General features: G+C 37.8%; 2 pseudogenes; one reads left to right on the top strand and one right to left on the bottom strand.

Moving 5' to 3' along the window:
- Positions 1-452,623: 452,623 nt before the first annotated feature.
- On the bottom strand, positions 452,624-454,500 carry LOC133052698 (spermidine synthase-like; annotated as a pseudogene).
- Positions 454,501-543,728: 89,228 nt separating this feature from the next.
- Positions 543,729-544,102, top strand: LOC133052697 (small ribosomal subunit protein eS25-like; annotated as a pseudogene).
- Positions 544,103-576,716: the final 32,614 nt, after the last annotated feature.

Below are 576,716 nucleotides of genomic sequence, written 5' to 3'. Positions count from 1 at the left end.
CTTTCAAGTGACTCTTCAGTGCTCTCTGGTTAACAATGAATCAACAGAATTTTTAGCCATTCTTTCTTTTACACAATTGAAATCTCTTACCAATGGCAATGCCTTAGAACAAAGAGGAAACCCCATAAAAAGAGCTTTGAAGAGAAGTGACAGGAACCATATTAGTGGCTTATCAAAAACAAATTAGAACGAACAGACTAGATTTTTAACAAATGATTGCATTAAGTGAATATGTAATTGAAATTTTAAAGGTGACGCCACTCATTCCTTAATAAATTCTTATTGTGGCAATTTATTTTCCTGACATTACAATTGGCTTTTGTGGCTGCAAACTGATATATCTTTATAAGGTTGTTTCCATTGACATTTTTTTCAAATTAAAATATAAATGTCTTTGCATGTTTTGGGGGTTTAGCTTGTTCTCTTAATATACACAGTTGCATCCAATTTGAAAACGTTTCTTATACACTGAAAACTTGAAAATGACTTTGATACTTAGAGGAAAAATTTGGTTCTTAATTGAATTCCATATCTCTAAGATTATAATTGCTGGCATTAAAAATCTTTTACAGGGAATAAAATAAATATACATTACCACTTCACATTCAGCTAAATACAAATGAACACAGTGATTTTTATATTGCTTCAATAACTTTCTGAAATTAAAATTCCAAATTATTCTATTCATTTTCTCTTAAAAGACTTTAATCAATGTCTTTTATTACTCATTTGTATTACTTAGGATATCATGAAAATGGCCCTGATCATTCCCTCTGAATATGTTTCTTTTTTCTTAAATGTACTCAATAATGAGGTAAAGATGGTTGGATGGCATCACCGACACAATGGACTTGGGTTTGGGTGGACTCTGGGAGTTGGTGATGGACAGGGAGGCCTGGCATACTGCAGTTCATGGGGGCGTGAAGAATCGGACACGACTGAGCGACTGAACTGAACTGAATGAGGTAAAAATGCCCCACAAAACAAAATGGGTCAATCATGATTCTTAAAAGGATAAATATTTCTTAGAGAGTGAATACTGATGGAATAACAAAGAAAATGATTGTCTTAAACACCAGACTAACATTTGGATGGTCACTGGCCAAGCACAAGTCCATCCCTCCTTCTTGACCTACATAACTCACACTGACAGTATTTTTGACTGTTTTTCTGTTTGGCTAGTTTGGGGATGGGAGAAGTGTAACATTTTCTTTGGCCCCCTAGAATTTTTATTCTAAGATAATGATTAACCAAATGAAAGTTCTCATTTAGGTGGCAGTATGGTTCTGCAAAGGTCAAATTGACAACATCTGTTGGATCATAGAAAAAAGCAAGAGAATTCGAGAAAAACATCTGCTTCTGCTTCATTGATTATGATAAAGTCTTTGACTGTGTGGCTCACAAAAAACTGCAGAAAATTCTTAAATGAGATGGGAATATCAGACCACCTTACCTGCCTCCTGAGAAACCTGTATGCAGGTCAAGAAGCAACAGTTAGAACCGAACATGGAAAAAAGAACTCCTTTTCAAAATGGAAAGGAGTTTTTAACTCCTTTTCAAAATGGAAAGGAGTTTGTCAAGGTTGTATCTTTGTCACCCTGCTTACTTAACTTATTATGCACAATACATCATGCGAAGTTCTGGGCTGAATGAAGCCCAAGCTGGAATCAAGACTGCCAAGAGAAATAGCAACAGCCTCAGATATGCAGATGACACCACCCTTATGGCAGAAAGTGAAGAGGAACTAAAGAGCCTCTTGATGAAAGTGAAAGAGGAGAGTGAAAAAGCTGGCTTAAAGCTCAACATTCAGAAAACTAAGATCATGGCATCCAGTCCCATCACTTCACGGCAAATAGATGGGGAAACAATGAAAACAGTGACAGATTTTATTTTCTTGGGTTCCAAAATCACTGTGAATGGTGACTGCAGTCATGAAATTAAAAGATTCCTGCTCCTTGAAAGAAAAGCCATGACAAACCTAGTCAGCGTATTAAAAAGCAGAGATATCACTTTGCTGACAAAAGTCTGTATAGTCAAAGCTATGTTTTTTCCAGTAGTCATGTAAGGATGTGAGAGTTGGACCATAGAGAAGGCTGAGCACTGAAGAATTGATGCTTTTGAATTGTGGTGCTGGAGAGTCCCTTGGACAGCTGCTGCTGCTGCTGCTGCTGCTGCTAAGTCACTTCAGTCATGTCCAACTCTGTGCAACCCCATAGACAGTAGCCCACGAGGCTCCCCCATCCCTGGGAATCTCCAGGCAAGAATACTGGAGTGGGTTGCCATTTCCTTCTCCAATGCATGAAAGTGAAAAGTGAAAGTAAAGTCGCTCAGTCATGTCTGACTCCTAGCGACCCCATGGACTGCAGCCTACCAGGATCCTCCAGCCATAGGATTTTCCAGCCAAGAGTACTGGAGTGGGGTGCCATTGCCTTCTCTGCCTTGGACAGTAAGGAGATAAAATTAGTCAATCCTAAAGGAAATCAACCCTGAGTATTCATTGTAGGAATGATGGTGAAGCCACAGCTCCAATACTTTGGCCATGTGATGGGAAGAGCCAACTCACTGGAAAAGACCCTGATGCTGGGAAAGATTGAAGGCAGGGGGAGAAGGGGGAAACAGAGGATGAGATGGTTAGATGGCATCACCGACTCAATGGACGTGAGTTTGGGCAAACTCCGGGATACAGTGAAGGACAGGGAAGCCTGGTGTGCTACAGTTCATGGGGTTGTAAAGAGTTGGACATGACTGAAAGACTGAACAACAACAAATGGTTCTGCAACCCACCCACGCCTCTGCCACCACCTCTGCTAAATAATCATATATTGTCAATAACTTTAGTTTATGATGGTATAAAAGTTGCATTTTAAGCCTAAACATGCAATTCTTGGAAATGTATGTGTAACCAAAGCTTCCTCAGGATTTTCCAGTTTGCACTGTATTAAAGAGTCATAATAACATTAATGCTCAAATCTTACTAGCTTTTTACATTCACCAAACCACAATTAGATCTCAAGCTCCCACCAAATTCATTCACTTCTGGAAATTCCTGAGAGCCCCCCATCCCTACTCCAACTGCAAAGAAAATCTTTTCTCATGGCGATTTAAGGTTTTTTTTTTTTTTTTTTTGTCCCTGTGCACTACTGGTCAAATCCACTTGAGTGAACTCACCACTGCAGTGCTGCCTCCCTGTGTCTTAAAGCAGCACAACATTTTGAGGTGCAGAAATAGCACTGTTCCATATTCAGGCTTCAGGACTCTGAGGTCTGAGCCATGGTGCGTTCCAAGCAAAAATGGAGACATTGCCTTTCTCCTACTCTGTGGCATTCTCAAGCTGGTGTTTACCTAGTTCGCTGAGATCCCCTCATGGAGAGTTGCCTCTGATTCTGCCTTCGGCTCCATCAGAAGGACTTCAAACCGTCCCCTCCATATTCCAAAGGAACCTCAAGTCAACTCAAAGCCCTTCTCCTTCAGCTAAAAAAGGGGTTAACAAAACTTCACAGATTGAAAGGAAGCCAACATAATCATACTTATCATTTCAATTAGACTCGGTAAGAACTACTGGGCTTCCCAGGTGGTGCTAGTGGTAAAGAACCCGCCTGCCAATGTAGTGGACATAAGAGACGTGGGTTCGATTCCTGGGTTGGGACGATCCCCTGGAGTAGGAAATGGCTACCCACTCCAGTATTCTTGCTTGAAGAGTTCCATAGGCAGAAGAGCCTGGTGGGCTATAGTCCACAGGGTCGCAAAGAGTCAGACATGACTGAAGTGACATAGCGCAGCACTCACAAGCTACCCTCTCTCTGTGTGTGTTCTCAGTCATGTCCGACTCTTCGCGACCCCATGGATGGTAGCCTGCCAGGATCCTCTGTTCATGGGATTATCCAGGCAAGAATACTGGAGTGGATTGCCATTTCCTCCTCCAGGGGATCTTCCCGACCCAGGGATTGACCCCACAGCTCCTTCCTTTCCAGCATTTCCAGGTAGATTCATTACCATACAGGGCACTATACCTCATCTGTAATTCCAAAATCTAAAATGCTCTGAAAAGAGAGTTTCTCCAAATTTGGTGCCCAACTTATTCAGTTCACCAACATATGAACTTATACTGATTGAGGTTTGTATTTCATAAACTTTATGTTTTCCATATACTGTAAATATTTGGATGAGGTGCTGATTCAAACCCACTTGAGCTGTCACCCCAAATCGATATACTCCATATTACTTTTCTAAAATAAACTTCTGACCCAGAGGAATCCGGTGGAGAGGGAGGTGGGAGGGGGGATCGGGATGGGGAATACATGTAACTCCATGGCTGATTCATGTCAGTGTATGACAAAACCCACTACAATATTGTAAAGTAATTAGCCTCCAACTAATAAAAATAAATGAAAAATAAAAAATAAAAAAGTATTAACTGAAAAAAAAATAAAATAAAATAAACTTCTGAATTCTAAAATACATATACTCCCATGAGATTGTATACCTGTGCACATATGTATTTATATGTACACTATTTATTGCAAGGACACATGAAAACAGAAACAAAATTGCTGAATGAGTGATGAGAATCTCTAATGTTTATTTATTCATTCAAAAAACATTAAACCTCATCATGTGGTATCTGATTATAACACATTACAGACTTCCAAGTGCTGTATCTATACACATTCACTGATCATTATCATTGTTGATTCTTTGTTGTTGTTATAACTGATTGTCAAACAACAGGTTAATCACTGACTAATATATCAAAACTAGTATGATTATAGATACTAGATATTTATTTGATTTAAATGACTATTTTGGGGGGGTTCCTGGACCCAATTCCAACATGTGTAGGGAGCCTTGCTCACACCAACAAGCAATTCTTGGACACTGAATTCAAGAAATCAGAGAATTCAAGTCAATTCTGAAACTATCTACCCAGAAATAGACTCAGATTCCACAGGTAAAGGTCTTAGTCCCATAAGATTGCCCTCCACCTCAAACACCAATTGTAAGCCCAGGATATTACCTAACCTACCAGCAACAAATTGGAGCTTTCAGTGACTTCCTCCAACTTAGGATGCCAGTCATGATTCCATGTTGATAACTAACTTCTGCCATGCCCTCCTTCAGGGGATATTCCTGACTCAGGGTTCAAACCCAGGTCTCCTGCATCTCCTGCATTGCAGGTTCAAACCCAGGTCTCCTGCATCTCCTGCATTAAAGGCAGATTCTTTACTGTTGAGCCATGGGGGAAACCCTGGAAACTCTATTACTCACAAGATTACCAATTTATTACAAAGGATATTAAAGGATACAAATCAACAGCCAGATAAAGAGATACATAGGGTGAAGTCCCAAACAAAGCACCTTCTGTCCTAGTGGAGTTTTGGGTCCAGCACAATGGCACATGAAAGCATTCTGGTTCCCTGATCTAGAAGCATTCCAAATCCCCTGCTTTTGTATTTTTATGGAGGCTTCACTACACAGACATCGGAGAAGGCAATGGCAACCCACTCCAGTACTCTTGCTTAGAAAATCCTATGGACGGAGGAGCCTGGTGGGCTGCAGTCCATGGGGTCCCAAAGAGTCGGACATGACTGAACGACTCCACTTTCACTTTTCACTTTAATGCATTGGAGAAGGAAATGGCAACCCACTCCAGTGCTCTTGCCTAGAGAATCCCAGGGACAGCGGAGCCTGGTGGGCTGCCATCTATGGGGTCACACAGAGTCAGACACGACTGAAGTGACGCAGCAGCAGCACTACATAGGCATAGTTGATGAACTCATTGGCCATTGCTGATTGATTCAACCTGCAGCTCCTTGCCCCTCTCTGGAAATCAGGGGATGGGACTGGAAGTTCCAACCCTTTATTCATGATTAGTTACCCTGGCAACCAGCCCCCATCCTTAGTTGCTTTCCAAAAGTTATCTTCATAAACACAAACCCAGTTGTGGTGGAAAGGGACTTGTAAAAATAACATGATACCCATTTCAGCTTTATGGCTCTGAAGTGATTTCAAGAACTGAGAACAAGATACCAAATATTATAACAAGAGATGCTCCCTTGGGTCTTATTGCTCAGGAAATTCTAAGGGTTTTGGGAGCTGTAAGCCTGGAAATATGAATGAAGACCAAATATATATGAGAAATACATTTTGGTCATCTGAATGACCAAATATGTATACATATTTTTCCCCTGAAATCATAACATTTCAATCTGTAATAGATATATAAATAAAATTTCAACTCACACAGAGAAAGGCTTTCTTAAACTGGCCTTTGATTCACTACAGTGTTTTTGAAAATCACTTGGTCACCTTATTGGCTTGATCTTATATATTAATATTTGTTATGTAATTTTATATTCTTTATAATCCTGTGCTAAAATTATTTCAAATATTATTTTTAACTTAAATTAGGGATTTTAAATCTTAGAAATGATCTGAGGAGTCCATTTTACAAGTGACCTAGGAAATATATCATTCAAGTCCCTAGTGAGTTCATTTTTTTTTTTTTTTCAGGAATGGGTAACTTTAAGCGCTCTCTGTTTTACCTTAATTCTTAGTCATATATGCATCCCAGAGCATATACTGGGGAATAGTTAAGAAAATTATTCTGAAGCATACACTGCCTTCTAAATGACTAAAACAGCACTTTTACAAACCAAATCTAAAGATTATCATACTAAGTGAAGTAAGTCAGACGGAGAAGGACAAATATATGATATCTCATATGTGGAATCTTACAATGATAAAAATGAACTTACTTTCAAAATAGAAAAAGAATCAGACATAGAAAGCAAACTTATGGTTACCAAAGGGGAAAATCAGGGGAGGAATGAATTAGGAGCTTGGAATTAACAGATGCACATTACTAAATATAAAACAGATAAACAGTAAGAACCTATCATATAGCACAGGGAACTATATTCAATATCTTTTAATAATGTATAATGGAAAAGAAACTGAAAAAAATAGATATATATGTATAATTGAATCACTTTGCTATAAACCTGAAACTATCACAACATTGTAAATCAGCTACACTTCAATTAAAAAAAAAAAAGAAAAAAAAAAAGGAAAAACCAATACCAGTGCAGCTTACATCTGTTCTGTGTTTGTGTGTGTGTGTGCATGTGCCTTCTCTCACATTTATATAACATTGCTTAACTTGTCAATATTCTCTCATCTTTTTCTTTAGTTTGAAATCATAAAATTCATATGAAGTAATTAAAACAGAGATGTGTTCTACATTTTACAAAGAAGAAAATTAAAGTCAATATAGAACACTTTGTATAAGAACAGAAAAGCTTTCTGTTGCAGAGTAGATAGGCACAAGAACACCATTCTTCTACATAATCCTCCTTGTCTTTGTCATCCAGTGGTATTCCTAAATCAGGCTGCAGTATAAATATGTTTGTAAATTACTTTCCTGCTCTTAAAATAATGACTTTCTTTCACCTTAACATTTGTGCCATAGGATGACACTATTCAGTACTGCAGGCATTATCTCTTAATTAACCACCAGTTACATTTCTGCACCATTTTATGCACTGTATTTTATTACATCATTAGACTTTATTTTCATATTCATAATTGCTGATAAGTGCTGAACTTTTTTAACGTGAAACAATTTAGTCATTAAAAATGGATAAAATCTTGAAGGCAGAATACTAAGTAATTATTTCATTTGCAGTTTTTAGATAGATAAAAAGGATCCAGTTAGAATGTATATTACCTCTTGTAATTTGGAAATAGATCCTGGGATAGAGAATACCTGCTAGGGTGTAAGTAATGTACTGGGAGTCATGCTGGTGAACAGTCCCAAATTAGAAAAGAACAGCATCTTCATTTTTCATTCTTTATAGAACTTGAGGATAACTTTTTAAAAAGTTTTACAAAATAGGTGATTTATAAGGAAAAAAGTGTTCATAAAAGTAACAGAATTATTAGCATTCTGTGAGGGAAACTCAGTCTTATGAAGACAGACGTTTTCAAATCATCAGCATCCATATCCACTGACATTTTAAATCCTTACTCCTAAGAACATCTTCCATAGCTTCTATTAACATACATAATAATGATTCCACAGTTGTCAATCACACTAACAAAAAGCTACACCCACTATGTTGGAAGGACTGATGCTGAAGCTGAAGATCCAATACTTTGGCCACCTGATGTGAAGAGCCAACTCATTGGAAAAGACCCTGATGCTGGGAAAGATTGAGGGAAAGAGGAGAAGGGGGCAACAGAGGATGAGATGGTTGAATGGCATCACTGACTCAATGGTCATGAGTTTGAGCCAACTCTGGGAGATAGTGGAGGACACAGGAGCCTGCTGTGCTGCAGTCCATTGGTTCGCAAAGAGTCAGACAGGACTTAGCAACTGAACAACAGGAACAACAAGGAATCCAAAGGCTCTTTACACCAAAGATGGGTATCCTAGGCACTATGCTACTGGTTGCAGAGAAAGCAAAGATTAATTTGATACTGCCTCCACTCTCAAAGATCTTACAGTAAACTTTAAAATAATGAAAAAGTGATCAATTACATGGGAAAAATACAAGTATATACAAGTATAGACAAGAATACAAGTATATACAAGTATATACAAGAATAGTAATGCAAGTTGATCAAGAAGAGGTTTCACCAAAGATCAGAAGTAATATTGAAATAAATCTTGAAGGATGGGCAGAATTTCAATAGGTAAAGATGAAGAAACAAAATGAGTAAAATGTATTGGAGTGGAAAAGCAAGGAAATGACAAAAACATCCAGCTTGGTTAGATTATATTTTATGTAGGAGGATATGATTATGCTTGAAAGAAGTTAAAAATATGAAACATTCCCTGCCTTGATCATTGCATATTTGAAAGCAATGTCAAAGTCAATGTTTCTCTTTTTTCTCCCTAGAATTCACTCAGTGGTTTTGTCTTTCCAACAAACCCTATCATTTTTCTCTCTCTTCTCTCCTCTGCTTGAGAGTCTCTGAGTATGTAGGACTGCAGAGTACTAGTTACCTCACAGTTAAAGCAGACAAAAATTCCTTTGTCTTGGTGGGCAATGATGATTCAGGCTCATGGATCACATTCATCCCCATCACACATGTATTCTAACCACTATGCCCATCTTCTTCCTTTCTATCATTCTAATTCTTCTACTCTGTTCTAGATTAGAAAATAAGCAAGTTTAGCTTTGGTTTTTAGATATGCTCCCAATGTTCACTAGTTCTATGTTTTATGGTTCTCAGTTATGAACCAGTTATATTTTTATAGATTATGATTTCAGTGTTTGAGGGACGACAGTAAACATTTTGTGATAAAGACATCAGATATGAGATAAACAAGACTTCCTTTGAGATAACATAAGATCAGGACACAGTGAGCCAGATGATCATAAAAAAGTGCACTTTTAAATTCACATGTTGAAATCCTAACCCCTAAGGTGCCCTTGTCCCTTTTCACCAAGTGAGGATGCAATAAGAAGGTGGCAGCCTACATCTCAGAAGAGAGCACCCACCAGAACCGGAGCATGTTGGCACCTTGATCTTGCACTTCTAGCCTCCAAAACTAGGAACAATAAATTTTTACTATCTATAAGTCACCTAGTCTGTGTTATAATACCCAGATTTTTAGAGAAGCCATAGCAAACTAAGACAAAAAGGTCTCTAGAAAGATGGACAATGTCTCCTATGCTGGTTATGTCTTGTTCCCCTCTCACAATCACCAGCAATATCCACTTCCACCCTTTTCTTTCCTTCTCTGTTTCCTGGGAGGTTGAGTTCTATGAACTAAATTGCTCATGCTCCCTTGCCAGCTACCTTTCCATAAGGTTAGGCAAACAGGAGGCACTAGAGGAAACGTTAGGGTAGGAGAAGTAAAATGTCAGAATCCTTCCCTCAAACCTTCTTACTTCAGCTCCTTGTCACTAGAGGTACTAAAGCCCCTCAGTGATTTCACCTCATGCCTTTAAGAGTTTTCTCCATGGTTCCTACTTTTATTCAGCTACCTTCAGTACCTTTAAGATTAGTGGTTGTAACAACTTTTAGGGCTTCCTTAGTGGCTCAGATGGTAAAGCATCTGTTTGCAATGCAAAAGACATGGGTTCAATCCTTGGGTCAAGCAGATCCCCTGGAGAAGGGAATGGCTACACATTATAGGATTCTTGCCTGGAGAATTCCATGGACGGAGGAGCCTGGTTGGCTACAATCCATGGGGTTGCAAAGAGTTGAACATGACTGAGGGACTAACACTTTCACTTTTTTCACATTTCAACAACTTTTAATTAGTGGTGTGTGCTCAATTGCTCAGTTGTGTCCAACTCTTTGTGACTCCATGGACTGTAGCCTTCCAGCCTCCTCTGTCGATAGGATTCTCTGGTTAAGAATACTGGAGTGTGTTGCCATTTCCTCCTCCAGGGGATCTTCCCAACCCAGGAATTGAACCCACATCTCTTGTGTCATTAGGCAGACTCTTTACCACTAGTGCCACCTGGGAAGCCCTTTAACTAGTGGTAGTTTCTGGGTAATTTACATCCATCCATTAATGTTTCTTTTTCTTTTGAACCACCTAAGGTGTGGTCTTATTTCTTGCAACTTTGACTGATACAACTCCAGAGCCCACAGGATTTATTTTAATTTGCTTGAAGTTATTGTCAAATCGAAGGAAAATGAGAAGGTGGTAAGGAAAGGTGAGTCACTGAAATGGAAAGGGAGCACCACAGTTACAAAGGTGGGCAGAGACTGTACAAGCACTGGCCAATAGATAAAGGGTCTTTAATCATAACTTTTTCATATTTACAGCTATTTTCAGTGTGAAAATGGAGACAGAATATTGCTGGCCCCAGAGTCAATAATTTTAATTCTATTGGTAAGATCCATTTTACTGTGATTATCTATTTCAGCTTGATAACATTAAAACTTTAATCTGATGTCTTGTTTTAATTCCATTCTTGCCAAGCAACTTTCTGACTATAACTTGGGTTCCATATAAGTGCTAACAAGAGGGAATACGCAGACTTCAAGTATTCCAGTAACTGTGATTATTTTTTTAATCACTACAAACTAATAAATAGCCATTATGTTTTTGCTATTATGACTTGGTTAAATACAAGTGCTTTCTTGAGAGATTTGTCTTCTTTAAGTGTGTTATTAACATCAAGATTCTGGAGGGAAGGCCTTGAACCACCTGTAGCTTGTGACTTGCTTTTGCTATTTTGAAATTCTATACTACAATACCTAATGTGTTGAGGAATACTTAGAAGAATATGGGTTGCTAGACTAGGGGAAGCAATTTTATGCCAACCATGTTTCTTGGCAGGACCTTGGAACAAAATCTTGGTAAAGACTTCACAGAAGGTAAAAGACCCTACCTAATTTGCCCAGGAAATAAATGGACTAGACCTATCACTTTGTGGTCACTTAATGGTGTTTGGAGTTATGTCAAATAATAAATGTCCCCCTATACCATACAAAGAGTATTTCTGCAGTCAAAAGCTCCTTTTTTTAAGGTATTATTCTGTCCATGACATGTGTGCTAAGTTACTTCAGTCGTGTCCGACTCTTTGCAGCCCTATGGACTGTAACCTGCCAGGCTCTGTCTATCCCTGGGATTCTCCAGGCAAGAATATTGGAATGGGTTGCCATGCCTTCCTCCAGGGATCTTCCCGACCCAGGGATCAAATCCCAGGCTATTACATCTCTTGCACTGGCAGGCAGGTTCTTTCCCACTAGCACTACCTGGGAAGCCCCACTATCCATGACAAAACATCATAATTATATAGATTTTGACTTGTTCTTCAACTTCCTCTATGATCTTAAGTATCAGTTGCTTGGCATAAGCACCATTATTCCTGCTTTTTTACATGTTTGTACCAGTCTTGTCCATTTACAATTACTTTGTCACTCAGATGTTTGTGACATTCTGTGCCACTATGTTAGTTAAAATACCTTCAGATGGATGTTTCTGAGTATCCTGTGGGTGTTCAGGAGAATAAAGAGACAGGCAATCATACTCAAGCAGTCTATCAGAATTCTTTCTTGTGGATAGAAATGCTCATTCTACAATGCTCAAAACTCGCCCGTGTCCCCTTTACCCCCTAATCAATAAATTCAGAGTTTGAAACTGAATCATTCATGTTAAATACACTTATTTAAGAAATATAACCTACTTCTCCATAGGAGAGATTGTCTGATTATAACAAGAGAAGAAAGCTCTCTTGACTATCAAAAGACTTTCCCATATTCAGTCGCAAAGATTTAAGAATATGTGACTCATCATCAATTGATTAAATTTCTTCTAAGCATGTAGCATATACTTTAAAAGGAAAGCAAAAATGCTTGCCGAATCCCAGAAAGGGCACTTTATTGTCTTCAGAATGAAGTAGTAAAGTTCAAGAAATTAGCTAATAAGCCATTATTCTGTTCTACTTATTCCTTATTCTCTGCCTGTCCTTTTCCCTTCCCAATTTGCTTCTGTGGGATTTCTAATGATGCTTTGATAACCACAAGAACAGCTGCAGCAGTGGTGGTGGCAACAATAGCTATCATTTATATATTGACTACATAATACATACTTAACATTTTGCTCAACCCTTACAATAATCGATTTGCTACCTCTTTCCTCAATGCTTGGAGGCAGCTACAAATCTTTTTCCCTTTTTGCAGATGAAGAAAGAGAACAAGAGAGATTAAGTAACTTGCTCAAAGTCAGACAGCTAATAAAGAGATCAACTTATGTTCAGATTCAAACCCAGGGCCATTCGACTCTGGAAGTTATGCACTTAACCACTGTATAATTGTGTCCTTTGGAGGTGAAGTTAGTGAATTGCCCTGATCTCTGGGAGACTATAGGTGCTATGCAATTGGAAGGTCTGCAATCTTCTCAATATTTATATATGCTTATCACTTGCTCAAGGTATATGAAACTATGACCAAAACACAACACTAGGAAGTTTATGTGGCTTCAGCAGGAATCCTAAGGGAAGCAGAAGGATATCCAGCTTAACAGCCATATCAGCTGAATTATCAATTAGGTGGCATATGTCATGGCCAGGTAACAGAAATATTCATAAAAATAACGTTTTTAGTAGAGGATTTTAAATCATTCATTAATATATTCACATGTTGCAGTATTTGTGGAATTTATATTAGGGTTTATTTACTGCAGTTGTGAAAGTCTCTTGGCCATGTCCACCTCTTTGTGACCCCATGGACTATACAGTCCATGGAATTATCTAGGCCAGAATACTAGAGTGGGTAGCCTTTCCCATCTCCAGGGGATCTTCCCAACCCAGGGATCGAACCAGGTCTCCCGCATTGCAGGCAGATTCTTTACCAGGTGAACCACAAGGGAAGCCCAAGAATACTGAAGTGGGTAGCCTATCCTTTTTCCAGTGGATCTTCCCAACCCAGGAATTGAACCGGGGTCTCCTGCATTGCAGATGGATTATTTACTAGCTAAGCTATCACGGAAGCCCATTTACTGCAAAGCAATCATCATATTCTATAACTCACTGAAACTAGGGCGATCTATTTTCTACATAGAATACACTCTTGAATTGTGACTGAGAAATCAGGGGTGGAAATAAGCTGTGCTTTTGTGTGCGCTAAGGCGCTTCAGTCATGTCCGACTCTTTGAAACCCTATGAACTGTATGTAGTCCAGTAAGCTCGCTATATGTTGCCATAAGATATTAAAGGTCAGAATAAAGTGATGGAAAATAATCAAAACTAGGACCTATGATTTCCTAATGAGTGTTTGAATGCAATTAGTAGTTTACCTCTGACAAATCACTTATCTTTTCTGTGTTTCCCAGTTTTCAGCCACCAAGTAGGGATATTAATATAAGATCCCTGCTCTGCCCTTGCCTGTCCTGACTTGTCTAAAATCTCAATCACTTGAGCATCTAATGAGCTACCATCAAGCACCAAAGATGAATGAGAATGCTTGTCCTTCACGTCCTTAGTCCACTATAGTACTTACCAGGAACTAGAATATGTGGACTATACAGAAACACAAATGAATTTGTAAACAAATTTAAAGATCCTAGCCAGAAAATGAGTATGGTTTTATGACAAGAGTATACGCATCAAGGGACACAAATAAATAGATGGAGAATGAGAAACTCGAATCAGGAATTTCTTGTCATCTCTCTGGGGTGCAGGCAATGGGCTTATGAAAAACTCAAAAGGAATAAAGAAATCCCATCTGACATTTAGTTCAGACTTTATTAGTGAACATTTTTCACTTACGGTATTCACATGTAAATTCCAGACGGCAGTTTCCTTCTTACTGTCAATGGGTTCTGGTTATTGCCCAATTCATCATTAGCAGCTGTAATAAAGCCAATGCTAGTCTTCAGTAGATGGTAAACTCACTACTCTCATGTGAGTTAGCATCATGGACCTGTCCAAGTAATAAGCTGAGACACACGGTTGGTGTCTTGGACTTGTTCTGCCAAACAGCAAGTTTCCTATGGGCAGGTTTGAAGTCTGGTAGATTCCATTTATCACTGAACAGGAATATTTAATTATTGACAGTCCTCAAATTAATTTCTTGCAAAGCAACTGAAACTCTTACATGGGGTTCTCTCTCTTTTCTGTGCTAGTGAAAAGTCATATTCTGCACACATATGATATGTCTTATTCAGTTTTGCCATTAGTGCTCTGCTTAGACAACACTTTCACAAAGAACTATTGTGAATACTTCAACCTAAACAGTCTGGAGAGCAGCTGCTGACTACTTCTATCTACTAGACACTCTAAAGATTAATCTCATAAAGTCAGAAACCTTTCTATGGAACTGAAAAACTACTCAAGGATGAAGACATTCTTATTAAAGGAGAATTAAAGACATTAGGTGTTGAAATCTTAAAGTTACAAAATGGAATTCCTTAACTCAAGAGATAAAAAGATGTCTCAAATTCTATTTGAGCATAACAATGTTGTTCCCTTTAAAGTGACATATTTTGAACCTAGAGAGCCTTCATGTGTCTAAGTGTATAGGTGTGGAAATGTACACAGAACTCACTGTGATACATTAAAATTAGATTAATTTTAAATCAGTCAGACAACACATTACCTTACAAATAAAGTTGTGCTGATTTTAAACTCCCCATATAATCAAACCTTGAAAAATTGACTCTAGCATTAAAAATAATTTTTTCCCAATTATCTGGCACATTTCTTTGAAGTGATTACTGAACTATATATGCAAAGACAATGTACATTAGTGACATATTGCTACTTATATCACTCTCCTGAATATATTTTCCAGAACTCCAATAGGTATTTAATTAGAATATTTCCAAATTATGATTCAAAGTACCTTACACAAATCAACTGCTACAGCCTTCAGAGCTAAAGACTGTCATGAAGGATGGTGGGGACATATGTCTCTTTGAGTTAGCTTTCTTGGGATTTTGATATTTGCATTGGAATATTACCCCCCGATGTCTCTGATCTGTATAAAGCTAATTATATGCTACTATTAAAGCAGATTGCAAAAGACATTGACAGTTGGAAAGGCCTAATGACCAGCTGGATGGGAAAATTTCATGTTGTCAAAATGTTAATTTTGCCAGGAGTTTTAGATGCCTTTTATCTGCTACAACCATGAATACCTAAGTCTTGTTTTAAAATAAACTTAGCCTGTTACATTTGGAGTATAAAAGAACTGCAAATGCTAAGTGGCATATTCTATATTTTGAGACTGTAATCCTTTATTACCTAAATAAATGTTGAATTTATGGGCTTTATTTTTTTCCTCAAACTTAGTAAAAGTGAAATCTATATGAATAAGAAAAGGTATCCTCTTATAGTCAGAGAAACCAGAGACCAAATAGCCAACATCCGCTGAATCATCGAAAAAGCAAGAGAGTTCCACAAAAACATCTATTTCTGCTTTATTGACTATGCCAAAGCCTTTGACTGTGTGGATCACAATAAACTGTGGAAAATTCTTCAAGAGATGGGGATACCAGACCACCTGACCTGCCTCTTGAGAAACCTGTATGCAGGTCAGGAAGCAACAGTTAGAACTGGATATGGAACAACAGACTGGTTCCAAATAGGAAAAGGAGTACATCAAGGCTGTATATTGTCACCCTGCTTATTTAACTTCTATGCAGAGTACATGATGAGAAACGCTGGGCTGGAAGAAGCGCAAGCTAGAATAAAGATTGCTGGGAGAAATATCAATAATCTCAGATATGCAGATGACACCACCCTTGTGGCAGAAAGTGAAGACGAACTAGAAAGCCTCTTGATGAAAGTGAAAGAGGAGAGTGAAAAAGTTGTCTTAAAGCTCAACATTCAGAAAACTAAGATCATGGCATCTGGTCCCATCACTTCATGGCAAATAGATGGGGAAACAGTGGAAGCAATGTCAGACTTTATATTTGGGGCTCCAAAATCACTGCAGATGGTGATTGCAGCCATGAAATTAAAAGACGCTTACTTCTTGGAAGGAAAGTTATGACCAACCTAGGCAGCATATTAAAAAGCAGAGCCATTACTTTGCCAACAAAGGTCTGTTTAGTCAAGGCTATGGTTTTTCCAGTGGTCATGTATGGATGTTCTCAGATCTCTTGGATGGTGAAGAAAACTGAGTGCAGACGACTTGATGCTTTTGAACTGTGGTGTTGGATAAGACTCTTGAGAGTCCCTTGGACTGTAAGGAGATCCAACCCAGGAAATCAGTCCTGGGTGTTCATTGGAAGGACTGATGCTGAAGCTGAAACTCCAGTACTTTGGGCACCTCATGCGAAGAGTTGACTCATTGGAAAAGACCCTGATGCTGGGAGGGATTGGGGGTGGGAGGATAAGGGGATGACAGGGGATGAGATGGCTGGATGGCATCACCGACTCGATGGACATGAGTTTGGGTTGACCCCGGGAGTTGGTGATGGACAGGGAGGCCTGGCGTGCTGCGATTCATGGGGTCACAAAGAGTCGGACACAACTGAGCGACTGAACTGAACTGAATATAGTCAATGTCTATGAAATGTTAAAAATTAGTTTGATGAATCAGGGAGCAAAATCAAACCAATTACACAATACCCCTTACCATGTCCTTACCTCATATTGTTTGAGGAGACATTTCACTTTACAACTACCTATGTTGACAAAATAATAATTTCACTTATATGGTGCTTTTTAAGTATTTTTAAACACTATCTCATTTACTCCTCATAACAATTCAATGATATAGAGTTCTTAGTACTAGATTAGTCCCATTGATACTAGAATTACTTATTTAGAAAAAAAAATAACCATTTAATACCTTCTCCTTTCTCCTTAAATTTTCAACTTTTTCCCCACTGATTCATCTGACAATCCCATGGCATTCTCCTTAGACATGAGTACAATCAGCTGATAACTGCCTTGTCTTCCCATCAACAATTTTACCTACACACTTGCATCTGTTCCCATATAACAGCAGCAGCAACAACAACAATAGCTGGGTTTTACTGAGAACTTGCCATTTGCCAAGTACTACTTTATGCACTTCATCCATCCCTGTGTTGTGCTCCGTAGTACCTAACTCTTTTTGACCCTATGGACTATTGTCCACCAGGCTCCTCTGTCCATGGGATTCTCCAGTCAAGGATACTGGAGTGGGTTGCTGTGCCCTCTTCTAGGGGATCTTTCTGACCCAGGGATAGAACCCACATCTCTTATGTCTCCTGCATTGGAAAGAGAGTTCTTTTTTTTTTTTTTTTTTTAAGTCGCTCAGTCGTGTCCAACTCTTTGCGGCTGCGTGGACTGTAGCCTAACAGGCTCCTCCGTCCATGGAATTCTCCAGGCAAGGATACTGGAATGGGTTGCCATTTCCTTCTCCAGGGGGAAAGAGGGTTCTTTACCACTAGTGCCACCTGGGAAGCCCATGCATTTCATCCAACTTGACCTATTCAATATTTATGACAACACTATGAGGTCTGTGCTATTATATCCTCCGTATTTCATTTTTCAACTTTTATTGAGATACAATTGATATATAACATTTTAAGATTAAGATTTACAACAAAATGATTGATATATGTATATGTTGTGAAACGGTGACACAATATGTTTAGTTAATATCCATCACTTCACATAGTTAAAAAGAGTTTCTTTGCGATAAGAACTTTAAAGATTTACTCTCTTAGAAATTTCAAATATATATATGACTGCTAACTATAGTCACGATGCTGTACATTACATATCTAGTACTTATTTATCTTTTAACTAGAAATGTGTACCTTTTGACCACTTCACCCAGTTCCCCCACCCACTGTTTTGTGCAACCACCAATCTAACCCTAACTCTGTTTTTATATGTTTGTTTTTTTTCAGATACCATATATCACCCCCATTTTAGAGATGAGGAAATGAAAACATTCGTCTAGGTTTACCAAAAACAAACAAACAGACAAACCACAGGTGGCAAACACAGGATCTGAACCCAGAAAGTCTGCCTCCAGACTGACTCAACTCCACACTAAATTGCCTTGCTGCTATTATAGAAGAGTCCTCTAGGAGTATGCTCCCTTGTGCCTTCCTTGAATCCCAATCCCTCTCACCTCTGAGAGACTTTAGTCCTGTAATTATGTCGAGTGAGTGCATGCTAAGTCGCTTCAGTCATGTCCAACTCTTTGTGATGTAATGGACTGTAACCTGCCAGACTCCTCTGTCCAAGGGATTCTCCAGGCAAGAATACTGGGGTGGGTTGCCATTCCCCAGGGGATGTTCCCTATCTCTACTCAATTATCAGTTTCTTCCTCTCACTGTCATTCAAATATGCACTCTCATTGTCATTCAAATATGCATCACTTTCATGCAGTTTCAAAACATGACAAACAAAAATCTCTAAATCTCTCCTTCTATGGTACAAATTCTCCAAATATTTGTCTCTATTCACTAATTCAATTTCTTCATTTATTTTTCAAAACATGGCATTGAAATGCTCTTCCACATATTTATCTATACACAGTAACTCAACTCCTTTTGTCTTGAAAAAGCTCTCACCAAAGAAACCAATGACTTACATTTTGCCCAAGCCAATGCAGAGATCTCTGACTAATTTTATTGATTAGCAGTTGGCTTTTTTGAATCATTGTCTAGTTTTCTATCTCACTAGATACTTTTTCTCAGTCTCCTTCTGGATAAGACATTTAGAAGTTGGAGTACCCCAGGAGTCTTTCCTTACCCCTCATTTCCTCTATATGCACTCTCCCTAAGCTATTTCATCCAGTACCAAGAGTTCAAATTTATACACTGATGTCTCTCAAATCTATGGCTCCAGCCTGCACTGCTCTTCTGAACTTTAGAAATCATATCATATATACAACTCCCTACTCCACATTGCCACTTGAAAAGTCTAATAGACCTCTCAACCTTAATAAAGTGCAAATAGGATTACAGAGTTTTACTTCTATATCTGTTCCTGGCCAACCCATCTCCTTTTGAATAAACACCCATTTCTTGAGACTAAAAACAAAAGGTAGGAGTCTTCCTTGATTCTTTTTTTCCCTTCAGATTTCAGGTCTATCCATCAGTAAGTCCTGTCATATCTCCAAAAATCAATTTCCAAAGGTATTTCTACCCTTGAAATGTTTCATATTTGTTTCCACTGGATTTTAAAATACCAGTCCAAGGCACTATCATCTCTCATCTGGACTACTGAAACAGTCCCCTAATTTGTCTCCCTATTTCTACTCATTTCCCCATACAATTTATCTTCTTTATAATACCTCCCATAATTTTGTGAAAACTATGGCACTTCACAGGTTAAAACCTTCTAGTGTCTCTCCATGAAACCTAACATAAAATACAAACTCTTTATCTTGGACTACAACTTGTATACGATATAGCTTCTTCCTGTATCTACCCTCCCTCCTCCTCATTAATTATGTCCCAGTTAGATTGGTTCTTCTTACATAGTAAGTTTATTTATGTTTCAGGGACTTGGAAATAGAATAAATAAATATATACGAAATGCGCTGTGTGTGCTAAGTCACTTCAGTCATGTCAGACTCTGCATGACCCTATGGACTGTAGCCTGCCAGGTTCCTCTGTTCATGGGATTCTCCAGGCAAGAATACTGGAGTGGGTTGCCATGCCCTTCTCCACGGGATCCTCCTGACCCAGGACTGAACTGCATCTCTTATGTCTCCTGCAATGGCAGGCGAGTTCTTTACCACTAGCGCCACCTGCCTTTGAAATATATATCAAATATATTTTTTTTGATATATAGAAAGAAATACTTATGCTTGGATGCTTTTTCCCTCAAATATTTACACAGCTGCCTCTTTCTCATCTTTCCAGTCTCAACTCAAACACCATTTCTCCACAAAGGGTTTTCCCAACCACCTTGACTAAATTGGCCACCCTCTGCGAAAGTATGACAGTTTTTATTATTTTACATGCTAGAAATCTTCTCATTTATTTGCATTTTATGCTCTGTCTTTCCCACTGAAATGTAAGTTTCTTGAGGACAGGGACAAAGTCCATTTAGAATCCTTAGCACAGGATCTTTAGTACCTAGAAAGCATCTGTACCATGATAGGTACTCAATAAAGATTTTTAACAGGCTCACTATGATACTCATGTCTATGAATACAAATTCAAGCACATGGTAAATATGGGGAGTAGCTACATGAGGTCACCAAAAGTGGAACAGGAAACACAATTAAGGGCCTTATTCCAATTAAAGAGTAGTCTACATTTAAAAAGTCCAAAATCATAGACTGACAGATAGACAGACAGACACACCATTTTGTGGCTTGAATTTTCCAGGCCAATGTGATAATATTCCACTTAGAAGTGATATAAGATCCTTCGAAGTAAGAAAGTCTTGGTAGATTACTATGAATTTAAGTTTGCCAAAGTTCTTAACAAGCGTGAAGTAGATGTTTATAGGGCAAAGAGTCTTCCCAAAATAAAAATATATCTATATAAAATATAAAATAAACCACCTCCTCTTTCAACCATAGGCTGGTGAAATTGGATGTACACATCCCCAAAACAGAGACTGTTATATGAACTGAATTATAAAGTATATGATCTCTTTTTGATAGCTTTTAAAACCATAACTGATATATAAGAAACTGCACATATTTAATGTACACAATATGATGAGTTTGGACTTTTGCATACACCCATGAAACCATCACCATGGATCAAAGTAGCAAACATATGTATCCCCTCCAAAAGGTTCCTTGTGTCCCTTACATGAGATCTACCCTCTCAAGACTTTCTTGATTTCATTACATAGTATTGGGGTTTTTGTTCTTGTTCATTTTTTTTAATATTCCATGTTTTTTCCTTTTAATTTTATTGAGATATAATTGACATAAAGTTTTGTATATGTTTAGAGTGTATAGCATAATGACTTGACTTACATACATCATGAAGATGATCATATTAAATTTACTAAACATCCATCATCTCACATAGATTCAAAATTAAAGAAATGGGGAAAAAATTCCTTCCTTTTCTCTCTTAACAACTTTCATATGTAGTATACAGCAGTGTAAATTATCTTTAGCATGTTGTACATTACATCCTTTGTACTTATGTATCTTTTAACTTATGTATCTTTTAAGTTTGTACCTTTTGACTGCATTCATCCAATTCCCTCTTCTCCCAATCTTTGTCTCTGGTAACTACAAATCTGAACTCTTTCTCTATGAGCTTGTTTAATTGTTTGTAAGTATAATTGACCTACAGCACTATGTTAGTTCCCATTACACAATACAGTGATTCAATATTTCCATACATTTCAAAATGATCACCACAAGTCTACTTATGACCTGTCACCATACAAACATATGACATAGTTATTTAGTATATCTCCCACACTATATTTTTTATATGTGTGTCATTTATTTTGCAAATGGAAATGTGTACCTCTTAATCTTACCTATTTCTTTCCTCCACCACTCCCACCATACAGTATTGTTAGCTATAGGGACATTCTTGTACAAAGAATTTATTCATTTTATATAAGTGAAACTTTATACCCATTAAACAACAACTCCCCATTTCCCTATCCGTCCAGCTGCTGGCAAGCATCGCTGTATTCTCAGCTTCTGTGAGTTGACAATTTTAGATATTGATACAGTCAGTAAAAACAAGACCTGGAGCTGACTGTGGCTCAGATCATTAGCTCCTTATTGGAAAAGTCAGGTTTAAATTGAAGACAGTAGGGAAAACCACCAGGCCATTGAGGTATGTCCTAAATCAAATCCTTTATGATTATATAATGCAGTTGACAAATAGTTTCAAGGGATCAGATCTGGTAGATAGAGTGCCTGAAGAAGTATGGACAGAAGTTCATAACATTGTATAAGAGGGAGTGACCAAACCATCTCAAAGGAAAAAAAAATGCAAGAAGGCAAAGTGGTTGTTTGTGGAGGCTTTACAAATAGCTCAAGAAAGAAAAGAAATGAAAAGCAAGGGAGAAAAGGAAACATATACCCAAATGAATGCAGAGTTCGAGAGAATAGCAAGAAGAGATAAGAAGACTTTCTTAAATGAACAATGTAAAGAAATAGAAGAAAGCAAGATATTTGGAAAAGGCTAGAGATCTCTTCAAGAAAACTGGAGCTATCAAGGAAACATTTCATGCAAAAATGGTCAAAATAAAGGACAGAAATGTTAAGAACCTAATAGAAGTAGAAGAGATTAGAATAGGTGACAAGAATACACAGAAGAACTATATAAGAAAAGTTTTAATGACTCAGATAATCATGATGGTTAATATTCAGGAAATCAGTCCTGAATATTCATTGGAAGGACTGATGCTGAACCTGAGTCTCTAACACTTTGGCCACCTGACACGAAGAACTGACTCATTGGAAAAGACCCTGATGCTGGGAAAGACTGAAGGCAGGAGGAGAAGGGGATGACAGAGGATGCGATGGTTGGATGGCATCACCGACTCGATGGACATAAGTTTAAGCAAGCTCCAGGAGTGGGTGATGGACAGAGTAGCCTGGCATGCTACAGTCCATGGGGTTGCAAAAAGTCAGACATGACTGAGCAACTGAACTGAACTGAACCATGATGGTGTGGTCACTCACCTAGGACCAGATATCTTGGAGTGTGAAGTCAAGTGGGCTTTAGGAAGCATTGCTATGAAAAAAGCTAGTAGAGGTGATGAAATTTCAGATTTAAAATTTCAGCTATTTAAAATCCTAAAAGATAATACTGTTAAAGTGCTGCATTGAATATGTCAGCAAATCTGGAAAACTCAGCAGTGGCCACAGGACTAGGAAAGGTCAGCTTTCATTCCAATCACAAAGAAAAGCAATGCCAAAGCAAGTTCAAACCACTGGACAATTGTGTTCATTTCACATGCTAGCAAAGTTGTGCTCAAAATCCTTCAAGCTAAGTTTCAGCAGTACATGAACCGAGAACTTCCAGATGCACAAGCTGCATTTAGGAAAGGCAGAGGAAAAGAAATCAAATTGCCAACACTGGTTTTATCATGGAAAAAGAAAGATAATTTCAGAAAACAATTTATTTCTGCTTCATTGACTATGCTAAAGCCTTTGACTGTGTGGATCACAACAAATTGTAGAAAATTCTTAAAGAATGGAGTACCCAGACCACTTTATCTGTCTCCTGAGAAACTTGTATGTGGGTCAAGAAGCAACAGTTAGAACCAGACATGGAACAACAGACTGGTTCCAAATTGGGAAAGAAGCACAACGAGGCTGTATACTATCACCCTGCTTATTTAACTTCTATGAAGAATACATCATGTGAAATGCCTGATTGGATGAATCACAAACTGAAATCAAGACTGCCAGGAGAAATATCAACAACCTCAGATATGCAGATGATACCAGTGTAATGGCATAAAGTGAAGAGAAACAAAGAGTCTCTTGATGAGGGTCAAAGAGTAGAGTGAAAAAGCTGACTTGAAACTTAATATTCAAAAAACTTAGAACATGGTATCTGGCCCCATCACTTCATGGCAAATGTTAGAAAAGTATAAAGTGGAAGCAGTGATAGATTTTCCTTTCTTGGGCTCCAAAATCACTGCAGACCGTGCCTGCAGCCATGAAATTAAAAGATGCTTGCTCCTTGGAAGGAGTGCTACAACATATCTAGACAGCATATTAAAAAACAGAGACATCACTTTGCTGACAAAGGTCTGTATAGTAAAAGCTATGGTTTTACCAGTAGTCATATATGGATGTAAGAGTTGGAACATAAAGAAGGCTGAGTGCTGAAAAATTGATGCTTTTGAATTGTGGTGCTGGAGAAGCATCTTGATTGTCCCTTGCAAAGAGATCAAACCACATCAATACTAAAGGAAATCAACCCTGAATATTCATTGGGAGTTCTGTTGCTGAAGCTGAAGCTCCAATACTGTGGCCATGTGATGCAGAGAGTTGACTCATTGGAAAAGACCCTGAGGCTGGGAAAGACTGAAGGCAAAAGGAGAAGGGGTGGCAGAGTATGAGATGGTTACATAGAATCACTGACTCGATGGACATGAATATAGGCAAACTCTGGGAGATAGTGAAACACAGAGGAGCCTGGCGTGCTACAGTCCATGGAGTCACAAAGAGTAGAACATAACTTAGTGTCTGAACAACAGCAACAAGTTCATACAAATGGAACCGTTAGTCTTGGCAATGACTTCTTAACTATGACATCAAAAGCACAGGCAATAAAACCAAAAATAGACAAAAGGAACTATATCAAACTAAAAGGTTTCTGCACAGCAAAAGAACTAATCAACAAAATGAAAAGGTAATCTGTGGAATGAGAGAAAACATCTGCAAGCCATATAAATGATAAGGAGTTAATGTCTGAAATAAACTCCTATAATTCAAAAGTCCAAATAACTCGACTAAAAATGGGGCAAAGGACTTGAATAGGCATTTCTCCAAAGAAGATATGCAGATGGCTAACAGGTACATGAAAAGGTGTGCACCATCACCAATCATCAGGGAAATGCCAATCAAAACCTCACACCTCTTAGGATGGCTATGCTAAATAAAAACAAAAAGTAAGTGCTGGCAAAGATGTAGAGAACTTGCAACTCTTGTACTCTATTGGTATGCATGTAAAATGCTAGATCAGCTATAGAAAACAGTAAAAGTAGGTTCCTCTAAAAATTAAAAGTACTATCCAGCTGTATACCCACCTCTGCATATATAGCCAGAAGAATCGAAGTCAGGATTTCAAAGAAATAGTTGCTTTCCCATGTTTATTGCCATATTGGCAACAACCACGATATGTAAACAACTTAAATGTCCACTGAGAGATGAATGGATCAAAAAAGTATGCTATATACATACAATAGAACATTATGTAGCCTTGAAAAATAAAGATATCCTGCCAGTTGTGACAGCATGGATAATTCTGGGAGACATCATGCTAAGTGAAATAAGCCAGTAACAGAAAGTCAAATACTATAGGCATACAATCTTTAAATTCTCTCCTTCCTTTTCCCCACTGACTTCCTAAGTGCATGCATGATTAGTCACTGCAGTCGTGTCCGACTCTTTGTGACCCCATGGACTACAGCCCGTCAGGCTCCTCTGTCAATAGGATTTCCCAGACAAGACTACCGGAGTGCGCTGTCATGCCCTCTTCCAGGGGATCTTCCAGATGCAGGGATCAAATCCACGTCTCCAGCGGTTTCTGTACTGCAAGTAGATTCTTTACTGCTGAGCCGCTGGGGAAGCCCCCATTCCCTAAGTATTCTTTAGCTAAATATCTTCAGTATTAGTTTGGTAGGGCTGTCTCAACAAAGTGCCCCAAACCGCGTGACTTAAAACAACAAAAGAGTAGCCTCTTACTTTTCAGGAGTTCAGAAATCTGACCAAGTTGTGGGCAGGACTAGTTCTTTCTAGGGGCTCTGAGGGAGAATCTGTCCCACACTCCTCTCCTAGTTTCTGGTGGTTAATGCAATCCTTGGCATTTCTTGACTTATAGTTGCATCACTCCAATTTCTTCCTCTGTCCACACAGAGGAAGCCTTCTCCCCTGTTTGCATGTCAGTATTTAAATCTCTCTCCCATTACAAAGGCACTAGTCATGGGGTTCAGGTCTCACTCTAATCCAGTATGACCTCATCTTACCTTGATTAAATCTACAAAGATCCTATTTCCAAATAAAGTCACATTACAGGTACTACGAGTTAGAACTTCATTATTCTTTTTTAGGGGAGAGGGGTTACCTGAACCCATAACACTCTGATTTAACTCTGTTACAGTAGCTTATAAGTCACACTATTATTATGCATATAGTACTCTAAGTACCCGAGACTTCCCTGGTGGCTCAGACGGTAAAGTGGTAAAGCCTACGATGTGGGAGACCAGGGTTCAATCCCTGGGTTGGGAAGATCTCCTGGAGAAGGAAATGGCAACTCACTCCAGTATTCTTGCCTGGAAAATCCCATGGGGGAAAATCGGGTTGGCTACAGTCCATGGGGTCGCAAAGAGTCGCACACGACTGAGCGACTTTTCACCATCACCCTAAGCTTCAGGTTTAACAAGGTATGAGTCTGGATCTTATACGTTTGGATTTACAAGCTTGTTTTTCTTTAAAAAGGATATTTTAAGCCTTCAGATAATATATTTCAAACATAGAAAATCCCGAAATTCCTATTTCTAATAGAAGCATGCTATTTTGGTAATTTTTATTTTGGCTTTTTGCCTTGTATTTCAAAGAGAGACAACCATCTGTCTAACTCAGTTAAAAAGTATCTTGGCACATAAAGAATACTACTGACATAGAATATGAGATTTGAGGAGTAAAATTCACTTTAACTTAATTATTGCTTCTAAAGATTGATAGAAGTAGTTGCCACTGATTGGTGCCACTTTGAACGTTGCCAAGTACTGAGGCAACTTTTAGGGTATTCTTCTATGCTGATGAAATAAAGTTAGTATCTTTATAAAATAAAGAGTCTAGAAGGAATATATGGAGTTGTCACTCTATTACTGGGGCTAGTTCTAAGCAAATACCTTTCAGTCCTTGTTTTAAGAAAATCATTAGCTCATGTAAATAAAAGTATAATTTGTGGTATCCTCTTATCTTTCTTAAGTAGTGTTCTGTGGTAAGGTAATGAGAGTTCTTCAGTTCTTCAATGATTCTTCAATGATCACAAATAGATAATAGTAATGATACCAGGCCACCACTCTGTTTACTACTTTATCCTCATATAAAGAAAGGTGACTTTATGGAATTGCTTATTATGTGTGCTGTGAGTTGAGAATATATGGTTACAGTCCATTTAATGAAATTCTCCTAAAAACCAAAAGCCCGGAAAACCTGAAACATAAAAAAAGCAAAATCAAATGCTTTTTCACCATTCCAGTGTTTTAAGTATCATTTCACTCTTAAATCTCTGAGAAAAACAAACCCATGTATGCTATTCATAAAACTTATGAGCAAGCAGTTGTTTTTAATAAAACACAAGTCATTTGCACCTATAATAAGCAGATGTAACCTCTTTTGCTCTCCTAAAATAGAGTTGTTTGTGTTTATGAATGGTCCCAATCAGGTAAATACAGTTTTAATTGGCTCTTTATCAACCTTAATCAGAAAAATTATTCTCTCATTCATTAGTTGAGGTCTGAATTTTAAGATCTGAATCACAATGGGTAGTGAAGTAAATTTTCTAAATCCTTTTCCATGCAAATTTCAAATTCAAGAATATACATAACAAAATTTTATCCATGGCAAGATTGAGATTTCTTTTGGAAATTCAAAACTAGAAGAGACCTTTGGCAACACTGAGTTATTGGCAGAGCTAGGACAAGACCCTAGGTTTCCTATTTTCCCATTTTAGTGTTTACTGCTGAAGGTCTTCCCCACTGACTCTGTGGTAAAGAATCCACCTGCCAAAGCAGGAGATGCAGGTTTGATCCCTAGGCTGGGAAGATCCCCTGGAGAAGGAAATGGCAACCCAATCCAGTATTCTTGCTTGGAAAATCCCACAGACAGAGGAGCCTGGTGGGCTGCAGTCCATGGGGTTGCAAAAGAGTCAGACACAACTTAAAAGCTAAAAAAAACAACAACTAATGCTGAGCACTATTTCTCCGTATAACCAATGATTTCTTTGCAGCATCAAAGGCTCAAAGAAATCTAATTTGATTCAATTGGTTGCAATAGATATTTTAAATCACCAATTATACAAAAGACCTAAATAACATCATTTCTAAAATAATCACTCACTCCAAATCCTTTATCAAACATAATTCAGTCTTTTGAGCTGATATTTTTAAAAAGTGTTCCATTTTTAACTATACCTTTGATCAGTCTTTTTCTTTTCTTTTTTTTTTTTTTACTAATCTCTCTGGGATATTTTCCAGAAAGTAAGTATGATGTTTTCCAAACCTGCTAATTGAATAGAATTTTCTCTGTTTTGATATGTGTGTTTGGTTGTGGTATGCTTACAGTAAGCAGCTTTCAGGATAGATTAAAGCCTTTCATTTCAATTTAATTATTAATTAATCTCAACAGTCAATTATTGCATTGTGTACCACAGAAAAATAGAGATCATCCTTTAATTATTGATTCATCTGATAGTAGTTCACCAGCTGTACTACTTTTACAGATCAACATTTCTGTTGATAAAATTTCAGCTTGCTTTGCTTTCCTTGTCAAAAGGAGAAATTTTAAAGCCATCTGTTAAATTCCCAACCTCAGTTTTCTCCTACTGATCATTCTGAGCAAAATTATCAGGCACAAAGTCCTCTGCCCATTGCAGGTATGAAGACATCCTTCTAAGGGCTTAGAATGGCACTTAGCTTCTGGATTAATCAAGATGATTATTTTTCTTTTTACTCTTTGTGAAGAACAATAGGTCAGAAGTAGATTAATCAATGCATATGTTTAATTTTATAAATTATTTCATGCCACATTGTGAAAATTCCCTAACAGTGACTACTACATTTATTTAAATGTTAATTCTGTCAATACATGAAAAATATTTCCTGTGTAATTTAACAAATTTAAACTATGAAAATAAAATTTGCTTTAAGTATTTCTCCATTTTACATGGAGAGAGATGTTACAGCAGAGTTCTCTGTTTTATGAGCCTTCGCCAAGTTTACCAATGCAGAAATCTCATTTTGATCAGTTGGTTCACTTATTGACAAGCCCACAATCACTAAGAATTTCTTCTAATCCTTTTCTAGAAATAGTGCCTATGTTATGTTAAATACAGAATTGGCTGTTATAAAGTAAAACCTTGAATACTAGCTGCTTAAATAAGAGAGATTTATTTTTCTTTCACATCAGAACTTGAGTAGGCAGTTTCAAAATCAGCAGGGATCCTGGTTCTTTCAAGCATACTGATCAGATATCATCAATACATAGCTACCATCTCCTTGTTCAAGAAAGTCTTATAGCTCCTGGTATCGTGCTTACATTCCAACCTAAAGGAAGGACATAAACACACAAGACAGGAAATGTCCCTCTCTTTTAAATGAATGGTCTAGACATGAGACACATCACTTCTGTTCTGGATGTGACTTCTGGATGTGACTCATCTGTTCACATTCCATTGGCCAAAATCTGGTCACATGGCTAGCCTTACATAACTATCGCAGAGTCCGTGAAATGTAGTCTTTGACATTTATGTTGATCATGTGCTCAACATAAATTCTATTCCTATATATGAAAGTGAGAATGAATATTCAGGGGTCAGTTATCAATCTCCACCACTGTACTAGTTGGGACAATGAAAATTAATATTAAGCCAATAATTCATTTCAGTTGTATAACACTTTTTTCTGAGTTCTTTCAATTATCTTACTTTAGCCTCACTTTAGTCATTTCTTCATGATTTACACTAAAACCTGGAAGGAAAGGAGAATCAAATAATTAAAAGTGGAAACTAATACAAACACAATTAATATTATATTTTGATTTGAATGTTCTGGCTCTCTGATGCTTAAACCATCAAGGACAGCAATATTGAAATATCACTAAGCTTCAAATACACTAAGACATTTCACACCTACAGAGAGATGTGCTCATGCTGCTCTTTCTGCCTGCAAGGGTTTTTTCTTGCTTGCCTGCCAAACATGCATGCAAATCTGAAGATTCATCTTCAGTGTTATCTCCTCCATAACCTCAGAAAAAGACTTTCCCACTAAACTATGTAAAATTGACAATAATATCTATTATGTTCTCAATCAATCTTAAATAAGTCATAATGTATCATACCTTTTGTTTTATGTATCTGTCTCCTCTTGAGAATCTGCCTTAGCAGCAAGAAGCTCTTTCCTGGAAATGCCTGGGAGTTTATAGTGCACAATGTCAGACCACTGTCTCAAGGTGGAATAACTCTGTGGTGTCATTTGTGTTCCTGGGATTTCCACTTGGAACAAGCTAGACTACATATCTTTGCCATGGATCTTCCTCCACTGAAACCCATTTTCCTCACTCCCTTAAAGGATTTACTGGCAAGTGATCCCTCAATAAATCAATTTTTCAAAAATCACATTTCAGGCCTTCTTCTATGAAATAAGAACTAATACAGTTTGTATCACAAGAGGCTGTAGAAAAGCATCTCAGTGGCTAAATGGCTAGTAGTATCCCTTAGTAGTGGTAGGGGTAATGCAGAGATGCACTAGCTTTTGTAAAATCTCTGGTGTTTGCAAAATAAAGAGAGCTTAGTAACTATTCAGACTGGTTTTGAATGGCTGTTGCTAAGCACCACCGATGCTTTGAAGAAAGCAAATGACAGGCTAAGATCACTTAATTACCAATGTCAAGCAATATCTGACAATCAGAGGGCCTCCTGAGAAGCATTTTGAAAAGACCTTAATCCCCTTAGAAGAAATGGAGTAGCCATCATAGTCAACAAAAGAGTCTGAAATGCAGTACTTGGATGCAATCTCTGAAACAACAGAATGATTTCTGTTCGTTTCCAAGGCAAAGAATTCAATATCATGGTAATCCAAATCTATGCATCGACCAGTAACGCTGAAGAAGCTGAAGTTGATTGGTTCTATGAAGACCTAAAAGACCTTCTAGAACTAACACCCCAAAAAGATGTCCTTTTCATTATAGAGGACTGGAATGCAAAAGTAGGAAGCCAAGAAACACCTGGAGTACAGAATGAAGCAGGGCAAAGGCTAATATAGTTATACAAAGAGAATGCACTGGTCATAGCAAACACCCTCTTCCAACAACACAAGGGAATACTCTACACATGGACATCACGGGATGGTCAACACCGAAATCAGATTGATTACATTCTTTGTAGCCAAAGATGGAGAAGCTCCATACACTCAGCAAAAGCAAGACAGGGAGCTGACTGTGGCTCAGATCATGAACCCCTTATTGCCAAATTCAGACGTAAATTGAAGAAAGTGGGGAAAACCACTAGACCATTCAGGTATGACCTAAATCAAATTTCTTATGATTATACAATGGAAGTGAGAAATAGATTTAAGGGACTAGATCTGATAGAGTGCCTGATGAACTGTGGATGGAAGTTCGGGACATTGTACAGGAGACAAGGATCAAGACCATCCCCAAGAAAATGAAATAAATGCAAAAAACCAAAATGGCTGTCTGAAGAGGCCTTACAAATAGCTGTGAAAAGAAGAGAAGCCAAAAGTAAAGGAGTAAAGGAAAGATATACCCATTTGAATGCAGAGTTCCAAAGAATAGCAAGGAGACATAAGAAAGACTTCCTCAGTGATCAATGCGAAGAAATAGAGGAAAACAATAGAATGGGAAAGACTAGAGATCTCTTCAAGAAAATTAGAGATACCAAGGGAACATTTCATGCAAAGATGGGCACAATAAAGGACAGAAATGGTATGGACCTAACAGAAGCAGAAGATATTAAGAAGAGGTGGCAAGAATACACAGAAAAGTACAAAAAATATCTTCATGACCCAGATAATTATGATGGTGTGATCACTCACACTAACCTAGAGCCAGACATCCTGGACTGTGAACTCAAGTGGGCCTTAGGAAGCATCAGTATGAAGAAAGCTAGTGGAGGTGATGGAATTGCAGTTGAGCTATTTCAAATCCTAAAAGATGATTTTGTGAAAGTGCTGCACTCAATATGTCAGCAAATTTGGAAAACTCAGCAGTGGCCACAGGACTGGAAAAGGTCAGTTTTCATTCCAATCCCAAAGAAAGGCAATGCCAAAGAATGCTCGAACGACTGCACAAATACACTCATCTCACATGCAAGTAAACTAATGCTCAAAATTCTTCAAGCCAGGCCTCAGCAATACGTGAACTGTGAACTTCCAGATGTTCAAGCTGGTTTTTGGAAAATCAGAGGAACCAGAGATCAAATTGCCAACATTCGCTGGATCATCAAAAAAGCAAGAGAGTTCCAGAAAAACATCTGCTTCTGCTTTATTGACTATGCCAAAGCCTTTGACTGTGGGTATCACAATAAACTGTGGAAAATTCTGAAAGAGATGGGAATACCAGACCACCTGACTTGCCTCTTGAGATACCTGTATGCAGGTCAGGAAGCAACAGTTAGAACCAGACATGGAACAACAGACTGGTTCCAAATAGGGAAAGGAGTACGTCAAGGCTGTATGTTGTCACCCTGCTTATTTAACTTATATGCAGAGTACATCATGAGAAACGCTGGACTGGAGGAAGCACAAGGTGGAATTAAGATTGCTGGGAGAAATACCAATAACCTCAGATATGCAGATGACACCACCTTTATGGCAGAAAGTAAAGAAGAACTAAATAGCTTCTTGATGAAAGTGAAAAAGGATAGTGAAAAAATTGGCTTAAAGCTCAATATTCAGAAAACTAAGATCATAGCATTCAGTCCCATCACTTCATGGCAAATAGATGGGGAAACAGTGGAAACAGTGACTGACTTTAATTTTTTGGGCTCCAAAATCACTGCAGATGGTGATTGTAGCCATGAAATTAAAAGATGCTTACTCCTTGGAAGGAAAGTTATGAGCAACCTGGACAGTATATTAAAAAGCAGAGACACTACTTTGCCAAAAAAGGTCCATTTAGTCAAGGCTATGGTTTTTCCAGTAGTCATGTATGGATGTGAGAGTTGGACGGTGAAGAAAGCTGAGCACCGAAGAATTGATGCTTTTGAACTGTGGTGTTGGAGAAGACTCTTGAGAGTCCCTTGGACTGCAAGGAGATCCAACCAGTCCATCCTAAAGGAGATTAGTCCTGGGTGTTCATTGGAAGGACTGATGTTGAAGCTGAAACTCCAATACTTTGAGCACCTGATGCGAAGAGCTGACTCATTTGAAAAGACCCTTATGCTGGGAAAGATTGAGGTCAGGAGGAGAAGGGGATGACAGGGGATGAGATGATTGGATCGCATCTCTGACTCAATGAACATTGGTTTGGGTAGACTCCGGCAGTTGGTGATAAACAGGGAGGCCTCGTGTGTTGCAGTTCTTGGGGTCACAAAGAGTTGGACACGACTGAGCAACTGAACTGAACCGATAATCTCATATTTTGAAATGCAGACTGACACAAGATCTGATCATAAGAGACTGAGGATCAGAGGAGGCTGAATTCTCAGCTTAGAGAAGTCTCCTATGCAAAAGTCAGGATCGTCATAGAGAAGGAATGGGTCTTTAACAAATTTTGAATGAGAATATCTGGGTAGATTCACCTGATCAACTTGAACTCCTAGATTCCCCTTAACCATCTGGACCTGAAAAATGCCCTCACTCTTTGCTGTTAGAAGAGAGAAGGTCCCTTGTTTGAAGACTATGCAGAAGGCTCAAATGAGTAAAATGTATTATAAGACAATGCTGGTTCCTCTCAGGATCTAGGCCTCTCTCCACTCCTTGACTCCAGACCAACAACCAGAGTCAGAGCTCAGCCTAACCCTACTGGGGAAGTGCTATGTCTATCAAGGGAGTAGATGGTTTGTACACCAAATGAGGTGAGGGACCTGGCTAATATGGACTAGGAGGAACTGGGAGAGAATATCTGGGACTAGAACTTCAGGGTGTTGTATAGATGGTCACAAAATAAAAATGGATAGATGAAAGTCTGTTATATTGTGACACATTTTTGTTGCAAGGACCCTGGTTAGTGGTTCTAATACATTACTGGGATGGATCTTGGAGGCTCGGTAAAAATGACAGCTAATATTAAATGAGGTAGAGAGAACCAGTGGGAGAGAGAGGAAAGTGACACAGGGAAATGATTGGAAAGGCATGCACTAAAAATGTTAATAGCATCTACTTCCAGCTGATGAGGTTATTTATGAAATTTAAAAGTTCTCATATTATTATTTCAAACAAGTGTACATCAGTATTTTTACAGGCACTAGAAATGCTAAATTTATCTGCTTTCATGAAACTTAAAGTCTACTGCAAAGGAAGGACTGAGCAAGAGTAGCCTAAAAAGAAGTTAGGTCTTGATTCAGTAGAATAGAATGGGGGAAGGGGAAGGGTTCTCACAACCACTTGATCTTTCAGTTTTTTATTCTCCTGGCCCTTACCTAATCTCTCTCTCTCTCTCCCCGTATATGTGCGTGTGTGTGTGTGTGTGTGTGTGTGTGTGTGTGTGTGTGTGTGTGTGTGTGTGTGAAAACACTGTGTGACTCTTGAGCTCTTCTCCCAGTGTCTGACTCTAAAAGGCAAATAATCCTGGGAAGATCATCATATGACCCTTTTGACAGTAAATAGTAATAGGGAAAAAATAAGACCAGCTTACTAAGTCAGGCAAAGGAAAGGGGAGCAGATGTCTTGAACAAAAGGGAAGGGAGGCAGTATTTGGTGATAAAGAATAAAGCCTTTTTACCTTATCATTGCCCAGATCAGTATCTGCAGATGACCAATACTGTTCTAAATTGCAGTCATACTCTTTAAGAAGCTGTTCAGAAAACAGAACTTATAATGTATGAATTTGCAATTATGTGGAACAGTGGAAAATATTCTTTTTCATATTCTTCTCCATTATCACTGTAGAAGGAAATGACAACCCACTCCAGTATTCTTGCCTGGGAAATCCCATGAACAGAGGAGCCTGGCAGGTTACAATCCATGGGGTCGCAAGAAGTAGGACATGACTGAGCGACTAACACTTTATTACGAGATATTGAATATAGTTCCCTGTGCTATAGAGTAAGAACCTGTTTTTTATTTTTTTTTAAATAATTTTGTTTGTTTATTTTTGGCTGTGCTGGGTCTTCTTGCCTAATATGTGACAGATGGAAGCAGGACTCAGCTTTTCTAACTCAGTTTAGTTCAGTGCAGTCGCTCAGTCAGTGCTCACTCTTTCTGAACCCATAAACTGCAGCACACCAAGCCTCCCTGTCCATCACCAACTCCCAGAGTTTACTCAAACTCAAGTCCATTGAGTAGGTGATGCCATCAAACCATCTCATACTCTGTTGTCCCCTTCTCCTCCCACCTTCAATCTTTCCCAGCATCAGGGTCTTTACCAATGAGTCGGTTCGTCACATCAGGTGGCCGAAGCATTGGAGTTTCAGCTTCATCACCAGTCCTTCCAGTGAATATGCAGGACTGATTTCCTTTAGGGTGGACTGGTTGGATCTGTCCAGGGGAATCTCAAGAGTCATCTCCAACACCACAGTTCAAACGCATCAATTCTTCGGCGCTCAGCTTTCTTTATAGACCAACTCTCACATCCATATATGACTACTGGAAAAACCACAGCCTTGACTAGATGGACCTTTGTTGGCAAAGTAATGTCTCTGCTTTTTAATATGCTGTCTAGGTTGCTCACAACTTTCCTTCCACAGAGCAATTGTCTTTTAATTTCATGGCTGCAGTCACCATCTGTAGTGATTTTGGAGCCCCCCAAAATAAAGTCTGTCACTGTTTCCCTATCTATTTGCCATGAAATGATGGGGCCAGATGTCATGATCTTAGTTTTCTGAATGTTGAGTTCTAAGCCAACTTTTTCACTCCCTCTTTCACTTTCATCAAGAGGCTTTTCAGTTCTTCGCTTTCTGCCATAAGGGTGCTGTCATCTCCATATCTGAGGTTATTGATATTTCTCCCAACAATCTTAATTCCAGCTTGTGCTTCCTCCAGCCCAGTGTTTCTCATCATGTACTCTGCATATAAGTTAAATAAGCAGGGTGATAATATACAGCCTTGACATACTCCTTTTCCTATTTGGAACCAGTCCGTTGTTCCATTTCCAGTTCTAACTGTTGCTTCCTGACCTGCATACAGGTGTCTCAGGAGGCAGGTCAGGTGGTCTGGTATTCCCATCTCTTGAAGAATTTCCGCAGGTTGTTGTGATCCACATAATCAAAGGCTTTGGCATAGTTAATAAAGGAGAAGTACATGTTTTTCTGGAACTCTCTTGCTTTTTCTGTGATCCAACGGATGTTGGCAATTTGATCTCTGGTTCCTCTGTCTTTTCTAAATCCAGCTTTAACATCTGGAAGTTCACAGTTCACATACTGTTGAAGCCTGGCTTGGAGAATTTTGAGTATTATTTGCTAGCGTGTAAGATGAGTGTAATTGTGTGGTAGTTTGAACATTCTTTGACATTGCCTTTCTTTGGGATTGGAATGAAAACTGACCTTTTCCAGTCCTGTGGCCACTGTTGAATTTTCCAAATTTGCTGACATATTGAGTGCAGCACTTTCACAGAATCATCTTTTAGGATTTGAAATAGCTCAACTGGGATTCCATCACCTCTACTAGCTCTTTTTGTAGTGGTGCTTCCTAAGGCCCATTTGACTTCACATTCCAGGATGTCTGGCTCTAGGTGAGTGATCACACCATCATGGTTATCTGTGTCGTGAAGATCTTTTTTTGTATAGTTCTTCTGTGTATTCTTTCCACCTCTTTTTAATATCTTCTGCTTCTGTTAGGTCCATACCATTTCTGTCCTTTATTGTGCCCACCTTTGCATGAACTGTTCCCTTGGTATCTCTAATTTTCTAGACAAGATCTCTAATCTTTCCCATTCTATCATTTTCCTCTGTTTCTTTGCACTGATCACTGAGGAAGGCTTTCTTATCTCTCCTTGCTATTCTTTGGAACTCTGAATTCAAGTGGGTATATCTTTCCTTTTCTCCTTAGTCTTTCACTTCTCCTCTTTTCATAGCTGTTTTTGCCTATTTGTGTTTCTTTCCCTTGGGGATGGTCTTGACCACTGCCTCCTGTACAGTATCACGAACCTCCATCCATAGTTCTTCAGGCACTCTCTCTATCAAATCTAATCCCTTGAATCTATTTCTCACTTCCACTGTATAATCTTAAGGACTTTGATTCAGGTCACACCTGAATGATCTAGTGGTTTTCCCTACTTTCTTCAATTTAAGTCTGAATTTGGCAATAAGGAGTTCATGATCTGAGCCACAGTCAGCTCCCGGTCTTGTTTTTGCTGACTCTATAGAGCTTCCCCATCTTTGGCTGCAAAGAATATAATCAATCTGATTCTGGTATTGACCATCTGGTGAGGATGTGCAGAGTCCTCTCTTGTGTTTTTGGAAGAGGGTGTTTGCTATGACCAGTGTGTTCTCTTGGCAGAACTCTATTAGCTTTTGCCCTGCTTCATTCTGTACTCAAGTCCAAATTTGCCTGTTACTCCAGGTGTTTCTTGACTTCCTACTTTTGCATTCTGGTCCCATAAAATGAAAAGGAAGTCTTTTTTGGGTGTTAGTTCTAGAAGGTCTTGTAGGTCTTCATAGAACTGTTCAAATTCAGCTTCTTCAACATTATAGTTTGGGGCATAATTTGAATTATTGTGATATTGATTTGTTTGCCTTGGGAATGAACAGAGATCTTTCTGTCATTTTTTGAGATTGAATCTAAGTACTGTATTTTGGACTCTTTTGTTGACTATGATGGAAACTCCATTTAACTCAAGATCAGTGCTTTTTTCTACTATACTGCATAATTATGGAGCAAAAAAGACATGGCCTATAAAAGGTTATTTTCTTTTTCCAATAGTTCAGTTTCATCAGTGAATGTTATTCTAAAATTCAGGTGCAATGAGTGCTATCTTGTATATGCCATAATATACAAGATATCAATTCCAGAAGCTGTGTGTAGGAAGTTTTCAAATAATTCAGCATGGAACAAAATTTCAGGATATCATTAAATTTATCGCCCTGTGCCTCAAACAAAGCCCTTTCCCTGTTTCAGAGCACAGTATTGATGCCATTATCCAATCACCATGCACTATATCAAGGTTTTTTTTTTTTTTTCTTTTCTAAAAGGCTCAAGAAAAACAGAACTAAATGGTTCCTTGAAATTGGAAGCTCTAACTACAACTGCTTTATTTATAGGATTACAATATTTAGCAATTAGAAATACAGGATGTACAGTTAAATTTTTATTTCATATAAGCAAGGGATAATGTTTGAAAATACAAGCATTTCCTAAATATTGCATGGGCCATAGTTATACTAAAAAAAAGTACTCATTTATCTGAAATTCAAATTTAACTGGGTGTATTTTATCTAGCAACTCTACTGAATCACTGCTACTTCACATAAACTGAATTTAATAAATGTATCCTCTTTCTTTGATGGATGTCTGTAGAAATATGGCCTTCAATTGAGTCATCTTTCCAGTTTATGTGTATCATACTTGGAATTTTAGCAGTATCATCCTTGGTTAGAAACCTGAAAGTGAAAGTAGCTCAGTCATATCTGACTCTTTGCCACACCATGGACTATACAGTCCTTGGGATTCTCCAGGCCAGAAAACTGGAGTGGGTAGCCATTCCTTTCTCCAAGGGATCTTCCCAACTCAGGGATCAAACCCAAGTCTCCTGCATTGCAGGGAGATTCTTCAACAAGGAATTATCAAGTAGGTGAGAGGAAAATGTAGTGCAATAAGCATGGATTTTATTTTTTCCTTAAGATTTATTTTTTTTTGGAGGCTAATTACTTTACAATATTGTACTGGCTTTGCCATACATTGACATGAATCCACCATAGGTGTACATGTGTTCCCCATCCTGAACCCCCCTCCCGCCTCCCTCCCCATCCAATCCCTCTGGGTCATCCCAGTGCACCAGCCCCGAGCACCTGTCTCATGCATCAAACCTGGATTGGTGATCTGTTTCACATATGATAATACACATGTTTCAGTGCCATTCTCTCAAATCATTCCACCCTCGCCCTCTCCCACAGAGTCCAAAAGACTCTGTTCAATACATCTGTGTATCTTTTGCTGTCTCACATATAGGGTTATTGTTACCATCTTTCTAAATTCCATATATATGTGTTAGTATACTGTATTGGTGTTTTTCTTTCTGGCTTGCTTCACTCTGTATAATAGGCTCCAGTTTCATCCACCTTATTAGAACTGATTCAAATGAATTCTTTTTAATGGCTGAGTAATATTCCATGGTGTATATGTACCACAGCTTTCTTATCCATTTGCCTGCTGATGGACATCTTGGGTTGCTTCCATGTCCTGATTATTATAAACAGTGCTGCAATGAACATTGGGGTACACGTGTCTCTTTCAATTCTGGTTTCCTCGGTGTGCATGCCCTCAGTGGGATTGCTGGGTCATACGGCAGTTCTATTTCCAGGTTTTTAAGGAATCTCTACATTGTTCTCTATAGTGGCTGTTCTAGTTTGCATTCCCACCAACAGTGTAAGAGGGTTCCCTTTTCTCTACACCTTCTCCAGCATTTATTGCTTGTAGACTTTTGGATAGCACCCATTCTGACTGGCATGAAATGGTATCTCATTGTGGTTTTGATTTGCATTTCTCTAATAATGAGTGATGTTGAGCATCTTTTCATGTGTTTGTTAGCCATCTGTATGTCTTCTTTGGAGAAATGTCTGTTTAAATATTTGGCCCATTTTTTGATTGGGTCATTTATTTTTCTGGAATTGTGCTACAGGAGTTGCTTGTATATTTTTGAGATTAATTCTGTCAGTTTAAGCATGGATTTAAACATGACAAATTCGGGACTCATTTCCTATTTGAGATTTTCCAGTGAATAGCTATGTGACCTTCCATAAGCCTCAGCTGCTCCTTCTATAAAATTACCTACCTCATAGTTTACACAGTAGCACAATGATTATACGAGAAGATTGTGACTGCATATTGCTTAGCATCGTGTTGCTTCTCATCAGTTGCTGTTGTAATTCAGTCACTCAGTCTTGTCTGACTATCAGCGACCCCATGGATTGCTGATCACCTGGCTTCCCTGTCCTTTACTATCTCCCTGAGTTTGCTCAAACTCATGTCCATTGAGTCTGTGATGCCATCCAACCATCTCATCCTCTGCCACCCCTTTCTCCTCCTGCTCTCAACACCCAAAATATTAGGTACAGAAAACTAAAACAGTTTCATGTGGACAGATAACTGGGCTATATATGAATCCATCTTGATACACAGATATTCGTATGTAAGTTAAGATCTGTCATGTCTGTTTTATCGGTGAGTAGAGTCTAAATGAAAATGAACTGTTATTATTGTAAATACTAGATAACTTAGAAATTACCCATTTAGCATTATAGATGTCAACTTATCAGTCTGCCATATTACTCTGTCAACTGGTTAGATTGTTTAAAAGTCTAAGGATATTAAGATGAAATAATTTATATGTCAGATATATAGATCTTTGGAAACAGATGATACTATGAGTATGTTATTGCTGGAAAATATTTCTGAGTAGATGTAGGTCATTTACCAGTCTTTGTCAAAGTGGTAACCATTTAAATCAGTCTATTGAAGGAACAAAGGAAGATAATTTGTAGTCAATAGGCTCTGCAGACTGAGATTTTGATAATTCTCAGAGTGAAAACTGATGAGGAAGTGAAATGTTAATAGATTCAAGCATTTCCCTGGTGATTCAGACAGTAAAGAATCTGTCTGCAATGCAGGAGACCTGGGTTCAATCCCTCAGTCAGGAAGACTCCCTGGAGTAGGAAATGGCAACCACTCCAGTATCCTTGCCTGGACAATTCCATGGACAGAGGAGCCTGGTGGGCTTCCGTCCCTGGGATCACAAAGAGTAGGACACTAATGAGCAACTAACACTTTCACTTCACTTCTAGAAGACTGAGCAAAGGAGAGCTTGGGGAAAAAATAGTGATCATATTTTGAGATGTTAACAGCTATCAACTTGAAAAAATTCACAGGTGAAACAGTGTTCCAGATGGAGCAGTGAAGAGAAATTTGAGTTGAAGCTTGACAAGTTCACTTGGGTAAAAAGGCTTTTTATCGGGAGAATGAATGCCAAGGCTTAAAGCCTTGATTAATCATCTTTTGTAGACCTCTATGATATCCTATTCTTTTCATTTTGAGAGGGTGAAGATGAGCATAGAGTCAAAAGGCACCTTGATTTTTCAGTCTAGCATTCTATTCAGATTTTAATCATAGAAAGTTATCATGAGGCAGAGAGACATAACTTGAGAAACAACCACCTTTCTAAAAATCTCTTCTAAAGATGGTTTCAGCCATACCTAGGCTCTTCTTATTTAAGATGATTAAAAGAATTGAAAAGTAATACACAAAAGTACAATTCTTTTACATCTCTGCTTTTCAGTTCACTTTATCAAAGACAGGCCAGCATAAAAGAAATTTCAAAAGCTTAGTTACAGTCATACAATTTTATCATCTATTGTTTTGTTTCAAAGGATGTTTCAAACGGCATGACTCGTCTCTTGTATAAAGGCTGTTGTAGTATCATTGCAGGATCCTTCTACACTAATTTTTTCTCTTACTTCCTTCTCTGTCAGTGCTGTAGACTCCTTAGAAAAACCATTTGAATCAGCTGCTGCTGCTGCTAAGTCACTTCAGTCAGGTCTGACTCTGTGCGACCCCATAGATGGCAGCCCACCAGGGTCCCCCGTCCCTGAGATTCTCCAGGCAAGAACGCTGGAGTGGGTTGCCATTTCCTTCCCTAATGCATGAAAGTGAAAAGTGAAAGTGAAGTCGCTCAGTCATGTCCAACTCTTAGCGACCCCATGGACTGCAGCCTACCAGGCTTCTCTGTCCATGGGATTTTCCAGGCAAGAGTACTGGAGTGGGGTGCCATTGTCTTCTCTGCTGAATCAGCTAGATGTATATGTGTGTGTGTGTGTGTGTGTGTGTGTGTGTGTGTGTGTGTGTATCATACTCCATGGTTTTTAGTTCGTGTATATCCTCACAGATAGATATACTGAATATCTTTTAAAAAGGAATGAACTGTTTCAGCTATTATGGCTGATGTTCTTCTGACTCACCTAGATAATATGATTAGCTATTACTAAGCTCCTAAGTAAACTTATACAGAGAAATAAACTTTACCTAGGGAAGTCTCTTTGGAAGTTCAGGGAAAATCTTTGAAGACCTAGTCAGAGGGGAAAAAAAAAAAAAAAAACGTGACTTCCATTTATTGGTCATGAATTGTCCTTCCTTGACTCTGTGCACTGCATTTTGTATTCCCCATTTTACAGTGATAAAAGAGTAAGGGGGAAATAACCAAGATGAAACTGAAAATATGAACAGTTTAATATCAGTAATAAAACTGACTTAGTAATAAAGTGATTTCCAACTAACAAAAGTCCAGGACCAGGTGGCTTCACAGTTAAAGTCTACCAAACATTTAGAGAAGAGTTAACACCTATACTTCTCGAACAATTCTGAAAAATTGCAGAGGAAGAAATGCTTCCAAACTCATTATTTGAGGTAAACATCACCCTGACACCAAAATCAGAGAAAGATACCACACACACACACACAAATTACAAATCAATATCAGTGATGAACATAGATGCAAAAACCCTCAATAAAATATTAGCAAACCAAATTCAACAATACATTAAAGGGATCATATACCATAATCAAGTGGGATATTTCCCAAGGATGAAATGGTAGACAAAATTCAACATCTATTTATGATGAAAAATCTCTCATCAAAGCAAATATAGAGGGAACATGCATCAACATAAAGCAGTAAAGAATCTGCTTGCCAATGCAGGAGACTCAGGTTCAATCCTCGGGTGAGGAAGATATCCTGGAGTAGGAAATGGCAACTCACTCCAGTATTCTTGCTTGGAAAATTCCATGGACAGAGGAGCCTCATGGGCTAAAGTTCATGGGGTGATGAAAAAGTTGGACATGACTGAGCAACTAAACAAACAACAAATGGCAAGTCCACAGCTAACATCACATTCAACATTGAAAAGCTGAAAGCATTTCCTCTAAAGTAAAAAACAAGACAAGGATTCCCACTCTTACCACTTGTATTCAACATATAATTGGAAGTTCTAGCCACAGCAATAAGACAAGAGAAAGAAATAAAAGGAATCCAGATTGGAAAGAAATAGATAAAACTGTCACTGTTTGCAAATGGCATGATATTATATGTAGAAAATCCGAAAAACACCACTAAAGACCTAATAGAACTCATCAATGAATTTGCTTAAATTGAGTATATAAAATTAGTATACAGAAATCTGTCTCATTTCTATACACAATCTTTCTCATTTCTAGACACTTAATAATGAACTACTAGAGAAAATGGGAAAAACAATCCCATTTATAATCTCATCAAAAATAATAAAAAACCTAGGAAAAAATCTAACTAAGGAGGCAAAAGTCTCATACTTGGAAAGCTATGACACTGATGAAAAAAATTGAAGATAACAGAAAGAGATGGAAAGACATACCACATTGATGGATTAAAATAATTAATGTTAAAGTGACAATACTACAAAAGGCAATCTACAAATTCAGTGTAATCTCTATCAAAATATTAATGGCATTTTTCACATAACTAGAAGAAATAATTTTTAATTTTTTTGTAGAAACCTAAAATACCCCAAAACAGTTTTGAGAAAGAAGGACAGAGCTAGAGGTATCACACTACCTGATTTAAAACCATACTATAAGGCTGTAGTAATCAAAAGAGTATGGAGCTGGCACAAAATCAGGCACATCAATCAATGGTGAGGAATAGAGAGTCCAGAAATAAGCCCACACACTTATGTTCAATTAATCTATGACAAAAGATGCAAGATTATACAATAGAGAAAACACAGTCACTTAAATAAATGGTGTTGGGAAAACTGGACAGCTACATGTAAAAGAATCAAACTGGACTACTGTCTCACACCATGCACAAAAATAAATTCAAAATACATTAAAGACTTAAATGTAAGATCTAAAACCATAAAACTTCTAGAAGAAGACATAGGAAGTACACTCTTTGACGTTGGTGTTAGTAATATTTTTTTGGCTATGTCTACTCAGGCAAGGAAAACAAAAGCAAAAATAAACAAATGAGTCAACATCAAACTAAAAAGCTTTTGCACAGCAAAGGAAACTGCAAATAAAGCATAAAGGCCACCTACTGAATGGGAGAAGATATTTGCAAATGATATATTCAATAAAGGGTTGGTTAATATTCAAAATATACAAAGAACTCAACTTACCATCAAAAACCCAAACAACCCAATTAGAAAATGGCAAAGAATCTGAATATTTTTCTATAGAAGACATACAGGTGGTCAAGAGGCACAGGAAAAGATGCTTAACATCACTAATCATCAAGGAATGCAAATTAAAACCACAGTGAGATATCAGCTCTCACCTGTCAAAATGACTATTATAAACAACAACAAATAGCAAGTGCTGGCAAAGATATGGAGAAAAGAGAACCACAGTGCTCTTTTAGTGATAATGTAAATGAGTAGAACTATTATAGAAAACAGTATGGAGTTTCCTCAAAAAATTAAAAATAGAACTACCATATGATCCAGCAATTCTACCCCTGGTATCTATCTAAAGAAAATGAAAACACTAATTTGAAAAGATATATGCACTTCTATGTTCATTGCAGGATAATTTACAGTAGCCAAGATATGGTAGCAATTTCTGTGTCCAGCAATAGATGGATGAATAAAGATGTGGTGTGTATACACACACACACAGTGCAATATATCTTATTAATATATAGATAAGAAATGAAAATGAATGAATTATGAACATAGAAAAGAATGAATTATGCTATTTGCAACAATATGGATGGACTTGGAGAGTATTATGCTAAGGGAAATAAATACTGTATGATTTCATTCATAAGTAGAATTTTAAAAATAAATAGACAAACATAACAAAACAGAAACAGAGTTACAGATACAAAGAACAAACAGGTGGTTTCCAGAGTGGAGGGGTAAGAAATGGAAAGAAATAGGTAAGGGAGATTAAAAGGTACAAACTTCCAGTCGAATAAATGGCTCATGGGCAGGAAATACACAGTGTGGAGAATATCATAAACAACTATGGACTATCTTTGTGTGGTGACATCATATGATAATGACACATTATCATAGTGATTATTTTGAAATGCATAGAAATATTAAATCATTATGTTGTGTAGCAGGAGCTAACATAGTGCCTCCTACACAGCATAGTGGTCGATTATAGTTCAAAAGCATACAAACTAATAGAGTAATGATCAGATTTGTGGTAACCAGAGGTGGAGTTTGAAGGGAGGGTGAGTTGGATGAAGGTGGTCAAAAGGTACAAACTTCCAGTTACAAGATAAAATAAGTACTAGAGATGCAATGTACAGCATGATTAATACAATTAACACTGTTGTATGTCATAAATGAAAAGTTGTTAAAACAGTAAATCCTAAGCGTTCTTATCACAAGGAAAATATTTTTTTTCTATTACTTTAATTTTGAATTTATATGAGATGGCAAATATTCACTAAATTTACTGTGATAATCACTTCATAATATATGTGTCAAGTCATTATGCTGTACACCTTATAAACTTACACAGTGCTATATGTCAGGTAACAGATTTTTTTGGTAAATTCTTTGTATATATACACATTTTAATTTTTTTTTAATCTTTTTGGCTGTGCCCTGCAGCATGCAGGATCTTAGTTCCCTGAAGAGGGATTGATTGCGTGCACTCCTTGAGTCAGCAACACCGAGTCTTAACCACTGGACTACTAGGGAAGTCCCCAGTACGTCAATTATATGTCAATAAAAACTCAATAAAAATATGTTTTAAAAAGTTCAAAAGAGTAAGGGGAAATAAAATGAGATATACTCAATAAATGAAGACATAAAACATTTTAATAGTAATAATAGCAACAAAAAACCCACAATCATGAGAGCTGCCACAAAGGTCCACAAATATTCTATATTTAATAGTGTGGAAATATTTAAAAACCAGGGAGAAAAAAAGAAAACAACCTAGAAACAGTAGAGCTTCAACTGTAGGCAGGATTGAGGTTTGAGCAGCCAGGGTGAGGTTTATACAAGAATTGCTACTCGGGGAAGCACTGCAGTTAAGATATTCTCAAATTTAAATGACACAGTCAAGTTCTCACAGGTAAATTTGTCTACAAGGCAAAAATAATCATTAGCTTACACCCTCAGGAGAACCTTGTCACAGGAGTGCAAAGCTAGCCAAACAGTTTTGGCAGAAGCCACTGTAAATAAAGAAAAGCAGAGCCTTCTTCTCCTAGGCAGATTCCCTACAAGCATTTAGTTGCCTCATCAGTAACCCTGAAAACTCCCCAATAAATCATATTTCCACACATGTATATGAATTGGCCTTGTATGAGGCAAATATCATGTCTAATTTCTGGGGACAGGTTCTCAGTTTTTAGTCTCAGTGTTTTTAATGTCCTTTCATTGCAGATTATGAATTATTTCAGCTGCTGTGCTTGGTTGTTGTGACTCTTTGCAACACCATAGACTGTAGCACCCCAGGATCCTCTGTCCATGGAATTCTCCAGGCAAGAATAATCGAGTGGGTTGCCATTCCCTTCTCCAGGGGATCTTCCCAACCCAGGGAATGAGCCCAGGTCTCCCACATTGCAGGCAGATTCTTCTTTATTATCTGAGCCACCAGGGAAGCCCCCTATTTCAGCTACTCAACTACAAATAAATAAACAATTTTATTATTTCAGAAATAAACAAAAGCAGAGTACACACATGGTTTTGCTCCAATAATCCTCATTTCATAGGGCTTGAATTTGGGACAGTGGCACTCCTTCCTCATTACCATTATCTAGGCTCTTTGAGATCATACTCTTTTTATCCCCATAGAAACACCTACTTGCTCTCTTATTTTAGTGGTTTGCAGATCTCCATTTCACTCATTCCCATTTCTTTAGCTCCTGCCTGACTGCCATCTTCAAATACTAATTGTCATAATTCTTGGAGCTTTAAAATTTCACCTAGAAGATTGTTCCAATAAATTAGTCTCTCAGTTCCCAGACCTTCTCTCCCAGAATCTGTTCCTCCATCCTATCCAATCACTTTAATCCCATAGTCATAACTTTGATCTTAGAATTCAAATAACTGAAATTACTCCATAATTTTCATTTCAAACATTCCAATATTTAGCCACCAATTCTTATCTTTCCACCTGACTTCCTCTTCTACCTTGACTCCAACAATCATTCCACTGAAGTAATAATCACAAACCTTTTCACTGGCCATCACCCCCTTGATATCTCGCCTTCCCTCATGATGCAACTTAAATTCCAAAGTCAATTACTATAATGAATCTTATGCATATTCTATGTCTCCCCTTTACCTCCCATGACTCACTTTCTCACTTCATTTTACTCAGCTGGTGAGACTAAAACCTTGATGAAATCAAATTTTCCAGCTACTTATTATACTTGCAACCTCTACAACTGGACATGGCCATAGAAAACACATAATCACACAGAATGGTCTCACATTTAATTCATGACTATCCACCTCACAAAAGCCCTTAATGCTGAATGGGTATAACGCCATATTCCCCCTATTGCATTCACTCCCAACACTTCTAGCTGACTATTCTATTAATATATTTGCTCTGCTCTTAAACCTTTAGGGCCTGTTCTCCCATCTTCATGCTCAGATGATGACTTTGCTTCCTATTGTATTGAGAAAATTAACTATTCATTTGAGAAAATAATCAGATGAGGCCTTCTATATATTCTCACCACCACATTTACCTACCTACTGGTATCTCTACCTATATATTCTACTTCCCTTCTATTTCTATGAATAGACTACACATCCTCCTAGCCTATGTCTCTCCCTGTGAATAAGCCCCTATCTTCATTCCACCATTCAAGAACATTGCTCTGGACATCCTCCCATTTTTATTATGAATTTTTCCTTCTTTATGGAATAATTCTCATTGGTACACAAATTGTTACTTCTCCTTCTACACACACAAGACATCTTTGACCCATTTCCCCTCTAGCTACCAGGTTACACCTCTTTCTCATTAAAAAAAAAAATTAAAGAGTTGTCTCTGATCCCATATATAGTATCATGTCATCTGCATGTAATGACAATTTTACTTCTTCCATTCCAACATGTATATCTTTTATTTCTTTTTCTTGTCTGATTGCTATGACTAGGACTTCCAAAACTATATTGAATAGAAGTGGTAAGAGTACGAATCCTTGTCTTGTTCCAGATTTTAGTGGGAAGGCTTTCAGCTTTTCACTGCTGAGTATTATGTTGACTGTGGATTTGCCATAAATAGGTTTTATTATGTTGAGCTATGATCTATAATCTTGTTAACACCTTCCAGATACTGTTACACCTCTTCTCAAAAACCTACCATGGCTTTCCATAGTAAGTCTAAGTTCTACTGTGACAATCAAAACTACACAAGCTGTCCTTCCTTTCCTCTGACATTACCCCCTACCTACTGTATATGTATGAGTGTGTGTGTGTGTGTATGCACTTAGTCGCTCAGTTGTGTCTGACTGTTTGCAACCTCATGGACTATAGCCTGCCAAGGGACAGGCCCCTCTGTCCATGGGATTTCCCAAGCAAGAAAACTGGAGTGGGTTGCCATTCCATTCTCCAGGGGATCTTCTCAACCCAGGAATCTAACCTGCATCTCCTGCATTACAGGCAGATTTTTTACCATCTGAGCCAATCTCAGATGGTAAAGTCCTTATCTTCTACTACCCTTCCCTAGTTCTCTCCAGAGTGAAGCTCTTTTCTGTTCCTTGAACATAATTCATAAGTTCTTGAGTCAAGGGTCTTTATACTTATAATTACCTCTCTCTGGGATGCCCTTCCTATAGACCACAGCATGGTTCCTGTCCTCACTTGACATCAATGCCCATGTGTCTCTGGGTAAGTGAGAATTTCTTGACTATCATACCCAAAACAAAACAAAACAAAAAAATTACCTCACTATCTCAAATTTAGTCTTCACTTACTTTTTTCTTCTTGTCCCATTTCATACTCTAATACCTTATGCTTTATTTATTTATCCTGCTTAGTGTAGGTCTTTCCAAGGAGAATGTAAACACTATACATGCAGATATTTTTGTCTGATTATTTAATATTATTATCAGTGTTTCCCTGAGTCTGGAACAGTATTTGGGATATGGTATTAATTTTTTAAATGAAGAAATTAATGTATGTATTCTTTATTACTTTTTACTTCATTTCTTCTTTTCTGTTTATATTCAAAGAATGCCATTTATAGTGATCTTGGAACTTGTGAATCTATGTTCTATATTAATTTTTCTCTTATACTTCCTTTTGTTCCAATAGACAGAATTTCAGGTGAATTGTGGGCTTCAGTCCTGCGGGTTACTGATGCACTGATTCATTCCTGCTTTCCTATTTTGCAAGTTCTTTGATATTTTAAAAAAATGTTTACAATACTATTTTTAAAAGATTAAACCCTGTATTTGTAATGTGATTTGCTCTTATCAATTTCCAGACATTACAGACCATCATGAAATTTTGTTTTAGAAGTTCTACCTTTAATTACGGAATATTTCACATATTTTAACTAAATTACCACATTAATTAGTATTGAAGAATGAATCATCTTTCAACAATAAAGCACTTGCTCTAACTGAAGCTGAAGACTCGAGGGTCAAGACACTGAAATAACACCTTTGCATAAAGAGATATAAGAGCCATTTTAACTTTCCTCAAACACAAAAAGGAAGAATTTCAGACAGAAGGAGTTTTTAGTTGATGTTATTTTCTCTAAAGGAGAATAGAGAATAAAAGAAATGTGTATCTTTAAAAACTTTGGACCTTGGTGCTATCATGGGGTTTAGATGAACCTGAGATCAAAAATGAAAAGGCTTGAGGTCAGCCAATGGTTGGTTCCTTTCAAACAAAGAATTCTAATCTTAAAATTACCAGGTTCCAAAAAGAAAACCTCCATTATATAAGCTGGAAGCGAAATCAAAAGCATCCCATCTATGACAGCATAGGTCAACAAAAGATAAAGATACTCAACTTTAAACAAAATTTCAAAACCAGCAAGAACAAATTTGAGTTTAAAATCTTGAACTAATCTGACAATTGACATCAATGGGGAGGAAGAAACATTTCTTTCCACTATGATATTTTATTAGATTCTTATAAAATGAGCTCACTTATCCTTTAAATATACTACTCTAATATGATTTAGTTCCCCAAGCTTTGACTGTAGCATTTAACCTTTCTTATATAGTCTCAAAAGGGAGACTAGAGTTAATATGAACTTTGAATATTAAATATGTATATTTCATTTTTAAAAATTTTTGATTATTTCTTGCTGGGATAATCATCACTCACTTTGTCACTGATAAATCATAGGAAATTATAATAAATGTGTAGAAATCAAATTGTATTTAATATTAACATATGCAAGTTGAAATTGACCATGAAAGTTTGCATAATTAGCTCACTTTAATGTTTCTAAGTTATCTACAACTGATATTCTCCAAAATAGTATTTAAGAAATAAATACAACTTAACAGTGTTAATTTAATGACTGTCTGTACAAACTGGGTTATTCACCTCCACTTTTGTTTGTCTTTCTTTTTTTTTTTTTACATGACATGAACCCAAACTATGACTTTCTATAGCAAATAATGATAACTACCTCTGGTTCATAAACAGCATTACAAATATATAGTTTGGAAAAAAATATTATAACTCATTCATCAAAAAGCATTGCTGTGAAAAGACAGCCTTCAGTATGGGACAAAATAATAGCAAATGAAGCAACTGACAAAGAATTAATCTCAAAAATATATAAGCAACTCCTACAGCTAAATTCCAGAAAATTAAATGAACCAATCAAAATATGGACCAAATAACTAAACAGACATTTCTCCAAAGAAGGCATACAGATGACTAACAAATACATGAAAAGAAGCTTAACTTCACTCATTATCAGAGAAATGTAAATCAAAACCACAATGAGGTACCAACTCACACCAGTCAGAATGGCTGCTATCAAAATGTCTACAAGCAATAAATGATGGAGAGGGTGCAGAGAAAAAGGAACCCTCTTACACGGTTGGTGGAAATGCAAACTAGTACAGCCACTATGGAGAACAGTGTGGAGATTCCTTAAAACTGGAAATAGCACTGCCATACAACCCAGCAATCCCAGTGCTGGGCAAACACTCTGAGGAAACCAGAAATGAAAGACACATGTGTACCCCAATGTTCATCGCGGCACTGTTTATAATAGCCTGGACATGGAAGCAACCTAGATGTCCATTGGCAGACGAATGGATAAGAAAGCTGTGGTACATATACACAATGGAATATTCAGTTCAGTTCTGTCGCTCAGTCATGTCTGACTCTTTGCGACAACATGAATTGCAGCCCTGTCCATCACCAACCCCCAGAGTTTACCCAAACTCATGTCTACTGAGTTGGTGATGCCATCCAACCATCTCATCATCCGTCACCCCTTCTCCTTCTGACCTCAATCTTTCCAAGCATCAGGGTCTTTTCAAATGACTCAGCCCTTCACATAAGGTGGCCAAAGTATTGGAGTTTCAGCTTCAACATCAGTCCTTCCAATGAACACCCAGGACTAATATCTTTAGGATGGACTGGTTGGATCTCCTTGCAGTCCAAGGGACTCTCGAGAATCTTCTCCAACACCACAGTTCAAAAGCATCAATTCTTCAGCAGTCAGGTTTCTTTACAATCCAACTCTCACATCTTCATGTGACTACTGGAAAAAACATAACCTTGACTAGACAGACCTTTGTTGACAAAGTAATGTCTCTGCTTTTTAATATGCTGTCTAGGTTTATCATAACTTTAATTCTAAGGAGTAAGTGTCTTTTAATGTCATGGCTGCAGTCATCATCTGCAGTGATTTTGGAGCCCCCAAAATTAAAGTCAACCACTATTTCCACTGTTTCCCCATCTATTTGCCATGAAGTGATGGGACTGGATAGCATGATCTTAGTTTTCTGAATGTTGAGCTTTAAGCCAACTTTTTCACTCTCTTCTTTCACTTTCATCAAGAGGATCTTCAGTTCTTCTTCACTTTCTGCCATAAGGGTGGTGTCATCTCCATATCGGAGGTTATTGATATTTCTCCCGGAAATCTTGATTCCAGCTTGTGCTTCGTCCAGGCTAGCGTTTCCCATGATGTATTCTGCATAAAAGTTAAATAAGCAGGGTGACATTATACAGACTTGAGGTACTCCTTTTCCTATTTGGAACCAGTGAGTTGTTCCATGTGCAGTTCCACTTGTTACTTCCTGACCTGCATACAGGTTTCTCAAGAGACAGGTCAGGTGGTTTGGTATTCCCATCTCTTGAAGAATTTTCCACAGTTTATCATGATCCACACAGTCAAAGGCTTTGGCATAGTAAATAAAGCAGAAATAGATGTTTTCTGGAACTCTCTTGCTTTTTCGATGATCCAGCAGATACTGGCAACTTGATCTCTGGTTCCTCTGCCTTTTCTAAATCCAGCTTGAACATCTGGAAGCTCATGGTTCACATATTGCTGAGGCCTGGCTTGGAGAATTTTGAGCAATACTTTACTAGTGTGTGAGAAGAATGTAATTGCGCAGTAGGTTGAGCATTCTTTGGCATTGCCTTTCTTAGGGATTGAAATGAAAACTGACCTTTTCCAGTCCTGTGGCCACTGCTGAGTTTTCCAAATTTGCAGGCATATTGAGTGCAGCACTTTCACAGCATGATCTTTAAGGATTTGAAATAGCTCAACTGGGATTCCATCACCTCCACTAGCTTTGTTCATAGTGATGCTTCCTATGACCCACTTGACTTCACATTCTTGGATGTCTGACTCCAAGTGAGTGATCACACCATCGTGACTCTCTGGGTTGTGAAGATCTTTTTTTGTACAGTTCTTCTGTGTATTCTTGCCATCTCTTCTTAATATCTTCTGCTTCTGTTAGGTCCATATCATTTCTGTCTTTTATTGAGCCCACCTTTGCATGAACTGTTCCCTTGGTATCTCTAATTTTCTTGAAGACATCTCTGGTCTTTCCTATTCTGTTGTTTTTCTCTATTTCTTTGCATTGATCACTGAGGAAATCTTTATTATCTCTCCTTGCTATTCTTTGGAACTCTTCATTCAAATGTGTATATCTTTCCTTTTCTCCTTTGCTTTTCATTTCTCTTCTTTTCACAGCTATTTTAAGGTCTCCTCAGACAGCCATTTTGCCTTTAACATTTCTTTTTCTTGGGGATGGTCTTGATCCTTCTCTCCTTTAGAATGTCACGAACCTCCATCCATAGTTCATCAGGCACTCTGTCTATAAGATCTAGTCCCTTAAATCTATTTCTCACTTCCATTGTATAATCATAAGAAATTTGATTTAAGTCATACCTGAATGGTCTAGTGGTTTTCCCCACCTTCTTCAATTTACATCTGAATTTGGCAATAAGGAGTTCATGATCTGAGCCACGGTCAGCTCCCGGTCTTTTTTTGCTGACTGTATAGAGCTTCCCCATCTTTGGCTGCAAAGAATATAATCAGTCTGATTTCGATGTTGACCATCTGGTGATGTCCATGTGTAGAGTCTTCTCTTGTGTTGTTTGAAGAGGATGTTTGCTATGACAGTGCGTTCTCTTGGCAAAACTCTATTAGCCTTTGCCCTGCTTCATTCTGTACTCCAAGGCCGAATTTGCCTGTTACTCCAAGTGTTTCTTGACTTCCTACTTTTGTCTTCCAGTCCCCTATAATGAAAAGGATATCTTTTGGGGGTGTTAGTTCTAAAAGGTCTTGTAGGTCTTCATAGAACCATTCAACTTCAGCTTCATCAGAGTTACTGGTCGGGGCATAGGCTTGGATTACTGTGATATTGAATGCTTTGCCTTGGAAACGAACAGAGATCATTGTGTCATTTTTGAAATTGCATCCAAGTACTGCATTTAGGACTCTTTCGTTGACTATGATGGCTACTCCATTTCTTCTAAGGAATTCCTACCCACAGTAGTAGATATTATGGTCATCTGAGTTAAATTCACCCATTCTAGTCCATCTTAGTTTGCTGATTCCTAGAATTTTGACGTTCACTCTTGCCATCTCCTGTTTGACCACTTCCAATTTGCCTTGATTCATGGACCTGACATTCCAGGTTCTTATGCAATATTGCTCTTTGCAGCATCAGACCTTGCTTCTATCACCAGTCTCATCCATAACTGGGTATTGTTTTTGTTTTGGCTCCATCCCTCCATTCTTTCTGGAGTTATTTATCCACTGATCTCCAGTAGCATATTGGGCACCTACCGACCTGGGGAGTTCCTCTTTCATTGTCTTATCTTTTTGCCTTTTCACACTATTCATGGGATTTTCAAATCAAGAATACTGAAGTGGTTTGCCATTCCCTTCTCCAGTGGACCACATTCTGTCAGACCTCTCCACCATGACCTGTCTGTCTTGGGTGGCCCCACACAGCATGGCTTAGTTTCATTGAGTTAATCAAGCTGTGGTCAGTGTGATCAGATTGGCTAGTTGTCTGTGATTGTCATTTCATTCTGTCTGCCCTCCGATGCCCTCTCTCAGCGCCTACCGTCTTACTTGGGTTTCTCTTACCTTGGACGTGGGGTATCTCTTCACGGCTGTTCCAGCAAAGTGCAGCCAGTGCTCCTGACCTTGAACGTGAGGTAGCTTCTCGGCTGCTGCCCCTTACCTTGGACGTAGGGTAGCTGCACTTAGCCGCCACCGATGACCTTGGACGTGGAATAGTGGAACATTACTCAGCTATTAAAAAGAATGCATTTGAATCAATTCTAATGAGGTGGATGAAACTGGAGCCTATTATACAGAGTGAAGTAAGTCAGAAAAACACCAATACAGTATACTAATGCATATATATGGAATTTAGAAAGATGGTAATGATGACCCTATATGCGAGACAGCAAAAGAGACACAGATATAAAGAACAGTCTTTTGGACTCTGTGGGAGAAGGTGAGGATGGGATGATTTGAAAGGGTAGCATTGAAACATGTATATTATCATATATGAAGCAGATCGCCAGTCCAGGTTCGATGCATGAGATGGTGCTTAGGTCTGGTGCACTGGGATGACCCTGGGGGATGGGATGGGGAGGGAGGTGGGAAGGGGGTTTCTGGATGGGGAAAACATGTGTGCCTGTGCAAAAAAAAAAAAAAAAAAAAAAACACTATAATATTGCAAAGTAATTAGCCTCCAATTAAAATAAATTAATTAATTTAAAAATAAAATAAAGTGCAGTAGAGATTTAAAAAAAAAAACACATTGCTATATTCAGAAGAATTCCAATTGATTTCATGAGATATTGAACTAGCCCACCACTATCCAGGTCATGAAAAAAATCTGTGTTTTAAGAAATAGCTCTAGAAAACTGATTTTCAAACTTGACACCAACCTGTTTGTTATAAAAGGGGGAAATGAACAGATGACAATCAGAGAACTAGAAGTGCAGGGAAAAGAGATAAAACGTAAATATTCTCATTTTCTCTATCTTCCAAAAGTAAACCAAGTTACTTTAAAAAATAACTGTGACTATTACCATGATATATTTCCTCTAAACAAAAGACAGTGATCATTACAAGGTATATTTTAGCTCCACTGATGATGATACTTTTAATTTTAAGACCAAAGAGACTTGATTACCAATGCTCAATTCTTTACTTGCTGTGCTCATACTAATAGAAGTTGTGTGAATTGTTTTTACTACATGATTAACAGTGAAAAAACAATAATAACAATATCAATAGTATTTAAGATTTCCTGAGCTTTTGCTATGTGCAAAACATGCTGCTCAGCAGGCTCAGCACTTTAGAAGAATAATTTTACTTAATCTGTAAATAGCTCTCTAAGTTAGAAAATATCATTTAAATTTTATAAAGAGAAAAAAATATCTGAGACTCATATAGATTAAGTAACTTACCTGAATTTCACAAGATTGAAAAAAAGAGGTTATTTCAGGAGGAAGGGGAGACAAATTTCTGAAATGCCACACTGTAAAATTTTGGCAAATACAGGAGGAATTTTCAGAATTCATTACTGTGTTTAAGGGAAAATCCTTGGGGATTCTGCAAGGGTGTCATGGTATACATCTGTGGCCTATATAGCTAGAAAAGAAAGTGACACCAATATTTTCGTTGAGAAATTACATATGCACTATAGCTATAATTCTTAAAGATATGGGAATACCAGACCACATTACCTACCTCCTTAGAAGCCTGTATGCAGATAAAGACCAATACAGTATACTAATGCATATATATGAAATTTAAAAAGATGGTAACGATAACCCTATATGCAAAACAGAAAAAGAGACACAGATGTACAGAACAGACTTTGGGACTCTGTGGGAGAAGGTGAGGGTGGGATGTTCTGAGAGGATAGCATTGAAACAAGTATACTATCAAGGGTGAAACAGACCACCAGCCCAGGTTGGATGCATGAGACGGGTGCTCAGGGCTGGTTCACTGGGAAGACCCAGAGGGATGGGATGGGGAACACATGTAAATCCATGGCTGATTCATGTCAATGTGTGGCAAAAACTACTACAATATTGTATAGTAATTAGCCTCCAACTAATAAAAATAAATGAAAAAAAAAATAAAAAAGAAACCTGTATGCAGGTCAAGAAGCAACAGTTAGAACCAGAAATGGAACAACTGACTGGTTCAAAATTGGAAAAGGAGTATGACAAGGCTGAATACTGTCACCCTGCTTATTTAACTTGTATGCAGATTACATCATGCAAAATGCTGGACTGGATGAATCACAAGCTGGAATCAAGATTGTCAGGAAAAATATCAATAACTTCAGTTATGCAGATGATATCACCATAATGGCAAAAAGTGAAGAGGAACTAAAGAGCTTCTTGACGAGGCTGAAAGAGGAGAATGAAAAAGCTGCTTTAAAACTCAACATTCAAAAAACTAAGATCATGCTATCTGGTCCCATAAATTTATGGCAAATAGAATGGGAAAAAGCGGAAACAGTGGTAGATTTTATTTTCTTAGGCTCCAAAATCACTGTGGATGGTGACTGCAACCATGAAATTAAAAGGTGCTTGCTTCTTGGGAAAAAAGCCATGACAATCCTCGACAGTATATTAAAAAGCAGAGACATCACTTCACCGACTAAGGTCAGTATAGTCAAAGCTATGGTTTTTCCAGTAGTCGTGTACAGATATGAGAGTTGAATCATAAAGAAGGCTGAGCACCAAAGAATTGATGCTTTCAAATTGTGGTCCTGACAAGACACTTGGGAGTCCCTTGGACAGCAAGGAGATAAAATCAGTCAATACTAAAACAAATCAACCCTGAATATTCATTGGAAGGACTGATGCTGAAGCTGAAGTTCCAATACTTTGACCACCTGATGCAAAGAACTGACTCTTTGGAAAAGATCCTGATGCTGGGAAAGATTCAGGACAGGAGGAGTAGGGGGCGGCAGAGGATGAGATTGTTGGATGGCATCACTGACTCAATGGAGATGAGTCTGAGTAAACTGAAGGAGATAGTGAAGGACAGGGAAGCTTGGCGTGCTGCAATTCATGGGGTCACAAAGAATTGGACCGGACTTAGCAACTGAACAACAACATGGATGTAAAACTATTGAATTAGCAAAATTTTCATAGTTTTACCCAGTGTTCTAGTTGAAGAAAAAAATGGTCACTCAATGGAGAAGACTTCTGTATGGTAGGAACAATGGTCTATAGAGTGTATCTTCTCAAAATCCTCTCCTACTACAAAGTTCAGTCCCTCATTATCTCACATCTGGGCGACCATAATTATCTCCTTACTAGTCTTTGCCAACTGTCTCTTCCTTTCTGATTTATCCTATATCCTGCCACATACTTAATCTTCCTGAAGTATAAATGTAACTACATCACTTCCCTGTCCATAAATTCCAATGATTGTCTCACTACTTAGAAATAAAGAAAAAGAGCATAATTTTTCAAAGCTGTTCATTATATAAGCTTCCATCTATTTTTCTAGCCTTACCTCAAATCTTTCCTGTATTTTGTGTATGTGTGTGTGACTGTGTGTGTGTGCTCAGTCACGTCCAACTCTTTGTGACCCCGTGGACTGTAGCCTGCCAGCCTCCTCTGTCCATGGAATTTTTCAGGCAAGAATACTGGAGAGGGTGTCACTTCCTATTTCAGAAGATCTTCCCAACCCAGGGATAGAACTTTTGTCTCCTGCATTGACAGATAAATTCTTTACCACAGAGCCACCAGGGAAACTCTGTCATGTATTTTATGTCCCACCTAATGTAAAACTTTTGTTTGTTTCATTCTTATAGTTTTTGTAACATTCTACTGTGTATTTATCTGTAGACTCATTGAAATGTCGTTTGATAGATATTTATTAAGTGGTTGTTATTGCCATGCACAATACTTGGTGTTGGGCTTCCCTGGTGGCTCAGTGGTAAAGAATTCACCTGCCAATGCAGGAGATGCACATTTGATCCCCGGGTCGGGCAGATTGCCTGGAGAAGGAAATGGCAACCCTCTCCAGTATTTTTGCCTGGGAAATCCCATGGACAGAGAAGCCTGGCAGGCTACAGTCCATGGGGTCACAAAAGAGTCAGACACACCTTGGCAACTAAACAATACTTGGTGTTAGGTGATACACTGGTGAGAAAAATAGAAATGGCAATTGTCTTACAAGTTTCTTGATGGAAAAGCCTGGATGTATTCATTATTTTACTTTCTGAAACAGTGACTTTTGCATAGAATGTGCTCAAAGATAACAGAGATTGCCTGGGACTGAGAATGGAGGAGGGAGGTAAGCTGACTGCAAAAGAGTAAAAAGAAATCATTTAGGCTTAATTGAAATAAATGTTCTACATATGGATTTGGCTGCTGGTTACATGAGTACGTACATTTGTTAAAAGCAATCAAACACTTATGATAGTGCATTTTATCATTTGCAAATCATAACTCAATAAAGTTGATTTACAAAGCATAGGTAACCATTGAATTGAATGAATGCAAGGGAATGACTAAGTATTTGAAAAGTGAAGATAGTGGCTATTTTGAGGAGGAAGAAAGATGAAACTTACATTGGGATGCAGCACATGAAAGTGTTCATGGGGGAGGTTGTCAACGTTTAATTTCTTGAACCAGATGGTGGTTACACACGGGTTACACTTACAATAATTCATTAAACTATATATTTGTTTTATGTGGTGCTCCTGTTCTTTATTTTGTGATCAAAGCATGAAATTTTTAATTGAGAGAGATTCTCATTATTACTTGAATGCCACCTATCAAGCTGAAACACTGAACAATATAGTCATAAAATATTAGAACTGAAGAGAACTGAAATGATTGACTTATCCAACCTGTTCATTTCACAAATGGGTACCCAGAGAACCTGAGAAGGCAGCTTTCCTGAAGTCACACAGTGAGTTAGTCCCAGCCCTGGGGCTATGTTTACTATGTATACCACACTCTTTAGTTAGCACAGGCAAAAGAAAAATACTTACTTTCCACTAAAAAGGTACTTCAGCTATTTGACAATTCATGACAGCATACCCTATTGCTTAGTTAAGTTGGTAGCATATTGTTCATTTAGAACTTGGGAAAAAGATGTCTAAGGATTTCAATAAAGCTTGCAAAGATAGCGGCACTGGAAATATCTGTTTTGTGAAATATAAATGACTAAATTTTCATCATCATTCTTGCAGATGACTATCAAAGACTTCAAAGGCTATCTTTTTCCACAGGAAAACTCTACTAGGAGTTGAAGACAGACAACAATTTGGAGGAATATGGCTTTGAACTTGAGCTAATTATTAAAGTTGCAAAATGTCATGCTGATTATGCACAGTGAAAAACTTTAATATTCACTACATAAAGAGATTGCGATATTTTTGTTGATTGCTAATGTTAATTATTACCCTCAAAAGCCACCAATACATTTCAGTCAAGTATGGAACATGGGCTTCCCTGGTGGCTCAGACAGTAAAGAATCTGGTTGTAATGTGGGAGGCCTGGGTTCGGTCCCTGAGTTGGGAAGATCTCCTGAAGGAGCATGTGGCAACCCACTCCAATATACTTGTGTGGAGAATCCCCATAGACAGAGCAGCCTGGCAGGCTACAGTCCATAGGGTCACGAAGAGTTGGACACACTGAGTGACTAAGCACAGCACAACACAGCACATGGAACATCGTTATATTTACTTCAGCTCAGATTTTGAAGTATACATCCATTTTCATGCATGCTGCAATGTTGCTGTCACTTGAAAATTTTAGAATATACTTTCAATTTTTATGAGATCTTTCTTTCCCAATTTGATTTTCCACCAGCTTCAGGATATATTGCCACCAATAGTGATATAGGAAACAATAGAAACAGTGACAGAGCTTATTTTGGGGGGAGGGGGATCCAAAATCACTGCAGATGGTGACTGCAGCCATGAAATTAGAACTTTGCTCCTTGGAGGAAAAGTTATGACCAACCTAGACAGCTTATTAAAAAGCAGAGACATTATGTTGCCAACAAAAGTCCATCTAGTCAAAGCTATGGTTGTTCCAGTAGTCATGTAAGGGTATGAGAGTTGGATTATAAAGAAAACTGAGCGCCAAAGAAGTGACGCTTTTTAACTGTGGTGTTGGAGAAGACTCTTGAGAGTCCCTTGGACAGCAAGGAGATCAAATCAGTTCATCCTAAAGGAAATCAGTCCTGTATATTCATTGGAAGGACTGGTGCTGAAGCTGAAACTCCAGTACTTTGGCCACCTAATGTGAAGAACTAACTCATTTGAAAAGACGCTGATGCTGGGAAAGATTGAAGGCAGGAGGAAAAGGCGACAAAAGAGGATAAGATGGTTGGATGGCATCACCGACTCAATGGACATGAGTCTGAGTAAGCTCCAGGAGTTGGTGATGGACAGGGAGGTCTGGTCTGGTACAATTCACGGGATCACAGAGTCAGACACGACTGCACGACTGAACTGAACTGAATGATATAGGTCTTCATTTGAACTACAAAGCATAAAATTTAACAGAGGTTTAAACCGAAATAAAAATGTTCCATACATTAGTTTTAAAAATTAATAAAATTGCTATTTTAAGAACTGAAGTTAAACACAATTACTGAGTAAAATAAATAAAGTAAATTAATGTAATCATAATTAATATATTTATAAATAAATTAGTTTTAAAGGAATCAGCCTAGAATATAAATAAATAACTACAAATAAATAAATAATTACAAATCTCTTTCATTTTGTACCAATCAAGGTTGAAGCTAACTAATAATGTATTTCCAAACTTTAGTTAAAAGAGTTTTTTCTACTATCCTCTGAAACATGGGACTGTGTATCACTCCCTATCAGGCAAGTTTTGGGGGAGGAGGAATATTGACTGGGGCTTCCCCTGTGGTTCAGTGGTAAAAACACTTCCTGCAATGCAGGAGCCACAGGTTCAATCCCTAGGTCAGGAAGATCCCCTGGAGGAAGGCATGACAACCCACTCTAGTATTCTTGCCTGGGGAATCCCCATGGACAGAGGAGCCTGGTGGGTTACAGTCCATAGGGTCACAAAGAGTTGGACACAACTGAAGTGACTTAGTATGCATGTAACTACCTAGAAGAATTTAAACTGGGGATTTTTCCCAGAAAAAAAAAAAGTTATTACCAGAGAAAAAAAGTTTATCTACCAACTGTATAGCCAGGCAAACATCTAACCACCAAAACATCTGCTCTTTTTACTGAAGCCAAGTATGACCCAATAGAACTCTTGAGTACAAATCCTTTCTGTATGCCCTGCTTCTTGTTTGTAGGAAATAGGCCTTATTCAGCCTCCATGGCTTTCCTTGAGTTCCAAAGGGCAGATTCAAACAGCTGCTCATCAGGGAAGGGAGGGAAAGCAGAAACAGGGGAGAAACAGTCAAGTGGGGATACAGCCTTAGGGCACAGTCCTGATTCCTTCTCAAGGAATAAACATAATAATATCTTTGAGCTCTTCAGCAGGAACTAAGACTCCCACCCAGGTTGAGGCTGGTAACTTCAGACTGAACACAAGACTCCTAGAGGACCACCCTATTATTTTACCAACAAACAATCAGAAGAAAGCCACACAACCTGCAGCCCTCATCTCAAATTTTGCCTATAAAAAGATTTCCCCCAAATACATTGCATAGTTTGGGGGTTTTGAGAATGAGCTACCTGTTCTCCTTGCAGGGCCCTGCAATAAACCTTTCTCTGCTTCCCAGGTGGCACTAGTGGTAAAGAACCTGCCTGACAATGCAGGAGACATAAGAGATGCAGGTTCAATCCCTGAGTCAGGAAGATTCCCTGGAGGAGGGCATGGCAATCCACTCCAGTATTCTTCCCTGGAGAATCCCTTGAACAGAGGAGCCTGACAGGCTATAGTCCATGGGTCAGACACGGTTGAAGCAACTTAGCACACAGCTCACTGCTCCAGATTCCAGTATTTCAGTTTATTTGGCCTCACAGTGCATTGGACATGTGAACTTTATTTGCTAACGCCATGGTCCTATGAATGACCCACCTGTCCTTGAAAGTCTCAGGCCCCTATCCTATTCTGCAACTCAAGATGGCATATATATATATGTATGTATAATTTTACCTGTCTGTCTCTGAGCCTCTCATGAATGTGGGATCTCTGACCATCTCATATATGTGGGGTTTCTGTATATATTAAAGTAAATTTGCTTTTTCCTTTTAATCTGTCTCATGTCAATTGAATACTTAACTAGCCTGAAGAACCTAGAAAGGTAGAGGAAAGTTTTCTTTCTCTCTGACTGTAATAAAATGGCACTTCTGTGCAAAAAATAAATAGGTCTACAGAAAATAATTTCTCTCTTTCTAGACTTCTTCCTCCTAACTCTATTACCATTTACCCTTGTGATATCCTTATGACTCCTATGATGATAACCAGTGATTCTCAGATGGAAGAAACCATCTTAAGATATATGAAGGAAAAGGCCATTTTAAACATTTACATTCAATTATAATATATTTGTTTCTAATTGCAATCAAAGGAAACATTTTCTTTATGTAAGAGATCCATGCTTTAGAAGAAGTATTAATACCATTGTAGAAGTTGAGGACCAGTAGATTTAAAAGTCATATCTAGAAAGACAGTGTCTTCAGGTAACATATTCACTTTTAGATTTCTATTTTATATATTGATTTGTAGTTTATAGCTTCAGATAACTAATAGGTTGAAAAGAATGTGTTTGTGCGGTGGTGGGGATGGAGGTTGGAGTGGAAGAAGTGTAATCAAGTTGTATCCCAGGCACAATGAGAAACCTTAAATGCTATCATAAAAAAATGCATCTTCCATCACCAAAGCAGAAATCTGTCCCTATATATTGGATATTGACCCTCTAATGACACAAATGCCTTCTCAGATTCCATTTCTTTGCTGTTCAGTCACTAAGTCATTTCTGATTCTTATTGACCCCATAGACTGCAGCATTGCCAGGCTTCCCTGTCCTTCACTGTCTCCTGGAGTTTGCTCAAATTCATGTCCATTGAGTCAGTGATGCCATCCTACCATCTCATCCTCTGTTGCCCCCTTTTCCTGCATCAATCTTTCCCAGCATCAGGGTCTTTTCCGATCAGTCGGCTCTTTGCATCAGGTGGCCAAAGTATTAGAGCTTCAGCATCAGTCCTCCCAATGAATAGTCAAGGTTGATTTCCTTTTGGATTGATTGGTTTGATCTCCTTGCAGTGCAAGGGACTCTCAAGAGTCTTTTCCAACACCAGAATTTGAAAACATCAATTCTTCAGTGCTAAGCATTCTTTATGGTCCAATTCTCACATTCATATATGACTACTTGAAAAACCATAGCTTTGACTATAGTGATTTTTGTCAACAAAATGATGTCTCTGCTTTTCAATATGCTGTCTAGGTTTATCATAGCTTTCCTTCCAAAGAGCAAGTGACTTTTAATTTCATCGCTGCAGGCCCCATAAAGAGAGCTATCTAGGGAACCTAATTCATTGAAGCTGTTAAGCATTGAAAACAAGCTTTAAAATACCTCATTTGTTCGAAATTAAGAATATGGGGTCCAAATTGGCATTAGGGCAATTTCAGAAAATAAATTAAAAGGGCACACAGCTCTGACCCAGTGAAACTGAGCAGGATACTGTGGAGCTCCTGGGCAGGGTAGTCTTTTAAGCAGTTGCTAATCAAGGAAGGGAGGGGACACAGAGACAAGGTGGGAGCAGTTAAGAAACAATAGTGTAGTCCTGGGGCAAGATCCTGGTTCTACCTCAAGGGATACACATAACAATATCTGAGGCCTTTACAGAACTAAACTCCCCCAACAAATGGAAGATGCTAGAATTTTTCATTCCAGAGATCAGTTTGATAACCAGAGAAGCTCATCAGGAGACCACCTGAGACCAGATTATAGGAGTGCACACATCCTAATCTTTATTAGCAACCCCTCCCAAAAACCATTGCTGTAAAACTCCTAACCAAATCTTTCCTGGTTGGGGCACACAGTTTTTCGGGTCAGGAGACCACTGTGTCCCTCTTTGCCTGGCAAAGCAAATAGCTGTTCTCTTCTACTTCATGCAAAACTCAGTCTCATATTTGATTTGGCACTGGTGCACAGAGAAACTGAGATTTCAACATGACTTTCAAGAAAAATTCAGTCAGGTAAAATACCTACCCAGATGTTCCTACCATAAGATGTTCCTACCACTCTTTAAGTATTGTCAGGAGAGAAAAGCCCTAGTTTTTTCATGTATTTAGAATTATGGAATATTGGTATTTCAAAAATAAACTTATAAATGAAAAAATGACTTAGGATGAGATTGGACTTATTCAAAGCCATATATACTCGCTAACGACAGAAACAGGACCTATATAGCTTGGGGTTTTTACCAGAATGAACAAGTTTTACTAATACCCCATTTTAACTTCAAATTTCATTTCTCTTAAATAAAAAAAAAAAAAAAACTAAAAATAGAAGATGAAAAACATGTTGATGGCTTATATTGTGTTCATATACTATCATTATATCAAGGTCAGGATAACATTCAAATTCTGATTAATTTCACTATAGTCTTACAATAAAATCATATTTAATCTCCTCAGTAACAGTGTCTGCATTTTAAATCTACTTCCATTATAAGGTTAACAGTAATCCATAAGGATTACTTATGGAAATAGTACATATTGTACACTTCATTATTTCAACTTTTAAGGAATTTAGATTAAAAAAAATCTCTCCTTGGATTATATGAAAACCAAGAAAATGTAAAATGAAACCAGTAATGGTTTCATTTGGTGATTAGATGTTTCTAATCCTGAACGTTTTTCCACATAGATATTAGTAAATGTATAAAATACAATTAAATTAATTTAAATGGGTATATTAGCCAGATAGGAAAACAGGTTTTTCATTCTTGAAATACTGGGCCTCTGTGTTTGCAATGAAAATATGGTTTCAAACAAACCTCTCACTCTTTGTGATACATGTTAACAATATTTCATAGTTAGATGCTCATTTGGCATCATAGAGGCATATTTTTAAATGATATTAAATCAAGATTCTGCACCTATCATTTGTTTAGCATGCATTTAGCACTGCCTCATTCTCACCAGGGGTTCTGTCTCTGGATGATCATAAATGTTCATTATCCCTTATATAAAGTGAGTTTTTGCATAATGGTTATATTTAATGTTTTCTCCCTTCCTCCCTCCCTCTTCAGGCTATTATGATCATGACATGTGACTTTTAGGTTTGAATAAAGCAAACTGTTGGAGTGATTAATGGCACAACATTGGAAGTTTTGTAGTGTGCAAACAGAACTCTTTTCTTTTGGTATGTGAGGGGGCTTTCTTTTTACACAATTTTTGGTTCTTTGGCTTTTTACAGCATGAGTTTTAAACTTCTCAACAGACCTCTTTACACAGAAGGGCTCGGATATCTACATTTTCAGCCCTTTTCTCCTTTTGTGTTACAGAGAGGCTTATCTAAGATTGTTAGCCATTTACCCACATAGTCAAAGGCTATGCATTGGCCAAAAGTATGGATTTGCTTCTTCTGGATAACATACTTGGCAAAGGTTGCTACATGGGGGCCTCACAGCAGTACATAGGGGCAGTACATGGGGTTAAAGCATTATTGCTCTAGCTTAGAAAAACCAAGGATATGTCTTCCCAAGATTATGCATGCTAGGTATATAGATTGAAAATCAAGCTAGTGAGGAATCATCCAGTTCTGACATGCCTCAGAGGTACTCTAAGATCCAGTGCATTCATGCTAAGTCACTTCAGTCATGTCCAACTCTTTGCAACCCTATGGACTGTAGCCTTCTAGGCTCCTCTGTCGATGGGATTTTCCAGGCAACAATACTGGAGTGGGTTGTCAAGCCCTTCTCCAGAGGATCTTCCTGACCTAGGGATTGAATCCATGGCTCTTATGACTTCAGCATTGGCAGGTGTTCAGAAAACCTTCCAAATCAAAAGCAAAAAAAATGAACTCATGATAGTATTAGGGTTAAGTTCTGTTATGTTTTATTCCAATGCTTCGAGAAATGGAAACTGTGTATATGGCAACATTTAACTATCATGAATGTGAAATTAACCAAAATACTCAGGTTACTGCAAGTTCACTATTTACTGCACTTTCCCTATTTTCAAAATATTGCTAGCAGTATCTTCAATATTGCATAATATCCCAGGCTATACAAAATCCAGAAAATATTTTCTTCATTTCTGAAACATAGGAAAACTTAAAAGGTAGTAAGGAGCCTTCCACCCAGTAAACTCTCAATTGTTATGTACAGATACAGAGCAGATTAGCATTAGAATTTAGAATTAGGGGTTCTTTAATCTTTATTGATTACCATCAATTCATTAGGTACTATGTTAAGTTCTGGAGAGAAACAAAAAGGAGTTGGGTCCAACCATACCTTTGAAGAGCAAAGACTCTGGCGAAAGAAATATTTTAGACCTGATACACCTATAATTCACTAATATATATTTTATCAAACACATGCTAAGTCGTGTCTATGTTTTAGGTGCTGAACATAGGTGCTCGACGTACATCAAAAATGAAGATAATCACTGTAAAGCTGAATAAGGAAGAAAAGTTTGTAAACAAAAGAAATATTGGCACATCCTATGCAACACACTGTTACGAATAGTCCATTAAATGGCAAGCACTTGGGATTTTAACTGACAAAGAGAAGTGTTAGCTACCTTACGGAATCATAGTCTAATGACAATGTCTATGTTTAAATGTATTCATAAAATAATTCATTACAACAGTGAGGAGTATTTGCAGCAACATGAATAAACCTAGAGATAATCATTCTAAGTGAAGAAAAAGACAAATACCATATAATACCACTTATATATGGAATACAAAATATGACATAAGTAAACTTATCTATCAAACACACTCACAGACCTACAGAATGGACTGTTGGTTGCCAGGCAAGAGGGGGCTGGAGGAGAGATGGATTGGGAGTTTCGAATTAGCAGATGCCAACTATTATATATAGAATGGATTAATAACAAGGTCCTACTGTCTAGTATAGGGAGCTATGTTCAGTATTCTGTGATAAACCATAATGGAAAAGAATATGAAAAAGAAAGCATACATAAACACATGTATAACTGAATCACTCTGTTGTGCATCAGAAATTAACACGACATTGTAAATTAACTATATATGAATAAAATATTCTTTTTAAAAAATAGAAGTATTTTAAAGGGACAGTACAATGTGATACTTGCTATATTTGGTATTAATAGAGGTAAAGTAGTAGCACACACCAAATGGAGCTAACTTTACTAAAAAGGTTACTTGAACTGGATCATGTGTAGGAGTTTGCAAGGTGGTAAAGAATAGTACGAAAAGCAGGGGAGCAAGCATTCACAAAGGTACAAATTAAGGTCCTTCTAATTTGGAACAGTTCTCTTTCCCCCTTTTAAATAAAAAGCTACAATGTTATTTTGTTTGCTTGTTTGTTTTAGAATTATTCTTGTGATGCCTAGAAGTTTCTATCAACTTTTTAAAAAAGTTAGATAAGTGTGGAGGCCAGAATTACCTCTTCTATGCCAATACAACTGAATGACATCCAAGAGAAACATAGTAAAAGGGAAAAAGAAAAGGTTTGTCAATAATAAATCAGAACAGAAACTACAAGGAGACCTCAAACAAAAACAACCAGGAACAAACAGCTAGGTATGTGTTTGCTCTGCAGGATGCCAAGGTGTAAAAAATGTTGGAGAAATTCACATGTATAAAAACAGAGCCCTAAACATCTGGAGGCACTATGAAAAGAAAGAGAAAACAATATCTGACCTAAAAATAGCTTGAGATATAATCAACTAATTTCAAAATTAATTGTCAAATATCTAGCCTCCCAAGGCATTATGCTAAGAAATCAGTCAGCCCTTGGTCACAGTGTCTGCCATCAAGAAATGTGCAATCCAACTGAAAAGCTAGAGTGAAAAATACAACCAACTACAGTCTATAGAGTAAGAATATGAGAATCATAAAAAGAAAACGACAAACGAAATGATGTTTCTTTTTTTTTTCCATTTATTTTTATTAGTTGGAGGCTAATTACTTTACAATATTGTAGTGGTTTTTGATATACACTGACATGAATAAGCCATGGATTTACATGTGTTCCCCATCCCGATCCCCCATCCCGCCTCCCTCTCCACCTGATCCCTCTGGGTCTTCCCAGTGCACCAGGCATGAGCACTTGTCTCATGCATTCAACCTGGGCTGGTGATCTGCTTCACCCTTGATAATATACATGTTTCAATGCTATTCTCTCAGAACATCCCACCCACATGGTGTGGTTCCGTTGCCATTTACTTTGTTGTGTTGGGTTCGCGCTTATACAACCTTCTGTGTTTTCTGTCTAGAGAAGGTCCTTTAGCATTTGTTGAAGAGCTGGTTTGGTGGTGCTGAATTCTCTCAGCTTTTGCTTGTCTGTAAAGCTTTTGAATTCTCCTTCATATCTGAATGAGATCCCTGCTGGGTACAGTAATCTGGGTTGTAGGTTATTTTCTCTCATTACTTTAAGTATATCCTGCCATTCCTTTCTGGCCTGAGGAGTTTCTATTGATAGATCAGCTGTTATACTTATGGGAATCCCTTTGTGTGTTATTTGATGTTTCTCCCTTGCTGCTTTTAATATTTGTTCTTTGTGTTTGATCTTTGTTAATTTGATTAATATGTGTCTTGGGGTGTTTCGCCTTGGGTTTATCCTGTTTGGGATTCTCTGGGTTTCTTGGACCTGTGTAACTATTTCCTTCCCCATTTTAGGGAAGGTTTCAGCTATCATCTCTTCGATTATTTTCTCATGGCCTTTCTTTTTGTCTTCTTCTTCTGGGACTCCTGTGATTAGAATGTTGGGGTATATCTCATTGTCCCAGATGTCCCTGAGGTTGTCCTCATCTCTTTTGATTCTTTCTTTCTTTTTTCCTCTCTGCTTCATTTATTTCCACCATTTAATCTTCTATCGCACTTATTCTATCTTCTGCCTCTTTTATTCTACTGTTGATTCCCTCCAGAGTGTTTTTGATTTCATTTATTGGAGTATTCATTTTTAATTGATTCTTTTTTATTTCTTCTAGGTCCTTGTTAAACATTTCTTGCATCTTCTCAATTCTTGTCTCCAGGCTATTTATCTGTTACTCCATTTCATTTTCAAGATTTTGGATCATTTTTATTATCATTATTCTAAATTCTTTTTCAGGTAGATTCCCTATCTCCTCCTCTTTTGTTTGGCTTGGTGGGCATTTTTCGTGTTCCTTTATCTGCTGGGTATTTCTCTGCCTTTTCATCTTGTTTAGATTGCTGTGTTTCGAGTGGCCTTTCTGTATTCTGGTGGTCTGTGGTTCCTTTTTATTGTGGAGGTTTCTCCCAGTGGGTGGGGTTGGACGATTGACTTGTGAAGCTTTCCTGGTTAGCTTGTGTTGATGTTCTGGTGTGTGGAACTGGATTTTTTCTCTCTGGTGTGCAATTGAGTGTCCAGTAGTGAGTTTTGAGATGGGTCTATGTGCTTGATGTGACTTTGGGCAGCCTGTATGTTGACATTCAGGGCTATGCTCCTGCGTTGCTAGAGAATTTGTGTGGTATGTCTTGCTCTGGAACTTATTGGCTCTTGGGTGGTGGTTGGTTTCAGTGTAGGTATGGAGGCTTTTGGATGATTTCTTATTACTTAATGTTCCCTGTAGTCAGGAGTTTTCTGGTGTTCTCTGGTTTTGGGCTTAAGTCTCCTGCCTCTAGTTTTCAGTGTTATTCTTCCAGTAGCTTCAAGGCTTCTCCAACTATACAACACTGATAATAAAACTTCTAGGTTCATGGTGAAAAGATTCTCCACAGTGAGGGACACCCAGAGAGGTTCACAGAGTTACATGAAGAGGAGAGGGAGGAAGGAGATAGAGGTGAGCAGGAGGAGAAAATGGGGCACTCAAGAGGAGAGAGACTACGCAGTACTCTGTTCCCTAGTGTTCTCTGTAGCCCAGAACACCCACAGAGATTCACAGTATTGGATTGTGTAGAGAAGGTGGAGGGAGGAAATAGAGGTGATCTGGGGGAGAAAAAGGAGAGTCAAAAGGGGGAGAGAGTAATCATCACACTCCTGAGTAAAAATAGGTACTGAATATTGGATTCTTAAATGTCTAAAATTGATATCAAATACTGAAAAACAAAGATTAAAAATCTAGAGTAGAGGTTAGACTCTTAAAAATACAATATTAAAAACAAAAATACAAAAGATTAAGAAATATATATGAAGTTTTCTTTAAAAATAGGGTCTTTTATTTTGCAAGGTTATAGTGAAAGAAAATGAAAATTAAGGAGTAATAGAGGAGTAATAGAGGACCTTAAAAGAAAATAAAAGAAAAAAGCGGGGAAAAAATTTTTAATTAAAAAAATAGTAAAAATATATGAAATTGAAACTTAAGGAGTAATAGTGGAGTAATAGGGAATTTTAAAATAAAATAAAATTAAAAAAATTTTTAAAAAGCAGAAAAAAATTAAATTAAAACAAAATAACAGTAAAAATATATCTAGGAATTTCTCTGGAGCTGTTATGGGCAGGGTGGGTTCAGTTCAGTTTCAGATAGCTCCTTGTTCCAGCTTACACTTCTCGATATCTATAGGCCACTTTTGGTGTAGTTGGTGTTAACTACAGGGATTTTAATCTGTTGAACTGGTCACTTCTGAAGCGGTTCCCTTTGTTTATTTGGCTTCTGTTTGCTGGTCTCTTCAGTGTCTAATTTCCGCCCTGAAACAAGCTGGCGGAGGTGGTCTCTTGTTTAGGTTCGCTTGTTCAGTCGTGCTGTGGGGAGGGAGGGGCACTACAGACAAATCTTACTGGCCTGTGTGGGGAGCACTCACAGTGTTCTGACCACACTTGGTTTGCCCCCGCTCACGGCACGTGTGCTTTCCCCGTCTATACTGCTCAGGCTCCAGGCTGCTCTATAGGGAGCGGGCCCTGAGTTGTGTGTGGTTCCAGTTTTCGGGTACTCCACAAAAGCGCAGACGCGGTTGGGCCTGCGTTTTGTGCCTTCCCCGTCCAAGCAGCTCAGGCAGCCAGGAGCTTGACAAGCACACTCTCCCCGGGTGCGGTGCACCGTATCCCCTGTGGTCCCAGCCTCATTTTCCACGCGCGATGGTCGGGTGTGCCTTGTGTCTGTTCTGGGGAGCTAATCTCTAGCCACGACCCTCCCGGCAGATGTCAACCATCCAGAATCTCAGGAAGTCTTTGGTTAGAAACTGGGAGTCTGTTTGCAGTTTGGTAGGGGATGCCGTCTCTGGGGCCGAGTTTCTGCTTTCCCCTCCCCCCTGCCTCCTGCCTCAGGTGGGGGATGGGCCAGTCTGCAGCCGGATAGCTCTTCTCTGGAATTGCTCAGTCTTTCTTTTGTTCTCCTTTCAAAGACAATGGGCTGCTTTTCTGGGCACCTGATGTCCACTGCTAGCAATCAGAAGTTGTTTTGTGCAGTTTGCTCAGCGTTCAAATGTTCTTTCAATGAGTTTGTAGGGGAGAAAGTGGTCTCCCCGTCCTATTCCTCCTCCATCTTCCCCACCTCATGATCTCAGTTATAAAGGAGAAAGAAAGTCAAATCAAAGGAATCAGGAAAGAATCCCTGAAGGAAATAGCATCTCAGTTGAACTTTGAGTAATGAGTAGGATCTGAAAAGGCAAATATAAAGGGAGGACATTTGTGTCGAAAGGGTAAGAACAAAGGCCTGCAGGTGATACTGATCAGATACCAGAATGTTCAGATTAAAGGAGTCCATTTTGCCTGATTATGGAGTATGGGCATGAGACAAAACTGAAAAGGTAACACAATGATAGTTGGAGACTTTAATACCCCACTCATACTTATGGATAGATCATCTAAACAGAAAATTAACAAGGAAACACAAACTTTAAATGAAACAATAGACCAGTTAGACCTAATTGATATCTATAGGACATTTCACCCCCAAAACAATCAATTTCACCTTTTTCTCAAGTGCACATGGAAACTTCTCCAGGATAGATCACATCCTGGGCCATAAATCTAGCCTTGGTAAATTCAAAAAAAATTGAAATCATGCCAAGCATCTTTTCTGACCACAATGCTGTAAGATTAGATGTCAGTGACAGGAGAAAAACTATTAAAAATTCCAACATATGGAGGCTGAACAACACTCTGATGAATAAACAACAAATCACAGAAGAAATTTTTAAAAAATCAAAATATGCATAGAGATGAATGAAAATGAAAATGCAACAACCCAAAACCTATGGGACACTGTAAAAGTAGTGCTAAGGGGAAGGTTCATAGCAATACAGGCTTATCTCAAGAAACAAGAAAAAAAGTCAACTAAATAACCTAACTTTACACTTAAAGAAACTAGAAAAGGAAGAAATGAAAAACCCCAAGGTTAGTAGAAGGAAAGAAATCTTAAAAATTAGGCAAAAATAAATGCAAAAGAAACAATAGAGACCATAGCAAAAATCAACAAAGCTAAAACCTGAATCTTTGAGAAGATAAATAAAATTGGCAAACCATTAGTCAGACTCATCAAGAAACAAAGGGAGAAGAATGAAATCAACAAAATTAGGAATGAAAATGGAGAGATCAAAACAGACAACACAGAAATACAAAGGATCATAAGAGACTACTATCAGCAACTTATGCAAATAAAATGGACAACTTGGAAGAAATGGACAAATTCATAGAAAAGTATAACTTTCCAAAACTGAACCAGGAAGAAATAGAAAATCTTAACAGAGACATCGCAACCCCAGAAATCGAAACTGTAATCAGAAATCTTCCAGCAAACAAAAGCCCAGGACCAGATGGCTTCACAGCTGAATTCAACCAAAAATTTAGAGAAGAGCTAACACCTATCTTACTCAAACACTTCCAGAAAATTGCAGAGGAAGGTAAACTTCCAAACTCATTCTAAGCGGCCACAATCACCCTAAAACCAAAACCAGAAAAAGATGCTACAAAAAAAGAAAACTACAGGCCAATATCACTGATGAACATACATGCAAAAACCCTTAACAAAATTCTAGCAAACAGAATCCAACAACATATTAAAAAGATCATACATCATGACCAAGTGGGCTTTATCCCAGGGATGCAAGGATTCTTCCATACCCACAAATGAATCAACATAATACACCACATTAACAGATTGAAAGATAAAAACCACATGATTATCTCAATAGATGCAGAGAAATCCTTTGATAAAATTCACCATCCATTTATTATTAAAAAAAAAAAAAAGCAGAAAGCAGGCATAGAAGGAACATACCTCAACATAATAAAAGCTGTATATGACAAACCCACAGTAAACATTATCCTCAGTGGTGAAAAATTGAAAGCATTTCCCCTAAAGTCAGGAGCAAGACAAGGACTCCCACTCTCACCACTACAATTCAATATAGTTGTGGAAGTTTTGGCCACAGCAATCAGAGCAGAAAAAGAAATAAAAGGAATCCAGGTAGGAAAAGAAGAAGTAAACCTCTGTTTGCAAATAACATGATCCTCTACATAGAAAACCCTAAAGACTCCACCAGAAAAGTACTGGAGCTAATCAATGAATATAGTAAAGTTGCAGGATATAAAATTAACACACAGAAATCTCTTGCATTTCTATACACAAACAATGAGAAATTAGAAAGAGAAATTAAGGAAACAATTCGATTTACCATTGCAATGAAAAGAATAAAATACTTAGTAATATATCTACCTAAAGAAACAAAAGACCCATATATAGAAAACTATAAAACACTGATGAAAGAAATCAAAGAGGACACAAATAGATGGAGAAATATACCATGTTCGTGGATTGGAAGAATCAGTATAGTGAAAATGAGTTTACTACCCAAAGCAATCTATAAATTCAATTCAATCCCTATCAAGCTACCAACGGTATTTTTCACAGAACTAAAACAAATAATTTCACAGTTTGTATGGAATTATGGAAATACAAAAAAACTCGAATAGCCAAAGAAATCTTGAGAAAGAAAAATGGAACTGGAGGAATCAGCCTGCCTGACTTCAGGCTCTACTACAAAGCTACTGTCATCAAGACAGTATGGTGCTGGCACAAAGACAGAAATATAGATCAAAGGAACAAAATAGAAAGCCCCAAGATAAATCCATGCACCTATGGACACCTTATCTTTGACAAAGGAGGCAAGAATGTACAATGGAGAAAAAACAATCTCTTTAACAAGTGGTGCTGGGAAAACTGGTCAACCACCTGAAAAAGAATTAAACTAGAACACTTTCTAACACCAAACACAAAAATAAACTCAAAATGGATTAAAGATCTAAATGTAAGACCAGAAACTATAAAACTCCTAGAGGAAAACATAGGCAAAACAGTCTTCGACATAAATCACAGCAGGATCCTCTATGATCCACCTTCCAGAATATTGGAAATAAAAGCAAAAATAAACAAATGGGACCTAATGAAACTTAAAAGCTTTTGCACAACAAAGGAAACTATAAGCAAGGTGAAAAGACTGCCTTCACAATGGGAGAAAATAATAGCAAATGAAGCAACTGACAAAGAATTAATCTCTAAAACATACAAGCAACTCCTGCAGCTCAATTCCAGAAAAATAAACGACCCAATCAAAAAATGGGCCAAAGATTTAAACAGACATTTCTCCAAAGAAGACATACAGATGGCTAACAAACACATGAAAAGATGCTCAACATCTCTCATTATCAGAGAAATGCAAATCAAAACCATGATAAGGTACCATCCCACACCGGTCAGAATGGCTGCTATCCAAAAATCTACAAGCAATACATGCTGGAGAAGGTGTGGAGAAAAGGGAACCCTCTTACACTGTTGGTGGGAATGCAAACTAATGCTGCAACTACGGAGAACAGTGTGGAGATTCCTTAAAACAACTGGAACTAGGACTGCCATATGACCCAGCAATCCCACTGCTATGCATACACACCGAGGAAACCAGAATTTAAAGAGACACGTGTGCCCCAATGTTCATCACACCACTGTTTATAATAGGCAGGGCATGGAAGCAACCTAGGTGTCCATCAGCAGGCGAATGGATAAGAAAGCTGTGGTACATATACACCATGGAATATTACTCAGCCATTAAAAAGAATACATTTTAATCAGTTCTAATGAGGTGGATGAAACTGGAGCCTATTATAGAGAGTGAAGTAAGTCAGAAAGAAAAACACCAATACAGTATACTAATGCATATATATGGAATTTACAAAGATCGAAATGGTAACCCTATATGTGAGACAGCAAACGAGACACAGATGTATAGAACAGTCTTTTGGACTCTGTGGGAGAGGGCAAGGGTGGGATGTTTTGGGAGAATGGTATTGAAACATATATATTATCATATGTGAAACGGATCACCAGTCCAGGTTCAATGCATGAGACAGGGTCCTTGAGGCTAGTGCACTGGGATGACCCAGAGGGATGGGATGGGGAGGGAGGTGGGAGGTGGGTTAACGATGGGGAACACATGTGCACACGTGATGAATTTATGTCAATGTATGGGAAAATCACTACAATATTGCAAAGTAGTTGGCCTCCAATTAAAATAAATAAATTTATACTTAAAATTTTCTTTTTAAAACTGCTAAAAAAAAAAAAAAAAAAACCTGTAAAGGTAAGTTGAAACTATGCTGAAGAGGTGAGAAAAGCTTCATTCTGATAGTCAATGAGAAAAATTCATTTTTAAAAAATTTAGTTTTTTGAAGTATACTTGATTCACAATGCTGTACAAATTTCTACTGTACAGAAAAATGATTCAGTTACATATATATATGTAACTGAATATATATATATAGCTCTTATTGTTTACTCACTAAGTTGTGTCTGACTCTTTGCAACCAATGAACTGTAGCCCGCCAGGCTCCTCCATTCATGGAATTCTCCAAGCAAGAATAATTAAGTGGGTTGCTATTCCCTTCTCCAGGGTATCTTCCCATCCCAGGAATGAACTCACATCTACACTGGCAAGTATAGGCAGGCAGATTCTTTACTGAGCCACACCAAGGAAGCCCAATATATATATACATATTCTTTTTCATATTATTTTCCATTATGGTTTATCACAGAATATTGAATATAGTTCCCTGTTCTATACAGTAGGACCTTGTTATTTTTCTATTCTATATATAACAGTTTGCATCTGCTAACACAAACTCCAGCCCATCCCTTCTCCACACCCTTCCCCCTTGGCAACCCCAAGTCTGTTCTCTATGCCTCTGGGTCTGTTTTAGTTGAACACTAATTTTTTAAAGGAGGGGAGTGGTGCAAAGGTGCCATATCTTTGGAATATTACTCTCGAAGAACTTTTAGTCTGAGACACTGTCTGCCTCTGTGTCATGAACAATTATTCACTTTGCAGTGATAGGAGCCACTGTTTTTGAGTTCAGGTAACTACTGCTATCAGGATCAGATAATCTGAATGAAACAGACTGATTTCAATATTTCGTGCCCCACTCTCCCACTGGAGAAAGTGGCAAATTGTCTCACTGGGAAGGGATTATGAAAAATCATCCCAAAGAGAGACAGGATGGATTAGAAGTGTTTGTAGAGACAGGCAGACAAAATAGACAACTCTGGGTCTAAGAGAGAGTCTCCAAGACTGGAAAGTGACTGTGCTTCTTGTGTTCCCAAAGAGCTGTGAAGTAAGCCAGAAAGATAAGGACATATGCTTTTAAACCTAAGTCAGTAGAGAAGAGATGGAACCTCAGGTGAGTTCCATCAAGAGAACGAATACACTAGTCCTTCCATCCCAGTTCCAAACCCTGTGCCCCAGTCAAAGTAGAAGCAGCACCACCTCTCCGTCCCCCTGGAAAATGAAGGCTTGGGACCTTTGTGGACCAAGACACTGTTTGCGTGCATGCTCAGTTGTTGGATTTTTTGTGACCCCATGGACTGTAGCCCACCAGGCTCCTCTGCCTTAGGATTCTCCAGGCCAGAATAGTGGAGTGGGTACCCATTCCCTTCTCCAGAGGATCTTCTGAATCCAGGGATGGAACCCATGTCATCTTCATCTCCTGCATTGGCAGGCAGATTCTTTACCATTGAGCCACTTGGGAAACACAGGGACTTTCTCAGACTCGGGATTGAGTAATCCCCTATAGCTTTCCCATAACCCTTGGGAGGTGGGACGGGAGATCCAATAATGAGTGATATTAGATCATTCTACAGTCCCCATAAATGGGACTTCATGTCAGATTTAATTTGGTTTAGAAAATAATAGGATATTTCTTGTATCCAGAAATCTTGTGACAAAGTAAAATTAATACCTGATGTACTAGCAAGAAAGCATCTCAGGCTCTGATTTGGAAAACCTGAGTTTTAACAGGTGGCATTAAGGTTCTTAAAAGAGCACTTTGTTATTGGCTATGATAGTAAATTATGCTGGTATTTGCATGCTTTGCTGAGTGTAATGGGCCCTTTTTGTGTAACAGCGATCTTTGACAATTCCATTTGCTCAATGGCAGGTACTTATAACAAAAAAATATAGCTTTCCAACAGAAGAACTAGACAGAGTATTCTACCTAGTTGGCAGTTTCCACCCCCCCCCCACCCGAATATGTCAGAAGAAAGTACAAAATTATTCTTGACTCCTCCTACCTGATCAGATAAAATTTGTATTTCTTTTAAATTTCCACATATTCCCACTCCTTCCACATGTGCAATCAGAAAAGCGTGCACATAAACACATACACACACACACACTCACACAACCACAGATACACTTACACATTCTAAAGTATTCTTATATTTGACTTAATGGTGAAAATTACTGCCCTATCATTTTAGCATTGGCAAGAAGCCAACCTTTAGCTCAGCCCTATAGCATCCCTAGGTTCCTTGGTTTAATGAAAATTACCAGCAAGTCTGTAACTATGGGCAGGAATCAAAAAGCCTTGGGTCAACAGTTTTAGCATGGTTTAGAAAACATTTTTTAATGCCAAATGACTGGATTAGCCTGAGAACTATCTGTGGGTCTTCACTATTCCCTGATGTATAGGAAATACTATCTTGCTTATGGAGGGAATACACACTCTCTTAACACTTCTTCCTTTCCACCCTCTGTATGCCCTTTTTGAAAATCTCCCTTTTTATCTCCCTCTATCCTACCAAAGCCCCAAGTCTCAAATGCAAACTCCAGCCTCACGTTATATATTCATCACATCCAGTGCTCTCCACAGCCTAATACAATAAAATCACTGCAACAATGTCACTTGTCAGTCTCTTTGTGCCTAAGATAAAATGATGCCATCTGTGAGACAAAGTAATGTGGGTAATGAGTCATCTCCAGCTCCCGTAAAATAGCCTAGTCAGTCTGGGCCTGCAGAGAAAATGATGAAGAGAGGGCAATCAGAGAATCAGCGCAGCAGTGATTCATTTCTTAATTTATAGAAATGCGAAGTTCTTTTAAGCTGATATGAGCATATCAACTGACAAACCTGCTATGCACATCTGCACTTTTATTATACCTGCTAAGCACACCTGCATTTTTATGATAAGAGTTTGCCTGAGGCCATCAGAGCAGCAGGGCCAGGAATACATTAGTAAATTAAAAGAAATATCAGGCAACTTCCGTTACATGTAAACAATTAACAGCTCATTAAGGAGAATTTCGCTTCTGTGGGAGTCTATTCTTTCCTTGACTGAACTCAAGTTGGTTAATGAATTGAGGCCTCCATCATGAGGGTCAAGAGTTTCACAGGCTGTGTCACTGTCTAAATCAGAGTTGTCTTTTAGCACACTTATTGCGGTATAATCATCTACTGAACTACCCATATTTATTATGGCAGGCCACCCATAAAAAATGTACCTTTCTAAATTCTTTTCACAGCCCCGCTTCTGTAATAGCCCAGTCTCATCTTGGGGTATAAGTTACATATACTGGATGTATGCAGACATATTTTAGCCTCTGGAAAGGCTTTTAGGACAGTGTTAGTAGTAAAACTGAGATGCAAAAGGGCTGATGAAGCAGTAAACTGGATGTCTATTAAAAACAATTAACTCCCTCCCCCCCCCAAAAAAAAAGAAAGATTAATCATGATGTAAATTTTTCAAACCCATCACCACAGTCCCAATCAAGTTTAGATTTAACAACATCACAATCTGCCCAATACATTCACTGAAGACACTCGGGGTTTATTTGGCATTTTAAAGCTTTGCTCCCAAACTAATAATTAAGTGAACTTCACTCTTTAATGAAAAGTGCTGATTTTCTAAATGATATCTTTAAATATTTTTTGATGTAGAGATCTCTAACTGAGCTTCAAACACATACTTTGAAATTGAGCATAGAGTTAAAAAGAATGACACTTATGAAGTTTCATTCTATAGAGAAACAGTACCATTGGATATACAGAAAAATGAGAACATAACTGAGGTAAAAAGGTCTGGTGGTTCTGCATTATTGTTGAAAAAATGCTGGCTCAGGATATAATTTTAAGCTGGTTAATATTGCAATAGAATTTATTTAGTCATCCTGCTAACACTGATTGGACCCTTACTGTGTGCCAAGCATTGGGCTAGGAATACAGGGCTGAGATACATGAACATCTTCACAGGTGCTCTCATTCTACTTGGGGAGGCAATGTGTAAATGGCTAATTACACTGACATCCGAGTCAGTATCATAAATTAAGAATGACTTGGCTTGAGTATTGTGAGGGCCCAAATAAAGAAGCAGCCAATTGAGGGTCACCCCACTGAGGTCTGCAGCAGCAACTAGCTGGTGTCTCTCAGTAGAGAATACACAGAACACACAAAGAACACAAGTCATGCTATTCTCATAATACCTTTTCTTTTTCTTTGGAACAGTTAGGTTAACAGATAGTTCTGCATATGATTATTATATGAATGTCTGTCTCTCACACTCAACGATGAGAACCTTGAAGAGAGAGATTTGTCTGTTTTGGTTCACCATCTCCAGGGTCTACTAGGTTGCTGACACAGAAGAAATGGTCAGTTATTATTTGGTAAGTAATGAATAAATGCTTTCAAGCTACAGGAAGAGATTTATTATGACAACCCTCACACAATATCAGTAGCTAGAACTTGGGCCTTCTGATGAACTACTTCTTAGATTTTCATTCAAATAGTTTACCAGGGAACACTCTTGCACTGTTGGTGGAAGTGTAAACTGATGTAGCCACTATGGAAAATAGTACAAAGGTTCCTTAAAAAACAAAAAATAAAGTTACTTTATGATTCAGCAATCCCACTCATGGGGCATATACTCAGACAAAATTACAATTCAAGAAGATGTTCACCCCGATGTACACAGAAACACTATTAGAGCAAGCAAGACATGGAAACAACCTAAATGTTTCTCAACAGATGAGTGTATAAAGAAGATGTGGAACAATGGAATACTACTCAGTCTTAAAAAAGAATGAAATAATGTCATTTGCAGCAATATGCAAGGAACTAGAGATTATCATACTAAGTAAAAGACAAATACCATATGATATTGCTTATATGTGGAATCTAAAATATGACACAAATGAATATATTTATGAAACAGACACACAGACATAGAGAACAGACGTGGTTGCCAAGGGAGGGAGGACTGGGAGTTAGGGATTACCAGATACAAACTAGTATATATAGGCTGAATAAACAAGCTCCTACTGTATAGCTCAGGGAACTATATTCAATATCCTGTGATAAACCATAAGGGAAAAAAAATCTGAAAAAATATACGTATATAAGTATATCATTGGGGGAGGAGCTAAGATGGCAGAGGAATAGGACAGGGAGACCACTTTCTCCCCTACAAATTCATCAAAAGAACATTTAAATGCTGAGCAAACTCCACAAAACAACTTCTGATTGCTAGCAGAGGACATCAGGCGTCCAGAAAAACAGCCCATTGTCTTTGAAAGGAGGTAGGACAAAATATAAAAGATAAAAAGAGAGACAAAAGAGTTAGGGATGGAGACCCGTCCTGGGAAGGGAGTCCTAATAGAGGAAGTTTCCAAACACCAGGAAACCCTCTCACTGGCGGGTCTGGGGGAAGTTTTTGAATCTTGGAGGGCAACCTAACCAGGAGGAAAAATAAATAAAACCCACAGATTACATGCCTAAAAGCAACTCCCAGCAGAAAAGTACCCCAGACGCTCACATCCACCACCAGCAAGTGGACGCTGAACGGAGAGGAGTGGGCGGCATTGCTTAGGGTAAGGACCGGGCCTGAATGCCCTGAGGGCAATCAGAGGGAGCTAAGGTGATACAGAAACTTAAACTGTAGGATAGCAAGAGAGAGAGAAAAAAAATTAACCTGCAAAAAGTGCTAACCAAAGACACTGCCGGCCTGTTCGCAGAACAAAGGAAGGACTGAGCAATTCCAGAGAATAGCTAGCCAGCTACAGACCGGCCCATCCCCCGCAGGAGGCAGGAGGCAGGGGGGAGGGGAAAGGGGCAAACACGGCCCCAGAGACGGCATCCCCTACCAAACTGCAAACAGGTTTCCCGTCTCTAACCAAAGACTTCCTCAGATTTTGGATGGTTGACATCTGCTGGGAGGGTTGCAGCTAGAGACCAGCTCCTCAGAAAAGACACAAGGCGCACCGCACCGGTGCGCGCAGAAACTGAGGCTGGGACCGCTGAGGGGATAAGGCACACTGCACCCGGGGAGAGTGTGCTCATCAAGCTCCTGGCTGCCTGAGCTGCTCCAGCGGGGAAGGCACAAAATGCAGGCCCAACCGCGTCTGCGCCTTTGTGAAGTACCCAAAAACCTGAACCTGAGCAGCTTAGGCCTGGGAAGTGCATGCAACTCAGCACACGCTAACTGTAGAGCAACCTGGAGCCTGAGCAGTGTAGACGGGGAAAGCACACGCGCCATGAGTGGGGGCAAACCCAGTGTGGCCCGAACACTGTGAGTCCTCCCACACACGCCAGTGACATTTGTCTGCAGTGCCCCTCACTCCCCACAGCAGGACTGAACAAGCAAACCTAAACAAGAGACCACCTCAGCTCCCTTGTGTCAGGTCTGAAATTAGACACTGTAGAGACATGCAAGCAGAAGCCAAATAAACAAAGGGAACCACTTTAGAAGTGACAGGTGCAACAGATTAAAATCCCTGTAGTTAACACCGACTACACTGGAAGGAGCCCATAGATATTGAGAAGTTTAAGCTGGAACAAGGAGTTATCTGAAACTGAACCGAACCCACAATGCCGGCAACAGCTCCAGAGAAATTCCTAGATAAATTTTTACTATTTTTTTTCATTTATTTTTATTAGTTGGAGGATAATTACTTTACAATATTGTAGTGATTTTTGTCATACATTGACAACTATTGTTATTATTTTTAATTATTTTTTTTTCCTTTTTCAAAAATTCTTTTTACTTTTTAAAAAGTCCTCTATTACTCCTCTATTACTCCTTAATTTTCAAGTTCATAAACCACTATAACCTTGCAAAAAAAAAAAAAAAACCCAATTTTTAAAACAAACTTCATATATATTTCTTAAATTTTTGTGTTTTTGTTTTTAATATTGTATTTTTAAGAGTCTAATCTCTACTCTAGATTTTTAATCTTTGTTTTTCAGTATTTGATATCAATTTTGGACATTTAAGAATCCAATATTCAGTACCTATTTTTACTCAGGAGTGTGATGATAACTCTCTCCCCTTTTTGACTCTCCTTTTTCTCCCCGAGATCACCTCTATTTCCTCCCTCCACCTTCTCTTCTCAATCCAATTCTGTGAATCTCTGTGGCTGTTCTGGGATAAGGAGAACACTTAGGGAACAGAGTACTGCGTAGATCTGTCTCTCTCCTCTTGAGTTCCGCGTTTTCTCCTCCTGCTCATCTGTATCTCCTTCCTCCCTCTCCTCTTCTTCATGTAACTCTGTGAACCTCTCTGGGTGTGCTTCACAGTGGAGAATCTTTTCACCATGAACCTAGAAGTTTTATTATCAGTGCTGTATATTTGGAAAAGTCTTGAGGCTACTGGAAGCATAAGACTGAAATCCAGAGGCAGAAGACTTAAGCCCAAAACCAGAGAACACCAGAAAACTCCTGACTACAGGGAACATTAAGTAATAAGAGATCATCCAAAAGCCTCCATACCTACACTGAAACCAACCACCACCCAAGAGCCAATAAGTTCCAGAGCAAGACATACTACACAAATTCTCCAGCAACGCAGGAACATAGCCCTGAGTGTCAACATACAGGCTGCCCAAAGTCACACCAAACACATAGACCCAACTCAAAACTCACTACTGGACACTCCATTGCACACCAGAGAGAAGAAATCCAGCTCCAGGCACCAGAACACTGACTCAAGCTTCCCTAACCAGGAAACATTGACAAGCCAATCGTCCAACCCCACCCACTGGGAGAAACCTCCACAATAAAAAAGAACCACAGACCACCAGAATACAGAAATGCCACCCCAAAAAGCAACTTAAACATGATGAAAAGGCAGAGAAATACCCAGCAGATAAAGGAACACGACAATGCCCACCAAGTCAAACAAGAAAGGAGGAGATAGGGAATCTACCTGAAGAAGAATTTAGAATAATGATAATAAAAATGATCCAAAATCTTGAAAACAAAATGGTGTTACAGATAAATAGCCTGGAGACAAGGATTGAGAAGATGCAAGAAATGTTTAACAAGGACCTAGAAGAAATAAAAAAGAGTTAATTAAAAATGAATACTGCAATAAATGAGATCGAAAACACTCTGGAGGAAATCAAGAGTAGAAGAAAGGAGGCAGAAGATAGGATAAGTGAGGTAGAAGATAAAATGGTGGAAATAAATGAAGTAGAGAGGAAAAAAGAGAAAAAAAAAGAATCGAAAGAAATGAGGACAACCTCAGGGACCTCTGGGACAATGAGATATACCCCAACATTCAAATCAGAGGAGTCCCAGAAGAAGAAGACAAAAAGAAAGGCCATGAGAAAATACTCGAGGAGATGATAGCTGAAAACTTCCCTAAAATGGGGAAGGAAATAGTCACACAGGTCCACGAAACCCAGAGAGCCTGAAACAGGACAAACCCAAGGCAAAACACCCCAAGACACATATTAATCAAATTAACAAAGATCAAACACAAAGAACAAATATTAAAAGCAGCAAGGGAAAAACAACAAATAACACACAAAGGGATTCCCATAAGGATAACAGCTGATCTATCAATAGAAACTTTTCAGGCCAGAAAGGAATGGCAGGACATACTTAAAGTAATGAGAGAAAATAACCTACAACCCAGATTACTGTACCCAGCAATAATCTCATTCAGATATGAAGGAGAATTCAAAAGCTTTACAGACAAGCAAAAACTGAAAGAATTCAGCACCACCAAACCAGCCCTTCAACAAATGCTAAAGGATATTCTCTAGACAGGAAACACACAGGGGTGTATAAACGTGAAACCAAAACAACAAAGTAAATGGCAATGGGACCATACCTATTAATAATTACCTTAAATATAAATGGCTTGAATGTCCCAACCAAAAGACAAAGACTGGCTGAATGGATACAAAAACAAGATCCCTATATGTGCTGTCTACAAGAGACCCACCTCAAAACAAGGGATACATACAGACTGAAAATGAAGGGCTAGAAAAAAATATTTCACACAAACAGAGAACAAAAGAAAGCAGGAGTTGCAATACTCATATCAGATAAAATAGACTTTAAAATAAAGGCTGTGAAAAGAGACGACGAAGGACACTACATAATGATCAAAGGATCAATCCAAGAAGAAGATATAACAATTTTATAAATATATATGCACCCAACATAGGAGCATCGCAATATGTAAGGCAAATGCTGACTAGTGTGAAACGGGAAATTAACAATAACACAATAATAGTGGGAGGCTTTAATACCCCACTCACACCTATGGATGCATCAACTATTCAGAAAATTAACAAGGAAACACAAACTTTAAATGACACACTGGACCAGCTAGACCTAATTGATATCTATAGGACATTTCACCCCAAAACAATCAATTACACCTTTTTCTCAAGTGCACACGGAACCTTCTCCAGAGTAGATCACAGCCTGGGCCATAAGTCTAGCATTGGTAAATTCAAAAATATTGAAATCATTCCAGTCATCTTTTCTGACCACAATGCAGTAAGATTAGATCTCAATTGCAGAAAAAAAACTATTAAAAATTCAAACATATGGAGGCTAAATAACACGCTTCTGAATAACCAACAAATCATAGAAGAAATCAAAAAAGAAATCAAAATATGCATAGAAACGAATGAAAATGAAAACACAACAACCCCAAACCTATGGGACACTGTAAAGTCAGTGCTAAGGGGAAGGTTCATATCAATACACTCTTACCTCAAGAAACAAGAAAAAAATCAAATAAATAACCTAACTCTATACCTAAAGCAACTGGAGAAGGAAGAAATGAAGAACCCCAGGGTTAGTAGAAGGAAAGAAATCTAAAAAATTAGGGCACAAATAAATGCAAAAGAAACAAAAGAGACAATAGCAAAAATCAACAAACCTAAAAGCTGGTTTTCTGAAAAGATAAACAAAATTGACAAACCATTAGCCAGACTCAAGCAACAAAGGGAGAAGAACCAAACTAACAAAATTAGAAATGAAAATGGAGAGATCACAACAGACAACACAGAAATACAAAGGATCATAAGAGACTACTTCCAGCAGCTCTATGCCAATACAACAGACAACTTGGAAGAAATGGACAAATTCATAGAAAAGTATAACTTTCAAAAACTGAACCAGGAAGAAATAGAAAATATTAACAGAGACATCACAACCCCAGAAATCGAAACTGTAATCAGAAATCTTCCAGCAAACAAAAGCCCAGGACCAGATGGCTTCACAGCTGAATTCAACCAAAAATTTAGAGAAGAGCTAACACCTATCCTACTCAAACACTTCCAGAAAATTGCAGAGAAAGGTAAACTTCCAAACTCATTCTATGCAGCCACAATCATCCTAAAACCAAAACCAGAAAAAGATGCCACAAAAAAAGAAAACTACAGGCCAATATCACTGATGAACATACATGCAAAAATCCTTAACAAAATTCTAGCAAACAGAATCCAACAACATATCAAAAAGATCATACATCATGACCAAGTAGGCTTTATCCCAGGAATGCAAGGATTCTTTAATAACTGCAAATCAATTAATGTACTACACCACATTGACAAATTGAAAGATAAAAACAATATGATTATCTCAATAGATGCAGAGAAAGCCTTTGACAAAATTCAACATCCATTGATGATAAAAACTCTCCAGAAAGCAGGCAAAGAAGGAACATACCTCAACATGATAAAAGCTATATATGACAAACCCACAGCAAACATTATCCTCAATGGTGAAAAATTGAAAGCATTTCCCCTACAATCAGGAAAAAGACAAGGGCACCCACTCTCACCACTATTGTTGAACACAGTTTTGGAAGTTTTGGCCACAGCAATCAGAGCAGAAAAAGAAATAAAAGGAATCCAGATAGGAAAAGAAGAATTGAAACTCTCACTGTTTGCAGATGGCATGATCCTCTACATAGAAAACCCTAAAGACTCTACCAGAAAATTACTAGAGATAATCAATGAATATAGTAAATTTGCAGGATATAAAATTAACACAGAGAAATCCCTTGCATTCCTATACACTAACAATGAGAAAACAGAAAGAGAAATTAAGGAAACAATACCATTCACCATTGCAACATAAAGAATAAAATACTGAGGAGTATATTACCTAAAGAAACAAAAGACCTATACATAGAAAACTATAAAACACTGATTAAAGAAATCAAAGAGGACACAAATAGATGGAGAAATATACCATGTTCATGAATTGGAAGAATCAATATTGTGAACATGACTATACTACTCAAAGCAATCTATAGATTCAATATAACGGTATTTTTCACAGAACTAGAACAAATAATTTCACAATTTGTTTGGAAATACAAAAAACCTCAAATAGCCAAAGTAATCTTGAGAAAGAAGAATGGAACTGGAGGAATCAGCCTGCCTGACTTCAGGCTCTACTACAAAGCCACAGTCATCAAGACAGTATGGTACTGGCACAAAGACAGAAATATAGATCAATGGAACAGAATAGAAAGCACAGAGATAAATCCACGTACCTATGGACACCTTATCTTTGACAAAGGAGGCAAGGATATACAATGGAAAAAAGACAACCTCTTTAACAAGTGGTGCTGGGAAAACTGGTCAACCACTTGTGAAAGAATGAATCAGAATCCTTTCTAACACCATATACAAAGATAAACTCAAAATGGATTAAAGATCTAAAGGTAAGACCAGAAACTATAAAACTCCTAGAGGAGAACATAGGCAAAACACTCTCTGACATAAATCACAGCAGGATCCTCTATGATCCACCTCCCAGAATATTGGAAATAAAAGCGAAAATAAACAAATGGGACCTAATGAAACTTAAAAGCTTTTGCACAACAAAGGAAACTATAAGCAAGGTGAAAAGACAGCCTTCAGAATGGGAAAAAATAATAGCAGACGAAGCAACAGACAAAGGATTCATCTCAAAATATACAAGCAACTCCTACAGCTCAATTCCAGAAAAATAAATGACCCAATCAAAAAATGGGCCAAAGATCTAAACAGACATTTCTCCAAAGAAGACATACAGATGGCTAACATACACATGGAAAGATACTCAACATCACTTATTATCAGAGAAATTCATCAAAACCACAATGAGGTACCATTACACGCCAGTCAGAATCGCTGCTATCCCAAAGTCTACAAGCAATAAATGCTGGAGAGGGTGTGGAGAAAAGGGAACCCTCTTACACTCTTGGTGGCAATGCAAACTCGTACAGCCACTATGGAGAACAGTGTGGAGATTTCTTAAAAACTGAAAATAGAACTGCCATATGACCCAGCAACCCCACTCCTGGACATACACACTGAGGAAACCAGAACTGAAAGAGACACGTGTACCCCAATGTTCATCGCAGCACTGTTTATAATAGCCAGGACATGGAAGCAACCTAGATGCCCATCAGCAGATGAATGGATAAGGAAGCTGTGGTACATATACACCATGGAATATTACTCAGCCCTTAAAAAGAATTCATTTGAATCAGTTCTAATGAGATGGATGAAACTGGAGCCCGTTATACAGAGTGAAGTAAGCCAGAAAGATAAAGACCAATACAGTATACTAACACATATATATGGAATTTAGAAAGGTGGTAACAATAACCCTGTATGCAAGACAGAAAAAGAGACACAGATATATAGAACAGACTTTTGTACTCTATGGGAGAAGGCGAGGGTGGGATGATCTAAGAGAACAGTATCGAAACATGTATATTTTCAAGTGTGATACAGATCGCCAGTCCAGGTTGGATGCATGAAACAAGTGCTCGGGGCTGGTGCACTGGGAAGACCCAGAGGAATTGGGTGGAGAGGGAGGTGGGAGGGGGGTTCAGGATGGGGAACACATGTAAATCCATGGCTGATTCATGTGAATGTATTGCAAAAACCACTACAATATTGTAAAGTAATTTGCCTCCAAATAATAAAAAAATAAATGGGAAAAATATGTACCAAAAAAAAAAAAATAAGTATATCTTTGAGTCACTTTGCTATACAGTAGAAATTAACACAACTTTGCAAATCAGCTATACTTCAATAAAGTGTTAAAAACATAGTTCACCCATCCCAATACAGACAGCTATACTCTGACCTAAGTAGATAAAACTAACATATGCGTTGCCATTGCCAGATGCATAACTCCACCACACAGGCTACACAACACATATCATAAAAATACTATCCCATGTTGATACATGCAACCCAGCTCTCTTTTGAAGACCATATGTGCTAGCACATTATATGTAGTCTACCCAAATCTTACCCCATAATTACACTAATGTGTCCTTGCTCATCATGACCCCATATTCTCCTTTCTTTCCTTAATATTTTTACTTCCAGCCTGTGAAAGTCAGTGAAAGTTTGCTATAATATGTCATATATGTTTGGGTCTTGGGTTGACTTGACTCCGTTGAAACCAAAGCTTAGAAAATTTGCTGTTTTCATCAGAACCTTCTGCTTTGTTTGTTGTATGTGCTTAATCCTCAGTTGTATCCAACTCTTTGCAACCCCATGGACTGTAGCCCACCAGGCTCCTCTGTCCATGGGATTTCCCAGGCAAGAATACTAGAGTGAGTGGTCATTTCCTCCTCCAGGGATCTCCCTGACACAGGCATTGAACCCACATATATCGCCTGCATTGCAGAAGGATTCTTTACCATCTGAGCCACCAGAGAAGCCCTAATCTAATTCATGGTAGGGAAAGTCTCTACCTAGGAAGTCACATGACAAGGAAATCACCCCACTCAAAATGATCCATTTAAAACTTTCCTGAGGTGTTCTTAAAACTGAGATAAGTCACTGAAATTCAAATATATCTGCCTCTTTCTTTACATAGAAATGCATAAAAATTGACTATTAGTTAAGGAAAATATAGGACAAAATTAATCAAACTTTGATACAGAGTTTTTATTATAACTTTTTAATTAACTAATTTCAAGTAGAGGATAATTACTTTACAATATTGTGATGGTTTTTGCCATACATCGACATAAATCAGCCACATACACACATGTGTCTCCCCACCCTGAACCCGCCTCCCACCTCTTCCCCACTCCATCCCTCTGGGTTGTCTCAGAGCACCAGCTCTGGGTGTTCTGCTTTATGCATCGAACTTGCACTGGTCATCTGTTTAATATATGGTAATATACCTGTTTCAATGCTATTTTCTCAAATTATCCCACTCTTTCCTTCTCCCGCAGAGTCCAAAATTATGTTCTTTACATCTGTGTCTCTTTCGCTGACCCTCATATAGGATCATCGTTACTGTCTTTCCAAATTCCATATATATGTGTTAATATACAGTATTTTTGTTTCTTCTTCTGACTTACTTCACTCTGTCTAATAGGCTCAAGTTTCATCCACCTCATTAGAACTGACTAAAATGCTTTCCTTTTTATAGCTGAGTAATATTCCATTGTGTACATGTACCACAACTTCCTTATCCATTTGTCTCCTGATGGACATCCAGGTTGTTTCCATGACCTAGCTATTATGAACATTGGAGTGCTGCAGTGAACATTGGGGTACATGTGTTTCTTTCAATTCTGTGGTACAGATATTTTTTTTTACACAGATTTCAGTGAAATGATTCAATGTCCATACTTGGTACATGATTGAGATAAATTGATCTGAATGTGGTTCCTGAAATAGACACATATAATGCAGCTTTGGGGCCTTTTTTTCACATTACCCTCTCTTATTTTCATGTGCCTAAGGACCAATGTAAGAATGACTTCATCCACTAAACCCTGCCCAATCACTTGGCACTCAGTTCATATTCTGTCTTTGAATTCCCATAAATCTCATTGTATGAATGTGTGTGTGTGTGTGTGTATTTATATATATACATATACATATATATGTATACATACATATACATACATATGTATATATATATGAAGAAAAGCTATTGCAAAGGGCAATATGTTAATTATTTTTGACTGCTCTAAGTACTCCTGTATGTGGGGTAAATACAACTGTTCTCAAGACTCCAAAAGATAGAACAAGGGCCAATGGTGAAAATCTACTAGGGATCACTTTCAACTCAAGTCGAAAAGGAAATTTCTAATAGTCAGAAGTGATTCAACACAGAATTGGCTACTACTTCAGTAGATAATGAAGTCCCTTCTATTGAGGAAAGCTAGATTTAGAAAAGGCAGAGGAACCAGAGATCAAATTGTCAACATCCATTGGATCATAGAAAAAGCAAGACAATTCCAGAAAAACATCTACTTCTTCTTCATTGACTACACTAAAGCCTTTGACTGTGTGGATCACAACAAAGTATGGAAAATTCTTAAAGAGATGGGAATATCAGACCACCTTACCTGCCTCCTGTGAAACCTGTATGCAGGTCAAGAAGCAACAGTTAGACCCAGACATGGAAAAATGGACTGGTTTAAAATTGGGAAAGGAGTATGACGATGTTGTATATTGTCACCCTGCTTATTTACTTATATGCATACTACATCATGCAAAATGCTGGTCTGGATGAATCACAAGCTGGAATCAAGATTTCCAGGAGAAATATCAGCGACCTCAGACATGCAAATGATACCACTCTAATGGCAGAAATCTAAGAGAAATTAAAGGGCCTCTTGGTGAGGGTGAAAGAAGAGAAAAAAATATGACTTAAAACTCAATATTCAACAAACTAAGATCATAGCATCCAGTCCCATCACTTCATGGAAAATAGATGGGGGAAAAATGGAAACAGTGACAAACTTTATTTTCTTTGCCTCCAAAATCAGTGTGGACAGTGACTGCAGCCATGAAATCAAAAGATGCTTGCTCCTTGAAAGAAAAGTTATGACAAACCTAGATAGCATAATAAAAAGCAGAGACATCACTTTGCCAACAAAGATCTGTATAGTCAAAGCTATGATTTTTTCCAGTAGTCATGTATGGATGTGAGAGTTGGACGATAAAGAAATCTGAGTGCCAAAGAATTGTTGGTTTCAAATTGTGGTGCTGAAGAGGACACTTGAGAGTACCTTGGATAGCAAGGAGATCAAACCAGTTAATCATAAAGGAAATCAACCCTGAATATTCAATGGCTGTACTGATGCTGAAGCTGAAGCTCCAATACTTGGCCACCTAATGTGAAGAGCTGACTCATTGGAAAAGACCCACATGCTGGGAAAGACTGAAGGCATGAGGAGAAAGGGACAACAGAGAATGAGATGGTTTGATGGCATCATCGACTCAAAGGACATGAGTTTGAGCAAACTCCAGGAGATAGTGAAGGATATGGAAGGCTGGCATGCTGCAGTCCACGGGGACACAAAGAGTCGGACATATCTCAGTGACTGAACAACTGCTATTGGGAATACTTAATAAGAGATGATGTGACTATTCTATGGGGTTGTAGAGAGGTCTTAAGCATCAGATGAGCAAAATAAACGTTATGGACTGTTATGAGCTAAATACTTTTGTCCGTTAAAAATTCATATGTTGAAGGCCTATCCCCCAATGTATTTTGTGGGGCCTTTGGGATGTAAAGAAGATTGAGGCCATGGGTGTGGGAACCACATAATGGGATTAGTGCTGTTAGAGGAAGAAGAAGACCAATTCTCTCTCTCCCTCCCCTCCCACCCCCTTCCCATGAGCACACATCCAGGAAAGATCATGTTGACCCCCAGTGAGAATGCTGGCTGTCTACAAACCAGGAACCGGGCTACCACCTGACACCAAATCTATTGGCTCTTGGTCTCAGACTTCTCAGCTTCCAGAACAATGAGAAATAAATGTAGGTTGTTGTCACTCACTCTGTGGTATTTTATTAAAGCAACTTGTTCAGACTAAGACAGGGACTTTTTCCACCCAGGGATTTTCTGATTTTTGATGTGCTTTGTTTTCCCACCTGGACTATAAGCTTCTCAGAAGCCTAAACTTTCAAATCTCTACATACCCTTGGCTTCTAACTCTGGATCTGTAACATAGTAGATGCAATTTTGTGGTTTCTCAGTGTATACAAAAGCTATGTTTACACTATACTAGAGTCTATTAAGTGTTCAATAGCACAATGTCTAAAAAATTTCCATACTATAATTGAAAAATAAGTATTGCTAAAAAATGCTATCCCCTGAGCATTCAGCAAGTCATAATTTTTTTCCAATAGTAACATAACAGATCAATATAACAAATACAATAATAATGAAAAAGTTTGAAATATTGTGAGAATTAGCAAAATGTGACACATATACATGAAGTGAACAAATGCTTTTGGAAAAGTGGCACTGATAGACTTGTGAAAGATACTGGGTTGCTACAAACCTTCAATCTATAAAAATTATAGTATCTGCAAATCATGATAAAGCAAAGTACAATAAAACAAGTTATGCTTGTATATTAATAATAGTGTTTGGGACTTCCCTGGTGGTCCAGTGGTTTGGAATCTGCCTTGCAAGGCAGGAGACATGGGTTCAATCCCTGGTTGGGGAACTATTAATAAGATCACACATGCCAAGGGGCAACTACTCCCATGTGCCACAAGGAAAGATCCCATATGCCAAAACTAAGTTCCAACACAGAAAATAAATAAATAAACATTAAAAAACAATAGTGTTCATGACTAGCAATAATGCAATACCAATTATATTAGTATTGATAATATTCAGTTCAGTTCAGTTCAGACACTCAGTCATATCTGACTCTTTGTGACCCCATGGACTGCAGCATGTGATGTTTAATATTAGTATTAAGCCTTGATAAATTTTCAATTGATGCACCATAATAATTGTAGATTGAGTGATAACTTATGCCAGTAGGTCAGTCAGAAGTAAAATAAAACTAAGTTATATGTGTGACTATGGAAAATGAAAAATGTGACTTTCAGTTTGCCAGAAAAATAGGAAAATTGTGAGAAAAGTTTCAACACTACTTAACATGAATAAGTTCAAGGAGAGCCACACACACAAAAAAATGCATCCAACTAACCATTCTGAACCTAATAAGATACCCAACTGATGAGATTTAAGAACAATTCACTGAAGGTTAGATGTCAAAGGAGAAATCAGACACTCAACCCTGACTAAGAAAAAAAGTACAGTTTTAACTCAAAACATCTCGATGTGTGAAGGGTATCTGAGTACTAATCCTATATTGTATAAAATCTATCCAAGGAAATACAGCACCTGGGAAAAAAAACACCAACATACAAGGCTGGAATTCACTTTCTTGCCCTTCCTGTCTTTTGAGTGTGCCATTCTAGTATAATACAAACAGGATGCATGAGGGAATAATTTTGCAAATGTGCAGGGAATTTTGTGTGGGGATTTCTATGTGCAACCAGAGGCTGAAATAGTTGCCTAATAAATCTACTCAAACTGGCAGGTCTAAAACAATCTGATTGTCTCCAAGGATTGGGGTAAACCCAAGGACTGTCACAGGATTAGCCTGAGTTGGAACTGGAGTATTTCTGGAATTGCAAGAAAGCCTAAGGCAACTTAGCCAGAGGGAGAATTCTAATTCTTATCCAAAACCAAGAAACAAAAAGAACAAAAACTAAAAACAAAAATGATATGAAGTTATAATAAAGAAAATAAGAAGTTTATGAAGTCCAAAAGGTTAGATGTTACTTGTATGGTCAGGCCATTCATGATGGTTGTTCTCTTGCTCTCTGTACATCTCCTGTCCAAACAGTGCCTGCTTTACCTATACTCTACTCACATGACTGACCTTCCTACATACTTGTCCCAGGCCCCAGCTAGTGATTGCTTTTATCAAAGAGGTGATGAGCGGAGTGCTCCTCTACTGGTTTCCTTGGTAACAAATAAGCACACCTGACTTCAATTCCCCTATAAATGGTAGTCTCCCTTTCTCTCCAGGAGTGAAGACTGCCACCATGTCCTGCCTGCCATTCACTACACAGGGTTGGGTGTCTCTCCTGGACCTTGCTTCAGACATTTAAGCTCCCCCATCCATTAAAACGTTGATGTCTCTTACTGACTCTGAGCTCTTTTTTAGGTCTTGAAGCTGGGCAAACACAAGTCTTTTAGGCCCGTGGAGTGCAGCTCAACACTACTATTAAACTACTGCTAAAGGAGAATAAAAATGATATTCGAGTGACTTCCCTACAAGTCCAGTGGTTAGGACTCTGTGCTTCCACGTCAGGGGGCATGGGTTCGATCCCTGTACTGGGAACTAAGATCCCTCAAAAAATGACATCTGAAACTGATAGCAGTGCAATCCAGGCTCTGGACTGAAGTTGGGAATGCTGAAATGATATTAGTGTCCCATTTTTCTTCTCTGTCAGTTCATATCCCAGGGGGCAATTCTTGTAGTTAATGGAGCCAAAAAGGATCAGATATAAGCAAGTTTGAGATTTTACATCATGATATACATTAGATGTTTCATTTGGCACTTTTCCCTCTTCAACCTACTGGAAATCCCAGACCATTCATCTGATGGCAATAATACAATGACTATTTACTGTGTTTCTCCCATGTGTCAGGCACTTTACAAATGGTATTTTGTTTTTTGAATCCTCACAATTTTTAGCCCCGTTTTACAGATGATGAAATCCAAGAGTTAATTAGAGAATTGAAGTAACTTTTGTTCCTGTTTGTTGTTCAGTTGCTCAGTCATGTCCAACTCTATGCAATCCCATGGACTGCAGCACGCCAGGCTTCTCTGCTCATCACCAACTCCCGGAGCTTGCTCAAACTCATGTCCACTGAGCTGCCATCCAACAATCTCATCCTCTGTCATCCCCTTCTCCTCCTGCTTTCAATATTTTCCAGCATCAGGGTCTTACACAAGATCAATTACCTGGGCCAAGTTGTGTGGGGGTTTTTTTTGTTTGTTTTTTGAGGGGTTTTGTTTGTTTGTTTGTTTGATTGATTTTGATCTTCTCTTGCCTCAGTGTTCTGGGTTCTTTCCTTTCCGATCTTGCTAAGGAAATATTCAGGATCTGCACTTTAACATGAAACCCAGGTGCTTCCTTGCACATAAAATTGGAGAAGCACTGTATTAGGCTACACAACATGCTGCTCTCCTTCTGTTTCTGTCTGTTTCAATCAAACACGCAAACATACTCACGCACAGAATAGGGGTTAGGGGAGAGGAAGCAGTGCAAGTATCTATCTACTAAAAAAGTCAGAAGTAGCAATACACCTTTCTTTTCAAACAACCTATGTAAATATTGGATGCAGTTGTAAACTGGGTCTTTAAAACTGCATAGATATATAGTCTATCACATATTGAGATTCTGAAGTGTTTAGTAAATAACACATTAGGGAAATATTTGGGGGAAAATGGAATGTATTACATTTGGCTTATAGGAGAGCATAAAAAGAGAAAGAATAGAGGCATAAATCATATTTTAAAAAGCAAGAGTCTGGACTTACTGTGCTTCACACTTTGGTAATAAGTACATTAGCAATTACAAATGATTCTTGAATAGCTGTGGCATTAGAAAACCCACCAGCTGTAATAATTACAATCCAAGCTTTTGAACAAGCTATTTTCCCTGAAACTGCAGAAACGAGGGCATCATGGGAATTCCTGATATTTACATTAGTTTACCATTACTTTTGGTTGGCAGTAAACTTTATTTCCAGGTGCTAAGCCACTGCAATCCAAAGGGATGTTAGCGAGAAAGAAAATCAAATGAGAAAAAAGCTGCATTTTATCTCATTTTCCCTCCTTAATACATTTTCTCTGTTATAGATTCTTTAATTTCCTTTACCTAAACATCTTATGGGCTTCCCAGGTGGTGCTGGTGGTAAAGAACCCTTCTGTCATTGTAGGAGACATAAAAGACATGGGTTCCATTCCTGGGTCAGGAAGATCCCCTGGAGGAGGGAATGGCAACCCACTCCAGTATTCTTGCCTGGAGTATCCCATGGACAGAGGATCTGGCAGCCTATAGTCCATAGGGTCACAAAAAGTCAGACATGAGTGAAGCGACCTAGAACACATGCATACATCTTATGTATAGGTAACATTTAAATTAAGTAGACTAACTCAATTTGAAAATTCTACTTTCACTAGAGTCTATCTGAAAGCAATACCTGATACAGGAATTAAACATTTTAGCAAAGATGATTCTCTTTCCTAAAGCTAATGAGACTAATGCCTCAATGTTTCTCCAAAATTTTTGTGCACAGACATCACCTGGGAATCTCATAAAACTTAAGATTCTAATTCAGTTAGACTTGGGTGCATTTCTACTGATAACATTCCAAGTGATGTCATTGCTTCTGGCTCAAGATCTCACTATACCAGAGAAGGCACTACATATAATTTAGCAGTTTTGAAACATGTACCTTTTATCATTAAGCAAAAGTAGGTTATCTTATAAAATTATACTGTCAAAGTGACAGAGAACAAGATGGTGGAGGAGTGGGTGGACGTGGAGTACAACTCTCTCCACGGATACATCAGGAATACATCTTCAGACACAAAAGTGCATGCAGAACACCAGCTGAGAGTGAACAGGAGTACCTGAACAGAGGAAAAGAAGATATAGAACCATGCAAAACTCAATAGGACGAAGGAATGAGGGGGAAAAACAGGAGTATTAGTAGGGTAGGACTGGACCTGCCCTTAGCTGGTAGGGGAACTTAAATATGGGTCTGATCCCCACACTGGGGCAATTGTCTGAGTCAGAGGAGAAACATTTAAGGCTGAGAGTGAAACAGCTGATCTGTGGCAGCCTAAATGGAATGAGAATCAGACAGTCCTTGCCACAGCCATACATACCCCGGACAGGGATGCAAGTCTCCTGGAAGGCGCAGCAGCTGGGAGCTGAAGTTTAGGGATTTTTGAGCAATCCCAGACCTACGGCTGCTGTTGACTGCAGGGAGACCAATCAAGGGAAAGTGCGGGAGGAGACCGTGGTGGGAAATGCCTATGGGGGAAAGTCAAGCAACCATGGCAGCAAGGCGATACTGCTGAGTCATGTGTAGGGAGTGGAGCCATCACCATAGCCTCTTTCTCCCCACACGCCAGCATTGGCATGTGAACAATAGAGAGGCTGGCCCATCAAACGCCTGACGCACTGAACTACAGAGCAGGACCCCACCCAGGGTGCCCCTTTGAGTGACTGATGCACCGAACTACAGAGTAAGACCCCAGGCAAGGGAGCCCTCTAAGTGCCTGAACAGGCACAGTTACAGAGAAAGATTGGCCAAAGAGGCTTTCTGATTGCCACCTACAAGAGACTCGAAAAAAGACTCTGATAGGGCCATAACTCCTATGGTGGAGGCAGTCCGTGTCCCTGCACACTTGACGCTTCAAGGGTCCCCACAAGGCAAGCACCTGCACCACCTCCACACCTGACCCTCACAGGGGCAAACCCAAGTCCTCCAGAGCAGCCTCAGGAGCAAACCCCAGTGGACAACCCACATGCAGAGGTGGAAATAAAACCACAATTGAAACCCAGGGGCAAAAAAAGAAAAGAAAGAAAGAAACCCAGGGGCAGTGTGGCTAAGGATGATGACCCAAAACCTTCCCACCAGCTATATAAGCTACAGATTAAATCCACACAATCAACTAGGCAGATTGTGTGTCTTTGGAATATATAAAAGGTCATTGAGAGCTCCCACAAAAGAAAACACACTAGTTCTGATATCTGTGGATATTGGAGGCAAGAACATATAGGAGTAGGACCACATTAGAATCCGAATTGCCCCCACAGCAGGTTCAGAGATGAGCACAGTGTTGAAGGGCATCCTAGGGAGGTGTGGACGGTGACTCCGAGTGAGGGAAAGGACTCTGACAGCAGTGACTCAAGAAAAATATTTATTATTCTTATGTTTTGACTTGCTCTGTAGATTCTTCTGGATTTTTCCTTTTTTTTTTCCCATTCCCCACCCCCCTGGCTGTAGTTGTTAATTTTATTGACACTATGAAAGCTAATTAAGCTTTTGAGCTTTTACTTTTTAAAATTTTTCTCAGTCACATTTTTTATTGTTGTTATAAACTTCTGCCTCTACGTTGGGCTTTTGAAGTTCTGTGGAGTATTCTTTTTTTTTTTTTTTTCTCTTTTTCTTAATTTTTTAAATCTATTATTTTTTTCTACATTTATTCCTTTGTTTGCCTTTCCTACTGTTCTTTTCTCCCTTGCAGTTAATCTTTAATGCATATAAATTGTCTTCATCTACCTCTATATAACTCTGCATATTTATTCTTTCATTCTTTTATTTCTTTCCTTTCCTCTCAACATTTTGTTAGTTTTATTTTCATTGCTGTATTGCCCAATTGACACCTTGCTTTAGTTTTGTTTTCCAGTTTGTACTTTAGTTAGTTTTGTTCTGGTAGATATAATTTTTGGTTTCCTTTGTTAGCCGGGTAAATCTACTGTACTTTATTTTTGTTGGAATGTCTTGATTTTGCTTATGGGAATATATGTATATGTGTATATTCAGTCATACTCTATTGTTGCTATAAACTTCTGACTCCACGTTGGGCTTTTGCAGCTCTGTGGAGTTTTCCTTTTTTCTTTCTTCTTCTGTTTGCTTGTTTTCCTTTTATCTTTTTTTTTTTCTAATTTTAACTTTTAAAACCTATTATATTTTTTCTACATTTATTCCTTTGTTTGCCTTTCCTACTGTTCTTTTCCCCTTGAAGCTAATCTTTAATGTATATAAATCTTCTTCATCTACCTCTATATAACTTTGCATATTTATTCTTTCTTTTTTCTTTCTATCCTTTCCTTTCAACATATTTGCTAGTTTTGTTTTCATTGCTTTATTCCCCACTTGGAACCTTGCTTTAGTTTTGTTTTCCAGTTTGTGCTTTAGTTAGTTTTGTTCTTAATTGGTAAGTATAATTTTTTATTTCCTTTGTTCACTGGTCAATCTATTATACTTTATTTTTGTCAGACTGTTTTGACTTTGCTTATGGGTATATGTGTATATTCTATTACATTCTATTATATATTATATTCTATATTATATATATATATATATAGAATATTCTATTATATATTATAGAATATATGTGTATATTCTATTAGTTTAGTTATTATTTGCCTGATTTTGTAACTGCCATTTGTCTGGGGTTCATCTTTGGTTTCTCGATTTTGAATATTTGTTTTAATCTCACTTAACGCCATAACAAACCACCTGTGGAATCTTCGCTCCTGACTAGAGATCAAATCCTGAGCCTTTATGGAGGGAGCACTGACTCCAAGACCCTAGACTACCAGAGAACTAACCCTAAGGAGTATCAAATAGTGAGAACTCACACAAAGGAAACCACTTAACTACAAGACCTGCCATCACCCAACCACTAGTAGTACCCAGTGCAGGACTCCTTTTGCAAACAACAAACAAAACAAAAATACAAATATAATCATTAGCAGACTGGATTATCACCTCACTCAGCCTTTCACATCAGAGGAAAAGCAAACAAACAAACAAAAACTCAGCACAAATCTCACCCTATACAAAGCTTACATAAACCACTGGACCAACCTTAGAAGGACAGAAACCAAAAGGAAGAAAGAATTCAACCTTGAAGCCTGGGAAAAGGAGACTGCAAACACATTAAGTTAAAAAAAATGAAAAAAAGGCAGAGAAATGCTACACAAATGAAGGAACAAACTAGAAACACAGAAGTCCAAATGAATAAAGAGGAGATGGGCAAACTACCTGAAAAGGAATTCAGAATAATGATAGCAAAGATGATCAAAAACCTTGAAAACAAAATGGAGAAAATGCAAGAATCAATTAACAAAGATCTAGAAGAATTAAATAATAAACATACAGAAACAAGCAAAACAATTATTGAAATTAAAAATACTCCAGAAGGAATCAATAGTAGAATATTTGAAGTAAAAGAACAAATCAGTGAGCTGGAAGATAAAATGGTGGAAATAACTTTCAAAGAACAGAATAAAGTAAAAGGAATGAAAAGAACTGACGATAGCCTCAGAGACCTCTGGGACAATATCAAACGCACCAACATTTGAATTATAGGGGTCTCAGAAGAAGAAGAGAAAAAGAAAGGGTATGAGAAAAATTTTGAAGAGATTATAGTTGAAAATTTCCCCAATATGGAAAATGAAATAGTCAATCAAGTTCAAGAGGCACAAAGAGTCCCTTACAGGATAAACCCAAAGAGAAACATGCCAAGACACATACTAATCAAACTAACAAAGAATAAACACAAAGAAAGCATATTAAAAGCAGTAAGGGAAAAGCAACAAGTAACATACAAGGGAAACGCCATATGCTTAACAGCTGATCTTTCAGCAGAAACTCTGCAGGCCAGAAGGGAATGGCAAGGTATATTTAAGGTGCTGAAAGGGAAAAGTCTACAACCAAGATTATAGTACTCGACAAGGATCTCATTCAACATTGATGGAGAAATAAAAAGCTTTTCAGATAAGCAAAAGTTATGAGAATTCAGTACCACCAAACCAGATTTACAGTAAATGTTAAAGGGATTTATATTCAAGAAATACATGAGAAGAAAGTAAATATCTACAAAATCAACCCCAAACAATTAAGAAAATGGCAATAGGAACATATATATCAATAATTACTTTAAATGTAAATGGATTAAATTCTCCAACCAAAAGACACAGACTGGCTGAATGGATACAAAAACAAGACCCATATACATGCTGTCTACAAGAAACCCATTTCAGACATAAAGACACATATAGACTGAAAGTGAGAGGATGGAAAAATATATTCCATGCAAATAGGAAACAACAGAGAGCTGGATTAGCAATCCTCATCTCACACAAAATAGACCTTAAAATAGATTACAAGAGAAAAGGAAGGACACTACATAATGATCAAGGGATCAATCCAAGAGGAAGGCATAACAATTGTACATAGCTATGCACCCAATACATAAGACAAACACTAACAGACATAAAAGGAGAAATTGAAAGTAACGCAATAATAGTGGGAGACTTTAACATCCCACTAACACCAATGGACAGATCATCAAAACTGAAAATTAATAAGAAAACACAAGTCTTAAATGACCCATTAGATGAGATGGATCTCTTTGATATCCTCAGGACATTCCATCCAAATGCAAAAGAGTACACCTTCTTCTCAAGTGCACATGGAACATTCTCCAGGATAGAGCACATCATGGGTCACAAATCAAGCCTCAGTAAATTTAAGAAAATTGAAATCATATCAAGTATCTTCTCCAATCACAATGCTATGAGACTAGATATCAATTACAAGGAGAAAAATCTGTAAGAAACACAAACACATGGAGATTAAACAACACATTTCTATAATAACCAATAGGTTACTGAAGAAACAAAAAGGGAAATCAAAAAATTTCTAGAAACAAATGACAACAGAAACATGATGATTCAAAACCTATGGGATGCAGCAAAAGCAGTTCTAAGAGGGAAGTTTATAGCAATATAATCCTACCTGAAGAAACAAAAAAAACATCGACCAGACAACTTATCTTTACACCTAAAACAACTGGGAAAAAAGAACAAAAAATACCCCAAAATTAGTAGGAGGAAAGAAATCATAAAGATCCTAGCAGAAATAAATGAAAAAGTAATGAAAGAAACAATAGTAAAGATTAATAAAACTAAAGGCTGATTCTTTGAAAAGATAAACAAAATTGACAAGCCTTTAGCCAGACTCATCAAAAAAAAAAAAGAGAGAGAGAGAGAGAAGAATCAAATCAACAAAATTAGAAATGAAAAAGGAAAGGTTACAACAGACAATGCAGAAACTCAAACTCATTCTATGAAGCCACAATCACCTTGATATAAAAACCAAAGACAACAAAAAAAGGGAAAATTACAGGCCAGTTTCACTGATGAACATAGATGCAAAAATCCTCAACAAAATTTTAGCAAACAGAATTTAGCAACACATCCAAAAGCTCATATACCATGATCAAGTTGGGTTTACTCCAGAAATGCAAGGATTTTTCAATACATGCAAATCAATCAATGTGATACAATATATTAACAAATTGAAAGATAAAAACCATATGATCATCTCAATAGATGCAGAAAAAGCCTTTGACAAAATTCAGCACCCATTTATGATCAAAACTTCAAAAACTGGGCATAGAAGGAACCTACCTCAACATAGTAAAGGCAATATATGACAAGCCTACAGCAAACATTATTCTCAATGGTGAAAAATGGAAAGCATCCCCCCTCTAAGATCAGGAACAACACAAGAATATCCACTTTCACCACTATTATTCAACATAGTTCTGGAAGTCCTAGCTACAGCAATCAGAAAAGAAAATGAAACAAAAGGAATCCAGATCAGAAAAGAAGAAATAAAGCTCTCAGTGTTTGCAGATGACATGATACCATACATAGAAAACCCTAAAGATAGTATCAGAAAATTACTAGAGCTAATCAGGGAATTTAGCACAATTGCAGGATAAAAAATCAATGCACAGAAATCACTTGCATTTCTATATAGTAGCAATGAAAAATCAGAAAGAGAAATTAAGGAATCAATCATTCACCATTGCAACAAAAGAATTAAATATCTAGGAATAAACTTACCTAATGAGACAAAAGAACTGTATACAGAAAATTATAAGACACTAATGAAAGAAATCAAAGATGACATAAACAGATGGAGAGCTATCCCATGTTCCTGGGTAGGAAGAATCAATATTGTGAAAATGACTATACTATCAAATGCAATCTACAGGTTCAATGTGATCCCTACCAAATTACCAATGGCATTTTTTTCACAGAACTAGAACAAAAAGATTCACAATGCACATGGAAACACAAAAGACCCCAAATAGTCAAAGCAGTCCTGAGAAAGAAGAATGGAGCTGGAGGAATCAACCTTCCTAACTTCAGGTAATACTACAAAGCTACAGTCATCAAGACAGTATGGTACTGGTGCAAAAACAGAAATATAGACCAAAAGAACAAGATAGAAAGCCAAGAGATAAACCCATGCACCTATGGGTATCTTATTTTTGACAAAGGAGGCAAGAAGATACAATGGGGCAAAGACGGCCTCTTCAATAAATGGTGCTGGGAAAACTGGAGAGCTACATGTAAAAGAATGAAATTAGAACACTTCCTAACACCATACACAAAGATAAACCCAACATGGATTAAAGACCTAAATGTAAGACCAGAAACTATAAAACTCTTAGAGGAAAACATAGGAAGAACACTCAATGACATAAATCAAAACAAGATCCTCTATGACCCACCTCCTAGAGTAACAGAAATAAACACAAAAGTAAACAAGTGGGACCTGATTAAACTTAAAAGTTCATGCACAGAAAAAGGAAACTATTAGCAAGGTGAAAAGACAACCCTCAGAATGGGGGGAAATAATAGCAAATGAAACGATGGACAAAGGATTAATTTCCAACATATACAAGCAGCTCATACAACTCAATACCAGAAAAACAACCCAATCAAAGTGGGAAAAAGACCTAAACAGACATTTCTCCAAAGAAGACATACAGATGGCTAACAAACACATGAAAAGATGCTCAACATCGCTCATTATTAGAGAAATGCAAATCAAAACCTCAATGAGATATCACCTCACACCAGTCAGAATGGTCATCATCAAAAAATCTACAAACAATAAATGCTGGAGAGGGTGTGGAGAAAAGGGAATGCTCTTGCACTATTGGTGGGAATGTAAATTGATACAGCCACTATGGAAGACGGTATGGAGATTCCTTAAAAAAAACTAGCAATAAAACCACCATATGAGTCAGCAATCTCACTCTTAGGCATATATAACCTGAGGAAACCAAAATTGAAAAAGACACATGTACCCCATTGTTCATTGCAGCACTATTTACAATAGCTAGAACATGGAAACAACCTAGATGTCCACTTACAGATGAATGGATAAAGAACTTGTGGTACATATACACAATGGAATATTACCCAGCCATAAAAAGGAATGCTTTTGAGTCAGTTCTGAAGAGATGGATGAACCTAGAACCTACTATACAGAGTGAAGTGAGTCAGAATGAGAAAGTTATACTATCGTATTCTAGCACATATATATGGAATCTAGAAAAACGGTACTGAGGAATTTATTTATAGGAGAGAAGTTGAGAAAGAGACATAGAGAATAGACTTATGGACAGAGAATAGACTTATGAACATGGGGAGAGGGGAGGAGAGTGTCAGATGTATGGAGAGAGTAACATGGAAACTTACATTACCATATGTAAAATAGATAGCCGATGGGAATTTGCTGTATGGCTCAGGAAACTCAAACGGGGGCTCTGTATCAATCTAGAAGGGTGGGATGGGGTGGGAGATGGGAGGGAGATTCAAAAGGGAGGGGATATATGTACACCTATGGCTGATTCATGTTGAGGTTTGACAGAAAACAACAAAGTTCTGTAAAAACAATTATCCTTTGGTAAAAAAGTAAATTAAAAAGAAGTGGCAGTAGTCATACTTTTTTTTTTTTTTATTATGGATAACTTGGAAAACCAAATAAGTCAAGAGCCTAAATTAACATAATCTGACCATTCAGACATAACTATAATTCACATCTGGCTCTATTTCCTTCCAGTCTTTTTTCAGGGCACATACAACTATTTTTATAAAATGAATATCTTACTATCCATTTCATTTTAACAACCATATCTAGACCATCTCACACTGCTGCAACTCAGTTTTCTATCATATCCAAATAATGTATTTCATCCCAGGCATATCCACCATGTAGGGTTTTGGGTAAAATACCAGCTATAAGCCACACAGCAACCTCGCAGCTGGTTATCTAAACCATGAAACACAAAACAGTGATAATTCTATAAAACCTTGAAATGTGGTATACCACAAGTATTATAATGATGTCATAACTGCATATGCAGTGGGGACAGAGGTAGGATCTCCTCTCCTCAAAAATATATTTCCTGTCTACAGAGTGTTGCATTTCTTTTTAAACCCATTCTCCAGAGACACCTCTTGGAACATTTTACAGTCATTCTGTCATATTCAGTGGGACCAGTTTACTTAGAGGAGTGTAAGCTGTGTCCTCTTTTTATTTATGTTTTTCTTTCTTACAAATCTTGCTTGCCCTTCTTGACCTTTTTTTGGCAGACTGTAGATCACAGCTGTTTTAACTGATGGGGTAAAGATCAGAGACTCTGCTCAGGTGTTCCTTTTCATTAATACTGGGTCTATTCAGGCTTTCCAACACGCTGTTACATTGTGACAATTAAACAGTTGATAGACAACACATACAGGTGGGCTTCCATTCACTTGCATATGATTTTAAAGGGCTACACTTGTCACTCATCTGTAACAGTAAATTATACGACAGAAACAGGTTATATGCCAATACTGTATGCTATTCAATATTCATGACATGCATATGACAAACTGGAAAGAGGAAAACTATACCTGGAATGAAAATTTAAATGAAAGTACTCAGCCAAGATGTAATCATGACAATAGATGGGTTTTCCTATAAAAGCACTGCCAGATAAAGAATAATTTTTCATAATTTTTAGCCAAAGTAATGAACAATGTTGAGAAAACTAAGTGAAATCCTTCAGTGTCAGCAACACAAACCAGGGTCTGGTAAACTAATAATCTGATGTTAGCCATTTCTGGGTACATTGCCTAGACTTGTGTCAGATTAGTGGACCTGAGATTCATCCAGCAGGCTTGTTAAAACACAGATTGCTGGGCCTCACTCCTAGAGTTTCTGATCCAGTTGGTCTGGAATCACTCTCAAGAATGTCCATTTCTTAATGTCATTTGCAGCAACATGGAAGGCCCTAGAGTATATCATACTAAGGTAAGTCAGATGAAGAAAGACAAATATCATATGATATTGCTTATATGTGCAATCTAAAGTACAACACAAATGAATGTATTTAGGAAACAGAAACAAACTCACAGACATAGAGAACAGACTGATGGATGCCAAGGGGTGGGTGGGGTGGGGGAGGGAAAGACTGGAAGTTTGGGATTAGCAGATGTAAACTATTATATATAGAAAGGATAAACAACAAGGTCCTGCTGTATAGCACTTGGCTTCCCAGGTGGTGCTACTGGTAAAGAACCCACCTGCTAATGAAGGAAATATAAGAGATGCGGGGTCGATCTCAGTTGGGAAGATCCCCTGGAGGAGGGCATGGCATCCCACTCCAGTATTCTTGCCTGGAGAATCCCCCATGTACAGAAGAGCCTGGTGGGCTATGGTCCATAGGGTTGCAGAGTTGGACACAACTGAATGACTTAGCACACAAGCCCTGTATAGCACAGGGAACTATATTCAATATCATGTGATAAATCATAATGGAAAAGAATATGAAATATATATATATATATATATATGTGTGTGTGTGTGTGTGTGTAAACTGAATCACTTTGCTGTATAGCAGAAATTAATACAGCATTGTAAGTCAACTATACTTCAATAAAAATTTTTAACAGAATGAATTTCTCAGTTCTCAGGTGATACTAATGCTACTGTGTTATGCCCAAGCTGAGAGCACTGCTTAAGAGAAGTGGTTCGCCAACCTCAATTAGCATAAGAATCACTTGGGGTGGGGGTGGTGGCTTAGTCACTAAGTTGTGTCCAACTCTTGCAACCCTATGGACTGTATGCAACCCCACAGACTGTAGCCTCTTAGGCTCCTCTGTCCATGAGATTTCTCAGGCAAGAATACTGGAGTTTGGTTGCCATTTCCTTCTCCAGAGGATCTTCCCCACCCAGGGATTCAACCCAGGTCTCCCCTATTGCAGGCAGATTCTTAACTGACTGAGCTAGATTCCAAGGGCTCAACTTCTAGAGCTTATAATGATTCTGCTGCAGGTGGTCCTAGTAAACCACATTTTGATGAGCACTGGTTTTAAATAAATTGGTTTCCTACCTTGAAGATTATTAGAACTACTTAGCAAGAGCATCCCAAACTTTCAAGTGCATACCAAATTCCTGAGGATCCTGTTAAAATGTAGATTCTGATTCAGTATATCTGGGAGGGAGCCTAATATTCTGCATTTCTAATAAGCTCCCAAGTGATGCTAGAAAGGCTATTACATGATAGATTCACAAGTCCCATCCCATAGATTCTTACATCAGTAGAATGGGAATATGTTTGCAACTTAAAAGAATGCATCTATAAGATATTCTACATTCTTTTATATAGTTACCATTGATATCATATAGAAAGTCTTTAGAGAACAGATTTTCTGGAATCTTTAAGTAAAATTAAAGAAGAAATTGTAACAAATGGTGAGAAAGGTAAATGGTCTAAGGCAGATGAGTGGTTCCTTGAAATGAAAAATACTCAGTGTGATTGACTGCATTTTCCCAAAATGACTTAAATAATAATTCCCATCCCACCTGCTTTTCTATGATATAAACTTGATGCTCCTCCTATTGAGAGGTGGGGTCTATGTACACCTCCCTTGAATCTAGGTGGGCTTTTGACTTCCTTGTTCAAACTTCAAAATAATGTTGCAGAAGAGGAGCCACAAGAGTTCCTAACCTTTGAGGCGGGGTCAGCAAAGGCAATGCAGCCTCCACCTTGTTCTCAGAAGACACCTGTCTGGATTCCTGAGGCACCACAGACAGTCTGACTACCCAGAGTCCTCCATGCTGGGAGGAAACCAAGCCACACAGACAAACCACATGTAGATGCTCCCACTGACCATCCTAATCCTCAAATGATCCTGATCCCCAAAATCAAGTTACAGCCAGCCTGTCAGCCTTCCCACTTGAGATCCTGAATATTATACAGCAGAGACAAGCTGTTCTCCCTGCATCCTTTCGTAACTTGATCAAACAGTGTCCATGAAATATAAAATGCTTATTGTTTTACATCATTATGTTTGAGGTAGTTTCTTACTCAGCCTGGAGTACTAAGTTACTGTTACTGGAGTACTGAGTACAGTTACTCAGTAGGAGCACTGAGATGATACAACTTAAGAAGACCGTGTCTCCACAGAGACAAATGAAGAGCCTAGAGAAAAAGAGCACTTATTTTAGGCCCACTGTATAGGAGATGAAAACAAATCTGCTACCTGAAGATCCATAATAATATCAACAGCTTACATGTCCTCAAGTACTTATTGTGTGCCAAATACTTTATGTATGTACCAGGGAAAAACATCAAAATGCCTCCTAGGGCTTTTCTGGCAGAGGGAAATCAGTGTCTATTAATATTCTCTCCCTATTGGTACAGAAGATCTGATGCCTAAGAAAATGACCCGTGAAGAGCTAAGCAAGTATTTGATTTTTGTAACTGTTTATTTTTATATAATTTCACATTTAGAGTGAAGCATTGAACACAGTATTAGGAATTTCTGTATATTCTTTATCCAAATTCACTGATTCTTTATAATCTCTCTCTCTCCCTACACACACTTGCACACACACACACACATATACACACATACACTTTTTTTTTTAATTTTTTAACTGTTTGAGAGCAAGCTGGAGTCACTATGGATATGTTTTACCACTTTATCCCTAAACATTTTAGTATGTTTTTCCTAAAAACACAAAATTCTTGTCCATAACTATATTGTGTCAATTGTCTCAGTGAAGTAACATTTTTATCTATTTTTCCTAGTCCAGGATCCAATTAAGATCAAACATTGTATTTATTTGTCTTGTATCCTTTCATCTAAACCAGTCTCCCAGTATTTCTTTACCTTTGTTGACCTTGATGTTTTTGTAATTAATTAGTTTTTTAATAGTATGGGACAATTATTTTATAGGATATTTCTAAATTGGGATGTGTTGGATGTGTCCTCATGAATATATTCAAGCTATATACTTTGGAAGAAATACTGCAGAGGTGTTAATACCCTTCTCAGCACATCATATCAGGAAGTACATGATGTTGAAATGCTCCATAATTAGTGATAATAACTTTGATCAATTAGTTAACTTAATGAATGCCAAGTTTCTCCACTATAAATTTACTAATCTTTCACTTGCAATTAATGATTTGTGGAGAGATTTGTTGAAATTGTGCATATATCCCGTTTTTCATCAAAGTTCTGCCCAGTAATTTTAACATTTATTGATGATTTCCTACTCAGTCATTCTTTCTAATGGAAATCTACTGTAAGAAAGAGTTTTTCCTTCTCATTCACTGGCTTGTTAAATAACTGACTAATTTTATCAGTATTTATTCATAGATTCTTATTTTACTCAATGGGCTAGAAACCAGTAACCTCATTATTAGTTTTTATTTTCAAATCATTCTAGATTTGGCTAGTGAAAACACTCCCAGCTAGCTTCAGTGTCATTTTGATTTGTCTCCATCATTCTTGGGGGTCTTCCCTACTTTTTGGAACAATGAGGTATTCCTGGGTCATCTTGTACTGTCTGGAATTTATAACTAAAGATCTGGGAACTAATTGTGCTCATTGCTATCAGTGTGGAATTGCTTCCAGGCCCATAGAGGTAACACAGGTATATATATATATATATATATATATATATATATATATATGTGTGTGTGTGTGTGTGTGTGTGTGTGTGTGTGTGTGTGTGTTGAAACCCAATAAAAAATTACAAAGTATGTCCTAATATCCCCCCTTTGCCTATTAGTACCTCTGTTCTCTACTGTGAAAACACTGGTTCCATTATGCTCAAATTATCTATTCATTGGCTCCAGTTTAAAATATACCACCAGGACTTCCCTCATAGCTCAGTTGGTAAAGAATCCACCTGCAATGCAGGAGACCCCGGTTCGATTCCTGGGTCGGGAAGATCTGCTGGAGAAGGGATAGGCTACCCACTCCAGTAGTCTTGGGCTTCCCTTGTGGCTCAGTTGGTAAAGAATCTGCCTGCAATGTGGGAAACCTGGGTTTGATCCCTGGGTTGGGAAGATCCCCTGGAGAAGGGAAAGGCTACCCACTCCAGTATTCAGGCCTGGAGAATTCCATGGACTGTATGGTCCATGGGGTTGCAAAGAGTTGGACATGACTGAGTGAGAAAAAAAAAAAAAAAAGCATAAAATATACCACCAAAAATGAAAAATTGCTAACCTTAATGCTTATTTTTGAATGTTTTTTTGTAAAATTTACATCTATGTAATCTACTCTTTAGCAAGATACAAAATATTTCTATATCCTGAGAGAGTTCCTTTTTGCCCCTTTTAAATCAATCCCACCACCCCACATTTACCTAAAGACAACCATATGTCATTTCTTATATTGTTTTTCTAACCTGTTTTAGAACTACATATGCATCACATAGTATGGATATATTTGAGTTCAGCTTTTCCTGAACATAATATCCATATGATTTATTGATGTCATTCCATGTATCATAAGTTCATTTCTTTTCATTATTGAGTAGTATTCCATTAATGAATATACTATAATCCCTTTATCCATTCTCCTGCTGATAGATATTTGAGTTGTTTCCAGGTTTTCACTATTGTTAATAAAGCTGGTGCGAACATTCTAGAACAACTCTTTGTGAAAACTATGATTTTTTTGAGCACATATGTAGTTTTTATCTTGAAATATAAACTTACAGGACTTTTCAGATAAATGCATGATCCTTTGTATACTTCTCACAACTTCCCCCAAAAGTGACATCTTGCATAATGATAGCACAATAATATCAAAACCAGGAAAGAGACATTGGTATAATCCACAGAGCTTATTAAGACTTCACCAGTTTTACAAACACTTGTACGTGTGTGTGTAGTCTGATGCAGGTTTATCACATGTGTCGATTCATGCAACCACAAACTCTGTCAAGATCAAGAACTCTTCCATCACCATAAGTCTCCTTTGTGCTACCCCTTTATAACCACACTCACCCTCCTGTCCCTAATATTTATTTTCCAATTGTTTTATGCTACTATATAGAGTTACACTTTTTCCATTTTGGTTTGTATGTTGTGACATTGCTAATTTCACTCTATTTCAATATCCATAGGATTTTAAAGAATATCCATCCAAATTTTGGAAATGGGTAAAAGAGATGGCTGGGTGCCTTTGCAATGGAGTTCTGTGTAATGTCTTGTGTAAGGGTTAGCAACTTTTTTCTGTAAAAGGTAAAATAGTAAATATTTTAGCTTTAGGGGCATACAACCTCTGTGACAACCGCTAAAATCTGTCACTATATTCCAAAAGCAACTATGGACAACACAGACTGTGGCTGTGTAACAATAACACTTTACATATAAAAACAGATTTGGCTATAGAGCTAGAGATTTCAGATTCCTAGTTTAGCAGAACCTCTGGGGATTATCTGTTTAAAGTATGAATATACAGGTAGACCTCAGAGATACTGTAGATTCAGCTCCAGAACCACAGCAATACAACAAATATCTCAATAAAATGAGTCATGTGAATTTTTTTTTCATTTCCCAGGTCATGTAAAAGTTTTGTTTACACTATACTATATTAAGTGTGCAATAGCATTATATCTAAAAAAATGCACATCTTCATTAAAAATACTTTATTGATTAAAAATGCTAATCAAAATCTGAGCCTCCAGCAAATTATAATTATTTTGCTGGTGAAGGTTCTTGCCTTGATGTTGATGGCTGCTCACTGATGAGGGTGGTTTTTGCTGAAGACTGGGGTGGCTAGGGAAAATTATTCCTATAAAACAACAATAAAGTTTGCCACATCAATTTACTCTTCTTCTTATGAATGATTCCTCTGTAGCATGCAGTGCTATTTGATAGCACTTACCCACAGTAGAACTTCTTTCATAACTGGAGTCAATCCTCTAAAACCCTACTTCTGGTTTAGCAGCTAAGTTTAAGAGATATTCTGAATTATTTGTTGTCATTCAAAAATCTTCACAGTGCTTTCACCAGCAGTTTCCATGTCAAGAAACCACTTCCTTTGCTCATCCATATGAAGCAATTCCTTATTCTTTCAAGTTTTATCATGAGATTTCAGGAATTTAATCACATCTTCAGGCTCCACTTAGAATTCTAGTTCTCTTTCTATATTTCCACATACACAGTGACTTCCTCTGCTGAAGTTCTGCCTCCCTCAAAGTCATCCATGAGGGTTAGAATCAGCTTCTTCCAAAATTCTGTGAACATTGGTATTTTGACTTCTTCCCATGTATCATGAGTGTTCTTAATGGCATCTAGTATGGTGAATCCTTTCCAGAAAGTTTTCAATTTACGTTGCCCAGATCCATCAGAGGAATTACTCTCTATGGCAGCTATAGCCTTATGAAATAATAAGACTTGAAAGTCAAAATTACTCGTTGATCCATAGGCTGCAGAATGGATACCGTGTTAGCAGGCATGAAAACAACATTAATCTCTTTGTCCATCCCCATCAGAGATCTTGGCAGACCACATATATTGTCAATGAGCAGTAATAATTTGAAAGGAATCTTTTTTTATGAGCAGTAGATCTCAACTGTGGTCTTAAAATAGTCACTTATTAATGTTTATAATATATGTTATAAACATATATGTGCTGTTATCCAGGCTCTGTTGTTCCATTTAGAGAGTACAGTCAGAGTAGTAGATTTAGTGTAATTCTTAAGGGCCCTAGGATTTTTAGAATGGTAAATGAACACTGTCTTCAACTTAAAGTCACCAGGTGCGTTAACCCCTAACAAGAGTCAGACAATCCTTTGAAGCTTTGAAGTCAGGCATTGACTTCTCCTCTCTAGCTACAAAAGTCCTAGATGGGATCTACTTCCAAAAGAAGGCTCTTTCATCTACATCAAAAATCTGTTATGTAGTGTAGCCACCTTCACTCTATTAGCTAGATATTCTGGGAAACTTGCTGCATCTTCAACATCAGGATTTGTTGCTTCTCCTTGTACTTTTATGTTATGGAGCCAGCTTCTTTCCTTAAACATCATGAACCAATGTCTACTAGCTTCAAACTTTTCTTCTTCAGTTTCCTCATCTCTTTCAGCCTTCATAGAATTGAGGAGAGTTAGGGCCTTGCTTTGGATTAGCCTTTGGTTTAAGGGAATGTTGTGGCTGTTTTGATCTACTATCTAGATCATTAAAATTTTCTCCATATTTGCAAAAAGTCCATTTCAATTTCTTTTCATTTGTGTGTTCACTAGACTAGCATTTTTAATTTTCTTTAAGATATTTTCCTTTGTATTCACAATTTGGTTAACTGATAGACTTATTCAACTACATACAGGATTGCCAGAAAATTTCAGTTTGTAAAAAATTCAGTATCTGTGAAGTAGAATACAATGAAGCATAAGAAAACAAGGTATGCCTGTACCTCTGAATGATTCTATTGATTGTTATCTTTTATCTCTATAGAGGTAGAAGTTACCTTGTAGAAAAAATAATAACAATCAAAATAATTCTTGTCAGAGCATAATGCAAATGATTCCTGTTCATGGCATGCACATGAATTTTATCCAGCCAGATGCAATTCATTTCTACCCAGTAGAAAAGATAAACACAGTTTATTTTTATTTGGGATATTAACTATTTTACATTTATTAGCAAATTTGTCTTAGTAGGACTTTGACTATATAAATCTTTGTCCCTCAATTTTCCTTTTGCACCACTGTTAAAAACTTACTGGATCCCTCTTTAATTAATGAGTCAAACAAATGTTTGACTTGTATTTATTATTAACATGAGTCATGATTTTAGCTTTAAACATTATATTTTAATATATTTTACATTAAAATTAATAATGTATGTCAATAATTATTTTACTTTTTCCTTTCACACCTTTATGCTTTGTAATACTTATGTCTGACCTTATTACACTGGCTTGGCCCTCTAGTATAAATAAATATTTTACCTCTGTTTTTTCCAGTAAATTTTAAATATGTTGGGGATTTGAAGCTGCATATATTCAGGTTAGATTGTACATTTTTCTTTAAGAACACTTCATGATTGGCCCTTGCAGTTGAAACTAAGCCATTCCTGACCCAGAATGTTCTTCCCACAATAATTTTAGAGTTTTTAGGCGCAGAGAAATATATAATCTGTGCACTGCAGAACAATAACTTGGGATTTGTTATCAGGGGGTTGAAAGTGAAATTCAAAGAATATCAGAGAAATCATCAAGGAAAGAGATGAGAGGTGGCTCTGGGAGTCTAGCAAAATGTCAGCAGACCTGTTCCTAAGGGCAGACACATTACATTTCTCAGTTAAAGGAAACTGCCAATAAAATTTTTGGAACAGTGATATCTAACTTTCATTAGATATTTTCCCTTCTGGGGCAAAATTACCTATGATTTCTGTAAATCATCCCATGCATTTTGGTTATACACAGCAGCCTTTTGATAAACACTTTTTGAAGAATAAAGAAGAGATTAACTAGATTAATTTCCTTAACTAGAATGATATAGACCAGACACCGTGTAGCAGATACAGGAAGCAAAATGACACCAGGAATCTGGAAACAAATGTTCACTAACAATTTGGAGGGAGTAACAGGAGAGCAGAACACTATTCTGCATATACAAACCACACACACACACATATATGCACATATCTGCTCTTTTCATGAATGCTTAGAAATATTGTGGAGCTCGATGATAGTCCAACAATATATGAAATGTGGGAATAAATTTAATTTGCCTGAGCACAGAAGTAAAGGGAAGGATAGGAGGAAAAAGTGAATCCAGAAAACTGGAGAACCTATAGCTATTTTGGTTACCTATGTATCATCTCATGCAACACCAGTATAACGTTTTAAGCAAGATAACCCTAAATTTTAGTAATATAACCTAAATTTATGCTTATAAAATTTGTGCTAACAGGAATTTTATAGAATAGGAAATACCAATAGCCAGGTAACATGGGTTCAATCTCATTATTAATGATGTAAATGCAAATTAAGATGTGATTTTATACTCCTCTGATTCATAACAATTGAATGCAAAATACCAATTAGTGAGAATGCAGAAGAAGAGGAATTATCATACTCTGCTTACAGGAGTGCAAATTGTATATCCATTAGGGGAGAAACTTGGGAATATCTACTGTATTTGAGGACATGTATAGTATGCAACTCTGCAAGTCTACTTTTTGGTGTGAAACCTAGAAAATTGTCACAAGTGTGAACATGTATCATTGTAACATTGTAATAGTGACAGACAGACAACAACTTAAACTCACAGCAACAGGAATTGATTGAATAAATAGAATTCATATAATGGAATACTGTGAAACAAAAAAAAAATGAATGAACTAGAGCTGTATATTTTACATGGATAAATCTCAAAACCATTATGTATTTAAAAGGCAAATTTCAGAAAGATATATGTTCATATGTGTATATGATATACTATTTATTTAAAATACAAAATAAAAACAATACTAAAAATACACACACATGTATATGATGTGTAAATACAAGGAGACATGAGCAAATTGGTGGGCTAAGAAGCTACAGGCTTTACAACCTTTACAACACTGCAACAGATAGCATAGAAATAAAAGATCAAAAGCAGTAATTGTATGCCAACAAATTGGACAGCCTAGATAACATGGATAAATTCCTAGACACATACAACATATCAAGATTGAATCACAAAAAGACAAAAAGCCCAAAGAGACCAATAAAAAGGAGACTGAATCAGTAATCAAAAATTTCCCAACAAAGAAAAATCCAAGACCAAATGCCTTCACAGGTGAATTCTACCAAATAAGCAAAGAATTAGTATCAATCTTCTTTATACTCTTCCAAAAGACAGAAGATGAGGGAACACTGAAAACCCATTTTATGAGGCCAGCATCACTCTGATACCAAACCAGGCAAAGATACCAGTAAAACACTACAGATCAATATCTCTGATAAACATGGATGCAAAATCTTCAACAAAATATTAGCAAACCAAACTGAACAGCACATTAAAAGGATCATGCACCAAGGCCAAAAGGGATTTATCCTGGGATTCAAGGATGTTTCAACATATGCAAAACAATCATTGTGATATGCTGCATCAACAGAATGATAGACAAAATCATAAGGTCATCTCAATAGATGCAGAGAGAGCAAGTGACAAAATTTAACATACTTTCATGATAAAAACTGTCAAAAAATTAAGTGTATAGAAGGAACTTACCTCAACACTATAAAGACCACATATGAAAAACCCACAGCTAATACACTCAATACTGAGAAATTGAAAGCTTTTCCTCTAAGATCTGGAACAAGGCAAAGATGCTTACTCCTGCCACTTCTATTGAACATAGCACTGACTGTCCTAGCCACAGTGATTAGGCAAGAAAAGAAAAAGGCAACCAAATCTGAAAAGGCTTCCCAGGTGGCACAGTGGTAAAGAATATGCCTGCAATGCAGGAGATGCAGGTTTGATCCCTGGGTCTGGAAAATCCCCTGGAGGAGGAAAGGACAACCCACTCTAGTATTCTTGCCTGGAGAATCCCATGGACAGAGGAGCCTGGCAGGCTATAGTCCATGGGGTCACAAAGAGTAAGACATCACTGAATGACTAAGCATGCATGCAAATCTGAAAAGAAGAAGTAAAATTATCCCTGATTGCAGATGAATGATCTTATATGTAGAAAACCTCTGAAGACACCACACACACACACACACAAAATAGAACTAATCAACATATGAAAATCAGTTATGTTGCTGTACACTATCAATTAACTATCCAAAAAAGAAATTAAATAAATTCTACTCACAATAGCATCAAAAAGAATAAAATACTCAGCAGTAAATCTTACCAAGGGGGTGAAAGACTTGTACACTGAAAACCTCAAAATAATGCTGAAAAAATTTAAAGAAGACAAAAGTAAATAGATGGGATGGGCAGGGAGGCGGGGGGGTGGGGAACGGGATGGGGAACACATGTAGATCCATGGCTGATTCATGTCAATGTATGGCAAAAACCACTACAATATTGTAAAGCAATTAGCCTCCAACTAATAAAAATAAATGAAAAAAAAAGTAAATAGAAAGATACCTCATGTTTAAAGATTGGGAGACTAATGTTAAAATATCCATACTACACAAAGCAATCTACAGATTCAAAGCAATCCTTATCAGTAACCCAATGGCATTTTTTACAGAAATTTTAAAAATTTCAAAATTAATATGAAACCTCAAGGGACTCCAACTAACAAAAATAATTTTAAAAAGAATAACAAAGTTGGAAGACTCACACGTCTTGATTTCAAAATATATTACAAAACTATAGTAATCAAAACTCTGTAGTGCTGGAATAAAGACAGATAAATAGACCAATGGAATAAAATAGAGAGCCCAGAAATAAACCCTAACTTTCTGGTCAAATGATCTTCACCAAGGATGTCAAGACCACTCAATCAGGGAAAAGACAGTTAGTTAGAATTTCTATAGATCAAACGGCATGAAGAAATTCTACTGTTTCATAGCCTTAGCAAGTTGTAGACTTTATCTCATCTAGAGATTACCTTCAAACAAACATTTTCTTCCAAATATTTGGAAAGGCTGTAAAACAGCTCACTGTTCACAGAGCTTTAATTTTAGTCAACAGTGATCTACTTTAAAGTCCTGATTTTGAAGGAGGAGCATCATTCCAGATTTTATTGCTTATCACTCACCATTGGCCATGCATGCTATTATATCAAATCACTAACAACCACACTAATGTCATTAACTACAAGATTAGTCTGGGTTTAATTATTTTGCTAAATATTTCAAAAAAATTTTTTTTATAAACAAAAATTCAATTCTTCAAAGTAATTTCTATTTTTATGTACCAAAGAAGGGAATTCTAATTATCTCCTTTGAGCTAAAGAAATCTAATGCAAATCCTCATCTAATAGATTACCCTAAACTCTCATTCACCGTCATTTATATTTGGAAGTGATTTTTTTCCAGTAAAGAACATTGTGATTTCTGATAAACTTTATGTAGTTATACTCATCATGTATCATTACTTTGCTTTGCATGCATGTTCAGTCATGTCCGACTCTTAGGGACCCTATGGACTGTACCCACCAGGCTCCTCTGTCCATGGGATTCTCCAGGCAAGAATACTGGAGCGGGTTGCCATTCCCCTCTCCAGGGGATCTTCCTGACCCAGGGATCAAACCCCAGTTTTCCTTCATCACAGGCAGATTCTTTACCACTGAGCCACCAGGGAAGACATGTTTCTATTCGCCTAAATTCTCCATGTCATTTTGATATACATTTTTAAGGGATGATATAACAGATATAAGCAGCTCATTCCAGAAAGGAACTACTGTCTATGTTACAGAAAGTTCCAGAGCCCTATAGCACTATTCTTTAACCCTGATATGAGGGTCCATCCACAAAAGTCAAATTATGACACAAGTCTCAGGGAAAAGATGTAATTATCTTCTGTTTTGCCAACTAGGCCTTGAAAAACAGCTAGAGTATTGAGAAAGAAAGGAGAGATCAGAGGTAAACTATTAAGAGAAGAAAAGCTGGCATTTACTGAAAAGCTATCTACTAGCTCTAAAGTAGAAGAGGGGGCATTTAAAGCATGCACGTGTCTCACACTCAATACATTAGTTTTTTCAAATGTGGACTCTCAAATGGACTCTCAAAACCTCATCCAATTATCTAAATCCTGGGATTCATACAGTTTTCCCATTGGCCTCTGGTGATTGGTTTTTGTTTTGATATGTTGCAGTAAGGAGGAAAATGTGTTCCCATGACATGGGCGTTGATTGAAGCTGTTTGATGATTGTTGCAAGTTCATCCCAATGTTCTCTCACAGATGTACGTGATGCTGCCAGTTCTGCAGCTCTGGTGTTCCATATAACCTTTTGCTGTTTAAACATTCCTCCATCTGACAGAGCAGTGCTGATAAAATCAGTTAGAAATGGTGACCACTGTGCCAAGTATTTGTCAGATTTCTCTGAGAAACCTTCAGGATATCCATCCAGCCTCAAATGTTGCCAGTGCCTTCATCAAATTGAAGAGGCATGGATTTCTGACAGCATGATGGTCTATAACACATTTCTTCTGACCAGAGAAGCCCCTCAAATAGAGATAATCAAGCACTCTGCAGAGTTAGGCCAAACCTCCAACAACAGAGGAAGAGAAAAAGCAAGGCAATGACATCATTTGAAAAGAGGTTTAGGGACTTCTCCCATGCCTGAGACCTAGGTATCCTAAAACAAATGATATTCAGGGTTCTAAAGTTAACAGGTAAACAGATTACATTTTCTGTTTGTTTTGAGAAATTACTCTGGCACACTATGTTTCAAATAAAATGGATTTTTATTCTTATCTCATAAAACCTGATTCAGAAAACCCCCTTCTTTACTGTCATTTCACAAAACACACTTAAAATACAACTCTGTGTATATGTGTGTTTGTGTGTAGTGGGGGAGGGCATGCAGGCATGTAGGTTTCAGATGTAAACTTTTTGCAAACGAATGAGTCTTGCTTTTAGTGTATATAAACTATGGCTTTGAAAAAGAAGAGAATTTAAATATGCCACTACAGGAAGGAATCAGTTCTCTAGAAAATGAACAAAAATGATTTAGAAATAAACCTTTTCCATTAAATGTTAAGTCTAAATATTCAGACTATAGTCACCTAAACCAGAACCATGTCTGAAAGCACAGTGACATCTCTTATCTTTGCTTCCTGGCTTTAAGTTAGCAAATCCTATGTTTCTGAATTTTAATCATCCATCAATGATATGTTTCCAAATTTAATCTACTTCTTGGCAGTAGAATCAGCAAAACATTTGTTCCCTTTCTTCTGGATACAGCTGCAATCAATTGGATGCACAAATGGCATGAAGGATGCTACAGGGACTCTCTGCCCCTTCATGAAATGGAACAGAAATTTAGATGATGATAGTTTTTACACAATCAAAACAAAACAGCCAGAGCAAAAAAGATAATCAAGCTAACACTCTCCAAGTATTCAATTGGAAAGGCATATCCACCCCCCTAATTCTTCACGCTTTTAATATTCTCAGATATTCATAAACTCTGTTTAAGGACATGCCAAAGGGAAAGTTGCTAGTATTATGACCATTAATTAAATGAGTAGGGGAGGGGAGTAGGAGTATGCAGAGGGCTTTTATGTGGTCATTTATCCACTAAACACTTTCACAAAATCTACAAGCTATTAGGATAATAGCTGAGAGGATAATTTTGCTTAAAATTCAGATATGTCGACTTCTGATAGCTCAGATTTATTAACTATCCCAAATACTATTATTCTGTCATCGTCCACCCTAAGTCACTTCAGTCGTGTCTGACTCTTTGTGACCCTATGAATCACAGCCCTTCAGGCTCCTCAATCCATGGGATTCTCTAGGCAAGAATACCGTAGTGGGTTGCCATGCCCTCCTCCAGGGAATCTCCCAGACCCAGGGATCGAACATGCGTCTCTTGTCTCCTGTATTGGCAGGTGAGTTCTTTACCACTAGCGCCACCTGGGAAACCCCATTATTCTATCATACCTAGCACTAGAAAGAAATTTTCCCTTGTGTGGAATTTAAAATATGTGCTCTTTACTAAGTAACACCATTTCTTTCATTAAATTAAAAGGAATTACCTCATGATCAGGAAAGAGAAGATTTAATTATTTTTTAGAGGCCTTGGGATAAACTTGGGTCAAGTTTATCCAAGTTGGGTCTAAATAGAAAATACCAAATAAAACATTTCACTTGAACTTGCTGGCCAATTTAAAGAAATAGGTAAATATAATTTTTATACTGAATTCCTCATAGTGATTTAGAAAGGATGGAAAATAGGAAGACAAGCAGATAATACAAGAAAATCAGAAAGAGTATCTAGAAAAGTAAGCATTTAGTATAATTAGAGGAAGAATTCAGTAGCTACAGGTAAGAACAATGATGATAATCAAAGCAGGGAAGTAATTGTATATCTAAATGTCAGAAGTAAAACAATGAAGCTTCTAGATCATAAACATATGAGATTATCTTCATGATCTTGGGGTAGGAGAGGATTTCTTAAGCAGGAATCATAAAGCTTTAAAGGCTCAATGGATAAAGTATATTACATTACAACTAAGAATTTCTATTCATCAAAAGACACAATTAAGAGAGTAAAGGAAAAAAAAAAAGAGTAAAGGAGTAAACTAATGGTGAGAAAAGATATTTGCAACACATATAACTAACAAGAGACTCATATTCAAGATATATTAAAAAACACTTACAAAAAATAAAAAATACTAGAAAAAAGGGTAAGAGTCTTGAACAGACACTTTTCAAAAGAGGATATCTGAATGACCAATAAACATTTGAAAAGCTGCTCAACATTATTAGTCAACAGGAAACAGATTCATGCTATAACAAACACATTTGCTTGGCAAAAATTAAAAGATACACGATTCCACATGGTGTTGTGGAATTTTCACATACTGTTCATGGTAATATGAAAACCATTTTAGAATCTAGACTGCTGTTATCTATTGAAGTTGAAGATACTAATTTCCTGTGATTCAATTCCCCTCCTGCCACAGGTAAAGAGCAGCATTGTTTGAAATAGCCAATAATTGAAAACAAGTCAAATGTCCATGAACAGTAGAATGGATGCATTATCTGTGGACTATTCAACCAATTGAATGTTATTTAATGATGATAATGAATTAACCACAGCTATTTGCAACATGGATGAAACTCATAAATATAATATTGAGCAAAAAAAAGCAAGACACAAAAGAGCTCGTATGATGTGTCAAAGGTGCATATAAAGTACTAAAATAACATTATTAATGAAATAGAAAAGGGACCAACTTAATATATTATTTATAACATATGTGATTAAATCATTATATGTAATTGTAACAACAAATTAAATACACTTAGTAAAAAAAAAATTGATCAGACAACAACCAAAGACCTTAAGAAGCCAGAAAGCAATTTTTATTTTCACCAGTCTTTCTCTCTAATCTGGTCAGACTTCACTGTAGTAAAAGCCAACTAAACTTATTTCCTCTTTATGCCATCACTACTCAAATTTTCCTTCCTGGAAATCATTTTTCTTTTTCCTTCCCTCTTCCAACTTCAATTCAGTTTAAACTCTTCATCCCCTACTTACTCCACTTACTTATTGTGACCCTTCTTTAATACTTACATTTATATATTTTTTAGCCTTTGCTTTATATTCAGTACTGAACTTATATCTCCAACTAGGTTACAAAAGTTTTGCATAATTTATTCATTACTCTTCATGCCCTATGGAAGTTATATTTAACTCAGTTACAGATAAGAATGAAGCATCTGGGAAGTTGTATTTTTTTTAAATATAGATTCCACAGTGTAACACCCAGATTTTCTAACTCAAGAAGGCTAGGAACTTCACTGGCAGTCCAGTGGCTAAGACTCAGCACTCCCAATGCAGGGGGCCTGGGTTGGTCGCTGGTTAGGAAATAGATCTCACCTGCTACAACTAAGAGTTTGCATGCTGCAACTAAAGATCCCACATGCCTCAACTAAGACCCAGCACAGTCAAATAAATAAATGAATAAATATATTTTTTAAAAAGTCTAGAGTGGGGCTTAAGAGTCTAGTTTTAAAACAGCTAACCAATGGTTCTAATACACAGCCAAGAAACAGAATGATACCTTGGTTCCCAGAAGGTGGATGGAATGAGTTATTATATGCTGCTGCTGCTAAGTCGCTTCAGTCATGTCCTACCCTGTGCGACCCCATAGACGGCAGCCCATCAGGCTCCCCTGCACTAAATAAAGGTTTATTGCTTGAATAATAGAAGATAGAGCATATTATGTAGCAGTTTTATTCCTGATGAGATATAGCTCATAGAAGGAATTTATGTTCCTTCTTATAGATGAGAGGCATGGCAAGGTATTTTGTCCAATGCAACATAATTAATGAATATCAAGTATGGACTAGAAATGATTTTCCTGAGCTGGTCAAATGTTCTTTCTACCACACAAGAGTCCTAAAGCTAATGGCAGAATTTCAATAAAATACTGCACAAAATATTTCATTAATTCAAGAGACCCAAGAATCTCATTTAAAAGTTTCATCACTGATCAGGCACATGAAATGTTACTGAATTTGGTTAAAATAGTCTGTAAATTACCTTATCCTGGCCACATATTAAACATTTTTGCTATAATTTTGTGAAACTTTGCCCTTGGAAAAATTTAATGATTAAAATTCTTCATAGAATCTTGCTACACTGTTAGAGAGGAACAGATACATAACATAAATTACAATTATACCAAATGCTCTAATCTTTAAAACAGTTGTCCCTCAATATCCATTGGTTCCAGGACTCTGTGGGTACCAACATCTACAGATGCTCAAGTGTCTTACGTAAAATGAATAGTTGGAACTTCCCTGGTAGTCCAGTGCTTTCAATGCAGTGGGCACAGATTTGTGCCCTGATCAGGGGACTAAGTCCTACATGCTGCATGACAAAATAATAAAATAAAATGACATAACATTTGCATATAACTTATGCACACCCTCCCATCAACTTTAAATCATCTCTAGGTTAATTATATCACCTTATACAATGAAGGTCTTCTCTGGTGGCTTAGTGGTTAAGAATCTGCTTGTCAATGCAGGAGACCTGGGTTCAATCCTTGGGTTGGGAAGATCCCTTGGAGAAGAAAATGGCAACTCACTCTAGTATTCTTGCCTGGGAAATCCCATAGACAGAGGAACCTGGCATGCTACAGTCTATGGAGTTGCAAAAAGTCAGATATGACTTAGCAACTAAATAATAATACAATGAAATGCAAATAGTTGTAAATACAATGTAAATGCTATGTAAATAGTTGCCATCATCCAACAAATTCAGGTTTTGCTTCTTGGAACTTTCTGAGATTTTTGTTCCAATATTTTCTTTTTTTAATTTATTTTTATTAGTTGGAGGCTAATTACTTTACGATATCGTAGTGGTTTTTGCCATACATTGACATGAATCAGCCATGGATTTACATGTGTTCCCCATCCTGATCCCCCTCCCACCTTCCTCCCCATCCTACCCCTTTGGGTCTTCCCAGTGCACCAGCCCTGAGCACTTGTTCCAAATATTTTCTATCTGTGCTTGATTGAATCCACAGAGACAGACCCTGTGGATATGGAGGACTAACTGTACAAATTTCATAAAATTTAAATAATATTTTTTAAAGAAAACACTTATATTCCAGTTTAAGCCATTTCATCTTGCTGAGATCTAAGGAAAGAGAAATTTGTAAATAGAAAAATTTCATTATTACTAACTGCTCTGATACTTTAACAATCATGTTCTATATCCTATGCAAAACACTCATTAATGATGCAAACTTAGTAGCCTGATATAATCATTCTTGAACTGAAGAAGGTGATACTACAAAATTTAGATTATGACCTAAAATAAATTATATATCATTTTTATAAATGGAACATATATCTCAAAATTTACATTTTCTCCTTTTATCAACTCATCCTTTGCTTTTAAATTCACAGCTTTCAAAATTTTCACTTTCTATAAACACTTCTGTCACACTTTCTAATGACCAACAAGTTGGCCTTGTCCCTAAATTGCCAAGAGAGAGTGATTTCAGAATATTCTGGGCATGGGACGTAATTTCAAATATTCACTGATCATTAATTAATTTACCAACTGAGTAAAACCAGTTAAGAATAAATGCTTACAACTACTGTAGACAAACATCAGTTCAGTTCAGTCACTCAGTCGTGTCCAACTCTTTGCGACCCCATGAACTGCAGCACGCTAGGCTTCCCTGTCCATCATGAACTCCCGGAGTGTACCCAAACTCATGTCCATTGACTGGTGATGCCACCCAACCATCGCATCCTCTGTCATCCCCTTCTCCTCCTACCCTCAATCTTTCCCAGCATGAGGGTCTTTTCAAATGAGTCAGCTCTTCACATGAGGTGGCCAAAGTATTGGAGTTTTAGCTTCACCATCAGTCCTTCCAATGAACACCCAGGACTGATCTCCTTTAGGATGGAATGGTTGGATCTCCTTGCAGTCCAAAGGACTCTCAAGAGTCTTCTCCAACACCACAGTTCAAAAGCATCAAATCTTCAGCGCTCAGCTTTCTTTATAGTCCAACTCTCACATCCATACACAACTACTGGAAAAACAGCCTTGACTAGACGGACCTTTGTTGGCAAAGCAATGTCTCTGCTTTTTAATATGCTGTCTAAGTTGCTCATAACTTTCCTTCCAAGGAGTAAGTATCTTTTAATTTCAAGGGCAATCACCATCTGCAGTGATTTTTGGAGCCCCAAAAAATAAAGCCAGCCACTGTTTCCCCATCTATTTGGCATGAAGTGATGGGACCAGATGCCATGATCTTAGTTTTCTGAATGTTCAGCTTTAAGCCAACTTTTTCACTCTCCTCTTTCACTTTCATCAAGAGGCTCTTTAGTTCTTCACTTTCTGCCAGAAGGGTGGTGTCATCTGCATATCTGAGATTATTGATATTTCTCCCGGCAATCTTGATTCCAGCTTGTGCTTTATCTAGTCCAGCGTTTCTCATGATATACTCTGCATATAAGTTAAATAAGCAGGGTGACAATATACAACCTTGATGTACTCCTTCTCCTATTTGGAACAAGTCTGTTGTTCCATATCCAACCGTTGCTTCCTGACCTGCATACAGGTTTCTAAAGAGGCAGGTCAGATGATCCGGTATTCCCATCTCTTTCAGAATTTTCCACATTTTATTGTGATACACACAGTCAAAGGCTTTGGCATAGTCAATAAAGCAGAAATGGATGTTTTTCTGGAACTCTCTTGCTTTTTTGTTGATCCAGCAGATGTTGGCAATTTGATCTCTGGTTTCTCTGCCTTTTCTAAATCCAGCTTGAACATCTGGAAGTTCACAGTTCACGTATTGCTGAAGTTTGGCTTGGAGAATTTTGAGCATTACTTTATTATCGTGTGAGATGAGTGCAATTGTGCGGTAGTCTGAGCATTCTTTAGCATTGCCTTTCTTTGGGATTGGAATGAAAACTGACCTTTTCCAGTCCTGTGGCCACTGCTGAGTTTTCCAAATTTGTTGGCATATTGAGTGCAGCACTTTCACAGAATTATCTTTTAGGATTTGAAACAGCTCAACTAGAATTCCATCACCTCCACTAGCTTTGTTCGTAGTGATGCTTCCTAAGGCCCACTTGATTTCACATTCCAGGATGTCTGGCTCTAGGTGAGTGGTCACACCACCATGATTATCTGGGTCGTGATCTTTTTTGTACAGTTCTTCTGTGTATCCTTGCCCCTTTTTCTTAATATCTTCTGTTTCTGTCAGGCTCATACCATTTCTGTCCTTTATTGAGCCCACCTTTGCATGAAATGTTCCCTTGGCATCTCTATTTTTTTGAAGAGATCTCTAGCCTTTCCCATTCCATTATTTTCCTCTATTTCTTTGTGCTGATCACTGAAGAAGTCTTTCTTATCTCTCCTTGCTATTCTTTGGAACTCTGCATTCAAATGGGTATATCTTTCCTTTTCTCCTTTGCTTATTGCTTCTCTTCTTTTCACAGCTATTTGTAAGGCCTCCTCAGACAGCCATTTTGCTTTTTTGCATTTCTTTTTCTTGGGGATGGTCTTGATCCCTGTCTCCTGTACAATGTTATGAACCTCCGTCCATAGTTCTCAGGCACTCTATCAGATCTAGTCCCTTAAATCTATTTCTGACTTTCACTGTATAATCATAAGGGATTTGATTTAGGTCATACCTGAATGGTCTAGTGGTTTTCCCCATTTTCTTCATTTTAAGTCTGAATTTGGCAATAAGGAGTTCATGATCTGAGCCACATAGTCAACCATATTTTCATAGCATAAAAGAAAATCAGTATAAAAATTAAAGTTCTTTATTTAAAACATTTAATTCTGTTAAATTTACTTGTGTGGCAGAGTATTGACACATAGATCTTGTTACATTTAAAAACTTTGGATTAGAACATTTAAGTAAAAGATTCTTTCCAGGCAGAGCTTGGTTTTCAGTTCAGTTGGCAGCACAGGTTTAATGAATTTTAAAGTCAAAGTATTGATCTTATGTTAAGAATGAGCAAGGATAAATAGTAGATTAATAAAAACAAAGACGTCATCAACTAGTGGGGCTTCCCAGGTGGCACAGTGGTAAAGAATCCACCTGCCAAGCAGGAGACTCAGGTTCGATGCCTGGGTCAGGAAGATCCCCTGTAGAAGGAAATAGGAACCCACTCCTGTATTCTTCCCTGGAGAATACCATGGACAGAGGAGTCTGGAGAGTACAGTCTAGGGAGTCACAAATTATCAGACATGACTGAGCACGCACCCAAAGAAAAGTAACAATACATGGTGAATATAAATGCATAAAGCTATGTAAGGGACTTTTCCCACAACATTCTTACTGGAGTGGGTAACCTATCTCTTCTCCAGGGGATCTTCCTAAGACAAGAATCAAACCTTGGTCTCCTGCATTGCAGGGGGATTCTTTATCAACTGAGCTACCAGGGAAGCTCCTTCCTACAGAAGATAATCCAAATAGCAATGTGTCTATAAGTAAATGAAGAAGAACAAGAAGAGAAAGAAGAAAACTGAATCACCTTCCCAAATATCCAGAAATATAAATGTATATAAATTTGAAAATTTTAGCAACAACCCAGGGATAGAAAAATAGAATAAAGTGGCATAATAGTAAAGAAACAGATTTCACGAGTCTGGCTCCTAGCCACACAACAACAACAACAACAAAAAAACCCTATGGGGTTCTTTCCAGGTCCAACCATAGGCACCCGCAATGGCTTTATATGACAGGCCTTATGCAGAGAAAGCTGTCCCCCATACCCCAGGCTTGATGCACTGTCACTGCATTATCTCTGAAGGAAGACTCAGAATCCCTGGTCCACCGTCCCCTTACACATACCTGCATTTCTAGCCTGGGTGTCTTCATTCCAAAGATTCTCTCTAGAGGACTTTCAACAGAATCCTTTCTCAGGTGTCTTTGCTGAAAGCTCTTAATGGAGGTGGAGGTACATTTTCTCCACTATAAGTCAATATCCAGTACTTTTCCATTCCTAGCCTTTTCCTCTCACCCTTCCCTGAGAAAGGAAGGGCCTGGGTCCTCAGGCCCAGAAAACTGTAGGAATTTTTGTTCAGGGCTTCCTTGATAGTGAGATGAATTCCATGTCTGCGCAAATCCAAACCTAACCCTCAACTGCTTCACCCTTTCATGGTGGGGGAAGAGAACAAGGGGTTTGCACTTTCTCTGGTTTAGCCTCTTGCTTATAATGTCACACTAAGTGATTAAAGTCTTGACTGTACTACCATTTTGGATTGTTGTTTTAATTGGCTACTCCAACACCTAGCAGCTCAGCTTTCTCCAGTTCAGCTAAACTTGTGACAAGACTTACATATGTGCATAATACAGTTCTGGTATATAATTGAGAGAGCATCACAACTCAGTGAATAAAGGATGATGATGTGTGATGCTGCTGCACCAAATGATGCTGTGACGACTGGTTCTCCATATGGAAAATAAGACCAAACTAGATTCCTACCTTCAAATGATGTGAAAGGAAACATTTAAAGACCCCTTCTCTGGGGCAAGGGGATCTGGAGCCAGATTTTTAGCATGTGCCAATTTCTGAGGGGTTAAAGACTTCCACCATGGATAATCCAACTACTGCTCTGATGCCACAGAACGTAGAGTTGGGAACAGATGCATCTGATCATCTCTTGCAAGCTGATTCCAGCACAAAACTGCTACCCCACACAAATATTAATTCCAGATAGAGCGTAGATCTAAATGTGAAAAGCAAAAGTTGAAAACTTATATAAAAAATACATTAAGACTACATGAAAAGGGGATAAAGAAGAAATTCATAGTAAGACCAAAATAAATACAAACTTCTTCCATACTATTAAGGCATGTTGATAACAATAAAAATTTACTTGTGTTTTCCAAATATAAAACAACTTGAGGTTCTATATTATTTTAAATAATCAAAAGAAACTCTTAGCACTTAAAATTACATAATGACATGAGTGAATGAAGATAGAGATTTTTAAAAACACATAACTTTAGCTTCACACAGGTAGGAGCGGACTAGTGTTCTTCAAAAGCCAAGAAAAATACCCTCACTATAAAAATCTTACTCTTGCTTCATGTCATTAAATATACATTTGTATCCTCAAGCTCATTTCCCATCACATTCTCAAGAACTGCAATTCATGGCCATCCTGCAATCAGCAAATGTATTTCTTAAATTTCAAATAATAGAGGAAATACACAGAATGAGCTACAAAAAGTTCTGTAACTAATGAAATGATAATGCTCAGTGCAGAGTGCTGATAATATTGCAAGAATTATTTTAACAATTAGCAAATTCTGTACATTTTAAAATAAGTGTTATGTATTAAATATATTTTATTACATGAATTTAGTTAATAAGGAAAACAAACGATGAGAAGCATTAATAATTAATTAATTATGAACATTGATCATAATAAACAACATATAACTAAAATAACTGACAAACATAATAAGCCCTATGAACAAAATAGGTGAGTTCTGAACTTCCTCAAAAAACTTCCCTCTTTTGCTTTACTTACTATAAACAATGAAACATTATTTAATTATACAATTATTACCTTACATAAAGTATTTCATGGGGAGGGGAGTCAGTTAATAACATTGAAAGAAAGCTAAACAAAGAACGAAGAAAAGGGCTGAGGTTGCTTTAAGAGAAAATGGAAAATTGTAAATCAAGCCATAATTTTAGATGTACTCTGCTTTTGGTTCTGTTTGAGTCTCTCCTCACAGCTATATACAGCAAAACCATAAATGGGAGAAAACTTTTTATCCAGTTTCTTCATTCTTGATTGGAGGAGAAAATCAATGAAATGGAACCCATACCCTTTGCAAGGTCACCAGTGAGGACATTTTTCTGCTTTCCTCTTGCAGTCACATACTAAGTGGGTATCAGAGGACGAGGGTCAATACAGAGTTCACTACCTTGGTTCAGAAACCTGTCTATACATAAATATCTGGGGTACTTGTTTAAAAAGTAGGTTCCTGGTCTCCACATAAGTACTGCTTATTTAGTATACAGTATCCAGGAATCTGTATTTTCAGTACATACCTTCCTCCAAAATTATTCTGATTCAGCCCATTTATAGATAGACTTGCATTTGGAAACCATTGCTAAAATTTCCTGGTAAATATTTGTGTGCTTTGAGTAAGGGAATGAAGGCAGGATGTGTTCATGTACTCATGTCAGGAAGTGGGAGAAAAAGAATATAATGGTCACAAATGAGCTTATTTACAAAATAGAAACATACTCACAGACATAGAAAACAAACTTATGGTTACCAAAGGGTAACTTGGGGGTTGGGATATATATATATATATGCAGGGAAACAATCTGAATCACTTTGTTGTACAACTGAAATCAACACAAAATTGTAAATACTTCAATTTTTTTAAAAGAAAGAATATATGGCATACATCCCTGTTTTCTTGTATAGTTTGTTTCTTTGTTTTCTTCTAGAGTAGATTTTATTTTGTGTATGATATATATCCTTTGTTTTCTTATTGTAGTTACCCAGCCTTATGGGCCAAAGAACAAAGTTAAAGATAAATATGATTTTGTGCTATATATTGCACTGATCACTATCCAAAGGAATGTCTTGACAATTCCATCCACTCAATCATTTAATTAGTCCTAAATATTATCTCTTTTACTTTCTAAAAGAACTCTTAAATCTGTATATTTTTCAATTTCCACTTCCAATATCCCAGTCTGGGCCACTCTCAACTCCTGTCTGGACTCCTTAACAACCACCTAACTGATCTGCCTTACCCCAGGCTTACTTCTTCCAATATATCCTCCATGTTCTTTGGACACAATACAAACCCTTCACTGCTTGTTGTTTTGTTTTGTTTTGTTTTTTATTAAAAAGAACCTTAAAGAGCTGCTCCGACTTACTATCCCAACATCTCACAAGTTCTCTTATCCTCTCTTTCCACACACACTTAGTTTCCTTCATTTATTCCTATAGTCATAGCTTTTCCATGAATGCTTTCCTGAATTCCAAGCCCTGTATATCTATTTATGTGATGAATTCTATTCATCCTTCATGTCAGTTTTTCACATGTGTACTAATACCTGAATATTTTGTATTTCCAAACTTCTGGATGAAAGTTTTAGCTTTTAACATTTTTTTCCTTCCCAAATAAATAAATAAGCTTTTAACATTTTAATGTAGATAAGAGTTTCGTAAGAAAATAGTTCAGAGAAAAAGGAGACTATTCAGAAACATCAGGCTTGTGGTTAACGCCCAATTGATATCCAAGTCAGATTAAAAAAATCTTATTCTGAATAACTTTTTACCTTGTATGTCATAACATGTCAAAAACACACTTTGAAAAACAAAATTATATTCTTTCAAACTACTTCATGTTGGTGTATCTACAAAATGTCTTCTCTATAATGTGGAATTCAAATCAAGGAGTTAATATCTAACTCTATGGTACTTTCTTATATCTCAAGACCTTTTTTGTGTACGTGAGAGCCGTTGTTCAGTCACTCAGTTGTGTCCGACTCTTTGCAACCCCATAGACTGAAGCACACCAGGCTTCCCTGTCCATCACCATCTCCCAGAGCTTTCTCAAACCCATGTCCATTGAGTTAGTGATGCCATACAACCATCTTGTTCACTGTCATCCCATTCTTATCCTGCCTTCAATCTTTCCCAGCATTAGAAATGAGTTGGCTCTTCATATCAGGTGGCCAAAGTATTAGAGCTTCAGCTTCAGCATTCGTCCTTCCAATGAATATTCAGGGTTAGTTTCCTTTAGAATTGACTGACTTAATCTCCTTGATGTCCAAGAGACTCTTAAGAGTCTTCTCCAGAACCACAGTTCAAAAGCATCAGTTCTTCAGAGCTCAGCCTTCTTTGTGGTTCACCTGTCACATCCATATATGACTACTGGAAAAACCAGAGCTTTGACTAGACGAACCTTTGTTGGCAAAGCAATGTGAGAGAGAAAGCAGCAAAAAGGATGCCATATTAGCAAGTAATGTTTTTCCTTATTTGCCCAGGTAAAACTACACGTCTATCTTAGTTTGGAATTTGCTAACCTGTCTGTTCAAGTAGAAAACTTCCACAAAACTATCACTAAATAAAGTCAATGTATAAAATGACTTACACCTGTATCAAAACAGAAAACCTCAACATCCAATATGGATATACTGGCATCATGTAAACTCAACATGGGAAAAAAAAAAAAAAAGAAAATACAAGTACTATGATAATTATTGTTAAAATTTAGCATCACTATATTGAAATACTGTGATAACTTGGATGATTGATTCTGACTATCAACGGGAAATAGAGTTGCTGCTTCTCAAAACAGAGATGTTTACAAATTGGAGGATTTCATAGAGTGCCTCTGAGTAAATACTTGCATGTGTGTGTTGGTCATTCAGTTGTATCCAATTGTTCGTGACCTGATGGAGTGTAGACTGCCAGGTTCCTCTGTCCATGGGATTCTCTGGGCAAGAATACTGGAGTGGGTTGTCATTCCCTTTTTCAGAATACTTGCACGCCCAATAGTATAAGTTAATGGAAGAAGCCCAAATATCCAGCACCAGCAACATCACTAAGAACTGGGACTCTTCAGGAATGAAGTCTTGGCTCACAGGACCATCAAGTAACCATGATCAAAAAAAACATTTTGCTGACTACAAATGAACAAGAAATGAGTACTAAAGAAGGTCTTAATTTGAACTACTGAAGACATGAGGGATGCAGTAGACATGCAGTCATCCTTCCTTTCTTTGCATATATTTGTGTATTTGGCAAACATCAATATTTTGTTTTGTCCTTCTCCTTCCCCTATTAAGTGAAGAAGTATTAATGGCTACTACCTTATAGTTCAGTCTTTAGGCTGCAGGATATCAAAAGTGTCATGTGACTCTCCCAGAAGAGGAATTAACATACGATAGAAACAGATATTGTGACTGATAAGATTTTGGGTCTCCTTTTGTTTGTATGAGGGATAGCTGCAATCGCTTTGGTGGAATAGATGTTTGCTATTGTTGGTGCTTAAGAATTTAAACACAAGCATGGATATGGATGCTATTTGCCAAAAGAAAGGACTGTGATGGACATTGTATGCTGGCTTGTGGAAACCTTTCCATCATCTCCTATGCTACTCTCTCCATCGCAAGAGCTCGAAACACTGCAATATTTCCCAGATTACCAATCAATATTTTCTATTTTACCAATCCATGTTTTATATTTTATAAATGAGATGCTTTCATGTGAGACTTGAAAGAAGACACAAAACATATTATTCCACTGATAGTAATGACAGGCTGATGTTTGGACCTCCCAGATTCACGTTGTTTGAAGTTACTTTTATGTTCCCCTCCCATTCATCATTCTCAAGATTGAAGAGTAGCTGAGATGTATTCAGAGGATTACTTTGAATTTAGTTTCCTAATTCTTCACGGTAGCAACTCTCTGATTTCTTGTGGCAGTGAGCATGAACACTAGTAACATCACCCTTGACATTCAGTCCACCACTTTTCTGACGACTTTGTACACCTAATGTGGTAGTGGTTTAGTTGTTAAGTTGTGTCCAACTCTGTGACTATAGTCCACCAAGCTTCTCTGTCCACGGGATTTCCCAGGGAAGAATACTAGAGTGTGTTGCCATTCCCTTCTCCCTTGTACACCTAATTCCTTGTACTAAATCTCTTTCTGCTTGATATAACTAGTGTGATTTCCTGTGTTGCATATTGAATAGTGATGAATTTTAGTTTTAAGTTCCTTATTGTTTTGAACAAAAGAAAAAGTTGGAGGAGACAAAATATATTTCATAAATAGATGCTGAAAATAAACTTTAAGTGAACATAATATCTTAATGGATTATGTTTAAGGGTTCATCAATAAGAAAGCACAAAATAATAGGCAGTATTTGACATTATTAAAAACACTAACTAAAGAAAAGTTAGTGATGAAAATAACAAAGCAGAGCTTAAAACATATCTTTTGTGGAAATAGTCAACTAAATTGTGTCAAAAAAATTTCTAGTTATAATGACCTCATAAGTAAAAATTTAAGTCCCAAGAAAATCTATTTTATCCACTTTGAATTTTCAATAATCATATAATGACCAGGAACAACCACTGACAGTAAAATATGATATCTCCTTATTTATACTAGTTTTGAATTAAATGTTATGATCCTGGCCATAGTCCTCTTGAGTCCCACATTCTTTCTTTTCCTATATTAAGAAAATTCATAAACCTTCAGGATGCTTAGGAGATGCTAGACAGATAGTAATGGTATTTTTAAACAAGTTGAAAATAACACTGCACTGAGAATAATACTCTTTATTTCTCATCCGAATTATTTTCAAATTATCATGTAGGAGGTGAAAAGTTGTTGCAGCATAATATTTCTTTTGTCTAGTACTGCATTCCTATTTAATCATTTATTTTGTAATTAAAGTTCTCTAGGGCACAATTTTCTGGTGAATGATAGTTATAACATACTATACAACAGATTCAAATAAATCTAACTGTATAACTTTACCTGCAATCTTTAGACCCTTATTGTATGGATGCTTACAATGTTATTTAATCAATCATTGCCATATTCACAGTCTTATCACTTCATTAAATGTGAGTAATGTTGTGCCTTGTCAACAATAGACACATAATGCACAACTATGACCTTTTCCCTTATTTTCATTTTCACATAATTTCTGTTTCAAGATAAATATAAATCCTAGCAGGCAACAGATTTTTAAAGATCACTAGGCTACTCTTGGGAGGTTTAAGGCACTAAGCCTTTAGTTTCCTTTCACCAGCAACCTAGCTGGGGCTCAAAGAACTAAACTGATGGGTCTATCATTACTATACCAAGTCTCCCCAAATTGGTAATTTTCCATAACCATTCTAAATAAATAAAATTTTTAAAATTATATGTAAAAGAATTAAGTAGCCAAGGAATTCAAGTAACAACAACTATAATGTACTAGTTTCTACTTTATACAAAATTCTATAGTAGGTGCGTACTTTCATTATTTTATTTCTCCTCAAAATCTTTTGAAGAAGCCTAATGATTTTCATTTTAGAAATGAAAAAAATTAGGTGGAATCTAGTTAAATACTGTCTAAGTAATCAGGTTTAGAATCTAGATCTATCTTAAATCAAAATTCTGCCCCTTTTAATAGATGATACTAATTTAAAATGTCACTTTGCCGTGGTATTTTGAACTGTGGTATTGGAGAAGACTCTTGAGAGTCCCTTGGACTGCAAGGAGATCCAACCAGTCCACCCTAAAGGAAATCAGTCCTGAATATTCATTGGAAGGACTGATGCTGAAGTTGAAACTCCAATACTTTGGCCACTTATGCAAAGAACTGACTCACTGGAAAAGACCCTGATGCTGGGAAGGATTGAGGCAGGAGGAGAAGGGAGTGACAGAGAATGATATGGTTGGATGGCATCACCGAAGCAATGGACATGAGTTTAAGCAAATTCCAGGAGTGGTGATGAACAGGGAAGCCTGGCGTGCTGCAGTCCATGGGGTCACAAAGAGTCAGACACCACTGAGCAACTGAACTGAACTGAAGCTATGCTGATGGAATCAAGGATTAATATAATCAGTTGCACAAATGACTTACAAGAAATTATAAATGGCAATTTCCTATCATTATTGATTGTAAATACTTTATTATTAGAGTCAACATGTTCCAGCTTGGGGAATCTAGATCCATGAAAATATATAAGAAATACTGGCTGACATTTAAGTCACTTCTTTCAACTATGAAATGACTACTTGCATCAGATTTGCCTGGTCTGGGATGTGGCAGATGTGAGGTCTGGGATTTTAAAAGTTCCATAGGTGATTCTTATGAGTTTGAAAACTGTTGCTCCAGGCTCATATATGCAGTTGCTTATACACCATTTCTGAGTGCCTTAAGTTATTTGTTAAAATAGTGTGTAATGATTATTGCTGCTTGGTATCAAAAAAAAAAAAAGTGAAAGGACTAAAATCTAACAAGAAGATGTAGTAGTAGCTGTGACAATTATACTAATCGTACAGGGTCACAAAATGGGTGACGCTTTCTACTGGGGGGAGGGGTCAGGGATTCTCACTTTAAAATCTGATTTCTTGTTTCAAAAACATTTCAAAAACATTGGGCTTCCCAAGTGGCTCAGATGGTAAAGAATCTGCCTGCAATGCAGGAGATCCGGGTTTGATCCCTGGGTTGGGAAGACCCCCTGGAGAAGGAAATGGCAACCCACTCCAGTTCTCTTGCCTGGGAAATCGCATGGACAGAGGAGCCTGGTGGGCTACAGTCCATAGGGTCGCCAAGAGTTGTACATGACCGAAGCAACTTAGCATGCATGCACGCACACTAGCTTGTTTAATTGAAAGTTCAAAGGTAAGATAGGCTTGATATGTGATTTGAGGCTTCAAGTATGATTTGATCAGTGATTCTCTCAGTTCTGATCTTTTAAAGTATGCTTTGTCCTCAGGCTGGCTTATTTCATAATGGTGAAACAGCTAATGCAATTCCAAGCTTCACAATACATAACATATTTTCCAGACCCCTCCCCCCCAAATTCTTTTGTCACAGCAATTCCTCCTGCTTGAGCCAGCTTAGGTTACATGCCCTGAACCAAGGATTCTGGACAGAGGGTGAACGTGAAAAAGTGAAAGTCACTCAGTCGTGTCCAACTCTTTGTGACCCCATGGACTATGCATTCCATGGAATTCTCCAGGCCAGAATACTGGAGTGGGTAGCCTTTCCTTTCTGCAGGGAATCTTCCCAACCCAGGGATTGAACCCAGGTCTCCCGCATTGCAGGCAGATTCTTTACCAGCTGAGCCACAAAGGAAGCCCAAGAATACTGGAGTGGGTAGTCTATCCCTTCTCCAGTGGATCTACCCAACCCAGAAATTGAACCAGGGTCTCCTGCATTGCAGGCAGTTTCTTTACCAACTGAGCTCTCAGGGAAGCCCTAGAAAACTTATGATATGTATAAACTGGAAATGGGATCTGCTTTACTGAAAGCAGAAAGGCTTCACAGGGGAGAATTTCATGTCAGAAATCTTGATTCTGAGTCTTGCTTTATTGATTCAAATTGGGTGTCTTTGTATTTCATAGTAATGTGTTCAACCATATTTTTGAGCTGTCTGATTTCAAAATCAACCTCATATGGGATGTCGGTTTAATATGTCTTTCTTCTTGATTTTATTTGTACCCAGATCTTTGATCTATGATTATAACCTGCAAGGTCTGTACTAGGATCTATCTGCTATTGCAATGATCTGTCTAAAGAAACAAAAATCCTCCTCCCCCTCCACCAAGAAATCAAAGTCAAAACTCTAATGTTTGTTTCTAGAAACAATTGTTCTCTAGATACTTTCTGCGATAGCAATGTCAATATACACACAGACAAGGTTTTCATTGCAAGGTAATTATTAAATTTGCTATATTTGTTTAAAAATAATGTGAAAGGTAGCTTTTGTAAGTGGAGAAGGAAATGGCAACCCACTCCAGTATTCTTGCCTAGAGAATTCCGTGCACAGAGGAGCCTGGTGGGCTGCTGTCCATGGGGTCACACGGAGTCGGACACAACTGAAGTAACTTAGCATGCATGCATGCATTGGAGAAGGAAATGGCAACCAACTCCAGTATTCTTGCCTGGAGAATCCCAGGGACAGAGGAGCCTGGTGGGCTGCAGTCTATGGGGTCGCACAGAGTCGGACACGACTGAAGCGACTTAGCAGCAGCAGCTTTTGTAACAGTGCTTTGTAGAAACACTGCCTTTTCTATTTATTTATTTTTTTTATTATTATTATTTTTTTTTTTTGTCATACATTGATATGAATCAGCCATAGATTTACACGTATTCCCCATCCCGATCCCCCCTCCCACCTCCCTCTCCACCCGATTCCTCTGGGTCTTCCCAGTACACCAGGCCTGAGCACTTGTCTCATGCATCCCACCTGGGCTGGTGATCTGTTTTTATTATATCTGTTTGTGTTTTTAATGTTAACAATAGGTGTTAAAATTTTACTTAATTTTAACAATAGGTGTATTTTTATTATCACAATGATGTAGATAAAATAATATGCATTTGCATCTTTTTTAATTGCAATATTAGAATCCATTTCAAAACTGGGTCAGTTTATTTCAAAGTATCTGAAAAGTGATTAGAGTAAAGGCAGCAAGATAATCTAATGTAAATTCAACACTCTGGTTTAAGGATATAGAATGACAAATTTGCATTATACAAGGGGCCTAGCAGGGATGAAAATAAACAAGGAGGATAAGTAAACAAGAGCATTATTATGCAGACATTTATGAACAATTAAGCATAATCATAGCTAGGGAAATAGCTTTCTGTTTTCTAGAGATAACCACTCTAAACTCTGAAACATAATACTTTCAACACTTACATGACTGTTTATATTACAAGCAGAATGAAATGCAACATCCGTGCACAATATGATAATGAGAAGCAAAATAATAACAATGTCCATTACTAATGTATTTCTGATCAATCAAAGGAAAACTGATTGAGTAGTAATCTTGTCACAAGGATGTACAAGACAAAATATATTTGAAAGATTTAGTTTTTCACTGAAAAATTTACTCAGATGTCACTCTTGCTGTATGCTTCAGAAGACAAAGTTGAAGGTTCCAGTTGAATCAAATTATCAAAGTTTACAGACTGTCATCATTTCATACACCAAACAACCACTGACTTCAATTAGAATCATCATAGTCAAAACTACAGAAGGACATGACCCTCATTCTTTTTGTTCTTGACAGTAGATTTAATGACAGTAGGTTTAACTATCAACTCAAAGGCAGTAAATAAATCACACTTTTATGGAACTGTATCACATAGACAATTTATAAAGATATGTCGATTTTAAAATTAATTTGCATTCTTTCTTTTCATTTCTATACATAAGAATGTACAAATATTAACATTAAGTATAACTGTGAATGGACTTCTTTTCCAGAGCTAGCAGGGCCTCAGTAACACTACCTTTTAAGAGAATAACTTGCTAAGAGAATTAAACTCAGATTCAAAATTTGATGAGTATAATCTACTTACATTTTTTTTCTTTTTTTATAATGTGCTATTTTTTTAAAATAAGGATATTTTTATGGCATTTCTTGATTAAGATTATTCCCAATAAGAATATCCAGAATAATGAACAGTAAATTTTTCTTTGCTTAATGGGAATTCAACCAAGCAAAGAACAAAATGTAAACCATTACTCAGAAATGTAATTGTTATTTAAGTTCACAAAAAGTACATAATGGTCATTTCCACTCTTAGCGCCCAGTCAACAACACAAATGAGAATACATTAAAAGGCAGTCAGTCACCTTTTTGATTTGGTGTCAGAGAAAACTTTGCCATTTTTAAATAACAAGTTCTATCTGTCTCAGGCAAAATGCTGTTCATTGACACAAATACAGGTTTTGAATTGATTGACCTGCTTATGTCTTACTAATAACCTTTTACCAGATATATAAATATCTGGTCTCACCAGAGAAACAGACTAAGATATTTTAGGATAACTTTAGTTTACTGTGTCTTAAAAATTCCATTACTCTAAAAACTAAACACCAATGTAACATAAAGCAGAATATTCACCAGAACTCATAAGACAATGACCTAAAATGGATGTCTTACATCAACAGGTATTTTTAGGCCAAATCATTGATTGAATGGCATTTATGGAATACCTGATAGACATCAGGTGGTATCAATAATACACAACTATCATTATCATCATTGTCACTACCATTAATAATTATTAAGCCGTTATATGTACAAACACTGTGCTAAAATGTATTCTTGTTGTTAGTGTTTATGTTTTTCTTGTTTCATTTAATTCCCATAAACACTTTGTGAGCTAGGTATTATTATCACTTATTTTATATATATATATATGTGGAAGAAAATCGAGTCTTAGAATGATTAAGTAACTTGTTCAAGGCCATATATCAAATGTTGAAGCCTGATTTTGAATCCAGGAAATTGGATTCCAAAACACAAAATTTTATTTTATTTTACTTTATCATTTTTATTGGAGTATAGTTGATTTACAGGCTTTTCAGGTGGTGCTAGTGGTAAAGAATCTACCTGCCAATGCAGGAGACACAAGAGATGTGGGTTTGATCCCCGGGTCGGGAAGATTCCCTGGTGTAACAAATGGTACCCCACTCCAGTATTCTTGCCTGGAAAGTTCCATGGGCAGAGGAGCTTGGTGGGCTACAGTCCATGGAGCTGCAAAGAGTTGGACACGACTGAGCGATTAAGCATGCACACACGCATAGTTGATTTACAATGTTGTGTTAGTTTCAGGTGTACAGCAAAGTGAGTCAGTTATGCATATAAATACACCCACACTTTTTAAGATTCTTTTCCCATATAGATCATTATAGAGTACTGAGTAGATTTCCCTGTACTTTACAGTATGTCCTTATTACCTATTTCATATATAGTAGTGTGTATATGTCAATCCCAATCTTCTGATTTTATCTCTCCCCCCTTATCCCTTGGTAACTGTAAGTTTGCAAAATACAAAATTTTAACCACTCTATTATAACTACTGACTATCAAAGATTCTACAATGTAGATGAGGAGATAATATATGCACCAGTTGCTTGAACTAAAAATATTCAAATTAATGTTTTCCTTTTCTCTTCTATGACACAAATACTTGCAAACACAGTTGCTGCTACCTAAAATATATCTCAAATCTGTCTGCTCTGCATCCCCGCTACCATCACCCTGACTAGGTGACATATACCTTTTCTACTGCCATAGCTTCATAACTGGTCTTTTTGCTTCCACTTGTACTTTTTTAGCATTAAAGCTAGCATCTTATTTAATAAGGAAACACTACAACCATTTCAACTACAATCAGGAATAGGCAAAGATGCCCACTACTTCCTTTATTATTCAGCACTGTACAGAGGTATCACTCAATGTAACAAGAAAAGAGAAATTAATTAGGGGTAAAAATAACTGAAATATAAGAACTTTTTAAGGTGGTCAAGCTCCTTAAGGTAGAGAACCCCTTGTAGGTCAGTTGGTGAAGAATCTGCCTGCAATGCAGGAGACCCAGGTTTGATTCTTGGGTCAGGAAGATCTCCTGGAGAAGGAAATGGCAACCCATTCCAGTTTTCTTGCCTGGAGAATTCCATGGACGGGGAGCCAGGTGGGTTACAGTCCATGGGTCGCAAGAGTCAGACAAGACTTAGTGACTAAACCACCACCACCAAGGTAGTCAAAAAGTAGAAACTTCCAGGTATAAAATAAATAAGTCCTAGAAATGTGATGTATATGTAACTACAGTTAATCATACAGTATTGCATATTTGGAAGTTGCCAAAAGAGTAAATTTTAAAAGTTCTCATTACAAAAAAAAAAAAAAATTAACTGAGTCAGTGATAGATGTTAACTAGATGTATTGTGGTGGTCATTTTGCAATATTTATCAATGGAAATATCAAATGATTATGTTATACATCTGAAACTAATATAATGTATGTCAATTATACTTCAATTTTAAAAAAGAAGGAAAACTACCTGTATTTGCAGATGATATGATAGCATATATAGAAAAACCTGGAGATTCAACATTAAAACCAAATAAAACCAATAAAATAGCTCAATGAAGTTGCAAGGTAAATATTCATCATATAGAGATCAATAGCCTTTAAAAACATAAACAATAACAGCTAGACAAGATAATGGTAGAGATATTCCCAAAGGAAAAAAAAAAAAAAAAGATGAAATACTTAGGAATAAAATTAACATTAAATTTGCAGATCTCTATGAGGAAAATTTTAAAACACTCCAGAGAGCTTCAACAAAGTATGCTCAAGCAAGTTAAAAAATACCCTTTTTCTTGGTTAGAACATCTCTAATAGTTTTAACAATTCTCTCTATATTAATTTATAAAATGAGGGCAATCCCAAGAAAAATATCAGGAAATTTTTCTTCTTTCCTTGAGTCAAGTTGATACTAAAATTCATACGGGAAAGTAAAACCCAAAATTAGAGAGCAAACACTGAAAAAGCAAAAACCTAAAAGAGAGGATCCCAGGTGGTGTTAGTGGTAAAAAAAAAAAAAAAAAAAAAAACTCGCCTGCCAATGCAGGAGATGTAAGAGACGCAGGTTCGATCCCCAGGTCGGGAAGATCCCCTGGAGGAGGACATGGCAACCCACTCCAGTATTCTTGCCTGAAGAATCCCGTAGACAGAGGAACATGGTGAGCCACAGTCCATAGGATCGCACAGAGTTAGACACCTGAGATATTTGTTATCTGACCCTTTAAGGAAAAAGTTTTCCTGGCATATTATAGAAGGCAACAAAGGAGGATTGCTTTGCAACTCAGAGATAGGCAAAGCACTCTTATATAGTATATAAAAAGCACAAATCATAAAAGAAAACATCAACAAATTGTAACTCATAAAAATTAAAAACTTCAACTCTTTGAAACACTGTCCAGAAAATGAAAAAGCATGCCATATATTGGGGGAAAAGATTTACAATTCACTTATCTGTCATGGGATTTATATCCAGAATGTATAAATACAACTTAATAATAAAAAGAAAGAACACAATAAATTGTGACGTTTTGAGAAGACTTCAACAATAGAACATACGTACATAAACAATAAGTCCATGAGAAAATAAAAACCACCATTAGTCATCCAGGATATGAAAATTAAACACACAAAGTTATGGAATTTATAACAGCTATAATTTTCAAAAGATTGACAATACCAAATGTTGAGAAGGATGTGGAGCAAAGAAACTCTGTGTACATTGCTGTTGGGAATGTAAAATGGTATAACTTTTGATAACAGTTTGACAGGATTACATGAAGTAAAATACATACTTACCATAAGATGCAGCAATCCCACTCCTAAATATTAACACTAGCTAAATTAAAGGAAAACTCATGTCAACACAAAGACTTCTAAGTGAATGTTCATAGCAGCTTCATTCCTAATAGCTAAAACCTAGAAATAATCTAGAAATCCATTAACAGGTAAATAGATAAAGAAACTGTCATAGAACTATAAATTGGAATGCAAGTCATAATAAAGAGGACCAAACTACTAATGTAAATGTGTATAAATCTAAAAATATGCTTAGTGAAATAAGTCATAAAAAATAGTAAGTACTGAACAATTTCATTTATATGAAATTCTAAAAAAAATAATAATAATAATAACCTACGGTTACAGAAAGAAAGTCACTGGATGGCTATGGCCAGGTTTGGAGAGATATGAGTAAAAAGAGAATTTCTGAGTTATGAGAATGTTGTATATTTTTTTTTATTATTGTGATGACTACACAAGCATTGCTGTCATTCAGTCTCTAGCTCGTGTCCGACTCTTTGCAACCCCATGAACTGCAGCATGCCAGGCTTCCCTGTCCTTCACCATCTCCCACAGTTTGCTGAAATTCATGTCCATTGAGTTGGTGATACAATCCAACCATCTCATTCTCTGTCATCCCCTTCTCCAATTGCCTTCAGTCTTTCTCAGTACCAGGATCTATTCCCATGAGCCGGCTCTTTGTATCAGGTGAACAAAGTATTGGAGCTTCAGCTTCAGCATCAGTCCTCCCAGTGAATATTCAGGGTTGATTTCCTTTAGGATTGACTGGTCTGATCTTGCGTACACATATGTCAAAACTCACCAAACTGGCATTTAAAACATACATTACTGTATGCAAAGTGTACCTCAATAAAGTTTTTTTTTTTTTAATTTTTAAATGCATATGAGCAATTCAGTTCAGTTCAGTTGCTCTGTCGTGTCCGACTCTTTGCGACCCCATGAACCACAGCACACCAGGCCTCCCTGTCTATCACCAACTCCTGGAGTACACCCAAACCCATGTCCATTGAGTCAGTGATGCCACCCAACTATCTCATCCTCTGTCGTCCCCTTCTCCTCCTGACCTCAATCTTTCCCAGCATCAGGGTCTTTTCAAATGAGTCAGCTCTTCACATGAGGTGGCCAAATTATTGGAGTTTCAGCTTTAACATCAGTCCTACCAATGAACACCAAGGACTGATCTCCTTTAGGATGGATTGGTTGGATCTCCTTGTAGTCCAAAGCACTCTCAAGAGTCTTCTCCAACACCACAGTTCAAAAGCATCAATTCTTCGGCGCTCAGCTTTCTTTATAGTCCAACTCTCACATCCATACATGACCACTGGAAAAACCACAGCCTTGACTAGACGGACCTTTGTTGACAAAGAAATGTCTCTGCTTTTTAATATGCTGTCTAGGTTGCTCATAACTTTCCTTCCAAGGAGTAAGCATCTTTTAAGACAAGTCAGTTAATATAGTGACATGAAGACAAAATTTGGGGACCTTTTTTTAGGCTTACTTTCAGAGAAACATAGGAAATTCTCAAAGGAAACTCCATTAGCAAAGACTAAATAAGCAGGTTGCCAGGAAAATACCCTCACGGAAGATTCTCAGGAAGAAGCTGAGAGGGAAACTGACGATTCCTAGAAAGAGCAGACTCTGTTGTCCTCCTATCTAATAGCATTCCCTTCCTACTTGCTGTTAGAATCAGAATTTAATACAGGAATCCTACCCCTCCACCATGTGACTCAGGGACAAGTCTTAAGATATTTAATCTAATTCCAATGATCTCTTAACTCTGGCCAAGGTTTGATTCATAGGTGAGCATGTTATTTCATTTTGGCTGATGAGAGGCTTCTTTTGGTACAGAAATCTTTCTTCTTAAAAAGAGACCCAAGGAAGAAAATTATTTCATTGGACATTTTTCTTTCTGGGGCAGCCATGTTGTGACCATGAGGAAAAATAGCTTGAACACAAAAAGCTAGCACACTGAAGATACCAGGAATAAAAAATGGAAAGGACCAGAGTCCTTGATGGTGTCACTGAACCAATGTAATGACCTACACAGTCTACACCTACTCCAAATTTCTTTTAATGGAGGAACTAGATTTATTATTTAGCCCACTTTTGTCTAGCTTTTTCAATACTTAAAGCTGAAGGCACTCAAATTGATAACTGCACTGCTATAGCAGCCTTGGGAAGGAATTCACTAAAGAACAACTAGGTAACTCAGTGGCTGGACATTTTCCATACAGTAAATAGCAACTTAAAACAAAATTATTGATTCACATCAAATTAAGAATGGAAGGTAAACCATTATAAAGACTCAAAGAAGACTGGATGTAAATTGGCTCCATTTGGCATAAACATAGCTTGAATGAAAAGAAAAACAGTACTTCAAATCTATGTGTGCTCATGCAATCTGAAATGGAAAATGGAGATAATTACCCAAACAGTTCACTTTTGCTTGAATTTTCTTTGCCTATTATGAAAATTTGTGTGTTGTATATGATATGTTGTGAGAGCAAGGACATGGGCACATGTGAAATGCATAAAGTAATAAAATAATTTTATTATATAATATATGCAAACATGATTTTAACTATAAAATGCTACTTTTAAATTTATGAGTATTTAATTGGGCTTATTTATTCACTTGATTTTGCACATGTAGACACATATAAAGTTTTGAATTTATAAGTAATATAAACAATATGGACTGCTTCTAACACTTATGAAAATGTAGGTATGCTAAGTAATAGCAATCCTCACTATTTTTCATATACCCCTGAAGTACAAATACAGTAACATTATACTACCTACTTTGCAAATGGAGAAATAGAGGTTACCAAAATAACAAAAAATCAACTCATCCGCTCTTGAAGTATGACCAGATGGAATTCAAAACAGAATTAGAATTCAGGCACAGATTGATCGTCTGTCCTTTTAACAAGTATACTGAATCTCATTTCTTGCCAGAAAAGAAATAAAATGGGAACGTACAATATACTGAAAAGCAGGGTTAGTTTATCTGCAACTGTGAAAAAATAAAATATACATTCTATAATACGTATCTCCTAAGAAAAGAAATGAGGCCAGATAAGTAAGAGGGCATTGTCCTTCTTCATTGGAAGGAAATGAACTGGCTGAGTATCAGTCTTTGAACACTAAAGTGACCCCTGAACAATACCTTTAAAGAGAATAAGAAGAAAGAAAGAAAGGGAAAAAAAAAAGTATTCCAAAGCAATGGGCCACACAAGCAGCTGAGAGAAGAAAGAATCACAATTCACAATTGTGTCTGACTTATTTATGTGGGACCTGAGGCAAACTAATTTCATTTGCAGAAATGGATAAAGAAGATGTTACAAAGCCATATTACAGGGTTATTTGGAAGGAGAAATAAAGGAAACGCAATGAAAAGCAGGGCTTTATCAAAAGAAAATCAGAAATGAAGAATTCAAAGGCCTAAATTCTTTGTAGTAAGGATAAGACAGAAAATTTAGAGCTCTACCTGAGAAGACAGCACATGTAAACTGTATAACCCCTCTAAGGTTCTAAATTTAATTCCCCAAACAAAACACAATCAAAGATAAACATACACAGTCACAGAGCACATCTTGCTAACACGTTTATACACAGTATAGCCAGGGCTCATCTAAATGACTGAATGAAACAAAATAAAATAAATAAAACATCTATTTCTAATTTAAAGTTATTTTGTGTGCTAGTAAAATATCCTAGGAATACTAATACTAATATTTAATGAACATATATTTTCTTAATCTTTGTTTTTATACTCTGAGTTAAAACTGTGTTTCTATTTGACTCTGCTCCTCAAGCCTTGTCTCCTCCCTCTCACATAAAAACTTCCATAACTCAAGGCCCCACTCTGACCTGGATGACAGTTAGTGAGTCTAAGTAATTCACTCTATAGATTTCTAGTATGAATTGGATCCTATGTTACTTCCCTCTCCTCTGTTGTCCATATGGGAATCCCATTTGAATAGATGTTTCTAGATGCACTGAACTTTTAAAAATGCTTGGATATCATGGAAAGTGCACTTAAAACTGGACCATCAATGTTCAATCTTTAGCTTTCTCGCGACTTACTTGTCTGCCCTCAGGTGAGTAAAGTAAACTTACAGAGTATCAGTTTTCTCTAGCTACAAAAATAATATAACAGTACCTCTAACCTAAAGTTGTGAGAATTCAATGAGATAATATATGTAAAAGCATTTCAAAAATGGTAATATACTATATAGATATAGGGCATTATTGCTCTCTCCAAGCCCAAAAGAGTAATTCCAACTAAAAGCGGGAATTCAAGGCTCCGAAGTAGCCAGTGAGACAAAGGTTTGAGACGCTTCTTATACTATACTGTGTACAGGGCAACCACACATTTCATTGGGCCTAATAACCCCTGTCCTATCCCACAGATTTTCAAATAACATAATTATATGAATTTAAAAATGACTTTTTAGCTATCTTATTTGTATTAAAAATAACCTAAACTAAATATATCTTGCAGAGAAGTTATTCAAATGAGTTTCAGATACCCACCCTCAAGCATGAAAAATGCATACACTGTGAGTGTGTGTATGCATGTATCAGCACTGGAATGTTGATGCTGCTATAGTATTTCCATGATGCCTGAAGTGTTTATTAAACATATTAGAAATGTGCTAGAAATGGTATAGGACTATCTTCTATTTTTAGTTAAATTTATTTTTCCAGCAATTAACACAATATTATTTCACTGAGGTAAAATAACTATACCTCAGTGAAATAAGTAAATAAATAAAAACATTTTCCAGATTTTATAAGTTCTCTGTTTTTTTAGTGATTAAAAGCAGTTTTGTCTCTATTCACTTTCAATTAGAATCATAACCACAAATTTGACCTCATTACTGACAAACAGCTCCTGAAATCATCACAGACTGGTTTTTAGAAAGTTTTGTGACAATATAATTCACATACTTTTGAACTACAATGCAGTGGATTTCAGTATATTCACAGAGTTGTGCAATCATCATAATTGAATTTTAAAACATTTTCATCACCCCCTAAAAGAAACCTCATATCTATTAGCAAACATTCTCCATTGCCTCACAACACCCCAGCTCTAAGCAGTCAACAACCTCATATCAGTTACTAAAGCTCTGCCTACTCTGGACATTTCATACAAATGGAATTCTTCACTATGTGTTCCTTTGTGAATGACTTCTGTCACTTAGCATAATGTTTTCGGGGATCTTCAGTGTTGTTTCATGAATCACTATTTCATTCTTTTTTATTGCCCAATAACATTCCATTAAAAGGATACACCATATTTTGTTTATCCATTTATCAGTTGAAGGTTATTTGGGTTGTTTCCACTTTGGGGCTATTATGAAAAATGCAGCAATGAACATTCGTGTGCACATTTTTGTGTGGACATATGTTTTCATTTCTCTTGGGTATATACCTAGAAAGGGAATTGCTGGATCATATGATAATTTTATGTTAATTTTTGGAGGAACAGCCAAACTGTTTTCCACAGTGGCTGTACCACTTCATATTCCCACCAGCAATGTTTGAGGGTCCCTATTTTTCCACATCCTCGACATTTGTGGTCATCTTTCTTTTTTATTACAAGCATTCTAGTGGGTGTGAAGTGGTATCTTACTGTGATTTGGATTTGTGACTGACTGAATTTCCCTGATGGTTCATGGTATTGAACATCTTTTCTTGTGCTTATTAGCCATTTGTATATCTTCAGAGAAATATGTATTCAGATCCTTGGCCCACTTTTCAATTGGGTTGTTTGCTTTTTATCACTTAATTGTAAGATTTCTTTATATATTCTGGATATTATACCTTTTCAGATACATGATTTACAAATATTTTCTCCTGTGGGTTTTCTTTTCATTTTCTTAATGGCATCATTCACACAAGAGTACTTAATTTTGATGAGGTTCAATTCATGTTTTAATTATGTTGCTTGCGCTTATCATATCTAATAAATCAATGACTAAGTTGAGGATCACAGTCCTCACTCATTTCTCTTAAACTTTGCTTTTTAATACCACAGTATTATTGATATAATTTATATATTGCAAGTTAACAATATAAAGTGTACAATTCAGTGGTTTTTAGCCTATTCAATCTCTTTGCCAATTTTTTAACTAGATTGTTTGTCCTTTTGCTCTTGGTTGTAATAGTTTGTATATACATACATAATCTGGCTACTTGGCTACTAGATCTTCATAAGATACTTCCCTGTGGCTCAGTCATTAAAGAATCCACCTGCAATGCAGAAGACATGGGCTCAATCCCTGGGTCAGGAAGATCCCCTGGAGGAGGAAATGGCAAACCACTCCAATATTCTTGTCTGGAGATTCCCCATGGACAGAGGAGCCTGGCAGGCTACAGTCCTTGGGGTCACAATAATCAGAGACAACTTAGTGAGTAAACCACTACCACTAGGTCTCTATCAGATAGGTGATTTATAAATATATTTTCCTATTTTGTAGGATGTCTTTTAACTTTCTTGATAAATCCTTTGTTCACCAAAGTGTTTAATTTTGTTACATTAAAATAAGTCCAAATTCTTATCTAAATAAGTAAATCCATCATGGATGAGACTCTGGGTCTGTCAATCCTGGGGTAATATTCTTTTCCATTTGTGGACCTATGAAATCATGAAGCACATTATCTTTCAAAATACAATGGTAAGACAGGCATAGACTAGACATTTCCATTCCAAAAGGGAGAAATAGGAATCAAGCAAGCCCAAAACTCAGCAGGGAAAATTCCATTTGATTTCTGAGAATAATTCTCTGTGGCTCAAAACTCTGTCCTCTGCTTCCATGGCTCTGCCCTTACAGTAATATTTCCTTCATTTTCCCCCCATCTCTGTCCCTCTCAATCCAGGCTGGCAGCATCTTTTGTGAGTAAAATAATTTCCCAAAACTTATTTGTCCCATTTAATTGTACAGGGGTCCAAACCATTAGACAAGGATACTCCACAGATACTTCCTGGATAACCACATATTTGTTTCTGGCTTCTGCTGAGATAGTTGATTGAATTCATAAGTCACGTGTCTAATCTCTTAGCAAGTTGTCCAGCCACACACTTGGCCCTCCTTCCAGAGCACACTGTCTGGACAGGCAGAGAATTTTCCATATCACCAGGTGCTGGTGCCCTTGTGCTTAATTTATCTTTCTTCTTGCATTTTCTGTAACCCGCAAATAGAAACCAGGCTGAACTTTCCACACTTTGGTTATAAATCTCCGTGACCAAATATTCAAGTGCATTGTTTACAAGTTCTACTTTCTTCCCAATGATAGAACATAACTCAATGCTCTGCCACTGTATATCAGAATGACATCTCCTCCAGTGTCCAAAAACATGTCTATCATTTATATGTAAGGAGTCACCAGAAGTACACTTTTTTTTTTCAGAAGTACACTTAATGTTCATATTTCTACTGACCATCAAGGCAACCTATGATTTTTATATCAAGCATCTCAAAATTCTTCTGGTTTCTATTCATTACTCAATTTCAAAACCAACTCCACATTTTTAGGCATATGTTACAACAGCACCTTCTCTCCCTGATACCATAATCTGTATTAGATTTCTAGATCTGCCATAACAAATTACCACTAACTTGGTGGTTTAGAACAAGAGAAATTTGTTCTTTCATAGTTCTGAAGTCTAAAAATCTGAAAACAAGGTGTTGCAAAGGTCATGCCCTCCCCAAAGGCTCTGTGGAAAACTTCTTCCTTGTCTCTTCCAGCTTCTGGAAGTCCTGACAATCTTTGCACTCCTTGACATGTAGATTTACTTCCAACCTGCATATCCATCATCACATGGCATTCTACTTTTGTATTTCTATGTCTCTTCTTCTTTTCTTAAAGGGTACCAGTCATAATGGATTAAAGGCCAACCCTAATCTACTATAACCTCATCTTAATTAATTTAATTTGCAAAGGTCCTGTGCACGCATGAATGCTAAGTCACTTCAGTCATATCTGACTCATTGAGACACTTTTCAAACAATGTCACATTCTGAGGTACTGGGAGCACCTCAGACTTAACCATATTGTTCTTTTTGGTTTGCAGTATTTTTAAGAAATGCTCACCATTTTGGTGCCCTGAGTACCAAGGTGGGTGAACAAAGGCCTTGCATCAGCCCTTCAGGTAGCCCCCAGACAAGTTAGAACAAATACAATTCTATCAGTAGGAGGTTTGCTCTTATCCTTCTGAAAATAGAGACCACATTTTCAGACTGAGAATGTGACTATTGCTGCACAGAGAAAGAATATGAAGTAAGGGCAAATAAAGAGCCTCAAAACTTTCCTACCATTTTTAATTTGCCTTATTCTTGATTCAGCATTTGCTTGGTTGTTCTAAATTTTGACTGTTCTCCATAGTTTATTCTGATCATTACTGCTTGAGTTTTTGATATTTTTATGGAGGCCCTTGGAGCGACCCACTTTGTCATTTTCACTGATGTCTAAAGTAATACATTTTGAGAACAAAAAGGAGGAATGTAATCTCAAATTAAATTTTTGTCTTTAACATTTAACAAATGCTAGAGACAAAATATAAGTAATTTTAATGAATATAAATCAAATTATTTTAAGCTTTGTTTAAAGCTCAGTACATTGGCCTTATTTATAATTTATCACTGCCAACAGGAGGAAATACTATGCCTATGAATAAGTGTCCTACACTGGAGATCAATAGATAAATATTTATAATATTCTTATTTGCACTTACATCCATCTCATATCCTTTATGAATTATCCTTTAGATTTAAAAAATGCTAAAAATAAAATATAACAACTTTAGGGGGTTCCTTAGTGGTTCAGTGGTAAAAAATCAGCTTGCCAGTGCAGGAGACAGGAGTTCAATCTCTGGTCCAGGAAGATCCCACATGCCACGGAACAACTAGGCCCATGCACCACAACTATTGAGCCCATGCTCTAGAACCCAGGAGCCACAATTACTGAATCCCATGTGCCCTAGAGCCCATGGTCCACATCAAGAGAAGCCACTGAAATGAGAAGCCTGCATACTGCAACTAGAGGGTAGCCCACACAGCAACAAAGACCAGGCACAGCCAAAAATAAATAAATAAATAAATATTATTTTTTAAATAGATAACAAGCTAGCTAAGCCTGTGTGTGCTCAGTCATGTCCAACTCTTTGCAACTTCATGGACTGTAGTCAGTCTCTGTCCATAGGACTCTCCAGGGAAGAATATTGGAGCCGGTAGCCATTCCCTTCTCCAGGGGATCTTCCCAACCCAGGGATCGAATCTGGGTCTTCTCCAGGGAAGCCCATATAATGGTATAAATATTCATTATTTGGATGCCTACAATAGAATATTAATTCTGTAAGACCAGGGACTCTTGTTTTTAGTAACTTTTTTGGTTACTAGTTTAATTAACTTTGTTGTTGTTTAGTCACTAAGTCGTGTCCAACTCTTTTGCAATCCCATGGACTGTAGACCACTAGGCTCCTCTGTCCATGGGATTTTCCAGGCAAGAATACTGAAGTGGGTTGCCATTTCCTCCTCCAGGGGATTTTCCTGACCCAGGGATAGAACCCCACATCTTTTGTGTCTCCTGCATTGGCAAGCGGATTCTTTACCACTAGCACCACCAACTTGAAATGGAGTAAAATACTAAAAATATAGTAATCTAGAAGGAGAAATACAAGAAAAACATTTTAACAGGTAATCCACCAGCTGGATAATGAGCTATTCAATAAAAGGTAATAAAATGATACTCTAAAATACTGAGAATTGAAATACAGTTGATAAGAGGCATAGAGGTCACACTAGGTGGGGAAAGTGATATCAGAAGAGGTTCTGAACTCCACACATGTGATGGACATACTGATACTCTGTCATTGAGGAGGCTTTTGATACAAGTCTGTCATGCATGATGGGAATGGTCTAGGCTTATAAAGGCAGAAGTCTCTTTTAGGTAGCATATCAACTTTCATTGCTCTAACTGTTCATTTAAAATGAGATCAAAATATTTCTTTGAAATATTCTTTTAAGTATATCTTACTATAAGTGTATAATTTTCTAATCTCATATGACAGCCAAGCAGAATTACAAAATAGAAATACTGGGCAAAATGGGGAAAATGTAAGAGATCTTTCTGGACTTCATTTCTAGAGTTTATTCTAAGGTCATTAAAAATTATATATAAAAAATTCAGTTTCATTTTTAGGTAAGTAAAGACATGTATGTATGTTACTGATATTCATATTTTTTGCAGTTCTGTTTTATAGATAGAACAAAAGAGTTTTTTTAGTTCAGGAATGCATCACATAATTTTTAATGTAGGCTCCAAAATTCAGGATAAATTGAATGTGATCAGAAAGTTTGTTTTGTTTTTTACAAGTGAGAAAAGCAATATCTAAACTATACAAAAGCTTCTGTAGAGACTGCTTTAAAGAGCCAAAGCGGCCAAATTGATTTTCTTTTCCTAAATTGTGAATAAGCTATAAAAATCCCTTTTGTGCACAGAGAGAGTCCACACATTATATTTAAGTTCTAAATCCCACTGCAAATCAGGATGTTCAAGGAATTTCTGACAACCTTAAACTATCTGGGCACCAATGTACTTTGATACACATTCCTCTCATTTGCTTCACCTATAAATGAATCAGTTTCACTATCCTCTTCCTATTACTTCCATCTATATTACTTTCATTTTAACTTATATTTAAGCAAATTTCCCCCTTTTATCAGTTTTAATAGTGCATTTATTTCTAAATCATTCCCATACAGAGAAATGTTTTCCTTTCCTTTTTCATTTCATAGAGCTCTGATTTATATCAATATGATGAAATAGAGCTCATCTTTTGGGTTTCAACTATGAAAGTAGTCATGGCTCTCTTATTAAAACACTGCTTTTCTACTATAAGGTAAGAAATTTCATGAGAAAATGGTGAAGAAGAACTCAAGCAAAGTAACTATACTGCATTATGCCAAATATTAATCAAATTCTGGTTTTCTGACATTTTATTTCTTACATGCAAAAATGCTTTTAGCATTTCATTGGTAGTAGAGTCTATTTATACAACATATATTACGCTCAAAATATTTTGAGTTTGTTGTTTTTTGCTTCAGCCTTACATCTCTTTGTTTCTTTTATTATTCATTTCAATCTAGATGTGTTCAGTGAAAACCTAAAACTTGGTTACTTTTTGTTTGTCTCTCCTTTTCTTTTCCCATCTAGGCTAATCTGCTTTTATTATAAATTGACCCAAATCAGGATGATCATATTTGTGACTATTTACATTTAAAAGGTTGGAATGATTCTTTTTGACTGATAATCTACATTTTAATTCATTCACCATTGTTTGCATCTTTATACTGATGCTAAGCACTCTTTCAAACTTTTAATAGCTTTTTCCCCCATTAAGCAAGTTTTTTTCTCTGATGATATGCTTGATACTCCATAACTTGAAGGGAAAATTTCTTTTAATTTCTTTCTATTTATTTATATGTTTGCTGCTCTAAGATTGGATTCCATTCACCATTTGCTTCCTTATTTATCATTTAGAACAATAATTATTTTTTTCCATAGAATACATACTACATTTGCAGGCTTCAGAGGCTTAGGTTGATTGACTTTAGGAATGACACATCTTAAGCTAAAAATAGATGAAACCAGAAAGTATTAGTATTAATACTAATTATCATATAAATTTCAGCTAAATTTGTTTAGGCAGCAAGACTTACATTAAATCCTTCTTCAAAAGGAACCAAAAGGACCCTGAGATTTACGTGACCTCCACCAATGTGTGAGTGTATGTATGGATCTTTTGTGTCTTACCAGTTGTTTAGTACACATTGAATACAGTAAAGGTTATCATCTGGAATATTTATTGCCTAAATTGACATAGCTTGGAAAACTGTCTCTGGCAATATTGAAGAAAAATAAGGTAATCAATATAAAAAGTATGTCAAACACCCAACTCTATCAGAACTGGAGTAACAAGGCCTTATTGACTGTATATTTCCCTTTCCATCAAAAGGCATGATGTGACGACACAGGAATCAGGCTGATGTGTGATCAGCTTGACAGATCTTTGTGTATACATGCAATCTCATCCTCATATGTGTCTCCAAACCTTTTCTAAAAACAAAACAACTCATACATTGACTGCTATACATTTGGCCTCTCTGCTATTTCTCAAACAACTGTACACATGCTTCACTGTGGTAAGCTATACTTTAGTAAATCCATGCAACAGTATGCTCCCCTAGCTTCTCTTGCCTTCTGTTGCCAGTTTCAGCTGTGAGCTATCCTCTGAAATTCATTCATTGTCACAACTAGCCCTGCAGAGTTTCAACAAACTCTGTAAAGCATCTGTGCCCATTGCAAAGCATTTTGGAAATCCTCAGCTACAAATGAAGTCAAAGTGCAAAATCGCTTTCTGTCATTTTCTACAGTGAAAGTTCACAATGTGCTGAACTTGTGTGCTTTGGAAGAGATCACCTCCCCATACTGTTTTTCCCCTTTCTATCTTCCTAAAAGGTGCAGGATCCTCCTAGTTTGGGCAGATTCAGGTCACATCTAAGCCTGATCCTTCCCTGATGATTCACAAATAAATCATAGTAAAAATAAAGGAAAAAGTCACACAATCCTCCTACAGCATTAAATTTGTAATCACACAAGACAAATCATGAAATTCAGGATTACAGTTCCCACAGTAACCCTGTTCTTCTCTGCCTGTGTATGCCCTATATCCCTGTCTCTACACTGAAAATGTGTCTTTCTTTTTTTCTAATTAATTTATTTATTTTAATTGGAGGCTAATTACTTTACAATATTGTAGTGGGTTTTGTTTTTCTTACATTGTATTCCAATTCTTAGTTTCAGGATCTTGCAAAAGCTGTCTGATTAAGTATTTACCTTACCATATGAATGATGATTTTAAGTTTTAAAATCAAACTAAAATTAAGCAAATCAAAATAGCTAATGGGCACTCTAGCTAGAACAGAAAATAAAATACATGTGATTGGCAATTCTGTAAATCAAACTTGTATTTCCTAATTTAGCTTCTAGTTGTCTACTATTTGAAGAATCATCTCTTGAGGGGGGAGCAAACTCATAATCCAATGGGAAATGAAACTGGATTATCTTTTATACTTGAAGTATTTGATGACATCAGAAAACAGCACTAAATGGTTAGAATTTTTCCAGAACACACTATGTATGTGGTAATTTGCAATTTTAGTTTTGGTTGTGAATAATCACTTTGCCCAATCATCTTAAATAAATGTTAAATATAAGGTATATTATTTATTCATTAGAGGTATGACACTTCAGTTCAGTCACTCAATCTTGTCCAACTCTGCGACCCTATGGACTGCAGCACGCCAGAACTCCCTGTTCATCACCAGCCCCCGTAGCCTGCTTCAACTCATGTCCATCAAGTCAGAAACATCATCCAGCAATTTCCTCCTCTGTTGTCCCCTTCTCCTCCTTCCTTCAATCTTTCCCAGCATCAGAATCTTTTCTAATGAGTCAGTTCTTCGCATCACATGGCCAAAGTATTGGAGTTTCAGCATCAGCAACAGTCCTTCCTATGAATATTCGGGACTGATTTCTTTTAGGATTGACTGGTTTGATCTTGCAGTCCAAGGAACTCTCAAAAGTCTTTTCCAACACCACAGTTCAAAAGCATCAATTCTTCAGCACTCAGCTTTCTTTATAGTCCAAATCTCACATCAATACATGACACCTGGAAAAATCATAACTGTGACTAGATGGACCTTTGTTGGAAAAGTACTGTCTCTGCTTTTTAATATGCTGTCTAGGTTGGTCATAGCTTTTCTTCCAAGGAGTAAGTGTCTTTTAATTTCATTGATGAAGTCACCATCTTCAGTGATTTTGGAGCCCAAGAAAATAAAGTCTGTCACTGTTTCCAATGTTTCTCCATCTATTTGCCATGAAGTGACAGGACAGGATGCCATGATCTTAGTTTTCTGAATGTTGAGCTTTAAGCCAACCTTTTCACTGTCCCCTTTCACTTTCATCAAGTGCCTCTTTAGTTCTTCTTCACTTTCTGCCTGAAGGATGGAATCATCTGCATATTTGAGGTTATTGATATTTCTCCCGGCAATCTTGATTCCAGCTTGTCCTTCATCCAGCCCTGCATTTCCCATGATGTACTCTGCATATAAGTTAAATAAGCAGGGTGACGATATACAGCCTTGATGTACTCCTTTCCCAATTTGAAGCCAGTCTGTAGTTCCATGTCCAGTTCTAACTGTTGCTTCTAGCCCTGCATACAGATTTCTCAGGAGGTAGTTAACATGGTCTGGTATTCCCATCTCTTGAAGAATTTTCCACAGTTTCTTGTGATGTACACTGTCAAGGTCTTTGGTGTTATCAATAAAGCAGAAGTATATGTTTTTTCTGGAATTCTCTTGGTTTTTCTATGATCCAAGAGATGTTGGCAACTTGATCTCTGGTTCCTCTGCCTTTTCTAAATACAACTTGAACATCTGGAAGTTCATAGTTCATGTACTGTTGAAGCCTTACTTGGAGAATTTTGAGCATTCCTTTGCTAGCATGTGAGACGAGTGAAAGTGTGTGGTAGTTTGAACATTCTTTGACATTGCCCTTTTGGGGGACTGAAATGTAAACTAACCTTTTCCAGTCCTGTGGCCACTGCTGGGTTTTCCAAATTTGCTGGCATATTGAGTGCAGCACTTTCACAGCCTCATCTTAGGATTTGAAATAGCTCAACCGGAATTCCATGACCTCCACAAGCTTTGTTCGTAGTGATGCTTCCTAAGGCCCACTTGACTTCACATTCCAGGATGTCTGGCTCTACGTGACTGATCACAACATCGTCGTTATCTGGGTCGTGAAGCTCTTTTTTGTATAAATCTTCTGTGTATTCTTGCCATCTCTTCTTAATATCTTCTGCTTCTGTTAGGTCAATACCATATCTGTCCTTTATTGTGCCCATCTTTGCATGTTCCCTTAGCATCTCTAATTTTCTTGAAGAGATCTCTAGCCTTTTCCTTTCTATTGTTTTCCCCTATTTATTTGCATTGATCACTGAGGAAGACTTTCTTATCTCTCCTTGCTATTCTTTGGAACTCTGCATTCAAATGGGTATATCTTTCCTTTTGTCCTTTGCCTTTTTCGTCTTTTCTTTTCTCAGCTATTTGTAAGGCCTCCTCAGATAACCATTTTGCCTTTTTGCATTTCTTTTTCTTGCAGATGATCTTGATCACTGCCTCCTGTACAACGTCACCAACCTCCATCCATAATTCTTCAGGAACACTGTCTATCAGATCTCATCCCTTGAATCTATTTTTCACTTCCACTGTATAATCATAAGGGATTTGATTTAGGTCGTACCTGCATGGTCTAAAGGTTTTCCCCACTTTCTTCAATTTAAGTCTGAATTTGGCAATAAGGAATTCATTACCTGAGCCCCAGTCAGCTCCTGGTCTTGCTTTTGTTGACTGTAGAGAGCTTCTCCATCTTTGGCTGCAAAGAATATAATCAGTCTGATTTCGATTTTGACCATCTGGTGATGTCCATGTATAATCAGTCTGATTTCGATTTTGACCATCTAGTGATGTCCATGTGTAGAGACTTCTCTTGTGTTGTTGGAAGAGAGTGTTTGCTATGACCAGTGCCTTCTCTTTGCAAAACTTTGTTAGTCTTTGACCTGCTCCATTTTGTATTTCAAGGCCAAATTTGCCTGTTACTCCAGGTATCTCTTGACTTCCTACTTTTGCATTCCAGTCCCCTATGATGAGCAGGACATCTTTTCTGGGTGTTAGTTCTAGAAGGTCTTGTAAGTCTTCATAGAACCGTTCAACTTAAGTTTCTCCAACATTACTGTTTGGGACATAGACTTGTATTACTCTGATATTGAATGATTTGCCTTGGTTATGAACAGAGATCATTCTGTCATTTTTGAAATTGCATTCAAGTACTGCATTTTGGGCTCTCTTGTTGACTATGAGGGCTACTCCATTTCTTCTAAGGGATTCTTGCCCACAGTAATAATTATAATTGTCATCTGAATTAAATTCACCTATTCCAGTCCTTTTTAGATCACTGATTCCTAAACTGTTGCTGTTCACTCTTGCCATCTCCTGTTTGACCACTTCTAATTTACCTTGATTCATGGACCTAACATTCCAGGTTCCTATGCAATATTGCTCTTTACAGCATCAGACTTTACTTTCATCACCAGTCACATCCACAACTGGGTATTGTTTTTGCTTTGGCTCCATCTCCTTATTCTCTCTGGAGTTATTTCTCCACTTTTCTCCAGTAGCATATTGGGCACCTACCAACCTGAGGATTTCATCTTTCAGTGTTATATCTTTTTGCCTTTTCATACTGTTCATGGGGTTCTCAAGCCAAGAATAATGAAGTGGTTTGCCTTTCCCTTCTCCACTGAACCACATTTTGTCAGAACTCTCCACCATGAGCCATTCATCTTAGGTGGCCCTACATGGCATGACTCATAGTTTCACTGAGTTAGAGAAGGCTGTGGTGCATGTGATCAGTTTGATTAGTTTTCTGTGATTGTGAAAATCAAATGCAAAGACAAGAAAGGAAAGACAACTACATCATTAGATGTTCTTTTGATTATAGCATAATTTAGCAAACTGTTCAGTTTATGTTTATGTCTGTATGAGGTGATGCTTAATGCATTAAAAGAAGAAAGAGAGAAACAGGATTATGACTATGTAATGTCAAAAGATTAGTACTTTCTCTTTAGTGTGATATTTCTGGTTCTAAGATATTCAATAGCAAATTAACAGACCTTGAGATTTTGGAATAATTGCCTGAAATAACATTTAAGTTTTGCTTAATATCCTCAACTTTATTCAACTTCCTGGACTCAACCTATTATTTGCTTTGATTACTTTATACACCCCCTTTTCACCCAAAAACTGAAGCAAAATCCCTGGATATCTGGATTTACTCTTTTATAATGATTTTTCCTTTGTTACTTATATTCATAACTTCTCTAAAAGACACTTTGGCTCATCAGCACAGTTCAGGCAAGTATTCACCACATTTTTGTTCTTCTTCCATTGCATATATGGATTTGTCCCTTTTCAATATCCACCACTCTGTTTCATATTTTTACCATTTAGTAATTAAATTACTACAAGATATCCATAAGCAGAATTTTTTGTTTCTCTCTAGAGACAACCACTCTGAGTATGATTACCTGGTAAAAACACAAAGTATCCAATTAAATTCAATTTTCAGATAAATAGCAAACAATTTTCATGTAAGTCCCAAATATTGCATGGGATGTATTTACACTAAAAGTCATTCATTATATGAGATTCAAATTAGCATGGGAGTCATGTAATAATATTTGCTAAACCTAGCAGTACAATAAGCCAGAATTTAATCCCAAATTACACTACAAATAGTAGGGATTTTTCCTTTTCACAGAAATCCAGAGAGTAGTAATGAATTCAGGATGAGTAGAGGAAGCAGTAGCCTCTGAAGTGATATTAAAACTATCCAATTTCTTTTGACCTTCACATCTGGCAAGGAAGTACTGATAGCACTATAATGTCAGTCTTTCCATAAAGGTAGGGAAGTATGTAATTATCCTTTTTTTTTTTTTTTTATGATTTGAGGAGCATTTAGAAATCTGATCAATACCTACTTAATATTTTCCCAATGTCCTCTCCACCCATCCTCTTTGAAAATGCAAATATATCTGGAAGAGTTTACATGTTCTATACTTGAAGGAATATATTTTTGAGAGGGATAACATAACATTTTTAGAGAATACATTTTATCATGTGCTTTCCAATTAGAACAAAAATGTAGGGAAGTGGTAGAGCATGAGACTGCAGGGTGGGAGATCCACTACAAAAGTTAGGAAAGGGTGGAGAAAAGGATGATTGAGTTGTGCCAGACACAAACTCCACTAGCTCACAAAGATGTCCAAGCCGTGGTCTTGTCATAAAGCCAAGTCAAAAAATTTGGCCTAGGGGAGCGATAAATTGGGAGATTGGGACTGACATATATCCACTTCTATTAATGACATAGATAACTAATAAGAACCTGCTGTATGGCACAGGGAACTCTACTCAGTACTCTGTAATGACCTATATGGGAAAAGAATCTAAAAAGAGTGGATATATGTATAACTGATTCACTTTGCTGTACACCTAAAACTAACACAACATTGTAAATCAACTATACTCCAATATTTTTTTTTTTAATAACCTTGATTTAGAAGTGGCAGTACTATACAGATTTAAAGAGTGCACACTCTGGAACCACCCTGCCTGGAACTGAATCTCCAATCTGCCTCTTTTGCAAAATGATGATATCAGTACCTAGCTCACAGAGTTTTCTGTCCTCATGCTTACATGAGATGATAAATGTAGTGAGACAAGTATCTGGCACATAGGAAGTGCTATACATTTTGGCAGTCATGTGGGTATTGGCATTACCAAGTACATTTTTTTAAACTCATTTCTTTTATTCTTCATGTCTATTTTTTTCTAATTGTCAGGGGAGTGTGTAATTTCCTTGGTTCTGTCTCACCACAGCAAAAATTTGAAGCGGTGGACGGACCAGTGTTACCCCTCTGTGTTACAGCTCAGTTTTATTTGCAAGCAAAGGAAAATACCTCCTCGAGGTGTGAGGGCAGGCCACCAACCCAAAAGACACAAAGAAAAGAGAAGCGCCCCCCCAACCCCACCCCTCACTCAATTTTGACTCCTCTTTTTATATGTTTTTTTCTCCTCTCTCTGGGCCTGCCCTATGTAAATTGGGCTAGCCAGGAGGGCTGTTTGTTTTACCTGAGGTCCTCAATTCTGTCCTCAGACCTTCCTTTGTTCTATTTTCGTGGGCTTTTCCCTTCTTTGTCTTTTAGCCACTGCCATTCTGGACTCCTTTTTCCTATTCTAACTACCTAACTTAATTATAGATGTCATGAGTGTACACATCTAATTTATTTAACAGACTAAAAAAGACCTTGTACTGCTTTGCTGTGCAAAAAGTGTTAGAGCAAAAAAAGGATGTGTGTGTGTGTGGGCATGTGTGTGTGTATAACTAAGTCACTCTGCTGTACAGTAGAAATTAACACAACATGGTAAATCAACTACATGTCAATAAAATAAAATTTTTAAAAGTATTAGGGCAAATATTTACCTCCAGTATCATCTTGAGTATCTCATCCCCCAACACAACAACTCCCAGAGCTCATCAGAAGGAGACTGGTGCAGCAGACACAAATATTGGACATAGTCTCACAAACTTGTCTTTTTTCTAGTCTTGAAACACAATACGTCGCCATGACCATTATCAAAACTATAATGAAAAGTCCTTACAGGAATTCATTTGAAAGCATGTCCTTCATATATAGAGAGGAGATCATCAAAAGACAGTTCCTTATCTCTGAGCTAGTTTCCTCAGCAAACAAAGGTGCAAACTGTGGCTCCCTTTGGTATCAGAACCCTGCTTCCCTGCTCATCCAATACACTCTGGTCCCATCCACACTACCCAACATAGGCTTGCCAGTCACGTGTTCCCCGCAACTGTCTTCGCTGTTAAACTTGCAGGGGTATCTGCCTCCAGGAGACAAAGTCCCTGCACAAACATAGATATATATGAAAATTAAATGCAAAGACAAGAAAGGAAAGACAAATATATCATTGTATGTTCTTTTGATTATAGCCTAACTTAGTAAACTGGTCATGGTTCATATTCATGCCTGCATGAGATGATGCTTAATGCATTAAAAGAAGAAAGAGAGAAACAGGGTATCAGGTTTTTAAATTTAAAAATACTTGATTTATATATTCATATCACTTTCTTTCTTTTGGGGTCATTTTGATGTTTTGGTCTTTAGGAGAAAAGGTCAGATGTTAAAGCATAGTTACAATAAGCACCACTGATTATTTTCTTTTCTTAGAAAAGAAAGATTATGTCAGAAAACAGTATTTCTTTTGACAAATAATAAAGAATTCAGATGAACATTGCTAGCTCCTCTGAGTGTAGCTGTACTACACAGAGGATACACCAAACAGCATGCTCTTTAAAAATCACTGGGTTCCTGTCTGCATTGTCATTGATATGGCAACAGTCCATGAAGAGTTCCCAGAAAAATTTAATATCTTAACCTGCCACTATCTCAGGACTAGGGCCCTGGGAATGACAGCTGTAATATTTCAGGAAAAATACTCATCAGATTTTACTTCTTAATTCCCTCATGCTTCTATATAGAATCTCATGTTTGTGATAAAACTGTCTCTGGTCAAATCAAGAGTTGATAAGTAGGGTTCAGATTTATTTTCTACTCAATGCATGTCTTCTTGTACATCTTTGGTCTACTTATATAGCTTCACCATATTTCATCTGCTTGCTGATCCATAAAGAAGTCATAACAGTACCTACTCCTCAGTTGTATTTGGAGGTTAATTTCCTGGGGTGCTTGTGCAAAAAAAAAAAAAAATATATATATATATATATATATATATATATATATATATATATTATTTCCATCTTCACTAGTCCCAAATGATACAATGACACTTTCTGGTAGGCTGTCAGTTCTCCAATTCATTCATGATAATATGTCTCCCAGGTTGGCACTAAAGAGATATGAAAATTGAAAAGGCTTCAAAATGACAACACATACCATACTCGAAGGAAACAAAATCCCATCCTATTTTATAACCTACCTACCTTTTATCTCAGCCTTATTATCTTTTTGGTTCCCAAAGACTGGATTTTCTGTACCCTATCTACGTGCTGCACTAGTCTATCTCTGCACCCTGTCAAAATACAAGGCATGCCATGTAATTCTGCAGTGTATATTACCTACAGTTTGTCACCTCTCCCAAGTCTCCGCATCCTCACCACTTAGGTATGGTTTCCATCTGCTACTCCTTCTTAAATACCAATTGCGACACTATTATAGAATCTCAAATACCACATCAATAAAGATTATCCAAGATTTTTCAAGTTAAAGGTTCTAGAAATCTCCAATCCCTTAAACCTTGCTCAGCAAAAAAGCCAACTTGTACACAGTTTATTGAAAGTCAATGAAGTATTTATTGAAAATCTACTTTCTGAAAACTGTGCTGCCTGAAAGGCCACACAAAGCTTGCAAGAGAACAACAGTAGAAGAGAATCACAATTGCTCAGGCTATCAATTGATTATAGGTTTTGTGTGCATTGTAATGAAATTATATGAATATTTTCACACATGTATTATGTATATTTCAAGATATTAAAGTACTTTTGAAAAATAAATATATATTCTACTCCAGATCTATTGCGTAAAAGAAGGGACATGAGTTTCTTAAGAAGATCTGGGATCTTACTACTTTCCCAAATTTTCAATCAATCTTCTTATTTCTATTTAAAAACCAGAATTTCTGCCTCTAGAATTAACTGCTGCATTTAGTTTCCAAGTTTTTCTATTTTATTACAGAATTCACTTCTCCCTGTGCAGGCGTTTGAGTTTTATCTCTTTAAATGTTATGTTATGTTATGTTATGTTATGTTATGTTATGTTATGTTATGTTATGCTATGTTACATTACATTACATTATGTTATGTTATGTGAAAGTCACTCAGTTGTGTCCCACTTGGGATTTTCCAGGCCAGAATACTGGAGTGGGTAGCTGTTCCCTTCTCCACGGGATCTTCCCAACCCACGACTGAACCCAGGCCTCCCACATTGCAAGTGGATTCTTTATCAGCTGAGCCACCAGGGAAGTAGTCATTCTGCTACATAAATTATTGCTCATCCATTTGCCTTCCATCTCCCAAAATTTGTGGATGTGTCTAGTCTTCTGGGTTTCCTTTCCCATTCTCTTTGTCTTTGTGATTTTCTACTTTTTCAGTTGCTTTTACTATCCATGATTTTATGCGTTTCAAGAAGTGTTTCAGAAAAACACACTTATAAACTGATGTGTTTATCTAGAAGTCCCATTGAAGTACTTTAGTTATGGGAGTAACACGGTCAGATATACATTCCATAAAGGTTAACACAGGCTGTAGGGTGGACTGAATAGTTTTGAAGAGGCCAAGATTTGAAACAAGTAGACGAGCTGGAAAAGATTTTTTAAGTAGAGACTGAACTTAGGATGTAAAGGAGGTGCCATATATAAAAAATGCTTATTATTATTAAGGAGATAAGATTATTAGGAAGTGGCTTCAAATTGAATATGAAAGTCTATATTTCCACTACAGGTGGACCTAAGGGAAAGGGTATGTAGAGACCTGGGAGACATGGCAAAGCTTGGGTAAAGAAGCATGATTTCCACATCGGACTTGGACTAGTTGATTTAAAGGACCAGTGGGATATGCAGAGATACCCAGTAGACACTTGGCCACACCGAACTGAAATTCTGAGGATAGGTCCAGGCTGAAAATATAGAATTTAGAACCACATAAATAGATATGCCATAACTTGTCAGAAATAAAGTTTCTCCATTTTAATATTAAAAATATCTTATTAAATAGAGATAATGTGATATTTTCCCTATTTCAGTGACATGAGATCTTCCAAAAATGGTAATACATGTATACAAAACATCATTTTAGGAAAGCAGTCTCAGGTGCACATAAAATCATTATGCATATCATACCCAATTTTGTACATGAATAACATTCATCTAATAATACTGTCATATTTTATAGTCAGACGAATGAGATGAAATCTGGCTCTCACCACATTGCTCATCAGGATTGTATATGGACCTATAACTATCTAAGCAGGTGTCTACCTCCCCCCTCACTTCACTAGATGCCTCTCCCAAAGATATGTGCTCACTCAAATAAATAATCAGGTTGAAATATAGTTAAGATTATATGTTAATCTTCTTATGGCAGCAAAATAATTACACAGCCCTACCAGTCTGTGCTCTAATGTTATTTAGAAGGATTATAAAAAAGACATATCTTTTATGTTGCATAAATTCTGATTTCTCCCATACTTATGAAAATGTTTTTTTCCTTGTGGCAGAACCAATAAAACAAGTTCCACATTTTTCAAGGGAGTGGTGGATTCTTCAGTTTTACTTATTATTATTATAAAACACTTTCATGTGCTCAAAGGAATTTTCTATTATTATAAATAATGTCATGTCTTTGAGAGTAGGGAACTATAAATTCTACCATTAAGAAAACAGTATAGAACTGCTACTACATTCTAAATTACAAATTTTTATCTCTGAACAGAAATCACCTCATGGCAAAATTCAATGCAATTCATTCATCCCCTATTGCTGTCTTTGGTTTCCCAAATATTCTTTTTAAGAAAATCTTTTAATATGAAGTGATTTTGTTGAATTATATTTAAATCCAGATAAGGAGAAGTATGTTCATTACTTCTGATTACAGTAATAGTTGAGTTTTCATGTAGGTGCTTTTGTTTTGGTGAGCTAAGAGACCCCCAATTTCAGCTGTGCAACAAGCAGCCTCACTACTTAGCATCTCCCCCTGAGGTCTTACATGGTGCAGAAAGCTAATGATAATTTGTTACCTTTTTAGTCTTGGATTCTCATCTCCCTGCTAACCTTGCATAATGAAAAATGAGGGTGATAGAATCAGAATTATAAATTTTTATCCCTCTGGGTTCTTTTTGCTCTTTTCTCAAAGCATATACTTCTAAGACAACCCCTATTACACCACCCCAGGAGGCATGTCTTTTTCTTTCACTTCCGTATTTCCTCTTCTTTTTCTCTTCACAATCTATTTACAATGTTCTTTTTTTCCAGTTAACGAAGATTTTAATTGAACAAGAGCACAATTTCAACAATGATTTTCAATTAAAATTATGAATTCCAAACTACTCATGATCAACTAAGTCTTTAAGCTGATTTACTTGAAAACAAATGATTAAAATCATACATAACTGTACTTGGCGGAAATGAATTTGATGGCACGTATAATTCCTGACATCAACATGCTTACTCTTCTAACGCCTTATTCATTAAAAAACAATGGAAAGTTCTTTTGTTGCTGATTGGCACAGAATTATTTTTTTTCCAGAGTCAAACTGAGGTCATAGTTATGAGTGTATTTAGCTAATGTGTTCTCTGTAAGTGCACACTTTGCTGTATTTGCTGTATTTTCTATAACCTCATATATGCAGATCCTAATTAATCCAGAGACTTGCGGATAGGGAAACTTACAGTATAGTAGAGCATAAATCATAGAAGAGTCACAGATGATAAGGATAAAGCATTTGAAAAAAACATAGATATGTATGTAGATATAACTGAATCACTGTGCTATACATCTGAAAACTAACACAGCATTGTAAATCAACTATACTTCAATTTAAAAAAAAAATAGAGTCACAGGTGAGAAAACACAGCCCAGAAGACTGAAATTCTAAGGTTAAAGTCTTACTCTCATGCATACAAAGCTAAATCTTCTTAGTTATTTTTATTTACTGGGATGTAATGCTCTAGAGAAAAATGATATAAAATTAAAATCACTTCTAAGCCCACTGTTGATCATTAAAACACTAAGCTTAAAAGAAATCTTTACCCACAGTAAGATTTGCCATGTGTCATTTTATAAAACCAAAAATTCCTCTCTTGTTTATCTAACACCAAATATATAAGCACAGGTTGAAAGAGTAGGATAAGTATTTCTGCTCTAAAAACTCATTACTGAACCTCAGCTTTCACTAAAATGTATTCCTTGGCTGGAATGCAACATCCATAATTATCTTCATACCTTCACGCATAAGGCAGGAGTATATGAAGGGTTTGCTAAACCTTTTTAGAATAAGCAGAAAAAAGTTACAGTGCAATGTTTCCCTTTCATCAGGATACAACTGATCAAATAGTGTTAAAGCCCTTCCCTGAAGGAAGGCTAACAGTTTTCACGAGGGAATTTTGTCTTATTTTTACTGGTCCTTACACTTGAAAGGTCAAATATAAGAACTATGAAGAGAAATTGAATCAAAATTTATAAGAAAACAAATTCTTAAAATAGTCGCTAGATCTATAGGCAGAGCTCACTAGATAAAACTTGAGCATATAAGATTAAAAAAAAAAAAAAAGTGAGTGTCCTTGACCTAATGCTCAGGACATGGTAAACTCTTGCTAAAATTTCCCCCAGAAACGTTATTACTCTTCTTTCAGCTATTTTCCTACTCACAAATACTTTTACACCATCCTCCAGGAATCCCCATAGTGTCTTTATTCTGCATGCCCCAAACAATCTCTAATCAAATTCACTCCCACCAGATAATTCCCTATATACTCTCTTAGAAAATCTCTTTTCAACAGATTTTTTTGTTGTTGTTGTTGGAAAGATCTGATCAATTAATTCTCACTTAAGGTTTAACAAGACTTCATAGTTTAATACGGTATCCCTCCCGAAGTTATTAGCAACTTAACGGGAACCATCAAAATTTCAAGTCAAAGAGTGATTCATGATTATTGCAGGCACCAATAGGGAGCTATGTGGGGATGCAATTCCATTATTGTAAGGAACACAATATCCTTACAATCCCTTTATCGACAGCAATATGGACAGCAATATATTCCAGACGGCCTTTAAAACACTAAAAGCACAGTTAAGGATATAATGAAAAAAATTGAGCTAACACTGCATAGATTATATACAAATAATGAAATATATCATATGTTCCTTCTCCTTCTCTTTGGGGTTAGCAGTGGTAGTTTTTAAGTAGTTCTGTACCTCAATTTCTGCCCCTCCCCTCCACCTTCTGAAAGCATCATGGACAATAATCCTGTTAATAGCTGGCTCTGTGCTTAATAGTTGTTGTTGTTGTGTTGTTTTTTTTTTTTTTTCTTTTTTTAATTTGGGATATGTGAAAAAGTTTGCAAACTTCATGGTTTGAGAGATGCTCTCAAAGTTGCAGTGACTAAAATTTCCATTGACCCCACTGATACTCGAAACCTGCTAGTTTCACACCATACTAATTAACACTAATACCATTTCCTGAGAAAACTGATTGCACTTCCAACTTAATCAGGCTTCCAGCAACAGGAATGGTAAACATAAAAAGTAATGTCTGGAGCTGATTTTAAAACAGCTCCTTTATTTTTCTTGGGATTTGCCTGCAGAAGACAGAAATTGTCTGCTCCTCTGTTTTTTTAAAAATCTGATCTAAGAGGCTTTGCTATATTATACCATTATTCCCTTGCTTGTGTTGTTCCTTCCAACTTCAAGTCCTCTTCTTTCTCAACCACTCAGTCAATTCAGGCTGTTGAGGCACCCTATAACCCTGAAGATGACTGCTGCCTTGCTCTGGCATCTTTCACAGCTTACAGATACTATGTTCTAAGATAAACTAAATGTCATTTATTTTAATGCTTACTATATGCTCTATCTCATTTCTTTTGTACAGAAACCTGTGAGCTACATATTATCCTCACTTAACACAGATAAGACTCAAAGAAGTTAAGCCATCACCCAAGGTCACAGGACTTAGTAATCAGAGCCTATTAAAACCCTGGATCATCTGATTCTGTCTGACTATACCATCTAAATGGACTTTTGCCTGCCACTTGAATCCCTTTATTGCTTGTCCCATCTGTGCAAATGTATCTATCTTTTTCAAATGTTCTCATTTATTTACATTGCCCAAATTCTGGCCCATATGGATTCAGAGATAATCTAATGAAGTAGTTGTCTTTCTTCATTGCCCCAAGTGACTTATAGAGTGTTTGGAAGAAGCACAGATTAAGCAGAGGGACCTCAAGAGTTCCTATGACAAACACCCTCACTCATTAAGGCAGGGAGTTAAAGTATCAACAGAGGTATTCTAATGTTCCAGCAGCCTCAGAGGCCAATAGGAACAGAGTCTGGAAGGCAGTGGAATATTTCCTTGGTACTGTCAAGTATTGGCAGAACTGGTGTAACATGGACCGAACACTGGATAGTGGACAAGAATTTTACCTTTTTACATACATGGTTGGCTCTAGCCATGTCATTATGGAGTATCCCATATGCAGATTGTCTGTCCAAATGTAAGAGAACTTTAACCTTTTCCACCATTGAAAATCTTCTATATCACACATTCTTCATAGCAAATGTGTTAAACTGAGAAAATAGAGGTAGTAGGAAACCTAAGAGGGCTTCCCTGGTGGCTCAGCAGTAAAGAATCCTCCTGCAATGCAGGAGTAGCAGGAGATGCAGGTTTGATCCCTGGGTCAGGAAGATTCACTGGAGGAGGGCATGGCAATCCACTCCAGCATTCTTGCTTGGAGAATCCCATGGACAGAGAAGCCTGGCAGGCTACAGTCCATAGGGTCGCAGAAAGTCAGACAGGACTGAAGTGACTTAGCATGCATGCATGCAGGAAACCTAGGAAGTATGAAGTTAGAATAGATCATTCTTACAGTCTATTGGTCTCTGTAACTTTCCTCTAGGCCTCTAGGATTGTCATTTAATATCAGAGACACAGTATCCCCCATAGACTCATATGCAGAGCACCATATCTGCTTTCTTCTGAACATCAACTCAGAAGTGGGGTCAGTTGTCCTCAAGCTCACAAAAAAAGCGAGACTAAGAGTATGAGGAAAGTGTTCCTCTGACAAAGTTTCTCCCTATTATCATATCCATAGTGAACTCTGATATTTTGTCCCTTGATTTGACTTGTTACTTTTCCTTTTGGATTTGAACTCTACTTCTTCATTCCATGGTACTGGGTTTTGGGGTAGTGGCAGTTTGTTGACTAGTTTTTGATTCTGATCTTTTTTTTTTTTTTTTTTTCTGTCAAAACATCAGCACCTACCCCGCAGGTCAGACTTTCTCCTTTCATGATAAATCTTAAAAGTAGGTAAGGTATATTATCCTGCATTGAGAATGGAAACAGAAGAAAAAAGTAATGGTTGGAAGATACGGGCATATGTGAAGATTAAGGGGAGCCAAAGGAAACTGCCATTGCTTGTGCTTTCAATATGGCAACCATTTTGAAGAGAGAAAAACAAAAGAGAATCCTGTTTGCTTTTCTTAATTAATGTCAATATCTAAAATTTATAAGAGCCTTAATAACAGGATTTCCCTTCAACTATTTCAATAATCATCATTGTATTTGCCTGTGTGTACCTGTCTTCACAGACTATCTTTTTAACTCAAGGGGGAAATATGAGATCATTTCTACCTAGAGATGTCTTTTCCTCAGTAGATTTATATGAATAATAAACAAGAGATACATGCTTTCTGATTGGAGATAATTTTAGCATCAATTATGCAAATATCACTGCCAATGCTCATATATGTAACAAGGTATATTTAATAATCTGGTCAGAGAATTCTTTTTCTGAAAGTAAAAATTTAACACAATAAACATTTATTGAGTGTTTATTTATATGATAGGCAAAGTGGGCCAGACAACTATGTTTCATCACATATACCAGTCAGATGTAGATAATTTCAAGGTCATTTATATTCATTACACAAAGTCAGCTATATTTGCATGGCTCAGGAGACAGGAGGAGAGTGGCATATTGACTCTATCTTAATATATACTTTTATAATTTTTGTACTGTAAATATCGCAGGAGAATCATTATTAAAGAGTATCGCTACCTCCTTTTACAATGCACAGAGTAAGATAAATAGTTTGGAAAATAAAAACTTTAAAAACCAGATGCTCAGAGATGTTAAGTGACTTGAACAAGGTCATATGCGCTGCACAAGGTCATGATAATAGCTTCACTGAATGAAAACTGGGGAATTGACTTCCATGCTTTACGCACATCCTAAAATACAAAACACAGTAATACAGCCTTGAAAATGCTGTCATCATACTAGTTATTTAGTTACCTTTTTATAACTCCTTTGTTTTTGGGAGCCATGTTTTTGAAACTTTGGACAAATGATTTAGTAGGCTAACTTTATTAAATGCAAACGTAAATGAGATGGCAACCCACTCCAGTATTCTTGCCTGGAAAATCCCATGGACGAAGAAGCCTGGTAGGCTACAGTCCATGGGGTCACAAAAATTCGGACACAACTGAGTGACTTCACAACGACACAACTAAATGAAAACTAATGTAATATATTATTCTTTGGTTTAATCATAACTGAGTTTTAGTATAATATTTCAGGGGAATGATTAAACACAATAGGAGAACCATCTATCATAGGTTGCCTGGGAAAATATTTAATTATTGTGGAGAACTGTAAAGTCAATTAAAATGCCTCACAAACAGATGGAAAGATGGAAAGGTGCAGCAAAAAGATAAAGTAGCATTAATAAGATCCCTTGTGTGATAAATAATAAAGGGAAGATGGTTCTAACAAATCTTGATAGAAAGATTAAAAATACACTGAAACTCAAGAACATAATCTCATTATGTTGGTGAGATAATAACCAGACTCTGATATTCTGCCCCACTTTTTTTTATAATTCTAGCAAAATCAAAGCCAGAAAATATTGACTTTTAATACATAAGGTACATATCATGAATCTATTCTGAAGTGAAAGTGAAAGTCACTCAGTCCCGTCTGATTCTTTGCGACCCCATGACTATACAGTCCATGGAATTCTCCAGGCCAGAATACTGGAGTGGGGAAGAGTCCCTTCTCCAGGGGAATCTTCCCAACCCAGGGATCAAACCCAGGTCTCTCTCACTGCAGGCGATTCTTTACCAGATGAACCACAAGGGAAGAATACTCCAAGAATACTGAAGTGTGTAGCCTATCGCTTCTCCAGTGGATCTTTCCAACCCAGGAATAGATCCAGGGTCTCCTGCATTGCAGGCAGATTCTTTACCAACTGACCTATGAGGGAAGCCCCTGAATCTATTCTGACAATCTTCAAAAACATTACATATGAGGTTACTAAAACCCTGTGAAAATCTGCAAGCATTCTTACCTACTGGACTGAGTCAGTGTATTTCACCTGCTGTAAACTCTTAACACACAGTAAACACAGTAATCCTAGTCTATGCCCCAACCAGTAATGCTGAAGAAGTTGAACGGTTCTATGAAGATATACAAGACCTTCTAGAACTAACACCCAGAAAAGACGTCCCTTTCATTATAGGGGACTGGAATCCAAAAGTAGGAAGTCATGGAGTAACAAGCAAATTTGACCTTGGAGTACAAAACGAGCATGGCAAAGGCTAACACAATTTTGCCAAGAGAAAATGCTGGTCAAAGCAAACACACTCTTCCATCAACACAAGAGAAGACTGTAACACGGACATCACAAATGGTCAATACCGAAAACAGATTGATTATATTCTTTGCAGCCAAAGATGGAGACGCTCTATATAGTCAAGAAAAACAAGACTGGGAGCTGACAGTGACTCAGATCATGAACTCCTTATTACCAAATTCAGACTTAAATTGAAGAAATTGGGGAAACCACTAGACCATTCAGGAATGACCTCAGTCAAATCCCTTACGATTACACAGTGGAAGTGACAAATAGATTCAAGGGATTAGATCTGATTGACAGAGTGCCTGAAGAACTACGGACAGAGGTTCATGACATTGTGCAGGAGGCAGTGTTCAAAACCATCCCCAAGAAAAAGAAATGAAAAAAGGCAAAATGGTTGTCTGAGGAGGCCTTACAAATATCTGAGAAAAGAAAAGACACAAAAGGCAAAGGAGAAAAAGAAAGATATACCCATTTGAATGCAGAGTTCCAAAAAATAGCAAGGAGAGATAAGAAAGCCTTCCTCAGTGGTCAATGCAAAGAAATAGAGGAAAACAGTAGAATGGGAAAGACTAGAGATCTCTTCAAGAAAGTTAGAGATGCCAAGGGAATATTTCATGCAAAGATGGGCACAATAAAGGACAGAAATGGTATGGACCTAACAAAAGCAGAAGATATTAAGAAGAGGTGGCAAGAATTCACAGAAGAACTATACAAAGAAGATCTTCATGACCCAGATAATTATGATACTGTGATCAGTAACCTAGAGCCAGACATCCTGGAATGCTAAGTCAAATGGGCCTTAGGAAGCATCACTATAAACAAAGCTAGTGGTGGTGATGGAATTTGAATCAGTTCTAATGAGGTGGATGAAACTGGAGCCTATTATACAGAGTAAAATAAGTCAGAAAGAAAAACACCAGTACAGTATACTAACACATATATATGGAATTTAGAAAGATGGTAATGATGACGCTATATGTGAGAAAGCAAAAGAGACACAAATGTATAGAACAGTCTTTTGGACTCTGGGAGAAGGCAAGGGTGGGATGATTTGAGGGAATAGCATTGAAACATGTATATGATCATATGTGAAACAGATGGCCAGTCCAGGTTCGATGCATGAAACAGGGTGCTCAGGGCCAGTGCACTGGGATGACCCTGAGGGATAGGATGGGAAGGGAGGTGGGAGCAGGGTTCAGGATGGGGAACAGATGTACACCCATGGTTGATTCATGTCAATTTATGGCAAAAACCACTACAATATTGTAAAGTATTTAGTCTCCAATTAAAATAAATAAATAAATAAAATAAAATCCAAATAGATGATGCTGTGAAAGTGCTGTACTCAATACGCCAATAAATTTGGAAAATTCAGCAGTGACCACAGGACTGGAGAAGGTCAGTTTTCATTCCAATCCCAAAGAAAGGCAATGCCAAAGAATGCTCATACTACTGCACCATTGCACTCATCTCACACGCTAGTAAAGTAATGCTCAAAATTCTCCAGGCCAGGCTTCAGCAATACGTGAACCATGAACTTCCAGATGTTCAAGCTGAATTTTAAAAAGGCAGAGTAACCAGAGATCAAATTGCCAACATCCCTTGGATCATCGAAAAAGCAAGAGAGTTCCAGAAAAACATCTACTTATGCTTTATTTGCTATGCCAAAGCCTTTGATGGTGTGCATCACAACACACTGTAGAAAATTCTTCAAGAGGTGAGAATACGAGACTACCTGATCTGCCTCCTGAGAAATCTGTATGCAGGTCAGCAAACAACAGTTAGAACTGGACATGGAACAACAGACTGGTTCCATATAGGGAAAGGAGTGCATCAAGGCTGTATATTGTCACACTGCTTATTTAACTTATATGCAGAGTATATCATGAGAAATCCTGGACTGGATGAAGCACAAGCTGAAATCAAGATTTCTGGGAGAAAGATCAATAACCTCAGATAAGTTGATGACACCACCCTTATGGCAGAAAGCGAAGAAGAACTAAATAGGCTCTTGATAAAAGTTAAAGAAGGTAGTGAAAAAGTTGGCTTAAAACTCAACATTAAAAATACTAAGATCATGGCATCTGGTCCCATCACTTCATGGCAAATAGATGGGGAAGCAATGGAAACAGTGACAGACTATTTTTTTGGCACCAAAATCACTGCAGACATTGACTGTAGCCATGAAATTAAAAGACACTTGCTCCTTGAAAGAATAGTTTTGACCACCCTAGACAGAACATTACTTTACCAACAAAGGTCTGTCTAGTCAAAGCTATTATTTTTTCCATTATTCATGTATGGATGTGAGAGTTGGACTATAAAGAAGGCTGAGCGCCGAGGAATCGATGCTTTTGAACTGTGGTGTTGGAAAAGATTCTTGAGAGTCCCTTAGACTACAAGGAGATCCAACCAGTCCATCCTAAAGGAAATCAATCTTTTATACTTATTGGAAGGACTGATGCTGAAGCTGAAACTTTGGCCACCTGATGCGAAGAACTGACTCATTTGAAAAGACCCTGATGCTGGGAAAGATTGAAGGTGGGAGGAGAAGGGGATGACAGAGGATGAGATGGTTGGATGGCATCACCGACTCTATGGACATGAGTTTGAGTAAACTCCAGGAGTTGGTGATGGACAGGGAAGCCTGGCCTGCTACAGTTCATGGGGTCACAAAGAGTTGGACACGACTGAGCTGCTGAAATGAACTAAACTGTAAAGTCTTTCATATAAATCAAAATAGTCCTTGAAATAAAAATAAGGTAATTAAGGAAGGCTTCTGAGTAAGCTTGAGGAGATTAAGCTAAAGCAAAATTGAAATACAAAGAGAAATGAAAACCAGTTATGTAGGTCCTATATTACAAATACTAGCATAACCCAAGGTAACATATGACATTTGATATAAATTGTAATTACCATTGCTACAATGGAGAAGAGACTGCAGAATAAAATAAAACCCATCTAAATACAGGCTGCATCTATATGGCACCAAACATTCTAAATTTCATTATAGGTAATAAAGTAAATGGTAATGTAGGGATTTACTACATGCCTTGAGAATTTAATTTCTAGTTATTCAGTTTAATTCAACAATGAGTAAGTATTATCATCATAAGCAAAGACAGTTTGAGGTAGATACTGTGGTGGACACTACTAAGAAAGAAGAAATTAGTCTGCTGTCAAACATCTCTTAGAATTTGACTGGTTCAAGGTGAAATAAAAGCTATGCAAATCAATAATTATATTACTAAGCAAACCAGGGTAAACAGTCAAGAATAGTTATGAACTACTTTTGCAAATTAGTAAATAAATAAAATGAGTTGAAGTTCTACTATATCCTAAAATACATTGTTGAGTTGGTCAGTTATTGCTGAATAATAAACAACCACAAAAATCTTACAGGCATTTATTTATTTCAGATGGTTGTGAATCAGTTAGGAACTGGCTAATCTAGTATAGTACACGTTATTCAGCTTTATGGGAATTGGCTGGGCTTTCTTCATTATCTTTCAGTTGACTAAGGCTTACTTACCCTAGTCTAAGCCTAGCTGGGGCAGTTTAGCTAAGGCAGCTCCTTTCTATATGTCTTTCATTCTCCTCTTGGGTCTAGGAAGGTATGCTTTTCTCATGGCAGTTCTATGAGAAGAAGGAGAACAAGTCTAAATTTGGAAACACTTTTCAGGTCCTTCTCTGTAACATATTTTCTAAAATCAGATGGGCCAAAGTCATGGCCAAGCCCAGAATGACAGTGGGAGTGCATTGCAAAGTTCATGGCAAAAGATGTGATTATATAATCTTATCACAAAGGATAGAAAAAGGATTTGGAATAATACAATCTACCCCAAATATAAAGTTTTAAAAGTAAGTTGTCTTCCCAGGAATCGGGTGGAGAGGGAGGTGGGAGGGGAGATCGGGATTGGGAATACATGTAAATCCATGGCTGATTCATATCAATGTATGACAAAACCCACTGGAAAAAAAAATAATAATAATAAAAATAAATAAAAAAATAAAAAATAAAATAAAATAAAATAAAATTCAGACAGCTCAACAAACACCAAAAAAAAAAAAAAAAAAAGTAAGTTGTATAGGTGAAGGCACAGGCAGGCATATCATTGGAACAAAATTATAGGCCAAATTAAGACAGAGGAATATCAACTTAATTTATAATAAAAAGCATTATTCAAAACCAAAGTGAGGCTTCCCTGGTGGTTCAGTGGTTGACAATCCACCCTGCAGGGCATGGGACACTGGTTCATTCCCTGGTCCTGGAAGATCCCACATGCCTGAGGTCAACTAGGCCTGTGTACCACAACTGCTAAAGTCTGCGCACCGACTGTGCTATGCAGCTAGAGAGTGGCCCCCACTCGCCACAGCTAGAGGAGGCCCAAGCACAGCAGCGAAGACCCAGCACAGCCAAAAATAATAAATTAATTATTAACACAAATTTAAAAAAAAAAACAAGGTGAGTAAAGTACAGGTTAGTAAAAAAAAGATGTTGGGAACTTTGGCTCATAATTTATAAAAAATATCAGGTTAGATCCTTACCACATATAATACATCCAAATAAATTCCACATGGTTTAAAAAATGAACTATGAAAAATGAAATAATGACATCTAGAAGAAAATGTTGGTAAATATGTAATCAATCTTGAAAAAGGAAGGACCTTCTAATTCTCAAAGGAAAAATTCAACAGATACCAAAACATATAAAATGGACATTAATAGCAAAAAAAATTAAAGGACAAAAATAGAAAAATATTTCAGACAAAAGCTCATAATCTTTAAATAGTAAGCATTTAAAAAAAATCATAATAAACTTACTAACACTCAAATTAAAAATGGACAAAAAAAAAAAAACAAGAACAAAAAGCACTTCATGAGTGACATGAGGGAAGATGGTAGAGTATGATATTTCAGAAACGCAACCTTCCACAGAAATAACAAACTGTCAGGAGCTGTCTAAAGCAACTATTTTGGAATTCTGAATTGACTATAACACTTGCAGCATCTAGGGGAAGGCTTGGTGAAAATGTGATGAAGAGGATCGTAAATTTCAGTCAATTTTGGCCATTGTAATTATTAGCTATTATCCTCTAACCACTAATCCTATGGCAGGCAACTATGCAGAATACACCCCATAATTCTGATACTACTTGCTAGAGCCAGATAGATGAGCAGTAAAAACTTGTTCCCTAGGGATACAGATTTTGAAATTTGATTGCTGATTGCTGCTTTTTATCACTGAGGGACTGACATAGAGATCAGCCACTGTTTCAACACCAAAGGGCTAACGTGCCTTCCTAGCCACAGGGGATTTAAAAGACACAAGACTACTTCATCCACTATTGGGAGCCAGATATTTAAGGAGATCTTGCCAGGTCACCAGTTGACTGCAGGAGGAAAAAAAAAAAAAAATGAAAGAGAAACTTCAGTGACCACATAAAACAAAGATACACACTTTACAAAAATAGGTCAGAAAATCATAAAAGGATAGTTTCAGCTCTCAACAAGCAAAAAAACAGCAATCCAGGAGGAATGAGAAAATTAGATTTCCAGAGTTACCACAACATAATACTCAGAATGTCCAAACCTCAATAAAAATTTACAAACCATACACAGGAACATAAAAGAATGGCCTATTCACAGGGAAAAAAATAATTAAACAGAGATCATCACCCAGAAAGCCCAGACATTGGAAATATTAGTTAAAGATATTAAATCAACTGCATTAAATAGATTTGATAAACTAAAGAAATCATGAAAAAAGAACGAAAGAAAATGGAGAAAACAATGTCTAAACTAGATAAGGCATATGGGAACAGAGTATCTTTATAGTATTGAAATTAAGTTGATATTATTTGAATTAGAATGCTGTAAGTTTAAGAAGTAAATTGTATTCCCCAAATTAACCAACAAGAAAATAATAAAAAAATACATACAAAAAAAAAAGGAAAAAAGACAGAAACCAAAATGGTATGGAAAGTAAATTTTACAAGGTCAGTAATGGAAGAAGTGAAGAACAAAAATATATAATGTGCAGAAAATATAGCTAAATTTGAAGAAATATTTTTTCTTTATTGTTAATCACATTAAATGCAAATAGGTTTCATTATTCCATTAAAACATAGAGATTGGCAGATTTGATTAAAATTATAGAAAAAGATTGTTGTTTAGTCACTAAGTCGTGTCTGACTCTTTTGCAACCCATAAACTGTTGCCATTTCCTTCTCTAGGGGATTTTCCCGACCCAGGGATTGAACCCACATCTACTGCATTGGCAGGCAGATTTTTTACCACTGAGCCACCAGGAAAACCCAAAGATAAAGATATTCCATTCAGATAGTAACCAAAAGAGAACTGTTCAGACAAAACAGACATTAAGTCAGAAAAGATTACAAAAGAACAGGTCAATACAAGATATCTAAAAATTATAAAAAGGCACAACCCTACTTACTGGAAAAGATCCTGATGCTGGGAAAGATTGAAGGCAGGAGGAGACAGGGATGACAGAGGACGAGATGGTTGGAAGGCATCACTGACTCAATGGACATGAGTTTGAGCAAACTCTGGGAGATAGTGAAGGACAGGGAAACCTGGCATGCTGCAGCCCATGGAGTTGCAAAGAGTCAGACACAACAGAGTGACTGAATAATAATAAAGAAGCTGCAAAATATATGAAGGAAAAATGGGCATAATTGAAGGGGAAAATAGGAAAGTCCATAATAACTTGAAATTTTAATACTCCCACTTTTAATAATGTATAGAACAATGATACATAAAATCAATAAGAATATACAAAACTTTAACTACACTATTAGCCGATTAGAGCTGACAGAGACCACTTCACCCAATAAAAAGAGATACACATCTCCTTTAAGTGCACATGAAAAATTCCCCAGGATAGGCAATATTTAGGCCACAAAATCTTAATAAATCTTAATAAATCTTAAATATTAATAAATTTTAAATGTTTGAAATCATAAAAAATATCTTTTCTGATAACAATGAAATGATATTAGAATAGAAATCAATAGCAGAAAGAAATAAAAATATCCACAAACATAGAAATTAAACAACACACTCATAAATAATCAATGAGTAAAAAAAATTGTAAAGGAAATTAGAAAATACCTGAGACAAATAAAAATACAACATATCAAGAGTTATAAGATGTAATGGAAGTAGTACTATGAGAGAAATCTACAGTTTGAAATGCATACATTGAAAAAAAAAGAAAGAGCTCAAATCAAGAACTAACTATACAACTTAAATAACCAGAAAAAAAAACAAAAACAAAACTAAACCCAAAGGTAGCAGATGGAAAGAAATAATAAAGATTAAGTAGTAATGGATAAAATAAAGACTAGGAAAACAATAAGATATTCAACAAAACCAAAGGTGGTTCTTTGAAAAGATTAACAAAATTGACAAAATTTAGCTACATTTACTAAGAAAAAAGAGAAGACAAATTACTAAAATCATAAATGAAAATGGGGATATTACTAACAATATTACAAAAAAAGAATTATGAAAGAACACTATGAATAACTATACACCAAAAAATTAGATAACCTAGATGAAATGAACAAATTCCTAGAAATACACAAACTATAATAAGTGACTCAAGAACAAATAGAAATTTTTACTAGATCCATAACAAGTAAGGAGTTTGAATCCATAATCAAAAACCTCTAACACAGAGAAGCCTAGGTCCAGATGGCTTCACTGGTGAATTCTATGAAAATATTAAAAATGATATAATGTCAGTTTTTCCTAAATCCTTCCAAAAGTTGAAGAGGAGTGAACACTTCCTAATTCATTCCATGGGGACAGCAACATCCTGATACAAAAATCAGACACAGTGTAAGAAAACCACAGACTAACATCACACATGAATATTGATATAAAACTTCTCAACTATATATTAGCAAATAATTAAGCAGTATGTTAAAAAGATTACATATCATGATCAAGTGAGAATTATTGTTGAAATGCAAGGATAATTCAACATACAAAAATACTATATTAAGAAAATTCAAGAAAAAAACCCATGATTATCACAATTGGTGCAAAAAAGCATTGGTGGCTCAGATGGTAAAGTGTCTTCCTGCAATGCAGGAGACCCGGGTTCAATCCCTGGGTCCGGAAGATCCCCTGGAGAAGGAAATGGCAACCCACTCGAGTACTCTTGCCTGGAAAATTCCATGGATGGAGGAGCCTGGTAGGCTACAGTCCATGGGGTCACAAAGAGTCAGACACGACTGAGGAACTTCATTTTCCTTTCCAATACCTATTCATGATTAAAAAATAACCAATAAACTAGGAATATAACTTTCCCAACATAATAAAGGCCACATATGAAAAACCCAAAGCCATCAAAACACTCAAAGGTGAAAGAAAGAAAGCTTTTCCTCTGACAATAGGAGCAAGACAAAGATGACTACTTTCGCCACTTCTGTTCAATGTAGTAATGGACTTTCTAGCCAAGAAAAGGAACAAAAAGACATTCAAATTGGAAAGGAAAAAGTAAAATTCTCTGTTTACAGATGACATGATCCTATAAGTAGAAAAATTCCTAAAAATTATACACACACACACACAAATAGAACTAATAAATTCAGCAAAGTTACAAGACACAAAGTCAAAAGACAAATATCAGTTGCATTTCTCATACTAACAATGAAAAAGTCTGAAAAGGAAATTTTTAAAAATCACTAGAATCAATAGGAATAAAATATTTCTGAATAAATTTAAACAACAAGGTAAAAGAATTGTCCCCTGAAAACTACAAAATATTGCTGAAAGACATTTAAAATGATACAAATAAAAAGAAAGACAACCTGGGGGTGGTGGCCAAGATGGCTGAGTAGGAAGGTCCTGAGCTCAATTTTTCCCACAGGCATACCAACATTACAACTATTGATATTAACAGAGCAACTATCTAAGAAAACAACCAGCAAAAAAGATTTTCCACAACTAAAGATATAAAAAAGGAATCACAATGAGGCTAGTAAAAAAGATGGAGATGCAATACAGTCAAGCCTCACACCCCGAGGTAGGCAACTCACAAATAGGAGGATAATCACAACTGCAGGGGTTCTCCCAAAAAAGTAAGGTGTCTAAGCCCTATATCAGGCTCTCCAGCCCACGGGTCTTGTAGTAGGAAGATTTGTCCCTAGAATGTCTGGCTTTGAAGGCCAGTGGGGCATGAAAACAAAAGAGTGAAACGTCTGTAGGAAATAGAGGCTACTCTTAAAGTGGCAAGAAAATCTCACATACCCTGAGTCCCAGTGCAGAGGCAATAATTTGAAAGGAGCCTGGTCAGACTCAATTGCTGATCTTGTAGTGCCTTCTGAACAATCAGGAAGCAACTGGGAACCCTCTTGGGGACACAGACATATCAGCAGACATTTGGAGGAGCTTGTTCTACCAAAAGGACACTGGTGCTGGCAAGCACCAAATGGATTCTTCCCTGTACCATTTTAGCACTGGAGCTTACCTGCCCAGCAACAGCTGGCAACTTGATGCCTGGGCTCAAGTAGGCAGCCATCTGGGGACCTGGCCCCAGCTACTTGTGGGCCACCACCAGGTTCAAGCCTCCACACCAACCCAGCAGCCAGTGAGATGTTGGGATCCAGTTTTGCCCAGCAGTGTGCCAGCATAATCCCACCTCACCCAACCCCTACAGCCAGCCACCCCCAGGACCCAGTCCCATAAAGCAGGGGGCCATATCCAGCTCTGAGCCTGGGCCCATGGGTCATGCAAAAAGCCACACGGGGAACCAGCTCCACCTCCCAGTGGCCACCAGCTCCAAGTCTCCCTGAGCTACACAGACAGCCATCTGAGAAGTCTACTATGCCTTCTAACAGGACTGCAGCCACTGCATGAGGCACAATCTTGTAGCCAACTAGGTCAGAGCCAGTCCTGCTTATGAGAATACCCATACTAGTCAGCCCCACAACAATAAAAGGACATATACAGCCCACATAGGGAGAACTTTTGGAACATAAAGCTCTGGTGACCAGAGGTTAGTGAGCTGCTGGACTCAAAGGCTGTCTTCTACATGGAACTACTTCTTCAAGATTAGGAAATGAATCCAACCTAACTAACACAAAGAAATAAATGCAGAAAATTGGACAAAATGAGAAGACATAAGAAAATGTTCCAAACAAAGGAACAAGACATGAAATCAGAAAAAGTACTAAAAGTGGAGATAAGAAACCTAACATACACATGGACTGAAAGAATTAATATTGTTAAAATCACAATACTACCCAAGGCAAGTCCCTTGGACTGTAAGGAGATCAAACCTAGTCAATCCTAAAGGAAATCAACCCCGAATATTCATTGGAAGGACTGATGCTGAAGCTAAAACTCCAATACTTTGGCTACCTGATACAAAGAGCTGACTGGAAAAGTTTATGGGAAAGATTAAAGGCAAATGGAGAAGGGGGCAGCAGAGGATAGCATCACCGACTCAATGGACATGAATTTGAGTGAACTCTGGGAGATAGTGGAGTCCAGAGGAGCCTGGTGTGCTGCAGTCCATGAAGTCACAAAGAGTCAGATATGACTTAATGACTGAACAACAGACAACAATAACCCAAGGCAATCTATAGGTTCAATGCAATCCCTATTCAAATACCAAGGACATTTTTCACAGTACTAGAACAACAAATAATTCTAAAATGGTATGGAAACACAAATGCACTGAATAACTGAAAGAATCTTGAGAAAGAACAATGCTGAGAGAATCATGCTGATTTCAAACTATATTTTTTAAAAAAACTATAATAATCAAAATAGTCTGGTGTTGGCACAAAAACAGATGTACAGATCAACAGAATAGAAGAGAAAGCCCAGAAATAACCCACAATTATGAGGCTTATTAGTCTAAGACAAAGAAGGCAAGAATATAGAATGGAGAAAAGACAGCCTCTTCAGTAAATAGTGTTGGGAAAACTGGACAGCTACATGCAAAAGAATCAACCTGGTCTACTCGTTCATACCATATACGAAAATAAACTCAAATGGATGAAAGACCAAAACATAAGACCTGAAACCATAAAACTCTTAGAAGAACATAAGCAGTAAGGTATTTGACATCAGTCTTAGCAATGCTTTTTTGGACATGTCTTCTTAGGCAAATAAACAAATGAAACTTTGTCAAACAAAAAGCATCCATCAACAAAAAGAGAACCCACTGAATGGGATAATATATTTGTAAAGAAAAGACCCTGATGCTGGGAAAGATTGAAGGCGGGAGGAGAAGGGGACAACAGAGGATGAGATGGTTGGATGGCATCGCCGACTCAACAGACATTGAGTTTGAGTAGGCTCCGCGAGTTGGCGATGGACAGGGAAGCTTGGCATGCTGCAGTCCATGGGGTCGCAAAGAGTCAGACACAACTAAGCGACTGAACTGAACTGAAACAATACATCTCTGAATAAGGGTTAATATCCCAAATATACAAAGAACTCACACAGCTCAGCATCAAAAAGCAAACAACCACAATTGGGTTTAAAAATGGAAAGAGTACAGGAATAGACATTTTTTCAAAGAAGACATGAAGATAGCTAACAGGTACATGAAAAAATGTTCAATATCACTAATCATCAGATGAATTCATATCAAAGTCATGTAAACTACCTCACAACTGTTATAATGACTATCATCAAAAAGACAATAAATGACACATGATGATGAAGCAATAGAGAAAAGGCAACCTTTATGCACTATTGGTCAGAGTGTAAATTAGTGCAGCTATATGGAAAACAGTAAAAGACTCCTCAAAAAATTAAAAAGAAGACTACCATGTGAAAGTGAAACTGTTAGTCATTCAGTCACACCTGACTCTTTGCAACTCAATGGACTGTAACCCACTAGGCTCCTCTGTCCATGGAATTCTCCAGGCAAGAATACTGGAGTGTGTAGCCATTCCCTTCTCCAGGGGATCTTTCCAACCCAAGGATCAAATCCAGGTCTCACACTTTGCAGGCGGATTCTTTACCATCTGAGCTAACAGGGACTGTCATATAATGCAGCAATTCCACATATGAATATTTTTCCAAAGGAAAAAAAAACTGTAATACAGAAAATTATATGCTAAACCTATGTGCATTGCAGCATTATTTACAACAGAGAAGATACGGATGCAATCTAAGTGTTCACTGGTAGATGAATGGATAACAAAGATGTGGTACACACAAACATACACACACACAAATGGAAGCCATAAAATAGAATGAAACCTGGCCATTCACAAAACACGAATGAACCTAGAGGGTATTATGCTAAGTGAAATAAATCAGAAAAAGACAAACACTGTACGATTTCACTTATAATGTGGAATCTAAAAACCAAAACAAATATAATAAAACAGAAACAGACTAACAGATACAGAGAACAAACTGATGATTGCCAAAGGGAAGGTGGGTGAGGGGATGAGTGAAATAAGTGAGGGAGATTAAGAGGTATAAACTTGCAATTATAAAATAATCTATGGGGATAAAAGATAAACCATGTTTATATATTGAAGGGCAATATTATTAAGATGATCTTCTTCCCAAACTGACCAACAGAGCAGACCACTCTAAAGTGAGGAGACTCTAAAGTAGACAAATCTCCTACTTTTTCAAAGGGAAAAAATCAAATCACCATAGAAAAATGGATGCCTATGTTTCAATCAGTTATTAGGTATATATTCTGAATTTCAGTTGCACACATCTGTCCCTATCTGTAGGTCAGACAGAATGGTCCTTCTACAGGCTGTTGCTGTATTCCTTAAGTCTGGCTAAGGGAATGTTTAGAATCACCATCTATGCAGAGATTAGGAGAGCTCTATCATTCTGAATTGACTTTATATTAATTTCTATTGGGAAATAGGGACATGGACCTCCTAACTATACTAACAACATAAATGATCTTTGCTCTTTCATTCCCTAAATCCATTCTCATATTTGCCAATGCTTAGATCAATTAACTACATAATTGACTCAGTCCTCACCTTCCTTTTAATCAACTTGTTACAGAGTCTTGACTGTAGATATTGACTATTCTGTGGTTTCTAATTGCTCATCTTAATAAAGTCTCAGATATGAAAGTAATCTGTACTGCTAAAGAGAGCGAAGGGGGTCTCCAGTGAAGACGGTGGAGTAGAGTCATTAAATATATCTTTAACAGGAAAACATGGAAAATAAAAAAGATACAGCTAAGACAGACAAAAGAGGTCAGTAATGCACCAGAAACAGAACTGAAGAGTAATGAAGTGAGCCCGCATTCCAGTGCAGGGGACTCAGGTTCATTTCCTGGTTAGGGAACTAAGATCCCACATGCCACAGGGCAACTAGGCCCACATGCCACAACTAAACCCATGTGCCACAACCTATGACCCTGCATGCCAGAACTGGAGCCCACACACTCTGGAGTCCATGTGCCACAACTAGAGAGAAGCTCATGCACTGCAAGGAAGAGCTCGTGTGCTTCAGCTAAGATCTAACACAGTCAAAAATAAATTACTTAGATATTAAAAAAATAAAGACACATTTTTTTTTTAAATCAAAGGAACAAGAATCTCTATGTGAAATATTCCAGGAACAAGGAAGTAAAGAAAAGCCACAACTTGCTAGTAAAGTTGTATAGCAAAAGGAACATGCATACACTACCTGTTGCTGTTGTTCAGTCACCCAGTCATATCCGACTCTTTGCAACCCCATGGACTGCATCACGCCAGGCCTCCCTGTCCCTCACGATCTCCTGAAGTTTGCCCAAGTTCATGTCCATCACATCTATGATGCCATCCAGCCATCTCATCCTCTGAGGCCCTCTTCTCCTTCTGCTCTCAATCTTTCCCAGCATCAGGGACTTTTCCAATGATTCGGCTCTTCACATCAGATGACCAAAATCCTGGAGCATTAGCTTCAGCATCAATCCGTCCAACAAGTATTCAGAGTTGATTTCTCTTAAGATTGACTGGTTTGATCTCTTTGCTGTCCAAGAGACTCTCAGGAGTCTTCTCCAGCACCACAGTTTGAAGGCATCAATTCTTTGGCGTTTTGCCTTCTTTATGGCCCAGCTTTCACAACCGTACATGACCACTGGGAAGACCACAGAGCCTTGTTGGGAGAGTAACGTCTCTGCTTTTCAACACACTGTCTAGGTTTGTCATAGCTTTCCTGCCAAGAAGCAATAGTCTCTGATTTCATGGCTGCAGTCACCATCATGATGTGCTCAATGTATTGGTAAAACAGGGTGACAGCAGACAGCCCTGTCATACTCCTTTCTCAATCTTGAACCAATCAGTTGTTCCACACAGGGTCCTAACTGTTGCTTATTGACCCGCATATAGGTTTCTCAGGAGACAGGTAAGATGGAATGATATTCCCAGCTCTTTAAGAGACTTCCATAGCTTGTCATGATCCACACAGTCAAAGCTTTTAGCATAGTCAATGAAACAGAGGTAGATGTTTCTCTGGAATTCACTTGCTTTCTTTATGATCCGCAAATGTTGGCAATTTGATCTCTGCTTCGTCTTCCTTTTCTAAATCCAGCTTGGACATCTAGAAGTTCTTAGTTTGCATGATGCTGAAGCCTGAAATGCAAGATTTTTTTTTTTTTTTTAGAATGCAAGATTTTAAGCATGACCTTACTAGCATGGGAGATGAGTGCAATTGTCTGATGGTTAGTACATCTTTAGTACTACCTTTCTTGGGAATTGGGATAAAGATTGACCTTTTCCAGTCCTGTAGCCACTGGTGGGTCTCCCAGACTTGCTGACATATTGAATGGAACACCTTGATGGAATCATCTTTTAGGGTTTTGAATAACTCTACTGGAATTCCATCACCTCCACTAGCTTTATTAACAGCAGTGCTTCCTAAGGCCACTTGTCTTCACACTCCAGAATGTCTGGCTCTGGGTGACTAATCACATCACCATAGTAATCTGGTTCAATAAGATCTTTTTTGTAGAGTTCTTCTATGTATTCTTTCCATCTCTTCTTGATCTCTTCAGCATTACTAAGACTCTAACCATTTGTGTCTTTTATTGTGCCCATCTTCAGACAAAATGTTCCCTTGATATTTCTAATTTTCCTGAAGAGATTCTTTCCCCTTCTGTTGTTTTCTTCTAGTTTTCTGCACTTTGTGGATCACTGCCTTGTTGTGGTGAAGGGGCTTGTGTAAATCAATGAAGCTATGAAACATGCCATGTAGGGCCACCCAAGACAGATGGGTCATAGAGGAGAGTTCTGACAAAACGTGATCCTGTGGAGGAGGGAATGGCAAACCACCCCAGTATACTTGCCATGAGAACTTCATGAACTGTACAAAATTACATAACCTGATGTGGATATAAATAACTGCATGTACAACAGTTTTCAACATATGATGCTTCAACTTATGAATTTTGACTTTATGATGGTGCAAAAGTGATAAGCATTCAGTAGAAACTGTACTTTGAACTTTCATCTTTTCCCAGGCTAACAATATGCAGTACCATACCCTTTTGTGATGCTGGGTGACAGCAGAGAGCAGCAGCTCCCAGTCGGCCCCATGATCACAAGGAGAAATAAATTGATACACTTAGGACATTCTGAACCCATATAATCATTCTGTTTTTTACTTTCAGTAGAGTTTTCAACAAATTATATGAGACATTACTATAAACAAATTATATGAGACATTACTATAAAACAGACTTTATGTTAGATGATTTTCCCCAACTGTAGGCTCATGTAAGTGTTCCGAGCACTTTTAAGGTAGATGAGGTCAACTATGATGTTTGGTAGGTTAGGCGTATTACCTGCATCTTCAACATACAATATTTTCAACCTATGATGGATTTATCAGGATGCAAGCCAACAAAAAACAAAGAATATCTGTACATTATCTGGATGGCAACTTGGCAATATCTAGCAAATGTGATGACAGATATAACCTTTGATTCAACAATATCAGTATTAGGTATAAAACTAGGTAAACACTTCCTACATTTGTAAAGAATATACCTACAATACTTTTTTTCTTTTTCTTGTACAGCTATTAGAAATATATTTAAAAAAATGAAAGAACCTAAAAGTCCATCAAGAGAACTGTGGAATATCCAAACAATGGAAGAGTACATAGTAATTAAAATGTAATAAGTAGAGCTACTTGTATCAATATAGATTTAACTCAAAAACATAAGCTTGAGCAAAAAAAGCTAGGTTACAGAATGATACAGCTGGAATGTTACTATTCATGTGCAATTTATATGCAATTTTAAAATATGCAAACCAATCTTATAAATGATATAGATACATGCATATGTATGAAAATACATAAAAAATGAAGGTTGCTGGTTACCTCTAGGGAATAGGTGAAAGTAATAGGAACAGGAAAAACATCTCTATTTTACTTGTTTCAGAAAATATCTGGATCAAATACCAAAAAATGGTAAGGCTTGGTGGTATGCACAAAATTATTGATTTAGTGGTCATCAATTCCTCTCTAACAGATATAGCTCAGAATTTTTTAAAAGAGGGAAAAACACACTAAGTTATTGATATGAACTGTATATGTCAAAGCATGCCACTTGGTACTTAGATATACTGGATATTTGATGAATGAGTGAATGAAATAACGTATAAAACTCAGCCATATAAATCAAACTTATTCCATTTATCTTACCTTTGTCACCAACAAATCTTTTTGTTATCCCAATGCCAGCTAGCATAAACAATATCATTAGGAGGCATTCTAATTGAAAAAATCTGGAAACAAAAGTAAGAAAGAAAAATGAATCCTTTGCCTTTTTGCACTGAGTATCTGGTGTCTCTACCACAGCACTCTCCCTTTGGAACAGTGATTTTTTTTTTTTTTTCATTTTCTTCTGGGATGTTCCATATATTCCTCTGATTCTGACTCATTAAACACAAGTATTATTGTCTGAAACATATTCTAAACCTCTCTCTTGAAGTGTGGGAACAAAATTAGATGGTCTTTATTGAAGGACATTAATGTATCACAGGAAAGAAGATTAACTCATACAAAAATGAACTGTTGTTCTTTTGTCAATAAATTCTGTCAGCTTGTTTATTACTGCACTGCTGAAGAGTATCAAGATTTTAAAAGATATAGATATTATCATACTTCGAGGCTGATTTGTTTCTTAAGATGACAAAAGAGAACAGAGGGCTTTAAGATGGCTGTTATAACTCTGTAAATAAATCAAAAATATTCTTCTAGAGAGGTTGAAAACCAGAACCTAATAACAAATGCTATTATCTGATAAAGGTAGTCTTAAAACTATAGATCACAGATATTCAGAGATAATAAAGGACATAAAAAATTCTAAATCTTTGTGTGTGTGCAATATGTCTGCTTTTGTCTGTTTGCCAATTTTACAATCTTTTTTTCATTACAGTGTAGTAGATTTTCAAGGTTGTGCTAGTTTTAGGTGTACAACAAAGTGATTCAGTTATACATACATATATATGTATTTTTTTCAGATTATTTTCCTTTATAGGTTATTACAAAACACTGAGTATAGTTCCCTGCACTATACAGTAGGTCCTTGTTGGTTATCTATTTTATATATAGGTTAATCCCAAACTCCTAATTTATCTCTCCCAGCCCTTTCCCTTTGGCAATCATTAGTTTGTGTTCTATGTCTGTAGGTCTATTTCTGTTTTGTATATACATTCATTTATATCTTTTTTTTTTAATTCCACATATAAGTGACATCATATGGTGTTTGCCTTTCTCTGTCTCACTTACTTCACTTAACATGATAAACTCTAGATCCATTCATGTTGCTACAAATGTCTTTATTTCATTCCATTTTAAAACTTTTATTGCAATATAGTTGAATTAAAATATATTAGTTTCAGGTGTACAGCAAAGTGAATCAGTTATACATATACATATATCCACTCTTTTAGATTCTATTCCCATATAGGTCATCACAGAGTATTGAAAGGTTACCTGTACTATACAGTAGGACATTATTAGTTATCTACTTTATATATGTCAATCCCAATATCCCTCTGCCTCCCCTTTCCTCCTGTTAACCATGCTTGTTTTCTACACCTGTGAGTCTATTTGCCAATTTTGTATATTAAATCAAAACTAAACATCTAACTATCTTCCTTTCAAAAGATAATGTAGGGTCCAGTGGAGGAAAGTGAAAATCATTCATATAGCAAAGTTTTGATCAGGATATTAGTCTCCTGATCCTTGGTTTAGTGCACTTTTCACATGTCTTATTCATAGTTACAACTATTTATTATTATTATTGGAAATTCAATGAGTGAAGAGGGCAGCAAGTATGTACTGTTGGAAGTACTGCATTTCAGACATTTAACTTCATTATAATCCAAGACTCAATTCAATTCATGCAGCATACAGAATAGAGTTCAAGCACCAATTTAAACTAAAGGAACCATCTACCTCCCAGAATACTAGAAACAAACCTGAGCAGTTTTACAGGCCTTTCATCAAAGAAAAAGTCCATTGAGGCTTCAGGGAAGAATAGAAATTTTGACTCATTTCATAACTTTAGAAATATAACACATGGTTCATTTGGTTGTATCTGCTCACTATTTCTTTACTGTAGAAAATTTACCTTAAGGATGCAAAGGATCTTTTACTGGTCTCAAGTCTAGAGACAAAGACGCACACACAAACACATACACAAAGACACATACATATGCAAGGAATTTTCATATCAATTGTCTGATCTTATGCTGGTAAGGATTAAGGAGATGTATCTAAAGAGCCAGAATACTAGAAAGCTGCTTTTTACTGGATTTTGCTTAGTGCGATAAGTGTATTATGCAAGACAACATTATAACTGAAAGAGGTGATAGAGTGAATGTGAATCTTCAAAGCAATAGCATTTGCCTATGATAAAATTTGGAGAGCAAAAGTAAAGGCTACCCCTTAACATCAGTGCATCAGAGCTTGGGTTGGTTTGTCTGATGCTGAGATGAAATGAGCCACCAATTCATGCAGTAATATCATACAGGAACTTTTGATTAGGGGAAACCAAGTAAGGTTCAGTGATCAAAATAGCAGCGACCTGCAGCCTATGCAGTGTAGGCACGTATCTAATGTAGAAATTCAAGAATCTTTCAAAAAAATTAACTTCTCCAAAAAACTGGGAAGCTCTACACATTAAAAAAAAAAAAACAGAATAGGAATATGAGAATTTAAGATTATTTTATAAAATCCTCCATTTACGTGCTCATTGATCATGCAATCTTGGCTAAAGAAATGCACTGCTCAGTCTACCCACTAAGTGACACCAACCTAAGATGACAAGAGGTGCTTTAGTGACTATGAATAATGACTCATTGAAAAAAGACTGAGTATGAGATTTTATATTAATACCAAGGACTTCCATGGGAGCTCAGATGGTAAAGCATCTGCCTGAAATGCGGGAGACCCAGGTTCAGTCCCTGGGTTGGGAAGATCCCCTGGAGAAGGAAATGGCAACCCACTCCAGTACTCTTGCCTGGAAGATCCCATGGACACAGGAGCCTCATAGGTTATAGTCCACGGGGTCGCAAACAGTTGGACATGATTGAGCAACTTCACTCACTGACAAGATTTCCTAAATATGATGAGATTTTTTTTTCTAGGTCCAAAATAAATGTGAAATTAATTGGAAAATTCAAGAATTTAGAGACTGTTTCACCAGTGAAAGAATTACAAGAGCCTAAGTAAAGGTAAACCTATATGTAGGTCAGGAAGCAACAGTTAGAACTGGATATGGAACAATAGACTGGCTCCAAACATGAAAAGGAGTAAGTCAAGGCTGTATATTGTCACCCTGCTTATTTAACTTATATGCAGAGTACATCATGAGAAACGCTGGGCTGGAGGAAGCACAAGCTGGAATCAAGATTGCCGGGAGAAATATCAATAACGTCAGATATGCAGATAACACCACCCTTATGGCAGAAAGTGAAGAGAAACTAGAAAGACTCTTAATGAAAGTGAAAGAGAAGAGTGAAAAAGTTGGCTTAAAGCTCAACATTCAGAAAACTAAGACCATGGCATCTGCTCCCATCACGTCATGGAAAATAGATGGGGAAACAGTGGAAACAGTGGCTGACTTTATTTTGGGGGACTCCAAAATCACTGCAGATGGTGACTGCAGCCATGAAATTAAAAGATGCTTACTCCTTGGAAGGAAAGTTATGACCAACCTAGATAGTATATTAAAAAGCAGAGACATTACTTTGCCAACAAAGGTCCATCTAGTTAAGGCTATGGTTTTTCCAGTGGTCATGTAAGGATGTGAGAGTTGGACTATAAAGAAAGCTGAGCGCCGACGACTTGATGCTTTTGAACTGTGGTGCTGGAGAAGACTCTTGAGAGTCCCTTGGACTGCAAGGAGATCCAACCAGTCCATCCTAAAGGAGATCAGTCCTGGGTGTTCATTGGAAGGACTGATGATGAAGCTGAAACTCCAATACTTTGGCCACCTCATGTGAAGAGTTGACTCATTGGAAAAGACCCTGATGCTGGGAGGGATTGGGGGCAGGAGGAGATGGGGATGACAGAGGATGAGATAGCTGGATGGAATCACCGACTCGATGGACATGAGTTTGAGTAAACTCCGGGAGTTGGTGATGGACAGAGAGGCCTGGCGTGATGTGATTCATGGGGTTGCAAAGAGTCAGACACGACTGTGCAACTGAGCTGAACTGAAGTAAAGGTAAAATCGAATCTGTGAAACTGAAATTATAGCAAACTGAGATTTTCAAAAGAAAATCCTCTAGTGCACTTAAGTACACAGAAACACAGCACTTTCATGTTCAACTTTCATGTCACAAGCAATCCAGGACCAGACCCAGCCACACACAGTAAGAAGCTTGTAACCATATGCATGTCTGTGAACTCAGTCATGTCCGACTCTTTGTGACCCTGTGGACTGTAGCCCACCAGGCTCCTCTGTCCATGGTATTTTCCAGGCAAGAATACTGGAATAAGTTGCCATTTCCTACTCCAGGGGATCTCCCCGACCCAGGAATAGAACCTGCATCTCATCGTCTCCTGCATTGGCAGGTGGATTCTTTACCCCTGCACCACCTGGGAAGCCCAAGAAGCCTACCAGATGTAGTTAATTATCTTACAGTGAATACTTCATTCTGAGGTTATCATTACTTCTTTGTATGCTTCAATAGCATTGTGCAATCACATTCAAAGGAAACTCATTGATATATAGTGGCATTGCTGGATAAATTTTCTGGTTGAATTTTTTTGGCAAGATACACAGCTGTGAAGGAGAAAAGAGTAAAATCAAAATTAACAGACTATACAGCCTATTCATCAAGGCTGTATTTTCATTCATTCTCAGTTAACACAAAGGGATCCATCCCTACCTACACACTTAAAATCCCATCACTTTCTATAACTCACACTTGGTACTGTTTGGAGGAGCTTTTATCCTTATTCACACTCAACAAGAACAACACACTGTCCTAGATTTTCTTACCAATTATATGACTAAAGACAAACTGGGTATTAGAGTTCAGTGGAGAAGACATTTTGGTTAATCAAACTTTGCCATATAGGTTGCACAATTACTGCCCGTATGCCCAGCTGTCAGTAATGGAACCATCATAACTTATGACGTCATAGGTATTGTTTTTCTACTGAAATGGCCAATGATATTCAGAAGTAGCTGTCCGCTAGTTGTAACAAAATGGTGCACATGGAAAATACATTATTTCAGCATTGGGCTGAAGTTTAAGAACCCCTTAGATATTTTAAGACCTATATTAAGGACTGGCAAGTAAATCCTTGGTTAAACTGAACATAAGAAAGGTAAGTAAAGTCAGCCTCCTAAAGAGGACTATTTGGTGCATAATTGTGTATGTAACAATACAGTTATAAGAAGAGTATTCTGTGTTCTTGACATTACTATTAACAAACAACTCAAACATATGAGTTGCTCCATATATTCTCTGGGCAGATGAAGGTCTAGCACATAGGAGTAAATTTTATTTCTTCTTTAGCTTGTCATCCCTCAACCAATTTCTTTAATAATCAACCCCAAATTTCCATTTTATTCTATATCTGCATAAAGTAAATCATGATATGAAGTTTAAAAAAATAGGTCAGTACAGTGCCCCTAAAATCTACTTTTGCATGAATCGATCTCCTGATATTCCTCATTTAGAACAGAGGTTGACAACATGCAGATGATCCAGAGTAGGCTCCAGGAGGGCCATGATTTCCTGGAAATAGTATGCAAAGGTGTGAGTATGTGTATGTATGCATGTGTGCACACACATTTGCAGGTTTTTCAACAATAGATTCATATATTTCATCAAATTCTCCCACAGATACATGAGGCCAAAAAAAAAAAAAAAAGGTAAAGAAGCACTGATGCATAAATAGTTCAGAGATCCAGGCTGAGAACATGGTATGGTTTCCATGTGGTTGTCATTTAGAACACATGCAGTTAACAAGTTAGGAGCATATAGTTTCAGAGAAACTGAGTACAAGGCCCTGTTTCACCACTATGTGATAACGGGCAAGTTACTTTAGTCTCTAAAAATAAGAATAATTGTACCTATCTTATAAGTTGTTCTGAGGATTAAATGAGATAAAGTATGTACAGTTCTATGAGCCACACATGGTAAGTGCTGAATAAATAGTTGATATCATTGGGGAAGCTTTAAAACAATATAACTGAGAAAAATTCATATGTCTAAACCTTCATAGTAGACATATTGCTATAAATTCAAATATAAAAATTAAAACTTCAAATCTTCTCCCTACTTAATCCAGGTCTTCTTCCAGTTCTCCCTACACCTTTCATAAAATCAGGCTTAAATGAAGAATCAGATCTGATATAAGCCATATCTGAAATACATATATTTCCATTCAGGAATAATTTGATAGAAAAACAACAATATTTTGTGGTTTATACATAAGTTATGCATATATGTGGTTTTAACAATTCAAAGAATTACATCATTTCCTGTTCAATGACTGTTTCCTTCATATTATTTGCCTATTTTTCTTTTACATTATTTGACTTTTGCTTTTTATTCTTTTTATTAAGCTCTCCATCTATTAAGGATAGCAAACTGCTAAAACAACTGCAAATATTTTCTCAGTTTTCTTTTGAAACTGTTCATGGTTTTAATTTTACTTTATTTTTGGAGGATATGAGTTTTGATTGTTTACTTTTAAGAGTCAGTAAAAAATTCATTTATGACATCTGTAGCTACTCTCTCACCTAAAAGTTTTTTTTGAAAAACACTAAACTTCCCTCTGGGTTTCCCTGGTGGCTCACTGTTAAAGAATCTACCTACATGCAGGAGCCAGCAGAGACTCAGGTTCAATCACTGAGTCGGAAAGATTCCCTGGAGGAAGGCACAGTAACCCACTCCAATATCCTTGCCCAGAGAATCCCTTGGACAAAAGAGCCTCGTGGGCTACTGTCCATAGGGTTGCAAAGAATTGGACACAACTGTAGCAAGATAGCTTGCAAACTACCCTCTAATAGTACCATAATCTATCTCTTGACATTTATTTCAACATTTCATTTTGAATAAATGGAAGTAAATTTTGTATATGTTATGAAATAAGGATATATATTTATTTTTATCTACATGGGCTCCAAAATCACTGCAGATGATGACTGCAGCCATGAAATTAAAAGACGCTTACTCTTTGGAAGGAAAGTTATGACCAACTTAGATAGCACATTAAAAAGCAGAGACATTACTTTGCCAACAAAGGTCCATCTAGTCAAGGCTATGGTTTTTCCAGTGGTCATGTATGGATGTGAGAGTTGGACTGTGAAGAAAGCTGAGCACTGAAAAATTGATGCTTTTGAACTGTGGTGTTGGAGAAGACTCTTGAGAGTCCCTTGGACTGCAAGGAGATCCAACCAGTCCATCCTGAAGATCAGTCCTGGGTGTTCATTGGAAGGACTGATGCTGAAGCTGAAACTCCAATACTTTGGCCACCTCATGTGAAGAGTTGACTCATTGGAAAAGACCCTGATGCTGGGAAGGATTGGGGGCAGGAGGAGAAGGGGACGACAGAGGATGAGATGGTTGGATGGCATCACCGACTTGATGGACATGAGTTTGAGTAAACTCCGGGAGCTGGTGATGGACAGGGAGGCCAGGCATCGTGCAATTCATGGGGTCGCAAAGAGTCGGACATGACTGAGCAACTGAACTGAACTGAACTGATATGTGTAAGAAATTATGCCAACACTGTTATTTCAGAAAACCATCATTTCCATACAGAAGAAAAAGACAATATTTGTCAAATATTCAGTTCCAACATATATCGTTGTTGTTTAGTCACTAAGTCATGTTTGACTCTTTTGCAACCCCATGGACTGTAGCCTGCCAGACTCCTCTATCCAAAGGATTTCCCAGTCAAGAATACTGAAGTGGGTTGCCATTTCTTCCTCCAGGAGATCTTCCAGAGCCAGGGATTAAACCTGCATCTCCCGCTTGGCAGGTGGACTCTTTACAGGTGAGACACCAGGGAAGCCCTCCAACATTTATACTCAGGTTTGTTACTGGATTTGATGATGCCCTCCAGCTACTATTGCTTAAAACAATTACAATCTGACAGGGCTTAAAGATGTAAACACAGGTTTTATTCAAGATTGTTGCAATAAGAGAAAAGAAACTTCAGTATAGAACTGAGTTCAAATCCAAATACACCAAGGACAAGTGAGGAATTATAGGTAAGGAGTAGGCTGGGGGTGGGGTGGCAGCTGGTTTGGTGATACAAAATTAATTAGAGGATTCAGCAAGGGTAGGGGGAATTCTTGCTATACTGGCCTAATAGGATTTGTGGTGAAGGCAGGCCAAGGCGATAAGTTAAATAAAACCTGGGATATGGCAGAAAATGAGAAATTTGATCAGATATCAATGGTAGAGGATTCTCTCTAAATTGACTTAGCAAGATTCTTTCTAAAACTGGGCAATTCAAGCCCAATGAGGAGGGACAACGAAGTCCACGTTCAAGGCCTCACTAAGAAGAGGACTTAGAGGACCTGATGAAATTTTGGTCAAGGAGAGCATCTAGGTTGTTGTTGTTGTTCAGTCGCTAAGTTGTGTCTGACTCTTTGCGACACCATAGACTGCAGCACTCCAGGCTCCCGTGTCCTTCACTATCTCCCAGAGTTTGCTCAAATTAATGTCTATTGAGTCAGTGATGCTATATAACCATTTTATCCTCTGTCGTCCCCTTTCCTTCTGCCTTCAATTGTTCCCAGCATCAGGGTCTTTCCCAAAGAGTCAGCTCATCGCATCAGGTGGCCAAAGTATTGAAGCTTCAGCTTCAGCATCAGTTCTTCCAATGAATATTCAGGGTTGATTTCCTTTATGATTGACTTATTTGATCTCATTGCAGTCAAATGTCTCTTAAGAGTCTTCTCCAGAACCACAGTTCAAAAGCAACTCTCACATCCATACATGACCACTGGAAAAACCATAGCCTTGACTAGATGGACCTTTGTTGGCAAAGTAATGTCTCTGCTTTTTAATATGCTGTCAAGGTTTGTCATAGCTTTTCTTCCAAAGAGCAAGTGCATTTTAATTTCATGGCTGCAACCACAGTCTGCAGTGATTTTGGAATCCAATAAAATAAAATCTGTCATTGCTTCCTCTTTTCCCCTTCTATTTTACAGGAAATGATGGGACTGGATGCCAAGATCTTAGTCTTTGGAATGTTGAGCTTCAAGCCAGCTATTTCACTCTCCTCTTTCACTCTCATCAAAAGGCTCTTTGGTTTCTGCAATTAGAGCAGTATCATGTGCATATCTCTTCTTAATATCTTCTGCTCCTGTTAGGTCCATAACATGTCTGCCCTTTATCGAGCCCATCTTTGCATGAAATGTTCCCTTGGTATCTCTAATTTTCTTGAAGAGATCTCTAGTCTTTCCCATTCTGTTGTTTTCCTCTATTTCTCTGCATTGATCACTGAGGAAGTCTTTCTTATCTCTCCTTGCTATCCTTTGGAACTCTGAATTCAACTGAGAATATCTTTCCTTTTCTCCTTTGCTTTTCACTTCTCTTCTTTTCACAGCTATTTGTAAGGGCTCCGCAGACAACCATTTTGTTTTTTTGCATTTCTTTTCCACTGGGATGGTCTTGATCCCTATCTCCTGTATAATGTCACGAACCTTGATCCATAGTTCATCAGGCACTCCGTCTATCAGATCTAGTCCCTTAAATCTATTTCTCACTTCCACTGTATAATCATAAGGGATGTGATTTAGGTCATACCTGAATGGTCTAGTGGTTACCCCTACTTTCTTCAGTTTAAGTCTGAATTTGGCAATAAGCTGACTGAGCCACAGTCAGCTCCTGGTCTTGTTTTTGCTGACTGTATAGAGCTTCTCCATCTGTTGCTGCAAAGAATATAACCAATCTCATTTCACTGTTGACCACCTGGTGATGTCCATGTGTAGAGTCTTCTCTTGTGTTGTTCGAAGAGGGTTTTTGCTATGACCAGTGTGTTCTCTTGGCAAAACTCTATTAGCCTTTGCCCTGCTTCATTCCATACTCCAAGGCCAAATTTGCCTGTTACTCCAGGTGTTTCTTGACTTCCTACTTTTGCATTCCAGTCCCCTATAATGAGAAGGACATATTTTTTGGTGTGTTAGTCTAAAAGGTCTTGTAGGCCTTCATAGAACCGTTCAACTTCAGCTTCTTCAGCATTACTGGTTGGGGCATAGGCTTGGATTACCATGATATTGAATGGTTTGTCTTGGAAACAAACAGAGATCATTTTGTCATTTTTGAGATTGCATCCAAGTACTGCATTTCAGACTCTTTTGTTGACCATGATGGCTACTCCATTTCTTCTAAGGAATTCCTGCCCACAGTAGTAGATAAAATGATCATCCAAGTTAAATTCACCCATTCCAGTTCATTTTAGTCCACTGATTCATAGAATGTTGACATTCACTCTTGCCATCTCCTGTTTGACCACTTCCAATTTGCCTTGATTCATGGACCTAACATTCCAGAAGATATTAAGAAGAGGTGGCAAGAATACCCAGAAGAACAATACAAAAAAGATCTTCATGACCCAGATAATCATGATGGTGTGATCACTCACCTAGAGTCAGACATCCTGGAATGTGAAGTCAAGTGGGCCTTAGAAAGCATCACTATGAAAAAGCTAGTGGAGGTGATGGAATCCCAGTTGAGCTATTTCAAATCCTGAAAGATGATGCTGTGAAAGTGCTGTACTCAATATGCCAGCAAATTTGGAAAGCCCAGAAGTGGCCACAGGACTGGAAAAGGTCAGTTTTCATTCCATTCTCAAAGAAAGGCAATGCTAAAGAATGCTCAAACAACCGCACAATTGCACTCATCTCACACGATAGTAAAGTGATGCTCAAAATTCTACAAGCCAGGCTTCAGCAATATGTGAACCGTGAACTTCTAGATGTTCAAGTTGGTTTTAGGAAAGGCAGAGGAACCAGAGATCAAAATGCCAACATCCGCTGTATCATTGAAAAGGCAAGAGAGTTCCAGGAAAACATCTATTTCTGCTTTATCGACTATGCCAAAGCCTTTGACTGTGTGGATCACAATAAACTGTGGAAAATTCTGAAAGGGATGCGAATACCAGACCACCTTACCTGCCTCTTGAGAAATCTGTATGCAGGTCAGGAAGCAACAGTTAGAACTGGATATGGAACAACAGACTGGTTCCAAATAGGAAAAGGAGTACGTCAAGGCTGTATATTGTCACCCTGCTTATTTAACTTATATGCAGAGTACATCATGAGAAACACTGGGCTGGAAGAAGCACAAGCTGGAATCAAGATTGCCAGGAGAAATATCAATAACGTCAGATATGCAGATGACACCACCCTTATGGCAGAAAGTGAAGAGGAACTAAAAAGCGTTTTGATGAAAGTGAAAGAGGAGAGTGAAAAAGTTGGCTTAAAACTCAACATTCAGAAAACTAAGATCGTGCCATCCAGTCCCATCACTTCACGGCAAATAGATGGGGAAACAGTGGAAACAGTGTCAGATTTTATTTTGGGGGGCTCCAAAATCACTGCAGATGGTGATTGCGACCATGAAATTAAAAGACGCTTACTCCTTGGAAGGAAAGTTAATGACCAACCTAGACAGCATATTAAAAAGCAGAGACATTACTTTTCCAACAAAGGTCCATCTAGTCAAGGCTATGGTTTTTCCAGTGGTCATGTATGGATGTGAGAGTTGGACTATAAAGAAAGCTGAGCGCCGACGACTTGATACTTTTGAACTGTGGTATTGGAGAAGACTCTTGAGAGTCCCTTGGACTGCAAGGAGATCCAGCCAGTCCATCCTGAAGGAGATCAGTCCTGGGTGTTCATTGGAAGGGCTGATGCTGAAGCTGAAACTCCAATACTTTGGCCACCTCATGTGAAGAGTTGACTCATTGGAAAAGACCCTGATGCTGGGAGGGATTGGGAGCATGAGGAGAAGGGGATGACAGAGGATGAGATGGCTGGATGGAATCATTGACTTGATGGAAATGGGTTTGGGTGGACTCCGGGTGTTGGTGATGAACAGGGAGGCCTGACGTGCTGTGGTTCATGGGGTCGCAAATAGTCAGATACGACTGAGCAACTGAACTGACTGACTGGTGGCTCAGTGGCAGAGAATCTGCCTGTCAAATTAGGATAGAAGTGTTTGATTCCTGATCTGGAAGATCCCACATGGCATGGAGCAACTAAGCCTGCAAGCCACAACTACTGAAGCCTTCATGCTATAGAGCCTGGGAGCTGGAAGTACTAAGCCCAGGTGACACAACTACTGATGCCTGTCCACCAGAGAGTCTATGCTCCGCAACAAGAGATGTGACCACAGTGAGAAGCCCACACATCACACTACAGAGTAGCCCCCATTTCCCACAACTAGAGAAAGCCCAAGCAGCAACAGAGACCCAGCACAGAAAAATAATGAATATATTATAAATAAATAATAAATAATATTAAAAAACAATTTGCAAAACCAAATTTTCCAAAAGAAAATATATGCATGTATACGTGTGCATGAACATAGAAGGCATGAAATTGGACACACCAAACTCTTAACATTGGTTATCTAGAAAGGAATATCAAAAGAATTGGAGTGGGGTGGAAGATTATTAATTTTTTTTATTTTATATGCTTTGTAAGCATTATTATTTTGTACTTTCAATGTAATGAGGAAGTTAAGGATAAAGTGAAAGAAACAACTAAGAAATCAACTCTGCTGAAATGAGTAGAAAATTTTAAGTCTCCTTGCCTACACAAATCACTCTTCTCTCTCCCTAATCTCTGTAACAGTTTTTTGGATATTCTTCAGAAAACATTTTTGCACATAACTGCAAATATATATTATAGAAGAGTGAGTGAGGGCAAATTCAACAGTGTAATGTGGGATAAATTAAGGAAAAGGCTTTCCTGAGGGAGCTAAGTGATAGCAAGAAGAATCATGAGGTTTTTCTTCCATTGACATCCAGCAGAGAAACCCACTGTCTGTTGGAAATACCATGGCTGTGCCCCAGGAAAGGGACCAGGCCCACTGCTGCTCCATACTTTGGGGGACGTCAGCACAAAAATGGCTTTCCTAGAGACAGGAAAAAATATTGTGCACTCCAACAGAGAAGGGCATGGGTGTCAGTTGTTTAAGAAGTGCTGAAAAACTCCAGATGCAAAGCATCTAGAGAGCCTGGAACCCACGGTAACATACAAACCCTCATGTTGGAGATAAGCTATTAGGCCAGTGGGAATCTGGGTTGTGGAGATGCTCTTCCAGTTTGGGCAAAAGTGGTCCTCTGGTAGCCCAGCAATCCCAAAGGAGCTCCCTTTTGGGGGTTGCTCCCGGCATTCTTGGACCGGCTACTTATTAACGGGATCACACTATGCTGTGGCTTACAGTTTTCACTTAATATATTTTAGATATCACCCCAAACTGCATAAGCAGATCTAACTCATTTTTCTACTACTGCATTATATTAGTATACCATATTTTATTTAACTAATATCCTATTGATGGACATTTAAATTTTTCAGTTTACTATTACTGCAGATAATGCTGCAATGAACATCCCTGTGGGCATATTTGGCACACTTTTACGAGTGTATCATTTAGTTAGATTCCTAATTGTGGAATTGAGAGATTCAAGTGATTTTGATTTTTAATAATTATTGCAAAATAGCTCTCTAAAAATGTTGCCCAGTTTATACTACTATCAATCATACATAGAGCATCTGCTTCCTGTACCTCTCCAATAATAGGTATTGTGTTTTTTAATCATGATATTTATTAATCTTTTAAAATCTGATCTAGGTGACATGGAATTACATTGCTGTTTTACTTTGCAACCCTTTAATTATGAACAAAGTTGAGCTTCATTTCATATGTCTCTTTCAAATTTATATTTCCTTTACTGTAAGCAGCCTATTTCTATGATGTTGCCCATCATTTTGCTTATTGGCATATAGGAGTATCTTGTAAATTAAAAAAAAAAAAAAAAGTCTTCTGTCATATGTATACAAATTATTTTCACAGTTAGATTTTTTGACTTTTTTCACTTTTACACTACAACATATTTTCATTGCTTTGTATTTTAATTTGTATATATACAAATGTATGGCTTTTGGGTTTTTATGTCCTAGTCATAAACATCTACCAAAATTCAAGATATAAATACACAAATTCACTTTTTTTCAGTACTTCCATGACTTATATTTAAGTATTTGATTCATCTGAAATTTGTTTTGGTGCAAATCAAGAGGTAAGAATCCATGCTTATTTCTTTTCCTTTTGCCTCAAAACCATTTATCCTTTCTCTACTGCCAAGAAATGACCGTGTTAATATAGATCAAATTTCCACGTATTACTTTGATCCTTTTATGGACTCTTTATTATAATCCATTTACTTCTTGCATAGTTCTTTTGCAGTGCCCAGCTGTGTTAATTATTGCAGCTTCAAAATATATTTTAATATGTATTAGGAATTCTCATGTACTTTGTATCATGTCTACACATACCTACTGAGGAAATTCAATTTTCTAAAAGATTTGATACAGTGAAACAAGCTTCATTTCTTTGTTTTACAGTATGTCAAATAAACAGTTTAATTTTTTAAGCTTTTCAACCAGCTCTTTTGTTTGATATCATATATAATTAACATCCTTGAGAATTTTGATCCTTTATACAATCTGCATATACAATTTACCCCTTCTAATATCAACATTAATCTTATTTTGCTCTGGTTTACTATGGAAGTTCTTTGAATGAGCTACAGTCTTACTTATGTTGATGTATAGAGCCAAAATGTTAAGACGTATGGTTTCCTACATTAATAGAGTTTTGCCAAGAGAACACACTGGTAACAGCAAACACCCTCTTCCAAAAACACAAGAGAGGACTCTACACATGGACATCACCAAATTGTCAATATCAAAATCACATTTATTATATTCTTTGCAGCTGAAGATGGAGAAGCTCTGTACAGTCAGCAAAAACAAGACATGAAGCTGACTGTGCTCAGATCATGAACTCCTTATTGCCAAATTCATACTTAAATTGAAGAAAGTAGGGAAAACCACTAGATCATTCAGGTACGGCATAAACAAATCCCTTAAGATTACACAGTGGGAGTGACAAATAGATTCAAGGGATTAGATCTGATAGACAGAGTACCTGAAGAATTATGGATGGAGGTTCATGACATTGTACAGAAGGCAGGGATCAAGACCACGCCCAAGAAAAAGAAATGATAAAAGGCAAAATGGCTGTCTGAGGAGGCCTTACAAGTAGCTGTGAAAATAAGAGAAGTGAAAGGCAAAGGAGAAAAGGAAAGATACTCCTATTTGAATGCAGAGTTCCAAAGGATAAAAAGGAGAGATAAGAAAGCCTTTCTCAGTGGTCAGTGCAAAGAAATAGAGGAAAACAATAGAATGGGAAAGACTAGAGATCTCTTCAAGAAAATTAGAAATACCAAGGGAACATTTCATGCAAAGATGGGCACAATAAAGGACAGAAATGGTATGGACCTAACAGAAGCAGAAGGTATTAAGAAGAGGTGGCAAGAATACACAGAAGAGTTATACAAAAAAGATCTTAATGACCCAGATAATCACGATGGTGTGATCACTCACCTAGGGTCAGACATCCCGGAATGTGAATTCAACAGGGCCTTAGGAGGCATTACCACGAAAAAAGCTAGTGGAGGTGATGGAATTCCAGTTGAGCTATTTCAAATCCTGAAAGATGATGCTGTGAAAGTGCTGTACTCAATATGCCAGCAAATCTGGAAAACTCGGCAGTGGCCAAAGGACTGAAAAAGGTCAGTTTTCATTCCAATCCCAAAGAAACGCAATGCCAAAGAATGTTCAACTACTGCACAACTGCACTCATCTCACATGCTAGCAAAGTAATGCTCAAAATTCTCCAAGCCAGGCTTCAGCAATACGTGAACCATGAATTTCCAGATGTTCAAGCTGGATTTAGAAAAGGCAGAGGAACTAGAGATCAAATTGCCAACATCTCTTGGATTAGCAAGAAAGCAAGAGAGTTTCAGAAAAACATCTACTTCTGCTTTATCTACTATGCCAAAGCCTTTGACTGCGTGGATCACAACAAACTGTGGAAAATTCTTTAAAAGTTGGGAATTCCAAACCATCTGACCTGCTTCGTGAGAAATCTGTATGCAGGTCAGCAAGCAACAGTTAGAACTGGACGTGGAAAAACAGACTGGTTCCAAATCAGGAAAGGAGTACGTCAAGGCTGTATACTGTCACCCTGCTTATTTAACTTATATGCAGAGTACATCATGAGAAACGCTGGACTGGATGAAGCACAAGCTGGAGTCAAGATTGCCAGCAGAAAGATCAATAACCTCAGATATGCAGATGACACCACACTTATGGCAGAAAGTGAAGCAGAACTAAAGAGCCTCTTGATGAAAGTGAAAGAGGAGAGTGAAAAAGTTGGCTTAAAACTCAACATTCAGAAAACTAAGAAGATCATGGCATCTGGCCCCATCCCTTCATAACAAATAGAGGGGAAACAATGGAAACAGTGACAGTCTTTATTTTTGGGAGCTCCAAAATCACTGCAGATGGTGACTGCAGCCATGAAATTAAAAGATTCTTGCTCTTTAGAAGAAAAGTTATGGCCAACCTAGGCAGCATATTAAAAAGCAGAGACATTACTTTGCCAAAATAGGTCCGTCTAGTCAAAGCTATGGTTTTTCCAGTAGTCATGCACGGATGTGAGAGTTGGACTATAAAGAAAGCTGAGCGCCCAAGAATTGGTGCTTTTGAACTGTGGTGTTGGAGAAGACCCTTGAGAGTCCCTTGGACAGCAAGGAAATCCAACCAGTCCATCCTAAAGTAAATCAGTCCTGAATAGTCTTTGGAAGGACTGATGCTGAAGCTGAAACTCCAATACTTTGGCCACCTCATGTGAAGAGCTGACTCATTTGAAAAGACCCTGATGCTGGGAAAGATTGAAGGCAGCAGGAGAAGGGGATGACAGAGGATGAGATTGTTGAATGGCATCACTGGATCAATGGAAATGGGTTTGGGTGGACTCTGGGAGTTGGTGATGGACAGCGAGGCCTGTCGTGCTGCAGTCCTTGGGGTTGCAAAGAGCTGGACACAACTGAGCGACTGAACTGAACTGACGGTTTCCTTTATAACAGTTACTATAAATCAATTCTATTCCAGTTGTCAAGAAGGAAAACTAATCTCTGGTTTTGATGCATAAGTGGTGCCTATATATGATATTGTTTATATAAAAATTTTAATTATATACAAGGGATATCACTCCCTTAAATATTTTCACTCATCCAAAATCTACTGTGTTGAATCACTCATCAAAATAATCTTTTCATACACAGCAAATAGATTTTATTTCTACTGAGTATATTTCATTTTCTTTTTTGAAGTTCATGCTACTATGTCATTGATTCTTACCTGTTATGCTTATTAAGACAAAATGACTTTCATTTCTTAGTGCATCTAATTTCCCAGCCACTGACCAACCTAGAGAGCATATTAAAAAGCAGAGACATTACTTTGCCAACAAAGGTCCGTCTAGTCAAGCCTATGGTTTTTCCAATGGTCATGTATGGATGTGAGAGTTGGACTATAAAGAAAGCTGAGCACTGAAGAATTGATGCTTTTGAATTGTGGTGTTGGAGAAGACTCTTGGGAGTCCCTTGGACTGCAAGGAGATCCAACCAGTCCATCCTAAAGGAGATCAGTCCTGGGTGTTCATTGGAAGGACTGATTTTGAAGCTGAAACTCCAATACTTTGGCCACCTGATGTGACGAGTTGACTCATTGGAAAGGACCCTGATGCTGGGAAAGATTGAAGGCAGGAGGAGAAGGGGACGACAGAGGATGAGATTGTTGGATGGTATCACTGGCTCAATGGAAATGGGTTTGGGTGGACCCCGGGAGTTGGTGATGGACAGGGAGGCTTGGCCTGCTGCGGTTCATGGGGTTGCGCAGAGTCGGACACAACTGAGCAACTGAACTGAACTGAACAATCTGGGTAAAGTATAATCTTTTTTATTTAATCTTTCTAAATTAAATAATTATCCATATTGCAAATCCTAAAACATTTGTAAGGAACTCCAGTATCTGATCAGCACACACAGAGAATTATTTTTATGAAGATACTACAACAATAAATAAGGGACAACTCAACAATTCACACTTTATTGTGCAAGGAACCTAGATTATAGCTACTCTTATTCAAATGGGGCAATTAAAGCTGTTATTAATCAAAATAAAGAACACATCATCAAATGATTTTATTACACTTAAAGTTATTTTTTCCATGACTTTCTCTTTAATGAACTCTATACTTATGAGAGTGATTAGCAGGCATGGTAATGATTCTTTCATCAGATATGACTGAGTGACTATTCTTTCCATTTTTTCATCAAATCTGCTTCCATTTAAACATGTGTTCTTTGTTAACAAGACACATTAAAATGTTGTACTAGTGTTCTGTGTATGCAAAGGGAAAGACTCTGAATACTTCCTCTTCTGCATCCTGTATCCAGATGGACTGAGAAAGTGACCTAAGCTATAGGGATCAGCCTCACATATATCATCTGTGATTTCATCTCTGATCCTCAAATCAACTGTCCTCCCAAGGTAACAGAGCTACAGAATAAAGTGTCACTTCTATTACACTCTACTGCTTTAAAATATCAAGAGTTAAGAATCGGCAGTCTGGGACTTCTCTGTGGTCAAATGGTTGAGAAGCCACCTTCCAATGCAGGAGAAGCAGGTTTGATTCCTGGTCATGGAACTAAGATCCCACATGCCACAGGGCAACTAAGCCCATGCACCGCAACTGATAGCCGTGGTGCCACAACTAGAGAAGTTCATGCAGGATGCAACTAGAGAAAGGCCATGCACCACAATGAAGGCCCAGTGCAAGCAAAATTAAACAAGAGAAAAACCAATTTAGTTTCACATGTACAAGAGAGTTCACAGAAATATGTGATTCAAGGAACTGCCCAAAGCAGGTGGATTTTACAAGTTTTAGACAAAGACAAAAATGAAACTGTGAAGAACTGCCAAGACAAACAAATTTGGCCTTCAGATAGTATATTAGTGATGAAACAGCAATGGTTTTTTGCTTATACAGTCTCCTGTATCTGGTGAGAAGAATGCCTTCTACCCTCCTGGTACAGGGAAGCTACCTTTCACATGGGGGATTTATTTCCTGCTTTCAGAAGGACAAAGCAGGGTCATAGTGTCTCTCTTGCAATGGCTGCTTCTTAAGTAACTTTAATTCAAAATAAACAATACACAAAAATGGCATATTTTAGAGTGGCATGTTCTGCTCCATTCAAATAGGATCACTTGTGGTTTTAAAAGTTTCTTAATGTCTCTGTGCTTTAGGGTCCTCTCCTAATAGCAACAAGGGGTTGTTATGATATATATATATATATATATATATATATATATATATATTCTCTCTCTCTCTCTCTCTCTCTCTCTCTCTCTCTCTCTCTCTCTCTCTCTCTCTTAGTCGCTCAGTCATATCCAACTTTTTGACCCTTTGGACTATAGTCCGCCAGGCTTCTCTATCCATGGAATTTTTCAGGCAAGAATACTGGAACAGTATTGGGAAGTTTATATCTTCACTGCAAGAATGTACTGACAGTGATCACCAGTAGCAGAATTGTCATCTCTAAAATATTCAGGGATGTGCGTAGGTAAATAATCCAGATAGTGCTCCTAGGAGTGCAAGAAGTATCATGCCAAAACTTGGAATATTTCAGAGTTTTTAAAAGGCAATAATAACAAAAATCATTGCTATGGAATGTAAACAAGCACTTCAACACAAACAACATATGGAAGTTTCTTAGGACTGATCCAGGGTAAGCACTATGAAACCATAATCCCATAATGAAAGACATCTATGTATCTCTTCCTACACTGACTTATCATATACATTGAAACATGCAAGCATTTCTATATTCAATAAAATAAGTTTTGGAGAGTCTCATCATTACAATATTTCTAATGGGCCAGGCACAGATCCATATGATAATATGGATACTGTCCCATCATCACATTCTTCAAAGGAAATAAGAAATGAAACCAGAATCTGATGAAAATGGGAAGGTACAGAATGCAATCCCATCCATAAAGGTTTCATTTTGAAATCTTTTTCAGATAACTACAAAAATTCTTTCTTAAGATCCAGAAGTTACAATACCATTCCTTGCTATAGTCTCCCCCCATCTCTCTCCTCCTCTCTCCCCCCCCACCACAAAAAAACTTTATAGCTACTATAAAGCTACCTTGATATTTCCCTTTCAGGTAAAGATTATATTTTTCCTACACTCCCAAATTCTATTTTCAATAACTCCCAATCACAGTATCAGAATCACATTAATAATTCAAACCATGACTATAAAAAAGAAAAATTCTTAGCAGATGTTAACCTGCAAGAAGAGCTATTTAATATGCCAGAAACTCTCCATGTTAACAGTTTACCTCTCCTCTACCCTCCCAGACTCTATGCCTGAAGTATACATGGTGCTTCTCTTTCCCCTCCCAACTCTATTCTCATACACCTTTGAATTGGTTTCATCAGCCTGATTCTGATCTACTGTGTTCCAGATCACACTTTGAGCTTCTGACAGTTCACAGTTCTTGGTTAAGAGAAATGGCTCTGGTGGAAGGTGTATTTAGGTTTGAATCTCACTGACACCAATTTTTAGTCACAGAATTTGGGCAAATTATTTAAGCACTCTAATTGTTTATCAGTAGTAAGTGTTTTGTTTTGTTTTGTTTTGTTTTTTTAATGAGGTAAAGTGAAAGTAAATGAGGCAATGTGTTCAGGACTTCGAAAAATGCCTCAGTAAATGGTACATAACTTTTCCTCAAACCTCATTCTTGTTTTTTATGCCCAGCAAATTGCCTGACACCTAGTAATTCTCTGCGCTTGATTTGCTCTGACCTTTCTGATCCTAATCTCTTTTTTGATTCTGGCCTCCTCCTCTGACAGTGACTTGATAAGTTAAGAAATAATCCCTATCTAAATATGTTCCCAAGGCTTTCAAGTATCTAAGCCAGATTCAGCTTAACCAAGGGCCTTTTTTTTTCCAGACTCTCCCCACAGGTCTTTCAAAACCACTTCAGAATCTTGGTTTCCACTTAAATTTGAAGAAGCCAACTGCAGCAACTGGCAGGAATACCTTCCTGAAAACCTACAAACATAGGTTAGAATGAGTGGTAGCTTTCTCTGCAGTCAACATAGATAGTTAACCATTATTTTGACCTCCAGAAAACATTAAGCAAATAGATTTAACCAAAGGATGATATTAAAAAATCTTAAACTGTATAATCAGGGTTTATTTTAGTATATTTAAAGTGAGTTGTTCTTGTTGCTATCCAGTTGATCAGTCATGTCTGACTCTTTGCGACTCCATGGATTGCAGCACACCAGGCTTCCCTGTCCTTCACTATCTCCTGGAGTTTACTCAAATTCATGTCCATTGAGTTGGTGATGCCATCCAATCCCCTTTTCTTCCTGCCCCCAATTCTTCCTAGCATCAGGGTCTTTTCCAATGAGTCAACTCTTAGCATCAGATGGCCAAAGTATTAGAGCTTCAGCATCAGTCCTTCCAATGAATATTCAGGACTGATTTCATTTAGGATTGGCTGGTTTGGTCTCCTTACAGCCCAAGGGACTCTCGGGAGTCTTCTCCAGCACTACAGTTCAAAAGAAGTGAGATATACATACCTTCTAATGGGGTTTCCAGGTGGCACTAGCGGTAAAGAATCTGCCTGCCAATGCAGGAGATGTAAAGGACATGGGTTTATCCCTGGGTCAGGACGATGCCCTGGAGAAGGGCATGGCAACCCAGTCAGGTATTCTTGCCAAGATAATCCCATGGACAGAGAAACCTGGCAGTCTACAGTCCATAGAATCGCAAAAAGTTGGAAACAACTGAAGCAACTCAGTATACCCTCATACCTTCGAATGTCTTACAAGTAGAGACACTGCATCAGCTACAATGCATGGGGGCAAAGGCAACTTGCCTCATCAAGTGACAAAATAGATGAAATCAAGCTCTAGCCACATGCCAAAATAAAATATCTTCAGTACCAGTTGAAAAAAAAAAAAAGAAAGAAAAAAGAAATAATTCTTTGAGCATATTGGATGGCAATAAAGTATGATTACCTCAAAAAGTATATCTAACTTCTGGTGCAGTTATCCAGCTAATCAAGTTACGCAGTTCATTTATCCAGCTAACACAAAATACCTAACAAATCACTAGACCATGAACTTCAGAAACTTTGGCTCCCTGGAACATTTATCTTTGTTTCAAAATCTATCCAGAATTCTGTCCTACCAACAGCACATAGTCTATTTGGTATCATGAGTCTAGACTTTCTTCAGTTATTTGGAACTGCTGTTCTTGCTAATCCTCTAGCAAGGCTGGGATCTCAACTCAGGGATGCCCTTGGATATGGATGAATGAATTTCCCAAAAGATTTAAGAATCAGAGGAGTATTCATGTCATTTGATAGAGTAAGTACTCTGAAATTACTGGGCTCTGTAGACAAAGTTCATTATTCCTGTTATGTGTGTGCATAATCACCCTTCTGTAAGTGTCTTCTTAAGATAAGATTGGCTTTGAAAATATTTCTAAATCTTGAAAATATTTCTAAACCTAGGCATAGAATTACATCATTCAATTGTGAGTTCCCTGAGGTCAAGGAATGTGTCTCTTTTCATTTTTATCCTTGAGAGTTAGCACACTTAGTAAACATTTAATTTATTGAATTCATTTATTGAATTCCGGCTGGACTTGGGGATTGATTTTCCTGATATTCTGATGAAAAAGTGACAATAATTCTGAGAAGAGATTTTCCTGGCAGGTTGCTGGAAATGTCTCTGTGAATAATTGCTAGGAGCTAAACTGGGATTGTTTGCTTCTTTGTTTTCTTTCTTTCTTTGAGAAAAAAAAAAAGCTGGAGAGTAATATTACTATGAAGATCATTTTTTTAACTTATTTTAGCATTTTTGCCAGAATGTAGCTGAAGCCCTAACCAGCAATCTGTGGTTTTCTTGATGTTTCTGGTTCTAATCTTATGATTACATTGTCACTTTTTTGTAATAACTTTTTGACAAATGAATTTATTCATAGTAGGAGAGGGGGACTTTTAACAAATCCATTATACTCTTGCTATTGACAGAAAGGTTTAGAGGTTAGTGATCAAGTGCCTTAGGATCAGATATATGCAATCGTTCCAAACTACAACAGTCCCTTTTGACACAGATCAACATCTGAAGCATAGTGGCTGCCCACAGGAATCTGATAGAGTGGCAGAGAATCTTACATGATGGAAGAAAGCAGCCTACTTATTCCCAATGATGCCTGTTTCCTGGTCCATACCTGAATCCTGCCTTGTATTTTTTCAGTCTTGTGAATTTTCCTAGTGTTTTCTCTCAGGCTAAACTGACCAATTACATCCTGTGATGTCTGTAAATAATCCAGTGATAGGAGGCTTCAGTTGTGCAGGAAGTCTAATGACACTCCAGGAAATTTTCATCCAGTTCTCACCTGTGTATATACCACCAGCATATTAAACTTACGATGCCCCAAACAGATCTCAGTTTCCATCCCAAACTTATCCCTTCCTGTACTTCATATTTTCCATATTTAAAAAACCATATTCTATCACTACTGAGGCTTAAAAAGCAGGGTAATCTTGGGCTTTTCTCTTTCTCTTGCCTCCCTCATCCAACCAGTGACTAAGCCCTCCTGATTTTCCCTCTTTCATAGCTCTTTAACTAAAATTTACTTCTCATTTCTAATGCTACTACTATCTACTCAATTAATTAATATAATAAATATTTATTAGGTACATACTTTTGTCAGGCACCTTAGAAAGGGTTAAGGATGCCAAGATATATTTTTACCTACTCTCTACTCTTAGTTATCTTCCATAGCTATGTATATTAGTATAGAAGTCTGAAAGTGAAGTGAGGCATACCTGAGGGAATGATCAAATCTCCCTTGGGTTAGTGAGAAAAGTCTTCAGAGAGGACCTAAAAATTGAACTAAGTATGTACACTATTATTTAATTAAAAGTCTAAATATAGACAAATACCATATATCTCTTATATGTGGAATCTAAAATAAGACATATTGAACTTATCCATGAAATAGAAATAGACTCACAGACATAGAGAACAAACTTGCGGTTGTCAAGGAGGAGGATGGTTGGGGAGGAAAGGATTGGGAGTTGGAGATTATCCAATGCAAACTATTATATACAGAATGGATAAACAAGGTCCTATTGTATAAAATATTGAACAATTTTCAGTATCATGTAATAAACCATAATGGAAAAAATTTCTAAAAGAATATATATATATATATATATATAAAACCAAATCATTTTGTTGTACACCAGAAACTAATACAACCATGTAAATCAACAATACTTTGATAAAATAATTTTTTTAAGTCTAAATATAGAACTGAAGGTAGAAAGATAATCAAGGCAGGGAAAATATATTGCAAGAATAATGTGCAACAGAAAGGCAATTCAGTAGAGATAAAGCTGGAGAAGAAAGCAGGAGACAGTTCATGGAGGGTCTTGCATGCCATGCTAGGAAGATTCTACTTGACCTAGTTGCCACTGAAGAATTTAAGCAAGACAGTATTTCTTTCAGAGAAAAACAGACTTCTGTTCAGAAATATAACTGTGGTAACAGATCAGTAAATGGATTAGAGATGGGGAAAGAGTTGAAGTAGAAATATTAGTTAAAAGATTATTTAAGTATTACAAGAGAATGATGATTAAGGTCTAAACTAAATCTGTAACAATAAAGATTAAGAAGAGAGGACAGTTAAAGTTCAAGGGGTGGTCAAGTTCATAATTCCTATCTAACATCTGTTCTGGGTCACATTAACTGAGATTGGAAACCTAGTAAGGGAATTAGATAGAAAAAATTACTTCATCTTTAAACATGCTGAATTTGAGATGAGTATAAATTCAGCAAGAAATCCCAAATCAACCAAAGTTTAGGAGAAAGACAGTGACCTGGATTTGTGAATCACTGATACACAGATTATGCTATAAGCCTTATAAGAATGCTTAATATTACCCATTATATTAGTTAGAAGTTGATTTGGCTAAAAGTGACAGAAAATAAAAAATAACAACAGCTTAAATAAAAAAATAGTTTATTTCTCTTTCCAAAAGCAAACAGTTCAGGGTAGCTAGAGTGGCTTCTCAAAGTCATTAGGAATATAGATTCCTTCCATGGGCTGTCCCATCATTCTCAAGCCATGGCTTTTATTTCATGAATCAAGATAACTGCTTGAGTTCCAGCCATCATACCTACATTCCAGCAAGCATGAAGGAAAGAGAGAAGGAATGCTCTTTTCCTATGAGTGCTGTCTGAGCACTGCATACAATATTCCTACCTAATTTCCACTGGTCAAGAAGTTTGAATGGAGTCATTAGTAAGGGAATCAGGTTGCAAGGAGCTGAGAAGTAAATATAGGGAAGAAAATGAAGACAGCAAGTAAACAGTACTCTTGGTAAATTTACCTTTCAAGGAGAAGAGAAAATGAAAGCCATAGATACAGGAATCTTCTATTTTTATGTTGGGAAAGGTTTATGTATATAGAATACTGGAGATGAACCATTAGAAACAAACAGAAAAAGATAGTTCAGGCAATGGAATAAAGCTAAAGCTTCAGAGAAAGCAGAAAGAAAGGAGAAAGATGGCAAGTGAAAAAATTCAAACTTGAACAGAAGAAACTGCTCTTTCTAGGACTGAAGGAAAATTTTAGCTCAGGTCTGGCATTTCAGAGGTTGAAAGTTTTCATTGTCTGAGTTGTGGCACATGCTTAAAATGAACAAGTGCCAAAACACAGTTACAAAAATAGTAAGGCTTATTTTCCAACATTCAATAATTTAGTAGTAAGGCTACCTTACTTTTAGTCACTGTTCCCAGTATATTCCCTGGATTTCCTAATTTCTGTACCTTTGCTCACATTCTTCCCCAACTGGATGGTACCTCAACACCTACTTAAAGTCCAAAATCAAACTCTAGTGCCCTTTCCTCTATGCTTCCTCTGCTCCCTTAACTAGAAATTTATTTTTTCATCCTCTAGCTTCCTGAACACTTACACGTACCTCTCTTCTATCACTTATATTTTTCAGTCTTAATTTATAGTCAATTACATATATGCTTTATTTTCTTTTATGTTAATTGCTTTGTCAAATTTGGGTCCTAGTTAAATTCATTCATTTATCTCTCTCACCACTAGAATAGCTCTGGACATGAAATGCACAATAAAGAAATATTTATACAGTCAATGAAGGCACCAAGGTGTTCCCTGCTTGAATCTTGATCAGTGGCAATGATGAACATTAGTTCACATGCCCATCCCTAGGCTTTCCGAGAGAATGTCTAAGTCAGACACCCAAAGTAATACATGCTTTCTCTTTGTCTAAATACAAACAGCTGTTTCTTTAAACAAAAACAAGTCACAAGTCCAAAGTATGGACAACTTTAAGCAAAGGAATCCAATCTCATTATGAAATCATTTGCTGAATGTCTGGCCCACCCTGGCAGTAGCACAAACACCAAGAACCCACTGATGTTCAAACTCAAGCAACATAGTATTGCAGACAACAGACAGGAAGCAGCAGTTGCAGCTGCAGAAATACCATGCTGTGATGTGACATTTTAAAATATAATGACTCAATCTGAACTTAAAAGTTCATGCATGTTAGGTTAAGAGGGAGACTAAGAACACAGTGCAATAAGTGACACAAGATAAGAACATCAAGGTACAGCCATTCAGATACAATGGCAGGGTCCATGGGTCAGAGATGGATCATGCCAATTTCTCCCATCCTCATAAAATATCCATATAGAAGCCACATGCACTTGCAAGAAATCAGGTCATATCCCCCCCCTTTTATAAACCAGAAAAGTATGGCAAATTATAATAACCATTTTATGCTCACACAGAATCAGCCAGGGGAGAACATTTTAGAAAATTCCAGGATTTCTTTCCTGGAGAAAAGAGAAAACTTGAAGAAATACATGCTGGTATGTATGAAAGGCTCTGCTTATAGCAGTGTGCTTATACATAATATTGGGGTTTATTAAAATCAGATATTTAAAAATCATCATCTAATAAATCCAAGAGAAAAAGCTAATATGCACTGGAATTAAGACTTAGTTCTTGTTGAAGGAGAAAGCTGAAATAGCTTAATTAATTTGTTCTTCTGATTAAAAAATAAAGGTAGGAGTCTAAGTATCTGATATAAATATAATAACTCATTTTTCCTTTTGGAACAAAATATAATTGAAAATTATAAAGCAAAACTCAGGAAATAATTTAGTGATTCCTTTTTAATGCCTTTACCTATAAAGACACTTGTACAGTCACATAATTTTAGAGATTTAATGATCTGATAAATCAGTTGCTTTAAGCATCTCAATCCCTTACACACACTGGCATTCCATAAATGTTTGTTGAATGAATAAATGCATGAATAAATGTGTGGTTAAAGTACTCAAATACGACATTTTTCATATAAGAAAAAATGTTTTTCAAAAAAGTGAAAAGAATTGACCAAAATCACTCTGCTAGTGGGAAATCTGGGCTTCCCTGTTGGCTCAGTGGTAAAGAATCTGCCTGCCAAAGCAGCAAAAGCAGGTTCCATCCTTGAGTCAGGAAGATCCCCTGGAGAAAAAATGGCAACCCACTCCAGGAATCCTCTTGCTTGGAGAACCCCATGGAGCCTGGCGTGCTATAGTCCATGGGGTTGCAAAGAATCAGACAAGACATAGCAACTAAATAGCAAACAACAGCAGTGGGAAATCTAGGACTAGAAATGAGGTTTCCTAAGGTTTTCTTTTATAAGCACATAAGAGGAGGAGATCTTAGGCACCTATCAGGGCACCACTTTAGCTACCATTTTTGGAGATGCTAGAAGCTGTGTGTCAGAAAAGAGAACGCAAACACCCTATATTAGCCCCAGTTTACACTTACCATTGTCATGCTACTGTCTTTTCTTGAAAAATTATTAAATTAGTATTGAACAATAGAGTTGGAAAGGACCTCACTCATTCAACAGATGTTTATTGAGCATCTACACTATGCCAGACATGGTTCTAGGTGCTGGAGATACATGGGAAGACAAGAGAGACAAAATCTTTGTCCTCATAGAATGTACATTCTCATGAACTTAGAGATGACAAGTCCCTTCATTTTCCAAAAATAATTTTATTAACATATGGGTTGATTTACTGTGCTGTGTTAGTTTCAGGTGTATAGCAAAGTGATTCAGTTATACATACACATACATATCATATGTGTGTGCGCATATATATATATGTATGTGTGTTCTTTTTCAGGTTCTTTTCCATTATAGGTTATTACAAGATATTGAATACAGTTCCTTATGCTATACAGTAGGTCCTTGTTCCCTCTGTTTCTTAAATAGATAAGGAAACTGATCCCCCAACAGTAGAAGTAACTTAGACCTATGTCACACAGTGAACTTGTAATAGGGCTGAACTTGGAACTCAGGTTCCTTAGTATATTTCACTTTCCACTATGCCATGCCAGCTTAGAAGTTTCAAGAAAATTAGAATAGAAAATCAGACCCACTGCTTTCCAATCTCTCTTTCTCTCTCTCCCTTCTTCATTCTCTCTCTCCCCTTTCGCACTCCCTCTCTCTCATCCTCTTCCCCTCTCATCATCCCAGCTCACTCTGCATCAGCATCACACTGGCTCTCAATAGCCAAGGTTTTGAATTAATTTATGATAATAATAGAAAACATAGAATTAACATAATTATAGCACCTAGCTACTTTTAAGACTATGTCTCTAAAATTGCTTAAGTCTGGAGCAAGGGAAACAAAAGAATAAAGAAGGAAGATGGGGGAAAAAAAGAAACAAAGATAGCTGGAGAGGAGGGAGGAGAGTGGGAAGAAAATCAAGCAAGCAATGCCTTAAAAGTACACACGAACTGCAAATCAGGTTTCCAATACTCTGCCAAAATGTTGATTGCTGCAGTTTAAAGGGGAAAATTACAGTCAGATACAAATTTCCTAGATTTAAGTTGAGAATGAAAAGCACTTAAAACTGTGGAGACGTTTTCATAAACAAAACACCCTTTACTATTTGGATGCTTAAAATCCAAGAAGCATTATTTCAGTGATTTTTCTTATGCTACTCAACTAAAATGTTTAGAAAAACAGAACATGAATGATACAAATAAGAACTGTCCTTAGAACCTAATTTGTATTGTATGGGTAGTCATAACATTCAAGAATATACACTCTAAATGGCAGTACTGGAAACTAGCTCTTTGAACCCAAATCTGTTGATCATCAGTTTCATTTGGCTATATTTATTATGTTTGAAAAAACTCAATGTTCCTACAGAAGAACAAAATGGATTATATTAAAAGGAGAGAAAATACATAAAAAAATCAAAACACCTTTTAAAATGTGAAAAGAACATTTCCATTTCATCTGGGATCAGCGTTGAACAAGTCAACTCTATTGATGCAACAAAGAGCAGGTAAACCAAAGAGGTATTTAGAACAATACATACTACAAAGAAAAAGTCAGTTGACTAAATTCAATAAATTGTTTCTCTTTTTGTTTTGCTTTGTTTTTTGTATTATATTCATTCAAGCCATTTTGCATTAAGCAAGTGTGAATGCTTACAAACCATTTAATAAAGTCTACTGAAAGCTTTGAACTATCTTTCTTTTGTAAAAATAAACAGTCAACAAATAATAAAGTGTGCAAGATTCTTTAAAATACTGAGCACTAGGCTTAATGCTTTAATTATTTAAAAAGAATGGGAAACACTCAACAAATCCAACCCACAATTTCTAATTGAAAAAATCAATCATAAGTATATATAAATTTTGTTATGCAAAAACCTTGAGAATCTTGCAAAATGATTTTCACATTTTACTCACCATTCAAAATCTACGAATGGCTCAGTTAGATTATTTCTCTAAAAATTTACTTAAAAGTGAGGCTTTTTTTTTTTGCATTGAAGAAGTATGCTCTATGTTATCTAACTGAATTTTCCACATAATTTAAACTATAATGTCAAATATGAAAACAGAGTTAAATTTCAACCTATATAATGACAAGAATAAGAGGGAATTCCCTAGTGTTCCATTGGTTAGGGATTCTGCACTTTTCCTGCCAAGGGCCTGAGTTCAATCCCTGGTCAGTGAAAGACCCCACAAGCAGCAGCAAGTGGCCAAATTTAAAAAAAAGTAATAAAAAAAAAGATGCCCATTATAACTACCATAAGTTAATATTTTTCTGGGAATATTAGTCAATTTAATAGGATAAAGGGAAAATATACTGTAAAATAAAGAAGTATTTACTATTTTTCATAATTAGTATGATTGTCTAGTAGAAATTTCATGAGAATCAACTGGTGAACCATTAAAACGAATTTGAGATAGAACAGTGATAGTGAGAGCAATAAAAAATACATAAAATGAATGAAAACATAATGGAAGGAGATATGCTATTTAAAACAGGAACAAGATATTATAAAATACTTAATGTTGAACTATGAAGTATTCAGGAAGTAGAACCCAATACTCTACTATAAGATATAAAAGAGTATGTGGACAGATGCAAGGATGTATTTTCTCCTTAATATGGACTCTCATAACTCAATAAAGGAAAAGAACAAAAGAATTCAAAAATTGAAAAAAAGACAAAAATAGAGAAATGAAAAGGTATATGCCAAAGAAAATTGGAAAAACCTCACTGATGATAGACAGAAAATATATCCTACATTACAAATATAAAATCATGTTAACACTAACAGAGCTGTTTCAGTATCAGTTCAGTTGCTTAGTCATGTCCGTCCGACTCGTTGTGACCCCATGGACTGCAGCACACCAGGGTTCCCTGTCTATCAACAACTCCCGGAGTTTACTCAAACTCATGTCCATTGAGTCAGTGATGCCATCCAACCATCTCATCCTCGGCTGACCCCTTCTCCTCCTGCCTTCAATCTTTCCCGGCATCAGGATCTTTTCAAATGAGTAAGTTCTTCACATCAGGTGACCAAAGTATTGAAGTTTTAGCTTCACCATCAGTCTTTCCAGTGAATATGCAGGGTTTATTTCCTTTACAGTGGACTGGTTGGATGTCCTTGAAGTTCAGGGGACTCTCAAGAATCTTCTCCAACACCACAGTTCAAAAGCATCAATTCTTTGGTGCTCAGCTTTCTTCATAGTCCAACTCCCACATGCATACATGACTATTGGAAAAGCCATAGCCTTGACTAGATGGACTTTTATTGGCAAAGTAATGTCTCTGCATTTTAACATGCTGTCTATATTGGCCATAGCTTTTCTTCCAAGGAGTAAGTGTCTTTTAATTTAATGGCTGCAGTCACCATCTGCAGTGATTTTGGAGCCCCCCAAAATAGTCTGTCACTGTTTCCCCATCTATTTGCCATGAAGTGATGGGATCAGATGCCATGATCTTAGTTTTCTGAATGTTGAGTTTTAAGCCAACTTTTTCACTCTCCTCTTTCACTTTCATCAATAAGCTCTTTAGTTCTTCAGTTTCTGCCATGAGGGTGGTGTCATCCTCATATCTGAGGTTATTGATATTTCTCCTGGCAATCTTGATTCCAGCTTATGCTTCATCCAGCCCAGCATTTCTCATGATGTACTCTGCACATAAGTTAAATAAGCAGGGTGACTGTATACAGCCTTGACATACTCCTTTGTCTATTTGGAACCAGTCTGTTGTTCCATGTCCAGTTCTAACTGTTGCTTGCTGACCTGCATACAGATTTCTCAAGAGGCAAGTCAGATAGTCTGGTACTCCTATCTGTTGAAGAATTTTCCACAGTTTGTTGCAATCCACATAGTCAAAGGTTTTGTCATACTCAATAAAGCAGATGTTTTTTTTCTGAAACTCTCTTGCTTTTTCAATGATCAAAGGGATGTTGGCAATTTGACTTCTGGTTCCTCTGTCTTTTCTAAATCCAGCTTGAACATCTGTAAGTTCACAGTTCATGTACCGTTGAAGCCTTGCATAGAGAATTTTAAGCATTACTTTACTAGTGTGTGAGATGAGACCAATTGTGCAGTAGTTTGAGCATTCTTTGGCATTGTCTTTCTTTGGGATTGGAATGAAAACTGACCTTTTCCAGTCTTATGGCCACTGCTGAGTTTTCCAAATTTGCTGGCATATTGAGTGTAGCACTTTCACAGCATCATCTTTTAGTATTCAAAATAGCTCAACTGGAATTCCATCACCTCCACTAACTTTGTAGTGATGCTTTCTAAGGCCCACTTGACTTCACATTCCAGGATGTCTGACTCTAGGTGAATGATCATACCAAAGTGATTATCTTGATCCTGAAGATCTTTTTTGTATAGTTCTTCTGTGTATTCTTGCCACCTCTTCTTAATATCTTCTGCTTCTGTTAGGTCCTTACCATCTCTGTCCTTTATTATGTTCATCTTTGCATGAAATTTTCCCTTGGTATCTCTAATATTCATGAGGAGATCTCTAGTCTTTCCCATTCTATTGTTTTCTTCTATTTCTTTGCATTGATCATTGAGGAAGACTTTCTTATCTCTCCTTGCTATTTTTTGGAACTCTGCATTCAAATGGGTATATCTTTCCTTTTCTCCTTTGGTTTTCACTTCTCTTCTTTACTCAGCTTTTTGTGAGACCTCCTCAGACAACCATTTTGCCTTTTTTCCTTTCTTTTTTGGGGGGATGGTCATGATCATGGTCTCCTGCACAATGTTATGGACCTCCGTCCATAGGTCTTCAGGCACTCTATCAGATCTAATCACAGAGCTGGGGTTGCCACAAATGACTGTGTGTCTCTGAAGGGTTCTTCACAAGTGTAAGACAAAGTCGTTCAAATTATTCATTCCCTTTAATTCAAACATTACATTTGCAGGTTTCAAGGAAATAATCTTATTTATATGTAAGTACATTGCTATAAATTGTTCTTTTCAACATCACTTGCAATTATGAAAAATTGAAAATAATCTGAACTTTCAATTATATGTTTGTGTGTGTGTGTGTATGTATGTGCACGCTCAGTCACTCAGTCACGTCCAACTCTTTAGGATCCATTCATTGGACTGCAGCCTTCCAGGCTCCTCTGCCCATGGGATTTTCCAGGCAAGAATACTGAAGTGGGTTGCCACTTCCTACTCCAGGGCACCTTCCTGATCCAGGGATTGAAGTCACATCTCCTGCATCTCCTACATTGGCAGGCAGATTTTTTACCACTGAACCACCTGGGAAGCCATTCAAGCATATATGATTAGCTACATAAGTTATTCATTTTTTTGATGAATACTACACAAATTAGGCTTCCAGGTGGCTTAATGGTAAATAAAGAATTCACCTGCCAAGTAGGAGACATGGGTTCAATCCCTGAGTTGGGAAAAATGGCAATCCATTCTAGTATTCTTGCCTGGGAAGTCCCATGAGCAGAAGAGCTGGGCCAGCTATAGTCCAGGGGGCCGCAAAAGAGTCAGACATGAATTGACGATTAAAACAGCAACAACACAGGCATTAGAAATGACAGATGTGTTAATTACACTTTAAATGTAAAAGCATATAAAATAATTTTATTTTTGCTTATACATATATTTACTTTTTCCTTATTTATTAAATAAACTATGTTGTACATGTGTTTATCTTTTCTCAATGTCTCAGGGTCATATTCTGTTAATTCACTGATCATTAATCATTAGTGAATATATATTAATGTGCTGGTTATTGATAATTAACTCATAATTTGGGCTTCCCTGCAATGCAGTAAAGAATCCACCTGCAATGCGGGAGACTTGGGTTTGATCCCTGGGTTGGGAAGATTCCCTGGAGGAGGGCATGGCAACCCATCCCAGTAGTTTGCCTAGAGAATCCCCATGGACAGAGGAATCTGTCAGGCTACAGTCCGTGGGATCCCAAAGAGTTGGACATGACTGAACGACTAAGCACAGCACACACTGGTCTACAAAAAGTGACTTCTAGGTGACCTAGAGGCTACTAAAGGGTATAATTTTATATGACCTCTCACTAAATGACATCAGAGGGGTCTCTCTCATCTCCCAGGCTGGCAGCAGTAAAGAAAATAGAGGTTTAGGCTGAAGATTCCTATTCTAAGTGCAGAGTTGGGCATTTTCACCCAAGGGATACAGTTTCTGGAGGCCACAGTAAAATTCAAAATGTTTCATCTTGGAAACAAGCTAAACCTGTATGTCATGCAAGCCATTCAAATCCAAACAGAGAGAGAAATTCTGGGCATAAAATCAACACGATGAAAACTGTGGGGTAAATATATAAAGCAAAAGAGTTGGAACAGTCTAGAGTAATTTCCTAAGCCAAGTATTTGTCATTGCAGTGGGGACTTTTTATGCTTCTGTGGCTCAGGATGAGAAATAAACTATGACCTAAAGTGTTCAACTGAGATGCACATACACACTGCTCTGCTTTTTAAGTTTTTAGATTTTATCATTATATTTTCTCCCTCTTCTTTTTCCTTTACAGCCTGCCACTTATGCTGTCAGTGTGTCTTCCCATTTTCTGAACATTCTGTCTTCTAATTTGCTTCTTAGCATTTGCTAGAGACTGCAAAATCACATAGCCAAATATGTCTGAAAGCCTTTAGTACAAAAAAAAGTGATGATAAAACTGATGGCATTAGAAAATCACCATTTTGCAACCATTATACTAATAATCTGTTCTAAGAATCACCAACAGACACTAAAACTATTAAGTGATATTTGAAGAATGATATACTATATTTACATAGTATCAAAGCACTTCTCCACAAATTATCTGTTAATTAGAAGCAGCAGAGCAAACTAGCAGACGTCATGTGAAAATAAAAGTTAACATCACTGGTGAGGGGAAATGCAATGTAGCTTAAAGGACACAACATTACTTCTATGATATTCCTGCCCCAAATTGATGACCTGAATTTAAACATAAGGAAATATAAGATGAATACAAACTGAGGCATATTCTACAAAATATATGGCCTATAGAATTCTCTAAGCCAGGCTTCAACAGTAAGCGAACCAAGAACTTCCAGATGTTCCGGCTGGGTTTAGAAAAGGCAAAGGAACCAGAGATCAAATCGCCACCATCCCCTGGACCATAGGAAAAGCAAGAGAGCTCCAGAAAGACATCTACTTCTGCTTTATTGAGTATGACAAAGCCTTTGACTGTGTGGGTCACAACAATGTGTGGAAAATCCTTCAAGAGATGGGAATACCAGACCACCTTACTGCCTCCTGAGAAATCTGTATGCAGGTCAAGAAGCAACAGTTAGAACCAGACATGGAACAAAGGACTGGTTCCAAATCAGGAAAGGAGTACATCAAGGCTGTATATTGTCACCCTGCTTATTTAACTTATATATAGAGTACATCATGTGAAATGCCAGGCTGGATGAAGCACAAGCTGGAATCAAGACTGCCAGGAGAAATACCAATAACCTCAGATATGCAGATGACACTACCCTTATGGCAGAAGGCAAAGAAGAACTAAAGAGCCTCTTGATGAAAGTGAAAGAAGAGAGTGAAAAATACTAGCTTAAAACTCCATATTCAAAAGACGAAGATCATGGCATCCGGTCCCATCACTTCATGGCAGATAGATGGGGGAACAATGGAAACAGTGACAGACTTTATTTTCTTGGGCTCCAAAATCACTGCAGATGGTGACTACAGCCATGAAATTAAAAGACACTTGCTCCTTGGAAGAAAAGCTATGACCAACCTAGACAGCATATTAAAAAGCAGAGACATTATTTTGCCAACAAAGGTCCATCTAGTCAAAGCTATGGTTTTACCAGTAGTCATGTATGGATATGAGAGTTGGATCATAAAAATAGTTTAGTGCCAAACAATTGATGCTTTTGAACTGTGGTGTTGGAGAAGACGCTTCAGAGTCCCTTGGACTGCAAGGAGATCAAAGGAGTCAATCTTAAAGGAAATCAGTCCTGAAAATTCATTGGAAGGACTGATACTGAAGCTGAATCTCCAACACTTTGGCCACCTGGTGCGAAGAACCAATTCATTTGAAAAGACCCTGATGCTGGAAAAGATTGAAGGCAGGAGGAGAAGGGGACAACAGACGACGAGATGGTTGGATGATATCACCCACTCGATGGACATGAATTTGAGCAAGCTCTGGTAGTTGGTGGTAGACAGGGAAGCCTGGCCTTCTACAGTCCATGGGGTTGCAAAGAATCGGATAAGACTGAGTGACTGAACTGGCTGACTGAATCTTCAAAAATATCAATATAATAAAAGGCAAAGAAGGGCTGAAGTAACAGTCACATTATAGACTAAAGTTGAATGACAAACTGAATGAATGTGTGATCCTGCACTGCTAAAAACGATGTTATTGGGACATTATTGGAGCAACTGGTAAAATTTGAATATAAACTATATGCTAGATAATAGTATTATGTGTATTATCTAAGAGAAATTATGATTAAGGAACAGTGGCAAAATATTAACAACTGGTGAATATGTGTGAAGGATAGTTGGAGCTCTTTGTGCTATTCTTAAAGTAATTCTGTAAGTCTGAAATTATTTCAAATTAAAATTTTAAAATAGGTAATGACAAAGTATATACTTTCATTTCCCCAGAAGGCTTCACTGATACGTATTTTGGCTACTCAGATACTTTCTTGGCTAAATAACCTTTTCTTAATTAAGACAAATACAGAGAAACTAAATATTACTAATTTATAAATTCTTCACTGTTATGCACTGAGTAGACAGTATTTATTTTATTGATACTAAATCACACTTATACTTTTTTTTTGAGTATATATTTTTGAGTCATAATTCTTTAACTGTGCACTATTCAGGATTACTTACCTGTAATGAGCTAGAAATTACCTGAACAAAGGAAGAAAGTTACAGACTATATAGAAACATCAAAATATGTTAGCCTAGAGCTTCATATACATGATTTCATCATTCAGACTGACTTAATTATAGGTTATGCTCATATTCAGAGAGCTGATACTTTTCTAGATGTGTGGTCAGAGTAGTTGTATTGTCTAATGGTGGCAAGCAAGCAGGAGTACATAATTCAATGACATCATTAAAAAGAAAAAAAAAAAGCTCTGAGAAATATTTATCCAAAAACAAAAGAACTAACTTGGCAAAATCATCAACCTTTTTAGTGACAGCTTAGAGTTTCCAGTAGTTCTAGATGGCTCAGAGGTTAAAGCATCCACCCGCAATGCGGGAGACCTGGGTTCGATCCCTGGGTTGGGAAGATCCCCTGGAGAAGGAAATGGCAACCCACTCCAGTATTCTTGCCTGGAGAACCCCATGGACAGAGGAGTCTGGTGGGCTACAGTCCACAGGGTCACAAAGAGTTGGACATGACTGAGTGACTTCACTTTTACTCAAGCTAAATAAAAAGTGGCTATAGTGTTCTCCACCACTACTGTGAATCAATATTTCTCCAGTAAGGAGACACAGTGCTATTAATCCACCACTGTTATGATTCAGACAGCCAACAGAAAATATAAGTGGACTAGAGAAAATGCAGCCCATATGGATCTGCTGTTAATAGACAGAAATCATCCATTATAAATGAAAGATTAACAAAATGTGTTGAGACTGAAACTGCCTGATTTCGTGTGATAGTAAAAATCTATCATTTGAATGGAAGTGATTTTATCATTTTATTCCTGAGACTTGCTATTTTGTTGATGTTAAAAAAAAATGGCTTACCAATTAATTGGTATGCTTGAATATGTTTTAATTATACAGTATACATGATAATATTACTTTTGCTGACCAGATCACAATCATAATTATTCTTTCCTTCAGCATAATTCCACAGAATTGTAGTCATGTGTATTTTGAATAATAATAATAGTAATACTGTAAATATAGCAACTACTATTAGTATTAGTTGAGCACTTACTACTACTACTATGAGTAATAAACATAATACTTCTTATGTGCTTGACACTGTTCAAAGCATTATGTATAGCATTAATGTAATCCTTCTAATGACCATATAAAGTAGATACTATCATGAGCTCCATTTTAAAAATAAGAAAAATAATGTTAAATTACTTGCCCAAGATAAAATTCTTAGTAAGTGGTGGATCTGGAGTTTGAACCAAAGAAGCCTGGGTCTAGAGTCCATTATTTGAATCATACACTAAACTTCCTCAATTACTATGTTCATACACTGAGCTAAGCACTCTACAAACACCTATTTTGGTTGAAAGTCACCTAAAACATTTAAACTCACTTAAACAATAAGGAAATGAGTAGAATTCACAAAAGACATAGTTCAGAAATAAGACAAATTCAGGTTGGTTGCTTCAACCTTTACTGACATCCTCAAGACACCAGACCTTTTAAATTTCTCCACTGCTGCCCAAAATGTCCACTCTATCCTACAGCTTGTTTTCCATGGCTCTAGGAAAGCTTACAAGAGCAACTTGAGTGACAGGGTTCTATTTTCATGTCTGTGTCAGTTTGGCTCCTCTGAGAAACAGAAAGCAAGATGGAATTGTACATGGAAGATATTTGGTGGAAGAATCCCTGTGAAGGATAAAGTGGGGAGGGAAGAGTAGAAGGATTCTTCAACTTCATGTCCCTCAGGAGGACATCTAAACAAAATGCGATTTTTCAGAAACTTGGAATGGAAAATAGATGGCAGGTTAACCATGACCAGTATCCCTTACATATCCCACAAATTCTCTGACACTTGATGCTATAGAAACTATCAAATAGGACTTAAAAGTAAGGTAAAGTGAAACAGGAGAATAAGGATGGTGGAATAGAAGGACATGGAGTTAACCACTTCCCAGAAATACATCAAACATATGTCTATGTGTAAAACAAGGTAAACAATCTTTCACTTGTTTACAAAAAGTCATGAACTTGTAACTCCTTTCACTGAAAATTACTTCTCATGAGAAAGAGCCAAATTATTTATTTTAACAATGATCAAAGCAGAAAAATGAAATACTTCAAAATCTGAAGTCAATTTATTTTCTGGTTTCTATCAACAGAAGGCACTAATTAGAGTTTAGTATGAGTTAATTGGAATGCTTATTCGAGGGTATTCTCACGGTGCCAAAAGCACTGTTCAACATTTTTTAAACCATGCATTCCCAATCAGAATCTTAAATATATTGTGTATTTTCTGTCTACATATATAAATGCTTCAGAAAAAGTTTCCCTAAGCTACCACAATATTTAAGAATTTTCTGAGAAAGTGATAAGCTCTGTCATTGAAACAAATATAGACTTGGAGTCTGAAATTCTGGATTCAGGCCATGCTCTCAAATTTTGTCTCTTTGGTAAGCCTTGTCACCACACTTAGCTCAGTTTTTCCATCTTTGAAATGTGAATCGATATCCACATCCTGTATCTGTCAAAACACAAAATGTGATGATCAATTTTAAAGCAATTTATAAACTGTAAAGTGTTAATAATCTATCAGTTCAGTTCAGATCAGTTGCTCAGTTGTGTCTGACTCTTCGTAACCACAGGGACTACAGCACACCAGGCTTCCCTGTCCATCACCAGCTCCTAGAGCTTTCTCAAACTCATGTCCATTGAGTCAATGATGCCATACAACCATCTCATCCTCTGTTGTCCCCTTCTCCTCCTACCCTCAATCTTTTCCAGCATCAGGGTCTTTTCAAATGAGTCAGCTCTTCACATCAGGGGGCCAAAGTGTTGGAGTTTCAGCTTCAGCATCAGTTCTTCCAATGAATATTCAGGACTGATTTCCTTGAGGATTAACTTATTTGATCTCCTTGCAGTCCAAGGGACTCTGAAGAGTCCTCTCCAACACCACAGCTCAAAAGCATCAATTCTTTGGTGCTCAGCTTTCTTTATGGTCCAACTCTCACATCCATACATGACTACTGGAAAAACCATAGCCTTGACTAGATGGACCTTTGTTGACAAAGTAATGTCTCTGCTTTTTAATATGCTGTCTAGGGTGGTCATAGCTTTTCTTCCAAGGAGTAAGTGTCTTTTAATTTCATGGCTGCAGTCACCATCTGCAGTGATTTTGGAGCCCAAGAAAATAAAGTCTGTCACTATTTCCATTGTTTCCCCATCTATTTGCCATGAAGTAATGGGACCAGATGCCATAATCTTCGTTATTTGAATATTGAGTTTTAAGCCAGCTTTTGTCACTCTCATCTTTCACTTTCATCAAGAGGCTCTTCAGTTCCTCTTTGCTTTCTGCCATTAAGGGTGGTGTCATCTGCGTATCTTAGGTTATTGATTTTCTCCCAGCAATCTTGATTCCAGCTTGTGCTTCCTCCAGCTAAGTGTTTCTCATGATGTGCTCTGCATATAAGTTAAATAAGCAGGGTGACAATATACAACCTTGATGTACTTCTTTCCAAATTTGGAGCCAGTCCATTGTTCCATGTCTTGTTCTAACTGTTGCTTCCTGACCTGCATATAATTTTCTCAGGAGGCACATAAGCTGGTCTGGTATCCCCATCTCTTTTAGAACTTTCCACAGTTTGTTGTGACCCACACAGTCAAAGGCTTTGGCATAGTCAACAAAGTAGAAGTAGATGTTTTTCTGGAACTCTCCTGCTTTTTCTATGACCCTACATAATTGTACAAACTAGTAAATGATAGAGTCTATATAAAAACAGAAGTACATTTACATCACAAAGCTTTAAGACACTGAGGTTGAGTACATGCTTAATGAAGTTAACTGAAAAAAAATTGAGGTAAAAACATATCCATAACAATCTTTCTATATGTGGAGGGAAATGGCCTCTGATATTTCTGGATTAGTTGTCCAGTCCAATCAACTAGTTGATTTTTTTCTTTATTTAAAAAATTTCTTAATTTAGCAGAAGCTTTGTGAATAAAATGATAAAGGATACACCATAGTCTCTATAAAGTCTGTCTTTCTGTGGTACATAGTACCACCAATTTCTATCCTTATGGAAGCTCTTCACAAACCACTACAATTACACAGGATGCTATAATACCTAGAAGAGTGCCTCATACTAAATCTGGAAAGTCTCATAAGTGTGTCTCTGTGGTGTTATCTCTTTCACAAAAGTCAGTTTCATCATGCACTCTGTTTTTTTTTTTTTTCTATTCATCTATATTAATGTTCAAATGAGCTATTCTGAATCAGAGAGAGAGATTTCTCATTAAATGCCTTACAGTCAATACTAAGCATGTTCCTCCTTCTTAACACCAACATTATCCCTGGGGTGATTACCATGAGAGCCAAGTCAAACAACCTACTCAAGCAGCAGATATTCCACAGGTGAATGATAGTGGACAATGGATTTTCTCCATTTATATACAGAAGAAAGTTTATCCCCTTTCCTTGTGAAAAGAGAGAATGGACAGAAAACTTTTGCTCTTTTGAGCTGAAATGGAAATGAGCCTAGATTCTTCCTTACACTTTAGGAATATAAATACATATTTCCAAGAGTCAGATAAACCTTAGATATTTCCAGGTTTTAAGTTCTAAAGATGTCTTCAAGGGTAACATCTGGGAAGTGCCTAGGAAGATGAAGCTCTGGGCTTTCTGGCACCTTGGGGCTTCACCTATGGACTTCATTTGGACTGTAATCATTTGCTCCCTTGAATAAGAACAGTTAATTATACAAGTGGCTACAAATCTCCTTTTCATGATATATGAACAGTAAAATGCTCCTAGGAGAAGTAAAAGCAAACAATGCCTGATCTTTATATAATATACATGTATTTTGTGTCAGAGGACTGGATATTCTTATAGGACCAATGAGAAATCCAAGGACATTTTCTTTCTCCATAGTCATTTATTTAAAATATAAATTAGCAAACCTACTCATGCTGTCCCTAAAGAGCATGACTTACTGGAACATATTCTTTTACAATAGCCTTATATAGTAAAAGCAAAACAGGAGAGAGTTTAGGAAATTTACATCAATCATTCAATGAACAATTTGTAAAGGGTTCTCCTCTTTCTACAGAGTAAAATGTAATTGATATACACATAAACATAAATAAATACATAAGCCACATTTATATATCACTTTCATTCATTTTTTACCTAGTTATTCATTTTAAAAGGACTGCTTAAATCCTGTAGTCCACTGCTACTACTGGAGCCATTATGAAAACTGCCCTGTTCATTTTCATTGCCTGGAAAGATAGACTTTTATTCCAATGATTTTTTGTCAGAGAGAGTGATGGCTTAGCAAAATGAGAGTCATGTTGCTTGAATTAACTACATAACTGGTCAGGGACTTCTGAGTACCTTCAAGCTTTATAAAAGCTTTCATCCTAGTTGCCGGGGAATGAATGTACTCCATTATTTTATTTCAGTCACTATATATCAATAAAGTACAGTAATCAATGCAATAGTTACCACAGCATCAGCTCTTTGTGGACAGCAGATGGCACTACAAGAAACTGTTGAAGTGGCACTCCCAAACGCTTCTTCTAGGAATATTCCCTCCCACACAGACTATTCTTCCTTCAAAAAGTTTAAGAGGTGAAGGTGATCTAGGCTCTTTACACTCACTCCAATCAACTGCATTTTTGTTTTCATAGCTTTAGTTTCACCTACATACAGTAAGTCTGCATCTCACCTTCTCCATCCATTTTTATCCCCTTCATTCTGATTATCTGTAAGACCTTTCACTGAATTATCTTCTGCAAACTAATATTAGGTTGTGATCAGAATGATTCCACATAACCCTCAAATTCGTCATCACTCTCAGCATTACTCCTGATACTGACTAGTTGCCTGGGAATCATTTTTGAAATCTCTGTAATTACCTCTATGTATTTCCTGGACCTACCACTGATTTTTACATTTTCTAATCTAAACCCTCATCCCGCCACTCTGAGGTTAATGCCACGTCCTCCTTTCTCCTAACTTGTCCGTATCAGTCGGCTGTAACTGTATGATGGCCTCCTTGTCCTTCCTCTTGCTAACATCTCATATTTTCTCTTATAGCCTTCAAATTTAAGGATAAGGTAGTATTACTCAAATAGAAAAAATTCCACATTATCATTAAATAGACATCTTTCATTCTCCCTGCTTTCAGTGATCTCGATGTTAGACAGCATGGAAGTATTTGTAGAGTTCAAGACAAATTTCACAGCTGAATGTGTCCCTGCGATTGCCTTGCTGAGAACCATTTTATTATTTTCCAAAATTTGTGAAATCTTTGGTCTCACAATCCCAGGCAACCAAAGATAACACGAGTAAATTAGCATAATAACAAATCTATCCAAACAGTGGAGAAACCAGAAAGGTACAGAACCAAATGCTTTCACTCATCTGCACTGTGTTTCACACTAACAAAGAAGCAATGAGACTGAATGTTGAATCATTGCATGGCAGATATGCAAATTTCATTTTAAAACCTCATACTCATTGAAGAAACCTTGTTAACGAAATGTTGGAAATTAGCCTCTCATCAAATATAGCATGAGACAACTGCTAAGAATTTTACCAAAATTAAAATCAGAGCATTTCACAGCCAAGACAGAAACCTGCCATATGTCTTCTAATAAGAACAAGGCAAATTAAAATATTAAAGTGGATGCCCATTGTGTTGAAGCATCAAGAGACTGCTGACAGCTTTGTTTACAGCTTAACAATACATTTCGTCACATGACTTAAAAATATTTGAGACTTTTCCCTGTGCACTGTTCAGTAGCTTTTTCAAAGTAGCTATAAATTCTCAAAGGCTTTTTATTCCTTAAATAAAGAACATATTTCTCATATTTCAGGAAACTAGATTTCTTACACTGAAAGTAAGTCTTTGTAATGAATAAAAATATTAGGGACATTTTATAAAGAGACAAAGAGAGGAGTTTTCTTTATTTCTGAAGGTAAGATCATCATCTGTTGTGCATATATTGAACATTAATTAAATACATACACTGAACATTAATTGAAACATGTTAGAGCTTCTTCTTTTTGGACATAGTAAAGGGTTGGATGTGCTTTGTTAATTTTAGCTTTGGGACAGAAGACTGGCATGGATTTGGCAGGCATTAATTTTTTGCTTCATACACTTTCCAAAGATGATGTATTATTGTCAGGAGTTCTTTTCAAGATTTGTGAAGTATTATTAAAGTGCTCTATCTAGTCTCATCACAGAAAATGTTTCATATAATTTACCTGTTTCTCTGTACAATAGATATAGCTCAATTTATAAATGAAAACTTATTATTTTATTTTTGAGTCTGACGGTCTTTCTGTCATGACCAGCGTTTTCAAGCTAACATGCAAAACTGTCTACAGGATCAATTATCCTATTATTAAAAAAAAAAAAAAGCTTACCTTGTCGAAAGTGGTGGTGGGTGAGGCAGCATGAGATTCTGTGAATTCCAATAATTAAATGTGGACAGCAATTTCAAAACAAACTTCTGATGAAACTCTCTACCATAATGGATTAGGAAACCTGTACCCTATTTCTTCTAATGAAAAGAACATTCATTCTTTTAAATCTGAACCTATATCATGACATAATCAAAGCAAGTGCATTACCCAGTCAAAATTCTCTTATTTTTAAGTAGTAATCTCTACATTCCTCGTGTGCATTTTTTTCCCTTGCTCCTTTGAACAGTCTCTTAAGGCAGGCTGCAGTATAATAGATATTGACAAATGATGTCACTATGTGTAACTGGAGATGACCAGAGAAAGATTAACATCTTGAAGGAATTGAGTTTACTCAGCCATATAATAACAATTATCCTTGTGCAGTGTGATAGACTCACAAGGCTATGAAGCCAAGACAAGCATGTGGTTATCCAATCTATTCCACTGACTCTGAGCTGAAACAAATGTAAGATTCCTAAAGTATCCATGCCAACTCTTTCCTTTCCCCTTACAGCACTTCTCCTACCTCCTGCCCATGGATAGCAAAAAAATATCAGTCTTTCACTTTCTTTACACTTCAACATCTTTCCAGTCTAGTAGGTGTACTCTCATAGCTTCAAGTGTTATCTCCTTTTTGAAGACACTCCAGGCTTTAATCTCTACATCAAACCCTTTACTCTAATTTGTAACATCCAACTGGGCATTTCTACCTGGATTACCTGCCACCAAATGCTATCAAAAATTAAATATCTTTTTCCTTCCACACCCAAATACCCCACATAACATACCTATTTGATTCATCTAGGCCCCAAGGCTTGGAAACTCTTCTGGGCATATAACTAATTAATTACCAAGTTCTATGAATTGTTTTCCTTTGGTTTTGGCACTCATTGCTTCCTTTTGATTCCAACTACCATTGTTTTTCAAACTCTCATTACTTCAGGTATAATTTATTACGAACGCCTCCTAAATTGACTCCTGTCTATTCTTTTCAGTTTTAATAATTTTTATTGAAGCTGTGCTAATTTCTGCTACACAGCAAAGTGATTCAGTTATACCTATATAAAATTTTACATTGTTTTCCGTTATGATGTATCTCAGGATATGGAGTATTGTTCTCTGTGCCATACAGTAGGTGCTTGCTCATTACTCATTTTATATATAAAAGCTTATGCTTGCCTTCTTTATTTTCTACAAACCACAATGCACTATGCTATTAAACTTCTCAAAAAACCCATACTTCTTGTCATTTAAATTTCTACCAAAAACCATATCAACATTTCCAATTACCTAATGCGATAATCCCCACCAGTTTTGTAAAATTCATGCTAGGCCAACTATGGCAAAGGCCATTGAGAATGAGAAGGCAGTTGGGAGTATGTTAAGGACAGAACTAGGCCGCTAGTTCTCAAGCTTTAGCACTTCTTATAAGTGGAACTGTATAAAGAATTTGTGGAGCCCCATGCAAAATGAAAAATTGGCCACCTTGTTCAAAATGATTAACAATCTCAAGAAACCAACAGCAAAGCATTAAATAAAGTGCAGGACCCTTCTGAGTGCAAGGCCCAGTGAAATTACACAGATCACACTTCCAGGAAGCTGGCTCTGTGCAAAAGACTCGCCTGGTTCACCTGTTTTTGAATGTGGATTCTTAGAAAGCACCCCTTAGAGATCAGCCTGTCTGGGTACGACCTGAGAGCCTGCATGTTTAACAACCATCCTAGGAGATTTAGAAGTTATTATCAGTAGAATACACTTTGAGCCACTATTGGCTAGGGAAATAACATAAGAGCTAACATTGCTCCACAGAGAAAGGTCAAAAGTTCCAAAGATAGTGTCAAAGGGTTGATGACCTATCTTGACTAATCTGCTGGGAGGAACATAGTGAGAAGCACCTGAAGCAGTGAAAGTGAAAGTGAAGTCCCTCAGTCCTGTATGACTCTTTGCAACCCATGGACTGTAGCCACCATGCTCCTCCACCCATGGAGTTTTCCAGGCAAGGTATTGGAGTGGGTTGCCATTTCCTTCTCCAAGGGATCTTCCTAACACAGGGATTGAACCTGGGTCTCCCGCATTGCCAGCAGATGGTTTATGGTCTGAGCCACCAAGGAAACCATGAAGCAACCTTGAAGCCTTGAAAAGCCTTGAAGCTACTCTAAAACCAGACCAAGTCAAGCAGTTTAGTTCAGGTCAGTTCTGTCACTCACTCGTGTCCGACTCTTTGCGACCCGGTGGACTGCAGTACGCCAGGCCTCACTGTCCATCACCAACTCCCAGACTTTACACAAACTCATGTCCATCAAGTTGGGGATGCCATCCAACCATCTCATCCTCTGGCATCCCCTTTTCCTCCCACCTTCAAGCTTTCCCAGCATCAGGGTCTTTCAAATGAGTCAGTTCTTGCCATAAGGTGGCCAAAGTATTGGAGTTTCAGCTTCAACATCAGTCATTCCAATGAACGCTCAGGACTGTCCTCCTTTAGGATGGACTGGTTGGACCTTGCAGTCCAAGGGACTCTCAAGAGTCTTCTCCAACACCACAGATCAAAAGCATCAATTCTTCAGCACTCAGCTTTCTTGACAGTCCAACTCTCACATCCATACATGACCACTAGAAAAACCATAGCCTTGACTAGATGGACCTTTGTTGACAAAGTAATATCTCTGCTTTTTAATATGCTGTCTAGGTTGCTCATAACTTTCCTTCCAAGGAGTATGTGTATTTTAATTTCATGGCTGCAATCACAATGTGCAGTGATTTTGGAGCCCCAAAAAATAAAGCCAGCCACTGTTTCCACTGTTTCCCCATCTAATTGCCATGAAGTGATGGAACCAGATGCCATGATCTTAGTTTTCTGAATGTTGAGCTTTAAGCCAACCTTTCCACTCTCCTCCTTCACTTTCATCAAGACACCTTTTTGTTCTTCTTCACTTTCTGCAATAACGGTGATGTCATCTGCATGTATGAGGTTATTGATATTTCTCCCAGTAATCTTGATTCCAGCTTGTGCTTCCTCCAGCCGAGCGTTTCTCATGATGTACTCTGCATATAAGTTAAATAAGCAGGGTGACAATATATAGCCTTGATGTACTCCTTTCCCTATTTGGAACCAATGTCTTGTTCCATATCCAGTTCTAACTGTTGCTTCCTGACCTGCAAACAGATTTCTCAAGAGGCAGGTCAGGTGGTCTGGTATTCCCATCTCTTTCAGAATTTTCCACAGTTTATTGTGATCCACACAGTCAAAGGCTTTGGCATAGTCAATAAAACAGAAATGGATGTTTTCCTGGAACTCTCTTGATTTTTTGATGATCCAGTAGATGTTGGCAATTTGATCTCTGGTTCCTCTGCCTTTTCTAAAACAAACTTGAACATCTGGAAGTTCATGGTTCATGTATTGCTGAGGCCTGGCTTGGAGAATTTTGAGCATTACTTTACTAGCGTGTGAGATGAGTGAAATTGTGCAGTAGTTTGAGCATTCTTTGGCATTGCCTTTCTTTGGATTGGAATGAAAACTGACCTTTTGCAGTCCTGTGGCCACCGCAGAGTTTTCCAAATTTCCTGGCATATTTTGTGCAGCACTTTCACAACATCATCTTTTAGGATTTGAAATAGCTCAACTGCCATTCCATCATCTCCACTAGCTTTGCTCATAGTGATGCTTCCTCAGGCCCACTTGACTTCACATTCCAGGATGTCTGGCTCTAGGTGAGGGATCACACCATCATGATTATCTAGGTACTGAAGATCTTTTTTGTATAGTTCTTCTGTGTATTCTTGCCACCTCTTCTTAATACTTTCTGCTTCTGTTAGGTCCGTACCATTTCTGTCCTTTATTGAGCCCACCTTTGCAATAAATGTTCCCTTGGTATCTCTAATTATCTTGAAGAGATCTCTAGTCTTTCCCATTCTATTATTTTCCTCTACTTCTTTGCACTGATCACTGAGGAAGGCTTTTTTATCACCTTGCTATTCTTTGGAACGCTGCATTCAAATAGGTATATCTTTCCTTCTCTCCTTTGCTTTACACGTCTCTTCTTTTCACAGCTATTCGTAAGGCCCCCTCAGACAGCTATTTTGATTTTTTGCATTTTTTTTTTCTTTGGGAATGGTCTTGATCCCTGTCTTCTGTTCAATGTGATGAACCTCTGTCCATAGTTCTTTAGGCACTCTATCAGATCTAATCCTTTAAATGTATTTGTCACTTTCAGTGTATAATCATAAGGAGTTTGATTTAGGTCATACCTGAATGGTTTAGTGGTTCTCCCCCCTTTTTCAATTTAAGGCTGAATTTGGCAATAAGGAGTTCATGATCTGAACCACAGTCAGCCCCCGGTATTGTATTTGCTGGCTGTATAGAGCTTCTCCATCTTTGGCTGAAAAGAATATAATCAATCTGATTTCGGTATTGACCATCTAGTGATGTCCATATGGTGAGTCATCTCTTGTGTTATTGGAAGTGGATATTTGCTATGACCAGTGTGTTCTCTTGGTAAAACTCTATTAGCCTTTGCCCTGCTTCATTCTGTACTCCAAGCCCAAATTTGCCTGTTAGTCCAGGTGTTTCTTGACTTCCTACTTTTGCATTCCAGTCCCCTATAATGAAAAGGACATCTTTTGGGGGTGTTGGTTCTAAAAGGTCTTTCAGGTCTTCATAGAGCCGTTCAACTTCAGCTTCTTCAGCATTACTGTACGGAGCATAGGCTTGGATTACCGTGATAGTGAATGGTTTCCCTTGAAAACGAATACAGATCATTCTGTCGTTTTTGAGATTGCATCCAAGTACTGCATTTCAGACTCTTTGGTGACTATGATGGCTACTCCATTTTGTCTAAGGGATTCCTGCCCACAGTAGTAGATATAGTGGTCATCTGAGTTAAATTCACAGATTCCAGTTCATTTTAGTTCGCTGATTCCTAGAATGTCGACGTTCACTCTTGCCATCTCATTTGACCTTTTCCAATTTGCCTTGATTTGTGGACCTAACATCCCAGGTTCCTATGCAATATTGCTCTTTACAGCATCAGACCTTGCTTCTACCACCAGTCACATCCACAACTGGGTGTTATTTTTGCTTTGGCTCTGTCCCTTCATTCTTTCTCGAGTTATTTCTCTACTGATCTCCAGTAGCATATTGGGCACCTACCGACCTGGGGAGTTCCTCTTTCAGTATCCTATATTTTTGCCTTTTCATACTGTTCATGGGGTTCTCAAGGCAAGTATACTGAATTGGCTTGCCATTCCCTTCTCCAATGGACCACATTCTGTCAGACCTCTCCACCATGATCCATCCATCTTGGGTGGCCCTATCCAGCATGGCTTAGTTTCATTGAGTTAGACAAGGCTGTGGTCCATGTGAGAAGCCAAGTCAATTATCTGCAGGATTAAGTTCACCTTGCTAGCCTAAATCTCAAAAGTGAAAAGTGAAAGTTGCTCAGTCGTGTCCAACTCTTTGCAACCCCATGGACTGTATAGTCTGTGGAATTCTCCAGGCCAGAATACTGGAATGGGTAACATTTCCAGTCTCCCGGGGATCTTCCCAGCCCAGGGATTGAACCCAGGTCTCCCACATTGCAAGTGGATTCTTTACCAGCTGAGCCACAAGGGAAGTCCAGCCTAAATTTCAAAGGCTACTATTATCATCACCCCATCCTGATTTTGTTTACTTGCCACTCATTACTTCTCAACAAGAACTCTGCTCTCCAGAAAATGGTAAACATTCAAATACATTCTGTGATGACAGAGCTTACACTGTCTTCCTTTCCAAGTATTGACTCCTTTTGCTCTACCCCTTAACCTCCAATTCCAATTTCATCTCCTAAACATAAATATCCTTAATTCATAAAACCACTAAATTTTATAGTTGGAAATTTTCCTAGAAATTAACTAGTACAATGGTCTTATCTATAGATAATGAAATCAAGACTCAGAAATCTAACGACTGATTTAAAATTACAGATCCAGTGAGCAAATAATGACCATAAACCCCAAGCCCCCTTCTTGATGCTGTTGCTCAGTTGCTCAGTTGTGTCTGACTTATTGCAACCCCATGGACTGCAGTAGTCAGGCTTCCTTGTCCTTCACTATCTCCCAGAGTTTGCTCACACTCATGTTCACTGAGTCGATGATGCTATCCAACCATCTCATCCTTTATCACTCCCGTCTCCTCTTGCCCTCAATCTTTCCCAGCATCAAGGCCTTTTCCAATGAGTCGGCTATTCACATCAAGTGTGCAAAGTATTGGAGCTTCAGCATCAATCCTTCCAATGAATATTCAGGGTGGATTTCCTTTAGGAAATCCTTGCATCTCCTCATATCTAGAGAAGCACTAAATCCCTTCAGGGTGATATCAGATCCTCATGACTAACAAAAACCTTTTATAAAATGAGTGCTTCATGGTATTGAACTCCCCCTTCATCAAAACCTTATATAATGTCTTTCCCCCACTGCTGCTTTGGAGCAGTCTCTCAGAGCTATCTTAGATGCTGCCTCCCAGGCTGCAGTCCTCATTTTGCCCCAAATAAAACTTAACTCGCAACTCTGAAGTTGTACATCTTTTTTTAGTCAACAGTTACATTTATATAAAGCACTGAAATAGGACAAGTAACATATTGTTTATGCAGACATATAGAAGTTATAATCAATAATTCTAATCAAGAGAATTTGCACAAATCAGGGTAGTAGTTACCTCCAGGGGATGGGTACAATTGGGGCAGAGGGCACTAAAGGGTATTTTAAGGTTCTACTAACACTCTAGGTTTTAAACTGAATGGCAGGTACCTGGCTATTGATTTTAAAATTATTTCTCAATTGAGCATACTCATTTTAATTCACAAAACAAAAATGAAAAAAATAAAATAAATTAAACTGGTGGCCTTTCAGCAGAAAGGACCCTTTGAAGGTCCCTTTCTTTTAAAGGAGACTTCCCTGGTGGCTCAGACGGTAAAGCATCTGCCGGGGAGATGCTGACCCGGGTTCAATCCCTGGGTAGGGAAGATCTCCTGGAGAAGGAAATGGCACCCCACTCCAATGTTCTTGCCTGGAAAATCCCATGGCTGGAGAAGCCTGGTAGGCCCCAGTCCATGGGGTCGCAAAGAGTCAGACACGACTGAGCAATTTCACTTTCACTTTCTTTTGAAGGACCTTTTGAAAGTAATTATTTTCATTACCTCCACCATAGATTAAACAACAGGGAGGGAACACAGCCTCACCCATCAACAGAATATAGGATTAATGATTTACTGAGCATGGCCCCGCCCATCAGAATAAGACCCAGTTTTCCCCACAGTCAGTCTCTCCCAACAGGAAGCTTCCATAAGCTGCTTATCCTTATCCATCAGCAGGCAGGCGGAATGAAAATCACAATCACAGAAAACTAATCAAACTGATCATGTGGACCACAGCCTTGTCTAAATCAATGAAACTATGAGTCATGCCATGTAAGGGCACCAAAGACGGACGAGTCATGGTGGAGAGTTCTAAAACGTGGTCCACTGGAGAAGGGAATGGCAAACCACATCAGTATTCTTGCCTCGAGAACCTCATGAAAAGTATGAAAAGGCAAAAAGATAATGACACTGAAAGACGAACTTCCCAGGTCAGTAGGTGCCCAACATGCTACTAGAGAAGAATGGAGAAATAACTCCAGAAAGAAAGAAGAGGCAGAGCCAAAGTGAAAACAATGCCCAGTTATGGATGTGACTGGTGATGGAAGTAAACTCCAGTGCTGCAAAGAACAATATTGCATAGGAACCTGGAATGTTAAGTCCATGAATCAAGGTAAATTAGAAGTGGTCAAACAGGAGATGGCAAGAGTGAACATTTACATTTCAGGATTAGTGAACTATAATGGACTGGAATGGGTGAATTTAATTCAGATGACCATTATATCTACTACTGTGGGCAAGAATCCCTTAGAAGAAATGGAGTAGCCATCAGAGTTAATAAAAGAGCTCAAAATGCAGCACTTGGATGCAATCTCAAAAATCACGGAATGATCTCTGTTCGTTTACAAGGTAAACCTTTCAATATCACAGTAATCCAAGTCTATGCTCCAACCAGTAATGCTGAAGAAGCTGAAATTGAACAGTTCTATGAAGACTTATAAGACCTTCTAGAACTAACACCTCAAAAAGTTGTCCTTTTCATTATAGGGAACTAGAATGCAAAAGTAGGAAGTCAAGAAACAACTGGAATAACAGGCAAATTTGGCATTGGAGTACAGAATGAAGCAGGGCAAAGGCTAACAGTTTTCCCAAGAGAACGCACTAGTCATAGCAAACACCCTCTTCAAACAACACAAGAGATGACTCCATATGAACATCACCAGATGGTCAATACTGAAATCAGATTGATTATATTCTTTACAGCCAAAGATGGAGAAGCTCTATACACTCAGCAAATACAATACCGGGAGCTGACTGTGGCTAGGATCATGAACTCCTTATTGCCAAATTTAGACTTAAATTGCAGAAAATAGGGAAAACCACTAGAACATTCAGGTATGACATAAATGAAATCCCTTACAATTATACAGTGGAAGTGACAAATATGTTCAAGGGATTAGATCTGATAGAGTGCCTGAAGAATTGTGGAAGGAGGTTCATGACACTATACAGGAGGCAGTGATCATACCATCCCCAAGAAAAGAAATGCAAAAGGCACAATTATCATCTGAGAAGGCCTTACAAATAGCTGAGAAAAGAAGAGAAGCTAAAGGCAAAGGAAAAAAGGAAAGGAACGCCCATCTGAATGCAGAGTTAAAAAGAACAGCAAGGAGAGATAAGAAAGCCTTCCTCAGTGATCAAGGCGAGGAAAACAATAGAATGGGAAAGACTAGACATCTCTTCAAGAAAATTAGAGATGCCAGGGAACATTTCATGAAAAGATGAGCACAATAAAGGACAGAAATGGTATGGACCTAACAGAAGAAGAAGATATTAAGAAGAGGTGGAAAGAATATACAGAAGAATGATACCAAAAAAAGAAAATCTTCATGACCCACATAACCACAATTGTGTGATCACTCGTGTAGAGCCACATATCCTGGAATGTGAAGTCAAGTGGGCCTGAGGAAGCATCACTATGAACAAAGCTAGTGGAGGTGATGGAATTCCAGTTGAGCTATTTCGAATCCTAAAAGATGATGCTGTGAAAGTGCTTCACTCAATATGCCAGCAAATTTGGAAAACTCAGCAGTGGCCACAGGACTGCAAAAGGTCAGTTTTCATTCCAATCCCAAAGAAAAGCAATGCCGAAGATTCTTCAGACTACTGCATGATTGCACTCATCTCACACGCTAGCAAAGTAATCTTCAAAATTCTCCAAGCCAGGCTTAAACAGTACATTAATCATGAACTTCCAGATGTTCAAGCTGGATTTAGAAAAAGCAGAGGAACCAGAGATCACAGTGCCAAATCTGTTGGATCATTGAAAAATTAACAGAATACCAGAAAAAACATCTACTTCTTCTTTATTGATTATGCCAAAGCCTTTGACTATGTGGATCACAACAAACTGTGGAAAATCGTCAAGAGATGGGAATACCAGATCGCCTTATTTGCCTCCTGAGAAATTTGTATGCAGGTCAAGAAGCAACAGTTAGAACCAGACATGGAACAAAGGACTTGTTCCAAATTGGGAAAGAAGTGCGACAAGACTGTATATTGTCACCCTGTTTAATTAACTTATTTGTAGAGCACATCATGTGAAATGCCTGGCTGGATGAAGCACAAGCTGGAATCAAGATTGCTGGGAGAAATATCAATAACCTCAGATATGCAGATGACACCACCCCTATGGCAGTAAGTGAAGAGGAACTAAAGAGCGTCTTAATATAAGTGAAAGAGGAAAGTGAAAAAGCTGGCTTAAAGCTCAACACTCAGAAAACTAAGATCATGGCATCTGGTCCCATCACTTCATGGCAAATAGATGGGCAAAGAACAGAAACAGTGACAGACTTTATTTTCTTGGGCTCCAAAATCACTGCAAATGGTGACTGCAGCCATGAAATTAAAAGATGCTGCTCCTTGAAAGAAAAGCTAAGACCAACCTAGATGGTAAATTAAAAAGCAGAGATATTACCTTGTTGATAAAGGTCCATCTAGTCAAAGTTTGTGGTTTTTCCAGTATTCATGTATGGATGTGAGAGTTGGACTATAAAGAAAGCTGAGTGCTGAAGAATTGATACTTTTGCACTGTGGTGTTGGAGAAAACTCTTGGGAGTCCCTTGGACTGCAAGATCAAACCAGTCCATCCTAAAGGAAATCAGTCCTGAATTTCATTGGAAGGACTGATGATGAAGCTGAAACCAATACTTAGGGCACCTGATGCAAAGAACTCACTCCTTGGAAAAGTCCCTGATGATGGGAATGACTGAAGGCAGGAGGAGAAGGGGACGACAGAGGATGATATGGTTGTATGGCATCCCCGACTCAATGGACATGGGTTTGAGCAAGCTCTGGGAGTTGGTGATGGGCAGGAAAGCCTGGCGTGCTGCAGTCCATGGGGTTGGAGTCGGTCACGCCTGCGCAAGTGAACTGAACTGAACCTAACTGAGATCTATAGAATTACTAAAGTTCTAAACTGGTCATTAAACTTCTGTTACATTTTACTGTACTTTTCCAAATTATATGTCAAAGTGTATTTGCAAATTGAGCCGTTTATCATGAATATTAAGAATATTGCCTTCTAATTTACCTCCCCATCTCCAATTTTTATTTTTCCAGTCTATTTTTCCTACTACTTCCATTTAGCTTTCAAAACAGTGATATGATTATGGTATAGCTCCGCTCAGACTTTCTATGGCTTTTCACTATTTTTCAAGAGTTTTGGGGGGACCTCATGCAGAACTCAACACCTCTGTCCTTTCATAAAGAAAACAATGTAGTTAATTAGGGTGCAGCTTTCTTTAGTTACAAAGTCAATCGAAAGTTATACCCTTATCACCTCGATTAGGCATTAGATGGTGAGAAACTAGGAAGCTATTGATTAGACTACTCTATTTTCTAAGACTCTTTAGCAAACACATGGTGTCTGTAGATCAAGTCTATAAATAATCTCATCAGTATATGGTGATTTGAATTCATTTCATTCTCAAAAAGTAAGCTTTTCCTGATCTTTTTCCTAAAATCTCAGGGAATCTCACTACAGTCTCTTTCTGTGACTACTACCATCTCAACATACATTTTTTTGAATGCATTTATTTATCTTATTTGAAGGATAATTACTTTACAATATTGTGATAACTTTTGAAATCTAATTCTCCTGAGAGAATGTTCTAGTTCTGACAGATTCATGTCATTTCTCCCTAAACAATCCACTCTTACTTCTATGACATAGCTCACTCACCCTCTAGATATGGGATGCCTTATTCCACCCTTTTTACTCACCAAAGCCTTTCAAAACCATCTCATATGCTAATTTCTCCTTCATATCTATATTTAATGAACATTGCTATGTGCCAATGACTAAGCCTTGTGTTTAACATGCATCATTAAATTCTCACAACAACTCAATGAAGTAAAAACTATTAAAATCTTCATATTACAAATGATAAAAATGAGGTCCCATGGGATTATTTAGCAAGCCTACAAACTAAAGAAGGCTGAGCGCCAAAAAACTTATGCTTTTCAACTGTGGTATTGGAGAAGACTCTTGAGAGTCCCTTGGACTGCAAGGAGATTCAACCAGTCCGTCCTAAAGGATATCAATCCTGAGTGTTCATTGGAAGGACTGATGTTGAAACTGAAAATCCAATACTCTGGCCACCTGATGAAAAGAACGGACTCCTTGGAAAAGACCCTGATGCTGAGAAAGAATGAAGGCAGGAGGAGAAGGGGACTACAGAGGATGAGATGGTTGAATGGCATCACTGAATCGATGGACTTGAGTTTGAGCAAGTTCTGGGAGATGGTGAAGGACAGGGAGGCCTGGCATGCTGCATTCCATAGGGTGGCAAAGAGTGGGACATGACTAAGCGACTGAACAACAACAAATAGTCAGTAGCAGAGTTGAGAGTAATACAAGAAGTATTTGATTCCAAAGACCATGCAATGTTAAGCAATTATAACCGTGCTCATTAACACTGATTCATACCTGCTTTAGTCTCCTAGAGAATTTAGAACATTGTTTGACTTATGCTGCCACGAGACTATATGATTTAGTAATGTTACATATACTCAGTTTTATATCCTGAATAAAATTATATGTTCCATGAAGATAGACTGTATATATCACATTTTTTCTCTCTCATAGAAACTAGTATATATTATAAATACTTAAAATATACTGTCTTATTAATTTCATTTTATTGAAACTCTATATTCTATTTTCTGATTTCTTCTTCTATCTGGCAACTCTTGAAATTGTTCCCATATTTTTACTCTATTTAAAGAGTTAGTAAATATCAGGAAGTTGATGTTTCAGGGCAAATAGGTCTTAATTTAAATCATTAGTAAATGATAAAATCAATGCTAAAATTGTGACATATATGAACTGTGTGCATTTGTATAACTATATGAATGTGTAGTGGACTTAAATCTCCACCTGCAGACCCTTGAAAGGCTTTCCTTTTCATTTTTATCCTCCACCTCAATAAAATCTTGCCTCCTCTTAGGAGAAGGATGCCATGCTCCAATCCCTAGTGTTGTCTATTTCACTCTATTTTCTATGCTCACAATAACTTTTAAGGGGTTAGTGATGAAGAGAAAGGGCCATAAGGACAAGGAAACATGACAGAGAACAAACCTTCCTGGTTGATATTTCAAAAATATTACCTTGATTCGTTGTTCTCTCCAGTACATCTCCATGAAGAAAGCTTACTTCTCATCTAGATGCCTATGTATGGACACACACTTGCAGCCAGTACCCAAAGAAGGAGAAAACTGAGTCACTGTCCTGAATTTCTTTCTACAAAATGCCATTATTTCCCAGTGTTTTCGCTCCCAACACTGGATCTCCTTCCACTCCTACTCTGGGAGTTTAACACACAGAATACAGCTGTGATAGATCTTACCCAAAAAGAGCAAGAGTAAGCAACTTAGTTTAAAAGCTGTAGGTTGGAAAAATCAGAAAGAGCAATTAAGGAATCAATCTCATTCACCATTGCAACAGAAGAATTAAATATCTAGGAATAAACTTACCTAAGGAGACAAAAGAACAATACACAGAAAATTATAAGACACTAATGAAAGAAATCAAAGATGGCATAAACAGATGGAGAGATATTCCATGTTCCTGGGTAGGAAGAATCAATATTGTGAAAAATACTATACTACCAAATGCAATCTACAGATTTAATACAATCCCTATCAAATTACCAATGGCATTTTTCATGGAACTAGAACAAAAAATTCACAATTCATATGGAAACACAAAAGACTCCGAATAGCCAAAGCAGTCTTGAGAAAGAAGAATAGAGCTGGAGGAATCAAGCTTCCTGGCTTCAGGTTATACTACAAAGCTATAGTCATCAAGACAGTATGGTACTGGCACAAAAACAGAAATAGAGACCAATCAAACAAGATGGAAAACCCAGAAATAAACCCGTGCACCTATGGGTACCTTATCTTTGACAAAGGAAGTAAGAATATACAATGGGGCAAAGACAGTCTCTTCAATAAATGGACAGCTACATAAAAGAATGAAATTAGAACACTTCCTAACACCATACACAAAGATAAACTCAACATGGATTAAAGACCTAAATGTAAGACCAGAAACTATAAAACTCTTAGAGGAAAACATAGGCAGAATACTCGATGACATAAATCAAAGCAAGATCCTCTATGATCCACCTCCTAGAGTAACAGAAATAAAAACAGAAATAAACAAGTGGGACCCAATTAAATTTAAAAGCTTTTGAACAGCAAAGGAAACTATAAGGAAGGTTAAAAGACAACCCTCAGAATGGGAAAAAATAATAGCAAATGAAACAATGGACAAAGGATTAATTTCCAAAATACACAAGCAGCTCATACAACTCAATACCAGAAAAACAAACAACCCAATCAAAAAGTGGGAAAAAGACCTAAACAGACATTTCTCCAAAGAAGACATACAGATGGCTAACAAACACATGAAAAGATGCTCCACATTGCTCATTATTAGAGAAATGCAATCAAAACAACAATGAGATATCACCTCACACCAGTCAGAATGGCCCTCATCAAAAAGTCTACAAACAATAAATGTTGGAGAGGGTGTGGAGAAAAGGGAACGCTCTTGCACTGTTGGTGGGAATGTAAATTGATACAGCCACTATGGAAGACAGTATGGATATTCCTTAAAAGCTAGGAATAAAACCACCATATGATGCAGCAATCCCACTCCTAGACATATACCCTGAAGAAATCAAAATTGAAACAGACACATGTATCCCATTGTTCATTGCAGCACTATTTACAATAGCTAGAACATGGAAGCAACCTAGATGTCCATTGACAGATGAATGGATAGAGAAGTTGTGGTATGTATACACAAAGAAATATTACTCAGCCATAAAAAGGAACACATCTGAGTATGTTCTAATGAGGTGGATGAACCTAGAACCTATTATACAGAGTGAAGTAAGTCAGAAAGAGAAAGATAAATACTGTATTATAACATATACAGAATCTAGAAAAAATGGTACTGAAGAATTTACTTACAGGGCAACAGCAGAGAAACAGACACCGAGAATAGACTTACGGACATGGGGAGAGGGGAGGAGAGGGTGAGATGTATGGAAAGAGTTATGTGGAAATTTACATTACCTTATGTAAAATAGATAGCCAATGGAAATTTGCTGTATGGCTCAGGAAACTCAAACATGGGCGCTGTATCAACCTAGAAGGGTGGGATGGAGTTTCAAAAGGGAGGGGATATATGTATACCTATGGCTGATTCATGTTGAGGTTTGACAGAAAACAGAAAAATTCTGTAAAGCAACTATCCTTCAATAAAAAAATTAATTTTTTTTAAAGCTGTAGGTTGTGTGGGCTGGCTCCTCACCTTGAATCTCCTGCCATGCCTTATTCTTTCTCAGAACTATTGTCTAGTCTCTTGGCCCTAGCAGTCTGTTTCAAGAAGGGAAATCATTGGCGAATGAGGCTTAGATTCTTGGGAGATGACTGATTATCCTTCAGTTTCTGCTTGCCGGGTATGGGTTTATGTTAGTCATCCTAGAAATGTGGGAATGCCAAAAAAAAAAAAAAAAAATAGTCAAAAGGCAAATGAAAAAATGTTCAACAATGATAATTACTGCTGTTGTTTAGTCACTAAGTTGTGTCCGAATCTTTTGCAACCCCACGGACCGTAGCTCTCCAGGCTCTTCTGTCCATGGGATTTTCCAGGAAGGAATACTGGAGTGGGTTGCAATTCCTTATTTCAGGGGATCTTCCTGACCCAGGGATCAAACCTGTGTCTCCTGCATCTCCTGCATTGCAGGTGGATTCTTTTACCACTGGGCCACCTGGAAAGCCCTTGCTAGTTTATTAGAGAAATGCAAATCGAAACTACAATGAGACATCACTTCACACCAGCCAGAATGGCTATCATCAAAAAATCCACAAACAGTGAACGCTGGAGAGGGTGTGGAGATAAGGGAACCCTCCTACACTCTTGGTGGGAATGTAAATTGGTACAGTCACTATGGAGAACAGTATGAAGGTTCCCTCAAAAACTAAAAATAGAACTACCATATGGCCCTGAAAATCCACTCCTAGGCATATATCCAGACAAAAACATGGTCTGAAAGGACATGTGCACCCCAGTGTTCACTGAAGAACTGTTTACAATAGTCAAGACACGGCAGCAAAATAAATGTTCATCAACAGATGAATGGGTAAAGAAGATGTGGTACATATATACAATGGAATATTCAGTTCAGTTTAGTCGCTCATGTCAACTCTTTGTGACCCCATGGACTGCAGCACGCCAGGGCTCCTTGTCAATCACCAACTCCTGGAGCTTACTCAAACTCATGTCCATTGAGTTGGTGATGCCATCCAACCATCTCATCCTTTGTCATCCCTTTCTTCTCCTGCCTTCGATCTTTTCCAGCATCAGGCTCTTATCAAATGAGTCAGTTCTTCACATCAGGTGGCCAAAATACTGGAGTTCCAGCTTCAGCATCAGTCCTTCCAATGAATATTCAGGAATGATTTCCTTTAGGATGGGCTGGTTGGATTTCCTCGCAGTCCAAGGACTCTCAAGAGTCTTCTCCAACACCCCTAGTTCAAAAGTATCAATTCTTCAGCACTCAGCTTTCTTTATAGTCCAACTCTCACATCCATACATGAATACTGGAAAAACCATAGCTTTGACTAGACAGACCTTTGTTGGCAAACTAATGTCTCTGCTTTTTAATAAACTGTCTAGGTTGGTCATAACTTTTCTTCCAAGGAGCAAGTGTCCTTTAATTTCATTGCTGCAGGCACTATCTGTAGTGATTTTGGAGCCCCTAAAAACAAAGTCTGTCACTGTTTCCACTGTTCCCCATCTAGTTGCCATGAAGTGATGGGACCAGATCACATGATCTTAGTTTTCTGAATGTTGAACTTTAAGCCAACTTTTTCACTCTCCTCTTTCACTTTCATCAAGAGGTCCTTTAGTTCTTCTTCACTTTCTGCTATAAGGGAGGAATATTACTCAACCATTGAAAAAACTGAATAATATCATAAAGCATCCCTTATATGTAAAATCTAAAAGGAAATGATACAAATGAACTTACAAAACAGAAAGGGACACACAGACTTAGAGAATGAACTTATGGTTTCTGGGGGGAAGGATCAGGAGAAGGAATAGTTAGGGAGTTTGGGATGGACAAGTACACACTGTTATATTTAAAATGGACAATCAACAAGGACCTACTGTATAAGCACATGGAACTCTGCTCAATGCTATGTGGCAGCCTGGATGGGAGCGGAGTTTGGGGGAGAATGGATACATGTATATTTATGGCTGAGTCCCTTTGCTGTCCACCTGAAACTGTCACAACATTGTTTGTTAATCAGCTATATCTCAATACAAAATAAATACGATGTTTAAAAAAAAGAATCCCTGCATTGACTTAATCTTTTAGTAACTGTGTTAAAGATTCCTCTTCTCATCCTTGCCTCACTATGTGGTTCAGTAAGCCTTGCTGCAATGCCTCAGGTAACTTCCAATGAGCATGCTATTTTTCAGGTCTAAAGGAGTGCCTCTGTTTTGGAAGCCAGAGCTTGTCCCACTGGAGTAACCCTTCCCTGTTCAGGAAGAGGTTCAGTTATTTTGGAAATTTAGTCCAAGATGGAGCTCAATGCCAACCTCTAACAAGGGTTCATTAGAACCTCTTTTCCAAGCTTCTGCTCAATGACCTACATCTAGAAAAAAAATTCGAAGGCTTTTTGAGTGAATTTTAAAACCCATTGCCCTCACAGCCCAGTAGAATTCCTTTTAAAATCATCAGTGTATTCTGTGCTTAGTCACTCAGTCATGTCCGACTCTTTGCAACTCCATGGACTGTAGCCCACCAGGCTCCTCTGTCCATGGGGATTCTCCAGGCAGGAATACTGGAGTGGGTTGCCATGCCCTCCTCCAGGGGATCTTGCCAACCTAGGAATCAAACCCAGGTCTCCCACATTGCAGGCAAATTCTTTATGATCTGAGCCCCCAGGGAAGCCCAAGAAAACTGGAGTGGGTATCCTATCCCTTCATCAGAGGATCTCCCCAACCCAGAAATCAAACCAGAGTCTCCTGCATTGCAGGAGCTTTATCAGCTGAGCTACCCAGGAAGCCCCTGGGCATCTACCAATGTCTCTATCATCACTTATTTGGGCACAAAGTAGTATATTAATATATTCTGATGCTTCTGGTTTATGAGGGACTGTAAGACAGTCTGTCTCTGGTCCACTTGCCTAAATATAGCACACATTTACTTCTATTCTACTACTCCAATTGCTTGAGAGGATGGAGCGGGAAAATGGAATCTCAGATCTTAACATTATATGATTATTATTCAAGAAAAAAAAGGGTAAAATATGATCCTGCCATATGTGACTGAATAACAAAATATTGCTATTGTTCATCTCTAAGGTTATATACTATACTCACTGGTAGCACGTGGTTTTAGGTATTTTATGGTGTTAGTAAAGGCTTACCTCTAACTGGTCCCCATTTTTCCTGTGTTTTCCCTATAGTCAAAGGTTTGCATATCAGTCATTCAGGGTTAGGACCAATGCAGGTTGTCTTTGAACAGAGCAATATTCAATTGCCTACATGGGAATCAAGCCAGATACCCTGGCATTGCTAATAAGTGGTCACAAATAAGCCAGCAGATTTAACAGAATATTACTTAACCACCTGCCTATTTTCAAAAATAATATATTTGAATCAGTTTAATATGCATGGCACCTACACGAAAAGGCTTTAAGTTTGAGGAAAGAGGATAATTATGTGAGAAAACTATATACTGAGGTTAATTACTGAAATTCATCAATATATTCATCAATATATTCTGAAATTCATCAACTGTGAGCTTCCTGATAATCAAGGCAAAATTCAAAATATAATTATGTTGTGGTCATTGTTTGATTAAAAATACCAATTCATCTGGATATACATTTTATTTTGCTTTTGCCTGAAACTAAATGATTGAAGGGGGTTTTCATGAAGCTCTTTATATAAGAAACATTGGATCTAAGAGGAAATGTACTTGCAGAAAAATTTTCCACTGGCTATTTTAAAAATATATCCTCAATAAAACCTGGGTATAATATTAAATTATAATTTTGAAAAGGTGTTTCTACAAAGAATTATATTAACAATGTCCAGGTAAGTGGTGATCTCACTTGATTCAGAGTTTTGAGTTCACACTAATCTGCCATTTCTCTACGTTTTCTTTTTTTTTCTCCAATATCAAAAGCCTCAGCCTTATGCTTAAATCACTAGTGTTAATATGGGAAGCAACTATTACTGGTCTATCTTCCTCAGAATTTATAAAACCTGCATATATATGATCTCATGTATCTTCGCAACACAACTTAGAGACAGAGTTACTATCATGCTTTGCAGATGTATCACCAGCAGTGCAAAATGAAGTCACTCATCCAGAAACCACAGGCTTGACTGCTATAGAGCTAAGATTAGAACACCTCACTTCTGGCCTGATGCATTTTCCATTAGTTTTCTGCATAGAATGTATAATAGACAAATGTCCACATAACTTGGGAATGAAATAGTTTCAACAAGATCACAGGCACAATATATCTACCAAATATTATGTACAATAAATGTTCTCTATTACCTAAGGTTAAATACCTACTAGGCATAACCAGGTGGTTCATTTCTTTAATTTTTAAGCCCAGAAATTATACAATCTTTCCAAATCCCAGCATTCAAAATGTGCTTATAAACTAAGCTGCCAAGATTTTTCTAAATGAACAAATACTCTAACAGAAAAGTGCTCAGAAAAGGTAAAAAGAACCCAGGCATCTTAACTCAATAGGTTACTGCAGCCTCCCTGGCTCCCCTCTGCCTTTTGTTAGTATGTCCTTAGTCACTCAGTCATGTCTGACTTTTTGCAACCCCATAGACTGTAGCCTGCCCTCCTCTGTCCATGGGATTCTCCAAGCAAGAATACTGCAATAGGTTGCCATGCCCTTCTCCAAGATATCTTCCCAACCTAGGAATCAAACCCAGGTATCCTGCAATGTAAGCTGATTGTTTTTTGTTTTTGTTTTTGTTTTTACCAGTGAGCCATCAGGGAAGCCCTTGCCTTTTGTTAAGCATTATTTAAAAAGTACACCCGAGGTACTTCCCTGGTGGTCCAGTGACTAAGTACTCCCCACTCCCAGTAAAGGGGGCCTGGGTTCAACCCCTGGTCAGGGAACGACATCCCACATGCCACAACTAAGAGTTTGCATGCTATAACTAAAGATTCTGTGAGCCACAGCTAAGACCCAAATAAATAAATTAAGCAGCCAAATAAATATTTTTTTAAGTAAAAAACACATTGGAAAAGTATCCATTTAATAAATTAAATTCTACACCACTAGTCCACTGCCAACAAAGAATCATTCTCCCATTAAAGACCAAATGTTTATTCTGTAAACCCAGAAAGCCAAAAAGAAAGGAGTGAAAACAAACTTTGAATACACTGGATATGGGAAGGATGTGCTCTCTCTTATCAGAGTCCAACAGACTCCAGAGCTTGAAGATGGGTGGCTCACGAGGAAGCTGTGGCTGCTGCCTTTTCTTGCTGCCAGTCTCAAGCAAAGCAGTAGTTTCTTCCCTCTTGTGTCTGCCTGGGGGCTCACTTGCCTTTTCAGACTAATGAAAAGCATTTTTCTACCTCTTGTAGGTCAAAAACCCTAAAAATGCGGATGGGAAATATCCTCCCTGCCTAACCCAGGTTCTCTTTTGTATCATGCTTTCACCTAGATTTTCTGGTTTACTCCTCAGAGCACATCTGAACAATAAATATTATTGTTTCCATGTGGCAGATGAGGAATTGAGGTTCAGAACTGTTAATACATGTCAAATTAATACATGCCTTAGTAGAACTCCAGTCTGACTCCGCCTACTTTTTATCCGGACCATAGCGATCATTGTGTCTTAAAATGGTCCTCAATTCTCTAGAACTAATCACACTGAACAGAGTAAAAGAGATTGAACAGAGTTAAACAGATATTTGGAGAACACATATATCAGTTGAGGTTTGGCCTTCAACTTGCACTGAACAGAGATCAAGGACAGAGGAATAACAACAGAAGCAAAGCAACGGTTGGAGTAAATCTTCAAGAGGAAATAAGTAATATCCTCTGATAAGCCACAATGTAAAAGAATATTAAATATATATATATGCACTTATATATACATTTTATATTTTATGCATATATAACAGAATCACTTTGCTTTACAGCAGAAATTAGCACAACACTGTAAATCAACTATGGCTCAATTCAAAAACAAACAAACAAAAAAAGGATTAAGAGGAAGAGACAGAAGAGACATTTATTTTGAAAGGTGAACTCAGTTTTGTTTTGTTTTGTTAAGAGCCTAAACCCTACACAGCTTGACCATGCACGCTAAGTCGCTTCAGTCACGTCCAACTCTTTGTGACCCTATGGACTGTAACCCACCAGGCTCCTTTGTTCATGAAATTATCCAGACAAGAATACTGGAATGGGTTGCCATGCCCTTCTCTAGGGTATCTTCCCGACCCAGGGATCAAACTTGTGTCTCTTATGGCTCCTGAATTGGCAAGTGGTTTCTTTACCACTAGCGCCACCTGGGAAACCCACACAGCTGGAGAGGGGAGTGTTTTAAGGAAAATAATATAAAATTAAAAGTATAAACACTCACTATTTAGCTATAGTCTGTGAGGGAAAGAATCTGGAAAAAAAGATATATATGTGTGTGTATCTGAATCATTTTGCTGTATATCTGGATTATTTCGTTGTACACCTGAAACTAATACAACAATGTAAACCAACTATGCTTCAATTTAAAAAAAAAAAGTACAGGATCTTGGAAGGGCTAATGCCAGTAAGGAAGCCTATAGCTTAAGCTTCAAAGTAAATCTGTCTCTGCTTACAGTATTTAACAAAGATAAACTCTGGAGCAAAAACAGTCAGGAAACTGTGCATAGAGGTAAAGAGATATGGGCTTAAGCTTCTGGAGTAAAAGAGATAGCTCTGCTTTGAACTTTCTACTTCAGCTCAAAAAAAGAAAAAAAGACTTAGCAAGAAATTAACCTCTGCCAAGTAAAAAGGATGAGCAGAAATGGTCAAATGCTCTCTTTTTTCTCCTATTTCCAGTCACCATTTCTCAGTAACAGAAATATCTTCACTTGAGATCACTGCCCACCCCACTTACCACACAATATACAAGATGTTTCTGAAAATAATGGACTTAGAACTTAATATAAGATGGAAAGAAGAGAAATAGAATGTGTATAACAATAAAAAATGGAGCAGAATGAGCAGATAAAAAGGACTGGCACATTTGGGAGAAAAGCAGTATTTATACGAAGATGATGTTATGTTTACATGCAGTGGTATCAACCATTCTACAGATTAAGCAATTTAAAAGTCATCTCCTTATATAAGGGCTACTATCACAGTAATGGAGCCATTAATCTAGGTCCATCAAAATGGCTGAAAATACCATTTCTGTTGGTTTTCATTCCAGTGCTTTGGTTAAGTAGATAAAGCTAGTGTGTGGATGAAAAGCCACAGGAGCCTTGAGAAAATAAAAATAGATTTGAGAGTATTATGACATAATAATATATCCAAGGAGTGACTATGGCCTTTTCAGATCAATTTGTTCACAAACATAACAGAAGTGGGACAATCAAAGGAACATTGTTCTTCAAAGTGGTCACCCACTGATTTTAACAATGATGCTACTACACAAACATTTCTGGAATTACCCAGTGAGATTAGATAAAGATGACCCTATATGAGAGACAGCAAAGAGACACAGATGTAAAGAACAGACTTTTGGACTCTGTGGGAGAAGGCGAGGGTGGGATGATTTGAGAGAATAGCATTGAAACATGTGTATTACCTTATGTGAAATAGATCACCAGGTTCGATGCATGAGACAGGGTGCTCAGGGCCAGTGCACTGGGACGACCCTAAGGGATGGGATGGGGAGGGAGGTGGGAGGGGGGTTCGGGATGGGGAACAGATGTACACCCATGGCTGATTCATGTCAATGTATGGCAGAAACCACTGTAGTGGTATTGTAAAGTAATTAGCTTCCAATTAAAATAAATTATTAAAAAATTTAAAAAAAGAATAAGTAAAAAAAAAATCTAAGAGACACTGTCATAAGCATCCTCACTGATGGCAAATCTTGGTCTTCTGAGGGGAAGACTTGGTTTTTTGAAACAGCAAAAAGTCATTCAGAGTCAGATCTCATGAACAGGGTGAGCAATCCAACTGCTAACAGTATTTAGGTCAAAAAATGAAGTGTGACTCTAACGTAATGAAACCGATCATCAGATGTAGCTCAGAATGTGATTTTGAACGCAATTCCAAAGCAGGAGTTTACAGAAAACATCATATTTGCCAAATTCCTATTCTCTCTGTTAGCAACTATCCATCTGAGAATGTTAGTTATGTTGACAGAAAGACAACACTTGGCATGACCTAGCTGATTAAGGCTGTTTGATTTACACAAACAGACAAAAGTCTCTTCCATATTCAGAGGCCTCACCCTAATACAACTTCATAAATACGTGTTGCAGATCAGAAAATAGAACAAGAATAGCTCAGGGAAGGGAGGACTGAAGGGAGAATAGGGAGGAAGAAGGGAAAGAAAGATTTTTTTTTATTATTATAGCAGTTTTCTAGAACTTGTACTGGGACTTCTTCTAGGAATCATGCTAATTTTGCCCTGAAAGTGTTAGTCACTCAGTTGTGTCTGATACTTTGTGACTCCATGGACTGTAGCCCGCCAGGCTCTTCTGTCCATGGGACTTTACGGGAAAGAATACTGCAGTGAGTTGCCATTGCCTTCTCCAGGGGATCTTCCTGACCCAGGGATTGAACCCAGGTCTCCTGCACTGCAGGCAGATTTTCTACCTTCTGAGTCACCAAGGAAGCCCGATTTTGCACTAGGTACTTTAAATACCTTGTTACATTTAATATCATCCTTGTTCCATGGAATATATAATTTAACATACTGCTGAAGAATTACAATAAATCTAAGGGATACAGATCATTATTTGCATGTGTACTAGAGCTGAGGCACAGAGTGACTGGATAATATGTTCAAGGTCTCACAGCAAATAAATGGCAGAACAAGGAAAGAAACCCCAGTGTGGTTAGCTACAAAGCAATGTTCCCTGAAAGATACTGTAATGTATATGTCCTCTCACTGTGAGCATTTGTAGTGTCAGCTACTTATCCAACAAATATTTATTTGTCACCTTCTATATCCTGGCACACTTGTAGATACTAGAGATACAGCAAGAAACAGGACAAAGCCCTACCCCTCGTGAAGGTTACATTCTAGTAGGAGAAGAGAAGCAATAATGAGATAAATAGGCAAAGGAAATAATGTGTTAGCTAGTCACAAGTAGTATGTTGAAACATGAAGGAAGGGTGGAGACAGAGAGAGAGAGAGAAACAGCTGGGTTCAGGGTATAGGAAGGCGATCAGAAAGCATCATATTCCGGATTTTTTATTGTATATAGTTGATTTACAATGTCACGTTAGTTTCAGGTGTACAGCACAGTGATTCAGTTTTATATATATACATATTTATATACATTCTTTTTTCAGGTTATCTTCCCTTTATATTATTCCAAAATATTGAGTATACTCGCTGTGCTATACAGTAGGTCCTTGTTGGTTACTTGTTTTATCTATAGTAGTATGTATCTATTAACCCCAAATGCCTAATTTATCCCTTCCCCACACTTTCCTTTTTGGTAACCATTACTTTGTTTTCTGTCCGTGAGTCTATTTCTGCTTTGTAAGTTCAATTCTATATTTTTTCTCAGATTTCATGTATAAGCAATATCATATGATATTTGTCTTTCTCTTTCTGACTTCACTTTAGTGTGATAGTCTATAGGTCAATGCATGTTGCTGCAAATAGCATTATTTCATTCTTTTTTATCACTAAGTAATTTTCCATTGGATATATTTTGAAAGTAGAAAAATAAGATTTGCTGGTGGATTGGATTTGAGATGAAAGGATCTGTAAGGAATTAAATGAGGCCAAGTTTTTTTTTTTTCTTTAGTTTTTGTCAAAATTGTGTAATTTTGTATGTATCACAGAACAAGCGTGCTATAACATATTCTACTTAAAAAAAAATGTGGTCAAATAAGTGTGGGAAGTTCCTGATTCTGTAGTATATCCTCTCCTCTTGAATGTTAAGAATGTAACTAGCATATTATAGGTTCCTGGAATACCAATGTAAAAATAAATGTATGGATGAATGACAGAATAAGCAAATAGAATGTTCTAAATTATTTTGGCCACAGAACCCAATTTTTCTGTCATAGTTAGGTTCTGGGGACACTTATTAGTATATTTTGGAACTATTGTCCTTAAAAAAGCATGTAGGAGTATACAACAATGCAAAATATTATTCATGAACTTGAAAAGTATTTCAAGATACCACTCTGAGAGCAGGAGTCCTGCTCAAGTGGCAAAACACACAGTCTAAGGTTTCCACAGGAATAGTGGCATCTGTTAATACTGTTCAGTTCAGTTCAATTCACTCGACCCCATGGACTGTATCACGCCAGGCCTCCCTGTCCATCACCAACTCCTGGAGCTTACTCAAACTCATGTCCACTGAGTCAGTGATGCCATCCAAACATCTCATCCTCTGTCATCCCCTTCTCCTCGCGCCTTTAGTCTTACCCAGCATCAGTGTCTTTTCAAATGAGTCTGTTCTTCATATCAGGTGGCCAAAGTATTGGAGTTTCAGCTTCAGCATCAGTCTTTCCAATGAACATTCAGGACTGATTTTCTTTAGGATAGATTGTTTGGATCTCCTTGTAGTCCAAGGGACTCTCAAGAGGCTTCTCCAATACCACAGTTCAAAAGCATCAATTCTTTGGCACTCAGATTTCTTTATAGTCCAACTCTCACATCCATACATGACTACTGGAAAAACCATAGCTCTGACTAGATGGACCTTTGTTGGCAAAGTAATGCCTCTGCTAATACTGTATTGTAGCTGTGATTTGTGGGAGAAAGTCCTCAACTGGTAACAAACTGTGAGTTGTTAAAGAACTATCACACCTTCTCCATAGGCAAAGGTCAGAAGTTACAAGGTGAATGGCAATCCACTCCAGTACTCTCGCCTGGAAAATCCCATGGACAGAGGAGCCTGGTGGGCTGCAGTCCATGGGGTTGCTAAGAGTTGGACACAACTGAGCAACTTCACTTTCACTTTTCCTTTCATGCATTGGAGAAGGAAATGACAACCCACTCCAGTGTTCTTGCCTGGAGAGTCCCAGGGACGGGGGAGTCTGGTGGGCTGCCGTCTATAAGGTCGCACAGAGTTGGACACGACTGAAGCAACTTAGCAGCAGCAGCAGCAACAATAAAACACCTTGCAACACCTGGAATGGGTGAATTTAACTCAGATGACCATTATATCTACTACAGTGGGCAAGAATCGCTTAGAAGAAATGGGGTAGCCATCACAGCCAAAAAAAGAGTGTAAAATGTAGTACTTGGATGCAATCTCATAAACAACAGAATGATAACTGCTCATTTCCAAGGCAAACCATTCAATATCAAAGTTATCCAAGTCTATGCCCCAACCAGTAATGCTGAAGAAGCAGAAGTTGAGTGGTTCTAGGAAGACCTACAAGACCTTCTAGGACTAACACCCCCAAAAGATGTTATTTTTATTATAGGGGATTGGAATGCAGAAGTAGAAAGTCAAGAAATACCTGGAGTAACAGGCAAATTTGGCCTTGGAGTAAGAATGAAGCAGAGCAAAGACTAAAAGTTGCCAAGAGAAAGCACTGGTCATAGCAAACACCCTCTTCCAACAACACAAGATAAATCTCTACACATGGACATCACCAGATGGTCAATACCAAAATTAGACTGATTATATTCTTTGCAGACAAAGATGGAGAAGCTCTATACAGTCAGGAAAAATGAGACTGGGAGCTGATTGTGGCTTAGATCATGAACCCTTTATTGCCAAGTTCAGACTTAAATTGAAGAAAGTAGGGAAAACCACTAGAACATTCAGGTATGACCTAAATCAAATACCTTATGACTATACAGTGGAAGTGACAAATAGATTCAATGGAATAGATCTGATAGATTGCCAGAAGAAGTATGGACAGAAGTTCATGACATTGTACAGGAGGCAGAGATCAAGACCATCCCCAAGAAAAAGAAATGCAAAAAGGCAAAATGGTTCTCTGAGAAGAGCTTACAAACAGCTATAAAAATAAGAGAAGTGAAAGGCATAGGAGAAAAGGAGACATACGCATTTGAATGCAGAGTTCCAAAGAAGAGCAAGGAGATATAAGAAATGCTTGGATGGCATCACTGACTCAATGGACGTAAGTTTGAGTAAACTCTGGGAGTTGGTGATGGACAGGGAGGCCTGGCGTGCTGCAGTCCATGATGTTGGAAAGAGTCGGACACGACTGAGAGACTGAACAAAACTGAACTGAACTGAACAAGCAAACAGAGTATGAGGAACATACCAAGTATACCTTTTTTAAACTACTTTGCTTTTTGGATCAGAAATTTCCACCACAAATATTTAAAATGGATTCCTTACTCAGGTGTCACCCTGAAGGAATTTCCACGTGTCTGTTTTCCTTCTGGTTCCTCGGGATCATTTTATCATCAAGGAAACTCAGAGATGAAGAAGACTTTTAAATTTCTACCCAGCGTAAGAGTCCCTTTTTCAATGTCCAGAAAAACCTGTCATCCAAACTCTTCTTGAACATTCCAGTAACAAGGAGCTGTCTTCTCTATGAAACAATTCACTCCATTTGTGGGCTGTTCTGATTGTCAGCAGCATTTTCTTAATACTAAATGTAGATTGTCCTCCCTTCCTTAACTCTTACAATGGGCCTTAGCATAGTTTTCTGGCACTAAATAGAATAAGATTCCACCTTAATCACTTTATTTGGAAACTGCTATCATCTCCCATTCGTTCTTACTATGAAAGCTTGAGGAGCTAATTCAAACTCTCCATTATCTCTCCAAGATCCTACCCAGATTCTAGGACATAACACGACCTCTGAAAGGTGACAAGCATCTATTTGCTTGAAAAACGTTCCTACAACCCAGTAGTTCATGAAGGGAATGTTCCCTTTTCAGAAATCCACCTGCCAATGCAGGAGATGCAGGATGCACGTTCGATCCCTGGGTCAGGAAGATCCCCAGGAATGGGAAATGCAATGTACTCCAGTATCCTTACCTGGAGAATTCCATGGACAGAGGAGCCTGGCAGGCTACAGTTCACAGGGTTGCAAACAGACATGACTATATATACATATATAAATATATACACACACACAAAGAATAAGGAATCATAGAACTAGAAGACAATCATTTTTGAAATGCCTTTGGGAAAAAAGAAAAGAAAAACTGGTTAATGTTTATCCATGCCTGCTAATATTTATAAAAAGAGAGAGAACCAGAAATGAAGCATCTCCTGATCTAACAAATTAACACTGCCTATGAAGCATTCTGTCAAAAATATTAAATCTAATCTGACCAGTCCTCAAGATTCAACAACTAGTTCATAGAAAATTGAGAGGTCAAAGAAAAAAAACTTCACCACAAGAATTCAATCTACAAAATTCAAATTCTGGGAAAACCTACACGGCAAATGATCAATAAGTAACATGGATCAAAAAGAGAAAGATAAACGGATTTACAATATCTATCAACCAATTACAGTGTATGGATTTTTTTGTCATATGTATATATGTGGCTGTGTCAGGTCTTAGTTGAAGCACATGGGACCTACGATTTTCACTGTGGCATGTGAGATCTTTAGTTGTGGCATGCAAACTCTTAGTTGCAGCATGTGTGATCTAGTTCCCTGACCAGGGATTAAACCCAGGCCCCCCACACTGGGAGCAGAGTCTTAGCCACTGGATGACCAGGGAAGTCCCACAATATATGGATTTATTGAGAATTTGATTCAAAGAAACTATCAAACAATATTTATGATACAATGAGGGAAATTTGTACACTAACTGGATATCTGATGATATTAAAGAATTATTGTTCATTTTTAGGTGTGTTAATGATATTGTAGTTATGGGTTTTTAAAGCTATCTTTTAAAGATATACAGCAAAATATGTATAGATGAAATGACATGATATCTGAAACTCTAGGATTTCCTTCCAAATAATCCAGTTGGGAGAACAATAGATAAAACAAGGTTATCCATAAATTGAAAACTATTGCAGCTGGGTGATGAGTATATCCAAGTTCATTATACTAATCTCACTCTTTTTGTATCTGTTTCAAATTCTCCATGATAAGCAGCTTAGGAGAGAGTAAAAAAAGAAAATTTCCCTTGATTTCTCTACTACCAATCCCCATCCCATAAGTCTTATTTCCTCCAGCAGAGTGATTTTAAATTATTTAAACCTTTTCTCCTATAACATAGATTCTAGACTCTTTGCTATTGTAGTTACCCTGTTCTGGGAAAATCAAACTTCTCCTTGAACACAGTCTCCCAAATGTTGTCTGAACACTACTGAGAGACTATTACCTCCCTTAATCAAAATAATGTCATTATACTGAAACTCTAAACTGTGAGCTGGCTTGTCATTAATATCCTATGTTCAACTCATACTGACCTTACAGTCAACTAAAACCACCAAGCTTTATTCACATGAGATGTAGTTTATTCAGTATATTCTGCTCCTCCATTTGTACAATTGATTTTCATCTTAACTGTTAAATTCTATCTTTCGTTTTAGCTCATCTGTCTGGCCTGTAGAAGTAATCCTGGTTGTATGAGTACCAAAAAATAGAAGTTACTATTTATTATTTTCTATGTGACAATTTGGTCTTCATGAGTTAGTAAAAAGTAATTCACTCCAGGTCACACAGCTAGTAACTGTGGCAGAATGCATCCAGGACTTCAATCTTCCCAACTTTCAAACCCATATTTTTATACTTTCTGCTCTCTGCCATACTAGTTATTCTCCCTAATGTCATCTGCATGGGCTTCCCTGGTGGCTCAAATGGTAAAGAATCTTCCTGCAATGCAAGAGACCTGAGTTCGATCCCTGGGTTGGGATGATCCCCTGGAGGAGGGAATGGCTACCCACTCCAGTATTCTTGCCTGGGAAATCCCACAGACAGAGGAGCCTGGAAGACTTCCATCCATGGGGTCACAAAGAGTTGGACACAGCTGAGTGACTAACACTTTCATTTTTCACTTTCAATGTTATCTGCATACTTTACAAGAATGTATTCTTAGAAATCTTTGATCTTTGATAAACACTGTTTATCAGGACATGACCAAAAACAGAGCATGGCGTATCATTAGAGGAAACCACTTGGTACTGATTTAATAATCAATGTACCCAGTTTATGACTGGTCAAACAATTATAAAATTTATTTAACTTTATTCTCACCCAGCTCACATATCCCTATCTATTCTAAATGAATAACATGCTACAGATTCTCAAAAGATTGCAAAATAAGACAGTTTCCTATCTATCAAACCAGTAATGCAACAAAAAAATCAAGTGAGGTTATTTTAGCATGACTTATTCCTAGAAGAAACCATCTGGTTCCTGGTGATTACCATTTTCTTTTCGTAGTGTGCATAAGACATTTATTTCACAATCTAGTCTAGAATCTTGCCAGGAAAACATGCCCAGATTATAGTTCTGTTGTCAGGAATCCATCTTTTTCTCCCTCTTAAATCACCACAGATGCCCATCTCCTGCCCCTTAAAAAGTCTCAAAGATGACTGAAATAATTCTAAAATCACATTTTCAGATTATTTCAACACCATAAAATGTAATTTTTCTGGCTCTGGAAATTTGCCCCCAATGAGAGTTTGCAGCCTGGTTGATTTAAAACTACATGTGATCTTTATTCATAAGGCACAATTATTGTAAATATAGTCTGTGATATGGAACTTAGAAATGGCAGAAAGGAGTCTGTGTGGACTTCAGTGCAGAGGAAGAACATCATAGGGAGGTGAGATTGAGAACAGTGTTGAGAAACACGCAGAAGATGTAAAATGAGAATTGATTAATTTCACTTTTTGATTGCTGTCTGTCACAGTCCTTTTAATTCTCACTCAAAATACAGATCTTTAAGTATTTTAATTGTCCTCAGCTTCTTAGAATTTTTCAAATAACAATTTTCAGCCTCATTCTTGATTAGCCTATTTTTTCCCATGGGCAAACAGTACCCAGGGCCCCTTCTAGAGACAGAATTCTGGAAGTCTGGCATCAGTAGAGAGGTTTACCAGGTCAGCATGCAGTGATGAAGTATATCTTCTGGAACAAAACCAGGTTAGGAAGTAAGGGCCATGCCAAAGTGGAAAAGACAGAAGAGTAGGAAAAAAGCAAGAAATGACCCAAAATGAAGTGTGTGCAACCAGTGGCAGACATGACCTGGTAAGCATGTTTGAATGGCATAGACCAGGGAGAGTTCTTAAGAGGACAGTCAATACAAAAGGAAGAAAGCCTATTATATAAGCAAGAGAAGGCCTTAGAGTCTTCTTAAAATTGCTTTGAACAGTGTTTACACTATTCTTCAGGATGGAAATGATGTTTGTACCATTTAGTGTCTTAAAGTATTTACTTTTTTAAAAAATTGAAGTATAGTTGATTTACAATGCCGCATTAATTTCAGGTGTACAGCACACTGATTCTGTTAACATATATACATTAACAAGCTTGGTGGGTGCTAAGTTGCTTCAGTCATGTCTGATTCTTTGCGATCCCATGGACTGTAGCCCACCAGGCTCCTCTGTCCATAGGGATTCTTCAGGCAAGAATACTGGAGAGGGTTGCCACGCCTTCCTCCAGGAGATCTTCCCAACCCAGAGACCAAATCCACGTCTTGTATGTTTCCTGCATTGACAGGCAGGTTCTTTACCACTTAGCGCCACCTGGGAAGCCCTTATGTTAATATATACATAGGGTCGCAAAGAGTCAGACACAACTGAAGCGACTTAGCATGCATGCAAACATTCTTTTTTAGCTTCTTTTCCTTTATTCAGTTCAGTCTCTCAGTCATGTCCGACTCTTTGCGACCCCATGAGTCGCAGCACTCCAGGCCTCCCTGTCCATCACCAACTCACGAGTTTACTCAAACTCATGTCCATTGAGTCGGTGATGCCATCCAGCCATCTCATCCTCTGTTGTCCCCTTCTCCTCCTGCCCCCAATCCCTCCCAGCATCAGGGTCTTTTCCAATGAGTCAACTCTTCGCATGAGGTGGCCAAAGTACTGGAGTTTCAGCTTTAGCATCAGTCCTTCCAATGAACACCCAGAAGTGATCTCCTTGCAGTCCAAAGGACTGGTTGGATCTCCTTGCAGTCCAAGGGACTCTCAAGAGTTTTCTCCAACACCACAGTTCAAAAGCATCAATTTTTTGGTGCTCAGCTTTCTTTATAGTCCAACTCTCACATCCATACATGACCACTGGAAAAACCATAGCCTTGACTAGACAGACCTTTGAGTATAGTTCATTGTTGGTTGTCTATTTTATATACAGTAGAAAAGAAAGTGAAAGTGAAGTCGCTCAGTTGTGTCCTACTCTTTGTGACCCCATGGACTGTAGCCTACCAGGCTCCTCAGTCCATGGGATTTTCCAGGCAAGAATACAGGAGTGGGTTGCCATTTCCTCCTCCATGGGATCTTCCCGACTCAGGGATCAAACCCGGGTCTCCCTCATTGTAGGCACACGCTTTACCGTCTGAGCCACCAGGGAATCCCCCTTATACACAGTATATACAGTAGTGTGTATCAACTAATCTCAAACTCTTGATTTATCTCTCTCCCTCTCTTTCTCCTTTGGTAACCATAAGTTTATTTTCTATGCCTGGGGGTCTGTTTCCATTTTGTAAATAAGTTCATTTGTATCCTTTTTGTAGATTCCACAAATAAGCAATCTCATACTGATATCTGTCTTTGTCTGACTCATTTCCCTTAGTATGATAGCATCTAGTTTCATCCATGTTGCTGCAAATGGAAAGTAGTTACTCTTAACCGGAAGGAATGGTATTTAGATAATCTACTATCAGGAATAAATATTATGGATTTTCTTGAATAATGTATTCTTGTTCAAAATAGCAAAATGACCCCTGTAGCTCAATCAATTAGCATATATTTACTGTCGCCTACAATGTGCAATTAACAGCAATGTACCTTTGATAAACAATATGACAGATATGACAAGGATGTTTAAGACACAAATCTGAGAAGCAGAAACTTTAAAATCCCATCAGGCAGATGAGATATGAATATTTAAATATTTGAATAAATTATATGAGGCTGTAAATAAGGTCAAAATGATTGATACGAACATTACACTACAAATGTTCAGAGATAGGAGAAAATTCTGAGTGGCGGTAATCTGATGGGGCTCACAAACGCAGGTCCCAAAGAATCTGATAGGAAGAAAAGATTAGAAAGAGCATTTCGCAAAATTCCTTACAGGCAATGCAAACACAAATATCTCCTTCTAAAATGTGCTTGACTAACCAAATTGAGTTCCACACAATCCTTTTTTCATTTTGTACTCCAAAAGCTGCTGTTTCCTTTATGCCCCATAGCCAATATTGGGAGATGTTGAATGAGTAACTTCAAAGATACAGAAAGTCATCGAGAACATTTTGTAAATAAAGAAAAAAAACATGGTCACCCTGAGGCTCCACGATGGCAATCACTACTAAATACAAAATTTCCATCTGTCCTTTGGGTATCTCTTTCAATCTACAAGAAGCCAAACTTCCGAAGCTAAGGTTATAATAAAGCCCTTTTCTAATGGGCCACAAAAAAACAAAAGGGCTGTTCAACAGCTTAACATTTGCTTTTGTTTGCAACTCACAGAACAGCTGCTCTCTGGCTTGTTAATAAATTTCAGTGGGTGTCCTCTGCCTTTTACAGTTCATCAGCATTTCTGGGAAAACACTGGAGTAAATCATGTAGTCAAGAGCCTGGAGTTATGTATGCTTTGATGTTCATTTCCTCCATTACAGTTAATGGGGACAACAGATGCCAAAAGAGTCACGCAATTAGTTTACTTCATTTAAGAGACACTTCCGTCAGTGGAAAGCAGTAGAATTTTACCTTAGTAAAGGTGGAGGCAACTTTCAGGTTTAGTCACTATTATATGTTTAGTCACTGTTAAGAATGAACAGGCAATAGTTTAGGAATAAGAAGTGATATATTATGATTTACCACTCTTCTTTATTGACTTTTAAATCAATAATGCAGTGGGCTGTCTTACCACAGAGAGTTGTAGGACACATTTTTAAACCAAAAAGCAAGCTGAAACAGATCATAAAACTTGAGCATCTATGAAAATTCCCTAGGGATCAATGTTAACTACTCAGATTTCTTCTTAAACAACCAGAATTTCTTTGAGTTTCAATGACAAGATTAAAAAACTTGTGAATTTCCAGTTTTTGCACATGAAATATTATAATTCCTTAAAGCAATACCAAAAAAAAATAAATGCATTTTGTGTTAAGTGAGATAACCTGGTTGAACAGAAGCCTGAAAAAAAGCTCAACTACATCAAAGGATAAAATAGAATCAAATGTGCTGTCTCTAGTTATTTATTCATTTGTTCATTCATTCATTCAAAGGCACTTTTCTTGAACTATGATGTGAGTTTTCTGAGATGAAAAGACATGGTTCTTCCCCTCAAGAAATGTACAGTATGGTCAAGGAGACAGAATATGAACAACTGTGATAAAAGCAAAAAAGAAAGAAAGGCTAAAAGAGAAGTGCAGGTAAAGAATTTTCTAAGTTCAGAGAAAAAACAAAAGAGAAAGTAGATACGGGTACTTACCCTGGACTAAGCCTATGCTAGGTACTATTATTATATATATTATTAAATGTTCCACACAACTCAGTGATTTAGGTATTATTTTCACATTTTATAGATGAGAGACCTGAGGCTCATACGGCCTGGGTAACCTCCTCAAGATCATGGAACTAATAAGTGGCCATGTCATAATGTCAACCCAGCAATGTTTTACTCCAGAGCTTGCACTCAGGGGACTAAAGGGTCAGGTGAAGAAGCATTCTCAATGGCTGCCAAAGTACACACTGAAAGAAAGCACTGCTGACACATCTGAAAGAGTATATCTGCATTCTGCAAGATGGGAGAATAAGAAAGGCAAGCTAACTCATCCAGTCAGAGAATGATAACAATCCAAGTTGCATTGGGAAAGCAGTAAGGAGCCCAAAAGTGGATAATTTGCATCCTATTTTAATGCTCTATTCATCCAATATTTGAGTACCTAATGAGTTCAATTTTGAACATTTGAGACTGAGATGCTTAAGAGACACCCAAATGGACGTGAAGAGAAGCCAGCTGGATGGGTGGGTCTGTAGGTCACCTGAAATACTTCAGCTAGAAATAGTATTTGGGGAGAGTACAGAATCATTGAAGTCAAAGGTATGAATAAGACTGCCTCCAGAGAAAACAGACAGTATAAATAAGACAGCCAGGAAGTGATGTTTAAGGACTGCCACACTCTTCATGACTTTGGGCAATGCTGTAAAAGCATCTGTTTTGAAACTGTGGTGATGCTGCAGAAAGGGGAGCAGAGAGGAACTCATGAAGGCTGTGATCAGACAGCAGTGCTGAGCTTTGAGGCATGAATGTTATTTTCCCAGCTTGTGAAGGTAGGATGGGCAATTCACTCTTGAGGAAAGAGCATGAGCAAAGTCACAGAAACGTAAAGTGAAATGGTATATTTGGAGAATAACAAGCAAACCTTTTATGGCAGCAGTATAAGAACCAGTGTGTGGGAGGGGGGGGGAGATAGGTCATAAAGATAACCTGAGACCAATTATGGGCAAATTTAATCTATACCCAAGGGGTATAAGAAAAGTAATAGCCATATCCATATTTCAGAAAAAGAATTCCGATATCATTAAGAGCGACTGATGGAAAATAGAGTGTGGATTTTATTCTTATGTGATGGGATAATATTTCAAGTATTAAACTAATACTTTGAACTAATATTTCAAATATGAAATTTCCTGTATTTTCTTTATTTTGAATTCCTCTTCTTCCAAATTCATGCAGTGCCTTTCACTGCATTGAGGAACAGTAAAAGATTCAAATCACAGGTCTTGAATTTTAAAAACTTATTTGAATTACAGAAGTCTGTGGTGGTGAGCTTCCAAAGCCTCAACCATGAAGAACTTGAAACTTCAAGTTTTTGCCACAAACAACAGATCTGGAGTAAGAACCTAGTTTCCCATCCCAAACTAATGATTCCACAGGATGGGGAATAAAGTCAGAAGTGAAGCAAGAGAGTGGACGCTCATGGGTCTTTGAAAAATAGCCCTGAACAGCAATAATTTCCACTAACTGGGATTTGATGGTTTAAGCCTATGAGACTCCAGAAGTTCAGAGAACAGGAGAGCAGAAATGTTCTGTGTTTCCCTTTCTGGGGTGTCTTTCCATGTCCACTAACTCAGAAGGAAATAGGAACAGAAAATAGAAATGGCTACATTCAGAATCTAGAAAGACAGGTTTCCAACAGTCTCAGTGGTCCCATTGTTCTGCAAAATATGGAAAGGGGCACATGCTCACCACTATCTCAAGAAAAACAGGACTAGACTAATAAATGATAGTAAAGAAAAGGACACACAGTGATCTTCATGGACCAAGGCCAGGGTTTAGACAGGGATGAAGGGAATCAACAAGGATAGATGATGATGTAATCCACCTCCCCACTCAAAACAAACAAAATTAAGGCAGGAGATAGGGATTCTGAGATGACTGAGGAAAATTTGAATTGTAGAGATTATTTCTACAATCCAGTTTATTGGGACCAGAGACAAGAACTTAAGTTCAGATATAGGGAAAATGAAATTAACTATTCACTAAAGTTGGTAAACTGAGAATTTATACACACTATGTCTTTGTCTCAAATATACAATTCTGGGTCAGGGATACTAAACACACTCAAAAAAAATTTGCAACTTATACAAGACATATATATTTTTTAAAATATAACAATGCAAGAAAAAAGAAAAAAAGAAATGAACCATAATTCCCTTATTCACACATAATCACTATCAACCTTGTGGTATATTTCATTCTAGTCCACTATTTTCCCTAAAACAGACACAGTACAAAATATTATACATTAAACATTATATTGTCAATATCTTCCTATGACATTAAATATTCCATAAACATCACTTAAGTGATCAATAATATTTTGCCACATGAATATAGATGAATTTTTTTAACATTTCCTTACTGGTGAACATGTATATTAACTCTTGTTTCTATAAATATTAATAATTTTGCAATTAATATTCTTATATATAGATGTTTATGGCCATTATGACCAGCATCTTTGGATAATTTTTACAAGTAAAAAGTCAAAGGGTACTTCTGGCTCAAGGTTGAAAAAGTGCTGAAACCTTCCTCTCTCAAACAGAGAAAGATATCAAAACGAGTATTTACAAGTGTATCACTATACCCACAGTAAGGGAACTCTCTGAAGACCAAAAATGAAAATACTGAAGTTCATAAAGTATTTCTGAGACATTTGCAAGTGCTGATTTATTTCAGAGTTTACCAAGAAAATAGAAATTTAAGCATAAATATTAAATACAGGTGCTCGGGCCAGGTGCACTGGGAGGACCCAGGGGAATCGGGTGGGGGGGAGGTGGGAGGGGGGGATCGGGATGGGGAATAAAAATAAGAAAAAAAAAAGAAGTTAAAAAAAAAAATAAATACATAAGTTTTGTAAAAAATAAGAAAAATAGAATATGTAACTTCAAAAAAAGTAGGGAAGAAAGTCAACATAGAAAACTGTGTTTATTCTAAGAATGTAAAGAAGAAAATACTAACAAAGAGGAAAAAACCACAGAGAAAATCATAGCAAATAGAGAATACACATCATAAAAGATATGATGGAAGAAATGCACACAAAATTTTTATTAATCATAATAAATGTTAAGTAATTAAACTTGTGTTTGTATTTCTAAACAAATAATACAGTATTCATAAGGCCCATATGTAAAACAAAATGATATAGATAATGTTGAATATAAAGGGTAACAAAAGGTATTCCAAATACTAATAGAAATAAAGGTGATAGAGTAATAAAAACACAAAACAAAACAGAATTCAAAGTAAACACATTAAAAAGTTAAATAAGGGTTATCTCATATTCATTAAAGGACCAATTCACTGAGAAGATAAAATAGTCATCAAATATGGTTCCTTCAAGAAACAGAATTTATTCATATAAAATCTCACAATTCATTTTAAAAAAAGGTAGAAAGCTTATAAACTTATTTTATGAAACTAGCAAATTTCCTTTCTATTAGGCAAGTACTCCAGGAAAAAAATAGTGTTTTTCCTCTGATGTTACTATGTCTGAATAAATGTAACTCTCAGAGGAAGACAAAACTTAGAGCAGAGTTTCTCAGCTTCAGTAATATTGACATTTTTGGCTGGATAATTATTTCTTGGGGGGATGGATAGGATGTTTAACAGCATCCCTAGCCTCTATCCACTAGAAGTCAGTAGCACTCCCCTCCCCCTATCCAGCTATGACAACCAAAAACGTCTCCAGATATTGTTAAATGTTCTCTGAGAGGCAACACCACTCCCAGTTGAAAACCACTTAGTGAATCTCAGAGAAAGGGAGCTGGAAAGATTAGGTTAACTCAAAGCTGAACTCATCGTATGAATAAATTTCAAGTTATATGAGTCAATAAATTTCTTTACTATTTAAACTATTTTAAGACTAGTTTTCAGTTACTTGCAGACAAAAGCATCAAAAAAGTTATACTCTGTCCCTAAACCAAGTTCTCTCCAATTTTGTCAGAAACTAGTTGCCATTTCTTGTAATTAATTTTTCCCATTGAACTTCAGACAACATCAAGCCAAAAAAAAAAAAATTCCAGTTGGAACTTTTTTAAAACTATAATGTATTTGTACAGAATTTCCATCATTATAACATATGGTTTTCCATCAAAGATCATGGCTTTTCATTCAATTTTCAGATGACCCTTTCTACTTCTAAACACAATTGTAAAAGTTTGCCATGTTGATATTTCATACTTCCTGTTGAGTTTGCTTATGTATTTTTGTTTTGTTCCTATAATAAGTGGCATTATTTCCCTAATGTGATTTCTGATTTATAATATAATTTCTGAGTGACACTGAAATTAATCGAATGTAATTGTCTATTTCAAGGGTCAAAGAACTAAATCCTTCAAGCCAAACCTGAAAAACGTGTGTTCTTGTAAATAAAGTTTTACAAATTCAGATTCATTCATTTACTTACCGTCCATGGCTGCTTTCACACTGCAACAGCAGAATTGAGTAGCTACAACAGAGACCATGTGGTCCTAAAATATCTACTCTCTGGTCCTTCACAGAAATTTACCGACTTCTACTTCCATGAACTCTTGTTAGTTTCAATCAGTTTTTGATTAAATCTGTCAGGTTATCTAGATTATCAATCATCAGATAAACATATTTTTATCTCTTTTCCAAAATTTATTCCTCTTATTTGGGAGCCTGGTTGCTAGCTTGCTTGCCTGTTATCAATGAACTACCTAAAACTTTTTCTGACAGTAACAAAAATGCCTTTAAAGTGTGATTATTAAGTATAATCTGACGTTGGGTTTGAAGTAGCTATTTTTTATTTTTAAAAAAGATCTTTAACTCTCTCTTACTCTCAGCCTTTTAATCTTGAATGCATTCTGAATTACATTAATTATCTTTTGATGAGCTATTAATCTGGGTTATTTCAGACTTGATGATCAACTATCTTTGCATTCCTGGGATATGTCATCTTTCCTATTTATTCCTACATTTTCTCAGGAGCATATAGGACTATTCACATCAATATTTGCAAGTATAATCAATCTGTTTACTTCTTGTTCTTTTTTTTGTCAGGTTTTATCAGAATTTTAATATATTAGTTATATAAACAATAAAGTTATTCCTTGTATATAGTTACTATAAAAAATGGTTTGTACCTGAAGTAATGAAGAATATTCCAGTACAAAACTATCTCAGTAAGGAGAGAGTTCTTAGAGCTTATTTTTCAACAACTCTTTTAATCTTTTCTTCCACAGCTACTGATCTCTTCATTTTTCTACATCCTGAGATAATTTTAGCCATTTGAGTTTTTTGAAAACTCAATATCTTGAGTTTTTCAAATGTATTAGAAAAGAAATACATGTAGAAGTCTGTTATTTTTAAAAGCCTCTCTGTGTCTATTGTTTATATAATTTTGTATTCTTAATCTTATATATTTTCTCCTTTTTGATTTTTTTCTTTCCTCTATCTTTCATTTTTCCTAATTATATTTTCCAGGAAGGTATAAACTTCCCACTGCAATTATCTGCCCTTGAACTTATTTTATTAATTCTGTGTATTCAATTTTATGCTTTATAAATTTCCCTTTTCAATTGGCATTAGGGGGTTATTAGTGAACATTAAAAGCAGTTTCTCACAATAACACAATAACATGATCTTCCCTCTTCCTTCTACATTCTAATCCAAATACAAATATTTGAAGGCAGCTGAAAGTCCTTAAAATTTGGTTCTATATTTTGGAAACAACATAATGGAAAACAGATCAACATTTTTATAAAAAGCAGAGAAAAATAGTTATAATAAAAATTTTCAAACTAAAGAGATACTACTATGTTTTACAAAGCACAAAAACAGACCCCACTAATAGAAAATGCAACAAACAACTAGACTAAAAGTGTATAATCTCTCAAAACTTAAAAGTCAACATTCAAAAAACTAAGATCACAGCATCCAGTTCCATCACATCATGGCAAATAGATGAGGAAACAACAGAAACAGTGACAGACTTTATTTTCTTGGGCTCCAAAATCACTGCAGATGGTGACTGGAACCATGAAACTAAAAGATGCTTGCTCTTTGGAAGAAAAGCTATGACCAACCTAGACAGCATATTTAAAGCATATTTAAAAACAGAGATGGTAATGATAACCTTATATGCAAAACAGAAAAAGAGACACAGATGTACAGAACAGACTTTTGGACTCTGTGGGAGAAGACGAGGGTGGGATGTTTCGAGAGAACAGCATCGAAGCATGTATATTATCTATGGTGAAACAGATCAGAACCCAGGTTGGATGCATGAGACAAGTGCTCGGGCCTGGTGCACTGGGAAGACCCAGAGGGATCAGGTAGAGAGGGAGGGGGGAGGGGGGGATAGGGATGGGGAATACATGTAAATCCATGGCTAATTCATGTCAATGTATGACAAAAACCACTACAATATTGTAAAGTAATTAGCCTCCAACTAATAAAAATAAATTAAAAAAATAATAATAAAAGCAGAGACACTTTGCCAACAAAGGCCCGTCTAGTCAAAGCCATGGTTTTTCCAGTAGTCATGTATGGATGTGAGAGTTGTACCATAAAGAAAGCTGAGCCCCGAAGAATTGATGCTTTTGAACTGCTGTACTAGAGAAGACTCTTGAGAGTCCCTTGGACTGCAAGGAGATCAAACCAGTCAATCCTAAAAGAAATTAGTCTTGAATATTCATTGGAAGGACTGATACTGAAGCTGAAGCTCCAATACTTTGGCCACCTGATGTGAAGAACTGACTCATTGGTAAAGACCCTGAAGGGGATGACAGAGGATGAGATGGTTAGATGGCATCACCAACCCGATGGACATGAGTTGGAGCAAGCTCTGGAAGTTGGTGATGGACAAGGGAGCCTGTCATGCTGCAGTCCATGGGGTCTCAGAGAGTCAGACACGACTGAGCGACTGAACTGAACTGAACTGATCTCTCAAAGAATTGGTAAAATAAAAGTATGGTTGTGGTGGTTTAGCCACTAAGTTGTGTCCCACTCTTTGCAATCCTGTAGCCTGCCAGGCTCCTCTGACCATGGGATTCTCCAGGCAAGAATACTGGAGTGGGTAGCCATTTCCTTCTCTGGAAATAAAACTTTGTTTTATTTATAAATTTGCAATGTTTTTTTTTTCCTTAATTTGAAAGAACAAAATTCTAGAAAGTGTATCAACAGGCCCTTTTCAGGCAATAGTATAAATTTATACACCATTTGAAGGGATAACTCATAAGTATGAAGCAAATGCTTAAAGGGGTTATAATAGGCAAAATCACTTCTTCAATTCTAGCTTAAGGAAAAATTCATCATGCTATTATGTATAATTATAAAATTTCATATAAACCTAAAATTCCAAAATATTAATAGGAAAATATTTAAATTATTACTGATTGTCTTGATAAAATTGATTTAAAATATTTATAAGTATGTTAACATGAAAAATATTTATGCATAACTATTAAGAGGCAGTTTTTAAAAACTGTGTAACAACATATTTCCAAAAATATTTTCTTTTCTGTTTTATGCACAGAGACTGTATATCTATCTATCTGAAGAGAGAGAGAGATCACATACCATTTCACCGAAATATTAATATTTATGTTAAGGTCATGAGATTACAAGTTATTTAATTTTATATTTTACTGCTGTAACTTGCCATATTTTCTTCTGAGTCATAATTCACTTAACACAAAATTCACCATTTTAAAGTATACATTTGAGGGGTTTGTAGGATATTCACTATGCTATGCAGCCATCAACACTAATTCCAGAACATTTTCATCAACACTAAGAGAGTTCCTGTAACTATCAGTGGTTAGTTCCAATCCTTCTCTCCCCCCTTCCCATGGCAACTGCTAATCAACTTTCAATCTATATGCAGATTTAAATGAATTAATATATACATTTCATGTAAATGGAATATGTGGCTTTTGTGTCAGACTTCTTTCATTTAGCATAATTTTTTAATGTTATACTACATCCATGTTGTAGCATATATAGTCAAACATTTTTATAGTTAAATAACATTCCATTGGAAAAAAAAAACATTCCATTGTATGAATATACTACATTTTGTTTATCTACTCATCAGCTAATGGACATTTGGGTTAATCTCACTTTTTTGTGATAATGAATAATGCTGATATGAGCATACATGTACAAGATTTTGTGTTAACAGTAGTTTTCAATTCTCTTGTTTGTATATCTAGGAGAACTTTTAAGGAACCACTACATTGTTTTCCATAATGTACTCACCATTTTGCATCCTCACCAAAAATGTATGAGGGCTCTGATTTCTGCACATCCTCACTAAGACTTATTATTATCAGTTTTTCTCATCATAGCCATCCTAGTGGTAAGTAAGGCTTTCTCACTGCAGTTTTGATTTGCATTCCCTAAAATCTAATGATGTTGAGCATATTGCACTTATTGGACACCTGCATATATTCTTTGAAGAAATGTCTATTCAAATCCTGTGTCAGTTTTTAAATTGGGCTCTTCACAGTTTTCTTTTTCTTATTATTAAGTTATGGTTGGGGTTAAGATTAACCCTAGTTCTTATATGTTCTATATACTAGACTTATAATACATCTAATTTTTAAATATTTTCTCCCATTATGTAGATTACCTCTCACTATCTTGATAGTGTCCTTTGACAAACAAAAGTTCTTAATTTTGATAAAGTCCATTTTTTTCCCCCTGTGATTGGTTTGTGCTTTTGGTGTCATATCTAAGAAACTTTTGCCTAATCCAAGGTCCCCTATGTTTCCTTGCAAAAGTTTTATAGCTGTTTTTCTTTTTTAATTAATGTATTTTTGGCTCCATTGGGTCTTAGTTGAGTGTGGCACGCGAGATCTTCATTGCGGCATGCAGGCTTTTCTCTAGTTGTGGCACAGGAGTTCCAAAGCATGTGGACTCTATAGTTGCAGCTTAGTTGCCCCTCAGCATGTAGGGTCTTAGCTCCCAGACTAGGCATCAAAGCTACATCCTCTACACTGGAAGGAGGATTCTTAACCACTGGACCACCAGGGAAGTCCCAAGTTTTATAGTTTTAGCTTTTACATTTAGATATTTGAGTTAAATTTTGTATATGGTGTGAAGTAAGGTAGATAGTTGCTTATAATAGCACTATTTATTAAAAAGACTATTTTCTCTAGATTGAATAATTTTGGCACCCATGTTAAAATCAACCAGCCATAGACAAATGGGTTTTATTCTGGACTGTCAATTTTTTTCACTTATCTATCAGAATGCATATATTGGTACGCTTGATTGTTTCTCACAGGTCTCTGAGACTCTATTGACTGTTCTTCATTCTTTGTTTCTTTCTATTCCTTAGGCTGGATAATTCAAGTAGATCTACATTCAGCTTACTGTCTTTTTCTGCTTACACAGATATGTTTTTGAGTCCTTCTTGTGAAATTTTCACTTCAGTTGTCCTTTCCAAGTATAAAATTCTTATTTGATTCCTTTTCATGAATGTTATCAATTGATATCTATTGATATGAAAAATTGTTCTCATATTTTCCTTTATTTCTGTAGACATGTTTTTGTTTGTTTGTTTAGCTTGCTGAACATAGTTAAAACAGTTATTTTAAATCTGTTGTCTTTCTAGAAAGTCCATAGTCTTGGCTTCCTCAAGCATAGCTTCTATTGATTTCTTATATTCCTGTGTATGGTCCATATTTTCTTCTTTCTTTGATTACATCCTATTTTCTTCTAGAAAATTATCTTCCAGTTGAAAACTGAAGATTTCTAATATTATAATGTGGCAAGTCTGGAAATCAGATTTTCCTACCCCATTATTTATTGTGGTTACTGCTTGTAGTTATTATTTGTTTAGATGACTTGTTGAACTAATTCTGTAAAGTCTGTCTTTTCATGTGTGGCCCCTGAAGTCACCTCTCCAATAGTTTAGTGGTCACCAAATGACTGGATAGAGATTTCTTTGAACATCAATAACCAAAAATCTACCAGTCTTTGACAAGAGGCTCTGTATATGTTGGTCACACCCTCAACACTTAGCCAAGTAGCTTGCTACTCTGCCTTAGCCTTTATTTCCTGCTTCAACAAAGCTTCAATGTCAGCAGGATATGAGAACTTAGGGTATCTCGTGAGTTCTTTCCTCAGCATGTGGACAGCCCTTACCATTTACATAGAAGTCTAGATTCTCAGGAAAACATTGGGGCTTTCCAAAAACATTAATGATTTCTAATTCCTCAGCTACTTCTCCCAACCATTTTTTTATTAGTCTATTGTTTCCCCCAATTCTAATAAATGGCCTCTGATAAAAGTAACTAACACATTAGCCTGTAAGCATTTTCAACAAGGGGCTTCCCTGGTGGGCTCAGTGGTAAAGAATTTGCCTGCAATGCAGGAGCCACAAGAGATGCAGGTTCAATCTCTGGGTCGGGAAGATCCCCTGGAGGAGGGCATGGCAACCCACTTCAGTATTCTTGCCTGGAGAATCCCATGGACAGAGGAGCCTGGCAGGCTACAATCCATAAAGTCACAGAGTCAGACACAACTAAAGGGACTTATCGTGCATGCACACGTTTTCAACAGATGCTCCTTGGGAAGCAGTTTTAGCAGTAGGCTAATTTTGAATTAAGGAGAAATAAAAACAAATCTTTTGAGCCAGGCTTCTCAAAAGTCACCAGACAGGGCAGAAATAATAATTAACAATTCTTCTGAATGATAAGAATTAATTAATTACAATTCTTCTGAATGAAGTTTGTTCTGCTTCTTCAAGTATTGAAAATGTGGGGTGTTATTTCCACAGCTATTACTGAGCTTAGGTGCAAAAGGTGGTAAAAAGGAAGTTAAAATACCGTAAAATTTATTGTTCTTACTTAATATACACCATTTTCCTTGAAAAAGCATTCTCTTGCTGCAAACCTTTGGTTAATTTCCACAGCAAAAGTTAATTCTGAAAGTTTTTGACCATTTTTATGGCTTTTATGGGGGAGAAGAATGTGGTGCTCCTCACTCTGAAATTTTTGCCAACATTGTTCCATATTTTTATGTTAATATAGCTTTTTTGTATGTTTAATTTACATAAAATAGCTAAGTCAAAGAACTTTTTCCTAGTTAAGTGTGTGCATAATATGAGGGGAAAGTGGGTTTGTTGAACAAAGCCTTAAAATATGAAGCTGCTCTTTTTGAACATTTTGTTACTATTAATGATGCTCTATAATCAGATAAATCCTTTAAAGTAAAATATGAAAGATATACTTCTTAATGGTATTATTCCAGAAATTTCTTAATCATTAGCACTATCTTTATACAAATAATTTAGGAAGCACCTGTCTAATCCAATATAAAATAGGTTAAAACAGATTTATTACATCTAAGACTTAACATTATAAGGTCACATCTGTGATGAAAAACATTGCCATGAAAAAGTAAATTTATTTCAAAACATTAATGATGCAAAAAAATTTAATGCTAGTAAGACAACCAATTTTCCAGAAATTGGGTGAAACAGCATTTGGCCAGATGTACAAAAAATGGAGGGGAGGCAAAGATAGATATTATCCAACTGAAAAATAATCACTTTCCTTGTGATATAAGCAGGTGTCAGGGGCATTAATCAAACATATATATCTTAACAAAATTGTGAAACATACATTAACAAACAGGCTCTCATGTGAACTGCAATAGTAAAGTATGCATAAATAGTAAGGTGCTAATAAGATCAAAAGGATTTCTTGATTTATTTTTGCCATTTTAAAAGGCTTCCTGGACTCACAGACTCTCTCAGTGACTGGAAGTTGAGAACTGACTGAAATCAGACTGCCACCAAAGAAGAATGAAATGGATTAGATAGAGGTGACAACTTGGAGAATGGACACTGAATACATTTTGAAAGCAAAGAGAAGAATATGGAAGACAAGACCACCAGAGAAGTAAGACCACCAAATCACTGGCTGAGGGACAGATCTACGACATAAATTCCCATATGGTCACACACTTGAGAGACTAAGAATTCAAACTGCACCTTTCATGCCAAGTTTGTTCACATTTACTTACTAAAAATTATTTATAGTGTCTCCTTTTTGTGTTTGTACTTTACTACTAAATCTATTCACCTGTATATCTCAATTCTAAGATAAATAAAATTTGTGCTTATTATGAAATGGTATTAGTCAGTTCAGGCCGCCATAACAAAATACCACAGACTTGGTAGCTTAAAAAACAAAAATGTCTTTTCTCACAGTTCTGGAGGCTGGACGTCCAAGTTGAGAGTCCCAGCATAGTCAGGTTGTGGTGAAAGCCTTTTTTTCTGCCTTATCAATGTGTCCTTGTGAACACTAATCCCATCAGGAAGTTCTCACCATCAGGATCTCTAAACCTAATTATCTCCTCAAAGCCCTATCTCCAAATACTATGACAAACCTAGACAGTGCAGTATAAAGCTGAGACATCCCTTTGCCTACAAAGGTCTGTATAGTCAAAGCTACAGTTTTCCCAGTAGTCACGTACAGATGTGAGAGTTGGACCATAAAGAAGGTTGAGTGCGAAAGAATTGATGCTTTCAAACTGTGGTGCTAGAGAAGACTCTTGAGTGTCCCTTGGACTGCAAGGAGATCAAGCCAGTCAATCCTAAAGGAAATCAACTCTGAATATTCACTGGAACTTCTGATGCTGAAGCTGAACCTCCAATACTTTGGCCATGTGGTGCAAAGAGCCCACTCATTGGAAAAGACCCTGATGCTGGGAAAGATTGAGGGCAGGAGGAGAAAGCAGTGACAGAGGATGAGATGGTTGGATGACATCACCAACTCATGGGACATGAATTTTAGCAAAGTCCAGAAGATGGTGAAGGACGGGGAAGCCTGGCATGCTGCAATCCGTGGAGCAAGAGTCGAAAACCCCTTAGTAACTGAACAACAAGACTTCAACATATGAATTGCGGGTAGCGGGTATTCAGTCCATACCAGAAAAAAATGTTACCAGTTATGCTATATTCTTCTCCTAAGATTGCTATTATAATAAGTACCAAGGAAAAATTATATGTGTGTATATATTTCTTCATGTCAGCTTAATTTAAAGATGGAGTCAGGAGAGACCATTGTTAATCAAATGAAACACATGAATATCAAAGTCTTAAGAGGTTATATGTCTTGTTATCTAAGGAAATGATCCCCTAAGAAGTAGGTAATAACAAACATGAGGTTCTCAGACATAACTAGAACAGGTACTGGCAGTGGAACCATTCAAACAGCTGTTTCTCTGAGCAGCTTTAGTGATCCATCTCATTTCACTTGGACTGTACTGAGAGGTTTATTGAAGCATTGTTATTTCTTCAGATTGCAGCTTTAATGAGCCAGTCATTTCATTTTTATCTTAATTCAGCAGTTTAACTCACTTACTAATTGTTCTAGTACACTGATCACTGGAAAGCTGAAGGATTCCGTGATCTACAAGCTTTTGACATACACATACATTTTCATCATCAAAATTTCTCTTACTTCTAGCCTGGGTGCTGCCAAAAACATCTTTTAAAAACAGAATAATGACTCTGAAATTAATTAGATTAAGATTTCATCATTCCCAATATCACAGGGTGATTGTCTCATTTTGTATTGAAAACATTTGGTTAAGATTAAATATCTAGAGACTTTGTTAATCTTGAGGTTGAAATACTTAGTTCAAAGAAATTTTGATTCCTTAATTATTCTTATAATATTTTACATTTAAGGGAATTATATTTATCATTAGCCACAAAAATTAATGTAGTAAAACTACCGATGTGAATCTTGATTATAGTATGTTTGAAGAAATTGTTTTCCTTGGTTTATTAAATGTCTATCTCTAAAAAAACAAGTGAAATTGATTAGTGTGTAGAAAGCAAATATTTCTAAAGATGATTCATACCAGAGAAAGCTGTCCTCTTAGGATTACTTAATTTGAAAAGAAAGCATGAAGGCCTAACCAATATGACCAGCAAGAAAAATGTTATTTGAGAAAATTCACCATGTAGACAGTAGGTGGGTCTTATGGTTCTCTTTGCATTTTCAGACAACTTTAACACTTCAAACTGATTTTCCTTGGTGAATGCTATGTTCTTTATGCCCATTTTAACACTAACACTTCATTTATAGAAATAGTAAGTTCTTATGTATGGAAAGGAAACAGATTCACATATAGAAAACAGATTTGTGGTTGCAAGGAGGGAGGGGGGCTGGCAGGATTGGGAGTTTGGGATTAGCAGGTGCAAAGTAGTATATATAGAATGAATAAACAACAAAGTCCTACTGTATAGCACAGAGAACTGGATTCAATATCCTGTGATAAACCATAATGGAAAAGAATCTGAAAAAAGAATATGTACATATGCATAACTGAATCACTTTGCTGCACAGCAGAAATTAACATAAATTTGTACTTCAATAAAGTTTTTTAAAAAATAGCTTTTGGGGTGGAGGGGAAAAAACCCTAAGTCTTAAAAGCCAGTATAGTCTATAGAGGCATTTTTAAATATAGTGCCTGAACCCCACTCTGAAGTACAGAGATTAGTAGCAAATTAGCAGCAAAGTGGAGCCCAAGCAGAGAAAATCTTGTTTAATTAAAGATTCTGCCTCCACTGATGGATGTAATCTCTATAGGTGAAAAATAAGCCTCAAACTGAATTCATTGACTTGGATCATATTATTCACATTTCCAAATGGCTGGTTTGGCTCTATTATATGCAACTGATACATCTGAGAGTCAGAATTATGTCAAGCAAGAAACTATCGAAATCTTTCAAATGAATCATTACCTCACTTTTGCAACCTAGATAAAGTGCTAAATATGTATTCTGCTATGGCTTCACAGAACTATAACACTGTAATGTCATTTTACTCCAAAACGAAAATTGCTGAACCAGTAACATTTAAACAAATGCTGACCCTCTTCACCACTATCTTAGCTACAAAAACAAGGTCTGGTTTTGTTTTTGTTTAAATAAAGCATTTATTTGGCTGCCTTTTAAAGTAGAATTTCAGCAGATCTGGACATATAACTGGTAGCCTTTTTCTTGTCTCTTTCAGATTATGTATTCCTATGAATCAAATATAGTACATTGTAGTAAAAATAGCAAAGATTTTTAAAAAGAGAAAAATCAAGTGTATCAAAAATGAAAATCAAGACTTCCCTGGCAGTCCAGTGGTTAAGACTCCATGCTTCCACTGCAGGGGGCACCCCTTCAATCCCTGGTCAGAGAACTGATAAGACTCTGCAGGCCATCCACAAAAAAAAAAAAAAAAAAAAAAAAAACAAATCAGCATACTTGCTTTAATCATACCTGTGTAGTATGCTAACTAAATTCTACTAATTGATAAATATGAACTTTGACCTTACTGAAAATCAAACTGGGTCTTAATGTCAGGTAGTAGTCCCAGACGAAATTGGATAAAAAAAATATAAAAATATATAGGGACTTCCCTGGTGGTCCAGTGGTTAAAAATTTGCCTTGCAACACAGGGGACACAGGTTCAATCCCTGATCCGGGAAATAAGATCCCACATGCCATGGGGCAACTAAGCCCTCCCACCACAACTACCATGCAATGCAAAGAAAGATCCTGTGTGCTATAACTTAGATCTGACACAGTCAAATAAGTAAATACTTTTTAAAAATTATAGGTAAAATAAAAGTACATTAAAAAATAAATATATAAACTAAGGTTATCAACAGGATGTCATGTTTTTATAATTGTCTGTTTAAATGAAACTTTACCCATTAGACTGGGGAGCATGGATTATATCTTATTTATTATTTGTATCCTTTATTTATTTTTCATTCCAATCCCAAAGAAACACAATGCCAAAAATGTTCAAATTACCGCACAATTGCACTTCATCTCACATGCTAGCAAAGTGGTGTTCAAGATTCTCCAAGCTAGGCTTTAACAGGTACATGAACCAAGAACTTCCAGATGTAAAATCTGGATTGAGGAAAGGCAGAGGAACCAAAGATCAAGTTGCCAACATACTCTAGATGACAGAAAAAGCAAGGGAATTTCAGAAAAAAAGCATCTACTTCTGCTTCATTGACCACTAAAGACTTTGACTGTGTGGATCACAACAAACTGTAGAAAATATTTTCAGAGATGGGAATACTAGACCACCTTACCTGCCACCTAAGAAACCTGTATGCAGGCCAAGAAGCAATAGTAAGAACCAGACATGGGAAAATGAACTGGTTGAAACTTGGGAAAGAAGTACATCAAGGCTGTATATTGTCACCTTGATTATTTAACTTCTATGCAGAGAACATCGTTCAAAACTGCTGGGTTGGATGAACCCCAAGCTGGTATCAAGACTGACAGGAGACTATCAACAACCTCAGATATACAGATGATACTACTCTAACGGCAGAAAGTGAAGAGGAACTAAAAAGCTTCTTGATGAAAGGGAAAGAGGAGAGTGAAAAAGTTGGTTTAAAGCTCGACATTCAAAAAACTAAGATCATGGCATCCGGTCCCATCATATCATGGCAAATAAATGGAGAAAAATTTGAAACAGTGATGGATTTTATTTTCTGAGCTCCAAAATCACTGCAGACAGAGACTGCAGCCATGGAATGAAAAGACACTTACTCCTTGGAAGAAAAGCTATAACAAACCTAGATAGTGTATTAAAAAGCAGAGATAGCAATTTGCCAACCAAGGTCCATATAGTCAAAGCTATGGTTTTTCTGGTAGTCATGTACAGATGTGAGAGTTGGACCATAAAGAAGGTTGAGCACCAAAGAATTGATGCTTTTGAACTGTGGTGCTGAAGAAGACTCTTGAGAGTCTCTTGGGTAGCAAGGAGATCAAATGTGTCAGTTCTAAAGGAAATCAACCCTGAATATTCATTGGAAAGACTGAAGCTGAAGTTCCAATAATCTGGCCATCTGATGTAAAGAGCCAACTCACTGGAAAAGACCCTGATGCTGATAAAGATTGAGGGCAGGAGGGGAAGTGGGCAACAGAGAATGAGATGCTTGGATGGCACCACTGATCCATGGAGATGAGTTTGAGCAAACTCTGGGAGATGGCGAAAGACAGGGAAGCCTGGTGTGCTGCAGTCCATGGGGTTGCAAAGAGTCAGACAAGACTCAGCAACTGAAAAATTTTATTTTATATACAATACAAATATTTTGCATGTAGGTACTTCGCTTCCCTTACTTATTTTTTAACATAATGTCTGGTTAATTATGAAATATTCAATACTTGTTTGTTAAATTAGTAACTTAGTAGATCCCAAACAACTGGTGGAGAAAATAAAATTTTAGTTAAACCTATATTATGCTGGTGGCTCAGATGTTAAAGAATCTGTCTGCAATGCAGAAGACCCAGATTTGATCCCTGGGTCGGGGAGATCCCCTGGTGAAGGGAATGACAACTCACTCCAGTATTCTTGCCTGGAAAATCCCATGGATGAGGAGCCTGGCAAGCTACATGGGGTCACAAAGAATTGGACACGACTGAGTGACTAACACATTCATATTTAGTATTTTTAATGTATTTGTATCACCACTTCAAAATGCTAACTTATTTAGATGTAATAAAGCCATAATTCATGACTTTCAGTCAACTACTCATTAAACATAGATATTTCAGAATGATACTACTCAATAGAATTGAATCAAAGGCTTTCAAATTTTGGCATATTAACACTTGTTCTGAGAAATGATATTTTTAATGAGATCTCTCACTGCCATACCATTTATCAAAGTAAAGATCATAGAACTAAAAAGGACCCTAAAAGCTTCTTGTTTTCAGACACTCAACATAATACTATGCAAAATTTATAAGGGAGGTAACTAAAGCCCAGAAAAGTTTATAGTTGCTCCATATATTAAAATTTATAAGTGGTAGGGGGAAAAGGTAGACTATAGTTTATGTTTATATGTGTTATAAATGTTCATTAAAATTATTATTAAAACTATTTGCATCTCTACTTGACCAGGATTAAGTGGTTAATGAAGAAGATGTACTTGTTAATGAAGAAGATATACTGGTTACTCCCATTTTTTTCCCCCCACTTTCATGCCTAGTAGTAACTTTTCAACTATCTCCAGGACATCTGAATTTAATAAGAGGCAAAAAGCTTAGCTCAGTTTAAATTTCAGACTAACATCACTGAACAATTTTGATATCAAAATCTCAATGTTGATTCAACATATTTTTGTTCTTACAAAGTCATATTTCTGTACCTCAGTGAAATAATATGTATAGAAATACATCATTTTCATTATTACATAAGTAAGTCACTCTGCTCATAACACTTCCCCTTTTACATGTACAATAAAGTCAAAGAACTTAGCCTAGCATTCTGAACAAATGAAACTAAACAAAAAACACATAAATCAAGCTTGTCTACTTAGTATTACAGAGGGTAGCTTATCTAAAACTCTCTTTTGGTGGCTAATTTTCAAAAAGTATTCCTTTGCCTGAGACCACATGAATTAGGCAAAGAGTCACAACCATCTGAACTAATTAATAGAAAATGATGCCAGTATTCATGAATAGGTTTTTCCTTTGCCACTCACATCACTCAAACCATCCTAGTTTACATTCATACATATCAAACTTTTAGATGATATAAAGGAAATTCTATCTCTGAATCTGGGTTATCAATAAGTACCTAAAGCAAACTGACTGTGCTTTGTAAATATACAAAGCTATCACTAATTCCTCACCACTCACATAGATGTAACTTAAGAATCCACTTCATCTCTCAAAATTCAATCCGTGTTACCTAGCATCAAATTTCCTGAGTGCCAGATTACTGAATTATTTATTATTTTCTAATTATTAACATCTTTTAGCATTGGTGGTGGTAGTTTAGTCACTAAGTCGTGTCCGACTCTTGCGACCCTATGGATTGTAGCCCGCCAGGCTCCTCTGTCCATGGGATTTTCCAGGCAAAGAATACTGGAGTGGATTGCCATTTCCTTCTCCAGGGGATCTTCCTGACCCAGGAATCGAGTCCAGGTCTCCTGTATTGCAGGCAGATTCTTTACCGACTGAACTATGAGAGAAACATTAGATGGAGCAATAAAGTACAGGCCTTTCTTTTATCTTTCAACCTTTTATGCTAAAATGAGTCATTTCAGGAAATCTAAGACACTACACTAATTAAATTATAAATCCAAGTCTAATTAACCATTGCACCCTAAAATAAACATTAGTTTTAATCAGGATTAATAGCCATAAGAAAATACATTTCTACTATAGATGATGAGTATCCCACTGTACATAGAAATATTAGTAATTTGCGACACAGAGGCCTCAAAGAGTATATTAAGAACACTAGGAGATCTCCCTTAAACAGATGGCTAACGCCAAACACATATTCCTGGCTTGCAAACTTTCAGTTCAATATGATCCAACATATTTTTATGTGCTTAGTCTGCATAACATAAATAACCACATGCTGATTCACACCTTGTAATTACATGAGAACTTGAGCTCCCTATGGAAACTGTAAGTTGATTACTATCAAGTACACCATAAATGAGATTAGGTTTCTTCTAATTTCTTCTCAAATGGGGGAGAAAATGCCTCAGATTTATGGTCCTCAGAAACCTTGCTCCTTTTGTTCAATGTCTTTCTTGATTAGCTTAGCAAAATGAACACAGTGAAATATACAAAGTGCAGTGAAATGACTAACTTGTTCCTTGTGTAGTACTTAAGCCAATCTCCAAAACTCCTGTAGCAATTAACAAATACAAGTAAAAAAGAAAGGGATGAAGGAAGGGAAAAAGGAACTAAAATCATAATTAATATTAAATTTAATTTTCATCATGTATCTGTTCACATGCTTTAATACAGTATAAATTGAAAAATTAATTAATACAAGTTCATCAAATGTTAAAACTTCTTATGATATAGTTTTATCTGTGCTGGCTAAGGTTACATTTGGAAAATTATGCCAAACACTACAATACTCTCTTGATATTTTCCTTAAGAGAGTTGAAAAAATTGCTATGAGAAAAATTAAAATTACTTCTATTCATGACAGGATTTTCATTATATGAAAAGACTTTCTTAATTATCAGCTATTTTCTTCTAATCACTCTGGACTGAAGATCACCTAATGTGAAAGCTAAACTTTATTTAAGTCCAAATGATTCAGAACCATAGTAACTAAAGCTTCACAACTACTAATTGACACTTGGAATCTTTCCAATCAAAAATCTTTCATCTAAAGTTTCTAAAATGATTTTATACATGCTCTCTAATCCATATATAGAATTTCTTCATTAATTCTGGTCTGAAAAAAATGAGAGGTGACGACTAGAGGCTATTAACATTAGAGACATTTTGCTCATAAGTTATGGCAAAATTCTCCTTATCTTTGCAATCCAAATTTTTCATATAAAATTAAATTTTACTTGAATATTGAAACTAATAATTCACACTATTTTGGGGACTCACTGGCTTCTAGTTATGAAAGGCCACACCCCTGAATGGTGAAGTGAAAAGTATGAGAAAAAGTACACAATGTTAAGAAATCTTATGCCAAATGAAATATATTGTTGTCTGATGTTTTTTCCACAGTAAACTTGAATATGAAAAAGAACACAAAGATATATCCTTCCTGTAGAGAAGATTATGAGGCTCAGTTAATTGCATATTAAAGTCAACTTATTAGACAATATGTCTTGCTTCTGTTGTGTCAGCATATTTCTCAAAGCAGGGATCCTTAAACATGAAGGATCCAACTTTCAAGATTCTAGGTTGCCTTAGTGTCTTAATTCTAATTATCTTCCCCCATTCATTCTACTTCCATCACCACTCCCAGTCACACCTTAGATCTTGTTATCTCCTGGAACTCAACAATTCTTGAAATATATTGAAATATCACATTCTCAATATCTAGTGTATTATTCTTCTAACTTGCTCAATTGTATATTCCTGCTTTTCTCCAACCACACAGACATAGCTAGTGGTTTTTTTCCTTAATCACTTTAGATCCCATCAGTCATCATGTTAAGCAGTCTCTTGCCTACGTCCCAGTAGTCCTTTTACAACAGTTCTAATGTTGACAACACATCAACCATGGATCAATCTGTCTCCAGGGCGATACCTGGTTGCTGGAGAAAAATATGCAATTGTGAAAATCAGTGGCACTGCACTTTTCTTAAGTCTCTAATGTCACCATATCTTCCCTGTACTGTGCTAAGTTACTCAGTCACGTCTGATTCTTTGTGGACCCACGGGACTGTAGCCCACCAGGCTCCTCTATCCATGGAATTCTCCAGGTGAGAATACTAGAGTGAGTTGCCATTTCCTTCTCCAGGGAATCTTCCAAATCCAGGGGTTGAACCCATGTCTCTTGCATCTTCTGAATTGGCAGACAGATTCTTTACCTCCAGCACCACCTGGGAAGCCCAAGGCAGGCTCCCCCACTCTTGGCAAAAGACCTTACCTCTTGCTTTCCAGTAAAAGGTAGAAGATAACCAACAGTAGGAAAGTTGTAGCAGTAATAGCAGGAAAGTTGTAGGAAGTAATTTGGAAGCAGCAGAATGCCTTTTCTAAACTATAGTCATAATGCATCAACCCTGTCCAAGCCCTCAGTGGAGGACCACATGCATGTTGCACTGTTCACCCTCTGTCACTGTGAGTGAAGGACTATACAGTTCATGGAATTCTCCAGGCCAGAATACTGGAGTAGGTAGCCATTCTCTTCTCCAGGGAAACTTCCCATCCCAGGGATTGGGCCCAGGTCTCCCACATTTCAGTCCCACATTTCAGGCGGATTCTTTACCAGCTGAGCCACCAGGAAAGCCCAAGAATACTAGAGTGGGGAGCCTATCCCTTCTCCAGCGGATCTTCCCAACCCAGGATTTGAACCAGGGTCTCCTGCATTACAGATGGATTCCTTACCAGCTGAACTACCAGGGAAGCCCTTCTGTCACCATAAGGGCTTCAACATCTAATGTCTCTAATACTGCCCTGACCCATTTACTTGTCACTCAACTAAACATCTACTTAAAAAGAATAAAAAACTAAAGATATTTTCAATAAAGATGGATATTTTTAAATTGACAGACTTTCACTGTAGATGTAAAGAATGCATATATTTCAATAAAAACAGAAATTAACAATTAAAAAAACTGAGTGGTTAGAAGCAATGGATAAAAAAATACTTGCCAAAAAGATGGATAACAATTGACCAAAAAAATAGACAAAAATTGACTACAAACATACCTCAGAGATATTGCAGGTTTGGCTTCAGACCAACCACAATAAGTAAATATCTCAACAAAGCAAGTCATATGAATGCTTTCGTTTCTCTGTGCATATAAAAGTTATGCTTACAATATAATGTAGTCTATTAAGTGTGCAATAGCATTATGTCTTAAAAAACAATGTACACACCTTAATTAAGAAATACTTTACTGCTAAACAATGTTAACCATCATCTGAGGCTTCAGTGAGCCATAATTTTTTTTTTTTTTTTTTACTGGTGGAGAGTCTTGTCTAGATGTTGATGACTGCTGACTGATCAGGGCAGTGACTGCCAAAGGTCAGGGGGGGTGGATGACAATTTATTAAAAAAATCAGTGAGGTTTGGCACATGGATTTACCCCTCTTTTCACAAATGATTTCTCTGTAGCAAGCGATTTGGTTTGACAGCACTTTACCCACAATAAAACTTCTTTCAAAATTGGAGTCAGTCCTCTCAAACTCTGCCAGTGCTTTATCAACTAAGTTTATGTCATACTCTAAATCTTTTCTTGTCATTTCAACAATCTTCACAGCATCTTCAGCAGGAGTTATTCTATCTCAAGAAACCACTTTATTTGCTCATCCATAAGCAACTCCTCATCCGTTAGTTTTATCATGAGATTGCAGCAATTCAGTGACATTTTCAAGCTCCACTTCAATTCTACTTCTCCTGCTACTTCCACCACATCAGCAGTTACTTCCTCCAGTGAAGTCTAACCCTCCAATATCATCCATGAGCGTTGGAATCAACTTCACCAAAACTCCTATGAACACTGATATTTTGACCTCTTATCATGAATCATGAATGTTCTTAATGGCATCTAGAATGGTGAATCCTTTCCACAAGGTTTTCAATTGATTTTGCCCAGATCCATCCAAGAAATCACTATCTATGGCAGCTATAGCCTTACAAAATGTATTTCTTAGATAATAAGACTTGAAAGTTGAAATTACTTCTTGATTCATAGGCTTCAGAATGGATGTTATACTTGAAGCTTGAAAGCAACATTAATCTCAGTGTACATCTTTGCCAGAGCTCTTGGGTAACAAGGTGCATTGTCAATAGCAGTAATACTTTGAAAGACTTTTTTTTTTTTCCTGAGCAGCATATCTCAACAGTGGGCTTAAACTATTCAGTAATGTTGTAATCCAGGCTTTACTGTTCCATTTACAGAGCACAGGCAGAATGTTTTGCATTATTCCTAAGGGCACTAGGATTTTCAGAATGGTAAATGAACACTGGCTTCAACTTAAAGTCACCAAGAGAGTCAGCTTGCCCTTTGAAGCTTTGAAATAAGGCATTGACTTCTCCTCTCTACCTATGAAAGTCCTAGATGGCATCTTCTTCCAATATAAGGCCGTTTTGTCTAAACTGAAAACCTGTTGTATAGTGTAGCCACATTCATTATTATCTCAACAAGATCTGGAAAACTTGCTGCAGCATCTAAATCAGCACGTGCTGCTTCACCTGGAACTTTTCCGTTATGGAGATAGCTCCATTCCTTAAACCTCATGAACCAACCTTTGCTAGCTTCAAGCTTTTATTCTGTATCTTCCTCACATATCTCAACCTTCGTGGAACTGAAGAGAGTGAGTTTTGCTCTGGATTAGGCTTTGGTTTAAGCAAATGTTCTACATTGGTATTCTATCCAGACCACCAAAACTTTCTCCATATCTGCAATAAGGCAGTTTTGCTTTTTTTTTTTTTTTTTAATGTGTGTATTCACTGGAGTAGTACTTTTAATTTCCTTCAAGAATTTTTCCATTACAATCACAACTTGGCTAACCATTTGTCACAAGATGCCTAGCTTCCAGCCTGTTCCAGCTTTCACATGCCTTCCTCACTAAGCTTAATCATTCTGAGCTTTTAATTTAGAGAGATTTGTGATCTTCCTTTCACTTGAACACTTACAGGCCATTGTAGGGTTATTCACTGACATAATTTAAATATTGTTTCCTTTGGAGAAGGAAATGGCAACCCACTCCAGTGTTCTTGCCTGGAGAATCCCAGGGACAGGGGAGCCTGGTGGGCTGCCGTTTACGAGATCACACAGAGTCGGACACGACTGAAGTGACTTAGCAGCAGCAGGGAATAGAGGGCTTCCCCGGTGGCTCAGCGGTAAAGAATCCACCTGCAATGCAGGAGCCACGAAAGATGTAGGTTCAGTCCCTGGGTTGGAGATCCCCTGGAGCAGGGCAAGGCAACCCACTCCATTATTCTTGCCTGGAGAATTCCATGGACAGAGGAGCCTGGCAGGTTACAGTCCATAGGGTCGCAAAGAGTCAGACACAATCAAAGTGACTTAGCATGCATGCACACACGCTCAGGGAATAGAAACGCCCCAGGAGAGGGAGAGAGAAATGGGGAAATGGCCAATTGGTCAGAACGCATACAGTTTATTAAGTTCACCATCTTACATGGCAGGATTTGCAGAGCCCAGAAACAATTACAATAATAACATTAAAGATCATTGATCATGTATGACCATAACAAATATAGTAATAATTAAAAGTTTAAAATATTGTGAGAATTACCAAATGTGACACAGAGATAAACGAGCAAATGCTATCTGTCTGAAAAATGGCACAGACAGCCATGCTCTATGCAGGGTTGCCATAAGCCTTCAATTTAAAAAATAATAATAATAATAATTGTGAAGTGCAATAAAATGAAGTATGCCTGTATATAAAATAAGAAAAATAATAATGACTAAACCTGAGAACATAAAAACATGGTGAAACTAAAATATGAGACAACACTAATATTTAATAAGACATAGTGTTAATCAAGGTTAAAGTAGTTTAAAGTTCACTTTATTTAGGGACAAGAGTAGAAATGTTGATTAACATTTATTCTTTACTAATGATTCATAATGACAATTTAAGAGTAACATTAAAATAGTATAAATTTGATGTTTAACCTGCAAATCAATAGACTGTAGAAAACAGAAACTCAATAATTCAAATAAAAGTAGAGAAAGGAAAATTTTTTTAAAAAATCATGGTAAATAAAAAAGACAAAATATAGTGGTAAAAATATATACAAATATATTAGTAATGTAAGAAATGCCTATGTATTAATATTAAACTTACCAGTCAAAAACAGATTATTAGAATATATTTAAAATAAGTCTACAACATTGATGTGTGGGAATGCAATATGGCACAACCACATTGGAAAACAGTTTAACATTTTCTTCTAAATTTACATATACCCCTACTAGGTGATTCTGCGATTACTTCTCTAAGTATTTATCTAAGAGAAATGAAAATATATATTCATAAGGACTTGCACATAAATGATATGAAGTATCAACTTAATTCACAGTCATTGAAAACTGGAGAAAAAAAAAACAAATGCTCATCAACAGGTAAATAGGTAAATAAACTGGGATATATTCCTTCATTCAGTGGGATAACACTGATCTATTTCTCCAAACTTAATGCACCCTCAAAATGGGTGCATGAAGTTTAACATATGTAAATTTACCACAATAATTTTTTATCCAGTCACATTGTTCTGACCACCTCTTATGCACTCCATTGGTAAAGATGGGATTCGCCCATCCTAAATGGTATCAGATGGCCGAATACATGCCACCAACACCAGAGACAGATGAGACTGACAGCAGTTTATTAGTCACAAACACAGCTTGAGAGAAGAGAACACTGCACACCATGTAGAGTTACACTGGAGTCAGGAGCAGAATGAACTGGAAGGGGTATGGTACACTCTCACACTTTAGGAACAAGAAGTGAGATGCCCCCTGCACAAATGGACAACTTTAGACCTCAACAGAAAATAATGGCAATCCCAAGGGAAGGAAGAGAAGATTTCCAGAGTAACCATATTATAGTATTCAAAATGTCAAGTTCATAGCAATGAATGCCTACATTAAGAAAAGACAAAGAGCTCAAGTAAACAACCTCACTTTACAACTCAAGGAACTAGAAAAATAAAAACAAAAACAATCCCAAAGTTAGTAGAAGGAAGGAAATAATAAAGATCAGAGAGGAAATAAATGAAATAGAGGCTAAAAAGACAATATGTGTGTGTGTGTGAGTCGCTAAGTCGTGTCTGACTCTTTCCGATTCTATGGACTGTAGCTTGCCAGACTCCTCTGTCATGGAATTCTACAGGCAAGAATATTGGAGTGGGTTGCCATTCCCTTCTCCAGGGGATCTTCCCAACCCAGGGATGGAACCTGGGTCTCCCTCATTGCAGGCAGATTCTCTACCATCTAAGCCACCATGGAAGCCCAAAAAGAAAACAGATCACTGAAATTAAGAGCTGGTTCTTTGAAAAAATAAATGAAACAGATGAACCTTCAGCCAGATTCATCAAGAGAAAAAGAGAGCACTCATATAAATAAAATCAGAAATGAAACGGGAGACATTACAACTGATACCACAAAAATATAAAAGATAAGAGACTACTATAAACAATTACATGTCAACAAATTGGATAACCCAGAAAAAATGGAAAATTTCTAAAAACATACAACCCACCAAGACTTAATCAGAAAGAAACAGAGAATATGAACAGACTGATTACTAATAAGGAGATTGAATCAGTAACCAAAAACCTCCAAGCAAACAAAAGTCCAGGACCAGATGATTTCACTGGTGAATGCTACCAAACATTTAGAGAATTAATATCAATCATTCTCAAATTCTTCCAAAAATTGAAGAGGAGTGAATATTTCCAAATTTATTTTATGAGACCCATATTACCCTGATACAGAAACCAGACAAGGAAACTACAAGAAAAGAAAACTACAGGAATCAGGTGGAGAGGGAGGTGGGAGGGGGGATCAGGATGGTGAATACATGTAAATCCATGGCTGGTTCATGTCAATGTATGACAAAAACCACTACAATATCGTAAAGTAATTAGCCTCCAACTAATAAAAATAAATGGGAAAAAAAAAAGAATAAATTAGGAAAGCTTAGATTTAAGAGGTTAGAGATGATTTCACTGTTAGAGCCTTAAGAATGTTAAATTATAATACAAAAAGATGTGTGTATGATGTTTATCTATTAAGAAAGAATGAATTGCATTATTTTATATAACTATCATCAGGTATAATTTCTATGCTTTATTTCTGCCATTATTTGGTATTTATAAAGACATCTACTATGGATCAAGCAAATTGCTTGTCATAAGATAGAAAATTAAATAGCAATTATGTGATAGGCTTTCATATATTTATTATCTTTATCTATGCATGCTTAAAGTTGAGAAACTATTGATTTATGGAAGTCTTTTAAATAAAATTGGATCATTATTTAAAAAAAAAAAGAAAACTACAGGCCAATATCCCTGATGAACACAGATGCAAAACTCCTCAAAAAAATATCAGCAAACCAAATTCAACAATACATTAAAAGGATCATACATACATCATGATCAAGTGGGATTTATTCCAGGGATGTAAGGATGACTCAACATCTGCAAATCAATTAACTTGATATACCAAATTAACAAAATTAAGTGTAAAAATTATATGATCACCTAAATATACTCAAAGAAAGCATTTAACAAATTTCAGCATCTATTTATGATAAAAATTCTCAACAAAATGGGTATAGAAGGAACATACCTCAGCATAACAAAAGCCCTGTATGACTAGTCCAAAGCTAACACCATAAGCAATGGCAAAAAAACTGGAAACTTTTCCTCTAGGATCAGGAAAAACACAAGGATGCCCACTTTCATCACATTTATTCAACATAGCACTGGAAATCCTAGCCAGAGCAATCAGGAAAAAAATAAACAAAAGACATCCAAACTGAAAAGGAAGAAGTAAAACTGTCCTTATTTGCAGATGATATAATATAATCTATAGGAAACCATAAAGACTTCACCCAAAAACTTTTAGATCTAATAAATGAATTCAGTAAATTTGCAGAATATAAAATCAATATACAAAAATCTGTTGTGTGACTTACACTTCAATAACAAACTATTACAAAGAGAAATTAAGGAGAAAATCCCAATTACAATTGCATTATGCATTAAAAAGAATAAAATACTTAGCTACACATTTAACCAAAAAAGTGGAAGAATTGAAAACCATAAGAAATTAATGAAAGAAACTGAAGACAAAAAATAAATGGAAAAATATTCCAAGCTCATGGATTGCAAGAGTTAATGTTGTTAAAATGATCATACTATCCAATGCAATCTACAGATTCTATGCAATCTCTATCAAAATCACAATGGCATTTATCACAGAATAAAATTTTTTAATTTGTATGGAATCACAAATTACTCAGAATAGATAAAGCAACCTTGAGAAGAACAAAATGGAAGGTGCCACACTTTATGATTCCAAACTATATTACAAAACTATAGTGATGAAGTAGTATGTCATTAACATAAAAACAAATACATAGATCAATGGAACAGAGTAGAGAGGCCAGAAATAAAGCAATGCATATATGGTCAATTAAGTAACAACAAATGAGCCAAGAATATACAATGGGAAAAGGATAGTCTCTTCCCATAAGTGGTGTTAGAAAAACTGAATAGCTAGAGGCAAAAGAATGAAACCGGACCCCTATGTTACACTACACACAAAAATAAACTCAAAATGAATTAAAGACTTGAATGTAAGACCTAAAATGATAAAACTTCTAGAAGAAAACACAGGAGGTAAGTCCCTTGACATCAGTCTTGGCAATGACTTTTTGGATTTGACACCAAAAGCTAAGGCAACAAAAGAAAGATAAACAAACCGGACTGTATCAAACTTAAAAGCTTCTGTACAGAAAAGGAAACAATCATCAAAATAAAAAGGCAACCTACCAAATGGAGAGAAACATTTTCAAATCATATATCTAATAAGGGGTTAATATTTAAAATATATAAAGAACTAACACAACTCAACCGAAAAACAGTCAGATTAAAAAATGGGCAGGGATCCTGCATAGAGATGTTTCCAAAGCAGGCACATAGATGGCCGATAGGCACATGAAAAGATGCTCAACATCATTGATCATCAAGGAAATGAAAATCAAAATCATGATGAGATATCATCCCACATCTGTTATAATGGACATCATCAAAGACAAGAAATAACAAGTGTTGGGTAGGACGTGAAGAAAAGGCAACCCTTGTGGACAGTTGATCGACATGTAAATTGGTACAGAAACTATGGAAAACAGCAATGGAGGTTGCTCAGAAAATTAAAAACAAAGCTGCCATATGATCCAGGAATTCCACCTCTGGGTATTTACCAAAAGAAACTAAAGTGTTATGCTGAAGAATCCGTATACAATGCAGCATTGTTTACAATAATCAAGACATGGAAACAACTTAAGCGTCTATCAATGAATAAATGGATAAAGAAAACATGGTATATAATGATATACAATGGAATACCATTTGGTCACAAAAAAAGAAGGAAACCTTACTATCTGCAACAACAATAATATGGATAGATCTTGAGGGCATTATGCTAAGTGAAAAAGTCAGACAGAGAAAGACAAATACCATGATATCATGGTATTGTGGTATGATCTCATTTATATATGGAATTAAAAAAAAAAACTCATAGATACAGAGAACAGATTGATAGTTCCTTGGGGACAAAGGGGCAAGGGATAGGCAAGATGGGTGAAGACAGTTAAAAAGTACAAACCTCTAGTTTTGAAATAAATAAGTTCTGGGAATATAATATATAGCATGTTGCTATGGTTAACAATATTGTATTGTATATCTGAAAGTTTCTAAGATAGCAGATCTTAAAAGTTCTCATCACAAGAAAAAAAGTTTTATAACTATATTTGCTGATGGGTATTAAGAAAATTTATTGTAGTAATTATTTCACAATATATACATAAATCAAATCATTATGTGTACACCTAAAATTAATACAATGTTGTATGTCAAGTATATATCAATTTAACAATACTATAGAGTTAAAAAAATTCGGCATGGCAATCTCAATTGCTGACTCTTTTAGATCAGACCCAGTTTCAAATAGTTTAACTCAGTTTCCTACATATACAGACACTCCATGATTTATGATGATTTGACTTAGGATTTTCCCACTTTACAATGGTGCAAGAGCAGAACGCATTCAGTAGAAACCATGCTTTGAATTCTGATCTTTGCCCAGGCTAGTGATATGCAGTACCATACTCTCTTGTGATGCTGGGGAACAGCAGCAACTCACAGCTCCCAGTCAGCCCCACAATCACAATGGAAAATAACCAATACATTTACAACCATCTGGTACCTACAAAAGCTTTTTTTTTTTTTTTTCCACTTTCAGTACAGGATTCAATAAATTACATGAGATATTCAATGTTTTATATAAAAAGGGGTTTGTGATAGAGGCTTTCACCCTACTGTTGTTGTTGTTCAGTTGTTCAGTCGTGTCCAACTCTTTGTGACCCCATGAACTGCAGCATGTCAGGCTTCCATGTCCTTCACTATCTCCCTGAGTCTCTAGGTGCCCTACTGTAGGCTAGTGTAAGTGTTTTGAGCACATTTAAGATAGGCTAGGCTAAGCTATGATCTTCAGTAAGCTAGGTATATTAAATATATTTTCCACTTGCGGTATTTTCAATTGATGATAGGATGCAGTCTCATCTTAAGTTGAGGCAGATCTGCACATTCAAGACTATCAGAATATGTGTTCTGACTGTGGGTCTGGAAAATGGGATCACTCAATTTATTAAGTCATTTGGAGCTTACAGGAAAAAGTAATGCAGCATGGGTTTAAAAATCCATTGAAAATTGTTGTTCAAGTAATACATACTTGGTACATAAAAATCAAACAATACAAAAGGGTATAAATTGAAAAATGAAGGTCCTACTCCCTAGATAACCACTATTGTTTCTTATGGCTCCTTATAGATATTTTCTATACACATAAATCATCTATCTGTCTACCCCCCTCTTTTTCAACAAATGAAGTTTGACTATACAGTCTGTTCAGTATTTTGCATTTTTCAGTGAATATAGTTTAAATATATTTTTATATCATGACAATGGCAATAATCCATACGTAGAACAGGTTTATCAATCTGTCTACATTTGCTGAGCGGATAACATAAGTTAGAGGAATGAGTTGGAAAGAAGAAAAATAATTCTCCTTTATGATAAAAATTTAAAAAAAAACAAGATTTAAAACTTTTGGGCATCAAAGGGCATTATCAAGAAAGTATAAAACACAGTCTATACTAAGGAAAGAAAATATTTATAAATCATATATCTAATAAAGGTCTAGTGTTTAGAATATATAAAGAACTCTGACAACTCTACAACAAAAAGAACACTATTAAGAAATAAGTAACAGAGTTGAATATCCATTTCTCCAAAGAAAATATACAAATGGCCAATAAACACAAGAAAAGATGTTCAATTTCATTGGTCATCAAGGAAATGCAAATTAATCAAAAACACAATGACATACCACTTTACACTCACGCAAATAACTATATTTTTAAGGGAAAATATGTGTTGGTCACAACGTGGAGAAATAGGAACCATCAGTTACTGCTGGTGGGGATGTAAATGTTGTAGCCTCTTTGGAAAACAGTATGGCACCTCCCCAAATGATTAAAAGAAGTATAACCATATGACTATACAATTCCACTACTAGGTATACCCCAGAGAAATGATAACATATGTTCACACAGAAACTTACATACTAATGTTTACAGCAGTATTATTCATATTAGCCAAAAAATGGAAACAACCCAAATGTCCATCAACAGATGAAGGGGTCAACAATTTGTTATGTATACATACAATGGAATACTATTCAATCATAACAAAAAATGAAGTACTGACATATGCTACAACTTTGATAAACCTCAAAAGACATTATACTAAAGTAGCCAAACACAAAGGGTTATATATTGCATAATTCTTTTTCTATATAATATTCAATATAGGAAAATCCATAGAGACAGAAAGTAGATTAGTAGCTGCCAGCAGTTGAGGTGGAGAGAGGAAGTGAAGAGCAATTACTTAAAGAGAACAGGGTGTTCTGATGTGGTGACAAAAATGTTTTGACACTAGTGAGAAGTGGTGGATGCAACAACATTATGAATGCACTAAGTACCATCAAAGTGTACACTTTCAAATTATTGATTAATTGTATTTTACATGAATTTCACCTCAGTTTTTTATAAGAAGATTCCAAGGGGAATGTTTAATTTGCTCAAGAGAACTACTATTCAAGGGACCTAGTCTATTAGCTTTTGTTGAACTAAAGACAAGTGAGTTTTCCACACTGTTTAAAAGCAGACGGGATTTGGCTTAAGGGGCAATGAACTAAAGAGGAAATAATACAAGATTTAAGAGGAATGTTCTTGATTACTTGCTGTACATTTTGGAAAAGAATAAAATAAATTGCTATTTTCCATTAAAAAAAAGTAACAAGAAAAACCAGGGTAGCAGCTTATTTAAGAAACAAATCTGAAATATTTTAAAAAATCAGTAAGAATGATCTTTATAAGTTTTTTTTTTTTTTTAAGGGGATAGACCATTTTGAAGTCTTTACTGAATTTGTTACTTTGTTACAATATTGCTTCTGGTCTATGTTTTGGTTTTTTGGCTGAGAGGCCTGCGGGATAATTAGCTTTGCAACCAGGGATCAACTCCGGGAGTTTGTGATGTATGGGGAGGCCTGGCGTGCTGCGATTCATGGGGTGGCAAAGAGTTGGACACAACTGAGTGACTGAACTGAACTGAACTACATTGTAAGACAAAGTCTCAACCATTGGACTGCCAAGGAAGTCCCAGAAATGACTTTTTGAGAGGAAAAAAAAAATAGTTACATTGAGCAGATAAGAAGAACCAAGATGAGAGGATGTAAGTTCTCCCCTCCTAATCATGTTAAAAGCCTTGAACCACACTGTTTATTTTTTAATGGTCTTCATATGGAGAAAATTTTCAAACTGTGCCAGAGTCATTTCATCACAAATGGCACAATTATGAGCAAACAACCCACCAGCCATTTTCTTACTCCTCTCCATTCTTTGGCCTGACAGAAGTTTTCATTGTGGATATAATTCTCTATTTCTGCACTGTGGTATGGTAGTCCCCAGATGGTGAGCCCATTATCTAAAGCTGTTGAGCTTTATGTTGTGGTGGGAGCAGGGAGCCACACTCCTTTCTGGCCTTCAGAGTGTAACACTAAATACTGGAGAGGGTGTGGAGAAAAGGGAACCCTCTTACACTGTTGGTAGCAATGTAAATTGATATATGGACTATAGAAAACAGTATGGAGGTTCCTTAAAGCATTAAAAATAGAGCTACCATATGACCCAGAAATCCCACTCTTGGGCACATACCCAGAGAAAACCATAATTCAAAAGGATACATGCACACCAATGTTCATTGAAGCACTATTTACAATAGCCGGGACATGGAAGCAACCTAAATGTCCATCAACAAAGGAATGAATAAAGATGATGTGGCACACACACACACACACACATATAAATATACAATGGAATATTACTCAGCCATAACAGGAATGAAATTGTACCATTTGTCGAGACATGGATGAACCTATAGCCTGTCATACAAAGTGAAGTAAGTCAGAAAGAAGAAAAACAAATATGGAATCTAGAGAAATGGTACAGATAAACCTATTTGCAAAGCTGAAATAGAGACACAGATGTAGAGAAGAAATATATGGATATCAAGGGGGAAGAGGAGGTGGGATGAATTGGGAGATTGGGATTGACATATATATTGACTGGGCTTCCCTTGTGCCTCAGATGGTAAAGAATCCACCTGCAATGTGAGAGACCTGGGCTTGATCCTTGGTTGAGAAGATCCCCTGGAAAAGGGAAAGGTTACCCACTCCAATATTCTGGCCTTGAGAATTCCATGGAATTCTCATGTTCATGTTGTTGCAAAAAGTCGGACACAACTGAGCGACTTTCACTTTCACTGTGTATACTACTACGTATAAAGTAGATGGCTAAGGAAATATAGCACTGGGAAATCTACTCAGTGCTCTGTGGACAAAGCATGTGTGCGCGTGCATGCTCAGTGGCTCAGTCATGTCTGATTATTTGTGACCCCATGGACTGTAGCCCACCAGGCTCCTCTGTCCATGGGATTCTCCAGGAAAGAATACTGGAGTGGATTCCTATGCCCTCCTCCCAGGGATTTTCCTGACCCAGGGATTGAACCCACATCTCCTGCAGCTCCTGAATTAGCAGGTGGATTCTTTTACCAGAGCCAGACAAAGTACATATATGCAGGTTATAGTTGATTCACTGAGCTGTACAGCAGAAAGTAACTCAACATTGTAAAGCAATTAAACAAAACAAAACAAAAACTACTTGTTATAATTTTCTCATACAAATAAAGTAAAAAAAAAATAATTGCTGTATGCCAGAATCTTAGAACAGCAAATATGAGAAATTTTAGTACTACAGTTAAAGCACCAACTTTGGGACATATTTCTCCACCAAAACTTCTGTAATTTCAACTCTTCTCCTCCCTCCACATTTCCCTGGGAGGCAAGAACAACAGGTCAAAGAGACCAAAGGGAAGGTCACTCCAAGAGATAAAAGTGGTGAGGAGCAAAGCTGTGGGTTATGAGTCCAGAATCATGGCCACTAGGTTTCCAGTATCTTGAGCCCCATGTCCTGCTGAGTCGTCCAGAGAATATGAGCTGTGTGGCCACTGGAAATGTAGCTTACAAGGGCACATACCAGACTGACACATTCATTTCTTCATAATTGGAAAAGCCAGAGCTCTGACTTGGATTTTGATCTGCAGTCTTCAGGAGTTTTCCCACAGAGACTTTATAAATAATCAAGTTTGATTCTTCCCAAACCTGAGACTCAGGCTTCCTAATGGCTTATACCAAAACCAATATGTAGTTCATAGGAATTCTATGATTTCATCCCCCTTAATTATCAGAACCTTAAAAGTTTATCAAAAGCTATACTAAGTGTATTGGAAATCTCTATAATATTTAAAAAGATATATAGGTAAAAATTATTTTAAACAGCTAATGTTAGGATTCACAAAATCTTCACAAACCTGAGAGATACTCATCATTTTTCTTTATTAAAGTATAGTTGATTTACAATATTGTGTTACTTTCAGGTGTCCAGCACAGTGATTCAGATATATATAAACATACGTATATACACATACATATATATTCTTTTTCAGATTCTTTTCCCATATAGGCCATTGAGTATTACATAGAGTTCCCTGTGCTATACAGTAGGTCCTTCTTGGTTATCTATTTTATATATATTAGTATGTATATATTAATTCTAAACTCTTTTAAGTATAGGCAATTAGAATTGTCAAGTAGCTCCTTCCTACCCCTCTTCTTTTCTCCTATGTCCACACTGTCATGTTCTTCCCATTCATCCTTAACAAAGTGACTAGGCCTATATTTTCCAGTATTATTTAAACCTATCTTGAACAAAGATTCATATCACCAATAGAGTTTTTGGTTGTTTTACCACCATTCTAAATATTAATATCTTAAGAATATATGGGGTACCTCCAAAGATTCCCCAAGGCCAGATGAAAAAAAAAATGTAAGTTTTTTTTTCAAGAACCTTTAAAGATAACTACCCATTGTATTTTACAAAGTTAGACTGACTAACCTTCATAAGAAATCTTGTTGATTATAGTTCACAAAAGATTCACTTCACTTCCAAACAGAGATGTAAGACCCTGAATAATCAGATTTCTGAAGTCCCAGTGGCTACTTTCATTCTTTAATTTCTATCACCTATGAGTAGCATACTTGCATAATTTAACTGTAGTCGCATCATGAACCATTCATAATTAATGGTTCATGCAACCACAGAGTAGTCAAAATCCCATTATTTTTATTTCTGGGGAAGCCTAATTACTGGATGGTTTCTAGGAAAGCATATTGACAAGTTGAATGAAATGGATGGCTCTCATATTAAATTCTCCTAGAAAGGAAAAGCAAGGTAATTCCTCTTCAATTTTCATATTGTAACTTTTCTGATTCAAATGGTGAAATTTCAGTTTTTCTAAGGCTATCTGGAATTAATCCCTAAAGATCTTTCAAATTGAGGCATGGAACATTTTTAAAAAGAATTTGTCACAAAAAACTTAAAAAACACTAATTAATTATATTAGAAAATGAGAAGTGGACTAAGAAGAAACAAAACTCAAAAATTTTGAACAACTCAAGCTTCTTAAATCCACTATGGAAAATAATAATAATGAAACCTTACTTTCATGTAACATGATTAAAGTTTCAAAAATACTTTCATATCAACAACTTCATTTGATACAATTGACTTATAAGAAAGAACAGGGATCAAGCCCTTCTGTCAGGTGAATAGAGAGGCACAAATTTAAGTAATGAACTCACAGCCATAAGTAGCCATACATGTATGCATTCATTCACTTAGCATTTCTTGAAATATCACTATGTGAAAGACATTGTACTAGCTGATAATGGAACATCTTTCCCTTCGAGGCTCTCAGAACACTCTAGAAAGGGTGACAAAGAAGTTCAGCATGATATAATAAATGCTTTAAGGTGCTTTAGTCATTGGGAAACAACACCTTTAAATTCATGTGGAATTTCAAACATAAGCATCTCTTGAATCACACAAATGAGATGGTCATGGGAAAAAAGTAATTGAGCACAGAACCACAGAATGTTAGCACTACAAAGAGACTTAGAGATTACTGTTCCAACAGTTCCCTTATTTTCACAGGCGAGGAAACTAAAACCTAAAGAGACTAACTGGTTTTCCAAGGATAATAAAACTAGAAAGTGGCAAAGTTTTAAAGTTTCTTAAGGCTATAAATATAATTTTCAAACAACCTTAACACACATAATCCAAAAAAAAAAAAAAAGGAAAGAAAGAAAGTGTGCAATAACTTGGATATATTCAGTCAAGAATGATCAATTTTACCACTACTCTTAAAGTGTTCAAATGTCAAAAGAAAGGAGGACTTTTGTATTAAAGTTATTATTTTATAATTTCCCAATGAATTAAAATAATTTTAATACTCAATGGTCAACCAGTATTCAAAAGGTAAAAATAAATAAATTATGCCTGACACTACTTTGCCACCTGATGGGAAGAACTGACTCATTTGAAAAGACTCTGATGCTAGGAAAGATTGAAGGCGAGCGGAGAAGGGGAAGACTGAGGATGAGATGGTTGGATGGCATCACCGACTCAATGGACATGAGTTTGAGTAAACTCCAGGAGTTGGTGATGGACCAGGAGGCCTCGCGTGCTGCAGTCCATGGGGTCACAGAGTCAGACACAACTGAGCAACTTAACTGAACTAAACTGACATTACTTTTAAGATCATTGCTGATACCTCTCTGAATGAACAGACCTCACCATGCTAACTGCTAAGTATGTATATCCTCAATACAAGGGACAGACAGTGGACACTGCAGTGCATTGAAATGTACAATCCCCAGTCTGTGACCATTGCTGGTCTACCCGTATATATGTATTTTTTTTCATAAACCCACAGCATTAATATCCATCAATATCATTCCTTCCAATAACACCTTTAACTTTTAGCAATGTGAATTTGTTGAGGAAAAGGCTATGTCACACTGAATTTTGAAATTTCCCAAAATAATGTAGCATGCCAGTCCTGCTGACTTTTTAGACTGAATTATATTCACATTACCTTTCTTCCAGTTCGCTTTGCTATTCCTGGTAGAGTGGTTCTGCCTACATGAATAAAATTTTATTACATTCTTATCCTTCACTGTTGGCTCTACCTTGACAGTCAAGTTTAATCGCACCAGATGTTGTTTTTGCAAAGCTCACTCCTTCTGCACAGATAATAGCCAGCCTGACCAATTCTTCCCCTCAAAGTACCACCCTCCCTCAGAAAAGTGTTATGTTCAGGGGATAATTCCTGACAATGAAGCAAACTAACCTGCTTTCAGTCAATTTGTGGGCTGCCATTTTAGCAGAAAGATCTGATCTTCATACTCTTTAAACCTGGCTAATCTAAAATGTTCATAGTTTACTGCTTTTGTCTTCCTCTATGCTTCCTGAACTACAGAATCCCATACAGAGAATAGAACCATGAATAATAACTACAAAACAATGAAACAAAATTTCCATATGAAATATAAAATTGATCACATTGCTTTTTTATATCAGCTACACCTATATTGATTTTTTTTTTCTCTTCAAACACAGGTTAAGAAGTAATTGTTTACACCTCCGGTGACTCATCTGCCCCCAGTAGGGGCTACAGTCATTGATGAAATCATATTTTTACCAAATGTATATCCCTCTGCTCTTAGATTTCCTTTTTTTTCTTCTATTTCTCTGTCTCTATGCATAAATGTATCCCTTTCCCAAAAAGACTTACAGAGTTACATGTCACTCCTCCAAAGAACAGACTTCTAGTAACTTCAACCTTTAGGGGGGAAAAAGCCACAAATCTTTATAAAAAGAAAAAAAGATTTCTAAGAGGCCAGTTGTCAGAAAGCACATACTTATTTCAGAAGAATAAAACTAAAAATGAGCTCTCCTTCCTCTAAGTTCCCAGAGCTTATCATCTGTTCTTATCTCATGGCACTTACAATTTTTCCTTATTATTCTAGCTATTTATGTAAATGTGTTATCTTTTTCACCAACCTGGAAGATCTTTGCCGGCATGATCCAGGTCTAACTTATCCTAGTCTCCAAAATGTCAGTTGCTTCATTTACGTTCTATAAAGAACCGTTTCTCCATCCTTTAAAGCCCCATGAAGGTTGCAGAAAGGTCAAGGTAATGAGGATTGGAAAAAAATTATTTGATTTGTCCAGTTTTTCACTAGTGTTTGACACTTAACACATGCTTTTATTATAGGTTTTTTTTACACACGTCTTATATTCCCAACTGCTCGAACTAAAAAGGGAGCTTTATAAGCTCCTTGAGGGGAAAGTTCCACCTGTTGCTAGTCTTTGTATCTCTCAAAGGTTTTAAATAGAACCTTGTACCTAATAGACACAAAGATATAAATGAAATAACATAAATCAGATTAGAAGGATAAATAGCAGACCCCTATAAGGCATAACAGAAATGAACAGCATTAGAATATTAAAAAGGCATTTTTATTCATTAAACATTTATTAAGTGAATATTATACACTAACTGTGCTATGTACTAAAAGGAACAAAGCATAAAATTTCCCTCAAAGAAAACCTAGGTTAGTGGGGTAACTAGGAGTCAAAAATTTTAAGCCAAAATTATGAGATTACTCCCTATTGATAGGCTCAACTTGCTCAGTGCACATTATATTGTAAAAAGATTTTTTAAATGAAAAAAAAAAGCCATAAAACTTTAAGTATGAAAGTAGATAAGATTACATTAACTGAAACCCCCATGCTAGATAAATAAAACATTACTTACTGTATGTTATCACCATTTCTTAAATGCTTATAGTCTAAATTAGATTGCTTTCCCAATATTCTCTGTGTGCCATATCCCAAAGAGTAATAGATAAGAATAGCTGTTTTACATGGATTATCATATTTTAAGAGATATTTGTAAATATCATAAACAAATGTCATTATTAATAATATTAAGCATTCAAATTATTTTTCTCTTTTTTATAAGGCAAGATTTCTCTAAGTGCTTTATATAATCTCCACTAATCTTACTAGGTATTTTAATCAAGCAGTTAGACAATTTCCAATAGTTCATGGAACCATAAAGGGCTATTCCAATATCTAGTTGATTATAGCAAGAATACTAGCCAGTGATTAAAATATTCAAGCATAGCCTTTGAGAATAATTTTACTCAACTTTAAAAGACACAGCAATTTAGTCCACTATCATCCTCTTTTCTCCAGAAATGACTGACACTCTCACTGAATACCAAATAAATTTCATTTCCTTTCCTGTTGATAAATTAGGAGGGAAAAAGGAATGAGAGAATTTTACCACTCTTTATAGCCTTAAAGTGTTAATGGGCTCAAGATATTTAGCAGCATTATTTAGGCAAAAGAAGATACACAATGAGAAAAATGGGTCTGATTTAGGTACCCTATATGCAGTTCTGGATTGTATACTAATTCAGCCGGTCATTTGCTATTATAGTTGATATTGTTGATATTATCGTTAATAGCTGACTAAATAAATGACAGTAAATGGCAATGTGTAGTGCAGGGTATGCCCCCATTACAGATGTATTAGATAAGGATTATATTGATATTTTAGGAGCAAATTTTCTCTCTGATTAAAAAAATACATATTCATTCTAGAAAATTTGGAATATTAGAAAAGGACAAAAAAAAAAAGGACAAAAAAAAAAAGAAAAGGACAAATAATATTATAAAAACCATTATCCTAAAATTGATATATTACAAGTATTAACATTTTACTGTATTTTCTTCCAGTATGTGCACATTGTGTGTGTGTGTGTGTGTGTGTGTGTGTGTGTGTGTGTACATGTACATGCATGCAGGCTTTATATGGTGTCCACATGGATTCTTAGTATTTTTTTTCCCACTTCAGACATGGAAATTTTTCCCATGAGTAGATATAATTTCAAATAGTTACACAAAATGCCATAGTATAAATGAACCATAAGACATTTAAGCAATGGCCTACTGTAGGCTATTTAAGCTATTTTCAATTTTTCATTATTATAACTAACTGTATAACAAATATATGTCTTTTGGCACATCACTTGGATTTTTTTTGTAGGTAGGTAGGTAGATTGATGATAGATATGAGAGAGTCAATTCCTAGGCAGATTGATAAGAAGACCAGGGTCCCAAAGGAGGAGAAAAGGATCTGGGGTCTGGAGATAGGGGTCTGGAATTCTCAAGGAGGAGGAAAAGACAAACTTTTTTTGTCTACATTACTTGAAAAAAGTGAAAGTGAACATGAAGTCCCTCAGTCGTGTCCGATTCTTTGCAACCCCGTGGAAGGTAGCCTACCAGGCTCTGCCGTCCACGGGATTTTCCAGGCAAGAATACTGGAGTGGGCTGCCATTTCCTTAGTCTTAGCCAATTACACAACTCAGTTTAAACTCTGTAGTAGGGATTATACAACAACAATGTATCCTGCTTGAGGACAGTTCCTCCTTCTTGAAAACCTTCTGGCTAATCTTATTATCTTAAAATGTAAATTATGGGAGTGGGTCTAGTAAGATCTTTACAACCTCCAGACATTCTTTTGATTCATTGTAATAACTAATTAAAAGGTATATAACTTCATTGCTAACACTAGCAAGGGGGGCACTTTCTGTCCCCCTTCTGATGTCTGTGTCAGAAGCTTTCTCTATCTCTTTTATACTTTAGTAAAACTTTATTACACAAAAGCTCTGAGCGATCAAGCTTCGTCTCTGGCTCCAGATTGAATCCTTCTCCTCCGGAGGCCAAGAATCCCAGCGTCTTTCATGGTTCAGCAACAGCCTTTCGTCTTGGGGGCTCGTCCAGGATTCTTCCTGGACAAGGTAAGAATGCTTGGAGTTCTAGTTCTTTGTTCTCCTAGCGAACACGGTTTCTGCTGTACTTTACTAACCTTACAGTGTGCTTGTGTGAATGAATGACATGCTGTGCATGAAGCAAGTAAGGAGCCCTGCTCTGAGGTTCCATGGTAACCTCATACAGCTTATGGCAGAAACCTGTCAGGGGTTTATTCCAACCTGCCAATGCCAAGAGGCACCCAACGTCTCCTTCGGGGACCAACCAGAAATGGGCAAAGCATGTGGACCGAACTCTTTTCTCGGTCAAACTTTCCGGTCTCTTTGACCATTTCGTAACTTCTTGGGAACTAGAACTACTAACCTAGTCTGTCAGATCATAGACTTTGAAGGGACTTGTGATCTATGCTGTTACTGTGTACTGTTACTTAGGTCCTAAACTTGGATTGGTAGTCAGGAAGCACCTAGCCTTGCTAGCAATTGAAAGCTCAGAAGCTAGATGGAGCTCTAGCTCCAAGAGATCTCTGAGATTAAAGGTTACTCAGATTGGAAGTGCAATGGGTTTCTTCCTTTGGTAATGCTAGCTCTTAGTGGACCAGAGGAGGCTTTCCAGTGGCATTGGCCTCAAACTCCTTAGATATTCTTTCTGTGGAATATGTGGGAATGAACTGGAAGGACTGGCCTTATCAATTTTTCCTCACTGGCCAGCCCTTCAGCATCTCTTTTTCTATCACTTATACTGGTGTGGTGACGCTTGGAAGGAACATCTCAGTTTTATGTTTGTACCAGTCTTACTGTGGTCAGGAATATATTCAGTGTCATGCACAGGCACTCAGGTGACAAATGTTTCCTCCAGTGGTCTTAGCTTGGGAGGCTTCCTGGAGGGTTACTCTGATTGCATCCTGGGTGGCATCAGAAGCAAGCAAGGTTTTAATGGTGAGGAACTGGACATCAATCAGGGATGCCATCAGGTCTACCCCTGGTGCATTTCCAGCTCACCTCGGTAGTAGAACCAGGAGGGATGAGTAAGGGACAGACTAAGTCTGACCAGAGAAGGAAAGCTTTGGTGTAAAGTCCGTCTACACCCCCATCTAGAGCAGAGAGGGATGCCTCCAGTAGAAAGATGGTGCTGGTCACTTTTTTTCTCTCTTACAGATGGGAGCTAACAATCCCAGCCTCGCTCCTTTGAACTGGGATAGATTTGATTCCCAGAACTTGAAGAAGACACACTTGGTCTTCCTATGTGATACTGCATGGCCATGGTATCCATTGGAGAATGGCAAACGGTGGCCAGTTGGAGGGTCTCTTAATTATAATACTGTTTTACAATTAGACCAGTTCTGTAGAAAACAAGGGAAATGGGTAGAAGTAGCATATGTGTTGCCCTTTTTTCTCTGTAAAATATGCCAGACTTATGTCCTAAGTGTATAGATTTGGGTGTGAAATCTTCAGCTCCCTCCTGTCCTCCTGCTTTGCCCCCGTACCTGGGGCTCCAAACTGAGCAAACTGAAAGTCAGAGAACCACCCCCCCCCCCGAAAAAGGGTTGCCTTGGTCTCAGTAGAAACTCAAACTGAGATTCAAACTGCCCAAGTAGAGGTCCAAACAACCCCTGTCTTAGTACAACCTCAGACTACTCTGGTTTCAATAGAAACTCAGACCATCAAAGTAAGAGAGGCTCAGAAAACAAAAACTAAGGGTGAAATACAGGATGAGATGGAGGACAGGAGACAAAAAGATAAAGAAAAGCAGGTTTCCCCAATCTTCCCCTGGGATCATGTGTGTAGAGAAGCCAGAGAGGCTGAGGAACAGCCACACAAGCTGTTGCCTCTTCCTGAAGCACCCACCAGGAGAAATAACCAGTCTATGAGAGTTAATAAGCCCTTTTCTTATCAAGAAATACAAAGAATCAAGGAGGATCTGGGAGACTATTTAGGGGATGCAGAAAAAATATATTAGAGCTTTTAAAGGTGTTACTCTACTTTATGACTTTACTTGGAAGGATGTGATGTATATCTTGGGACAAACACTGACTCCTGACTCAAAAACTCGAGTTTTGGGGAAAGCAGTTGCTTATGGAGATGAATGGCTTGGTAATGAATCAGTAGGGAAGTGGGAGGACAAGATAGCTCCCCTCCCCACTGAGAATCAGGTTGTCCCAACTATAGAACCAGACTGGGACTATAACACGGCTAAAGGAAGATGGAATCAGAGTCATTTTGTCAGATGTATTCTTGAAGGACTCAGACAAGCACACGATAAGACTTTAAACTATGCCAAATTGGCAAACATAGAACAGGAGGAGAAGGAAGTTCCTGGTAAATTCCTAGATAGACTGAGAGAAGCCCTTAGCAGATTCACTGAGATTGATCCCGAAAGTGAAGAGGGAAGAGTGATCTTAAAAGATAGATTTCTCACTCAATCAGCTCCAGATATCTGCCGTAAGCTATTAAAACAGGCAAATGGACCAAATCAGTCTTTAGCTAATCTGCTTCAACTGGCTCAAACAGTCTATTATGGTAAGGAGCATAAGGAAAAGAAAGAAGGGCATAAAAAGACAAAGGAACAGGCGGAAGCCCTTGTAATGGCTATAAGAAACATTCTTAAACAGCCTGAGAAAAGTGCCCAGAGGAACCCGGGTGAAAAGGTATGGGCTTGCTGTGGAAAGGAAAGGCACCTCAAGCGGAATTGTCCTCAGGCATCTAGGCTGCCCCGGGCTCCATGTCCGGCCTGCAAGGGACCATCCTGGAGGAGAGATTGCCCCCAGAGGTGTAGGTTTCAGAGGTTGGACTCTCAAGACAATCAGGACTGAAGGTGCCCTGGGATCCCCACACAAGCTCCCATCCTAATTACACCTGAGGAACCCCAGGTATTAGTAACTGGGGGGGGGGGGGGGGGGGGCAATCCATCAATTTCCTTTTAGACACTGGGGCAAATTTCTCTGTGCTTACTGAAGCCCCTGGCCCACTTTCTTCCCAATCCATTTCCATAGTGGGACTGTCTGGATGAGCCAAAAGGTATTATTTATTTCAGTTGTTCTTTAAGTTGTAAATGGGACTCTGTGCTATTTTCACACAAGTTTCTGATTGTGCCAGAGTCTCTCTCACCCCTTTTGGGGAGGGATATACTGAGCAAGGTCCATGCCTCTGTTTTCATGAATATGGAGCCCTCCATTTCTCTCCCTTTAATTGAAAAAAAAATGTAAATTCTAGAGTGTGGCCTGATGGAAAATCTGTGGGTCGAGCACAAAATCCTATTCCTGTAGTTAGCTCAAAGACCCGCACTTATTTCCAAATAAGAAGCAGTATCCACTGAAACCTGAGGTGAAGGAAGGGTTAAAACACATTATCGAGAATTTGTTTTGTTTTGTTTTTATCAAGAATTTAAAGGAGCAGGGGCTATTAATTCCCTGTAACAGTCCATGCAACACTCCTATTTTGGGTATAAAGAAATCAAATGGTAAATGGAGACTAGTTCAAGATTTATGAATAATAAATGAGTCTGTAGTTCCTTTACACCCCATGGTGCCTAATCCTTATACTCTATTGTCTGAAATTCCTGAAGAATGAGCCAAATATTTCTGTCATTGACTTAAGACTTCCCTGGTGGCTCAGATGGTAAAAGCACCTGCCTACAATGTGGGAGACCCAGGTTCAATCCCTGGGTCAGGAAGCTCCCCTGGAGAAGGAAATGGCAACCCGCTCCAGTACTCTTGCCTAGAAAATCCCATGGATGGAGAAGCCTGGTAGGCTACAATCCATGGGGTCCCAAAGAGTCAGACATGACTGAGCGACTTCACTTTCTTTCATTGACTTAAAAGATGCCTTCTATTCAGTGCCTTTGATGAAGGAAAGTCAATTTCTATTTGCCTTTGAAGACCCTAAGCAGCCAGCTTCTCAGTTAACCTGGACATCTTTTCCCTAGGGATTTCGTGACAGCCCTCACTTATCTGGACAAAGTTTGTCAAGGGATCTACAAAACTTTAATAGCTCCGAAGCAGTGGTACTATAATATGTAGATGATATTCTGCTCTGTGCTGAGACAGAGGAAGCTTGTTCACAAGCCTCAGAAGATTTCTTAAACTTTCTGGCAGGCTGTGGTTACAAGGCATCAAAAGAAAAGGCTCAGCTTTGTCAACAGTCTGTTAGATATCTGGGCCTAATCATATCAGAGCGGACTAGGGTCATAGGACCCGAGAGAATTAAACCTATACTAACTCATCCCCTACCTATGACTTTAAGACAATTAAGAGGATTTTGGGGAATCACAGGCTACTGTCGCATTTGGATTCTGGGTTTTGGGGAACTTGCCCGGCCTTTATATAAACTTATAACTGAGACTCAGCCGGCCCAAACAGACAAACTGGTTTGATCTCCAGATACTCAAAAGGCTTTTAAGGTTCTTCAGACTGCTCTCCTGCAAGCTCCTGCTTTGAGCTTGCCCACAGGGTCAGAATTTAATTTGTTTGTCACTGAAAGAAAAGGTATGGCCTTGGGAGTTTTTTTTGTTGTTGTTGTTGTTAACAAATATATTTTATTTTATTTATTTTTTATTAGTTGGAGGCTAATTACTTCACAACATTTCAGTGGGTTTTGTCATACATTGATATGAATCAGCCATAGAGTTACACGTATTCCCCATCCTGATCCCCCCTCCCACCTCCCTCTCCACCCGATTCCTCTGGGTCTTCCCAGTGAAGAAAAGGTATGGCCTTGGGAGTTTTGACACAACCCTGAGGGCCTCACCAGCAAACTATTGCTTATCTAAGCAGGGAATTACATGTAATTTCACGTGGGTGGCCATACTGTCTAGGAGTAACTGGGGGCAATGGCTTTATTAACACCTGAAGCTTTAAAAATAATTAATGGATGAAATCTTACTGTATTGACTTCTCATAATGTGAGTGGGATCTTAAATTCTAAAGTTAATACTTGGATGACAGACAGTAGGCTTCTTAAATATCAGTCATTGTTGTTAGAAGGACCGATAACTAAGCTTAAAGTTTGTGGAAATTTAAATCCTGCCACTTTCCTTCCTGAGAAGGAAAATGAAACACCTGATCACGATTGTTCCCAATTTCTAATTTTAAACTATGATAGACCCTGAAGACTTAGAATTTGATAATTATGTAACTCAGCTCTCAGCTTTTCAACAGGCATTAAAGAACTCTGGGAGGTGACTCCTGACCCAGCGTCTGAGTCAAACAAGCCTCTATTTGAGCCACGAACCTAGGTTCTGACAAAAACATTGGGATCTGGGGGCCAATCCCTCGAGCCCCTTTGGGAAGGCCCTTACAAGGTTATTCTTTCTTCTCCCATAGCTGTCAAAGTGCCACAAATTGATTCCTGGGTACATTTCACTCGAGTTAAGAGGTGGCACCCTGATCAGAACTAAGTGACGTCATTTTATGTCTTTACTTTCTATGCTCTGACTTTGTACTTTTCAGATGAGCCTGATAATCTATGTGAGCCTACTTCTGCTGACTCCTAAAGTCCTGAGTCTGCCATTTGATTCTCAAAACAATGCCTTCCTGTCATGGGCTCACTCCTACGCTGCATTCCACAAACAGTCTAACTGCTGGGTCTGCAGAGCATTCCCCTCTTCATCAGTGGAAGGCTTCCCATGGTGGACATCTCCACTTCAAGGAAAAGACTTTCTCCAAGTCTGTGAATACCTTCAACAACAATCATATGGGGTGCCTCTTCTTAATCTGATGACATGTAAGGAACCTAAAATGAACTGGTGCAGCAATTTGTACCTTAACTATGGACATAATGTGATTTTTAATTTTGCTTATTGTTCTCTTTTTGCTCTTTGCTTCCTACATCTGTAACTGTGTAGCTGGATTTGCTTCTAGTCACGTGAAGGCTTTTAAGTGACTCCTGTGACTGCTGCAGCTTCCTCCATCTACCACCTGGGGCCCCTGGATCAGAAACCCTCAATATGAGGGTTAGGAGAATATGTTGCCTCACCAATTTAGGGACAATGCCCCTTATCAGCTTGGAAGCAGTTAAGGAACGAGAAACAACACCCCTTTCCCTAGGCAACATAATTCTCCTAAAAGAAAAGGGGGAAATGAAAAAGTCAATTCCTAGACAGATTGATAAGAAGTCCAGGGCCCCCAAGGAGGAGAAAGGAGTCTGGGGTACTCGAAGTGGAGATAGAGGTCTGGAATTCTCAAGGAGGAGGAAAGGACAAACTTTTTTGTCTACATTACTTAGTCTTAGTCAATTACACAACTCAGTTTAAACTCTGTACTAGGGGTTATACAACAACAATGTATCCTGCTTGAGGACAGTTCCTCCTTCCTGAAAACTTTCTGGCTAATCCTGTTATCTTAAAATGTAAATTATGGGAATGGGTCTAGTAAGATCTTTACAACCTCCAGAACTTTTTTTTTTTTTTTTTTTTGGTTCATTGTAATAACTAATTAAAAGGTATATAACTCCATTGCTAACACTAGCAAGGGGGGCACTCTCCATCCCCCTTCTGATGTCTGTGTCAGAAGCTTTCTCTATCTCTTTTATACTTTAATAAAACTTTATTACACAAAAGCGCTGAGCGATCAAGCATCATCTCTGGCCCTGGATTGAATTCTTCCCCTCCGGATGCCAAGAATCCCAGTGTTTTTTGTGGTTCAGCAACCTTTCAGATACATACATACACACATGCATACATATATATGCTAGTGAAATATTCATTGTATGTGAATGGCAGTTACTTACATCTTGGTTTTTGCTTAAATATTTGCCCAGTTTTCTATTGACTGCAAAGTATATTTTAATTTCTTTCTTTAAATTTTATTTATTTGTTTTTATTTTTGACTGTGGTCTTTGTTGTTGCAAGGAATTTTTCTCTAGTTGTGACAAGCAGGAGTTACTCTCTAATTGTGGTTCATAGGCTTCTCTTGTTTTGGATCCCGGGATCTAGGGTGCACAGGCTTCAGTAGTTGCAGCATGTGGGCTCAGTAGTTGTGGCTCCCGGGCTGTAGAGCACAGTCTGAACAGTAGTGGCACAGGGGCTTAGTTAGTCTGCTACATGTGGGATCTTCCCAGATCACAGATTTAACCTGTGTCTCCTGCATTGGCAGGTAGATTCTTTACCCCTGAGCCACCAGGGAAGCTTCTCAATTTCTTAGTGAACTGTTCAGTGCTGCTTGAATATACAATACTGAAATATTATCTGCTAATGAGGGTTACAATTTTTTATGAAAATATACAGAAAATTACTAAGAAAAATTATCATTATTTGCCTTTCAGAACTAATAAACATCAATCCTATCATAACTTCTCAACAACTTTTCTTTTTCTGAAAATGAGTAAAATTTACAGATGGAGTTAAATCCTCTTTGTATTCCTCCCCAAACCAATTGCTCTTCGTCCTTACCCAGGACCATTAATAATCATGAATTTGATGTGTGTCTTTCCCATCACATTCTTACACATTGTATTTTAATGAAAAATTATACAATATTGCTTGGGTTGCCTGAAAAAAAGTTAAATATCATATGAACCATTCTGCAGCTTACTTTTTTTAACACAACATTATGCTTTTCAGATTTATCCATGTTGATATATAAATATCTAACTCATTAATTTATAAAAATTTATCCATGTTATTTATATAACATTCATTCATTTTAACTGCTATATGATATTCTAGTATTCTGTCTCATCAAGCCATCATCACTTATCCATTCACCATGGTAGATATCTAAGTTGTTTCTGTTTTTGTATTGCAAAAATTGATTTAGCAACCAACCTTGTGCACATGTGTACAAATTTCTCTATATCACACACCTAAATGTAAATTATTGAATCCAGACATTTCAATAATTGAATACTGAATTACTGAATCACTTTCAACCTTATTATATATATTGTCATATATCTTTCAATTTCCTAATGTTTAAATAGGATTTTTGCATTTATGTCCAGAAAAGAGACTATAATTTTGGTTTGTTATAATTTATCTTTCAGTAGTAAGTTAATAATTTCCTAAAATGAGTTGGGGAGCATAGCTGTATTATCTAGACTCTGAAAATATTTTTTAAATAGGGATTATCTATTCCTTGAAGGTATGATAAAAATCATATGCAGTTAGGCCTGATTCCTTCAGAATGGAGTCAGCAATTTTTTTTTTTTCACTTTCAGTTCAATGTCTTTAATGATAATCAGTTTCTTTAATTTATTTATCTTAATTGGAGGCTAATTACTTTACAATATTGTAGTGGTTTTGTCATACATTGACATGAATCAGCCATGGGTGTACATGTGTTCCCCATCCTGAAGCCCCCTCCCACCTCCTTCCCCATCCCATCCCTCTGGGTTATCCCAGTGCACAAGCCCTGAGCACCCTGTCTCATGCATCAAACCTGGACTGGCAATTCGCCTCACATATGATAATTTACATGTTTCAATGCTATTCTCTCAAATCATCCCACTCCCACATTCTCCCACAGAGTCGAAAAGACTGTTCTATACATCTGTGTCTCTTTTGCTGTCTCATATGTAAGATTATCATTAGCATTTTTCTAAATTCCATGTATATGCATTAATATACTGTATTGGTTTTTACTTTCTGTCTTCCTTCACTCTGTATAACACGCTCCAGTTTAATCCACCTCATTAGAACTGATTGAAATGTATTCTTTCTAATGGCTGAGTAATATTTCATTGTGTATATGTACCACAGCTTTCTTATCCATTCGTCTGCCAATGGACATCTAGGTTGCTTCCATGACCTGGCTATTATAAACAGTGCTGTGATGAACATTGGGGTACACATGTCTCTTTCAGTTCTGGATTCCTTGGTGCGTATGCATAGCAGTGGGATTGCTGGGTCATATGGAAGTTCTATTTCCAGTTTTTCAAGGAATCTCTACACTGTTCTCCATAGTGGCTGTACTAGTTTGCATTCCCACCAACAATGTAAAAGGGTTCCCTTTTCTCCACACCCTATCCAGCAATTACTGTTCGTAGAATTTTGGATACCAGCCATTCTGACCGGCATGAGATGGTACCTCATTGTAGTTTTGATTTGCATTTCTCTGATAATGAGTGATGTTGAGCATCTTCTCATGTGTTTGTTAGCCATTTGTATGCCTTCTTTGGAGAGATGTCTGTTTAGTTCTTTGGCCCATTTTTTGATTGGGTCATTTATTTTTCTGGAATTGAGCTGCAGGAGTTGCTTGTATATTTTTGAGATTAATTCTTTGTCAGTTGCTTCATTTGCTATTATTTCCTCCCATTCGGAAGGCTGTCTTTTCACCTTGCTTATAGTTTCCTTCTTTGTGCAAAAGCTTTTAAGTTTAATTAGGTCCCATTTGTTTATTTTTGCTTTTATTTTCAATATTCTGGCAGGTGGGTCATAGAGGATCCTGCTATGATATATGTCGGAGAGAGTTTAGCTTATGCTTTCCTCGAGGAGCTTTATAGTTTCTAGTCTTACATTTAGATCTTTAATTCATTTTGAGTTTATTTTTGTGTATGGTGTTAGAAAGTGTTCTAGTTTCATTCTTTTACAAGTGGGTGACCAGTTTTCCCAGCACCACTTGTTAAAGAGATTGTCTTTTCTCCATTGTATATACCTGCCTCCTTTGTCAAAGATAAGTTGTCCATAGGTGCGTGGATTTATCTCTGGGCTTTCTATTTTGTTCCACTGATCTATATTTCTGTCTTTGTGCCAGTACCATACTGTCTTGATGACTGTAGCTTTGTAGTATAGCCTGAAGTCAGGCAGGTTGATTCTTCCAGTTCCATTCTTCTTTCTCAAATAATGTTTTTACTTAGAGTTTCTCTTTCTTCTGGCTTCATTCTGATATTTGTCTGAAAACTCAGCAATTATGTAAGCCTAGGTTATTCCCTATATGGTGAAGTCTGAGACAAGAGCTTGTTTGCAGATAATATATCTGGGGATCATGAACCCAGGGAATGGGTATGTGGCACTGGAGATGAGTGAAAAAAGGAACGAAGAAAAGCCTATTCAATAAACAAAGAAAATTCGGGGTGTGTGTGTGTGTGTGTGTGTGTGTGTGTGTGTGTGCATACACACACACATATATATATGGGTTGGAAAGATCCCTTGAAGAAGGAAATGGTGACAAACTCCAGTATTCTTGCCTGGAGAATCCTACAGACAGAGGAGTCTGGCAAGCTACAGTCCATGGGGTTGCAAGAGTCAGACTAAATCACTTAATGGCTAAACCACCATGTATGTATATATACATATATACACACACAATGGAATACTACTCAAGCATATGGAAAGAAAGAATGCCAAGTAAGTCAGAGAAAAACAAATACCATATGATATCACTTGTATGTGGAATCTAAAATATGGCACAAATGAACGTATCTGCCAAACAGAAACAGACTCACAGGCAAGGAGAACAGACTTGTGGTTGTTGATGGGAAGGGGGATGCAGGAAGGATGGACCGGGAATTTAGGACTAGCAGACGCAAATCATTATATATACAATAGATGAAAAAGGTCCTACTGTGTAGCACAGGGAACTATATTCAATATCCTGTAAGAAACCATGATGGAAAAGAAGTCAGAAAAAGAATATTTAAAAAGTTGTCTTAAAGCTCAACATTCAGAAAACTAAGATCATGGCATCTCGTCCCATCACTTCATGGCAAACAGATGGAGAAACAGTGGAAACAGTGGCTGACTTTATTTTTGGGGGCTCCAAAATCACTGCGGATGGTGACTGCAGCCATGAAATTAAAAGACACTTACTCCTTGGAAGGGAAGTCATGACCAACATACACAGCATATTAAAAAGCAGAGACATTACTTTACCAAGGCTATGGTTTTTCCAGTAGTCTAGTCAAGGCTATGGTTTTTCCAGTAGTCATGTATGGATGTGAGAGTTGGACTATAAAGAAAGCTGAGCACCGAAGAATTGATGCCTTTGAACTGTGGTGTTGGAGAAGATTCTTGAGAGTCCCTTGGACTCCAAGGAGATCTAACCAGTCCCTCCTAAAGGAGATCAGTCCTGGGTGGTTATTGAAAGGACTGATGTTGAAGCTGAAACTCCAATACTTTGGCCACCTGATGTGAAGAACTGACTCATTTAAAAGACCCTGATGCTGGGAAAGATTGAAGGAGGGAGAAGAGGACGAGAGAGGATGTGATGGTTGGATGGCATCACCGACTCAATGGACATAAGTTTGAGTCAACTCCAGGAGTTGGTGATGTACAGGGAGGACTGGCTTGCTGCAGTTCATGGAATGGATTGTTGATACAAAGAGTTGGACAAGACTGAGCGACTGAACTGAAATATATTGAACTGAAACACATATAGAGTGTGTGTGTGTGTGCGTGTGCGCGTGTGTAACTGAATCCCTTGGCTGTACACCAGAAACACAACATTGTATATCAACTATGCGTCAATAAAATAAATTTTAAAAAGAAAAGCCTATTCAAGGTTGTGTTATTAAGCTGATCATTACTGTGGCCAGGGCTTGTTTCCACTAGTGACCTTATGACGAGCTGTACAGAATGTACCTCAGAATTGTTAACCATTCACCCAATGGCTCCTGCTCCTCATTGGTCAAGAATGACCCCATGGTCTATTAAATCACCGAGTCAGACACGACTTAGTGACTGAACAGCAACAACTTACGAGCTGCATATACATGTAAGTGCTATGGATTCTCACACAACAGAAAATAAGATGAAGTGGCCATAATTATTAGGCTACACGAGTACAAACCTGTTTGCCACAACAATGACTATAGTAAAAAGTGCACTGAGGACATAAGAGATGGGAACACAGACGGTGTCTTATACACTGTTTCATCTTAGTTTTCAAAATTATTTCATTTCCTGATTTCCTGTATCTATTCTTATGCTCCCTTTTTATTTCCAATATTATTTGTGCATTTTCCCCTTACTCTGCTTTCCCAGGGGTTCCTCTTGTCAGTTATTTTTAGCTTTTAGTTTTATTGATTGGTTTTACTTTTTTTCTAGTCATTAATTTCTGCTTCTATTTTTATTATCTCTTCCTTCAACTGACTTTAATATGTGTCCATTACAACAAGCTTCATGGTATTATCATCTAGATCTTCTACAATTTGTTGTCTTATCAGACTTTCCTTCTCTCTTCCCTTAATTACTTTATTTTTTTCCTGTGGGGAACTCATGTCATGTGGTTCCAGTCCATTTAATTTTGCCAGAACTTCAGCCATATGTGTGGTACCAGGAGAACAAGGCTTTGTCAAGCAGAGGGCTCCCAACTCCTTACACTCAGAGATGATTTAGGAATGGGCATATAGTCTAAGCAGAACCACTCTGTTCTCTAAGAACTGCTTATGTGGATGCTAGGAGAGAAAGGAGCTCTCTCACTTGAATCGTTTTAACTGTAAAATTGCATCATATATAAAAATGCTTGGTAGAACATACGGGATTTATGAGGTACCAGTTTGTGTGATTGCCCTCTTTTCCCCCTTTTCTGGCAGCTATATACTCAAATGTAGGCTGAATCTATGAAAAAAAGAAATTTTTCTCACTACTAAGTACATTTAAAGCGTATGCCCAAGGTATTTGTGATTTAACTAATGTTGAAAAGTTTTCTAGAGGAATTTTAATCATTAATGGTGAAATTGTTTGAGGCACTATATTTTTTTTTTACTATGTTTGGTACAACCTAAGACAGCTAGACGACCAAGTGCCCTTAACACTGACTCTGGTTGCTGAGGTAAATGATGTATCTAACTCTTATTTAACCTAAGAGAAATTACAAGTTACTAGGCTTTCAGGAAATGTGTTCAAGGCGATTACATTTTCTGAGTTGCCCATGTATTTTCAGTCCATTCTGGCCAACACTGATATCAAGAAATAAATTTGCAATTTAAAAGTAGTAAATCTGCATGCATTTCTAAAATATAATTAAATGCATTCACGTGCGTCTATGGGGGGTTCCCTTGTGGCTCAGCTGATCAAGAATCCACCCACAATGCAGGAGACCTGAGCTGGATCCTTGGATTCGGAAGATCCCCTGGAGAAGGGAAAGGCTACCCACTCCAGTATTCTGGCCTGGAGAATTCCATGGAATGTATAGTCCAGGGGTCACAAACAGTCGGACATGACTGAGTAACTTTCACTTTACTATGCACATCTATCAAAGGGCATTTTGAAACACAAGCAAGGTTTTGGTTTGCTGGTCTGTAATTTAGAAATGCAGGCCATTCAGTAGCCAATATGTCAGTTCTTTAAAGGAAAAAACAAAGATCCAGGTGAAATTTCAAATTTAATATGAGTCTCATCTTTGCACAGGAGGCGTCAGGATGAAATCTGTATTACTTTAAGTTCTCTTGAGTGCAAAATACAGCAAGCATTAAATTATTTACAAAGTCCTAACTGTTCAAAGCTGAAATGCAAGTAGCCTGACTCTATCACAGTCCAAACTATCCACAACTTTATATTCTTGCCAAATCCTAATAACAAAAACTTGATTTGGAGTGTTTATAATAGGATATATGACATTGAATGATGGGTTGATTAACAACTTCAACAAAATTGATCCCTTATGTGGCACTTGAAACGAATAATGACATTTCTGAAGGATCACTGAGGACCCATTCAAAGTACAATAAATAAGTCATTCAATAATATTTAGCAATATATGTGGCCTCATGTTTCTAGAGTAAACCTAAACTATCCAGTATTTGCACTTATTTGAGCTAAACTATACACCAGGCCTCCACACAGTGGTAAATTAAACCACCCATTAATCAGTCATGCTCTGACTTCTGTTGCGTTGCATGTTTGGGCCACAAGTTTATAAAGGAGATAACATTTGTGTATATTTTCCTCACCAGATCATTATGAAGATAGTTTATTCAGGGAATGGTTTAACATTTGCAAATCTTCTACAAAGATATTTGGTAATTTGTGTTAAGACTTAACACAGTTCTCATCTCTCAGAGGAAAATCAGTGCCCACAAACGTTCATGCTTCAGAATTTTCATCTGAATGATATATATAAAAGTGAAAACTTAGAAACACTGCTAATATCCAACCTTAAGGAAGTGGCTAAATAAATAGGACATTGGTAAAATGAAATAATATGCAATCATTGTGAAACATTTTTTCAAACATTTTACTTATGGGAGAAAAATGGCTCATATTTAAAAATATTAAAAACTATATGATCAATATATCACCATTTGTACGTAAAAAGATGAAGTATATGTATTGAAAACGACTAAAAGGAAATGTACCAAAAGTTAAACAATTATTTTTTTCTAGTCAGATTTAGGTAATTATAAGTTTTCTATATTTCTCAGCAATATTGTGAACACAAATTGCTTTTATAATCATTAAAATCAATAAACATTATTTTTAAAAGAAACAAAAAAATAAAACATTTGGCCTAAAGGAACAAAACAAATTCTTTTTTTTTTTAATTTATTTTTATTAGTTGGAGGCTAATTACTTTACAATATTGTAGTGGTTTAGGCCATACATTGACAGGAATCAGCCATAGATTTACATGTGTTCACCACCTCGATCCCCCCTCCCGCCTCCCTCCCCATCCCATCTCTCTGGGTCTTCCCAGTGCACCAGCCCTGAGCACTTGTCTCATGCATCCAACCTGGGTTCTGATCTGTTTCACCCTTGATAGTATATTTGTTTCAATGCTATTCTCTCAGAACATCCCACCCTCGCCTTCTCCCACAGAGTCCAAAAGTCTGTTCTGTACATCTGTGTCTCTTTTTCTGTTTTGCATATAAGGTTATCATTACCATCTTTCTAAATTCCATATATATGCATTAGTATACTGTATTGGTCTTTATCTTTCTGGCTTACTTCACTCTGTATAATGGGCTCCAGTTTCATCCAGCTCATTAGAACTGATTCAAATGAATTCTTTTAGTGGCAGAGTAATATTCGCTTGTGTATATGTACCGTAGCTTCCTTATCCATTCGTCTGCTGATGGGCATCTAGGTTGCTTCCATGTCCTCGTCATTATAAACAGTGCTGCAATGAATATTGGGGTGCACATGTCTCTGTCAGATCTCGTTTCCTTGGTGTGTATGCCCAGGAGTAGGATTGCTAGGTCATATGGCAGTTCTATTTCCAGTTTTTTAAGGAATCTCCACACTGTTCTCCATAGTGGCTATACTAGTTTGCATTCCCACCAACAGTGTAAGAGGATTCCCTTTTCTCCACACCCTCTCCAGCATTTATTGCTTGTAGACTTTTGGATAGCTGCCATCCTGACTGGCATGTAATGGTACCTTATTGTGGTTTTGATTTGCATTTCTCTGATAATGAGTGATGTTGAGCATCTTTCCATGTGTATGTTAGCCATCTGTATGTCTTCTTTGGAGAAATGTCTGTTTAGATCTTTGGCCCATTTTTTGATTGGGTTATTTATTTTTCTTCAATTGAGCTGGAGGAGTTGCTTGTGGATTTTTGAGATGAATCCTTTGTTGCTTCGTTTGCTATTATTTTCTCCCATTCTGAAGGTTGTCTTTTCACCTTGCATATAGTTTCCTTTGTTGTGCAAAAGTTTTTGCATTTAATTAGGTCCCATTTGTTTATTTTTGCTTTTATTTCCAATATTCTGGCAGGTGTGTCATAGAGGATCCTGCTCTGATTTATGTTGGAGAGTGTTTTGCCTATGTTCTCCTCTAGGAGTTTTATAGTTTCTGGTCTCACATTTAGATCTCTAATCCATTTTGAATTTATTTTTGTGTATGGTGTTAGAAAGTGTTCTAGTTTCATTCTTTTACAAGTGGTTGACCAGTTTTCCCAGCACCACTTATTAAAGAGGTTGTCTTTATTCCATTGTATATCCTTGCCTCCTTTTTTTTTTTTTTCATTTACTTTTATTAGTTGGAGGCTAATTACTTTACAATATTGTAGTGGTTTTTGTCATACATTGACATGAATCAGCCATGGATTTACCTGTATTCCCCATCCCGATCCCCCCCTCCCACCTCCCTCTCCACCCGATCCCTCTGGGTCTTCCCAGTGCACCAGCCCGAGCACTTGTCTCATGCATCCAACCTGGGCTGGTGATCTGTTTTGCCCTAGATAACATACATGTTTTGATGCTGTTCTCTCGAAGCATCCCACCCTCTCCTTCTCCTTGCCTAATTTGTTGAAGATAAGGTGTCCATAGGTATGTAGATTTATCTCTGGGCTTTCTATTTTGTTCTATTGATCTACATTTCTCTCTTTGTGCCAGTACCATACTGTCTTGATGACTATGGCTTTGTAGTAGAGCCTGAAGTCAGGCAGGCTGATTCTTCCAGTTCCATTCTTCTTTCTCAAGATTGCTTTGGGTATTCGAGGTTTTTTGTATTTCCATACAAATTGTGAAATTATTTGTTCTAGTTCTGTGAACAATACCGTTGGTAGGTTGATAGGGATTACATTGAATTTATAGATTGCTTTGGGTACTATACTCATTTTCACAATATCGATTTTTCCAATCCATGAACATGGTATATTTCTCCATCTATTTGTGTCCTCTTTGATTTCTTTCATTGGTGTTTTATAGTTTTCTATATATAGGCCTTTCGTTTCTTTAGGTAGATATACTCCTAAGTATTTTATTCTTTTTGTTGCAATGGTGAATGGTATTGTTTCCTTAATTTCTCTCTCTGTTTTCTCATTGTTAGTGTATAGGAATGCAAGGGATTTCTGTGTGTTAATTTTATATGCTGCAACATTACTGTATTCACTCATTAGCTCTAGTATTTCTGGTAGAGTCTTTAGGGTTTTCTATGTAGAGATGTCATATCTTTCATATCATCTGCAAACAGCGACAGTTTCACTTCTTCTTTTCCTATCTTGATTCCTTTTACTTCTTTTTCTGCTCTGAATGCTGTGGCCAACATTTCCAAAACTATGTTGAATAGTAGTGGTGAGAGTGGGAACCCTTGTCTTGTTCCTGATTTTAGGGGAAATGCTTTCAATTTTTCACCATTGAGGGTAATGCTTGCCATGGGTTTATCATATATAGCTTTTATTATTTTGAGGTATGTTCCTTCTATTCCTGCTTTCTGGAGAGTTTTAATCATAAATGGATGTTGAATTTTGTCAAAGGCTTTTTCTGCATCTATTGAGATAATCATATGGTTTTTATCTTTCAATTTGTTAATGTGGTGTATCACATTGATTGATTTGTGGATATTAAAGAATCCTTGCATTCCTGAGATAAAGCCCACTTGGTCATGATGTATGATCTTTTTAATATGTTGCTGGATTCTGTGTGCTAGAATTGTGTTAAGGATTTTTGCATCTATGTTCATTAGTGATACTGTCCTGTAGTTTTCTTTTTTTGTGGCATCTTTGTCTGGTTTTGGTATTAGGGTGATGGTGGCCTCATAGAATGAGTTTGGAAGTTTGCCTTCTTCTGCAATTTTCTGGAAGAGTTTGAGTAAGATGGTTGTTAGCTCTTCTCTAAATTTTTGGTAGAATTTAGCTGTGAAACCATCTGGTCCTGGGTTTTTGTTTGCTGAAAGATTTCTGATGACAGTTTCGATTTCCTTGCTTGTGATGGTTCTGTTAAGATCTTCTATTTCTTCCTGGATCAGTTTTGGAAAGTTATACTTTTCTATGAATTTGTCCATTTCTTCCAAGTTGTCCATTTTATTGGCATAGAGCTGCTGGTAGTAGTCTCTTATGATCCTTTGTATTTCAGTGTTGTCTGTTGTGATCTCTCCATTTTCATTTCTAATTTTGTTGATTTGGTTCTTCTCCCTTTGTTTCTTGATGAGTCTGGCTAACGGTTTGTCAGTTTTATTTACCTTTTCAAAAAACCCATCTTTTAGCTTTGTTGATTTTTGCTATTGTCTCTTTTGTTTCTTTTGCATTTATTTCTGCCCTAATTTTTAAGATATCTTTCCTTCTACTAACCCTGGGGTTCTTCATTTCTTCCTTCTCTAGTTGCTTTAGGTGTAGAGTTAGGTTATTTACTTGACTTTTTTCTTGTTTCTTGAGGTAAGCCTGTAATGCTATGAACCTTCCCCTTAGCACTGCTTTTACAGTGTCCCATAGGTTTAGGGTTGTTGTGTTTTCATTTTCATTCATTTCTATGCATATTTTGATTTCTTTTTTTTATTTCTTCTATGATTTGTTGGTTATTCAGAAATGTGTTATTTAGCCTCCATATGTTGGGATTTTTAATAGTTTTTTTTTTCCTGTAATTGAGATCTAATCTTACTGCATTGTGGTCAGAAAAGATGACTGGAATGATTTCAATTTTTTTGAATTTACGAAGGCTAGATTTATGTCCCAGGATGTGATCTATTCTGGAGAAGGTTCCATGTGCACTTGAGAAAAAGGTGAAATTGATTGTTTTGGGGTGAAATGTCCTCTAGATATCTATTAGGTCTAACTGGACCATTGTGTCATTTAAAATTTGGGAACAACACAAATTCAACTAGGAGAGTAAACAGAAACTCATCTGTTCAGTACCTAATATCCATTAAAAGGAGGACCAAGAAGATATTTGATGAATACCCTCAGTCACTTTCTCTGAAGTTTACCTATGATTTTTCAGGGGGAAGAAGGTACAGGACAGCATATTAAGTTTCATGTCTAGAGTGGGGCAGCCTGTGTTTGAACACTGGCCTCAATACTTACTAGAAGTGTGGCATTTTCTACATTGTTTACACTTCACAAGCCTCAGTTCTCTTTCTATGTGAGTGAAGTGAAGTGAAGTCACTGAGTCATGTCCGACTCTTTGCGACCCCATGGACTGTAGCCTACCAGGCACCTCAGTTCATGGAATTTTCCAGGCAAGAGTACTGAATTAGGTTGCCATTTCCTTCTCCAGGGGATCTTCCCAACCCAGGGATTGAACCCGTGTCTCCCACATTGCAGGCAGACACTTTACCATCTGAGCCACACACTGTGTGCCTCATTCATAAGATTGTTGTGAGGATTAAGTTTTTTGGTTATATTTTAATACACTTAACACCAGTGAATAACATGTAAACATTCAATATATGACTAATTGGGCTTCCCTGGTGGCTCAGACAGTAAAGAATCTCCCTGCAAAGCAGGAGACCTGGGTTCAATTCCTGGGTTGGGAAGATCCCCTGAAGAACGGAATAGCAACCACTCCAGTATTCTTGCCTGGAGAATTGCATGGAGAGAGGAGCCTGATAGGCTATAGTCCATGGGGTCACAGAGTTGAACATAACTGGGTGATGAAGGACTCATGCATATGACTAATTAATTATTATAAATGTGTATTAGTGAGAGATCTCCAGAGAAACAGAACCAACAGGATGTATATACCTGTAGAAAGAGATTTATTATAAGGAATTGGAGAGGATGGCAAGTATTAATTTCTGTAGGTTGAATTAGCAAGTTAGAGACCCAGGAGAGTCCAAAAGAAGGACAACAGTGGATGTCTTAGTCTGAAAGTTGTTGGGCAAGAAAAATTCTCCTTTTAAACAGCTTTATCAAGGTATAAGTGATAAAAAAATTTATACCTATAGTTAACAATTCAGTATTGTACACTTAAAAATTCGTTAGATCTCACATTAAGGAAATTTACCCTACATATTCATTGGAAAGACTGATGCTGAAGCTGAAGCTCCAATACTTTGGCTACCTGATGAAGAGCCAACTCATCAGAAAAGACCTTGATGCTGGCAAAGACTGAAGGCAGGTGAAGGGGACAATAGGATGAGATGATTGGATGGCATCACTGACTCAATGAACATGAGTTTGAGCAAACTCCGTGAGATAGTGAAGGACAGGGAAGTCTGGAGTGCTGCAGTCCATGGGATCGAAAAGAATTGGACACAACTGAGCAACTTAACAACATGTAAAGTGTTCTAACAACACATACACACACACACACACACACACACACACACACAAAGGGGCTCTCAAGCAGGAAGAATTCATCTTACTCAGGTGAGGGCCAGCCTTCCTGTTCAATTTAAGCCTCCAACTTATTGGATGAGGCCCACCTATATAGGCTTTGCTGGTAGCTGTATAAGGGCTTCCTTGGTGGCTCAGATGGTACAGAATCTGCCTGCAATGCAGGAGACCTGGGTTCGATCCCTGGGTCAAGAAGATTCCCAGAGAAGGGCATGGCAACCCACTCCAGTATTTTTGCCTGGAGAATCCCCATGGACAGGGGAGTCTGGTGGGCTACAGTCCATGGTGTTGCAAAGAGTCAGACATAACTGAGCAACTAACATATTCATGTTAGATAGAGCAATCTGCTTTTATTCAGCCTAACAATTTAAATGTTCCTCTTGACCCAGAACACTCTCAGAGATACACCAGAATAATGTTTGACCAAATGTCTAGGCACCCTGTAGCCTAGTCAAGTTGACATAAAATTCACCATCATGAATGGATATTAACAAAATTATATACCATGCATATACAATGATACCATGATTCGTTAAAACTACAAAATGAATTCATATGCCTTATGTTTCAATGAGTGAGGATTTTGTATGAACTTAGTTTAGTTTTGTTTTTTTTTGTTTTTTTTTCCATTTATTTTTATTAGTTGGAGGCTAATTACTTTACAATATTGTAGTGGTTTTTGCCGTACATTGACATGAATCAGACATGGATTTACATGTGTTCCCCATCCCGATCCCACCTCCCACCTCCCTCTCCACCCGATCCTTCTGGGTCTTCCCAGTGCACCAGCCCCGAACACCTGTCTCATGCATCCAACCTGGGCTGGTGATCTGTTTCACCCTTGATAATATACATGTTTTTATGGTGTTCTCTCGAAACATCCCACCCTCGCCTTCTCCCACAGAGTCCAAAAGTCTGTTCTGTACATCTGTGTCTCTTTTTCTGTTTTTTAACAAAGTTCCCAGTTGTTCAACTAAATTAATTGGTCAGTTTTCTCTAAATAGTCAGTTGTGGCTACAGACAAATTGAGTGGAATTTTTACAGCCTAGTAATTCTTGAAAAGCAGCAAAATTCTCAAACACAGAAGGTCATCCCTATACAATACAATCTTTCCCACCATTAATCCTTAAATTGGATTAAAGAGCATTATGGAGTATATCAGATAAATAGAGGAATAAAGTGATACCAATGCAAATTTTTTTTTCATATGTTCAAGTCAATGATTTAAAGTGAGAATTAAATGCATTGAAGGGAAAATAACTTACAGAATTAAAAAAGAGACTGGGATTTTCAAAGAGGTAGCAAGAGTGGGAAAGAATGCATGACATAAAAATCACAATTAAATTTCCTAAGTTTAAATTGCAATTAATATTGTCCAGTACACCAAAGCTGCATTCAAGTCATTTTCTTTTAATTGACCATACTGTACTTTCTTACATATTTTCAACAAGTAGTCAAGAAGATTTAAATTTTGTACAGATGATTGATCATACTATAAAGCCTAAAACATGGTATTAAAGGAACATTTTTAAATCAAGTGCAGTATTGAATAAAAACAAGAAAAATGATATACCTTTAAATCTAGAAAATTGTTCTATACATGACAGAATAAAATCTATCCCCTTTCCTTAGCTCTCAGTTCATTTGTTTGATAAATGAACATTTAGTTGAAAATAAAGGGTTAAGAAAATATTTAGAGAATGCCTTGACTCTATTCCTAGATATTCTGAAATCAAACACTTTTGGAAAAAATTTATATTTTTTAAGCTGTTCCAGCCTTTAGTGGATGGATAACTTTTGGGAAGATAGCAAATGTGTACATAATACTTAAAGAGAAAAATCCAAAGGCCTTAGCAAAATATAACGACTATAATTTACTAACACCTTACTATGTTAGGAAAATAAGAATGCCTTACCTTTTAGTAACTTTAGTAAGAAAGCCTTCCTCAGTGATCATTGCAAAGAAATAGAGGAAAACAATAGAATGGAAAAGACTAGCAATCTCTTCAAGGAAATTAGAGATACCATTGGAACATTTCATGCAAAGATAGGCATAATAAAGGACAGAAAAGGTATGTACCAAACAGAAGCAGAAGATATTAAGAGGTGGCAAGAATACACAGAAGAACTGTACAAAAAAGATCTTCATGACCCATATAATGATGATGTTGTAATCACTCACCTAGAGCCAGACATCCTGGAATGCGAAGTCAAGTGGGCCTTAGGAAGCATCACTGCAAACAAAGCTAGTGGAGGTGATGGAATTTCAGTTGAGCTATTTCAAATCCTAAAAGATGATGCTATGAAAGTGTACTCAATATGCCAGCAAATTTGGAAAACTCAGCAGTGGCCACAGGACTGGAAAAGGTCAGTTTTCATTTCAATCCCAAAGAAAGGCAATGTCAAAGAATGTTCAAACTTGACAAATAGATGGGGAAACAATGGAAACAGTGACAGACTTTGTTTTGGGGGGCTCCAAAATCACTGCAGATGGAGACTGCAGCCATGAAATTAAAAGACGCTTGCTCCTTAGAAGAAAAGTTATAGCCAACCTAGACAGCATATTAAAATGCAGAGACATTACTTTGCCAACCTTTGGCAAAGGTTGGTCTAGTCAAAGCTATGTGTGTTTTTGTTGTTTTTTTTTTCCCCAATAGTCATGTATGGATATGAGAGTTGGACTATAAAGAAAGCTAAGCACCAAAGAATTGATGCTTTTGACTAGGGGTGTTGGAGAAGACTCTTGAGAGTCCCTTGGGACTGCAAGGAGATCAAACCAGTCCATCTTAAAGGAAATCAGTCCTGAATATCCATTGAAAGGACTGATGCTGAAGCTGAAGCTCCCATACTTTGGCCACCTAATGAGAAGAACTGACTCATGTGAAAAGACCCTGATGCTGGGAAAGATTGAAGGCGGGAGGAGAAAGGGGCGACAGAGGATGAGATGGTTGGATGGCATTACATACTCAACGGACATAAGTTTGAGCAAGCTCCGAGAATTGGGGATGGATAGGGAAGCCTGGCGTCCATGGGGTCTCAAAGATTCAGACACGACTGAGCAACTGAACTGAACTGAACTGATAATTTACATCTTACTGCGTGGCAGACTCTTTAGCAATATTATTTCTAGTTATCACTTTCAAAACATTCCTTCAAGATAGGTATCAGCTATCTAGCCTCTCATTGCACCCCTCCCTCAATCACACACTCAGCCTTCCCCTACTACAAATGAGGAATCTGAAACCTTGGGGTATTAAGTAAGATATTAAGGGCTAAAGGCCTAAAGTCATAAAGCTGAGTGGATTGAAAGCCAGTTTCAAGTAGCACCAAACCTCATTGTGCCATTCTAGTTCTAAAGAAATATTCAAAAGTCCCAGGACCACAAGCATTTCCTTTCTAAAGCAGTGCAGCAATTTTCTCTTTGAAAAGACAATTATTGTTTTTTTTCTAACATTGTTAACATACATGTTTATGGTAAAACATTTGTAAAATATAGAGAGGCAAAAAAAAAAGAAAGAAATAATCAGTAATTGCATCAGTAACATTACAGGGTAACTCACAGATGCTGGACTATGCCACCCAGATGCCCATTTCAGGAAAAAACAGTTTATCCTTCATGCTAATATCTGTTTTAGAGTCTGGTTTCTTGGGAACCCAACCTGTAGCAACATATATCTGTCCAGGCTTGGAGGATGTGTGTGTAAAATATAGGACCTACTGCACTGCAATGGTTACAAGGAGGAGCCAGAATGACTCTTGTGGAGCCAGCATGCCACAACTAGAGACCACTCACCACAACAGAAAGCCCGTGAACCACAATGAAATATTCTGCATGCCATAAATAAGACCCTATGCAGCCAAATAAACATAATTTAAAAATAAAAATAAATGTTCAATATACAGTATACAATATATACAAAATAAAACGTGATCTCCTTAAGAGTATACATTATAATCCATTAGTAAATCCTTCAGTGTCACTCTTTATCTTTAGTCAAATGGACTCAGAGGTATTCTCTCTACTATGATTTTTGTTTTGTAAAAATTTATCTTTCCAGTTTCAATAACATTAAATAGTTCAATGTAATATGAGGTGCATAAAAGTTCATCTTCATTGCAAATTGTGCTCTTTTCAATTTAAAATAGACCCCCAAAACAGTGAATGTTGCAGTATATATTGATAATATATACATATATATTCTTATCTTTTTACCATGTCAGTATGTGAATACAAAACTTTATTGCTATAAAATATTGAATATGAACATTACAATTATTTTCCAAATCAGATTCATTCCATTGACATTAAATACAAAATAAAAAGCTTGTAAAAATAACAATATACACATTCAAAGAGCTGAATGTCATATAAAATTATTGAGGTCTGATCAACTGTCAACTCCATCTGTGGTAGGGGAAGAAGTTTGAGGGGTTCCTGAAATTTTCTTGGAAAAATATCTTCTTCTAAAAGAAACATCCTTTCTTACCACAGCTTTCTAGTGGATGTTATTTGAAATTAAAATGCCGTAAACTCTATTATTTGCAAATTTGACAGCTTCTTTTCTGCTTTCTTTTTGTGAGTTTAAATTACAAATATAAACTACCTAGAAGAAACTTTTCTTAAAGTAATATTTACAGAGAAATCTTAGCAAAACTTAAGGCAGCCTCTTGCTAATGCTATTTTGTTGCCATTGCTTTAATCATAGAGGAGTTAAACCACCATAAGTCAAGGACAGAAAATACCTAAGTGGGAAATCTGTAGTGAAAATGTAAAACAGCACATTGGTAAGTGAAGAAAGTAATTCTAAGAAGGAGACATGGAAGAAGTAATGATAATAATAGCAACAGCAACAACAACAATAGAAGAGGGGGAGGAGGAAAAGGAAGAGTTAATGCTAGCACTCATTAGATACTTGGTATATCTGCCAGGCACTGTTCCGAGTTCCTTACATTTAGTGTCTAAATTTATCCTTTCCATGACCTTATGAGGTAAATAATATTACTATCCCCACTTTGCCAATGAAGTAAAGTTAAGAAAAGCAAAGCAAAGTTTCTGCACACAGATAAGTAATTAGCCAAATATTGGGCTTCCCTGGTGGCACTAGTGGTAAAGAACTCTCCTGACAATGCAGTAGACATAAGAGACCCAGGCTCAATCCCTGAGTCAGGAAGATCCCCTGGAGGAGGCAATGGCAACCCACTCCAGTATTTTTGCCTGGAGAATCCTATGGACAGAGAAGCCTGGCAGGCTAAAGTCCATGTGATAGCAAAGAATCTGACACAACTGAAATGACTTAGCACTGAAGCACTGGAATTTAAACCTGGGCAGACAGATTTCAGAGCCGGCACTCCTATCACTATTTTATAGATAGTGATAGTAACAGTCTTTATAGGACTGTTAAAAGAGAAAATGGGAAAGCAAACTGTCTCTACTTTTAAAACACTGCATAAGAGTTAAAAACATAGGTTTTAGAGCTATGTATATACTGAATTTGAAGACCCAGTCAACCATTCACTAGGTCTGTGACCTTGGGCAAATTATTTTACTTCTATATGCTTCAATTTTTTCATCCATAAAATGAGAATAATAATAAAAACTACTCAAAGTTGTGGAATTTCTATATCAAAAGTGCACAGAAAGCACTTAGGGCAGTGTGTGTCCCTGAAACCTTACTTACTATTTTATATATAATAATATTGCATACTGTCAAATCAGATAGCAATAACAAGTTGATAAAAGATAATATGGAGAGTTATAGTGTGTTACCTAAATATCTCAAGAATGTACTTTCATATATTATTAAAGAGAAAGTTGAATTTACTTTAAAGTTGACTAAGTATATTTTTAATATATGGTCTATCAATAGTATCAATACACAAGTTTCCTTAGAAACAAATTCTGACGCCTAATTATGTCAAAATTCTTCTAAATGTCTTCACAGAATATCTGACTTTAAAGTAAAATGTGCAAAACTACCAAGATACAATTGTGTTCATTATTAAAACATTCTTTGTTTCTTTATCCTAGGGTATTTTCTTTTGAGCTTGATAAAACAACAGCATGACAACTGCCAAAAAGATGTTTGTAATATAGTTTAATATCAATAGCTACTAGAAGTCAGGAAAAACACTATCTTTGGACCTATTTTGATTTTATGACATATTGACTTTACATTTCAGAGAGAGCCCTTTTTAACCCTGAGTTATATAAATAAAAAATTATGACTCAGAAGTTTCAAGATTCATTCTTATATTCATACTATAGATAAGAGGACCAGAGACTTCTCCAAAAAGAGGAGATTTTACAATATTAGTTGAATTGTTGTGTAGTATACAGAATTGAAATTCTATAGAATTCATTTTTCAAACTTCTTTTTCTTATGACAAAAATTGATTAGATTAAGCAATGGAGAAATGATTCCACTTCTTGGCTAATCCAAAGATATCAAATTAGTAGATATTCCATTGGTTTTCACATTCATACAATAATTACATTTTTATAATTATTTGTATAATTATTTTCCCTAACTTTTATTCCAAGCTTTTGAGCAACATGATATTTTTAAAATGCAATTTAGTGATAGATTACCGGGATTCAATCCTACTTCTGATGCTTTATTTGTTCTTTATCTTGGACAAGTGATAAAACCTCCCAGAACCTTGAATTCAACAGAAATGGAACTTCATTGAGCTGATATGCAGTTTTACTACAAATATATATGAAAATGTCTTATACATTATAAAGATTTATAGGAATGCAAAGTAGTTTTATTACTGCTTTTAGAATATTAATTTCAGTAATATAATAGTGCATTTTTGTTGAAACACAAATATAAATTTATAGACAACCATATACAAATTTGTATTTAAACACATGAGAAGGAATAGATTCTCTCATTTTTTAAGGAATATTTAAGTAATTAGATTGATCAACTCTCAGTGCAAACTCCTATTTTAAGTTCACAGTGGCTTACTCTACCCTTTCTTCAATTTGAAGTCTAAAAAGCAGCTCTGTTCTGTTTGTTTTCCTCCCATCAACCTTTCCATCAGATGTACTATTTTTGGGTTTAAAATTAACTTCTAAAGAAAAAATGTTTTCTAGTTCATAAAAGCAACTGTATTTCAAGCATAGGGTTTAATACTATTCAGTTACTATTTTTAAAAAAAACTTATTTTTAAATTTCAGGGAAAATGAGTACAGATAAATCTATACTGTTGATACTTGATTTTGTCCATAAACACCTTCATTCCTGTTGCTGAATGAACATCAAGGACTGGATCCATAAAGGAGAGAACTTCTGTCTTTTTTCACTTTCAAGAGTGAAAAGGGAAAAGGGAAAATAAATTCTTCCATCAACCACTGCCTCACTAATCCATACAAAGTAATCGTTTATATTTTGAGGCAGCTGAACTTCTAATCTACAGGTCAGACATTAAGCTAAAGAACAGACAAATAATTCATAGCACATCCACATTAGCTCACTCATGCCATTATTGCTGAGGTTCGGTTTATTTGGGGAGATTCAATCATGTCAGAACCCAAGCTTCAAATTCAATATACTGTGAGCTTTCTTTGTCCATATTGAGTCATTTCAACACTCATCAGGACTTTCATCAAATATGTTGTATAAAATTATTTTAAATCAGTTCACATTTGTGCTGAATATTCCCATTGTCATACATCTGTGTTCACACATTCACATATATGCAAATGACATTGATTTGATTTGATCAAGTGATACTAAATAACCTCATTTCATTTCATACAACCTCACGTCCTTCCCTTAATCTTCTCTATAGCCTTTTACTTTTTTTTTAATGACACCATGCACTTAAGGATGCCAATTTAAGCTACCTGCTCAGCCTGGCCCTCTCTTGGCTAGCGTCACTAGATTTAATGATTCTGTCACATTCAGATAAGGAAACTCAAGAAAGAGACCAAGGTACCTCAGGAGTTTGACAAGTAGGATTCTTCATCCATGTAGTCATCCACGTAGAGATGGGCAACAACCTAACTCCTAGTGACATTAAAAGACTCAACCATAACTGCACCTCCAAAATGAGCCCTCCTTTAGGCCCTTTACCACTTTAAAGGTGTCAGTACCTACTAGGTTTAGCCCTGGGAAAAGGGAAAATATCTACCTTTAAAAATAGAAGTTTTCCCTTACTCCAAAATTAATTTGTATCTAGTCTGAGTAAAAAAATTAACATAACTTCCCAAAATGATCATTTTTTTCCTCTTTTTTACAATAAAATCTGCTAGGGTAAATCACTGCCAACATCCGTTGGATCATCGAAAAAGCAAGAGAGTTCCACAAAAACATCCACTTCTGCTTTTTTGACTATGCCAAAGCCTTTGACGGTGTGAATCACAACAAACTGTGGAAAATTCTGAAAGAGATGGGAATACCAGACCACCTGACCTGCTCTTGAAAACTCTGTATGCAGCTCAAGAAGCAACAATCAGAACTGGACATGGAACAACAGACTGGTTCCAAATAGGAAAAAGAGTACATCAAGGCTGGATACTGTTACCCTGCTTATTTAACTTATATGCAGAGTACATCATGAGAAACGCTGGGCTGTATGAAGCACAAGCTGGAATCAAGATTACCGGGAGAAATATCAATAATCTCAGATATGCAGATGACACCACTCTTATGGCAGAAAATGAAGAAGAACTAAAGAGCCTCTTGATGAAAGTGAAAGAGGAGAGTGAAAAAGTTGGCTTAAAACTCAACATTCAAGAAACTAAGATCATGTAGTATCTGGTCCCATCACTTCATGGCAAATAGATGGGAAAACAGAGGAAACAGTGACAGACTTTATTTAGGGGAGTTCCAAAATCACTGCAGATGGCGACTGCAACCATGAAATTAAAAGACGCTTGCTCCTTGAAAGGGAAGTTATGACCAACCTAGATAGCATGTTAAAAAGCAGAGATATTACTTTGCCAACAAGGGTCCGTCTACTCAAGGCTATGGTTTTTCCAGTAGTCATGTATGGATGTTAGAGTTGGACTATAAAGAAAGCTGAGTGCTGAAGAATTGATGCTTTTGAACTGTGGTGCTGGAGAAGACTCTTGAGAGTCCCTTGGACTGCAAGGAAATCAAACCAGTCCATCCTAAAGGAAACCAGTCCTGAATATTCATTGGAAGGACTGATGCTGAAGCTGAAACTCCAATACTTTGGCCACCTTATGGGAAGAACTGACTCATTTGAAAAGACCCTGATGCTGGGAGAGATTGAAGGTGGGAGGAGAAGGGGACGAAAGAGGATGAAATGGTTGGATAGCATCACTGACTCAGTGGACATGAGTTTGAGTAGACTCTGGGAGTTGGTGATGGACAGGGAGGCCTGGCATGCTGCAGTCCATGGGGTCACAAAGAGTCAGACATGACTGAGCTACTGAACTGAACTGAAAAGGAAATCATATTTAGACAAAGAGTGAGTCAGCACACCTTTTATGGACCATTTTAATTCATAAGTAGTCACTCTGAAAGACTGAGGGTATTTTTAAATTTCTTTTGGGTTACAAGGTTACATTTTATTCAACCAAATTCCTCCTTACTAAGTATCTGTTTTATGGAGAAAATTCTACTAAAATTACTATGAAAATTCTCCACAGTAAGGAAGTAAATTAACACAAGAGTGAAAAACATAAGAAATTCTGGGCCAATCTTATGTACATTTCATCCAAGTTTCTATTTGTGTCGAGACATCCAGAGACAATCTGTGGAAACTATGGCAGCATTCCTGTAAATTTTCTCCAAAATTTTCATAAATTACTAGTTTTTCATGAATTAGTATAAATTAACAGGTGGTTCTTTATTGGAGGAGAAGTGTTTAACCCTTTGGAGAATTTGACAATTCATTTAAACTAGCTCTTCATTCTTTGGAAATTGAAAATTTAATGAAATCTACATACTTTATCCAAGAAAACATGTGTATGCATGAACACACACATAGGCAGAGAGTACAGATAAAGATTTCTATAAATAAGTTCATGGAGTTAATGGAATAAGCCTAAGAACTACTCTGCAGAGAATTATCTCAGCATGGCCCTAATCTATTACAGAATGGAAATTGATAAACATACCCAGTTTTTAAAGTAACTAAGATAACTATATTTGATAGCATCATATATAAAGCATATTTGATTGGAAAAATTAACTGTGCAGATTATACATTTATCATAAAGACAGTGAATAAAAGCATGGCCTTTGAAAATTATCATAAAGTAGGTAAACTTGGTCTTGAGTGATGTAGGAATCTCTAATAGTTAGTAGGTGAAAAGGAGGGAGATGGTGATGAATAAGGATAAGGATGGAGATATAGTAAAAAAAAAAAAAAAAAAAGTAGAGATGGAGAGAGTAGAACTGATTGGTCTCTGAGAGAGTGGAAATCCGGCTTAACAGGAGAAACACAGAAATATCTATGTGATTTGCACCTATGTGATTTACATTCTATGTGATTTACATGTTAGTCTGTAGTTTCCCTTTTTTTTTTTTTTTTGAAGTTTTTTCAACTTTGATTTCAAGGTTCTGTTAATCTGTTAAAATGAACTTGGAAGACTTCCCTTTTTATGTATGCTCTGGAATAGGTTTAATCACCAGGTTCACCAGCTATTAATATATGTAACATAATGATCTGATCCTTTACAGTTTAACAGAACTTCTCTGGTGTCTTGTGGGTCATAGATCATTTGAGAAGTATATATTGCTTTCATGGTGGCACAGTGGTAAAGAATCTGCCTGCAATGCAGGAGACCCGGGTTCAATCCCTGGGTAAGGAAGATCCCATGGAGAAAGAAATGGCAACACATTCCAATATGCTTGCCTGGAGAATTCTGTGGACAGAAGAGCCTGGTGGTCTATAGTCCATGGGATAGCAAAGAGTCAGACATGACTGAGTGACTGAGCACCTTAGCATCTTATATTACTTTTATAATTGGGACAAAGATTAAGTACATTCCCTTTAAGAATATAATTAAAGCTATGAAAATTTCTTTACTGCCCAAAACAATCAGAAAAAAAACTCCACAAAACTGGGTTTACAATTTCAAGATGGTTCATAGAAGCCTTAAAATCTATTCATGAAGTCTCTAAAGATTGATCAATATAGATTAGGAAGCCCTTCCCTGCCTTTCCTGATTCTTTATATTTAGTTGTTCTGTCTCTTGGGATAAAATTTTAGGATGTGTTTACCACCTTGTATATGAATCATGCTCTTACAGTTTTAAATATCTAAATCTGGAGTGACATCAGCAAAATGGCACACTAGGAAACTCCAATCCTTTGCTTTCCCATGGAAACATAAAAAAAAAAAGACTAATGTAACTTTATAGGAAAGAGGAAATAAGGGACAAAAAAGCTATAAGACATAGAGAAAACAAATAACAAAATGTTAAATATAAATCCTTCCTTATCAGTAACTGTTAATATTCTGAATGGATTAAATTGCCCATCCAAAAGGCTTAGATTGGCAGAATGGTTTATAAAAACATGATTTAAATAATGCTGTCTACAAGAGACTAACTTTAGATCTAAGGACTGTAATAGCTTGAAAGTGAAGAATGTAGAAGGATATTCATACCAGTAGTAACCAAGGAGGGCTGGGATAGCTATGGTAATACCAGATGAAATAGACTTAAAAACTGTTGCAAGAGATAAGTAGGTACACTGTATGTTGGTAAAAAGGTTAATTGACCAAAAGAATATGGCAGTTATAACCATTTACACATCAAACATTAGACCTCCAAAATATATGAGGCAAATAGCAACAGAATTAAAGGGAGAAAGATACAGATATACAGTAATTATTGGAGACTTTAATACCCCACTTTCAATAACTTGAGAGAAAAACAGAAGATCAACAAGGAAACAGAGGATTTAAATAACATTAAATAAACGAATTGGGCCTAACAGACATATACAGAACATTCCTCCCAACATCAGAATAGACATTTCTCTCAAGTGTACATGGAACTTTCTCTAGGATAAGCCATACATTAAACCACAGAATAAGCTTTAATGAATTCTCAAAAATTGAAAATATACAAATATCTTTTCCAATCGCATTGGAATGAAACAAGCAATCAATGGAAGGAAAATCAGAAAACACACAAATATGTGGAAACAATACACTCTTAAACAACCAGTGGATCAAAGAAATCACAAGAGATATTAGAAAATACCTTAAGACAAATGAAAAAACAATATACCAAAACATATGGGATATAGTGAAAACAGCACTAAGAGGAAAATTTATAGCTATAAGTGTTTATATTTAAAAAAGAAGAAAGATATCAAATCAACAACCTAATTTTGCATCATTATACAATGTCCAGACCAAAACCAAAGATAGAAAGAGGAAGAAAATGAAGATTAGAGTGGAGATAAATAAAACAGAGAATAGGAAAACAATAGAGAAAAACAAGGAAACCAAGCATTCTTTGAAAAGATCTAATAAAGCATACAAATCTTCATGTAGTTTGGAAAAAAAGAGACTCAAATCACCAAAATCAAAAAATCAAAGTGAGTAAACAACAAGGTCCTACTGTATAGCACAGGGAACTGAATTCAATATCCTATGATAAACCAAATTGCACACAGGATTATAGAGTAGAAGGATGTGCGCTCATCTTCTGCAAGAACTCCAAAATTACCACTTGCTGCTGAACAAACATTGACAGAAGAATGATGGATCCCACCATAAAAAGATACCCCACATTCAAGGGCAAAGGAGAAGGCCCAGCAAGACAGCAAGAGGGGCAAAATCACATTTATAATCAAACCCCATGCCTGCCAGAGATGCTCAGAGGGCTCAAACAACACCGTGTCTGCACCAGGACCCAGATACCCAACAGAGACTGAGTCAGACCTGCCTTTGAGTGTTTGAGCATCTCCTGCAGAGGTACAGGTCAGCAGTGGCCTGCTGCAGGAGCTTGGGGTGCAGCAGACCTGGGTCACACAGTGTGTGGCATAAGCTGTCTTGGAAGAGGTCACCATTATTAGCCCAACCATAGAGCCACCGAGCAGACGACCCACAAAACAAACTGCAAAACAATAATGCCAAAGAAATTCTCATACTGTTAAGAAAGCTCTTGGACCCACAACAGATTTCCCAACCTGGGGATCTGGCAAAGGGACTGAGAACCGTCAAGGAATTTGACTTTGGAGTCCAGTGGGATTTGATTACAGAACGTACATAAGACTGGAGAAACAGTCTCTTGGAGGACATAAACAAAACATTGTGCACACCAGAATCCAGGAGAAAGCAGCAGTGACCCCACAAGAGATTGACTCAGACCTGCCCTGGAGTGTCTGGGAATCTCTGGCGGATGCGTGGGTTGGCGGTGGCCTGCTGCAGGGTCAGGGGCTGAGTGCGGCAGTGTGACCAGAACCTTTTGAAGGAGGTCGCCATTATGTTCATTACCTCCACCACAGTTTGGTCTCAGGTCAAACAACAACTAGGGAACACAGCCCCACCCATCAACAAAAAGTGAATTCAAGATTTGCTGAGCATGGCTCTGCCAATCAGAACAAGACCCAGTTTCCCTTACAGTGAGTCTTGCCCATCAGGAAGCTTCCACAGGCCTCTTATACTTATCCTTCAGAGGGCAGACAGAATGAAAACCACAGTCACAGAACACTAATCAAACGTATCACATGGAACATAGCCATGTCTAATTCAATGAAACTATGTGCCATGTCATGTAGAGCCACCCAGGACAGACAGGTCGTAATGCAGAGTTCTGGAAAAATGTGGTCCACTGGAGAAGGGAATGGCAAACCACTTCAGTATTCTTGCCTTGAGAACCCCATGAACAGTATGAAAAGGCAAAAAGATAGGACACTGAAAGATGAACTCCCCAGATCGGTAGGTGCCCAATATGCTACTGGAGATCAGTGGAGAAATAACTTCAGAAAGAAGGAAGGAATGGAGTCAAAGCAAAAACAACACCCAGTTGTGGATGTGACAGGTGATGGAAGCAAGGCCCGACGCTATAAAGAGCAATATTGCATAGGAACCTGGAATGTTAGGTCCATGAATCAAGGCAAATTGGAAGTGGTCAAACAGGAGATGGCAAGGATGAATGTCGACATTCTAGGAATCAGTGAACTAAAATGGACTGGAATGGGTGAATTTAACTCAGATGACCATTATATCTACTACTGTGGGCAAGAATCCCTTAGAAGAAATGGAGTAGGCATCATAGTCAACAAAAGAGTCCGAAATGCAGTACTTGGATGCAATCTCAAAAATGACAGAATGATCTCTGTTTGTTTCAAAGGCAAGCCATTCAATATCATGGTAATCCAAGTCTATCTCCTGACCAGAAATGCTGAAGAAGCTGCAGCTGAACTATTCTATGAAGACCTATGAGACCTTCTAAAATTAACACCTAAAAATGATGTCCTTTCATCATAGGATTGGAATGTTGGATTGGAGGAATGTGGGATTGGAACGCAAAAGCAGGAAGTCAAGAGATACCTAGAGTAACAGGCAAATTTGGCCTTGGAGTACAAAATGAAGCAGGGTGAAGGCTAACAAAGTTTTGCCAAGAGAATGCACTGGTCAGAGCAAACACCCTCTTCCAACAATGCAAGAGATGACTCTACACATGGACATCACCAGATTCTCAACACCAAAATCAGACTGATTATATGCTTTGCAGGCAAAAGTGGGAAAGCTCTATCCAGTCAGCAAAACAAGACTGGGAACTGACTGTGGTTCAGGTCATGAACTCCTTATTGCCAATTTCAGACATAAATTGAAGAAAGAAGGGAAAACCACTAGGCCATTCAGGTATGATGTAAAACAAATTCCTTAAGGTTATACAGTCGAAGTGACAAACAAATTCAAGGGATTAGACTGAATAGACAGAGTGCCTGAAGAACTATGGACGGAGGTTAGAGACATTATATAGGAGGCACTGATCAAGACCAGGCCTTACAAGTTGCTGAGAAAAGAAGAGAAGCTAAAGGCAAATGAGAAAGGAAACCTATAACCACTTGAATGCAGATTTCCAAAGAATAGCAGGGAGAGATAAGAAAGCCTTCCTCAGTGATCATTGCAAAGAAATAGATGAAAACAATAGAATGGGAAAGACAAGAGATCTCTCCAAGAAACTTAGAGATACCATGGGAACATTTCATGCAAAGATGGGCACAATAAAGAACAGAAATGCTATGAACCTAACAGAAGCAGAAGATTTTAAGAAAAGGTGGCAAGAAAACAGAAGAATGGTACCAAAAAGATCTTCATGACCCAGATAACCAGGATGGTGCAATCACTCACCTAGAGCCAGACATACTGAAATGCAAAGTCAAGTGGGCCTTAGGAAGCATCACTATAAACAAAGCTAGTGAAGGTGATAGAATTCCAGTTGAGCTGTTTCAAATCCTAAAAGATGATGGTGTGAAAGTGCTACACTCAATATGCCAGCAAATTTGGAAAACTCAGCAGTGGCCACAGGACTGCAAAAGTCAGTTTTCATTCCAGTCCCAAAGAAAGGAAGTGCCAAAGAATGTTTAAACAACACCACAATTGCACTCATCTCACACGATAGCAAAGTAATGCTCAAAATTCTTCAAGTCAGGCTTCAACTGTATGTGAACCATGAACTTCCAGGTGTTCAAGCTGGATTTAGAAATGGCAGAGGAACCAGAGATCAAATTGCCAACATCTGTTGGATCATCAAAAAAGCAAGAGAGTTCCAGAAAAACATCTACTTCTGCATTATTGAGTATGACAAATCCTTTGACTGTGTGGATCACAACAAACTGTGGAAAATTCTTAAAGAGATGGGAATACCAGAACACCTGACCTGCCCCCTGAGGAATCAGTATGCAGATCAAGAAGCAATAGTTAGAACTGGACATGGAACAATGGACTGGTTCCAAATAGGTAAAGGAGCACGTCAAGGCTGTATATTGTCAACCTGCTTATTTAACTTCTATGCAGAGTACATGATGAGAAATGCTGGGCTGGATGAAGCACAAGCTGGAAGGAAGATTGCCAGGAGAAATCTCAATAACCTCAGATACGCAGATGAAACCACCTTTATGGCAGAAAGTGAAGAAGAACTAAGAAGCCTCTTAATAAAAGTTGAAAGAGGAGAGGGAAAATGTTGGCTTAAAACTCAACATTCAAAAAACCAAGATCATGGCATCTGGTCCCATCATTTCATGTCAAATAGATGGGGAAACAATGGAAACAGTGACAGACTTTATTTTGGGGGGCTCCAAAATCACTGCAGATGGTGACTGCAGCCATGAAATTAAAAGACACTTGCTCCTTGGAAGAAAGCTATGACCAACCTAGACAGCATATTAAAAAGTAGAGACATTCCTTTGCCAACAAAGGTTCATCTAGTCAAAACTGTGGTTTTTCCAGTAGTGGTATGGATGTGAGAGTTGGACCATAAAGAAAGCTGAGCACTGATGACTTGATGCTTTTGAACTGTGGTGTTGGAGAAGACTCTTGAGAGTCCCTTGGACTGCAAGGAGATCCAACCAGTCCATCCTAAAGGAAATCAGTCCTGAATATTCACTGGAAGGACTGATGCTGAAGCTGAAGCTCCCATATTTTGGCCATCTGATGCGAAGTTCAGACTAACTGGAAAAGACTCTGTTGCTGGGAAAGATTGAAGGCAGGAGGAGAAAGGGACAACAGAGGATGAGATGGTTGGATGGCATCACCAACTCGATGGACATGAGTTTGAGCAAGCTCTGGGAGTTGGTGATGGTAGGGAAGCCTGGCGTGCTGCAGTCCATGGGGTTGCAAAGAGTCAGACACGACTGAGCAACTTAACTGAACTGAACTGATAAACCATAATGTAAATGAATATGAAAATGAACCTGTATATTATGTATAACCAAATCACTTTGATGTACAGCAGAAATTAACACATTAGTAATCAACTATAAGTCAATAAAATAAATTTTTAAAAAGTGAAAGTGGGGGCATACTACCTATTTTGCTTAATAGGGGGCTTCCTAGGTGGCACTATTGGTAAAGAACCCACCTGCCAATGCAGGAGTCCTAGGAGACACAGATCCCTGGCTTGGGAATATTCCCTGGAGGAGGGCATGGCAACCCACTCCAGTATTCTCACCTGGACAATCCCATGGACAGAGGAGCCTGTTGGACTACAGTTCAAAGGGTCGCAAGAGTTGGACATGACTGAAGTGACTTAGCACATACCAGAAAATATTACAAAAGATTATTACGGACAATCGTCTGCCTGCAAATTGGATAACCTGGGTAAAACAGACATTCTTAAAAATATACAACATACGAAGACTGAATCATAAAAAGACAGAATATCTGAATAGACCTATAAATAGTAAGGTGATTGAATCAGCAGTCAAAAACTTCCCAACAAAGAAAAGACCTGAACAGATGGCTTAACTGCTGGATTCTACCAAACACCTGAAATAGAGCTTACATCAATCTTCCTCAAACACTTTCAAAATACTGAAGAGGAGACTTTCCTGGATTTCCAGTGATTAAGACTCTGCACTTCCACTGCAGGGGTTACACATTCAATCCTTGGTGGGCAAAGTTCCATATACTGTGAGGTGCAGCAAAAAAAAAAAAAAAAAAACTATTCAAAATACTGAAGAGGAAGGAACATTTTCTGACTCATTCCATGAGTCCAGCATCACCCTGATACCAAAGTCAGACACAGATGCTGATACTACAGGAAAAGAAAATCACAGACCAATATCCCTATGAATATCAATACACAAGTCCTCAACTAAATAATAGCAAACTAAATTCATCAGTGTACTAAAAAGATTGTATACCATAAACAAGTAGAATTTATTCCTGGAATGCAAGGACATTTCTATACTCAAAAATCATTCAATGTAATACAAATGCCTAAATGTAAGCATTAATACTATAAAACTCTTAGAAGAAAACAGAGTAAAAGCTTCATGACATTAGATTTAGCAATTATTTGTTTAATAAGACACCATAAATATAGGCAACAAAAGAAAAAAATACACCAACATTGCTCACCAGAATTAAAAACTTTTATATATCAATGAATATTAAAAATAAAGCAAAAAGGCAAGCTACAGAATGGGAGAAAACACTTGCAAATCATATATCTGATAAGGGGTTCCTATCCAGAATTTATAAAGATCTACAACTCAACAAAAAAAAAAAAAAACCCAATTCAAAAATGGGCTAAGGACTTGAATAGAAGGTTCTGCAAAAAAAGATATACAAATGGCCAATAAGCACTGAAAGTTGAGATGTTCAATATCCCTAATCATTAGGGAAATGCAAATCAAAATCACATGAGATACCACTACACATCTGTTGCTGCTGCTGCTAAGTCGCTTCAGTCGTATCTGACTCTGTACGACCCCACAGATGACAGCCCACCAGGTTCCTCTGTCCATGGGATTCTCTAGGAAAGAATACTGAAGTGGGTTGCCATTTCCTTCTCCCAAACACCTATTAACATCACTATTATTAAAAAAGAAAGAAACAGACAAGTGTTAGTGAGAATGTGGAGAAACTGGAACCTTCATTCATTGCTAGTGGAAATGTAAAATGATGTGCTGTAAAAACAGTATAGCAGTTCTTCAAAAACATAAACACAGAATGACCATATGATCCAATAATTTTATTTCTGGGTATATATCCAAAACAATCAAAATCAGGGACTCAAATAGATATTTGTACAACAATATTCATAACAGCATTATTCACAAATAGCCAAAAGTGAAAAAACATTAATTGATGGATGAATGGATAAACAAATGTGGTATATACATGAAATGGAATATTATTCAGTTTTAAAACGTAACGAAATTCTAATACATGCTTGAACCTTGAAAATATCATGCTAAGTGAAACAAACCAGACACAAAAGAAGATTCAACTTATATGAAGTACTTAAAATATAAAATTCATAGGGATAGAAAACAGAATAGTGGTTATCAGGGACAAGAAAGAAATGGGTATGGGAAGTAATTGTTTAGTGGAATTCATTGATAGTGGTAATTGTTGCACAACAATGTGAATGTATTTAACGCCATTGAATTGCAGGGTTTAAATTATTAAAAGGATTAATTTTATGCTATGTATATTTTAACACAATAATAAATTTATCTTAGAATCACTCATAGATTCCAGGTAAAAAATACTAAATCTATGCAAGTCATGACATAAAACAAGTTGGGGAAAGTGCACATTTTTTTGGTTTGTTACATAATGCTTGTCACACCCTAATACCATTTTTACACTTACATGAAAGCCTATAAATGTACACTGGTGTTCTCCTTTATCAAAGGCTAAACCACAAATAAAGACAGAAAATAAAAACCAGGAACCTGAATAACCTAGGGACATATGTTTGGTGTGGGTGTTTTTTGTTTTGTTATGTTTGGCTTTGCTTCAGTTTTCACATACACAAACAATTCATTATTTGTCTGAACAACATTTTAAAAAAAACCAGAAACACTCAATTTTTAACCTAGAATATTTCAGTTTTCATTTCAAATCTCAAATGTACAAAGAAAGAATGGACTTATTGTATCACTCCTCACTACCTTTCTTTTCCGTTGGTACCAACCTCCTCAGGTACAGATTTGCACGGGTGATTAACAGAATTTGCATGGATATAACTTGCTCTACTACAGAAAATATTAATTCTGCTAGTTTCCACCAAAAACTGTATTTGTGCTCCCTTCCCTTTTAATTTCAAATCCTAGTAATGTTACATATGTGGAGATAATAACAACACCTATCTCAGTAGGTTGTGAGGACTTAATGGGATAACAGAATGCAAAATACTTAGCATAGCATCTGGCACACCAATAAATAGTAGTTCCCTTTCTACCCTGCCTTTGCAGTATAATATTATGCTTATGATGACCATATAACTTGGAATCTTCAGTATAGTACCAATATCAGGTATGTTGCTCTCCTAATACCATAATACATTTCTATAGATAATCCTCAAGTCAGTACTCAGAATACAAAGTATGTGCTCATATGATATTAATATATACTCCTTAAGCAATAATACTAGGTGTTAAATTTTATATGCTGAGTATGTTAACCATGTCAGGTGCTCTTCAAACACTATGTCACTTAAATCTCCCAATATCCCTATGAGATGCACAGTATCACTGCCATTTAATAGATGAAAAAACACAGAGATCAATTAGCTTGGCCAAGGTCATATATCTGGTAAGTAGTATAAGCAGGTCTCCTGACTCCCTGGTTGGTGCTTTTCCCACTATCTCAGAGGATCATAGATCTGGTTAATCGACACACATGAAAACAAACTTTTTTTAAGTAGTGCTACTTAGAAAAATACAGACTACTTTTAAACACTGCTAGATATTTGATTAGTTGCTGTGTTCTGTTGTCTGAATGTGTGTATCCCTCCAAAATTCGTTATGTTGAAATCCTGATGCCCACTGTGATGGTGTCAGTAGATGGGTATCTTTGGGAGGTGATTAGGTCACAGGGTGGAGCCCTCCTGAATGAGATCCATACACTTATAAAAAGAGGCCCTTTCTGCCGTGTAAGGACACAATGAGAAGTCTTCACCCGACCATGCTGACACCCTGATCTTGGACTTCCAGCCTCCAAAACTGTGAGAAATAAATGTTGGTTGTTTATCAGTCACCCAACTATGTCATTTTGCTATTGCAGTCTGAATGGACTCAGACACATTCTGAACAAAGAAAGCCAGTAAGCGGTATGATAGAATCATTCTCACACAATAAAAAAACATTAAGTACTTCTGTTTCCTTGTCTCTAAATTAGGACCAATTTCTCTCACAAGATGGCAAAGACTGATGGGGAAATTGTTAATAAAGAATCTCCATATTTGAAGTACAAATCCTCAGTAACAGATATATAGATACAGAGTATGATATCTTGAATACTTGAGCTTATTCTTTGAAAAGGGATTGACAAGAAAAAAAGTTTGATGTTGAAATGGCTCAGTTATAATCAGTTGCTGAAGTTATTCTGACAATCATGTACAATGCAGAAGGGCATACATTCTCAGGAAAGGTTAAGGTTTCCTTGGCAACTATCAAATGCATTGTTAATATCCCCTAGGAAGTTTTTGGTCAATAATGACTGAAGTCCTAGAAAACTATTTTTAAACTATCTTTTGAGTTAATTCTATTCTCCTTTCAAAGTTCTTTTTTCTTCAAATTTATTTTAATTGCTTAATTAATGGTTATTTGGTGAAGGTTACTGAACATTCTGTTGAAGGAAAGGTTTTGACTCTGTCAAATAGAATTAAAGATGACAACGAACAAGGAAGTGTTTTGAAAAGATCTGAGCAAACTCTAATGTAAAGGAAGAGTTTGAAGTATTCACCCAAAGTTACAGTCACAAGTGTCTATCTAAAATTATCATTAATATCTATTACAGAACTTTTGTATTTGCAAACCTCTTAGCAATTCATCTGTATTGATTATTCCATATATCAATCTAGCTAAGACAGTCAATGTCTATCCCTATTCTAAGGATGGAAAACTTGAGACCAATTAAATTAAAAATAGCCAGATTTTTTTGACCATTCTTTAGAAGATAATCATTAACATGTATTGATCAGAATCAGAAGAACTGAAATAGTTTTATCATTTAGAATTGGTATATTACATTACTTGCAATTCTATCAAGTAATACTTGATAAGATTCTTGGTACCCCAAGAATGGTGGACAAGCTAAAATCAGTCAAGCCTCGACACAAACTAAAGATGTGTTAGCATATTTAGAGACCCTCTGATATTAAAATAACTAATGACAACTTTATTTATTGTTACCGTCAGTTGGAGTCTTTGATGTTTATGGAGTATGCTCTCAACTCTACCAGAAATGAGCAGTCATTTTCAATTAAAATCTTGAATAAATATACTTCACCCAGTTGCTTTTCTTACTGGTTAGTGACATTCAAAGTATGGTTCTTTTTACTAAGCAGAATAACTGTTAAAATGAGTTGTAATAATAATTAACTGTTACTGAGATACTGAAAAGAACACTATTGATTTTTAAAACTCTCTAGTACAAAGGTAATTATCTTAGAAAGGTAATTGACATAGCAACTTCAATAATGCAATTTCATGTTTATATCTATGTCTTAGTGACAGGCACCATAATATAGTAGAAAGGAAAATAGATAGGAAAATAAAAAACTATAAATGAATTGTGTGGTTATTTAAGAATAGCCTTGAGACAGATATTGTTTCACTTACAAGTGGTTTTTATCTCTGTCCCTCACCACTCCCCCCACCTTTTTTTTTTTTTTTTGTCTTACAAAACAGCATGAGAATCCCTATCTACTTCCTGTGTTGGAGTTTTTTTCTTATTTTCTAAAAGTAAATATTCTTCAATTAATTTCTATGTCTGGAAATCAGCCCTTATAGCATTGAAAATGATTTTTTAAAACTGCAAGACTGGATGTTTTAATTACTTCAAAATATAACTCCCCTAGAAAGTACATGTTCATTTCAGCACCTGGTATATTCAGGATGCAAACAGAAACTAAACAATCAGAGAAAGTAACAAGAAAAATAACTATGCTAAGCATTTCTTTTTCTCTTCCTCATTTTTTAAAAACAGGAATCAAAAGTTCCAAAGCGAGTTGAAAAGGGGCTAAAAACAATGTCCTATTAAGAGTATCACTCAACATATTTTGACTGATCTTAAGGAAAATGAATCCTATGTACAACTTAACACTGCAAACACAAACAACAAAAATACTTCATCATAACAATCACCAAAAGTCATTTTTAAATGTCTGCTATGGCCACTTTTTCACAACAAACTGGAAAGACATGATAGCTGCCTCTAATGGTGCTATTTTCTCATCACATAAAGCCCTGGGTACAATGCCTAGTACATAGTAATTACTGAATAAACAATAGTTCTTCCTCCACCTACTAGGACATACAAGAAAATGTCCCCTGGTTGATAACGCATCTCCCTTTGCCATGTTCTGACCAAGAGAACAGAGGTGGTCATGATTAGGGTAGAGAAAAGGGGAAGCATGGTGAGTTAGCTAATCATGGTAGTACACAGGGATGAGAATACAGGTAAGAAGACTTTTAGATGTAAGGAAGGCTAGTTGGCCAAGTGAAAATGTTTGAAAATGGAAAAGAAAAAAGTAGGAGAAGAAGGAGAAATCCTGACATCATCTCAAGTATGTATACTTTTAAGGGAGGTCAAAAAGTAGGGTTTATTCCTCTGATTCACATTCTCTTATATCCCAATGTACTAACCTAGGACACCATGATACTCTGAAAGCATCTGCTTCGTGTTACTCATCTTCTGAATGAAGCATTCAGAAGAAGTTTCCTGTGAGAAAACCCCCACGTTTTGTATCATGTGACACTGCAAACTTGGGCACACTTGAAATAGAGGGCAGTCATCAGCTAGATCACTTAACCAATACTTGTTTAATAAACAATATCCTGTACCTGCAACAAAATATACATTCATTCTTATTGCAAACTGCATACCCTTCATGATCATGTTGTTGTTGTTCACTTGCTAAGTCAGGTCCTATTCTTTGTGACCCCATGGGCCACAGTGCACTGGGCTTCCCTGTCCATCACTATTTCCTAGAGTTTGCTCAAACTCATGTCCATTGAGTCAGTGATGCCATCCAACGATCTTATCCTCTGTCACTGCCTTCTCCTGCCCTCAGTCTTTCCCAGCATCAAGGTCTTTTCCAATGAGTTGCCTCTTCGTATCAGGTGGCCAAAGTGTTGGAACTTCAGCTTCAGCATCAGACCTTTCAATGAATGTTCAGGGTTGATTTCCTTGAGGATTGACTGGTTTGATATCCTTGCAGTCCAAGTGACTCTCAAGAGTCTTCTCCAGCACCACAGTTCAAAAACATTGATACTTCAGTGCTCAGCCTTCTTTGAGGTGGCAAGAATATGCAGAAGAACTATACAAAAAAGATCTTAATGGCCCAGATAACCATGATGGTGTGATCACTCACCTTGTGTCAGATATCCTGGAGTGTGAAGTCAAGTGGGTTTTAGGAAGAATAACTACAAACAACGTTAGTGGAGGTGATGGAATTCCAGCTATTTGAGCTATTTCAAATCCTAAAAGATGATGCTGTGAAAGTGCTTCACTCAATATGCCAGCAAACTTAGAAAACTCAGTAGTGACCACAAAACTGGAAGATGTCAGTTTTCATTCGAATCCCAAAGAAAGGCAATGCCAAAGAATGTTCAAACTACCCCACAATTACACTCATCTCACATGCTAGCAAAGTTATGCTCAAAATTCTCCAAGCTAGGCTTCAACAGTACATGAACCGTGAACTTACAGATGTTGAAGTTGGATTTAGAAAAGGCAGAGGAATGAGAGATCAAATTTCCAACATCCATTGGATCATCGAAGAAACAAGTAAATTCCAGAAAAACATCTACTTCTGCTTTACTGACTATGCTAAAGCCTTTGACTGTGTGGATCACAACAAACTGTGGGAAATTATTTAATAGATGGGAATACCAGACCACCTTACCTGCCTCCTGAGGGATCTGTATGCAGGTCAAGAAGCAACAGTTAGATCCAGACATGAAACAATGGACGGTTCCAAATTGGGAAAGAAGTACATCAAGGCTGTGTATTGTCACCCTACTTATTTAACGTATATGCAGAGTACATCATGCGAAATGCCAGGCTGGATGAAGCACAAGCTGGAATCAAGATCGCCAGGAGAAATATTAGTAACCTCAAATATGCAGATGACACCACCCTTATGGCAGAAAGCAAAGAGGAACTAAAGAACCTCTTGATGAAAGTGAAAGAGGAGAGTGAAAAAGTTGGCTTAGAACTCAACATTCAAAAGATGAAGATCATGGCATCTGGTCCGATCATTTCATGGCAAATAGATGGAAAAAAAATGGAAACAGTGACAGAATTTATTTTGGGGGGCTCTAAAATCACTGCAAATGGTGACTGTGTCAATGAAATTAAAAGACTCTTGCTGCTTGGAAGAAAAGTTATGATCAACCTAGACACCATATTAAAAAGCAGAGTCAGTACTTTACCAACAAAAATCCATCTAGTCAAAGCTATGGTTTTTCCAGTAGTCATGTATGGATGTGAGAGTTGGACTATAAAGAAAGCTGAGCACCGAAAAATTGATGCTTTTTAACTGTGGTGTTGGAGAAGACTCGAGAGTCCCTTGGACTGCAAGGAGCTCCAAACAGTCCATCCTAAAGGAAATCAGTCTTGAATATTCATTGGAAGGACTGATGCTGAAGCTGAAACTGCAATACTTTGGCCACCTGATGCAAATAACTGACTCATTTGAAAAGATCCTGATGCTGGGAAAGATTAAAGGCAGGAGGAGAAGGTAGCGACAGAGGATGAGATGGTTGGATGGCATCACCGACTTGATGGACATGATTTAAAGCAAGCTCCAGGAGTTGGTGATGGACAGGGAAGCCTGGCATGTTACAGTCCATGGGTTTGCAAAGAGTCAGACACCACTGAGCGACTGAACTGACTGACAGCCTTCTTTATAGTCCAACTCTCACATCTGTACATGACTACTGGAAAAATCAGTTTACGGACTATAAGGACCTTGGTTGGCAAAGTGATGTCTCTGCTTTTAAATATGCTGTCTAGATTTGTCATAGCTTTCCTTCCAAGGAGTAAGCATATTTTATTTTCGTGGCTTCAGTCACCATCTACAGTGATTTTGGAGCCCAAGAAAACAAAATTTTTCACTGATTCCACCTTTTCTTGTTCTATTCGCCATGAAGTGGTGAGACCAGATGCCATGATTTTAGTGTTTTGAATGTTGAGTTTTAAGACAGCTTTTCACTCTCCTCTTTCATTCTCATCAAGAAACTTTTTAGTTCCTCTACTTTCTGCCATTTGAGTGGTATTATCTGCATATCTGAATTTGTTGACTTCTCTCCCAGCAATTTTGATTCCAGCTTGTGCTTCATCCAGCCCAGCATTTTGAATGATGCACTCTGCATAGAAGTAAATAAGCAGTGTGACAATATACAGCCTGGACATACTCCTTTTCCAATTTTCAACCAGCCTATTGTTCCATGTCCTGTTCTAACTGTTGCTTCTTGACCTGCATACAGATCCCTCAGGAGGCAGGTAAGGTGGTCTGGTATTCCCATCTCTTAAAGAATTTTCCACAGTTTGTTGTGATCCACACAGTGAAAGGTTTTAGCATAGTCAATGAAGCAGATGTTTTTCTGGAATCCTTTTGCTTTCTCTCCGATCCATCAAATGTTGGCAATTTGATCTCTGGTTCCTCTGCCTTTTATAAATCCAGCTTGTACATCTGGAAGTTCTTAGTTCACATACTTTGAAGCCTAACATAAATAATTTTGAGCATAATCTTGTTAGCATGTGAGATGAGCACAATTGTCTGGTAGTTTGAACATTCTTTGGCATTGCCCTTCTTTGGGATTGGAATGAAAACTGACATTTTCCAGTCCTGTGGCCACTGCTGAGTTTTCCAAATAGGCTGACATATTGAGTGTAGCACTTTAAGAGCATTTTCTTTCAGGATTTGAAATAGCTCAGCTGGAATTCCATCACCTCCACTAGCTTTGCTCATAGTAATACTTCCTAAGGTCCACTTCACTTCACACTCCAAGATGTCTGGCTCTTGGTGAGTGATCACACCAACATGGTTATCTGGGTCATTAAGAACTTTTTTGTATAGTTCTTTTGTGTATTCTTGTCACTTCTTCTTAATCTTTTCTGCTTCTGTTATGTCTTTACTGTTTCTGTCCTTTATCGTGCCCATCTTTGCATGAAATCTTACCTTGATATCTCCAATATTCTAGAAGATACATCTAGTCTTTCTTATTTTATTGTTTTCCTCTATTTCTTTGCACTGCTCACTTAAGAAATCTTTCTTATCTCTCCTTGCTATTCTCTGCAACTCTGAATTCAGTTAGGCATATCTTTCCCTTTCTCCTTTGCCTTTAGCTTTTCTTCTTTTCTCAGCTCTGTGTAAAGCCTCCTCAGACAACCACTTTGCCTTCTTGCATTTCTTTTTCTTTGGAATGGTTTTGGTCACTGCCTCCTGTACAATGTTATGAACCTCCATCCATAGTTCTTCAGGCACTCTATCAGCTCTAATTCCTTGAATCTATTTATCATCATGACTGTATAATCATAAGGGATTTGATTTCGGTAATACCTGAATGGCCTAGTGGTTTTCCCTACTTTATTCAATCTAAACCTGAATTTTGCAATAAGTGTGATCTGAGCCACAGTTAGTTCCAGGTCTTGTTTTTGCTGACTATATAGATATTCTCCATCTTTGGCTGCAAATAACATAATCAATCTGATTTCAGTATTGACCACCTGGTGATGCCCATGTGTAGAGTTATCGCCTGTGTTGTTGGATGAGGGTGTTTGCTTGATCATTGTGTTCTCTTGATAAAACTCTGTTAGTCTTTGCCCTGCTTCATTTTGTGCTCCAAGGCCAAACTTACCTGTTACTCCATGTATTTCTTGATTTATAAAATATATCACAAGACTCCTTTAACTCCCCTATAGATAATATGTATGGTCACCATACTAAGTTGCTTAAGTTGTTTTTCCAGGAAACATGGAGCCTGCCTTGCCCAGTTCAAACCACCTGAGACCACCAACCATTCAACTGAGCCTGTATAAGTATCTGATAGGTAACCTTTCGACTTCAGAGGGCCGAAAATTCCACCCTCAGATCATGCTACAACAGCCATTTTCTGAACACGTGCTCCATGAAGAAGCATGTAACTCAGATATGCCTGTGTAGAACACTAGCTTTGTACTGGATAATGGCACCATCTCAAATATGAAGTTAAGTTCATACCAGAGATGAGGGGATTTGAAACTCCAAAGACCATGCAAAGGATCAAGAGATGCAGACAACATAATGAGAACAGAGGCTTAAAGGAAAATGGCAACAACACAGTAAGCAGAGTCCAAAAGGCAGTGGAAAGCAATGAAGTTGAGGGCTGAGGGGATTTGGCAGCAATAGATATAGGCAGAATCATGGTAGGAAGAAGCAGAAGAAAGAGCCTGAATCCTGAGAATTACTGAGTACTAGATATGCTTCTGGTACATTAGGGTTGTACACTATTCTAAATATGGTCTTTCAGTCAAATGAAAGATCAAATGTGCAGATGGGTTATCTGAGAACTGAAACAGTTTCAGTGCTTCCTCACTTTCTCATTTGTCTTTACCATTGACACACTGACAGAGTAAAATTCAGATTACTGCCATTCCTCATGAAAGGGAGCAGAATTTGTCACCCCAAAATATGCTACTTTGGGATGAGGGTTATTTTGAGCTAAGCCCCAGCAGATTCAGGAGAAGCTCTTTATCACCCCCTCAACTGCTTAAATTTACATGGAAAGGGGGCCTGCACCAGAGACCAAGACAGCCTATACTAGAGGTACATTTTTACCTAAGAAACTTATCTATACAACAAAATAACCTTTTTTTCTCCAAATATCTTCTTTGATTTCCTGAATGTCTTTTCTCCCCTCTGTATCCTTAAACCCCAATCCCTGTCCTAAGTTCAGGATGTTATGTAAGTTTCAATTCCTTGGCTGCCTTTTGAGTCTTCACATTTTTACTGGGCTCCCATATGCACAAAACTGTGTTTGTTTTCTCCTGTTAATCTTCCTTATATCAACTTGATTATTAGACCAAAGAACCTAGAAGGGAAGAAGAAAAATTTTTTCTGCCCCCTACACTTGCAACCGTAAGTTACAAAAAACATCCTTAGGCATAGGAGAGTAACTATCCAGTCATTGTTTATGGCCTCCTCTTCATTGTGGAGTGCTGAAAACAAGCTGGATGCCATGTTGTCAATGAAGGTACAAATCCTTTCCATGTCCCTGGTTCTTATCTGTAGGAAAAAGTTTTAAGCCCTCTAAACCTTCCTGAATACCAAAGGGCAGATTCAAACAGCTGTTAATCAAGGGAGGGAGGGGATGAAGAAACAAAAGAGGAACAGTCAAGAAACAATAGTATAGTAATTAAAGCAAGATCGTGGTTCCTTATCAAGGTATATATATTTAACAATACCATTGAGCTGTTCTTGAGGAACTAAGGCCCCCATCCAGGTGAAGGATGGTAGTTTCAGGCTGAGCACAAGACTCCTAGAGCACTACCCTGTTACCTCACCAGCAACCAATCAGAAGAAAATCATATACCCTGTAGGCTCTACTTCAAATATGCAAATATTCTTCCCCAAAAAATCTTCTTCCCCCAAACCATCAGGGAGTTTTGAATTTCTGAACACCAGCCACCCACTCTCCTTGCTTGGCCCTACAATAAACCTCTGCTCCAAACCCTGACATTTTGGGTTGTATGACCTCACTGTGCATTGGGCACATGAACTTGCATTTAGTAACAGTGCCATCCATCAGAGAAGGAGAGAAACCCCAACACCAGTCAGGAGATGTGAGAACTATATCAGGTTGCCTTTGTTTGCAAGTAACAGAAAAGCCTGCATCAGAGAGACTTTAAAAATAAGATGTTTTAAATCTTATATACTAAAAAGTTCATAGGTAGGGCAGACACAAGCATGGTATGTCAAAGCTCTGTCTTTACTTCTCTGTGGTTCCCTGTTCTTGGCCATTCTTTGTCTGTGGACTTCACCCTCAGGTGTGTAGCAAGATGCTGACAATAGTTCTAAGAAGCATAATAAAGAAACATTTTCCAGAAGGCTTTCCAGCATTATTTCATATACTTGTGCTTCTATCAATAAGTCTTTGGCAAGGAAAACAGGCCTATCAAGACAATCTTAGATCAATTTGGACTCACTGAGGCAAGAGATAGCTGGGCCCCAAGCTGAGCAGATGGAGTTTGTCCCCTGTGGACAGAAACTTCATAATAGCAGGATAATTCGATAGGCTGAGCCCAGCCCAGATATAAGACAGAAACCACATATTTCTCATTCTCAAAGTCAACAAGACCTCCCAGTCTATAAAGCTCCTTAGAGGTCAAAAGGGGAGTGATGTCAATCTAGCCATAGGCCACTTCACTGGAATCCATCTTGGCTAAGAGGTAGGCACACACATGGGAGGATCGTGAGATAAACCAAATATGGACTCAGAACTGGGCTTCCCAGTGGTAAAGAATCTGCTTGCCAATGCAGGAGACAAAAGAGATGCAGGTTCAATCCCTGGATTGGGAAAATCCCTTGGAGTAGGGCATGGCAACCCACTCCAGTATTCTTGCCTGGAGAATCACATGGACAGAGAAGCCTGGTGGGCTACAGTCCATGGGGTTACAAAGAGTTGGACATGAGTGACTGAGTATATACATACAAACTCAGAACCAGGCAAAGCAAGATGACTGGCTAAAGGAAACCTAGAAGAAATGTCCTGTATAAGTGATTCAAACTACCACAAGGGTGTGATTCTCTCTCTGAGCTCACCCATGTGTCTACTTACAAGTACTCTTCCCTCTTAATAAACACTTTATTTGTTTCACTACTTTCCATCTTTGTGGGAATTCTTTTCTGCAAAGCCAAAGACCCTGGGTCTTGCCACTGGCCACTGATCTACTGGCTAGGATTCAGCACTCTCAGTATCGAGGCCCAGCCCGAGTTTCTGGCAAGGAACCAAAACTCTGCTTCAAGCCTCCATGGAACAAAGCCACCACAGATCACCACCTCCTGTGGCCTAAAATAAGGTTGGCTTTATCAAAGAGGATTGATACCTGGACAAAAATCATTAGAAAAAGAAAGGCAAGTTGGGAGCATATGTTGGGTGAACTATCAACAGTATTTGTTTCAAGAATCATATCACACCATACCTGAAAGGCAAGGAGAAGGAGCTTAATGGATATCTTTTTTTGTGATTCTCAAGCATATGACTTTACCTCCTATTTTATTTCAAACAGTAACAACAAAGGTTCTGACAGCAAAGTCTGTAATTAGAACACTTCTTCCTTGTCACTATGGTGGCAGTCCTCAAATTACGGTATATTGATTTCCAATGATCCATCAACTCTTCCCATAGTATTAACTTACGACATTTAAAACTAACAGGGCACTAACCAATCTATTAATCAAATATTGATTAAGTGCCTACTATATGCCAGCCACCATGCTAGGTGCTAGAGATAGAGAAGTAAACAACATACAGTTCCTTTTCTTATTTTTAATCTCAAAGCATAATACAGGAACTCCTGTGCTTATAATGAATTTTATTGCTCGAGAAAGTACATAAGTGAAAATTAAGTTAAATTTTATTTTCCTAAATAAACAGTGAAGATTTCCTAACCAGGGATCTCTTCCCATATTTCTTATTAAATAATCACAAATTCTATACTCTGTTAACTAAAATTATGGCCCTTGATAGGAGACCAGAATATGCCACTCCAAATATGCCTTCCTGGCATAAGAATTATTTTGAGAAACAGCAAAAACAGGAGAAGTTTTGAAAACAGCATATTCTTTTGTAAGGGAAATTAACATTTACCAGATTTCCCTTTGTAAGGGTGTCTCCCACAGTATACTAGGAAGAGAAGGATTGCCACAAATCTCCAGAAATTCTGATCAATGAAGAAGTGAAGTGAAAGTTGCTCAGTCATGTCTGACTCTTTGCGACCCCATGGACTATACAGTCCATGTAATTCTCAAGGCCAGAATACTGGAATGGGAAGCCTTACCCTTCTCCAGGGGATCTTCCCAACCCAGGGATCGAACCCAGGTCTCCCGCATTGCAGGTGGATTCTTTACCAGCTGAGCCACAAGGGAAGCCTTTAATAAGGCACACACTTAAATCTGCATAATAAACCTTATTCTTATTTACGTTATTACTTGCTCACCTTCCCATAACTTGTATCCCTCATACCCTTCTTCCTTTGTTTTGGCCGAACATGGTATTTATGTTCAAATTCTAAGCCACTTCTTTGAGTTACTCAGTTTGTTTTAGGTTTCTCCCATGTACATGGGCTTCCCTGGTGGCTAAACGGTAAAGAATCTGCTTGCAATGCAGGAGACCTGGGTTCGATCCTTGGGTCAGGAAGATCCCCTGGAGAAGGGACGGCTACGCACTCCAGTATTTGGGCCTTGAGAATTTCATGGACTGTACAGCCCATGGGGTCACAAAGATTTGGAAGTGACTGAGCAACTTTCACTTTCACTTTCCCATGTACATGTGAGATATATCTATTAATAAACTTCTACTTGTTTTTCTCTTGTTAATCTGTGTTTTGTTACAGGCACCCCAGCTGAAAAGTAGAAGAGTTAAGGGAAGAGGAGATCCCCAGGAGAAGGTAATGGCTACCACTCCAACACTCTTGCCTGGAGAACTCCATGGACACAGGAGCCTGGCAGGCTACAGTCCATGGGTTGCAAAGAGTAAGACACGACTGAGCGACTAACACAAATATATCTGCATACTATAAATATTTTAAAGAGTATGTAAACTGATTCTCATGAGCAGTCGAGAGGAGATACACCATGTCCAAGGTAAGGAGCAGCAGCCGACAGGAGATACCCCACGACAAAGGTCAGGAGCGGCAGCTGTGAGGAGATACTCCACATCCAAGGTAAGGAGTGGCGGCTGCACTTTGCTGGAGCAGCCGTGAAGAAATAACCCATATCCAAGGTAAGAGAAACTCCAGTACATGCTAAGAGAGGGCGTCAGAGGGCAGACAGACTGAAACCAAAATCACAGGAAACTAGCCAATCTGATCACATGGAACACAGCCTTGTCTAACTCAATGAAACTAAGCCATTCCATGTGGGGCCACCCGAGACAGATGAGTCATGGTGGAGAGGTCTGACAGAATGTGGTCCACTGAAGAAGGGAATGGCAAACCACTTCAGTATTCTTGCCTTGAGAACCCCATGAACCGTATGAAAAGGCAAAAAGATAGGACACTGAAAGATGAACTCCACAGGTTGGTGGTGCCCAATACGCTACTGGAGATCAGTGGAGAAATAACTCCAGAAAAAATGAAGGGATGGAGCCAAAGCAAAACAACACCCAGTTGTGGATGTATCTGGTGATAAAAGCAAGGTCCGATGCTATAGAGAGCAATATTGCATAGGAACCTGGAATGTTAGGTCCATGAATCAAGGCAAACTGGAAGTGGTCAAACAAGAGATGGCAAGAGTGTCAACATTCTAAGAATCAGAGAATTAAAATGGACTGGAATGGGTGAATTCAACTCAGATAACCATTATATCGACTGCTCTGGGCAGAAATTCCTTAGAAGAAATGGAGTAGCCATCATAGTCAACAAGAGTCTGAAATGCAGTACTTGGATACAATCTCCAAAACAACAGAATGATCACTGTTAGTTTCCAAGGCAAACCATTCAATACCACGGTAATCCAAGTCTATGCTCCAACTAGTAATACTGAAGAAGCTGAAATTGAACAGTTCTATGAAGACCTACAAGATCTTTTAGAACTAACACCCAAAAAAGATGTCCTTTTCATTATAGGAGACAAGAATGGAAAAGTAAGAGGCCAAGAAACATGGGGAGTAACAGGCAAATTTGGCCTTGGAGTACAGAATGAAGCAGGGCAAAGGCTAATAGAGTTTTGCCAAGAGAATGCACTGGTCATAGAAAACACCCTCTTCCAACAACACAAGAGAAGACTCTACAAATGGAAATCACCAGATGGCCAACACTGAAATCAGATTGATTATATTCTTTGCAGCCAAAGATGGACAAGGTATATACAGTCAGAAAAAACAAGACCAGGAGCTGACTGTGTCTCAGATCATGAACTCCTTATTGCCAAATTCAGACTTACATTGAAGAAAGTAGGCAAAACAACTAGAGCATTCAGGTATGATTTAAATCAAATCCCTCATGATTATACAGTGGAAGTGACAAATAGATTCAAGGGATTAGACTTGATAGAGTGCTTCAGGAACTATGGATGGAGATCCGTAACATTGTACAGGAGGCAGTGTTCAAGACCATCCCCAAGAAAAAGAAATGCAAAAAGCAAAATGGCTGTCTCAGGAGGCCTTACAAATAGCTGTGAAAAGAAGAGAAGTGAAAAGCAGAGAAAAGGAAAGATGTACCCATTTGAATGCAGAGTTCCAAAGAATAGCAAGGAGAGATAAGAAAGCCTTCCTCAGCAATCATTGCAAAGAAATAGAGGAAAATAATAGAATGGGGAAGACTAGAGATCTCTTCAAGAAAATTAGAGCTATCAAGGGAACATTTCATGCAAAGATGGGCTCAATAAAGGATAGAAATTGTATGTACCTAAAAGAAGCAGAAGATATTAAGAAGAGGTGGAAAGAATAAACAAAAGAACTGTACAAAAAAAAAAGATCTTCATAACCCAGATAATGACGATGGTGTGATCCCTCACCTAGAGCCAGACATCATGAAATGTGAAGTCAAGTGGGCCTTAGGAACCATCACTATGAACAAAGCTAGTGGAGGTAATGGAATTCCAGTTGAATATTTCAAATCCTAAAGGATGATGGCATGAAAGTGCAACACTCAATATGTCAACAAATTTGGAAAACTCAGCAGTGGCCACGGGAATGGAAAAGGTCAGTTTTCATTCCAATCCCAAACAAAGGCAATGCCAAAGAATGTTCAGACTACCGCACAATTGCACTCATCTCACATGCTAGTAAAGTAATGCTCAAAATTCTCCAAGCCAGGCTTCAGCAATACATGAACCATGAACTTCCAGATGTTCAAGCTGGTTTTAGAAAAGGCATATGAACCAGAGATCAAATTGCCAACATCCGCTGCATCATCAAACAAGCAAAAAAGTTCCAGAAAAACATATACTTCTGCTTTATTGACTATGCCAAAGCCTTTGACTCTGTGGATCACAAAAATCTCTGGAAAATTCTGAAAGAGGTGGGAATACCAGACCACCTGACTTGCCACTTGAGAAGCCTGTAAGCAGGTCAAGAAGCAACAGTTAGAACTGGACATAGAACAACAGACTGGTTCCAAATAGGAAAAGGAGTATGTCAAGGCTGTATATTTTCACTTTGCTTATTTAACTCATATGCAGAGTACATCATGAGAAATGCTGGGCTGGAGGAAGCACAGGCTGGAATCATGATTGCCGGGAGAAATATCAATAACCTCAGATATGCAGATGACACTACCCTTCTGTCAAAAAGTGAAGAAGAACTAAAGAGCATCTCGATGAAAGTGAAAGAGGAGAGAGAAAAAGTTGGCTAAAAACTCAACATTCAGAAAACTAAGATCATGGCATCCAGTCCCATTACTTCATGGAAAATAGATGGGGAAACAGTGGAAACAGTGGCTGACTTTATTTTTCTGGGCTCCTAAATCACTGCAGATGGTGATTGCAGCCATGAAATCAAAGGACACTTACTCCTTGGAAGGAAAGTTATGACCAACCTAGATAGCATATTAAAAAGCAGAAACATTACTTTGCCAACAAAGGTCCATCTAGTCAAGGCGATGGTTTTTCCAGTAGTCATGTATGGATGTGAGAGTTAGACTATAAAGAAAGCTGAGCACCGAGAAAATTGATGCTTTTGAACTGTGGTGTTGGAGAAGACTCTTGAGAGTCCCTTGGACTGCAAGGAGATCCAACCAGTCCATCCTAAAGGAGATCAGTCCTGGGTGTTCATTGGAAGGACTGATGTTGAAGCTGATACTCCAATACTTTGGCCACCTGATGTGAAGAGCTGACTCATTTGAAAAGACCCTGATGCTGGGAAAGATTGAGGGCAGGAGGAGAAGGGGACGACAGAGGATGAGATGGAGGATAGCATCACCGATTCAATGGATAAGAGTTTGGGTATACTCTAGGAACTGGTGATGGACAGGGAGGCTCTGCGTGCTTTGGTTTGTGGGGTCGCAAAGAGTTGGACATAACTGAGCGACTGAACTGAATTGAAACTGATTAGTCAGGATAATCTAGAAAACTGCATTTAGTAGTATAATTATAGTTCTTAGTTTACTCTTCATAATTTCCACTTTATTCTTTGACAAAAAATTATAATTTAAAATAATACTTTCATTAGAAGTGTTTATTCAGATGTTCTGCTTTGGAGAGATTTTCACAGGCATTTTTAAAGAGTGTATTTGGTGCAAAGGGAGTACCTAGAGCCAGTTGATGGTTTCTTGTGAAATGATCATAGATGTGTCTGCTTTTTTGCTAATGCAAATTGCCATGTGGCAAACAATTTCTTGCCCCTTCTGCTGCCTTCAAACAGAAAGGCTTAGTTTAACTGCCATCTCATCAGTACCAGCCTTTTCATTCATATCCTGATGTTATGCAAAGGCAGACGTTATGAACAAACCTTGATTTTCACTAAAATTTTCATCCTTTGATCATTTACCATGTTCCTGCTTCTCACTGTCAAAAAGCCTCAAAGCCTTAGTTTGGCCAAACTTTAAGGCATACAAACCTGAACTTGATCCCAAATTCAAAAAACACAAAGCTTTTCCATCTCAGGCACAAGTTCTGCATATTCTCATTTAATGGTATATTGAAACTGTCACTAGAGTACTGTTTTTTCTTTTTAAAAACAATTTTAAGGTTTGAAAACAATTATATAATAATACATTTTTGGTGAAAAATGTGCCATAACTTCTACGTTGAAATGAGTATTTTCCTTAAAAGTAAACACATTCAGTTCAGTTCAGTCACTCAGTCGTGTCCGACTCCTTGCGAAACCATGGACTGCAGCACACCGGGCTTCCCTGTCCATCACCAAGTCCCAGAGCCTACACAAGCTCATGTCCATCATGTCGGTGATGCTATCCAACCATCTCATCCTCTGTCATCACCTTCTCCTCCTACCTTCAATGTTTCCCAGCACCAGGGTCTTTTCACATGAGTCTGTTCTTCACATCAGGTGGCCAAAGTATTGGAGTTTCAGTTCAGCATCAGTCTTTCCAATGAATATTCAAGATTGATTTCCTTTAGGAAGGACTGGTTGGATCTCCTTGCAGTCCAAGGAATTCTCAAGAGTCTTCTCCAACACTACAGGGCAAAAGCATCAATTCTTTAGTTCTCAGCTTTCTCTATAGTTCAACTCTCACATCCATACATGAGTACTGGAAAAAACATAATTTTCACTCAACGGACCTTTGTTAGCAAAGTAATGTCTCTGCTTTTTAATAGGCTGTCTAGGTTGGTCATAACTTTTCTTCCAAGGAGCAAGTGTCTTTTAATTTCATGACTGCAGTTACCATCTGCAGTGATTTTGGAGCCCAAAAAAATAAAGTCTGTCACTGTTTCCACTATTTCCCCATCTATCTGTCATGAAGTGATGGGATCAGATACCATGATCTTAAGTTTTCTAAAAGTTGAGTTTTTAACCAACTTTTTTATTCTCCTCTTTCACTTTCATCAAGTGGCTCTTTAGTTCTTCTTTGCTTTCTGCCATAAGGGTGGTGTGATCTCCATATCTGAGGTTATTGATATTTCTCCTGGCCATCTTGATTCCAGCTTGTGCTTCATCCAGCCCAACGTTTCACACGATGTACTCTGCATATAAGTTAAATAATCAGGGTGACATCCTTGATGTACTCCTTTCCTGATTTGGAACCAGTCTGTTGTTCCAAGTCCAGTTCTAACTGTTGCTTCCTGACCTGCATACAGATTTCTCAAGAGGCAGGTCAGGTGGTCTGGTATTCCCATCTCTTTAAGCATTTTCCAGAGTTTTTTGTGATCCACAGAGTCAAAGGCTTTGGCATAATCAATAAAGCAGAAATAGATGTTTCTGGAACTCTCTTGCTTTTTCGATATCCAATGGATGTTTGCAATTTGATCTCTGATTCCAGTGTGTCATCACATTGGGCCAATATAAACACTTAAAATGCTATTACCATAGTTCAAACACTTTTTAAACCTTCATTAAATTGCTTTCAGAGACAGTTTCTCAGTAATACAAAAATAATAAATCCAGCCTCATTACTTTGTAGTAATAGGATTAGTCTCTTGGTCTCTTACCCTCTCCACTTTTGTCTTATAGTTTCTTAATGTTTTTCATTCTTTCAACAATTAATAAATATCAAATGGGCTAGTTTCTGGAGATATTATGGGGAATAAACCTCTCTCATATTGAGAGGGAGAAGATATGGGGCCTCTGGAAGCAGACTGAGACAAGTACTGCTGTTGTTTAGTTGCTAAGTCATGCCTGACTCTTGTGCGACGCCATGAACCATAGCCCGCAAGGCTCCTCTGTCCATGGGCTTTCCCAGGCAAGAATACTGGAGTGTGTTGCCATTTCCTTTTCCAAAGTACTGCTGTTACTGAATGCAAGTTCATGTACCAATACACAGTGAAGTTAAACAAACCAAAACATCAGAGTTTGAAGCAGAGAAAGGTTTATTCCAGGGCCAAACAAGGAGAATGGGTGACTAATGCTCAAAACACCCAAATTCCCCAATGGTTTTTGGGCAGAAGTTTTTATACTCAAAATTTTATACTCAAAATTTGAGGTGACAGATCACAGTTTGTGACTTTCTTTTGATTGGCTGGCAGTGAGATAACAGGGTGGTTCTCTGTGAAACTAGTGCTCAGCTTGAAATTACCAAGCTCCACCTGGGTGGGGTCCTTAGTTCCTGCAGAAGATCTCAAAGATATTGTTATGTATAGTCCTTGAGAAGGAACCAGAATTCTGCCTCAAGGCTGTACTACAGTTTCTGGACTATTCCACTCTTGTGTCTGTATCCTCTCCCTTCCCTGGTTAGCAACTATTTGAATCTGCCCTTTGGTATTCAGGAAGGTCTAGGAGGCAGAATGAAATCTATTTTCTACAACAGAAAAAAGGAGACATGGAAAGGATTTGTACCCTAGAGGGTCCCACAGAGTTCTGCTCAGTTTCACCCTCCATCTCAGTAGATAGTTCTATTTGACTTCAGTCCTCTCCACTCATGAGGAGGTGTAGTATTACCTAAATCACCTCTATTATAATGAAAAATAAAGACTGAAAACATTTTAGCCCAAAGTTTGAAAGTAAAAAGAAATTCTGGACACTGGAATCAGTGCCTTCCTAGTGAAACATGAGGGAAGGGGGCAAGACACAACCTTTGAAAGAATGACACAGACTGAGAACACAACATGACCAGATTAGAATCAAATGGATCCAAGATGGTAGACAAGCTAACTTCGACTAGACCTCACTATACACTCACTGTAACATATCAGCAAGCTAAATGATACACTTAGAAGCACCATGACAGTTCCAAGGCCGACCATCAAAGATCAGAAAATGGATGATGGCCCAATTCCTGGAAATTTCCACCCTTTCCCCAAAATAGTTGTAATAATCCTCCCACTCAATAGCCCATGAAATTACCCAGCCCATAAAAGCTAACCACATCACATTGTAAGGCTGCACTTGCCCTCTATGACTGCCCACACTCTGTCTGTGTAGTGTGCTTCTCTTTAAATGAATACACTTCCTACTTATCACTTTGTCTCTCACTGAATTCTTTCAGAAAAACATCTATTTCTGCTTTATTGACTATGCCAAAGCCTTTGTGTTGATCACAGTAAACTGTGGAAAATTCTGAAAGAGATAGGAATACCAGTCTACCTGACCTGCCTCCTGAGAAATCTGTATGCAGGTCAGGAAGCAATAGTTAGAACCGGACATCAAACAACAACAGGCTCGTTCCAAATAGGAAGAGGAGTACATCAAGTGGCTGACTTTACTTTTTGGGACTGCAAAATCACTGCAGATGGTAACTGCAACCATGAAATTAAAAGACGCTTGCTCCTTGGAAGAAAAGTTATGACCAACTTAGACAGCTTATTAAAAACAAAAGACATTACTTTGCCAACAAAGGTCCATCTAGTCAAGGCAATGGTTTTTCCAGTAGTCATGTATGGATGTGAGAGTTGGACTATAAAGAAAGCTGAGCACCGAAGAATTGATTCTTTTGAACTGTGGTGTTGGAGAAGACTCTTGAGAGTCCCTTGGACTGCAAGGAGATCCAACCAGTCCATCCTAAAGGAGATCAGTCCTGGTTGTTCATTGGAAGGACTGATGCTGAAGCTGAAACTCCAATATTTTGGCCACCTGATTCGAAGAGCTGACTCATTTGAAAAGACCCTGATGCTGGGTAAGATTGAAGGTGGGAAGAGAAGGTGATGACAGAGGATGAGATGGTTGGATGACATCACCGATTCAATGGACATGAGTTTGAGTAAACTCTGGGAGTTGGTGACTGACAGGGAGGCCTGGCATGCTGCAGTCCATGGGGTCACAAAGAGTCAGACACAACTGAGCAACTGAACTGAATTATTTCTGCAATGAGGCATCAAGAACCAGAGTTTCATTAGGTCTTGAAACCAGGTCTATGATCTCAGTTGGAAGACCATGGGTTTTGGCTGGATTTGAGTCCCAAAATGGGTTTTGGCCAGGATAGAGTTCTGGCACATGAGTTGAAGCATCAAGCTAAGGTAAATGATTTCACTAGTGCCTTCTTACTTCCTTTTTGTCCTCACTTTCATTCACTGAATTTTTTCACTGTTAAATGTGCCAGGTACTATTCAAGGCACCAGGACTATGACAATGAACGTGACAAATAAAAATCCTCAAGGAACTTACATTCTAGCTGGGGATACAGGTACTACACACAAAAACAACAACAACGAAAATAATAGGTTATATTCTACATAGTGATACATGCTAAGAAGACAAAAATGAAACTGCAGACACAGGAGAAGCTCTGAAAACTGACTAGAAGTCACCTTTTTTTAAGAGACCATTATATGCATAAGGGAGATCTCCATTTGTAAGATTGTCTCCCTCACCATACCAGGAAAGAAGAGGGTATGAACTTATTTCTAAAAATTCTTATTAATGCAGAAGGCACCAACTTATATCTGCATTACAATCTTATCCTCATTTACTGTGCTTTTCCTGGTCACTTTCCATAACTGAATCCCCACCCCCAACAGCTTTTGTCCTTAACCAAAGATGGTATTTAAGGTGAGGGCTTCTGCCATTTGGAGTTACACTCACTTTTCCTGGCTTTCTGCCATGTTATTAAACTTTTATTTGTTTTTCTCCTCAATCTATCTTACATCAATTTAGCTATTAAATCAGCTAAAGAACCTAGAAGAAAAGAAGGGAAAGTTCTTGGAGTAGTTGGCAGGACACTACAATGATTGAACACTACCCTCTCTAAAGCTGCTGCAGCTGAGATATCCTGGCAGAAGGTAAGATTTCTTACCATTCAGTCCCCTAAATCTCTGCCTGCAGGGTCTAATGGAAGTAAGAGTGTTGGAATCCTTTCCTTTTCCTAAATTTACATTATCAGGAGAAAATAATTGTGGAATTTGTTTCTTGGATATAGAGACTTTGGTAAAAAAATTTATGTGTACACTTGTTTGCTACTATCCTTGTACTCCCAGAGATGGTCATTGTTTTCTTAATTCTCTGTTGTCCTTTTCTGTCTCCTGAGAGCTTGGCCTTATAACCAGTGAGAATAGTCTCTCTAGTCTCCACCAACTGAAGGATGCATATACCAGCATGTATCTGGCAGGCATCAAAAAAGGCTGCAGATCCAAGAAGCAGCATTCTTTTTGTCCAAATGTGCAGGCTTTCAGAGGAGTCTGTCAGAAGGAGCCCCAGTCCATAGAGGGCCTTTATCATCTCAACTTTCATTGTCTTACTGTTTCAGGAAAAGTCCCATTAGAGTAGCATCTGCCTCTTGTCACAGATTAGCATGTCTGTGACTGAAGGCATCACATAGTCTCATGGGAAGTCAGAGATACATTTGCACCACACTATTCTTAATGCCTGTGACAAGGAAATTTCTCCTGTCTTAGGCTACCTCTGTGGGTGAACTTTCTGAACCTTGTGAGGGATGTTATTTTTTGAACTCTCTTATAAAACATCTCTTACATCTTTGGTCAAGTCATAAAAAGGTTTACAGGTTTGAGTTGCTATTGAGATTAATACATCTTATCTCTAATATCCAGACATTTTGAGTTGGAATATTTAAAAGCTAATTTTTAGAGACTTCTTATCCTAAACTGAGTGCTTCCCTGGTGGCTCAGAGGTTAAAGCATCTGCCTGCAATGCGGGAGACCCGGGTTCGATCCCTGGGTCAGGAAGATCCCCTGGAGAAGGAAATGGCAACCTACTCCAGTATTCTTGCCTGGAGAATCCTGTGGACAGAGCAGCCTGGTAGGCTACAGTCCACGGGGTCCCAAAGAGTCAGATGTGACTGAGCGACTTCACTTTCATCCTAAACTATTGTCTTATTTGTACCTGTGGAAAGACCAAATTAAAAAGTGGATGCACAAAGTTCCTGGTGGCCTAGTCATTAGGATTCCAGGCTTTCACTGTGTAAGGTGAGTACAGGGAAAAAGAGAGTGAGCCAAGCAGTCAGGCAATAAAAGGGAAATTTACTATAGGGAAAAGAGAGGGTGACTGGCCCTTAAAGAGAACCAGAATCCTCCCTTTCTGACGGAATCCTTGTTATACTCCACCAATGAAAAATTCTCTGAAGGGATGGTCACGTAACCGGAGGTCTGAAATCTGGTGGTCTCACAGCTTTGAGAAGATAGGTGCCAGTAAGAAAACAGTGAGAAAACAGGCTACTCTAAAGGGACTTTTCCAGCAACAGTGAGACAATGAAAGTTGAGAGAACAAAGACCCTCTATGGACTGGGGTTGACAAATGCCATTTGGACAATTTGGTCAGTCTCACGGATCACTGTGATTTTATTTTTTGTTTGTGAGGTCGACATAATGAGCCATCTTATCAATGAGACCCCATGTGGGCCCTATCACCCTGCTGTGGCCCTAGGTTCAATCCCTGATCAGGGAACTGAAATCATGCAAGCTGTGCAGCACAGCCCAAAAAAAAAAAAAAAAAAAAACTGATAATAATAAAATATAAAAATGTTTAAAAAGTATATACAGAGAAGTATAATAGGTAGTCCTAGAAACTCCTAGTGGAGGTAAAGGAATTCCAACTGAGCTACTTAAAATCCTAAAATATGATGCTGTGAAAGTGCCACACTCTATATGCCCATAAATTTGGTAAACTTAGCAGTGGCCACGAAACTGGAAAAGGTCAGTTTTCATTCCAGTCCCAAAGAAGGGCAATGACAAAAATGTTCAAACTACCACACAATTGCACTCATCTCACATGCTAGCAAGGTAATGCTCAAAATTCTTCAAGGAAGTCTTCAACAGTATGTGAACTGAGAACTTCCAGATGTATAAGCTGGATTTAGAAAAGGTGGATGAACCAGAGATCAAATTGCCAACATCCACTGGATCATAGAAAAAGCAAGAGTTCCAGAAAAACATCTGCTTCTGCTTCATTGCCTTTGACTGTGTCAGTGAGTTCAGTTAAGTCACTCAGCCGTATCCAACTTTGCAACCCCATGGACTGCAGCACGCCAGGCCTCCCTGTCAATTGCCAACTCCCACAGTTTACTCAAACTCATGTCCATTGAGTCGGTGATGCCATCCAACCATCTCATCCTCTGTCATCCCCTTCTCCTCCTGCCTTCAATCTTTCCCAGAATCAGGGTCTTTAAGTATTGGAGTTTCAGCTTCAACATCAGTCCTTCCAATGAACAACCAGGACTGATCTCCTTTAGGATGGACTGGTTGGATATCCTTGCAGTCCAAGGGACTCTCAAGAGTCTTCTCCAACACCATAGTTCAAAAGCATCAATTCTTCGGTGCTCAGCTTTCTTTATAGTCCAACTCTCACATCCATACATGACTACTGGAAAAATCATAGCCTTGACTAGACGGGCCATTGTTGGCAAAGTAATGTCTCTGGTTTTTAATAAGTTGTCTAAGTTGGTCATAACTTTTCTTCCAAGGAGCAAGTATCTTATGATTTCATGGTTGCAGTCACCATCTGCAGTAATTTTGGAGCCCCCTCCCCCAAAAAAAGTGTCACTGTTTCCACTGTTCCCTATCTATTTGCCATGAAGTGATGGGACCAGATGCCATGATCTTACTTTTCTGAACTTTGAGTTTTAAGCGAACTTTTTCATTCCCCTCTTTCACTTTCATCAAGAGGCTCTTTAGTTCTTCTTCACTTTCTGCCAGAAGGGTGGTGTCATCTGCATATCTGAGGTTATTGATATTTCTCTTGGCAATCTTGATTCCAGCTTGTGCTTCATCCAGCCCAGCATTTCTCACGATATATTCTGCATATAAGTTAAATAAGCAGGGTGACAATATACAGCCTTGACTTACTCCTTTTCCTTTTTGGAACCAGTCTGTTGTTCCAAGTCCAGTTCTAACTGTTGCTTCCTGACCTGCATACAGATTTCTCAAGAGGCTGGTTAGGTGGTCTGGTATTCCCATCTCTTTCAGAATTTTCCACAGTTTATTGTGGTCGATACAGTCAAAGGCTTTGGCATAGTCAATAAAGCAGAAGTAGATGTTTTTTCTGGAACTGTGTTTTGCTGTGTAGATCACAGCAAACTGTGGAAAATTCTTTAAATTTGGAACAAGGGACTGGTTCCAAATTGGGAAAAGAGTATGTCAAGGCTGTATATTGTCACCCTGATTATTTAACTTCTATGCAGAGTATATCATTCAAAATGCTGGGCTGGATGAAACACAAGCTGGAATCAAGCTTGCCAAGAGAGAAATATCAATAACTTCATATATGTAGGTGACACCACCTTTAGGGCAGAAACTGAATAGGATCTAAAGAGTCTCTCTGTGAAGGTTAAAGAGGAGAATGAAAAAGCTGGCTTAAAACTCAACATTCAAAAAACTAAGATCATGGCATCCAGTCCCATCACTTCATGGCAAATAGATGGGGGAAAATGGAAACGGTGACAGGCTTAATTTTCTTCACCTCCAAAATCACTGTAGATGCTGAGTGCAGCCATGAAATTAAAAGATGCTTGCTCCTTGGAAGAAAAGATATAACAAATCTAGACAGCACACAGTGCATTAAAAAGCAGAGACATCACTTTGCTGACAAAAGTCCATATAGTCAAAACCATGGTTTTTCCAGTAGTCATGTACAGATGTGAGAGTTGGCTGAGCCCAGAAAAATTGATGCTTTCAAACTGTGGTGCAGGAGAAGGCTCTTAAGCGCTCCTTGTATAGCAAGGAGATCAAAACAGTCAATCCTAAGGGAAATCAACTCTGAATATTCACTAAAAGGACTGATACTGAAACTGAAGCTCCAATACTTTGGCCACCTGATTAGACAGCTGACTCATTGGAAATGACTCTGATGCTGGAAAAGATTGAGGGCAGGAGAAGAAGGGGGCAACAGAGGATGAGATGGTTGGCTGGCATCACTGACTCAGTGTACATGAATTTGAGCAAACATTGGGAGTTAGTGAAGGACAGAGAAGCCTGGCATGCTGCAGTCCATAGGGTCGCAGAGTCAGACATGACTGAGTGACTGAACAACAGGGAACTCCTTTGGGCTTCCCTGGTGGCTCAGCAGTAAAGAATCCACCAGACAATGCAAAAGACACCAGTTTGATCCCTGGGTTAAGAAGATCCACTGGAGAAGGAAATGGCAAACCACTCCAGTATTCTTGCCTGCAAAATTCCAAGTACAGAGGAGTCTGGTGGGCTACAGTCCATGGGGTCACAAAGAGACACAACTTAGTGACTAAACAACAAAAGGAACTTCTTTAATAAAATGAAAAAGCAAAAATTAAACTTCCCATCCAAAGTAAATGTTCTGTTCTTAAAATCCAAAGAGTCAAAGGCGCCACCTCCCAACACTCCTACTTATTTTTGATCTAAGAACTGCAGTTCCAGAAGGAATAGATATCTACAAAAATGACAGAATCTTACCAAGCTTGTTTTGTGTCCTCACAACTTGGCTCAGTAACTGCCAGGTTAGAGGTTCTAAAATATAGCTGAAGAAACATGGGCTGCACCCCATCTGCAGCTAGATATCACTGATCAGAAAATGCTAGTTAAACTCCATGTGTGGCTAGGAACCTACCAAACTGCTGCCAACCCTCAAGGGAATTACAATACAGAATTACAATGGCCATTAAGAAGAAGTTCCAGTTAGATAAAATTATTTAAGAAGTGCACTTAAAATCAAGGGCTTACAATTCAAACAAAATAGGGTATGTGGAAGCCTCCAAAAGGCTTGAAAATTCCAACATAGCTTCACTGAAAGACTTGCTACAAAAGACCAATCTAAGAGGTATCCAAAACAAAAACCTAAAAGATTGATGTGGCCCTACTAATTCCCTCCATCCTCCCTTGAGTATCCATTCTAGTAATCCTTTGTTTAAATTACATTTGCACTCTGAAGAAACTACTAAACAGTTATCTTTTAAAAAAAGAAAACCCAAGGTGACGGGAAATTCTCTTTGGGTCAAAGGCCAAACTAAAGGTCATAGTTAAAAAATTTCTTAAGCCCAGGAAGGATACTCAAAAACTTTTATAAATGGATTATCTTCTGAGATTAATGGATAGACAGAAAGGCAGAAAATAAGACGAGAGGCCAACAGTGTGTATGAACTTCTGACCATAACTATATTCAGAGCATGAGACCTTGAAAAGATTTTTTTTAATTTTTAATTAATTAATTATTTAATTTTTTAATTTATCTCCCCTAAATAAAATAAAATTATGTACCCAGTGGGAAAGGAGCAAACTGGAGATAATTTATTTAGATAGGTGGGTCAACCCAGTGATATTCAGGCTGCAGTCCAGTTCTTTGGGGAAATGGAAACAACAGTCTTTGCCTTGCAAAACTCTACAAAACCAGAAATGTGGTTCTAGAGGCAATTAAAATCCAACCAATCTTTACCAATCACCAAACCTCACCTATTCATCTCAAAATGCCTGTAAGCATTAAGACATTAGAAACAGAATTGTCTTGGACTTAAGAAAAAGAAAAAAAAATTAATAGCAACTACCCAACCTCTGATAATAGGCAAGTACGCTCCCAAAACTCCATTTGGAGGAAACTTGGATCCTTTCTCTGTGCCTTTTTTGTGAAGATTTTCCATTCCCATGTTCTCTAGGAACTAAGAGCCATACTTTTCAATCCAAACTTAAGGAAGATGTTTCTCATACAAAAAAAAAAAAAAAATAAATGGGTATCACCCTCTTCCAACAACACAAGAGACGACTCTATACATGGACAATACCAGATGGTCAATATCAAAACCATATTGATTATATTCTTTGCAGCCAAAGATGGAGAAGCTCTACACAGTCAGCAAAAAACAAGAATGGGAGCTGACCATACTCAGATCATGGACTCCTTGTTGCCAAATTCAGACTTAAATTTAAATTGAAGAAAGTAGGGGAAACCACTAGACCATTCAGGTATGACCTAAATCAAATCTCTTAAGATTATACAGTCAAAGTGACAAATAGATTGAAGGGATTAAATCTGATAGACAGAGTGCCAGAAGAACTATGGACAGAGGTTCATGACATTGCACAAGAGGCAGTGATCAAGACCATCCCCAAGAAAAAGAAATGCAAAAGGCAAAATGTTTGTCTGAGGAGGCCTTACAAATAGCTGAGAAAAGAAGAGAAGCTAAAAGCAAAGAAGAAAAGGAGAGATATACCCATCTGAATGCAGAGTTTCAAAGGATAGCAAGGAGAGATAAGAAAGCCTTCCTCAGTGATCAATGCAAAGAAATAGAGGAAAACAATGGAATGAGAAAGACTAGAGATCTCTTCAAGATAATTAGAGATAACAAGGGAACATTTCATGCAAAGACAGGTACAAGAAAGGACAGAAACGGTATGGACCTAACAGAAGCAGAATATACTAAGAAGACATGGCAAGAACAAAGAAGAACTATGCAAAAAAGATCTTCATGACCCAGATAATCATGATGATGTGATCACTTACCTATAGCCAGAAATTCAGGAGTGTGAAGTCAACTGGGGCTTAGGAAGCATCACTACAAACAAAGCTAGCGGAGGTGATGGAATTCCAGTTGAACTATTCCAAATCCATAAAGATGACGGTGTGAAAGTGCTGCACTCAATATGCCAGCAAATTTGGAAAACTCAGCAGTGGCCACAGGACTTCAAAAGGTCAGTTTTCATTCCAATTCCAAAGAAAGGCAATGCCAAAGAATGTTCAAGCTACTGCACAACTGGACTCATCTCACACGCTAGCAAAGTAATGCTCAAAATTTTCCAAGTGAGCCTTCAACAATATGAGAATGGTGAACTTTCAGATGTTCAAGCTGCATTTAGAAAAAGCAGAGTAAGCAGAGATCAAATTGTCAGCATTTGTTGGATCATAGAAAAAGCAAGAGAGATCCAGAAAAACATTTGCTTTATTGACTATGCCAAAGCCCTTGACTCTGTGGATCACAAAAAACATTCTTAAAAGGATGAGAATACCAGACCACCTGACCTGCCTCCTGAGAAATCTGTATGCAGGTCAAAAAGCAACAGTCAGAACTGGCCATGAGCAACAGACTGGTTCCAAATAGGGAAAGGAGAATGTCAAAGCTGTATGCTGTTACCCTGCTTATTTAACTTCTATGCAGAGTACATCATGAGAAACGCTGGGCTGGATGAAGCACAAGTTCAAATCAAGATTGCTGGGAGAAATATCAATAACCTCAGATATGCAGATGACACCACCCTTATGGCAGAAAGCAAAGAAGAACTAAAGAGCTTCTTGATGAAAGTGAAAAAGAAGAGTGAAAAAACTGGCTTAAAACTCAACATTCAAAAACCGAAGATCATGGCATCTGGCCCATCGCACTTCATGGCAAATAGATGGGAAAACAATGGCAACAGTGACAGAGTTTATTTTATTGGGCTCCAAAATCACTGTGGACAGTGACTGCAGCCATGAAATATTTTCCCCCTCCTTTTTTTTTCCCCTTTATTAGTTGGAAGCTAATTACTTTACAATGTTGTAGTGGTTTTTGCCATACATTGACATTTCATGAAATTAAAAGACACTTGCTCCTAGGAAGAAAAGCTATAACAAAACCTAGACAGCATATTATAAAGCACAGACATTACTTTGTTGACAGATCCATCTAGTCAAAGTTATGCTTTTTCCACCAGTCATGTATGGATGTGAGAGTTGGACCACAAAGAAAGCTGAGTGCCAAAGAATCAATGATTTGTACTATGGCATTGGAGAAGAATCTTGAGAGTCCCTTGGACTGCAAGGATATTAGTCACTCCTAAAGGAAATCAGTCCTGAATATTCATTGGAAGGACTGATGCTGAAATTAAAAGACACTTGCTCTTTGGAAGAAAAGCTATAACAAACCTAGACAGCATATTATAAAGCAGAGAGGGGAGCTACCCCACGCCCAAGGTCAGGGGTGGTGGCTGAGAGGAGCTATGCCACGTCCAAGGTAAGAGAAACCCAAGTAAGACAGTAGGCACTGAGAGAGGGCATCAGACGGCAGACAGACTGGAACCACAATCACAGACAACTAGCCAATCTGTTCACATGGAACACAGCCTTCTCTAACTCAGTGAAACTAAGCCATGCCATTTGGGGCCACCCAAAACAGACGGGTCATGGTGGAGAGGTCTGACAGAATGTGGTCCACTGAAGAAGGGAATGGCAAACCACTTCAGTGTTCTTGCCTTGAGAACCCCAAGAACAGTATGAAAAGGAAAAAAGATAAGACACTGAAAGATGAACTCCCCAGGTCGGTAGGTGCACAATAAGCTACTGGAGATCAGTGGAGAAATAACTCCAGAAAGAATGAAGGGATGGAGCCAAAGCAAAAAAAACACCCCAGAATGAAGGGATGGAGTGAAAACAAAAGCAAGTTGTGGATGGGACTGGTGATAGAATATATCAATGCTATAAAGAGCAATATTGCATAGGAACCTGGAATGTTAGGTCCATGAATCAAGGCAAATTGGAAGTGGTCAAACAGTTCACAAGAGTGAACACCGACATTCTAGGAATCAGCGAACTAAGATGGACTGGAATGGGTGAATTTAACCCAGATGACCATTATATCTACTATTGTGGGCAGGAATCCCTTAGAAGAAATGGAGTAGCCATCATAGTCTATAAAAGAATCTGAAATGCAGTACTTGGATGCAATCTCAAAAACGACAGAATGATCTCTGTTTGTTTCCAAGACAAACCATTCAATATCACAGTAATCCAAGTCTATGTTTCGACCAGTAATGCTGGAAAGCTGAAGTTGAACGGTTCTATGAAGACCTACAAGACCTTTTAGAACTAACACCCAAAAAAGATGTCCTTTTCATTATAGGGGACTGGAATGCAAAAGTAGGAAGTCAAGAAACACCTGGAGTAACAGGCAAATTTGGCTTTGGAGTACAGAATGAAGCAGGGCAAAGGCTAATAGAGTTTTGCCAAGAGAACGCACTGGTGATAGCAAACACCCTCTTCCAACAACACAAGAGAAGACAATACATATGGACATCACCAGATGGTCGACACTGAAATCAGATTGATTATATTCTTTGCAGCTAAAATGGAGAAGCTCTATACAGTTAGCAAAAACAAGACCAGGAGCTGACTGTGGCTCAGATCATGAACTCCTTATTGCCAAATTCAGACTGAAATTGAAGAAGTGGAGAAAACCACTATACCACTCAGGTATGACCTAAATCAAATCCCTTATGACTATACAGTGGAAGAGAGATATAGATTTAAGGGACTAGATCTGATAGACAGAGTGCCTGATGAACTATGGACGGAAGTTCGTGACATTGTACAGGAGACAGGAATCAAGACCATCCCCAAGGAAAAAAGAAATGCAAAAAAGCAAAATAGCTGTCTGAGGAGGCCTTACAAATAGCTGTGAAATGAAGAGAAATGAAAAGCAAAGGAGAAAAGGAAAGATATACCCATTTGAATGCAGAGTTCCAAAGGATAGCAAGCAGAGATAAGAAAGCCTTCCTCGGTGATCAATGCAAAGAAATAGAGGAAAATAATAGAATGGGAAAGACTAGAGATCTCTTCAAGATAATTAGAGATACCAAGGGAAAATTTCATGCAAAGGTGGGCGCAATAAAGGACAGAAATAATACAGACCTAACAGAAGCAGAAACTATTAAGAAGAGTTGGCAAGAATACACAGAAGAACTGTACAAAAAAGATCTTCATGACTCAGATAATGACGATGGTGTGATCCCTCACCTAGAGCCAGACATCCTGGAATGTGAAGTCAAGTGGGCCTTAGGAACCATCACTATGAACAAAGCTAGTGGAGGTGATGGAATTCCAGTTGAGCTATTTCAAATCCTAGAGGATGATTCTGTGAAAGTGCTGCACTCAATATACCAGCAAATTTGGAAAACTCAGCAGTGGCCACAGGAATGGAAAGGGTCCGTTTTCATTCCAATCCCAAACAAAGGCAATCCCAAACAATGCTCAAACTACTGCACAATTGCACTCATCTCACAGGCTTGTAAAGTGATGCTTAAAATTCTCCAAGCCAGGCTTCAAAAATATGTGAACCATGAACTTCCAGATGTCCAAGCTGGTTTTAGAAAAGGCAGAGGAACCAGAGGTCAAATTGGCAACATCCACTGGATCATGGAAAAAGCAAAAGAGTTCCATAAAAACATCTACTTCTGCTTTATTGACTATGTCAAAGCCTTTGACTGTGTGGATCACAATAAACTGTGCAAAATTCTGAAAGAGATAGGAATACCAGGCCACCTGTCCTGCCTCTTGAGAAACCTGTATACAGGTCAGGAAGCAACAGTTAGAACTGGATATGGAACAACAGACTGATTCCAAATAGGAAAAGGAGTATGTCAAGGCTGTATATTGTCACCCTGCTTATTTAACTTATGTGCAGAGTACATCATGAGAAATGCTGGGCTGGATGAAGTATAAGCTGGAATCAAGATTGCCGTGAGAAATATCAATAACCTCAGATATGCAGATGACACCACCGTTATGGCAGAAAATGAAGAAGAACTAAAGAGCCTCTTGATGAAAGTGAAAAAGGAGAGTGAAAAAGTTGGCTTAAAGCTCAACATTCAGAAAACTAAGATCATGGCATCTGGTCCTACACTTCATGGCAAATAGATGGGGAAACATTGGAAACAGCAGCTGACTTTATTTTTCTGGACTCCAAAATCACTGCAGATGGTGACTGCCGCTCAACCTAGATAGCATATTAAAAAGCAGACATTACTTTGTCAACAAAGGTCTGTCTAGTCAAGGCTATGGTTTCTCCAGTGGTCATGTATGGATGTGAGATTAGGACTATAAAGAAAGCTGAGCACTGAAGAATTGATGCTTTTGAACTGTGGTGTTGGAGAAGACTCTTGAGAGTCCTTTGGACTGCAAGGGCATCCAACCAGTCCATCCTAAAGGAGATCACTCCTGGGTGTTCATTGGAAGGACTGACGTTGAAGCTGAAACTCCAATACTTTGGCCACCTGATGCAAAGAGCTGACTTATTTGAAAAGACCCTGTTGCTGGGAAAGATTGAGGGCAGAGGAGAAGGGAACGACAGAGGATGAGATGGTTGGATGGCATCACTGACTCAATGGACATGGGTTTGTGTGGACTCCAGGAGTTGGTGATGGACAGGGAGGCCTGGCAAGCTGTGGTTCATGGGGTTGCAAAGAGTCGATGGACACGACTGAGTGACTGAACTGAACTGAACTGATGCTGAACCTGAAACTCCAATACTTTGGCCACCTGATGGGAAAAACTGACTCATTGGAAAAGACCCTGATGCTGGGAAAGATTGAAGGTGGGAGGAGAAGGTGATGACAGAGGATGAGATGGTTGGATGCCATTACCTACTCAGTAGACATGAGTTTGAGTAGGCTCCAGGAGTTGGTGATGGACAGGGAAGCCTGGTATGGTGCAGTCCATCCGGTCGCAAACAGTAGGACACTACTGAGTAATTGAACTGAACTGATTTGGGAATGAACAAATAAACAACTTTTCAAAAAATATTAGGAACTACAGTGTCCCTGTGTCTGTGTGTTAATGTGTCTACACTTGTGTGTTATAGATGTGTAAAATTTTTCTACCTCCAAACGACACTGCTAAAAGTAATCTATACTTATAAAGAGTTTTATTTAATTGGACTGATGGCATGTGCTTGGACTGGATATTCTAAAACTCTCAGAAGTATAGAAAGTAACCCTAATGTTTTTCAAGTTCACATGATCTACAATAATTTTGGTAAATAAAAGCTAGTTTGAGTTTGTTGGTTTCACCCAAATAGGAATGTCTTTGGGCTTCCCTGGTAGCTCAGCCAGTAAAGAATCTGCCACAATTCGAGAGACCTGGGTTCAATTCCTGGGTTGGGAAGATCCCCTGGAAAAGGGAAAGCGTACCCACTCCATTATTCTGGACTAGAGAATTCCGTGGACTGTATAGTCCATGGGGTCACAAAGAGTGGGACACAACTGAGCAACTTTCACTTTCACTTTAGAGTTATCAACACTGAATATAATGCAGACATAAAACTTTTATTCTGCATGGATTTATTAATCAAATATGTTCATTTTTTATATTTCACAAAATTTGTCAGCAAGAAAAATAGCTTGGGGTGATGGCTGACTTTGTCTAATGTTTCATGAATTTTCATGAGTAGTCTAAACATAATTTTTGGGAGAAAATGATTTAGATAACTCACCTGCCAATGCAGGTAGATGTAAGAGACAGGTTCAGTCCCTGGGTTGGAAAGATCTCCTGGAGGAGGGCATGGCAACCCACTCCAGGATTCTTGCCTAGAGAATCCCACGGACAGAGGAGCCTGGCAGTCTGCAGTCCATAGGATTGTACAGAGTGAAACGTGACTTCAGTTCAGTTCAGTTCAGCCGTTCAGTCGTGTCCGAGTCTTTGCAGCCCCATGAACTGCAGCACGTCAGGCCTCCCTCTCCATCACCAACTCCTGGAGTTTACTCAAACTCATGTCCCTTGAGTCGGTGATGCCATCCAACCATCTCATCCTCTGTCGTCTCCTTCTCCTCCTGCCCTCAATCTTTCCCAGCATCAGGGTCTTTTCAAATGAGTAAGCTCTTTGTATCAGGTGGCCAAAATATTGGAGTTTCAGCTTCAACGTCAGTCCTTCCAATGACCACCCAGGACTGATCTCCTTTAGAATGGACTGGTTGGATCTCCTTGCAGTCCAAGGGACTCTCAAGAGTGTTTGACGGTATTTTTAATTAAAAATAACATCCAAAATCTTTTTAGTAACTTGAAACTTTGGAGCTTTGCTAAGTTAATTTAAATGATGGAAATTTACTAAACATCTAGATCATTTCCAAATAAAATAAAATAACATAAAATAGTGAAACATTTATTACTAAACATAAGTTTATCTACTTTTGACTTTCTATCACAGAATAACTAAAGATATTCAGGTATATTATTAATGGTAGACATTTCCTGTGCCACATTGAAAGACTGTACTATGAGAAACAGTACATTTATGAATGTATGTATTTATAAATTTGCCAATCTAAAGAACACTGGTGTAACAGACAATCCATAATTTTTTTACTATTTAGTTTTCACTATAAAGTTTCTAAGGGCAAATTATCTTGGTCATCTGATGCAAACAGCTGACTCTTTGGAAAAGTTCCTGATGCTGGGAATGATTGAGGGTATCAGAGGATAAGATGGATGGATGGCATCACCGATGCAATGGACATGAAGTTGGGCAAACTTCAGGAGATGGCGACGGTGTCAGAGAGGCCTGGCATGTAACAGTCCATGAGGTCGCAAACAGACTCAACTGGGTGACTGAACAACAACTAAGGTAAAGAATTCTCATAAATGTAATTAAAACTGCTAGAATTAATAAGGGAACCATCTCTGTATACAAAGAAATTATTGACAGGATGTATGTTTTCAATAAAAGAAGGTATGAAGAATGGGGATATATCTTTGCTGAAAGAAAAAAAAAGTTGAAGGTTTATGAAAAAAGAGTCTTTGGAAAGGATTTTTCTTGTTTTGATATGTCAGAATTGCCTAAGGGTAGAATGAATGAGTCAATATCAAAAGTAAGCCTGTACAAAATTAGAATTTAGCTTTCTCTGTTAAGAGATCAAAGTTTTCTTAGACTTTTGGTCTACTTTTGTAACAGTCTGTGAAAGTTTCTTTACCTTTTAAAGCAATATCTGCCTAGAAAGCAAAGTTTTTTTTTTTTAATCAAAATAATTTACTGTATTGTTTCTATCATGTCTTCAGTTACTTAGGAAAACTGAGTTTTCTTAATATTAAAAGAGTTAAATTTTGCTTACAACTACATAACCGTTTCATATTTTTGAAATCCTCATCACTTTGATTAACTGGATAATTGAGTATTGTTTCATAATGATCTGTGATCCTATTTAGGCATGTGTCCAAAACTCTTTGATATTTTCTACAAACTTTGCCAAATCTATTTCTAAATGAAGTCTTTATTGACCTCAAACAAACTTCAACTTTCCCAGAGGGTCCCCAGAATATTTCAAAAAATTTGTTCTGTCATGGTGTAAAATGGAAGGTTTAACACTAATTGAGCTTATTGATATGTTAAATTACATGGGAAGTAACGTCAAATAAGAAGTGACACTAAGCCTCCTTTATGTTTTTTGTCTATGAGTATTCCAGAAAGTGTATGTAATACCTGGAAGCCTGATATGTCCTGATATCAGTTCAGTTCAGTCACTCAGTCGCGTCCGACTCTTTGCGACCCCATGGGCTGCAGCACACCAGGCTTCCCTGTCCATCATCAACTCCTGAAGCCTACTCAAACTCATGTCCATCACATCAGTGATGCCATCCAACCATCTCATCCTCTGTCGTCCCCTTTGCCTCCTGCCTTCAATCTTTTCCAGCATCAGGGTCTTTTCCACTGGGTCGGTTCTTTCTACCAGATGGCCAAAGTATTTGAGTTTCATCTTCAGCATCAGCCCTTCCAATGGATATTCAGGACTGATTTCCTTTAGGATGGACTGGTTGGATCTCCTTGCAGTCCAGGGGAATCTCGAGAGTCTTCTCCAACACCACAGTTCAAAAGCATCAATTCTTTGGTGCTCAACTTTCTTTATAGGCCAACTCTCACATCCATACATGACTACTGGAAAAAAAAAAAAAACATAACTTTGACTAGATGGACCTTTGTTGGCAAGGTAATGTCTCTGCTTTTTAATAAGCTGTCTAGGTTGGTCATAGCTTTTCTTCCAAGGAGCAAGTGTCTTTTAATTTCATGGCTGCAGTCACCACAGTGATTTTGGAGCCCAAAAAAATAAAGTCTGTCACTATTTCCATTATTTCCCAATCTATTTGCCATGAAGTGATGGGATTGGATGCCATGATCTTAGTTTTCTGAAAGTTGAATTTTAAGCCAACTTTTTCACTCTCCTCTTTCACTTTCATCAAGAGGCCCTTTAGTTCTTCTTCACTTTCTGCCATAAGGGTGGTGTCATCTGCATATCTGAGGTTATTGATATTTCTCTCGGCAATCTGGATTCCAGCTTGTGCTTCATCCAGCCTGGCATTTCGCATGATTTGCTCTGCATATAAGTTAAATAAGCAGGGTGACAATACACAGCCTTGATGTACTCCTTTCCCAATTTGGAACCAGTCTGTTGTTCCATGTCCAGTTCTAACTGTTTCTACTTGACCTGCATACAGATTTCTTAGGAGGCAGGTAAGGTGGTCTGGTATTCCCATCTCTTTAAGAATGTTTCACAGTTTTTTGTGATCCACACAGTCAAAGGTTTTGGCATAGTGAATAAAGCAAAAGTAGATGTTTTTCTGGAATCTCCTGTGTTTTCAATGATCCAATGGATGTTGGAAATTTGATCTCTGGTTCCTCTGCCTTTTCTAAAACCAGATTGAACATCTGGAAGTTCATAGTTCATGTACTGTTGAAGCCTCACTTGGAAACTTTTGAGCATTACTTTGCTAGCCTGTGAGATGACTCCAATTGTGCAGTAGCTTAAACATTCCTTGGTATTGCCCTTCTTTGGGATTAGGATGAAAACTGACCTTTTCCAGTCCTGTGGCCACTGCTGAGTTTTCCAGATTTGCTGGCATATTGAGTGCAGCACTTTCACAGCAGAATTTGAAATAGTTCAACTGGAATTCTATCACCTCCACTAGCTTTGTTCATAGTGATGCTTCCTAAGGCCCACTTGACTTCACATTCCAGGATGTCTGTCTCTAGGTGAGTGATCACACCATCATAGTTATCTGGGTCATAAAGATCTTTTTTGTATATAATGTTAATCAGTCATAATCTAGTTATTATCCTAAAATGTTGTATGTTAAGGAAATTACCAAATTTCCTTGTCAACTATATTACAATGAACTCTCATCAGATCTTTAAGCATGGCCATTTTTAAGTATTTTGTCATTTACACAAAGTTATTGCTTTGCACAGACGCTTTTACAAAAGTATTCCTTAAAAAAAAAAAAAAGTGCCTTATCTTCAAGAAGATTCATTGAAATAACTTTCAACAAATACAGGTTTCTGATAACCTTAAGAACATAAAATTGAACTGGGTAAGAGTTTGCAGAACTCCAAGGAAAAACTAAATTCATAAAACTACTAACAAAAGATCAAGATCAATAAGAATTCATTACATGAGACTGAATGAACTAATGAGGATGATAAATAATTTTTGTAGCTTTTTGTTTTACTGCTGGTTCTCTAATGTTTTGCTTCTCCAGATCTTAAGAAGTCTTTTTCTCTTTTCTCTTAAGCTATCAAAAATTTGATAAGATATATCTTTGTGAACAAAGACAAAACATTTACTTTTTTTCCCTACCTGAGCCCTCCAGCTTTCAGAAACCCTTATTCTTTTCATGCCAACATATTTATTTGCATACATTCAATAAGAATCTGTTGTACTTGAAACAAGACACAATTAGAAACATTTGGTTATATTATCAAGGCTTTGACTGGAATACCATATTTGAGACAGGTATGCAGAGGCTCAGATATGACAGTTTTAAGGAACTCATGCTGACTTTATGGAGTCACTAAAGGCCCTTGGAAAAACATTCTGGTACTGCCCTTACAGAGTTCCCAGCAGTCTTATAGAGTGAGTAAGAAACGTCATTTCTTGGCAGTTGTAGAAACCTCGGGATACTTGGGGATGGAACCTTAAGAAGAGAGGAATTCACCCAAATCTATAGTTATTGTACACAAAGTCTGATGACAAGTATTTGGTTTCGCTTCATAGCCTTGAGAGCCTGTTAACAGTTCAGTCTGAGATTCCTTATGAAAAGTTCCAGCATAATATACTTAAAAGAGCCTAAATGATCAATCATTATTCTTCCTGCACTTATGTGAATAACCAGACCAAGTTTATTGAATCTAACCTTAGTTTGCCAAACAAATTAGTCTTAATTTGGCTATCTTTGGTAGAATTGAGGGTGATTTTAAAGAGGAAAACTTATGCTTCAATAGCATACCTTTCTGGACATTAGATTCTAGTGCTGTTCTTTGTTATCTGAAATTTTGCTATTTACTTATAAACTAGACTAGATCCTAAATTCTTTTAGTTTCCTCAAATATCTGACTATGTATCTCCAAACTAACATCTCCAATTTTCTCCCATCTTTCTGACTTGGAATCACTGAAAACTAGTTTCCCTTTCTTTCTGAAGCCCTGCAAACTGAAGCTAGATGAGTTGATATAAACCTCAGTAAAATCACTATAATAACTTATGTTTATATAATTTTCTTCATGCCTGTTGCTGTATGAGCTACTCAGAAACTTTACCCAATGATATTGTCAGAAACATTCAAACTACAAACTAGAAAAATCTGTCAAATTGCCACTACCTGCCCTCACTCCAACTAAAGATGCTTCGAGCCTGACATCTAGAAATCTTCTCAGCTGGCAGCTCTCAGGACTCAGACACTGGACTTATAATATGTGCCAATCATTAACCTTTGTTTCCTTATAAATTCCTCATATTAAATACCTGATTTCTTACACCATATAGGCCTAACTTTGGGAGCCCAGCTGCATCACTTGTCTCCTAAAATGAGACACAACTTTTTAACTGAACTGACCTACTCTCAAGGACTGAGAAACTGGTTCAGTGAGATGAAGCAATCTATCAACTTGGCTTCTGGATTGTAAAACTTCCCAGGGAAATTTCAAAGGCAGGACTGGGGGGAGCAGAATTTCTCACCCTGATATATGGCTCTTTGACATAAGGATTATTTTAGGCTGATTATTTTTTTAAAAGTGCAAACACAGGAGAATTTTGAAAACAGCAGAAGCTGCCCTTTTGTGGGGGAAATTAATATTTATAAAAGAACTCTCCATTTGTAAAGGTATCTCCTTCTCTGTACCAGGAGGAGATGAATGACCACATCTCTAGAAACTCTTATCAATGGAGAAGGTATTGACTTCAATCTGCATAATAACCTTACCCTTTACTGTGGTTTTCCTGGTCACCTCCTATAATTGACTCCCCACTCCCAACATCTTCTTTTGTCTTTAGTCAGAGATGGTATTTGGCCATTTCAGAGTTAAGTCAGTTTTCCTGGGTATCTCCATGTGTACAAGAAGTATACATGTAATTAAAATTATATTTGCTTTTTCTTGTTAATCTGTCCTTTATTAAGTGGGGGGGGAGGTCTCAGCCAGGAACCTAGAAAGAGAAAAATTATTTTTCCTCCCCTACATTGCATTTCCATATTACAATTACTTTTCAGGTAGCAATTTTCAGCCTGAAATTTACTCTGTCATCTATACGCTATGTGCTGTGGACAGCTGTCAATTAGACAAAGACTCTAATCTACCACTTGTCCAAAGAAGGCATAAGTATCCAGGCTAAAATACTTGTCTTCTCTGACAAGTACTAATTAACTGTTGGGCCAGAAAGCCCTCCCCAGATACAAGAGGACCTAAGTAGCCCCTCAAACACAAGTTGACAAAATGTTCAATTGTGTGGTTATAGGTTAGTCATCAACACAAACTAACAATAGCACACATGCCCACATGTTGTTGTTATTTAGTCACTAAATCGTGTCTGACTCTTTGCCACCACGTATTCTCTGTTAAATCAGTTATCAACACTGAAAAGTATACATATTTTTTTAAAAAGTCAAGCCAAGCATTTATCATAAATGGACATCTGGAACAAATGACATGTTTATAGAGGAGTAAAAAGTAAATATCCCTTACTCCTCCATCGTTGTCAAAAAAAGCTTCAGGATGAAGAGATTTAGCCAATTATGGATTTCTGTCTGGAAAAGCTACCACTGCTAGTTTGTACTATTCTTCTCCAATAAATATGTGGGTGTAATGATCTGTAACAAAATTTCTAAATTGTTGATTGTGTTCCCCACCGATCATAGAACTTCCATCTCTAATTATCTCATGGTAATCAAATGTGAAATCACCAGCTTAAATGAAGAGGAGAATACATACTTAACTCCTAGGTAAATTTAGCAATGTACAATCAAATCCAATATAATTCATCTAAAAAGAGTAGAAAATAAAATCCTATCATTTGTCCAAGTGCACAGAAGAGACCCTGACAAAGCAAGATGCAACTAGAAGTGGGGACACAGAAATCCAGTTAGGTGAGCCAACCAAACATGATAGTTTTTATCCATACCATATGATTTTATGTTTACTGTTTCTAGGTGGTGAGACTAAACTCCTAACCTTCAAGTGCTTCTCTAATGAAGAAGGTATAAACTATACTGTTTCAAACCTATGTCATGTCTCAAAAGGTGCCATGTTGTCTGCTCACACTGAAATAAAAATAATGAAAACACAAATGTATGCCAAGTCACGTAGCTGCAAAGGGATGAAATGAAGCCATTGCTGCACTAGTATATGGATTAATGTTGCCTTTTGCTGTCAATTCTAGCAAACACTACATCAAATGTGTAACTATGGCTGATTCATGTTATAACATTCACTCTCGGGTTTTTCTCTCCAGAAAGCCTATTCCACAGTTTATGAAGCTGGAGAGACACGAGTTATGCATAACCTCAGAAAAGCTAAGGGGCATCACATTCACTGGTATGGATCAGTGTGCAGATAGTTGATTATTTTGCTCACAGCCAAGAAGGAACATTTTTTCCATTTCAAGATTTTTACCATATATATTTGGGGAATGTGTAGTTCTGTGCATCAGTTGGTTTAAAAAAGAAAAAAAATGTTGCAATCAACCTCTTGAAAACAGGCATTGCAAAGGTTTATTACATTATTTTTAATATTTCTAAAATTCTAGGAGGAGGTGAGCTAAGATGGCAGAAGAATAGGATGGGGAGACCACTTTCTCCCCCACAAATTCATTGAAAGAACATTTGAATGCTGAGCAAATTCCACAAAACAATTTCTGAACACTGGCAGAGAACATCAGGCACCCAGAAAGGCAGCCCATTGTCTTTGAAAGGAGGTAGGACAAAATATAAAAGATAAAAAGAGAGACAAAAGAATTAGGGACAGAGAACCATCCCGGGAAGGGAGTCTTTAAAGAGAAGTTTCCAAGCACCAGGAGACCCTCTCACCAGCGGGTCTGTGGGAAGTTTTGGAATCTCACAGGGCAACATAACCAGGAGGGAAAAATAAATAAATAAATAAAACCCACAGATTATGTGCCTAACGGCAACTCCCAGCAGAGAAGTAGCCCAGATGCTCACATCCGCCACCAGCAAGTGGGGGCTGAACAGGGAGGCACAGCACTGGGCCTGAATGCCCTGAGGGCAATCTGAGGGAGCTAATGTGAGACAGCAACCTAAACTGTGGGATAGCCAGAGAGAGAGAGGAATAAAAAGAGAGAGGGAGAGAGAGAGAACTATCCCTTGAAAAGCCCTAACCTAAGGCACTGCCGGCCCACTCACAGAACAAAGGACTGAGCGAATACCAGAGGACAGCTAGCCTGCTTCGGACCGGCCCATCACCCACCGGAATCAGGGAAACAAGCCAGCAGCAGCCAGAGCCGGAAAGGGACAAACTTGGCCCCAGAGATGGCATCCTCTACCAAAATGCGATCAGGCTTCTAATTGCTAACCAAGACTTCCTGGGATTCTGGATGGTTGACATCCGCCAGGAGGGTCACAGCCAGAGATCAGATCCCCAGAAGAGACACACGTGCCTGCTGCCACCCAGGAAACAGAGCAGCTGGGACCAAGGAGGTGATAGGATGCACCTGCCACCTCAGGAGAGTGTGCTCGCCAAGCACCTGGTCGCCTGAGCTGCTCAGAACTGGGAAAGGCACAAAACACAGGCCCAACTGAGTCTGCACCTTTGTGGAGTACCCGAGAACCTGAACCTGAGCGGCTTAGACCTGGGAAGTGCACGCAAGCCAGGGCCCGCTTTAGACAGTTCCCCTGCAGAGCAACCTGGAACCTGAGCAGTGTAGACCGGGAAAGTACACATGCCGTGAGCAGGGGCAAACCCAGTGTGACCAAGACTGTGAACACTCCCCACACACACCACTGATATTTGTTTGCAGTGTTCCTCTCCCCACACCACCACTGGACAAGTGAGCCTAAACAAATGACCACCTTCACCCCCTTGTGTCAAGGTGGAAATTAGACACTGAAGAGACCTGAAAACAGAAGAAGCCAAAATAAACAGAGGGAACCGCTTTGGAAGTGACATGTGCAACAGATTAAAACACTGTAGTTTGCAGTGACTACACTAGAAGGGGCCTATAGATCTTGAAAAGTATAAACTGGAACAAGGAACTATCTGAAACTGAACTGACCCCACACTGCCCACAACAGCTCCAGAATAACTCCTAGATTTATTTTTACTATAATCATTTTTTTATTTTAAATTTTTTTTATTTTAAGTCCTCTATTACTCTTTTAATTTTCATTTTTATAACCTACTATTATCTTGCAAAAAAAGACCCTATTTTTAAAACAAACTTCATATATATTTTTTATAATTTTTGTGACTTTTTTTTTAATATTGTATTTTTGAGAGTCTAACCTCTACTCTATATTTGTAATCTTCACTTTTTGGTATTTGTTATCAATTTTATACCTTTAAGAATTCAATCTTCACTACCTATTTTTACTTAGTAGTGTCATTACTGGCTTGATTACTCTTTCCCCCTTTGACTCTCCTTTTTCTCCCCCAGGTCACCTCTATCTCCTTCCTCCCCCTTCTCTTCTCTATCCAACTCTGTGAATCTCTGTGTGTGTTCTGGGCTAAGGAGAACACTTAGGGAACTGATTGCTGCCTAGACATTTCTCTCTCTTTTTGATCCCCCCTTTTCTCCTCCTGGATACCTCTATCTCCTTCCTCCCTCTTCTCTTCCCTATGTAACTCCATGAACCTCCCTGAGGGTTCAAGACTGTGGAGAGCACATAGGGAATTGATTACTGCCTAAACTGCTCTCTCCCCTTTTGATTCCCCCTCTTCTACTCCTGGTCGCCTCTATCTCCCTCCTCCCACTTCTCTTCTCCATGTAACTCTGTGAATCTCTGGGTGTCCCTCACTGTGGAGAATCTTTTCACCATTAGCCTAGATGTTTTATCATCTGTGATGTATGGATGGAAAAGTCTTGAGGCTACTGTAAGAATAAGACTGAAAATCAGAGGCAGGAGGCTTAAGCCCAAAACCAGAGAACTCCTGACTCCAGGGAACATTAATCGATAAGAGATAATCCAAAAGCCTCCATACCTACACTGAAACCTAGCACCACCCAAGAGCCAAAAAGTTCCAGAGCAAGACATACCACACAAATTCTCCAGCAATGCAGGAACATAGCCCTGAGCATCAATATACAGGCTGCCCAAAGTCACACCAAACCCATAGACATCTCAAAAGCCACTACTGGACACTTCATTGCACTCCAGAGAGAAGAAATTCAGCTCCACCTGCCAGAACACCGACACAAGCTTTCCTAACCAGGAACCCTTGACAAGCCACTCGTCCAACCACACCCACAGGGAGGAACCTCCACAATAAAGGAGAATCACAAACTGCCAGAATACAGTAAGGCCACTGCAAACACGGCAATCTAAACAAGATGAAAAGGCATAGAAATACTCAGCAGGTAAAGGAACATGATAAATGCCCACCAAACCAAACAAAAGAGGAGCAGATAGGGAATCTACCTAAAAAAGAATTCAGAATAATAATAGTAAGAATGATCCAAAATCTTGAAAACAAAATGGAGTTACAGATAAATAGCCTGGAGGCAAGGATTGAGAAGATGTAAGAAATGTTTAACAAAGACCTAGAAGAAATAAAAAAGAGTCAACCAATAATGAATAATGCAGTAAATGAGATCAAAAACATCCTGGAGGGAACCAACAGTAGAATAATGGAGGCAGAAGATAGGATAAGTGAGGTAGAAGAAAGAATGGTAGAAATAAATGAAACAGAGAGGAAAAAAGAATTAAAAGAAATGAGGACAACCACAGGGACCTCTGGGACAATGTCAAACTCCCCAACATTTGAATCATAGGAGTCCCAGAAGAAGAAAACAAAAAAAAAAAAAAAACAGGCCATGAGAAAATACTTGAGGAGATAATAGTTGAAAACTTCCCTAAAATGGGGAAGGAAATAATCACCCAAGTCCAAGAAACCCAGAGAGTCCCAAACAGAATAAACCCAAGGTGAAACATCCCAAGACACATATTAATCAAATTAATGAAGATCAAACACAAAGAACAAATATTAAAAGCAGCAAGGGAAAAACAACAAATAACCCACAAGGGGATCCCCATAAGGATAACAGTTGATCTTTCAATAGAAACTCTTCAGGCCAGAAGGGAATGGCAGGACATACTTAAAGTGATGAAAGAGAAAAACCTACAGCCCAGATTACTGTGCCCAGCAAGGATCTCATTCAAGTGTGAAGGAGAAATCAAAAACTTTACAAACAAGCGAAAGCTGAGAGAATTCAGCACCACCAAACCAGCTCTTCAACAAATGCTAAAGGATCTTCTCTAGACAGGAAACGCAGAAAGGGTGTATAAACTCAAACCCAAAACAACAAACTAAATGGCAACAGGATCATATTTATCAATAATTGCCTTAAATGTAAATGGGTTGAATGCCCCAACCAAAAGACAAAGACTGGCTGAGTGGATACAAAAACAAGTCCCCTACATAAGCTGTCTACAAGAGACCCACCTCAAAACAAGGGACACATACAGACTGAAAGTGAAGGGCTGGAAAAAGATACTTCACACAATCGGAGACCCAAAAAAAGCAGGAGTAGCAATACTCATATCAGATTAAAAAAGACTTTAAAATCAAGGCTGTGAAAAGAGACAAAGAAGGACACTACATAATGATCAAAGGATCAATCCAAGAAGAAGATATAACAATTATAAATATATATGCACCCAACATAGAAGCACTGCATTATGTAAGGCAAATGCTAAGAAGTATGAAAGAGGAAATTAACAATAACAATAATAGTGGGAGACTTTAATACCCCACTCACACCTATGGATAGATCAACTAAACAGAAAATTAACAAGGAAACACAAACATTAAATGATGCAATGGATCAGTTAGATCTAATTGATATCTATAGGACAGTTCACCCCAAAACAATGAATTTCACCTTTTTCTCAAGTGCACACAGAACCTTCTCCAGTATAGATCACATTCTGGGGCATAAATCTAGCCTTGGTAAATTCAAAAAAATTGAAATTACTCCAAGCATCTTTTCTGACCACAATGCAGTAAGAATAGATGTCAATTACGGGAAAAACACTATTAAAAATTCCAACATATGGAGGCTAAACAACACCCTTCTGAATAAAAAACAAATCACAGAAAAAATCAAAAAGGAAATCAAAATATTCATAGAAATGAATGAAAATGAAAACACAACAACCAAAACCTATGGGATACTGTAAAAGCAGTGCTAAGGGGAAGGTTCATAGCAATACAGGCTTACCTCAAGAAACAAGAAAAAAGTCAAGTAAATAACCTAACTCTACACCCATAGCAACTAGAAAAGGAAGAAATGAGGAACCCCAGGGTTAGTAGAGGAAAGAAATCTTAAAAATTAGGGCAGAAATAAATGCAAAAGAAACAAAAAAAACCATAGCAAAAATCAACAAAGCTAAAAGCTGCGTTTTTTGAAAAGGTAAATAAAACATACAAACTATTAGCCAGACTCATCAAAAAACAAAGGGAGAAGAATCAAATCAACAAAATTAGAAATAAAAATGGAGAAATCACAACAGACAACACAGAAATACAAAGGATCATAAGAGACTACTATCAGCAACTATATGCCAATAAAATGGACAACTTGGAAGGAATGGACAAATTCTTAGGAAAGTACAACTCCAAAAACTGAACCAGGAAGAAATAGAAAATCTTAACAGACCCATCACAAGCCCAGAAATCAAAACTGTAATCAGAAATCTTCCAGCAAACAAAAGCCCAGGACCAGATGGCTTCACAGCTGAATTCTACCAAAAATTTAGAGAAGAGCTAACAGCTATCTTACTCAAACTCTTCCAGAAAATTGCAGAGGAAGGTAAACTTCCAAACTCATTCTATGAGGCAACCATCACCCTAACTCCAAAACCAGACAAAGATGCCACAAAAAAAGAAAACTACAGCCAATATCACTGATGACTATAGATGCAAAAATCCTTAACAAAATTGTAGCAAACAGAATCCAACAACATATTAAAAAGATCATACACCATGACCAAGTGGGCTTTATCCCAGGGATGCAAGGATTCTTCAATACTCGCAAATCAATGTGATACACCACATTAACAAATTAAGTTAAAAACCATATGATTATCTCAATAGATGCAGAGAAAGCCTTTGACAAAATTCAATATCCATTTATGATATTAAAAAAAAAAAACCTCCACAAAGCAGGAATAGAAGGAGCATACCTCACCATAATAAAAGCTATATATGATAAACCCACAGCAAACATCCTCGATGGTGAAAAATTGAAAACATTTCCCCTAAAGTCAGGAACAAGACAAGGGCACCCACTCTCACCACTACTATTCAACATAGTTTTGGAAGTTTTGGCCACAGCAATCAGAGAAGAAAAAGAAATAAAAGGAATCCAGATTGGAAAAGAAGTAAAACTCTCACTATTTGCATATGACATGATACTCTACATAGAAAATTCTAAAGATTCCACCAGAAAATTACTAGAGCTAATTAATGAAAATAGTAAAGTTACAAGATATAAAATTAATACACAGAAATCCCTTGCATTCCTATACACTAACAATGAGAAAACAGAAAGAGAAATTAAGGAAAGTATTCCATTCACCATCACAACGAAAAGAATAAAATATTTGGGAGTAAATCTACCTAAAGAAACAAAAGACCTATATATAGAAAACTATAAAACACTGATGAAAGAAATCAAGAGGACACAGATAGATGGAGAAATATACCATGATCATATATTGGAAGAATCAATATAGTGAAAATGACTATACTACCCAAAGCAATCTATAGATTCAATGCAATCCCTATCAAGCTACCAACGGTATTTTTCACAGAACTAGAACAAATAATTTCACAATTTGTATGGAAATATAAAAAACCTCGAACAGCCCAAAACAAGCTTGAAAAAGAAGAATGGAACTGGAGGAATCAACCTGCCTGACTTCAGGCTATACTACAAAGCTACAGTCATCAAGACAGTATGGTACTGGCACAAAGACAGAAATATAGATCAATGGAACAAAATAGAAAGCCCAGAGATAAATCCACGCACCTATGGACACCTTATCTTTGACAACAGAGGCAAGAATATACAATGGAGAAAAGACAATCTCTTTAACAAGTTGCTGGGAAAACTGGACAACCACATGTAAAAGAATGAAACTAGAACACTTTCTAACACCATACACAAAAATAAACTCAAAATGGATTAAAGATCTAAACATAAGACCAGAAACTATAAAACTCCTAGAGGAAAACCCTCTCCGAAATGTATCACAGCAGTATCCTCTATGACCCACCTCCCAGAGTAATGGAAATAAAAGCAAAAATAAACAAATGGGACCTAACTAAACTTAAACACTTTTGCACAATGAAGGAAACTATAAGCAAGGTGAAAAGACAGCCTTCCAAATGGGAGAAAATAATACCAAACGAAGCAACTGACAAAGGATTAATCTCAAAAATATACAAGCAGCTCCTGCAGCTCAATTCCAGAAAATAAACGACCCAATCAAAAAATGGGCCAAAGAACTAAACAGACATCTCTCCAAAGAAGACATACAAATGGCTAACAAACACATGAAAAGATGCTCAATATTACTCATTATCAGAGAAATGCAAATCAAAACCACAATGAAGTACCATCTCACACCGGTCAGAATGGCTGCTATCCAAAAGTCCACAAGCAATAAATGCTGGAGAGGGTGTGGAGAAAAGGGAACCCTCTTACACTGTTGGTGGCAATGCAAACTAGTACAGCCACTATGGAGAACAGTGTGGAGATTCCTTAAAAAACTGGAAATAGAACTGCCATATGACCCAGCAATCCCACTCCTGGGCATACACACTGAGGAAACCAGATCTGAAAGAGACACATGCACCCCAATGTTCATCGCAGCACTGTTTATAATAGCCAAGACATGGCAGCAACCTAGATGCCCATCAGCAGATGAATGGATAAGGAAGCTGTGGTACATATACACCATGGAGTATTACTCAGCCATTGAAAAGAACACATCTGAATCAGTTCTAATGAGATGGATAAACCTGGAGCCAATATACAGAGTGAAGTAAGTCAGAAAGATAAAGACCAATACAGTATACTAACGCATATATATGGAATTTAGAAAGATGGTAACGATAACCCTATATGCAAGACAGAAAAAGAGACACAGATGTATAGAACAGACTTTTGAACTCTATGGGAGAAGGCCAGAGTGGGATGATCTGAGAGAACAGTATCAAAACATGTATATTATCTAGGGTGAAACAGATCGCCAGTCCAGGTTGGATGCATGAGACAAGTGCTCGGGGCTTGTGCACTGGAATGACCCAGAGGGATGGGATGGGGAGGGAGGTGGGAGGGGGGTTCAGGATGGGGAACTACGTGTAAATCCATGGTTGATTCATGTCAATGTATGGCAAAAACCACTACAATATTGTAAAGTAATTAGCCTCCAATAAAAATAATTGGGAAAAAAAAAAGATTCTACACACAATAAACGTTGGAGAGGGTGTGGAGAAAAGGGATCCCTCTTACACTCTTGGTTGGAATTCAAACTAGTACAGCCACTATGGAGAACAGTGTGGAGATTCCGTAAAAAACTGGAAATAGAACTTCCATATGACCCAGCAATCCCACTCCGGGCATACACACCGAGGAAATCAGAATTGAAAGAGACATGTGTACCCCAATGTTCATCACAGCACTGTTTATAATAGCCAGGACATGGAAGCAACCTAGATGTCCATCGGCAGACAAATGGATAAGAAAGGTGTGGTACATATACACAATGGAATATTACTCAGCCATTGAAAAGAACACATTTGAATCAGTTCTAATGAGGAGGATGAACCTGGAGCCTATTATACAGAGCAAAGTAAGTCAGAAAGAAAAACACCAATACAGTATACTAATGCTATATTGGAATTTAGAAAGATGGTATTGATAACTCTATATGTGAGACAGCTAAAGAGACACAGATGTATAGAACAGTCTTTTGGACTCTGTGGGAGAAAGTGAGGGTGGGATGATTTGGGAGAATAGCATTGAAGCATGTATATTATCATATGTGAAACAGATTGCCAGTCCAGGTTCAATGCATGAGACATGGTGCTCAGGGCTGGTACACTGAGATGGCCCAGAGGGATGGGATGGAGAGGGAGGTGGGTGGGGGGTTCAGGATGGGGAAAACATGAATACCCGTGGCTGATTCATGTCAATGTATGGAAAAAAGCACTATGATATTGTAAAGTAATTAGCCTCCGATTAAAATAAATTTAAAAAAAAACAAGGAAAATAAAATAAAATTCTATAAAAGAACAGATACAGTTCAGTTAAGAACAAATTCAAAGTCCTAGGAATATAAATCATTAAACATGCATACGTAATACTTGGACAGCTCCTCAAAACATTGGGATTAAAGAGAAGAATGATGATTTCTATAGAGAAATGTGAAAATCAAAAACACTGTATTTTATCTGAAGTACAGACTACTAGAAGCATAAGCTGAAGGGATTCTTAGGCAGCATAAATCAGGCAGGCAGGCTGAAACAAACTGACCTACCTGTCAGGACCAAAGCAGAAGGTTCTGCCAAGGTTTAAGGGGGGTAAGGCAGAAAGGTGGGAGATGCTTGGGGCCAGAGGCAGGTGGCAGCAACTTCACTGCTCCCTTGCTGAGCTGCAACGCAGGATAGAGCTCAGGAAACAGGGAAAGATGTTTGTTGCTCACTCCACTTAAGTTCTAAGAAGTAGCCAAATAGCTTTCTTAACATTGTCTGGGTCCATGCCTCAAGGAATGCCACGGTTTATATCAATATTCTCTGATTAAATCTGCCCCCACCCAATAATCTAAGCTGCTTTGAAAAGAGGCTGAATAGACCTGTTAGAAACTTGAGAAACTTTTGTTCTTAGATCAAAGTAAAAAAATATATAAAATATATCTAATTCCTACAAAGGGTTTGTGTTTAGTTTGGTGATGGTTCCTGTTGGCTGCTTCTAGCAGGAATGGTGCAAACAATCCTATAGCCAAGAGATTTTCTACCTTACCACTAGGGGGAGTGAAAGGAACAAGAGTGAAAATGCCAGCACTTCAGTTAACAGACTATAGTTTATGAGAGGTGTATTTTATGAGAAGTTTATCTTCCAGTTTGCTTCAAGCAGGCACTGGTCAGCATTATTTTGGAGCCCCGGAAAAAATTTCAAGCCATTCCAACCAATATACTTTCAGCATCTACTGTGAGTAAGGTCATGGCTAGATGCAATGAGGGACACAGAGATAAATGACACAACCCTACTATCAAGTGGCTTGCAAATTAGTGGCTTTGGTGGTGGGTGGGGAGAGGGATGCAAAGTCTTTAGAACTACCTATATTAGAGCTTATAATACTGTGATAAAATACACAAAAATGTGAAATTAAGTGATATTCTATTGATAGGGAGGATAGGTTATAGTTCAGTTAAGGGAGACATTTCTTGTTTAGTTGCTAAGTTGTATCTGACTCTTTGAGACCCCGTAGACTGTAGCTGGCCAGGCTCCTCTATCAGTGGGATTTCCCAGACAAGAATACTGGAGTGGGTTGCCATTTACTTCTCCAGGGGATCATACCAATCCAGGGATTCAAACCCACATCTCCTGCATTGGCAGGTGGATTCTTTACCACTGAGCCACTGGGGAAGCCCTAGGGGAGACATAGGAATTATGAAAAAATCCTGTGAAAATCTCAGCACCGTGACTGATGCAAAGTATGTTAGAAATCACTCAGGAGTTTAAGAAATCTACTATTACTTAGTTCAGTTCAGTTGCTCAGTCATGTCCGACTCTTTGCAACTCCGTGGACTGCAGCATGCCAGGCCTCCCTGTCCATCACCAACTCCCGGAGTTTACTCAAATTCATGTCCATTGAGTCAGTGATACCATCCAACCATCTCATCCTCTGTCGTCCCCTTCTCTTCCCACCTTCAATCTTTCCCAGCACTCAGGGTCTTCTCAAATGAGTCAGTTCTTCAAATCAGGTGGCCAAAATATTGGAGTTTCAGCTTCAGCATCAGTCCTTCCAATGAATATTCAGGACTGATTTCCTTTAGGATGGGCTGGTTGGATCTCCTTGCAGTCCAAGAGACTCTCATGTCCAAGACAGACGGGTCATGATGGAGAATTCTGACAAAATGTGGTCCACTGGAGAAGGGAATGGCAAACCACTTCAGTATTCTTGCCTTGAGAACCCCATGAACAGTATGAAAAGGAAAAAAGATAGGACACTGAAAGAGGAACTCCACAGGTCAGTAGGTGCCCAATATGCTACTGGAGATCAATGGAGAAATAACTCCACAAAGAATTAAGAGACAAAGCCAAAGCAAAAACAACACCCAGTTGTAGATGTGACTGGTGACAGAAGCAAGGTCCGATGTTATAAAGAGCAATATTGCAAAGGAACCTGGAATATTAGGTCCATGAATCAAGGCAAATTGGAAGTGGTCAAACAGGAGATGGCAAGAGTGAACATCAACATTCTAGGAATCAGCGAACTAAGATGGACTGGAATGGGTAAATTTAACTCAGATGACCATTATATCTACTACTGTGGGCAGGAATCCCTTAGAAGAAATGGAGTAGCCATCATGGTTAACAAGAGTCCAAAATGCAGTACTTGGATGCAATCTCAAAAACGACAGAATGATCTCTGTTTGTTTCCAAGACAAACCATTCAATATCACAGTAATCCAAGTCTAGGCCCCAACCAGTAATGCTGAAGAAACTGAAGTTGAACAGTTCTCTGAAGACCTACAAGACCTCCTAGAACTAACACCCAAAACAGATGTCCTTTTCATTATAGGGAACTGGAATGCAAAAGTAGGAAGTCAAGAAACACCTGGAGTAACAGGCAAATTTGGCCTTGGAGTACAGAATGAAGCAGGGCAAAAGCTAATAGAGTTCAGCCAAGAGAACGCACTGATCATAGAAAACACCCTCTTCCAACAACACAAGAGAAGACTCTACACATGGACATCACCAGATGGTCAACCCTGAAATCAGATTGATTATATTCTTTGCAGCCAAAGATGGAGAAGCTCTAGACAGTCAGCAAAAGCAAGACCGGGAGCTGACTGTGGCTCAGATCATGAACTCCTTATTGCCAAATTCAGACTGAAATCGAAGAAGTGGAGAAAACCACTACACCATTCAGGTATGACCTAAATCAAATCCCTTATGACTATACAGTGGAAGTGAGAAATAAATTTAAGGGACTAGATTTGATAGACAGAGTGCCTGATGAACTACCATTACTAGGTTTCTGAACAACGAAAAACAGGAGCAAATGGTCTCTGCCAACTATAAAAAGCTTCCATATGCCATGCACCTGATTCCAGTGGACGCTCTGGGAGGGCCATTGCCCCACCAGAGCTGGTCTTCCATAATGGAAACGGGAAGACCATGATTTAGATGGCTATGATGGTTACTTTTATGAGTCAATTTGAAGGGTGTTTTGGATGAGATTGGGCTTCCCAGGTGGCTCAGATGGTAAAGAATCTGCCTGCAATGCAGGAGACCTGGGATCAATCCCTGAGTCTGGAAAATCCCCTGGAGAAGGGAATGGCTACCCACTCCAGTATTCTTGCCTGGAGAATCCCATGGACAGAGGAGCCTGGCGGGCTATAGACCATGGCGTCACAAAGAGTCGGCCACGACTGAGCAACTAACACTTTCACTTTCTTTTCACTTAGATGAAAAGAAATATTTAAATCAGTGAATGGTTAAAATATTTAAATATTTAAAAATATTTAAATCAGTGAGTGGTTGAAATATTTAAATATTTAATAATATTTAAATCAGTGAATGTTGAGTAAAGCAGTTTGCCCTCCATAATCTGACTGGGCTTCATCCAATCAGTTGGATTGAAGGCTTAAAGAGAACAAAAGTCCAGTTTACCCAAGCAAGAGAGAATTCTCCAGAAAACTGCCCATGGACTTCACATGCACCATCAGCTCTCCTGGTTCTCCAACCTGTGGGCCCACAGTACAGAATTTCAACTTGCCAGCCTCCATAATCATATCAGCCAATTCCTCATAACAGTTCTTTACATATATGTACACATTCTCTTGGCTCTGTTTTTACACACATGTGTGTGCATGTTAGCTGCTCAGTCATGTCTGACTCTTTGCAGGCCCACAGATGGAAGTCTGCCAGGCTCCTCTGTCCATGGAATTCTCCAGGCAAGAATACTGGAATGGGTTGTCATTTCCTTCTCCAGGGGATCTTCCAGACTCAGGGATCGAACCTGGGTCTCCCACACTACAAGCAGATTCTTTACCATCTGAGCTATTGAGAACTGTAATACAATGACTCTTTGGCATACAGCAAGCAACTCAGATTTGTGTATAAGAGTACCAAATGATAATAGACTTCAGTAACTGCACCATTTCTTATCATATGTGGCTCTTACTGTGATACTAGCTAAATACATATCTCTTTAAGCACACTCATGTTCCCACAGGGAGAAGTTTAGTCCCTAGTGGTATAAAAGAGCCCAGCAAGAGCAAGCACTTTCACCAACACTGAACTTTGGGAGTCAGACAAACTTAAGTTCAACATCATAGTTCTACTATTTATTCACTGCATGAATATAGGCAGGCTTCTCTAAGGTCTCAGTTCCACAACTATGATATGAGACTATTAATACCTATAGCACATAGTAAGATACTCTACATGAAGTATTGGGTTGGCCAAAAAGTTCGCTTGGATTTTCCATAAGATGTTATGGAGAAACCTAAATGAACTTTTTGACCAACCCAATATTTGGTGTCTGAAAGGCATGCTCTATTTTTTTAAATTGTCCTTATACCCACCATCCACATCGTCCAATTTATACTTTATTGTATTGTTTCAACATATCTGTATCCATATAGCCATCAACTTTTAACAGCTATATTCCAAGGGCACATAACTAAGAAGTTTCTGCTGTACCCAAATGTCAGGGAAAGTTTCTTAACAGCCTCTTGATCCAGTTTTCCAAGAATGGGAGAGTACCTCTTGAACCACAAGTAAAGTATACTTCCCATCTGTCCATTGTCCTGTCTAATCATTCATCATCTCCCATTTATACACAAGCATAGGGTTCCCCTTGCAGAGAGTCATGGCAGAGATCTCACCCTATCCTTCTCGAAAATATCTGAGAAAGGCATATACCATAAATCAGCATGTGGGCCCTTGTTTCAATAATAAAAATGATTCCTTCAAGGACATAGAGAATAGACTGGTGTTTGCCAAGGGGGAGAGGGTTAGGGGAGGGATGGAGTTTGAGGTTAGCAGATGTAAGTTTTTATATATAGAATGGATAAACAACAAGGTCTTACTATATAACAGAGAGAACTACATTCAATATCCTATGATAAAACATAATGGAAAAGAATATAACAAAAAAGAATGTAAGAATGTGTATGTGTATAACTGAATCACTTTGCTATACAGCAGAAATTAATACATCATAAATCAAATATACATCAATTTAAAAATTGATAAAAAATAATAAAAATGATTCTTTATGAGAAAAGCTGGAATTTCCTGTTGTTTTGTCCTAGATATGCAAAAGAAACAGATGCAATGACAAAACTGAGACATTTTGTGGTTTATATTCATTTGGGGGACATCTGAGAGAATTTGTATATTGAGTACAGAGGAAAACAAGACCTAAAGGAGCCATATGTGGCAACAGTGATTATGGATGTGGCTCTGGAGCCACATAGCGATGAATACCACTGCCTTATTTTGGAATTATCTTTGGCCTTTTCCTACTTGCTCATTCCTGGATGACAAGGTCCTACTCCTTCCCTCAAGGGCCAATTCTGTGTTCTGCTTCTCTGGACAATGTTTCTCCAAGTGTGGGATACAACTCAGATTCTCCTGGGCTCCAACTCAGATCCACTGAAACTGAACCTCAAAGGGTAGGCCTTGAGAATCTACATTTGTAAGGAACCTCCCCCTTATCCTGCTAATGTACTATAAAGCTTGATAATCACTACTCTAGACTAGAGGTGGATTACCATGAAGCTAATGAAGCATGCACACAATGAAGGTTTAGGGCCTCTAAACTTGCCTGGATCCCTTCCCAGAACCTTAATCTAATTTTTTTTAATTGGTAAATCTTTATTCTTTTTCCTTAAAGAGCCCTCCTCTTTAAGCTTCAGGTTAAATACAATCCTTGGATGCATCCCTACTCTGGATCCTAATTGACAAGAAAGTCAAACTCAAATCAGTTAAGCTATTAGATAATAAGAAACTTTATCATACCCATCTCTTGGGTATTTGCATTTTAGTAAAGATCTTTGGAGAGATTGAAATCTTCAGGTTCCAAAGAATAAATTCTCAGCAAAGGAAATACTGGCAAATGTCAAGCACTGGATGGAGTAGAGGAGGTTCTTATCAACACATCTCAAATCCAACTGAGTTTGCAGAAGATTTTCTGCCTTCTTGGGAGGCTGGCCATAGATTTCCAGCTACAGAATCTGTTTAAGGAAGTTCATTAACATTGAGCTCTTTGTAACTGTCTCTTGTTCCATCCTGCTAAAGATCAAGGAAACAATGTAGACACAGGTTTAATAAAATGATATTCTCAACTGGGAAGTTTGCCTGCAGCCAACAATGACATTCTCAGAGAGGCAAAGGAGCAACCAAGTCCAGCAAGTATAAATTAACTGGATGAAAGGGTAACCCATGTTCTAAACAGATGTCTCTGCACAGAAGGCACACTGACATTAATTCCAACAATTGAAACATACCACCTCACAAGTTGAAACTCTTAATTAAGAGGACTTTTGTCCTTGAAAGGTGACTAGAGAGAAGGGAAGAAGACCATGGCATTTGTAAATTCTCCTAAGGAAAAGCACCTCCAGACCTACTAGTTTGAGTGATGTAAATAGAACTTGTAAGCCGTGCCTTTTAATGTAAACAGATGATTTTTCTTTGTGTTAGAAAAATCCAATCGCTAAGAGAGATCTGAATACAAAAAGAACATTTGGGAATTTAAAAATGTTTTGTGGTACTTCAAGGAAAGGAATTCATTTGAATTTCAGAAGTGAATTTTATGAAACTCATTGCTATGACTTAGGTTTTGTTTGAAATTGATTTGGATTTCTATTTACACTTATAGAGAACCTGCCATGATGACCGTGGTGGCTCAGGTATGTCTCTCTTCTCACTGTGGCCACTATCCTAGCACCCAATTACCTGAAATTGGCTGAAACGCTGCAAATCCAACAGCTTTAGTATGTCATACTGATGTGCCATGTCACCTCACAGACCTAAACAAATTACATTACCTTAGTTTTTCTCTGCTCATTCTAAAGCAGATCCACTTCTCCACATTCAAAAATAACATGAATGCACAGTGAGCAGAACTTATACTTTAAATTTTATGTGTATTAAGGCAGCACTCTCCAGGCCATGTTTAGTGGAACACTAATGTCTGGCAAGATATTACACCCACCACACACACTAACAGTCAAAGAGTCAATAATCAAGTAAGTTTGGAAAAGAAGACATAACTTATCCCCATGTAGGGAAGTCACACTTTAAATTGTCATATGAAATGCTATGATAAGTGATACAGCAAAGAAATCTATTAATATTTAACTTCACATTGGCATTCTTGATGTGGCATCCCCTTTACACCCACTTTGCTAGGCTTGCCCCTTGATATTCAGATAGCTTGGTATTTGTCCACTGCCACAGTGTATCACAACTATGGTAGAGGAATGCTCCTAACTCCTGCTGCAGCCCTATGGAGCTCCTCTAATCCTTCCTCAGCTTCCACACCAGGAAAGAAGGATCAGAGTAGAGATCACAGAGCCACATGACAGCTAGATGCAATTGTCTAAATAGCCTGTAGAGAGAAAACAGATTCTTTTCTGTGGGAAGGAAAACCCACAGGAGAGGGTTTAAGAAAAGGTTAATGGTTTAATTTGTACTAATAGTGCCAAAACTATATAAAATGTAGGCTTGAGAATTATGCATCAGGAGATAGATTTTCCAGTCCCAACACCTATTACCCTGCTTCCTATGATATAACCAAACCAACCTTAAGGTTATCAGTTATAAAAAGGAGAACAAACTGACCTTCCAGTTTCTAAAGAGAGCTGAGAAGTATACTTTGGAAGATTAAATGGAAAACATTGCTCAATAAGCCAATCAGCCCTTCACCATTTATTAAAAACAAACAGCCAGATCTGGATCAATTTCAAAAGTAAGTGAATAAAAAACAGTATCATATTCACTCCTGTTTTTACCCTAGTCTTTCCCAAATTCAACTGCTGAACAACTGACTCAGCAATCCTGACACCGATTCTACCTCTGGACTCGATGTTTGCACTTTTCTCAATGTTTAAATGCCAACTTATCCCCCAAAGAATTTTCCTTGGCTCTCTAATCCTGTTCTTGTCAACTAATTTTCTTCTGTGCAGGAAATGCCCTGCTTCAGCCTAAAACCACACACCACCTAACCCTTGCAGTTTCCCATTAACTGGCAACCATTTTGTCCACCCTTCCCAGGCCCACCTCCCATAAAAAACTTCAAGGCAAAAATAGAAGGAGTGTGGTCAAAAATGCTATTCCATACTACTGCCATTTTAGGAACAGTCCACCTAAAATTACAGGCTCAGTTAGGAGAGTTAGTCCCAAGAACTAAATTAAATCAACAAAAAGCAAGGAGGGGACAGTTGAGAGGTTGAGAGCTCTAAACCAGTGATTCTCAATCTGAGAACCATAGATGCTAATCAGTTCTTATGAAGAGCTTGTCAATCCATGTGTATACTAATCCACTAACAAAATATTTTTAATATATGCAGTTTTCATGGTTATTAATTAAATTCAAATTCATTAAAAATAATCCTGAATTAATAGAAATTATATGACATTACCCCCTGGAGGAGGGCATAGTAACCCACTCCAGTAATCTTGCTTGGAGAATCCCATGGACAGAGAAGCCTGGCAGGCTATGGTCCATAGGGTCTCAAAGAGTTGGACAGGACTGAAGCGACTTAGTACAGCACAGTACATATGACATTATAAAAGAAAAACAGAAAATGATAGCTATTTTCATGGAGGCAAGGGTGAAGAGGGGATAGTCTCAGGAACTATTTTTATATGTACAAGAAATCTTCATCCTTGAAAATTTGGGGACCATTGCTCTAATCCTAATGGCAAAGGTCAACTAACAAATGCACTATCTGATAGACTCATAGATAACATATTATGTACAATGTGAGAAAATGCAATTTAGTCTTAGTATAATGAAAAATGACAAATGAAATGAAATTTTGTTTCAGAGAAACTGAGGACATAAAGGCCCATATGTAATGTATGATAAAAATTGATAAAAAGCTTTCTACAATTGTAAAACCAATCACTTCAAAGAAATGTATTAAGGTTGCTATGACAACCCTAACACTGAATTTGGAATTTAGGCAAGCAAAATCAATAGATTTTTCTAATTAATACCTTCCAAATATTATTTATCCTTATGAACATCATTTATATGTAACAATCAATTTCTACTGTTAGTTTTTGAGAACTCCACTATCTTTTCTGATTATTTCCAGAAACTTTCTCATTAACCTAGTCTTGTGTGATTTATTATACATTTCTTTCCTGGCACGAGGCCAACCACAATTGCCATGATAGGCTCTTGTATATAAACTTGTAAAGCTCTGATTCTAGATTTCTGTTTTAAACCCTGTCCTTTCTTTTACAAGTCTGGTTTCTTTTAATAAAAAGTAGAGAATTAAAAAAAAAAAAAAACCTGAATCTGCAAGGTGAATAAACGAGGGAAAAAAAAAGTGAGAATATAAGAAAGAATAGAGAAATTGTCAGAAGAATAAATTACAGTATATGGAAGATCTTTTGACTCTACAATCATGCACAGACACAATTCAATAATGATAAGGGAGGAGGCACAAAAAAAATGGAAGGACCCTGCATATGAGAAGGGATTTTTCAAGCATGCATATAAAGTATGTACACATTGTGGTTACCATTGTAATTCATACTATGCATGAAGGTTAAACAGTGGATCATAGCTTTCCAGAAATTATATTTATTTGGCCTAAAGACAAATCCTTGAATATCTTTCATCACAACACATTTTAGACTCACACAAAAATCCTAGCTCCATAAAAAAGCAACATATAAACAGGTACTTCACTAGAAGGTAGTCTCATTATTTTTCCCCTAGCTGTATGTTTTCTTTTCTGCTAAACCTTTGTGGTTAAAGAGAATTTAGGCCCAAAATACAGTTTACAAAAAAAGGAAGCCATCGATTTTGTAAGCTATAAAGGTTAAAATACTTCTATGAACCATTCCCCCTAGAAGCTTTGTAAGTAACACTTTTCTCCAAAATTTTATGACAGCTGGTACAGCATGAAACTGTATGTCTTTTTCTATCTCCTAAATAAAAATGACTAATTTTACTTCTTAGCACTGATTCTCTGGAGACAGAGTGAAGAGAGTCCCCACAGATTTATCTGGTTCTTATTATATTTTAACAATGTCTGCTTTTACACCAGAAACAATTGTGCTAGCCATCTGTCTGCAAATATTTATAAAGAAAATTACAAACTATACCTTTATATACTTCAGATATCTTTTTAAAATTGAGCATTTTGGGTGACTTACATCACAAAATTCCTCAGAGTGATTTGGTATTACCTACTAGAGAGAAGAGATGACATCTCCATAGTGGATTTCAAATAGAATCACCAAATGTTAGAGCTGGTAGCACCCTCAGAGACTTCTACTGTCCAGCTCTCTCCTTTTAAAGCTAAAACCCTGAAACCCAAGGAGGTTAAACAATTGGACCGTGCTCACAGTGCTATTTTTCAATGGAAACAAAGCTGGAAGCCAAGTTTTCTGACAACATGTCCACTGTTATTTGCACCATTCCAGTGGGAGCCCCTCCCCTGTAGAGAAATCCAACTGTGGAGCTATAGCTGACAATGCTTAGAAGTTTAAATCAAGACTGAAAGTCCATTAAACTCTGGATACTATCTCATAGCACCAATTAGATGAGAGAGGGTTCTGGTCACCTCTATCAAGGTACTGCTCACTGGATACTCTAAGCAGGAAGTAAGCTGCCGAACAGTCCCTATATATCCTGAGAGCCTAGGGTCAATTCTATTCAGTAAAAGGCCACCAAAAACACACATGTGTGTTGAACAAGTTGGGCACATTACTTGGCACAGTGCGGGAGAACACAGGGCAAAGGGAACATCTCAGGAAGAAGGTGTTAGAAAGAACATATTATACAACCGGGGATTAAGACGTGCAAAGTAAGGGAAGGTCTTAGGAAGCAGAAGTTCCCTCTAGATTAGAAACAATCAGAAAGCAAGACAATTCTATGATCGGGTGTCTCAAGATATCTTATCTATAGGTAAGCAGGCTGGATGAAGTTAAGGCTATACATATGACCCTTGAACCATGAAGAGGTTAGGGGCACCGCCCCTGTGTGGTCAAAAACCCACATACACAACTAGTCCTCCATGTCAAGGATTCTGTATCCTCAGAGTCAACCCATGCACATTACAAGTACTAAAGTACCTTTTTTTTTATTTATTTGGTTGTATCAGGTCTTGGTTGTGGCACACAGGCTTAGTTGTCCCACGGCATGCGGAATCTTAGCTCCCCAAGCAGGGGTCGAACCAGCGTCCCCTGCATTGGAAATTGGATTTTCTACCACTGGACCACCTGGGGTTCCCTGGAGTACATATTTATTGGAAAAGAATCTGCATATAAGTGGACCCGTGCAGTTCAAGCTCATGGTGTTCAAGAGTTAACTGGAAGTGGCAGAACTTCGCTGGCAGTCCAATGACTGAGATTCTGCACTCCCAATGCAGGGGGCTTGGGTTACTTCCTTGGCCGGGAATTAGATACCACATGCCACAACTAAGAGTTCATATGCTGCAACTAAAGATCCTGTATGCTGAAAAGAAGACTGAAGATCTGTGAGCTACATCTAAGACCTGGCACAGCCAAATAAATATATTTTTTAAAGAGTTAACTGGAATTGGTAAATAAATATCGCTCATTGTAGCTGAGAGTGACAGAGGCATTTGGGGTTGTGTGGGCTGCACAGCAATCTTGTTTTGTTCTCACTCCATTACAGTCTCCAAGTGACTTTGTCTCGTGTTGGTGTTCATGTCCTGTGATGTTCTCCAACAGCAGAATGAGATATAGCTGTTAGTCACAGTCCAAGTTGAAGTAGTATACATAATGAACTCGGGTGGCCCTGGCCTGCATCGGCTTGGAGCAGGGCTTGGGTTCCCAGCCAGAGATTGGGTCGTAGTGGTGAAAGCACCAGATCCTAGGCACTAGACCAGTGGTCAGTGACAAGAACCCTGGCCCTTTGGCTTTCCAGGAAAGAATTTCCACAAAGACGGAAAGTAGCAAAGCAAGTAAAGTATTTACTAGGAGAGAAAAGAGTACAGTACGTGTGGAAAGACACATGGACAGACTCAAAGGAAGAGTCCCTGAGTCGCACCCTCGTGGCAGTTTGAATTACTTTTATGGGACATTTTTTCCACATCTCCTTTGGCCAATCATTTTAACTTCCTAGTTCACAGTCCATATTTGGCATATCTCGGGATCCTCCCATGTGTGCACAGCAGTCTCTTAGAAAAGATGGATTTTACCAAAAAGGCATAGGGGTAGAGCCTCCAATGAACATGTGTGGTCAGGGTGGTCTCCTGACTTTGAAAAATATGTGGCCTGAGCAGGGTCCAGCCTCCCCCCTTAATTGTCCTGCTATTCTTGTCTTGGAGTTTCGTTTGGTCAATAGGGAATGAATCTCCAACTGCTTTACTGGGGGTGGGGGAGTGGGGGTGGGGGGGTTGGGGTAGGGGGGGATGGAGAAATCTAACTCCTGTCTCAATAAGACCTAGCTGAGAGCATCAGACCAGTTTCTGTATATCAGGGCTTACTCAGTAGATGGGGCAGATGAACAGACCTATGACTCCCAGGTACCAATCTTCCTAGACCTCCAATGGAATGCCTGAGTCACTATAAAGAAAACTTGGAAATCTGCTTTTACAAAATCAAACAATCAGATCAAAGCAGCACAAAGCAGCATTTCCTCTCTACTAGGGTCACAGTAACTGTAAATTGGAAAACAAGATGAATTTAACACCAGAAAGAATCAAGTTTGAATCCTGGCACTGCTTCTTGGTAACTATGGGACTTGGTAGATAAGTAACTCTGGCACCCTCAAAGCCACAGCATTGAATAAGATAATGTAATTTGTCTCAGGAGACTCACAATTAGGCCATCTCAAATGGCTGTCTCTTCACCAGTTTCTTAGTCCTGAGGAATGCTGCCCTTGGCAAGCCTCCTTGGCTATAAACAGGGAGCATTTACCCTCACAAACACTGCCGGGGCCCAGATGACTTTTTATGTTCCCTTGTGACTGTATTATAGAGTGGTTAGACTAATCCTTTAAGCTATACTAAAACTTTACCTTTACTTCAGGTTCACGCTGAAAGAATCCTAACTGTCAAAAATAAAAAGAATGACTGATAAGGGAAAAAATAGCTGGTGGGGAGAATGACATGAATAAAGATAAGACTGAATTAGCAATTGTGTATGGAAAAGTCAAAGGATAAAATGTTCAAACTTATTGAGCTAATTCTAAAATACTGATCCTGGAAAGAAGATGAATTTTAATAGCATTGATGGGCGAAACAGTTGAAATTTATTATTAAAGTCAACACTTTGAAATGCTTATGACCTATAAAGTTTGGTTGTTTTTTTTTTTTTTTTTTTTGACTGAATGGAAATTAGTTCTCTGGCCTGATAGAGTTAGCAAAGGAAAAAAATGCAAGGCTCAGAGAAGTATGTAACACAGACACAAAGAGCATGCTTCAAGTCCTAACAATTCTAAAACCTCTTTTATGAAGGTCATGAAGAAGCCTCCAGCCAGGAAGGAAATGGCATCTCTGGCAACAATTACTTAAAACAAAGGAACAGTCACTAACCTTTCCGATTGCCTTTGGTCATTTGGCTACCTTGACACTCAGAGGAAATCTGAAAGTTTTACAAAGATCTCTTGACATTTTTACTTAGTGGAGTCTTGTTTACCTTTGTAACATGATAACAAGGTTCCTTATAAGTACCTCCAGAGATTCTTCTCCAGTGTTTTATCTATTAGTATCCTCAGTTATCCATGCACACATTTGAGGGCACCATTCAGATACATAACACAAAATGCTGGTCATCTGCAGGAAATTCTTCGTTAGCAAACAACTCTAACTTCCTAAGATACACACATTAACATAACAGAAGCATGGACCCAGAACAGTTTGAGAGAAATTCTATTTTTTTTTCTTTCCCATTATGGTTAGTTACAGGATATTGAATATATTTCCCTGTGTTATACAATATGACTTTGTTGTTTATCTATTCTGTATAAAATACTTTTCATCTGCTAATCCCAAACTCCCAATCATCCCTATCCCCAACCCCTTCCCCTTGGCAACCACAGGTCTATTCTCTATATCTGTGAGTCTGTACCTGTTTGGTAGACAGGAAAAAAGTTCATTTATGTCATATTTTAGACTTGATTGCACATATAACTGATATCATATGTATTTGTCTTTCACTTTCTGAATTACTTCACTTAGTATGATAATCTTCAGGTTTATCCAAGTAGCTGCAAATGGCATTATTTCATTATTTTTTATGACTGAGTAATATTCCATTGGATGGACAGATAGATAGATAGTACATCATCTTTATCCATTCATCTGTCAAAGGACATTTAGGTTGTTTCCCATGTCTTGGGTATCATAAGTAGTTCTAAAATGAACATAGGAGTGCACGTATCTTTTCAAATTATGGCTTTGTCTGCATATATGCCCCAAAGTGGGATTGCTAAAGAGAAATTCTATAAAATGAGGGAATTGGAGTTGCTCTATTAGGACCATCCTACCTCTCACATTGTTTGACGTAATAACCACTTCAATGGAATATAAAGTAGAAGAAGAAACAAATGTCAAGAGAAATATAATGTTAAGAGCTTCATTAGCTCTGTTGGCTAGAACCCAGTGGAAATGACCCCGAGAGCATAGGGCCAGAGATGTGATTGTTTCCTGGGCCTATTTGCCTCAACACACCTTCCCTGTGACTCTGCTTAGGGGTGGATGGTAGTGCTCAGTCGTGTCCAACTCTTTGTGACCCCATGACTGTAGCCCACCAGGATCCTCTGTCCATAGGATTTCCCAGGCAAGAATACTGGAATGGGTTGCCATTTCCTCTTCCAGGGGATCTTCCCGACCCAGGGATCAAAACCACATCTCCTGCATTGGCAGGTGGATTCTTTACCACGGCACCACTTGGGAAGCCCCATTAACCCCTCACAAATCATTCCTTTTGAGCATGAGGGAAACAGCATGGGCAAATCAGTAAAATAAATTCTCCCTGAAACGAATAGGGTAGAAATCTGCATTATCCATCTCATTATCAGGTATTTCACTAAAGAACCGTCCTTCAGATAAAAGAAAGAGGGTACAAAATACAGCACTTGCCTAACTCATCTCCATTCCCATACATGCTGAATACACATAACCAGGAAAATCTCATGGCTGTGGATACTTGGGCAATTCTGCTCCCACCAATTGAGTTATACATTCATCAAAAGCCAGTATTATTAATTATTCACAAGCTTGCTGATGCCAGCTCTACTTTGCATATTACATAAGATGGTGATCATAGTATACACGTGCAAAGAGAAAAAAAAGAGATTTATTTCCATGAAAATTAAATTGCAATTCAATAAAGATAAATTACTTTTTAAAAGTTTTCCTTTAAATAAAATAAAAAAGGTGTCAAATAAAAAAGGTGTCAAAAAAGGGTGAAACAGTCATAAAAGATTGGTTGAGAACAGGAGTCAGAAACATTAAGAAGGACTCCACACTCAAATTTCATAACAAGTGTTTTTTAATTGCTCTTTTACTTCAAAGAAACCAAAACTGGAAATCATAGAGAATGCATTATGCTGTGGTTTTAGTGAAAGACAAAACCAGTAGTATGCCAGAGACAGCTGGGACTGGCTCAAAAGAGCCAATTATCAAGTTTTCAGGAATTTGGTGGGCCTATTGTTAAACATTGCCATCATTAATAATGAAGTGATACAAACTTAGATTTAAATAAATTACATTTTAAAACAAACTTATTAAATACTGAAGATTAGTCATTTCCTAAATATTTTACACTTTACAGTTATCTATATTCTTCAGGTTATTTACACATACTCTTGTTGTAGAGTGGAAATATAGTGTAATGCTCTACCACTACACATTTCTTTTCAATTCTACTTTCAGTGCCGTGGTAGCAGCTTAAAAGTGAACACAACTGGAGTATTTACACCACAGAAAGTGTCAACACAACAGTCAGGGCTATTATTTTTCAGAGAGCTGGTTGTTAAATGTGTATCAGCATACCACTAAACAGAAGTGAAATCGAGTAAGTGGAAGCATATTCAAAGAAAAATCCTTGTCCATAAAGCAGAAGGCTAACAAATGAACACACACATATTAACAAGTCTTAAGTTAAAAATGCTTCAATATGTGTGTACATACATGTATGTGTATATATATCAATAAATACACATACACACACACTTATATATTTTTTCGCTACCTTAATTTTTTTTTATTTAACTTACTACTATTTGCATCAATGACTCAATGGACATGAATTTGAGCAAACTCTGGGAGATGGTGGAGGACAGAGGAGCCCGACATGCTACAGTCCATGGGGTCGCAAAGAATCAGACTCGACTTAGTGACTGAACAACAACAACAACTATTGGTCCTGATTCAGATTAGGGCTTCTACCAGAGCCAATGAAACAGTAGAACAAATTTTTATAACTTTTTGGAAAGTAGTTTGGCAACATTTATTGAAAGATTTGAAAATTCATATTCCTTCACCCTAAAACTTCACTTCTTTAATGTAAGAAAATTATAAAGGATACAGTCAAATATGTAACAAAATGGTCATCATATTGTTTAAAATAAAAATACACAAATACATAAATAAATAAACAACCTAAATGTGCAGCAGTGGGGAAAAGATTAAATAAATCATAATACCTCTATATAGCAAAGCATGATATAACAAGGAAAATCATGTTTCAAAGAACGTTTAATGAGTAGGAAGAAATCCACCAAATATTAATACTGGTTATCAGTGGATGGTGGGACTTAAATTGATTCAATGTTTTATACAAGTAATGCACATGCATTATTGAAATGTTAGAAAATAGAGATATATAAAAATATGAAGCTAATGATCATTCATAACTCCACAAAACAAAAACAACTATTTTAAATCTCTTGGTTTTCTTCTTGAAGGTTTTTTTGCTTATATGCACATGCACACATTTTTAATCCAAAGTGGTATTACAGGGTGCATATTATTTTGTAATTTTTTTCATAATAAATCTTAAAATATTCCTGGATAACTTTTACTTTATTTTCTTATTTACAATTTTCTGCATTTTCCAAACCTCTTTTTAAAATAAAGAGCATAAAATAGCTTATCTCCTAAGATGATCCCCAGAGAACTATGCCTGTGAATCTTGGCTGGCTGGGTAACTGTTTCTAACCAAAGAATAAAGCAGTAGAGGCAGCGTTCAAATTACAAAGTCTAAGATTCAGAAAGTCCTAAAAGCTTCCATTTTTGTGCTTTTGGGAGCCCTGAGCCACCATGTAGAAAACTCATGGAGAAACTGAAAGAGAGATCACAAATGGAGCGAAAAGCCAAGATTACATGGAGAGAAGAGGCTCAACTTTGTCAGTGTCCTAGGTGAGTCCAGCCTTCCAGCGACGCCTTCCAAGGCATGGAAGTGGAGCTATCTAGGATTCTCTAACCCAGTGAAGCCTAAGATGACTGCAGTCTCAGTACATGAAACAGAACAAACATCCATTTGAGGCCAAATTATTCACAAAAAGGTGATAAATAAAATGTTGCTGTTTAAGGCACTAGGCTTGGGGGTTGTGACAAACAAGAAATAACCAAAACAGAACATGTGTTATTCATATAATATGAAAAAACAACATTATTTTTAAAGGCATTATAATGCACTTGTACATGCATTTTTGCATGCACATACACACAAAAACACAACACACACAACCTATTTCCTGCTTGAAAATCTAATTGCTCCTGTCTAGTACATACTCCATTCTCTCTCACGTGCACCAAATTTCACAGTTCATATGCAATCTGTGTAAAAAAAAGATAAATTTCTGACATTGTAAATTATCTATTGAATGTCAATTTAAAAACCACACAGACTGATGTGGATATTTCTTTTTATATAAGGAAACTGAGACCGATTGAGAATAAGTGACTATTCTAAGGTTACCCAGTCCTGTGCGCCCTGCTGCATTTTCCAAATTTGCTGGCATATTGAGTGCAGCACTTTCACAGCATCATCTTTTAGGATTTGAAATAGCTCAGTTGGAATTCCATCACCTCCACAAGCTTTGTTCGTGGTGATGCTTCCTAAGGCCCACTTGACTTTGCATTCCAGGATGTCTGGCTCTAGGTGAGTGAGCACAACATCGTGGTTATCTGGGTCATGAAGATCTTTTTCGTATTGTTCTTCTGTGTATTCTTGCCACCTCTTCTTTATAGCTTCTGCTTCTGTTAGGTCCATACCACTTCTGTCCTTTATTGTGCCCATCTTTGCATGAAAGGTTCCCTTGGTATCTCTAATTTTCTTGAAGAGATCGCTAGTCTTTCCCATTCTATTGTTTTCCTCTATTTCTTTGCATTGATCAATGAGGAAGGCTTTCTTATCTCTCCTTGCTATTCTTTGGAAATCTGCATTCAAATGGGTATATCTTTCCTTTTCTCCTTTGCCTTTATTTTTTTTATTTTTTTTTCATTTATTTGTATTAGTTGGAGGCTAATTACTTTACATTATTGTAGTGGTTTTTGTCATACACTGATATGAATCAGCCATGGATTTACATGTATTCCCCATCCCGATCCCCCCTCCCACCTCCCTCTCTACCCGATCCCTCTGGGTCTTCCCAGTGCACCAGGCCTGAGTACTTGTCTCATGCATCCAACCTGGGCTGGTGATCTGTTTCACCCTAGATAATATACATGTTTCGATGCTGTTCTCTCGAAACATCCCACCCTCGCCTTCTCCCACAGAGTCCATAAGTCTGTTCTGTACATCTGTGTCTCTTTTTCTGTTTTGCATATAGGGTTATTGTTACCATCTTTCTAAATTCCATATATATGTGTTAGTATACTGTATTGGTCTTTATCTTTCTGGCTTACTTCACTCTGTATAATGGGCTCCAGTTTCATCCATCTCATTAGAACTGATTCAGATGAATTCTTTTAAATGGCTGAGTAATATTCCATGGTGTATATGTACCACAGCTTTCTTATCCATTCATCTGCTGATGGGCATCTAGGTTGCTTCCATGTCCTGGCCATTATAAACAGTGCTGCGGTGAACATTGGGGTGCACGTGTCTCTTTCAGATCTGGTTTCCTCGGTGTGTATGCCCAGAAGTGGTATTGCTGGGTCATATGGCAGTTCTATTTCCAGTTTTTTAAGATTCTCTTCTTTTCTCAGCTATTTGTAAGGCCTCCTCAAACAACCATTTTGCTTTTTTACATTTCTTTTTCTTGGGGATGGTCTTGATCACTGTCACAAACCTCTATCAGTGTCACAAACCTCCATCTACAGTTCTTCAGGCACTGTCTATTGGATCTAATCCCTTGAATCTATTTGTCATTTCAACTGTATAATTGTAAGGAATTTGATTTAGGTCATACCTGGATGGTTAAGTGGTTTTCCCTACTTTCTTCAATTTAAGTCTGAATTTGGCAATAAGGACGTTCAAACTATCGCACAATTACACTCATCTCACACGCTAGCAAAGTAATGCTCAAAATTCTCCAAGCCAGGCTTCAACAGCATGTGAACTGTACTGTTTGAGGTGTTCAAGCTGGATTTAGAAAAAGCAGAGGAACCAGAGATCAAATTGCCAACATCCACCGGATCACAGAAAAAACAAAAAGAATTCCAGAAAAACATCTATTTCTGCTTTATTGACTATGACAAAGCCTTTGACTGTGTGGATCACAATAAACTGTGGGAAATTCTGAAAGAGATGGGAATACCAGACCACCTTAACTGTCTCCTGAGAAATCTATAAAGCAACAGTTAGAACCGGACATGGAACAACAGACTGGTTCTAAATCAGGAAAGGAGTACCTCAAGGCTGTATATTGTCACCCTGCTTATTTCTAAATCAGGAAAGGAGTACCTCAAGGCTGTATATTGTCACCCTGCTTATTTAACTACATCATGCAAAATGCCAAGCTGGATGAAGCACAAGCTGGAATCAAGATTGCCAGGAGAAATATTGATAACATCAGATACGCAGATAACACCAGCCTTACAGCAGAAAGCGAAGAAGAACTAAAGAGCTTCTTGATGAATGTGAAAGAGAAGAGTGAAAAAGTGGCTTAAAACTCAACATTCAAAAAACTAAGATCATGGCATCAGGTCCCATCACTTCATGGCAAATAGACGGGGCAATAATGACAGACTTTATTTTCTTGGGTTCCAAAATCATTGCTGATGGTGACTGCAACCATGAAATTAAAAGACATTTGCTCCTTGGAAGAAAAGCTATGACCAATCTAAACAGCATATTAAAAAACAGAGACATTACTTTGCCCACAAAGGTCCATGTAGTCAAAGCTATGGTTTTTCCAGTAGTCATGTATGGATGTGAGAGTTGGACTATAAAGAAAGCTGAGCACTAAAGAATTGATGCTTTTGAACTGTGGTGTTGGAGAAGACTCTTGAGAGTCCCTTGGACTACAAGGAGATCCAACCAGTCAATCCTAAAGAAATCCGTCCTAAATATTCATTGGAAGGACTGACGCTGAAGCTGAAACTCCAATACTTTGGCCACTTGATGCAAAGAACTGACTCATTTGAAAAGACCCTGATGCTGGGAAAGATTGAAGGCAGGACTAGAAGGGGATGACAGAGGATAAGATGGTTAGATGGCATCACCAACTTAATGGACATGAGTTTGAGCAGGCTCCAGGAGTTGGTGATGGACAGGGAAGCCTGGTGTGCAGCAGTCCACTGAGTTGCAAAGAGTCAGACACGACTGAGTGACTGAACTGAACTAATGTTACTCAAGTCACATGGGTAGTTAACAGCTAAGTTAGCACTGGTTCCCAGGTCAATGGGCTTCCCAGGTGGCACTAGTGGTAAAGAACCCACCTACCAATTCAGGAGTCATAAGAGACATGGGTTCGATCCCTGGGTTGGGAAGATCCCCTGCAGGAGAGCATGGCAACCCACTCCAGTATTCTTGCCTGGAGAATCCTATGGACAAGGGACAGTCCATAGGGTTGCACAAAGTCAGACACAACTGAAGTGACTTAGCACACACACACACTGAGGTCAACACCCCTTCCTCTGCAATACATTGTTTCTTTCAAAATAGTGGAATTAAAAATACTTATCTACCAGAAGACATATGTAGTCCCTGTGCAGTGTGCTGTGCTTAGTCGCTCAGTTGTGTCCGACTCTTTGTGACCCCATGCACCATAGCCTGCCAAGCTCTTCTGTCCACAGGGATTCTCCAGGCGAGAATACTGGAGTGGCTTGCCATGCCCTCCTCAAGGGATCTTCCCAACCCAGGGATCGAACCCAGGCTTCCCGAATTGCAGGCAGATTTACTGTCTGAGCCACCACGGAAGCCCATGTAGTCCCTACTTAACTAAAAATGAGAATCAAAATTTTACAGAACAGCCAGGTCTTCAGGGATTTCTAGGCTGAGAGATTTGGGTAGGTTCAGAGAAGTTCAGATAGGTTGCAAAAAATAAGGATAATAAAAAAAAAATCTAAGGATAAGCACTGAAAATATTATTGCTTGGAATGAAGGCCACAGGACAGAGAATCTACTTGCTTATCCACCTAGCACTAGTCATTTACAATTATGAGCCAGCCATGCCCACATGAACACCGTCAGAGGTGACATGAAGAATGCCAAAAGCTGAGGGGGTGCAGAAGAAGATACTGGAAAGAGAGAAAAGGAAAAATAAGAAAATTAAAATAAGAAAAAAATATATATATAATGAACTAATCCCTACTTCTTCATGTCCTGTGAACCATGACATACTAAAGAAATACTTCTAAGGAAAGGGAGACTGATTCACCAACAGGTGACCTATGAACCACAGTAAGACAGCTCTTTCTTTTTATAGCTTCTTCATACTAACCTAGCAAGGCACTGCAGAGCTAGAAGGTACCAAATTCTAACTTTCCCTCTGCTTTTCTTCCCAGGGGCAATATCTAATGCTAATGTTTTAAATAAGCAATATGCCCTTTACAGGACACAACTAGAGAAAAAAAGGCCATTCCAATTTTCTTAGTTCTTCTGTACTGAGAAATCTAGTCATTTCATTATGTAGGTCTGGGAAGGTCAAAAGACACACTGGTTGGTAATAATTCTTTTCCTCTGTCCTCAAAATGAGATTGTCACCGTGATCACTGATCTATATGGCCACCAAGAAGAGGGCTAAGAAGGTCAGCAGTGTCAAAGGCAGAACATTCACAAAATGTTTAGACTTGAAAAGAGCTCTCTGGTTTCTGAAAGCCATCAGAGATGAATACCAAACTTGGTAGACACATGCACGCTTCACTGATGCCAACGTACTGACTTCATCATGGGAAGCTTTCCTTGCTGCAGTGACAGCAGATGCCCATACCATAGAGCCTGCACCATATCCACAACAAGCTGGGGAAAATCATATTTTTTTTAGGATAGCGAAATTCAAGCTATTTCCTTCATTTTCTCAGTGCAATGAGTCTATTAAGCTTCCACAAAGTACCCAATAAAATCATGTAACACAAATGCTATGCCCTTATCAGACTGCCGAAGGGAAGATTCTAAGACTCCTTTGGAATCCTGATAATCAGATGGCAGGTGTGATCTGTAGTTTTCCCACCTTTGCTGACCTTTCCCTGTGGGCCGAATTTGTGCGGGAGCTCCAGTCCAAGGATCCTTAAATGGTACTTACATGGACCACTATTTTGTCCTGTCTGATGTTTTTCAGACTTGTCAGAGCAAAGTGCTTCCTAATCTCACCTGCTTGTGCATGGTTCCTATTAATAAGAGAGAAATTGCACTTAGCCTAAGAGTTCCAAATATAGGGTACAATGAGGTGATTGATTATACAAAGACCTAATTAAACTCGGTGACATCTTCCAGCCTTCTCTCCAGGGGCGGGGCAGGGGGTGGGGAGAAAAAAACAACTGCTTTAACATCGTGTGCTACCCCTCCCTCTTTTGAAAGGGACTCTGAGTTTTATGTTTCCAGGTCGTTTATTTCCATACAGATCCTTGACTTTCTTACTTTCTTCCTTAAGAAACAAGGTGAGTTTTCTAAGAGCCTTCTGAATAACATCAGAAAAACCCAGAGATGGTTTGCCTGTGTCCCCTCACACACATAAACTAGCATAGGAAAAAGAGGCTTCTCTTCAAGAAAGGAGTCTCACTGCCCAGAAACCAAAAGGATTCAAGGTTCAGAATCTGCTGCATGAATATACTTCAGTGAGAATGCAAAATGTTTACATTCTCATTATTTGTGAACACTGTAAGAGGCGTGATGAGGGCATTGTACTGCCAGAGTCTCACTTTCTATAGGGACAGGTGAAAGTAATCAAAGACTGCACTGTCTATGCCATATCTAGTTGACTCAGTTTCTCCTTTAAGAAGACATAAAACAAGGTCCTACTATATAGCATAGGAAACTACATTTAATATCCTATACTAAACCATAATAAAAAGGAATATGAAAAATATATATATTGATAACTGAATCACTTTGCTGTAAAACAGAAATTAATATAACATTGTAAATCAACTATACTTCAATAAAATAAATTTTTAAGAATAAGTAAAATAGAAGAAGAAATGATTTGTTTTCCCTTTATCCCATAGCAAGAGTTTCATCATAAAATTGTAGAATTTAGAGTTTGAAGAGCCATTGGAGCCTCTAAGCACAGATAAAACCTTATAAAATCTTCCCCTAAATTCTCTTAACAAAAAAAAAACCTTGCTGTTTTCATTATTTCTTTGAAAAATTACATGATCTTCTGAGGGACCTGCAATGACAACCCTAGAAGGGCAAAAATGATGTTTACACATAGGACAAGTATAGCAAGAAATAGAATACAAACACCCTTGCAGTATACTTGAGTGCTGACCTGAAGGGCTGCATTTATGAGAAAGGGCAATGATATATGTACTAGATTTGTAAAAATGAACCCATCATCAAAAGCTCCAGGGTGTGTGTATGTGTAAAACACTAAAACATGACCAAAAATGTTTTAAAAGGAACATGTAAGGCTTAATTCCAAACCTAATAAAGCACTAACTCTACATTTTCAGAGAAACAGGAAGAGTACTTCCCTGGCTTTTTAGAGCCATTCCAACTGTGGAATTATGATACATCATTATATCTCAAATCAGTTTTGAGGCGTGCTACAGGTAATATGTTCCAATAATATTTTTAAGAGGAAAGTCTGTAAGTGATTTGCTTAGCCAATTCATAATTATCCTCATTCACTTTCTTTCCAATATGCTTTCTTGAATAGAAAAGTTGGGTGAGGTGAGGTTACAACTTCTTACCAGAGGGTTTTCCCTTGTACACAAGAATCAATTCATTTATTCATTCACTTAACAAATGCTTTTTAAGTTTCTATAATGTTCCTGGAAGTATGCCAGGTACTATATATACAAAGATGGCCTTTGGCCATTGGAGAGCCCATAGGTGTGGCGTGGGAGACAGAGATGTAAAAGAATAAGTGCAATCCAAAGGGATGAATGCTAACACAAGTAAATGCAAAGTGAAAAAGAAATACTGGAAAGAAAACTTTTTTCTGGATGAGTCAAGGAAGACTCCACACAATTAGGTTAGTTGAGCTAGGTCTCACAGGATTACTACGAGTTTACTCAGATAGAGAAAGAGGGAGATGACACAGACAATAACCTAAATGTCAATCACCAGATGAATGGACAAAGATGATACTTATTCTTCCAATAAGGAAGATGTGGATGATATGGGCTTCTGAGGTGGCACAGTGGTAAAGAATCTGCCTGCCAGTGCAGTAGACCTGGGTTGGATCCCTGAGTCGTGAAGATCCCCTGGAGAAGGAAATAGCAACCCACTACAGTATCCTTGCCTGTAAAATTGCATGGACAGAGGAGCCTGGCAGGCTACAGTCCATGGAGTCACAAAGAGTAGAACACAACTGAGCAACTGAGCAGTGAGAGCACTGATACACACACACACACACACACATATGTATATATATATATATATCTGCAAAAATGACTGCATGTTTTTTAGCTTGGGTGATTTAATAGGCACTGATATTGTTAGCTTAAGAAAGAGAATGCAGAAAGAAGAGGTTTCATGGAGAGAAGATAAGGAGTTGCGTCCTGGACATTTTAGATCTGAAATGTCAATGGGTCATTCAGGCAGAGCCATTCAGGAGAGAGATGCAATCAGATTTCACGAAAAAAGTCTGGGTGACTAATACAGATACTCATTGATGTATAGGTTGCAGCTGAAATTGTAGGACTGGGTGAGATCACCCCCATCCCCTCCAAAAAAAAGGTGAAAACAGAAAGGAATCTCAGCCAGAACTCCAAAAAGCACCAAGCCTTGTAGGGGAAGGGGGATAGAGGGGTGGAGAAAGCAGAGATAAAGGTGGCACTGGACAGAAAGAAACAAAAAGAGATATCGTGCTTCAGACAGAGTTTTAAGGAGGAAATTGTCAACAATATTGCATACCAAAGAAAATTAAAATGAGCACTGGATTTAGCAAACAAAGAGTTATGAAAGGCTATTAGAGTAGTTTCAATAGCATGATGGAAGCCAGAAATCCATTAGGCCAGATCTGAAGATCAGACAAGAGGATTTAAAAGGTAAGATCAAAAAAAAGAAGATATATATATATATATAAAACTCACTTTGCTGTACACCTGAAATTAACACAATATTGTAAACCAACTATACTTCAATTAAAAAAAAAATGATAAAACACTGGTGGCTCTAGTGGTAAAGAATCCTCCTGCAAACGCAGGAGATATGGGTTCCATCTCTGGGTTGGGAAGATTCCCCTGGAGTAGGAAATGGCAACCCACTCCAGTATTCTTGCATGGAGAATTTCATGGACAAAGGAGCCTGACCGGCTACAGTCCATGGGGTCACAAAGAGTCGGACGTGACTAAAGCGACTAAGCACCTTCCATAGAAACAATTGTTCCTTCCGTTTTCGTCTGGAGGGTGGTCACAAACATGTTAATGAAGGCGGAGAGGTGCAGGAAAGGAAAGAAGCTTGAGTTTTCACTACGATCCTTTGTGACAAGTTATTAAGCTGCAAGTATTAAGTTATAGCCTCTCATACTCACCTTCTTGTTCTCCTTCGATGCCTTCGGATGCCGCTGCGGCTGGCACTGTAAACCACGGTCACGCTGCTTCGTTTGCCGCTGATGCCACGCTAGACGCTGAGACTAGAGGGCGCTCGAGGAAGGCTGGGAGGCTGCCGGGAGAGAAGGCAAGACTCCTTCCGGCTTGCTTCCTGTCCAAACCTTTCTCAAAATGGCCCTTCACCGAGGCTGCTGCGTCCCCTCCTTCATAATCTCGGTGCCAGCTCTGTATGGACCCTGCTCCAAGATGCCAGGTTCTGAGAACCCAGATCTTCTCCTTCTGTTTTCTGTGCCCTAAGAGTGATAAGTAACTACTTCCCGAGATAGGGAGCAACAGGGAAGGAACACTTTTAGAGAAAACTCCAGCGTTGGGTTCGGAACAAGATAGTGGTATCTTTGAGATTAATATTGTACTTACAATGCTCTGATGCTCCAGGTGCGTTTGATTCCTCATTTATTCAACTGACCTCATAATAGATATATATCTATATAGATATAGATGACTAGCCTGTCATGGATAAGAAACTACCCACTGTGTTGTGAGATTTTGTTTTCTCTTTAGAGATAGCACTGGAATGAACAAGCAGATTTGTGCTGGTACTTGTACTGTTTCCAACTGTTTATCTGACCTTGAACAAGTCCTCTCTTCCTTCTCTCAAGATTAGTTCACATATTTTGAAAACGTTGACGTTCATTGTCCTTTGATGGTCACCCTGAAAAATCATTACTGCTGTTCGTGACAGAAGGTAGAGAAATAGGGGAATCAGCAAGAGAGGTGGAAGTGGGGGGAACTTACATGACTACTTCTAAGAGTGAAAGTTGGTATCTTGTTGTAGAAAAGGCACTTTACTGAAATGTTAAGTCACTTTTTGCTTGAAAGCTAAGACAACACAGTGGTTAAGAACACTGAGATGTCAAACCAACTTGTTATATTCTTTTTAGACTGACTTTTCAATCCTGTGTCTACCACGTCTTGGTTCTGAGGTGATAAGTTCATCATTTAAGCTTTCTCATTATTAGCTTCATCATCTTTACAGTCAGTATACACCTCTTTTGTAAAAAGGATGTCTGTGGTTGCTGGATATGAAGCAGTCAGAACAACTGCATGCAGGATAAGGAGCTTTATCTGTTTATTGACACTACCTTAGAAAGCTACACTCCCATGGCTCCATGCAGAAAGATATGTTGCAGTCTGAACAGGGACCCACAGAGGGATACTATTATTTTTAGATTATTTGATATTCTTCTGGTATTGAGGAATGTGTCAAAACCTTTCTTACCCATTGGTGGATTCATTTGGAAAGAACAAAATGTTTCTGGATTCTATCAAATTATATATAGTAAAAGAAAAACTCCTGGTGAATACTGAGTTAATATATTTGCTTTCCTCACAACTGTATTAAAAGGAAAGCACCTTATGGATTTTTTTAAGTTGCTGGTACATACTCCACAGATGTCAAGGGGAAAAAGAAAAAGATGGTACATCAGGCTCTATACCAAATATAAGAAACTATATTCATAGATGCATGAGTGATGTTTTTTCCATTACAGGGTTCATTTTCATAGAATACTGTGGCACACAGACCAATTTTCCCCCTGAAGATATTGCATTTCTTAGCATTTCTTAGCATCCAGTGAAACTGGATGGAAAAAATTAAGAGCAAGACCATCTTTCTGACATAAAGAAGACAATTGTTTAAACTCCCCATGCTTACTTTCTAAATATTATTCTGCTGTGCTAGCTTATCTCTGGGCCTTAAAATAGAATTTTGCAAGCACCACTTATATCTTCATGTCAGTCCTTTACTACAAAACAAATGAAAATTAAACATGCAGTCCTTGGGTTTAAAAACTTCAGGATAGATTTCTAAGACCCAAAGTAGGTTCATGGTTCATACATAGGTTCTCCATCCATCCTACACCTACATAGTCACTCTCACAAGCAAATTTTTTCCCTATCATTGAAAAATTTAAATGATGCGGCTGCTTCTAGGTCCTGAAGGTGCCAGGTTATAAATTAGGCTTCTTTGGCAATTGCATTAACTTTTTCAGATCACACAGATTATTATTTAAGTGTCTGGTTCATCAAAGATAATATGTTATATAAGGAAAGGAGTAGGAGGAAAGAGGTGGTAGAAACAGTATTTGAACCAGTTTTCAAATATATCTGCTTTGAATGACTAATGTGATGTTCCAAGGTTGAATTTTGCCATTTCTTAAATGCTTTGCTCTAACAACATATTTACAACCTATACTCAAAGTGAAAAGTTGAAAATGTGGAGGATATGAGACAGCAACAAATCTTTATTTCAAAACTTTTATGCAGGCTTTTAAGAACCAGCCTTAAAGTTAAATGCTAGCTCTTGCATATTCTAGGTGGAATAATAAATAGGTTTTCATGTTCTGTGCTAAAAAAGAAAAAAGATCTGTGATTTTAGTCATCAAAGAGAAATCCTGTGGTGATATATTTAACTGTAACAGTTTGGGCATAGGCTTTTGCATTTCCATTGTCTATATTGGCCAAATGAATAATGTTTCTTTGTTTTTTAAAGAAAACATAATCATAGTAAACAGTATGGTTTTTTTCCCCTAAGATGGAAGACTTTAATACCTATCCTCTTTTTTACAAACATTTATAGTTGTCAAAATGCTCTCCCTTATATTTCACATACAGTTGAACTTCCTAATATTCCCAGTGTGATAGATAACAGAGGATTCTTCCCCTTTTATAGATGACCTGAGCCTCAGAGAGATTGTGAATAACTTGCCCAAGGTCATGTGATATATCTATTTACTATTAGTTGATTACAAGTAAAATAAACTCAAATTGACTTAAGGAATAAACAAGTTGTTCATTGACTCATGTAACTCAAAGTCTGAGGGAGTAGAGGATGAAGAAGGAATAGGGTGAAATGCCTTTGCCTATAGCCACATCCAGGCTTCCCAGGTGGCTCTGTTGGTAAAGAACCTACTTGCCAATGCAGGAGACACAGGACATGTGGGTTCAATCCCTGGGTCAGAAAGATCTGCTGGAGGAGGTCATGGCAACCCACTCCAGTATTCTTGCCTGGAGAATCCCTAGACAGAGGAGCCTGGCGGGCTACAGTCCATAGGGTCGCAAAGAGTTGGACACAACTGAAACAGCTTAGCACAAATACAGGCATAGCCAGATCCAGAGGCTGAATTATGTCATCACGTCTCATTCACTTATCTCCGTCACTGAGCTCTGCTATTCTCCGCATTGGCTTTGTTCTTAGACAAGCTTGATCCTGGTTATAGATAGGTGACTGACAGTCATTAGTTTCAGTCATACATCCCATTCTCTCAACAGACAGTGGGTTTCATTTTTCCCAGTTGAGTCTCATCAATGTGGCATTAGCCAGAGAGAAGGGATATGGAGATTGGCGAGACCTATGTCCCATGCCTTCCTTTGGAAGTGCAGGGGAGGATGGGGAGGATTGTTAGCCATACCTCAAGCCCCATGGAATAATAACAGGAAAGAAGTAGTTTGCTACAAGGAAAATCAGCTGACCAGAAAGAAAAAAAACATATGTTGAGCAAGCCACAGAACTACACATAGCTATTAAATAGAACAGCAAGGATCCAAAGTGAAGTTCAGTGAAATTCAAAGCATTCCCTCTTTCCACTCTATTATGCTGCCTCCATATATCATATGACAAATATTACTCAGTACACTATTTGCTCAGTATACTTATAACTCAAAAATGATCATAAGATCTATTAGTGCTCCAACAGAAACTCGCTACACTGGATATAAATAGTGATAATGAGAATGACTAGCATATGTCAAAAATTAGCACATCAAAAATTAACACTAAAGAGTCAATGAGTCTAAATTTCAGAGAAATCGCCAAGACAAAGGTTGAGATAGCTCTTATTAGAAACAACTTTCACTGATGCTTCCCCAGCTACATCCACCCCTCACCTCACTCTAATTCTTCACCAGTCCAAGTCAAGAACTGTTTATGTTAGGTTCAAAAGGGAATAAAAAATGAACAGTATCTAGATCCTGTCACCAAGTAATTTGAAATTTAGTAGGAGTTAGAAGGTAAGATGAGGAATTAAGTGACCTTACAAATAGCTACAATATAAGATACATTATAAGTTTATATGAGTTCCCAAATGCTATGGGAATTAACAGAAGAGAGAAAATCTCCCTGGTGGAAAGAAATAGGACAGACTTTATGGAGGAGGTGCTGGCATGGGAAATAGGTCTTTAAAGGGGGGATAAGGTTTTGACACACATCTGGGTAGAGGTGGAGTTAGTATCATGGGAAGAGGAATAGAGACAGGAAGCACATAGCATGATCAGGAAACAGTTCCTAGTTGAATTGGCAAGGGTATGTATAACTGGAAACAAGCCTGGAAATACTTGGAGCCTTATTTGTGAATTCTTTTCAGTGCTAAGCCACTGAGTCTATATATTAATTGTGTAGGCATTAGGGAACCATTGAGAATTTTTGAGCAGGGTAATAACAGAATTATATCTTGACTTGACAAGGATGAATCTGGAAAAGACAATAGAATGAAGTTTTCTGACTTTCATTCCAAATTAGACTGAACTGCCTAATTTCACATTTAATTTGGCAGGATGCTCTCCAAAACAAAAGACTCCTAAACTCCCAGCCTCCTGACAAAGGTTCAAATCCCTTTGTCCCCTGGATCCTTCTGTTTTTAAATCTCAGCTACGTCTTGAATAACCTCCGACTGATTTTCTCCCATGTTTCCTAAAGTGGTCAGATCTTTCCAATTCACTGTAAGTTCACTATCCAAGACCTGACATAGAAAATGCTCCCCTCTAGTTTTGTATTGTTTTTACAAAATCTGCATTGAAATCCTAGTGTTAGTCGCTCAGTCATGTCGGACTCTTTGCGACATCATGGAGCCCTGCCAGGCTCCTCCTTTCAAGGGATTTTCCAGGCAAGGATACTGGAGTGGGTTGCCATTTCCTTCTCCAGAGGATCTTCCCGACCCAGGGATTGAACCCAGGTCTCCTGCATTGCAGGCAGATTCTTTACCATCTGAACCATGAGGGAAGCTGCTGCTGCTGCTAAGTCGCTTCAGTCGTGTCCGACTCTGTGTGACCCCATAGATGGCAGTCCATGACATTTAAATCCTAGGCAATTATTAAGACCCAGATAACAGCTCCCCTTCTGTATGAAGCATTCCCACATCAGCTCAGTTTACATTTCCTTCCTTTTAAATCCCGCAATATTTATTAGCAGCGTCACTGTTTTGGAAATTACCATATATTGCATATATAATTTGGTTGTTCCCAGTTGTAAATTCCTTGAGAATAGATATATTGAACAACCAACCTCTGTTAATTGAGCACCTACCATGTACAAGATACCATTAGATATTGCAGGGAATATCAGAAACAAAATAAAGCAAACAAGATAACCCAAGTTTCCTTCCTTGAAACAGACTTTATTTTATTGAGACATATAATACATTAGTGTGTGTTGTTAATCTTGATTGACTGAAAAATCAGTGTCAACTGCCGTGAACTCCCTAAGCTTTCTGCCCCTTCACTTCAAAGTTTCTCTGAAGCTATATGTACTCTCTCACCCTTCTCTCCAGTCTCGGAGGAGAGAGAATCTTCCTTTAAAACTTAACACTAGCAACTGTGATCTTGGCCACATCTCTTTCAATATGCTCCAGGCTCTTGGCCTCCAAATTATCCATTAATATTTCAAGCGTTTTGCAAACATTTTCATTTTCCTCCTTTCACCTCTCCCACTATCCCTGCACTTCTCTTAGGCTGCACCCAAATCCAGCTTCCCACATGTCTCCACTAGTCTGGAAAAGACCGTTACTTGAACTTGCTAATTCTACCCTTCATTCTACTTTTTAAGGATTTTTTAAAAATTGAAGTTTAGTTGATTTACAATATCATATTAGTTTCAGGGGTACAGCACAGTGATTCAATATTTTTCTAGATTGTACTCCATTTAAAGTTGTTACAAAATAATGGCTATAATTCCCTGTGCTGTACAATATATCCTTTTCTGCTCATCTATTTTATATATAGTAGTTTGTATCTCTTAATCGCCTACCTCTATATTGCCCCTCCCCCTTACCTTTCCCCACTGGTAACCACTAGTTTGTTTTCTATATCCATGAGTTGGTTTCTGTTTTCCTATATACATTAATTTGTTTTATTTTTTAGATTCCACATATGAGGAATAACATACAGTATTTGTCTTTTCTGACTTATTTCACTAAGCATAATACTGTCTAGGTCCATCCACATTCTTTCCAAAAGGCAAAATTTCATTCCTTTTTATGGCTGAGTAATATTCCATTGTATGTGAATTATATATATATATATATTTACACCACATCTTCATTTTCCATTCGTCTGTTGATGGACACTTAGGCTGCTTTCATATCTTGGCTATTATAAATAGAGTTGCTATGAACATTGCGGGGTGTGTGTCTTTTTGAATTAGAAAGCTTAGGGAGTTCACGGCAGTTGACACTGATTTTTCAGTCAATCAAGATTAACAACACACACTAATATATTATATGTCTCAATAAAATAAAGTCTGTTTCAAGGAAGGAAACTTGGGTTATCTTGTTTGCTTTATTTTGTTTCTGATATTCCCTGCAATATCTAATGGTATCTTGTACATGGTAGGTGCTCAATTAGCAGAGGTTTCAGTTTTTCTGGATATATGCCCAGGAATGGAATCACTAGATGATATGGTAGTTCTAATTTTAGTTTTTTGAGGAACCTCTATACTGTTCTCCATAGTGACTGTACCAATTTACATTCCCACCAACAGTGCACAAGGGTTCCCTTCTCTCCACATCCTCTCCAACATTTGTTATTTGTGTTCCTTTTGATGATAACCATCCATTGTTTTGATTTGCATTTCTTTAATAATTAGCAAAGTTGAGCATCTTTTTATGTGTCTGTTAGCTATCTGTGTGTATTCTTTGAAAAAATGTCTAGTCTGTTCTTCTGCCCATTTTAAAACCCATCATTTTATTTTATCCTTCCGCTGACTAATATATTCTTAGAAGTGTGGTTTCTACTCAATTACCTATAGCTGCATTGTTCTCTATGGAATTTACCCTTTCAAAATGGTTTCCTTCTATGAAATCTATAGACATTTTCTTCAGACTTCATTCCTCCTCACAATCTTTTCAGCATTTAACAATGTTGACCAGACTCTTTGGTGAACCATTCTTTTTCATGGATTTCCATGACACTTTCCTGCTTCTCTGAACAATCCTCTTCCCCTTGGCTGGGTCCTCTCTCTCCCATCATATCCTAACGAGAAGCATTCCCTAAGACTCAGCCCTCAGCTTCTTATTTCTGTGTTTGTTCTCTCTTCTTCTGAGAAGGCCTGTTTTTGATGCTTTAACTATCTGTATTTTATAGTCCAAAGGAATATAGATCATTTTATTGTCTACAGTTAAAACCTTTCAATAACTTGCTACTCCAAGAAGAATAAAATATCAAGTTTTTTTTTTTTATGTGGCTTTCAAGGTCCCCATGATCTGACTTCTGCCTTCCTCTCCAGCTTCATACTGTGCTACTATGTCCCTTGCTCAGTAGCTCCAAGTCACACTGTTTTCTGGCCATGCTACATGACATGCTGGATCATGTTTGATCCCAGACCAGGGATCAAATCCATGCCCCTTGCATTGGGAGCACAGAGTCTTAACCACTAGGCCACCAGGGAAGTCCCACATTGGGCTTCTTTCTAGTCCCATAGCACACCAAGATCTGTCCCACATCCAAGCCTGCTTGTTCCCTCTTCCTAAATTATTCTTTTTTCTACTTTGCCTAGCTGGTCCTATCCCATTGATCAGCTCTCGGGTTAACTGCCACTTCCTCAGAGGCTTTCTCTGATCACCTAGTCTCAAGCAGCCCAGCCTTCATAGCACTTGTCAGGGAGGAAGAAATTTTCCTCTACCCTTCTATGTTCTTCTAGCTGGTCTAAGAGTTAAATTGACATGATACTGATTAATAGGAGAAAATCACACAAAAGTTTAATAACATTTATACATGAGAAAGACCTAAGAAACTGAGTTATGAGCCAAAACGGCTGGAACCCTCACCTTAAAGGCAATCTTCAGCTAAAGACAAAAGAGGGTGTTGAGGGTAGTGGTTTAGGACCTCATAGGTAGGGGGAAGGCAGTTGACATGGAAGTGGAGAAGCAAATCTTTAATCAATGGCTACTTGCTGAGCCAAGCAGAGAAGGTGGGACACAGAGGAATTTTAACCAACAGATTTTGCTAGGTTTCTCCCCATTGACAAACCTAGTTCATGCTGTGGTTACCTATGGTGATAGCTCCCTGCTTAGAATACTTCCTCTACTTCTAAAGGCAGTTAGGGGGAAGGTCAAATGTTCTTCCTGAGTCTTTTGGGTCTTGATTGTTTTCAGCTGAAAATAATCCACATGCCAAAGAGATATTATGGGTGACAAATTTTGCTCTTCTACACACTTATCATGAGTTGTAATTGTGTGCAAACGTTTTCCTCATTAATTGTCTGTCTCTCTCTGTTGAGTATAAGATAAGCATATTGAGGGCTAGTGTGACATCTACGTTAGCCCCAGTATCCAGCATAGTGCCTAGCATAGAGTATGTGCCCATAAATGTTTGATAAACCAATAATGAGAATGGTTCTCAAATTTCAACTCCTACCCTGATTTCTTCCAGAGTTCCCAGCTCATATCTCCAGTTCCCTATTGGCCATTTACATATGGATGACCCTGCTCTAATTTGCCATTTATCCAAAAACATCTTACCTCAAAAAACTGCCCTCCTAAGTAGAGAACGGACATGTGGACACAGCAGGAGAAGGGGAGGGTGGACAAAGTGAGAGAGAAGCATTGACGCATAAACACTATGTTGTGTAAAACATATAGCTAGTGGGAAACTGCTGTATAGCACAGGGAGCTCAGCTCAGTGTTCTGTGATGACCTAGAAGTGTGGGATGAGGGTGGGGGTGAAGGGTGCAGGAGAGGTCCAAGAGGCTGTGACTATATGTATACATATAGCTGATCTACTTCCATTTCTTGTACAACAGAAACTAACACAACATTGTAAAGCAGCTATACTCCAATTAAAAAAAAAAAAAAAAACCCTCCTCTCCTCAGGATGACCTTATATGTCAGTGTTATAGTAACCTCATCCAGGATTGAAATCTGGAAGTCACCTTTAACTCTGTCTTCTCCACTGGCCCTTTAATCCTTTACCTGGCATAGTGCTTGAAGATATCTTCTTCTTCACATTCCGTAGTCATCACCCTGGTTCAGAATGTTATTACCTGTAATCTAGTTCACTAAGTGAGCTCCAGTTTTTTTGACCATACATGCTACCTAACTTATTAATACATGAGCACTCAGCTTCAATGTGCCTTTATATGTTAGGTACATGTAATCCAAGGCTTCCTTGGTGACTCATATGGTAAAGAATCTGCCTGTAGTGCAGGAGACGTGGGTTCAATCCCTAGGTCAGGAAGATACCCTGGAGAAGGGAATGGCAACCCACTCCAGTATTCTTGCCAGGAATATTCCATGGACAGCAGATCCTGGCAGGCTACAGTCCATGGAGTCGCAAAGGGTAAGATACAACTGAGCGACTGAGCATGCACACACTCCCCATTCTACTGCCTATTCTACTCTCTCTGCTTAGGCAATCCAGATGTGCTTTATAGTGCCTCCAGTATATCAAGATAGTTATACTGTATAGCACAGGGAAGTATTCTCAGTATCTTGTAATAACCTATAATGGAAAACAATCTGAAAAAGAATAGATACATACCCATGTATATTTATAGTGGGTTTCCATGGTGGTTCAGATGGTAAAGAATCTGCCTGCATTGTGGGAGACTCAAGTTCAATCCCTGTGTTGGGAAGATCCCCTGGAGAACAGAATGGCTACCCATTCCAGCATTCTTGCCTGGAGAATTCCATGGACAGAGGACCCTGGCAGGCTGTAGTCCATGGGGTCACAAAGAGTCAAACAGGACTGAGAGAGTAATTGCATTGCATTGCATACTTATATATATATACATATATATAACTGAACCACTTTACTGTACACTTGAAACTAACACAATTTTGTAAATGAACTATATTTCAATTTTTAAAAAGTTATACCTCTGCACCTTTGCAAGTGTTCTCTCTCCTTGAAAGTTCCCATTTCACCTGCCTTTGCCACAGGATTATGTTGAAATTGTCATCTTCTCTGTGCAACTTTCTGACCTCCTTCCCCAACATACCCATGCATCAGTGTCACCACCACCACTGTCTTGACAAAATCAGTAAGTATTTGCCATCCCTTATCTTTTTTCCTGAAGTACTTTGTCTAGACCTGTATTAGCAGGTAGAACACTGAATTATATAGATATCTCCATATTTTTATTTCTCCCTCTGGACCACAGGTCTCCAAGCACAGCTGGCAGTAAAAATGTTTAAGCACCTACCCACCTCCACATATACACATGTATGTATAGTATTATATTACTGTCCATATTATTGTATGTTATTATATATTCAGTTCAGTTCAGTTGCTCAGTCATGTCCGACTCCTTGCGATCCCATGAATCACAGCACGCCAGGCCTCCCTGTCCATCACCAACTCCCAGAGTTTACTCAAACTCATGTCCATCAAGTCGGTGATGCCATCCAGCCATCTCATCCTCTGTCGTCCCCTTCTCCTCCTGCCCCCAATCCCTCCCAGCATCAGGGTCTTTTCCAATGAGTCAACTCTTCGCATGAGGTGGCCAAAGTATTGGAGTTTCAGCTTCAGCATCAGTCCTTCCAATGAACACCCAGGACTGATCTCCTTTAGGATGGACTGGTTGGATCTCCTTGCAGTCCAAGGGACTCTCAAGAGTTTTCTCCAACACAACAGTTCAAAAGCATCAATTTTTCGGTGCTCAGCTTTCTTCATAGTCCAACTCTCACATCCATACATGACCACTGGAAAAACCATAGCCTTGACCAGACGGACCTTTGTTGGCAAAGTAACGTCTCTGCTTTTTAATATGCTGTCTAGGTTGGTCATAACTTTCCTTCCAAGGAGTAAGCGTCTTTTAATTTCATGGCTGCAATCACCATCTATTACTGTATTATATATATTATGCCACATATATTACTGCAATATTGTATATATTATAAAATATAAAACCAAAATTGAAAAAAGATGAGCTAAAACAAAATAATTATTAAAATTTCTAACATGTTTTTTATCCCTCCAAGGATATTATTTTGAACTCATCCCTGAGTTGTATGCACTCCTCCTTTTTGGATGTCTGTAGTTTACACTATTGTCATAGCTTCCAATCTATGGTGATATATCCCACTGATCACCCTGTAGCACTTATTTGACATTTCTAGTTCTTCTTGTACAACTATCTAATTTGAAATTAACCAAAAAACCTTTCATGATTATTTTCATGCAATAATATTTACTGAGTGGCCACAATATACCAGAAACTTTTCTGGGTCCTGGGGTCTAAGTAGCGAACAAGAAAGATCAGGTCCCTGTGCTTATGAAGCTTTCATACTGGGATCAGGAGAGAGAGAGAAATATAAACAAAATAATATTATCATATAAGTGTAACCAACTGGAAGATCTGCAGTGTATTATATTAGTGTGAAAAAGGCTTTAGAATTAGGCAGACCTGGATTCAAATCCAAGGTTGACCACATACAAGATCTGTGATTTAGGCAATAAACTTGATCATTCTGAGTTTGTTTTCTCATCTGTAAAATAAAATTAATAATTTTCCTGTCAAAAGGGTACTTGTGAGAATGAATAAAGTATAAAATTCCTAGCATAAATGCCTGACCATTGATGTTATTAAAATATATTCTGCAAAATTTTCATAGCTCAGACAGCATATATGTTACAATATGATTCTATCCAAAAGTAATTCTAGAAATAGGATATGGGGATTCTTTTCTTGGTTCACCTTAATTGGATAGATTTGAGGGTACACTTGACTGTGAGAGGAAATCGTTAAAGAAGGAATGTTCAGAGCTAATTATCTACTTAAGATCAGAAAAAATAATTTCTGTTGACAGTTAAGTTGACTTACCTGACAACTTTCCCAGAAGGTGAAGAATTGACAGTTTATCTTTACTGAATATTTGATGCCCTTGAGGCAGCCTTGAGTTCCACAGATTAAAACCGAGTGGATAGAAGCAAACATAAAAGAAGAACAAAAGGAGCCCCAAATTGTCTTTCTTGTTCAATCCCCTACCTTCCTGTATAAAAAGGGCTCAGCCTACAGCATTCAGATATTCATTTGCTTCCTGTGAACTTTCCATTTGAAAGGAGTACATGGATATGGCAAAGTGCTTCACAGCCTCTGTTCCCAAAACCACAGAGAAATAAAACCTAAATACCAACAGCAGGAACATTAAACGGCTACAATACCCAAGTTCAGTTAAGCAAGAAGTAGTGACTGATATGGCTTCCCAGGTGACTCAGTGGTAAAAGAATCCGCCTGCCAATTCAGGAGGTACAGTAGCCACCAGTTTGATCCCTGGGTCAGGAAGATCCCCTGGAGAAGGAAATGGCAAACCATTACAGTATTCTTTCCTAGGAAATCCCATGAACAGAGCAGCCTGGTGGGCTATGGTCCTTAGGGTCACAAAGAGTCAGACATGACTGAGCAACTGAGCCTGCAGCACACAAGTGAGTGATACAGAGGGCTTATAAGTTCCAATGTGACTTCTGAGGCTATTAATATATTTGTACTTGTGAAAAGTACTCACGATTGTGAATATGCACATTTAGGTGACAAAAGCACATTTAAAATGCATATATTACTATTTGCTTAAAACCTTGCTCATAGGCAAGGTTTCCTTTGATTGAAGTTACATGATTTTTATTAAAATATTTCATTTTCTAATAGCATTAGAATCAGAACACATATGTCCATTTTATTATCTTACTAATTAATGTCTTTTGAATGTTCTATAAAATACCCAGACAACAAATCCACTCCTTTTCTCCCTCTCATTCAACTTTTTAATTGTTTTTCCAAAAACCTGAATCTTAAAAAATAAAATTAAATAACAATTGCAGTGGTGAGTTTGCCAGGATTTTTCTGAGTCCTATCTGCCTTTGCCCAGTGATTCGTATATTTTAAATTTGGCTTCTTTTCACTCAACTATAAGGAAATAATTGATAAAAATTCACACCTGTCAAAGAACTCTTTAAAGTTTTAATATTCATAAGCCTTAACCTTTGTGGCTAATTTCTTGTCACCTAAATAATTGTGCATTAAACTTTATAAATATTAGACCAGTCCTTTGCCTTCAGTCTCTCTAGGTCTGTCATGAGTGATCAACACCAGAAAACAGAAGTGAATAAACTAAAAACTGTCCTTTCATATTCCAAGGATGATGGCTTATCTAGTAACTCATAATGTTAGAAGAAAATTACCAATACTATCAACAATTCGTTCCCATTGATAGGGTAACCAGATTCACCCCAAACATAAAACAACAAACAGAAGGTTGACTTTTATTTTTATTCATGAATACAAGAGAATCACCTGAAGTTCAGACATAGCCTGAGAAGATTTTAATTATTGTACAGAGTTGAGAGTGCATTGCATCCACCACCATTTCATTTGAGGTCTCTGTTGATGTATTTTGACCACGTCTCAACAGCATAGTTTAAATGAATGATGGTTTTATGTGATAGGAAATGATAATACAGAAAAGTCATTAGTTAACCAGGAATTAAGGGAGAGAAAATAAAGCATTAGCAATTTTATTTCCAGTCTCATAACAGAAGTGAGTTTTGACTCTGCACGTACTAGTGTTAAATTTTATTAGTCATTTGAATATGTTATTAAGTATTCCTACTTAAATTAAATGTTTGGTGTGCATTAATTAAATTTATTAACATGATACTTTCCCACTTTCCCTTTCCATTGCCCTATTCCAGCCTCTCACTTTGACTCACCTGGATAAATCACAATAGCCTCCTAACAGATCATCATGCCTGTAGTTACTCACAAGTCCAATCCAAAGTTATTATCACCATCAGAATAGTAATAATAACAGCTGCTACCCTTGAAAGAGTATATGTGATGTAGTGTTAGCTGTATTATGTGGAGTTTTAATTTAATCTTCACAACAGCTCTCTAAGGTCATTATCATTATATCCTTTTTTTACAGATGTGGACACTGAGGTGAGGTTAAGCAATTTGTTCAAAGTCGAATAACTAGAAACAATAGCCTTTGAACAAGTTTTTCCTGTACTACCTTTAAAACATATCCCGAGTCCTCTAATTCTATGTACACTCCATACACATTCTCAACATTGGCCAGAGCCACCTTTTTAAAAAATATGAACCCTATGATATCAACCCTGCTTGAAATATCTTCTGATGGCTTCCCATTACAAGTAGAATAAAAATTAAATCCTCACTGTGGTTTACAAAGACAAATGTAATCAGACCCTTGCCTCCTTCTAGAACTTACTTTCATGCAGGTGTCCCCTTTATTTATTTCAGTCCAGCCATGCAAGCCTTCTGTCTGTTTCTGGAACACATCATGCTCATTCCCACAAGGGCCTTTAAATCTGCTCTTTGCTTTCATTGGAAGACTGCCTCAGATATTCACATGGATCACCCCATCATGTAATTCATGTCTTAACTCAAACTTCATGTCATTAGTGAGGCCTTCTTTAACCATCAAATTTAAAGCAGTTTCTGCCTGTCATCATCATATTGCCCTGTTTTATTTTGTTCATCACTCTTACCTAAATTATCTAGAAAATGTCTTTGTGTGTGTTATCATTCATCTCTCCTGTCCGTAGCTGAAAAGTCAGTACCATGAGAGCAGAGGTCTTGCCAATATACATCACTACTTTGGCCCCAGTTACTGGAATAGTCCCTGGAACATAGGAGCTCAATAAATATTCATTGATTGCACCCAGTTTTGCCTGACTTCAGAACACCAGCTCTTAACCATATGCTAAACTGCTTCTTAAAGGATAGGTTTCTTTACTTTACTTCTTTCTTCAAAAATCATCAGTATTGCTGTTGTCTACAAAATTAAGTTCCAGCTGCTCAGTTTTGCTTTCAAGGACTTTGACCTCTAGCGTGTCTTTCTGTCTGACTTCCTCCTGCAGTCTACTCTATGTGTTATGTCTGATATACAACAGGGGAATCTGAATACACCCTACACTTCCCCCACACTCCTACCATTTCTACCTTTAAGATATTAGCTACATCCTTCACAGCCAAGCTCAAATCACACCTCTTACACAAAACTTTCCTAACCTCCCTGCAATATTGTGATTTATAAGAAATATATATGTAATCATTCAGATGAGTAAATATATTTCTCATGTATATTTGGTCTTTGCCTAAGGTTTCTGGCTCACAGCTCCCCAACCCCATGGAATTTCCTGAGTGATAAGAGCAATGGGGACATCTTCTGTTCATAATATTTGGTCTCTTGCCCTCAGTTCTGGAAATTCTTCAGAGCCATAAAGGTGAAATATGAAGCTCCCTTTCCACTGCAATTGAATTTATGTTAATGAAGTGACTTTTGGAAAGCACCTGAAGATGGAGACTGGTTACCAGGAGAATCAATCAGGAATAGATGTTTGGAACTTTTAGTCCCACCCTCTGAATTCCTGGGAAGGGAGAGGGGCTGGAGGTTGTGTCAATCACCAGTGGTCAGTGGCCACCAATGGTTATAAGTTAATCAAGTGTAACCATGTAATGAAGTCTCCATAAACACCCAAAAGAAGGAAGTTCAGAGAGCTTCTAGGTTGGTGAACCTGTGGAGATGCTGGGAGAATGAGGCAGAGTATGGAAGCTCTCGCCCTTTCCCCACACCTAGCCCTATGCCTCTCTTCTATCTGGCTGTTCCTAAGTCATACACTTTTATGATATACCAGTAAATTTATTTCAGGTACCTAGAATAGTCAAATTCATAAAGTCAGAAAGTACATTGATAGATGCTAGGGGCTGGGGGTTGGGGTGTTGGGGAATGGGGATGGGGAGTTAATGTTTAATGGGGACAGAGTTTCAGTTTAAGAAGGTGAAAAGAAAAAAAAAGGTGAAAAGTTCAGGAGGAGGCTGATGGTGAGAGTGTACAACAATGTGAATATACTTAGTGACACTGAGCTGTACAGTTAAATATGTTAAAATGGTATGTTTATATTATGTGAATTTTACCACAATAAAAAGTTTAATTTTTTAAAAATTAGAAAAATGTATAATACACTGGTAATCTAGTAAGTAAAGTGTTGAGCTCAGTGAGCTGCTCTAGCAAATATTTGAACCTGAAGAGGAAGTTGTTGGCAATCTATTCTCAACCGTCAGAAGCACAGGCAATTTCCTGAGCTTGTGATTAATGTCTGGTTGAGGGGGGTACTGTCTTGTAGGACTAAATCCTTAACCTGTGGAATCTGATACTACCTCTGGGTAGTGAAGAAGGAAATGGCAACCCACTCCAGTAGTCTTCCCTGGAGAACCCCATGGACAGAGGAACCTGGAGGACTACAGTCCATGGGGTCACAAGAGTCGGACACGACTTAATGACTGAACCACCACCACCACTGGGTAGATAGTGTTAGAATTGAGCTGAATTGTAGGGCACCTACTTTGTGTCAGAGAACTGTTTTTTGGTGTGGGAAACCTCCCCCCGCCCCCCCACACACACACTTTGGAATTGAGTGCAGAACCCTTACTCTCTCAACTCAAAGTGTTTCGCTCCGCAGTTTCCCCCATGGTACTTTGTTGATCTTAAAACACTCAGCACAGTGTGGTGATTTAGTCAGTAAGTTGTGTCCGACTCTTGTGACCCCATAGACTGTAGCCCGCCAGACTCCTCTGTCCATGGGATTTCCCAGGCAAGAATACTGGAGTGGGTGGCCAATTCCTCCTCCAGCGGATCTTCCCGACCTAGGGATCAAAGCTGGGTCTCCTGCATTGCAGGTGGATTCTTTACTGACTGAGCTACCAGGGAAATCCAGTGTACCTCATAATAAAGTTATCTGTAGCTATATCTGCCTCCAGATGCTTACCTCTTATTTTCCATCACATTTCTGATGCAGGTTCTAGCACATAATGTCTACTCAAGTGGTGAACTGAGCTAAATATTTGCAGTTCTCCCATCCCTATCAACACTTACATATGGACTTCTCTAGTGGCTCAGATGGTATTTGCATTATTTTTTTTTTGCCTGTTGCTTTTTAATTGCTTTCATTTATTAAATTAAGGTATGTAACTTTCCCCCAGCTAGACTTCAAAGTCGTTGTTGTTCAGTCGCTCGGTTGTGCCCTACTCTTAGCAATCCCGTGGACTGTTGCACACCAAGCTTTCTTGTCCTTCACCATGTCCCGGAGCTTGCTCAAACTCATTTCCATTTAGTTGGTGATGCCATACAACCATGTCATCCTCTGTCGTCCCCTTCTCCTCCTGCCTTCAGTCTTTCCCAGCATCAGGGTCTTTTCTGATGAGTCAGCTCTTTGCATCAGGTGGTCAAAGTGCTGGAGCTTCAACTTCAGCATCACTCCTTCCAATGAATATTCAGGATTGATTTCCCTTAGACTTCAAGGTAGGGAAGACTTCTGTTTCTTTCTTTAAGATTTTTTTTTCCTTGTCCTTTCTCTTATCAACACTGCCTCCCTCCCCACCATTACTGACTCTTTACACTTGGCATTTTGCTGAATATATAGCAAGTGTACTCTGTTTATACAGTGAGTGAAGACTAGACAAATAAGTGAATAAAAAGACTTCCACTAGGTTTAGTCTGGTAAGTTTAAAAAAAATAGCATGAAAGCCCTCAACTAGATTTTCCCTTTCTCTATTTCAAATGGAATAGTGGCCAACTCAGGAGGAGGGGGTAGGGTGGTAGCCCTGGGCTGCTAGCCAGAGGCAGGAACAGAGAACTAGAATCCCTTGGGTGATAACTTCTGTCAAATCTGCACAGAGGTTTAAGAGCAAAGAAAGGACAAAGCATTCTCTTCCCTCCATACTCCGCATGTCTCCCAGCCCAGAGACATGCACAGCTCTGGTATAAATAAATGCACAATTTGATTTTTCCTTTTTCTTTCAAGTAACTACAGAAAGCTTAAAAATGGTTACTTGTCAAGAATAACCATTTGTTTGGCAAATAACAAAAAAAACTATTGTGTTTATGAACTTTATTCATATCCCCAGAAGGAAAGATGACTAACAAAATATTAGTGCACTGATGAATATTTACTGATGAATTAAGAGGTTGCAGTGGCCACAATTCTTTGGCTTTTAAACATAAAATTGAGTCTGGACAAGCATCAATATTTAAGGCATCTTCTCTTTTTTAGCCCAAGATAGCTTATGACTTAGTCTAGATGAGTCAGACCAAACAAATGTCTCCTGTGTTTTTCCAGAATAAACATTTCCCAGAGGCAGAACTCTGCCTTCAGCCCTGCCTATTAAAACACAAAGCTGCTTGAGTTTTTCTTATAAACATAAGGAAGAAGAAGAGATGGAAGAGGAGAGGGAAAAACATGAGGCAAAAGTTTCTTAATGAATAAACTAAACATTGAGCCTCTTGAGGAAAACTAGCAGGTTTGATTGATTGTTTTTGTGTTCAGTGAGTTGTTTATTTCAGAAAGACCTCTCCAGCCACAGACAAAAGCAACAAACACACAAACAAAACTAAAAACAACAGAAATTGTTCAGCCTCTGAAGACTATCTAGAACAACCATAAACTGATTAAGTTCTAGTTAAATGACCCTCTGACAAGTAAGAAAAACAAAACAACAACAACAAAAGAAACAATACAAAAAAATCATAGCCATCCTCAAGATGTCCAAACATGCACAATAAAGTTTCCAAGGAGACTTTTCTGGATCCAGACTGTAAAGCAGAGGAAGCAAAAGAATGATGAATAATGAACAGTGAAGCATGTCAATCTGTGGTTGCTAAAGAAAGGAATTTACCCTGGGAAGTCAGGAACAGTATCTTGATAACTTAGTATAATTATTTCATCAGCCAGTAGAGAATACTTTTGATTGGAACAGATCTTTAATATACCAGAAAGATCTTCATAGAAGAACTGTTTAAAGTACAGTAAATAGCAATATTTTTTTAAAAGTCTGTCTTTTTGGTTTTAAAAATAAAATTCCCCTTACTAATGCAATCATTTCATGGAAGTGGGCTATGATCTATTCCTTTTTTCATACAGTGAACAAATTGAGATTTATTTTAAAATTTTTTCTCACATATTTTATGTCAACTCTAGGTAAATAATATTTTCACATAATAGTCTCCTATAATCTATAACTGGCAACTAAGTACATAATCCAATGCCCCACTCCTTGAGGTATCTTTGATTGTCATGCTGCAAATATTGCCTTATTTACATATACTATCTTTCTCTGCATGGTAGAAAAGTTCCTTTTTGTGTATAACTTACAAAAGCCTCTTTAAAGCAAATACATGGAAATTGTGGTTAATCAGAAAATATTAAGCCAAAGCTTAATAACTCAGAAATGGTATAAGCCACTTGAACATACTGATGTCAAGGTCATTTGGAGAGAGAAGGTGGTTTAGTCACTAAGTCCCTTTCTGCCAGGCTCCTCTGTCCATGGGATTCTCCAGGCAAGAATACTGGAGTGGCATTATCAGAGAAATGCAAATCAAAATCACAATGAGGTACCATTACACACCAGTCAGGATGGCTGCTATCCAAAAGTCTACAAGCAGTAAATGCTGGAGAGGGTGTGGAGAAAAGGGAACCCTCTTACACTGTTGGTGGGAATGCAAACTAGTACAGCCACTATGGAGAACAGTCTTAAAAAACTGGAAATAGAACTTCTATATGACCCAGCAATCCCACTCCTGGGCCTACACACTGAGGAAACCAGATCTGAAAGAGACACATGCACCCCAATGTTCATCACAGCACTGTTTATAATAGCCAGGACATGGAAGCAACCTAGATGCCCATCAGCAGATGAATGGGTAAGGAAGCTGTGGTACATATACACACCATGGGATATTACTCAGCCATTAAAAAGAATTCATTTGAATCAGTTCTAATGAGATGGATGAAACTGGAGCCCATTATACAGAGTGAAGTAAGCCAGAAAGATAAAGACCATTACAGTATACTAACGCATATATATGGAATTTAGAAAGATGGTAACGATAACCCTATATGCAAAACAGAAAAAGAGACACAGATGTACAGAGCAGACTTTGGGACTCTGTGGGAGAAGGCGAGGGTGGGATGTTCTGAGAGGATAGCATTGAAACAAGCATACTATCAAGGGTGAAACAGATCATCAGCCCAGGTTGGATGCATGAGACAAGTGCTCAGGCCTGGTGCACTGGGAAGACCCAGAGGGATCGGGTGGAGAGGGAGGTGGGAGAGGGAATCGGGATGGGAAACACATGTAAATCCATGGCTGATTCATGTCAACGTATGACAAAACCCACTACAATATTGTAAAGTAATTAGCCTCCAACTAATAAAAATAAATGGAAAAAAAAAAAAAAAAGAATACTGAAGTGGGTAGCTATTTCCTTCTACAGGGGATCTTCCCAACCCAGGGGTCAAACCCACGTCTCCTGCACTGCAGGTGGATTCTTTAACACTGAGCCAGAGAGAAGAGACACACACAAACACTTCCTCAGACAGATTTTTGTGGGAAAATGGATTACACTTGTATTTTACAGAGTAGGTGATATTATTAAGAAGATTGAAATCCATAAAGTTGAAAAGTTTCTTTAGGACTGAGTGAAATAATGTACTTAAAGGTCTGAAAGTTGGACATCTAATCCATTTGGTTCTCAAAGTTTCCGAATTCTAATACAGAAAGGCACTTGCTGTTAGACCAGAAATATGGAGGTTACAGCGGTATAATTCAAAGCACAGTAAATAGTAAATGAACTGTAAGTATCAAAATCACCTGGAGTATGTAGTAGGAAGACTGATATCATCAATGACATTTGAGAAACACTGATTTAGGTATTTATTCTGGGTTATTCCCTTGATGCTCAAGCAAGTCATTGTAACCTCTCTGTGTGAAAAGCTACTAGATATGCTAAATTTATGTGTTGCCCTGTTCTCAAATGACAGCAACAAATAAGTTACTTCATGGGATTTTTAAAAATAGTACATTTTTGTATTTTGCAAATTCCAATATCCATTTTCTACTCTTGTTTATGTAAAGGTCAAGGCCTCCAGGGAACTTCCATTAAAAAAAAAGGTTTGTTAAGACATAAAGTGGTGAAGTATTGATACTATTTTAAGCTATAATTTCCTAGATGACAGTGAATGTTTAACTGAACCATGGGCATATGGGAAAATCTTTACAAACAAACTTTTTGATGATGATGATTATCAAAAATAGAAAAGTGCAGTTTAATATTGACTCAGTAGAATATGAGAAACACTAAGTGAATGTTTATTTATACCCCCCACACAAAAACCAGTTAAGAGTTTTTGCTGAGCATGGGAAAAAAAAACTGCTATATCTTCTAATTTAGACACTGCAGTCAGTGAAATCTGTGGAAGGTTCAGAGAGGCGTGGTTTACAGTAAGCTCCAAAACTTTCTGTGTCTTTCTGGTGAACTTAATTATCACAGTGTCTTTTAAACCCCATATGGGCAATTTCTATTGATTATAATGCTGCCTGCTGCCTACTGCTAAGAGCAAAACCGTTCCACTGCATGCTCGAGAGTGGATAATCCTTGCCAGCAGGTCACTTATGCCTCCCAAAGTTTCCTTTTAACACAATTAAAGATGATGGTGATGATGGTGGCGATAATAATAATAATAATCCTTAATGCTAACTCAATACATTCTACTAAGATAGCTGGAAAATTAAATAGGTTTTCCTTATAGTTCTAATTCAATACATGATTTTGGATTCTGGTCATCTAAACATAGGGCTTCACCTGCAGTGGCGGAGATGCAAGTTCAATCCCTGAGTCAGGAAGTTCCTCTGGAGGAGGGCACAGCAACCCACCTCAGCATTCTTGCTGGGATAATCCCATGGACAGAGGACCATGGCAGGCTACAGTCCACAGGGTCTCAAAGAGTCAGGTATGACTGAGCAGGCGCACACACATCTAAATATGTATTTCTTGCTTGATTTTTTGTTTGTGTGTTTAAGAAACCACTGAAACACTGCTGACTCAATGGTCTTGGCACAAAAATATTTTTTATATTCTAGAATGGTCAGTTCAATAATCTCTGCCTCCAATGGTACCCCAAAACTACTATAATAAAACAGAATGGATTTATTTTTGCCCTTTTCAGCCATTTCAATCCCTGAAGTGGTCACCAGTAGCTCCTTTCATTAATCATACAATATTATAAATTCACATACATTCAAACCACTGGAGCTACTTTAAGATAAGCAGATTTCAAATTAATACATGCCTACTAATTTTGAGATCTGAGTTGAAGTTTCTTAGTTCTGTATCACTTCATGCATATGACAATCATAATCAGTTTCTATACACAAAGTATGAGCAATTTAGAGATCTAAAATTAGTGTGAGCAAATTATTTAAATGAGTGCTGTGTAAGAGATTAATCAGGTCACATGAATGACTAGAGTGTCCCAAATCCAAGTTGTCACGTATTTTCTTCTCCACTAATTGTCTAACCAAAGGTAGCACAAATTTCATTTAGTGAATTTATAGATAGTATAGTGGTTATTTTCCAAACCCACAGTGATATAGCATTCATAGCTGAATTTAAACATTTTTGTCCGTTTTCTGACTGAAGGTTTTTTCAAAAAGAATGATCCCTAAAGTTTAGCATTGTTGTTTTTTGCTTTAGTTGCTAAGTCATGCTCAACTCTTTTGATGACCCCATAGACTGTACTCTGCCAGGGTCTGCTGTTATATGGAATTTCTCAGGCAAGAATACTGGAGTGGGTTACTATTTCCTTCTCTAGGGGATCTTCCCGACCCAGGGATCTAAACTATGTCTCCTGCACTAGCAGGCAGGTTCTTTACCACGGAGCCACTAGGGAAGCCCGAAAGTTTAGCGGAGAATTAAGAAACATCGTCAATCAATAGGAACATGAACTAGATGACTTTGTCTTGCTAATGGTATGTTTAATAACTTGGTTTATGGCCTCTACATACAAACCTTTATTACATGTCCTTTCAGTCAAGCAAAACTGGGACAATATTGAAGCTTACAATTTAGTTTCAGCTATTTTTACAACATAGAAATCCTATGAAACTGTTTATCTGTCCCCAAAATATAAGAAAACCTAAACACAACCCCACAAACATCCATGTCATTTATATATAATTTCTATCTAAATTCCTTTAAATACTATACTATAAAGCATAATTGCCTTTATTGACAAAGTTTGCCTAGCAATTTTGAGTGGGTGTTGATTTCTGGCTTTATTATAGTTTTAACATTATAAACTTTTTAATAGGTATTTTTTTATATCTCTAAATACCAAAAAACTTTATAAGATGCACTCTAGAATTGTAAACCCTTTAGCATGTAGCGGTCATGCTTTGAATACCTATTTGATGAATGAATCAAGGAGTTTTCCTCTTCCAACTTCCAAGAAAGATTATCAGTATTTAGTGGGGAAAATGGTTATAGCTCATAATCTCTACGTTACATCAAACTCTAAACCAATATAAAGTTATATATACCTACATCTCAGGCAAGAAATAGAGATCTTCTCATAGTTTCCATAAAGAAAGGTAAGATCCAATGAGGTAGCAGGCAAACTGTACACTATAAAACATATAGTTGAATAGTGAAAAAATTTCTGATTTGGCAGATCGCCTAGTAGGTGTTGGGAGACATGTGCATGCGTGCATGCTAAATCACTTCAGTCGTGTCCAACTCTTTGCAACCCTATAGACCGCAGCCTGCCAGGCTCCTCTGTCCATGGGATTCTCCAAGCAAGAATACTGGAGTGGGATGCCATGCCCTTCTCCAGGGGATCTTCTTGACCCAGGGATCAAACCTGCGTCTCTTATGTCTCCTGCATTGGCAGGCAGATTCTTTATCATTAGCACCACTTGGAAAGCCAGTTGGGAGGCATATCAGCTTTCAAAATTAGCTAGGGTCAGAGAGACTCTTCCTAGGTAGCAAATATTTCCAAGTCCCACCACTGTTATCTTCTGCTTCCCTTTAAAAAAAAAAAAAAGCCAAGAAGACAGAATCCAGGCATAAATGTTACCATGTTAATGCATTTGGCACTATTACACAAATTTGGGAGAAAAGAAAAAGTGGGTCAAAAATTAATTAAGGGTGTTTATATAACAGAACTGTACATGACCAAGTATGTTACCACAACATTTTACATTTAGTTTTCTGGAGCCTTAGGCGGGCTTAAAGTCTAGAATGGGGCTCTTCTCTAGAAAATCCTTTTCAAGATCTTTTATCTTTATCAAACAGGATTATTTCCACCTCCATCACATGGCTCATGAGTACTAGATAACACATGCCTACTCAGGCTTAAGATACTTGAAATCTAGGCAAATGGGGCCATGATTATTATTCAGTGGGTTTGAATTTCACTGTACTAATTTTGAGTGAATGAAGAGCATTCAGAACAACTCTTGCCTGTGTCATTTCTGTGATTTTCTTCTGTTTCTCCTTTCCCTTTCTTGAGCTCTGCTTTTCTTTTGATAACAGGCAAGAGATTCACTTTAAGTGAAGGAAGGGAATAGTGTGAGGAAGACCATTTCTGCCTCAATTTCAACTTCTGGGTTCAAATATACCATGCTATGACCCACTACTTTACCTTTAATTTATGCTTTAGCATCTTAGTGAATAGCTAATTTGTAGCTCATCAAAATACTCTCTCCTCTTCCAAGACATAAACTGTACTGTGAAGTCCTCAGCTATTAGTGGCTTAGAAGACAAGGTGTGTGTATGTGAGAGAGACAGAGACAGAGAAAGAAAGAGACAGATAGAGTCACTAAGTTGTGTCCAACTCTTTGTGACCCCATGGATTCTAGCCTGTCGGGCTCCTCTGACTATGGAATTCTCCAGGCAAGAATACTGGGGTGGGTAGCCATTCCTTTCTCCAGGGGATCTTCCCAACCCAGGGATCGAACCCAGATCTCCTGCACTGCAGGCAGATTCTTTACCTTCTGAGCCACCAGGAAGCCCAAAGGAGAGGCCACATCCCTCCAAAAATAGGCTCTTTCATACTCAAAAATAGCCAGTATACAAATATCTTGTGTTGAGTTCCTAATATTTGCAAAGTACTTTGTTCTCGTTGCTGTTCTAGATATACATGTTTGATCAGTGAGGGGTGACAGAAGGCGGAGGTGGTGCTGCAGGCATCTGGTATAAGCTTGGAAGCTGAACACCACACAGAGAGAAAGACACTCCATCTAAGAGGGCAAGCCAGGCAGCATTCTGCAGCCTGTAACACTGGGCTGGGGAGCGAGCCAGCAGAAGTCTTGTCTAGGGCTGGCGGGGTCCAGGTACCCTGGAGGCTCACTGTTCATGGAGGTCATGGGCAGCTGTGGCAAGCAGTGGCCCCTGGGCTCAGCACACATCATTCAGGGCCTTGCGGGCAAACTCAGGCAGGACGAAGGCTGCCCAGTGCACATCAGAATTGCAGTATTTCAGTTGCATCTGTTCCACCTGCTTCGTGTGTCTGCTGCCTCAGGGGCTCCAAGAAGTTGGTGCTTGGATATTTGCCGCACAGCATAAAGCCAATTTAGGATCCCCTGGAGAAGTGCATCGCAACCCACTCCAGTATTCTTGCCTGGAGAATTCCATGGACAGAGGAACCTGGCAGGGTACAGTTCATGGGGTCGCAAAGAGTCAGACACGACTGAAACTACTCAGCATGCACAGAGGAATGCACATGAAGCCAATTTGGCTGCTGGGGTAGGTGGGGATGGTGCACGAAGCATAGCCTATGCCCAGAAAGAGTGATTTGCAGAACTAGCAGCATCTCCTTGATGAGGTCCAGGTTCAGTCACTAACATGAGTTTGTGACAGCAAAGGATGCCATCCTCTTTCAGGGATGAGCCGGTAATAGGAATTCTTCATGAGTTGGTAACAGGACTTCTTGAAGAGATTCTCAGCAGGGCCCAGAGGGTCTGAGGAGTCAGTGATAATGACATCTGAAGCATCCTGGTTATGCTTCATGGAGCTCAAAACCATCACCCACAGATAGGGTGAGCTTTGAACTGGAGTAGCAAACGGTCATGGGCTTCCCTGGTAGCTCAGCAGGGAAAGAATCCACCTGCAAAGCAGGAGACCCCAGTTTGATACCTGGGTTGGGAAGATCCCCTGGAGAAGGGATAGGCTACCCACTCCAGTATTCTTGCCGGGAGAATCCCATGGACAGAGGAGCCTGGCGGGCTACATATCACAGGGTCACAAAGAGTCAGACACGACTGAGAGACTAAGCTGCCTTTCATCACCTGGTAGGAGAACTCATTCCTCTCAGTGTACTGGATGACAGATGACACCATCCAATGTCATCACAGAGCACGTTTCCATAGCTCTTACTGAGAAACACAAGGATATCCTGGTATCAGGAGCGCTGATGGTGTAGCAGCCGCTCCACCTGCAGCTACAGGACCTGGCCGGGATATAGGCTGCAAGTCTCCCAAACTAGCCTTCAGGAAGGGCTACAGGGCAGTCGGAGCCACCTCCGTGGCTGGCGAGGAGGTGGGGGAAGGGGATATCAGGATTCCAGCTCCGCCGGGACCTCGCTCCGTCCCCACCAGCATCCTAACACCACCCACATTCTAACAGCTCCCGCACCCTAACCCCAGGGGTGGGGCGGGACTGCCAGTCAGGGGAGAAATCCAAAGCCTCTTTGCAGACTAGTTTGGTATTTTTCTTTCTCCTAGGTGTTTATTCTAGATGTTTTTTCTCCTAGATGTCAATGCTAAAGGAAATCAGTCCTGAGTATTCATTGGAAGCTGAAACTGAAGCGAAACTCCAGTACTTTGGCCACCTGATGCGAAGAACTGAGTCCTTGGGAAAGACCCTGATGCTGGGAAGGATTGAAGGCAGGAGAAGAGGGGGACAACAGAGGATGAAATGGTTGGATGCCATCACTGACTTGATGGACATGATCTTGAGCAAGTCCTGGGAGTTGGTGATGGACAGGGAAGCCTGGCATGCTGCAGTCCATGGGGTCGCAGAGTCAGACATGACTGAGCAACTGAATTGAACTGAACAGAGACGTTTATTATCATTAACATTCTCCCCCACCATCTCCAGATCACTGTCTCACTTCTATATGACATAATCCCATCCTAACACTTCTGGAAATAGCCACTAGAGAGCACAAGAGGTGCTGTGTCCACTTATCCAGCAAACACTTTTAATACAAAATTATGAAAATGGTATTTCATTACCAGAAAATATACCTGTCCTGAAGAGTTCTGACAAAACATGGTCTACCTGAGGAGGAAATGGCAACCCACTCCAGTATCTTGCCTGCGTTGCTCAGTTGTGGATGTATCTGGTGGTGAAAGTAAAGTCTGATGCTGTAAAGAACAATATTGCATAGGAACCTGGAATGTTATGTCCATGAATCAATGTAAATTTGACGTGGTCAAGCAAGAGATGGCAAGAGTGAACATCAACATTTTAGGAATCAGTGAACTAAAATGTATGGGAATGGGCAACTTTAATTCAGATGACCATTGTATCTACTACTGCGGGCAAGAATCCCTTAGGAGAAATGCAGTAGCCCTCATAGTCAACAAAAGAGACCAAAATACAGTACTTGGGTTCAGCCTCAAAAATGACAGAATGATCTCGGTTCTTTCCAAGGCAAACCATCCAACATCACAGTAATCCAAGTCTATGCCAAAACCACTGAAACTGAGGAGGCTGAAATTAACTGGTTTTATGAAGACCTACTTTATCTTCTAGTGTGCATGCTTAGTCACTCAGTTGTATCTGACTCTGTGTGACCCCATGGACTGTAGCCTGCCAGGCTCCTCTGTCCATGGGATTCTCCAGGCAAGAATACTTGAGTGGGTTGCCATTTCCTGCTCCAGAAGATCTTCCCAATTCAGGGATCAAATGAGTGTCTCTTCCATCTCCTGTACTGGCAAGTGGATTCTTTACCACTGAACCACCTGGGAAGCCCACAGCATCTTCTAGAACTAATACCAAAAAAAAAAAAAAAAAAAAGATGTCCTTTTCATCATAAGGGATTGGAATGCAAAAATAGAAAGTCAAGAGATACGCAGAATAACAGGCAAGTTTGGCCTTGGAGTACAAAATGAAGCAGGGCAAAGGCTAACAGAATTTTGTCAAGAGAACAGGCTGATCATAGCAAATATCCTTTCCTAACAACCCAAGAGACAGCTGTACACATGGACATCACTAGACAGTTAATAGTGAAATCAGATTGATTATGTTCTTTGCAGTCAAAGATGGAGAAGCTGTATACAATTAGAAAAAGAAGACCTAGAGCAGACTGTGGCTCAGATCATGAGCTCCTTATCGTAAAGTTCAGGTTTAAATTGAAGAAGGTAGGGGAAAACACGAGTCCATTCAGGTATGATCTAAATAAAATCCTTATGATTATACAGCTGCAGTGATGAATAGATTCAAGGGATTAGATCTGGTAGACAAAGTGCCCGAAGAACTATGGACAGAGTTGCATAGCACTGTACAAGAGGCAGTGACCAAAACATTCCTAAAGAAAAAGAAATGCAAGAACGCAAAGTGGTTGTCTGAGGAATCTTTACGAATAGCTGAGGAAGAAAAAAAAGAAAAAGTCAAGGGAGAAAGAGAAAGATATCCCCAACTGAAAGCAAAGTTCCAGAGAATAGCAAAGAGAGACAAGAAGGTCTTTTTAAATGAACAATGCAAAGAAATAGAGGAAAACAATAGAATGGGAAAGACTAGAAATCTCTTCAAGAAAATTGAAGATATTAAATGAACATTTCATGCAAAGATGGGCACAATAAAGGACAAAAATGGTAAGGACCTAACAGAAGCAGAAGATATTAAGAAGTGGCAAAAATACACAGAAGAACTATACAAAAAAGATCTTAATGACCCAGATAACCACGATGGTGTGATCACTCACCTAGAGCCAGACATCCTAGAATGTGAAGTCAAGTGGGCCTTAGGAAACATCACTGCAAACAAAGCTAGTGGAGGCAATGGAATTCCAGCTGATCTATTTAAAATCCTAAAAGATGATGGTGTGCAAGTGCTGCACTCAATATGCCAGAAAATTTGGAAATGTCAGTAGTGGCCATAGGACTGGCAAATGTCAGTTTTCATTCCAGTCCCAAAGAAGGGCAATCCCAAAGATCAAACTACTTTACAATTGTACTCATTTCACACACTAGCAAGGTGATGCTCAAGACCCTTCAGGCTAGGCTTCAGTAGTATGTGAACCAAGAACTTCCAGATATACAAATTGGAATTAGAAAAGGCAGAGGAACCAGAGATCAAATTGCAAACATCTGTTGGATCTTGGAAAAAGCAAGAGAATTCCAGAAAAACATCCACTTCTGCTTCATTGACTACACTAAACCCTTTGACTGTGTGGATCACAACAAACTGGAAAATTCTTAAAGAGGCAGGAATACCAGACCCTTATCTGTCTCTTGAGAAACCTGTCTGCAGATCAAGAAGCAACAGTTAGAACTGGACATGGAACAATAGACTGGTTCAAAATTGGGAAAGAAATACAACAAGGCTGTATGTTATCACCCTGCTTATTTAATATCTATGCAGAGTACATCATGCAAAATGCCAGGCTGGATGAATCCAAAGTTGGAATCAAGATTTCTGGGAGAAATATCAACAATATCAGATATGCAGAAGATTCCACTCTAACGGCAGAAAGTGAAGAGGGACTAAGATCCTTCTTGATGAGGGTGAAAGAGGAGAGTGAAAAAGCTGGCTTAAAACTCAACATTCAGAAAGCCAAGATCATGGCATCCAGTCCCATCATTTCATGGCAAGTAGAAGGGGAAAAAATAGAAGTACTGACAGATTTTATTTTCTTGGGCTTCAAAATCACTCCAGACAGTGACTGCAGCCATGAAGTTAAAAGACGCTTGCTCCTTGGAAGGAAAGCTATGATAAACCAAGACAGCATATTAAAAAGCAGTGATGTCACTTTGATGTCAAAGGTTCATATAGTCAAAACTATAGTTTTTCCAGTATTCATGTATAGATGTGAGAGTTGGACCATAAAGAAAGCTGAGACCTGAATAATTGAGGCTTTCAAACTGCAGTGTTGGAGAAGACTCTTGAGAGTCCCTTGGACAGCAAGGAGATTAAACTGGTCAATCCTAAAGGAAATCAACCCTGAATATTCATTGGAAGGACTGATCCTGTTGCTGAACTCCAATACTTTGTTCAGCTGATGTGAAGAGACCCTGGTGCTGAGAAAGATTGTAGCCAAAAGGATAAGGGAGAGGCAGGGAATGAAATGGTTAGATAGCATCACCAACTCAATGGACATGAATTTCAGCAAACTCCAGGAGACAGTGGAGGACAGAGAAGCCTATCGTGCTGCAGTCCATAAGTTTTCAAGAGTCAGACACAACTTAACGACTGAACAACAACAGAATAAAATTACAGTCTTAACTATGAAGATGAAAAGCCTTATGAACTTCCATTCACCACTGCATATCTTGACCAACTCATAGTCAGTGTTGTGAAGACCAAGACAATGTCATGAAGACCAAAATGAAGACCATTTTGACCTGGACAGAGTACTTTGCCAAGGATGCAAAGTGTGTTTCCCTGTGTTAAAACTGGGAAAGTAGTTGCAAACTAGTGGGTTTGATCAAGTGAAGACCAATTGAATGTAGTGGAAACTGCTACTGTCAAGAAAATCAAAGCATCTTACCTCCTTTCTGCTGGAATATACCTTTCTCATTAAACTTTAAATCATTAATGATTTCTTCTCTTACTACATAATATTGCTTCCTACCTGGTGCTACTATCTCCTCAAAGCCAAAATTTTGTCAACTCTAGTTTTCTTGTTATTGTTGTAGCTGTTTTGACTAAAAGCTACTAATTTCTTTTTAAATGGTCATCTTCAAGACTCTCTCTGAACTATTTTATTTAATGATTCTTTTACAATGTAATCAATAGATAGGTATTCCATGATAATCTCTGGCATCATGGTACCATAATTCCATTTCCCTCTTCTTCATCTCAACAATGAAAGTAGCTGGAATTTTGCTGACTATCTCATAACAGTTGCACACCAATTACATTTATCTTACTATGACAACAATCGATATTGTTGCCCTTTCTTGATTAGAAAATGGAGGCTAAGTGGAATCAGTGACTGGTATAGATTTTAGAGGGCTTAGTTTGTGGCTCAGTTGATAAAGAATTTGCCTGCAATACATGAGACTGCCTGTAAAACAAAAGACCCTAGTTTGATCCCTGGGTCAGGAAGATTCCCTGGATAAGGAAATGGCAACCCATTCCAGTATTCTTGCCTGGAGAATCCCATAGACAGAGGATCCTGGCAGGCTACAGTATATGGGGTCACAAGAGTCAGACATGACTTAGCAAACAAACCAAGCCATAGGTTGTAGAACTAGTCACAGGAAAAGCCGACTGCCTGCCATGGCCTTCTTTCCATATTAATAATGACTCTCCATTTTCTAGCCTATCTGTCAAATATACCTAACATCTATAAGCACAAAAGAAATGTGACCTAAAGTTTGTAGATTAAAAGATCTACTGGAAAACGTTTTCTCAGCCCTGTCTTTTGTATAGCTTTGATAGTTTCTTGGTTGACTTTTCTGATTACTCTCATGAGATCATAAAATCCAACTCTCTGACAGAATGCTATTGAGTTGCTTTCCTTTATTTTCACCTTGGATGTGTCATTTGTGTTTTAAATGTTCATGGTAAGCATTACTCAGAATGTATATTCTCATAATATTTAAAAAAAAAAAAAAAAGCAAACATTGTCAGGGCCTGAAAAATGAGGTGGGGAGAAACAGCAGTCCTGAATTTTTTTTTACTCAAAGCACCCATGATCATAGATTGAATTTCAGACCACCAAACCAAACAATTTTTCTTCAAAATTGAAGTTAAAATCCTCTTTATTTTTTCCTCTATTTGCCATTCAAGGAAAAAAATATGTGCTAGTAATCCATAATTCACTTTATTGGAAGAAATTTCTTGGGAATTATATTCTAGAAATGACTAGTCAGGCAATTTTAGAATCTATAATAAAGTCATTTCAAAGGAATTTTCCAAATAAAACTTTCTCACTTTGAAGAATGGCATTGCTTTAGTCCAATTCACACAATGAAAAGAAAATAAAAGCCTAAAGTTAATTCTGTAAGAATATAGGAATACATGCAAGCTTTGATACAAACTAATGGCATGCAATCAAGACACAAACTTGAACAGTTTATTGAGCAAAATGTCTGCAAAGTTAAAATATTCACAGAGACAGTAGCTACAAATATGAAGAAAAATATCAGAACAAAAATCACTGAAAGACAGACTTATAGTTCAGCTTTAACTGCCTACAGGGAAGTTTTTATTTGAATTCAGTTCATCCTAGAAGATTCCAAACTGGGAGTTCACTGAACCCTAACTTACAAAGAGAACTGACAGCCAGTCAGGTACATTTCACTCCAGTCAGTTAGAGCTGATGTTGCCTTCATGGATTTATGCTACTCCTGGGGATGTGTATATCTGTCTATCTGTACAGCTCACCCCAACTGTAGGGAAATGAGTATAAACAATATAGATGTCCAAACTACAGGTATAATGCATGAGTTATTAACAACTTTAACTCCTCAGTTCTATTTCTCATAAGTGTCTGGCTAGATTTACACTATCCAACGGTTGTTGTAAGAAACATGCATGTCCCTAACAATTCTCATAACATGCCTCCTTATTTAACATTGTTGCTTTAAGATTTATAAGCTATATGTTGCTCAAACCAGTATCCTATTAAACTGTAACTTTAAAAGTACAACAAAATGCATGGCTGATTGGCAAAATGACGGGTCTTGTAGGGGCAGGAATTTTTTTCCATTTTGTGTGAAAGTCTTATGCATGTGCAGAGTGCAGCGGCCAATGTTTCTGGATCACCATTGTCCAACTGATCCTACCTATATGTAAGTTATCCACAATAATCTTCAGACTTGCAATGTAAATAAAGAAAATATGGTATGGCTTGTAGGTACATGGGAGAAAATTCTATCACGTTTCTGCAATATATATTCCATACAAGAACAGTATGTTATTATATCTCAGACTCATTAATTGGTGTTTAGAAAAACTCATTAATTTTTACCTGTGTGCTATGCTTAGTTGCTCAGTTGTGTCTGACTCTTTGCAACCCCATGCACTATAGCCTGCCAGGCTCCTCTGTCCTTGGGGATTCTCCAGGCAATAATATTGGAGTGAGCTGCCAAGCTCTCCTCCAGGGGATCTTCCCAACTCAGGGATCAAACCCAGTTTTCACGTATGTCTTTCTTCTATATTTAGTGTGTGTGAGTGATGGTGCAAACTTTGAACTCAGTAAAATATTTTATCAATTATACTCATCATTTTATTCCCTACTATATGTAGTATTTTTTTTAAAGCTGCTGTTGTTGTTCAGTTGCTAAGTCATGTCCCAATCTTTGTGACCCTATGAACTGCAGCATGCCAGGCTTCCCTGTCTTTCACTCTCTCCTGGAGTTTGCTCAAACTCATGTCCGTTGATTCAGTGGTGCCATCCAACCATCTAATCCCATGAACAGTATGAGTACCCCATGAACAGTATGAAAAGGCAAAAAAGCTGTTGCTTAACTTTTTCCTGTATCTATCAAAAAGAATGTTGATCATATTTAGGTTTTTAATATTTCATATCTACTTGCTACAATTGTATCTTAGCCTGTATTGCTGTTTCATTTCTATTTCATTTGATTATATTTTGTTCATGGCTACTAGAAGATGATTGTATACATTAGATAATGGGATCTAATCAACTTTCCATTTGATAACGTATGTCTGTAAATGTGATTTAATTACTTTTCCATATGATACATTAGGTCAATTGTCTGACAGGACCACACAATATTCCTAGCTAAATATATGTATTGTATTTATTTATTTTAAATTGGAAGATAATTGCTTTACAATGTTGTGTTGGTTTCAGCTGTACAATAACATGTATCTACTATGAGTATAATTATATCCTCTCCCTCAGGGCTTCCCTGGTGACTCAGCAGTAAAGAATCGATCTCTGGGTCAGGAAGATCCCATGGAGGAGGGCATGGCAACCCACTCTAGTGTTCTTGCCTGGAGAATTCCATGGACAGAGGAGTCTGGCAGGCTATAGTCTATAGGGTTGCAAAAAGTCCGACACAACCGAAGCAACTTAGTGTGTACACACACATGCATTCCCTCCCTCTTAAGCCTCCCTTCCACCTCCCTGTCCCACCCCTCTAGGTTGTCACAGAGAACCGAATTGAGTTCCCTGTGCTATACAAATGTATCCCAGTATTCTTAGCTAAATATATTTTGATTACATTTTAATTCACACTTAAAGCAGTCTGGCTGCTTTCATTTTGCATAATGAAACACGCACATCATGTGTGTGTGCTGTTTGATATATTAGTAAGTTTCTTCCTTCATTTTAGCTGAGTAATATTCCAGTTTATCCAGTGACTAGTTGAAGGACATTGAGTTGTTTCCAGTTTTTTATGATTATGTAAAGCTGTTGAAATGTGTGTACACATTTAGAGGTAAATATAAGCTCACATCCTGTGTGTGTGTGTGAACTCTCTTGTGTCTGACTCTTTGCAACCCTATGGACTATAGCCCACCAGGCTCCTCTGTGCATGGAATTCTCCAGGCAAGAATACTGTAGTGGGTTGCCATTCCCTTCTCCAGGGGATCTTCCCGACCCAGAGATCTAACCTGCACCTCCTGCATTGCAGGTGGATTCTTTATCACTGCTCCACCTGGGATGGCATTACATCCTTTAGGTAAATACAATTACTGTCACATTTCTTAAGTGCATGATCAACATCATAAGAAACTGCCCAGCAGTTTTCCAAAGTGTCTGTACCAGTGTGCACTCCAACCAGCAGTATAGAAGGGTTCCAACTGCTCTACATCCTCTCTAGTACTTGATATGGTCTGCTTCTTTTTTTAAATGTTAACCATCATGATAGATGTGTTAGGGAACCATTGACCAAAACTACGCACATTGGCCAGGCACGATAATAACTGCTTGCTTGAGTTTGCTCACGACAGTAAGTCCTGATAAGGAACACGGAACTGACAAGCTACCATCAGCCAGAAGAATTCAGAAGAATTCAGAAGAGGCCAAAAGGAGGGAAGATACATCAGCCATTAATAACATGTCCTGCGAGCCTCCCAGAAACCCTCATGCTAGAATCCAACTTGGCTGAGAGATGCAGACAACAACAGGAAAGACCCTGAGTCACACCAAATAGGGGCACAAGCATACTAGTCAGAGACAACCTAGAAACTAAGCCCATTACCCTAAAACTCAAGAGACCTCCTGGGTTCCTTTACCCTGATGCTCTCAGCCCAGCTGCCTCTTCCCAATAAAATTTTGCTTTGTCAGTACATGTGTCTCCTTGGACAATTCATTTCTGAGTGTTAGACAAGAGCCCACTCTCACCTGGAAGGGGACCCCTCTGGTAACAGATGTTGTAGTATCTCACTGTAAATTTTAAAATCGCTTATTTGAGATATAATTGATATAAAATAAACTAAGTAGTTACCACAAAATAAAAAAGTACAACAAAACATAGCTTTTTCATTTATAAACCAATGAGTACCATTTGTATGGACAGTGCTTAGTAAACTGAATAAGATAAATAGGTGTTTAAAGATCTACCTTTACACCTCTGGTGTACTTTGTGATCAGTTTAGGAGGGAATGCTATCACAATCACTTGTGAAATAGTGTCATCTAGTCATTAAAGGCATCAGGTGCTAACTTTCCTAGAAAAATGGCCTTATTAAAATAGACTGAGGAGCTATATTGTATCATGAACTTGAAGTGGCCCATTCTACATTTAATTTAACATATCTAAAAATATCATAGAGCTGAAAGGATATTCAAATGAAATAAATACTTACTTTCCATTTGATTATTATAGTAATCTATCACTTTGAAATCATGATGCAGTGTTTCCTATCAAAACAAGGTTTCTGCTGTACTTCAAAGATTACAGGCGAGAGTAAAATATCCTTCATGTTTCACATATATTCCTATCATCCACTAGGAACCTATTTTTATAGGTTTATTTATATCTTTGGGGTAGAAGAGAGCAAAGTTATATTATTGAAGTTGTAAAATTGAAAGAAAAGATTTGATGATTTTAGCATAGTATTGAGAACTATTTATTGGTTTTTGGAAAAATTATTTTTATATGTCTTCAACTGTTAATAATGCATACTGAACTATTTATGGATGAAATATGATGAATTTGCTTTAATATGAAGTGAAGTGAAGTGAAGTCACTCAGTCGTATCCAACTCTTTGCGACCCCATGGACTGTAGCCTGCCAGGCTCCTCTGTCCATGGGATTTTCCAGGCAAGAATACTGGAGTGGGTTGCCATTTCCTTCTCCTCTATATTCCAGGCTAATAAAAATGGGTGGGATAGATGAAACAAGATTGGAAAGATGTTAATCATTGTGTAAATTGGGTGATCAATTCTAAAGGAAATCAACCCTGAATATTCATCGTAAAGACTGATGCCGCAGCTGAAGCTCCAATACTTTGGTCACCTGATGCCAAGAGCCAACTCATTGGAAAAGACCCTGGTGCTGAGAAAGATTGAAGACAGGAGGAGAAGGGGATGACAGAGGACGAGATGGTTGGATGACACCACCAAGTCAATGGACATGAGTTTGAGCAAACTCGGGGAGATAGTGAAGGACAGGGAACCTTGGCATGCTGCAGCCCATGGGCCTGCCAAGAGTCAGACACGACTAAGTGACTGAACAAAAATTCATTGTGTAAACTGGGTGACAGTTACATGGAATTGAGTATATTATTCTACTTTTGTGTGTATGTGGAAATTTCTGAAATAAAATTTTAAAAATTGTTCTTATCGTAATTAACCCTACCTTCATGAGAGTTTAGGAAACATGGTTCAGTGATGTACATAAACTTTATGTAAAAACACCATTTTTACACCAATTTCTAAATCCAAGCATGAAAAAATGACCTTTAAATGACATTCTACCACAAATACAGAAGTGCTCCTAATTAGTGCAAAATCAGCAAGAATATGTGAGAGCGATTCTTGACATGATTTAACCAATGTTTTTATGTTTCAAAAATAGTGGGAGAATCAAAGGATCAAATTTAGGCAGAGGTTCACTGATACGAATCAATCATCTATTTAGTTAGAAACATACTAGAGGCTGTAAAACATACAATATAATAGACAAGACATTGCCCCCCATTTGTCAAAAAGTTTTCATATCAGCAGAGCAGACAACATTAGCACACACCAAACAGCAGAGAGCTGAAAGCTGAACTGCAGGGTCCAAGTAGTAATTATAAAGGAAATTATCAAAAGGAGAGCTTTGTGAAGGTCCCACATAAGAGATCAGAATTGAAATGGTCATTTTAAAATGGATAATGTTTGGGGAACCAGGAAAAAATATTATGTTGCATGTAGGGAGTTTAACACAAGCAAAAATATTTTTTTAAAAAAAGAGTCAGCATGGTATGTAGATATTAAAGAAAACATGAAACCTAGAGCAAGGAACAGATGTGAAGGAATAATAACAATGACAGCAGAAATAATAATAATAACAGACTCTGTGCAAGGCATTATTCTCAGTGTTTTACGTATATTTACTCCTATGAGTATATATTATTAATAATAGCCCAATTTTGCAAATGAAGAAACTGAGGCACAGAGAGATTAAGTGATGTGCCCGAGGTTTTGAACCCATTCTAGTTTCAGGATACATGTGTTGACTCCCTTGCCATACTGCCCAGTGGGAAATAGGACTAGATAGTTTGGGATCAGATAATGATACCAACGATATAGGTTGGGCTTCCCAGGTGGCACTAGTGGTAAAGAAGCCACCTGCCAATGCAGGAGACATAAGAGACTTGGGTTTGATCCCTGGGTAAGAAAGATCCCCTGAAGGAGGGCATGGCAACCCACTCCAGTAATCTTGCCTGGAGAATCCCATGGACAGAGGAGCCTGGCGGGCTACAGTCCACAGGGTCACAAAGAATTGAACATGACTGAAGCGACTTAGCACGCACACAATGTTGACTCCTCTTCCATCCTTCAAATAGCCACTACATTCATGGACTATCCAAAACTGTTCGGCCTAGAAGTTGAGAGCTAATTTTGTTCTCTCAAGTGAAAGAATCAGAAAACTGTGGCACTAAGTTTAAGGAACTTGGCTGAAAGCAAGTAATTTTGTGTTGAATCAAAGAACTAAAAACCCGAAGACTCTTGGTCTGAACACCAGACTTCACATACAAATGTACACTTCTTCTCTCAGAACTATAATTCCATAGGCTGAAACTGGAAGTATGTGTAACTGAATCCCAGCCATCTGTCTCACATCTAATGACACAGTTCAATAAGTATTACACAATAATTTACAGCCTGTTGTGTTTTTTTTTTTTTTGCATGTCAAGCAAATAAAAATAAATAGGGCAAATATTTCTCATAATTTTTTTCATTATTGTTCAGCTTGAGATAGAAACCCCACCATTTAATTAACACTTGGAATAGATTCTGGGACCCAGAATAAAGGTATAGAATCTAAGATTATGATTATTAATAGTCTCCTCTCCTCATACTTTTCCTGTTACCTCTGACCTTGTCACCTGATGCATTCTCATACCTGTTGACTGAATTGATTATTTTCACTCCTTTATTATCTTTGAGAAATATTACATTATCTTCCCAAATCCCTCCCCCCACCCTAACTCCTTAAGTCCAGAATTAACTCTTGTGGAATGGAAAGCTTTTGCATTGTCATATAGGAACGACTTTCCTGAACTCAGGTCACCAACCTTCTTGGTTGGCCAGAGACTTTCCTGGTTTGGGCACTGGAAGTCCGGCATTCAAGAAAAAGCCCTCAGTCCCAGGCAAGGCAGGACAGCTGGTCACCCTAGTGCCTGGCACACCATCTAAAAATGTTGGAGAAAAAACAGATGTGCCTGTCTCAATAAAGCTATTTGTGTATCTACACATTGTTTAATGAAACAAACTGAACATGTGCAGGTGAGAAAAAAATAGAATAAAAAGTGAAATGCTTCCTCAGCCTTCTGGAGAGACATGTAATCCTAGCATGAGAACTCTTGCCACTTGGAAGAGAAGTGAGCCTTTTCCTTAAACCTGATATGGTCTGTTGATAATCAGCTACAAGAAGGGTAAAAACACTTCCTAGTAACTTCTCAAGTTGCAGTAACACTAGCTATCATGCCATGCTGGGGAAGTAGGATATCAATTTACCTGAAAATTGAACTAGCTCTTAATTAAAACTAATTAATTTGTTAATTTTTAACAATTAACAATTGGTTAATTGTTAACTAATTGTTGTGTTCGTCCAACACAGAATTTCTTTATTGTAGTGTACTGGCCCTGACCCAGCTTTCAGAAACGATAACAGTTTAGCAATATTTTCTGTTATTGCAGTTGAAAACCCAGTATTAGTGTTCAAGCAAAATAACTGACATTTATTATTAAGGTATTCTCTGAGAAAGTCACAATTTTACTGAAAGCGAGGTCAAAAAAAAGGGGAGCTGGTATTTGAGTAAAATGTCTTCCCCTCAAATCCTTACTAAGAGTGTGGGCATGATTTCTCAGCGCACACTCTAATCTCAAAAATACTTGAGAAAGGATCTACAAGTCAGTGTTCCCCCTCAGAAAACTTTAAGGGACCATTTTTCCCTCTCATAGACACTATGTTTGTGGGACAGCCAGGGATGAAATGAATTTTATGTTACAAACATGCAAAGATAGTTTGAAGACACTTCTCTTTTCTTGAAAGAGAAGTTGTTTGGAGGGCCTGATGATAAACAGCAAATGTATTTTAAAATTGCATTTCATTTGCAAAACGTGATAGGTAATTAATTATTAATTCTCTAAGAAGCCCCCCCTCCAACTTGAATAAATCTAATGAAAATGAAAATCATGCCAATCAGAACTGGATTTTACATTGGAATTAATAATTTATTTTATTTGCTCACTATAATACAGGGAAGATGACAAGAAAAGTTAGTATATTTATAAAGAAAACCAAGCAGAGGTAGTACATTTTATCATTAGAGAACTTTCCTATAGAGCAAAACATTTGAGATTAAAAATTTAAATTATGCATCACACTTTTGTAAATGCAGAGCAGAAGTTAAAGACAGAAAAACTGGTTACTTTCAGATTTATATGTCAAAATAGAAAGTTGATGTGTAATACTGTTGGGGTTTTTGTGAGAAGGCCTTAAGCTTAGCAGGCTGAGGTGACGAATAATTTTCTTAAGGATACATAGAAAATCATCTTCTATACATTCCTTGGCAAAATTTCACTACAGATATAATGGGAATAGCAGTTCAAAACAAAACCAAACAACCAACCAGAAAAGCTAGGAAACAGACAAGAACAGGGGTGAGGGCGGGAGGATGGTTACTTTATTTCTGATGTTTTGTTATTTTCATATATTTAACAATGAAAGCTATTACAAATAGAACTTAATGTCCCTTCTTGCACCCTGTGTGCAGACGGCAGTATTGCTAGATAGGGCAGTATCCTCCCTGGGGCATCCTATTCTACGGCCTTTCAAGGACAACCAGAATCAGGAACTCATCATGCTCTTGTGATTCTTATATTTTACACTGGGAAGTTTGCCCTTCTAGATCTTCACATAGCTGGCTCCTCATCAATTCAGTTACCACTTCTGTATACAATATGGGCTTCTTGGTGGCTCAGTGGTTAAGAATCTGCCTGCAATGCAGGAGCTACAGGAGATGCGGGTTCGATCCCTGGGTCAGGAAGATCTCCTGGAGAAGGGAATGGTTATGCACTCCAGTATTCTTGCCCGGAGAACCCCTGGACAGAGGATCCTGGTGGGTTATAGTCCATACGGTTGCAAAGAGCCAGACACAACCGAAGCAACTTAACATGCATGTACTGCAAATTTCATTATAGAGTAAACATATTTGCGATGAGCAACTTAAATTATGGGGCTTCCCTGGTGGCTCAGATGCTAAAGAATCTGCCTGCAAGGCGGGAGACCTGGATTCAGTTCCTGGGTTGGGAAGATCCCCTGGAGGAGGGCATGACAATCCACTCAGTATTCTTGCCTGGAGAATCCCATGAACATAGGAGCCTGGTGGGCTACAGTTCATGGGGTCACAAAGAGTTGGACATGACTGAGCAACTAAGCACAAGGGACACAACTTAAATTATAAAACACAGCTTTTTAATATAAAAAACTCCCCTCTCCCCTGAGTCATTCTTCAACTTGTCACCTTGCTTTGGTTCCTTCATATTGATTGTCTAATCTGTAATCTATCATTTATTCATTAATGTATTTATGATATCTATCTCCCTCCCCCATAAAATATAAACTCCATGAGTTTGGCGATTTTTGTTAACAACTCTATTCCAAATACATAAAAAGGTGCTGGGGACATAGCTGTTTAGTTGTTAGTTACACAGTTGTGTCCGACCCTTTGTGACCAATGGACCGTAGCCCACTAGGCTGCTCTGTCCATGGGATTCTCCAGGCAAGAATCCTGGAGTGGGTTGCCATTTCCTTCTCCAGGGGATCCTCCCAACCCAGGGATCGAAGCCAGGTCTCCCACGCTGCAGGCAGTTTCTTTACTATCTGAACCACCAGGGAAGCCCGGGGATGTAGTAAACCCTCAATAAATATTTATCACATGGATAAACAGACCAAGAAAGAAGGAGCCATTTGCATCAGATCTGATATTATTGCTCCATCCAGAGTGAGAGGCTCTCTAATATGATGCCTACCAAACTAGTAAGGGCCCAGCTTTCCTTCCAGAAATTATATCATTTTAGTCCTTCTTTATTCTAGTGGTGTGAAGACTCAAAAAGGAAACTCTAGAAAAGAATGTTCTGTAAAGGCAGTGTTGTTTTGTATTCTTTTTCTAAATATAAGTCAACTAAATTCTTGGAGTGACCTAAAACAAAAAAATGCAGGATGATGCTAGTTGCACCATTATTTAAGCCAAAAACAGACTGTTACAGTGAGTAGAGTGAGTTTTATCCCTGAAAGAAAACAAAAGCTAGTTCACTATGTGAAATGTTCTCTTCAATAGTGATGCTGCCTGCTGACAGAGTTTGTTGTTAACAAGTATTCTGTCTTACATCCACATTCATCAAAGAATTGAGCCCTGATCCCACTGGGAGAGCCTGTGAAATGATTCTCATGGTCCAAAACAGTAGGGAAATGCTGCACACTCTAGCTTTTTCTTAAAGACTCACAAAGCATATGGGGACATCATAAAGGTTTTGAGAAGTCCTACATTCAAAAGCCTTTGAATTTGCTTCATCCATGTTTCCCAAATTTTGACTGATCCATATGAAGGGAGTCTGAAAAACCCACTGTGGGAGAAACAACTTGGTGGTCCCCAGTATTGATTTGTTTACATGTTTTGTTTATAGTGAGTGACAAACTCCTAGTGGGACAGTTAAATAGTATACAAACTCATTAAGACTGTGCCAACATCTAGACCTTTACTGAATAAATGAGCAATGGCTGGGTCATTTGACAAGATACTTATTATTCAGGTTTCTGGAATAATCTTCTAGCTCTTTAGCCCCCAAATTGCCCAGGGACTTAATGTGGTTGAATTCCTTTATACCTAGTTTGCAGTTCTTCAGTCACAGCTATCAGGGACAAGAAGTTGTTTTCAAAATATGAGAGAATTTGGCACAGCTTCAGGGGGGATATGCATGAAGCAGGGAAAAAGGAAGTCAACACACCACCAGTCAGCCTGATCAGCTGTGTCACTCCTGAGGTCAATAAGTGACAGATATTGCTGTCAGACCACCCACACAGTCAGATAATTTGCTGCCCCCCCTCCGCCCACCCAGAGGGGGACTTCTAAGGAACCCACAAATGACCAACTTCATGGAGTTTTCTCTTTAGAGAGTAACAAGGTTTTCCTGTAAAGAATGCCAAAAGAATTAGTCTTTTGTCACATGTGTTTATTTCTCAAGAGGCTTTTAAGGCCTTGCTGGTCTGTAGCTCAGTGTGACAATAATGCAGGATGCATTTTTTTTCAAGGGGAAGTCAGCCTTCAAAACAGTGACATCCTGGACCGCTTCCAGAGAGATTGCAAAACTTAACAACTGTAGTACTAATAGACATCAATTTCCCTCTGGTGGTGGCCTGCTAATTTAACTCACCAAATAAACAAGGAGGAGAGCTCTTAAGTTTTTATTCTAGTGGTCAGTACATTTGCTTTTAAATATGGGTCAAGAAAGGGTAAATAACACCTTTTATCAGTGGGAGATCGTACAGCCTTAGACAATTGTAAAGATTATTTTGAGTATTGTTGGCACCTGAGTCTTGAGTTCTGGGAGTTTATGGAAAGGAAGATTGCAACAACATTAATTCCCTTAACCACAAAAATGTGGATATCTAAATATTATTAAGACAGGAAGGTTCAGAAGTCAGTTCACGGCAATCAGCATGCACAAGGAAGGTTGCTACAGTGCTTTGGGATTATAAGGTAGGGTCCTGCAGTTAAGAAACTATTGTGAGGGAAAATAATTTTGAGGGGAAGTAAGATATAAAAACTATGATAAATGAAAGATATAACACTGTGAAACATGAAACATTTAAACTAGGCCTCAGAATATAGGTAGAAATGAGGTGTGACTGTTCGTGGGAATGCAAACTAGTACAGCCACTATGGAGAACAGTGTGGAGATTCCTTAAAAAACTGGAAATAGAACTGCCATATGACCCAGCAATCCCACTCCTGGGCATACACACTGAGGAAACCAGATCTGAAAGAGACACATGCACCCCAATGTTCATTGCAGCACTGTTTGTAATAACCAGGACATGGAAGCAACCTAGATGCCCATCAGCAGACCAATGGATAAGAAAGCTATGGTACATATACACAATGGAATATTACTCAGCCATTAAAAAGAATTTATTTGAATCAGTTCTAATGAGATGGATGAAACTGGAGCCCATTATACAGAGTGAAGTAAGCCAGAAAGATAAAGACCAATACAGTATACTAATGCATATAAATGGAATTTAGATGCATTAGATGCATTAGATGGTAACAATAACCATATACGCAAGACAGAAAAAGAGACACAGATGTATAGAACAGACTTTGGGACTCTGTGGGAGAAGGTGAGAGAACAGCATCGAAACATGTATATTATCAAGTGTGAAACAGATCACCAGCCCAGGTTGGATGCATGAGACAAGTGCTCAGGGCTGGTGCACTGGGATGACCCAGAGGGATGGGATGGGGAGGGAGGTGGGAAGGGGGTCCAGGATGTGGAACACATGTAAATCCATGGCTGATTCATGTCAATGTATGGCAAAAACCACTACAATATTGTAAAGTAATTAGCCTCCAACTAATAAAAATAAATGAAAAAAAAAAAAAAAAGCTCTCTAACATGAAGCCAGGAAGCCATTGAGAAAGTATGACATATGCACGTCTCAGCCGTGTTGGAATTTGAACTTTGACCATTTTTTTGTCTTAACATAAGCATCCAGAACATCTGCTCAATGTTCCAGAAATGCAAGATATATGTCAGATCCTTACCCTAAAATAACTTGGGACAGGCTATTCCTTAAGGACAAATAGTTCCTTTCTTGCATTAGTGACAATCATTATTCTTGAACAACCTTGTGGCTTTTGCTTTTAGAAACCCCAACTCTCTCTTCCCTGGAGCAATCTTTTGGTTTTACCTGGATCTGTGTGTCCTGAATTGCAGTTCTTAAGACCCCAAGTAAAATTCTTTGTTCTTTGCAGCCTTGACACTGACTATGGCTCAACAGAGGGATTGGATGGCCCAAGTAGAGGGTATTATAAGAACACAAGCAGTGGCAATGGAAAAGGACAGATAGGAGTGTGTGTGTGTGTGTGTGTGTGTGTGTGTGTGTGTGTGTGTGATGTGTATAGTGTGTGAGTTATCTTAAAACATAAAAGGAGTTGTTAGTTGACAGGGAAAGCTAGAAAGATGAGTTGCAGCCAATGCATGGAGGGCCTTGAAAGCCAGACCAAAGTGATTCGGCAGACAATGGTGATTTCTTTATGAGGAAAATGATATTATCTGTTTAATGAATCTGAAAATATATCTGGTTGTGATGTGAAGGGAAGCTGAAGTTTAATGAAACACTAAGACAGTTAGACTCCCTAAGTGGTTATTGCAGGGAAAACTATAGAGATAAAACTGAAATGTAATCTCATAGCAATTAAAATATAACCCGAATACCTACATGCAACATGTCACAATTGCCTCTTTTGACTTAACATCTTCTGTGTGGATGACTTATGAAGATGAAAAGCAAAAACATAATGCTTTGCAAGGTTATTTTTTAGAATGCAAAATTGATCAATCATTTCCATAAAAGTACCATTTCATTTCATAAATTTTACTGCTTGGAACATTAATAATGGAGGGCACATAAAGAACTGAAATTAAGCACCTTTACTACACTGTCTTAAAGATGCATGTGTATCTTCCAAATGTTAAAAAAAAAATAAAGAATCCATTCTTTTCAACTTCAAAGCTAGCATTTTTTTGTGACCCAGATCCTGAATAAAAACATAAAAACAGTCTTTAGTTCTGCTGTTAAGATGGAGAAATCTTAAACTCTAAAGTTTGCTCTTAAAACAAAGAAAAAATGAAAAGAAAAAGAAAGGTAGGCAATATGTTTCTATTGTTGTGCAGCAAGGCAGCTACACAATGCTGAAGAAAGAAAAGAATGATTTTAATATAAAAGTCTTGGATTCTGGCAAGCTTTGGATTATTCATACTATTTGGTTTTGAGGTTTAGATTGAACTGTGTGTCAGTAACAGCACACTGAATGCCATTTTTTTCAAGCCTAAACAAAAAGTCCTCAAAATAATTACTTTCAAGTCTTCTTTGTTCCTCTTGCCATTTGCTCTTCAGCTTTTTTTTTTTTTTGCTTATTTTAACCAATTAGGCAAATATGAAATATATGTTGAGTCTAGTTAACAGAAAGTATTTTCAGAATGTAGTTCTTAGAAGTGATAATGAACAAGGCAACATGTGTTGACTGAAAGAAAAAGGCACAATGTAAAAGTTGTGAGTTAAGTTTTATTTGGGGAAACTTACTGAGGACTATAGCCTGGGAGACAGCCTCTTAGACAGCTCCAAGGAACTGCTCCCAAGAGGTAATGGAGAAACCAGGATATATATGAATTCTTTTGCTGGGGGTGCTGGGGGCACATGTAGTTGAACATCAAAAGATTACTACTAATTACAAAGAACAGAAGTCTCAACTTAATGATTTTAGGGCAATGAGAAGATGCAGGAATCTGGGGATCATTGAAATTATTCCTTAGATATGTGTCTTAAGTATCTAGGGGTAGTATATTTAAAGTACAGAATGCTTCCTGTTTTTATCCATCCTGAATTCTGCTCAGGGTACACTATTACTGGATGTCTACAGTGATTAATAGCTTGATCTTTGTAGAACCAGAATGGTGGGCAACATTCTTTTCTCTACACATGATATATAAAAATAATGTAAGAAGGGGGAAATAAGCATCTTACTGAACTTCTGGAATCTGTATGTTTATTTAACAGCATCCAGTTTAAGAATCAAGTATTATCATTGTCTTTTGCTTTCCTGTTATGATTTTCAGCTCAATAAATTCCTGCTTCCTGATTTTGTCATACTTGGAATTCTGCTGCACTCACTCATCAGATCTATTTTTGGCAGCTGTATCCTGTCTCCATCTCTAAGGGCATGTGATCAAATTCTTCAAACTGACTCAGGGTGTCTGGTGACTTTTCAGACTGTTTGGGCAACTCAGTGGGGCATTCAACCTTTCCAGTAACTATACCACAGGAGAATAAGCAAACTGTATCCTTATCTTCTGCCTGGAGGTTAGCATTACTAATGTTATTGTGTTTACATTTTCTTCTATGGATGCTTAACTATATTTTCCAGGTTCATTAGATACTTTCCCCAAAATTATTCAATGCTCTGGGGCTAATGTTCTTTTTCAATGAAAAATAAGCAAGATATCCTTCATAAAGGACCAGGATCTATCATTTTTGTTGGGTTTTCCATTAGTGGGAATGAATTGTACTGCACCCAGTGTCTCTGAATACATATCCAGATGCTAAAACATGAGATTTCCCACCTAAACATAAATACAATTGCATTTCTTATTTTAATTCATACAAATGTGTTCAACAAACATTTGTTGAGCAACTACTATATACAACAGACTACACACCGTAGAGAGGATACAATGATGAATGGACCACAGTCCCTTACCCTGAAGAATCTTCTAGTTTTTCAGGACACTAAAGGGATAGTATAAGTAAAGTGTACAAATAAATGCAATACAAGGTAAAATATGACGAGGGCAATAAAGAAAACGTTCTAGAGAGTGGCAGATTATAAATGGTGGCTGAATCAGAGGGAATGATTCAAGAAGAAGTAGCAGTGGAGCTATGGAATTTAATAGAGAGGATTTCAACAGGCAGAGATAAAAGAGGAAATAACCCTGCTAGAGATAACAGCAAGCACAAAGGTGAGGAGGCAGGAAAACACACAGCAAGTTCGGGGAAAGACAAGTGATCTAGTCTGATGGGCCATTGAATGGACATCCTCAGAAAGTGAACAATAAAACTGAAAAAAGTGGGTGAAGGCCACATGAAGAAGGATGTCAGCTAGATGGAGAAGTTCAGAGTTTATTTAGTGCACAAGAAAGAAGCAATGAAAGCCTTTAAGAAGGAAAATGACTTGCCATATTTACTTATGCAGGAGTCTCTGGTGGCTCAGTGGTAAAGAATCCGCCTGCAATATGAGACATGGATTTGATCCCTGGGCCAGGAAAATCCCATGGAGAAGGAAATGGCAACCTACTCCAGTATTCTTGGGAGTGGGAAATTCCATGGACAGAGGAACCCGACAGGCTACAGTCCATGTGGTTGCAAGAGTCGGACATGACTTGCCAACTAAACCACCACTACATTTACTTTATGCATCTATTTGCAACTTTCCGCATTACAAAAAGCATCTGATGCAGTCAACAAAAATGAAAATATTGTAATAAGATAAAAATATTAAAATGATCAAGATGTATAGATAAAATATTAATAAGAAAGCCAAAAGACACCAGGAGTAGCCAGTGCAAAAAAAAGAAGCTCCTACACAATTATTAATAGTAGGGCCTACAGTCAGCTTTGGGTTAAAGAAAGGCAATGTCAAAGAATGTTCAAACTGCTGCACAATTACACTCATCTCATATGCTAGCAAAGTAATGCTCAAAATTCTCCAAGCCAGGCTTCAGCAATACGTGAACCGTGAATTTCCAGATGTTCAAACTGGATTTAGAAAAGGCAGAGGAACCAGAGATCAAGTTGCAAATATCTGTTGGATCATAGAAAAAGCAAGAAAGTTCCATAAAAACATCTGCTTCTGTTTTATTGACTACACCAAAGCCTTTGACTGTGTGGATCACAACAAATTGTGGATAATTCTTAAGAGATGGGAATATCAACCACCTTACCTGACTCCTGAGAAATCTGTATGTAGGTCAAGAAGCAACAGTTAGAACTGGACATGGAACAATGGACTGGTTCCAAATCAGGAAAGGAGTATGTCAAGGCTGTATATTGTCACTGTGCTTATTTAACTTATATGCAGAGTACATTATGTGCAATGCCAGGCCGGATGAAGCACAAGCTGGAATCAAGATTGCCAGGAGAAATATCAATAACCTCAGATATGAAGATGACATCAAACTAATAGCAGAAAGTGAAGAGGAACTGAATAGCCTCTTGATGAAAGTGAAAGAGGAGAGTGGAAAAGTTGGCTTAAAACTCAGCATTCAAAATCTAAGATCATGGCATCCAGTCCCATTACTTCATGGCGAATAGATGGGGAAACAACAGAAACAGTGACAGACTATTTTCTTGGGCTCCAAATTCACTGCAGATGATGACTGTGGCTATGAAATTAAAAGATGCTTGCTCCTTGGAAGAAAAGCTATGACCAACCTAGACAGCATATTTAAAATCAGAGGCATTGCTTTGCCAACAAAGGTCCATCTAGTCAAAGCTATGGTTTTTCCAGTAGTCATGTATGGATGTGGGAGTTGGACTATAAAGAAAGCTGAGCACCGAAGAATTGATTCTTTTGAACTGTGGTGTTGGAGAAGACCCTTGAGAGTCCCTTCAACTGCAAAGAGATGAGTCAATCTTAAGGAACTCAATCCTGAATATTCATTGGAAGGACTGATGCTGAAGCTGAAACTCCAATACTTTGGCTACCTGATGCGAAGAACTGACTCATTTGAAAAGACCCTGATGCTGGGAAAGATTGAAGGTGGGAGGAGAAGGGGATGACAGAGATGAGACGGTTGGATGGCATCACCAACTCGACAGACATGAGTCTGGGAAAGCTCCAGGAGTTGATGATGGACAAGGAAGCCTGGCATGCTGCAGTCCATGGGGTCACAGAGTCAGACATGACTGAGTGACTGAACTGAACTGAACTTGTGTTTCTAATTGGCCAGAGAAATGGTAGAGATGTAACATGTGGACCAAGGACACAATCAAAGCTGTGATTCATATAGGTCAAACTAGTAGTGGCACAAAGGATAAATTGGCATATGGACATTGTCAGTGGATGGTAGACTGGTTAGGAAGTTATTACAACATCAATGAGGTGATAAAAATTCTTTCTTATGGAATTTGGTATTCCCTTAATATAAGACTGGCAAAGAGGAGAAACTGTTGTTTTTGGTATCTTTATGGCCTAAAACATGTTGCCAATGACAAGTTCCAGAGATGTATAAAACTGATCTGGTGCTATTTCCTGTCTGCTAGAGGTGTTTTCTTTAGGGTGTGTATGTTGTGCAATTCATTTCTTTGGAGAGAGCCTTGTCTAAGTATCACCAGGCGCTTGGTAGGTCAAGTCCTCTGTGTCCTCCAGTGACATCTTTAACTGTGAGGCTGTGTGGTACCTTTCAGAGTGGACTTCACCTTTGCAGTGGGAATACCCGTAAGTCATTTAAGAATAAATGTTCAGTTAATAATGGGTTTCTTTCAAAATAAATGAAGACTATGCTTTTTTCTCCTTTGTGTCAGTGTTCACTTTCAATGTGAAGATAGCTGCAGGGAAAAGAGAGAGCTTGCAAAGGCAACTACAGCTCCAAAAAAAGGAGCGGCGCGGGGAGTCAAAGTCGTAATGATGCAGATTCATTTCATTTTAGAATGCCTGGCCAGGGCAGTGAGATCTGTTTGAATAAGAGCTGTTGCATCCCGCCGTGAGAGAAAGTTATTCCTTGCTGAGTCTAAATTATTCAGAAACAGGGGAGAGTAGAGAGAGGGAGTAATTATCTCTACCAATGGGGCATGCTAACCTTTCCAAGCAAGGTATCATTCTACACGCACACACACATGTGCACGTTTGCGCATGCACACAGATACATATGTCTACTTCAAAGTGTATTCTATATTTTCAGCCACACTCTTTTCATAACATACGACAAAAGGGACCCTCTCTTATCTCACCTGCACCTTTCTCCTGAATTACCCTATGTTTCCACTCTTCTGTCCTTTCTTCCTACCATTTGCCTTCTGGACTACATAGCCTGCAAAAAGAATTGCTCTCAGATAGCTCTTCTATATCCATAGTTCTTTATTTCTGGTTAATTACTGCTCAGATGTTTTCATTTTATTTTGTATTATATAATATGAGAAAGAGACAGAGACAGAATGAGAGAGAAATTTGTGTGTGAGTTATGACGCGTAACCCAATAGCCGTGGTTCTCAAATGTCAGCATACATCAGAATCACCTAAAGAGCTCCATACAACATGATTGCTGGACATGCCCCAGAGTTTCTCATTCAATAGGACTGGATAGGATCTGAAAATGTGAATTTCTAACAATATCTCAGGTAATGCTGATGCTGGCAGCTTTGAGATCACACTTAAAGAACCCCTGTGATGAAATACTATTAATAATATTAAAGCTGCCCTGAGGCTTCTTTCTAATTCCGTGCCCCTCTTTCCCCTTAAGAGGTCAATTACTATGCTGATTTTTAAAAATCATTTCCTTGCTTTTTAAAAATACTCTTAATTTTGTCACATGTACATGTACTCCTAAACTACAAAGGAATATTCGGACAACGGAATATTACCCAAGGGTGAAAAGGAATGAACTGTTGGTATACAGAATAACGTGATAAATCTTAGAAACATAATTCCAGGTGAAAAAAAGTTACTGAAGATTATATGTGGTAATTTAGCATTTTCAAATATTCCAGTGCTTTTCATCCCCAGTTCTGGTTGATGACATCTCCAGAAAAGTCTTATATTTTTCACAAATAATATGTTGCATATACAACTTCTTTCCAAGGATCTCTATGCATGCCACAGTTTCTCATTTAATCTAAAAGTTGTGAGGTAGGTAGGGAAAGACATTTCCTTCTATCTTTTAACAAATAAATGTGAAATACAAAAAGGAATCACCTAAGAGTGAATGTGATTGGAAAAATAAAGGTTAAAGTTCCAGATTCTTGGAGACTTTTATTGAGGACAATTGATGTTATATCCACAAGAAGTAGGACAGCATAATAAATTTTAAAAGTTCTGGCTAGGAATTAGGAGAGGTAGATTCCAGTCCTGATTCTACTCCAGAAAAGTCAATTCATCCCTCTGGGTTTGATCCCTCATCTACAAAATGATGAGATCAATAGTTTTAAAACCATGCTCAAAAGAGCCCTAGGGATTCCTCACAGACATTTCTGGAACTGCATCAGGCAATGAGGAGGATGTGGAGGTTGGAGGGAGCAAGGATGATGTTTGAGGTTCAGGACCTTCTTTCCAGTGCTACCCAGATGGCTCAGTGGTTAAGAATCTGCTTGCCAAGCACAAGATGCAGGTTTAATTCCTGGATCAGGAAGATCCCCTGGAGGAGGAAATGGCACCCCACTCCAGTATCCTAGCCTGGAAAATCCAATGGACAGAGGTTCCTGGCGGGCTACAGTCCACTGGGTCGCAGAGAGTCGGACACAACTGAGAATGCATGCATTACACATTACCTTCTTTCCACCTCTTCCATCTGAGCCACTGAACTCTGATTTTCACATGCTGGACTTCTAGAAAGAATTCATTTGGAGAACTGGTTCTGTTGATTGACAAATAAAGTTCAAAAACTACAAAACTAACAGATTTATAAAGGCCCTTCCAGCTCTACTGTATTCTTCTATTCCAAACCTTTCTTAAAGCAATCTGTACGACCACCACCACGAAAACTCCCTTTTATTTCAGTCTTGCTTTTGCTTTTTCTTTAAAGAAAATTTTTTAAAAAACTCTCTCAAATTTCCATCTCAATGCCCCCAAGCCTATATATTATTCTTTCACTCTACCTTCTTTAATGCAGTCTCTGAAGAAAGATCTCACTTCTCAGCTTCAAGACAAATCTTTCCATCCATGTTCCAGACCTCATTCCCTACAATTCTTAAGACTTTGCCTATTTATTATTTTCATTCATACTCTCTCTTTCTCCTCTTCCATCTCCTCTCTTTCTCATTTTCAAGATATTTATCACAGGCTACACATATGCTCAATAATTTTTCCTAAACATAAACAAAGCACAAACCCTCCCTATAGCCTACATCCTCCTCTGATTATTAGTTCCCTCTCCTTCCCTCTTCAAATGTCTGGCATTGTTGTTTCTATTAGTATTTTTTTTTCCTATTTCATCACTTCTCAATCTACTATAGTTTGCCTTTTCTTCCCACCATTTCAATAAAAATGTCCTGGCAAAATCCTCCACCAATGGTCATCTCAGTTCTCTATCACGGCATCATTTAGTAGTTATTCTATCAGTTTAGTACTCTTAGCAACTTCTTTCCCACCCTCCACCTTAGCTGGAGGTTTTGTATGAAAGACCCTGGTGTCTCTACCCCAGCCCTATGCGATGTCATCTATACTACTACACTCTGATCTCTGCCCTTAGTTTATCGTAATCATTGTCTCATGCCCAGGTTCTCTCTCTTTGTCTCACACCTTCAAACTGACCTTTTAGCTGGGATTATCTGAGTCTCTTCCCTGGTGGCTCAGACTGTAAAGAATCCGCCTGCAATGCAGGAGACCTGGGTTCAATCCCTGTGTTGGGAAGATCCCCTGGAGGAGAGCATGGCAACCCACTTCAGTATTCTTGCCTGGAGAATCCCCATGGACAGAGGAGCCTGGCAGGCTACAGTCCGTGGGGTTGCAAAGAGTTGGATATGACTGAGAAAAAAGCACATACATATACATACATCTGAGTCTCTTAGTATTTCATCCTTTGACACTGCTTCTCAGGTCATTTGAGCTCCGTGCTCTGCAATTCATGGAACACTCCATCCCAAACCCAAACTTTCAGTGTGGGCATCTAAGAGGGGATGAGGGGCACAGATCCAAGGTCCTTGTACTTCTCATGCTGCAAGTTCTCCCAAGATGATAGTATCCTCTCTGGTGACTTCAACTACCACCTGTGTGTTGGTAATTTTCAGTCTTCTTACTTCAGATTCAGACTTATGTAGCCCAATTGTAGCAAGATATCTAATACTTGAGGCTTCTCCTGATTTCCCCATTTCAATGAATGATACCCACTTCTAACCACTCATCTACATTGGTATCAGAGTGCTTGTAATAAAGCAGAATGAAAGAAGCAGAGGTACACAACTGGCACAGAGTTGAGATTATAGATATCTCTATGCCCCTATTTATGCTGCTCATCTCCATGAATCCCCAAGAATCAAGCTGAAAGTTAAAGCTAAGTAATCAGTGATGTTATTAATTTTTTTTGCTTACTTCATGTAATAATAAAGTAATTCATATATGTATAACTAAATCATCTTGCTGTACATCTGAAACTAACAGAACATTGTAAATCAATTATACTTCAATACATATTTTAAAAACCAAAAAAATAAACTAAAAAAAAACTGCTGTGCTGACCAAAAAAATAATAATAAAGTAATTTATAGCTATCACCTAGTGCCTCTTACTCTGAGAAACAGAACCAACTAGTCACCAGAATTTCCTATTGGAAAATGTCTCCCAGGATCATAGAATAAATTGATAAACCCATAAATTACAACCTAAGTGGTTCATTCTTTCCAGAGCTATCTGAGAATTTCTCCAAACATAAACCTTGGACAATTACCCTCTCCCCAAAATAAGATCTGATGTAAGAGTTCCTTTGCTCGCAACCCTCCACTACCATTGATTATTTTATTTAACAAATCTTTATTGAATGTCTAAAGTATGCGAGGTACTGTTCTGGACATGAAAGACACAGCAGTAAGCCAAACAATACACCCGTGCTATTTCTTTTTTTCCCTCACAGGATTCATTTCTCCACTCTTTCCTGGTCCTCTGTTGCCCAGGAGACTGACTTCTAAGACTGGCTTCACTTGGGCTTCTTGCCAGCTGATTTCTGCTCTGGTTTTAACAATAGGTACACTGGTATGATACAGAAGGATGGGAAGAAAGAAGAACTCGTCATTTCTTCTCCTGCTTCTTCTGACTTCCAGGATCATGTCTCTCTGTGTTCATGTCTCTCTGAGTTCCTCTAAGATTACATCTTTTTTAAGACAAGTCTCCTTCCTAGATCTAGCTTTCACTGAGCTTTACTAATTCTTTTTTCCACTTGCCCTTTCAATATACCTTATTTGTACCCATAACCCTGTCCATACTGCTGGGAAATAATCCTTCTTTATAGTCTCTTTATTTGAACTATCTGCAAGGATTTCTGATTCCTGATGGGATCCTGGAGTGATACACACTTGGGGCTTATAGAACTCACATTCTATGGTGGCAGTGGTTCAGGGGGAAGAAAGAGAGAAAAACCATCAAACACATAATGATATAATACAATGTCATAAGAATATGTGCTATGAAGAAAAAGTGAAGCAAGACAAGAGCAATAGGGGTGGGATAGTTGGAGGTTGACTATGAATAGACTGTAGAAGGAAAACTTTTCTAAAGAAGTAACATTTTGACATAGACAAAATTATAAAATTAATCTTAAGGACATCTAGAGCATTCAGAACAGGGGAAACAGCCAGTGCAAAGGCCCTGAGGTGGGAAATTAATTAGTAGGTTTGAGGATAGCTAGAAGGTTAGTGTGGCTACTTGATTATACTTAATCATTCATTAATTTGCATTCATTCCTTCTAGTTTTAAGCACTGCTCTGGAAAATGGAGATGAAAGTCATGGTCTCTGCCTTCATGGAGCTAACAGAAACAGTAACAAAGTCCTCTTCTGCTTAAATTCGAAAAGAGGAAAAAATATACTAAAATGTTACAGCAAATTATACCAAATCATACCAAATTATACCAAATATACCAAATACATAGCATTTGGACTCCTGTAAAGTACAAGGTCAGCCAGACACTTCCATCAGCCTCATTCTAATGTTCACATGTCAAATTCAAGATCCACTCATTACACATTCAACATAGTCACAGGCTATTAAAAAGTTTAAAGATGATGGCTAAAAAATATATAAATAAATATTTAATGCTATTTTAAAATAAAGTTGCTATGTTATGATAGCAAAGTATGCATATAGATAACCATGTTTGTAAACCATAAGAAGAAATTGGAGGATGTCTTTTAGAGACCTAAAATGTTTTACATTATGATGAAGTATAAACATAATAAAAGATAAAAAGAAGTCCCACAATAAAAAGAATAAGAGGAAATGGTATTAGAATTAAGATATTGGAAGAAGCCCTTCACATTGATAGTGACAAATGCTAGAGTTGGCCATGGAAGCCTCGGTTTCCTTTAAGAAAAGGAATGAATGAAATAGACAGTGATGTGCATGAAGAAAACATAGATTTTCATTCATGCAAACAACACTGATCAAGTATGTAGTAAGTGCCTACTACTCTGCATGGCCTCTTGGGAATAGAAAGAAAGCCACACTCCTAGTACTGAAAGTGCCTTCGAGGAGAAAAGACAAATACATGAAAAGAATGGTCAGATGCCAGAAAAAATCAGTCCAAGAAGGCACTATTCTCAGTAGTCTAGCTCTTAACAAATTTTTAATCAGATAATGTCCATGGTTTAAGGACATTCAGTTAATACTGCACTTTAGAAAAAATTGATAAAGGTATTGGGACGGGGTTACAGTCAGTATCTCTTGCCTCACTTATTTCACATCTAATCCTCATGGGGTTATCTTTCCCTTTACTTTGAGTGTATTCCAAAAAGGAACCAGAATAGAGAAGTCACCAACACACACATTCAGCAATTTTCAATCTATCAGTATGGCTGCATTCATTCTGAAGACCTATTTTCTACATGTTATCTAGCAGCTGATGAAACAGATTGCAAATATAAATTGTCTCATGGGGTCTAAATTCTGTCTGGCCAATACCTACAGTAAGAGTGAATGGCACTCAAAATCCTTCACAAAGAATTGCTAATTAGTTGACTTCTCTGGTGGTCCAGTGGTTAAGACTCTGCACTTCCACTGCAGGGGGCATGGGTTCTATCCCTGGTCGAGCAACTAAGATTGTTCTTGCCCTGAGGTTCAGCCAGGAAGAAAAAAAAAAAAAAAAAAGAATTACCGATTAGTTCATCCAGTCCAGTGCTACAGATTGATGCAAATGTGGTTGTTCAATAACCTGTGTTGTGAAAAAGGAAGTTTCACAATGCCTAAGGTATTCCATATGAGCAACAGAAGCACATTCACCCATGACCTGGAATCTATTATATTATAGCTACATGTTTTGTTTTCCATTCCATGCAGTTATTTCCTGCAGAAATTCACCTTGCTGGTTATATTTTGTTGAATCTAAACACTTATATAACTGGAAGTTTCAAAAGACTACAAAATTGATAGAGGGAAATGGTTAGGACAGGTAATGATGAAATTTAAAATGTCATGGAGTGTGAATTACTTATACATAGGTAAACAAAAACTGACTGTATTTTCCAAAATTACTTTCATTCCTGGGCTTCCACAGCAGCTGTATATTTCTATATCCTCCTCTGTTCTGTACCACCAACCATGCTGCTACTGCTAAGTCGCTTCAGTTGTGTCCAACTCTGTGTGACCCCATGAACTATAGACCACCAGGCTCTTCTGTCCATGGGATTCTCCGAGCAAGAATACTGGAGTGGGTTGCCATGCCCTCCTCTAAGGGATCTTTCTGACCCAGGGATTGAACCTGCATCTCTTACATCTCCTGTATTGGCAGGCACATCCTTTACCACCACCACCAACCATAATTAGCCAAAATAATTGTTATAGCCCTTCATTTACATCAGCAGATCATGTTATGCAAATTATTTTTAAAAATCTGGTGCTAGGTTGATCATAACCTCTTCAATTTGAGATTATTTTCCACATTTTGGATATGATTCTTTTCACTTCAGTTTAGTTCAGTTCAGTCGCTCAGTCATGTCTGACTCTTTGCGACCCCATGGACCACAGCATGCCAGGCCTCCCTGTCCATCACCAACTCCTGGAGTTTACCCAAACTCATGTCCATCGAGTCAGTGATGCCATCCAATCATCTCATCCTCTGTCATCCCCTTCTCCTCCTGCCCTCAATCTTTCCCAGCATCAGGGTCTTTACAGATGAGTCAGCTCTTCACATCAGGTGGCCAAAGTATTGGAGTTTCAGCTTTAACATCAGTCCTTCCAATGAATATTCAGGACTGATCTCCTTTAGGATGAACTGGTTGGACCTCCTTGCAATTCAAGGGACTCTCAAGAGTCTTCTCCAACGCCACAGTTCAAAAGCATCAATGATTCTTTTAAGATACTACAATATCCCTAAGGGTTGAAGTCTTCTTTGATGTATTTTTTAAGTTATTTAAAAAAGAATTCTTGGGACTTTCCTGGTGGTTCAGTGGTAAGAGAATCTATCTTGCAATGCAGGGGACAAGAGTTCTATCCCTGGTTGGGGAACTAAGATCCCACATGCTGCAGAGCAACTAAGCCCACATGCCACCACTACTGAACCCCGTGTACTCTGGGGCCTGCAAACCCACAACTACTGAGCCCACATGCCACATCCCATATCGAAAGACCCTGTATGATGCAATAAACATCCTGTGTGCCATGACTAAGGCCTGATGCAGCCTAATTAATTAATTAATTAAAAAAAGGAATTCTTATCTCCAGGTATCAACCTACCCATGCCAACCTACGATTTACATAATAAACAAGACACCAAGTGTACAAGTCACAGAACTCCTATATAATGTTTCTACCAAGAAAAAATAACTTCCACCTTTTTTATTGGATGCTAGTTTTTCAAATACCCTTTGCCAATATAGAGACTACCCAAGGACATTGATGAACATTTCTATTAAGCACCTATAGTGTACAGAGCCATTTTCTAGACACTATAGAAAATGAAAAACATAAAAAGAGAATGCCTGCCCTACATAAGCTTATTATTTAAAATGAGATCTAAGATAGACACATGAAAAAGGAAAGAATAAAAGTGAGTCTGATAATGTATTCAAGTTGCATATAAGATGCTACAGGATGCAAACAAAGGGATAAATCAACTGGGATAATGATAATTAGGGAAATTCCTTGAAGTAGATGACTGTTGAGATGTTTTGTTTTTTTTCCCTTATTTGTGAAAATCCGGTCCAACCGTTTTTGACAAAGTAAACTTACAGCTTGATGTGATTTGGGATCTGTGTGAAAACAACTGAATCTGTTATTTTATAAGAAAAAGGAAGGGCAGAAGAGATTCATCACTTCTGCAAGGAGAAGAAAAACTATACTTCATCTTTAGGCACTCCTTCTTCTCTGAAATATGATTCATACCTTCCACCATGGAATAGTCTGTTTTGCCTTGCATTGTTCTACTGAATGATGGAGTAAGATGATAAAGCATTTCATCTGAGGATGCAAAACAGTGACAAGTTAGATTATACATTGAGGTTATTGGGATACAAATGTGATAGCTTAGGGCACCCTTTTCAGGAAAAGAAAACTGATGATCTTTTATATTTCTTATAGGAAGCAGCAATTTTGAACATATAAGTCTTCGCCAGCCCTAGTCAAAAGACACAAGGTCCTGTATATATATATATATAAATCTTCTTGCCCAGTTTTCCTGGAGTCTATTAACAAAGAAGATTCATCTCTGGCCTCAACGCACTGCTCCACTTTGAAGCTCCTTAAAAAATGATTCTACATGATAGTCTTCACTTTTCACAGAGGAAAAAGTCATGTAACTGATTCAACCAACTATTTAATAATTAGAGCTGAATTGTTAGCCACTGTAAAATACAATTGTATACAAAGGATTAGTTACCTTTCTGACAAACAGTGACAATCTGCATTTATTTAAACTCAGAGATGTAGATCTGCTGTCTTTGGTATTACAGCATGATTTTCCTTAGCTCCATCTTTATCCAGAGCCAGTTTTCCCAAATTTAGGGAGAAGCTTAGATTCTGAGCCAAAACATCATTTTTGAATTGCCAGAAGCTGCCTGTTAATTTTCCCCATGTTCTTATAAATTCAATTAAAAGCTGAAGCTTAGATCAAATTAAAATGACTTGCTTCATTATCAAACATCCAGCCATCCAGCTGTTCACAATATTAACGTTAATACATTTCATGTACAATAGTATTTTCTGATGTTCTCTGCAGGTTCCCTCATGTCTGTAGTCAATTAATTATTTGTTATGTGTGTGCTTATGGCAGCCTGGCTTCCTGTTTCCACTACCTCTTCTGCTTCCACAAAGCTCTGAAACACTTAAATACTGACATTCATGAATCATAACTAAATTCAATATCCTTTATTTTCTTTCCTCTGAAAACAGGTCTCATACTAGAAGGGAGAGAAGTCTAACATCTCTGAAAAACTTAAATACAATTCTTCTTCATTATCAGACATTATGACCACAATCCATCTACCAATATATGTCTGTCATGGCAGATATCTGGCATCTTGACAAAAATTGTAGCACCGAATATGAATGAGGAGATGGCAAGATATGCCACCTTCTTGAACTGAGGATTGAAAATAGTGATGATTGAAATAACTGAGAAGCATCATATTTTTATTTTCAGAAAGATTAAAAATAAGTGCTTTGACTGTAATCCAAAGATATTATGCATACCTGGTAGAAAGAGCCATCCCATTCAGTCAGTAACCAGTAATCATTATTAATGCACAGTAAATCATTATTAATGCACAGTAGTATGGAGAAGAAAATGGCAACCCACTCCAGTATTCTTGCCTGGAGAATCCCATGGACAAAGGAACCTGGAGGGCAAAAGTGCATAGAATCGCAAAGAGTCGGATACAACTAACACACACACACACAAAGTACTATTGCTAAGACAGACCCATATGTATAGGAAAATTAATCAAAATGAAAGAAATTATTACCAACAAACAAAGCAGATTTGATGATTAGCAAAAATCATTGAAAAAAGAGTATTTTGGAAACAACACAATTTCAGCTACTTCCCTTTCTCGTAGTAATCCCTTCCTGGACTTCTATCCATCTGTAGCTTCCTGAATCACCTGAGTCCTTCTTAACCTGTCATGGAATTTTAGGCTATCTTTAGTATCTGTTTAAGACTAACATACTATTCCTGTCCCAGTAACTACACATCCACACATACTTCCTAGCCTCAGTCATCACTCCTTTAGCAACACAAATGTTATGACCATTCTAAATGATCCATACACATTCATACTCAACAGAGAACAAATTAGCAGGGAAAGAAACAGGGAAAAAGACATTTCAGATAGGGGCGATATGAAGCACAAAATACCACACTCTGTGTATAGAATTACAATCATTGCCAGTGGAAGAAGTACAAGTTGAGGTTCATCAAAGGAAGGGGCATCCTCATGGCTTTCAATTACGTGCCATGTGATCAAAAGTGGAAATTAAGGAAATATTTTCAGGCAATAGTGAGTCAAAGTGTTCATGATTGCCATATGAGTATTAAAGATACTAATATATAAGGCAAGTGAATGTTGCATCTTTATCCATACTTGATTGTTCTTTTGTCAATAAACTTTCGTAATGTCCCAGTCTCAACATATGATATCAATGTTATTAAACTTTTGGTTTCAAAATTTTATAATTAATTATGTCCATCTTTTCTTATTTATTAATTGACCCAAGCTTTCTAATATGGTATCTCTCAAAGTATCAACTCTAGACACCTACATCAGAAACCTCACTTGATGCTTGTTAACAGGTAGTTTCCTAGGACTCTGGTCAGATTTGCTGAATCAGAGTGCCACCTAGGAATCTCAATTTTGACAAACACTCTCAGCTGATTCTCATGCACAATGAAATCTAACCACATCACAGCATGATACCTATCTGTGGTGAATTAGACTAGGGTCACTGCTGACAGAAAGTTAGTACAATCTGACTTTTGTATGCTGAATGTGGTGTCAGTGTTTGCCAAGGCATATTTCTCAGAGCTCTGCTCACTGGAGATGCTCTTGAACAAAATTTCTGTGGCCAAATGCATTTCATATACCATCAAAATTACACAGTTATTATTAATTATAATTAATAACATATTAAAGGTTCTGAGAAGTCCTGCATTAAAAGAAAAACAGCATTTCCCAAATTTATTTGACTATGAAACCCTTTATTATGTATTATCTATTTATTATCTTTATTATCTATGAAACCTATTTATATACTATAGGATGAAATGCTAATATGAGTATATTTCTAAAATAACGCTCTCATGCTCCACAGTTAAATATGGTGTTGGTGTTTATCATATTATTGAATTATTTTCCATTTCCAGGTTATTAAGATTTTTAAAAACCAGGGTTATATTGGGATATATTTAAAAATCAGGGATATAACTGATGGTGGTAAAGGGTCAATGCACTGATGAAAACAAAATACATTGAAATTCCATATGGTTTTTCAATAAATGGCTCAATTTATTAATATGTTAGTTATGATCTGAATATCTTTATAATAAGAAGTCCACCAACAAAACTTAGTTGACAAATTGTGAGTCAGAAAACAGAAGCTCAGTTCTCCTGTTAGAATGTTAAAAAAAACTTTTTGTTAGATCACTAAGTGAGAAATCATTTGGAGGCATTAGCAGATCAATTGTAATTTGTAAAGCAACCTTTAGCAGTTATAGTTAAGATGGTTTTCAATGATTGCCTCATTAGAACACGGCATCCCCCTTTCCTGTAGCACACATGATGCATTCCCTATTATCTGGCTGTGGATTCACTGCAGTGTGGATTTATTTGTGAGATTCTGAGCACATCTTCATCACCTCACACCAAACTACTGAACAGCCCCTCAATCCCAGGACACTGGAAACACACCAAAAACATCTGACTCTGCCTGCTCAAATATTACCCAAGCTGTCTTCCTTCTGCCTATTTACACATTAGAGCCTAGAGAGCAAGCTTTCACCTTTATAGAAATAATGTTTCCAGAAGGTACAATTTATTATATTTATGTATCAACTCTTTTGACCTTACTGATATCACTTTTACCAGTTTTGCCATCATCACTTCCTTGTTCCCTTAGGAGCCTCTAACTTCTCTATAGAGTTTTAAATAAAATCAAGCCTATTTAGGAAAGTACAGATATGGAATCTTTTGAAAGCTGGGAACAAGTATGATACTAGCAGTAATTAAAGAAAAAAGGTAGAAATCATTTGCTTTAAAGACTGTATGAAATATTATAGAATGTCCCATTGTGAAAAGCAGTTTAGCACAGAATTAGCAATCAAGGCTTTCTGCCAGCCTCCTTAGCAGCTGTTAAAACTTGTTTGGAACCTTTGCATGAGAAAGGCTGCAGCAACTATAAACTACAGTGGTTCATCTGAAATACATTTATGGTTATTAAAAGCACAGCAAAACATCTGCAAAAGAAAGCAAGCACTAGGGGGTTAGAAGGGCAAGTTAGTGAAGCTTCCCAGAATTATCTCAGGGCCTGTCAGGGAAGGTTAAAAAAGAGGCTTCCCCAGCAGCTGCCAGAGACAGAACTGAAGCTGCCAAGAGTTAAAGGAAGTGAACAAAGGGTAGAGGGACCCAGAGGATTTCTATCTTGTAGGCTCAGTGTGAGGAAATGTAGAAAGGTGCTAATCTCCAAAGTAAGAGACGTATATGTTAGGAAATTGAATGGATTGAGCCTTGTATGATCAACACAGTTTGCACACAAGCAAAAAGATAAATTCTGTAAAGGGAAAAGTACTAATTACAGTGACGTCCAAAGAGTAGCTTCCCCAGTGCTCCTTCAGATGCAATAAAAACTGAATTTCCACATGGACTAATAAATTAGGAACTTAATCAGAAAGATTGAAAAATGTGTTTGCAAAAGAAAATAGAACATTCGAGTGGAAAGTCAAAGAAGGCAGCATGGAGAATTCCAAGCAATTAATAGTCCTAAAGATTGACAAGCATTTGAGTCAAGTTCACAATAAATGCAGAAAAACATATTCAGGAATTTAAGAAGACATCAACTATTATCAGTGGGTTAATTTGGCCTCCGTTTACACTGGCCAAGTGGTTTACCCTCTATCATTCCTCTTTCTTATAATCTTGTATGTCATTCCTAGGTCAAATATATGTTAAATGGAAATTTACAGAGATTTATGTTAAAATCTTTCACAATAAAATACAAGTCTCTGTTGATTAACTTTCCATAATTATTTATCAGTAACCTTAGACATGCTATAGAACTAATGTAATGTATAGAATGTTCAATGCATTTATTTTCTGAAGAGTTATAAATTTAAGATTGCACTGGATAGCTGCCATGGTCTTCTAATGTATTACAAGACAGCATTGGTGATTGCTATGCATTTAAAAAATGGTTGTTCTATTAAAAAAAGCTGGATAAATGAACATTAGAGTGCTTACTGAAAGCCACACTCCCTGAAGTCAATAAAATATAGAAATATTTTTTAAGTTCCAAGTTAAGTTTTAAGTTCATACTACTTTCTACATCTTACTGTTAGATTAAGTGGACTCCTAAATTGAGTGATAATCTTAACAGGGTGATGATAATATGTTAACATTAGAATGATTATATGAGAAGTCAGAACAAAGTAAACACTTTTGTGTTATACATTTCTAACTTTGTGTTTATAAACAACATTTCTTAAGGAGGTTCATCCTGTACTGATGCAATAGTTTTCCTTAATATTAGAATCTCCACATTCCAAATTCCTCCATACCAGGTCAATCTACTACCATCAATTAACTTTTCAGAGCCGATGCTATTTCTGCACCATCTTCCATGATGTCCTCCTACTCTAAATATTCTCACGTGTGTGCATGCTCAGTTGCTTCAGTTGTGTCCGACTCTTTGTGACCCCATGGACTGTAGTCCACCAGGCTCCTCTTTCCATGGGATTCTCCAGGCAAGAATACAGGAATGGGTCGCCACACCCTTCTCTAGGGGTTCTTCCAGGCCCAAGGATCAAACCTGCGTCTCTTATGTCTCCTGCATTGGCAGGTGGATTCTTTACCACTAGTGCCACCTGGGAAGCCCTTGGGAGCTAATGTCTCTGACCTATTTTTTCATCTACTAATGATAAATTATACACTAATTCATTACATGGTATTCTCAATTAAATGAGATGAAAAACTTTGGAGGCTAAAGGGTATGTGTGTGTGTGTGTGTGTGTGTGTGTGTGTGTGTGTGTGTTTGTATGTTCCTTCTACAATCAATATTTGTATATGTAGTCACTGAGATCCTAGATTTTGATATTTAGTGTTCAGTAAGTCTTCAGAATTTAAAAACAAAAATGACTTGTCCTGGCCAGCTGTTTTTAAAGCTCCTCTCTGCTAACTGGCTTTAAATAATAACAACAGAAAGAGAAAGTATACCATTATTTACAGATACTGTCAAACCGTGTGCACTGAATTTCTTGTCCCTATTCCACTACTTGTCTCTTGCTTTCAGAGTTTAAATAATCTCATACCCACTCTTGGGCTTCTGACTGTCCAAACTCACTTGGCTTTCACTTTTCTTTAAGTATAAATCGCATCAGCTTGTACCTTTCTAAGACTCAGTTACCACATTTACTTAGCCACATTCTAAGTAAAATCAAAAAATGCAGAAATGTTTATATTGCAATAACATCGTCTAATATGATTCTGCCATTGCTACTTGAAAATATAGGTTTTATTATCCAGTTAAAAATAATGCAGAATAGAAAATATCTGTATCTGGAAACACTGGGTGTCAGATTTGCAAGATTCCAAAATACATAGATTTTAATTTATTTCTGCAACATCCTAATAAATTATCAACTTTAATTCCTAGTTGTTTTTATTGAATAAATTGATTCCCTACAAAACTGAATGTAAATGTGCTACTCAACTAATTTCTATGACTATTTATGATTTTCTGTGAAAATCTCCAGCAAATTCTCATCCCCCAACTTTCTGAACCTAATTAGCCCTTATCATTTCTAAATGATTGAACTGTCCACCTGTTTGGATCTTGGGACTACCTGGTGTTATGAGCAGTGATGGCCAGAGAAGCAGAATAATGGAAATGGCCAAAAAAAAAAAAAGCCCACATATGTTCTATACCAAAATACAGTTGCTACTTCAGGGCAAAAGGCACTGAAAGTCAGGATATGGCAAGGAGTTAATATTTCTGTAGGTTTTACATTTCTGTCTCTTTGTGTCTGCCAATAAAATGAAATTATGGCATTAACTATCATGTTCCCTACTATTATCTTAAGCAGTCTTAACATTTGTAATATAAGAACCTCAACTGTTTACCTCTAATGTTACTATAAACACTCTCATAATAGACCCTTCTAATTGGTGAACAATTGATCAGTGATACCAGCCTGCTAATAAATCTATCATGGGTGAAAACAATAATGCTTATTTACTAAGATTTTAGCAGAATCTGTGCTAGAATCTATAATAACTAATAATTAGAAACCTTGCTGGGGGGAAGATATAACCTAGATTGCCACAAATGGATTTGAAACCAGTTCAAAAGCAAACCACACAGCATTACCCCCACATTTTGAATCAGTTAATAATGAACATAAGTGGAATAATTGAAAAGTCTGAGTCTCCTCTTTTGACACTTGAAATGTTTCTGGGATATACATAAACAAGAAATTGAAAACATAAAGAAAAGAACAGTGGCTCCAAAAACCCAGTTATTCACCCAAAAGACATTATTAGGTGACCTGAGTTATTCAAGTACAATTTTCCTGTACTTTTATGTGGTGGGTTAGGTCTCTGTGGTATCCTCACACCCAAAAGCCAAACCCCAAAACCCACCAGTAGTCAAAGATCTTAAAACTGCTTGGCATACTCTAAAATAGAATTGACCTTCTTTAAATACAATCCTGACAAGAGATACAAAACAGTATATTCATTTCCAAGGGCTGCTATGAAAAAAAAACACCAACTGGGTGACTTAAAACCACAGAATCTTACTCCCTCACAGTTCTGGAGGTCAGAAGTTTGAAATCGAGGTGTTGGCAGTGTCATTCTTTCTCTGCAGCCTCTATGAGTGGATCCTTCTTTGCTTTTTCCAACTTACGGTGGCCCCAGACTTCCACTGGCACATGGTAGAATAATTCCAATCTCTGCCTCTGTCTTCACATGGCTGTTTTCCTTGTGTCTGCATTTGTCCAAGTTTCCCTCTTGTAAGGACCCCATTATTACCTGCTCTTAACTTGATTACATTTGCAGAGACCTTATTTCCAAATCAGGTCACAGTAACAGAAACCAAGGATTAGGCTTGTCATATCTTTTTTTTTTTTTTTTTTTTTTTTATCCTGGGAGGGGACGGCCACAATTCAGCCCATAACACTGGGCAAAATGATGTCCGGATGCCCCCCTTCAGGTTCTATCTTTCCTTAACTCTTCCACTCAAATGTTGAACAAGAAATCCAATTACATTCTAGAGATTTAATTTTGATATTTTTTAAATAAAATACCGACTAAATGTGACACTCAGTTAAATGCAAGCACAGAGATTCAATTTACTTATTTTTTATAAAAAAAGTCACTTTTCAACTTTCTTCCAGATCCTACTGGATAAATACATATCTCAGAACTAGAATCAAGTACACAGTCATTATAGACCAAAACCCACAGATGTCACAGCCTCCATGTGGCTGATGTCTTTAAGCAGACAGTCTGCTACAATCTGTACCAACTGACACTTCCAGGTGGTGGACAAAGGAAGCCCCAGGGAAGCCACATTGTTTCAATCTAGCTTCAGGGTAACATATATCACAGAAATCAACTTTTATTATTTTAAAAAATTTTCCCCTTAGGTCATCTAGGTGATTCTTAATTGCCTTCCTTCTTCTTAAATTTGTACTGGGAAAAAGTAAGTAGTACATAACTTCTGTTATTTGGCGAGACTTGTATCTTTAGGTGAATGCTGATGATGAATGAAATTGCATCCCTATTATGGATGACAACCAATCACAGGGGCAGGCTTGTATAGAGATGTCTTAAGGAAAGTATAATAGTTAGGACAAGCTTTATCATAGGCTAGTGATATATTCTTGTAAAAGAAAGCGATGAATCAATTCATCATTGTCAGAACAATATTTTTCTTAAAGCATTTTTGAAATGTTTTGTTGCTACACCTGATTAACTTAAATGCAAAACAAAATAAGCAGATGGCAATGACATTTGCCATACTATAGGGAGGAATGGTGTACCATGTGCCTTGCACCTAAAATTTTCAGAGCCTTTTAACTCTCAAATCTAGGTATAAAGCTCCCTCACACTCTGAGCTGGATGAGGCTCCCTGGCAGGAGGAAGAAAGGGAATCCTAGGCCAACCAATATCTTGTTGTTGTTCAGTTGATCAGTCGCATCCAACTCTTTGTGACCCCATGGACTACAGCATGCCAAGCTTCCCTGTCCTTCGTTATCTCCCGGAGCTTGCTCAAAGTCATGTCCATTGAGTCAGTGATGCCATCCAACCACCTCAGCCTCTGTCGTCCCCTTCTCCTCCAGCCTACTTGCTCAAAATGACGATGTTTTGCTGGTGTTCCCCTGCTGACCTGTACTCTGGTTTTCACCCAATTTTTTTGTGTATTAGATTCTAATAGGTGGCATAGTTCCTATAACTAGATTTGGTCTTCTGCCTAAGTATCTAACTCTCTGCCTGGGTTTCTATGCCATTCACCAAGCCTAGAATTCTGAATGATCACTGAGTCCTGGACAAACCTCAGCTCCATCCTAAATCCCAGTTCCTATTTCTGGCTGAGTAATGCTACTTAAGGCCTATTTGCTACTGCTTATATCTGTACTGTCTGTCAGAACCGAGTGGTAGACCTCGTTGGGTCTCATCTTATATTCCTTTATCCCATATTCCTGTCCTGCCCTTCCAGTGATTAGTCAGATATGGTTTCCAGTTAACCTTGGTCTGACCCATTTAATACTCCAGTTATGAATTAAGATAGGGGCTGGCCAAAAAGTTCGTTCAGATTTGTCCTTATAATCTTATGGAAAAATGTGAACAAAATTTTTGGCCAACCGAATAGTTTGTTGAAAGTGATAACTCCAAATGAGCAATCAGTCAAAATACAAGCACCTGTAGAAATAATAAGTATAGTCACATATTAACTTGTTTCAGAAATCAAGTGGCATACTTCTGATATTGTCCACTATTACTTTTGTTATCTGTGTTGAAGGGTTTGGGACTTCTATTTTCCCCTAGGTAATCTAGTAGTGTCTTAATTCCTTTCTTTCTTTCTTTTTTTTAATCAATAGGTATAGGACCAAGCCTGTGTTTGTTTATTAGTATTCTTCATCTCAAAACTGTTTCAAGCTTAAATATTCATTGGTTGTCTCTGATTTTATTAATATAGAGTTTCATACTGATATTGACAACTTTTTAAATTTGAATATTGCTCTCCCATCAGATGAAGGAGAATTTGCTTAATAAGAATCCCCCTGTTGTAGACTGAATTATGTTCATCCAAATTTCATATGTTGAAGTTCTAACCTCCAATATCACAGAATGTGATTAATTTTGGAAATAGAGCCTCTAAAGAGGTAGTTAAGGTTAATGAGGTCATAAGGATGGGGCCCTAATCCAAATAAAATTGGTGTCCTTATAAGAAGAAGAAGAGACATCAGGGCTATGCACTCAGAGTAAAGGCCATGTAAGTACACAGTAAGAAGACTGACATTTGCAAGCAAAGGAGAGAAGCCTCAGGAGAATGAACCCTGCTGAGTCTTTGATCTTAAACTTCTACCCTCCAGAGCTATGAGAAAGTAAAATTCTGTTGTTTAAGTCACTCAGTTGGTGTGCTTACATTATGGCAGCACTAACACACTAACATACACCCTTTTAAGTCACAACCCTTGAGTTAAGAACAAAAAGAGGATGATCTTTGACACTTCGTACCATATTCTTGATATTTGGTTGCTATCCTAGAAAATACACCATGGGCTTCTACTATTTGTGTTAAGAATAATATATTTTAACAATCATGATTTAGAAATTTATTTCTAATCAGAGGATAATTGTTTTACAGCGTTATGTTGCTTTCTGCCATACATCAACATGAATTAGGCCCCCCTCCTCTTGAACCTCCCTCCCACCTTCCACCCCAACCCACCCCTCTAGGTTGTCACAGAGCACTGGGTTGGCACTCCCTGCATCATACAGCAAATTCCCACTGGCTATCTATTTTACATATAGTAATATATATGATTCAATGCAGAGGGTGGGATGAATTGAGAGAGTAACAATCATTTTTAACCAACAATTATATCTAGAATTTTTAGAAAGTTGATTAATAGTCAGGAAACCTGATTGTAATCTGTCTAGCCAATTAACAGGTCATGCAACCTTGTTCAGGTCTTTTAATCTTCTTGAACTTTGGTTTATTTATCTAAATGAAGAGATAACAAGTCTTGTCTTGATCACCACAAAAAGCACTCTTAGAATCAAAAGTGAAAGAGCATGAAAGTATTTTGAAGTTGTGAAGCTCTATAAAAATGTAATGTCTTTGTTTTAGTAAAAGGCAAGGATTGCTTAACATTTTTTTTCCATTTATTTCTATTAGTTGGAGGCTAATTACTTTACAATATTGTAGTGGTTTTTGCCATATATTGACATGAATCAGCCATGGATTTACGTGTGTTTCCCATCCTGAACCCCCCTCCCATGTCCCTCCCCATCCCATCCCTCTGGGTCTTCCCAGTGCACCAGCCCTGAGCACTTGTCTCATGCATCCAACCTGGGCTGGTGATCTGTTTCACCCTTGATAGTATGCTTGTTTCAAAGCTATCCTCTCAGAACATCCCACCCTCGCCTTCTCCCACAGAGTCCCAAAGTCTGTTCTGTACATCTGTGTCTCTTCTTCTGTTTTGCATATAGGGTTATACTTACCATCTTTTTAAATTCCGTATATATGTGTTAGTATACTGTCTTGGTCTTTATCTTTCTGACTTACTTCACTCTGTATAATGGGCTCCAGTTTCATCCATCTCATTAGAACTGATTCAAATGAATTCTTTTTAATAGCTGAGTAATATTCCATTGTGTATATGTACCATAGCTTCCTTATCCATTGATCTGCTGATGGGCATCTAGGTTGCTTCCATGTCCTGGCTATTATAAACAGTGCTGTGATGAACATTGGGGTGCATGTGTCTCTTTCAGATCTGGTTTCCTCAGTGTGTATGCCCAGGAGTGGGATTGCTGGGTCATATGGCAGGTCTATTTCCAGTTTTTTTAAGGAATCTCCACACTGTTCTCCATAGTGGCAGTACTAGTTTGCATTCCCACCAACAGTGTAAGAGGGTTCCCTTTTCTGCACACCCTCTCCAGCATTTATTGCTTATAGACTTTTGGATAGCAGCCATTCTGACTGGCGTGTAATGGTACCTCATTGAGGTTTTGATTTGCATTTCTCTGATAATGAGTGATGTTGAGCATCTTTTCATGTGTTTGTTAGCCATCTGTATGTCTTCTTTGGAGAAATGTCTGTTTAGTTCTTTGGCCCATTTTTTGACTGGGTCATTTATTTTTCTGGAATTGAGCTGCAGGTGTTGCTTGTGTATTTTTGAGATTAATCCTTTGTTGCTTCATTTGCTATTCTTTTCTCCCATTCTGAAGGTTGTCTTTTCACCTTGCATAGAGTTTCCTTTGTTGTGCAAAAGCTTTTAAGTTTAATTAGGTCCCATTTGTTTATTTTTGCTTTTATTTCCAATATTCTGGGAGGTGGGTCATAGAGAATCTTGCTGTGATTTATGTCAGAGAGTGTTTTGCCTATGTCCTCCTCTAGGAGTTTTATAGTTTCTAGTCTTACATTTAGATTGTTAATCCATTTTGAGTTTATTTTTGTGTATGGTGTTAGAAAGTGTTCTAGTTTCATTCTTTTAGAAGTGGTTGACTAGTTTTCCCAGCACCACTTGTTAAAGAGGTTGTCTTTATTCCATTGTATATCCTTGCCTACTTTTTTTTTTTTTCATTTATTTTCATTAGTTGGAGGCTAATTATTTTACAATATTGTAGTGGTTTTTGTCATACATTGACATGAATCAGCCATGGATTTACCTGTATTCCCCATCCCGATCCCCCCCTCCCACCTCCCTCTCCACCCGATCCCTCTGGGTCTTCCCAGTGCACCAGCCCCGAGCACTTGTCTCATGTATCCAACCTGGGCTGGTGATCTGTTTTGCCCTAGATAACATACATGTTTTGATGCTGTTCTCTCGAAGCATCCCACCCTCGCCTTCTCCTTGCCTAATTTGTTGAAGATAAGGTGTCCATAGGTACGTAGATTTATCTCTGGGCTTTCTATTTTGTTCCATTGATCTATATTTCTGTCTTTGTGCCAGTACCATACTGTCTTGATGACTGTGGCTTTGTAGTACAGCCTGAGGTCAGGCAGGTTGATTCCTCCAGTTCCATCCTTCTTTCTCAAGATTGCTTTGGCTATTCGAGGTTTTTTTGTATTTCCACACAAATTGTGAAATTATTTGTTCTAGTTCTGTGAAAAATACCGTTGGTAGCTTGATAGGGATTGCATTGAATCTATAGATTGCTTTGGATATTATACTCATTTTCACAGTATTGATTCTTCCCATCAGTGAACATGGTATATTTCTCCATCTATTTGTGTCATCTTTGATTTCTTTCATCAGTGTTTTATAGTTTTCTATGTATAGGTCTTTTGTTTCTTTAGGTAGATATACTCCTAAGTATTTCATCTTTTTGTTGCAATGGTGAATTGTATTGTTTCCTTAATTTCTCTTTCTGTTTTCTCATTGTTAATGTATAGGAATGCAAGGGATTTCTGTGTGTTAATTTTATATCCTGCAACTTTACTATATTCTTGATTAGCTCTAGTAATTTTCTGGTAGAGTCTTTAGGGTTTTCTATGTAGAGGATCATGTCATCTGCAAACAGTGAGAGTTTCACTTCTTCGTTTCCTATCTGGATTCCTTTTACTTCTTTTTCTGCTCTGATTGCTGTGGCCAACACTTCCAAAACTATGTTGAATAGTAGTGGTGAGAGTGGGCACCCTTGTCTTGTTCCTGATTTTAGGGGAAATGCTTTCAATTTTTCACTATTGAGGATAATGTTTGCTGTGGGTTTGTCATATATAGTTTTTATTATGTTGACATATGTTCCTTCTATTCCTGCTTTCTGGAGAGTTTTAATCATAAATGGATGTTGAATTTTGTCAAAGGTTTTTTCTGCATCTATTGAGATAATCATATGGTTTTTATATTTCAATTTGTTAATGTGATGTATGACATTGATTGATTTGTGGATATTAAAGAATCCTTGCATTCCTGGGATAAAGCCCACTTAGTCATGATGTATGATCTTTTTAATATGTTGTTGGATTCTGTTTGCTAGAATTTTGTTAAGGATTTTTGCATATATGTTCATCAGTGATATTGTCCTGTAGTTTTCTTTTTTTGTGGCATTTTTTCTGGTTTTGGTATTAGGGTGATGGTGGCCTCATAGAATGAGTTTGGAAGTTTACCTTCTGCTATTTTCTGGAAGAGTTTGAGTAAGACAGGTGTTAGCTCTTCTCTAAATTTTTGGTAGAATTCAGCTGTGAAGCCATCTGGTCCTGGGTTTTTGTTTGCTGGTAGATTTCTGATTACAGTTTTGATTTCTGTGCTTGAGCTGGGTCTGTTAAGGTCTTCTATTTCTTCCTGGTTCAGTCTTGGGAAGTTATATTTATCTAAGAATTTGTCCATTTCTTCCAAATTGTCCATTTTATTTGCTTAACATTTATAAAGAAGCCTTTCTGTCCCCCCAAATTCACCAAGTGTTGAAGAATAACTATAAAGTAATGCACTGTATACCCAACAAAAACTGCAGGGGAGAAAAGACCTAAGAAATCCATAGTTCTGATATACTTTGGTAATTAAAAGTACCAGCTTTGGAGGAGAGGGACAGATACATTAAGAGTTTGGGATTAGCAGATACAAGCTATTATATATAAAATAGATAAACAAAAAAGGTCTTACTCTATAGCACAGGGTAGTATATTCAATATCTTGTAATAAACTATAATGGAAAAAAATCTGAAAAAGTATATACAGTTTCCCTAGTAGCTCAGTTTTTAAAGAATTTGCCTGCAATGCAGGACACCCAGGTTCGATCCCTGGGTCAGGAAGATCCCCTGGAGAAGAGAATGGCTACCCACCCCAATATTCTTGCCTGCAGAACTCTATGGACAGAGGAGCCTAGCAGGCTATAGTCCATGGGGTCCCACAGAGTCAGATATGACTGAGCAACTAACACTAACTAATACTAATATACATTATCTAATTGGAAATCAGTCCTGAATATTCATTGGAAGGACTGATGCTGAAGCTGAAGCTCCAATACTTTGGCCACATGATGAGAAGAATTGACTAATTGGAAAAGACCCTGATGCTGGGAAAGATCGAAGTAGGAGGAGAAGATGGTTGGATGGCATCACTGACTTGATGGACATGAGTTTGAGCGAGCTCCAAGAGTTGGTGATGGACAGGGAGGCCTGATGTTCTGCAGTCTATGGGGTCATAAAGAGTTGGACACAACTGAGTGACTGAACTGAATTGAATATACATCATGGAAATCACTTTGTTGTACACCAGAAACTAACAACAACACTGTAAATCAATTAAAAAATAAAAACCAAAATACCAGTTTAGGCCCAGAAAAATATGAATTTAAGCTCTGCCAGTTCTCTCTGACTAACACAATTCTTTTAACCTTAGTTTCCTCATCTATAAAAGGGGGAAAATAATATTTACCTCATAGATTATTTACCACAGTAACTGAGATAATAATGAATGTAAAGGAAGTAACACCAAATTAGTAAAGCATACAGTAAGCACTCAATAAATGTTGGTTATCATTATCTTTGATAATATTTTTATTGCTACTAAAAGCCTAGACATTTTTCGGGAGACTATGACTGTTCTCACACTTTCTCAAACCACAGCTGCACTATACCTTAACACCTCCAACCCTCACAGATAAACCTTGCAGAATAACTGGGTGGTGGTGTTAGCTGTGCAGTCATGTCTGACTCTTTGCAATACCATGGACTGTAGCCCACCAGGCTCCTATGTCCATGGGATTCTCAAGGCAGGAATACTGGAGTGGGTTGCTATTCCCTTCTCTAGGGGATCTTCCCAACCCAGGAATTGAAGCCAGGTCACCTGTATTGCAGGCAGATTCTTTACTGTCTGAGCCACCAGGGAATCCTGCAGAATAACTAGAGAAATGCAAAACCTAGAAAGTGATCATGGAGAGGAAACTGGTTCAAAAGGAAAAAAAACACATGTGGTTTCCATTTTCCTGAAAGAGAAGCCAAAGTCTGATGACAGCGTCAGGCCAAACTGAATGGCACAACCCACATTTGGGTTCTACATGAATGGGGCCAGGTGGCCAGGCACAGACTGCAGGGAATCTGACCAGATGGTCACAGGTCAGCATTTAAGCATTGAGATTCAAACTGGTTTTAAATAAGGAAACAGCAGAACTGAGGCCGAGATGGGGAATAGGAGAACAGATGGGGTGGTTCACACAAAAGCATAACCAGGGTAGGACACAAGAAGTGCCTTATGGCCTGCTCTCCATGCTGATTCAAACATCTTTGTGAGTGCAAGTAATTAAGGACCAGTAGGTGTGCACAGTACTGGTGAATGAGGCTGTGACCTCCAGGTCTGATGACTACAGAAGAGGCTCTTGATCAACAAGGAGTCCGAAGTGTTCTAAAAGTCCCCTCAGCTATTTTTGCATGTGTACATGAGCCTAAAAATTATCTTGTATATATCCAGGCAGTGTGTTGATCACATAATGAGTGGCAGGGACTGGCCTGAGGTTTTAGACTTTTCAAATTTTGATCTTGGTATATGATATCTATGCTAATTGTACCCATCACACATGTTACAGGTATTCTTTTCTGTTTATGTTAGGATTGCCTGCTGCTGCTACTGCTAAGTTGCTTCAGCCCCACCCTGTGCGACCCCATAGACAGCAGCCCACCAGGCTCCTCTGTCTCTGGGTTTCTCCAGGCAAGAATGCTGGAGTGGGTTGCCATTTGCTTCTCCAACGCATGAGAGTGAAAAGTGAAAATGAAGTCAGTTGCTCAGTTGTGTCCAATTCTTTGAGACCCCATGGACTGTAGCCCACCAGGCTCCTCCATCCATGGGATCCTCAAGGCAAGAGTACTGGAGTGGGTTGCCATTTCCTTCTCCTTAGGATTGCCTAGGATAGGATATGCTGGAAAGGAAAAGAGAGACCTTGATGAAAATAATGAGTAACATATACAATGTTTATCATATGTTGTCCTAAATGTTTTACACATGATTATCTCATTAAATACTCCCAACATCCTTGTGAGGTAGATATTGCTTATTGTCCTTATTTTCCAGATGATAACCCAAGGCACATGGATGTGAGAGTTGGACCATAAAGAAGGCTGACCATCAAAGAATTGATGCTTTCAAATTGTGGTGCTAGAGAAGACACTGAGTTTCCTGGACATCAAGAAGATCAAACCAATCAATTCTAAAAGAAATCAACTCTGATTATTCATTGGAAGGACTGATGCTGAAGATGAACCTCCAGTATTTTGGCCACCTGATGTAAAGGACTGACTCACTTGAAAAGACCCTGATGCTGGGAAAGATTGAAGACAAAAGGAGAACAGGGCAGCAGAGGATGAGATGGTTAGATAGTGTCACTGATTTAATTCATATGAGTTTGAGCAAACTCCTGGAGATAGTGGAGGACAGAGGAGCCTGGCATGCTGCAGCCCATGGGTTCACAAAGAGTTGGACACAACTTAGTGACCGAACAAGAACAGCAATAACCCAAGGCACAGTGGGGATGAGTAACTAGTAAGTAGTGAATCCAGGATTCAAAACTAGCCAGTTGATCCCCAATTTCCTGAGCACCAATACTGAGCATCTAGTAATGCTTCAATAAGTATTTCTCCTATCAGTGAGTAAATAAATATTGAGAGGTAGAAAACGTTGTAATTGAAAAAAAAAAAAAAAAAAGAAAAAGTTGTAATTGTGTGTGGGCACGCCAATCCTCTTAGTTGGCAAGTACAGTGGCTGTAAAGAAAATGTTGTCTATTGTTCTTGTATGTACCACTTCCTCCCTCATAGTCAGTATGTGCAGATCATTGGTACTGATGAGGGAAATAATAATTGGATTTGATGTCTCACAGACAATTACACTTACCATGTCCACAGCGGCACTCTTTTTCATTCCTCAAACCTGCTCTACCTTCAGTCCTTCTGATCTCAATGAACCTTGTTGACTTTATCTTCAAAATATTTCCACATCTGACCACTTCTCACTACTCCCTGTGCTACCATCAGTGATGTGCTGGCTGTCTGGCTTCTGCCCTGCTGTCTTTTGAGCAGCCATTATTATTCCATTAATAATCTAAATCAGATTATGTTATTGCACTGTTCACCTCAATGGCCCCATCTCACTATAAGTAAAAGATAAGGACCTCACAAATGGCCTCCATGGCTTTACAGGACTATCTATCTGACCACATCCTCTAAACGCCTAGTCCAACCATGCTCACTCAACTCCAGCCATATTGCACTTTGCACTGCTTCTGTAACTCACGAGGAATGTTCCCCACAAAAGGCCTGTGTCTCTGCCTGAAATTTTCCTTCCGCCATACCTGTATGGCTCACTTCTCACCTCTGCTATGTCTTTTCTTGTATGTCACCTCAGTTCAGTATATCTTGACCATCCTATTTGCAATCTCACAATCAATATTAAAAAAGAAAAAACACTAACACCCTAATTAAAAAAGATACAAATACCCCAATGTTCATAGCAGCACTATTTATGTAGGTAAGACATGGAAGCAACCTAAGTGTCCATTAACAAATGGATAGATAAAAAAGATGTGGTACATAAAATGGAATGTTACTCAGCCGTAAGAAAGAATGAAATCTTGCTATTTGCAGCAATATGTATGGACTTGGAGGGCATTTTGCTCAGTGAAATAAGTCAGAGAAAGAGAAATAGTATATGATATCATTTATATGTCAAATTTAAAAAATATATCACACTAGTGAAAATGACATAAAAGAAGCAGACTCACAGATATAGAGAACAAACTAGTGGTTACAAGTGGTGGGGGTCAATATAAGGGTGGGGGAGTGAGAGATACTGAATATTTGGTATAAAATAGGCTATCAGAATATATTGTACAACACAGGAAATAAAGCCAATATTTTGTAATAACTGTAAATCAAAAGTAACCTTTAAAATTGTATAAAAATTAAAAAATTAAATTGAAAAGTAAATAAATAAAATCTAACCCTCACCCCTGCCCTTCAGATCTCCTTAGCTTACTTTATTTATTTTTTCTAAAACCATTAGCTTCAGAACACATAATAAATGTCACTGATACATTCTGTTTACTGTTTCCTTCTACTACACTGTTAACTAACTCCATAAGGGCAAGTGTTTTTATCTGGTTTCTACACTGATATATCTAAAGCACCTAGAATGGAGCCAGGCACCAGGCAATTAATATATGTTTATTGAATTAGACAGGAGATTCTCATGTGGAATATTGATGAGCAGCCCTCAATTTAAAGACAAACTATGTGGTTACACATAAAGCAATATTTCAAGATAAGTCAATGACAAGTTGTTTAAGAAAGTAAAACTCATCCCTGAACCTCTACCTTGTTTCTCCTAAGCTAATATCTGTTCAGTACAGTTCAGCTCTGTCACTCAGTCGACTCTGACTCTTTGCAACACCATGGACTGCAACGTGCCAGGCCTCCCTGTCTAACACCAACTCCCAGAGTTACTCAAACTCATGACCATTGAGTCAATGATGCCATCTAACCACCTCATCCTCTGTCGTCCCCTTCTCCTCCCACTTTCAATCTTTCCCAGCATCAGAGTATTTTCAAATAAGTCAGTTCTTCACATCAGGTGGCCAAAGTATTGGAGTTTCAGCTTCAACATCAGTCCTTCCAATGACTATTCAGGACTGATTTCCTTTAGGATGGACTGGTTGGATCTCCTTGCAGTCCAAATGACTTTCAAGAGTCTTCTCCAACACCACAATTCAAAAGCATCAATTCTTCAACTTTCTCTATACTCCAACTCTCACATCCATACATGATTGTTGGAAAATCCATAGCCTTGACTAGACAGACCTTTGTTGGCAAAGTAATGTGTCTGCTTTTTAATATTCTGTCTAGGTTTGTCTTAGCTTTTCTTTCAAGGAGCAAGTGTAGTTTAATTTCGTGGCTGCAGTCACCATCTGCAGTGATTTTGGAGCACAAAAAATAAAGTTTGCCACTGTTTCCACTGTTTCCCCATCTATTTGCCATGACCGGATGCCATGATCTTAGTTTTCTGAATGTTCAGCTTTAAACCAACATTTTCACTCTCCTCTTTCATTTTCATTAAGTGGCTCTTAAGTTCTTCTTCGCTTTCTGCCATAAGGGTGGTGTCATCTGCATATCTGAGGTTATTGATATTTCTCCCAGCAATCTTGATTCCAGCTTGTGCTTCATGCAGCCCAGCGTTTCTCATGATGTACTGTGCTTATGAGTTAAACAAGCGGGGTGAAAATATACAGCCTTCACGTATTCCTTTTCCTGTTTGGAACGAGTCTGTTATTCTATGTCCAGTTCTAACTGTTGCTTCCTGACCTGCATACAGGTTTCTCAAGAGGCAGGTCAGATAGTCTGGTATTTCCACCTCTTTCAGAATTTTCCACAGTTTGTGGTGATCCACACAGTCAAAGGCTTTGGCATAGTCAATAAAGCAGAAATAGATCTTTTTCTGGAACTCTCTTGCTTTTTCAATGTTCCAACGGATGTTGCCAATTTGATCTCTGGTTCCTCTGCCTTTTCTAAAACCAACTTGAACATCTGGAAGTTCACAATTCACATATTGTTGGAACCAGGCTTGGAGAATTTGAGCATTGCTTTACTAGTATGTGAGGTGAGTGCAATTATGCAGTAGTTTGAGCATTCTTTGATATTGCCTTTCTTCAGGATTGGTATGAAAACTGAGATTTTCCAGTCCTGTGGCCACTGCTGCATTTTCCAAATTTGCTGGCATATTGAGTGCAGCACTTTCACAGAATCATCTTTTAGGATTTGAAGTAGCTCAACTGGAATTCCGTCACCTCCACTAGCTTTGTTCGTAGTGATGCTTCCTAAGGCCCACTTGACTTCACATTCCAGGATGTCTGGCTCTAGGTGAGTGATCACACCATCGTAATTATCTGGATCATGAAGATAGTTTTTGTACAGTTCTTCTGTGTATTCTTGCCACCTCTTCTTTATATCTTCTGCTTCTGTTAGGTCCATACTATTACTGTCCTTTATTGAGCCCACCTTTGCATGAAATGCTCCCTTGGTATCTCTAATTTTCTTGAAGAGATCTCTAGTCTTTCCCATTTTATTATTTTCCTCTTTTCTTTGCACTGGTCACTGAGGAAAGCTTTCTTATCTCTCCTTGCTATTCTTTGGAACTCTGAATTCAAATGGGTATCTTTCCTTTTCTCCTTTGCTTTTCACTTCTCTTCTTTTCACAGCTATTTGTAAGGCCTCCTCAGACAGCTATTTTGCTTTTTGCATTGCTTTTTCTTGGGGATGTTCTTGATCCCTGTCTCCTCTACAATGTCACGAACCTCCATCCATAGTTCATCAAACACTCTGTCTATCAGATCTAGCCCCTTAAATCTATTTCTCACTTCCACTGTATAAGGGATTTGATTTAGGTCATACCTGAATGGTGTAGTGGTTTTCACCACTTTCTTCAATTTAAGTCTGAATCTGGCAATAAGGAGTTCATGATCTGAGCCACAGTCAGCACCTGGTCTTGTTTTTGCTGACTGTATAGACCTTCTCCACCTTTGGCTGCAAAGAATATAATCAGTCTGATTTTGGTATTGACCATCTGGTGATGTCCATGTGTAGAGTCTTCTCTTGTGTTGTTGGAAGAGCGTGTTTGCTATGACCAGTACGTTCTCTTGGCAGAACTCTATTAGCCTTTACCCTGCTTCATTCTGTACTCCAAGGCCAAATTTGCCCGTTACTCCCGGTGTTTCTTGACTTCCTAACTTTCCATTTCAGTCCCCTCTAATGAAAAGCTAGTATAGGTATATTCTAACTGTTCTGGTATATTCCTTTTATATTCAATAGTCACAAAGCAGATCCACCATCCAGAACAAAATGCAAACCAATACACAATAAATCAACATAAATTAGTACTTTTAAAAGTCTGCCCTACAAATGAGTAAATGAAAATGGACTGTTGCAAATGTTAGCAGCAAACTTGATATATTCATGAAAAGCAACACATTTTCTAAGCTCATAAAAACATTTTCTTTTTTTTGCCACACCAAGCAGGCAAGCAGGATCTTAGTTCCCCAACCAGGAATTGAACCTGTGCCACTTGCAGTGACAGTGTGGAATCTTAACCACTGGACAGCCAGGTAAGTCTTCTGATAGCTCATATCTTGTTAATTTTGAAAAATATCCCAATATCTGAGGTACCACAGTTTGTTTATCCTTTTACTTATTGAAGGATATGATCTAGTTTTTTTTTTTTTTTAACCAACAATGAAAAAATAAACAAACAAACAAAAAATCTCAAAAGAATGTTTTTATGCAAGTTCCCTGGCTGTGCAGTGGTTAAGACTCTGTGCTTCCACTGCAGGAGGCATAGGTTCAGTACCTGGTCAGGGAACTAAGATCTGCAAGGCAAGGCCAAAAAGAAAAGAAGAAATTAGATATAAAATCATGAAAAGACAAGGAAGAAACTAAATGCTTATTGCTAAGCAAAAGAAGTCAGTCTGAAAAGGCTACACTCTGTATGACTGCAACTCTATGACATTCTGGAAAAGACAAAACTACGGAGACAGTACAAAGACCAGTGGTTGCCAGGGATTAAGGGAAAGTGATGAATAGAAGGAGCACAGAGGATTTTTAGGGAGGTGAAAACACTCCCTGTGTACTACAACAGTGCATACATATCATTGTACATTTGTCCAAACCCATAGAATGTACAACACCAAGAGTGAACCCTAAAGAAAACTTTGGACTTTGGGTGATAATGACATGTCAATGTAGGTTCATCAATTATAACAAATGTGGGGCATGTTTATAACAGGGGAAGTTGTGCATGTGTAGGGGCAGGAAGTATATGGGAAACATCTGTACTTCCCCCTCAATTTTTCTGTGAACCTAAAACTGCACTAAAAAAAATTAAAGTCTGATTTTTTTTTATAAAAATAAGGCAGCTAAGAGGAATAACATGTTGCAAACATTTCCATTTGCAATCAGTTAAAGAATACCATTATCACAGAAGTAGTATATATGCACTATAGAAAATTAGAAAATGCAAGTTAGCAAAAACTTAAAAACTAAATCTTCACATTGCCACCTCCAGAGATCCCAATCTGTGTTAATTCTAGCACATATGCATCTTAACTTCTTTTGAGCATGCATACAGACAGTATATGAGCTTATATATTTTTGACCAAAACAGCATCACACTGTTCAGCACTTGCTTTTCATAAGTCAGTGATCTTCATCCTTCCATTTCAGTAAGATTTCATCTCATCTAATATCCAAACTACATTGAAATTTCCCTCAAGGGAAAGAAAAATGACGTTTCTTGTTAGTTTGTCAAGAACAGTGTCCAATTCAGGAGAACATATTGAAAAATCACTTTTAAAGTAGTAGTAACTCAAACTTCTTTAATCATATTATTTTATTAGAGAAATGCAAATCAAACATTCAATCAGATATCACCTCATAACAGTCAAAATGGCCATCATTAAAAAGTCTACAAAGTTGTCTAAAAATAAATGGAAAAAAAATAATAAATAAAAAGCAGAGACATTACTTTGCCAACAACAACAACAACAAAAAAGTCTACAAACAAATTTTGGAGACAGTGTGGAGAAAAGGGTATCCTACACTGTCAGTGGGAATATATGGAGAATAGTATAAAGGTTCCTTAAAAAATTAAAAATAGAGCTACCATATGACCTAGCAATCCCATTCCTGGGCATGTATTTAGAGAAAACTCAAATTCAAAAAGATATAGGCACCCCAATGTTCATTGCAGCACTATTTACAATAGCCAAGACATGGAAACAACCTAACTGTCCATCAAGAGATGAATGGATAAACAAGATGTGGCAGATATAGATGTAGATATAGATAATGGAACACTACTCAGTCATAAAAAAGAATGAAATAATATCATTTGCAGCCACATGAATAGACCTAGAAATTATGATGCTAAATGAGGTAAGTCAGACAAACATCATATGACATCACTTCTACGTGGAATCTAAAATACAACACAAATGAACTTATGTATAAAACAAATAGACTCACAGGTACAGAAAACAAACTTATGGTTCACAAATGGGAAAGACAGGGTAGAGTGATAAGTTAGGACTTTGGAATTAACATACACATAATATTATATATATAATAGATACATAACACAGTCCTACTGTATATTCAATATCTTGTAAAAACTTATAACAGAAAAGAATCTGGAAAAGAAAGAATCTCTTAATAGTTTTAATTGTTTTCAGATAACTCTCTTGGAATGTCTAGAAAGACAATCATATCACTTGTAACTAATTACTATTTTGTCTTTGCAATATTTAAATGTCTGAGTGGTTTTATCATATGGCATCTTTCTAGAACTTCTGAGACAGTATTGAGTAAAAATGATAACTCTCAAAAAAAAGAATAGATAGCACTTTGCTGTACACCTGAAACTAACACAACATTGTAAATCAGCTATACTTCAATCGTTTAAAAAAGGAAAAAAAATATTTCCAAATGTGGAAACTTTCTCTTATCTGAAAATATTTATTTTTACAGCATTTGTCTGCATGTGATTTAAACTTTATTCAGTATAAATTCATCAATGATTTGTTGAATAAAATTATAAAATATGTACTAAAATGCATAAGATATTCAAATTATAAAATGAAAGAAAACTTTTAATTATAAGGAAAGTTTTTAGATCATTGGAACTGGTAAAAATATACACAGTAACTTTGGACAACTCATTTTGGTTGAATTTTTATTAGTGTGGTCATTATCTGAAACTGATTTTTTAAAATTGCTTTTTCTCTTTTTACTATATAATAAACTACTCATGGAGCATCCCTGGTGGCTCAGTGGTGGCTCCTCCTGCCAGTGTAGGAGACACAGGATATGTGGGTTTGGTCGCTGGGTTGGGACTATCCCCTGGAGGAGGGCATGGCAATCCACTCCAGTATTCTTTCCTGGACAATCCCATGGACAGAGGAGCCTGGTGGGCTATAGTCCATAGGGTTGCAAAGAGTTGAGGTGACTGAGCATGCATGCATACTCAAACTGTTCATATTCTGTGGCATTTTATTAAGCTTTTTCAGTCAACAAAATGAATCAATTCTGTTACTGTTAGTGACAGCAAAGGGTTATTGAATAAAATGACAAAGCCTAGAACTGATAAAAAATTTGATGGAAAATATAAATCACTTTTATTCAACAACTCTTTCTCATCAGTATCCTTTAAATTTCAACATATATTTTCCTTAAAAATAATTAATGGTAGACTTACCATGGTGATTTTCTGAATGAATCCTTTTCTGAATATAAAATACATGTACAAATCATTTATAAAATTAATAAATCCATCCATCTGTACAGGCTCTAATGTGTCCTGTATGTTTGAGATTTGAGCATTATGTGAATAAAACTGAAAACTCTCATTTGCTATGTTGTTTTTAAAAATTCTGCAAGTATGGTTTCGACATCATTGTCAAACTCAAAACTTATTCCCAAAGATAAAACTAATATGTGGTTAAAAAAGCAAACAACTACTTTGTGGTAAGCTTTTTAAAGTGCTATTTACTGGAAAAAAGTCTGGCAATTTCTTATAAAACTAAAAATGTAACTATCATACAATCCAGAAATCACATCCCTTGGCATTTTTCCCACAAATAAGTTTGTAAAAACTTATTTTTGCACAATAAAACTATACACAAATGTTCATAGCCTAATTCATAATCGTCAAAAAGTGGAAACTACCCAAATGTTTTCCACTGGGTGATTGTATAAACAAACTTTGGTTTCTCCATACAATACTATCAGCAATAAAAAGGAACAAACTATTGATACGCAAAACAACCTGAATGAGGGACTTCCCTGTTGGTCCAGTAATTAAGATTTCATGCTTACACTGCAGGGGGCACAGGTTTGATCCCTGGTCAGGGAGCTAAGGGGTTCCCCAGGTGGTGCTAGTGGTAAAGAATCCGCCTGTCAATGCAGGAGACAGAAGAGAAGCAGGTTTGATTCCTGGGTTGGGAAGATACCCTGGAGGAGGGCATGGCAACCCACTCCACTATTCTTGGCTAGAGAAGCCCATGGACAGAACAGTATGGCAGGTTATGGTCCATAGTGTTGCAAAGAGTCAGACATGACTGAAGTGACTTAGCACACATGCACACACAGGGAACCAAGATCTCACATGCTTTGTGGTATGGCTGGAAAGAAAAAAAAAAAAAACACCAACTTGAGTGAATCTCCAAAAATCATATTGAGTGAAAGTTGTTGATCCTAAAATACTATGTGTTATAGGATTTTTTTATATAATATTCTTGAAAAAACAAAATTATTTAGATGATCTAAAAGTAGATTAATCATTGACAGGATTTAAGGACAGGACACAGTATGGGGAAAGTAAGAATTGTTACAAACAAGAGAGATCCATGTGACATTGGAACTGTTTGTATCTTGTTTGTGATAGTGGATATAGGAACCTATCCATGGGATACAACTGTGAGGATATAAATACATACATACAAATAAGTTAAAGTGAAACTGGGGAAATTTGAATAATATCAGTGGATGTTATCATGCCAAAATCCTGATTGTGATATTTTACTATAATTTTACAAGATGTTACTATTTGGGGAAACTGAGTAAAGTATACATGAACTCTCTCTGTATTACTTCTTAAAACCCCATGTGAATTTACAATTATCTCAAAATATTCACAACTGGATATTTACAACAAACTTTTCCCCCACAACTGAAAAAAATTTCATTTATTGTCTCATGTTATTTTTGATCAGTTGCCCAGTCGTGTCTGACTCTTTGTGACCCCACTCTTTGTGTCACTCTTTGTGACTGCAGCACACCAGTCCTCTCTGTCCCTCACCATCTCCTGAAGTTTGCCCAAGTTCATTTCCATTGCATTGGTGATACCATCCAGGCATCTCATGCTCTGATGTCCTCTTCTCCTTCTGCCCTCAATATTTCCCAGCTCCAGGGACTTTTCCAGTGAGTCAACTGTTCACATCAGATGACCAAAATACTGGAGTTTCAGCTTCAGCATCAGTCCTTCCAATGAGTATTCAGGGTTGACTTCCCTTAAGATTGAATGGTTTGATCTTCCTGCTGTCCAAGGGATTCTCAGGAGTCTTCTCTAGCACCATAGTTCGAAGGCATCAGCTCTTTGGCGCTCTGCCTTCTTCACGGTCCAGCTGTCACAACTGTACATGACCACTAGGAAGACCATAGCCATGACTATACAGACCTTCATCAGCAGAGTGACGTCTCTGCTTTTCTACCTACTATATAGGTTTGTCATAGCGTTCCTGCCAAGAAGCAAACGTCTTCTGATTTCATGGCAGCAGTCACCATCTGCAGTGCTTTTAGAGCTCAAGAAGAGGAAATCTGTTACTACTTCCACCTTTTCCCCTTCTATTTGCCATGAAGTCATGGGGCCAGATGCCATGATCTTCGTTTTTTGATTTAGTTTTAAGCTGGCTCTTTCACTCTCCTTCTTCACCCTCATCAAGAGGATCTTTAGCTCCTCTTCACTTTCTGCCATTAGAGGGGTATCATCCACATATCTGGGGTTGTTGGCGTTTCTCCTGCCTATCTTGATTCCAGCCTGGCATTTCTCATGACATTTTCAGCATATAGATTAAACAAACAGGGTGACAGCAGACAACACTGTCATACATATTTCTCAATCTTGAACCAGTAAGTTGTTCCACACAGGGTTCTAACTTGTTCTAATTCATGAGTTTGCTTTAAACAAACTTTCTGGGGAGACTCTAGAGGCTCTGTTACATTCTGTATGAATAACTATATTCATTCCCTGATTCTCAAAGTATATCAGTTCAGTTCAGTCACTCAGTCGTGTCCGACTCTTTGGATCCTGTGGACTGCAGTATGCCAGGCTTCCCCATCCACCAGCAACTCCGAGAACTCGTTCAGACTCATATCCATCGAGTTGGTGATGCCATCCAACCATCTCATTCTCTGTCGCCCCCTTCTCATCCTGCCTTCAATCTTTCCTAGCATCAGGGTCTTTTCCAGTGAGTCAGTTCTTCTCACCAGGTGGCCAAAGTGTTGGAGTTTCAGCTTCAGCATCAGTCCTTCCAATGAATATTCAGGATTGAATTCCTTTAGGATTGACTCATTTGATCTCCTTGCTGTCCAAGGGACTCTCAAGAGTCTTCTCCAACACCACAGCTCAAAAGCATCAATTCTTTGGCACTCAGCTTTCTTTATAGTCCAACTCTCACATCCATACATGACTACTGGAAAAACCATAGTTTTGACTAGACAGACCTTTGTCAGCAAAGTAGTATCTCTGCTTTGTAATATTCTGTCTAGGTTTGTCTTAGCTTTTCTTCCATGGAGCAAATGTCTTAATTTCATGGCTGCAGTCACCATCTGCAGTGATTTTGGAGCCCCCCAAAATAAAGTCTGCCGCTGTTTCCATTCTTTCCCCAACTATTTGCCATGAAGTGATGGGACTGGATGCCATGATCTTAGTTTTCTGAATGCTGAGTTTTAAGCCAACTTTTTCACTCTCCTCTTTCATTTTCATCAAGAGGCTCTTTAGTTCTTCTTCACTTTCTGCCATAAGGGTGGTGTCATCTGCATATCTGAGGTTATTGATATTTCTCCCGACTATCTTGATTCCTGATTGTGCTTCATCCAGCCCAGCATTTGCATGATGTACTTTGCATATAAGTTAAATAAGCAGGGTGAGAATATATAGTCTTGACATACTCCTTTCCCGATTTGGTACCAGTCTGTTGTTCCATGTCCAGTTCAAACTGTTGCTTCTTGGCCTACATACAGATTTCTCAGGAGGCAGGTCAGGTGGTCTAGTATTCTCATCTCCTTCAGAATTTTCCACAGTTTGTGGTGATCCACACAGTCAAAGGCTTTGGCATAGTCAATAAAGCAGAAATAGATCTTTTTCTGGAACTCTCTTGCTTTTTCTATGATCCAACGATTGTTGGCAATTTGATCTCTGGTTCCTCTGCCTCAAAGTATATATAAAACTGGAAATTTTTTTGTTTTACTTTTTTTTTATTTATTTTTAATTGGAGGATAGTTGCTGTACAATATTGTGTTGGTTTCTGCCATACATCAGTATCAACCAGCCATAAGTATACATTTGTCCCCACCCTCTTGATCCTCCCTCCCACCTCCCACCCCATCTGACCCCTTTAGATAGTCTCAGGGCACTGCATTTGAGCTCCATGTATCATACAGCAATGGAAATAATTTTTTTAATGACATGAATAAAGCCAGCCTTGACTTGATTTTTTATCTTCTGTAGAGATATTAGGAAAAAGAATGTTACTGAGCTATACATTCTTTGAAATACAATTATTCAGCTTACTCTTTTCATATGAGTATTGTTTAAGTAGTCAGAGCTGGACTCACTTATGGCTTGTGAACCAAGGGGAAAGCATAGTAGAGGTAATTCGCCTCAATTAATGTTGATTGAAGGAGAAATAAACTAGCACCCTCCTCTGGACGATCATGTAAGGGTGAAGGAATGAGCAGAAAACATTCTGGGAAAAGAAGAGTTCAGGTAGACATGTCAGGAGGATCACTGATCAGCCCCACTTCCTGATCTTTACTTCTTTTGGAAAGTTGTTTCATAAAACCATTACAGAACATATCCAGCTTCGATCGGTTCTCCTTCAACCAGCCATGTTTAGGTCTACTTCCAAATCTTTACTTTGCCTAGAGTTTCTATTCTCATTCCCATTGCCTCAACCGTCATAGAAACCTGAAGTGGAGACAGATTATCTCTTCTAGAAGGTTCTATGCTCATACTCTTACTTCGTCAGAAATATCCAGGAAAACAAGCTTAGCTCAGATCTCTTTCAACCAACAATGTTGCAAACTGTTCCCACACATTTACTTTTCTCAGAATATTCTGTCCTCTTCCCAGTTCCAATACAGAAACCTCCTGTGAAATTCTTCATTATCTCATCAATTTCTGAGCTGACCCAATGACCTTTACTTCTTCCAAATAGCTTTGTCTTTATCCCTTCATCCTCACAGAAATCTCACTGGGTGGAACTTAGTTGATTCAACCAATCACATTCTATCTCCACTTCCTGATCTTTACGTTTTCAGGAAACATCTGTCCTCATACCCTTACTCAATCAGAAACATACTGGGTAGCAGCTTTAGTTTAGTTATTATTCAAATAATCATATTCGGATCTGTTCCCAGGCCTTTACTTCTTCCCAAAAGATCTGTTTTTACAACCCCCTCACAAACTCACCCTTTAAAAAACCTCATAGGAGGGATTTTACTTCATTTCCCCTTCAACCAATCACCTGACTATGCCTCCTGACCTCCATTTGTTCCAAAAGGTTCTGTTCTCATAACTTCATGATATCAGCAACCCCCAGGGGAAGGAGTTTTAATTCAGTTCTCCTTCCACTAATCATGTTCTGACCCCCTCTTGTACTTTCATTTTCCTTAGAATGTTCCATACTCATTCTCTCTACCCTGGAAGTTTCTGTGAGAATGGCTGGATGAAGGTACAACAGTCTAGGAAAATTACTCAAAGGAGAATTGAAATAAGTTTCCACTTCTTGGGATTTCTTTGAATATCTCTGGGGTAGGCAGGGATTGAAATAGACCTTTCTGGAAAGAGTAAGGTCAGGAGAAAGTCTCAGAACATAACTGGATGAGGGAGGACTGAGGGTTTCTTTTAGATTGGCTGCATGAGGACTGAACATTGTCAGAGAAGTACAGATGAGGGGGCAGAACGTGATTGGTTGAGGGAGAACTGAATTAAGTTTTCTTTTAACCAGGGTATTTCTGATATAGTGATGGTATGAGGATGAAACTTCATGATGTCAGAATGTGACTGTTGGAAGAAGTACTGAACTATGTTTCCTTCCATGAGATTTCTGAGAGGGACGATATTGGGGTGAAGAGTAAGCAGAGAACTTTCTGGAAGAAAGACTGGTTCAGAATATGACTTGAGAAAAAATTTAAGAAGACCACACCCCTGAGTATTTTTGTGAGTATAGGTTCGAGAACTTGAAAACAGAATATTCTGGGGAAACTGATTGTCTTGGAGCAGATCTGAACATTTTGGGTTGAAGGGAAGTGAAACTAAGCACCTTCCTCTAGATATTCCTGATATACTGCCATTGTGAGCACAGAACTTCTTAGAAAAAGGAAATGCCAGGAGGTTGGTCAGAATGGGATTAGTTGAAAGAGAACTGAATTAAGTACCCTCCCCTGGGAGTTCTGTTAGGGTTTTTGTATCTATGTGTATAGAGGGGGGAGGAAGGGGTGTAATGACAGAACTCTCTTGAAGAAATAAAATCAGGGATGGGCTTAACGCACAATTGGATGAGGAAGAACTGAGTAAATCCATTCTTTTGGGAGTGTTCTATGAGGGTTAGGGGATAAGAACACAACTTTCCTGAAAAGAGTTATGTTATAGAAGACAGAGTCAATCAGAGACTGTCATTACAAGAGGACAAACTTATTATTATATATGATAATGAGCTTTAAAGCTATAAATAGATTGGAAGACCAATTTCTTTTATTATGTGAATTTTCTTGATCTATTATTTCAAAGCTGGCTCTCTTCATTGATTTCTGATTTTAAACAGCTTCATGGGACCAGTTTCAATGTACTTTCTTGCTCTCCTTCTGCATCTCCTTTTGTCTTAACAGTTTTAAAATATGCACTATGTATATTAAGCCTCCAGAATAAAGTATGTGGGATTCAGACATTTCTTAAACTTGACAGTCAAGTGATTTACAGGGACCATGTTCAAGAAGGTGTTCTTGTAAAGATGGAAACAGAAATAGGGCAGTAGAAAAAAAAAATGAGAAGGTAGCTGGGTTTATGAGAAGGATTCAGTTTGGGTTTAGACAAAGAAACTGTCAAAACACAAAACTCAGAATCAAAACCACTACAAGGTATTACCTCACACTGGTCAGAATGGCCATCATTAAAAAGTCCACAAATAATAAGTGTTGAAGAGGGTGTAGAGAAAAAGGAACTCTCCTACACTGTTGGTGGGAATGTAAATTGGTGCAGCCACTATGGACAACAGTACGTAAGTTCCTTAAAAATCTAAAAATAGAGCTACCATATGATCCATCATTCCCACTCCTGGGCATATATTGGAGAAAACTCTAGTTCAAGAAGATACATGCACCCCAATGTTCATAGAAGCATTAATTACACTAGCCAAGACATGAAAGCAACATAAATGTCCATTGGGAGATGAATGGATACAGAAGATGTGGTACATACATAAAATGGCATACTTCTCAACCATGAAAACAGAATGAAATAATGTCATTTGCAACAACATGAATGGACCTAGAGAAACACTAAGTGAAGTGAAGTCAGACAGATAAAGACAAATACCATATGATATCACTTATATGTAGAATATACAATGTGATACAAATGAACTTATTTACAAAAGAAAAATATACTCACAGACTAGAAAACAAACATGGTTACCAAAGGGGAAAGGAGGGGAAAGATAAGTTAGGAGTTTGGAATTAGCAGATACACACAACCATATATGTAAAATAAACAAGTGGGTAGCCATTCCCTTCTCCAGGGCATCTTCCCAACCCAGGGATTGAACCCAGGTCTCCTGCATTGCAGGTGGATTCTTCACCACCTAAGCCACCAGGGAAGCCCCAACTATATAGCACAAGGAACTATATTCAATACCTTGTAATAACCTATCATTTAAAAGAATATGAATATGAATATATATGTGTATATATATATATATATGTATATATAAAAGAAATACACACACTTACACCCCCAAAAAAAAAGCTCAGGGGAAAATTGAGGCTCCAGATGAACATCAAGATTAGTTCCACTGATATTTGATTCTGGGTGTGGTCTGATCCACACAAATAAATATATATCTGAAATATGACAAGAAAAAGTGTTACCATTAAAATTAATTCCTATAATATTGGATCCTGGAAGAATTAAGCACTATCTGAACCATACAAGAAAGTCACCTGAAAGCAGACAGTGAAAATCAAAACAACCAAAATTAATTCCAGTGTTAGTGGCTTCTGGATGAGCTAATCTTGGGGTTATAAATAAATAAACACCTCTCTGAAGAAGAAGAAAAATATTCACTTCCAAAATTACATCCAAAGATTTTGGCTTCATGACTAGTTGTTTGTGTTGCATAATCTATGCAAGTAAGTTTTCCTGAAACAAGAGGGGGGACATACATATACCACAATTAAGATTCATTTCAGCGGAGTGTGAGAGTCTCCTCACAGAGGAGTACAGATGACAATCCAGATGTTTATTGAAAAGATGATGTGACCACAACCGATACTGGTTTTTGTCCTAAAGTGCAATTGTGGTGAAGAAAAATGCATAGGAGTGTGAGAGTCTCCTACTGTGAAGAAAACACCAGGGCAAGAGAGAAGCAAGTTATAATAGACAGATGTGGTACAAGTATGATCTCAAAGTGGTCAGGAAACTCGAACATAGTTACCAACAAACCAGTTATTCTGGGTTGTGGTGAAAAATAGAGTGGGCTTTTAAAATGGATAGGAAATTCCAAACCTAGTGGCTAGCAACCAACAAATCTGTCAAGAGATAGGATACTTGAAGTTTAAGAGAAAGCAAATCCACTCTCTTAGTGGAAAGGAAAGTGAACAACTGTATAGCCAGGGAATCTATATCATGGACAAACAACCAGAAAATTCACAGTGGAAAAGAACTAGGACAGCTAGGAGAGGGAAGGGAATTACAGGTAGTCAGAAATTATTGAACAAGTTTTGAAGTGAATAGATATACATGCAGAAAGTGGCTAACTAACCATGATCAAGGTCTGCATACAGAGGCCGAGATCTTGAAGACCGGACTACTTACCTTTCCAGAGAAGTTTGTGGAACCCTACCCCTTGCTCCCACCCCCAGGTAAAAGCAGCAACAGAAGGATTGGAAATTGAAGACTTTCCACAAATGGACAAGACATCAAAATGTAAGTTGAACTTTTTATGATTTTAGTGAGTAAATTTGGAGGGAATTAGAAGTTACATCTCATTGTTCACAGCAGTTTGCTCCCATGAGCTGGTTGTTGCAATGCACTAAAGGAAAGAAATCAGAGTATGCTCAGTCATGCCATTCTCTAGATTTTCTCATGGTGGTAGGTGGATGGAGTTTGAATATTAATAATGCAAACTAACAGAAAGAATTTTCAATCCAGAGAATTTTTTTTTCCTTCTGGAAGCATTTTTGTACTCAGTAATTTTCTAGAAATGACACTTCTAAGCATATAGAATTTAAATATTACTTCCTAAGGTGTCTTGTTAAGAACAGGGTAAAATCTGACCCTGAAATTTAACTGAAAGTGAATTCTAGTTTAACACACTCTTAGTTGAGCATTTCATTATATAGCAAGTCAATGATTTTCCAGCTCTTTAGACAGCAATTTCTGGTTGTGTCTACATATGTGTGCTAGAAGAATATCTCATAAAGAGTAGACTCTTGGAATAGCAGTGATAGTATATGTAGTTGAAATTTATATTTTAAAGAATTTCTTAAAGTCCTACTTTATCTTAACCTTAATCTTTAGAGCACTTTTAAAGTACAGTTAACTCGTTGTGAAGAGCATGTAAGCTTTACCTTCTAACTCCACCAGGAGAGAGTGCTACCTAAAGTCAATTTATTAAAGACTCAGAGATATGAAACTTAAATAATATGGAACTATGGCTCTCATCCTCAGAGGGAACAGGCTCAAAGTTTTAGGTGATGCACTTAAGGACACACTAAAGAAAATGAGCAAAACTGAGACTAACCCAAATCTCATTTTCAGGTTAATTCTTTTTCTGTTACCCATATGGACTGAACTTTACAGGACAGCTATTAATTTACAAACTTAAACTTTAGAAGATATTAAGAGTTTTCTGGAAAGCACTGTTGCTTTTATTAGCTTTGGTATACCATAGTCATGGATGCTGATTGGTTTAAGGACAAAGTTGGAAACTTAAACTTTAGCAAGATATTAGGCATTTTCTGGATAAAAATGAAGGATTTTGTTGACTTTGCTCTCCTGTAAGCACTGGGGTACTGGCAATATTTGGCTGAGTCTTTGTGTTTGCTGTTTTCTTCGTGGATACTCTGCTGCTGATGGCTGAAGGCATTTTTGGAATGAAAATAAATGTATAGACTTTTCTCCAAAGTGATCTAGTGAGAAAGGGGATGGGATAGATGGATAAATAAAACAAGATTGGCCACGTGTTGATAATTGTTGAAGCTGCATAATCAGTACATTGAGGTCCATTATACTATTATATATACTTCTGTATATACCTGACATTTTCCATTATCAAAATTTTTTTAAATTATTATTTATGCTATAAAAGACAAGCATTATGGGTAATAGGAGCTAACTAGTAATAATGAAGCTAAGGGCAAGTGATATCTCCAGGAGATTTTAGTTTCTTCTGCATCATCTTTCTTCCATTTCAATATGAATACTGAACATTTAAAAATATTTATTTGAGTATAGTTGATTTACAGCATTGTGTAAATTTCGGGTGCACAGCAAAGCGAGTCAGTTATACATATACATATATCCACTCATTTTTAGATTCTCTTCCCATATAGGTCATTACAGAGTATTGAGTAGAGTTCCCTGAGCTCGACAGCAGATCTTTAGTAGTTATCTATTTTGTACATAATAGTGTGTATATGTCCATCTCAATCTCCCAATTTATCCTTCCCCTTCTTTCCCCCTGGTAGCCATGTTTCTTTTCTACATCTGTGACTCTATTTCTGCTTTGTAAGTAAGTAAATCTGTACCCTTTTTTTTAGATTCCATGTAGAAGTGATATCATATCACATTTGTCTTTCTCTGTCTTACTTCACTAAGTATGACAATCTCTAGGTCCATCTATGTTGCTTCAAATGACATTATTTCATAATTGAATTTATTTTTGGTGACCTAATCTTATATGAGATTGAAGAAATAGTGATAGATATAAAAGGCACCTTTCTGATCTGATTTAAAGTAAGAGGATTTGCAGATTCTATATAAAAAGGCTCTTTTTCACCCTAGGTTGCTTTATCTAATAGTATAAATTTTACTGTTATATTTATTTCATAATTTTGATTACTAGAGAAAAACCACATTTATAAAAGAAATAATAGAAGTGATGAGACTTGTAGTGGGCATAAACAGAGGAATGTAATATATATATATATATGATTTTTTTTAATGCAGAATACTGAACAATTCTCTGAGCTATCATTTATTTCCCAAACAATTAAACCATTCTGGCTCTGCCCTCTATGTTCTAGCTGCAAAATTTTGTGTATTCAGGCTGCATTTTAATGCCTCACTGCCATAAAAGGAAAAGATAACCAACATGAAACACCATGCAGTGTTTCTTTTTAAAAAATTATTGTAAAATATAACAAATACAGAGAACTACATTAACTAAATGTATAACTTAATTAATCATTATGAGAAAAAGACCCTTGTAATCAACCACCCAGGTTACAAAATAGGTTAAAAAGTTAGAATTTTTGACAGCCACCCCAGAGACCCCAGAATCTCTGATTAGCTCCTTATTGCAAAATTCAGACTTAAATTGAGTAAATAAGGGTAAACCACTAGGCCATTGAGGCATGACCTATCAAATCCCTTACTATTATACAGTGGAAGTGACAAATAGATTTAAAGGATTTGATCTGACAGAGTACCTGAAGAACTATGGACAGAAGTTTGTAACACTGTACAGGAAGCAGTGATCAGAACCATCCCCAAGAAACAGAAAAGGAAAAAGGCAAAATGGTTGTCTGAAGAGGCCTTACAAATAGCTGAGAAAAGAAGAGAAGCAAAAGGCAAAGGAGAAAAGGAAAGATACACCCATCTGAATGCAGAGTTCCAAAGAACAGCAGGGAGAGATAAGAAAGCCTTCCTCAGTGATCGCTGCAAAGAAATAGAGGAAAACAATAGACTGGGAAAGACTAGAGAGCTCTTCAAGAAAATTAGAGATAGGAAGGGAACATTTCATGCAAAGATGGGCACAATAAAGGACAGAAATGGTATGGACCTCACAGAAGCAGAAGATTTTAAGAAGAGGTGGCAAGAATACACAGAAGAACTATACAAAAGAGATCCTAATTACCCAGAAAACCACGATGGGTGTGATCGCTCACTTAGAGCCAGACATCCTGGAGTACAAAATAAAGTGGGCCTTAGGAAGCATTACTACGAACAAAGCTAGGGGAGGTGATGGAATTTCAGTTGAGCTATTTGAAATCCTAAAATATGATGCTGTTAAAGTGCTGCACTCAATATACCAGCAAATTTGGAAAACTCAGCAGTGGCCACAGGACTGGAAAAGGTCAGTTTTCATTTCAATCTCAACGAAAGCCAATGCCAAAGAATGTTCAAACTACCACACAATTGCACTCATCTCCCAAGCTAGCAAAGTAATGCTCAAAATTCTCCAAGCTAGGTTTCAACAGTACAGGAACCAAGAACTTCCAGATGTATAAGCTGGATTTAGAAAAGGCAGAGGAACCAGAGATCAAATTGCCAACATCCGTTGGAACATCAAAAAAGCAAGAGAGTTCCAGAAAAACATCTACTTCTGCTTCATTGACTATACTAAAGCCTTTGACTGTGTGGATCACAAAAAAGTGTGGAAAATTCTTCAAGAGATGGGAATACCAGACCACCTTACCTGCCTCCTGCAAAACCTGTATGCAGGTCAAGAAGCAACAGTTAGAACCAGACATGGAACAACAGACTGGTTCAAAATTGGGAAAGGAATATGACAAGGCTGTATACTGTCACCCTGCTTATCTAATATCTAGGCAGAGTACATCATGCAAAATGCTGGGCTGGATGAAGCACAATCTGGAATCAAGATTTTCAGGAGAAATATCAATAATTTCAGATATGCAGATAACAACACCCTTATGGCAGAAAATGAAGAAGACCAAAAAGCCTCTTGATGAAGGTGAAAGAGGAGAGCGAAAAAGTTGGCTTAGAACTCAACATTCAGAAATCTAAGATCATGGCATCTGATCTCATCACTCATGGCAATAGATGTGGAAACTGTGACAGACTTTATCTACTTGGGCTCCAAAATCACTGCAGATGGTGACTGTAGCCATGAAATTAAAAGACATTTGCTCCTTGGAAGAAAAGCTATGACCAACCTAGGCAGCAAATCACAAGGCAGAGACATTACTTTGTCGACAAAGGTCTGTCTAGTCAAAGCTATGGTTTTTCCAATAGTCATGTATGGATATGAGAGTTGGATCATAAAGAAAGCTGAGCATCGAAGAATTGATGCTTTTGAATTGTGATGTTGGAGGAAATTCTTGAGAGTCCTTTGGATAGCAAGGAGACCAAACCAGTCTATCCTAGAGGAACTCAATCCTGAATATTCATTGACAGGACTGATGCTGAAGCTCCAATACTTTGTCCAATACTTTGGCCACCTGATGGGAAGAGCCAGCTCATTAGAAAAGGCCCTGTTGTTGGTAAAGATTGAAGGCAGGAGGAAAAGGGATGACAGAGGATGAGATGATTGGATGGCATCACCAAATCAGTGCACATGAGTTTGAGCATGCTCCAGGAGATGGTGAAGGACAGGGAAGCCTGGTGTGCTGCAGTCCATGGGATCAAAAGGAATGGACATGACTACACGACTGAACAACAACAGCCAGAGACCCCTCCTAATCACAACTATCTCCATTGTCCTGAAAAGTTAACCTCTATTCTGACCTTTCCAGAAATCAATTCTTTATTTTCTCTTTTAGTTTATCACCAAAATGTTCATTCATAAACACTAGTTTAGTTATGCTTCCACTTGATAATTTCTACATCTGTTTTAATTTAGAGTTTCTACTTCAACCTCTTTTTTCCTCATAGCTTATTTGTTGAAGAAACTATATCTTTTGTCCTCTAGGGTTTTCTCCAGTCTTGATTTTGCATTTCCTGTAAATTGAGGGTTGGTTCTATAGGCTTGATCAGATTTCAGTTGATTGTTTTCTCTTTTGGCTTCCTAGGTGGTGGTGTCTCTATCTGGAGATAAAAAAAAACATTTGATTGCCTCTTTTGTCTATGGCATTGACTGCTTTCAGTGGTCAGTAACATCAGGTTTTATGTTGAAGGTGCCTCTCCAGACACTTTAATTGTCAGAAGCTGATTATCTAAAATGTTAAAAGTCTCATAGCAACAATAGTCCTTGAGTTCTTGCATGCTGATAAATTTGTCTGTGTGGTTTTGTTTTTTTATTTTATTCACAAGTTGGGCTGAATATAAAATCTTTAACTCACGTATCTTTCTTTGCTATATTGAGTATGCTACTGCTTTTTTTCTGTTGGCATAAATTTTCTTTCAAAGTCTGACTATAATCTTATTTCCTTTCCTTTATGAATGATTTTGATTCTTTTAGCTGAAAAGGTTTTCTTTTTCCCCTTAAGTCTAGAAAATTTACTAGAATATGTCTCTGCTGGTTGATCTGGGTCAACTTCCTCAGGTACATGGTTGTGCTTTTTTAATATGCACTTTTAAATGTTATTTTGGGGAAGTTTTCTTGCATTATACTCTTGAGAAATTGTTTTTCTTTGTTACCACAATTTTCTTCTTTGGGAATTGAGAACCCATAGAGAGTAAAAAAGATTTTGAACAGCTGCTGAGGGCATCATCACAGGGATGAAGAATTACCAAGTAGTATTGAAGGCCCAACTGAGATTAAATGGCATAAATTCGTAGTGGAGCCAATTGGCACTGCTCTCTAGCTTTCTGTAGCAGAACTTAAAACAAGCTAACAAAACAGATGTTTGGGTTTTCAGTGCTGTCTACTGGCATGGCTGATAGAGTGCAAGGTCAAGGGGATGAAGCATGAGTTGAAATGTAGTTGAAATAATTATCAAAATGTCAGTTGTACAAATAAGACAGAAATACATCCCAGAAGTTCTAGGATAGCTCCAATTATAGACTACTCTTTTTCAATAAAGAAAATTTTAATATATAACTAAAAGCAATTTAATTCTTACTCTTTTGTAAAAATGTTTATAACACATTAACAAATCAGGAAAAGAAGTAATGCTGATAAACCATTTGTCCCCAGTTTTCATTTGGATAGAAATATTCCATATCTATTTGTCTTTGGTCATAAAAAATGCACATGGATGGCACTGTGCAGCAATAATGTTGATTAAAATTGTGCTTGAGGAAAAAAGACCATTTAATTTGAAATCTTTATTTCATCAGTCATGCAAAGCAGTGTCATTAAGTTTGAGACTCTTTCTAATATCATTTCTGCTAAATTCTAGGTTTGTGGAGCTGAAGGTACCACCAATGTAGAAAATTAGCAATGTTGATATTTGTCTGTAAATTCCCTTTCTGGGATGGAACTCCATCAATGTTTGTGAGTATTTTCTGCTCACATCTGACTTAGAGTAATTCTAGACAATCCCCGGTGGCTCAATGGTAAAGAATCTGCCTACCAGAGACTGAGGTTCAATCCCTGGGTTGGAAAGATCCCCTGGAAAAGGAAATGCCAACCCACTCCAGTATTCTTGCCTGGGAAATCCCATGGACAGAGGAGTGTAGTGGGCTAGAGTCCATGGGGTGGCAATAAAATCAGACATGACTTAGCAACTAAACAACAACAATACAACACTGTAATGATGAAAAGGATATCTTTTTTGAAGGTCTCTCCTTGTAGGAGTGGTAAAAATGCCCATTGATCAAATCCCTTCCTATTCTCCTTTATTTTTTTAAATTTCTTTTAAATTTTATTTATTTATTTATTGGCTGTGTTGGGGTCTTCTTTGCTGCACGGACTTTTCTCTAGTTGCGGTGCATGAGCTTCTTGTTGCAGTGGTTTCTCTTGTTGCTGAGCAGGGGCTCTAAGGCATGTGGACTTCAGTAGTTGCAGTGTGAGGGCTTCATTAGTTGTGGTTCCTGGGCTAGAGGGCACAGGTTCAATAGTTGTGTTGCACAGACTTAGTTGCTCCATGGCATGTGGGATCTTCCTGACCCAGGAATCTAACCCAAGTCTCCTGTGTCTCCTTCACCAGCAGGCAGATCCTTTACCACTGAGTCACCAGGGAAGCCCTCTTACTTCTCCTTTAAGTTTCTTGATGTTTCCTGCTCTTTACCTGTGATCCTGTCATAGTTGACCTATTTATGCTTATTGATGGGTAGGCTTTCTTGATCACTTTCCTATGCTAATTGTTAAGGGACAATGAATGGAGCTAATGTTTATCTCCACATGGTGGTGGCCTCAACTCCTTTAAAGCTAGATACACAAGTGCCATCCATAAATCTCAAGAAATTGTGTGGTCAACTTTAGAATCTCATATGAGGTTATGTTACCTCTAGCTAACCTCTCTTTGCTCTTTTTGTCTCTGAAAGCCCATCCTTCTTTCTTGGTGCCCTTCCTTGAAATTGTTCAGTCAAGACCCATTTTATCATCTTTGTCCCATTTTTGTTTGCCCTAACTGATATGATGAAATGTAGTGGGAGTGCACTGGGATCAGCTAAAGAAAAGTGAAAGAGAAAGTTGCTCAGTCGTGTCCGACTGTTTGTGACCCCATGGACTGTACAGATCATGGAATTCTCCAGGCCAGAATACTGGAGTGGGTAGCTGTTCCCTTCTCCAGGGGATCTTCCCAAACCAGGGATAGAACCCAGGTCTCCCACATTGCAGGCAGATTTTTTACCAGCTGAGCCACAGGCAAGCCTGTGGTATCAGCTAGTCAGAATCTTAATGTGAGCTTCTTGACCATTTACCCAGCTTGCAGCCCTTATAACAATCTCCTTCTGTAAGATCTCACCCATTTCTTGTCCCCAACTACTTTTAAGACATCTGCTGCTGCTCTCCACAGATGGCTTCAGGCTGCTAATACTTTCACCAAAAACACAATGCATAAAGTCTTTGCTGTACCAAGGCAATGTAATAGATGTTGGGTCCCTCCTTGTGACAAACAGTGCCACAGATGCCTATGCTGAGATTACTGACTGTAATGGGTTGAATAATATTCTTCCCAAGTTTGTATCCACCCAGAACCTCAGAATGTGATCTTATTTTGCAATAGGATGCTTGAGGATGTAATTAAATTATGCATTGAGATGAGAGCATAGTGGGATTGAAGTGGGCTCTAAATTCAATGAACATATCTTAGAGATAAAAAAGAAAACACAAAGGAGAAGGCACGTGAAGATGGAAGCAGAGATTGGAGTTGTGCTATCACAAGTGAGTAAGCATTAGGGGACAGTGGAAGCTGAAAGAGCCACTAAGTTTGTGGTAAATTGTTATTGTAGCCCTAGAAAGTCACACCAGAGATAACACATCATATTACTGCCAAAACTGTTGGCATCAATACTGTTGATTCTTTGACTTTGAATGTCTCAAGAAAATTATTTTTTAACTGTAGCCTCCTTGCTAAAGGATTCAGACTTAAGACTTCTGGGCCTGGCTTCAAATACTATCTGATATCCACCATGTATACTTCGAATCTATTTCCACTCTGTCCTCAAACACTGGTGTACTTCCAGAGTTGACCTCATTCATCTTGATTCTTCCCACCGTATAATTATTTCCCAGAAGAATCGTTAGAATTTAGCATGATATAAATGGATCCCTTGCCTCATTGTTGGATCCCAACAACTGAAAATGTTCAAAATGTGCATGATATTCTTGCTATATTCTTCCCATCTCTGTTACTCCTGAATACAACTTGCCTTAACTATTTCAAGAGCCTTAACTTTACCCAGTAATGAGCCCTTCTTAGAAAGATGGAGAAATTGACATTCTTTCAGGTTGTTATTGTTCAGTCCCTCAATCATGTCCAACTCTTTTCAATTCCATGGACTGCAGTACGCCAGGCTTCCCTGTCCTTCACCATCCCCTGGAGCTTGCTCATACTCATGTCCATTGAGTTGGTGATGCCATCCAACCATCTCATACTCTATCATCCCCTTCTCCTCCTGCCTTCAATTTTTCCCAGCATCAGGGTGTTTTCTAACTCAATAGCAAGGCATGGGGAAAAGAAAGGGGTAGAGCCATCTGATCTTGCCCATCAGTTCACATAGGTTGCCACTGTTAACTGCTACTGTCCCTGTCTGGTGGCCCATTGTAGCCCATGGGCATCCAGAAGAAAGCTGCTGTTCAGTGACTATTTAGGTCACGGTAATCTTTCTATTGCATTTATGCCACATTTGGAGCATGAGTATAATTTATGAGGTAGCTTATGGTCTCATATTATACAGCACAACCACAGCTGCTTCCTCTCTGGAGTCATTACATATCACTCATCGACACCACAAAGCATCAGGGTGGAGGACTCCTGTCGTCTTTGTTCTTATTATCTAATATTTCTTCCTTTTCATTTTTCCCCTCTGAAAGCTGAGGGGAATATCAAGACTATGGGGAATGCCTCTTTCTCCTCACCACTCACTTACTCTTATGAATTCATTTAATTTCACAGACTTCTCCACAGAGCCTGGCTGGGGAGCATGTGAGGGAGTGGTTAACAGAATCAGCTTAAATATTGGTTAGAAAGCCTTAAAGTAATGCACAATTGCGCTATTAAATGCAGTCTTCCTCCTAAGCATAGCAAAAGGACAGACACTTCCCTGTCTCTTGTCTGTTGCTTAAAGAATGTTCTGATTCCAAGGCTGGGGTGGGTCCTTTCTAGCACTGTGAAACCCAGACCTACTGCGATCTTGGATGGATAGCACTGTAAGACAGCCTCAAGGGAAGTACTGGGAAGAATACTGGGTAATGACAAAAATAAGAAGAGGAAGGGTGCTGTTTTACTGTATAATATAACAAATTAAGGCTATGTCCTTAAGTTGCTCCCAGTTTTGCAATCATCAGTCATTGTTAGCACAGAATTCCAGAACAGGTATCAAGAGCTCCTGTGGCCCAGAGATAAAAATACCTTGGGATCTTGCTAAGGATACATAAAGAAGGACAAGAGAAATTGGCACCATACAAGTTATTTAAAAGACTGCTTTGAGAGTGGTCTGTTACTACTGTGAGCAATTCTCCTCTTTTGAGGGAGTAATCTATACAAGGAAGTGATTCCAAATAAGATTTAAAAAAAAATGCATTCTGATTTCAGGGTAAACCTGGAGTATTGGGTGAAGTAATCATTTCCCTTAATACATTGGAATCACAAAGGCAAGTATATGAATTCTGCCTTCAGGTGGGGTGGGCAGTGCTGCCATGAATGTCTCCTGTTATACAGTGATGAAGCTAACAAGACTGTCCCTTGTGATAATAAGCAGCAACCACAAAATTCACATCTGGATTTAACACTTTTACATACCATAAGCTAAAAGGGAGGCCCATACTAATTTCCCAATTTTGTAAAAAATTCACTTTTTTAACTGTTTCTTCAGCTTCATGGTTGGCTTTATTTATATATTTTAATTGAATTATTATTTTAAATTGGAGTATAGTTGGTTTACAATGTTGTTTTAGATTCAGATGAACAGCAAAGTGGTTCTTTTATATATATATATATATATATATATATATATATATAGTATATATATATTTATTTATTTATTACAGAATATTGAGTAGAGTTCCCTGTGCCATACAGTAGGTCCATACAGTCAGTCCACACTTCTTCCACACCCATCAAATCAGGATAATTCCAGTAGCCAGTTCACTTCTTTAATTTCTACAATGTCTTATAGAAATTCCAAACTGACAGTTAAGATACCAATGGCAATCTAAAAGCCATTCTCTCCCCTCTTCTTCCTGAATAGTAGAACTTGATTTTTTCAGGAAGTAAGCAGAGATCTCTTAACTTCAGGGTAGAGAGACCCTTAACCCCCCTCCATGGGATAAACCAATTGTTCCAGTCACTTGAATTCAATTTTCTGCCACAAGTGATTTGTCTAGAATTTGGGCCCAGAGCAGAGCAAGTTCTGACCACTGGGATATAAATGGAAGTTGAGTGGGCTCTTTCTAGGAAGAATTTTGCTTGCTGGTAAAGAGGACAGGGCATAGAGGAGGGCTTTCTGACACTGTCTGTTCCCTCTTCTTCCAGTCTTAAACTAAAAAGACAAGACTGTAGTGCTGTCAGCCATCTTATAGCCATGAGATGACAATCAGGAAGATAAAAAGCCAATAGAACAGGAATCAAAAGACTGGTTGGCAGAAAAAGACAAATACTACATATTCTCTCTTACATGTGGAATTAAAAAAAAAAAAACTCAACTCATAAAAACAGAGAGTGAAATGGTAGTTACCAGAAGCTGGGGGATAGGGGACTGGAAGGGATGTTGTTCAAGGATACTCACTTGCAGGTCATAGATAAATAAGTCCTAAAGATCTAATACATAGTACTGGGATGACAGACAACAAAACTACACTATAAACATTAAACTTGCTAAAAGACTGGGTCCTAATTGTTCCCACTAAAAGAAATAATGTATGATACAAAAGAATGGCAATCATATAACAGTGTAAATGGATCAAATCAACATATTGAAGGCCTAAAACTTACACAATGTTATGTCAACTATATCCCAACAACAGTAACAACAACAACAAAACAAAATCTGGGTCTTTGTTGTGCAGCTGAACCAATAGTGACAACTGCTTACCTGTGGATCAGCAGCTCTCAAATTACTGGTCTTAGAACATTTTCCAATTATACTCACTATTGAGGAATGTTAATTTCTTAGTTTTGATAAATGTGCTGTGGTTATATAAGATGCTAGTATTAGGGGAAGCTAGATGGAGGGTATACAAGAACTCTTTTATCTCTGCAACTCTTCTCTAAATCAAAAACTATTTCAAAGTAAAAGGTTAAAAAAATTATTGAGGACTCCCAAAAGCTTTCTTTTATATGAAATTTATCTATTAATATTTTCCATGCTATAAAAAAGAACTTTAAAAACAAATTTTAATTATTAATTTTTAATACTAAAAATAATATTCAAAGAAGGACAACCCTAAAGAATGTTCAAACTATTGCACAATTGGGCTCATTTTACACACTAGCAAGGTAATGCTCAAAAACCTTCAAGCTAGGCTTCAACAGTACATGAATCGAGAACTTTCAGATGTAAAACCTGGATTGAGAAAATGCAGATGAACCAGAGATTAAATTACCAACATCTGTTGGGTTATAGAAAAACAAGAGAATTTGAGAAAAACATCTATTCTGTTTCATCAACTACTTGAAAGTCTTTGACTGTATGGATCACAACGAACTGTGGAAAATTCTGCAAAAGATGGAAATATCAGACCACCTTACCTGCCTCCTGAGAAACCTGTATGCAGGTCAAGAAGCAACAATTAGAACCAGACATGGAACAATGGACTGGTTCCAAATTGGGAAAGAAGTAAATCAAGGCTGTGCATTGTCACCCTGCTTATTTAACTTATATGCAGAGTACATCATGCAAAATGCCAGGCTAGATGAATCACAAGCTGGAATCAAGATTGCTGGGAGAAATGTCAATAACCTGAGATATGCAGATGATACCAATCCACTCTAATGGCAGAAAGTGAAGAGGAACTAAAGGGCCTCTTGATGAAAGTAAAAGAGGAGAGAGAAAAATCTGACTTAAAACTCAACATTCAGAAAACTAAGATCATTGCATCTGGTCCCATCACTTCATGGCAAATAGATGGGGGAAAAATGGAAACAGTGATAGACTTTATTTTCTTGGGCTCCAAAATCATTGCAGACGGTGACTGCAGCCATGAAATTAAAAGATGTTTGCTGCTTGGTAGAAAAGCTATAACAAACCTAGTGTATTAAAAAGCAGAGACATCACACTGCCAAGAAAGGTCCATGTAGTCAAACGTATGGTTTTTCCAGTAGTTATGTATGGATGTGAGAGTTGGACCATAAAGAAGACTGACAACTGAAGAACTGATGCTTTCAAACTGTGGTGTTGAAGAAGACTCTTGAGAATCCCTTGGACAGCAAGATCAAACCAGTCAAACCTAAGGGAAATCAGTCCTGAATACTCATTGGAAGGACCAATGCTGAAGCTGAAGCTCCAATACTTTGGCCACCTGATGCAAAGAGCTGACTCATTGGAAAATACCCTGATGCTGAGAAAGATTGAGGGCAGGAGGAGAAGGGGGCAACAGAGGATGAGATGGTTTAATGGCATCACTGACTCAACGGACATGAATTTCAGCAAACCCCAGGAGATAGTGAAGGACAGGGAAGCCTGGCCTGATGCAGTCTATGGAGTCATAAAGAGTCGGATATGACTGAGCGATTGAACAACAACAAAAAATACCTATTGTACATTGACATAAATAGCATTTCTACAAATATTATATTTTCCAAAATGAAAGGAAACTTAGTGAGAAGAGTAGCAATGTTTTACATGTCTACAAATTTCTTTAATGTCCGGCATGACAGAAGACAGCTGGAATCTCTTCTGCATCTTCTGCATCTGTTTGATTATATGAAGAATATCTAGGCTCACAGAGGTATTTGTTTGAAAAAATAAAGTATTTCAATGGCCTTCCTATATAATTGTAGACATTTTTCTTTGATATTTCACTGAAATTCAAGAAATGGTAATTCAGAAAAAAAAAAAACTAGTTGCAACATGGAATCAGAAACCATATCAATGAAATTTTCATACATCAGCACATTAAAATCTATTTGTGTATCTTGTGTTTTAAAAGCTCTTTTGCCCACTCATGATTTTGTAACATGATGTATTCATTTGTCATTTGGAAAATACTGGTTCACTGAGTTTTATACAGGATTCCCAACTGGTGATGCATTTTATTACAGAATATGAAAAAAAAATTACTTTTTTAATTAATACCTCTATTGAGCTCATCAAATACATCTTTAAGTTGGGAAGCTGGCAAGCTCATGATGGCAGATATAACTTTTCCAAAACTCTAATTTTCACTTGAAAGCACAAATGTTATTATTGGTAACAAATACTTTGAGTTGTTTTCCTTAAAATGGCATGCTCACTTTGTTCATTTTCGGGAAAACATCTGCCAAATACCCAAGTTTGTATAACTGTAGTTTATCAGTCATTCTTTCAAGTATAAATGATGCTTCTTTAAAAAAGCAGCCAACTCAGCTTATTAGTCAAGTGTACAAACTCTTTTGCTAGAGATAACCGTTCAACTCCAGTGTGTAGCAGAAGTACTTCATGCAAACTCTCCATTTCATTCCATAGAATAAGAAGATGAATACTCAAGAGTTGAGAGTCAATAAATTCATTTTTTTTTTTGTTTCTTCAAGAGCATTCTAAAGTGAAACTGGCTTTTTTTCCCTTTAAGTTCATGGCAAAGAAGAATACAATGGCTACTACTAGTAGAGTTTGGTACCACTCTGCTGATTTGTGCTAAGAAGTCGGCAGTTTTAGCTTTTGTTGCTTTAGCACCAACAGTGCAAATGTCAACAGAGTGAAAAGGGCAAATAATATCTTAGAATTATTATTAAAATTGTTTTGATCTTGCAGAAACCTGAAAGGTCTCAGGAACCCACAGGGATTTCTGGGCCACACTTTGTGAACTATAGTTAGACTTTTGTGGGGAAAATGAACACTTGTTTGCTTTGTTCTCTCTTTATTAGGTTTTCTGTTATCTGTTTCCTGGAACATTCAGTATAATATATTCTTGACTATTCCTTCAAATTAAAAACATCCATGCTTTCATTTCTTCTTTTTTAAACTTTATGTTTTACATCACTTTTTAAAACCTTTTTGTTTTATATTGAAGTACAGTTGATTAGCAATGCTGTGTTAGTTTCAGGTGTATGGCAAAGTAATTGAGTTATACATGTACATGTATCCATTCTTTTTCAAACTCTTTTTCCATTTAGATTATTACATAATATTGATCAGAGTTCCTTATGCTATACAGTAAGTCCCTGTTGGTTACCTATTTTATTTTTTTGGCTCCACCATGTGCCATGCAGGATCTTAGTTCCCCAACCAGAGTTCAAATCCACACCTCCTGCAGTAGAAGCACAAAGTTTTAAGCACTGGACCACAAGGGAAGCCTCTGGTTATCCATTTTAAATGCAGCAGTGTGTACTTGTCAATCCCAAATTTCCTAACTATAACTTCCCTTCCACCCTCACCACCAGTAACCGTGAATTTGTTCTCTAAGTCTGGCATTCACTTCTTAAGGCAAAAAGATTACCTTTTTCAGTTGAGTCTCTTCTTGTGTGGAGCCAGACATAGTTCACTCCTCAACATCCTGTGACTTTTTTCTGACTGATCCATGAGCGCTATACTTCTCTAGGTACTGGAATAATGCTAAACAAGTCTCACACTACATGTGGTCACACAGCTTTGAAATATTTCCCATGACCTAATTTCTGGAATAGAAATCTTAAATGAGTAAAATTACTGAGCAGTAATTCTACTCTTTTCCATAGATGTATTTAGAAAATCTTCCTTCGCATTATTGCTGCGTCAATCTAGAGAGGCTGATTGTCCCAAGAGACTTGAGTCAGAAACAGGGACACGACTGAAGTGACTTAGGACATGCACACGTGTGGATACTTAGTGGGGAGGAATCCTGCCATTTGACCATCATCACCACTAACAGCAGCTCAATTATTTCCTATAACCGTTGGAATTAGTAAAATATTAGAATCAAAAGGAACCACAGGTGCCACATACTCTTATTCTCCCTCCCTCTCAAGTGCAAGGGATAATTGCAAAGCTATTAGCAAATTCCATGGCTCCATGAACACCTCGTCTGTAAATACAACATGTAAATTTACTTGGTCATATAAATTTGGAGGACCTTAAACTTCCTGTAAGATTTAGAAGGCTGAAGAGATGCTAAAAATCCAGTCAGCAGATCACAAATGTTTCTTTTGTTAAACCAGTGTTCTAGTGATTTGACACACAATGAAGGGCAGAAAATTACCTCTAATTCTTTGAGGTTCAGATAGCATTTATACTAAAGAGACAAAAGAAAATGGCAGTGAGAGTGTTAATGCTTAATTGTTCGTGGGTCACAATGTTTAACTCTAGCATCTAAATATCATGATAGTGCCAACAAACTGAACATTGTGATTCTAATTGAAATCATTTTTGTGTCACTTTACAACATTTATTTCTTTCACATTGTTTCAAATAAGTGGCTGCATTTATTCATCAGGAAATACACAAAACAGAATTCACTCTATTTTTTTCATAGAAAACGTAAGATGACCTTGTAGTGTGGTGAAATAACCTATGGCAAGCCTTGAATACAGTACCAAATGTGATTTCCTTGAAAACCCAGGTTTAAAAAAAAAAAAAAAAACATAACTCTAAAATTCAATAAACAGATTACAATACAACTGTTACATTTTCATGGCTTTTGTTTTCCAATACAATTCAGCTGTGGCAGTTTTTCAGAGACTATAAACAGAAACATTGATAACATGTGGCGGTCTGTCTGCCTGGCAGAGCAGTTCTGCTGGTTTCCCTTACTCTGTTGCTCTATGCCTGGGTGCCCTCTTCCAATAAAGTCTCTTGCTTTGTAAGCACATGTCTCCTTGGACAATTTTTTTCCAAGTGTTAGACAAAAGCCCACTCTTGGGGCCCTGGAGAGGGCCCTCCTTCCTACAGCAAGTGGACCCACACAATTCAAACCCATGTCATTGAAGGGTCAACTGTATTTATATATGAAGGTATGTGCCTTATATTTAACCTTTCCATTTTGAGATGGTCAAAACCACATTGTTATCCAAATTAAACACTAGGAGAGGGTGGGAGGAAGAAAAAAATGTAAATGCCAAAAAATGTTCTGTGCCAAAGCTAAAATTGTCACTAATATTTCATTTTTAGTAACTTTAAATAATTCTTAGGTTCATAGAGTCATATTATCCAGATATTCTTTCATTATTGTCAGGCATTATAAGCGGTAAGATTACATAAAATAAAATATGTGTTATGCACATTGCAGTAAACTTCTTAATTAGTACCACCTACACAAAGAATTGTTGGAAATGGAAAGTGTAAGACCTTTCCCTTGAAGGATTTATGATCTAGTTGAAGAGATGAGATACACACAGAAAATGTTTAACATATGACAGTACCCCTGGGTCAAATGAGTGTGACAGTCTGAAGAGGAAAAGTTAAAATTTTACATAACCTCCTGCTCCTTCTGCCTCTGTAACTCAGCTTGCTCCTTGCAAAGCCTGGATCACGTAGGTCATGTAGTCTCAGAAAGTGGGGACTTAAAATACTAGGAGCAGGAGCTTATCTCACTCACCCTTGTCCTGCTGTTTGCAATTGCTGAGCCCCTGAAAAAGCTTAGTCGTGCCTGTCCGTGTAAAGATCAGGCACCCCCCTCCCCATCTTGAATGCTGTTCCCGCGTGTGTGAAACCCCTTAGTTTAAACCAGCCTATTAACAGCTAGTGTTGCTCACTATAGTCTGTCTATAAAAACTCTGTAACCCCTTTGTTCAGGGCTCAGGGCTTAGAGTGTTAATTCCTCTGGACCTGCCTGCATAATAAACCTGAGTCCTTCAACTCTCCAAGTGCGGTGCTTGGTTTCTCGATTACTGGTTTCTGCAACAAGCCAATAACAACTATAAGAATGCAGAGGAGAGCCTGAGAGTCCTCTATACATATGGCTTTGCAAGGTTAGAATTTCTAAAGTTCTTTTTTCTTTTTTTTTTTTTTTTCTTTTTTAATTCTGGGCCATTTAGCTGCAATTTGAGCTGAGATGCTATTTGTTAGAGTGTAGTGTATGATGCGGAGAAGGCAATGGCAACCCACTCCAGTATTCTAGCCTGGAAAATCCCATGGACGGAGGAGCCTGGTAGGCTGCAGTCCATGGGATCGCTAAGAGTAGGACCCGACTGAGCGTCTTCACTTTCATTTTTCACTTTCATGCATTGGAGAAGGAAATGGCAACCCACTCCAGTGTTCTTGCCTGGAGAATCCCAGGGACGGGGGAGCCTCGTGGGCTGCCGTCTATGGGGTCGCACAGAGTCGGACACGACTGAAGCGACTTAGCAGCAGCAGCAGCATACTGATGATTGCTTCTTAACCCTGGGATGGTTAATTATATCAATTGCAATGGTTTCATAGTACCATATATAACTATATGTATATTTTTAATGACAGTATTTTCCAAGCAAAGTTTAAAGACATTGAAATACCTGAATATCATATAGTCTTAATTTCTTAACAGCTGCACATCTTTTTTTCTCTATTTTTTGTGGCACAAAGACTACCTTGAGCTGGTTATTTTTAAGTAACAGACACAGGAAATGCTCTGAAAACTAAGTATAAGTTACTCTTTTGTAAGGGAGGTTTACATTTATAATGAAAATCTTTTGCAAGGGTGTCTCCCTTTCTGTACCAGGAAAAGAAGGATGACTAAACCCCTAGAAATTCATCAATGGAGAAGGCAAGGCCTTAAATCTTCACAACAACTTTATCCTTGTTTACTGTGCTTTTCCTGGTCACCTCCCATAACTGACTCACCACCCCCAACATCTTTTTTTCCTTTAGCTGAAGATGGCATTTAAGGTGATGGCTTTGGTCATTTGGGGGAGTCACCTCAGTTTTCCTGGGTCTCTCATATGTATACAGGAGGTATACCTGTTATTAGACTTCTGTTTGTTTTTCTCCTATTAATCTTTTTTCTTGTTTTTACAGGGGTGTCTCAACCAAGAACCAAGAAGGGTGGAGGGGAAATTGTTTTCCCTCCCCCACAGCATTTTTTTTTAAACTAGTTTTCTCTTAGTTTTGTTCAACAAGTCATTGTTTCACTAACCAGCCTCTCTTAATCTCTTTGAAAACAAGCAGGACAATGTGAACCCTCCATGTACAAAAGCATTTTTATGTTCCCCAATCATTGTTTATGGGAAAAAGGCTTTCAACATCCTAGACCTTCCCTGAGTTCCAAATGGCAGTTATAATTAGGGAAATGAGGGAATACAATAAGAAACAAAAATAGTGCAGCAATGGAGCAGGGTCCTGTATCCTCCTGGGTGATGTGCATAATTATCTGATACATATCTTCTGAGTTCTTCTACAGGAACTAAGGCCCCCACCCAGGTGGAGGGTGGTAACTGCAGGCTGACCATAAGCTGTGGGCCCCAGACTGGTTGGAACCAGAAGGCTGATAACTAGGATTTCTGGAACACCACCCTGTTAACTCCCCACCAACCAATCAGAAGAAAATCACACCCCCTACAGCCCTCCTCCCCAAATTCTGCCTATGAAAACTTTTCCTATAAAAACCATTGGGACATTTGGGCCTTTTGAGCACAAGTCACCCATTCTCCTTTCTTAGCCATGCAAAAAACTGTTCTCTGCTCCAGACTCTGACATTTGGGTTTGTTTGGTCTTATCATGTATCAGTCACACAAACGAGTTTGACAACATCTTTGCTTATAGGGGAAAATCTGCTTATTATTTAAATAAATATGGCTTGACAGATACAGTAAGAAAAATGATAACCATATACAATCTTATCTTTGTTTTTCTGTAATGATTATGCTCTTCCAGTCTTCCAGTCATAGTGAATTGCTTCACTAATTCAACAAGCATTTATGGAACACTTACATTGCACCTGGCACTATACTTGATATCAAGGATACAAAAATGAAAAGGGAAAACGTTTACATGATCATTTATGTAAATAATTGCAACAGAACATGGTAAACAAAAGCATTCAAACACTATCATATGGCACAAGGAACTCTGCCCAATATACTATAATAACTTAAATGGGGAAAGAATTTGAAAAAGAATAGATACATGTATATGTAGAACTGAATCATTTGAAATCTAAAACTAACACAACACCTGGGACTAACACAACATTATTAATCAACTCTGCATGTATCCTAAGTTGCTTCAGTTGTGTCCAACTTTTTCTGACCCTAAGAACCATAGCCCGCCAAGCTTCTCTGTCCATGGGATTCTCCAGGCAAGAATACTGGAGTGAATTGCCATTCCCTCCTCCAGGGAATCTTCCCAACCCAGGGATTGAACTCATGTCTCTTACATCTCCTGAATTGGCAGGCAAGTTCTTTACCTCTAGCATCACCTGGGAAGCCCAATCAATTCTACTCCAATATAAAAATTTAAGAAAAATAAAGGAATGTTAGTATCAAAACAACCACCATACTATAGTTTTCATGACATTTGCTTACCTTTCTAATCTCATCTTGGTCACTATGTTCCTGCCTCACTGGTTTTCTCTTTATTTCAAATACACTAAGTTCCTTTTCATCTCAGGCCCTTACACTTGTTTCCTGCTCCTGCATTGTTTTTCCCCTACATTCACCTGCTGGTTAAATCCTATTCACCCTACAGTAATCAATATGAATATCACTTCTTCACAAAAACCTTAACTATCTTCTCAGATGAGGTTTTCTTCCTGTCATATGCTCTCAGTGCCCCCCTGTACTTTTAAATTTTAGCCCTTGCATGCTAAACAATGCCACTCCCCATCTGGTTCTACAAGAATGAAATCACGAGCCACTGCAGTCACTGACCTTCAATAACCCCTAAAAGGAGTTCAAGGTGGAAATCAGGGAAGAAGCAATCTGTGCTTTGTGAAAACCTGGCATAAAAGGACTTCACACATATTTTCAGGAGAAAATTTTATGAAACGTATTTCTTTCATCTTCTCATACCTAGAAAAGCTCTAAAATTATTAATGGAGACACATCTGCTCCTTGTGATTAGCACCAAACTTCCACCAAGATACGTGTGTTTGATCACACATATCCCCTTCTCCAAAATCTCTTATATACTGACCTCTCCCTCTACCTCTTCAGAGCAGTTCCTCAGAGCTATCTGAGAGTCTGTCTCCTGGGCTAAAGCCCTTAGTAAACCCCAAATAAACCTGAACTCACAGCTTTCATGTAGTACTTTTTATCTTTCTGTTGACACCCAAATCTCATTGTAATTTAATAATTATCCACGTAATTGCTTATTGTCTGTATCTCCCACTAGACTAGACTGTAAGTGTGATGAAGACAGGATTACATCAGTATTATTCAGTATTATATTCCCCATGGACACCACAGGGCCTGGAATATAGAATTGCTCAGTGAACATTTGCAGAAGGAAGAGAGAAGAAAAGGAGAAAGGAAGATGAAGAAGAAGGGAAGGAGGGAGAAAGGAAGGAAGGAAGGAAGGCAGGCAGACAAGAAGATTGAATGTGCATTAGGAAGACAGTGACTTATCCTTGTTTATGGGAGTCAGAGGCACTAATTTTTGAGGTTTCTCTTTTCATCAAAGCTACTTATTCTCAGTTTCTTCATAACTCCTTTTCTTTTTTTAACTTTTATGGATTTTCAATGGGTAAAGTGTCTGCCTGCAAGGCAGGAGATGCAGGAGACGTGAGCTCAATCTCTAGATTGAGAAGATCCCCTGGAGAGGGTCATGGAACCCCACTCCAATATTCTTGCCTGGAGAATCTCATGGACAGAGGAGTTTGGTGGGATACACTCATAGGGTCCCAAAGAGTCAGACATGACTGAAGTGACTGAGCACAATAGTTGATTTACTATGTTGTGCCAATCTGCTGTAGAGCAAAGTGACTCAGTTATATACATTTATATATACTTTTTAAAATATTATTTTCCATTATGGTTTATCACAGGATATTCAGTATAGTTCCCTGTGCTATACAGCAGGACTTTGTTGTTTATCCATTCTATATATAATAGCTTTCATCTGCTAACCCCAAACTCCCATCCTTCCCTTTGCCACCACCCCACTTGGCAACCACAAATCTGTTCTCTATATCTGTGAGTCTGTTTCTGTTTTGTAGATAGGTTCATTTGTGGCATATTTTAGATTCCATATATAAGTGATATATGGTATTTGTCTTTCTCTTTCTGACTGACTTAGTATGATAATCTCTATTTATATCCATGTTGCTGCAAATGGCATTATTTCATTCTTTTTTATGGCTGAGTAGTATTCCTGTGTGTGTGTGTGTGTGTGTGTGTGTGTGTGTGTGTGTGTGTGCTGTACTGCACTACTGTACTTTTCAAGGTACTGTAAGATTAATTTTTTTTATTTTTGTGTTTGTTTTTTATGTATTATTTGTGTGAAAAGTTTTATAAACCTATTACAGTACAGTACTATATAGCTGGCTGTGTTAGTTGGGTACCTAGGCTTACTCTGGTGGACTTATGAACAAATAAAACTTACAAATGTGCTCTCAGAATAGAATTCATTCATATGTAGATAATTACTTTATCTCTAGTTTCCAAACCAGGAAACTGTGCTAGCACTAACTTTAAAGTGAGCTCAGTACAGTACAACCTCAGTTGGTTTCAATATGGGGCCTGCTGATTGCAGTTCCATACTCATCCCAACTCCTTCCCTCTTTAGTTAAATCTTTTGTGTTAGACCTGCATCTGTGTCCACATCTCTATCTTGATGATGGAGAAAGTAGAAAAGAAACATCAAAAATTTGATCCTTTAGGTCATGTGTAAAACACTTTTTCACTCAATCTGGCCTCCATTCCCATGAATAATTATGAGTTACTCATAGAAAGTTATTGTTATCAGTCTTAGAGAGATTAATGTAAGCAAAACTAACAATTCCATTCTCTCCAAGTTAATGCCTTCAGTCAGAGTTTTTTTTACATTAATATAAAAAAGAAAGCAAACAAGACAAAATCAGTCTTCTTAGAAGCTTCAACAGCAATCTAGTCTCTTTCAAATATCAAACAGCAACTCCCTCTCTATATTTCAAAAGATTAATATAGCATTTGAAATTATCTTTTCATTCTACTTTTATTATAATGTTCCAATTTTAAGTTACTATAGTAACCACTTTGGATTTGAGTGAAAGCTTCATTATTGTCACTTTAATTGTTTGATTTTGTTTTCTATTCTATCTACTTTGGAGTTAAAAAATGGAAAATAGGTTTATCTTTTTTACTATTCTTTGAATATTATGGAGTGCAAAGACAATTCAGACAATGATTCTGTATGACTATTACTGGAACTATCTGTTTATATACTAATCAATGATGTCTGTTTAGAAACATCAGATTTTGTACTAGAGCAGACCATTGTTCCATATATAAACAAAGGAATGCTGGTAACTAATACTCAACACTTCACTAAAAAGCATACAACATGCAACTACTTCTGTGATATTTAATTATTATTATTATTTCTTATTTATTTTTATTAGTTGGAGGCTAATTACTTTACAATATTGTAATGGTTTTTGCCATACATTGACATGAATCAGCCATGGATTTACATGCATTCCCCATCCCGATCCCCCCTCCCACCTCCCTCCCCATCCCATCCCTCTGGGTCTTCCCAGTGCACCAGCCCTGAGCTTATTAAAGAACATCTATTTGTTACTTATATTGAGGAATGTAAAGATAGTGGTCATGATATTTACATCATAACACAATTTGTGCATTCAAAGAGAGGACCCCATAATGAATTAGTCTGATTTTGTCATAATATTCATCAAAATTACCAATTAATATAATTTATGTTGTCCATGTCTCTTTTTTAAAAATTCCCTATGCATCTGATTATCTTCAACTGCTTTACCAGTTATCGCCCTTAAAAAACTGTAGGCTTTGGGTCCAATGTCTTAGCAAGGCAGCAGTGGCAGCAGCACTCTCTGAGCTTCACTATGCCACCCAAGGATGACAAGAAGAATAAAGATGCCAGAAAGCTAGCTAAGAAAGACAAAGACCCAGACAACAAACTTGGCAAGGCCAAAAAGAAGAGGTGGTCCAAAGGCAAATTTGGGGATAAGCTCAATAACCTCAGTTTGTTTGACAGAGCAACATATGGCAAACTCTGTAAGGAAGTTCCCAATTGCAAGCTTAAAATTGCAGCTGTGGTCTCTGAGAAACAAGATTTGTAGTTCCTTGGCCAGGGCAGCCCTTCCAGAGCTCCTTAGTAAAGGACTTTTAAAACTGGTTTCAAAGCACAGAGCTCAAACTAATTTACACCAGAAACACCAACAGTGGAGATGCCTCAACTGCTGGTGAAGATGTATGAACAGGTCCCACCAACTAAACATTTTGAAAAATAAAACTTTATTAAATCAAAAACAGTTGTTTGTGGAGATTCTCTAAGGCTTGTAATAAGTGTACTTTCCTTCTTCTGGCTGTGTTTTGGGGGCTCTACAAGTTGGGGATCATATCAAGCTAAATTCTTTGACTATCTATGCTATCTATTCCTAGGGTACAAATCTGCCATATATTTCTAGGGTACAGATCTTCTCAGGAGTATTTTATCCCCCTTCCTTTCCCTTCTGCTCTGTTTAGGTCCAGAGAAGCCTTCTGTCTGGGCCTGTGGGGTTGGAGGATCAGGAGGTGACCTATTAGTTCTGATTTATCCTAATCTTGATAGTGTGTACCCCTTTGGGATCCAGCTTAATGTAGGTAAATGTATTATGTAGAAGTCTCTACATTGAATGTGCTCTGTGCCTTGAATTCTATCACTCTTACCCCTCCAATGTCTTCAAGCCAAAAGCAACTTTGGCACTCAAATAATCTGCTAGCCTCTTTGGTCAAAGTGTTAGTCTCTCAGTCATGTCCAACTCTTTTGTGATCCCATGGTCTATAACCCACAAGGCTCCTCTGTTCATGGAATTCTCCAGGTAAGAACACTGGAGTGGGTTGCCATTTCCTTCTCCAGGGGGTTTTCCAGACCCAGGGATCAAACCTGCATCTCTTACATCTCCTGTATTGTAGGTGAATTCTTTACCATCTGAGCCTCCAGGGAAGCCCATGCTTCCCCTCAGAATGGGCCTGCTAGGACTGCATTATCTTTTCAACTCCTCAGTGGTTTTTTTAGGGTAAGTTTCCTATGCAAATTTATTTATTTTTGGCCACACCAAGTGGTTTGCAGGATCTCAGTTTCCTGACAAGGGATTGAACCACAGTCATGGCAGTGAAAACCCAGAATCCTAACCATTAGGCCACTACAGAATCCCTGAAAATCCTTAGTGCTTGTAAGGTGATTTATTCAGTTGTTTTCAGCCAGAGGGTTTGATCCAAATAACCTGCTGCCTAGTTTGCCCTTATGGGAAATAGCTATTACATTTTTATTGTATGAAATTATGCATTTGTATTTAACAACTGTGATATTTGCTTTTAGGAACTTCACAGGGCAAAAAGATGAAGGCACTGTAGCTCCACAAGTTTTATTTGAGAAATTAGTAACCATATGGAAGACTGCTCTGCTGTAGACTTTTGGGGGGAAAGGGTGTGAGACTTTTGATAGATTGTCCCATTAACATTATGAAACAGAAGAGCCCATCTTGCTGATGACACTTGTTTTTTTCCTCAAGGGGTAACTTCAATTGATTAGCCAATAAATTGTATCCTTGCCTTGAAAAAATAACCACCAAAGGAAAATCACTCCTAGCTGGTTTCCCAACCACCTCCACCTAATCTTGAGCTGCCCTGTGGTGGCCAAGGTCCAGCCTCATGCAGGAAAGCTGTTGAGGGCATCTGGCTGAATCAGACTGTAGAGACAGAATTTAGTCAGGAGCCTTGTCTCAGGTGCCCTGCTGCCTTAGAACTCCAACATGTGTCTGTGACAATGAAAGCAGTCCAAACTCTGGCACAAATAAGTGGATAAGCTTGGGCCAAGTTTGTGACTTCACAATTCTTTAGCAACAGCTCCATTCATGGCTCCATGCTTAACTAGCCAGAACAATGGATTTGATTCCTGAAAGAACAAATCAATGACACTGGACACCACAGCTTTGAGGGCAGGATTATGATGAAAGTAGTATTTTATATCTTACAAAGGAACAGTAAATTTACATTTACTAAAGACACAGTTTAGGTATTAACATACTTTCTTATAGTGGAGAGGGAAATGGCAACCCACTCCAGCATACTTGCCTGGGAAATCCCATGGACAAAGGAGCCTGGTGGGCTACAGTCCATGGGGTCACAAGAGTTGGTCACGACTGAGCGACTGAGCACACATGCACATACTTCCTTATATATACTTAAATAGATATATATTAAAGCTTGTCTAAACTACCCAAGATTAACCAAAAGGAGGGCTTCCCTGGTGGCTCAGAGGTTAAAGCATCTGCCTCCAATGTGTTTGATCCCTGGGTCGGGAAGATTCTCTGGAGAAGGAAGTGGCAACCCACTCCAGCATTCTTGCCTGGAGAATCCCATGGACGGAGGAGCCTGGTAGGCTACAGTCCATGGGGTCGCAAAGAGTCGGACACGACTGAGCGACTTCACTTTACTTTCAACCAAAAGGAAACATAGAAATGCATTGCAAATATGAAAAAACACTAAACTTAAAATCACAAGAATGTGCTATTCTTCTCTTGGCATATTAACATAGAGGTCATCTGAAATTCACTGAGTATTAACTCATTGTTTTTGCATGTACATAAATAGCACATTTTACCTAAGACACTGGAATTTTTGTGAAAATAACTAACCCATTAAAATTAGTTCAGTGCCTTTACAAATGAATAAGCTGAAATACAAAGCAAGATCTATTTATCCAAAAACAAACTGAACCAGGATTTTTTTTTTTTCATTTATTTTTACTAGTTGGAGGCTAATTACTTTACAATATTGTAGTGGTTTTTGCCATACATTGACATGAATCAGCCATGGATTTACATGTGTTCCCCATCCTGAACCCCCCTCCCACCTCCCTCCCCATCCCATCCCTCTGGGTCATCCCAGTGCACCAGCCCTGAGCACTTGTCTCATGCATCCAACCTGGGCTGGCGATCCGTTTCACACTTGATAATATACATGTTTCAATGCTATTCTCTCAGATCATCCCACCCTCGCCTTCGGATTTTAATTTATTAGTGAAACAAAATTGTTAATCGTCTACTAAAAGTTATTTGTATAATATCCCACAGTTTGTAAAGTACTTACACACCCAACATCTTATTTAATCCTTTCAACAGCCCTATGAGGTAAACATTACCACCATTTTACAGATTAAAAAACAAACTCAAGACTCATTTAGAATATTGTTGTTGTTTAGTCACTAAGTCATGTCCAACCCTTTTGCAACCCCATGGACTGTAGCCTATCAGGTTCCTCTGTCCATGAGATTTCCCAGGCAAGAATACTTGAGTGGCTTGCCATTTCCTTCTCCAGGGCATCTTCCCGACCCAGAGATCAAACTTGCATCTCTTGTGTTGACAGGCAGATTCTTTACCACTGAGCCACCAGGGAAGCCCCACTTAGAATATACATCTTCCTAAGTTCACAGAACAAATCAGGGGCAAATAAGTCTTAGATTCAGTCATCTGACTTACAGTCCAGTGCTTTTTACACTAAGTTCATAATTTACATTGTTCTCACCATTGCAGAATCACTACTAGCATCATCCTAGGAAAAAAAGCAACCCTTACAACTCTATGCCATGTGTGCAGATAATCCATGAAAAAATACAAGTTTCATGAAATTTCAGTTCAAGTTTGTCAATTAAAAGATTCTATATTTACATGTGTACTCAGTAGTGTCCTACTCTTTGGGACTCCCTGGACTATAGCCTGCCAACTTTTCTGACCATGGGATTTCCCAGGCAAGAACACCAGAGTGGGTTGTCATTTCCTTCTCGAGAGGATCTTCCTGACCCAGAAGTCAAACCCCTGTCTCTTGTATCTCTGGCATTGGCAGGTGGATTCTTTACCACTGTACCACTTGGGAAGCCCTACAGACAGAGGAATTCCTCCATGATGTACTCATAGCAATGCCTAGAAAATACTCTCCAAGTCTAAATGAACAACACTTCAACTGTCTAATATGGAAACTTTACCCTCTAACAAAAAGAGTTTTTCCCTCCATATAAGTGAAGTTAAATCCTAGCTTAAGGCCAGATAGTTAAATTATTTTTGTCATCCTTAAACCTAGAAGTTGCTCTTCTTAACTAAATTCACAGAAGCACTCTACATATTTTAAGAATTTTCATTTAGTGTTACATCAACTTTCACCTTTACTTTATGGCTGAAACTTTGAATGAGTGCCAATAAATCATGACTGAGATGAACAAGATCCTTAGAAGCAGAATAATCAAGACATATGCATTTGAGAGACCTGGAAGTATAAATGAATGTTACCTGCTCCTACAATTTTGCTTGCATTAAATTTATATTCATTCTGCCTAAAATTATTAAGACTTGGATTTGATATACTTCCTAAGTCATTAGTGCTTAAGATATCATACCATTTTTGAGGAAATATTTAAACATTATATAAATATTGACCTATAAACTGCACGTTTGTAGGAACTTCTCAATACCGTTAATAATTCTGTTAAATCCCAGTGTTTTTATTTCTTTCTACAGACTATAACTTTCCAATGACATTTATCTCTATCTCAATACATTCATTAACAATTCATTTCATATTTGTAAATTAAAAGTTAACTTCACAGTACATATTCCAAGTTTGCAGACCAAAAGGATTATTTTCTCTAATTGACATTGAAACAAATGATTAGCATGCTACAGTACTTGTCCAACTCTTTTATATTCATTAATTATTCAGGATTAATTCTGTGAAAATCCAGAGAATGCTCATGATGATGAGTTTTTAAGATATACAACTGTTCCAGGAGATAAGAAATGTTCATGAATTTATCATGTGTTGAAATACACTATAAAGCTCTTGACTGCTAGGAATGTCTTCTACATTTTTAAAAATATAATTACTAAATGTTGGTGGAGAATGCACATTAACATTTGCCCATTAAAACTCAATTACAATTTTCTGAACTATTAAGATTTATTAACCTTGTGCAAAGTTATATACAAGCTATTCAAATGCTTTTTATTTGTGAAGTACTTTATATATACATTTGGGCTTCCCTGGTGGCTCAGAAGGTATAGAATCTGCCTGCAATGTGGGAGACCCAGGTTCAATCCCTGGGTAGGGAAGATCCCCTTGAGAAGGGAATGACAACCCACTCGATTATTCTTGCCTGGAGAATTTCATGGACAGAGGAGCCTGGCGGGCTATGTTCCATGGGATTGCGAGAGTTGGACACAACTGAGCGACTTTCCCTTATATTATTTCACATGCATTGTCTCATCTGATCCTCTTAACAATCCTGGCAATACGAGAAGCAGATAGTAAGCCCATTGTAAAGGAAGAGAAGACATGCCCCTACTAGAAGCCCAGAAGAGGAAGTGTCAACTCTATGTCAGGTACAGTGGTAGATACTTATGATGTAATGAACAAGCTGCATAATCAGAACATTTTTGATATAGCAGAGAAGACAATTAAACAAGCATTAAGAATAAGTTGTGATGCTAATGGAGGAATCAAAGATGCTACAGATGCTCAGAAAATGCAATGTAACTTCATCTTAGAGCAGTCAGGAAAGTGTCCTTGAAAGAAGATAGATTTGGCAGACACAAAATCAGAAACTTCCTTGCATGATATGTTCAGTGGTTTATATCTTATTGTGAAGGCTGTAGGAGCAGTGGGAGAAAAAATGAGAGGAGATACTGGAAACACAGGTCTGAGATATAAAAAACATTTTTGAAAATTATACTAGCATTCATTAGCCACTTAAAGGTGGGGCAGGAATTGTGGTGAATCTATTTCTGCAATCTATATTTTATTACATCCTTGCATCAGCCTTGGGAGTTAGTTACTAATAGTATTGATATTATTACTAGTAGCAGTAGTAATGGTAGTGTTTGACCTAAATGTCTAAATAGTTGATGATTACTTAAATACTGTGTAACAGGTATACAGCAAACATAGTAATATCCCATCTCATATAAAATAAAAGAGAAAATGTCATGCAAATGGTCCATCCTCAAAAAAGTAATGAGAGTGATTGTTATGGATTGATTTGTGTCTCCCCCAAATTCATGTATTAAAGCACTAACTCCCACTGTGATTGCATTTGGAGATAGGGCCTTTAAGAAGCTCCTAAGTGTGAGGCCCTAATCCAATCTGACTGGCATCCTTAGAAGAAAAGGAAGAGACACCTGGGCTATGGATGCACACACACACAAAAAAAAGGCCATGTGAGGACACAGCAAGAAGATGGCCAGCCACAAGCCAAGGAGAGAGGTCTCAGGAAAAATCAAAATGCTGACATCTTAATCTTGGACTTCTAACCTCTAGAACTGTGAAAAGTAACTTTTTGTTGTTTAAGACACCCAGTCTGTGAGATTTTGTTATGGCAGCCTGTTGTGATGTACCCACAGTCCTGCAGCTGTGCAAAGGAAGAACTCAGAGCCAGTGACAGAGACACTGATGATTTGTTGAACTGGGTATCATACAAGCCAGAGGCAAAAGTCCTGGAGCAACATCCCATACCCCGCCACATATGGGTATACAGCCAAGGGCAGGCAGGACACAGCAGCAATCTTTCTATACAGTGACCAGGAGGAGGAGGCTATCAGTTAGAGGGGGCATGATGTCAGAAGAGCTCCTTCATTGCGAGGGCAGCCGGGGCAAGGACTGCTCTTTTCCTGTTGATGGCTGAATATACTGGGCCTTTCTGGTCCCAGGGCTAGAACAATCATTAGCTGATCAGGCCAATCACACAGACAATCACTGATGAAACTTTCAGCATAGGAGGAGGCAATCATGCACAGAAAGTTGAGGCAGGGCCAGGTAGGGAAAGGCTTGCACAGAGACCAAGAGAGCAGCCATTTTATGGGCCCTGACCATACCTTGCAGGAGCAGAATGACACAGTTACATTATCTATTTTCAGCCAAGTCATTGTATTGATCAACCCACCTTCAGCCAAAAGAAAAAATAATTGTTTTGGATAGCATTTTGCTTATTTGTTTGCTTTAGGTTTTGTATTTTCTAGTGAGAGGAGGGTGGATACTCTGCCCTAAGCTTCAGCAGGGTGTGAGCCCACTGGTACAGTTGTGGAAGCAAAGGAAACCAAGCCTATGTCCAAGGAACTCACACCTAATACATATATGTAAATTCCTTAGAAGATTTCTTACACATTGTAAGTGTAGTACATATATTGTTTGTTTAGTTGCTAAGTCGTGTCCGACTCTTTGTGACCGCATGGACTGTAGCCTGCCAGGCTGCTCTGCCCATGGGACTTCCCAGGAAAGAATACTTGAGGGGTTGCCATTCCTTTCTCCAAGGGATCTTCTTGACTCAGGAATCGAACCCACATCTTCAGCATTGGCAGAAAGATTCTTTACCACTGAGCCACCAAGGAAACCCAAAGGGGAGGAGGTATATATATTTTAAATGTCATTATATATGAGAGTATGGGGGTCATCATTTGTTTTACAAAGATGGTATTATAACATACAAATCCTTTTCGGAGGAGGATCATGTTTTCCTGACAGGTGAGACATAACAATGTATTTCATTAAGTCTTTAAATGCACTTGATTGAGAGATGCATTATTACTTTGTGTACCACTAAGAAAGAAAAGCTGGGCTTCCCAGGTGGATCAGACAGTAAAGGATTTGCCAGCAGTGTGGGAGACGTGTGTTTGATCCCTGTGTCAGGAAGATCCCCTGGAGATGGGAATGGCAACCCACTCCAGTATTCTTGCCTGGAGAATCCCATGGACAGAGGAGCCTGGCAGGCTATGGTGCATAGGGTCGCAAAGAGGCAGACACAACTGAGCAACTTTCACTTTTTGCAAAGAAAGAAAAAATGTTACCAGTTAAATATGACACAATGTTTTCTTCTCATTTAGAGTCTTCATTCTTATTGAAAGATTTATTTGAGACATATTTACACATAGAATTTTATGATATATTATTCTTATGCATATGTTTGTTTTTAAAACTATAAAAGAACTAAATTAGTTACAGTATTCTTTTTAAAAAAACTTTCTCATGAGTCCAATTCTTCTGCACACTCTCAAGTCAGAGTTATCATAACCCATGGATTTACACCCATTTTCCTGTGTCATCAAGAGCATTAGTGGTGAGTCATTTCTTTAAGAAGGGCTTCACTATCATCACTGGGATTTTATTTGAAGCCACGTACACCAATTCTGCAATTCTTGATGCTGCAGTCATCTTGATCATATCAGAAAGTGTTAATACAAGGCTTTCAAAAACAGTCAGGGGAATTCCCTGGTGGTCCAGTGGTTAGAACTCTGTGCTTTCACTGCCAAGGGCCTGGGTGCAATCCCTAGTTGAGGAACTAAGATCCCACAAGCCCCACAGTGCAGCCAAAACCAAAAAACTGTCAGGACTCATTCTTTTCTCCAATGATTTGCTTGAGTGAAATATTGAAGGATTGTAGTTTCCTAGCCATGCTTCTGGGAGCAACAGCCATTTTTGTGCATATGCAGTGGGGGTAACTATGTACTGTGTGCTATGTTTAGTAGTTCAGTTGTGTCCAACTCTTTGTGACCCCATGAACTGCAGCCCTCCAGGCTCCTCTGTCCGTGAGGATTTTCCAGACAAGAATACTGGAGTGGGTTGCCATGCTCTCCTCCAGGGTGGGTAACTATAGCTTGACTGTTACCTAGCCCACAGCGACTGTAGAATGTCATCAATTCTAAGGCACGTTCCAACTTTAGAAATAAAAAACTGAGAGAAAAAAAAAATGTGTTTGAACTAATGCAATATTGTAACCCATTATTTTGATTAAAAAAATTTTCCCTGGCTGCCACTGAGCTTAGTAGGAGGAGGATTTAGTCTTTTGTGATTTGTTTTTTTATTTCCTTCATTTTTCTACTGGGGTATTTTCTTTTTCTTGTCATTTTATAACATATATATATAGGTAGATAGATAGATTATATATGATATATCATATCATATCAATATATATATCATATATATATCTTATATATATGATAGATTTAACTCTTTGTCATCATCAGTACTAGAATTTTCCCAAATCTGTAATTTATCTATTGACTTACTGGACTTTTTCTCATACCAAATAGTTTCATTTTTATATGGTCAATATGTATACGTTTTAAAATAACTTTTGGTTCTCCTGCCTTGCCAATGTCTCTTCTATTCCCAAGCTGTAAATATAGTCACTTTATTTTGCTTCCATGATTTTTATTTTGTTTGCTTACAAATAGTATTTAACTCATCTATTTTTCTGGTGGTTTTTTTTTAAATATGTTTTGAAATTGGAGTCTAACATTATTTTCTTCCATATAGATAGCCAGTTGTCCCAGAACCATATATCAAGTATTTCATCCATTTCCCACTGAATTTGAAATTTCCCACCATCTTTGTTATAGATTATCTTCTCATGTACATTGGGGTCTATTATGTGGTAGATTTCATTCTTCAAATTCATCTTGAATTTATTCTTAGGCAAATGGTTATCCAGTTGTTTACAGTTATATATTGAATAACTATGCCTTTTCCATTGATTTGAAATGCCATGTGTGTCTGTTCCATTCATCCTTCAACTTTGGCACTAACATCACCCCATTTCAATTTTTGCCCCTCTATACTATATTTTTATATCTGGTAGACAAGTCATCTCCTCCCATTCTTTTATTCTTCCTTATCAAAATTTAACTGAATATCTTCTCATGTTTATTCTGTCATATGAACTCTAAGATACTCTGGTAATGTAATATCTCTCTCCCCACACACATAGATACTAAATAAATAATAAATACTGTGAAGTGGTTTTGATTAAGAGTGTGTTGCATGAATATATGGATCTCTCCATTAAAATACACTTTCCATAATATGTTCCTTCATTTACTAAAGTATTTTTTCATGTCTTTAGTTGAACTTTGTAGCTGTCTTAATTTGGTGGTGCACATGTTTTTGTAAACTTTATTATTTGTTTTTTGTTGTTGTTAATATAGTGATTTTTTTTCATTTTATTATCAAATGAATTATTGTTAAAATATTAAAACATTTTGGTTTTAGTATATTAATATCATAGTTTTGTACTTCATTTTCTGGGAGTTACAGATAGAGAATTGCACCACTTATGAATAATAAATTTTTCTATATTTTATTTATATTTGATTTGTATATTCATATTTTAGAAACTCATTGACAAACATATCCATATTATGTTAAGTAATAGAGATGGTAAACAATCCCATTTGTTTTGAATTTTAGCAGGAATGCTTTTGGTATTTTTCCTCATTAAGTATGATGCTAGTTTTAACTTGCATCAGTTTTTTATCATGTGAAGAAATTCTCTATTTCTATTTTACCAGGGGTTTTCTTTAGGAATGACTATTGGGTTCTTCCCCTCAAAAGATATTTAAGCATCTGTTGAAATATCTTTCTCCATTGATTTATTTTGAATTAATATTAGTTTCTTAATATTGAGCTATCTATGTTAAAGGTATAACATTTAATTAATCAGCAAATATTAATCTTTGAATACATCACTGGATTCAATTTGCTTTGTCATTTAAGATTTGTACACCAATATTTACAATTGGTGTTGAACAGCTGTCCAAATTTGTGCTGTCAAATTTTGGCAACAGGTTTATACTAGCTTTGTAAAATAATTTGTAAAAACTTTCTTTCTTTCTCTATGATCTCTCACTTGGAAATTTTTAAAAACTTAGAATGAAATTGTCTTGACAGGTAGCTTTTACAAGGTGTTTTCTTTGATGAGTCTCAATTATAATACTTTTCTACCTCTGCTTGGGTTGATTTTAATAATTAATAATGCCCCAAATATTCATGCATTATGCTGAGATTTTCAGATTTTTTATACTTTTTTAAAAGTGAATTTCTATCTGTAGTTATACCACTTATTTACTTCCTCAGTCAGTTCATCAATTCAGTAGCTCATTCGTGTCTGACTCTGTGACCCCATGGACTGGAGCACGCCAGTCTTCCCTGTCCATCACCAACTCCTGGACTTGCTCAAACTCACGTGCATAGAGTCGGTGATGCTATCCAACCATCTCATCCTCTGTCGTCCCCTTTTCCTCCTGCCTTCAATCTTTCCCAGCATCAGCGTCTTTTCAGTTGACTCGGTTCTTCACATCAGGTTGTCAAAGTATTGGAGTTTCAGCTTCAACATCAGTTCTTCCAATGAATATTCAGGACTGATTTCCTTTAGGATGGACTGGTCGGATCTCCTTGCAGTCCAAGGGACTCTCAAGAGTCTTCTCCAACACGACAGTTCAAAAGTATCCATTTTTCGGCGCTCAGCTTTCTTTACAGTCCAACTCTCTCATCCATACATGACTACTGAAAAAGACGTAGCTTTGACTAGTTGGACCTTTGTTGGCAAAGTAATGTCTCTGCTTTTTAATACGCAGTCTGGGTTTTCTTCCAAGGAGCAAGCATATTTTCAGCATCTGCAGTGATTTTGGAGCCCAAGAAAATAAAGTCTGTCACTGTTTCCATTGTTTTCCCATCTATTTGCCATGAAGTGATGGGACCGGATGCCATGATCTTAGTTTTCTGAATGTTGAGTTTTAAGCTAGCTTTTTCACTTCCCTCTTTCACTTTCATCAAGAGGCTCTTTAGTTCCTCTTCACTTTTTGTCATAAGGGTGGGATCATCTGCATATCTGAGGTTTCTGATATTTCTCCCAGCAATCTTGATTCTAGTTTGTGCTTCATCCAGCCCAGCGTTTTGCATGATATACTCTGCATATAAGTTAAATAACCAGGGTTACAATATACAGCCTTGAGGTACTCCTTTCCCTATTTGGAACCAGTCTGTTGATTCAAGTCCAGTTCTAACCGTTGCTTCTTGACGTGCATACAGATTTCTCAGGAGGCAGGTCAGGTGGTCTGGTATTCCCATCTCCTTCAGAATTTTCCACAGTTTGTGGTGATCCACACAGTCAAAGGCTTTGGCACAGTCAATAAAGCAAAAGTAGATGTTTTTCTGAAACTCTCTTGTTTTTTTGATGTTCCAACGGATGTTGGCAATTTGATCTCTGGTTCCACTGCCCTTTCTAAACCCAGCTTTAACATCTAGAAGTTCTTGGTTCATGTACTGTTGAAGCCTAGCTTGGAGAATTTTGAGCATTACTTTGCTAGCCTGTGAGATGAGTGCAATTGTGTGGTAGTTTGAACATTCTTTGGCATTGCCGTTCTTTGGGATTGGAATGAAAACTGACCTTTTCCAGTCCTGTGGCCACTGCTGAGTTCTCCAAATTTGTTGGCATATTGAGTGCAGCACTTACACACCATCATCTTTTAGGATTTGAAATAGCTCAACTGGAATTCCATCACCTCCACTAGCTTTGTTTGTAGTGATGCTTCCTAAGGCCCACTTGACTTTGCATCCAGGAAGTCTGGCTCTAGGTGAGTGATCACACCATTGTGGTTATTTGGGTCATGAAGATCTTTTTTGATAGGTCTTTTGTGTATTCTTGCCACCTTTTCTTAATATCTTCTGCTTCTGTTAGGTCCATACCATATTAGTCCTTTATTGTGCCCATCTTTGCATGAAATGTTCCCTTGGTATCTCTAATTTTCTTGACACTATTAATAACCTGTTTTATGCATTTTTTGTCAAAGAATGATTTACATAGTTTCCAATTTGGGGAAAGCAGTAAGATCCTCTATGATCAATTTAGGTAATGTTCTGTAGACACTTGAAACAAAAGCATATGTTCTGTAGTATAAATGTGTGTGTCCAGTTGATAGTATTATTAATCTTTCATTACTTTCTTCTATTTCTATTCAATTTGTCAAAGATTGTGAGAGACATGCTAAAATCTCTCCTGATGGCTGTACTTTGGTCAACTTTGCTGTGTAGTCAACAACTTTTACATTATATATTTTAATGCTGTCTTATTTAATACATAATCATTATTTTATTTGGTTTCCCTGGTGGCTCAGATGATAAAGAATCCACCTGCCATTGCAGGAAACACAAGAGACTAGGGTTCAGTCCCTGGGTTGGGAAGATTTCCTGGAGAAGGAAATGACTATCCACTCCAGTATTCTCACCAGGAGAGTTGCATGGACAGAGGACCCATAAAAATTGGTTTTCTCAAAACAATTTTATCCTCTTTGCTTTTAATTCTACTTTGGTGTTGAAATTGTGAATCTTTCTTTTCTGTCATTTTCATTTGCCTGATATAGCTTTGTTCTTCACTTCACTTTTAACCTTTCTCTTATCTAGTCTTAAACCATTGGTCTTGTATTAAGGGAGTTTAATCTGTTCACTCATATCATGATAACTGATATATTTGGTCTTCATTTTGGCACACTATTTGATGCTTTCAGTGTTTATGTCCAGATTTAATTTGGTCATTGCTTTTTAACAGTGTTTCCTCATTTCTCTAGTTTTCCTGGTGCTTGTTTTCTGTCTTTCTCTTTTTAATATAGTGATGTGGAAGTTGTATATGGTAATATTATTACATGATGTTGTACTAAATTGGTAGCCCCTAATCCCATGCTTTTGTAGTATTTGCCAATTGCTGATTTTGATGGTGTAAATACTCCCACCATGGCCAATTTCAAGTTACCAACATGATGTAACTGAATGCACAGATAGCTCCAGTCCACCACAGGATTTATTTTTTGAAGAACACAAGAAACAATAAGCATTTCACTACAGATTTTGCTATAGACTGAAATGTTTGTCCACTGTATCTCTCAGTAATCCTATCAGAAAGCTCCATGTGTGTGGAATTTTGTGCAGAATCCACCTGGTACTTTAAAAACTTCTTTGAGAATCATGAAAATGACTATGCTTCTTTTTCCTTTGATTTCAAGCAATCTCAGAGCTAAATGTAAAACTCAACTTCATGAGTTATGAATACTCTTGTGACCTGATTTTTCCTGATCTTGACATTTTGTTGGTGATTTTATTTTGGCCCTGATAGTTCCTATTTATATTTTCTCATTATTTTATTGTACATGCTCCTCAACAGGCTGCTTTTCATTCTTTGCAAACAAGGAGAATTTTTTAAAAAAAGAAAGAAATTTTATAGAAATTCTATCATTATGCTTTATGGTTCCTGATCATTAAAATGGAATTTAAGGCTGTTTTATTTCCTCAAGGTCCTTATATGAGTTGAAAATTACCAAAAATTTTTGTTTTGGTTTATCAGTATTTGGGTGTTTGTCCATCAACTGATTTCTTCAGTAGATCAGTGGTCAACAAGAGACAAAACAGACTCTTCATCCCTTGTGTAATGTGTTTCTTTGTTCTACAGAAAATTGGAATTTAGATGAATTTTGGTTTTGTTTTAATGCAGATGTTATAATAGTTTGCCTGACAAACTACACTGAATTTAATAAAAACCTTATAGCTGGTCTGGAAAGTCTTGTTTTTAGTGATTTGAGTAGTGGTACAATGTATTAGAATGATCTCTGGAGTTAGGAGACTTGCTCCTAGTTCCAGTTAAGGTTTAGCTACAAATTTGCCTTTTGATTTGTGGTAAATCATTTTACCTGTCTGAGTCTTAAAATTAAAGGGTAAAATGATATGCATTTTAAGGTCTCATCCAGTTTTAATGTCTTACTATTTGAATTATGAAAAAATAGCTCATGAATACTTACTGATGAAATATGTTCATTATACCTTTATTGTATCTATAGTATTCCACCTTTGGCCATGCCTTAAATTTATATGACTAAGTGTGCATATTAATATAGTGAAAATAAGAAGCAGTAAAAGAATGAACATCTCATTCATGCATGCATAATTCTTATTTTGATGACATTTTTGAAATCCATGGTATTACTGTAAGTACTCTTTTATCTATTTCCATAATGACAAAATAACATTAATAATACATGCCTGGAATATTAACTATGTTGTGCTAATGAGGAGTTTAACAGCCTAAAAAATGCTAAAAAATAACTCATGATTGGGTTTTCTAAGTAGTTCATTCACTTTTCTTGGTGAGATCATTCCTGAAATGTCACAGGAGCCTAATGGTTTGACTCCTACATAAAAGATTATTAATTATTCCTACCATAAACAAAAGTTAAAAGCAACCTATGGACTAGTAGAAAATATTTGCAAATGATGTGACCAACACAAGCTTAATTTCCAAAATATACAAACAGTTCATACAATGCAACAACAAGAAAGCAAACAACCCAATCATAAAATGGGAAGAAGAGTTAAATAGACATTTCCACAAAGAAGACACAGGTGGCCAACAGGCACACGAAAAGATGCTCAACATTGCTAATTATTGGGTTTCCCTGGTGGCTCAGATGGTAAAAAGTCTGCCTACAATGCAGGAGACCTGGGTTTGATCCCTGGATCAGGAAGATCCCCTGGAGAAGGAAATGGCAACCCACTCCAGTATTCTTGCCTGGAGAATCCCATGAACAGAGGAGACTGGCAGGCTACAATCCACGGGGTCGCAAAGAGTCAAACAGTACTGAGTGACTAATTGCTAATTACTAGAGAAATGTAAATAAAAACTACAAAGTATCACCTCACACTGGTCAGAATGCCCATCATCAAAAACTCTTCAAATAATAAATGCTGGAGAGGGTGTGGGCAAAAGGAAATCCTCTTACACTGTTAGTAGGAATGCAAATTGATGGAGACACTATGAAGAACAGTATGGAGGTCCCTTAAAAAAACTAAAATTAGAGTTACCATATGATCCAGCAATCCCACTCCTGGGCATATATCCAGAGAAAACTATAACTGAAAAAGATACAAGCACCCCTATATTCTTAGCAGCACTGTTTAAAATAACCAACATGTGGAAACAATGCAAATGCTCATCAATAAAGAAATCGATAAAGAATATGTGTTATACATATACAATGAAATATTACTCAGCCATAAAAAGAACAAAATAAATCCATTTGCAGTAACATGGAAGGACCTAAAGATTATCACACTAAGTGAAGTAAGTCGGATAAAGACAAATATCATATCATTTATATGTAGAATTTGAAATATGACACAAATTAATTTATCTACAAAACAGAAATAGACTCACAGCTATAGAGAACAGACTTGAGGGTGCCAAGTGGAGAGGAAAGCGGGAGAGGGGTGGACTGGGAATTTGGGATTAGCAGATGCAAACTATTATATATAGAATGGATAAACAAGAAGGTCCTATTGTATAGCACAGGGAACTCTATTCAATATCCTGTGAATAAACCATAATGGAAAAGTATGAAAAAGAATGTATAAATATATATATGTGTGTGTGTGTGTGTGTGTGTGTGTGTGTATAACTGAATCACTTTGCTGTACAGCAGACATTAATACATTTCAAATAAACTATACTTCAATAAAATTTAAAAATTTTAAAAAGATTACAGTGTCCCTTTAATGGAAGTTTCAGAAGGAAAAAAAAAAGTAAAGGGGAGAATTGTATAGAATCCATATTTGTAGAATTTATGCTTAACAATTTTCTAAAATCTAAATACAAAAATCTTTAGATCTGAAGTATACTCTGAGTACTGAGGAAGACAGATATAAATAAATCTACATCTATACACAGAGTAATAAAAAAACAACATAACATCAAATACACAATAAAATTATAAAAATACCAGTAAAAAAGACAGATTACCTTCCAGAGAAACAATTATTTCTGCTTTATTGACTATGCCAAAGCCTTTGACTGTGTGGATCACAAAAAACTGTGGAAAATTCTTCCAGAGTTGGGAATATCAGACCACCTGACCTGCCTCTTGAGAAATCTGTATGCAGGTCGAGAAGCAACAGTTAGAACTGGATGTGGAATAACAGACTGGTTCCAAATTGGGAAAGGAGTATGTCAAGGCTGTATATTGTCACCCTGCTTATTTAACTTATATGCAGGATACATCACGCAAAATGCCAGGCTGGATGAAGCACAAGCTGGAATCAAGATTTCTGAGAGAAATATCAATAACCTCAGATATGCAGATGGCACCACCCTTATGGCAAAAAGCGAAGAAGAATTAAAGAGCCTCTTGATGAAAGTGAAAGAAGAGAGTGAAAAAAGTTGGCTTAAAACTAAACATTCAAAAAACTAAGATCATGACATCCGGTCCCATCACTTCATGGCAAATAGTTGGAGAAACAATGGAAACAGTGGCTGACTTTATTTTTATGGGCTCCAAAATCACTGTAGATGGTGACTGCAGCCATAAAATTAAAAGACGCTTGCTCCCTGGAAGAAAAGCTATGACAAACCTAGACAGCGTATTTAAAATCAGAGACATTGCCAACAAAGGTCGGTCTAGTCAAAGCTATGTTTTTCCAGTAGTTATGTATGGATGTGAGAGTTGGACTCTCACATAAAGAAAGCTGAGTGCTGAAGAACTGATGCTTTTAAACTGTGCTGTTGGAGAAGACTCTTGAGAGTCCTTGGACTGCAAGGAGATCAAACCAGTAAATCCTAAAAGAACTCAATCCTGAATATTCTTTGGAAGGACTGATGCTGAAGCTGTAACTCCAGTACTTTGGCCACCTAATGCAAAGAATTGACTCATTGGAAAAGACCCTGATGCTGGGAAAGATTGAAGGCAAGAGGAGAAGGGGATGACAAAGGATGAGATGGTTGGATGGCATCACTGACTCAATGGACATGAGTCTGAGCAAGCTCTGGGAATTGGCAAAGGAAAGGGAAGGCTGGCGTGCTGCAGTCCATAGGGTAACAAAGAGTTGGACACGACTGAGTGACCGAACTAAACTGAACTGAAAAAAGACAGATTATCTTAAATAGGAACAAAAATTAGACTGAATAGCTTTTTTTAAAAGCAATATTATGTACCAGGAAACAAAAAATAATATTTTCAATGTCTTAAGAGTAAAGTGTTATTCCCCCTTAAGCTACCATTCAAGAATGTTACCAAAGGAGGGAAGAAAAAGAGGAAGGAAGGAAATAAGAGAGGGAGGGGAGGAGGGAGAAACAAAGAAAGAAAATAGAATCCAGAAGGAAAGCACTGGATAGAAAAACACAAATCTAAACAAAGAAGTTGTCAGTAAAACAAATTAATTTTTTTATTATAAAAATGATATATCAGCTTTCTTTAAGTTTCAGAAAAAAAAGTTTAATACAACAGTAGCAAAAATGCACATTAAAGTAAGTCCTTATTGTCATCAAATGGAAGAGAAAATCTAAACAATCTATTAGAAAAATATATAGAAAAATTTAAGGTCCAACTTACATTTCTACAAATGTGGAAGACTAGATAACCTGAAAATTCCCCAACCACAAAACAGCTAGAAATGCTGGAATAACAAGATATAAATGACATCCTTTTAAAAGCATAGCTGCACTTTAATGAAAGGAAGGAAATCACCAGTGGCAAAGAATGAAGGGGAAGCTGAAAGCCAGAGAAATAAGTTTCTGAGCTGATATTGCAAGAGTGTTGAGGAAAGTTTCTGGTCACAAAAATTTAGGATCTTAAAGCCCAAGTAAGGATAGGACATCAGGCTTAGAGAATACACAAAGTGTGGAGTTGAAACTGAAAAATTCCTCACAAAAAAATGGGTCTCCAATGGCTACAATTTGATTAAAAGGAAGAAGCAGGAAAATGGAAACAACTGGTACAAGGAGAAAACAAAGACAATTGTCTGTATTGTCTTGCTTGATTTGTGGGGAGAAGGGTAGGCAGGGAATCATCTCTGAGAATTCCTAACCACAGCCCTGCTTAAGCAATGAGTTTGTAGTATGAATTTGCATTACCTGCTTGACCTAATCTAAAGAAACTAGCTCACATGATTATAAAGGCTGCCAAGTCAAAAGTCTCCAGAGTGGGCAGGTAGGCTGGAGATTCAATAAAGAGCTAATGCTGCAGTTTAAGTCCAAAGGCAAATAGCTAAAGACTCAGAAAAGAGTCAGTATTACAGTTCAAGTCTAATTATCATCTGCTGCAGAAAGGTCCATATAGTTAAAGATATGGTCTTTCCAGTAGTCACGTACATATGTGAGAGTTGAACCATAAAGAAGGCTGAGAGCTGAAGAATTGATGCTTTTGAAATGTGGTGCTGATGGGAGAATGGCATTGAAACATGTAAATTATCATATGTGAAATGAATCGCCGGTCCAGGTTCAATGCATGATACAGGATGCTCGGGGCTGGTACACTGGGATGACCCAGAGGGATAGGATGGGGAGGGAGGTAGGAGGGGGGTTCACGATGGGGAACACATGTACAACCATGGCGGATTCAAGTCAATGTATGGCAAAACCAATACAATGTTGTAAAGTAAAATAAATAAATTAATTAAATTTTTAAAAAAGAAATGTGGTGCTGGAGAAGATTCTTGAAAGTCACTTGGACAGCAAGGAGATCAAACCAGTCAATCCTAAAGGAAATCAATTCTGAATATTCATTGGAAGAACTGAGGCTAAAACTGAAGCTCCAATACTTTGGCCACCTGATGCGAAGAGCCAACTCGTTAGAAAAGGCCCTGATGCTGGGAAAGATTGAAGGCAGGAGGAGGATGGAATAACAGAGAATGAGATGGTTGGATGGCATCACTGACTCAGTGGACATGAGTTTGAGCAAACTCCATGAGATGGTGAAGGACAGGGAAGCCTGGCGTGCTGCAGTCCATGGGGTCACTAGAATCCAACATAACTGATGGACTAAACAACAGCAGGGGAGATGACTGTGTCTTCTATTCAGGCCTTCAACTGATTGGATAAGGCCCACCCATATTATGCAGGGTAATCTGTCTTACCCTTAAATCTGTTTATTTAAAGGTTAATCTTACCCCCAAAACACTCTCATAGAAACATGCAAAATGTTTGACTACATTTTTGTGCACTGTGGTCCAGCCAAAATGCCACATAAAATTAACCATTATAGTTAGCTGACTCAACAGTCATCTACAGCTGTATTTTCCCTTGCCTCTTACCCACAAATACTAGAGATGGTGGAGAAAGTACATGCTTGCTTTTCCAATCTCTGGGAATGGCTATATGACCCAAATCTGGTCACTGAGACTTAACTAGAAGCTGAGTATTGCAAAGGGAGTGGTTTCTTTTGTGGGTAACAAAAATGCCCTAAAATTGATTGTGTTGGTTCCAGAGTTCTGTAATACTTCATATAGGTGAGTTGTATGATAATCTGAATTATATCTCAATAAAGCTGTCACCAAAAAATACTTGTTTCTTCACATGATTTTCTACTTAATTCTTTACACATGATTAAAGTATAGAAATCTCTCCTCCCTGAAAGAAAGTAAGAAAAAAGAAAAGAGGAAAAGTCACCTCTGCCAACTCCTTTCAGGCCCTTAAAAGAGCAGAAATCTAAACCAGACTATTTCCAGCTTTCTATGTGATAGTAACTAACCCAACCATACAATAGGTCAAAATTGATTGATTTGTATTTGTTTATACTTTACTGCCTTGCTCCTAACTGAAATAATCTCTGACACCCTTACCAATATTCTTGGCAAGTAACTTGCTCTTGGGACAAAGAAAATCCTCTCTATTAAAACAAAATGGGAGGGGGGAGGGTAGTGGGCAAGAGGAGAGAAAGTTGTTTGACTTTGCCTTTCTTTGTGACAAATCAAGTACAAAGAGGTTCCTTCAATCTTTATACAGTTTCCTTCAATCCTTATACAGGCTCCAAAGACAAACTTGTACAAAGCAATTTTAAAAATATAACAAAAGACTTCAGAGAAATTCCTCAGACTGGCTACTTTGGACTATGCTTCAAGAGTTACTAAAAGTGCACGTGTGACTGGCAGCTTCTAAAATGGCCCGGAGTGATTGCTACCTCTTGATAGTTAGACGTACTGTAGTTCCATCCTCTTGGGTATGAGGTGGAATTTCTTTCAACAAATACAATATGTCTGAAAAGATGGGATGTCACTTTTAAGTTACAAAAATATGGTGGCTTCCATCTTGGGCTCCCTCTTTCACACTTTCACTTCAAGGGAAACCAGATGCCTGGTTGTGAGTTGTGCCATGGAGAGGCCCACAGGATGAGCACCTGATGCCTGCCAACAGCCATATGAGTGAGGTTGGAAATGGACTCTTTCCAAGTTGAGACTTGGGATGATGGCATCCCAAGTAGATACTGATGGCAGTCTTATGAGAGACATTGAGACAAAGACACTCAAGTGAACAGCACATAGACTCCTGACCAATAGAAATTGAGATAATATGTGTCTGTTGTTGTACGTCTGCTGTTTGAGGTAATTTGTTAAGCATTAACAGATAACTATGGGCTTCCCAGGTGGCTCAGTGGCAAAAATAAAAAAGCTACCTGCCATTGCAAGAGACACAAGTGACACGAGTTTGATCCCTGAGTCAGGAAGATGCCCCGGAGAAGGGAATGGCTACCCACTCCAGTATTCTTGCCTGGGAAATCCCATGGACAGAGGAGCCTGGCAGACTACAGTTCATGGGGTTACAGTCAGACACAACTGAAGCAACTTAGCATGCATGCACATGTGTGTGTGTGTATATGTATTCAGTTCAGTCCAGTTCAGTCACTCAGTCGTATCTGACTCTTTGCGACCCCATGAGCCACAGCACTCCAGGCCTCCCTGTCCATCACCAACTCCCGGAGTCCACCCAAACCCATGTCCATTGTGTCAGTGACGCCATCCAACCATCTCATCCTCTGTCGTCCCCTTCTCCTCCTGCCTTCAATCTTTCCCAGCATCAGAATCTTTTCAAATGAGTCAGCTCTCTGCATCAGGTGGCCAAAGTATTGGAGTTTCAGCTTCAACATTAGCACTTCCAATGAACACCCAGGACTGATCTCCTTTAGGATGGACTGGTTGGATCTCCTTATAAATCACTGCTGCACATCTGTAACACAACACTGTAAATCAATTAGAGTTCAATAAAAAATTAAAATTTAAAAGGAAAAAAAGTAGACTGGTTATTGTATGTCCAGGAAGCCTTTTCATCCAGCTAGAGTTCTAGAATAGATGGCAATGCATTACAATTTATTGACATATCCAGAGACATAAACTATGTCATTTACTATGTTCATCACTCCCCTTTACACAATCCTTTACAAATCCATCCATGGTAGTTTTACATAAGTTTGGGGCTCATACTCAGCAGTTTGACCCTCTACCTCAGTTTGACATGCATACAACTAAGGCAGTGATTTTTCCATTATTAATAATTGTATATAAACTGATTTTTTTGGTACTATAGATACTCCTAGTGAATTATGTATGGGTTTGCCAAGAAAGTTATAATTCTATCATTCCAAATACATTGTTCAACCAGCATATCTGGACTGATTTAAAAGTATGCTGTGATTGTAAACCACTTTGGGACCCTTTGGGATGAAGCACAATGTATAATAATGTTACATCATATGAGATCTGGTAGAAACAAGAATGACAGAACATATGAGGAGTTAATCATTTAATATTATTTCTAAATTATGCAAAATGATTCCCAAGACATGTTATCTTCATTTTGACATCAAATCCATGTCAACTTGACAAGTAGAAAGCAGACTGCTGCTTTATATTTTCTCTACCTTTTTCCTTTAAATTCAAAAGTCAATAGTAAGTTGGCTTGTTTCTTTACAAAAGACAGAACTACATCAATAAATATAATCCATGAAATAAAACTCAGATCATACCCCATGGAAACAGATTTTCCCCAGATACTCTTAAAATCCCCACAGTGGTCAACCAACTATTCTAACCTCTCTGTCTTTCACATGGACAGAAATTGCTTCCTTTCTTGAATTCAACAGAGATTTCGCTTTTTCTAAGGCAGCCCTTAGGGACATTCTGAAAGCTTTCTCAAGATGGTATCATTTATTTATCTGCCACAGAGAAATGCAAGCAAAAAGCCATGTTGTAAGTAACAGCTAGAATTACATTTGAAGTCCTTCTCTCCTTATGCTCAGGTCAAGGCCTGGTTGTTTAGTTCTCAACCACAGAGTAAGTCATTGTTACTATTTTGTAAAGGGAAACAAACTGAGGAAAAGTGAGGCAACTCTTTTAGGGAAGAGGGGAAAAAAAAAAGATCAGTGAAACTCAATAATCTACTTTCTCCAGTTGGAGAGCAGGCTTTTATCTTTCCTTTCAAGAATATATACAGAAGAGCTCATCTTTTCCTTCAATCAAGTCAATGAAAATTTTCCTCTTGTTGCTAATGAGAATTCTGAAGACACTTCCAAATGACTTTTGACATCATCTTTATGATTAAAGGAAATACATTTAAATGAAAGTTGGGAAGACTGCAGCAAAAAAATCATCAAAACAAAACTTAGCATTTTAGCTTAGGAGGCATCTCATGTTAGTGGATTAAAGATTATATTTTAAAAGTCCTGCCTATTATAAAAACTCCCAGGTTCTGTGAAAAGGTTTATTTCAAAGACTTGGTGGAGCTTCAGAGAACATATACTCAGCCCAACATAGGCAGTCAATCTACTGGATGACTCAATGAATTAAGGGCACCATATTTTTTTTTAATTTTTTAAAAAAATCAATGTATTTATTTTAATTGGAGGCTAATTACTTTACAATATTATAGTGGTTTTTGTGATATATTGACATGAATCAGCCATGGGGTGTACATGTGTTCCCCATCCTGAACCCCCCTCCCACCTCCCTTCCTATCCCATCCCTCAGGGTCATCCCAGTGCACCAGCCCTGAGCACCCTGTCTCATGCATTGAACCTGGACTGGTGATCTATTTAACATATGATAATATACATGTTTCAATGCTATTCTCTCAAATCACCCCACCCTCGCCTTCTTCCACAGAGTCCAAAAGTCTGTTCTTTGCATTTGTGTCTCTTTGCTGTCTCGCATATAGGGTCATCGTTACCATCTTTCTAAATTCCATATATATGCATTAATATACTGTATTGGTGTTTTTCTATCTGACTTATTTCACTCCATATAATAGGCCTCCAATTTCATTCACTTCCTTAGAACTGACTCAAATGCATTCTTTTTAATAGCTGAGTAATATTCCATTGTGTATATGTACCACAGCTTTCTAATCCATTCATCTGCCGATGGATATCTAGGTTGCTTCCATGTCCTGGCTATTATAAACAGTGCTACAATGAACATTGGGGTACACGTATCTCTTTCAATTCTGGTTTCCTCGGTGTGTATGCCCAGCAGTGGGATTGCTGGGTTCTATGGCAGTTCTATTTCCAGTTTTTTAAGGAATCTCCACACTGTTTTCCATAGCGGCTGTACTAGTTTGCATTCCCACCAACAGTGTAAGAGGGTTCCCTTTTCTCCACACCCTCTCCAGCATTTATTGCTTGTAGACTTGTTGATAGCAGCCATTCTGACCGGCATGAGATGGTACCTCATTGTGATTTTGATTTGCATTTCTCTGATAATGAGTGATGTTGAGCATATTTTCATGTGTTTGTTAGTCATCTGTATGTCTTCTTTGGAGAAATGTCTGTTTAGTTCTTTGGCCCATTTTTTTGATTGGGTCGTTTATTTTTCTGGAATTGAGCTGGAGGAATTGCTTGTATATTTTTGAGATTAATTCTTTGTCAGTTGCTTCATTTGCTATTATTTTATCCCATTCTGAAGGCTGTCTTTTCACCTTGTTTATAGTTTCCTTTGTTGTGCAAAACCGCTTAAGTTTAATTAGGTCCCATTTGTTTATTTTTGCTTTAATTTCCGTTACTCTGGGAGGTGGGTCATAGAGGATCCTGCTGTGATTTATGACAGAGAGTGTTTTGCCTATGTTCTCCTCTAGGAGTTTTATAGTTTCTGGTCTTACATTTAGATCTTTAATCCGTTTTGAGTTTATTTTTGTGTATGGCAGGGCACCATATTTTGTATCTTGAGAATCATGTATATAAATCTATATCCCTCTGCAAATGAATATAAAAACTGATGGCACATGTCTGTACAATTGAATTATGTATAAACTATAAAGAATTAATAAGCAGAAACGTCAATTAAATAGATTTGGGAAACCAGAAAGGAGAGCTTTCATGCCCTGTGATGATAACAGAGCCCAACAGGAAGAGGAAACACTCCTACTCTTTCCTGGCAAGGACTTAGCCAAAGAAAAGCCATGGATTCTTTATTTACTACAGGCCACTCAGCTTCCTTTTCTATTTAAAATATGTTCTCGCTCCTTGCCCTGTGGGGACTTGTATATGGCTTGCCATGGTTGCAGACCTTGAAAGGCAATTCTCTTCTGATCTAGTCTTTGCTAGAGAGATATATGATGGTTTATTTGATTCTAATCAACATTTGGTGCCCTTACAGGGACCAGAGAAGACTCCTGTTGGCTCCAGGACTGGTAAGCAAATAGGTGTGGTGCCCAAAGTTGAGACCTTGTTGCACACTGCTTTTCTTGCCAACCCTGGAGTTCAAAGGTACATCTTTCTCTTGGATCTGAACTCATGCCTTTGTGAAATGGAATATCTCCTGCCATATCAATAAACAAGGATGTCACAGCTATCTGGGATTCTGGTCCTCCAATGTGAATTTCTGAGTCATGTGGACAAGCAGCAGACATGAATTCCAGAACCATGCTGACAAGCAGTGTCACTCTGTACAGGAGGAACTTCAGGGTGTCACAGTCACCAGTAATCATAGCCCTCTGGTGTGAGCAGAAGGCCTTAAGGGAATTCAAGAAAAAGAACAAGAACTCTGTAAATATGCAGGATGCTGGCCCCAGATAGCCAAGATGCAAATGAAAGGACTGACTTCAATAAGCCCAGACTCTTGCATCTTCCCATGCATAGAAGAATGTTAAGTTCCTTAAATTGATATATGGTTTTCCTTACTTAAAAATAATCTTTGATACTCAGATTGTCTGCCCCCTTTGTTGCAAACTTGTATATAACCTGACTCTATCGCCTTCCTCCTTGGAGCAGTCTCTCAGGGCTACTTAACATTCCCACCAAATAAAATAACTCTCTACATTCAGGTTGTAACTGTATATTTTAGTCGACACCCTCTCTGCATTTGAAGCGCCCCTGCATGGCACTAGTGGTAAAGAACCTGCCTGCCAATGCAGGAGACACAGGTTTGATCCCTGGGTCAGAAAGGTCCCCTGGAGGAGGGCATGGCAACTGTCAGGGGAGTGTGTAATTTTCTTGGTTCTGTCTCGTCACAACAAAAATTTGAAGTGACGGACGTTAAAGCCCTCGGCGTGTCACAGCTTTCGGACAGTGTTATATAGCTCTGTGTTACCACTCAGTTTTATTTAGAAAATAAAGGAAAATACATCCTTGAAGCGTGAGAGTATGCTGACCCAAAAGACTTGAAGAGGAGAGGGAGAGAGAGAGAGAGTGCATGCGCATGCATGCAAGGGAGAGAGACCCCCAGCCCTTTGACTCCTCTTTTTATATGTTTTTTTTCCTCCCCCTGGGCCTGCCCTATGTAAATTGGGCTACCCAGGAGTGCTGTTTGCTCTACCTGAAGTCCTCACTCTGGTCCTCTTGAAGGAGGAAACAGACAGAACAGGTTCCATCTTGAAAGCAGGACTCCATCTTGGTTTGGACTATGGACTTTGAGCTATATGCCTAGTATCTATGGAAATGACATACCAACTGGAAAACCAGACGCCCCCCCCCCACCCCCCATGGAAGAGCCCCAGGGCTTGTACCTAGACTCTCCATCGCCTAAAAGAATACCCTAATTATCTGTGTAACTGAATAGAATCATAAATTCTATCATGCTTATTGGGGTATGACCACAGGCCTATTTATAATTCTCTACTGTTAACTACCTAGGCTTAAGGCAAATGAATCACAGGTTAACTTTGATTGTATCATTTTTTTTTTTCCTTTGTTCAGACTAGTTTCAGGGAATTTAGGGAGGTGAGTTTGGATACATACACTTAGGGTATATAAGGTTTTCACAAAAACTGGTCAGGGTCTTTGGCTAAGAGGAGACTCTGCCTTGGGCCCACCAGTGTAATAAACTGAACTATCTGCATTGTCCTTCTGAGTGAGTTTGTTTCCTGGAACGTGTGGCTACAACATTTGGTGCATTGGCTGGGAAACTCCCCACTTCAAGGAGACAAGTCCCATTTGGAACTACTCTGAGGCCTTATGGCTCGAATATTCTGGAAGGGGGAAGGCTCCTCGCCCTTCTAGAAGGATTCTGCTTCTCAATGCCTGACCCTTTTACGTTAGCAGGTAGTGGATGGCAGCAGGGGAACTGAGTGCTTAGCTGAGGAGGAGCCCACCCAGCAGGGTGGAAGAGGGGGACTGATCACCCCCCTGGGAGGGACTAGAAGGGACATGGACCCACAGGAGCCTGGAATAGGCAGGTGGCAGCGATTGCTTGGTACACAGGTTGACGAGAGTGTTAGGGCTTAGGAAGGAAATTTGTGAATGTCATTTAGAAGGTAGTGTCCACACCATCTTGGGGAAAATTATTACCAAGCAATTGCCAGGGGATTGTTAGGACAAGAAACTTGGTCTTTGTGTGCTCATATTCTGCCCTCCCCAAGGAGGTGTCCCATCTGCTGTGAAATTCTTGACCCCCCTCGGAATTGTCAAGTTAGAAGAAGGGGGATACATAAGTGAGTATGAATTGACTTTTCCAGAGACGGCCTGGGATGTGGGATATTTAACTCATCTGTGTTTTCATCCACACCCGATCAAGCCCACCAAGGCAGAACAGACTTTAAAAGTTAAGGGAGAAACAGTCTCGGACCACGTGGTGTTCTGGTTTGGCAGTGCTGACTGGCAGGTGAAGACACACCAATTCCCCTCCTCCTCTGGGATCTGGCAAGTAAGGCTCGTCTCACCCCAATAAGGAAGGAGGCGGAATGGCAATTTAAGTATTTCATTGAGTGGAAATATCAGAAGTACATAGGGTACCGAGAACGTCTTAGAACAAAAAGGAAAAGTAGAAGGTCCGAGAAGGTAAGAAAGATGGGGGGAAGTGAATCTAAGCCGATTGTATTGGAGTGCATGATTATGAGAGGGTTACAGGCAGGAAGGCCAGGGGTCTCCAAATGGAGGAAATAGGCTGCAAGTGTCAGACATTTTTCTCTCTCTTAAGCGGCAGGAGGAAACAAACTAGCAATATTTTTTTTTCTTCTCTATACAAATTTAAAAGGAGGTTTCTCTTAAAATACTATGTTGCCACTATACTTGGTTTCACCTGAAGCTAACTATTCTCAAACCTTGAGTTAACCAGTACATTTTTCTTATGGAAATGTTTGTCTTAAGCTATGTTAATGTGCTATGCATTTTCCCCAGACTCTGTCTTCAAGTCGGTTCTGCCAAATGGCTCAGAACCTACTTGACAAACCAGTATGTTATACTCAGATATTGTTCCCCTAATCTATGTAAACTAAACTATTTGTATGGTAATCTGACCTTCTACAAGATTCAAGTCAATCGTTTTATGGCCTGGGATGAATCATCTGGTGCCAGGATTATCATAAAATGCAACTTATGGATGAGGGGCCAGGTGCCATTCTGAGTTTTAAGACATTCCTTTCTTTTCATTAACAGACTGCTAGTGACTATATAACATCCAGCTGAAGACTAGGAGGGGGGTACTCCTTCTGCCCTCTTCTGATACCTATGTCAGAAGCTTTCTCTATCTCCTTTATACTTTAAAAAACTTTATTACACAAAAGCTCTGAGTGATTCAGCCTCGTCTCTGGCCTCGGATTGAATTCATCTCCTCTGGAGGCCAAGAATCCCAGCATCTTAACGTTCAGCAACAACATTTCAATTAAAAAGTTAAAGAAGGGATATGTAGGGGACTATGGGGTGAAGATGACGCCTAACTTCCTCCACATACTCTGTGAGGTCGAACGCCCCCCTATGGGAGTAGGATGGCCACCAGAGAACACCATGAACTTAAAAATAGTGGAAGCAGTCTATACAGTAGTCACAAGAGAGCCAGGACACCCAGATCAATATCCATATATTGATTCATGGCTAGGGTTAGCTCAAGACCCTCCTACTTGGACAAGGTTCTGTATCCAGAAAGGAAAGGGAAAAATATCAATGGCACAAAAATTGACTGATAATAAAAAAGGAAATTCTACAGGATTTGGATGGGGATGATCTGACCCTTCCCTCATACTGAATAATGACACGCCTGCCTCCCAGTGCTCCACCAGGACTGGAGGCCGCTTTAACACACAATCCAGAGCCAGGTGAAGTTCCTGCAGCAGCCGTTGCTCTTCCACCAGCTCTCCTGGAGATCTTAGAGCCACCATTTTGGCAGGCTCCAATTCCAGCGATGGAGATCTCTGGTCAACGCCCCCAGAATTCCACCTCAGCTGGACCTCCTAGATTGTATCCACCTCTCCCGGTGAGTACTGATGGGAAGGGGGAAGAAAACAGGAATTAGACAGAGGCTGCCCTCTGCCAAGGAACAGGGGGAAAGAACCCCACTACAGATACCCCTCATAGAGCTACAACAGCCTTCGGTTCAGGACGCATGTGGGCACTACCATCAGCCCCCTGTAGTCTATTATTACCAGCCATTTTCCTCTACGGATATATTAAACTGGCAGAGGCACACTCCACCATATTCGGGAGAGCCACAAGCCATGATTAGGCTAGGAGACTATTTTTCAAACCTACCACCCTACATGGGATGATCATCCAATTACTAGTCTCCCTTTTCAATCCTGAGGAAAGACACAGGATCCTAAGTGAAGCCAGAAAAGGGTTAAGAGAAATGGCACCTGAGGGTACTGCAAATATGCAGCAGTGGGCAGATCTAGCCACCCCCAATGAGAGGACCAATTAGGACTGTAACACAGAGGAAGGGAGAGGCCACCTGGAGAGAAATCGGCAGCTATTTTACAAGGTCTCAAGATAGGGGCCTGAAAACCTATGAGTATGGCAAAACCCTCCGAAGTGATTCAAAGGGAAAGCAAATCACCCTCTGAGTTCTTCAAAAGACTGTGCGAAATATCCCACCCTCACATTCTCCCACAGAGTTCAAAAGTCTGTTCTGTATTTCTGTGTCTCTTTTTCTGTTTTGCATATAGGGTTATCGTTACCATCTTTCTAAATTCCATATATATGTGTTAGTATGCTGTAATGTTCTTTATCTTTCTGGCTTACTTCACTCTGTATAAGGGGCTCCAGCTTCATCCATCTCATTAGGACTGGTTCAAATGAATTCTTTTTAATGGCTGAGTAATATTCCAGCATGTATACTATCTATGGTGAAACAGATCACCAGCCCAGGTGGGATGCATGAGACAAGTGCTCCAGCCTGGTGCACTGGGAAGACCCAGAGGAATCGGGTGGAGAGGGAGGTGGGAGCGGGGATTGGGATGGGGAAGACGTGTAAATCCATGGCTGATTCATATCAATGTATGACAAAACCCACTGAAATGTTGTGAAGTGATTGGCCTCCAACTAATAAAAAAAATAAAATAAAATAAAAAATAAAAAAATAAAAAAAAAAGACTGTGCAAGGCCTGTAGACTTTATATGCCAAAAGATCCAGAGGCTCCTGGGTCTCAGATGGTGATAAATGCAGCCCTTGTGTCTCAAGCCTACCCCGAAAATGTCAGATGGGGGGACTCCAAGTGACTCAATTTTTATACATCCCTGAATGCCCAGTACCTTTGTCAGGAAGAGACTTGCTGTCTAAATTGGGGGCACAAGTGACCTTTCCCCCCAACAAAAGACCCACTCTTCAAGTAGGCTCAACCACCTATTTACTCTTCCTCTCGGTAACCCCTCAAGATGAATGGAGGTTGCACGATCTCCCGGAAGAGAAACTGGATGGGCTAAACAGTCAAGGGAGAGAGTTAACTCAACAATTCCCTGAGGACTGGATAGAAGACAACACCCTAGGCTTGCAAAACAAGTCCCATTGGTAACAGAACTCAAACCCAGTACAATTACATCAGCACCCGCCTTGGGCCTGCCAGACCTTGCTAAGCCGTTAACTCTTTACATGACTGAAAAGGACAAGGTGGCTATGGGAGTGTTGTCCCAGACTATGGGGACATGGGACAGACCCGTGGCTTATCTCCCAAAATGGCTGGACAATGTTGCCACTGGGTGGTTGGGATGCTTACGGGCAGTTGCTGCAGTTGCCTTACTGGTCCAGGAGGCAACCAAGCTGACTTTGGGCCAAGATTTGATTGTAAAACAAGGTCAACACTTGTAAAACATTGTAAAATGAGGTCAACACTCTCCTGCGAGGGGACCTCCATAAATGGCTGTCGACATCCTGGATTACTCAATACCAGGGACTGTTATGTGAGAACCCCCATGTTACTATTGAGCCTTGTCAGGCCCTGAATCCCGCCACTCTCCTTCCTGTGGGAGAAGGTGGGCCCTTACATGATTGCAAGGAAATATTCCAGCAGACCTGACTTGAGAGACCAGCCAATCCCAGACCCAGATTTGGTCCTGTACACCAATGGCACCAGCCTGATGAAACAAGGGCAACGACTGTTGGGATATGCAGTAGTCATGGAAGAAACCATTGTTGATGCTAGCTCTCTGCCACCACATTGGTCTGCTCAACCGGCTGAACTACATGCTCTAACCCGGGCCCTCCAGCTGTCAAAAAGTAAGAAGACACACATTTACACAGACTCCAGGTATGCTTTTGCCACACTACATGTACACAGGTCTCTGTATAAGGATAGAGGCCTTTTGATAGCTAGTGGAAAAGATATTAAAAATAAGGAAGAAATTAAGACCCTAATAAATGCTGCTTGGGAACCAGAAAGGGTTGCAGTCATACACTGCTGAGGACATCAAAAAGAGGATACCTCCCAAGCTCGGGGAAACAGACTGGCAGATGAGACCACCAAACAAGCAGCTGAGGGCTTGGGGGTGACAGTGAAGCCCCTATTAAAGCTTTCATATTGGCAGAGCTGCCTGAGCTAACATTGGACTCTCCAAAATACAGTGAAGCCCAAAACCAACTAGCCAAAGCAGAAGGGGTCATCAAGATTGAAAAGGGATGGTGGGAATTGCCAAGTGGCAAATTATTGATACCAGAGGTGATGGCACCCATTCTGGTAAGCCAAACACACCAAGCGACCCACCTAGGCCATGATAAACTGGAAGAGCTAATTTGAAAATATTTCTTGGTTCCCTGCCTCTCTTCCCTATGCAGGACAGAATCTCAGAACTGCACTGCCTGCTCACAGGTCAATGCCACCTCTCGGCACAGACAGAAACCTCTGGGGATTCAGCTAAAAGGCACGCTGCCCTTTGAACACCTGGAAGTGGACTTCACTGAAATGAAACCTCACCGACACTACCTTTACCTGCTGGTCATGGTATGTACGTTCTCAGGATGGGTAGAAGCTTTTCCTACCTGGACTGAAAGAGTATCAGAAGTAGCCTGGTGCCTGCTTAGGGAGTTAGTTTCCAGATTTGGATTTCCTATCAGCATTGGATCGGACAGTGGCCCGGCTTTCATAGCTGATTTAGTACAACAAGCAAATAAAACTTTAAACATCAAGTGGAAATTACATACAGCTTATAGGCCCCAGAGTTCTGGGATGGTGGAAGGAACCAATAGGACACTTAAAGAGACACTCTCCAAGTGGATCATAGAGACTGACTGCTCCTGGGTGGATTTGTTTCCTATGGCTCTGCTCATACTCAGGATGACTCCATGGTCCCATGGCTATTCTCCATACGAAATTGTATATGTGAGGCCCCTTCCCATAATAAAACAGGTGTCAACAAATTTGCTTCAAGTAAGGGGAGTTGAGATTTCACAGCAGATGGAACAACAGGGTAAGGTAATAAATCAAGTAACTAAGTTTGTACAAGAAAGGGTGCCATTCCCCCTTGGGGAACAGATTCACGAATTTGTGCCCCGGGATCAGGTATGGGTCAAGGACTGGAAATGCGACTCCTTGGCCCCACACTGGAAGGGTCCATATACTGTTGTTCTAACCACCC

This window comes from Dama dama, chromosome X, assembly GCF_033118175.1.
Source record: "Dama dama isolate Ldn47 chromosome X, ASM3311817v1, whole genome shotgun sequence".
Classification (NCBI taxonomy): domain Eukaryota; kingdom Metazoa; phylum Chordata; class Mammalia; order Artiodactyla; family Cervidae; genus Dama; species Dama dama.
The sequence above is the reverse complement of the archived record's forward strand: the minus strand, read 5'-3'. Positions and strand labels throughout refer to the sequence as shown.